This window comes from Hemitrygon akajei, unplaced genomic scaffold (genome assembly GCF_048418815.1).
Source record: "Hemitrygon akajei unplaced genomic scaffold, sHemAka1.3 Scf000198, whole genome shotgun sequence".
Classification (NCBI taxonomy): Eukaryota; Metazoa; Chordata; class Chondrichthyes; order Myliobatiformes; family Dasyatidae; genus Hemitrygon; species Hemitrygon akajei.
Window position 1 is genome coordinate 12,501 of NW_027332083.1, and position 517,873 is coordinate 530,373.

Here is a 517,873-nt window from a genome sequence, read left to right on the forward strand (position 1 = left end):
TGTGTGTGCGTGTGAGTGTGTGTGTGTGAGAGTGTGTGTGTGTGCGTGTGTGTGTGTGTGCGTGTGAGTGTGTGTGTGTGTGTGTGTGTGTGTGAGAGTGTGTGTGTGTGCGTGTGTGTGTGTGCGTGTGAGTGTGTGTGTGTGTGTGTGAGAGTGTGTGTGTGAGTGTGTGTGCGTGTGAGTGTGTGTGTGTGCGTGTGTGTGTGAGAGTGTGTGTGTGTGTGTGTGCGTGTGAGTGTGTGTGCGTGTGTGTGTGTGTGAGTGTGTGTTGCGTAGGGCAGGGTTCAACTGACCTCAGGGTACGTCAGAAGGACAGCGAAACATTGTGGGCCGAATGGTCTGTACTGTTCTATGTTCGACATCAAATTGTTTTGTTCCATGGGATTGGAGCGGGACGTGCGGAAGGAGCGCACGCCGATCAGAGGACGGAGCTGAGGGTTGCGCGGAGAATGGGAGGTAGCAGCGGACTGTGGGGTGGGGACTGATGAGCGGCCGATGTGAAGGGAGATCTCTCTGCCTGAGTGCGCTCTGCACTTGCAGTGCTCCAGGGCTGAGGGAACCCTGTGAGTGTGCCGGCGCAGCGGCAGGGCATCCTCTGCCCGGTGGCGGAGACGGAGGGGCCGCCGGCTGCCCAACGGGACCGAAAGGTATTGCGTTAAAGGAGCTTCATGCTGAAGGAAAATAAAGCACCGCTGGTGAAGACAACGCTGAGGAGGTGCCCGGCAGACCAAGCGCAAATGCCGAGAGGTGGCCGCGCAGTCGGGAACCGACTCACCCGCCAGCTCAAGGCCCTGGTTCAGGAGGAGCAGGGTCAGTAGCAGAAGTAACGCGGCCATCGTCTCGGGAAAGGTTCTGCAGCGTCTGGATGTGGTGCCGACTCGGGCTCCTCTCCCGCCCCCTGTCGCCTCTTATGAGCGGAGAGTCGGAGGGCGGATCCTGCCCCGCGGGCGGTAGGGTGGGGAACAAGAAATGTGATTTACCGCTGGGGTAGGGAGGGCGGGGAAAGTGATTGGTTATCCAAACAAATCTCCTTACTCAGACTTCCTCGGGCGTCACCTGCTACTGCAGCCAGTCGGCCGGTAATTCTCAGAGACTGCTGCCCTTTGTCACCCTCCGGACGGGGCGACGCTGCGCCAGTGGTGCGCCCTCTTCGACTGCAGAGGAGTCTGCGAGGAGGTTAACTCCTTCCGTGAACAACGGACTGAATTATAATCAATGGCTAATTTTATGGAAATGATGGTTAACATTCTGGGTTCTTAATATGAACTGCGATTGATTCGGTTCTGTGTTTGCCCTTCGGCAGGTAAAATAAACCTGGCAGCGTGAAGTAAACGCTGAGTTCAAATAAATATATAAATCAAAGCGGTACGTAAAGACATGGATAGATCCAGGTAGTGATGGACCCGAGGAAATGGAGATAGGCAGACATGCAGACAGACAGGGAGACAGATAGATAGATAGATAGATAGATAGATAGATAGATAGATAGATAGATAGATAGATAGATAGATAGATAGATAGATAGATAGATAGATAGATAGATAGATAGGTAGATAGATTGTTGATAGATAGCGAGAGAGAGAGGTAGACAGGTAGATAGATAGATAGACAGACAGACAGATAGACAGACGGTCAGATAGATAAATGGATAGATAGATAGATAGATAGATAGATAGATAGATAGATAGATAGATAGATAGATAGATAGATAGATAGATAGATAGATAGACAGACAGATAGATAGATTGTTGATAGATAGCGCGAGAGAGGTAGACAGGTAGATAGATAGATAGATAGATAGATAGATAGATAGATAGATAGATAGATAGATAGATAGATAGATAGACAGACAGATAGATTGTTGATAGTTAGCGAGAGAGAGGTAGACAGGTAGATAGATAGTTAGATAGATAGATAGATAGATAGATAGATAGATAGATAGATAGATAGATAGATAGATAGATAGATAGATGATAGACAGATAGATGGATTGTTGATAGATTGATAAATAGGCAGATAGATTGAAAGATAGCGACACGTACAACACGCTGGAGGAACTCAGCAAGTCGGGCATCTTCCGTGGAAAGGAGCAGTCAGGTTTTGGGCCGAGTCCCTTCATCAGGACTGAAGAGGGAGGGGGCAGGGGCTGTGTAAAGAAGGTGGGGGGAGGGTGGGAAGGAGAAGGCTGGTAGGTGCCAGTTGAAAGACCAATCAGAGGAAAGATCAAGGGGTGGGGGAGGGGAAGCAGGGAGGGGATAGGCAGGAGAGGTGAAGAAGGAATGTAAGGGGAAAGCACTATGGGTAGTAGAAGAAGGCAGAATCATGAGAGAGGTGATAGGCAGCTGGAGGAGGAGGCAGAGAGAAACTGCCATGAACATTGAAATCTCCAACTTCCGGTAACTCCCTCCCTCTCCCTTCCCCCATCCCAGTTTCACTCTTGAAACTGAAACTCTCGCAGCTCAACTCTTTGAGTACCAATTATGTAGAAAGTTTGAATAACTCACCTCCTCCTACCTTAGGCCACGAACTTATCAATCACCCCTGAGGAGTTATTAACTGATGGGTTATTGACTTCAAACTTTCTGCAGAACCACTCAAAGAGTTGAGCTGCATGTGAATGTAACGGGAGCTGTATAACTCATCTCCTTCTACCTTAGGCCACGAATCTATCAATCACCCCTGCTGTGGACACTTTCTGGAGGTCCAAGATCCGTATGCCCCACGGCCGCTGGACTAAGAGTGTAAATGTTGGAGGGGACTATGTGGAAAAATAAATGTGCTGGGTTTTCTAAAATTGACTCCTTCTACCTTAGGCCACGAGCTTATCAATCACCCCTGGTAAGTGTATTAATGAGCAGCCAGAAGAGACTCGTTAGAACACCGAACGCAGAAGGTGGAACGTGGGACATTGAGCATAGCGCGGTCAAGCACAGTACGGGTCCTATGGCCCAAGATGCTCTGCCGACCGACATAAACATCGCCCGACCCTCCAGCGCAGCCCATGACTTCTGTTTTCCCCACACTCAGGAATAAAGAGGAAAACCCGTGAGTCCTCGCGCGAGATTCCCTGGAGGAGAACTTGCAGATTGAATCGGTGGTAAGGAAGGCAGATGGGGCGTTAGCGTTCATTGCGAGAAGACTAGAATAGAAAGGAAAGGATGCCACCCCGAGGCTTCACAAGGCACCGGTGAGGCCTCAGAGCGGTCTTGGACCCCTCGTTCAGCAAAGGATGCGCTGGCATTGCAGAGGGTTGGTAGGAGGAGCTCGAGAATGGTACCCGGAGTAATGCGTTTATTGTATGAGAAGCAATTATTGACCCTGGGCCTGTAGTCGATGGAATTTAGAAGAACAGGGCTTGGGGTGGGGGGGTGGAATCTCATTGGAACCTATCAAATGTTCAAAAGCGTAGATAGAGTGGGTTTGGGGAGGATGTTTCCTATGGTGGGGGGAGTCTGGGACCAGAGAGCACAGCCTCAAAACAGAGGGGCGTCCATTTTACTTCCTTGGCTTTGACCTTTGAAATCTGAATTAGAACGGACATGAGGAGGGGCCCTCTTTAGCCAGAGGGTGGTGAATCTGTGGAGCTCATTGACACCGGCGACTCGGTTATAGGGTGCATTTAAGTTGGAGTCTGATAGGTTCCTGACTCGTCATGGCTAGTTAAGAAGGTTATGAGGAGAAGGCTGGAGAATATGGTTGAGAGGGATAATAGATCTGCTCCGATAGAAAGGCGATGATACACATGACCGAATTCTGCTCCTGATACTTTTGGCCTTTTGCTCTTATGCGCAGGTATGGAATGAGCTCTCTGTGTAGCGCTACGGTAATTTTGTTTCGTGACTTTAATAAACAAGCTGTCGCTCGATTACCAAAGTAGAGAGGCAGATTACAGGCGACTTCTAAGGGAAAATTCTTGTAGCTCTATGAGGAGGCTCTTCCTTGAAAACGCCGGCTGCATGTGGAAAGACGGGGGTGAAGAGGAAAGGAGACGGGAGAATTGATCCGGAATATTGCATACATTCGCTTTTGGGCAATCAGTTATTGTTTCCCCCACTTCAGCTCTCCGCTTGTCCATCTGCTGTTGCCCAAAGCGTGCCTCAACATTCAAAGTTCAAAGCAAATGCATTCTCAAAGTAAACTTGCCGCGGAGGTGTGGAGGTGGGTTCGATTTTAACATTTAAGAGAAATTTGGATAGTGCATAGATGGGAAGGTTATAGAAGGGTATGTTGCATTTGCAAGTCGATGGGACCAGGCAGATTAGTAGGAGTAGGTTGGCACTGGCTAGCTGGAAGCTGACCGGTGGTGTAGTGGCATCCGCACCGGGCTTCCTGGGCGAGAGGCGAGTGGTCCCGGGTTCGAATCCGGCCGGCTCCTTGCACTCTTTTCATTCGTGCTGGATTGAATGTTGAGCTAGCAACTCGGCCTCGTAAAAAACAAATCAGACAGAAACGGCAGAGAGGAACATACATACTGACCAGATAGCCAGAGCTCTCCTGCTCTATGTTACAAGACAACCATCAAAGGGGAGAACAGTCTGCCCAGGGCAACGCACACAAAGTACTGGAGGAGCTCAGCAGGCCGGGCAGCATCTACGGAAAAGAGTACAGCGGGGTCTCGGCCAGAAACATCGACTCTTTACTCTTTTCCATAGATGCACCCCGGCCTACTGAGTTCCTCCAGCATTCTGTGTGCTGTTCAAACCATCAAATCCCCACTACGTACCACTTACAAGTGGCATTTATTAAATTATTCTGTGGCTCGCAGAGGTGTCTTGGAGAGGTCACAGCGCTGGCGCCGGCTGAGTAAACAATCACCAGCCCTGGCTTCATGTGCGGAACTCTCAGTCCAGAGAAAAAGATTTCCAGATGTTCAAATTGGCAACTGAAGACTAAATTACACTGGCGTTTCTGGGAATGATTTGGCAACCATATGTATGTTTTCCTTGCTCTGTTTACAAACGATTTTGGGAAAAGATCCCGATGCTCTAATAGATTTCAGATTCTTTACGAAGGCGTTATATAAGATTGTTTTTGAAGTTCAAATACAGGGCAACTGGATTTATCCTGAAATCACACACATTCCAGAAGCCGGGATGCTGCCAGTGCGGAGGAGCCTGCAAGGAGGTTAACTCCTTCCATGGGTAACTCGCCTGAGAAAGCTGATTGATAACGGGTGGAAGTGGTGAATAAGACTCCACGTTCTTCATCTGATCAGCAATTGATTCAGTTCTCTATTTGCCCTGCACCTTAGCAGGTGAAATAAACCCGGCAGCTGGAAGGAAACGCTGAGGAATGAAATTAGTAGACAAATAAGCAACATAATTTCTTTTTTGTAATTTATTTTTATTGAAGTTCATCAAACAAACATTTCCATAAGATGTATTTCAGACTTTGTCCATATATATCATATAATCATATATATCACAAATCTCCACAAAGTCTTTACCCTGCACGGTGACGTAGTGTTCTTGTGTCCATTGGTCACTCAGAATCTCAAGTACAACGGCAATCGATGTCAATCCAGTCAGCAGAACCAGAATAGACTGCAATATGCACTTTAGCGCATGCATGTTCAGAACATTTATTTGTTGGCACAGGGACTCTGACAATACAGAAGAGAGGGAGAAAGGGATGACTCCAAGTCAGACTATAACATCGGGGTGCAAAACTTCCTCTACCCAGCAACATGTTAGCAAATGTGCAGTCACTAGAGAGCCAGATTGAGGACCTAATAGCATGATTGGTGTATCGGAGGGAAATCGGAGATTGTTGCATTCTGTTTCACCGAGACGTGGCTCACTGAAGATGCAACAGATATGGCGCTCCAGACAGATGAGTTCTCAGCCGATCTAGTGAACCGAACTGCCGTTTTGGGGAAGGCAAGCGCTGGGGTCTGTGCTTCATGGTGCTCGGACCTAGCTGTTACGTCACGCTCCTGCTTCTCCCGATCTGGAACATCTATTGATTAAATGTAGTCCGTTTTACTTGTCAAGAACGTCTCCTCCGTGATCAGAAAACAAGGAACAGGCTACCCGATGCGTTTCAGATCAAAGCCACGGACTTCTGTCAGGTTTGCCTGAAGCAATCTCCGTCCAGTTCTCATCGACGTATTAGCGGCAGCACCGGGGGGTCCCACCGCACTTGGCCTCTACGATTCGCAATTCCTACCATTCCATCTCGGCATTTCGGGAAATCTCGCCATCTGGCTGTCATCGTCCTTCCCGCACACAGGCAGCGGCTACAGGGCAAGGCGCCCAAAGTAAGGGCAACATAGAGGTGGTCGCAGAGAAGCGGGTGCCGGACTGCTTCGAGTCGGTGGACTGGACAATGTTCAGGAACTCATGATCGAATAGGCCACGGTTGTCACGGACTGTCTAAAGTCACCGGCGGACGAGTTTGTCCCCCCAAAACTCATTCAGAGTCTTCCCCAACCAGAAGCCCTGGGTGGACCAAGACACCCGCAATCTGCCGAGGGCCAGATCAGTGGCGTTAAGGACTGGTGACAAAGTGAAATACAAGTGGACTAGGCACGAACTCCAGAAAGCCACCTGACGTGTGAAGTGGGCAATGTGGACCAAAACTGAATCACAGAAGGATACTCGACAGCCGTGTCAAGGCTTGACCATGCCACACGTGCAAAGACGAGGTTTCGTTCCCAGATGCCTTTTATGCTGACTTTGACAGAGTAGAGGAATAACACGGAGGCACCTTCACACAGCCCCCGACGACCCCAGACTCTGAGGCCGACGTGAGAGCACCCTTCAGGAGGGTGGTCGAGTACTGGATTTTGCGCTAATCAACTGCTTGGAGCGCTCAATGATAACACTAACCCCTCGCTTCGGCAGTCTGACGTTCCCACCTGATTCATGCAGGCTTCAACTACACCAGCGCCCAACAGGAAAGTGGAAATCTGCCGCGATGACTATTGGCCAATTGCACTGACATTTACTGTCATGAAGGTCTTTGAGAGTTGGCGATGAAACAGGTCAACTCCTGCCTGAGGAGCAACTGGGATCCGCTCCTATTTGTTTGGGCATCCGTCTGTCTGGAAGGACAATGGGTGATGGTGATCATCACCAGCCTGGGCGGGAGGTATGGAGATCCCGAGATGCCCCAGTCATCAAGATCCCCCTCTCGGCCACACCGGTGTAGTCCGAAGGAAAGCTTATGAAGCAGAACGTTTGCCACCGGCTGGTCTGCAGGAGCATGTTCAATGACGTCCAGCCGCCTTTGGGGTTCCTCTTCGGATCTGCTGTCTAGGTTCACTCCCGTAGCCTTCGTCTCTCCCGAGGCTGCCCACAAGGCAGTGGGGCTATTTACCTGGAGCTGGGGATCTGGTTCACGAGCACCAGGGGATGTCCACACACCAGTGGGCTCGTGTGCTACGTTGGGCAGGCGCCTGACCTCCTCACTGTCATCTGGTAGTTCGGCCCGAGTCCGACAGGAGTTCAGTTGCCGTGTGTCGCCAGCAAGGAGGTGCTACACGAGGATTACTATTGAAGTCGCTGTGTACTGGCAGGGAGAGACTAACACATTCAGATCTCCTTTCCGCAAGACTGCTAGCCAGCGGTGGAAGCTGAAAGTGAGAGTGACAAGCACTACCCACTACACCACGACACATCACAACAACCATTTTGACATCAGTTTTCTGATTTGCTACTGTTAAGACGGGTCATAAGCGCATGTATTTCATTGGCTCTTCACTCAAACCTGCAACATCCGGACAGCATACATCAGGACGCTCTTCATTGGCCACTGCTCGGCGTTCAACACATCATCCCCTCAAAACTGTCAACAGGCTCCTAGACCTCCGCCTCAATAACTCCTTGTGCAATTGGATCCTCGGTTTCCTCACTTGTAGGCCCAGTCAGTTCGGATTGGCAACGGCATCTTGATGCACCATCAATAACTCACTCTGAGACGTAAAAGCGAGGTATCGGCTTTTATTGACTGGAAGAAGGAACAAGCAGTGATTGACCACCATACTACATCCTGGAGACAGAGAGGCCGGGCTCAGACCTCCATCACCTTTATACAGGGGTCTGTGGGAGGAGCCACAGGAGCAGTCAGCAGGGGGCGTGTCCAGACAGGTATATGTAGTTCACCACACATCTCCTCCGCAATCTCCCTCAGCACAGGTGCACCACAAGGCTGCGTGCTTAGACTCCTGCTCTACTCGCTTTACACTGTGTGGCTAAGCACGGCTCGTAAGCCATACTTCAATTTGCTGCGAGACGACATCACGGTAGCGGGCCGAATCAATTGAGGTGACGAATCAGCACGCAGGACAGAGACTGAAAATCTGGCTGACGGGCACCACGACGACATCATGTCACACAACGTCCACAAAACCAAAGAGCTGATTGGCTCCTGCTGTCACCAGCACGGATTCTGCCGCGGGCCCTCATAGAACGGGATCGGCGATCGCGCTTAACAAGTCAGCTCTCGCAGTTCAACGCAGACAGTGGCTACTGCTCTCACCACCGTGGTCCGACTGCCAGATTCAGGAGGTAACCACCAGCATTCTCGCTGCCGCAATGTAGCAGCCTCTAGCCAAGTCAGATCCACTTCCAACATCTCCCAGATCCTCCCTTCCAACACTCAGCAAACTGGACTATTAATAGCCCGACTCCTGTAACCGTGTCTGAACCAAAATCAAATACTCCTTCACCAGACAGGTCCTCCGGTGACCCCGACAGCTGCGGGAATTTCCAAGCCCGGCCTGGGGGAGTGGTTGGATTATGATGTGTGGAAACTGGTGTACACGGTGAATCGCTTAGATGATGATGATGATGATGATGATGACTGATGATGGATGATAATGTGTGGAAACTGGTGTACACGGTGAATCGCTTAGACGGACTGATGATGATGATGTGTGGAAACTGGTGTACACGGTGAATCGCTTAGACGGACTGATGATGATGATGATGATGATGTTGATGACTGATGATGGATGATGATGTGTGGAAACTAGTGTACACGGTGAATCGCTTAGATGATGATGATGATGATGACTGATGATGGATGATGATGTGTGGAAACTGGTGTACACGGTGAATCGCTTAGATGATGATGATGATGATGACTGATGATGGATGATGATGTGTGGAAACTGGTGTACACGGTGAATCGCTTAGATGATGATGATGATGATGACTGATGATGGATGATGATGTGTGGAAACTGGTGTACACGGTGAATCGCTTAGACGGACTGATGATGATGATGATGATGATGATGATGATGACTGATGATGGATGATGATGTGTGGAAACTGGTGTACACAGTGAATCGCTTAGACGGACTGATGATGATGATGACGACTGATGATGATGACTGATGATGGACGATGATGTGTGGAAACTGGTGTACACGGTGAATCACTTAGATGGACTGATGATGATGATGATGATGATGATGATGATGATGATGACTGATGATGGATGATGATGTGTGGAAACTAGTGTACACGGTGAATCGCTTAGACGGACTGATGATGATGATGACGACTGATGATGGATGATGATGTGTGGAAACTGGTGTACACGGTGAATCGCTTAGACGGACTGATGATGATGATGACGACTGATGATGGATGATGATGTGTGGAAACTGGTGTACACGGTGAATCACTTAGATGGACTGATGATGATGATGATGATGTGTGGAAACTGGTGTACACGGTGAATCGCTTAGACGGACTGATGATGATGATGACGACTGATGATGGATGATGATGTGTGGAAACTGGTGTACACGGTGAATCACTTAGACGGACTGATGATGATGATGACGACTGATGATGGATGATGATGTGTGGAAACTGGTGTACACGGTGAATCACTTAGATGGACTGATGATGATGATGATGATGTGTGGAAACTGGTGTACACGGTGAATCGCTTAGATGGACTGATGATGATGATGACGACTGATGATGGATGATGATGTGTGGAAACTGGTGTACACGGTGAATCACTTAGATGGACTGATGATGATGATGATGATGTGTGGAAACTGGTGTACACGGTGAATCACTTAGATGGACTGATGATGATGATGATGATGTGTGGAAACTGGTGTACACAGTGAATCGCTTAGACGGGCTGATGATGATGATGATGATGATGATGATGACTGATGATGGACGATGATGTGTGGAAACTGGTGTACACGGTGAATCGCTTAGATGGACTGTGACTTAGCTTGATCAACAGTGCGTGGGAACGAGGTCCTCCCCACACACCACCCACCCCACCCACACTCCCACAGCCCAGTCGTTTTGGTCATTCGTTTTCGAGTTCAAGAGAGATTTCCATCTTCCAATATGGTGTCAGTAGGCTGCTCAAAGACTCCTAGACCTGCGCAACGGTAGAGGGACAGCGAGGGACTATGCAGCAAGATTCCGCACGCTTGCGGCGGAGATGAGACCGGATGAGGGATCCCTGGTCACTGCCTTCCAGCGAGAACTGAGTGGTCCATCACGTGATCGTGAGGTGTGGTGAACACGCCTGACGACAAATGACAACAAAGCTGCCCATTCGAATTGTCAGCCGGGCAACTGAGTGGTGGCGCAGAGAAAGAACGGTTTCTTACTCCTTAGATCACCGTTTGTCTGTACCCGCTCCCGCATCTTCCAGTACACAGTCCGTGGAGGAGCCTGTGCAGCTGAGGCGCAGGTACCTATCTCAGGAGGAAGGAGATCGACACAGGACTCTAACTGCCTCTAATGTGGCATTCCGGGACGCTTCGGGGCTTCGTGTCCCAAGAGTGTTTGTTCCGTTTAGTAGGAATGGGATTTCTGACAGGCCGGCTCTCCTTTGATTACTTGTGTAAATCTCCCAGTTTCCTTGCCCGAGGGGTCTCAGGGTCGTGAGTTTCGGGCAATGATTAACTCCGGAGCAGCCAGGAACCTCATGAATATCGCCGAGGCAATTGAGAGAAGAGAAAATATCGACGTCAAGGCGCAGGATGGTCGGCCTCCGGGCACGGTAAGATCCAGTCTTTCACACAAACCCTCCAACATGCTAGAAGGCAACCACAGGGAACAGCTGTCTGGTTGATTCGCCAGGACTGCCGCTGGTGCTTATCCTTCCCTGGTTATCTTGACACAATCCACGGACGATCGGTCCCCAAAAGGTGCTCCAGGAGTGGGGACCGGCATACCTGTGCAGCTCAAGCCACTTTCCACAAGTCGCCTCCTGTGTCAACTGCAGGTTGGGGACTCTCTGGCATTCCGGCTGAATCGGCCTCCTGAGGACCTCAGAACAAAGAAGCCCACCTTTCTGCCTTCACGCTGGCCGTGCGACTGCACCGTTGACTTCTAAAGGCTGACTCATACTTCTGCGTCAAATGAACGCCGTACGTTCGGCGTAGCCGCATAACCTGCGCTATACCCGCCTACGCCATAGCCTGACGGGCACGCCTCCAATGTAACTGCGCGTCGCGGCGACGCACACCGCAATAACTGTGATTGGTCCGCTTGCTAGCATCGCATTTCCTCCTGTCCGTAGGCATACAGTGTGTACACTGAGCGAAATTAATGGTTGGAGACGATGAACCAAATCGTTAAATCTACCTGATGACATCCTAAAATATTTGAAATGCATTTCCTCGCCCATGTATCTCGGTAGCCGGACAAGCACAGAAAATTCACCCTCCTTCTGCCTCAATCCGTTCAATGGTCCACAATACCATCTCTTCCGTCATCTTCTCTCTTTTCTGCGTTGCAGTAACTTCAATAAAAGTAACCCCTTTGTTCAACATTGATTCGCTCCAACTCCAACATGACGCGCACAGTCGCCATTCGAAACCCCACCGCCATCTAGCGTTTTGGCGGTGAATTGCAGAGCGACGCAGACGCACCAACGCACAGGTATAGACGCTCACAACGGCGCAGGCCACTTCCGAAGGCTACGGCGTAGGCTACATCAGCCTTTACCCGGTACTGGTACTCCCCGGAACCGGCTCTTTCCCATCTCCCGTCCAGAAACGGTGACCGAGGAAGAGTACGTCAAAGAGGCAGCTGTCCGTCAACCTCACCAGCAGGGGCGGGCTTTTTTTTTGTCGGCAAGAAAGATGGCAAGCTCCGTCCCTGTATCCAGCGCCTCAATAACATCACAGTGAAGAACTGTGACCTTCTTCCCCTGTTGGCCTCTGCGTTCGGGCACCTCCAAGGAGTTTCCATGTTTCCCCAGATAGATCCGCGCAATGCTCCTAACCTGGTTCGAGTTTGAAAAGGGGGCGAGTGGAAGACAGACGCCGACGCTCCCACTGGCCACTACAAATATGCCGCGCTGCCCTTTGGTCTGGACAGCTCCTCTGCGGTTAACAATGTGCTCATGGACATAAACCATAAGACATGGGAGCAGAATGAGGCCGTTCAGCCCATCTTGACCCTGCTGCGCCATTCCATCATGGCTGATCCCGGATCCCACTCACCCCTATACACCTGCCTTCTCGCCATACCCTTTGAGACGCCCTGGCCGGTCAGTAAACAATCAACTTTTTTCTTAAATATACTCATGGCCTTGGCCTCCACCGCAATCTGTGGCTGAGCCTTCTGCAGATTCACTACACTGTGGCAAAATAAAAACCCTCCTTACCTCTGTAAGGAGGTACTCACTTTTGAGGCGGTGCCCTCCAGTTTTGAATACGTCCACCATCGGAAACATCCCCCTCATATCCACCCTATCCAGTCTTTTCAACATTCAATGAGATCGCCCCCGCATTCCCCTAAGTTCCAACGAGTATTGGCCCAAAGGCTCCCTCATAAAATGATGTCGAATCATTTTGTTTTCGTGTATTTGGACGACATTCTGATCTATTCCCGCCCTCGCCCGGAGCGCGTCTAACGCGCCCGGGGCACCCTCAGACGGCTCCCCGAGAGGACGCCGAGCTGGTGGCGTGTGAATTCCACGAGGAAAACGCGCTATTCCCGGGCTATATCCTCCCCCCACCGCCCCCTTCCGACATTCAAATCCAGGCATTCACTGAGCGGGTGCGGCGCTCCAGGCGGTTTGCCAACTTTCACCGTTGCTGCAGTGGAAACTTCAGTTCCATCCCGGCACTCGGCAGGACCCCTTTCTACCACGGAACTAGACCAAGCAGTCCCGGAACCAACCTCTGCCCCGGTGCCGCCACACCCAGACATACCCCGCCCATTTATCCGGGGGCCGGTTACATCAGGCGCCGGCATCGGAGCCGCACTCTCTCTGGGTAGCCGGCTGCACCGGTGCGCTTTTCGCTCGACAGCTGCCCAGCGTGACCGCGACTTGGGGAACTTCTGGCTGTCAAGGAGGCAGGTCAACGCTGGCAGGAGGGGCGGATCATCCCTTTTTGGGTTTGGACAGACCCCCCCCCACACATTCGGGGCGCTAAGGCACTCAACTCCCGTCAAGCCTGTTTGGGCTCGCTTCCTCACCCGGTTTAATTTCGCCCTCCCCTTCCGTCCCGGCAGCAGGCAGACGAAGGCCGCTGCTCTCTCCCGGCTGTGTCCGAGGCAACGCCAATCCTTCCTCTGTCATGACAGGCGGGACTGAGCGTCGCCCATCTGTCAGATATACAGGCCCAGTTGGGGCTCCTCCCAACCGGCTGTTTCTCCCCGCCAGGGTGCCGGGATGTCGGGGATGTTAATGGAGAACGCCGCGCGTGTCTTTGTTGAACGTGAAAAGGCTGACGCAGGGGCAGCTGCCTGTGGTCCTTGACCGACCGGGGTCAGGATCCGGTGGCCTGAGGTGCAGGATGACTGGGGAGCCATCACTGCTACAGCCTCACCTCGCTTGTGCTGCGTCACCATCTTCCTCCGCTGAGCTGATAGTCAGATCGCTCTTTGTCTCGAACCTCCCCACCTTGACCTGACAGACACGGGTGACCGGACCTGGAGGGAAGACCCAGATGGCTAAACTCCAGACGGCATCGTTCTCGGGATCTCAGGAACTCACCCGCCTCTCCGTCATGACAAGATGCTGAAACTCAGAGAAGGCCTGTGCTGCGCTGTCTGTAACTATAACACGGCACTGTGCCTTCTGTTTAAGGGAGATGTGAGGTATGGACCTTCAGGGGTAAAAAAAAACACCTCTCTGAAAATCGCATTCATCAGGTAAAACAACCTCTGACTTGCATGAAGATCTGGTCACATTTCAGGTCATATTTATGCAAAAAATAGAGAAAATTCTGCAGGGTTCACAAACTTGCTAGCACATCCCAAGTCCTCCATCAGGATTCGCTGACGGTGAACCTGCAGTTGGAGTTGGCAGTGAGGAAGGCAAACGTGACTTTATCATTCATTTCGAGATATAAAACAGAGGATGTATTGTGGGGACTTGATAAATCGCTGGGAGCATTGTGAGTACTTCTGGGCTCCTGAGGTAAGAAAGGGCACGCTGACATTGGAGAGGGTAAAATGGAGGTTCAGGAAAATAATTCTGGGATTGAAAGGCTTGCCATATGAACTGCATTAGATGGCTCTGGGCCTGTACTCACTGGAATTCACGAGGATGAGGGAGGATCTCACTGAAACCTATCGGATGGTGAAAGGCCTCGATAGAGTGGACATGGAGAGGATGTTTCCTCTGGTGGGGAGTCTATGACCAAAGGACACAGCCTCTGAATAGAGGAGTGTCCTTTTAGAACGGAGATGTGGAGGAATTTCTTTAGGCGGGGAGAGGTGACTATGTGGAATTAATCACTGTAGCCAAGACATTTGGGTATATTTAAGGCAGAGTTTGATAGGTTGTTGATTGGTCAGGGCATGAAAGGATACAGGCAGGAGATTGGGGCTGAGAAAGAAAATGGATCGGCCATGATGAAATGGTGGAGCAGGCCCGATGGGCCAAATGGCCTGATTCTGCTCCCATATCTTATGGTCTTATCCATTTTCTATATTTCTGCCCTGTCCCTTTACCTCATGCTTTATACAGCTCTGAAGTGATTCCCTGGATTTATATTAAAGTTCCCTCACGGAGGTATGTACACCACACACCTTGCTTTTGCTACGCCACCAAGTTCTCTCCGTACTTACAGGGAGATGTGAGATGCGGACCTTCAGGGGGGAAAAAATCACCTCTTTCAAAATTACACTCATCAGGTAAGACAACCTCTGAGTGCAAACTAGGAGAGGTCATGGGTTAGGGGTGGAAGGTGAGATATTTAAGGGGGCACAAGGTTCTTCACTCGGAAAGGTGGTGAGAGAGTGGAACGAGCTGTCAGCTGAAGTGGTGGACGCAGCTTCAATCTCAACACTTACGAGGAATTTGGATAGTTGCGTGGATGGGGGTGGGGGTGAAGGGCTGTGGTCCAGGTACTGGCTGATTGGACTATGCAGATTAATAGCTCGGCATGGATTAGGTGGGACAAGCGACGTGTTGTAGTGTTCTATGACTCTGTGACTCTAAAAGCTCGTTCACTAATGTCCTGAGCAAGATGAGTCCTTTTGTTCATGCTTCTAAAGGTCCCGCACTTTACTATGTAATGTCCTGTTGCTCCTGACACCCCCCTCCATCCCTCTGTCCCAAACTGCAGGAACTCACACTTGTCTGGATCAAACTCAATCTCCGATTTCTCTGCCGTAATTTCCATCAATCCTGCGTTCAAGCAGGCAGCAGGCCTAGAGTGACCTTCAGTTATGAAGAGGAACGAGGAATTCCAAATTAGCACAGAGGCGTGGAGCAAAGGCATCATCAGAGCCGCCATCTCACTCAACCTGGGAACGAAAGTGGCTGAGGTGCGAAAGAGCTACACCACTCATAACCCTCCATTTTTCTATTGCCAGACACGCCCATTGAAAAGTTTCTTAAATGCCCCTAATGTATCTGCCTGGCAGTGTCTTTCACCTTTCCATCACACTATGTGATAAAAAAAAACTCACCACAAACATGCCCCCTATACTGTCCTCCAATTCCCTTAAAATTACGCAGTCTCATCTTCACCATTACCCTTGTCTCTATCAACTCATATCACGTCCTGCTCTGGTTAGGAGAGAAAGGTCCCCGCTTGCTCAGCCATTCCTCGAATCTACTCCAGGCAACATCTTGTTAACCCTCACCCTCTGCCCCTGCTCTAGACCTTCCTCAGCTGAACACATAGCAGCAAGGGTTTTATAGGCGTTGCTGCTCTGGAACTCTGTCCCCTGACTAGTGAAGGTCAGCACGTCACACGCCTCCGTAACCACCCCGTCAGCCTGCGGGGCAACTTTGATTGCTTTGTAGACGTGGATTCCAACATTCCTCTGTTCCTTCACCGTGTCAAGAATTCTGCCAATAACCCTGCATTCTGCCTCTCGTTCGCCCGTACAAACCCCTTTCCAGACTGACCTCCATCTGCCACTTCACAGTCCCGCTCTGCATCCTGTCAATGTCACATTGTTTTGTAATTTATTTTTATTGAAGTTCATCATCAGACATTTCCATAAGATGCATTTCAGATATTGTACATGTGTATTATATACAGTAGTCATATTTGCCACAAATCTCCACATAATATTTATCTGAGGTAAATCCACCAACATTCATGTCACCTGCAGACTTACTAACCCACCCTCTCATTCCCTCATCCAAGTCATTTGTAAAAACAAAAATCACAGAGTGCAGGGGTCTCAGAACAGAAAGATGTACAGTAGCATGCAAAAGTTTGGGCACCCCTGGTCAAAATCTTGGCTACTGTGAATAGTTGAATAGAAGATGAACTGATCTCCAAAAGTCATAAAGTTAAAGATGAAACATTCTTTTCAACGTTTTAAGCAAGATTAGTGTATTTGTTTTGTACAATTTTAGAGTGAAAAAAAAGGAAAGGAGCACCATGCAAAAGTTTGGGCACCCCAAGAGACTTGAGCTCTCAGATAACTTTTACCAAGGACTCAGACCTTAATTAGCTTGTTAGGGCTTGTTCACAGTCATCGTTAGGAAAGGCCAGGTGATGCAAATTTCAAAGCTTTATAAATACCCTGACTCCTCAAATCTTGTCCCAACAATCAGCAGCCATGGGCTCCTCTAAGCAGCTGCCTAGCACTCTGAAGATTAAAATAAATGTTGCCAATAAGGCTGTAGAAGACTATAAGATAGCAAGTCTTTTCAGGTAGCCATTTCCTCAGTTTGTAATGTAATTAAGTAATGGTAGTTAACAGGAACTGTGGAGGTCAAGTTGAGGTCTGGAAGACCAAGAAAACTTTCCGAGAGAACTGCTCGCAGGATTGCTAGAAAGACAAATCAAAACCCCCGTTTGACTGCAAAAGACCTTCAGGAAGATTCAGCAGACTCTGGAGTGGTGGTGCACTGTTCTACTGTGCAGTGACACCTGCAGAAATATGACCTTCATGGAAGAGTCATCAGAAGAAAACCTTTCCTGCATCCTCACCACAAAATTCAGTGTCAGAAGTTTTCAAAGGAACATCTGAACAAGCCTAATGCACTTTGGAAATAAGTCCTGAGGACTGATGAAGTTAAAATAGATCTTTTTGGCCGCAATGAGCAAAGGTATGTTTGGAGAAAATTGGGTGCAGAATTTCATGAAAAGAACACCTCTCCAACTGTTAAGCACGGGGGTGGATCGATCATGCTTTGGGCTTGTGTTGCAGCCAGTGGCACAGGGAACATTTCACTGGTAGAGGGAAGAATGAATTCAATTAAATACCAGAAAATTCTGGAAGCAAACATCACACCGTCTGTAAAAAAGCTGAAGATGAAAAGAGGATTGCTTCTACAACAGGATAATGATCCTAAGCACACACTACCTCAATGGATTACCTCAAGAGGCGCAAGCTGAAGGTTTTGCCATGGCCCTCACAGTCCCCCTACCTAAACATCATTGAAAATCTTTGGATAGATCTCAAAAGAGCAGTGCATGCAAGACAACCCAAGAATCTCACAGAACTAGAAGCCTTTTTGCAAGGAAGAATGGGCAAAAATCCCCCAAACAAGAATTGAAAGACTTCGCTAGTTACAGAAAGAGTTTACGAGCTGTGAAACTTGCCAAAGCGGGTGTCACTAAGTACTGACAATGCAGGGTGCCCAAACTTTTGCTTCAGGCCCTTATCCTTTTTTGTTATTTTGAAACTGTTAAAGATGGAAATATAAAAGTAATCTTGCTTAAAGTATTAAAGAAACGTGTCATCTTTAACTTCATGCCTTTTAGAAATCAGGTCATCTTTTACTCACTTTGCTATTCACAGTAACAGAAATTTTGACCGGGATGCCCAAACTTTTGCATGCCACTGTAGATATAGATAGACAAATATAGGTAGATCGATTGATAGATCGACAGGTATCGATAGACTGATGGATAGACAGAGATAGATAGATAGACAGATCTTAATAGATGGCAGACAGATATGGATAGATAGATGGGTATAGATAGACTGATGGATAGACAGATATAGATAGATGACAGACAGATAGATAAGGCAGATATGGATAGATAGATCTGTGCACCTCAGGGATGTGTGCTTAGCTCACTAATTTACTGTCTCTATACCCATGTGGCTAGACATAGATCAAATACCATCTATAAATTTGCTGATGATACCACCATTGATGGTAGAATCTCAGATGGAGACGAGAGGGCATACAGGAGTGAGATATGCCAACTAGTGGAGTGGTGTCGCAGCAACACCTGGCACTCAACGTCAGTAAGATGAAAGAGCTGATTGTGGACTTCAGGAAGAGTAAGACGAAGGAACACATACCAATCTTCATAGAGGGATCAGAAGAAGAGAGTGAGGAGTTTCAATTTGCTGGGTGTCAAGATCTCTGGGGATCTAACCTACTCCCAATATATTGAAGGCAAGACAGCGGCTGTACTTCATCAGGAGTTTGAAGAGATTTGGCATGTCAACAATACACTCAAAAACTTCCATAGTTGTATCGTGGAGAGCATTCTGACAGGCTACATCACTGCATGGGGTGAGGGGGCACTGCACAGGACAAAGACACTGCAGAGGGTGGTAAATTTAGTCGGCTCCATCTTCGGTACTAGCCTACAAATACCCAGGACATCTTCCAGGAGCGGTGTCTCATAAAGGCAGCGTCCATTATGAAGGATCTCCAGCACCCAGGGCATGTCCTTTTCTCACTGTTCCCATCAGGTAGGAGGTACAGAAGCCTGAAGGTACACAGTCAGTGAATCAGGAACAGCTTCTTCCCCTCTGCCACCCAATTCCTAAATGGATATTGAATCCTTGAACACTACCTCACTTTTTTAATATATATTTTTCTGGTTTTTGTACAATATTTAATCTATTCAATATATGAAAATTGTAATTGATTGACTTATTTTTTATTATTCTTTTTCTTCTATATTATGTATTTATATTGAACTGTATTGTAACTCTATATTGAGCTGTTGCTGCTAAGTTAACAAATTTCACAACACATGCTGGTGATAATAAACCTGATTCTGAAATAGATACTGATAGATAGAGATACATATACATACAGATTGACAGATACAGATAGGGGAACAGACGCCGGAGAGGGTTCACTGTTTCTGAGCTGTTTATCAGACGCGACACACCGACTCCCACTGTGCTCTCAATTGTTAGCTGAAACTCGACTCCGCGCTCATGCCCGGAGAATGTGTTTAGCAATAGAACATCGAACATAGAAACCTACAGCACATTACAGGCCTACAATGTTGAACCGACCATGTAACCTACTCTAGAAACTGCCTAGAGTTTCCCTACCCCATAGCTCGCTATCTTTCTAAGCTCCATGTACCTGTCTAAAAGGCTCTTAAGAGACCCTATCGTATTCGCCTCCACCACCGTCGCTGGCAGTGCATTCCCTGCACCCACCACTCTCTGTGTGAAAAACTTAATCCTGACATCCCCTCGGTACCTACTTCCAAGCACCTCATGTTAGCCATTCCAACCCTGGGATAGGGCCTCCGACTATCCACACGATCAATGCTTCTCATCATCTTGTACACCTCTATCAGGTCACCTCCCATCCTCCGTCGCTCCAAGGAGAAAAGGTTCACTCAACCTATTCTCACGAGGTAATGTGCCCCAATCCAGGCAACGTCCAGTATCTGTGGCGTGTGCTCTCTCCAGTGAATTTAGTGCCGGCCGTGACCCTGTTCCGAGGACAGCATGGCCTCACCACCTGCACCTCTGGCTGCCTTACACACAAAATGCAAGAGGAATTCAGCAGGCCAGGCAGCATCCATGGAAAAGAGTCGACGAATCGGGCTGAAACCCTTCGTCACCTGACCTGCTGAGCTCCTCCAGCATTTTGTATGTGTTGCTTGCTTCCAAGATCTGCAGGTGATCTCCCGGTTGCCGCTCGCCACCTGGGGGCCACGGCAACAGCGGATCCGCCGGTCGAGATCGGTGCGGTCGCACTTGAGTGGATCAGTATTTGGGACGGAAGAATGAAGAAAGGAGCTGGGAGATGATAGGTGGAAGGGGTAAAGGGTTGACGGAGGAGTCTGAAAAGAGTACCTGGGGAGAGAGGGAAAGAGGAGGTGGAGGTGAGGAGAAGGGGAGAGAGGGGAGCCAGAATGGGCAATAGTGAAAGAGGGCAGGGCGCAGGGAAAGTGATGACCAGACGGTGGAGAAATTAATGCTCATGTCGTCAGTTTGGAGGCGACCCAAACGCAAGGCAAGGGGTTGCTTTTGCGACCTCAGAATGGCAGCAGAGGAAGCCATGGACCGATTCGTCAGGTACAGCCAGTCTGCTTCCCCTGACTAACCATACCTGGGTTGTGCTTCCCTGGCTCGGAACAAATTTAACACCCGTTGCTCAGCACACCGACTGCGTGGGCAGACGAGGTCCGGTACGGGATGAGGGGGTGTCAGAGCAAGGGGAAACCCAGCGATGGAGTGTGAAACTACCTCGCCCATACCCCAGCATTTTGAGATTTCAGCCATGCACTGGTGCGGTCCAACCCTCACCAGCTATCTGAGTGGAGTTCTCACCTCCACAATACCAGCGGACACGGATGGGAGCACATGGCTATGGTGCAGGTCGAGGGTTCAGCATGAACTGCATGGGCTGAATGACTGTGCTGTACTTTTCTATCACTTAATGACCGTGAGCATGCTCACTGATCCCAAACCCCCACAGCCCAGGGAGATCACCCTGTTACTACTGTAGCTGGAAGAGTGGACAATAGGTGGGGAGGGTGCAATAAGGGGCAAGTAACACTATTACACTAACTTTTAATCTGTTTCAGAGATACATTTTAACAAGAAAATAATTAACAGATTAACAAATTAATTATAATATTCAACAGATCTAAAGCATTCTCCCTCAGCTTGGAGTCTGCAACCAGGCAGGGGAAGGGGGCAGCAGAATCACAGGCAGTGTCCTGTCAGAGCGGAGTGAGGGGGGGCAACCTGCATCCCATTCCCAGACAGGCGGGACAGGGTCATTCCCCATCACAAACAAAGCAGAGTAACGGGTTGTCCCATATCCTGTTAAAAACCCAAGTAGATCAGAGCAGAGTGAGGGGGTGAGGGTCACATCTCAGGGAGGGTAGAGTGAGGGGGTGAGGGACACAACACAGGGAGGGTAGAGTGAGGGGGTGAGGGACACAACACAGGGAGGGCAGAGTGAGGGGGTGGGGGTCACATCCCAGGGAGGGTAGAGTGAGGGGGTGACAGTCACATCCCAGGGAGGGCAGAGTGAGGGGGTGAGGATCACATCCCAGGGAGGGTAGAGTGAAGGGGTGAGGGTCACAACACAGGGAGGGCAGAGTGAGGGGGTGAGGGTCACATCCCAGGTGGTGCAGAGTGAGGGGGTGAGGGTCACATCCCAGGTGGTGCAGAGTGAGAGGGTGCCACATCCCAGGGGGTGCAGAGTGAGAGGGTGGGGGTCACATCCCAGGGAGGGCAGAGTGAGGGGGTGAGGGACACAACACAGGGAGGGCAGAGTTAGGTGGTGGGTGTCACATCCCAGGGATGGTAGAGTGAGGGATTGAGGGTCACTCCCAGGGGGAGCAGAGTGTGGGAGTGAAGGTGAGGGTCACATCCCAGGGAGGGCAGAGTGAGGGAGTGAGGTTGAGGGTCACATTCCAGGGAGGGCAGAGTGAGGGAGTGAGGGTCACATCCCAGGGAGGGCAGAGTGAGGGGGTCAGGGTCAAATCCCAGGGAGGGTAGAGCGAGGGGGTGAGGGTCACATCCCAGGGAGGGCAGAGTGAGGGGGTGGGGGGGTCACATCCCATGGAGGGCAGAGTGAGGGGGTGAGGGACACAACACAGGGAGAGCAGAGTGAGGGGGTGAGGGTCACATCTCAGGCGGAGGTGAGTGAGGGTGAGGATCACATCCCAGGTGGTGCAGAGTGAAGGGGTGAGGGTCACATCCCAGGTGGTGCAGAGTGAAGGGGTGAGGGTCACAATGCAGGGAGGGCAGAATGAAGGGGTGAGGGTCACATCCCAGGTGGTGCAGAGTGAAGGGGTGAGGGTCACATCCCAGGTGGTGCAGAGTGAGGGGGTGAGGGTCACATCCCAGGGAGGGCAGAGTGAGGGGGTGAGGGTCACATCCCAGAGAGGGCAGAGTGAGGGGGTGAGGGTCACATCCCTGGGAGGGCAGAGTGTGGGGTTGAGGGTCACATCCCAGAGGGAGCAGAGGGGGTGAGGGTCACATCCCAGGGAGGGCAGAGTGAGGGAGTAAGGTTGAGGGTCACATTCCAGGGAGGGCAGAGTGAGGGGGTCAGGGTCAAATCCCAGGGAGGGTAGAGTGAGGGGGTGAGGGTCACATCCCAGAGAGGGCAGAGTGAGGGGGTCAGGGTCAAATCCCAGGGAGGGTAGAGTGAGGGGGTGAGGGTCACATCCCAGGGAGGGCAGAGTGAGGGGGTGGGGGGTCACATCCCATGGAGGGCAGAGTGAGGGGGTGAGGGACACAACCCCGGGGGAGCAGAGTGAGGGGGTGAGGGTCACATCCCAGGTGGTGCAGAGTGAGAGGGTGAGGGTCACATCCCAGGGAGGGCAGAGTGAGGGGGTGAGGGACACAACACAGGGAGAGCAGAGTGAGGGGGTGAGGGTCACATCTCAGCCGGAGGTGAGTGAGGGTGAGGATCACATCCCAGGTGGTGCAGAGTGAGAGGGTGAGGGTCACATCCCAGGGAGGGCAGAGTGAGGGGGTGAGGGTCAAATCCCAGGGAGGGTAGAGTGAGGGGGTGAGGGTCACATCCCAGGGAGGGCAGAGTGAGGGGGTGAGGGTCACATTCCAGAGTGGGCAGAGTGAGGGGGTGAGGGTCACATCCCAGGGAGGGCAGAGTGAGGGGGTGAGGGTCACAATGCAGGGAGGGCAGAATGAGGGGTGAGGGTCACATCCCAGGGGGAGCAGAGTGAAGGGGTCAGGGTCAAATCCCAGGGAGGGTAGAGTGAGGGGGTGCAGATCTCATCCCAGGGAGGGCGGAGTGAGGGGGTGAGGGTCACATACCAGGGAGGGCAGAGTGAGTGGTTGTCACAACCCAGGGGGTGCAGAGTGATAGGGTGAGGGTCACTTCCCAGAGAGGGCAGAGTGAAGGGGTGAGGGTCACAACGCAGGGAGGGCAGAATGAGGGGTGAGGGTCACATCCCAGGGGGAGCAGAGTGGGGGGCTGAGGGTCACATCCCAGGGAGGGCAGAGTGAGGGGGTGGGGGTCACATCACAGGGAGGGCAGAGTGTGGGGTTGAGGGTCACATCCCAGAGGGAGCAGAGGGGGTGAGGGTCACATCCCAGGGAGGGTAGAGTGAGGGGGTGAGGGTCACATCCCAGGGAGGGCAGAGTGAGGGGGTGGGGGTCACATCACAGGGAGGGCAGAGTGAGGGGGTGAGGGTCACATCCCAGGGAGGGCAGAGTGAGGGGTGAGGGACACATCCCAGGGGGAGGTGTGAGGGTGAGTGTCACATCCCAGGTGGTGCAGAGTGAAGGGGTGAGGGTCACAATGCAGGGAGGGCAGAATGAGGGGTGGGTCACATCCCAGGGAGGGCAGAGTGAGGGGGTGAGGGACACAACACAGGGAGAGCAGAGTGAGGGGGTGAGGGTCACATCTCAGGGGGAGGTGAGTGAGGGTGAGGGTCACATCCCTGGTGGTGCAGAGTGAGAGGGTGAGGGTCACATCCCAGGGAGGGCAGAGTGAGGGGGTGAGGGACACAACACAGGGAGAGCAGAGTGAGGGGGTGAGAATCACATCTCAGGCGGAGGTGAGTGAGGGTGAGGGTCACATCCCAGGTGGTGCAGAGGGTGAGGGTCACATCCGAGGGAGGGCAGAGTGAGGGGGTGAGGGTCAAATCCCAGGGAGGGTAGAGTGAGGGGTGAGGGTCACATCCCAGGGAGGGCAGAGTGAGGGGGTGAGGGTCAAATCCCAGGGAGGGTAGAGTGAGGGGGTGAGGGTCACATCCCAGGGAGGGCAGAGTGAGTGGGTGCAGATCACATCCCAGGGAGGGCAGAGTGAGGGGGTGAGGGTCACATACCAGGGAGGGCAGAGTGAGTGGTTGTCACATCCCAGGGGGTGCAGAGTGAGAGGGTGAGGGTCACTTCCCAGAGAGGGCAGAGTGAAGGGGTGAGGGTCACAACGCAGGGAGGGCAGAGTGAGTGGTTGTCACATCCCAGGGAGGGCAGAGTGAGTGGTTGTCACATCCCAGGGGGTGCAGAGTGAGAGGGTGAGGGTCACTTCCCAGAGAGGGCAGAGTGAAGGGGTGAGGGTCACAACGCAGGGAGGGCAGAATGAGGGGTGAGGGTCACATCCCAGTGGGAGCAGAGTGAGGGGGTCAGGGTCAAATCCCAGGGAGGGTAGAGTGAGGGGGTGAGGTTGAGGGTCACATCCCAGGGGGAGCACAGTGAGGGGGTCAGGGTCAAATCCCAGGGAGGGTAGAGTGAGGGGGTGAGGTTGAGGGTCACATTCCAGGGAGGGTAGAGTGAGGGGGTCAGGGTCAAATCCCAGGGAGGGTAGAGTGAGGGGGTGAGGGTCACATCCCAGGGAGGGCAGAATGAGGGGTGAGGGTCACATCCCAGGGAGGGCAGAGTGAGGGGGTGAGGGTCACATCCCAGGGAGGGCAGAGTGAGTGGGTGCAGATCACATCCCAGGGAGGGCGGAGTGAGGGGGTGAGGGTCACATACCAGGGAGGGCAGAGTGAGTGGTTGTCACATCCCAGGGGGTGCAGAGTGAGGGGTTGAGGGTCACAACCCAGTGAGGGCAGAGTGAAGGGGTGAGTGTCACATCGCAGGGAGGGCAGAGTGAAGGTGTGAAGGTGGGTCCGCTACCCCTCCGCATGGAGGGCAAATGCCCTGTCACTCACCATTAGGAGAGTAGATGTGCGTGAGGGGTGTGGATGTTGCATTCTTCACCCTAGGATTGACAGTGAGGCAATGCCTCGTGTCCCAGACCCAGCCCGAGAAGAGTTGTGTAGGAGGGGAGGGGTTCCTTTCTGTGCTGCAGGGAGATCGGAATTGGCCGGGGCGTGGTGGGTTTGGGATGGGGAGTCCAGTTCGCTGCCCTGAGGAGCACAGAGTCTGAGGGAGTTGGGTGGCCCAATCCCGCCTCGGGAAAGCAGGGTCAGTGTGGTGCTTGTTCGAAGGTGAGTTGATAGGGGGCACTCCATTCCTCAGCCTGTGGAGATCAGAGTCAGTGGTGTCCCGTTCCCCATCCTGAGGTGTGCAGACTGGGTCTATTTCCTGGGTAGGGAGCAAAGTCAGGGGAGGGGTTGTCGCTGCTGCACGCAAAGAAGAAAAGGGTCAGGGTGCATGTTCAGTCTTTCTTTGGGGAAAGCAGTCTGGTGGGAGTGGGGTGCCCATCCTCACCATGGGGAGGGCAGATTCAGGATGTCCACAGAAAGCCGACAGTCTCCCTGACCCGGGGGGGGGGGGGGGGGGGGGGGGAGGTGGTGCAGTGTGCCCCGCTCAGCCACGGCGTGCCCGCTGGAAGATGAGGTGCAGTCGGACGGCACTCTTCTCACAGATGCTGGGTAACTTGCGGGCACACACCTCGTCCAGCCACCCACGCTGGCTCAGCACCCCACAGTTCTCCGCCATCCTCAGGGTCCTGTTGAAGGCGTTGTCCGGCTGGCCACTGGCCCATAACCTGCAGCGAGTGGACGGTAAAGTGTGAGAGAGTTCTTCCAGCATCAGCAACAGGTCTATTTGCAATGATATATCAGCGAGCAGAGAGGGAGATGTGGGGAGACTGGTCCCAGAATAAGTGACTGTCAGACATAGGGACAGAAGCGGACAATTCAGCCTATCAAATCTCCTCTGCCATTGCACCATGGCTGATTGATTACCTGTCTGAACCCCATTATCCTGCCTTCTCCCCATAACTTTTGACACCTTGACTGATTTAATCAAGAACCCTCTCAGACTGCGCTTGAAATATTTACTTACTTTTTGAGATATAGTGTGGAACCGGCCCCTTGAGACGCACCGGCCAGCAGCCACCAACTTAACCTTTGCCTAATTATGGGATAATTTTTAAATGACCAATTAACCTCCCAACCGGTAGGTACATCACTGGACTGTGGGAGGAAACCAGAGAACCAGGAGAATCCCCTGCGGCCAAGGGGAGAATGTACAAACTCCTTACAGATAGGTAGCAGCAGGAAATGAACCCAGTTTGTTGGTGAAGTACAGCATTGTGAACCAATACACTCCTGTGCCATGAGTCGGCCTCTGCAACCATTCGTGGCAATGAATGCCACTCATTCAGCACATCCTGGCTAAAAAACTCATCTCTGTTCTAAAGGGATGGCCTTGTAGTCTCTCTGGTCCCAGACTCCCCCACTTTACGAAACATCCTCTCAATGTCCACTCCACTCCATCCAGTCCTTTTGATACTTCAAAGTAAAATTTATTATCAGAGTACATACATGTCGCCATATACAACTCTAGAGATTCTTTTTACTGTGGGCATACTGAGCAAATCTAAGGAACAGTAAGTGTAAACAGGATCAATAAAAGAGCAAGAGCATAGAAGACAACAAATGCAAATATAAATATGTAGCAATAAATAACGAGAGCATGAAATAACAAGATTAGTAGGTCTCAATGAGAACTTCCCCTCCCCATCCTTCTAAACTCCAGCGAGTACAACCCCAGAGCCATCATGTCGAGAAATGTGTGGTTTTGTACAGTGAGAGACAGCAAACTACAACAGGATTACAACAATTAAATAAGGACATTGCCTGGATTGGGGAGTGTACCTTATGAGAACAGGTTGAGTGAACTCGGCCTTTTCTGCTTGGAGTGACGGAGGATGAGGGGTGACCTGATAGAGGAGTAGAAGATGATGAGAGGCATTGATCGTGTGGATAGTCAGAGACTTTTTCTCAGTGCTAGAATGGCCAGCACGAGAGGGCACAGTTTTAAGGTGCTTGGAAGTAGGTACAGAGGAGATATCAGGGGTAAGTTTATTATGCAAAGAGTTGAGTGCGTGGAAAGGGTTGGTGGAGGCGGATACGATAGGGTTTTTTAAGGGACTCCTGGACAGATACGTGGAGCTTAGAAAAATAGAGGGCTGCGGGTAACCCTAGGTAATTTCTAAGGTAGGGACATGTTCGGCACAACTTTGTGGGCTGAAGGGCCTGTATTGTGCTGTAGGTTTTCTGTTTCTATAAATAGAGTGTAAAACCTACAACTCTATGAAAAACAGCGAGGTAGCATTCATAGGTTCATCAACAGAGAGAAAAATCTACTGGCTGACAGGGCCTTGTTAATGAGAGAGGTGAGAGGAGAATGGCCGGACTGGTTCAAGCTGACAGTGACTCAAACAACCACACGTCACAACAGTGGTGTGCAGAGGAGCATCTCTGAACGCTCAACACGTCGAACCTCGAAGTGGACGGACCACAGCCACAGAAGACCACGAACGTCCCATCTGTGGCCACTTGATTAGGTACCAGAGGTACCTAATAAAGTGCCTGCTGAGTGTGTCACCACAAACAGTACTATCCTATGATTCCGTTTTTCGCACTGTACAGCAAAGAACTTTTGTCTGTTTATTAATTCACAGGATGGGGCGTCGCCAGCTGAGCCAGCATTTATTGCCCGTCCCTAGTTGCCCTCGAGGAGGTGGTGACGAGCCGCCTTCTTGAACCGCTGCAGTCCCTGAGCTGCAGGGACACCCACAGTGGCGTTAGGGAGGGAACTCCATGATTTTGACCCATCGGCAATGGGGGGAACGGCGATATGTTTCCAAGTCAGGATGGTGAGTGACTTGGAGGGGGATTTCCAAGTGGTGGTGTTCCCAGGTATCTGCCTCTCTCGTCCTTCTAGATGGTAGTGGTCGTGGGTCCGGAAGGTGCTGCCTTAGGAACTCTGGTGTGTTGTTGCAGTGCATCTTGTAGACAGTACACACTGCTGCAGCTCTCTGTCGATGGTGGGGGGATTGGACGCTTGTGGAAGGGCTGCCTGGTACTAGATGATGGAATAACGATGGAATTAATGAAAGGCTGCACACAATCAAAGAATGACAAACAACCAAAAGGACAAAGAGACAAACTGTGCCAATAAACAGATAGATAAATAAATAATACCGAGAACATGAGCTGCAAAGTCCCCGAAAGTGAGTCCATAGGTCCTATAATGAGTCCGTAGGTTGCAGAATCAGTTCAGAGTTGATGTGAGTGAAGCTATCCACGCCGGTCAGGAGTTTGATGGTTGTGGGGTAACGACTGTTCCTGTACCTGGTCAGATGGGACCGAAGGGTGCTGTACATCCTCAGCTGAAATGCCAACTGATGATTGTTGCTGTTTCTAGTCATTCCTGTCCTGCTGAGTTCCACCAGCGCCGTCCATCTGTCTGTATCTGTCTGCCTCGTTCGAGGTTTCCAGCATCTGCACAATCTCGTGTCTTTGGTCAGACTGACCTGGATGACTGTGTGCAGTTCTGGTCCCCACACCATGAGAAGGATGGGATTCCACTGGAGGCAGCGCAGAGAAAGCTTCCTATGTTGGAGCATTCTGCTTCGAAGGAGACGTAGGAGAGGATGGGTTTGCTGTCCCTGGATCAGAGGAGGCCGAGGGGTGATCGGATACAAGTTCCAACATGCAGAAGGGTGAAGGGGTTTGGGGGTAGATAACGAGAATCTCCTCTGGTGGTGCAGTATCCACAGGAGGTCAGAGGCTTAAGCTGAAAGGTGGGAGACTCGGAGTGGGTGCGAGGAAGAAGTTTTTCCCACACAGGAGGAGGCTAGAATCAGGAAGGTGCTGCCTGAGAGGGGAAACAGAGGCAAAGATCAAGGGTGAACTTCATTTGCCAAATACATTTACACGTATAAGGAACTTGCTGTGGTGTATTGATCAGGGAACGACATGCAACAAAAACCAAGATTCAACAATTATAGAGAATACAGAATTATATTAAGAAATAAAGTTAGAAGGAAGATTATGGAATAAAATGTTCACGAATGCATAAATACCAGTCGAACACTGAAAGGCCGAAATAGAGTGGACTTGGATGGGGAGAGGGGATCTAATTGAAACCTATCGGACACTGAAAGGCTGAGACAGTCTGGATGGATGAGGCTGGGCATGGGGGGAGCTCTAGGATTGCCCCTTTTGAACAGAGATGGAGCCCAGCTACCCTCTGCCACCTTGTTCGCCAGTCTGACCCAGTAGATGCGTTTCTTCAGCGGGGGGTAGTGAATCTGCTAACTCATTGCCACAGATGGCTTTGGAGGCCAAGTCACTGGGTATCTTTAAAGCAGAAGTCGGAGTGTCAAAGGGAGAAGTGAGAGTGGGGCTGAGATGGATAATGAATCAGCCAAGGTGGGCCCAATAGTCTAATCCTGCTCCATTGTTTTATGCACTGATGGTGAGAGCTGGATGACTGGCTGTGCTATTCCATTCATCTACACCCACCCACGATGATATTCAAGCTGCTGGCCTTCCGGAGAAGGGTCTCCCACACACTCCTCTCGCCGTCGCAACCCCAACAGCCCACTGCCACACCCGGTACCTGCGGTACTCACATGATGCCGTCCGCAACCTTGGTGCCGTCGACCCAAACCCAGCTGCCCTCCATCACCTTGTCCGTCAGCCCGATCCAGTAGATGGATTTCTTCCCATGCTCCAGCAGGAACTTCTGCAGAGGGTTGACAGGTGAGGCAGGTGGCAAGTAAGTAGGGTAGAGGCCGCCCCATTGGGCTCTGGGAGCTGGTGACAAACGAGGAGGAAGGCTGTCCCGAGGGGCACTGGGAGCAGGATGACCGGGGAGGTGGAGGCCGTTCCGTGAGGCTCTGGGACTAGGGTGAGCAGGGAGGGTCGAGGCCATCCCAAGGGGCTCTGGGGGCTGAGTGACCGGGGAGGGTGCAGACTGTCCCGTGAGGCTCTGGGGCTAGGGTGAGCAGGGAGGGTCGAGGCCATCCCAAGGGGCTCTGGGGGCTGAGTGACTGGGGAGGGTGCAGACTGTCCCGTGAGGCTCTGGGGCTAGGGTGAGCAGGGAGGGTCGAGGCCATCCCAAGGGGCTCTGGGGGCTGAGTGACCGGGGAGGGTGCAGACTGTCCCGTGAGGCTCTGGGGCTAGGGTGAGCAGGGAGGGTCGAGGCCATCCCAAGGGGCTCTGGGGGCTGAGTGACCGGGGAGGGTGCAGACTGTCCCGTGAGGCTCTGGGGCTAGGGTGAGCAGGGAGGGTCGAGGCCATCCCAAGGGGCTCTGGGGTCGGTGACCAGGAGGTCTATTCTGAGGGGCTCCCAGTGCTGCGTGACATGGGAGGCGAGGACAGGGTCCATCCTGTGTGGGTCTCGGTGCAGGATCCATCCAGTGCTGTCCATATTTTAGGGTGACCGGGGAGGGAAGGTTCCTCCCACAGATCTTCAGGTGCAGGGTGAGAGCGAGGGATCTCATGCACAGTTACTGGGTAGAGCCAGGTCCCTTCACCAGGGTCCGGTGACTGGGGAGTGGTAGTTTCCTACCTGCATCTTCTTGCTGCTGATAATGGCCAGGTACCCATGCAGCTGGGTGCAGGTCTCTCCACTCTGCTCCCAGCTCTGGCTGACGTTACTGAACAGGAAGCAGCTCCTGCCGAACAGGATCCAGTCCGGGTCGCAGATCCTGGAGGGGCACTCTGCAGGAGGAACAGGCGGGGATCAGTCAGGGGCTCCATAGACACACTCTGTGGGAGGGGCAGAGGGACGGCCAGCAGTCAGGACCATTGCACAACACCCAGGTAGGTAAGACCCCTGCTCCTGATGGAATGCATCTCAGGGTACTAAAAGAAATGGCAGGAATGTTGGTGATGATTTACCAAAGTTCTCCGGACTCTGTGCAGGTCCCGGTGGATTGGAAGACGGTGACTGTCACGACATTGTTCAAAAAGGGATGTAGGCAGAGGGCAGGGATCTCTAGGTCTGTTAGTTTAATGTCTGTAGATGGGATCATGATTGAAGCTTATCGTTAAAGAAGAAATAGCGAACCATAGAACCATGGAACACTACAGCACAGTACAGGCCCTTCAGCCCTCCATGTTGTGCCGACCCATATAACCCTTAAAAAATGTACTAAACCCACACTACCCCATAACCCTCCATTTTCTTTCATCCATGTGCCTGTCCAAGAGGCTCTTAAATACCCCTAATGTTTTAGCCTCCACCATCATCCCTGGCAAGTCATTCCAGGCACTCACAACCCTCTGTGTAAAAAACTTACCCCTGATGAGCTGGAAAGAAATGGATCTATCAGGCAGACGCAGCATGGATTCTGCAGAGACAGGTCCTGTTCGACAAACTCACTGGATAGAACAGGCGCAGTGGACAGAGGGGATCAGGTGGATGTTATTTACTTGGATTTCCAGAAGGCGTTTGATAAGGTGCCGCATCAAAGACTTATCCATAAGGTAAGGACGCATGGAGCTGGGGGTGATATATTAGCATGGATGGAGGATTGGTTAATGAATAGATAGCAGAGAGTTGAGATACACGGGTGTTACTCTGGTTGGCAATCAGTGGTGAGCGAGGAGCCACAGGGGTCGGTGTTGGGCCCCCAACTGTAGTGATATACATTAACAATCTGGAAGAGGGGACCGAGTGTAGTGTGTCTAAATTTGCTGATGACACTGAATTAAGTGGAAAAGCAAATTGTGCAGAAGGTACAGAGAGTCTGCAGGAAGATATAGATGGGTTAAGTCAGTGGCAAGGGTCAGGCAGATGGAGTACAATGCTGGTAAATAAGAAGTCATCCGCTTTGGGAGAAAAAATGGAAAAGCAGATTATTATTTAAATAGTAAAAGATTGCAGCATGCTGTTGTGCAGAGGGACTTGGGAGTGCATGTGCATGAATCACAAAAGGCTGGTTTGCAGGAGCAGCAGGCTATCAAGAAGGCAAGTTGACCTTCATTGCTGGAGGGATTGAATTTAAGAGCAGGGTGGTTATGCTGCAACTGTACAATGTACTGGTGAGGCTACACTGGAGTACTGTGTGCAGTTCTGGCCTCCTTACTTGAGGAAGGATAGACTGGCTTTGGAGGTGGTGCAGGAGAGGCTCACCAGGTAGATTTCAGAGGTGAGGGGGTTAGACTATGAGGAGAGGTTGAGTCACCTGGGACTGTACTCGCTGGAATTCAGAAGAATGAGAGGAGATGAAAGGAGAACTTTTAGAAACATATAAAATCATGAAAGGGATAGATGAAACAGAGGAAGGAAAGTTGTTTCCACTGGCAGGTGAGAGTAGAACGAGGAGACATAGCCTCAAGATTCAGGAGAGTAGATTTAAGAGGGAGATGAGGAGGAACTGCTTTTCCCAGAGAGTGGTGAATCCGTGGAATTCTCTACCCAATGAAGCAGTAGAGGCTACCTCAGTAAATATATTTAAGACAAGGTTGGATAGATTTCTGCATGGTAGGGGAATTAAGGGTGATGGGGAAAAGGCAGGTTGGAGGAGATGAGTCCATGGCCAGATCAGCCATGGTCTTATTGAATGGTGGAACAAGCTCGACAGGACAGTAGGCCGACTCCTGCTCCTATTTCTTATGTTCTTATGCTAGTGACAACACACTTCCACCTGACCCACTGAGCTGACAGACCCTTGACCAGCCAGCGACGGGCCAGGTGGTCTCCAGACCAGGCCCATCCCCATGAAAGGAGTTGAGTGGTCTATAGACCAAGTCAATTTTCCAGTTAAGGTCGACAAATCTCCACAGCCAGATGATTCCACAGCTATGGGTCATGGTCCATGGAGCCAATCTTTTCCCAGCAAGGAGTCAAGTGAAGGTCTATGAATCCACTCTAACCCACAACCACAGGCAGAGTAGTCTCTGCTCTGTGTCCACATCAAAAAGAAGGGCTGGGTGGTCTGCAGACAGAATATAAACCACTGTAAGGGGTCGCGTGTCACCTTGTCCGGTCCTCACGCCAGTGAGGAGTCTAGGGTCACCACGTCCGGTCCTCACCCCGGTGAGGGGTCGAGTGTCACCACGTCTGGTCCTCACGCCGGTGACGGGTCGAGTGACACCACGTCCGGTCCTCACCCCGGTGAGGGGTCGAGTGTCACCACATCTGGTCCTCACGCCGGTGACGGGTCGAGTGACACCACGTCCGGTCCTCACCCCGGTGAGGGGTCGAGTGTCACCACGTCCGGTCCTCACCCCGGTGAGGGGTCGAGAGTCACCACGTCCGGTCCTCACCCCGGTGAGGGGTTGAGTGTCACCATGTCCGGTCCTCACCCCGGTGAGGGGTCGAGTGTCACCACGTCTGGCCCGGTGAGGGGTCGAGAGTCACCACGTCCAGTCCTCACACCGGTGAGGGGTTGAGTGTCACCATGTCCGGTCCTCACCACGGTGAGGGGTCGAGTGTCACCACGTCCGGTTCTCACCACGGTGAGGGGTCGAGTGTCACCACGTCTGGCCCGGTGAGGGGTCGAGTGTCACCACGTCCGGTCCTCACTCCGGTGAGGGGTCGAGTGTCACCACGTCTGGCCCGGTGAGGGGTTGAGTGTCACCACGTCCGGTCCTCACTCCGGTGAGAGGTCGAGTGTCACCACGTCCGGTCCTCACTCCGGTGAGGGGTTGAGTGTCACCATGTCCGGTCCTCACAACGGTGAGGGGTTGAGTGTCACCATGTCCGGTCCTCACCACGGTGAGGGGTCGAGTGTCACCACGTCTGGCCCGGTGAGGGGTTGAGTGTCACCACGTCCGGTCCTCACTCCGGTGAGAGGTCGAGTGTCACCATGTCTGGTCCTCACCCCGGTGAGGGGTTGAGTGTCACCACATCCGGTTCTCACCACGGTGAGGGGTCGAGTGTCACCACGTCTGGCCCGGTGAGGGGTTGAGTGTCACCATGTCCGGTCCTCACTCCGGTGAGGGGTCGAGTGTCACCACGTCCGGTCCTCACCCCGGTGAGGGGTCGAGTGTCACCACGTCCGGTCCTCACTCCGGTGAGGGGTTGAGTGTCACCATGTCCGGTCCTCACTCCGGTGAGGGGTTGAGTGTCACCATGTCCGGTTCTCACCACGGTGAGGGGTCGAGTGTCACCACGTCTGGCCCGGTGAGGGGTCGAGTGTCACCACGTCCGGTCCTCACCCCGGTGAGCAGGTCGAGAGTCACCACGTCCGGTCCTCACCCCGGTGAGGGGTCGAGTGTCACCACGTCCGGTCCTCACCACGGTGAGGGGTCGAGTGTCACCACGTCCGGTCCTCACCCCGGTGAGGGGTCGAGTGTCACCACGTCCGGTCCTCACCACGGTGAGGGGTCGAGTGTCACCACGTCTGGTCCTCACTCCGGTGAGGGGTCGAGTGTCACCACGTCCGGTCCTCACGCCGGTGAGGGGTCGAGTGTCACCACGTCCGGTCCTCACCACGGTGAGGGGTCGAGTGTCACCACGTCTGGTCCTCACTCCGGTGAGGGGTCGAGTGTCACCACGTCCGGTCCTCACGCCGGTGAGGGGTCGAGTGTCACCACGTCCGGTCCTCACCACGGTGAGGGGTCGAGTGTCACCACGTCCGGTCCTCACTCCGGTGAGGGGTTGAGTGTCACCACGTCCGGTCCTCACCACGGTGAGGGGTTGAGTGTCACCACGTCTGGCCCGGTGAGGGGTCGAGTGTCACCATGTCCGGTCCTCACTCCGGTGAGGGGGTTGAGTGTCACCACGTCCGGTCCTCACCACGGTGAGGGGTTGAGTGTCACCACATCTGGCCCGGTGAGGGGTCGAGTGTCACCACGTCCGGTCCTCACTCCGGTGAGGGGTCGAGTGTCACCACGTCTGGCCCGGTGAGGGGTCGAGTGTCACCACGTCCGGTCCTCACCACGGTGAGGGGTTGAGTGTCACCACATCTGGCCCGGTGAGGGGTCGAGTGTCACCACGTCCGGTCCTCACTCCGGTGAGGGGTCGAGTGTCACCACGTCTGGCCCGGTGAGGGGTCGAGTGTCACCACGTCCGGTCCTCACCACGGTGAGGGGTTGAGTGTCACCACGTCCGGTCCTCACCACGGTGAGGGGTTGAGTGTCACCACGTCCGGTCCTCACTCCGGTGAGGGGTCGAGTGTCACCACGTCCGGTCCTCACCCCGGTGAGGGGTTGAGTGTCACCATGTCCGGTCCTCACTCCGGTGAGGGGTCGAGTGTCACCACGTCTGGCCCGGTGAGGGGTTGAGTGTCACCACGTCCGGTCCTCACTCCGGTGAGGGGTTGAGTGTCACCATGTCCGGTCCTCACTCTGGTGAGGGATCGAGTGTCACCACGTCTGGCCCGGTGAGGGGTTGAGTGTCACCACGTCCGGTCCTCACTCCGGTGAGGGGTTGAGTGTCACCATGTCCGGTCCTCACCACGGTGAGGGGTCGAGTGTCACCATGTCCGGTCCTCACTCCGGTGAGGGGTCGAGTGTCACCACGTCCGGTCCTCACTCCGGTGAGGGGTCGAGTGTCACCACGTCCGGTCCTCACCACGGTGAGGGGTCGAGTGTCACCACGTCTGGCCCGGTGAGGGGTTGAGTGTCACCACGTCCGGTCCTCACCCCGGTGATGGGTCGAGAGTCACCACGTCCGGTCCTCACCCCGGTGAGGGGTCGAGTGTCACCACGTCCGGTCCTCACCCCGGTGAGCAGGTCGAGAGTCACCACGTCCGGTCCTCACCCCGGTGAGGGGTCGAGTGTCACCACGTCCGGTCCTCACCACGGTGAGGGGTCGAGTGTCACCACGTCCGGTCCTCACCACGGTGAGGGGTCGAGTGTCACCACGTCTGGTCCTCACTCCGGTGAGGGGTTGAGTGTCACCACGTCCGGTCCTCACCACGGTGAGGGGTTGAGTGTCACCACATCTGGCCCGGTGAGGGGTCGAGTGTCACCATGTCCGGTCCTCACTCCGGTGAGGGGTTGAGTGTCACCACGTCCGGTCCTCACCACGGTGAGGGGTCGAGTGTCACCACGTCTGGCCCGGTGAGGGGTTGAGTGTCACCACATCCGGTCCTCACTCCGGTGAGGGGTTGAGTGTCACCACGTCCGGTCCTCACCACGGTGAGGGGTTGAGTGTCACCACGTCTGGCCCGGTGATGGGTCGAGAGTCACCACGTCCGGTCCTCACCCCGGTGAGGGGTTGAGTGTCACCATGTCCGGTCCTCACTCCGGTGAGGGGTCGAGTGTCACCACGTCCGGTCCTCACCCCGGTGAGGGGTTGAGTGTCACCATGTCCGGTTCTCACCACGGTGAGGGGTTGTGTGTCATCATGTCCGGTCCTCACTCCGGTGAGGGGTCGAGTGTCACCACGTCTGGCCCGGTGAGGGGTTGAGTGTCACCACGTCCGGTCCTCACCCCGGTGAGGGGTCGAGTGTCACCACGTCTGGCCCGGTGAGGGGTTGAGTGTCACCACGTCCGGTCCTCACCCCGGTGAGGGGTCGAGTGTCACCACGTCCGGTCCTCACCCCGGTGAGGGGTCGAGTGTCACCACGTCCGGTCCTCACCCCGGTGAGGGGTCGAGTGTCACCACGTCCGGTCCTCACTCCGGTGAGGGGTCGAGAGTCACCACGTCCGGTCCTCACCACGGTGAGGGGTCGAGTGTCACCACGTCCGGTCCTCACTCCGGTGAGGGGTCGAGAGTCACCACGTCCGGTCCTCACCACGGTGAGGGGTCGAGTGTCACCACGTCCGGTCCTCACCCCGGTGAGGGGTCGAGTGTCACCACGTCCGGTCCTCACCACGGTGAGGGGTCGAGTGTCACCACGTCCGGTCCTCACCACGGTGAGGGGTCGAGTGTCACCACGTCCGGTCCTCACTCCGGTGAGGGGTCGAGTGTCACCACGTCCGGTCCTCACCACGGTGAGGGGTCGAGTGTCACCACGTCCGGTCCTCACTCCGGTGAGGGGTCGAGTGTCACCACGTCCGGTCCTCACCCCGGTGAGGGGTCGAGTGTCACCACGTCCGGTCCTCACCACGGTGAGGGGTCGAGTGTCACCACGTCCGGTCCTCACTCCGGTGAGGGGTCGAGTGTCACCACGTCCGGTCCTCACCACGGTGAGGGGTTGAGTGTCACCACGTCCGGTCCTCACTCCGGTGAGAGGTCGAGTGTCACCACGTCTGGTCCTCACTCCGGTGAGGGGTTGAGTGTCACCATGTCCGGTCCTCACTCCGGTGAGGGGTCGAGTGTCACCACGTCTGGCCCGGTGAGGGGTCGAGTGTCACCACGTCCAGTCCTCACTCCGGTGAGGGGTTGAGTGTCACCACGTCCGGTCCTCACTCCGGTGAGGGGTCGAGTGTCACCATGTCCAGTCCTCACCACGGTGAGGGGTTGAGTGTCACCATGTCCGGTCCTCACTCCGGTGAGGGGTTGAGTGTCACCACATCTGGCCCGGTGAGGGGTCGAGTGTCACCACGTCCGGTCCTCACTCCGGTGAGGGGTTGAGTGTCACCATGTCCAGTCCTCACTCTGGTGAGGGGTTGAGTGTCACCACATCTGGCCCGGTGAGGGGTCGAGTGTCACCACGTCCGGTCCTCACTCTGGTGAGGGGTTGAGTGTCACCATGTCCAGTCCTCACTCTGGTGAGGGGTTGAGTGTCACCATGTCCAGTCCTCACTCTGGTGAGGGGTTGAGTGTCACCATGTCCAGTCCTCACTCTGGTGAGGGGTTGAGTGTCACCATGTCCGGTCCTCACTCCGGTGAGGGGTCGAGTGTCACCACGTCTGGTCCTCACTCTGGTGAGGGGTTGAGTGTCACCACGTCCGGTCCTCACTCTGGTGAGGGGTTGAGTGTCACCACGTCCGGTCCTCACTCCGGTGAGGGGTCGAGTGTCACCATGTCCGGTCCTCACTCTGGTGAGGGGTTGAGTGTCACCATGTCCGGTCCTCACCACGGTGAGGGGTCGAGTGTCACCATGTCCGGTCCTCACCCCGGTGAGGGGTCGAGTGTCACCATGTCCGGTCCTCACTCTGGTGAGGGGTTGAGTGTCACCATGTCCGGTCCTCACCACGGTGAGGGGTCGTGTGTCACCACGTCCGGTCCTCACTCCGGTGAGGGGTCGAGAGTCACCATGTCCGGTCCTCACTCTGGTGAGGGGTTGAGTGTCACCACGTCCGGTCCTCACTCCGGTGAGGGGTCGAGTGTCACCATGTCCGGTCCTCACTCTGGTGAGGGGTTGAGTGTCACCATGTCCGGTCCTCACCACGGTGAGGGGTCGTGTGTCACCATGTCCGGTCCTCACTCTGGTGAGGGGTCGTGTGTCACCATGTCCGGTCCTCACTCCGGTGAGGGGTCGAGTGTCACCATGTCCGGTCCTCACTCTGGTGAGGGGTTGAGTGTCACCATGTCCGGTCCTCACTCCGGTGAGGGGTCGAGAGTCACCATGTCCGGTCCTCACTCTGGTGAGGGGTTGAGTGTCACCACGTCCGGTCCTCACTCCGGTGAGGGGTCGAGAGTCACCATGTCCGGTCCTCACTCTGGTGAGGGGTTGAGTGTCACCACGTCTGGTCCTCACCACGGTGAAGGGTCGAGAGTCACCATGTCCGGTCCTCACCCCGTTGAGGGGTTGTGTGTCACCACGTCTGGTCCTCACTCCGGTGAGGGGTCGAGTGTCACCACGTCCGGTCCTCACCCCGGTGAGGGGTCGAGTGTCACCACGTCCGGTCCTCACCCCGGTGAGGGGTCGAGTGTCACCATGTCCGGTCCTCACCCCGGTGAGGGGTCGAGTGTCACCATGTCCGGTCCTCACCCCGGTGAGGGGTCGAGTGTCACCATGTCCGGTCCTCACCCCGGTGAGGGGTCGAGTGTCACCATGTCCGGTCCTCACCACGGTGAGGGGTTGAGTGTCACCATGTCCAGTCCTCACTCCGGTGAGTGGTCGAGTGTCACCACGTCCGGTCCTCACCACGGTGAGGGGTCGAGTGTCACCACGTCCGGTCCTCACTCCGGTGAGGGGTCGAGTGTCACCACGTCTGGCCCGGTGAGGGTTCGAGTGTCACCACGTCCGGTCCTCACCACGGTGAGGGGTTGAGTGTCACCACGTCCGGTCCTCACTCCGGTGAGTGGTCGAGTGTCACCACGTCCGGTCCTCACCACGGTGAGGGGTCGAGTGTCACCACGTCCGGTCCTCACCACGGTGAGGGGTCGAGTGTCACCATGTCCGGTCCTCACGCCAGTGAGGGGTTGAGTGTCACCATGTCCGGTCCTCACCACGGTGAGGGGTCGAGTGTCACCACGTCCGGTCCTCACCCCGGTGAGGGTTCGAGTGTCACCATGTCCGGTCCTCACCCCGGTGAGGGGTCGAGTGTCACCACGTCCGGTCCTCACCCCGGTGAGGGGTCGAGTGTCACCACGTCCGGTCCTCACTCCGGTGAGGGGTTGAGTGTCACCATGTCCGGTCCTCACTCCGGTGAGGGGTTGAGTGTCACCATGTCCGGTTCTCACCACGGTGAGGGGTCGAGTGTCACCACGTCTGGCCCGGTGAGGGGTCGAGAGTCACCACGTCCGGTCCTCACCCCGGTGAGGGGTTGAGTGTCACCATGTCCGGTCCTCACTCCGGTGAGGGGTCGAGTGTCACCACGTCCGGTCCTCACCCCGGTGAGCAGGTCGAGAGTCACCACGTCCGGTCCTCACCCCGGTGAGGGGTCGAGTGTCACCATGTCCGGTCCTCACCACGGTGAGGGGTTGAGTGTCACCACGTCCGGTCCTCACCCCGGTGAGGGGTTGAGTGTCACCACGTCCGGTCCTCACGCCGGTGAGGGGTCGAGTGTCACCACGTCCGGTCCTCACCACGGTGAGGGGTCGAGTGTCACCACGTCTGGTCCTCACTCCGGTGAGGGGTCGAGTGTCACCACGTCCGGTCCTCACGCCGGTGAGGGGTCGAGTGTCACCACGTCCGGTCCTCACCACGGTGAGGGGTCGAGTGTCACCACGTCCGGTCCTCACTCCGGTGAGGGGTTGAGTGTCACCACGTCCGGTCCTCACCACGGTGAGGGGTTGAGTGTCACCACATCTGGCCCGGTGAGGGGTCGAGTGTCACCATGTCCGGTCCTCACTCCGGTGAGGGGTTGAGTGTCACCACGTCCGGTCCTCACCACGGTGAGGGGTTGAGTGTCACCACGTCTGGCCCGGTGAGGGGTCGAGAGTCACCACGTCCGGTCCTCACCCCGGTGAGGGGTTGAGTGTCACCATGTCCGGTCCTCACTCCGGTGAGGGGTCGAGTGTCACCACGTCTGGCCCGGTGAGGGGTCGAGTGTCACCACGTCCGGTCCTCACCCCGGTGAGGGGTTGAGTGTCACCATGTCCGGTTCTCACCACGGTGAGGGGTTGTGTGTCACCATGTCCGGTCCTCACTCCGGTGAGGGGTCGAGTGTCACCACGTCTGGCCCGGTGAGGGGTTGAGTGTCACCACGTCCGGTCCTCACTCCGGTGAGGGGTTGAGTGTCACCATGTCCGGTCCTCACTCTGGTGAGGGATCGAGTGTCACCACGTCTGGCCCGGTGAGGGGTTGAGTGTCACCACGTCCGGTCCTCACACCGGTGAGGGGTCGAGTGTCACCACGTCTGGCCCGGTGAGGGGTTGAGTGTCACCACGTCCGGTCCTCACCACGGTGAGGGGTCGAGTGTCACCACGTCTGGCCCGGTGAGGGGTTGAGTGTCACCACGTCCGGTCCTCACCCCGGTGAGGGGTCGAGTGTCACCACGTCCGGTCCTCACCCCGGTGAGCAGGTCGAGAGTCACCACGTCCGGTCCTCACCCCGGTGAGGGGTCGAGTGTCACCACGTCCGGTCCTCACCACGGTGAGGGGTCGAGTGTCACCACGTCCGGTCCTCACCCCGGTGAGGGGTCGAGTGTCACCACGTCCGGTCCTCACCACGGTGAGGGGTCGAGTGTCACCACGTCTGGTCCTCACTCCGGTGAGGGGTTGAGTGTCACCACGTCCGGTCCTCACCACGGTGAGGGGTTGAGTGTCACCACATCTGGCCCGGTGAGGGGTCGAGTGTCACCATGTCCGGTCCTCACTCCGGTGAGGGGTTGAGTGTCACCACGTCCGGTCCTCACCACGGTGAGGGGTCGAGTGTCACCACGTCTGGCCCGGTGAGGGGTTGAGTGTCACCACATCCGGTCCTCACTCCGGTGAGGGGTTGAGTGTCACCACGTCCGGTCCTCACCACGGTGAGGGGTTGAGTGTCACCACGTCTGGCCCGGTGAGGGGTTGAGTGTCACCACGTCTGGCCCGGTGATGGGTCGAGAGTCACCACGTCCGGTCCTCACCCCGGTGAGGGGTTGAGTGTCACCATGTCCGGTCCTCACTCCGGTGAGGGGTCGAGTGTCACCACGTCCGGTCCTCACCCCGGTGAGGGGTTGAGTGTCACCATGTCCGGTTCTCACCACGGTGAGGGGTTGTGTGTCATCATGTCCGGTCCTCACTCCGGTGAGGGGTCGAGTGTCACCACGTCTGGCCCGGTGAGGGGTTGAGTGTCACCACGTCCGGTCCTCACCCCGGTGAGGGGTCGAGTGTCACCACGTCCGGTCCTCACCCCGGTGAGGGGTCGAGTGTCACCACGTCCGGTCCTCACCCCGGTGAGGGGTCGAGTGTCACCACGTCCGGTCCTCACTCCGGTGAGGGGTCGAGAGTCACCACGTCCGGTCCTCACCACGGTGAGGGGGTCGAGTGTCACCACGTCCGGTCCTCACTCCGGTGAGGGGTCGAGAGTCACCACGTCCGGTCCTCACCACGGTGAGGGGTCGAGTGTCACCACGTCCGGTCCTCACCCCGGTGAGGGGTCGAGTGTCACCACGTCCGGTCCTCACCACGGTGAGGGGTCGAGTGTCACCACGTCCGGTCCTCACCACGGTGAGGGGTCGAGTGTCACCACGTCCGGTCCTCACTCCGGTGAGGGGTCGAGTGTCACCACGTCCGGTCCTCACCACGGTGAGGGGTCGAGTGTCACCACGTCCGGTCCTCACTCCGGTGAGGGGTCGAGTGTCACCACGTCCGGTCCTCACCCCGGTGAGGGGTCGAGTGTCACCACGTCCGGTCCTCACCACGGTGAGGGGTCGAGTGTCACCACGTCCGGTCCTCACTCCGGTGAGGGGTCGAGTGTCACCACGTCCGGTCCTCACCACGGTGAGGGGTTGAGTGTCACCACGTCCGGTCCTCACTCCGGTGAGAGGTCGAGTGTCACCACGTCTGGTCCTCACTCCGGTGAGGGGTTGAGTGTCACCATGTCCGGTCCTCACTCCGGTGAGGGGTCGAGTGTCACCACGTCTGGCCCGGTGAGGGGTCGAGTGTCACCACGTCCAGTCCTCACTCCGGTGAGGGGTTGAGTGTCACCACGTCCGGTCCTCACTCCGGTGAGGGGTCGAGTGTCACCATGTCCAGTCCTCACCACGGTGAGGGGTTGAGTGTCACCATGTCCGGTCCTCACTCCGGTGAGGGGTTGAGTGTCACCACGTCCGGTCCTCACTCCGGTGAGAGGTCGAGTGTCACCATGTCCGGTCCTCACCACGGTGAGGGGTTGAGTGTCACCACATCTGGCCCGGTGAGGGGTCGAGTGTCACCACGTCCGGTCCTCACTCCGGTGAGGGGTTGAGTGTCACCACGTCCGGTCCTCACTCCGGTGAGGGGTTGAGTGTCACCACGTCCGGTCCTCACTCCGGTGAGGGGTCGAGTGTCACCACGTCCGGTCCTCACTCCGGTGAGGGGTCGAGTGTCACCACGTCCGGTCCTCACTCCGGTGAGGGGTCGAGTGTCACCACGTCCGGTCCTCACCACGGTGAGGGGTTGAGTGTCACCACATCTGGCCCGGTGAGGGGTCGAGTGTCACCACGTCCGGTCCTCACTCCGGTGAGGGGTTGAGTGTCACCATGTCCAGTCCTCACTCTGGTGAGGGGTTGAGTGTCACCACGTCCGGTCCTCACGCCGGTGAGGGGTCGAGTGTCACCACGTCCGGTCCTCACTCTGGTGAGGGGTTGAGTGTCACCACGTCCGGTCCTCACTCTGGTGAGGGGTTGAGTGTCACCATGTCCAGTCCTCACTCTGGTGAGGGGTTGAGTGTCACCATGTCCAGTCCTCACTCTGGTGAGGGGTTGAGTGTCACCATGTCCAGTCCTCACTCTGGTGAGGGGTTGAGTGTCACCATGTCCGGTCCTCACGCCGGTGAGGGGTTGAGTGTCACCACGTCCGGTCCTCACTCTGGTGAGGGGTTGAGTGTCACCATGTCCAGTCCTCACTCTGGTGAGGGGTTGAGTGTCACCATGTCCAGTCCTCACGCCGGTGAGGGGTTGAGTGTCACCATGTCCGGTCCTCACGCCGGTGAGGGGTTGAGTGTCACCATGTCCAGTCCTCACTCTGGTGAGGGGTTGAGTGTCACCATGTCCGGTCCTCACGCCGGTGAGGGGTTGAGTGTCACCATGTCCAGTCCTCACTCTGGTGAGGGGTTGAGTGTCACCATGTCCAGTCCTCACTCTGGTGAGGGGTTGAGTGTCACCATGTCCAGTCCTCACTCTGGTGAGGGGTTGAGTGTCACCATGTCCAGTCCTCACTCTGGTGAGGGGTCGAGTGTCACCATGTCCGGTCCTCACGCCGGTGAGGGGTTGAGTGTCACCACGTCCGGTCCTCACTCTGGTGAGGGGTTGAGTGTCACCATGTCCAGTCCTCACTCTGGTGAGGGGTTGAGTGTCACCATGTCCAGTCCTCACGCCGGTGAGGGGTTGAGTGTCACCATGTCCGGTCCTCACGCCGGTGAGGGGTTGAGTGTCACCATGTCCAGTCCTCACTCTGGTGAGGGGTTGAGTGTCACCATGTCCGGTCCTCACGCCGGTGAGGGGTTGAGTGTCACCATGTCCAGTCCTCACTCTGGTGAGGGGTTGAGTGTCACCATGTCCAGTCCTCACTCTGGTGAGGGGTTGAGTGTCACCATGTCCAGTCCTCACTCTGGTGAGGGGTTGAGTGTCACCATGTCCAGTCCTCACTCTGGTGAGGGGTTGAGTGTCACCATGTCCGGTCCTCACGCCGGTGAGGGGTTGAGTGTCACCACGTCCGGTCCTCACTCCGGTGAGGGGTCGAGTGTCACCACGTCTGGTCCTCACTCCGGTGAGGGGTTGAGTGTCACCATGTCCGGTCCTCACTCTGGTGAGGGGTTGAGTGTCACCATGTCCGGTCCTCACTCCGGTGAGGGGTCGAGTGTCACCATGTCCGGTCCTCACCACGGTGAGGGGTTGTGTGTCACCACGTCCGGTCCTCACTCCGGTGAGGGGTCGAGAGTCACCATGTCCGGTCCTCACTCTGGTGAGGGGTTGAGTGTCACCACGTCCGGTCCTCACTCCGGTGAGGGGTCGAGTGTCACCATGTCCGGTCCTCACCCCGGTGAGGGGTCGAGAGTCACCATGTCCGGTCCTCACCCCGTTGAGGGGTTGAGTGTCACCACGTCCGGTCCTCACTCCGGTGAGGGGTCGAGTGTCACCACGTCCGGTCCTCACCCCGGTGAGGGGTCGAGTGTCACCACGTCCGGTCCTCACCCCGGTGAGGGGTCGAGTGTCACCATGTCCGGTCCTCACCCCGGTGAGGGGTCGAGTGTCACCATGTCCGGTCCTCACCACGGTGAGGGGTTGAGTGTCACCACGTCCGGTCCTCACCCCGGTGAGTGGTCGAGTGTCACCACGTCCGGTCCTCACCACGGTGAGGGGTCGAGTGTCACCACGTCCGGTCCTCACCACGGTGAGGGGTCGAGAGTCACCACGTCCGGTCCTCACGCCAGTGAGGGGTTGAGTGTCACCATGTCCGGTCCTCACCACGGTGAGGGGTCGAGTGTCACCACGTCTGGTCCTCACCCCGGTGAGGGTTCGAGTGTCACCATGTCCGGTCCTCACCCCGGTGAGGGGTCGAGTGTCACCACGTCCGGTCCTCACCACGGTGAGGGGTTGTGTGTCACCATGTCCGGTCCTCACCACGGTGTGGGATCGAGTGTCACCACGTCTGGCCCGGTGAGGGGTCGAGTGTCACCACGTCCGGTCCTCACCACGGTGAGGGGTTGAGTGTCACCACGTCCGGTCCTCACTCCGGTGAGAGGTCGAGTGTCACCACGTCTGGTCCTCACTCCGGTGAGGGGTTGAGTGTCACCATGTCCGGTCCTCACTCCGGTGAGGGGTCGAGTGTCACCACGTCTGGCCCGGTGAGGGGTCGAGTGTCACCACGTCCAGTCCTCACTCCGGTGAGGGGTTGAGTGTCACCACGTCCGGTCCTCACTCCGGTGAGGGGTCGAGTGTCACCATGTCCAGTCCTCACCACGGTGAGGGGTTGAGTGTCACCATGTCCGGTCCTCACTCCGGTGAGGGGTTGAGTGTCACCACGTCCGGTCCTCACTCCGGTGAGGGGTTGAGTGTCACCACGTCCGGTCCTCACTCCGGTGAGGGGTTGAGTGTCACCACGTCCGGTCCTCACTCCGGTGAGGGGTCGAGTGTCACCACGTCCGGTCCTCACTCCGGTGAGGGGTTGAGTGTCACCACGTCCGGTCCTCACTCCGGTGAGAGGTCGAGTGTCACCATGTCCGGTCCTCACCACGGTGAGGGGTTGAGTGTCACCACATCTGGCCCGGTGAGGGGTCGAGTGTCACCACGTCCGGTCCTCACTCCGGTGAGGGGTCGAGTGTCACCACGTCCGGTCCTCACCACGGTGAGGGGTCGAGTGTCACCACGTCTGGTCCTCACTCCGGTAAGGGGTTGAGTGTCACCATGTCCGGTCCTCACTCCGGTGAGGGGTCGAGTGTCACCATGTCCGGTCCTCACTCCGGTGAGGGGTTGAGTGTCACCATGTCCAGTCCTCACTCTGGTGAGGGGTTGAGTGTCACCACATCTGGCCCGGTGAGGGGTCGAGTGTCACCACGTCCGGTCCTCACTCTGGTGAGGGGTTGAGTGTCACCACGTCCGGTCCTCACTCCGGTGAGGGGTTGAGTGTCACCATGTCCAGTCCTCACTCTGGTGAGGGGTTGAGTGTCACCATGTCCAGTCCTCACTCTGGTGAGGGGTTGAGTGTCACCATGTCCGGTCCTCACTCTGGTGAGGGGTTGAGTGTCACCATGTCCGGTCCTCACTCTGGTGAGGGGTTGAGTGTCACCATGTCCGGTCCTCACTCCGGTGAGGGGTTGAGTGTCACCATGTCCGGTCCTCACTCTGGTGAGGGGTTGAGTGTCACCATGTCCGGTCCTCACTCCGGTGAGGGGTTGAGTGTCACCATGTCCGGTCCTCACTCCGGTGAGGGGTCGAGTGTCACCATGTCCGGTCCTCACTCCGGTGAGGGGTTGAGTGTCACCATGTCCGGTCCTCACTCTGGTGAGGGGTTGAGTGTCACCATGTCCGGTCCTCACTCCGGTGAGGGGTTGAGTGTCACCACGTCTGGTCCTCACCACGGTGAGGGGTCGAGTGTCACCATGTCCGGTCCTCACCACGGTGAGGGGTTGTGTGTCACCACGTCCGGTCCTCACTCCGGTGAGGGGTCGAGAGTCAACATGTCCGGTCCTCACTCTGGTGAGGGGTTGAGTGTCACCACGTCTGGTCCTCACCACGGTGAGGGGTCGAGAGTCACCATGTCCGGTCCTCACCCCGTTGAGGGGTTGAGTGTCACCACGTCCGGTCCTCACTCCGGTGAGGGGTCGAGTGTCACCACGTCCGGTCCTCACCCCGGTGAGGGGTCGAGTGTCACCACGTCCGGTCCTCACCCCGGTGAGGGGTCGAGTGTCACCATGTCCGGTCCTCACCCCGGTGAGGGGTCGAGTGTCACCATGTCCGGTCCTCACCCCGGTGAGGGGTCGAGTGTCACCATGTCCGGTCCTCACCACGGTGAGGGGTCGAGTGTCACCACGTCTGGCCCGGTGAGGGGTCGAGTGTCACCACGTCCGGTCCTCACCCCGGTGAGGGGTCGAGTGTCACCACGTCCGGTCCTCACCCCGGTGAGGGGTCGAGTGTCACCACGTCCGGTCCTCACCCCGGTGAGTGGTCGAGTGTCACCACGTCCGGTCCTCACCACGGTGAGGGGTCGAGTGTCACCACGTCCGGTCCTCACCCCGGTGAGTGGTCGAGTGTCACCACGTCCGGTCCTCACCACGGTGAGGGGTCGAGTGTCACCACGTCCGGTCCTCACCCCGGTGAGGGGTCGAGTGTCACCACGTCCGGTCCTCACCACGGTGAGGGGTCGAGTGTCACCACGTCCGGTCCTCACCCCGGTGAGTGGTCGAGTGTCACCACGTCCGGTCCTCACCACGGTGAGGGGTCGAGTGTCACCACGTCCGGTCCTCACCACGGTGAGGGGTCGAGAGTCACCACGTCCGGTCCTCACGCCAGTGAGGGGTTGAGTGTCACCATGTCCGGTCCTCACCACGGTGAGGGGTCGAGTGTCACCACGTCCGGTCCTCACCCCGGTGAGGGTTCGAGTGTCACCATGTCCGGTCCTCACCCCGGTGAGGGTTCGAGTGTCACCATGTCCGGTCCTCACCCCGGTGAGGGTTCGAGTGTCACCATGTCCGGTCCTCACCCCGGTGAGGGGTTGAGTGTCACCATGTCCGGTCCTCACCACGGTGAGGGGTCGAGTGTCACCACGTCTGGTCCTCACCCCGGTGAGGGTTCGAGTGTCACCATGTCCGGTCCTCACCCCGGTGAGGGTTCGAGTGTCACCATGTCCGGTCCTCACCCCGGTGAGGGGTTGAGTGTCACCATGTCCGGTCCTCACCACGGTGAGGGGTCGAGTGTCACCACGTCTGGTCCTCACCCCGGTGAGGGTTCGAGTGTCACCATGTCCGGTCCTCACCCCGGTGAGGGGTCGAGTGTCACCACGTCCGGTCCTCACCACGGTGAGGGGTTGTGTGTCACCATGTCCGGTCCTCACCACGGTGTGGGATCGAGTGTCACCACGTCTGGCCCGGTGAGGGGTTGTGTGTCACCACGTCCGGTCCTCACCCCGGTGAGGGGTTGTGTGTCACCACGTCCGGTCCTCACGCCGGTGAGAGGTCGAGTGTCACCACGTCCGGTCCTCACGCCGGTGAGAGGTCGAGTGTCACCACGTCTGGCACGGTGAAGGGTCGAGTGTCACCACGTCCGATCCTCACCCCGGTGAGGGGTCGAGTGTCACCATGTCCGGTCCTCACGCCGGTGAGGGGTCGAGTGTCATCACATCTGGCCCGGTGAGGGGTCGAGTGTCACCACGTCCAGTCCTCACGCCGGTGAGGGGTCGAGTGTCACCACGTCCAGTCCTCACGCCGGTGAGGGGTCGAGTGTCACCACGTCTGGCACGGTGAAGGGTCGAGAGTCACCACGTCCGGTCCTCACCCAGGTGAGGGGTCGAGTGTCACCATGTCCGGTCCTCACCCAGGTGAGGGGTTGAGTGTCACCACGTCCGGTCCTCACGCCGGTGAGGGGTCGAGAGTCACCACGTCTGGCCCGGTGAGGGGTCGAGAGTCACCACGTCCGGTCCTCACCCCGGTGAGGGGTTGAGTGTCACCACGTCCGGTCCTCACGCCGGTGAGGGGTTGTGTGTCACCACGTCCGGTCCTCACCCCGGTGAGGGGTCGAGTGTCACCACGTCCGGTCCTCACCCCGGTGAGGGGTCGAGAGTCACCACGTCCGGTCCTCACGCCAGTGAGGGGTCGAGTGTCACCACGTCCAGTCCTCACTCCGGTGAGGGGTCGAGTGTCACCACGTCCGGTCCTCACGCCGGTGAGGGGTCGAGTGTCACCACGTCCAGTCCTCACCCCGGTGAGGGTTCGAGTGTCACCACGTCTGGCCCGGTGAGGGTTCGAGTGTCACCACGTCCAGTCCTCACGCCGGTGAGGGGTTGAGTGTCACCACGTCCGGTCCTCACCCCGGTGAGGGGTCGAGAGTCACCATGTCCGGTCCTCACGCCAGTGAGGGGTCGAGTGTCACCACGTCTGGCACGGTGAAGGGTCGAGTGTCACCACGTCCGATCCTCACCCCGGTGAGGGGTCGAGTGTCACCACGTCTGGCCCGGTGAGGGTTCGAGTGTCACCACGTCCGATCCTCACCCCGGTGAGGGTTCGAGTGTCACCACGTCTGGCCCGGTGAGGGTTCGAGTGTCACCACGTCCAGTCCTCACGCCGGTGAGGGGTTGTGTGTCACCACGTCTGGCCCGGTGAGGGTTCGAGTGTCACCACGTCCGATCCTCACCCCGGTGAGGGTTCGAGTGTCACCACGTCTGGCCCGGTGAGGGTTCGAGTGTCACCATGTCCGGTCCTCACTCCGGTGAGGGGTTGTGTGTCACCACGTCCGGTCCTCACCACGGTGAGGGGTCGAGTGTCACCATGTCCGGTCCTCACCCCGGTGAGGGTTCGAGTGTCACCACGTCTGGCCCGGTGAGGGTTCGAGTGTCACCACGTCCAGTCCTCACGCCGGTGAGGGGTTGAGTGTCACCATGTCCGGTCCTCACCCCGGTGAGGGTTCGAGTGTCACCATGTCCGGTCCTCACTCCGGTGAGGGGTTGTGTGTCACCACGTCCGGTCCTCACCACGGTGAGGGGTCGAGTGTCACCATGTCCGGTCCTCACCCCGGTGAGGGTTCGAGTGTCACCACGTCCGGTCCTCACGCCGGTGAGGGATCGAGAGTCACCACGTCTGGCCCGGTGAGGGGTTGAGTGTCACCACGTCCGGTCCTCACTCCGGTGAGGGGTTGTGTGTCACCACGTCCGGTCCTCACCCCGGTGAGGGGTCGAGAGTCACCACGTCCGGTCCTCACGCCAGTGAGGGGTCGAGTGTCACCACGTCCAGTCCTCACTCCGGTGAGGGGTCGAGTGTCACCACGTCCGGTCCTCACGCCGGTGAGGGGTCGAGTGTCACCACGTCCAGTCCTCACCCCGGTGAGGGTTCGAGTGTCACCACGTCTGGCCCGGTGAGGGTTCGAGTGTCACCACGTCCAGTCCTCACGCCGGTGAGGGGTCGAGTGTCACCACGTCTGGCCCGGTGAGGGTTCAAGTGTCACCACGTCCAGTCCTCACTCCGGTGAGGGGTTGTGTGTCACCACGTCCAGTCCTCACGCCGGTGAGGGGTTGTGTGTCACCACGTCCGGTCCTCACCCCGGTGAGGGTTCGAGTGTCACCACGTCTGGCCCGGTGAGGGGTCGAGTGTCACCACGTCCGGTCCTCACCCCGGTGAGGGGTCGAGTGTCACCATGTCCAGTCCTCACGCCGGTGAGGGGTCGAGTGTCACCACGTCCGGTCCTCACGCCGGTGAGGGGTCGAGTGTCACCACGTCCGGTCCTCACCACGGTGAGGGGTCGAGTGTCACCATGTCCGGTCCTCACGCCGGTGACGGGTCGAGTGTCACCACGTCCAGTCCTCACGCCAGTGAGGGGTCGAGTGTCACCACGTCCGGTCCTCACGCCGGTGACGGGTCGAGTGTCACCACGTCCAGTCCTCACGCCAGTGAGGGGTCGAGTGTCACCACGTCTGGCCCGGTGAGGGGTCGAGTGTCACCACGTCTGGTCTGGTGAGGGGTCGTGTCCCCCGGCACTCACCGTACTTCTCACAGAAGAGCTGCAGCCAGTGTTGAGTGGAGTTACGGAAGTGACTGCAGTACTGCTCCTCCTGCATTCGGGCTCTCTGCTGCAGCTTTAGATATTGCTTCGTCGTGTTCTGCAGACCTTCCCGTGCCTGCCGCAGCCGCTGACGCATCTTATCATCTGGACAGCGAGTGGACAGGCCGTGAGTAGTCCCGAGGGAGGCAGGGGGATGAGTACAGGTGGAGGCAGTGCTGGGATGGGACGAGGTTGAGGCAGTGATGTGAGGGGAGATATGATGGTGTGAAGGTGAGGGACGCAGGGTGGGGGGCAGGACTGGGCACGGGCGGGTGGGCAAGCGTGAGGTCGGGCGAGGGTGTAGGTGGAGTGAGATGGGGTGAGGCAAATGTGAGGTGGGTGGACAGTGAGGCATGTAAGGGCAAGATGGAGCACACAGGCGAGGGCGAAGTGTCGGCGGACGGGGCGAGTGGGACTGGGTGGTGGGACGTGATAGTGAAAGGGCGAGACAGGAGAAAACAAGGGTGAGGCGAGGGGATGAGGGTGAGGCAGAGCGAGACGAGGTTGAAGGGGAACATGGTTTACTCACTCACAGGTCACTCCGAAGTAGACCATCAGTCCGAGCAGCACCAGGCAGACCAGCAGGCCCAGCAGGGCCAGGGCTTTGGCCAGCAGCTGGCTCTTGTCCTGGTCAGTTCCTGCAGTCAGGGCAGGGGTTGGGAGGTGGGGGAACACAGTTAGAGCACAGGCACTGACCCCATCAAGAACCCAGACACACACCAGGGACCTACTGCTCCGCCTCTCACTTCCCACTGAGACCCTACCTCCCACAACCCCCCCACCCCCCAGGGCTCCCTGTCTTATCAAATGGACATCAAGGACACACCCGCTCTCTCACCGCCCCATCCCCCCTCCCTCCCACTGCCCAGCCGTCTCCGATTCACACACCTTCCCCTCTTCTCCCTCACCACCCACACTGCCCCCCTCCTCTACTAACCCTACGCACCACCCCTCTGGCCGTACCTCACTTCCCGTCCCTCTCTTACCTCCCCTTTATTTTGGTGGAATTATCAAGCAGTATCAGGCAAATCTCTGCTGCTGAGCAGAGCGATCTTGGGGTGCAAATTGTTACCCCTCCTGAAAGTGCTTGCCTTTATTAGTCGAGGCACCAAGCTCAAAGTCGGGAAGTTATGTTTGCAGGTTTACAAAGTTCTAGTCCGCCCACATCTGGTGTCTTGTATTCTGTTCTGGTGGCCTCACTCTATTAAAGAAGCTGAGGCTTTGGAGGGTGCAGGAGAGGTTTACCAGGATGCTGTCTGGTTTAGAGGGCATGTGCTATCACGAGAGGCAGGATAAACTTGGGTTGTTTTCTCTGGAGCATCGGAGGCTGAGGGGAGATCGGATAGAGGTTTATAACATCTGAGAGGCAGAGATAGAGTGGACAGAGAGTATCTCTTTCCCAGGGTTGAAATGTCATATACCAGAGTGCAGGCATCGAAGGTGAGAGGGGGTAGGGTTGTTTTTTTTTATACATCGAATGTGGGTGCCTGGAATGCCTGGGGTGGTGGTAGGGGCAGATATATTTGGGACTTGGCACACGACCGTAAGGAAAAGTGGACATTGGATTGGCAGAAGGGATTCGTTTGGTTGACCATTTGATTACTAACTCAATTGGTTCAGCACGACACAGGAAGGTCCTATTCCGGTGCTGTACTGTTCTTTGCCCTTTGGCCCATCTAGTCTGTGCTGGCCCAGTCCCATGACCTGCAGCTTGACAATGGCCCTTCAAACTTCTCTTCCAAGTTGCAATCGAACTTGTGTCCAGCACTTGCACTGGTATCTCGGCCCACGCTCCCGGCACCCTCTCCGAGTGAAAAGATCGCCCTCGTTCACCTCAATCGCTTCACCTTTCACCCTGCACCCGTGACCTCCAGTTCTCGCCTCAGCCAACGTGAGTGGGGAGAAAACTCTGCGTATATTCCCTCTGAACATACCTCTCATGATTCTGAAAGATCTCTCTTCGTTCCCCTGCACTCCAGGGAATGAAGCCTTGACCTCTCCAACCTCTTTCTGTACCTCGGGGTTCCGTGCCCCTCAAAGTCTAAGGGGACCCGATTCTGCCCCAGGGAGCAGTGGCCACTCACCCTCCGACTCATTGTACTCCTCCAGCACGTCGTCCTCGATCTCCATGACCATGTCAGGCAGCTCGCTCTGCTCCTCGTAGGCTTCCGCCTCGCCCGCCGCCTGCTGGTCCTCGCGCTGCTGGCGCCCTCGGGACGACCCTCCTTTGCTGCCCCACATCACTCGACCCGCTGCCGAAACCTCCCCTCCGACGGAGGCACACGCCGACCCTCAGCAGGACCCTGCCTCCCAACCTTCAGTGTCACCCAGCCACCGGGGATCGATCTGGCCCCCTCCAAGATAAAGGTTCCCTCGCTGGCACACCGACCCCAGACCCACACTCTCTTCTTGCCTTCCGGGTACTTGTTGCCCAGTTAGATAGGTCACCTGTATGAAATTCAAAATCTATCATTCTTAACAGTTGCAGTTATTACAAGCACCTCAGATTCATCTGGATATCCTCAGACCTGACGGCATAAAAATCTATTGATCACAGGAAAATCTGCAGATACTGGAAATCTGGGCAATGCACACAAAATGCTGGGGAGCTCAGCAGGCCAGGCAGCATCTACAGAATAAAAGTACAGTCGACGTTTGGGCTGAAGTCCAGCCAAAGGGTTTTGGCTCAAAACGTCGACTGTTTACTCTTTTCCACAGATGCTGCCTGACCTGCTGAGTTCCTCCAGCATTTTGTGTGTGTTACTCTGTCCGTAGACACCGTCTGACCTGCTGAGTTCCTCCAGCATTTTGTGTGTGTTACTCTGTCCGTAGACACCGTCTGACCTGCTGAGTTCCTCCAGCATTTTGTGTGTGTTGCCCAGATTTCAAGTAATTTCTCCACCCCCCTCTTTTCTATTCCAGCTCCCCTCTTAAATCTTCTCTTTTGCTGCCGATCCCCTCCCTCCCTCTTCCACTTTGGTCCTCTCTCCTCTATCAGATTCCTTCTTCAGCCCTTTACCCCACCTCATTCCAGCTTATGATGAAGGGTTTTGGCCCAAAACGTCAACTGTATGCCTTCTCTCTGCAGATGCTGCCTGACCCCAGCATTGTGTGTGACTGTGTACGCGCACCCTCTCCTGGACTTCCAGCATCTGCAGAATCTTGAGTTTATAACTATCACTAATCAGATTCTGCTGGTTTTTAAAAAGACTTTTCGGACTCAACTGTGTTAACACAGAATACAGAACATTAATTGCATACAACACTGGCCTTCATTAATCAGGGGACTGAGGTCAAGAGATATAACGTTGCAAATTCTTTAAGAGCCTGGTTTAACCACACATAGTGTATTGTGCTCAGTTCTGGTCGCCCCCTTAGAGGAAGAATGTGGAAGCCCTAGGGAGGGTGCAAATACTTACCAGGAGGTAACACACACACACAAAATGCTCGGGGAGCTCAGCAGGCCAGGCAGCATCCATGGAGGGAGAAATTAACAGATCAATTCAAAGCAAAAACCCTTCATGCTGGTGAAAGGTATAGGTTCAAAATGTCTACTGCTTATTGCACTCCATAGATGCTGTCCTGACCCGCTGAGTTCCTCCAGCATTTTGCGCGTGCAGATTTCCCGCTACTGCAGTCTCTCATCTGTCCACGATTCACCAGGATGCTGCCTGGATTCCAGAGCATGTCTTATGAGGAAAAGTTGAGCAAGCTAGACAACGGCTTTTAATTTACGTTAATGATCTGGATAAGTATGTAACAAATAAACTAATAAAGTTTACCTATTACACAATATTAGGTTGACGAGCTGGTAACATTCAGGCAGCAGAATCAATACAGTTAGACTGAAATAGAATCCAGATGCGGGCAGATAAAATTTAACGTAAGTCAATGTAAAGTATTACATTTAGGAAGTAGAAATATTAGACACAAATATACAATTGGGGATGTAGAGTTGGAAAGAGAAGGATGTGAGTGTCCTGCTAGACTCATCACTATCAACATCCAGACAATGAACAGGGTGATGAGGAAGACTGACAGAATGAGGGGCCTCAGTGGAGGTCAAGTCTAGACACATTCTCCTTAAACTGTGTAATACGTTTGTGAGGCCACACCTTCAGTACTGTGTACAATTTTGGTCTCCGTATTGCGTGAGTGATGTGAAGGCACTGGAGAGAGCCCAGAGAAGGGTGACTAGACTTATTCCAGGTCTGCAGGGCATGAGAACCTTCACCTAACTGCATCCCACCGGGCCCCTGACTCTATTAACCCCACTGGTCCCCGTCTCCCACCCCTGTCCGCACCCCACGGGCCACTCTCGGACACGCCGACGACAGAAGCCTCCCTTGCTCTGGCTGCTAACGCGAACTCTCCGTTTCACTGCCCGGATCCTTGTGGATCTGGTGAATAAACAGACTCCCAATCGGTCCTCCAATATCCTGAGGCGAACATCCGGCCAGCAGACCCCCATTTCCGGTTGCCCGCCAGGTGACGTCAAGCCCATCCGCCGCGCGCGGGTGGAGGGGGGGGGGAGAAATGGTGCTGACGTCACTCGGACAGTTTGAGATCTGGGCGGGCTATCACTCTTCGGGCCTGATCATTCGATGACTAGAACGTCAATTAGAGGTGTTAAGGCTGTCGATCAGTGACTGGACAAGCTAGCTGTCAATCAGCGTCCAGGCGGGAATATCTGGAATGGAGCAGGAAAGTGTCCGTCAAAGATGGGGCGGGGCGATATGCTGAAGACACCGAATCACAGTGGAGGTGGTGGCCAGGGCGATCAGTGACTGGAGCAGCCAAGTGTCTGTCAAGCAGGAATGCTGCAGTGACGGTCACACATAACTGGAAACTGTGATCAGCCCCAAAGCGCTATTGGGATGTCAGTGCAAGTATAATACTCCCTAACCTCGATCAGTATGGTGCGACTACCAGTGTAAATATCATGCATCCGCAATGGGATCAGTGTGAATTCCACCGTGTAGGCCAAGTCATCGAGTTGGTCGACAGGTTCTTGCTAAATCAGGGCATGAAAGGATACGGGAGAAGGCATGTGAATGGGGTTGAGAGGTCTAATAAATCAGCCATAATCAATGGGCCAAATGGCCTAACTCTGATGCAAGGCATCATGTTCTAACTATAGTGTAATCTCTCAGTGTAAGAGGGCGGTGGGGTTATTAGCAAACCCTCACTGTGAATGGCATGACAGAGCGGTGGGGATATTAGTGTAAATACGACCCAGCACATTTACATGAAACGATGTTCCAGGAACGCAACATCCATCACCAGGGACCCAGGGCACGCTCTCTTCCCACTGCTCCCATCAGAAAGGGGGTGCAGAAGTCTCAGGACTTGCACCACCATATTCAGGAACAGTTACTCCCCCTCAGCCATCAGGCTCTTGAACCAAACTTCACTCATCAAAATGCTCCCACAACCAAAGAGCTCACTTTCAAGGACTCTCATGTCCTCAATGTTTTTTGCTTATTTATTATTATTGTTTCTTTCTGTTTGTACGGCACAGTTTAATGACCTCGTTCCCAGCGGACTTAAGCCCATCACTCCTACTAGGGCATAGGACATAGAGAGCCGTCAGCAGCTCTCAAGAGTCCTCTGACCTGGGCTCATCTCTGAAGTTTTCCCCAGGTGTAGCCCATCAAAGATCCTTCCTCTCCCAGGGATGTGGACTTAAATGCCTCTGCTGGTATTTCAATAGCAATGGGTCTTCACCCACGCCCAAATCTCCTCCTCTTGCAGCTGGGCTCGGGACAGTCCAGGACGGAATTCTCTTTCCTGGAGCAGGGTGACCGAGCACTGCACTCCTAGTGTGGCCACGTCTGCGTCCTGTACAACCACACCATGGCCTCCCGCCTTCTCTGCTCAGCCCCCCGACCCATGAAGCCCAAGTTGACAAAAGCCTTCAGTATTAACTTGACTGCACTTCCAGGGAGCTGTGTACTTGTACTCCAAAGCCTCTCTGTTCTACAACACTCTCCAGGTTACTGTGAAAACCCTACCTTGATTTGACTTTCCAAATTGCAACCTCTTGGCTCTCTCATCGAGCTGATAAAGATCAGCTTTGATAATGTTCTTCAATGTTAATATCATCTATTTTAATGTCATCATATTGTGCATTGTCATCCAAATCGTCCATACACACTCAGTGGCCACTTTATTAGGTACACCTGCACGTTAATGCAAGTATCTAATCAGCCAATCATGTACCTGCAACCCAATGCATAAAAGCATGCAGACATGGTCAAGAGGTTCGGTTGCTCAGACCAACCATGAGAATGGGCAGGAAATGTGTTCTAAGTGACTTTGACTGTGGAAAAATTGTTGGTGCCAGACGAGTTGGTTTGAGAATCTCAGAAAATGCTGACCTCCTGGGATTTTCAAAAATAACGGTCTCCAGAGTTTACAGAGAATGGGGCAAAAAACAAAATTTCTGAGGGTGAAAATGCCTTGTTAATTAGAGAGGTCAGAGGAGAATGGCAAGACTGGCTCAAGCTGACCGGAATGTGACAGGAACTTGAATAACCACGTTACAACAGCGGTGTGGAGAACAGCGTCTCTGAACGCACAACACCTCGAAGTGGATGGGCTACAGCAGCAGAAGACCACGAACATTCCTGTACACTCAGTGACCGCTTTATTGGGCACAGGAATTAGCAAATAAAGTGGCCCAGCACCGACCTCTGAGGCACACCACCAGCCACAGGCCTCCAGCCTGAGAAATAACCATCCCCCACTGCCTACCGTCAGGCCGATTCTGTGGACAACTCGCCAGCTCCCCCTGGACCACAGGCGACCTAACCGTCCAGAGCAGCCCACCCTGTAGAACCTTCTCAAGAGCCTTACCGGAGTCCACATACACCTGCATAACAGCAATATGTACGTCAGGCTGCCACTTATTGATCACATATCACCACCGCTGTCCCCTCTGTACTTCAAAACCTGGTCCTCTACCACCTTCTCCAACTGGATCCTTGACTTCAGCAGAAGACCACCGTCAGTGCAGATTGGAAATAACATCTCCTGGACGACCATCGACACCAGCGCCCCTCAAGGATGCGTGCTGAGCCCTCTGCTCTACTCTCCTCACACCCGTGACTCACCACCCATGGCGTATTTCCCCAGATGTACTGTGGAGATGATTCTGACTGGTTGTATCACTGTCTGGTGTGGAGGGGCCACTGCACAGGATCGGAAAAAGCAGCTGAGGGTTGTAAACTCAGTCAGATCCACCACGGGCACTATCTTCCCCATCATCGAGGACATCTTCAGTAAGCGATGCCTCAGAAAAGTGTGATGGACCTTCACCATCCAGGACAGGCCCTCTCCTCTTTACTACCACTGGGAAGGAGGAACAGGAGACTGGAGACACTCAACGTTTTCAGGAACAGTTTCGTCCCCTCTGCCGTCAGATTTCTGAATGGCCCATGAAGCCATGTGCACTACCCCACCATTTTCCTCCCTGTTTGCACTGCATCAGAATCAGAATCAGGTTTATTATCAATGGCATGCGTCATGAAATTTGTTAATATAGCAGCAGTAGTTCAATGAAATACATATTATAGAAGAAAATAAATAGATTACAGTATACATATATTGAATAGATTAAAATCATGCAAACCCCCCCCAAGAAATACACATTAAAACAGTGAGGCAGTGTTCAGGGGTTCGATGTCCATTCAGGAATCGGACGGCAGAGGGGAAGAAGCTGATGCTGAATCGCTGAGTGTGTGCCTTCAGGCTTCTGTACCTCCTACCTGATGGTAACAGTGAGAATTATAATGTATAGCTGCATATATCCACTCACAGGGAAGGCTACGAGAGTAAACCCCGAGGGAAAAATCCGGAGCTGGAGTTCAGAAGGCAGTCTTTATTTGAGTTCAACGCTGACTGGCAACTCCTGCGACGCTGCTGGTGCCACTTTATCAGTCTCTGCCATTCCTTTGGGTTCATCAGATCCGTGGGGGGGAGGGGGTGTGCTATATGGGCAACAGCTTTCTCTCCATATCGTACTGCCCAGGCTTGCTTATCTGGACAGCTACGTCAGCTCTGACCGACAGAGCCCTCTCTCAGAATTTGTAGTATATTTTATGTATTGCACTGAACTGCTGCTGTAAAACACCATGACACATACCAGTAATAAAAAATCTAATTCTATTCTATAGACGTCTACCACCCTGCCCTCGTCAACCTTCATCAAAACAAAACTCAAGCTCGTCAGATCTGATCTCCCACACACAAAGCCGCGTTGACCACACCTAATCGACCCTTGTTTTCCAGATGCATCACCCAGCTTATCCCTCAGAGTTCTCCCCAGTAACTTACCAACCGCAGACTTTAGGCCTACTGGTCCACAGGACTCAGGATTCTCTTTGGCACCCTTCTTAAATAAAGACACAACATTACCCGCACTCCTGTCTCCTGACCCATGGCTATTGACACTGCATAGACCTTGTCTTGCACGTCTTGTCTGGCCTCCCCAGTGTTCTTGGATAAACCCACCAGGACCTGCAGATATATCTACCTTCATACATTAAGGCAGTTGGCACTTCCTCCACTGTAATGCAGATTTTCCCAGGACCCCTCTGATTACCATTCCTATAAGTCCTCATGACTTTCTCCACAGTAAAAGCAGAAGAGAAATATTTACCAAGTACTTTGCCTTATCTCCTGGGGCTCCACACATAGATGTACATTTTGATCTTTGATGGGCCCTACTTACTCTTTTGCCCTGAATATACTTAAGTCTCTGGATTTTCCTCGATTGCCCTCACCGAAGCTATCTCAAGTCCCCTTTGCCCCACTGGATTTCCTTCACGTACACTTCTGTATCCCATCCAGGATTCAGTCGACTCCAGCTAGCCGAGCCTGGTGCACGCTGCCCTCTTTCTCCTGGCCTCAGTCTCCTTCGTCATCCAGAGTTCCCCACACCTACCAGCCTTGTCCTTCACCGGCACGTGTGGACCTTGAGGTCTTGCTATCTCGCCTGAAAGAGTATGTCACTTTGCCTGCAAGAAACCTGCTCTGATCCAGCTCTCTGAGTTCCTGTCCCACACCAACAAAGTTCACCTCGCCCCAATCTCAGACATGAACCTGTGGACTCATCAGAACACAGAACATACCGTGGAAAAGCAACAGGCCCTTTGGCCCACAACGTTGTACTGGACCAATTGAATCAATAATCAAATGGCCAACTACACCAATCTCTTCTGCCAACACTATGTCCATATCCTCTTTCCATTCTCCTCAAATTCATGTGGTGATCTAAACGTCTCCTAAAAGTGCCTAATGTATCTGCCTCTATCACCACCACCCCAGGCAGCACACTTCAGGATCTCACCACTCTTTGCATGAAAAACTTGCCCTTCACATCTTTCAAATTATCCCCTCACTTTGAATGCATGTCCTCTGGTATTAGACAATTCAACCTGGGAAAAAGATACTGTCTGTCTACTCTATCTAGGCCTCTGATTATCATACAAATCTCTCTCAGATCTCCCCTCAGCCTCCACCACCCCAACCTCCAGTTGCAGCACATGCCCCCTCTAATCCAGACAACATCCTGCTAAGTCAATTCTCTACCATTTCCAAAGCCTCGGCTTTCTTCCTGCACACCAGACAATCGGCAGACGCTGGAAATCCAGAGCAACCCACCCTAAATGCTGGAGGAACTCAGCAGGCCAGGCAGCATCTGGAAAAGAGTCGACGTTTTGGGCCAAGACCCTTTATCAAGACACCGCTAGTGGGGCGACCAGAACTATTTACAAGTCTCCAGATGTGGCCCACGTAGAGTTTTGTAAAGCTGCAACATAACTTGCTATCTGTTGAACTCAGTGCCTCGACTAACAAAGGCAAACATGCCCTATGCCTTCCTAACCACCCTATCAACCTGTGTAGCCACTTTCAGGGGGCTATGAACTTGGACCCCAAGATCCCTCTGCTTATCAACGCTGTTTAAGGGCCTTGAATTCTGTCCCTTTCTGCAGGCACGCTAAAGCCAACAGAACGATGGCCGATGTTCTAAAGAGCTCCCCCAATGCCGTTTGCCCCCCCCCCTCCCTGACACCCATGGGCAGGTCGATCTGAGAGGGTGTGTGCGAGGAATGAGCTGCTGACAGAGGTAGTGGATACAGGCTTGTTTTCAACATTTAAGGCAAAGTTTGGATAGATACACAGATGGGAGGGAGTATGGTCCAGGCGCAGGTCGAACAGACTGGAGATTAATATTTGCTACAGGCTAGCTGGACCAAAGTGCCTGTTTCTGCACTGTAGCGTTCTATGACCTTTGCCGTCTCCCCAGTAGGGCACTCAATATGTTGTACCACAGACCTTCCCTAAGCACACTTAACCAATTTCCACCTCCTCCCCTATCTGGACCTTTAACACTTGGCAGCTTCAGTCCATTAACCTACCTCCACACCGCCACCGCCACTCCCACCCCTTTCAAGGCTGATAGGTGATCCTTCCTGAACCGTGAACACAAGCAATTCCTGGCAGGAATTTCTGAGCAGTGAGATTTTATTTCAAACAATGAACACCGACATTAAGATTTAAGAACAACATTGAGCCTTCTCTCGCTGTGCTGGCTGGCTCCTGACTGACAGAGAGTCACACTGGGGATGGGGGTCGGGGGAAATGAGCGATTCGGAGTCCTTCGGAATCCAAACTCAAGGGCACGCTTGTCAGCTGGTGACGAGAGGCCCTCTCTGGGTCACCCCATCACTCAATATCTGACCAGTGGCCTCACCCAATACCTCGCCACACCTCCTCTGGTCTCCCCAGTAGTCCCAAACAGGGTGCAGTCAATCTCTGAAACCCTCCTCTGAGAGCCTGATCCCCCGTACCTTCCTGGCGGATTGTAGGTTTGACCACTGTGACCCTGAGAATGAGAGGTCAGTCCATGACACCCCCCCCCCCCCCCCCCACCACTCCTGCCATCGGGATCCTGGCTTTGACCCCTGGGATCCCGAGTTACATCTCTGAAAACCGTCTTGGACCCTGAGTGAGAGGTCAGTCTCTAGAAACCCTTCCAGACTCTCCATCTCTTGCTACCAGGTCCTGGGTTTGGAGAATGGAGTGGGTTGGAACCGCTCCCTCCTCTGTCTGTGACCTCCAGCAAATCCTCGAAGGTCGGAGCTGGACTTCCACTGCGGGTCGGAAGACTCCGAGAAGGAATACATTCATTCTTCCCCCATCCCTCCCTCTCGACCGAACGTCTTTCGGGATTCAAAACTGAGGGGGAGAACAAGAAATAGAAGCACGAGCAAAAAAAAACTGGGAAACATATGTCAAACGCTCCCATTCGTCCGCCAACCGGGAACTCCTGACGCCTCACTCCGTGGCCCGCGTGCCTCGGTCAGGTTGGGAGGTGGGGGCTTTCTGCATGGTTTGATGGGAGGAGGAGGAAGCTTTCGTCATAGTTTGATAAGTGGCATCTCCGATCTCCGCTTGCAGATCCAGTGGTTTGCCTGTGCACACACGGCGTTGGCCCAGGCTCCGCCGCGTAGGAAGACACAGTTCTTGAACGCCTCCAGTTCGTAGTCAAAGTAACTGTTGGGATAATCTTTGTCCCAGAACCTAGGGAGAGGGAAGGAAGAGAGTCACGTAGATCTCTCACCGGCGAATCGCACCCAGGGTCGCCATGACCCCTCCACCCACCTGTCCCCCACCCCCCCAACCCAAGAAACTGAAGCGTAGGCACCGTACGTAAAGTTGCGACTTTATAAGGCATTGGTCAGACTGCATTTGGGGTGTTGTGAGGAATACAGCCCATTTTCTAAGAAAGGGTGTGCTGGCAATGGAGAGGATCCAGAGGAGATCCCGTGAATGAGGCAGCACAACGTAGTGGTTAGCACAACGCTTTACAGTACCACCAACCTGGGTTCAGTCCCGGCCGCTGCCTGTGAGGAGTTTGTAGGCTTCCCCCCATGACCGTGAGGGTTTCCTCCGGGTGCCACCATTGGTAGGTTAATTGGTCATTATAAATTGTCCTGTGATTAAACTCAGATTAAATTGTGGGACTACTTGGTGCTGTGGCTCTGTAAGTAAATGAAAGGGTTAAAATATGAGGAGTGTTTGATGTCTCTGGGCCTGTACTCACTGGAGTTTAGAAGAATGAGGGGGGATCTCATTGTATGAGGAGTGTTTGATGTCTCTGGGCCTGTACTCACTGGAGTTTAGAAGAATGAGGGGGATCTCATTGTATGAGGAGTGTTTGATGTCTCTGGGCCTGTACTCACTGAAGTTTAGAAGAATGAGGGGGGATCTCATTGTATGAGGAGTGTTTGATGTCTCTGGGCCTGTACTCACTGGAGTTTAGAAGAATGAGGTGGAGATCTTACTGAAATGTATCGTATTAAAATAAGCAGCTAGGGTGGACGTAGAGAGGATGTTTCCTATAGTGGGGGAGTTTAGGACCAGAGAACTCAGCCTCAGAATAGAAGGGGGTCTTTTTAGAACAGCAATGAAGAGGAATGGCTTTAACAGCAGGGTGGTGGATTGGTGGAACCCATTGCCCCAGATGGCTGTGCAGGTCAAGTCTATGTTTAGAACATTGAACGTAGACCGTTGTGCATAGTACATGTCCCTTCGGCCCTTGATGTTGTGCTCACCCACTATCCTACACTGGGCAGGCTGGCCAGCATAACCCTTGCTGATTTGATTTGTCGCTAACACCACTGTGTGTTTCGATGTACATGTGACAAATGAAGCTCGTCTCTCTACTCTAAAATCACTTTAGCCTTCCCTCCCATGTAGCTCTCCATTTTCCCATCGTATTTCTCTCATCTCTCCACTTAAAGCAGACGTCGTTCGGTTTTTGGTTAGTATGGGTGTCAAAGGTCACGGGAAGAAGGCAGGAAAATGCGCTAATCAGTCATGATTGAATGCCAGAACCATCTCCTTGGGCCGAATGGCCACATTCTGCTCCTGTGTTTTACAATCACGTGAAATCATGGAGGAGGTGATTGTGGTAAACTATGTGTATACCTGTCTGGACACGCCCCTCTGCTGACTGCTCCCGTGGCTCCTCCCACAGACCCCTGTATAAAGGCGATTGGAGGCACTGCTCCTCCCTCAGTCTCCAGGATGTTGTGTGGTGGTCTCTTGCAGCTATTAAAAGCCTAACATTCGCCTCCCGTCTCCGAGAGTTATTGATGGTGCATCAGTGATCCTAATGAAGGGCCTTTGCGAGTTCCTCCAGTGTTTTATGTGCGTGTTATGGAGGGAGTGGTCAATAACTCTACTGGGTATTTTTTTATCGAGGAGCAGATAGGGAGACAGGTTCTGGAGAGGAGTAATAATAACAGGGTTATTGTAGAGGAAGATTTTAATTTCCCAAATATCAATTGGCATCTCCCAAGAGCAAGAGGTTTAGACGGGGTGGAGTTTGTTAGGTGTGTTCAGGAAGGTTTCTTGTCACAATATGTAGATAAGCCTACAAGAGGAGAGGCTGTACTTGATCTGGTATTGGGAAATGAACCTGGTCGGGTGTCAGATCTCTCAGTGGGAGAGCATTTTGGAGATAGTGGTCATAATTCTATCTCCTTTACCATAGCATTGGAGAGGGATAGGAACAGACAAGTTAGGAAAGCATTTAATTGGAATAAGGTGAAATATGAAGCTATCAGGCAGGAACTTGGAAGCATAAACTGGGAACAGATGTTCTCAGGGAAACGTACGGCAGAAATGTGGCACATGTTCAGGGGATATTTGAGAGGCGTTTTTCAAAGGTATGTTCCAATGAGACAGGGAAAGGATGGTAGAGTACAAGAACCATGGTGTACAAAGGCTGTTGAAAATCTAAGTCAAGAAGAAAAGAAAAGCTTACAAAAGCTTCAAAAATTAAGAGAGCCAGAAGGGGCCATGAGAAGGCCTTGCCAGGCAGGATTAAGGAAAACCCCAAGGCATTCTACAAGTATGTGAAGAGCAAGAGGATAAGATATAGAGAATAGGACCAATCAAGTGTGACAGTGGAAAACTGTGTATGGAAACGGAGAAGATAGTAGTGGTACTTAATGAATACTTTGCTTCAGTATTCACTACAGAAAAGGTGATTGAAGGGATGACTTGCAGTGGACTGAAAAGCTTGAGCATGTAGATATTAAGGAAGAGGATGTGCTGGAGCTTTTGGAAAGCATCAAGTTGGATAATCACCGGGACTGAACGCTATATACCCCAGGCTACTGTGGGAGGCGAGGGAGGAGATTGCTGAGCCTCTGGCAATGATCTTTGCATCATCAATAGGGACGAGAGAGGTTCCGGAGGATTGGAGGGTTGCAGATGTTGTTCCTTTATTCAAGAAAGGGAGTAGTGATAGCCCAGGAAATTATAGACCAGTGAGTCTTACTTCAATGGTTGGTAAGTTGATGGAGAAGATCCTGAGAGGCAGGATTTATGAACATTTGGAAATGCATAATGTGATCATATAAGTGTGAGGTGGGTCATTTTGGTAGGTCAAATGTGATGGCAGAATATAACATTAATGGTAAGACTCTTGGCAGTGTGGAGGAGCAGAGGGATCTTGGGGTCCAAGTCCATAGGACACTCAAAGCTGCTGTGCAAATTGACTCTGTGGTTAAGAAGGCATACGGTGTATCGGCCTTCATCAATCGTGGAATTGAATTTAGGAGCCGAGAGGTAATGTTGCAGCTATATAGGACCCTGGTCAGACCCCACCCGGAGTACTGTGATCAGTTTTGGTCGCCTCACTACAGGAAGGATGTGGAAACCATAGAAAGGGTGCAGAGGAGATTTACAAGGATGTTGCCTGAATTGGGGAGCATGCCTTATGAGAATAGATTGAGTGAACTCGGCCTTTTCTCCTTGGAGCGACGGAGGATGAGAGGTGACCTGATAGAGGTGTATAAGATGATGAGAGGCATTGATCGTGTGGATAGGCAGAGGCCTTTTCCCAAGGCTGGACTGGCTAACATGAGAGGGCACAGTTTTAAGGTGCTTGGAAGTAGGTACAGAGGAGATGTCAGGGGTAAGTTTTTTACTCAGAGAGTGGTGAATGCGTGGAATGGGCTGCCGGCAACGGTGGTGGAGGCGGATACGATAGGGTCTTTTAAGAGACTCCTGGACAGGTACATGGAGCTTAGAAAAATAGAGGGTTATGGGTAATCCTAGGTAATCTTTAAAGTAAGTACATGTTGGGCACTGCGTTGTGGGCTGATGGGCCTGTACTGTACCGTAGGTTTTCTATGTTTCTATGTTTAACTGTAAGGATTTCAGCCACTCCGAGGGAGCGTGCACTCAGGTATGTTGAACTCCTGCCCTGCCCTCCCACAACACAGGATCAGGCCCTTCAGCCCGACGGGCTGGTGCCAGCACTTATCCCTGGATGTATGCGGTAGAGCTTCACCACAGACCCTAGCTACCCCTGTCACCTCCAGTGCTGTCTCAGTGGAGTTTACAAGTTCTCCCTATGGTTGCTAGGTGTACTGTAGAATAAAGATTGAAAGTGGAGATAGGGTCCTCAAGACACTGGCCATAAGCTTCATAACTCAGGACGCTGATCACTGGAGTTGGGATGTTACACTGAAGTTGTACAAGACGTTGGTGAGGCCAAATTTGGGGTACTGTCTGCAGTCCTGGTCACCGGCCTACAGGAGAGTTATCTATGATCTTGAAAGAGTGCAGAGTAAATTTACAAGGATGATGCCAGGACTTGCAGAGCAGAGTTGAAGATAGAACAGTAGAGGCCCTTCAGCCCAGGATACTGTGCTGACCCTGAGGCCTTTATTCCTTAGGGTGCAGGAGGGTGAGGTGAGATCCTACAGAGAGATACACAATTTTGAGGGGTAAGTATGGAGAGAATGAAAGCAGGCTTCCCCCCCTCCCGGGCGAGCGGTGACAGGGTTAGGATGTATATTCAAGGGGAATCTGAGGGGCTTCACTCAGAGGGTGTGGCGACTGTGGAAGCGGTAGATGCGGGCTCGGTTGTAACATTGAAGAGAAGTTTGGATGGGGACGCGGGTGGTCCGGGTGCAGGCAGATGCGACGAGGCAGGAGATTGCGTCGGAATGGACTAGATGGGTCGAAGGGCCTGTTTCTACCCTGTACGACTATGAGTGTGCAGTGTTCCCCACCCTGGTGGTCTGGTTTACTCCCACATCCCAAGTTTGTGCCGGTCGGTGGGTTAACTGGCCTCCAGTGCGTTGGGTGAGTGGGAGAATCTGGGAGGGAGCTGACAAAGTTTTGGGGAAAGGGGATATAATGAGATCTCTTTGACCTCAGGAAGACTAAGCATGCACTGCTCCCCGTTACTGTCGGTGGTGAGGTCCTACAAATACCTGGGGGTGCACCTGGATGACAGACTTGAGTGGAAACCAACAGAGGGGCTGTGTACAAGAAGGGCCAGAGTTGCCTCTACTTCCTGAGGAGACTGAGGTCCTATGGTGTATGCAGGCCTCTCCTTCACATGTCCTACCGGTCTGTTGACGCCAGTACAACCTTCTATGCGGTGGAGTGCTGGGGCAATGGCATCTACACGGGTGAGGCCAACAGGCTCAATAACTGATGAGAAAGGCTGGCTCTGATATAGGAGTCAAAATTAACACTGGAGGCTGTGGTAGAGCAAAGGACCCTACAGAAAGTCCTGGCAATGTTCCTCACCTTCTGCATGCCACCTTGGCTGAACAGAGGGGACACTTGTAGTAATAGTCTAAGGTAACTGTGCTGCTCCAAGGTCATGCTTACCATCGGCCAATAGGCTCCACAATGAGTCAAACTATAGCCAGGGAAGCCATGACCCCTCCTGTTTGAGGTAACTTATTTTTTATTCTTTCTTAATTCTCTTTTAATATCTGTATATCTGTGCACTTGTATTGCTACAGTGACACTGTCATTTCCTTTGGGATCAATAAAGTATCTATCTATCTTAAGTTGTTTTGACTTCTATTGTCCTTTTCAGTCACAATTGCCTCATCTTCCAGTTACATTATTTCATCTTTGGTATTCTATCTATCCTGCGTTTCCGAACTACTCCCAGAAACTCCAGCCATTGCTACTCTTAGCAGGGACATCCCTGCTAATGTCCTCTTCCAATCAACTTTGATCAGCTCCTCTCTCATGCCTCTGTAGTTCCCTTTACCCCACTGTAATACTGATACATCTGATTTTAGCCTCTCCCTCTCAGACTGCAGGGTGAATTCCATCATATCATGATCACTTTCTCCTAAGGGTTCCTTTACCTTCAGCTTCATAATCAAATCTGGGCCATTACATAACACCCTCCAGAATCGCCTTTTCACTAGTGGGCTCAGCCATAAACTGCTCTAAAATGCTATCTCAGAGGCATTCTACAAATTCCTTCTCTTGGGATCCAGCACCAACCGGATTTCCCTAATCTACCTGCCTGTTGAAGTCCCCCATGATTATCACACCATTGCCCTTTCTGACCAGCCTTTTCTATCTCCCATTACAATGTATAGCCCACATCCTAGCTACTCAGGGATTTTTTTTTATCCTTGCAGTCTCTTAACTCTACCCACAAGGAATCGGCATCTTCCAATCCAATGTCACCTCTTTCTAAGGATATGATTTCATTTTTTACCACGTGACCGCCTCTGCCTACCTGCCTGTCTTTTCAATACAATGTGCGCCCTTGCGTGCACTGATACACATTGTGTTTGTCCTTTGCTGCCCTGGGAAAAGGGTGCTGGCTGTCCGCTCTCTGTCTCTCATAATCTTATTCACCTCTCAGCTTCCGTCATTCCAGAGAGAAAAGCCCGAGCTCACTCAGCCTGTCCTCATGAGACGTGCTTCCAGTGCAGGCAGCATCCTGGCAAATCTCCTCCACACCCACGCTAAAGCTTCTGCATCCTCCCTATGATGTGTTGACCAGAACTGAACACGACGGCAATAGATCCAAGTGCTCATCCAGACACTTCTTAAGTCCTGTCAAAGCTTCAGGAAATGTTTTCCAAACTGTAGGATGGAAAAATTTCCTCCACAGACCCACTCTGAGCTCCTTCCTCCTTTACTCCACCCCGCCTCCCCAAAGCGTAAGCCTAGTTATCCAAGTAGAATCTGCATTCATTTCTGGTCGTCCTATTACGGGAAGCATGCGGAGGCTTTGGAGAGGGTGCAGAAGGGATTTAACTGGATGCCCAGCAGATGAGGCAGCATCTATGGAGAGGAATAAAGAGGTGATGTTTCATCGGGACCTGATGAAGGGTCTCGATCTGAAATGCCAGCTCTTTATTCCTCTCCACAGATTCTGCCCCTGCCCGCCCCACTGCCTTGTGAGCAGCCTCGGGAGAGGCAAAGGCTACGGGAGTGAACCTAGACAGCAGATCCGAAGAGGAACCCCTAAGGCGGCTGGACGTCATTGAACATCCTCCCGGCAGCTCCTGCAGACCAGCCGGTGCCAAACGTTCTGCTTCATAAGCTTTCCTTCGGACTACACGGTGAGGCCGAGAGGGGGATCTTGATGAATGGGCATCCCAGGATCTCTGTACCTTCTGCCCAGGCTCAAAGTCCATTGTCCTTTGAGACAGAAGCATGCCATCACCATCAGATGCTGCCTGACCTGCTGAGTTCCTCCAGCATTTTGTGTGTGTTGCTCTGGATTTCCAGCATCTGCAGAATCTCCTGGGCTTAACAGGATACTGCCTGGATTGGACAGACTTGGGTCCCCTGGAGTGGCAGAAGCTGAGGGGAGAGCTGGTAGAAGTTAAAGAGATTTTGAAAGGTATAGATTGATAGTTTATTTTTTTCCCAGGGTAGGAACATTCACTACTGGAGGACACATTTAAGGTGAGAGGGTGAACTAATAGATGAATGGGTGAAGCTTTATTTTACACAAAGGGTGGTCAGTGTGCTAACAGGGGTGGTAGTGGTGTTTCAGATGCGTGCAGAGAATGGAGAGCTGTGGGCAGTGTAGGCAGAAAGGATCATTTTAGTTAGGCCTTTAATTACTAGCTTAATTAGTTAGGCAGAGAGGATTAGTTTAGCTCGATGGTTAATAACTAGTTTAATTATTTCAGCAGAGGAGATCAGTTTAGCAAGGAGTTTAATTAATGGTCTGGGACAGGACTACGTCACAGGATTGCTTCCAGTTTATAATTCTGCTCGAACTCTTGGGCGTTCCTCCGCTGGTCTCTTAGTTGGAAACAATCTCCCTCAAAAGATCATTGACATGTTGACTTTTTTGAACTGTGGGACTCGATACCTGACAACTATAAAGGATTCAGACTCAGTTGGCATGGCACGTTTCCAGAAAGGATATGTGACTGTAGTAGCACGTGGTCACAGGGTCGGAGAGCAGCAGGGATCACAGCGGGGGAGCAGCGACAGAGAGTTTCACTGAACTCCCGTCGAAGGGAAGATTTAAACTTCTTCAGTGTGGGCATCCCTGGAAGAGGCTTCGCAGAGTAGCAATCAAATCACAAACGAGAGAAAACCTGCAGACACAGGACCTGCCAAAGGGTTTCGGCCCAAAACATCCACTGTCCTTTTTATTCCACAGACGCTGCCTGACCTGCTGAGATCCTCCAGCATCTAATGGGTGTTGCTTTGGATTTCCAGCATCTGCAGATTTTCTCTTGATTTCAGACTCAATCGACACTTTTAAACGCCAACTCAAAAACCTATTTATTTAATCTTGCTTTTATTCGGGCAGCAACCCCGCTGTTTCTCTGACACTCGCCTGACTTGTACGAGGCCGAGTCGCTAGCTCGACGCTCAGCCCAGCTCGATGGAGAGTGAGACATCGGGCAGCAACCCCGCTGTTTCTCTGACACTCGCCTGACTTGTACGAGGCCGAGTCGCTAGCTCGACGCTCAGCCCAGCTCGATGGAGAGTGAGACATCGGGCAGCAACCCCGCTGTTTCTCTGACACTCGCCTGACTTGTACGAGGCCGAGTCGCTAGCTCGACGCTCAGCCCAGCTCGATGGAGAGTGAGACATCGGGCAGCAACCCCGCTGTTTCTCTGACACTCGCCTGACTTGTACGAGGCCGAGTCGCTAGCTCGACGCTCAGCCCAGCTCGATGGAGAGTGAGACATCGGGCAGCAACCCCGCTGTTTCTCTGACACTCGCCTGACCAGTTGGATGGAGAGCGTGCAAGGAGCCGGCCGGAATCGAACCCAGGACCATTCGCCTCAGAGTCCGGTGCAGCTGCCACTACACCACCGGCCGGCTATCATCTTGCTTTTTAACTAACATCTTTGTGTCTTTTATTTTCATCTTTATTTGTATGTTTAATTTTATTTTCATGTTCGCACTTTATCCCATTGAAAAACACTTTGAACGACATCGTCTGTATGAAAGTGCCCTATAAGGAAGTTATAATCACTAGTTTAGCTCAGCAGAATGGATCGGTTCAGTTGGGCATTGAGTTACTAGTTTACTGAGTTTGGGCTGCAGGGCCTGTTCTGCTCTGTGTTCCTGGGCAGATACCCGCAGAGCGCCTCAGCCCTTCACTCACGTTAAGTCGTCTTGCAGGACCGTTCCGTCCACCCAGGTCCACGTCAATTCCAGCGGGCTGTCCTTGATTCCGACCCAGTAGGCGCGGCTGGCGTTGTGCTCCGCCACAAATTGCTGAAACGGCAGAGAGAAAAAAAAAGGAGGCCATTCCACTGCAAGGCAAGGCCACCAGCGGCCGGGACGGGACATGCCAGCGGAGCGGTGCTGGCAGAGGGATCGACGCTCCTCAGCCCCGTCAACCCCTCCCTACCCCTCATTTCTCAATGTCCTCCACCTTCTTGCTGCCGGTGAAACTACTAACGCCAGAGACAAATACATACACCTTAAGTATTGTACATAAAGCACGAACAGTACAGTCTAGTACAGGCCCTTCAGCCCACAATATCGTGATGCTTTCCCGTATTCGAGCCTTTCACTACGTTCACTAAGAGCCTCCTTTCTCCTCATGTTTATGTGCCTCTCTAAGAGACTCTTAAATGAGCCTAATATACCTGTCCCTACCACTACCCCAAGTAGGGCGTTCCAGGAGCCCACCACTCTCTGAGTGAGAAAAGAAAACTTACCTCTGACATCTCTTCTACACTCCTCTGATATTAGTCATTCTCAGCCTGGGAACATGGCGCTGGCTGTCCACTGGATCTGTGCCTCTTATCATCTTGTATGGGTGGTGGCGTCTCTACCAAAGGAGACCCTTCCCTCCGCTGGCCTGCCGGTCACCCTTGGGCAAGGTGCAGCACCTGCTTAGTTCCACTACCCCCTCTACTGCCCTCTGGTCAGACGTGAAGCCTCAGCAGCTGGCGCACACCACAAGTCCTGGTTAGGCGACCACTGACACCAGGCCGACAATCTCTGAAGAGTATTGATAATGGCCGGGGAGTTACTCGTCTTGTAAAGACACTGCCCAGATGAAGGCAATAGCAAACCACTTCTGCGGAACAATTTGCCAAGAACAAGCATGGTTATGAGACCATAATGACAATGACCAAGTCGTGAGTTATGCAACCTTGTATTGGCCATTTCCGTCTTGGGAAAAAGTCTCCGGCCATCCACTCGATCTAAGCCTCTTATCACGTCGTACTCCTCTCTATCAAGTCACCTCTCATCCTCCTTCACTCTATAAAGAAAACCCGAGCTCCCTCAACCTACCCTCATGCGGCACGCTCTCTCGTCCAGGCAGCATCCTGGTAAACCTCTGTGCCCTCCGTAAAAATCCCACTTCTTCCTATAATGAGGTGGCCAGAACTGAACACAGTAAGCCAGAATTTTGTAGAGCTGCAACATTACCTCATGGCTCTTGAACTCAATCCCACTGAAGACTCATTCAGCACCCTGTCAGCTGAGGTTTTGCTCGGGGCAGGCCCAGCACATTTTGCTGTCGCTCTGCCAGGGACAGAGGAAGAGGGATACGCCACGTCCCTACAGAACGCCCTCTCTCCAGCCGTACAGAAGGTGAGCTGCCTCACGCAGGGCCAGGCTCCACCGAGCAACGGTGAAGCTGAATGTGGTACCAGCACCCAGCACCCCCGCCCCCCATCCCCCGGAAATGGAACTGCACCTAACACCCCGTGAGCAGAGGGGTTTCTCTGGGAGATCCGGGGTGAGAGCTAGGCTGCCATCATGGGTCCAGGCAAGGGCTCTGCCTGAGCTGACTGGGTTATGCCCGCAGCCAGGTGTCCCTGGAGAAGGAGAATGCAACGTCCATGGGTACAATGGGCCCCGCAGGCGCTCGAGTGCATTGTGGACAGTGAGAACCAACTTTTAATTTCAAACTGTAAATAGTGTGTTTTATGAAATCCTCTATATTGTATATTGCTAAGATGGCGTAATCGTTGGAGCAAACTTTTGTGTATATAAAAAAGTGGTAGACATAATGATCAGGAAATTAGTGGGTGACACTGCCGCTAGTGGTGTGGTAGACAGTACAGAAGGCTGATTAGGTTTAAGTCAGGGTTTATCTTAACTGGGGAAGTGGGCACAGGAGAGGCACACAGAATGTAACTCAGGGAAGTCATACCAATGACATAGGCAGGAAGGGCGACGAGGTGTCGTGGTCAGTGATAATCCTATTTTAATTTGAAACTGCAGTTCAGGGAGATCAAAGTTCAGAGTAAGTTTATTATCAAAGTACATATACGTCACCATATGCAACGTGGAGAATAATTTTCTTACCGGCATACTCAATAAATCTGTAATAGAATAATAACAGTAATAGAAACAATGAAAGACTGCACCAACTTGGGTGTTCAACCAGGGTGCAAAAGACAACAAACTGTGCAAATACAAAAAGTAAGAAGTAATAGATAAGCAATAAATATCGAGAACAGGAGATGAAAGTGTGTCCATGGGTTGTGGGAACATTTCAACGATGAAGTGAAATTTGCTGCTAAGTTAAAGGACAAAGGACAACATCCCCAGGGTACACACACAAAATGCTGGAGCAACTCAGCAGGTCAGGCAGCATCTGTGGAAAAGAGTGAACAGTCGACGTTTCAGGCTGAGACCCTTCGTCAGGCCCTGATGAATTTAATCTAAGAGATATATGAGTATTTAGATAATATGGACAGGTTAAGGGCAGTCAGGACAAACACGAGGAAATCTGCAGATGCTGGAAATTCAAGCAACACACACACAAAATGCTGGTGGAACACAGCAGGCCAGGCAGCATCTATAGGGAGAAGCACTGTCGACGTTTCGGGCCGAGACCCTTCGTCAGGACTCAAAACAGGTTCAATACCGCCCCCTGCTGACCGGGAGGATTCAGGACATCACACACAAAATGCTGGTGGAACACAGCAGGCCAGGCAGCATCTATAGGGAGAAGCACTGTCGACGTTTCGGGCCGAGACCCTTCGTCAGGACTCAAAACAGGTTCAATACCGCCCCCTGCTGACCGGGAGGATTCAGGACATCACACACAAAGTGCTGGTGGAACACAGCAGTCCAGGCAGCATCTATAGGGAGAAGCACTGTCGACGTTTCGGGCCGATACCCTTCGTCAGGACTCAAAACAGGTTCAATACCGCCCCCTGCTGACCGGGAGGATTCAGGACATCACACACAAAATGCTAGTGGAACACAGCAGGCCAGGCAGCATCTATAGGGAGAAGCACTGTCGACGTTTTGGGCCGAGACCCTTCGTCAGGACTCAAAACAGGTTCAATACCGCCCCCTGCTGACCGGGAGGATTCAGGACATCACACACAAAGTGCTGGTGGAATACAGCAGTCCAGGCAGCATCTATAGGGAGAAGCACTGTCGACGTTTCGGGCCGAGACCCTTCGTCAGGACCTCGTAAGGGCAGTCAGTATGGTTTCATGCATGCTAGGTATAGAGTTTTGTGAGGAAGTTATCAGGAAAGTCGATGAAGGCAAACAGTGGACGTAGTCTACAGGGACTTTAGCAAGGCATCTGACAAACTCCCGCATGGGAGGTTGGTCAAGAAGGTTCAGTTGCTTGGCATTCAGGATGAGGTAGTAATTTGGATTTGACATTGGCTTTGTGGGAGAATTCAGAGTGTGGTAGTGGATGGATGCCCCTCTGACTGGAGACATGAGACTAGTGAAGTGCTGTAGAGATCGGTGCTGGGTCTGTTATTGTTGGTCATCTATATCAACAATCTGGACGATAACCTGGTAAACTAGATCAGCAAATTTTCAGATGACACCACGATTGGGGGTGTAGTAGACAGTGAGGAAGGTTATCATGGCTTGCAGTGGGATCTAGACCAGCTGGAAAAAAAGGGGTTAAAAAATGGCAGATGGAATTTAACACAGGTAAGTCTGAGGTGCTGCACTTTGGTGGGACAGACCAGGGTAGGTCTTACACAGTGAACGGTAGGGCACTGAGGAGTGTGGTAGAATAAAGGGAGCTGGGAATCCAGGGGAATAATGCATTGAAAGTGGCATCAAAGGTAGATGGGGTCATTAAAAAAAGCTTTTGCCACATTGGCTTTCATAAATCAAACTAGTGAGTGCAAGAGATGGGATGTTATGTTGAATTTGTATAAGATGTTGGTGAGGCCTAATTTGGAATATTGTGCGTAGGTTTGGTCACTTACCTACAGGAAAGATGTAAATAAGGCTGAAAGAGTGCAGAGAAGACTTACAAAGATGTTAGTTGGTTTGGAGGACCTGAGTTTAAAGACTGGATAGGTTAGGACTTTATTCCTTGGAATGTAGAAGATTGAGAGGAGATTTGATAAAGTGGTTAGGGTAAATTCAAGCTGTCTTTTTCCACTGAGGTTGGGTGGGACAACAACCAGAGGTCAAGGGTTACGGATGAAAGGTGAACTGTTTAAAAGGAACATGAGGGGCAACTCAGAAGGTGGTGAGAGTGTGGAATGAGCTGTCAGCACAGTTGTTGCTTGTAAGTTGGATTTCAACGTTTAAGAGAAGTTTGGATAGGCACATGGATGTTTGGGGTATGGAGGGCCATGGTCCCAGTGCAGGCTGGCGGGAGTGGGCAGCTTAAATGGTTCAGCGTGGACCAGGTGGGCCAAAAAGGAATTTCAGGATGTACATCTCTGACATTAAGTGTACCTTTGAAGGGCCTGTTTCTGTGCTGTACTTTTCTATGACTGTGATAGTGGCAAATTAAAAAAAAGAGAATGAAGGGAGATTTGATGGGGGCAAACAAAATTACGAGGGGTATAGATAGAGTAATATGAGCAAACTCTTCCCACAGTGGTTGGGTGAGACTAGAATTGGGTTAAGGGGAAAGGTAAAATATTTAAGAGGAGCCTGAGGAGGAATTGCTTCACGCAGAGGGTGGTGCAAGTGTGGAACGAGTCGCCCACGGAAGTGGGGATGTGGGTTTGATTGCAGCATTTTAGAGAAGTTTGTACATGGATGGGAGGGGTATGGAGGGCTATGGTCCAGGTGTGGGTCAATGGGACTAGGCAGAATAACAGTTTGGCACGGACTAGATGACTCGAAAAGCAGGGTATTACACTTTTGGGAAGTTTAACCAGGGAAGAGGTTGACTAACAGAGCACTGTTAATGGAGAGACTTAGGTCTATAGGGACATCGTTTCCTGAAAGAAGCAACGTGGATAGATAGAGTGATGAGGAGTGGATAGAGATACTTGGGGTGATTTCTCTGGTGTGACGAGGAGTGGATAGAGACACGGGGTGATTTCTCTGGTGTGACGAGGAGTGGATAGAGATACTTGGGTGATTTCTCTGGTGTGACGAGGAGTGGATAGAGACACTTGGGGTGATTTCTCTGGTGTGACGAGGAGTGGATAGAGACACTTGGGGTGATTTCTCTGGTGTGACGAGGAGTGGATAGAGACACTTGGGGTGATTTCTCTGGTGTGACGAGGAGTGGATAGAGACACTTGGGGTGATTTCTCTGGTGTGACGAGGAGTGGATAGAGATACTTGGGGTGATTTCTCTGGTGTGACGAGGAGTGGATAGAGACACTTGGGGTGATTTCTCTGGTGTGACGAGGAGTGGATAGAGACACTTGGGGTGATTTCTCTGGTGTGATGAGGAGTGGATAGAGATACTTGGGGTGATTTCTCTGGTGTGACGAGGAGTGGATAGAGACACTTGGGGTGATTTCTCTGGTGTGACGAGGAGTGGATAGAGACACTTGGGGTGATTTCTCTGGTGTGACGAGGAGTGGATAGAGATACTTGGGGTGATTTCTCTGGTGTGACGAGGAGTGGATAGAGACACTTGGGGTGATTTCTCTGGTGTGATGAGGAGTGGATAGAGATACTTGAGGTGATTTCTCTGGTGTGACGAGGAGTGGATAGAGACACTTGGGGTGATTTCTCTGGTGTGACGAGGAGTGGATAGAGACACTTGGGGTGATTTCTCTGGTGTGACGAGGAGTGGATAGAGACACTTGGGGTGATTTCTCTGGTGTGACGAGGAGTGGATAGAGACACTTGGGGTGATTTCTCTGGTGTGACGAGGAGTGGATAGAGACACTTGGGGTGATTTCTCTGGTGTGACGAGGAGTGGATAGAGATACTTGGGGTGATTTCTCTGGTGTGACGAGGAGTGGATAGAGATACTTGGGGTGATTTCTCTGGTGTGACGAGGAGTGGATAGAGACACTTGGGGTGATTTCTCTGGTGTGACGAGGAGTGGATAGAGACACTTGGGGTGATTTCTCTGGTGTGACGAGGAGTGGATAGAGACACTTGGGGTGATTTCTCTGGTGTGACGAGGAGTGGATAGAGACACTTGGGGTGATTTCTCTGGTGTGACGAGGAGTGGATAGAGACACTTGGGGTGATTTCTCTGGTGTGACGAGGAGTGGACAGAGACACTTGGGGTGATTTCTCTGGTGTGACGAGGAGTGGATAGAGACACTTGGGGTGATTTCTCTGGTGTGACGAGGAGTGGATAGAGACACTTGGGGTGATTTCTCTGGTGTGACGAGGAGTGGACAGAGACACGGGGTGATTTCTCTGGTGTGACGAGGAGTGGATAGAGACACTTGGGGTGATTTCTCTGGTGTGACGAGGAGTGGATAGAGACACTTGGGGTGATTTCTCTGGTGTGACGAGGAGTGGATAGAGATACTTGGGGTGATTTCTCTGGTGTGACGAGGAGTGGATAGAGACACTTGGGGTGATTTCTCTGGTGTGACGAGGAGTGGATAGAGACACTTGGGGTGATTTCTCTGGTGTGACGAGGAGTGGATAGAGACACTTGGGGTGATTTCTCTGGTGTGACGAGGAGTGGACAGAGACACTTGGGGTGATTTCTCTGGTGTGACGAGGAGTGGATAGAGACACTTGGGGTGATTTCTCTGGTGTGACGAGGAGTGGATAGAGACACTTGGGGTGATTTCTCTGGTGTGACGAGGAGTGGACAGAGACACGGGGTGATTTCTCTGGTGTGACGAGGAGTGGATAGAGACACTTGGGGTGATTTCTCTGGTGTGACGAGGAGTGGATAGAGACACTTGGGGTGATTTCTCTGGTGTGACGAGGAGTGGATAGAGACACTTGGGGTGATTTCTCTGGTGTGACGAGGAGTGGATAGAGACACTTGGGGTGATTTCTCTGGTGTGATGAGGAGTGGATAGAGACACTTGGGGTGATTTCTCTGGTGTGACGAGGAGTGGATAGAGACACTTGGGGTGATTTCTCTGGTGTGATGAGGAGTGGATAGAGACACTTGGGGTGATTTCTCTGGTGTGACGAGGAGTGGATAGAGACACTTGGGGTGATTTCTCTGGTGAGGCAGAGGCCAAGGGGACACCTGATAGCCGGTTACAAGATCATAAGCGGTGTCAATGGAGTAGACAGCCAGTATCTTTCTTCCAGTGTCAAAATGTCTAATACGAAGAGACATGCATGTCAGGTGGGAAGGAGTAACTTCAAAAGATATGTGCGTGGCGAATTATTCTTTTTTTACACACATAATGTGATGGGTGCCGGAATATGCTGCCAGAGGTAGGGTTGGAAGCAAACACAGTACTATGCAAAAGTGTTAGGCCTCCCAGCTATATACAGTGCCTACAAAAAGTATTCACAACACCCCCCCCCCCCCCGCCCCCCGTCCCTTGGAAGTTTTCATGTGTTATTGTTTTACAACATTAAATCACATTGGATTTAATTTGGCTTTTTTTGACACTGATCAACATAAAAAGACTCTTTTGTATCAAAGTGAAATCAGATTTCTACATATTGGTCTAAATTTATTATAATTATTAAACACAAAACAATAGATTCCATAATTATTCACTCCATTCGAGTCAGTATATAGTAGATGTAATTTAGGCAGTAATTACAGCCTTGAGTCTGTGTGGATAGGTCTCCATCAGCTTTGCACATCTGGAGACTGCAATTTTTCTCCATTCTTCTTTACAAAACTGCTCAAGCTCTGTCAGATTTAATGGTGATCGTGAGTGAACAGCCCTTTTCAAGTCCAGCCGCAAATGCTCAATTGGATTGAGGTCTGGACTCTGACTGGGCCACTCCAGGACATTAACTTTGTTGTTTTTAGTCCATTCCTGTGCAGCTTTGGCTTTATGCTTGGGGTCATTGTCTTGCTGGAAAACAAATCTTCTCTAAAGTCACAGTTCTTTTGCCCACTGTGTCAGGTTTTCCTCCAGGATTTCCCTGTCTTTTGCTGCATTCATTTTACCCGCTACCTTCACAAGCCTTCCAGGGCCTGCTAGAGTGAAGCATCCCCACAGCATGATGCAGCCACCACCGTGCTTCACGGTAGGGATGGTGTGTTGTTGGTGATGTGTGGTGTTTGGCCTACACCAAACATAGCAAAAAGAAACAAAAAGAATTTTGGTTTCATCAGACCAGAGAACCTACTTCCAGCTGACTTCAGTCTCCTACGTGTCTGCTGGTAAACTCTAGCTGAGATTTCATGTGAGTTTTTTCTCAACGGTGGCTTTCTCTTTGCCACTCTCCCACAAAGCTGCAACTGGTGAAGCACCCGGCAACAGTCTCTCCCATCTCAGCCACTGAAACCTGTAACTCCTCCAGAGCTGTCATAGGTCTCTAACTGGCCTTGCTCTCTGGTCCCCTTCTTCTTTATCTGACTTTTACTGGCCGTTGGCAGCCAACTAAATGGTGCATTACTGCCACCAACTGGACTAGAGTGTGGTGTAGAGAGTTGGGAAATAAAACCCTCACTAGTTCTCAATGAAATGAAAACTAAATTACTCCAAAAAGCCTTATAGATTGTAAGTAATGAAAGACAATGTGAATTCAATTCAAGTCACTTCCATAACTTAGTAAAGTTTTTAAATGAAAACTGTCAACCCCCAAAGCTAAGAGTGCAGCCTGCATTTGCTTTTCTTCAACCTCATTTGCTTCACAATGCAAAAGAATGTGTTCAACTGTTTCATAATGATGACAGCACCTACCCACCCAGGAGTGAGTGATGTTTTCCAAGAAGATACAAAGAATACTTAAGCACAGTGTGCCCAATTCTAAGTCCAGTCAATATAATTCCTTCCCCACTTGTCATAAGAAATAGGAGCAGGAGTCGGCCATCTGGCCTGTCGAGCTTGCTCCACCATTCAATAAGATCCTGGCTGATTGGCCATGGACTCAACTCCTCCAACCTGCCTTTTCCCCATCACCCTTAATTCCCCTACCGTGCAGAAATCTATCCAAGCTTGTCTTAAATATATTTACTGAGGCAGCCTCTACTGCTTCATTGGGTAGAGAATTCCACAGATTCACCACTCTCTGGGAAAAGCAGTTCCTCCTCATCTCCGTCTTAAATCTACTCCCCAAATCTTGAGGCTATGTCTCCTAGTTATAGTCTCAACTATCAATGGAAACAACTTTCCTGCCACAATCTTATCTATCCCTTTCATGATTTTATATGTATCTAAAAGTTCTCCTTTCATCTCCTCTCATTCTTCTGAATTCCAGCGAGTACAGTCCCAGGTGACTCAACCTCTCCTCATAGTCAAACCCCCTCACCTCTGAAATCTACCTGGTGAGCCTCCCCTGCACCACCTCCAAAGCCAGTCTGTCCTTCCTCAAGTAAGGAGACCAGAACTGCACGCAGTACTCCAGTGTAGCCTCACTAGTACATTGTACAGTTGCAGCATAACCACCCTGCACTTAAATTCAATCCCTCCAGCAATGAAGGTCAACTTGCCTTCTTGATAGCCTGCTGCGCCTGCAAACCAGCCTTTTGTGATTCATGCACATGCACTCCCCAGTCCCTCTGCACAGCAGCATGCTGCAATCTTTTACCATTTAAATAATGATCTGATCTTTCATTTTTCCTTCCAAAGTGGATGACCTCACATTTACCAACATATACCCCACCTGCCAGACCCTTGCCCACTCAGTTAACCGATCTATATCTCTTTGCACCTTTTTCACAATTTGCTTTTCCACTCAATTGAATGTCATCAGCAAACTTAGACACACCACACTCATTCCCTCTTCCAGATTGGTAATGTACATCACAAACAGTTGTGCGCCCAACACCGACCTGATGGATCCATTTTCCAGATGCCTCACTATTTCTTCCTCAATGATAGTTTCAAGCATTTCCCAACTACATATGTTAAACTAACTGGCCTATAGACACCTGCCTTTTACCTAGCATGAGGAAATCTGCAGATGCTGGAAATTCAAACAACAACACACACAAAATGCTGGTGGAACACAGCATGTCAGGCAGCATCTATAGGGAGAAGCACTGTCGATGTTTCGGGCCGCGACCCTTCGTCAGGACTCAAAACAGGTTCAATACCGCCCCCTGCTGACCGGGAGGATTCAGGACATCACACACAAAGTGCTGGTGGAACACAGCAGGCCAGGCAGCATCTATAGGGAGAAGCACTGTCGACGTTTCGGACCGAGACCCTTCGTCAGGACTCAAAACAGGTTCAATACCGCCCCCTGCTGACCGGGAGGATTCAGGACATCACACACAAAATGCTGGTGGAACACAGCAGGCCAGGCAGCATCTATAGGGAGAAGCACTGTCGATGTTTCGGGCCGAGACCCTTCGGCAGGCCTTTTACCTACATCCTTTTTGGAATAGTGGCATGACATTCACCTTCTTCCAATCTGCTGGGACCTGCCCAGAGTCCAGAGAGTTTTGGTAAATTATCACCAGAGCCTCAACTTCACTCTGCTATTTCCCCCTTCCCCTATAGACCCAACAGTTTATGTATTCTGTAAAGGTGTCTCCCCTGATGCCCATTATCCCACGTCTTGCCATACTCCCCTAATTTTTAGCCCCACCAACCCCTTGATTTGCTAAGCGGAAGTTCTATGCTCACAGATGAACTTCTAACAGCTTTTTTGGCCAAACAATCAACCCGCACATTCCCCTCAGTCTGCAGGGTCCCATAAAAAGAGACATGTAAACCAATACTTTGAACATGAAATAAAGTTTGAGGAGCTTCCAGCAGTAAATCTGACCCACTGCTAGAACGAGACTAGTCAAAACCGAAAAAGAATCTGAACAAATTATAACTTTGCAAGGACAGATTTTCTCCATCCACTGTGAACCCAAAATGATGGCAACCAGTTCTGCAGTTTATACAGATAACTGGATAAAAAGATATTTCTTTATTATTACCTGTAATTCAGGCACAAAAACAGCCACAACGACATTGCATTCCCCTTCTTGCTCACTCACTCAGTTGTTGAGGATGGTCTGCTCTAGACAGGTTTACAGCTGTACCATATTCTTTCCATTTCTTGATGATTGACTTAACTGTTCTCCAAGAGATATTCCGTGATAGAAATTTTCTTGCATCCATCTCCTGACTTGTGTTTTCCAATAACCTCTTTGCAGAGTTGCTTGGAGTGTTCTTTTGTCTTCATGGTGTAGTTTTTGACAGCATAATAATTCTGCAGCAGTTTGAGCTTCCGATTACCGGTGTATTTTACTACAATCATTTGAAACATCTTGACTGCACACAGGTCTCCAAAAACAGATTTCTATTCAACTAATTTTGTGACTTCCAAGGTCAATTGGCTGCACCAGCGATGATTTGGTGTGTCATATTAGAGGGGGTAAATACTTATGTAATCAATTATTTTGTGTTTTATATTTATAATTAATTTAGATCCCTTTGTAGAGATCTGTTTTCACTTTGCCACAAGTCTTTTTCTGTTGATCAGTGTCAAAAAGCCAAATTAAATCCACCGTGATTCAATGTTGTAAAACAATAAAACATGAAAACTTCCAAAGGGGGTGAATACTTCTTATAGACACTTTTTATGTGCCTAAGACTTTTGCACAGTGCTGTATGTGGTGACATATACATACTATGATCAGAGAACTAAATGTGTGGCTCAAAGATTGGTGTGGAAAAGTAGGTTTGAATTTGTGGAACATTTGAAAAGGAGGGGGCTGTTCCAGAGGGATCCAGACCATTCTGAGATAAGGGTCCTGGTGAATGACATAACCAGGGCTATGGATGGAGTTTTAAACTGAATAATTGGAATCAGAATTTGTTTCACAAACAATAACAGACTGCAGAATAAAGTGTCACAGCTACAAAGAAAGTGCAGTACAGGTAGACTACAGCCTACACATCAGTGAATTTGAATGACTCAAGGACAGTGGAAGTAGACAAACCAATTGTCTTTGTTCTTGCCATGTGCTTGAAGGGGGATGGAAGTGGCCATTTTGTGAAGCTGATCTGCAGCTTCCATTTTGTGAACTCTTTGAACTGATTCTTGCTCTGAGATAGCCTAATCAGAGCAATTGAATGTGGACACAAAGAACTTTCAGAGACCAACCATTGCAAATGTGGAGGACCCCAAGGACATATGGAGATCAGAGAAGGAAGACAAGGAACACTTGGCCAGCATAGACCCCCTTCCTGGGTAATACCTTTTCTATTCTCTGACTGTTCATGGAGAGTCAGGAAAACTTAGCAAGTATTCTGTTGTGTAAATTCACGTGTTCTTCCGTTGAGACAATAAAGGTACTTGCCAGTAATTACAGATTCTCTCTGTGCCTCCCTGATCAGTATTACTAAGGGGTAGATCCTTCAACAACAATAAGGTGCAAGATCATCAGAATCAGGTTTAATATCACAGCATATTTTGTGAAATAGGTTGTTTTGCAGCAGCAGTTCATTGTGATGCATAATAAAAATGTAAATTACAACAATATATATAGGGTTTGAGAGGGATAATAAATCAGCCATGTTGGAATGGTGCAGCAGACTCGGTGGGCTGAATGCCCTAGTTTTGCTCCCATGTCTTACGCACTGTGGATTCTCCACCCTAAAGCAGAGGAGGTGCTGGACCTCATAATATGTATGAAATAGACAAAATCTCCTGGGCCTGGCCAGGTTTATCCAAGAATATGATGGGAACGCTGGCTGAGATACCTACATCACCGTTGGTCATGGGTGAAGTGCCAGAAGACCACCGAGCAGCGAATGCTGTGCTGTCGAGCTCCGAGGAATTCTATCAGTCACGATCCTCCAGCCCAAACTTACTATCGCCGCCCTCTCAATCCTACCATCAAGCCAACTGTGTATCCAATTGGTTAGCTCTCTCTGGACCCCGTCTAATTTACCCTGCCAGGGTGAAAAGTGGCCAAGAAAAACCTGGCAAACTATAGACCAAGTAGGCCTACCATCTGTGGTAGTCAAATTAAAGGTTCACAGGTTCATTTTGTATCGACATATGTATCCATACACACCTCTGATTCCTCTTCTCCAGATAGCCACAAAACCAAACTCGTTCAGAGAGAAAAACGTCAAAACCAGCCACCCCACACAAGAGAAAGAATGGCAACTTGATCATCAAACCCCCAAACCCTCCTCCCCCACAGAAAAATAACAAAAGAACATCAACCCAAACCCCACTTCTTCCCGCACAAAATGCAGCAAGAGCATTGACTCCCAGACTCCCCTCTCCCACACCAACAAAACTAACACAACACAACTCCCAAAGCCCCTCCCCTCGTAAAACTAAACGGAAAGGAAACACTGAAAACAGAATACTGAAACCATAAGCCCACGGTCCATGAATGCAGAACCGTGGTAACATCCTCTGACAAGATCAAAAGAGAGGGACACCAGACATACACAGAGGACTACCCGCCTGCCACAGCGATAGGACAATCACAGACTCCTTCTCCAGCAGCACAGGGATCCCATCGGCAAAGAAAAGGCAGCTGAACCCATGGTTACTGGAGAGGATTCCGAGAGACAAGATACACAAGCATTCGGAAAGACAGGGGTTGATGTGGGATAGTTGGCATGGCTTTGTACAAGGGAGATCACGTCTCACAAATTTGCTTTAGGTCTCTTTGTTTTGGAAGAAGAAACCAAAAAAACGTAGATGAGAACAGGTTTGTAAATTGTCTACCTGTACTTCTGCAGGATTTTTCTGGGGTTCCACATGGAGGCTGCTCTGGAAGGGTAAATTAGACGGGGTCCAGAGAGAGAGAACTAATTGGATACACAGTTGGCTTGATGGCAGGATTGAGAGGATGATTGCATTTTGAAGTGGAGTTTAATTTGGATCTTGCATCTTGGGAAGCCAAATCTGTGCACCACAGTGAATGGTAGGGTCCTGTGGAGTGTTGTAGTACAGAGGGACCTCGGAGTATGAGTTCATGGTTCTGCGAAAGTGGCGTCACAAGTAGATGGAGTGCTGAGAAAGGCATTTGGCATGCTGGCCTTCGTCAGTCAGTGTACTGAGAAGAGGAGTGAGGACGCCATGTTGCAGCTGAACACGATGCTGGCGGGGCTCACTTTTTGGGATGTTATGTTCTGTTTTGCTCACCCTGCCACAGGAAAGTTGTGCAGAGGTTTCCAAACATTTAGCTGGATCTGAGGAACTGAGTTACGGAGAGAGGTTGAGTAGATTGGGACTTCGAGGTAGAGGAGAAGAGCTTCTCAGCCTCAGCTTCAAATACACCTAATGACCTGACCTTCACAGCCGCCTGTGGTGATGAATTCCACACAATTTACACTGATCCCAGTGAGGATACATGATATTTACACTGATAGTCACCCCTTCCAGATGAAAAGCAAATTCCTCATCCTTCACCCAATCCTTCGACACACTGCTTGAAGTTTGAGCCCTTGGTATTTTATATTTTGACCCCTTCTTTAAAAAAAATAGGCCATTACTGTTTACTTTGCTTCAGCCCACCGATTTTATATCACGGTGACAGAAGCGATATTGGCAGCTTGTTCTACCCGGAGAATGGTCCGTACGTGGAACGAGCTGCCGGAGGAAGTGGTTGAGGCAACTCTTGAACAGGGACATGGAAAGGAAAGGTTTAGAGGGCTAGATTAGAATGGGAACCTGGATTGCATGGGCCAACTGGGCCGAATGGCCTGTTTCCGTGCTGGATGGATCTGCGACTCTGCAAGAGCACATATCAGACACAGACAGAAGCTTTCATACCTTTCTAAAACAGATTCTCCTTGGCATCCATTGAATTTCTAAATGGTCCGAGAACCCATGCTCACTTCCTGAAAGGAGTGGCCATGGGCACTTGCTATGCCTGCCTTTTTGTCAACTGCATGGAACAGGCCAGGTTTGAAGCCTATGCCGGTATTGCTTCCCAACTCTTCCTACGTGACATCAACAACTGCACCAGTACTCCTTCCTGCACCACGCTGAGCTCGTCAACGATGCCTCCAACTTCCACCAGCTCTTAAACTTACTTGGTCCATTTCTCCAGAGACAGTCTATCTACTAACATAAACCCACTGACTCTCACAGATACCTGGACTATACCCTGTCCCACTCTGTCACTTGTAAAAACGCCATCCCCTTCTCTCAATTCCTCCATTTCTGCCACATCTGTTCTCAGGATGAGGCTTTTCATTCCAGAACTACTGAGGCATCCTCTTTCTTCAAAGAAAGAGCCTTCCCTTCCTCCACCATCAATGCTGCCCTCACCCACATCTTCGCACTGCCGCACCAGGATAGGGTTCCTCATGTCCTCACCCTCTAGCCTCCGCATCCAGCACATAATTCTCCGGAACTTCCACAACATCCTATGGAATCCCACCACCAAACACGTCTTTCCCTCCCAACTTTCCATTTTCCACAGGGATCACTCCCTACACCTCCTCCCTCACTACCATTCAGGGCCACAAACAGTCCTTCCAGGTGAGCTGACACTTCACCTGTGAGTCTGTTGGGGCATCTACTGTATCTGGTGCTCCTGGTGTGGCCTCCTGTATATCAGAGAGACCCAATGAAAATTGGGAGATCGCTTCACCGAGTACCTATGTTCTGCCCACCAGGAAAAGCAGGATCTCCCAGTGTCCATCCATTTCAATTCTACTTCCTGTACCCATTCCGATATGTCAATCCATGGCCTCCTCTACAGTCGCGATATGGCCACACTCAGGTTATATTCCAACTAGGTAATCTCCAACCTGATGCATGAACATCAATATCTCGAACTTCCAGTAATTTTCCCCCTCCTTCACCATTCCACATTCCCTTTTCGCTCTTTCACCTCATCTCCTTGTCTGCCCATCACCTGCCTCAGGTGCTCCTACCCCTTCCCTTTCTCCCATGGTCTTCTACCCTCTATCAGATCCCCCTTCTCCAGCCCTTTATCTCTTTCATCAAACTTCCCAGTTGTTTACTTCACCTCCTCCCGCTCTCCCGGTTTCACCTATCACCCACCACCTTGTACTTCCTCCTCCACTCTCCCCACCTTCTTAATCGGACTTCTCTTCTTTCTCTTCAGTCCTGATGAAGGGTCTCGGCCTGAAACGTCGACTGTTCACTCTTTTCCACAGATGCTGCCTGACCTGCTGAGTTCCTCCAGCATTTTGTGTGTGTTGCTTTGGATTTCCAGCATCCGCAGATTGTCTGGTGTTTCTGGCTCCATCGTGGGCACTCATCTCTCCACCATCTTCAAAAGGCAATGCCTCAAAACGGTGGCATCTAGCATTAAGGTCCCTGCCCACTCAGGACAGGCCTGCTGTCATTACCACCGTCAGAGAGGAAGCGCAGGGACACTGAAAATTTCAGGATCAGCTCCTTCCCCTCCACCATAAGATTTCTGAACAGACAATGAACCGATGAACACTGCCTCAGGATGTTACCAAAGACGAGCAAATTTCTACAGATGTACCGTGGAGAGGATTCTGACTGGTTGCATCACCGTCTGGTGTTGGGAGGGCCACTGCACAGGATCGGAAAAAGCTGCAGAAGATTACAAACACAGCCAGCTCCATCATGAGCACTGACATCCCCCGCCCACCACCGTCAAGCGCCCCTTCAGAAGGCCATGTCTCCAAAGGCAGGGTGTAATTGCCGTCATTGATAGAGACGGGAATATTTTGGCTTAATGTGTATTGTCTATTTGTAATGGAGTAATTGTGTTAGTTACTGTTTTGTATGTACTGTATAGCACCGAATTTGTAATAAAGGAAATTTCGTGTTAAGAAAAAGGTAGCATCCATCATTAAAGACCCCCATCACCAGGACATGTCCTCTTCTCATTGCTACCATCAAGGAGGAGGTACTGGAGACCAAAGGCACACACCCAATGTTTCAGGAACAGCTCTTTCTGTCCTCAGGTTTATGACCGGACAATGAACACTTAACACTATCCACTATTTGACACTCTTCTTCACTACTTACTTATTTTTATGTAGTTCTTATTATAATTTTATGCCTTCACACTGTATTGCTGCCTCAAAACAACAACAAAAAAAATCATGATTTGGTGATAACAAACCAGGTTCTGAATTACACACAGCAGACACTATATTCGGCACTTCTGGTATCTCAGAAAGTGGCACGGAGTGTACAGGCACGTTCGTGGTCTTCTGTGGCTGTGGTCCGTCCACTTCTGGTACCTCAGAAAGTGGCACGGAGTGTACAGGCACGTTCGTGGTCTTCTGTGGCTGTGGTCCGTCCACTTCTGGTATCTCAGAAAGTGGCACGGAGTGTACAGGCACGTTCGTGGTCTTCTGTGGCTGTGGTCCGTCCACTTCTGGTATCTCAGAAAGTGGCACGGAGTGTACAGGCACGTTCGTGGTCTTCTGTGGCTGTGGTCCGTCCACTTCGAGGTTCGACGTGTTGAGCGTTCAGAGATGCTCCTCTGCACACCAGTGTTGTGACGTGTGGTTGTTTGAGTCACTGTCAGCTTGAACCAGTCCGGACATTCTCCTCTCACCTCTCCCATTAACAAGGCCCTGTCAGCCAGTAGATTTGTCTCTCTGTTTTTTGCACCATTCTCTGTAAACTCTAGAGATGGTTGTGGATGAAAGTCCCAGCAGATGAGCAGGTTCTGAGATACTCAGACCACCAACAGTCAAAGTCATTCAGATCACCCCCTGAGCCAATCACGTGGCAGCAACTTGATGCATAAAAGCACGCTGACATGGTCAGGAGGTTCAGTTGTTGTTCACACCAAACGTCAGAACAAGGGAAGAAATGTGATGCAAGTGACTTTGATGGTGGAACGATTCTTGGTGCCAGATGGGGTGGCCTGAGTAGCCCAGAATCTGCTGATCTTCGTGTTTTCCTGCTGCCACAAAACAATGATTGTCGCATCCTCTGATTCTGCTCGTGTTGGACACGGGCTCCAGACGGATGCCTTTGAACAGCGCTGGCTTCCCCGGTTCCTACCTGTTCCTCCTCACTTCGGATCACCAGCAGCTCAGAGCCGAGGCTGATGCAGGCCTGCCGACTCTCCTCCCAGCCCAAGGTGCTCATCGAGAAGAAGTAGCAGTTGCCTGCGAACGGCATCCAGGACCTGTGGCAGAGTTCGCTGGTGCAGTCTGGGAGGGCGGTGGGGGGAACAACAAGGCAGGGCAGATCAGCAACGTACAGAAGCGGGAGGACGCAACATCAATGGGGTACCCCCCACCCACGGGCAAAGTTTCCTCGGCACTGCCCTTCCCACAGTGCAGCACTCCCTCCACACCTGTTCCTCCCCCTTTCGATTGGGAGGGAGAGGGTGTGCTGGGTGGAAGGTTTAGAATGAGTGGGGGGGGGGAGAAGGGAGAAAGGTGGAGCAAAGTGGAAAGAGAGTGGAGGGGGGAAAGGGGAGAGAGGAGCGGGGTGGGTAGAAGATGGTATGGGAGGCATAGGGGAGAGGAAAAGATACGAGGGGAAGGTAAGTGTGGTGGTGGAGAGGGCGGAGGAAGAGGCTGAGAGCAAGGGGAGGGGGAGAGGAGACGAGGGGAAGGTTGGAGAGAAAGTAGGGGGATGGAGGTTAGGATGGAATGGGAGAAGGTTGCAGGTGAGGGGATGAGACAAGAGAGGGGGTGAAACAGAAGCAAGGGGGAATGGGAAGCAGAGGGAAGAGGGGGACAGGGAAAGAGAGGAGGGGGAAAGGGAGGGGGAAGAAGGGAGGGGAAGGGAAGAGCAGAGGGAAGGGGCAAAAGAGTGGAGGAAGGAGGAGGGCAGGGAAGAGGAGAGGATGGGTGGTGCACACCAAAGGTCGGTGCCTTTCGGCCAGTGCCCACGGATTCACTGACTTATCCGCGTCTCCCCACGCCCACACTCACTGAACATCCTGCAGAAAGACTGGAGCCAGTTGAGGAAGGTTTTCTCGTAGCGGCTGCACTGCGACTGTGAGGCATTCTGCCCGACGATGCCCACGGCCCGTGTGTAGCTGCTACGGACATTGTCGAGGGCGGTCTTCTTTTGGGTGTAGTGTTGATTGAGCCGGGTGCCTGTAGGCAGAGGATGGGGGGGGGGGGGGAGAGTGAGCGGACGGCGTCAGGGGTCAGACAACGCAGGAGATGCCCTGTCCCACAGCAAACAGAAAGGTGCCAGTAACTGCTCTATCTTTCCCTCACCCATCCCCTTCTTTCCTCCCTCTCTCCAGTCCTCCACTCCTTCCTTAGCCTCTCTTGCCCCCTCCTGCCTCTCTGCATGAGCCCGCTCTCCTCCCTTCCACTCTCCTTGGTGTCGAGCAGGACAGCACATGAACAAGCTCTTCAGGGCACCATGTCTTTACTGGAAACAAGTCATCCTATCCACCTGCACACGGCCCTGAGGGGGAGAGCAGGGGGCGAGGAGGCAACGGGGGGGGACAAAGGAGTGGGAAATGAGGAGGTGTCGTGGGGACAAAGGAGTGGGACAGGAGTGGGAATGACGGAGGAACGGGAGGGGTAAGGAGTGGAGATGGGAGGGGCTGAGGCGCAGGAGGGGAGGGGTTAAAGAAAGGGGAAGGGAAGGTGTGAGGAGCGGGGTTGGGAGGTGGGGTAATGAGTCAGGACAAGATGGGGACAGGAGGGGTGAAACAGAGGACAGGGGAGGGGGAAAGAGGAGCAAACAGTAGGGGGAGTTAGGCACTCTAATTAAAACTCCCTCTAAACGGGAGGGGGAGCTCTTGTACAACAAGATGGGCTCTTGAACTCACAGTCTGGCTGTCCAGACACAAATGCATTTGTACACAGTGTGCAGTGCTGTCCTGCGATTCTTTAACCACAACCCATAATAAAATGATACACAAGGATTAGCTTCACTGCCAAATGAAGCTGCCGATTATTTCTCAAACCTGAGAGCAAGGAGATGTTCTTATAGGAAACGTCTCTTGCCAGTTTGTCTGTTATGACAACTAAGTGACATTAGATTGGTGGGGGGATCTCATTGAAACCTATCGAATATTGAAAGGCCTGGATAGAGTGGACATGGAGAGGATGTTTCCTGTAGTGGGGGAGTCTAGGAGCAGAGGGCACAGCCTCAGGACACAAGAAACTCCCTCTAGATCAGAGATGAAGAGGAATTTACTGAGCCAGAGGTGGTGAATCTCTGGAATTAATTGCCCGAGATGCCTGCTGACTCAATGGGCAGCATGGCCTAATCCTGCTCCTATCTCTTACGGTACGTTTTGCAATCCTCGCAGAGTTGGTGTACATGTCAGTACAAAAACAATACTATTAGGAAATGATGTTATTTTTCAATAGTCTTTTTAAAAGATATTGATAGTTTTTGAACATGTATTATAATATGTTTGATTTATTTCAATCTGTCTCTGTGGTACTTTTATTAATAGTAAAACAATGATTACAACAGTATTCATCTCTTTTTCTTAAAAAATCCATAATTATGGATACTAATCTAGCAATCAATAATAGTCTCTGTTCAAAATTACGATGGAACATAGAACACAGAATACAACACAGGCCCTTCAGCTCACAATGTTGTGCCAACCTTTTAACCTAGTCTAACATCGATCTAAACTTTCCCTCCTACATAACCCTCCAGTTTTTAATCACACATGTGCCTATCATAGTTTCTTCAGTGTCTATACTACTGCCTTAAGCATCTACCACCCTCTACTAATAACGGATATAATAAACATATTGTCTCTGACATTCCTCCGACACTCTCCTCCTATCACCTTTAAACACGAGAAATCCTGCAGACGCTGGACATCCAGAGCAACTCACACAAAATGCTGGAGGACCTCGGCAGGCCAGGCAGCATCTGTGGAAATGGATTCAGCCACTTCCGCCCCGGGAAAAAAATCTCTGGCTCTCCGCTCAATCTACACCTCTTCTCATCGTGCACACCTCTATCAAGTCGCCTGTCATCCTCTTTCGCTCCGAGGAGAAAAGCCCTAAACTCAGAAGACGTGCTCTCCAGTCTAGACAGCATCCTGGTGAATCTCCACTGCACCCCCTCTGAAGCTTCCTATAATGAGGTGACAAGAACTGAACACTATACTCCAAATGCTGTCGAACCAGGGTTTTACAGAACTCAAACCCGAGATTAAACAACCCTGTCAAACTGCATGGCCACTCTGGACCAGGATTCCTCTGACCCTCCACTCTGCTAAGAATCTAAACTGAGAAATGTTTTTAGATTCAGCACACACTCTCAGAAAGGTCCTGAGATATCAGTGTACCCCTTTCTCATCTTGCTATCTTCCAAGTCCTTCTGCTTCTCTGTCCTCCTGTCGGCGTGATTAAACTATACTCTGGAAACCAGTCCTCATCCCTCAACTATAGTTCACCTGTGCACGGGGACAGCAACGTGGCCGCTCTGGAGAGAGATGTGATTTTCAGACAGGATTGACTCGCAGGTACGGATATTGACCATTTGGTGAATTGTGTGCGTTCAGATTCCTTAACTTGCAAGATCAGTCGCCTTTCACAATGCAGGTCTTAAAAGTCAAATGGAAACTATAAACTGACAGCCAATGATACCTTGAAGTCAGTAAAGTGATTGTTTTTCAGTCGGCGTGTGTGCTTCGCATCCTTCCATTACATTTGTATTTCATCTCCAGCAAGCGAGATAGCTCAGGCACCCCTAAGGAAAGTTATGTTCATCAAAGGCCTTCCTCATACTGACGACCCTCGACTGGACGTTACCTCTAACTTTCGCCTTGTTTCCACACTCTCCACCCCCCCCCCCCCCCACGCCCAACGTTTCACCTCCTCCCCCCACCCAACTTTGTCAGGTAGGGAAACTGTAACTCACTCTCAGAGTACAGGATGATCACAGTGATGGTGAAGATTATCGATGCAATGAGAGTTCCCCAGGCCAGCTTCTTCCAGGCGCTCCCACAGAAGGTCTGCGAAGACGACGCTGTGGGCACAAAGCACACGTGAATGTTACTCATCCAGACACTGAGGGCGTGGGTGGAAGGAGGCGAGGCGGTGAGAGAAAGGCTGGCGAGCCGTGGCTCCCCCAGAAATAACCAGGTGGTGGGGCAAGTGAGCCACAGGGTCCTGGGACCCGCAGCCACAGACTGGCAAACCAACAGGGTTGGATTAGAGTCTTCGAACACTAACTACAGCAGAGAAACAGGATTTGAGACAGCATTTAAGACAAGTTTGGCTAGATTTTTGCATAGTCGGGGAATTAAGGATTATGGGGAAAAGACAGGGAGGTGGAGATCAGCCCTGATCTTATTGAATGGTGGGGCAGGCTCAACGGGCCAGATGGCCGACTCCTGCTCCTAGTCGTACCTTCCAAATATTCAGAACTGACTTGCACTACCTTACTTCCCCTGTTCTATTTTCTAATTATGATTTATAATTTAAATTTTTATTATATTTACTTCGATTTGTACTTCAGGGAGCGCGAAGCGCAGAAACAAATATCACTGTGATGATTGTACGCTCTAGTATCAATTGCTTGGTGACAATAAAGTAAGGTAGTTCTTATGTTAACAGGTCCTTACAACCCAGGACGGCCTTCTTCTCATTGCTGTGATCACAGGGCGAGGACAGCATCTCCAGAGGACCAACACGCACAAAATGCTTGCCAGGCAGCATCTACAGAACAGCCGATATTTCGGGCCAAGACCTTTCATCAGTACTGGAAAGGAAGGGGGGGTGTCAGGAGCCAGATTAAGGGTGGGGAGATGGGGGGGAAGAGTACAAGCTGGGAGGTGATAGGTGAGACCGAGTGAGGGGGGAGAGCATTCTCCCTGGTCCCATCGACCTCCACCCAGACCATATCCCTCTAAACCCCTCCCCATCCATGTATCTATCCAAACTTCTCTTCAATGCTACAATTGCACCCACCCCACTCATTTTCCTGCACTCCAGCGAATCAAACTCCAACCTATTCAACCTCTCTCCATAACTCAGGTCAAGTCCCAGCAACATCTTTGTACATTTTCCCTGTACTCCTTCAATCCTGTCGGTGTCAAACACACAAAATGCTGGAGGAGCTCAGCGGGCCAGACAGCATCCATGGAAAGGAGTAAACGGTCGACGATTCGGGCCGAGACCCTTCATCAAAGTGCTGACTGTGTACTCTTTTCCAAAGGTGTTGCCTGAGCATTCTGTGCGTGTGGCTCTGGACTGACAGCGTCTGCTGACTGTCTCCTGTTATTGATATCGTTCCTCCAGAGAGATGGCCTGAACTGCCCAAATGCTCCAAGTTCGGCCTCACCAGCCTCAACATAACATCCCAACCCCGTGCTCAATACTTCGATTTATCAAGGCCAATGTGCCAAAAGCCTTCTTTACAACACTATCTACTTCTGATGCCACTTTCAAGAAATGATGGATCTGTATTCCCAGACGCCTTTGTCCCTCGCTGTGTAAGTCCCACATTGATTTGTCCTCCCAAATTGCAACACTTATCTGCACTAAAAGTTCAAGGTAAGTTTACTATCAAGGTGCGTATATGTCTCTGAGATCCATCTTCTTGTGGGCATTCACGGTAAATACCAAGAAGCTCGATTGAATCACAAAGATGGACAAAGAACCAATGTGCAAAGGAAGACAAACTGGTAAATGGAGAAAGACAGAAGGACAGAAAGAAGGCAAAAAAGAAAGGAAAGAAGGAAAGAAAGAAGGATGGAAGGAGAGCAAGAAGGAAATAAAGAAGGAAAGGAAGAAATCTGAGAACATGAGTCGCAAGCTACTTAAAAGTGCGTCCACAGGTCGTGAGATCAGTGCTCAATGTTGAAGTGAGTGAAATTCCATCTGCATTTTCTCAGCTGGACGAGATCCTGCTACAACCTTCCTTGACATCCAGAACACCCCCAGTCTTGTTATCATCTGCAAACTTGATAGAAACAGAAACATAGAAAACCTACAGCACAATACAGGCCCTTCAGCCCAAAAAGCTGTGCCGAACACGTCTTTACCTTAGAACTACCTAGTCTTACCCACAGCCTCTATTTTCTGAGCTCCATGTATCTGTCCAAGAGTCTCTTAAAATACCCTATCATTTCCACCTCCATCACCGTTGCCGGCAGCCCATTCCACGCACTCACCACTCTCTACGTAAAAAAACTTACCCGACATCTCCTCTGTACCTACTCCCCAGCACCTTAAAACTGTGCCCTCTCGTGTTAGCCATTCCAGCCTTGGGAAAAAGCCTCTGACTATCCACACGATCAATGCCTCTCATCATCTTATACACCTCTATCAGGTTACCTCTCATCCTTCATCGCTCCAAGGAGAAAAGGCCAAGTTCACCCAACCTATTCTCATAAGGTACGCTCCCCAATCCAGGCAACATCCTTGTAAATCTCCTCTGCACCCTTTCTATGGTTTCCACATCCTTCCTGTAGTGAGGCGACCAGAACTAAGCACAGTACTCCGGGTGGGGTCTGACCAGGGTCCTATATAGCTGCAACATTACCTCTCGGTCCTTAAACTCAATCCCACGATTGAAGAAGGCTAATGTATCGTATGCCTTCTGAACCACAGAGTCAACCCGTGCAGCTGCTTTGAGTGTCCGATGGACTTGTCCCCAAACTCCCTCTGATCCTCCACACTGCCAAGAGTCTTACCATTAATACTATATTCTGCCATTATATTTGACCTCCCAAAATGAACCACCTCACACTTACCTAGGTTGAACTCCATCTGCCACTTCTCAGTCCAGTTTTGCATCCTATCAATGTCTTGTAGTAACCTCTGACAGCCCTCTACGCTATCTATAACTCCCCCAATATTTGCGCCATCAGCAAATTTACTAACCCATCTCTCCACTTGCTCATCCATGTCATTTATAAAAATCACGAAGAGAAAGGATCCCAGAACAGATCCCTAAGGCTCACCACTGGTCACCGACCTCCATACAGAATATGACCCGTCTGCAACCACTCTTTGTCTTCTGTGGGCAAGCCAGTTCTGGATCCACAAAGAAATGTCCCCTTGGATCCCATGCCTCCTAAATTTCCCAATGAGCCTTGCATGGGGTACCTTGTCAAATGCCTTGCTGAAATCCATATGCACTCCATCTACTGCTGTACCTTCATTGACATGTTTAGTTACACCCTCAAAAAATTCAATCAAACTCGTAAGGCACAATCATCCTTTCACAAACCCATGCTGACTATTCCTAATCATATTATGTCTTTCCGAATGTTCTTAAATCCTGCCTCTCAGGATCTTCTCCATCAACTTACCAACCACTGAAGAAAGATTCACTGGTCTATAATTTCCTGGACTATCTCTACTCCCTTTCTTGAATAATGGAACAACATAGACAACCCTCCAATCCTCCGGAACCTCTCCCGTCCCCATTAATGATGCAAAGATCATCGCCAGAGGTTCAGCAATCTCCTCCCTCGCCTCCCACAGTAGCCTGGGGTACATCTCATATGGTTCTGGCAACTTATCCAACTTGATGCTTTCCAAAAGCTCCAGCACATCCTCTTCCTTAATATCTACATGCTCAAGCTTTTCAGTCCACTGCAAGTCATCCCTAAAATCACCAATCCTTTTCCGTAGTGAATACTAAAGCAAAGTCCTCATTATCTCTGCTATCTCCTCCGGTTCCATACACACTTTTCTACACTTGACTGGTCATATTCTCTCACGTCTTATCCTCTTGCTCTTCAAATACTTGTAGAATGCCTTGGGGTTTTCCTTAATCTTCTCCACCAATGCCTTCTCATGGCTCCCTCTGGCTCTCCTAATTTCTTTTTTAAGCTCCTTCCTGTTAGCCTTATAATTTTCTAGATCTCTATCATTACCTAGTTTTTTGAACCTTTCATAAAGCTCTTCTTTTCTTCTTGACAAGATTTACAACTGCCTTTGTACACCACGGTTCCTGTACCTTACCATCCTTTCCCTGTCTCATTGGAACGTACCTATGCAGAACTCAATGCAAATATCCCTTTCCTTTCAGCTAGTCCTGATGAAGGGTCTCAGCCTGAAACGTCGACAGCGCTTCTCTCTATAGATGCTGCCTGGTCTGCTGCGTTCCACCAGCATTTTGTGTGTGTTGCTTGAATTTCCAGCATCTGCAGATTTCCTCGTGTTTGCAAATATCCCCTGAACGTTTGCCACATTTCTTCCGTACGTTTCCCTGAGAACATCTGTTTCCAGTTTATGCTTCCAAGTTCCTGCCTGATAGCTTCATATTTCACCTTATTCCAATTAAACACTTTCCTAACTTGTCTGTTCCTATCCCTCTTCAATGCTATGGTAAAGGAGATAGCATTGTGATCACGATCTCCAAAATGCTCTCCCACTGAGAGACCTGACACCTGATCAGGTTTATTTCCCAATACCAGAATAAATACAGCCTCTCCTCTTGTAGGCTTATCTACATGTTGCATCAATAAACCTTCCTGAACACACTTAACAAACTCCACCCCATCTGAACCCCTTGCTCTAGAGAGATGCCAATCAATATTTAGGAAATTAAAATCTCTCACCATGACAACCCTGTTATTATTACACCTTTCCAGAATCTGTCTCCCTATCTGCTCCTTGATATCCCTGTTACTATATTGGGCAGTCGATAAAAACACCCAGTAGAGTATGACCCCTTCCTGTTTCTAACTTTCACCCACAGAGACTCCATAGACAATCCCTCCATGACTTCCTCCCTTTCTGCAGCCGTGACACTATCTCTGATCAACAGTGCCACAGTCCCACCTCTTTTGCCTCCTTCCCTGTCCTTTCTGAAACATCTAAAACCTGGCACTCGAAGCCATCCAAGTCTCTGTAATGGCCACAACATCATAGTTCCAAGTATTGATCCATGCTCTAAGCTCATCTGCTTTGTTCACTATACTCCTTGCATTAAAATAGACACATCTCAAACCATCGGTCTGAGTGCGTCCCTTCTCTATGCCTGCCTATCCTCCCTTTTGCACTGTCTCCAAGCTTTCTCAGGGTTGTGCATGGTGACACGTGTAAATTCTGCTTTGAACTTTGAATGTCTTTCCAATAACAAGGGTCGACCAAAACGTCTCACAATTATCTGGGTCATCAACAACGACCTTTACAACTGCAATATACATGACTGTGCAAAAATCTTAGGCACATATACGTAGCTAGGACGCCCAAGACTTCTGCACAGTACTGTGGTAATTTTATGTATTGTTCTGTACTGCGGCCGCAAAAAAAAATCATGACACATGTGAGCGATGACAAACCTGATTCTGATAGGGGTTTCTATTGTGGACTGAGAGAGTGGGAAGGGGCAGGGAGAGGGGAATCATGGTTGGGAAAAGGGGAAGGGAGAGGGGAGGAAACTGGAAGCACTAGAGAGACATTCTGTGATGATCAACAAACCAATTGCTTGCATTCAAATGACCTTGCCTGGTGTTTCAGGGCTGGGTGCGTCTGCACCCACGCCACCTCCACCAACCCCCCCCCCCCCCCCGCCCCCGGTGCTACCACTTCTTCCACACTGCGGCGCTCCACCCTCACCATTTCCAACGGCATTTGCTCCTGCCCAGATTTACACACTTGTTCCCCGGTTCACGTTGACAAATTCGGTACTGGGCTTCTTAGCCATATATATGTGCTAAAGATCTTTGCAGCAGTGTGTACTGTCTACAAGATGCACTGCAACAACACACCAGAGTTCCTAAGGCAGCACCTTCCGGACCCACGACCACTACCATCTAGAAGGACGAGAGAGGCAGATACATGGGAACACCACCACTTGGAAATCCCCCTCTGAGTCACTCTCCATCCTGACTTGGAAACATATCACCGTTCACCCATTGCCGATGGGTCAAAATCATGGAGTTCCCTCCCTAACGCCACTGTGGGTGTCCCTGCATCATCAGTCCTGACAAAGGGTCTCGGCCCAAAATGCAGACTGCTCACTCTTTTCCACAGATGCTGCCTGGCCTGCTGAGATCCTCCAGCGTTTTGTGTGAGATTGTCCAGTATTTAGTGTGTGTTGCTCAAGATTTACAGCATCTGTAAAACCTTTTGGGTCTCTGTTGGAGAGCTCACCCACAACACATCCTTTCTAGGCAGAACGAGCTGCAGAGAGCTGTGAAAATCACTGCAGCACCTCACATTCAGATTTACTTACCACACGTAGGTTGAAACATACAGTGCACTGGGCCGTTTGCGTGGACAGCCTATGCGCCCGTGGGGGTGGGGGCAGCCTGCAAGCATTGCCACCCACACTGGCGCCAACATAGTATGCCCACCATGCTGGGCAGAACAACACAGAATGCTACAAAGCAGCACATTCTCCCCTCCCCTCTAGTGCTCGATCCGCAGGGCAGGTCAAGGTCTCCGAGACACGGGGCCCCCAACTACCCGGAGTGCTTGGCAGAACAAGAAACAAAAAAAATCAAGAGCAAACCAAGCCCCTTTCCTCCTCCCACCTAGTGCTCGAACCTCAGGCCAGGCCTCTTTCGGCCTCCAACCTCCCACAAATTTGTGGACTCAGAGACTTTGGGCTGTTACGAATGTGCCACAGCTCTGAGGGGCCGAAGGGTGCGGGGTAGCCCCCCTCCTTTGTGAGAATCGCAAGATCACTATTAAGTCAGTTCGGGAGACCCAGGAAATGAGAGAAAGACATGCAGAATCCACAAAGAGTTGGAATGTGTCCTGCCCTCCAAAAGGCAGACCCATTGATACCGGCTATTGTCTCTTGGAGACGGACTTGTGTATTGCATCCTGTACTGTGCATCGAAGCCCCAGGCAATGAACCGAGGAGGAGGTTGGTGGAGGGATTGTATCATCCCAACCTGATTGACACCTGAGACCCTGTGAGTCAGGATAAAAAGAGGGTCTGTGGGAACAGCCCCTCAGACGCACCAGAAGAAACGCTAATGATCTCGTAATAGCAAAAACCAGTGGAAGTCCACGTGCGTCCTTTTCCATTTGCCCCGGAATCGGTGGGCCCTGTAACACGGCAGAATGTTTTTTAGCTAACAATGGGGAAATCAACTCCCAACGACTCTCGAAGGATTGACATCATAAAAGGAATGGGCAAGTTTTAACCGGTCTTTCTCTCCAACCAAAAAGCTGCAGCTTGAATGAACTGAGTGACTTTTATATTTCCATCGGACAATACATTATCCCCTAGACAACGATAGAGCTATTTCTTATTGATTACTATTAGACCCGCGCTTTTAGATTTAGTATTGACGACGTATATTATCTGTAAGTTTGCCTTGATATTATTTTGTGTATTTTTATCAATAAATACTGTTAAAAATAGTACCATCAGACTTCAACGGACCTCTCATCTTTGCTGGTAAGTGACCCAGTTACGGGGTACGTAACAGGGCCTTCAACTACCCAACAGACTCATAGAGGCAGAGACATTGGTTCTCAATTTCTGAACTTATGTTCGACCTTTGGTCTTTGATCGTCAATATCGACTCCTGGACTTGCCAACAATTGGTCTCTGAGCTCCAGACCTCAAGCTCTACGCTTGCCAACAACAGGACTCCAAATTCAAAGCCTCAAGCTCTGCACTTGCCAACAACAGGACTCCAAATTCAAAGCCTCAAGCTCTACGCTTGCCAACAACAGGACTCCAAATTCAAAGCCTCAAGCTCTACGCTTGCCAACAACAGGACTCCAAATTCAAAGCCTCAAGCTCTGCACTTGCCAACAACAGGACTCCAAATTCAAAGCCTCAAGCTCTGCACTTGTCAACAACAGGACTCCAAATTCAAAGCCTCAAGCTCTGCACTTGCCAACAACAGGACTCCAAATTCAAAGCCTCAAGCTCTGCACTTGCCAACAACAGGACTCCAAATTCAAAGCCTCAAGCTCTGCACTTGCCAACAACAGGACTCCAAATTCAAAGCCTCAAGCTCTACACTTGCCAACAACAGGACTGCAAATTCAAAGCCTCAAGCTCTGCGCTTGCCAACAACAGGACTCCAAATTCAAAGCCTCAAGCTCTGCACTTGCCAACAACAGGACTCCAAATTCAAAGCCTCAAGCTCTGCACTTGCCAACAACAGGACTCCAAATTCAAAGCCTCAAGCTCTGCACTTGCCAACAACAGGACTCCAAATTCAAAGCCTCAAGCTCTGCACTTGCCAACAACAGGACTCCAAATTCAAAGCCTCAAGCTCTGCACTTGCCAACAACAGGACTCCAAATTCAAAGCCTCAAGCTCTACGCTTGCCAACAACAGGACTCCAAATTCAAAGCCTCAAGCTCTACGCTTGCCAACAACAGGACTCCAAATTCAAAGCCTCAAGCTCTGCACTTGCCAACAACAGGACTCCAAATTCAAAGCCTCAAGCTCTGCACTTGCCAACAACAGGACTCCAAATTCAAAGCCTCAAGCTCTACGCTTGCCAACAACAGGACTCCAAATTCAAAGCCTCAAGCTCTACGCTTGTCAACAACAGGACTCCAAATTCAAAGCCTCAAGCTCTGCACTTGCCAACAACAGGACTCCAAATTCAAAGCCTCAAGCTCTACGCTTGCCAACAACAGGACTCCAAATTCAAAGCCTCAAGCTCTGCACTTGCCAACAACAGGACTCCAAATTCAAAGCCTCAAGCTCTGCACTTGCCAACAACAGGACTCCAAATTCAAAGCCTCAAGCTCTGCACTTGCCAACAACAGGACTCCAAATTCAAAGCCTCAAGCTCTGCACTTGCCAACAACAGGACTCCAAATTCAAAGCCTCAAGCTCTGCGCTTGCCAACAACAGGACTCCAAATTCAAAGCCTCAAGCTCTGCGCTTGCCAACAACAGGACTCCAAATTCAAAGCCTCAAGCTCTGCACTTGCCAACAACAGGACTCCAAATTCAAAGCCTCAAGCTCTACGCTTGCCAACATCAGGACTCCAAATTCAAAGCCTCAAGCTCTGCACTTGCCAACAACAGGACTCCAAATTCAAAGCCTCAAGCTCTGCACTTGCCAACAACAGGACTCTAAATTCAAAGCCTCAAGCTCTACGCTTGCCAACAACAGGACTCCAAATTCAAAGCCTCAAGCTCTACGCTTGTCAACAACAGGACTCCAAATACAAAGCCTCAAGCTCTGCGCTTGCCAACATCAGGACTCCAAATTCAAAGCCTCAAGCTCTACACTTGCCAACAACAGGACACCAAATTCAAAGCCTCAAGCTCTACGCTTGCCAACAACAGGACTCCAAATTCAAAGCCTCAAGCTCTGCACTTGCCAACAACAGGACTCCAAATTCAAAGCCTCAAGCTCTACACTTGCCAACAACAGGACTCCAAATTCAAAGCCTCAAGCTCTACGCTTGCCAACAACAGGACTCCAAATTCAAAGCCTCAAGCTCTACGCTTGTCAACAACAGGACTCCAAATTCAAAGCCTCAAGCTCTACGCTTGCCAACATCAGGACTCCAAATTCAAAGCCTCAAGCTCTGCACTTGCCAACAACAGGACTCCAAATTCAAAGCCTCAAGCTCTGCACTTGCCAACAACAGGACTCTAAATTCAAAGCCTCAAGCTCTACGCCTGCCAACAACAGGACTCCAAATTCAAAGCCTCAAGCTCTGCACTTGCCAACAACAGGACTCCAAATTCAAAGCCTCAAGCTCTACACTTGCCAACAACAGGACTCCAAATTCAAAGCCTCAAGCTCTACGCTTGCCAACAACAGGACTCCAAATTCAAAGCCTCAAGCTCTACACTTGCCAACAACAGGACTCCAAATTCAAAGCCTCAAGCTCTGCACTTGCCAACAACAGGACTCCAAATTCAAAGCCTCAAGCTCTACACTTGCCAACAACAGGACTCCAAATTCAAAGCCTCAAGCTCTACGCTTGCCAACATCAGGACTCCAAATTCAAAGCCTCAAGCTCTGCACTTGCCAACAACAGGACTCCAAATTCAAAGCCTCAAGCTCTGCACTTGCCAACAACAGGACTCTAAATTCAAAGCCTCAAGCTCTACGCTTGCCAACAACAGGACTCCAAATTCAAAGCCTCAAGCTCTGCACTTGCCAACAACAGGACTCCAAATTCAAAGCCTCAAGCTCTACACTTGCCAACAACAGGACTCCAAATTCAAAGCCTCAAGCTCTGCACTTGCCAACAACAGGACTCCAAATTCAAAGCCTCAAGCTCTGCACTTGCCAACAACAGGACTCCAAATTCAAAGCCTCAAGCTCTACACTTGCCAACAACAGGACTCCAAATTCAAAGCCTCAAGCTCTGCACTTGCCAACAACAGGACTCCAAATTCAAAGCCTCAAGCTCTACACTTGCCAACAACAGGACTCCAAATTCAAAGCCTCAAGCTCTACGCTTGCCAACAACAGGACTCCAAATTCAAAGCCTCAAGCTCTACGCTTGCCAACAACAGGACTCCAAATTCAAAGCCTCAAGCTCTGCGCTTGCCAACAACAGGACTCCAAATTCAAAGCCTCAAGCTCTGCGCTTGCCAACAACAGGACTCCAAATTCAAAGCCTCAAGCTCTGCACTTGCCAACAACAGGACTCCAAATTCAAAGCCTCAAGCTCTGCACTTGCCAACAACAGGACTCCAAATTCAAAGCCTCAAGCTCTACGCTTGCCAACAACAGGACTCCAAATTCAAAGCCTCAAGCTCTACGCTTGCCAACAACAGGACTCCAAATTCAAAGCCTCAAGCTCTGCGCTTGCCAACAACAGGACTCCAAATTCAAAGCCTCAAGCTCTGCGCTTGCCAACAACAGGACTCCAAATTCAAAGCCTCAAGCTCTGCACTTGCCAACAACAGGACTCCAAATTCAAAGCCTCAAGCTCTACGCTTGCCAACAACAGGACTCCAAATTCAAAGCCTCAAGCTCTACGCTTGCCAACAACAGGACTCCAAATTCAAAGCCTCAAGCTCTGCACTTGCCAACAACAGGACTCCAAATTCAAAGCCTCAAGCTCTACACTTACCAACAACAGGACTCCAAATTCAAAGCCTCAAGCTCTGCACTTGCCAACAACAGGACTCCAAATTCAAAGCCTCAAGCTCTGCACTTGCCAACAACAGGACTCCAAATTCAAAGCCTCAAGCTCTACACTTGCCAACAACAGGACTCCAAATTCAAAGCCTCAAGCTCTGCACTTGCCAACAACAGGACTCCAAATTCAAAGCCTCAAGCTCTGCACTTGCCAACAACAGGACTCCAAATTCAAAGCCTCAAGCTCTGCACTTGCCAACAACAGGACTCCAAATTCAAAGCCTCAAGCTCTGTACTTGCCAACAACAGGACTCCAAATTCAAAGCCTCAAGCTCTGCACTTGCCAACAACAGGACTCCAAATTCAAAGCCTCAAGCACTGCACTTGCCAATGGCAGAACTCTGAACTCCTCTGCACTTGCCAACAACAGGACTCCAAATTCAAAGCCTCAAGCTCTACACTTGCCAACAACAGGACTCCAAATTCAAAGCCTCAAGCTCTACGCTTGCCAACAACAGGACTCCAAATTCAAAGCCTCAAGCTCTACGCTTGCCAACAACAGGACTCCAAATTCAAAGCCTCAAGCTCTGCGCTTGCCAACAACAGGACTCCAAATTCAAAGCCTCAAGCTCTGCGCTTGCCAACAACAGGACTCCAAATTCAAAGCCTCAAGCTCTGCGCTTGCCAACAACAGGACTCCAAATTCAAAGCCTCAAGCTCTGCACTTGCCAACAACAGGACTCCAAATTCAAAGCCTCAAGCTCTGCACTTGCCAACAACAGGACTCCAAATTCAAAGCCTCAAGCTCTATGCTTGCCAACAACAGGACTCCAAATTCAAAGCCTCAAGCTCTACACTTGCCAACAACAGGACTCCAAATTCAAAGCCTCAAGCTCTACGCTTGCCAACAACAGGACTCCAAATTCAAAGCCTCAAGCTCTACACTTGCCAACAACAGGACTCCAAATTCAAAGCCTCATGCTCTATGCTTGCCAACAACAGGACTCCAAATTCAAAGCCTCAAGCTCTACACTTGCCAACAACAGGACTCCAAATTCAAAGCCTCAAGCTCTACACTTGCCAACAACAGGACTCCAAATTCAAAGCCTCAAGCTCTATGCTTGCCAACAACAGGACTCCAAATTCAAAGCCTCAAGCTCTACACTTGCCAACAACAGGACTCCAAATTCAAAGCCTCAAGCTCTACGCTTGCCAACAACAGGACTCCAAATTCAAAGCCTCAAGCTCTACAATTGCCAACAACAGGACTCCAAATTCAAAGCCTCAAGCTCTGCACTTGCCAACAACAGGACTCCAAATTCAAAGCCTCAAGCTCTACACTTGCCAACAACAGGACTCCAAATTCAAAGCCTCAAGCTCTACGCTTGCCAACAACAGGACTCCAAATTCAAAGCCTCAAGCTCTACGCTTGCCAACAACAGGACTCCAAATTCAAAGCCTCAAGCTCTGCACTTGCCAACAACAGGACTCCAAATTCAAAGCCTCAAGCTCTACGCTTGTCAACAACAGGACTCCAAATTCAAAGCCTCAAGCTCTGCACTTGCCAACAACAGGACTCCAAATTCAAAGCCTCAAGCTCTACACTTGCCAACAACAGGACTCCAAATTCAAAGCCTCAAGCTCTACACTTGCCAACAACAGGACTCCAAATTCAAAGCCTCAAGCTCTGCACTTGCCAACAACAGGACTCCAAATTCAAAGCCTCAAGCTCTGCACTTGCCAACAACAGGACTCCAAATTCAAAGCCACAAGCTCTGCACTTGCCAACAACAGGACTCCAAATTCAAAGCCTCAAGCTCTGCACTTGCCAACAACAGGACTCCAAATTCAAAGCCTCAAGCTCTACGCTTGCCAACAACAGGACTCCAAATTCAAAGCCTCAAGCTCTGCGCTTGCCAACAACAGGACTCCAAATTCAAAGCCTTAAGCTCTGCACTTGCCAACAACAGGACTCTAAATTCAAAGCCTCAAGCTCTACGCTTGCCAACAACAGGACTCCAAATTCAAAGTCTCAAGCTCTGCACTTGCCAACAACAGGACTCCAAATTCAAAGCCTCAAGCTCTGCACTTGCCAACAACAGGACTCCAAATTCAAAGCCTCAAGCTCTACACTTGCCAACAACAGGACTCCAAATTCAAAGCCTCAAGCTCTGCACTTGCCAACAACAGGACTCCAAATTCAAAGCCTCAAGCTCTGCACTTGCCAACAACAGGACTCCAAATTCAAAGCCTCAAGCTCTGCACTTGCCAACAACAGGACTCCAAATTCAAAGCCTCAAGCTCTGCACTTGCCAACAACAGGACTCCAAATTCAAAGCCTCAAGCTCTGCACTTGCCAACAACAGGACTCCAAATTCAAAGCCTCAAGCTCTGCGCTGGCCAACAACAGGACTCCAAATTCAAAGCCTCAAGCTCTACGCTTGCCAACAACAGGACTCCAAATTCAAAGCCTCAAGCTCTACGCTTGCCAACAACAGGACTCCAAATTCAAAGCCTCAAGCTCTGCACTTGCCAACAACAGGACTCCAAATTCAAAGCCTCAAGCTCTGCACTTGCCAACAACAGGACTCCAAATTCAAAGCCTCAAGCTCTGCACTTGCCAACAACAGGACTCCAAATTCAAAGCCTCAAGCACTGCGCTTGCCAACAACAGGACTCCAAATTCAAAGCCTCAAGCTCTGCACTTGCCAACAACAGGACTCCAAATTCAAAGCCTCAAGCTCTGCACTTGCCAACAACAGGACTCCAAATTCAACGCCTCAAGCTCTGCACTTGCCAATGGCAGAACACTGAACTCCTCTGCACTTGCCAACAACAGGACTCCAAATTCAAAGCCTCAAGCTCTACACTTGCCAACAACAGGACTCCAAATTCAAAGCCTCAAGCTCTACGCTTGCCAACAACAGGACTCCAAATTCAAAGCCTCAAGCTCTACGCTTGCCAACAACAGGACTCCAAATTCAAAGCCTCAAGCTCTGCACTTGCCAACAACAGGACTCCAAATTCAAAGCCTCAAGCTCTGCACTTGCCAACAACAGGACTCCAAATTCAAAGCCTCAAGCTCTACGCTTGTCAACAACAGGACTCCAAATTCAAAGCCTCAAGCTCTGCACTTGCCAACAACAGGACTCCAAATTCAAAGCCTCAAGCTCTACACTTGCCAACAACAGGACTCCAAATTCAAAGCCTCAAGCTCTGCACTTGCCAACAACAGGACTCCAAATTCAAAGCCTCAAGCTCTGCACTTGCCAACAACAGGACTCCAAATTCAAAGCCTCAAGCTCTGCACTTGCCAATGGCAGAACTCTGAACTCCTCTGCACTTGCCAACAACAGGACTCCAAATTCAAAGCCTCAAGCTCTACACTTGCCAACAACAGGACTCCAAATTCAAAGCCTCAAGCTCTGCACTTGCCAACAACAGGACTCCAAATTCAAAGCCTCAAGCTCTGCACTTGCCAACAACAGGACTCCAAATTCAAAGCCACAAGCTCTGCACTTGCCAACAACAGGACTCCAAATTCAAAGCCTCAAGCTCTGCACTTGCCAACAACAGGACTCCAAATTCAAAGCCTCAAGCTCTACGCTTGCCAACAACAGGACTCCAAATTCAAAGCCTCAAGCTCTGCGCTTGCCAACAACAGGACTCCAAATTCAAAGCCTTAAGCTCTGCACTTGCCAACAACAGGACTCTAAATTCAAAGCCTCAAGCTCTACGCTTGCCAACAACAGGACTCCAAATTCAAAGTCTCAAGCTCTGCACTTGCCAACAACAGGACTCCAAATTCAAAGCCTCAAGCTCTGCACTTGCCAACAACAGGACTCCAAATTCAAAGCCTCAAGCTCTACACTTGCCAACAACAGGACTCCAAATTCAAAGCCTCAAGCTCTGCACTTGCCAACAACAGGACTCCAAATTCAAAGCCTCAAGCTCTGCACTTGCCAACAACAGGACTCCAAATTCAAAGCCTCAAGCTCTGCACTTGCCAACAACAGGACTCCAAATTCAAAGCCTCAAGCTCTGCACTTGCCAACAACAGGACTCCAAATTCAAAGCCTCAAGCTCTGCACTTGCCAACAACAGGACTCCAAATTCAAAGCCTCAAGCTCTGCGCTTGCCAACAACAGGACTCCAAATTCAAAGCCTCAAGCTCTACGCTTGCCAACAACAGGACTCCAAATTCAAAGCCTCAAGCTCTACGCTTGCCAACAACAGGACTCCAAATTCAAAGCCTCAAGCTCTGCACTTGCCAACAACAGGACTCCAAATTCAAAGCCTCAAGCTCTGCACTTGCCAACAACAGGACTCCAAATTCAAAGCCTCAAGCTCTGCACTTGCCAACAACAGGACTCCAAATTCAAAGCCTCAAGCACTGCGCTTGCCAACAACAGGACTCCAAATTCAAAGCCTCAAGCTCTGCACTTGCCAACAACAGGACTCCAAATTCAAAGCCTCAAGCTCTGCACTTGCCAACAACAGGACTCTAAATTCAAAGCCTCAAGCTCTACGCTTGTGAACAACAGGACTCCAAATTCAAAGCCTCAAGTTCTGCACTTGCCAACAACAGGACTCCAAATTCAAAGCCTCAAGCTCTACGCTTGTCAACAACAGGACTCCAAATTCAAAGCCTAAAGCTCTGCACTTGCCAACAACAGGACTCCAAATTCAAAGCCTCAGGCTCTGCACTTGCCAACAACAGGACTCCAAATTCAAAGCCTCAAGCTCTACGCTTGCCAACAACAGGACTCCAAATTCAAAGCCTCAAGCTCTACACTTGCCAACAACAGGACTCCAAATTCAAAGCCTCAAGCTCTGCACTTGCCAACAACAGGACTCCAAATTCAAAGCCTCAAGCTCTGCACTTGCCAACAACAGGACTCCAAATTCAAAGCCTCAAGCTCTGCACTTGCCAACAACAGGACTCCAAATTCAAAGCCTCAAGCTCTGCGCTTGCCAACAACAGGACTCCAAATTCAAAGCCTCAAGCTCTACGCTTGCCAACAACAGGACTCCAAATTCAAAGCCTCAAGCTCTACGCTTGCCAACAACAGGACTCCAAATTCAAAGCCTCAAGCTCTACGCTTGCCAACAACAGGACTCCAAATTCAAAGCCTCAAGCTCTGCACTTGCCAACAACAGGACTCCAAATTCAAAGCCTCAAGCTCTGCACTTGCCAACAACAGGACTCCAAATTCAAAGCCTCAAGCTCTGCACTTGCCAACAACAGGACTCCAAATTCAAAGCCTCAAGCTCTGCACTTGCCAACAACAGGACTCCAAATTCAAAGCCTCAAGCACTGCGCTTGCCAACAACAGGACTCCAAATTCAAAGCCTCAAGCTCTGCACTTGCCAACAACAGGACTCCAAATTCAAAGCCTCAAGCTCTGCACTTGCCAACAACAGGACTCTAAATTCAAAGCCTCAAGCTCTACGCTTGTGAACAACAGGACTCCAAATTCAAAGCCTCAAGTTCTGCACTTGCCAACAACAGGACTCCAAATTCAAAGCCTCAAGCTCTACGCTTGTCAACAACAGGACTCCAAATTCAAAGCCTCAAGCTCTGCACTTGCCAACAACAGGACTCCAAATTCAAAGCCTCAGGCTCTGCACTTGCCAACAACAGGACTCCAAATTCAAAGCCTCAAGCTCTACGCTTGCCAACAACAGGACTCCAAATTCAAAGCCTCAAGCTCTGCACTTGCCAACAACAGGACTCTAAATTCAAAGCCTCAAGCTCTACGCTTGTGAACAACAGGACTCCAAATTCAAAGCCTCAAGTTCTGCACTTGCCAACAACAGGACTCCAAATTCAAAGCCTCAAGCTCTACGCTTGTCAACAACAGGACTCCAAATTCAAAGCCTCAAGCTCTGCACTTGCCAACAACAGGACTCCAAATTCAAAGCCTCAGGCTCTGCACTTGCCAACAACAGGACTCCAAATTCAAAGCCTCAAGCTCTACGCTTGCCAACAACAGGACTCCAAATTCAAAGCCTCAAGCTCTACACTTGCCAACAACAGGACTCCAAATTCAAAGCCTCAAGCTCTGCACTTGCCAACAACAGGACTCCAAATTCAAAGCCTCAAGCTCTGCACTTGCCAACAACAGGACTCCAAATTCAAAGCCTCAAGCTCTGCACTTGCCAACAACAGGACTCCAAATTCAAAGCATCAAGCTCTGCGCTTGCCAACAACAGGACTCCAAATTCAAAGCCTCAAGCTCTACGCTTGCCAACAACAGGACTCCAAATTCAAAGCCTCAAGCTCTACGCTTGCCAACAACAGGACTCCAAATTCAAAGCCTCAAGCTCTACGCTTGCCAACAACAGGACTCCAAATTCAAAGCCTCAAGCTCTGCACTTGCCAACAACAGGACTCCAAATTCAAAGCCTCAAGCTCTGCACTTGCCAACAACAGGACTCCAAATTCAAAGCCTCAAGCTCTGCACTTGCCAACAACAGGACTCCAAATTCAAAGCCTCAAGCTCTACACTTGCCAACAACAGGACTCCAAATTCAAAGCCTCAAGCTCTGCACTTGCCAACAACAGGACTCCAAATTCAAAGCCTCAAGCTCTGCACTTGCCAACAACAGGACTCCAAATTCAAAGCCTCAAGCTCAACGCTTGCCAACAACAGGACTCCAAATTCAAAGCCTCAAGCTCTACGCTTGCCAACAACAGGACTCCAAATTCAAAGCCTCAAGCTCTACACTTGCCAACAACAGGACTCCAAATTCAAAGCCTCAAGCTCTGCACTTGCCAACAACAGGACTCCAAATTCAAAGCCTCAAGCTCTGCACTTGCCAACAACAGGACTCCAAATTCAAAGCCTCAAGCTCTGCACTTGCCAACAACAGGACTCCAAATTCAAAGCCTCAAGCTCTGCGCTTGCCAACAACAGGACTCCAAATTCAAAGCCTTAAGCTCTGCACTTGCCAACAACAGGCATCCAAATTCAAACCCTCAAGCTCTACACTTGCCAACAACAGGACTCCAAATTCAAAGCCTCAAGCTCTGCACTTGCCAACAACAGGACTCCAAATTCAAAGCCTCAAGCTCTGCACTTGCCAACAACAGGACTCCAAATTCAAAGCCTCAAACTCTGCACTTGCCAATGGCAGAACTCTGAACTCCACTGCACTTGCCAACAACAGGACTCCAAATTCAAAGCCTCAAGCTCTACACTTGCCAACAACAGGACTCCAAATTCAAAGCCTCAAGCTCTGCACTTGCCAACAACAGGACTCCAAATTCAAAGCCTCAAGCTCTGCACTTGCCAACAACAGGACTCCAAATTCAAAGCCTCAAGCTCTGCACTTGCCAACAACAGGACTCCAAATTCAAAGCCTCAAGCTCTGCACTTGCCAACAACAGGACTCCAAATTCAAAGCCTCAAGCTCTGCACTTGCCAACAACAGGACTCCAAATTCAAAGCCTCAAGCTCTACGCTTGCCAACAACAGGACTCCAAATTCAAAGCCTCAAGCTCTGCGCTTGCCAACAACAGGACTCCAAATTCAAAGCCTTAAGCTCTGCACTTGCCAACAACAGGACTCCAAATTCAAAGCCTCAAGCTCTGCACTTGCCAACAACAGGACTCCAAATTCAAAGCCTCAAGCTCTGCACTTGCCAACAACAGGACTCCAAATTCAAAGCCTCAAGCTCTACACTTGCCAACAACAGGACTCCAAATTCAAAGCCTCAAGCTCTGCACTTGCCAACAACAGGACTCCAAATTCAAAGCCTCAAGCTCTGCACTTGCCAACAACAGGACTCCAAATTCAAAGCCTCAAGCTCTGCACTTGCCAACAACAGGACTCCAAATTCAAAGCCTCAAGCTCTGCGCTTGCCAACAACAGGACTCCAAATTCAAAGCTTTAAGCTCTGCACTTGCCAACAACAGGACTCTAAATTCAAAGCCTCAAGCTCTACGCTTGCCAACAACAGGACTCCAAATTCAAAGTCTCAAGCTCTGCACTTGCCAACAACAGGACTCCAAATTCAAAGCCTCAAGCTCTGCACTTGCCAACAACAGGACTCCAAATTCAAAGCCTCAAGCTCTACACTTGCCAACAACAGGACTCCAAATTCAAAGCCTCAAGCTCTGCACTTGCCAACAACAGGACTCCAAATTCAAAGCCTCAAGCTCTGCACTTGCCAACAACAGGACTCCAAATTCAAAGCCTCAAGCTCTGCACTTGCCAACAACAGGACTCCAAATTCAAAGCCTCAAGCTCTGCACTTGCCAACAACAGGACTCCAAATTCAAAGCCTCAAGCTCTGCACTTGCCAACAACAGGACTCCAAATTCAAAGCCTCAAGCTCTGCGCTTGCCAACAACAGGACTCCAAATTCAAAGCCTCAAGCTCTACGCTTGCCAACAACAGGACTCCAAATTCAAAGCCTCAAGCTCTACGCTTGCCAACAACAGGACTCCAAATTCAAAGCCTCAAGCTCTGCACTTGCCAACAACAGGACTCCAAATTCAAAGCCTCAAGCTCTGCACTTGCCAACAACAGGACTCCAAATTCAAAGCCTCAAGCTCTGCACTTGCCAACAACAGGACTCCAAATTCAAAGCCTCAAGCACTGCGCTTGCCAACAACAGGACTCCAAATTCAAAGCCTCAAGCTCTGCACTTGCCAACAACAGGACTCCAAATTCAAAGCCTCAAGCTCTGCACTTGCCAACAACAGGACTCTAAATTCAAAGCCTCAAGCTCTACGCTTGTGAACAACAGGACTCCAAATTCAAAGCCTCAATTTCTGCACTTGCCAACAACAGGACTCCAAATTCAAAGCCTCAAGCTCTACGCTTGTCAACAACAGGACTCCAAATTCAAAGCCTCAAGCTCTGCACTTGCCAACAACAGGACTCCAAATTCAAAGCCTCAGGCTCTGCACTTGCCAACAACAGGACTCCAAATTCAAAGCCTCAAGCTCTACGCTTGCCAACAACAGGACTCCAAATTCAAAGCCTCAAGCTCTACACTTGCCAACAACAGGACTCCAAATTCAAAGCCTCAAGCTCTGCACTTGCCAACAACAGGACTCCAAATTCAAAGCCTCAAGCTCTGCACTTGCCAACAACAGGACTCCAAATTCAAAGCCTCAAGCTCTGCACTTGCCAACAACAGGACTCCAAATTCAAAGCCTCAAGCTCTGCGCTTGCCAACAACAGGACTCCAAATTCAAAGCCTCAAGCTCTACGCTTGCCAACAACAGGACTCCAAATTCAAAGCCTCAAGCTCTACGCTTGCCAACAACAGGACTCCAAATTCAAAGCCTCATGCTCTACGCTTGCCAACAACAGGACTCCAAATTCAAAGCCTCAAGCTCTGCACTTGCCAACAACAGGACTCCAAATTCAAAGCCTCAAGCTCTGCACTTGCCAACAACAGGACTCCAAATTCAAAGCCTCAAGCTCTGCACTTGCCAACAACAGGACTCCAAATTCAAAGCCTCAAGCTCTGCACTTGCCAACAACAGGACTCCAAATTCAAAGCCTCAAGCACTGCGCTTGCCAACAACAGGACTCCAAATTCAAAGCCTCAAGCTCTGCACTTGCCAACAACAGGACTCCAAATTCAAAGCCTCAAGCTCTGCACTTGCCAACAACAGGACTCTAAATTCAAAGCCTCAAGCTCTACGCTTGTGAACAACAGGACTCCAAATTCAAAGCCTCAAGTTCTGCACTTGCCAACAACAGGACTCCAAATTCAAAGCCTCAAGCTCTACGCTTGTCAACAACAGGACTCCAAATTCAAAGCCTCAAGCTCTGCACTTGCCAACAACAGGACTCCAAATTCAAAGCCTCAGGCTCTGCACTTGCCAACAACAGGACTCCAAATTCAAAGCCTCAAGCTCTACGCTTGCCAACAACAGGACTCCAAATTCAAAGCCTCAAGCTCTGCACTTGCCAACAACAGGACTCCAAATTCAAAGCCTCAAGCTCTACACTTGCCAACAACAGGACTCCAAATTCAAAGCCTCAAGCTCTGCACTTGCCAACAACAGGACTCCAAATTCAAAGCCTCAAGCTCTGCACTTGCCAACAACAGGACTCCAAATTCAAAGCCTCAAGCTCTACACTTGCCAACAACAGGACTCCAAATTCAAAGCCTCAAGCTCTGCACTTGCCAACAACAGGACTCCAAATTCAAAGCCTCAAGCTATGCACTTGCCAACAACAGGACTCCAAATTCAAAGCCTCAAGCTCAACGCTTGCCAACAACAGGACTCCAAATTCAAAGCCTCAAGCTCTACGCTTGCCAACAACAGGACTCCAAATTCAAAGCCTCAAGCTCTACACTTGCCAACAACAGGAATCCAAATTCAAAGCCTCAAGCTCTGCACTTGCCAACAACAGGACTCCAAATTCAAAGCCTCAAGCTCTGCACTTGCCAACAACAGGACTCCAAATTCAAAGCCTCAAGCTCTGCACTTGCCAACAACAGGACTCCAAATTCAAAGCCTCAAGCTCTGCGCTTGCCAACAACAGGACTCCAAATTCAAAGCCTCAAGCTCTGCACTTGCCAACAACAGGCATCCAAATTCAAAGCCTCAAGCTCTACACTTGCCAACAACAGGACTCCAAATTCAAAGCCTCAAGCTCTGCACTTGCCAACAACAGGACTCCAAATTCAAAGCCTCAAGCTCTGCACTTGCCAACAACAGGACTCCAAATTCAAAGCCTCAAGCTCTGCACTTGCCAATGGCAGAACTCTGAACTCCTCTGCACTTGCCAACAACAGGACTCCAAATTCAAAGCCTCAAGCTCTACACTTGCCAACAACAGGACTCCAAATTCAAAGCCTCAAGCTCTGCACTTGCCAACAACAGGACTCCAAATTCAAAGCCTCAAGCTCTGCACTTGCCAACAACAGGACTCCAAATTCAAAGCCTCAAGCTCTGCACTTGCCAACAACAGGACTCCAAATTCAAAGCCTCAAGCTCTGCACTTGCCAACAACAGGACTCCAAATTCAAAGCCTCAAGCTCTGCACTTGCCAACAACAGGACTCCAAATTCAAAGCCTCAAGCTCTACGCTTGCCAACAACAGGACTGCAAATTCAAAGCCTCAAGCTCTGCGCTTGCCAACAACAGGACTCCAAATTCAAAGCCTTAAGCTCTGCACTTGCCAACAACAGGACTCCAAATTCAAAGCCTCAAGCTCTGCACTTGCCAACAACAGGACTCCAAATTCAAAGCCTCAAGCTCTGCACTTGCCAACAACAGGACTCCAAATTCAAAGCCTCAAGCTCTACACTTGCCAACAACAGGACTCCAAATTCAAAGCCTCAAGCTCTGCACTTGCCAACAACAGGACTCCAAATTCAAAGCCTCAAGCTCTGCACTTGCCAACAACAGGACTCCAAATTCAAAGCCTCAAGCTCTGCACTTGCCAACAACAGGACTCCAAATTCAAAGCCTCAAGCTCTGCACTTGCCAACAACAGGACTCCAAATTCAAAGCCTCAAGCTCTGCACTTGCCAACAACAGGACTCCAAATTCAAAGCCTCAAGCTCTGCGCTTGCCAACAACAGGACTCCAAATTCAAAGCCTCAAGCTCTACGCTTGCCAACAACAGGACTCCAAATTCAAAGCCTCAAGCTCTACGCTTGCCAACAACAGGACTCCAAATTCAAAGCCTCAAGCTCTGCACTTGCCAACAACAGGACTCCAAATTCAAAGCCTCAAGCTCTGCACTTGCCAACAACAGGACTCCAAATTCAAAGCCTCAAGCTCTGCACTTGCCAACAACAGGACTCCAAATTCAAAGCCTCAAGCACTGCGCTTGCCAACAACAGGACTCCAAATTCAAAGCCTCAAGCTCTGCACTTGCCAACAACAGGACTCCAAATTCAAAGCCTCAAGCTCTGCACTTGCCAACAACAGGACTCTAAATTCAAAGCCTCAAGCTCTACGCTTGTGAACAACAGGACTCCAAATTCAAAGCCTCAAGCTCTGCACTTGCCAACAACAGGACTCCAAATTCAAAGCCTCAAGCTCTACGCTTGTCAACAACAGGACTCCAAATTCAAAGCCTCAAGCTCTGCACTTGCCAACAACAGGACTCCAAATTCAAAGCCTCAAGCTCTGCACTTGCCAACAACAGGACTCCAAATTCAAAGCCTCAAGCTCTACGCTTGCCAACAACAGGACTCCAAATTCAAAGCCTCAAGCTCTACACTTGCCAACAACAGGACTCCAAATTCAAAGCCTCAAGCTCTACGCTTGCCAACAACAGGACTCCAAATTCAAAGCCTCAAGCTCTACACTTGCCAACAACAGGACTCCAAATTCAAAGCCTCAAGCTCTACGCTTGCCAACAACAGGACTCCAAATTCAAAGCCTCAAGCTCTACGCTTGCCAACAACAGGACTCCAAATTCAAAGCCTCAAGCTCTGCACTTGCCAACAACAGGACTCCAAATTCAAAGCCTCAAGCTCTGCGCTTGCCAACAACAGGACTCCAAATTCAAAGCCTCAAGCTCTGCACTTGCCAACAACAGGACTCCAAATTCAAAGCCTCAAGCTCTACACTTGCCAACAACAGGACTCCAAATTCAAAGCCTCAAGCTCTGCACTTGCCAACAACAGGACTCCAAATTCAAAGCCTCAAGCTCTGCACTTGCCAACAACAGGACTCCAAATTCAAAGCCTCAAGCTCTGCACTTGCCAACAACAGGACTCCAAATTCAAAGCCTCAAGCTCTGCACTTGCCAATGGCAGAACTCTGAACTCCTCTGCACTTGCCAACAACAGGACTCCAAATTCAAAGCCTCAAGCTCTACACTTGCCAACAACAGGACTCCAAATTCAAAGCCTCAAGCTCTGCACTTGCCAACAACAGGACTCCAAATTCAAAGCCTCAAGCTCTGCACTTGCCAACAACAGGACTCCAAATTCAAAGCCTCAAGCTCTGCACTTGCCAACAACAGGACTCCAAATTCAAAGCCTCAAGCTCTGCACTTGCCAACAACAGGACTCCAAATTCAAAGCCTCAAGCTCTGCACTTGCCAACAACAGGACTCCAAATTCAAAGCCTCAAGCTCTACGCTTGCCAACAACAGGACTGCAAATTCAAAGCCTCAAGCTCTGCGCTTGCCAACAACAGGACTCCAAATTCAAAGCCTTAAGCTCTGCACTTGCCAACAACAGGACTCCAAATTCAAAGCCTCAAGCTCTGCACTTGCCAACAACAGGACTCCAAATTCAAAGCCTCAAGCTCTGCACTTGCCAACAACAGGACTCCAAATTCAAAGCCTCAAGCTCTACACTTGCCAACAACAGGACTCCAAATTCAAAGCCTCAAGCTCTGCACTTGCCAACAACAGGACTCCAAATTCAAAGCCTCAAGCTCTGCACTTGCCAACAACAGGACTCCAAATTCAAAGCCTCAAGCTCTGCACTTGCCAACAACAGGACTCCAAATTCAAAGCCTCAAGCTCTGCACTTGCCAACAACAGGACTCCAAATTCAAAGCCTCAAGCTCTGCACTTGCCAACAACAGGACTCCAAATTCAAAGCCTCAAGCTCTGCGCTTGCCAACAACAGGACTCCAAATTCAAAGCCTCAAGCTCTACGCTTGCCAACAACAGGACTCCAAATTCAAAGCCTCAAGCTCTACGCTTGCCAACAACAGGACTCCAAATTCAAAGCCTCAAGCTCTGCACTTGCCAACAACAGGACTCCAAATTCAAAGCCTCAAGCTCTGCACTTGCCAACAACAGGACTCCAAATTCAAAGCCTCAAGCTCTGCACTTGCCAACAACAGGACTCCAAATTCAAAGCCTCAAGCACTGCGCTTGCCAACAACAGGACTCCAAATTCAAAGCCTCAAGCTCTGCACTTGCCAACAACAGGACTCCAAATTCAAAGCCTCAAGCTCTGCACTTGCCAACAACAGGACTCTAAATTCAAAGCCTCAAGCTCTACGCTTGTGAACAACAGGACTCCAAATTCAAAGCCTCAAGCTCTGCACTTGCCAACAACAGGACTCCAAATTCAAAGCCTCAAGCTCTACGCTTGTCAACAACAGGACTCCAAATTCAAAGCCTCAAGCTCTGCACTTGCCAACAACAGGACTCCAAATTCAAAGCCTCAAGCTCTGCACTTGCCAACAACAGGACTCCAAATTCAAAGCCTCAAGCTCTACGCTTGCCAACAACAGGACTCCAAATTCAAAGCCTCAAGCTCTACACTTGCCAACAACAGGACTCCAAATTCAAAGCCTCAAGCTCTACGCTTGCCAACAACAGGACTCCAAATTCAAAGCCTCAAGCTCTACACTTGCCAACAACAGGACTCCAAATTCAAAGCCTCAAGCTCTACGCTTGCCAACAACAGGACTCCAAATTCAAAGCCTCAAGCTCTACGCTTGCCAACAACAGGACTCCAAATTCAAAGCCTCAAGCTCTGCACTTGCCAACAACAGGACTCCAAATTCAAAGCCTCAAGCTCTGCGCTTGCCAACAACAGGACTCCAAATTCAAAGCCTCAAGCTCTGCACTTGCCAACAACAGGACTCCAAATTCAAAGCCTCAAGCTCTACACTTGCCAACAACAGGACTCCAAATTCAAAGCCTCAAGCTCTGCACTTGCCAACAACAGGACTCCAAATTCAAAGCCTCAAGCTCTGCACTTGCCAACAACAGGACTCCAAATTCAAAGCCTCAAGCACTGCGCTTGCCAACAACAGGACTCCAAATTCAAAGCCTCAAGCTCTGCACTTGCCAACAACAGGACTCCAAATTCAAAGCCTCAAGCTCTGCACTTGCCAACAACAGGACTCTAAATTCAAAGCCTCAAGCTCTACGCTTGTGAACAACAGGACTCCAAATTCAAAGCCTCAAGTTCTGCACTTGCCAACAACAGGACTCCAAATTCAAAGCCTCAAGCTCTACGCTTGTCAACAACAGGACTCCAAATTCAAAGCCTCAAGCTCTGCACTTGCCAACAACAGGACTCCAAATTCAAAGCCTCAGGCTCTGCACTTGCCAACAACAGGACTCCAAATTCAAAGCCTCAAGCTCTACGCTTGCCAACAACAGGACTCCAAATTCAAAGCCTCAAGCTCTACACTTGCCAACAACAGGACTCCAAATTCAAAGCCTCAAGCTCTGCACTTGCCAACAACAGGACTCCAAATTCAAAGCCTCAAGCTCTGCACTTGCCAACAACAGGACTCCAAATTCAAAGCCTCAAGCTCTGCACTTGCCAACAACAGGACTCCAAATTCAAAGCCTCAAGCTCTGCGCTTGCCAACAACAGGACTCCAAATTCAAAGCCTCAAGCTCTACGCTTGCCAACAACAGGACTCCAAATTCAAAGCCTCAAGCTCTACGCTTGCCAACAACAGGACTCCAAATTCAAAGCCTCAAGCTCTACGCTTGCCAACAACAGGACTCCAAATTCAAAGCCTCAAGCTCTGCACTTGCCAACAACAGGACTCCAAATTCAAAGCCTCAAGCTCTGCACTTGCCAACAACAGGACTCCAAATTCAAAGCCTCAAGCTCTGCACTTGCCAACAACAGGACTCCAAATTCAAAGCCTCAAGCTCTGCACTTGCCAACAACAGGACTCCAAATTCAAAGCCTCAAGCACTGCGCTTGCCAACAACAGGACTCCAAATTCAAAGCCTCAAGCTCTGCACTTGCCAACAACAGGACTCCAAATTCAAAGCCTCAAGCTCTGCACTTGCCAACAACAGGACTCTAAATTCAAAGCCTCAAGCTCTACGCTTGTGAACAACAGGACTCCAAATTCAAAGCCTCAAGTTCTGCACTTGCCAACAACAGGACTCCAAATTCAAAGCCTCAAGCTCTACGCTTGTCAACAACAGGACTCCAAATTCAAAGCCTCAAGCTCTGCACTTGCCAACAACAGGACTCCAAATTCAAAGCCTCAGGCTCTGCACTTGCCAACAACAGGACTCCAAATTCAAAGCCTCAAGCTCTACGCTTGCCAACAACAGGACTCCAAATTCAAAGCCTCAAGCTCTGCACTTGCCAACAACAGGACTCCAAATTCAAAGCCTCAAGCTCTACACTTGCCAACAACAGGACTCCAAATTCAAAGCCTCAAGCTCTGCACTTGCCAACAACAGGACTCCAAATTCAAAGCCTCAAGCTCTGCACTTGCCAACAACAGGACTCCAAATTCAAAGCCTCAAGCTCTACACTTGCCAACAACAGGACTCCAAATTCAAAGCCTCAAGCTCTGCACTTGCCAACAACAGGACTCCAATTTCAAAGCCTCAAGCTCTGCACTTGCCAACAACAGGACTCCAAATTCAAAGCCTCAAGCTCAACGCTTGCCAACAACAGGACTCCAAATTCAAAGCCTCAAGCTCTACGCTTGCCAACAACAGGACTCCAAATTCAAAGCCTCAAGCTCTACACTTGCCAACAACAGGACTCCAAATTCAAAGCCTCAAGCTCTGCACTTGCCAACAACAGGACTCCAAATTCAAAGCCTCAAGCTCTGCACTTGCCAACAACAGGACTCCAAATTCAAAGCCTCAAGCTCTGCACTTGCCAACAACAGGACTCCAAATTCAAAGCCTCAAGCTCTGCGCATGCCAACAACAGGACTCCAAATTCAAAGCCTCAAGCTCTGCACTTGCCAACAACAGGCATCCAAATTCAAAGCCTCAAGCTCTACACTTGCCAACAACAGGACTCCAAATTCAAAGCCTCAAGCTCTGCACTTGCCAACAACAGGACTCCAAATTCAAAGCCTCAAGCTCTGCACTTGCCAACAACAGGACTCCAAATTCAAAGCCTCAAGCTCTGCAGTTGCCAATGGCAGAACTCTGAACTCCTCTGCACTTGCCAACAACAGGACTCCAAATTCAAAGCCTCAAGCTCTACACTTGCCAACAACAGGACTCCAAATTCAAAGCCTCAAGCTCTGCACTTGCCAACAACAGGACTCCAAATTCAAAGCCTCAAGCTCTGCACTTGCCAACAACAGGACTCCAAATTCAAAGCCTCAAGCTCTGCACTTGCCAACAACAGGACTCCAAATTCAAAGCCTCAAGCTCTGCACTTGCCAACAACAGGACTCCAAATTCAAAGCCTCAAGCTCTACGCTTGCCAACAACAGGACTGCAAATTCAAAGCCTCAAGCTCTGCGCTTGCCAACAACAGGACTCCAAATTCAAAGCCTTAAGCTCTGCACTTGCCAACAACAGGACTCCAAATTCAAAGCCTCAAGCTCTGCACTTGCCAACAACAGGACTCCAAATTCAAAGCCTCAAGCTCTGCACTTGCCAACAACAGGACTCCAAATTCAAAGCCTCAAGCTCTACACTTGCCAACAACAGGACTCCAAATTCAAAGCCTCAAGCTCTGCACTTGCCAACAACAGGACTCCAAATTCAAAGCCTCAAGCTCTGCACTTGCCAACAACAGGACTCCAAATTCAAAGCCTCAAGCTCTGCACTTGCCAACAACAGGACTCCAAATTCAAAGCCTCAAGCTCTGCACTTGCCAACAACAGGACTCCAAATTCAAAGCCTCAAGCTCTGCACTTGCCAACAACAGGACTCCAAATTCAAAGCCTCAAGCTCTGCGCTTGCCAACAACAGGACTCCAAATTCAAAGCCTCAAGCTCTACGCTTGCCAACAACAGGACTCCAAATTCAAAGCCTCAAGCTCTACGCTTGCCAACAACAGGACTCCAAATTCAAAGCCTCAAGCTCTGCACTTGCCAACAACAGGACTCCAAATTCAAAGCCTCAAGCTCTGCACTTGCCAACAACAGGACTCCAAATTCAAAGCCTCAAGCTCTACGCTTGCCAACAACAGGACTCCAAATTCAAAGCCTCAAGCTCTACGCTTGCCAACAACAGGACTCCAAATTCAAAGCCTCAAGCTCTGCACTTGCCAACAACAGGACTCCAAATTCAAAGCCTCAAGCTCTGCACTTGCCAACAACAGGACTCCAAATTCAAAGCCTCAAGCTCTGCACTTGCCAACAACAGGACTCCAAATTCAAAGCCTCAAGCTCTGCACTTGCCAACAACAGGACTCCAAATTCAAAGCCTCAAGCTCTACGCTTGCCAACAACAGGACTGCAAATTCAAAGCCTCAAGCTCTGCGCTTGCCAACAACAGGACTCCAAATTCAAAGCCTTAAGCTCTGCACTTGCCAACAACAGGACTCCAAATTCAAAGCCTCAAGCTCTGCACTTGCCAACAACAGGACTCCAAATTCAAAGCCTCAAGCTCTACACTTGCCAACAACAGGACTCCAAATTCAAAGCCTCAAGCTCTGCACTTGCCAACAACAGGACTCCAAATTCAAAGCCTCAAGCTCTGCACTTGCCAACAACAGGACTCCAAATTCAAAGCCTCAAGCTCTGCACTTGCCAACAACAGGACTCCAAATTCAAAGCCTCAAGCTCTGCACTTGCCAACAACAGGACTCCAAATTCAAAGCCTCAAGCTCTGCACTTGCCAACAACAGGACTCCAAATTCAAAGCCTCAAGCTCTGCGCTTGCCAACAACAGGACTCCAAATTCAAAGCCTCAAGCTCTACGCTTGCCAACAACAGGACTCCAAATTCAAAGCCTCAAGCTCTACGCTTGCCAACAACAGGACTCCAAATTCAAAGCCTCAAGCTCTGCACTTGCCAACAACAGGACTCCAAATTCAAAGCCTCAAGCTCTGCACTTGCCAACAACAGGACTCCAAATTCAAAGCCTCAAGCTCTACGCTTGCCAACAACAGGACTCCAAATTCAAAGCCTCAAGCTCTACGCTTGCCAACAACAGGACTCCAAATTCAAAGCCTCAAGCTCTGCACTTGCCAACAACAGGACTCCAAATTCAAAGCCTCAAGCTCTGCACTTGCCAACAACAGGACTCCAAATTCAAAGCCTCAAGCTCTGCACTTGCCAACAACAGGACTCCAAATTCAAAGCCTCAAGCTCTGCGCTTGCCAACAACAGGACTCCAAATTCAAAGCCTCAAGCTCTGCACTTGCCAACAACAGGACTCCAAATTCAAAGCCTCAAGCACTGCGCTTGCCAACAACAGGACTCCAAATTCAAAGCCTCAAGCTCTGCACTTGCCAACAACAGGACTCCAAATTCAAAGCCTCAAGCTCTGCACTTGCCAACAACAGGACTCTAAATTCAAAGCCTCAAGCTCTACGCTTGCCAACAACAGGACTCCAAATTCAAAGCCTCAAGCTCTACACTTGCCAACAACAGGACTCCAAATTCAAAGCCTCAAGCTCTGCGCTTGCCAACAACAGGACTCCAAATTCAAAGCCTCAAGCTCTACGCTTGCCAACAACAGGACTCCAAATTCAAAGCCTCAAGCTCTGCACTTGCCAACAACAGGACTCCAAATTCAAAGCCTCAAGCTCTGCGCTTGCCAACAACAGGACTCCAAATTCAAAGCCTCAAGCTCTGCACTTGCCAACAACAGGACTCCAAATTCAAAGCCTCAAGCTCTACACTTGCCAACAACAGGACTCCAAATTCAAAGCCTCAAGCTCTGCACTTGCCAACAACAGGACTCCAAATTCAAAGCCTCAAGCTCTGCACTTGCCAACAACAGGACTCCAAATTCAAAGCCTCAAGCTCTGCACTTGCCAACAACAGGACTCCAAATTCAAAGCCTCAAGCTCTGCACATGCCAACAACAGGACTCCAAATTCAAAGCCTCAAGCTCTGCGCTTGCCAACAACAGGACTCCAAATTCAAAGCCTCAAGCTCTGCACTTGCCAACAACAGGACTCCAAATTCAAAGCCTCAAGCTCTGCGCTTGCCAACAACAGGACTCCAAATTCAAAGCCTCAAGCTCTGCACTTGCCAACAACAGGACTCCAAATTCAAAGCCTCAAGCTCTACACTTGCCAACAACAGGACTCCAAATTCAAAGCCTCAAGCTCTGCACTTGCCAACAACAGGACTCCAAATTCAAAGCCTCAAGCTCTGCACTTGCCAACAACAGGACTCCAAATTCAAAGCCTCAAGCTCTGCACTTGCCAACAACAGGACTCCAAATTCAAAGCCTCAAGCTCTGCACTTGCCAACAACAGGACTCCAAATTCAAAGCCTCAAGCTCTGGACTCCAAATTCAAAGCCTCAAGCTCTGCACTTGCCAACAACAGGACTCTAAATTCAAAGCCTCAAGCTCTACGCTTGCCAACAACAGGACTCCAAATTCAAAGCCTCAAGCTCTGCACTTGCCAACAACAGGACTCCAAATTCAAAGCCTCAAGCTCTGCACTTGCCAACAACAGGACTCCAAATTCAAAGCCTCAAGCTCTACACTTGCCAACAACAGGACTCCAAATTCAAAGCCTCAAGCTCTGCACTTGCCAACAACAGGACTCCAAATTCAAAGCCTCAAGCTCTGCACTTGCCAACAACAGGACTCCAAATTCAATGCCTCAAGCTCTGCACTTGCCAACAACAGGACTCCAAATTCAAAGCCTCAAGCTCTGCACTTGCCAACAACAGGACTCCAAATTCAAAGCCTCAAGCTCTGCACTTGCCAACAACAGGACTCCAAATTCAAAGCCTCAAGCTCTGCGCTTGCCAACAACAGGACTCCAAATTCAAAGCCTCAAGCTCTACGCTTGCCAACAACAGGACTCCAAATTCAAAGCCTCAAGCTCTACGCTTGCCAACAACAGGACTCCAAATTCAAAGCCTCAAGCTCTGCACTTGCCAACAACAGGACTCCAAATTCAAAGCCTCAAGCTCTGCACTTGCCAACAACAGGACTCCAAATTCAAAGCCTCAAGCTCTGCACTTGCCAACAACAGGACTCCAAATTCAAAGCCTCAAGCTCTGCACTTGCCAACAACAGGACTCCAAATTCAAAGCCTCAAGCTCTGCGCTTGCCAACAACAGGACTCCAAATTCAAAGCCTCAAGCTCTGCGCTTGCCAACAACAGGACTCCAAATTCAAAGCCTCAAGCTCTGCACTTGCCAACAACAGGACTCCAAATTCAAAGCCTCAAGCTCTACGCTTGCCAACATCAGGACTCCAAATTCAAAGCCTCAAGCTCTGCACTTGCCAACAACAGGACTCCAAATTCAAAGCCTCAAGCTCTACGCTTGCCAACATCAGGACTCCAAATTCAAAGCCTCAAGCTCTGCACTTGCCAACAACAGGACTCCAAATTCAAAGCCTCAAGCTCTGCACTTGCCAACAACAGGACTCCAAATTCAAAGCCTCAAGCTCTGCACTTGCCAACAACAGGACTCTAAATTCAAAGCCTCAAGCTCTACGCTTGCCAACAACAGGACTCCAAATTCAAAGCCTCAAGCTCTACGCTTGTCAACAACAGGACTCCAAATTCAAAGCCTCAAGCTCTGCACTTGCCAACAACAGGACTCCAAATTCAAAGCCTCAAGCTCTGCGCTTGCCAACAACAGGACTCCAAATTCAAAGCCTCAAGCTCTACGCTTGCCAACAACAGGACTCCAAATTCAAAGCCTCAAGCTCTACGCTTGCCAACAACAGGACTCCAAATTCAAAGCCTCAAGCTCTGCACTTGCCAACAACAGGACTCCAAATTCAAAGCCTCAAGCTCTGCACTTGCCAACAACAGGACTCCAAATTCAAAGCCTCAAGCTCTACGCTTGCCAACAACAGGACTCCAAATTCAAAGCCTCAAGCTCTACGCTTGCCAACAACAGGACTCCAAATTCAAAGCCTCAAGCTCTGCACTTGCCAACAACAGGACTCCAAATTCAAAGCCTCAAGCTCTGCACTTGCCAACAACAGGACTCCAAATTCAAAGCCTCAAGCTCTGCACTTGCCAACAACAGGACTCCAAATTCAAAGCCTCAAGCTCTGCGCTTGCCAACAACAGGACTCCAAATTCAAAGCCTCAAGCTCTGCACTTGCCAACAACAGGACTCCAAATTCAAAGCCTCAAGCACTGCGCTTGCCAACAACAGGACTCCAAATTCAAAGCCTCAAGCTCTGCACTTGCCAACAACAGGACTCCAAATTCAAAGCCTCAAGCTCTGCACTTGCCAACAACAGGACTCTAAATTCAAAGCCTCAAGCTCTACGCTTGCCAACAACAGGACTCCAAATTCAAAGCCTCAAGCTCTACACTTGCCAACAACAGGACTCCAAATTCAAAGCCTCAAGCTCTGCGCTTGCCAACAACAGGACTCCAAATTCAAAGCCTCAAGCTCTACGCTTGCCAACAACAGGACTCCAAATTCAAAGCCTCAAGCTCTGCACTTGCCAACAACAGGACTCCAAATTCAAAGCCTCAAGCTCTGCGCTTGCCAACAACAGGACTCCAAATTCAAAGCCTCAAGCTCTGCACTTGCCAACAACAGGACTCCAAATTCAAAGCCTCAAGCTCTACACTTGCCAACAACAGGACTCCAAATTCAAAGCCTCAAGCTCTGCACTTGCCAACAACAGGACTCCAAATTCAAAGCCTCAAGCTCTGCACTTGCCAACAACAGGACTCCAAATTCAAAGCCTCAAGCTCTGCACTTGCCAACAACAGGACTCCAAATTCAAAGCCTCAAGCTCTGCACTTGCCAACAACAGGACTCCAAATTCAAAGCCTCAAGCTCTGCGCTTGCCAACAACAGGACTCCAAATTCAAAGCCTCAAGCTCTGCACTTGCCAACAACAGGACTCCAAATTCAAAGCCTCAAGCTCTGCGCTTGCCAACAACAGGACTCCAAATTCAAAGCCTCAAGCTCTGCACTTGCCAACAACAGGACTCCAAATTCAAAGCCTCAAGCTCTACACTTGCCAACAACAGGACTCCAAATTCAAAGCCTCAAGCTCTGCACTTGCCAACAACAGGACTCCAAATTCAAAGCCTCAAGCTCTGCACTTGCCAACAACAGGACTCCAAATTCAAAGCCTCAAGCTCTGCACTTGCCAACAACAGGACTCCAAATTCAAAGCCTCAAGCTCTGCACTTGCCAACAACAGGACTCCAAATTCAAAGCCTCAAGCTCTGGACTCCAAATTCAAAGCCTCAAGCTCTGCACTTGCCAACAACAGGACTCTAAATTCAAAGCCTCAAGCTCTACGCTTGCCAACAACAGGACTCCAAATTCAAAGCCTCAAGCTCTGCACTTGCCAACAACAGGACTCCAAATTCAAAGCCTCAAGCTCTGCACTTGCCAACAACAGGACTCCAAATTCAAAGCCTCAAGCTCTACACTTGCCAACAACAGGACTCCAAATTCAAAGCCTCAAGCTCTGCACTTGCCAACAACAGGACTCCAAATTCAAAGCCTCAAGCTCTGCACTTGCCAACAACAGGACTCCAAATTCAATGCCTCAAGCTCTGCACTTGCCAACAACAGGACTCCAAATTCAAAGCCTCAAGCTCTGCACTTGCCAACAACAGGACTCCAAATTCAAAGCCTCAAGCTCTGCACTTGCCAACAACAGGACTCCAAATTCAAAGCCTCAAGCTCTGCGCTTGCCAACAACAGGACTCCAAATTCAAAGCCTCAAGGTCTACGCTTGCCAACAACAGGACTCCAAATTCAAAGCCTCAAGCTCTACGCTTGCCAACAACAGGACTCCAAATTCAAAGCCTCAAGCTCTGCACTTGCCAACAACAGGACTCCAAATTCAAAGCCTCAAGCTCTACGCTTGTCAACAACAGGACTCCAAATTCAAAGCCTCAAGCTCTGCACTTGCCAACAACAGGACTCCAAATTCAAAGCCTCAAGCTCTGCGCTTGCCAACAACAGGACTCCAAATTCAAAGCCTCAAGCTCTACGCTTGCCAACAACAGGACTCCAAATTCAAAGCCTCAAGCTCTACGCTTGCCAACAACAGGACTCCAAATTCAAAGCCTCAAGCTCTGCACTTGCCAACAACAGGACTCCAAATTCAAAGCCTCAAGCTCTGCACTTGCCAACAACAGGACTCCAAATTCAAAGCCTCAAGCTCTACGCTTGCCAACAACAGGACTCCAAATTCAAAGCCTCAAGCTCTACGCTTGCCAACAACAGGACTCCAAATTCAAAGCCTCAAGCTCTGCACTTGCCAACAACAGGACTCCAAATTCAAAGCCTCAAGCTCTGCACTTGCCAACAACAGGACTCCAAATTCAAAGCCTCAAGCTCTGCACTTGCCAACAACAGGACTCCAAATTCAAAGCCTCAAGCTCTGCGCTTGCCAACAACAGGACTCCAAATTCAAAGCCTCAAGCTCTGCACTTGCCAACAACAGGACTCCAAATTCAAAGCCTCAAGCACTGCGCTTGCCAACAACAGGACTCCAAATTCAAAGCCTCAAGCTCTGCACTTGCCAACAACAGGACTCCAAATTCAAAGCCTCAAGCTCTGCACTTGCCAACAACAGGACTCTAAATTCAAAGCCTCAAGCTCTACGCTTGCCAACAACAGGACTCCAAATTCAAAGCCTCAAGCTCTACACTTGCCAACAACAGGACTCCAAATTCAAAGCCTCAAGCTCTGCGCTTGCCAACAACAGGACTCCAAATTCAAAGCCTCAAGCTCTACGCTTGCCAACAACAGGACTCCAAATTCAAAGCCTCAAGCTCTGCACTTGCCAACAACAGGACTCCAAATTCAAAGCCTCAAGCTCTGCGCTTGCCAACAACAGGACTCCAAATTCAAAGCCTCAAGCTCTGCACTTGCCAACAACAGGACTCCAAATTCAAAGCCTCAAGCTCTACACTTGCCAACAACAGGACTCCAAATTCAAAGCCTCAAGCTCTGCACTTGCCAACAACAGGACTCCAAATTCAAAGCCTCAAGCTCTGCACTTGCCAACAACAGGACTCCAAATTCAAAGCCTCAAGCTCTGCACTTGCCAACAACAGGACTCCAAATTCAAAGCCTCAAGCTCTGCACTTGCCAACAACAGGACTCCAAATTCAAAGCCTCAAGCTCTGCGCTTGCCAACAACAGGACTCCAAATTCAAAGCCTCAAGCTCTGCACTTGCCAACAACAGGACTCCAAATTCAAAGCCTCAAGCTCTGCGCTTGCCAACAACAGGACTCCAAATTCAAAGCCTCAAGCTCTGCACTTGCCAACAACAGGACTCCAAATTCAAAGCCTCAAGCTCTACACTTGCCAACAACAGGACTCCAAATTCAAAGCCTCAAGCTCTGCACTTGCCAACAACAGGACTCCAAATTCAAAGCCTCAAGCTCTGCACTTGCCAACAACAGGACTCCAAATTCAAAGCCTCAAGCTCTGCACTTGCCAACAACAGGACTCCAAATTCAAAGCCTCAAGCTCTGCACTTGCCAACAACAGGACTCCAAATTCAAAGCCTCAAGCTCTGGACTCCAAATTCAAAGCCTCAAGCTCTGCACTTGCCAACAACAGGACTCTAAATTCAAAGCCTCAAGCTCTACGCTTGCCAACAACAGGACTCCAAATTCAAAGCCTCAAGCTCTGCACTTGCCAACAACAGGACTCCAAATTCAAAGCCTCAAGCTCTGCACTTGCCAACAACAGGACTCCAAATTCAAAGCCTCAAGCTCTACACTTGCCAACAACAGGACTCCAAATTCAAAGCCTCAAGCTCTGCACTTGCCAACAACAGGACTCCAAATTCAAAGCCTCAAGCTCTGCACTTGCCAACAACAGGACTCCAAATTCAATGCCTCAAGCTCTGCACTTGCCAACAACAGGACTCCAAATTCAAAGCCTCAAGCTCTGCACTTGCCAACAACAGGACTCCAAATTCAAAGCCTCAAGCTCTGCACTTGCCAACAACAGGACTCCAAATTCAAAGCCTCAAGCTCTGCGCTTGCCAACAACAGGACTCCAAATTCAAAGCCTCAAGCTCTACGCTTGCCAACAACAGGACTCCAAATTCAAAGCCTCAAGCTCTACGCTTGCCAACAACAGGACTCCAAATTCAAAGCCTCAAGCTCTGCACTTGCCAACAACAGGACTCCAAATTCAAAGCCTCAAGCTCTGCACTTGCCAACAACAGGACTCCAAATTCAAAGCCTCAAGCTCTGCACTTGCCAACAACAGGACTCCAAATTCAAAGCCTCAAGCTCTGCACTTGCCAACAACAGGACTCCAAATTCAAAGCCTCAAGCTCTGCGCTTGCCAACAACAGGACTCCAAATTCAAAGCCTCAAGCTCTGCGCTTGCCAACAACAGGACTCCAAATTCAAAGCCTCAAGCTCTGCACTTGCCAACAACAGGACTCCAAATTCAAAGCCTCAAGCTCTACGCTTGCCAACATCAGGACTCCAAATTCAAAGCCTCAAGCTCTGCACTTGCCAACAACAGGACTCCAAATTCAAAGCCTCAAGCTCTACGCTTGCCAACATCAGGACTCCAAATTCAAAGCCTCAAGCTCTGCACTTGCCAACAACAGGACTCCAAATTCAAAGCCTCAAGCTCTGCACTTGCCAACAACAGGACTCCAAATTCAAAGCCTCAAGCTCTGCACTTGCCAACAACAGGACTCTAAATTCAAAGCCTCAAGCTCTACGCTTGCCAACAACAGGACTCCAAATTCAAAGCCTCAAGCTCTACGCTTGTCAACAACAGGACTCCAAATTCAAAGCCTCAAGCTCTGCACTTGCCAACAACAGGACTCCAAATTCAAAGCCTCAAGCTCTGCAGTTGCCAATGGCAGAACTCTGAACTCCTCTGCACTTGCCAACAACAGGACTCCAAATTCAAAGCCTCAAGCTCTACACTTGCCAACAACAGGACTCCAAATTCAAAGCCTCAAGCTCTGCACTTGCCAACAACAGGACTCCAAATTCAAAGCCTCAAGCTCTGCACTTGCCAACAACAGGACTCCAAATTCAAAGCCTCAAGCTCTGCACTTGCCAACAACAGGACTCCAAATTCAAAGCCTCAAGCTCTGCACTTGCCAACAACAGGACTCCAAATTCAAAGCCTCAAGCTCTGCGCTTGCCAACAACAGGACTCCAAATTCAAAGCCTCAAGCTCTACGCTTGCCAACAACAGGACTGCAAATTCAAAGCCTCAAGCTCTGCGCTTGCCAACAACAGGACTCCAAATTCAAAGCCTTAAGCTCTGCACTTGCCAACAATAGGACTCCAAATTCAAAGCCTCAAGCTCTGCACTTGCCAACAACAGGACTCCAAATTCAAAGCCTCAAGCTCTGCACTTGCCAACAACAGGACTCCAAATTCAAAGCCTCAAGCTCTACACTTGCCAACAACAGGACTCCAAATTCAAAGCCTCAAGCTCTGCACTTGCCAACAACAGGACTCCAAATTCAAAGCCTCAAGCTCTGCACTTGCCAACAACAGGACTCCAAATTCAAAGCCTCAAGCTCTGCACTTGCCAACAACAGGACTCCAAATTCAAAGCCTCAAGCTCTGCACTTGCCAACAACAGGACTCCAAATTCAAAGCCTCAAGCTCTGCACTTGCCAACAACAGGACTCCAAATTCAAAGCCTCAAGCTCTGCGCTTGCCAACAACAGGACTCCAAATTCAAAGCCTCAAGCTCTACGCTTGCCAACAACAGGACTCCAAATTCAAAGCCTCAAGCTCTACGCTTGCCAACAACAGGACTCCAAATTCAAAGCCTCAAGCTCTGCACTTGCCAACAACAGGACTCCAAATTCAAAGCCTCAAGCTCTGCACTTGCCAACAACAGGACTCCAAATTCAAAGCCTCAAGCTCTACGCTTGCCAACAACAGGACTCCAAATTCAAAGCCTCAAGCTCTACGCTTGCCAACAACAGGACTCCAAATTCAAAGCCTCAAGCTCTGCACTTGCCAACAACAGGACTCCAAATTCAAAGCCTCAAGCTCTGCACTTGCCAACAACAGGACTCCAAATTCAAAGCCTCAAGCTCTGCACTTGCCAACAACAGGACTCCAAATTCAAAGCCTCAAGCTCTGCACTTGCCAACAACAGGACTCCAAATTCAAAGCCTCAAGCTCTACGCTTGCCAACAACAGGACTGCAAATTCAAAGCCTCAAGCTCTGCGCTTGCCAACAACAGGACTCCAAATTCAAAGCCTTAAGCTCTGCACTTGCCAACAACAGGACTCCAAATTCAAAGCCTCAAGCTCTGCACTTGCCAACAACAGGACTCCAAATTCAAAGCCTCAAGCTCTGCACTTGCCAACAACAGGACTCCAAATTCAAAGCCTCAAGCTCTACACTTGCCAACAACAGGACTCCAAATTCAAAGCCTCAAGCTCTGCACTTGCCAACAACAGGACTCCAAATTCAAAGCCTCAAGCTCTGCACTTGCCAACAACAGGACTCCAAATTCAAAGCCTCAAGCTCTGCACTTGCCAACAACAGGACTCCAAATTCAAAGCCTCAAGCTCTGCACTTGCCAACAACAGGACTCCAAATTCAAAGCCTCAAGCTCTGCACTTGCCAACAACAGGACTCCAAATTCAAAGCCTCAAGCTCTGCGCTTGCCAACAACAGGACTCCAAATTCAAAGCCTCAAGCTCTACGCTTGCCAACAACAGGACTCCAAATTCAAAGCCTCAAGCTCTACGCTTGCCAACAACAGGACTCCAAATTCAAAGCCTCAAGCTCTGCACTTGCCAACAACAGGACTCCAAATTCAAAGCCTCAAGCTCTACGCTTGCCAACAACAGGACTCCAAATTCAAAGCCTCAAGCTCTACGCTTGCCAACAACAGGACTCCAAATTCAAAGCCTCAAGCTCTGCACTTGCCAACAACAGGACTCCAAATTCAAAGCCTCAAGCTCTGCACTTGCCAACAACAGGACTCCAAATTCAAAGCCTCAAGCTCTGCACTTGCCAACAACAGGACTCCAAATTCAAAGCCTCAAGCTCTGCGCTTGCCAACAACAGGACTCCAAATTCAAAGCCTCAAGCTCTGCACTTGCCAACAACAGGACTCCAAATTCAAAGCCTCAAGCACTGCGCTTGCCAACAACAGGACTCCAAATTCAAAGCCTCAAGCTCTGCACTTGCCAACAACAGGACTCCAAATTCAAAGCCTCAAGCTCTGCACTTGCCAACAACAGGACTCTAAATTCAAAGCCTCAAGCTCTACGCTTGCCAACAACAGGACTCCAAATTCAAAGCCTCAAGCTCTACACTTGCCAACAACAGGACTCCAAATTCAAAGCCTCAAGCTCTGCGCTTGCCAACAACAGGACTCCAAATTCAAAGCCTCAAGCTCTACGCTTGCCAACAACAGGACTCCAAATTCAAAGCCTCAAGCTCTGCACTTGCCAACAACAGGACTCCAAATTCAAAGCCTCAAGCTCTGCGCTTGCCAACAACAGGACTCCAAATTCAAAGCCTCAAGCTCTGCACTTGCCAACAACAGGACTCCAAATTCAAAGCCTCAAGCTCTACACTTGCCAACAACAGGACTCCAAATTCAAAGCCTCAAGCTCTGCACTTGCCAACAACAGGACTCCAAATTCAAAGCCTCAAGCTCTGCACTTGCCAACAACAGGACTCCAAATTCAAAGCCTCAAGCTCTGCACTTGCCAACAACAGGACTCCAAATTCAAAGCCTCAAGCTCTGCACTTGCCAACAACAGGACTCCAAATTCAAAGCCTCAAGCTCTGCGCTTGCCAACAACAGGACTCCAAATTCAAAGCCTCAAGCTCTGCACTTGCCAACAACAGGACTCCAAATTCAAAGCCTCAAGCTCTGCGCTTGCCAACAACAGGACTCCAAATTCAAAGCCTCAAGCTCTGCACTTGCCAACAACAGGACTCCAAATTCAAAGCCTCAAGCTCTACACTTGCCAACAACAGGACTCCAAATTCAAAGCCTCAAGCTCTGCACTTGCCAACAACAGGACTCCAAATTCAAAGCCTCAAGCTCTGCACTTGCCAACAACAGGACTCCAAATTCAAAGCCTCAAGCTCTGCACTTGCCAACAACAGGACTCCAAATTCAAAGCCTCAAGCTCTGCACTTGCCAACAACAGGACTCCAAATTCAAAGCCTCAAGCTCTGGACTCCAAATTCAAAGCCTCAAGCTCTGCACTTGCCAACAACAGGACTCTAAATTCAAAGCCTCAAGCTCTACGCTTGCCAGCAACAGGACTCCAAATTCAAAGCCTCAAGCTCTGCACTTGCCAACAACAGGACTCCAAATTCAAAGCCTCAAGCTCTGCACTTGCCAACAACAGGACTCCAAATTCAAAGCCTCAAGCTCTACACTTGCCAACAACAGGACTCCAAATTCAAAGCCTCAAGCTCTGCACTTGCCAACAACAGGACTCCAAATTCAAAGCCTCAAGCTCTGCACTTGCCAACAACAGGACTCCAAATTCAATGCCTCAAGCTCTGCACTTGCCAACAACAGGACTCCAAATTCAAAGCCTCAAGCTCTGCACTTGCCAACAACAGGACTCCAAATTCAAAGCCTCAAGCTCTGCACTTGCCAACAACAGGACTCCAAATTCAAAGCCTCAAGCTCTGCGCTTGCCAACAACAGGACTCCAAATTCAAAGCCTCAAGCTCTACGCTTGCCAACAACAGGACTCCAAATTCAAAGCCTCAAGCTCTACGCTTGCCAACAACAGGACTCCAAATTCAAAGCCTCAAGCTCTGCTCTTGCCAACAACAGGACTCCAAATTCAAAGCCTCAAGCTCTGCACTTGCCAACAACAGGACTCCAAATTCAAAGCCTCAAGCTCTGCACTTGCCAACAACAGGACTCCAAATTCAAAGCCTCAAGCTCTGCACTTGCCAACAACAGGACTCCAAATTCAAAGCCTCAAGCTCTGCGCTTGCCAACAACAGGACTCCAAATTCAAAGCCTCAAGCTCTGCGCTTGCCAACAACAGGACTCCAAATTCAAAGCCTCAAGCTCTGCACTTGCCAACAACAGGACTCCAAATTCAAAGCCTCAAGCTCTACGCTTGCCAACATCAGGACTCCAAATTCAAAGCCTCAAGCTCTGCACTTGCCAACAACAGGACTCCAAATTCAAAGCCTCAAGCTCTACGCTTGCCAACATCAGGACTCCAAATTCAAAGCCTCAAGCTCTGCACTTGCCAACAACAGGACTCCAAATTCAAAGCCTCAAGCTCTGCACTTGCCAACAACAGGACTCCAAATTCAAAGCCTCAAGCTCTGCACTTGCCAACAACAGGACTCTAAATTCAAAGCCTCAAGCTCTACGCTTGCCAACAACAGGACTCCAAATTCAAAGCCTCAAGCTCTACGCTTGTCAACAACAGGACTCCAAATTCAAAGCCTCAAGCTCTGCACTTGCCAACATCAGGACTCCAAATTCAAAGCCTCAAGCTCTACACTTGCCAACAACAGGACTCCAAATTCAAAGCCTCAAGCTCTACGCTTGCCAACATCAGGACTCCAAATTCAAAGCCTCAAGCTCTACACTTGCCAACAACAGGACTCCAAATTCAAAGCCTCAAGCTCTACGCTTGCCAACAACAGGACTCCAAATTCAAAGCCTCAAGCTCTACGCTTGCCAACAACAGGACTCCAAATTCAAAGCCTCAAGCTCTACACTTGCCAACAACAGGACTCCAAATTCAAAGCCTCAAGCTCTACGCTTGCCAACAACAGGACTCCAAATTCAAAGCCTCAAGCTCTACACTTGCCAACAACAGGACTCCAAATTCAAAGCCTCAAGCTCTGCACTTGCCAACAACAGGACTCCAAATTCAAAGCCTCAAGCTCTGCACTTGCCAACAACAGGACTCCAAATTCAAAGCCTCAAGCTCTGCACTTGCCAACAACAGGACTCCAAATTCAAAGCCTCAAGCTCTGCACTTGCCAACAACAGGACTCCAAATTCAAAGCCTCAAGCTCTGCACTTGCCAACAACAGGACTCCAAATTCAAAGCCTCAAGCTCTGCGCTTGCCAACAACAGGACTCCAAATTCAAAGCCTCAAGCTCTGCACTTGCCAACAACAGGACTCCAAATTCAAAGCCTCAAGCTCTACACTTGCCAACAACAGGACTCCAAATTCAAAGCCTCAAGCTCTGCACTTGCCAATGGCAGAACTCTGAACTCCTCTGCACTTGCCAACAACAGGACTCCAAATTCAAAGCCTCAAGCTCTGCACTTGCCAACAACAGGACTCCAAATTCAAAGCCTCAAGCTCTGCACTTGCCAACAACAGGACTCCAAATTCAAAGCCTCAAGCTCTGCACTTGCCAACAACAGGACTCCAAATTCAAAGCCTCAAGCTCTGCACTTGCCAACAACAGGACTCCAAATTCAAAGCCTCAAGCTCTACACTTGCCAACAACAGGACTCCAAATTCAAAGCCTCAAGCTCTGCACTTGCCAACAACAGGACTCCAAATTCAAAGCCTCAAGCTCTGCACTTGCCAACAACAGGACTCCAAATTCAATGCCTCAAGCTCTGCACTTGCCAACAACAGGACTCCAAATTCAAAGCCTCAAGCTCTGCACTTGCCAACAACAGGACTCCAAATTCAAAGCCTCAAGCTCTGCACTTGCCAACAACAGGACTCCAAATTCAAAGCCTCAAGCTCTGCGCTTGCCAACAACAGGACTCCAAATTCAAAGCCTCAAGCTCTACGCTTGCCAACAACAGGACTCCAAATTCAAAGCCTCAAGCTCTACGCTTGCCAACAACAGGACTCCAAATTCAAAGCCTCAAGCTCTGCACTTGCCAACAACAGGACTCCAAATTCAAAGCCTCAAGCTCTGCACTTGCCAACAACAGGACTCCAAATTCAAAGCCTCAAGCTCTGCACTTGCCAACAACAGGACTCCAAATTCAAAGCCTCAAGCTCTGCACTTGCCAACAACAGGACTCCAAATTCAAAGCCTCAAGCTCTGCGCTTGCCAACAACAGGACTCCAAATTCAAAGCCTCAAGCTCTGCGCTTGCCAACAACAGGACTCCAAATTCAAAGCCTCAAGCTCTGCACTTGCCAACAACAGGACTCCAAATTCAAAGCCTCAAGCTCTACGCTTGCCAACATCAGGACTCCAAATTCAAAGCCTCAAGCTCTGCACTTGCCAACAACAGGACTCCAAATTCAAAGCCTCAAGCTCTACGCTTGCCAACATCAGGACTCCAAATTCAAAGCCTCAAGCTCTGCACTTGCCAACAACAGGACTCCAAATTCAAAGCCTCAAGCTCTGCACTTGCCAACAACAGGACTCCAAATTCAAAGCCTCAAGCTCTGCACTTGCCAACAACAGGACTCTAAATTCAAAGCCTCAAGCTCTACGCTTGCCAACAACAGGACTCCAAATTCAAAGCCTCAAGCTCTACGCTTGTCAACAACAGGACTCCAAATTCAAAGCCTCAAGCTCTGCACTTGCCAACATCAGGACTCCAAATTCAAAGCCTCAAGCTCTACACTTGCCAACAACAGGACTCCAAATTCAAAGCCTCAAGCTCTACGCTTGCCAACAACAGGACTCCAAATTCAAAGCCTCAAGCTCTGCACTTGCCAACAACAGGACTCCAAATTCAAAGCCTCAAGCTCTACACTTGCCAACAACAGGACTCCAAATTCAAAGCCTCAAGCTCTACGCTTGCCAACAACAGGACTCCAAATTCAAAGCCTCAAGCTCTACACTTGCCAACAACAGGACTCCAAATTCAAAGCCTCAAGCTCTGCACTTGCCAACAACAGGACTCCAAATTCAAAGCCTCAAGCTCTGCACTTGCCAACAACAGGACTCCAAATTCAAAGCCTCAAGCTCTGCACTTGCCAACAACAGGACTCCAAATTCAAAGCCTCAAGCTCTGCACTTGCCAACAACAGGACTCCAAATTCAAAGCCTCAAGCTCTGCACTTGCCAACAACAGGACTCCAAATTCAAAGCCTCAAGCTCTGCGCTTGCCAACAACAGGACTCCAAATTCAAAGCCTCAAGCTCTGCACTTGCCAACAACAGGACTCCAAATTCAAAGCCTCAAGCTCTACACTTGCCAACAACAGGACTCCAAATTCAAAGCCTCAAGCTCTGCACTTGCCAATGGCAGAACTCTGAACTCCTCTGCACTTGCCAACAACAGGACTCCAAATTCAAAGCCTCAAGCTCTGCACTTGCCAACAACAGGACTCCAAATTCAAAGCCTCAAGCTCTGCACTTGCCAACAACAGGACTCCAAATTCAAAGCCTCAAGCTCTGCACTTGCCAACAACAGGACTCCAAATTCAAAGCCTCAAGCTCTGCGCTTGCCAACAACAGGACTCCAAATTCAAAGCCTCAAGCTCTACGCTTGCCAACAACAGGACTCCAAATTCAAAGCCTCAAGCTCTACGCTTGCCAACAACAGGACTCCAAATTCAAAGCCTCAAGCTCTGCCCTTGCCAACAACAGGACTCCAAATTCAAAGCCTCAAGCTCTGCACTTGCCAACAACAGGACTCCAAATTCAAAGCCTCAAGCTCTGTGCTTGCCAACAACAGGACTCCAAATTCAAAGCCTCAAGCACTGCGCTTGCCAACAACAGGACTCCAAATTCAAAGCCTCAAGCTCTGCACTTGCCAACAACAGGACTCCAAATTCAAAGCCTCAAGCTCTGCACCTGCCAACATCAGGACTCCAAATTCAAAGCCTCAAGCTCTACACTTGCCAACAACAGGACTCCAAATTCAAAGCCTCAAGCTCTACGCTTGCCAACAACAGGACTCCAAATTCAAAGCCTCAAGCTCTGCACTTGCCAACAACAGGACTCCAAATTCAAAGCCTCAAGCTCTACACTTGCCAACAACAGGACTCCAAATTCAAAGCCTCAAGCTCTACGCTTGCCAACAACAGGACTCCAAATTCAAAGCCTCAAGCTCTACACTTGCCAACAACAGGACTCCAAATTCAAAGCCTCAAGCTCTGCACTTGCCAACAACAGGACTCCAAATTCAAAGCCTCAAGCTCTGCACTTGCCAACAACAGGACTCCAAATTCAAAGCCTCAAGCTCTGCACTTGCCAACAACAGGACTCCAAATTCAAAGCCTCAAGCTCTGCACTTGCCAACAACAGGACTCCAAATTCAAAGCCTCAAGCTCTGCACTTGCCAACAACAGGACTCCAAATTCAAAGCCTCAAGCTCTGCACTTGCCAACAACAGGACTCCAAATTCAAAGCCTCAAGCTCTACACTTGCCAACAACAGGACTCCAAATTCAAAGCCTCAAGCTCTGCACTTGCCAACAACAGGACTCCAAATTCAAAGCCTCAAGCTCTGCACTTGCCAACAACAGGACTCCAAATTCAAAGCCTCAAGCTCTGCACTTGCCAACAACAGGACTCCAAATTCAAAGCCTCAAGCTCTGCACTTGCCAACAACAGGACTCCAAATTCAAAGCCTCAAGCTCTGCGCTTGCCAACAACAGGACTCCAAATTCAAAGCCTCAAGCTCTACGCTTGCCAACAACAGGACTCCAAATTCAAAGCCTCAAGCTCTACGCTTGCCAACAACAGGACTCCAAATTCAAAGCCTCAAGCTCTGCCCTTGCCAACAACAGGACTCCAAATTCAAAGCCTCAAGCTCTGCACTTGCCAACAACAGGACTCCAAATTCAAAGCCTCAAGCTCTGCGCTTGCCAACAACAGGACTCCAAATTCAAAGCCTCAAGCTCTGCACTTGCCAACAACAGGACTCCAAATTCAAAGCCTCAAGCTCTACACTTGCCAACAACAGGACTCCAAATTCAAAGCCTCAAGCTCTGCACTTGCCAACAACAGGACTCCAAATTCAAAGCCTCAAGCTCTGCACTTGCCAACAACAGGACTCCAAATTCAAAGCCTCAAGCTCTGCACTTGCCAACAACAGGACTCCAAATTCAAAGCCTCAAGCTCTGCACTTGCCAACAACAGGACTCCAAATTCAAAGCCTCAAGCTCTGCACTTGCCAACAACAGGACTCCAAATTCAAAGCCTCAAGCTCTGCGCTTGCCAACAACAGGACTCCAAATTCAAAGCCTTAAGCTCTGCACTTGCCAACAAAAGGACTCCAAATTCAAAGCCTCAATCGCTGCACTTGCCAACAACAGGACTCCAAATTCAAAGCCTCAAGCTCTGCACTTGCCAACAACAGGACTCCAAATTCAAAGCCTCAAGCTCTGCACTTGCCAACAACAGGACTCCAAATTCAAAGCCTCAAGCTCTGCACTTGCCAACAACAGGACTCCAAATTCAAAGCCTCAAGCTCTGCGCTTGCCAACAACAGGACTCCAAATTCAAAGCCTTAAGCTCTGCACTTGCCAACAACAGGACTCCAAATTCAAAGCCTCAATCTCTGCACTTGCCAACAACAGGACTCCAAATTCAAAGCCTCAAGCTCTGCACTTGCCAACAACAGGACTCCAAATTCAAAGCCTCAAGCTCTACACTTGCCAACAACAGGACTCCAAATTCAAAGCCTCAAGCTCTGCACTTGCCAACAACAGGACTCCAAATTCAAAGCCTCAAGCTCTGCACTTGCCAACAACAGGACTCCGAATTCAAAGCCTCAAGCTCTGCACTTGCCAACAACAGGACTCCAAATTCAAAGCCTCAAGCTCTGCACTTGCCAACAACAGGACTCCAAATTCAAAGCCTCAAGCTCTGCACTTGCCAACAACAGGACTCCAAATTCAAAGCCTCAAGCTCTGCACTTGCCAACAACAGGACTCCAAATTCAAAGCCTCAAGCTCTGCGCTTGCCAACAACAGGACTCCAAATTCAAAGCCTCAAGCTCTGCGCTTGCCAACAACAGGACTCCAAATTCAAAGCCTCAAGCTCTGCACTTGCCAACAACAGGACTCCAAATTCAAAGCCTCAAGCTCTACGCTTGCCAACATCAGGACTCCAAATTCAAAGCCTCAAGCTCTGCACTTGCCAACAACAGGACTCCAAATTCAAAGCCTCAAGCTCTACGCTTGCCAACATCAGGACTCCAAATTCAAAGCCTCAAGCTCTGCACTTGCCAACAACAGGACTCCAAATTCAAAGCCTCAAGCTCTGCACTTGCCAACAACAGGACTCCAAATTCAAAGCCTCAAGCTCTGCACTTGCCAACAACAGGACTCTAAATTCAAAGCCTCAAGCTCTACGCTTGCCAACAACAGGACTCCAAATTCAAAGCCTCAAGCTCTACGCTTGTCAACAACAGGACTCCAAATTCAAAGCCTCAAGCTCTGCACTTGCCAACATCAGGACTCCAAATTCAAAGCCTCAAGCTCTACACTTGCCAACAACAGGACTCCAAATTCAAAGCCTCAAGCTCTACGCTTGCCAACAACAGGACTCCAAATTCAAAGCCTCAAGCTCTGCACTTGCCAACAACAGGACTCCAAATTCAAAGCCTCAAGCTCTACACTTGCCAACAACAGGACTCCAAATTCAAAGCCTCAAGCTCTACGCTTGCCAACAACAGGACTCCAAATTCAAAGCCTCAAGCTCTACACTTGCCAACAACAGGACTCCAAATTCAAAGCCTCAAGCTCTGCACTTGCCAACAACAGGACTCCAAATTCAAAGCCTCAAGCTCTGCACTTGCCAACAACAGGACTCCAAATTCAAAGCCTCAAGCTCTGCACTTGCCAACAACAGGACTCCAAATTCAAAGCCTCAAGCTCTGCACTTGCCAACAACAGGACTCCAAATTCAAAGCCTCAAGCTCTGCACTTGCCAACAACAGGACTCCAAATTCAAAGCCTCAAGCTCTGCGCTTGCCAACAACAGGACTCCAAATTCAAAGCCTCAAGCTCTGCACTTGCCAACAACAGGACTCCAAATTCAAAGCCTCAAGCTCTACACTTGCCAACAACAGGACTCCAAATTCAAAGCCTCAAGCTCTGCACTTGCCAATGGCAGAACTCTGAACTCCTCTGCACTTGCCAACAACAGGACTCCAAATTCAAAGCCTCAAGCTCTGCACTTGCCAACAACAGGACTCCAAATTCAAAGCCTCAAGCTCTGCACTTGCCAACAACAGGACTCCAAATTCAAAGCCTCAAGCTCTGCACTTGCCAACAACAGGACTCCAAATTCAAAGCCTCAAGCTCTGCGCTTGCCAACAACAGGACTCCAAATTCAAAGCCTCAAGCTCTACGCTTGCCAACAACAGGACTCCAAATTCAAAGCCTCAAGCTCTACGCTTGCCAACAACAGGACTCCAAATTCAAAGCCTCAAGCTCTGCCCTTGCCAACAACAGGACTCCAAATTCAAAGCCTCAAGCTCTGCACTTGCCAACAACAGGACTCCAAATTCAAAGCCTCAAGCTCTGTGCTTGCCAACAACAGGACTCCAAATTCAAAGCCTCAAGCACTGCGCTTGCCAACAACAGGACTCCAAATTCAAAGCCTCAAGCTCTGCACTTGCCAACAACAGGACTCCAAATTCAAAGCCTCAAGCTCTGCACCTGCCAACATCAGGACTCCAAATTCAAAGCCTCAAGCTCTACACTTGCCAACAACAGGACTCCAAATTCAAAGCCTCAAGCTCTACGCTTGCCAACAACAGGACTCCAAATTCAAAGCCTCAAGCTCTGCACTTGCCAACAACAGGACTCCAAATTCAAAGCCTCAAGCTCTACACTTGCCAACAACAGGACTCCAAATTCAAAGCCTCAAGCTCTACGCTTGCCAACAACAGGACTCCAAATTCAAAGCCTCAAGCTCTACACTTGCCAACAACAGGACTCCAAATTCAAAGCCTCAAGCTCTGCACTTGCCAACAACAGGACTCCAAATTCAAAGCCTCAAGCTCTGCACTTGCCAACAACAGGACTCCAAATTCAAAGCCTCAAGCTCTGCACTTGCCAACAACAGGACTCCAAATTCAAAGCCTCAAGCTCTGCACTTGCCAACAACAGGACTCCAAATTCAAAGCCTCAAGCTCTGCACTTGCCAACAACAGGACTCCAAATTCAAAGCCTCAAGCTCTGCACTTGCCAACAACAGGACTCCAAATTCAAAGCCTCAAGCTCTACACTTGCCAACAACAGGACTCCAAATTCAAAGCCTCAAGCTCTGCACTTGCCAACAACAGGACTCCAAATTCAAAGCCTCAAGCTCTGCACTTGCCAACAACAGGACTCCAAATTCAAAGCCTCAAGCTCTGCACTTGCCAACAACAGGACTCCAAATTCAAAGCCTCAAGCTCTGCACTTGCCAACAACAGGACTCCAAATTCAAAGCCTCAAGCTCTGCGCTTGCCAACAACAGGACTCCAAATTCAAAGCCTCAAGCTCTACGCTTGCCAACAACAGGACTCCAAATTCAAAGCCTCAAGCTCTACGCTTGCCAACAACAGGACTCCAAATTCAAAGCCTCAAGCTCTGCCCTTGCCAACAACAGGACTCCAAATTCAAAGCCTCAAGCTCTGCACTTGCCAACAACAGGACTCCAAATTCAAAGCCTCAAGCTCTGCGCTTGCCAACAACAGGACTCCAAATTCAAAGCCTCAAGCTCTGCACTTGCCAACAACAGGACTCCAAATTCAAAGCCTCAAGCTCTACACTTGCCAACAACAGGACTCCAAATTCAAAGCCTCAAGCTCTGCACTTGCCAACAACAGGACTCCAAATTCAAAGCCTCAAGCTCTGCACTTGCCAACAACAGGACTCCAAATTCAAAGCCTCAAGCTCTGCACTTGCCAACAACAGGACTCCAAATTCAAAGCCTCAAGCTCTGCACTTGCCAACAACAGGACTCCAAATTCAAAGCCTCAAGCTCTGCACTTGCCAACAACAGGACTCCAAATTCAAAGCCTCAAGCTCTGCGCTTGCCAACAACAGGACTCCAAATTCAAAGCCTTAAGCTCTGCACTTGCCAACAAAAGGACTCCAAATTCAAAGCCTCAATCGCTGCACTTGCCAACAACAGGACTCCAAATTCAAAGCCTCAAGCTCTGCACTTGCCAACAACAGGACTCCAAATTCAAAGCCTCAAGCTCTGCACTTGCCAACAACAGGACTCCAAATTCAAAGCCTCAAGCTCTGCACTTGCCAACAACAGGACTCCAAATTCAAAGCCTCAAGCTCTGCGCTTGCCAACAACAGGACTCCAAATTCAAAGCCTTAAGCTCTGCACTTGCCAACAACAGGACTCCAAATTCAAAGCCTCAATCTCTGCACTTGCCAACAACAGGACTCCAAATTCAAAGCCTCAAGCTCTGCACTTGCCAACAACAGGACTCCAAATTCAAAGCCTCAAGCTCTACACTTGCCAACAACAGGACTCCAAATTCAAAGCCTCAAGCTCTGCACTTGCCAACAACAGGACTCCAAATTCAAAGCCTCAAGCTCTGCACTTGCCAACAACAGGACTCCGAATTCAAAGCCTCAAGCTCTGCACTTGCCAACAACAGGACTCCAAATTCAAAGCCTCAAGCTCTGCACTTGCCAACAACAGGACTCCAAATTCAAAGCCTCAAGCTCTGCGCTTGCCAACAACAGGACTCCAAATTCAAAGCCTCAAGCTCTACGCTTGCCAACAACAGGACTCCAAATTCAAAGCCTCAAGCTCTACGCTTGCCAACAACAGGACTCCAAATTCAAAGCCTCAAGCTCTGCACTTGCCAACAACAGGACTCCAAATTCAAAGCCTCAAGCTCTGCACTTGCCAACAACAGGACTCCAAATTCAAAGCCTCAAGCTCTGCACTTGCCAACAACAGGACTCCAAATTCAAAGCCTCAAGCACTGCGCTTGCCAACAACAGGACTCCAAATTCAAAGCCTCAAGCTCTGCACTTGCCAACAACAGGACTCCAAATTCAAAGCCTCAAGCTCTGCGCTTGCCAACAACAGGACTCCAAATTCAAAGCCTCAAGCTCTACGCTTGCCAACAACAGGACTGCAAATTCAAAGCCTCAAGCTCTGCGCTTGCCAACAACAGGACTCCAAATTCAAAGCCTTAAGCTCTGCACTTGCCAACAATAGGACTCCAAATTCAAAGCCTCAAGCTCTGCACTTGCCAACAACAGGACTCCAAATTCAAAGCCTCAAGCTCTGCACTTGCCAACAACAGGACTCCAAATTCAAAGCCTCAAGCTCTACACTTGCCAACAACAGGACTCCAAATTCAAAGCCTCAAGCTCTGCACTTGCCAACAACAGGACTCCAAATTCAAAGCCTCAAGCTCTGCACTTGCCAACAACAGGACTCCAAATTCAAAGCCTCAAGCTCTGCACTTGCCAACAACAGGACTCCAAATTCAAAGCCTCAAGCTCTGCACTTGCCAACAACAGGACTCCAAATTCAAAGCCTCAAGCTCTGCACTTGCCAACAACAGGACTCCAAATTCAAAGCCTCAAGCTCTGCGCTTGCCAACAACAGGACTCCAAATTCAAAGCCTCAAGCTCTACGCTTGCCAACAACAGGACTCCAAATTCAAAGCCTCAAGCTCTACGCTTGCCAACAACAGGACTCCAAATTCAAAGCCTCAAGCTCTGCACTTGCCAACAACAGGACTCCAAATTCAAAGCCTCAAGCTCTGCACTTGCCAACAACAGGACTCCAAATTCAAAGCCTCAAGCTCTACGCTTGCCAACAACAGGACTCCAAATTCAAAGCCTCAAGCTCTACGCTTGCCAACAACAGGACTCCAAATTCAAAGCCTCAAGCTCTGCACTTGCCAACAACAGGACTCCAAATTCAAAGCCTCAAGCTCTGCACTTGCCAACAACAGGACTCCAAATTCAAAGCCTCAAGCTCTGCACTTGCCAACAACAGGACTCCAAATTCAAAGCCTCAAGCTCTGCACTTGCCAACAACAGGACTCCAAATTCAAAGCCTCAAGCTCTACGCTTGCCAACAACAGGACTGCAAATTCAAAGCCTCAAGCTCTGCGCTTGCCAACAACAGGACTCCAAATTCAAAGCCTTAAGCTCTGCACTTGCCAACAACAGGACTCCAAATTCAAAGCCTCAAGCTCTGCACTTGCCAACAACAGGACTCCAAATTCAAAGCCTCAAGCTCTGCACTTGCCAACAACAGGACTCCAAATTCAAAGCCTCAAGCTCTACACTTGCCAACAACAGGACTCCAAATTCAAAGCCTCAAGCTCTGCACTTGCCAACAACAGGACTCCAAATTCAAAGCCTCAAGCTCTGCACTTGCCAACAACAGGACTCCAAATTCAAAGCCTCAAGCTCTGCACTTGCCAACAACAGGACTCCAAATTCAAAGCCTCAAGCTCTGCACTTGCCAACAACAGGACTCCAAATTCAAAGCCTCAAGCTCTGCACTTGCCAACAACAGGACTCCAAATTCAAAGCCTCAAGCTCTGCGCTTGCCAACAACAGGACTCCAAATTCAAAGCCTCAAGCTCTACGCTTGCCAACAACAGGACTCCAAATTCAAAGCCTCAAGCTCTACGCTTGCCAACAACAGGACTCCAAATTCAAAGCCTCAAGCTCTGCACTTGCCAACAACAGGACTCCAAATTCAAAGCCTCAAGCTCTACGCTTGCCAACAACAGGACTCCAAATTCAAAGCCTCAAGCTCTACGCTTGCCAACAACAGGACTCCAAATTCAAAGCCTCAAGCTCTGCACTTGCCAACAACAGGACTCCAAATTCAAAGCCTCAAGCTCTGCACTTGCCAACAACAGGACTCCAAATTCAAAGCCTCAAGCTCTGCACTTGCCAACAACAGGACTCCAAATTCAAAGCCTCAAGCTCTGCGCTTGCCAACAACAGGACTCCAAATTCAAAGCCTCAAGCTCTGCACTTGCCAACAACAGGACTCCAAATTCAAAGCCTCAAGCACTGCGCTTGCCAACAACAGGACTCCAAATTCAAAGCCTCAAGCTCTGCACTTGCCAACAACAGGACTCCAAATTCAAAGCCTCAAGCTCTGCACTTGCCAACAACAGGACTCTAAATTCAAAGCCTCAAGCTCTACGCTTGCCAACAACAGGACTCCAAATTCAAAGCCTCAAGCTCTACACTTGCCAACAACAGGACTCCAAATTCAAAGCCTCAAGCTCTGCGCTTGCCAACAACAGGACTCCAAATTCAAAGCCTCAAGCTCTACGCTTGCCAACAACAGGACTCCAAATTCAAAGCCTCAAGCTCTGCACTTGCCAACAACAGGACTCCAAATTCAAAGCCTCAAGCTCTGCGCTTGCCAACAACAGGACTCCAAATTCAAAGCCTCAAGCTCTGCACTTGCCAACAACAGGACTCCAAATTCAAAGCCTCAAGCTCTACACTTGCCAACAACAGGACTCCAAATTCAAAGCCTCAAGCTCTGCACTTGCCAACAACAGGACTCCAAATTCAAAGCCTCAAGCTCTGCACTTGCCAACAACAGGACTCCAAATTCAAAGCCTCAAGCTCTGCACTTGCCAACAACAGGACTCCAAATTCAAAGCCTCAAGCTCTGCACTTGCCAACAACAGGACTCCAAATTCAAAGCCTCAAGCTCTGCGCTTGCCAACAACAGGACTCCAAATTCAAAGCCTCAAGCTCTGCACTTGCCAACAACAGGACTCCAAATTCAAAGCCTCAAGCTCTGCGCTTGCCAACAACAGGACTCCAAATTCAAAGCCTCAAGCTCTGCACTTGCCAACAACAGGACTCCAAATTCAAAGCCTCAAGCTCTACACTTGCCAACAACAGGACTCCAAATTCAAAGCCTCAAGCTCTGCACTTGCCAACAACAGGACTCCAAATTCAAAGCCTCAAGCTCTGCACTTGCCAACAACAGGACTCCAAATTCAAAGCCTCAAGCTCTGCACTTGCCAACAACAGGACTCCAAATTCAAAGCCTCAAGCTCTGCACTTGCCAACAACAGGACTCCAAATTCAAAGCCTCAAGCTCTGGACTCCAAATTCAAAGCCTCAAGCTCTGCACTTGCCAACAACAGGACTCTAAATTCAAAGCCTCAAGCTCTACGCTTGCCAGCAACAGGACTCCAAATTCAAAGCCTCAAGCTCTGCACTTGCCAACAACAGGACTCCAAATTCAAAGCCTCAAGCTCTGCACTTGCCAACAACAGGACTCCAAATTCAAAGCCTCAAGCTCTACACTTGCCAACAACAGGACTCCAAATTCAAAGCCTCAAGCTCTGCACTTGCCAACAACAGGACTCCAAATTCAAAGCCTCAAGCTCTGCACTTGCCAACAACAGGACTCCAAATTCAATGCCTCAAGCTCTGCACTTGCCAACAACAGGACTCCAAATTCAAAGCCTCAAGCTCTGCACTTGCCAACAACAGGACTCCAAATTCAAAGCCTCAAGCTCTGCACTTGCCAACAACAGGACTCCAAATTCAAAGCCTCAAGCTCTGCGCTTGCCAACAACAGGACTCCAAATTCAAAGCCTCAAGCTCTACGCTTGCCAACAACAGGACTCCAAATTCAAAGCCTCAAGCTCTACGCTTGCCAACAACAGGACTCCAAATTCAAAGCCTCAAGCTCTGCTCTTGCCAACAACAGGACTCCAAATTCAAAGCCTCAAGCTCTGCACTTGCCAACAACAGGACTCCAAATTCAAAGCCTCAAGCTCTGCACTTGCCAACAACAGGACTCCAAATTCAAAGCCTCAAGCTCTGCACTTGCCAACAACAGGACTCCAAATTCAAAGCCTCAAGCTCTGCGCTTGCCAACAACAGGACTCCAAATTCAAAGCCTCAAGCTCTGCGCTTGCCAACAACAGGACTCCAAATTCAAAGCCTCAAGCTCTGCACTTGCCAACAACAGGACTCCAAATTCAAAGCCTCAAGCTCTACGCTTGCCAACATCAGGACTCCAAATTCAAAGCCTCAAGCTCTGCACTTGCCAACAACAGGACTCCAAATTCAAAGCCTCAAGCTCTACGCTTGCCAACATCAGGACTCCAAATTCAAAGCCTCAAGCTCTGCACTTGCCAACAACAGGACTCCAAATTCAAAGCCTCAAGCTCTGCACTTGCCAACAACAGGACTCCAAATTCAAAGCCTCAAGCTCTGCACTTGCCAACAACAGGACTCTAAATTCAAAGCCTCAAGCTCTACGCTTGCCAACAACAGGACTCCAAATTCAAAGCCTCAAGCTCTACGCTTGTCAACAACAGGACTCCAAATTCAAAGCCTCAAGCTCTGCACTTGCCAACATCAGGACTCCAAATTCAAAGCCTCAAGCTCTACACTTGCCAACAACAGGACTCCAAATTCAAAGCCTCAAGCTCTACGCTTGCCAACATCAGGACTCCAAATTCAAAGCCTCAAGCTCTACACTTGCCAACAACAGGACTCCAAATTCAAAGCCTCAAGCTCTACGCTTGCCAACAACAGGACTCCAAATTCAAAGCCTCAAGCTCTACGCTTGCCAACAACAGGACTCCAAATTCAAAGCCTCAAGCTCTACACTTGCCAACAACAGGACTCCAAATTCAAAGCCTCAAGCTCTACGCTTGCCAACAACAGGACTCCAAATTCAAAGCCTCAAGCTCTACACTTGCCAACAACAGGACTCCAAATTCAAAGCCTCAAGCTCTGCACTTGCCAACAACAGGACTCCAAATTCAAAGCCTCAAGCTCTGCACTTGCCAACAACAGGACTCCAAATTCAAAGCCTCAAGCTCTGCACTTGCCAACAACAGGACTCCAAATTCAAAGCCTCAAGCTCTGCACTTGCCAACAACAGGACTCCAAATTCAAAGCCTCAAGCTCTGCACTTGCCAACAACAGGACTCCAAATTCAAAGCCTCAAGCTCTGCGCTTGCCAACAACAGGACTCCAAATTCAAAGCCTCAAGCTCTGCACTTGCCAACAACAGGACTCCAAATTCAAAGCCTCAAGCTCTACACTTGCCAACAACAGGACTCCAAATTCAAAGCCTCAAGCTCTGCACTTGCCAATGGCAGAACTCTGAACTCCTCTGCACTTGCCAACAACAGGACTCCAAATTCAAAGCCTCAAGCTCTGCACTTGCCAACAACAGGACTCCAAATTCAAAGCCTCAAGCTCTGCACTTGCCAACAACAGGACTCCAAATTCAAAGCCTCAAGCTCTGCACTTGCCAACAACAGGACTCCAAATTCAAAGCCTCAAGCTCTGCACTTGCCAACAACAGGACTCCAAATTCAAAGCCTCAAGCTCTACACTTGCCAACAACAGGACTCCAAATTCAAAGCCTCAAGCTCTGCACTTGCCAACAACAGGACTCCAAATTCAAAGCCTCAAGCTCTGCACTTGCCAACAACAGGACTCCAAATTCAATGCCTCAAGCTCTGCACTTGCCAACAACAGGACTCCAAATTCAAAGCCTCAAGCTCTGCACTTGCCAACAACAGGACTCCAAATTCAAAGCCTCAAGCTCTGCACTTGCCAACAACAGGACTCCAAATTCAAAGCCTCAAGCTCTGCGCTTGCCAACAACAGGACTCCAAATTCAAAGCCTCAAGCTCTACGCTTGCCAACAACAGGACTCCAAATTCAAAGCCTCAAGCTCTACGCTTGCCAACAACAGGACTCCAAATTCAAAGCCTCAAGCTCTGCACTTGCCAACAACAGGACTCCAAATTCAAAGCCTCAAGCTCTGCACTTGCCAACAACAGGACTCCAAATTCAAAGCCTCAAGCTCTGCACTTGCCAACAACAGGACTCCAAATTCAAAGCCTCAAGCTCTGCACTTGCCAACAACAGGACTCCAAATTCAAAGCCTCAAGCTCTGCGCTTGCCAACAACAGGACTCCAAATTCAAAGCCTCAAGCTCTGCGCTTGCCAACAACAGGACTCCAAATTCAAAGCCTCAAGCTCTGCACTTGCCAACAACAGGACTCCAAATTCAAAGCCTCAAGCTCTACGCTTGCCAACATCAGGACTCCAAATTCAAAGCCTCAAGCTCTGCACTTGCCAACAACAGGACTCCAAATTCAAAGCCTCAAGCTCTACGCTTGCCAACATCAGGACTCCAAATTCAAAGCCTCAAGCTCTGCACTTGCCAACAACAGGACTCCAAATTCAAAGCCTCAAGCTCTGCACTTGCCAACAACAGGACTCCAAATTCAAAGCCTCAAGCTCTGCACTTGCCAACAACAGGACTCTAAATTCAAAGCCTCAAGCTCTACGCTTGCCAACAACAGGACTCCAAATTCAAAGCCTCAAGCTCTACGCTTGTCAACAACAGGACTCCAAATTCAAAGCCTCAAGCTCTGCACTTGCCAACATCAGGACTCCAAATTCAAAGCCTCAAGCTCTACACTTGCCAACAACAGGACTCCAAATTCAAAGCCTCAAGCTCTACGCTTGCCAACAACAGGACTCCAAATTCAAAGCCTCAAGCTCTGCACTTGCCAACAACAGGACTCCAAATTCAAAGCCTCAAGCTCTACACTTGCCAACAACAGGACTCCAAATTCAAAGCCTCAAGCTCTACGCTTGCCAACAACAGGACTCCAAATTCAAAGCCTCAAGCTCTACACTTGCCAACAACAGGACTCCAAATTCAAAGCCTCAAGCTCTGCACTTGCCAACAACAGGACTCCAAATTCAAAGCCTCAAGCTCTGCACTTGCCAACAACAGGACTCCAAATTCAAAGCCTCAAGCTCTGCACTTGCCAACAACAGGACTCCAAATTCAAAGCCTCAAGCTCTGCACTTGCCAACAACAGGACTCCAAATTCAAAGCCTCAAGCTCTGCACTTGCCAACAACAGGACTCCAAATTCAAAGCCTCAAGCTCTGCGCTTGCCAACAACAGGACTCCAAATTCAAAGCCTCAAGCTCTGCACTTGCCAACAACAGGACTCCAAATTCAAAGCCTCAAGCTCTACACTTGCCAACAACAGGACTCCAAATTCAAAGCCTCAAGCTCTGCACTTGCCAATGGCAGAACTCTGAACTCCTCTGCACTTGCCAACAACAGGACTCCAAATTCAAAGCCTCAAGCTCTGCACTTGCCAACAACAGGACTCCAAATTCAAAGCCTCAAGCTCTGCACTTGCCAACAACAGGACTCCAAATTCAAAGCCTCAAGCTCTGCACTTGCCAACAACAGGACTCCAAATTCAAAGCCTCAAGCTCTGCGCTTGCCAACAACAGGACTCCAAATTCAAAGCCTCAAGCTCTACGCTTGCCAACAACAGGACTCCAAATTCAAAGCCTCAAGCTCTACGCTTGCCAACAACAGGACTCCAAATTCAAAGCCTCAAGCTCTGCCCTTGCCAACAACAGGACTCCAAATTCAAAGCCTCAAGCTCTGCACTTGCCAACAACAGGACTCCAAATTCAAAGCCTCAAGCTCTGTGCTTGCCAACAACAGGACTCCAAATTCAAAGCCTCAAGCACTGCGCTTGCCAACAACAGGACTCCAAATTCAAAGCCTCAAGCTCTGCACTTGCCAACAACAGGACTCCAAATTCAAAGCCTCAAGCTCTGCACCTGCCAACATCAGGACTCCAAATTCAAAGCCTCAAGCTCTACACTTGCCAACAACAGGACTCCAAATTCAAAGCCTCAAGCTCTACGCTTGCCAACAACAGGACTCCAAATTCAAAGCCTCAAGCTCTGCACTTGCCAACAACAGGACTCCAAATTCAAAGCCTCAAGCTCTACACTTGCCAACAACAGGACTCCAAATTCAAAGCCTCAAGCTCTACGCTTGCCAACAACAGGACTCCAAATTCAAAGCCTCAAGCTCTACACTTGCCAACAACAGGACTCCAAATTCAAAGCCTCAAGCTCTGCACTTGCCAACAACAGGACTCCAAATTCAAAGCCTCAAGCTCTGCACTTGCCAACAACAGGACTCCAAATTCAAAGCCTCAAGCTCTGCACTTGCCAACAACAGGACTCCAAATTCAAAGCCTCAAGCTCTGCACTTGCCAACAACAGGACTCCAAATTCAAAGCCTCAAGCTCTGCACTTGCCAACAACAGGACTCCAAATTCAAAGCCTCAAGCTCTGCACTTGCCAACAACAGGACTCCAAATTCAAAGCCTCAAGCTCTACACTTGCCAACAACAGGACTCCAAATTCAAAGCCTCAAGCTCTGCACTTGCCAACAACAGGACTCCAAATTCAAAGCCTCAAGCTCTGCACTTGCCAACAACAGGACTCCAAATTCAAAGCCTCAAGCTCTGCACTTGCCAACAACAGGACTCCAAATTCAAAGCCTCAAGCTCTGCACTTGCCAACAACAGGACTCCAAATTCAAAGCCTCAAGCTCTGCGCTTGCCAACAACAGGACTCCAAATTCAAAGCCTCAAGCTCTACGCTTGCCAACAACAGGACTCCAAATTCAAAGCCTCAAGCTCTACGCTTGCCAACAACAGGACTCCAAATTCAAAGCCTCAAGCTCTGCCCTTGCCAACAACAGGACTCCAAATTCAAAGCCTCAAGCTCTGCACTTGCCAACAACAGGACTCCAAATTCAAAGCCTCAAGCTCTGCGCTTGCCAACAACAGGACTCCAAATTCAAAGCCTCAAGCTCTGCACTTGCCAACAACAGGACTCCAAATTCAAAGCCTCAAGCTCTACACTTGCCAACAACAGGACTCCAAATTCAAAGCCTCAAGCTCTGCACTTGCCAACAACAGGACTCCAAATTCAAAGCCTCAAGCTCTGCACTTGCCAACAACAGGACTCCAAATTCAAAGCCTCAAGCTCTGCACTTGCCAACAACAGGACTCCAAATTCAAAGCCTCAAGCTCTGCACTTGCCAACAACAGGACTCCAAATTCAAAGCCTCAAGCTCTGCACTTGCCAACAACAGGACTCCAAATTCAAAGCCTCAAGCTCTGCGCTTGCCAACAACAGGACTCCAAATTCAAAGCCTTAAGCTCTGCACTTGCCAACAAAAGGACTCCAAATTCAAAGCCTCAATCGCTGCACTTGCCAACAACAGGACTCCAAATTCAAAGCCTCAAGCTCTGCACTTGCCAACAACAGGACTCCAAATTCAAAGCCTCAAGCTCTGCACTTGCCAACAACAGGACTCCAAATTCAAAGCCTCAAGCTCTGCACTTGCCAACAACAGGACTCCAAATTCAAAGCCTCAAGCTCTGCGCTTGCCAACAACAGGACTCCAAATTCAAAGCCTTAAGCTCTGCACTTGCCAACAACAGGACTCCAAATTCAAAGCCTCAATCTCTGCACTTGCCAACAACAGGACTCCAAATTCAAAGCCTCAAGCTCTGCACTTGCCAACAACAGGACTCCAAATTCAAAGCCTCAAGCTCTACACTTGCCAACAACAGGACTCCAAATTCAAAGCCTCAAGCTCTGCACTTGCCAACAACAGGACTCCAAATTCAAAGCCTCAAGCTCTGCACTTGCCAACAACAGGACTCCGAATTCAAAGCCTCAAGCTCTGCACTTGCCAACAACAGGACTCCAAATTCAAAGCCTCAAGCTCTGCACTTGCCAACAACAGGACTCCAAATTCAAAGCCTCAAGCTCTGCGCTTGCCAACAACAGGACTCCAAATTCAAAGCCTCAAGCTCTACGCTTGCCAACAACAGGACTCCAAATTCAAAGCCTCAAGCTCTACGCTTGCCAACAACAGGACTCCAAATTCAAAGCCTCAAGCTCTGCACTTGCCAACAACAGGACTCCAAATTCAAAGCCTCAAGCTCTGCACTTGCCAACAACAGGACTCCAAATTCAAAGCCTCAAGCTCTGCACTTGCCAACAACAGGACTCCAAATTCAAAGCCTCAAGCACTGCGCTTGCCAACAACAGGACTCCAAATTCAAAGCCTCAAGCTCTGCACTTGCCAACAACAGGACTCTAAATTCAAAGCCTCAAGCTCTACGCTTGTGAACAACAGGACTCCAAATTCAAAGCCTCAAGCTCTGCACTTGCCAACAACAGGACTCTAAATTCAAAGCCTCAAGCTCTACGCTTGTGAACAACAGGACTCCAAATTCAAAGCCTCAAGCTCTGCACTTGCCAACAACAGGACTCTAAATTCAAAGCCTCAAGCTCTACGCTTGCCAACAACAGGACTCCAAATTCAAAGCCTCAAGCTCTGCACTTGCCAACAACAGGACTCTAAATTCAAAGCCTCAAGCTCTACGCTTGTGAACAACAGGACTCCAAATTCAAAGCCTCAAGCTCTGCACTTGCCAACAACAGGACTCCAAATTCAAAGCCTCAAGCTCTACGCTTGTCAACAACAGGACTCCAAATTCAAAGCCTCAAGCTCTGCACTTGCCAACAACAGGACTCCAAATTCAAAGCCTCAAGCTCTGCACTTGCCAACAACAGGACTCAAAATTCAAAGCCTCAAGCTCTGCACTTGCCAACAACAGGACTCCAAATTCAAAGCCTCAAGCTCTGCACTTGCCAACAACAGGACTCCAAATTCAAAGCCTCAAGCTCTACGCTTGCCAACAACAGGACTCCAAATTCAAAGCCTCAAGCTCTACGCTTGCCAACAACAGGACTCCAAATTCAAAGCCTCAAGCTCTGCACTTGCCAACAACAGGACTCCAAATTCAAAGCCTCAAGCTCTGCACTTGCCAACAACAGGACTCCAAATTCAAAGCCTCAAGCTCTACGCTTGCCAACAACAGGACTCCCAATTCAAAGCCTCAAGCTCTACGCTTGTCAACAACAGGACTCCAAAATCAAAGCCTCAAGCTCTGCACTTGCCAACAACAGGACTCCAAATTCATAGCCTCAAGCTCTACGCTTGCCAACAACAGGACTCCAAATTCAAAGCCTCAAGCTCTACGCTTGCCAACAACAGGACTCCAAATTCAAAGCCTCAAGCTCTGCACTTGCCAACAACAGGACTCCAAATTCAAAGCCTCAAGCTCTACGCTTGTCAACAACAGGACTCCAAATTCAAAGCCTCAAGTTCTGCACTTGCCAACAACAGGACTCCAAATTCAAAGCCTCAAGCTCTACGCTTGTCAACAACAGGACTCCAAATTCAAAGCCTCAAGCTCTGCACTTGCCAACAACAGGACTCCAAATTCAAAGCCTCAGGCTCTGCACTTGCCAACAACAGGACTCCAAATTCAAAGCCTCAAGCTCTACGCTTGCCAACAACAGGACTCCAAATTCAAAGCCTCAAGCTCTGCACTTGCCAACAACAGGACTCCAAATTCAAAGCCTCAAGCTCTACACTTGCCAACAACAGGACTCCAAATTCAAAGCCTCAAGCTCTGCACTTGCCAACAACAGGACTCCAAATTCAAAGCCTCAAGCTCTGCACTTGCCAACAACAGGACTCCAAATTCAAAGCCTCAAGCTCTACACTTGCCAACAACAGGACTCCAAATTCAAAGCCTCAAGCTCTGCACTTGCCAACAACAGGACTCCAAATTCAAAGCCTCAAGCTCTGCACTTGCCAACAACAGGACTCCAAATTCAAAGCCTCAAGCTCAACGCTTGCCAACAACAGGACTCCAAATTCAAAGCCTCAAGCTCTACGCTTGCCAACAACAGGACTCCAAATTCAAAGCCTCAAGCTCTACACTTGCCAAGAACAGGACTCCAAATTCAAAGCCTCAAGCACTGCACTTGCCAACAACAGGACTCCAAATTCAAAGCCTCAAGCTCTGCACTTGCCAACAACAGGACTCCAAATTCAAAGCCTCAAGCTCTGCACTTGCCAACAACAGGACTCCAAATTCAAAGCCTCAAACTCTGCGCTTGCCAACAACAGGACTCCAAATTCAAAGCCTCAAGCTCTGCACTTGCCAACAACAGGCATCCAAATTCAAAGCCTCAAGCTCTACACTTGCCAACAACAGGACTCCAAATTCAAAGCCTCAAGCTCTGCACTTGCCAACAACAGGACTCCAAATTCAAAGCCTCAAGCTCTGCACTTGCCAACAACAGGACTCCAAATTCAAAGCCTCAAGCTCTGCACTTGCCAATGGCAGAACTCTGAACTCCTCTGCACTTGCCAACAACAGGACTCCAAATTCAAAGCCTCAAGCTCTACACTTGCCAACAACAGGACTCCAAATTCAAAGCCTCAAGCTCTGCACTTGCCAACAACAGGACTCCAAATTCAAAGCCTCAAGCTCTGCACTTGCCAACAACAGGACTCCAAATTCAAAGCCTCAAGCTCTGCGCTTGCCAACAACAGGACTCCAAATTCAAAGCCTCAAGCTCTACGCTTGCCAACAACAGGACTCCAAATTCAAAGCCTCAACCTCTACGCTTGCCAACAACAGGACTCCAAATTCAAAGCCTCAAGCTCTGCACTTGCCAACAACAGGACTCCAAATTCAAAGCCTCAAGCTCTGCACTTGCCAACAACAGGACTCCAAATTCAAAGCCTCAAGCTCTGCACTTGCCAACAACAGGACTCCAAATTCAAAGCCTCAAGCACTGCGCTTGCCAACAACAGGACTCCAAATTCAAAGCCTCAAGCTCTGCACTTGCCAACAACAGGACTCCAAATTCAAAGCCTCAAGCTCTGCACTTGCCAACAACAGGACTCTAAATTCAAAGCCTCAAGCTCTACGCTTGCCAACAACAGGACTCTAAATTCAAAGCCTCAAGCTCTACGCTTGTGAACAACAGGACTCCAAATTCAAAGCCTCAAGCTCTGCACTTGCCAACAACAGGACTCCAAATTCAAAGCCTCAAGCTCTACGCTTGTCAACAACAGGACTCCAAATTCAAAGCCTCAAGCTCTGCACTTGCCAACAACAGGACTCCAAATTCAAAGCCTCAAGCTCTGCACTTGCCAACAACAGGACTCCAAATTCAAAGCCTCAAGCTCTACGCTTGCCAACAACAGGACTCCAAATTCAAAGCCTCAAGCTCTACACTTGCCAACAACAGGACTCCAAATTCAAAGCCTCAAGCTCTACGCTTGCCAACAACAGGACTCCAAATTCAAAGCCTCAAGCTCTACGCTTGCCAACAACAGGACTCCAAATTCAAAGCCTCAAGCTCTGCACTTGCCAACAACAGGACTCCAAATTCAAAGCCTCAAGCTCTGCACTTGCCAACAACAGGACTCCAAATTCAAAGCCTCAAGCTCTGCACTTGCCAACAACAGGACTCCAAATTCAAAGCCTCAAGCTCTGCGCTTGCCAACAACAGGACTCCAAATTCAAAGCCTCAAGCTCTGCGCTTGCCAACAACAGGACTCCAAATTCAAAGCCTCAAGCTCTACACTTGGCAACAACAGGACTCCAAATTCAAAGCCTCAAGCTCTGCACTTGCCAACAACAGGACTCCAAATTCAAAGCCTCAAGCTCTGCACTTGCCAACAACAGGACTCCAAATTCAAAGCCTCAAGCTCTGCACTTGCCAACAACAGGACTCCAAATTCAAAGCCTCAAGCTCTGCACTTGCCAACAACAGGACTCCAAATTCAAAGCCTCAAGCTCTGCGCTTGCCAACAACAGGACTCCAAATTCAAAGCCTCAAGCTCTGCACTTGCCAACAACAGGACTCCAAATTCAAAGCCTCAAGCTCTACACTTGCCAACAACAGGACTCCAAATTCAAAGCCTCAAGCTCTGCACTTGCCAACAACAGGACTCCAAATTCAAAGCCTCAAGCTCTGCACTTGCCAACAACAGGACTCCAAATTCAAAGCCTCAAGCTCTGCACTTGCCAACAACAGGACTCCAAATTCAAAGCCTCAAGCTCTGCACTTGCCAACAACAGGACTCCAAATTCAAAGCCTCAAGCTCTGCACTTGCCAACAACAGGACTCCAAATTCAAAGCCTCAAGCTCTACGCTTGCCAACAACAGGACTCCAAATTCAAAGCCTCAAGCTCTGCGCTTGCCAACAACAGGACTCCAAATTCAAAGCCTTAAGCTCTGCACTTGCCAACAACAGGACTCTAAATTCAAAGCCTCAAGCTCTACGCTTGCCAACAACAGGACTCCAAAATCAAAGCCTCAAGCTCTGCACTTGCCAACAACAGGACTCCAAATTCAAAGCCTCAAGCTCTGCACTTGCCAACAACAGGACTCCAAATTCAAAGCCTCAAGCTCTACACTTGCCAACAACAGGACTCCAAATTCAAAGCCTCAAGCTCTGCACTTGCCAACAACAGGACTCCAAATTCAAAGCCTCAAGCTCTGCACTTGCCAACAACAGGACTCCAAATTCAATGCCTCAAGCTCTGCACTTGCCAACAACAGGACTCCAAATTCAAAGCCTCAAGCTCTGCACTTGCCAACAACAGGACTCCAAATTCAAAGCCTCAAGCTCTGCACTTGCCAACAACAGGACTCCAAATTCAAAGCCTCAAGCTCTGCGCTTGCCAACAACAGGACTCCAAATTCAAAGCCTCAAGCTCTACGCTTGCCAACAACAGGACTCCAAATTCAAAGCCTCAAGCTCTACGCTTGCCAACAACAGGACTCCAAATTCAAAGCCTCAAGCTCTGCACTTGCCAACAACAGGACTCCAAATTCAAAGCCTCAAGCTCTGCACTTGCCAACAACAGGACTCCAAATTCAAAGCCTCAAGCTCTGCACTTGCCAACAACAGGACTCCAAATTCAAAGCCTCAAGCTCTGCGCTTGCCAACAACAGGACTCCAAATTCAAAGCCTCAAGCTCTGCGCTTGCCAACAACAGGACTCCAAATTCAAAGCCTCAAGCTCTGCACTTGCCAACAACAGGACTCCAAATTCAAAGCCTCAAGCTCTACGCTTGCCAACATCAGGACTCCAAATTCAAAGCCTCAAGCTCTGCACTTGCCAACAACAGGACTCCAAATTCAAAGCCTCAAGCTCTACGCTTGCCAACATCAGGACTCCAAATTCAAAGCCTCAAGCTCTGCACTTGCCAACAACAGGACTCCAAATTCAAAGCCTCAAGCTCTGCACTTGCCAACAACAGGACTCCAAATTCAAAGCCTCAAGCTCTGCACTTGCCAACAACAGGACTCTAAATTCAAAGCCTCAAGCTCTACGCTTGCCAACAACAGGACTCCAAATTCAAAGCCTCAAGCTCTACGCTTGTCAACAACAGGACTCCAAATTCAAAGCCTCAAGCTCTGCACTTGCCAACATCAGGACTCCAAATTCAAAGCCTCAAGCTCTACACTTGCCAACAACAGGACTCCAAATTCAAAGCCTCAAGCTCTACGCTTGCCAACAACAGGACTCCAAATTCAAAGCCTCAAGCTCTGCACTTGCCAACAACAGGACTCCAAATTCAAAGCCTCAAGCTCTACACTTGCCAACAACAGGACTCCAAATTCAAAGCCTCAAGCTCTACGCTTGCCAACAACAGGACTCCAAATTCAAAGCCTCAAGCTCTACACTTGCCAACAACAGGACTCCAAATTCAAAGCCTCAAGCTCTGCACTTGCCAACAACAGGACTCCAAATTCAAAGCCTCAAGCTCTGCACTTGCCAACAACAGGACTCCAAATTCAAAGCCTCAAGCTCTGCACTTGCCAACAACAGGACTCCAAATTCAAAGCCTCAAGCTCTGCACTTGCCAACAACAGGACTCCAAATTCAAAGCCTCAAGCTCTGCACTTGCCAACAACAGGACTCCAAATTCAAAGCCTCAAGCTCTGCGCTTGCCAACAACAGGACTCCAAATTCAAAGCCTCAAGCTCTGCACTTGCCAACAACAGGACTCCAAATTCAAAGCCTCAAGCTCTACACTTGCCAACAACAGGACTCCAAATTCAAAGCCTCAAGCTCTGCACTTGCCAATGGCAGAACTCTGAACTCCTCTGCACTTGCCAACAACAGGACTCCAAATTCAAAGCCTCAAGCTCTGCACTTGCCAACAACAGGACTCCAAATTCAAAGCCTCAAGCTCTGCACTTGCCAACAACAGGACTCCAAATTCAAAGCCTCAAGCTCTGCACTTGCCAACAACAGGACTCCAAATTCAAAGCCTCAAGCTCTGCGCTTGCCAACAACAGGACTCCAAATTCAAAGCCTCAAGCTCTACGCTTGCCAACAACAGGACTCCAAATTCAAAGCCTCAAGCTCTACGCTTGCCAACAACAGGACTCCAAATTCAAAGCCTCAAGCTCTGCCCTTGCCAACAACAGGACTCCAAATTCAAAGCCTCAAGCTCTGCACTTGCCAACAACAGGACTCCAAATTCAAAGCCTCAAGCTCTGTACTTGCCAACAACAGGACTCCAAATTCAAAGCCTCAAGCACTGCGCTTGCCAACAACAGGACTCCAAATTCAAAGCCTCAAGCTCTGCACTTGCCAACAACAGGACTCCAAATTCAAAGCCTCAAGCTCTGCACTTGCCAACATCAGGACTCCAAATTCAAAGCCTCAAGCTCTACACTTGCCAACAACAGGACTCCAAATTCAAAGCCTCAAGCTCTACGCTTGCCAACAACAGGACTCCAAATTCAAAGCCTCAAGCTCTGCACTTGCCAACAACAGGACTCCAAATTCAAAGCCTCAAGCTCTACACTTGCCAACAACAGGACTCCAAATTCAAAGCCTCAAGCTCTACGCTTGCCAACAACAGGACTCCAAATTCAAAGCCTCAAGCTCTACACTTGCCAACAACAGGACTCCAAATTCAAAGCCTCAAGCTCTGCACTTGCCAACAACAGGACTCCAAATTCAAAGCCTCAAGCTCTGCACTTGCCAACAACAGGACTCCAAATTCAAAGCCTCAAGCTCTGCACTTGCCAACAACAGGACTCCAAATTCAAAGCCTCAAGCTCTGCACTTGCCAACAACAGGACTCCAAATTCAAAGCCTCAAGCTCTGCACTTGCCAACAACAGGACTCCAAATTCAAAGCCTCAAGCTCTGCACTTGCCAACAACAGGACTCCAAATTCAAAGCCTCAAGCTCTACACTTGCCAACAACAGGACTCCAAATTCAAAGCCTCAAGCTCTGCACTTGCCAACAACAGGACTCCAAATTCAAAGCCTCAAGCTCTGCACTTGCCAACAACAGGACTCCAAATTCAAAGCCTCAAGCTCTGCACTTGCCAACAACAGGACTCCAAATTCAAAGCCTCAAGCTCTGCACTTGCCAACAACAGGACTCCAAATTCAAAGCCTCAAGCTCTGCACTTGCCAACAACAGGACTCCAAATTCAAAGCCTCAAGCTCTGCGATTGCCAACAACAGGACTCCAAATTCAAAGCCTCAAGCTCTACGCTTGCCAACAACAGGACTCCAAATTCAAAGCCTCAAGCTCTACGCTTGCCAACAACAGGACTCCAAATTCAAAGCCTCAAGCTCTGCCCTTGCCAACAACAGGACTCCAAATTCAAAGCCTCAAGCTCTGCACTTGCCAACAACAGGACTCCAAATTCAAAGCCTCAAGCTCTGCGCTTGCCAACAACAGGACTCCAAATTCAAAGCCTCAAGCTCTGCACTTGCCAACAACAGGACACCAAATTCAAAGCCTCAAGCTCTACACTTGCCAACAACAGGACTCCAAATTCAAAGCCTCAAGCTCTGCACTTGCCAACAACAGGACTCCAAATTCAAAGCCTCAAGCTCTGCACTTGCCAACAACAGGACTCCAAATTCAAAGCCTCAAGCTCTGCACTTGCCAACAACAGGACTCCAAATTCAAAGCCTCAAGCTCTGCACTTGCCAACAACAGGACTCCAAATTCAAAGCCTCAAGCTCTGCACTTGCCAACAACAGGACTCCAAATTCAAAGCCTCAAGCTCTGCGCTTGCCAACAACAGGACTCCAAATTCAAAGCCTTAAGCTCTGCACTTGCCAACAACAGGACTCCAAATTCAAAGCCTCAATCGCTGCACTTGCCAACAACAGGACTCCAAATTCAAAGCCTCAAGCTCTGCACTTGCCAACAACAGGACTCCAAATTCAAAGCCTCAAGCTCTGCACTTGCCAACAACAGGACTCCAAATTCAAAGCCTCAAGCTCTGCACTTGCCAACAACAGGACTCCAAATTCAAAGCCTCAAGCTCTGCGCTTGCCAACAACAGGACTCCAAATTCAAAGCCTTAAGCTCTGCACTTGCCAACAACAGGACTCCAAATTCAAAGCCTCAATCTCTGCACTTGCCAACAACAGGACTCCAAATTCAAAGCCTCAAGCTCTGCACTTGCCAACAACAGGACTCCAAATTCAAAGCCTCAAGCTCTACACTTGCCAACAACAGGACTCCAAATTCAAAGCCTCAAGCTCTGCACTTGCCAACAACAGGACTCCGAATTCAAAGCCTCAAGCTCTGCACTTGCCAACAACAGGACTCCGAATTCAAAGCCTCAAGCTCTGCACTTGCCAACAACAGGACTCCAAATTCAAAGCCTCAAGCTCTGCACTTGCCAACAACAGGACTCCAAATTCAAAGCCTCAAGCTCTGCGCTTGCCAACAACAGGACTCCAAATTCAAAGCCTCAAGCTCTACGCTTGCCAACAACAGGACTCCAAATTCAAAGCCTCAAGCTCTACGCTTGCCAACAACAGGACTCCAAATTCAAAGCCTCAAGCTCTGCACTTGCCAACAACAGGACTCCAAATTCAAAGCCTCAAGCTCTGCACTTGCCAACAACAGGACTCCAAATTCAAAGCCTCAAGCTCTGCACTTGCCAACAACAGGACTCCAAATTCACAGCCTCAAGCACTGCGCTTGCCAACAACAGGACTCCAAATTCAAAGCCTCAAGCTCTGCACTTGCCAACAACAGGACTCTAAATTCAAAGCCTCAAGCTCTACGCTTGTGAACAACAGGACTCCAAATTCAAAGCCTCAAGCTCTGCACTTGCCAACAACAGGACTCTAAATTCAAAGCCTCAAGCTCTACGCTTGTGAACAACAGGACTCCAAATTCAAAGCCTCAAGCTCTGCACTTGCCAACAACAGGACTCTAAATTCAAAGCCTCAAGCTCTACGCTTGCCAACAACAGGACTCCAAATTCAAAGCCTCAAGCTCTGCACTTGCCAACAACAGGACTCTAAATTCAAAGCCTCAAGCTCTACGCTTGTGAACAACAGGACTCCAAATTCAAAGCCTCAAGCTCTGCACTTGCCAACAACAGGACTCCAAATTCAAAGCCTCAAGCTCTACGCTTGTCAACAACAGGACTCCAAATTCAAAGCCTCAAGCTCTGCACTTGCCAACAACAGGACTCCAAATTCAAAGCCTCAAGCTCTGCACTTGCCAACAACAGGACTCAAAATTCAAAGCCTCAAGCTCTGCACTTGCCAACAACAGGACTCCAAATTCAAAGCCTCAAGCTCTGCACTTGCCAACAACAGGACTCCAAATTCAAAGCCTCAAGCTCTACGCTTGCCAACAACAGGACTCCAAATTCAAAGCCTCAAGCTCTACGCTTGCCAACAACAGGACTCCAAATTCAAAGCCTCAAGCTCTGCACTTGCCAACAACAGGACTCCAAATTCAAAGCCTCAAGCTCTGCACTTGCCAACAACAGGACTCCAAATTCAAAGCTCAAGCTCTACGCTTGCCAACAACAGGACTCCAAATTCAAAGCCTCAAGCTCTACGCTTGTCAACAACAGGACTCCAAATTCAAAGCCTCAAGCTCTGCACTTGCCAACAACAGGACTCCAAATTCATAGCCTCAAGCTCTACGCTTGCCAACAACAGGACTCCAAATTCAAAGCCTCAAGCTCTACGCTTGCCAACAACAGGACTCCAAATTCAAAGCCTCAAGCTCTGCACTTGCCAACAACAGGACTCCAAATTCAAAGCCTCAAGCTCTGCACTTGCCAACAACAGGACTCCAAATTCAAAGCCTCAAGCTCTGCACTTGCCAACAACAGGACTCCAAATTCAAAGCCTCAAGCTCTGCACTTGCCAACAACAGGACTCCAAATTCAAAGCCTCAAGCTCTGCGCTTGCCAACAACAGGACTCCAAATTCAAAGCCTCAAGCTCTGCGCTTGCCAACAACAGGACTCCAAATTCAAAGCCTCAAGCTCTGCACTTGCCAACAACAGGACTCCAAATTCAAAGCCTCAAGCTCTACGCTTGCCAACATCAGGACTCCAAATTCAAAGCCTCAAGCTCTGCACTTGCCAACAACAGGACTCCAAATTCAAAGCCTCAAGCTCTGCACTTGCCAACAACAGGACTCCAAATTCAAAGCCTCAAGCTCTGCACTTGCCAACAACAGGACTCTAAATTCAAAGCCTCAAGCTCTACGCTTGCCAACAACAGGACTCCAAATTCAAAGCCTCAAGCTCTACGCTTGTCAACAACAGGACTCCAAATTCAAAGCCTCAAGCTCTGCACTTGCCAACATCAGGACTCCAAATTCAAAGCCTCAAGCTCTACACTTGCCAACAACAGGACTCCAAATTCAAAGCCTCAAGCTCTACGCTTGCCAACAACAGGACTCCAAATTCAAAGCCTCAAGCTCTGCACTTGCCAACAACAGGACTCCAAATTCAAAGCCTCAAGCTCTACACTTGCCAACAACAGGACTCCAAATTCAAAGCCTCAAGCTCTACGCTTGCCAACAACAGGACTCCAAATTCAAAGCCTCAAGCTCTACACTTGCCAACAACAGGACTCCAAATTCAAAGCCTCAAGCTCTGCACTTACCAACAACAGGACTCCAAATTCAAAGCCTCAAGCTCTGCACTTGCCAACAACAGGACTCCAAATTCAAAGCCTCAAGCTCTGCGCTTGCCAACAACAGGACTCCAAATTCAAAGCCTCAAGCTCTGCACTTGCCAACAACAGGACTCCAAATTCAAAGCCTCAAGCTCTACACTTGCCAACAACAGGACTCCAAATTCAAAGCCTCAAGCTCTACACTTGCCAACAACAGGACTCCAAATTCAAAGCCTCAAGCTCTACGCTTGCCAACAACAGGACTCCAAATTCAAAGCCTCAAGCTCTACACTTGCCAACAACAGGACTCCAAATTCAAAGCCTCAAGCTCTGCACTTGCCAACAACAGGACTCCAAATTCAAAGCCTCAAGCTCTGCACTTGCCAACAACAGGACTCCAAATTCAAAGCCTCAAGCTCTGCGCTTGCCAACAACAGGACTCCAAATTCAAAGCCTCAAGCTCTGCACTTGCCAACAACAGGACTCCAAATTCAAAGCCTCAAGCTCTACACTTGCCAACAACAGGACTCCAAATTCAAAGCCTCAAGCTCTGCACTTGCCAACAACAGGACTCCAAATTCAAAGCCTCAAGCTCTGCACTTGCCAACAACAGGACTCCAAATTCAAAGCCTCAAGCTCTGCACTTGCCAACAACAGGACTCCAAATTCAAAGCCTCAAGCTCTGCACTTGCCAACAACAGGACTCCAAATTCAAAGCCTCAAGCTCTGCACTTGCCAACAACAGGACTCCAAATTCAAAGCCTCAAACTCTACACTTGCCAACAACAGGACTCCAAATTCAAAGCCTCAAGCTCTACGCTTGCCAACAACAGGACTCCAAATTCAAAGCCTCAAGCTCTACACTTGCCAACAACAGGACTCCAAATTCAAAGCCTCAAGCTCTGCACTTGCCAACAACAGGACTCCAAATTCAAAGCCTCAAGCTCTGCACTTGCCAACAACAGGACTCCAAATTCAAAGCCTCAAGCTCTGCACTTGCCAACAACAGGACTCCAAATTCAAAGCCTCAAGCTCTGCACTTGCCAACAACAGGACTCCAAATTCAAAGCCTCAAGCTCTGCACTTGCCAACAACAGGACTCCAAATTCAAAGCCTCAAGCTCTGCACTTGCCAACAACAGGACTCCAAATTCAAAGCCTCAAGCTCTGCACTTGCCAACAACAGGACTCCAAATTCAAAGCCTCAAGCTCTGCACTTGCCAACAACAGGACTCCAAATTCAAAGCCTCAAGCTCTGCGCTTGCCAACAACAGGACTCCAAATTCAAAGCCTCAAGCTCTGCACTTGCCAACAACAGGACTCCAAATTCAAAGCCTCAAGCTCTACACTTGCCAACAACAGGACTCCAAATTCAAAGCCTCAAGCTCTGCACTTGCCAACAACAGGACTCCAAATTCAAAGCCTCAAGCTCTGCACTTGCCAACAACAGGACTCCAAATTCAAAGCCTCAAGCTCTGCACTTGCCAATGGCAGAACTCTGAACTCCTCTGCACTTGCCAACAACAGGACTCCAAATTCAAAGCCTCAAGCTCTACACTTGCCAACAACAGGACTCCAAATTCAAAGCCTCAAGCTCTGCACTTGCCAACAACAGGACTCCAAATTCAAAGCCTCAAGCTCTGCACTTGCCAATGGCAGAACTCTGAACTCCTCTGCACTTGCCAACAACAGGACTCCAAATTCAAAGCCTCAAGCTCTGCACTTGCCAACAACAGGACTCCAAATTCAAAGCCTCAAGCTCTACGCTTGCCAACAACAGGACTCCAAATTCAAAGCCTCAAGCTCTGCGCTTGCCAACAACAGGACTCCAAATTCAAAGCCTTAAGCTCTGCACTTGCCAACAACAGGACTCTAAATTCAAAGCCTCAAGCTCTACGCTTGCCTACAACAGGACTCCAAATTCAAAGCCTCAATCTCTGCACTTGCCAACAACAGGACTCCAAATTCAAAGCCTCAAGCTCTGCACTTGCCAACAACAGGACTCCAAATTCAAAGCCTCAAGCTCTACACTTGCCAACAACAGGACTCCAAATTCAAAGCCTCAAGCTCTGCACTTGCCAACAACAGGACTCCAAATTCAAAGCCTCAAGCTCTGCACTTGCCAACAACAGGACTCCAAATTCAAAGCCTCAAGCTCTGCACTTGCCAACAACAGGACTCCAAATTCAAAGCCTCAAGCTCTGCACTTGCCAACAACAGGACTCCAAATTCAAAGCCTCAAGCTCTGCACTTGCCAACAACAGGACTCCAAATTCAAAGCCTCAAGCTCTGCGCTTGCCAACAACAGGACTCCAAATTCAAAGCCTCAAGCTCTACGCTTGCCAACAACAGGACTCCAAATTCAAAGCCTCAAGCTCTACGCTTGCCAACAACAGGACTCCAAATTCAAAGCCTCAAGCTCTGCACTTGCCAACAACAGGACTCCAAATTCAAAGCCTCAAGCTCTGCACTTGCCAACAACAGGACTCCAAATTCAAAGCCTCAAGCTCTGCACTTGCCAACAACAGGACTCCAAATTCAAAGCCTCAAGCACTGCGCTTGCCAACAACAGGACTCCAAATTCAAAGCCTCAAGCTCTGCACTTGCCAACAACAGGACTCCAAATTCAAAGCCTCAAGCTCTGCACTTGCCAACAACAGGACTCTAAATTCAAAGCCTCAAGCTCTACGCTTGCGAACAACAGGACTCCAAATTCAAAGCCTCAAGCTCTGCACTTGCCAACAACAGGACTCCAAATTCAAAGCCTCAAGCTCTACGCTTGTCAACAACAGGACTCCAAATTCAAAGCCTCAAGCTCTGCACTTGCCAACAACAGGACTCCAAATTCAAAGCCTCAAGCTCTGCACTTGCCAACAACAGGACTCCAAATTCAAAGCCTCAAGCTCTGCACTTGCCAACAACAGGAATCCAAATTCAAAGCCTCAAGCTCTGCACTTGCCAACAACAGGACTCCAAATTCAAAGCCTCAAGCTCTACGCTTGCCAACAACAGGACTCCAAATTCAAAGCCTCAAGCTCTACGCTTGCCAACAACAGGACTCCAAATTCAAAGCCTCAAGCTCTGCACTTGCCAACAACAGGACTCCAAATTCAAAGCCTCAAGCTCTGCACTTGCCAACAACAGGACTCCAAATTCAAAGCCTCAAGCTCTGCACTTGCCAACTACAGGACTCCAAATTCAAAGCCTCAAGCTCTACACTTGCCAACAACAGGACTCCAAATTCAAAGCCTCAAGCTCTGCACTTGCCAACAACAGGACTCCAAATTCAAAGCCTCAAGCTCTGCACTTGCCAACAACAGGACTCCAAATTCAAAGCCTCAAGCTCTGCACTTGCCAACAACAGGACTCCAAATTCAAAGCCTCAAGCTCTACACTTGCCAACAACAGGACTCCAAATTCAAAGCCTCAAGCTCTGCACTTGCCAACAACAGGACTCCAAATTCAAAGCCTCAAGCTCTGCACTTGCCAACAACAGGACTCCAAATTCAAAGCCTCAAGCTCTGCACTTGCCAACAACAGGACTCCAAATTCAAAGCCTCAAGCACTGCACTTGCCAACAACAGGACTCCAAATTCAAAGCCTCAAGCTCTGCACTTGCCAACAACAGGACTCCAAATTCAAAGCCTCAAGCTCTACGCTTGCCAACAACAGGACTCCAAATTCAAAGCCTCAAGCTCTACACTTGCCAACAACAGGACTCCAAATTCAAAGCCTCAAGCTCTACGCTTGCCAACAACAGGACTCCAAATTCAAAGCCTCAAGCTCTACACTTGCCAACAACAGGACTCCAAATTCAAAGCCTCAAGCTCTGCACTTGCCAACAACAGGACTCCAAATTCAAAGCCTCAAGCTCTGCACTTGCCAACAACAGGACTCCAAATTCAAAGCCTCAAGCTCTGCACTTGCCAATGGCAGAACTCTGAACTCCTCTGCACTTGCCAACAACAGGACTCCAAATTCAAAGCCTCAAGCTCTACACTTGCCAACAACAGGACTCCAAATTCAAAGCCTCAAGCTCTGCACTTGCCAACAACAGGACTCCAAATTCAAAGCCTCAAACTCTGCACTTGCCAACAACAGGACTCCAAATTCAAAGCCTCAAGCTCTGCGCTTGCCAACAACAGGACTCCAAATTCAAAGCCTCAAGCTCTGCACTTGCCAACAACAGGACTCCAAATTCAAAGCCTCAAGCTCTACGCTTGCCAACAACAGGACTCCAAATTCAAAGCCTCAAGCTCTGCGCTTGCCAACAACAGGACTCCAAATTCAAAGCCTTAAGCTCTGCACTTGCCAACAACAGGACTCTAAATTCAAAGCCTCAAGCTCTACGCTTGCCTACAACAGGACTCCAAATTCAAAGCCTCAATCTCTGCACTTGCCAACAACAGGACTCCAAATTCAAAGCCTCAAGCTCTGCACTTGCCAACAACAGGACTCCAAATTCAAAGCCTCAAGCTCTACACTTGCCAACAACAGGACTCCAAATTCAAAGCCTCAAGCTCTGCACTTGCCAACAACAGGACTCCAAATTCAAAGCCTCAAGCTCTGCACTTGCCAACAACAGGACTCCAAATTCAAAGCCTCAAGCTCTGCACTTGCCAACAACAGGACTCCAAATTCAAAGCCTCAAGCTCTGCACTTGCCAACAACAGGACTCCAAATTCAAAGCCTCAAGCTCTGCACTTGCCAACAACAGGACTCCAAATTCAAAGCCTCAAGCTCTGCGCTTGCCAACAACAGGACTCCAAATTCAAAGCCTCAAGCTCTACGCTTGCCAACAACAGGACTCCAAATTCAAAGCCTCAAGCTCTACGCTTGCCAACAACAGGACTCCAAATTCAAAGCCTCAAGCTCTGCACTTGCCAACAACAGGACTCCAAATTCAAAGCCTCAAGCTCTGCACTTGCCAACAACAGGACTCCAAATTCAAAGCCTCAAGCTCTGCACTTGCCAACAACAGGACTCCAAATTCAAAGCCTCAAGCACTGCGCTTGCCAACAACAGGACTCCAAATTCAAAGCCTCAAGCTCTGCACTTGCCAACAACAGGACTCCAAATTCAAAGCCTCAAGCTCTGCACTTGCCAACAACAGGACTCTAAATTCAAAGCCTCAAGCTCTACGCTTGCGAACAACAGGACTCCAAATTCAAAGCCTCAAGCTCTGCACTTGCCAACAACAGGACTCCAAATTCAAAGCCTCAAGCTCTACGCTTGTCAACAACAGGACTCCAAATTCAAAGCCTCAAGCTCTGCACTTGCCAACAACAGGACTCCAAATTCAAAGCCTCAAGCTCTGCACTTGCCAACAACAGGACTCCAAATTCAAAGTCTCAAGCTCTACACTTGCCAACAACAGGACTCCAAATTCAAAGCCTCAAGCTCTACGCTTGCCAACAACAGGACTCCAAATTCAAAGTCTCAAGCTCTGCACTTGCCAACAACAGGACTCCAAATTCAAAGCCTCAAGCTCTGCACTTGCCAACAACAGGACTCCAAATTCAAAGCCTCAAGCTCTGCACTTGCCAACAACAGGACTCCAAATTCAAAGCCTCAAGCTCTGCACTTGCCAACAACAGGACTCCAAATTCAAAGCCTCAAGCTCTGCACTTGCCAACAACAGGACTCCAAATTCAAAGCCTCAAGCTCTGCACTTGCCAACAACAGGACTCCAAATTCAAAGCCTCAAGCTCTGCACTTGCCAACAACAGGACTCCAAATTCAAAGCCTCAAGCTCTGCACTTGCCAACAACAGGACTCCAAATTCAAAGCCTCAAGCTCTGCACTTGCCAACAACAGGACTCCAAATTCAAAGCCTCAAGCTCTGCGCTTGCCAACAACAGGACTCCAAATTCAAAGCCTCAAGCTCTGCACTTGCCAACAACAGGACTCCAAATTCAAAGCCTCAAGCTCTACACTTGCCAACAACAGGACTCCAAATTCAAAGCCTCAAGCTCTGCACTTGCCAACAACAGGACTCCAAATTCAAAGCCTCAAGCTCTGCACTTGCCAACAACAGGACTCCAAATTCAAAGCCTCAAGCTCTGCACTTGCCAATGGCAGAACTCTGAACTCCTCTGCACTTGCCAACAACAGGACTCCAAATTCAAAGCCTCAAGCTCTACACTTGCCAACAACAGGACTCCAAATTCAAAGCCTCAAGCTCTGCACTTGCCAACAACAGGACTCCAAATTCAAAGCCTCAAGCTCTGCACTTGCCAACAACAGGACTCCAAATTCAAAGCCTCAAGCTCTGCGCTTGCCAACAACAGGACTCCAAATTCAAAGCCTCAAGCTCTGCACTTGCCAACAACAGGACTCCAAATTCAAAGCCTCAAGCTCTACGCTTGCCAACAACAGGACTCCAAATTCAAAGCCTCAAGCTCTGCGCTTGCCAACAACAGGACTCCAAATTCAAAGCCTTAAGCTCTGCACTTGCCAACAACAGGACTCTAAATTCAAAGCCTCAAGCTCTACGCTTGCCTACAACAGGACTCCAAATTCAAAGCCTCAATCTCTGCACTTGCCAACAACAGGACTCCAAATTCAAAGCCTCAATCTCTGCACTTGCCAACAACAGGACTCCAAATTCAAAGCCTCAAGCTCTGCACTTGCCAACAACAGGACTCCAAATTCAAAGCCTCAAGCTCTACACTTGCCAACAACAGGACTCCAAATTCAAAGCCTCAAGCTCTGCACTTGCCAACAACAGGACTCCAAATTCAAAGCCTCAAGCTCTGCACTTGCCAACAACAGGACTCCAAATTCAAAGCCTCAAGCTCTGCACTTGCCAACAACAGGACTCCAAATTCAAAGCCTCAAGCTCTGCACTTGCCAACAACAGGACTCCAAATTCAAAGCCTCAAGCTCTGCACTTGCCAACAACAGGACTCCAAATTCAAAGCCTCAAGCTCTGCGCTTGCCAACAACAGGACTCCAAATTCAAAGCCTCAAGCTCTACGCTTGCCAACAACAGGACTCCAAATTCAAAGCCTCAAGCTCTACGCTTGCCAACAACAGGACTCCAAATTCAAAGCCTCAAGCTCTGCACTTGCCAACAACAGGACTCCAAATTCAAAGCCTCAAGCTCTGCACTTGCCAACAACAGGACTCCAAATTCAAAGCCTCAAGCTCTGCACTTGCCAACAACAGGACTCCAAATTCAAAGCCTCAAGCACTGCGCTTGCCAACAACAGGACTCCAAATTCAAAGCCTCAAGCTCTGCACTTGCCAACAACAGGACTCCAAATTCAAAGCCTCAAGCTCTGCACTTGCCAACAACAGGACTCTAAATTCAAAGCCTCAAGCTCTACGCTTGCGAACAACAGGACTCCAAATTCAAAGCCTCAAGCTCTGCACTTGCCAACAACAGGACTCCAAATTCAAAGCCTCAAGCTCTACGCTTGTCAACAACAGGACTCCAAATTCAAAGCCTCAAGCTCTGCACTTGCCAACAACAGGACTCCAAATTCAAAGCCTCAAGCTCTGCACTTGCCAACAACAGGACTCCAAATTCAAAGCCTCAAGCTCTGCACTTGCCAACAACAGGAATCCAAATTCAAAGCCTCAAGCTCTGCACTTGCCAACAACAGGACTCCAAATTCAAAGCCTCAAGCTCTACGCTTGCCAACAACAGGACTCCAAATTCAAAGCCTCAAGCTCTACGCTTGCCAACAACAGGACTCCAAATTCAAAGCCTCAAGCTCTGCACTTGCCAACAACAGGACTCCAAATTCAAAGCCTCAAGCTCTGCACTTGCCAACAACAGGACTCCAAATTCAAAGCCTCAAGCTCTGCACTTGCCAACAACAGGACTCCAAATTCAAAGCCTCAAGCTCTACACTTGCCAACAACAGGACTCCAAATTCAAAGCCTCAAGCTCTGCACTTGCCAACAACAGGACTCCAAATTCAAAGCCTCAAGCTCTGCACTTGCCAACAACAGGACTCCAAATTCAAAGCCTCAAGCTCTGCACTTGCCAACAACAGGACTCCAAATTCAAAGCCTCAAGCTCTACACTTGCCAACAACAGGACTCCAAATTCAAAGCCTCAAGCTCTGCACTTGCCAACAACAGGACTCCAAATTCAAAGCCTCAAGCTCTGCACTTGCCAACAACAGGACTCCAAATTCAAAGCCTCAAGCTCTGCACTTGCCAACAACAGGACTCCAAATTCAAAGCCTCAAGCACTGCACTTGCCAACAACAGGACTCCAAATTCAAAGCCTCAAGCTCTGCACTTGCCAACAACAGGACTCCAAATTCAAAGCCTCAAGCTCTACGCTTGCCAACAACAGGACTCCAAATTCAAAGCCTCAAGCTCTACACTTGCCAACAACAGGACTCCAAATTCAAAGCCTCAAGCTCTACGCTTGCCAACAACAGGACTCCAAATTCAAAGCCTCAAGCTCTACACTTGCCAACAACAGGACTCCAAATTCAAAGCCTCAAGCTCTGCACTTGCCAACAACAGGACTCCAAATTCAAAGCCTCAAGCTCTGCACTTGCCAACAACAGGACTCCAAATTCAAAGCCTCAAGCTCTGCACTTGCCAACAACAGGACTCCAAATTCAAAGCCTCAAGCTCTGCACTTGCCAACAACAGGACTCCAAATTCAAAGCCTCGAGCTCTGCACTTGCCAACAACAGGACTCCAAATTCAAAGCCTCAAGCTCTGCACTTGCCAACAACAGGACTCCAAATTCAAAGCCTCAAGCTCTGCACTTGCCAACAACAGGACTCCAAATTCAAAGCCTCAAGCTCTGCACTTGCCAACAACAGGACTCCAAATTCAAAGCCTCAAGCTCTGCGCTTGCCAACAACAGGACTCCAAATTCAAAGCCTCAAGCTCTGCACTTGCCAACAACAGGACTCCAAATTCAAAGCCTCAAGCTCTACACTTGCCAACAACAGGACTCCAAATTCAAAGCCTCAAGCTCTGCACTTGCCAACAACAGGACTCCAAATTCAAAGCCTCAAGCTCTGCACTTGCCAACAACAGGACTCCAAATTCAAAGCCTCAAGCTCTGCACTTGCCAATGGCAGAACTCTGAACTCCTCTGCACTTGCCAACAACAGGACTCCAAATTCAAAGCCTCAAGCTCTACACTTGCCAACAACAGGACTCCAAATTCAAAGCCTCAAGCTCTGCACTTGCCAACAAGAGGACTCCAAATTCAAAGCCTCAAGCTCTGCACTTGCCAACAACAGGACTCCAAATTCAAAGCCTCAAGCTCTGCGCTTGCCAACAACAGGACTCCAAATTCAAAGCCTCAAGCTCTGCACTTGCCAACAACAGGACTCCAAATTCAAAGCCTCAAGCTCTACGCTTGCCAACAACAGGACTCCAAATTCAAAGCCTCAAGCTCTGCGCTTGCCAACAACAGGACTCCAAATTCAAAGCCTTAAGCTCTGCACTTGCCAACAACAGGACTCTAAATTCAAAGCCTCAAGCTCTACGCTTGCCTACAACAGGACTCCAAATTCAAAGCCTCAAGCTCTGCACTTGCCAACAACAGGACTCCAAATTCAAAGCCTCAAGCTCTGCACTTGCCAACAACAGGACTCCAAATTCAAAGCCTCAAGCTCTACACTTGCCAACAACAGGACTCCAAATTCAAAGCCTCAAGCTCTGCACTTGCCAACAACAGGACTCCAAATTCAAAGCCTCAAGCTCTGCACTTGCCAACAACAGGACTCCAAATTCAAAGCCTCAAGCTCTGCACTTGCCAACAACAGGACTCCAAATTCAAAGCCTCAAGCTCTGCACTTGCCAACAACAGGACTCCAAATTCAAAGCCTCAAGCTCTGCGCTTGCCAACAACAGGACTCCAAATTCAAAGCCTCAAGCTCTACGCTTGCCAACAACAGGACTCCAAATTCAAAGCCTCAAGCTCTACGCTTGCCAACAACAGGACTCCAAATTCAAAGCCTCAAGCTCTGCACTTGCCAACAACAGGACTCCAAATTCAAAGCCTCAAGCTCTGCACTTGCCAACAACAGGACTCCAAATTCAAAGCCTCAAGCTCTGCACTTGCCAACAACAGGACTCCAAATTCAAAGCCTCAAGCACTGCGCTTGCCAACAACAGGACTCCAAATTCAAAGCCTCAAGCTCTGCACTTGCCAACAACAGGACTCCAAATTCAAAGCCTCAAGCTCTGCACTTGCCAACAACAGGACTCTAAATTCAAAGCCTCAAGCTCTACGCTTGCGAACAACAGGACTCCAAATTCAAAGCCTCAAGCTCTGCACTTGCCAACAACAGGACTCCAAATTCAAAGCCTCAAGCTCTACGCTTGTCAACAACAGGACTCCAAATTCAAAGCCTCAAGCTCTGCACTTGCCAACAACAGGACTCCAAATTCAAAGCCTCAAGCTCTGCACTTGCCAACAACAGGACTCCAAATTCAAAGCCTCAAGCTCTACACTTGCCAAAAACAGGACTCCAAATTCAAAGCCTCAAGCTCTACGCTTGCCAACAACAGGACTCCAAATTCAAAGCCTCAAGCTCTACACTTGCCAACAACAGGACTCCAAATTCAAAGCCTCAAGCTCTGCACTTGCCAACAACAGGACTCCAAATTCAAAGCCTCAAGCTCTGCACTTGCCAACAACAGGACTCCAAATTCAAAGCCTCAAGCTCTGCGCTTGCCAACAACAGGACTCCAAATTCAAAGCCTCAAGCACTGCGCTTGCCAACAACAGGACTCCAAATTCAAAGCCTCAAGCTCTGCACTTGCCAACAACAGGACTCCAAATTCAAAGCCTCAAGCTCTGCACTTGCCAACATCAGGACTCCAAATTCAAAGCCTCAAGCTCTACACTTGCCAACAACAGGACTCCAAATTCAAAGCCTCAAGCTCTACGCTTGCCAACAACAGGACACCAAATTCAAAGCCTCAAGCTCTGCACTTGCCAACAACAGGACTCCAAATTCAAAGCCTCAAGCTCTACACTTGCCAACAACAGGACTCCAAATTCAAAGCCTCAAGCTCTACGCTTGCCAACAACAGGACTCCAAATTCAAAGCCTCAAGCTCTACACTTGCCAACAACAGGACTCCAAATTCAAAGCCTCAAGCTCTGCACTTGCCAACAACAGGACTCCAAATTCAAAGCCTCAAGCTCTGCACTTGCCAACAACAGGACTCCAAATTCAAAGCCTCAAGCTCTGCACTTGCCAACAACAGGACTCCAAATTCAAAGCCTCAAGCTCTGCACTTGCCAACAACAGGACTCCAAATTCAAAGCCTCAAGCTCTGCACTTGCCAACAACAGGACTCCAAATTCAAAGCCTCAAGCTCTGCACTTGCCAACAACAGGACTCCAAATTCAAAGCCTCAAGCTCTGCACTTGCCAACAACAGGACTCCAAATTCAAAGCCTCAAGCTCTACACTTGCCAACAACAGGACTCCAAATTCAAAGCCTCAAGCTCTACGCTTGCCAACAACAGGACTCCAAATTCAAAGCCTCAAGCTCTACACTTGCCAACAACAGGACTCCAAATTCAAAGCCTCAAGCTCTGCACTTGCCAACAACAGGACTCCAAATTCAAAGCCTCAAGCTCTGCACTTGCCAACAACAGGACTCCAAATTCAAAGCCTCAAGCTCTGCACTTGCCAACAACAGGACTCCAAATTCAAAGCCTCAAGCTCTGCACTTGCCAACAACAGGACTCCAAATTCAAAGCCTCAAGCTCTGCACTTGCCAACAACAGGACTCCAAATTCAAAGCCTCAAGCTCTGCACTTGCCAACAACAGGACTCCAAATTCAAAGCCTCAAGCTCTGCACTTGCCAACAACAGGACTCCAAATTCAAAGCCTCAAGCTCTGCACTTGCCAACAACAGGACTCCAAATTCAAAGCCTCAAGCTCTGCGCTTGCCAACAACAGGACTCCAAATTCAAAGCCTCAAGCTCTGCACTTGCCAACAACAGGACTCCAAATTCAAAGCCTCAAGCTCTACACTTGCCAACAACAGGACTCCAAATTCAAAGCCTCAAGCTCCGCACTTGCCAACAACAGGACTCCAAATTCAAAGCCTCAAGCTCTGCACTTGCCAACAACAGGACTCCAAATTCAAAGCCTCAAGCTCTGCACTTGCCAATGGCAGAACTCTGAACTCCTCTGCACTTGCCAACAACAGGACTCCAAATTCAAAGCCTCAAGCTCTACACTTGCCAACAACAGGACTCCAAATTCAAAGCCTCAAGCTCTGCACTTGCCAACAACAGGACTCCAAATTCAAAGCCTCAAGCTCTGCACTTGCCAACAACAGGACTCCAAATTCAAAGCCTCAAGCTCTGCGCTTGCCAACAACAGGACTCCAAATTCAAAGCCTCAAGCTCTGCACTTGCCAACAACAGGACTCCAAATTCAAAGCCTCAAGCTCTACGCTTGCCAACAACAGGACTCCAAATTCAAAGCCTCAAGCTCTGCGCTTGCCAACAACAGGACTCCAAATTCAAAGCCTTAAGCTCTGCACTTGCCAACAACAGGACTCTAAATTCAAAGCCTCAAGCTCTACGCTTGCCTACAACAGGACTCCAAATTCAAAGCCTCAATCTCTGCACTTGCCAACAACAGGACTCCAAATTCAAAGCCTCAAGCTCTGCACTTGCCAACAACAGGACTCCAAATTCAAAGCCTCAAGCTCTACACTTGCCAACAACAGGACTCCAAATTCAAAGCCTCAAGCTCTGCACTTGCCAACAACAGGACTCCAAATTCAAAGCCTCAAGCTCTGCACTTGCCAACAACAGGACTCCAAATTCAAAGCCTCAAGCTCTGCACTTGCCAACAACAGGACTCCAAATTCAAAGCCTCAAGCTCTGCACTTGCCAACAACAGGACTCCAAATTCAAAGCCTCAAGCTCTGCACTTGCCAACAACAGGACTCCAAATTCAAAGCCTCAAGCTCTGCGCTTGCCAACAACAGGACTCCAAATTCAAAGCCTCAAGCTCTACGCTTGCCAACAACAGGACTCCAAATTCAAAGCCTCAAGCTCTACGCTTGCCAACAACAGGACTCCAAATTCAAAGCCTCAAGCTCTGCACTTGCCAACAACAGGACTCCAAATTCAAAGCCTCAAGCTCTGCACTTGCCAACAACAGGACTCCAAATTCAAAGCCTCAAGCTCTGCACTTGCCAACAACAGGACTCCAAATTCAAAGCCTCAAGCACTGCGCTTGCCAACAACAGGACTCCAAATTCAAAGCCTCAAGCTCTGCACTTGCCAACAACAGGACTCCAAATTCAAAGCCTCAAGCTCTGCACTTGCCAACAACAGGACTCTAAATTCAAAGCCTCAAGCTCTACGCTTGCGAACAACAGGACTCCAAATTCAAAGCCTCAAGCTCTGCACTTGCCAACAACAGGACTCCAAATTCAAAGCCTCAAGCTCTACGCTTGTCAACAACAGGACTCCAAATTCAAAGCCTCAAGCTCTGCACTTGCCAACAACAGGACTCCAAATTCAAAGCCTCAAGCTCTGCACTTGCCAACAACAGGACTCCAAATTCAAAGCCTCAAGCTCTGCACTTGCCAACAACAGGAATCCAAATTCAAAGCCTCAAGCTCTGCACTTGCCAACAACAGGACTCCAAATTCAAAGCCTCAAGCTCTACGCTTGCCAACAACAGGACTCCAAATTCAAAGCCTCAAGCTCTACGCTTGCCAACAACAGGACTCCAAATTCAAAGCCTCAAGCTCTGCACTTGCCAACAACAGGACTCCAAATTCAAAGCCTCAAGCTCTGCACTTGCCAACAACAGGACTCCAAATTCAAAGCCTCAAGCTCTGCACTTGCCAACAACAGGACTCCAAATTCAAAGCCTCAAGCTCTACACTTGCCAACAACAGGACTCCAAATTCAAAGCCTCAAGCTCTGCACTTGCCAACAACAGGACTCCAAATTCAAAGCCTCAAGCTCTGCACTTGCCAACAACAGGACTCCAAATTCAAAGCCTCAAGCTCTGCACTTGCCATCAACAGGACTCCAAATTCAAAGCCTCAAGCTCTACACTTGCGAACAACAGGACTCCAAATTCAAAGCCTCAAGCTCTGCACTTGCCAACAACAGGACTCCAAATTCAAAGCCTCAAGCTCTGCACTTGCCAACAACAGGACTCCAAATTCAAAGCCTCAAGCTCTGCACTTGCCAACAACAGGACTCCAAATTCAAAGCCTCAAGCACTGCACTTGCCAACAACAGGACTCCAAATTCAAAGCCTCAAGCTCTGCACTTGCCAACAACAGGACTGCAAATTCAAAGCCTCAAGCTCTACGCTTGCCTACAACAGGACTCCAAATTCAAAGCCTCAATCTCTGCACTTGCCAACAACAGGACTCCAAATTCAAAGCCTCAAGCTCTGCACTTGCCAACAACAGGACTCCAAATTCAAAGCCTCAAGCTCTACACTTGCCAACAACAGGACTCCAAATTCAAAGCCTCAAGCTCTGCACTTGCCAACAACAGGACTCCAAATTCAAAGCCTCAAGCTCTGCACTTGCCAACAACAGGACTCCAAATTCAAAGCCTCAAGCTCTGCACTTGCCAACAACAGGACTCCAAATTCAAAGCCTCAAGCTCTGCACTTGCCAACAACAGGACTCCAAATTCAAAGCCTCAAGCTCTGCACTTGCCAACAACAGGACTCCAAATTCAAAGCCTCAAGCTCTGCGCTTGCCAACAACAGGACTCCAAATTCAAAGCCTCAAGCTCTACGCTTGCCAACAACAGGACTCCAAATTCAAAGCCTCAAGCTCTACGCTTGCCAACAACAGGACTCCAAATTCAAAGCCTCAAGCTCTGCACTTGCCAACAACAGGACTCCAAATTCAAAGCCTCAAGCTCTGCACTTGCCAACAACAGGACTCCAAATTCAAAGCCTCAAGCTCTGCACTTACCAACAACAGGACTCCAAATTCAAAGCCTCAAGCACTGCGCTTGCCAACAACAGGACTCCAAATTCAAAGCCTCAAGCTCTGCACTTGCCAACAACAGGACTCCAAATTCAAAGCCTCAAGCTCTGCACTTGCCAACAACAGGACTCTAAATTCAAAGCCTCAAGCTCTACGCTTGCGAAGAACAGGACTCCAAATTCAAAGCCTCAAGCTCTGCACTTGCCAACAACAGGACTCCAAATTCAAAGCCTCAAGCTCTACGCTTGTCAACAACAGGACTCCAAATTCAAAGCCTCAAGCTCTGCACTTGCCAACAACAGGACTCCAAATTCAAAGCCTCAAGCTCTGCACTTGCCAACAACAGGACTCCAAATTCAAAGCCTCAAGCTCTGCACTTGCCAACAACAGGAATCCAAATTCAAAGCCTCAAGCTCTGCACTTGCCAACAACAGGACTCCAAATTCAAAGCCTCAAGCTCTACGCTTGCCAACAACAGGACTCCAAATTCAAAGCCTCAAGCTCTACGCTTGCCAACAACAGGACTCCAAATTCAAAGCCTCAAGCTCTGCACTTGCCAACAACAGGACTCCAAATTCAAAGCCTCAAGCTCTGCACTTGCCAACAACAGGACTCCAAATTCAAAGCCTCAAGCTCTGCACTTGCCAACAACAGGACTCCAAATTCAAAGCCTCAAGCTCTACACTTGCCAACAACAGGACTCCAAATTCAAAGCCTCAAGCTCTGCACTTGCCAACAACAGGACTCCAAATTCAAAGCCTCAAGCTCTGCACTTGCCAACAACAGGACTCCAAATTCAAAGCCTCAAGCTCTGCACTTGCCAACAACAGGACTCCAAATTCAAAGCCTCAAGCTCTACACTTGCCAACAACAGGACTCCAAATTCAAAGCCTCAAGCTCTGCACTTGCCAACAACAGGACTCCAAATTCAAAGCCTCAAGCTCTGCACTTGCCAACAACAGGACTCCAAATTCAAAGCCTCAAGCTCTGCACTTGCCAACAACAGGACTCCAAATTCAAAGCCTCAAGCACTGCACTTGCCAACAACAGGACTCCAAATTCAAAGCCTCAAGCTCTGCACTTGCCAACAACAGGACTCCAAATTCAAAGCCTCAAGCTCTACGCTTGCCAACAACAGGACTCCAAATTCAAAGCCTCAAGCTCTACGCTTGCCAACAACAGGACTCCAAATTCAAAGCCTCAAGCTCTACGCTTGCCAACAACAGGACTCCAAATTCAAAGCCTCAAGCTCTGCACTTGCCAACAACAGGACTCCAAATTCAAAGCCTCAAGCTCTGCACTTGCCAACAACAGGACTCCAAATTCAAAGCCTCAAGCTCTGCACTTGCCAACAACAGGACTCCAAATTCAAAGCCTCAAGCTCTGCACTTGCCAACAACAGGACTCCAAATTCAAAGCCTCAAGCTCTGCACTTGCCAACAACAGGACTCCAAATTCAAAGCCTCAAGCTCTGCACTTGCCAACAACAGGACTCCAAATTCAAAGCCTCAAGCTCTGCACTTGCCAACAACAGGACTCCAAATTCAAAGCCTCAAGCTCTGCACTTGCCAACAACAGGACTCCAAATTCAAAGCCTCAAGCTCTGCGCTTGCCAACAACAGGACTCCAAATTCAAAGCCTCAAGCTCTGCACTTGCCAACAACAGGACTCCAAATTCAAAGCCTCAAGCTCTACACTTGCCAACAACAGGACTCCAAATTCAAAGCCTCAAGCTCTGCACTTGCCAACAACAGGACTCCAAATTCAAAGCCTCAAGCTCTGCACTTGCCAACAACAGGACTCCAAATTCAAAGCCTCAAGCTCTGCACTTGCCAATGGCAGAACTCTGAACTCCTCTGCACTTGCCAACAACAGGACTCCAAATTCAAAGCCTCAAGCTCTACACTTGCCAACAACAGGACTCCAAATTCAAAGCCTCAAGCTCTGCACTTGCCAACAACAGGACTCCAAATTCAAAGCCTCAAGCTCTGCACTTGCCAACAACAGGACTCCAAATTCAAAGCCTCAAGCTCTGCGCTTGCCAACAACAGGACTCCAAATTCAAAGCCTCAAGCTCTACGCTTGCCAACAACAGGACTCCAAATTCAAAGCCTCAAGCTCTGCGCTTGCCAACAACAGGACTCCAAATTCAAAGCCTTAAGCTCTGCACTTGCCAACAACAGGACTCTAAATTCAAAGCCTCAAGCTCTACGCTTGCCTACAACAGGACTCCAAATTCAAAGCCTCAATCTCTGCACTTGCCAACAACAGGACTCCAAATTCAAAGCCTCAAGCTCTGCACTTGCCAACAACAGGACTCCAAATTCAAAGCCTCAAGCTCTACACTTGCCAACAACAGGACTCCAAATTCAAAGCCTCAAGCTCTGCACTTGCCAACAACAGGACTCCAAATTCAAAGCCTCAAGCTCTGCACTTGCCAACAACAGGACTCCAAATTCAAAGCCTCAAGCTCTGCACTTGCCAACAACAGGACTCCAAATTCAAAGCCTCAAGCTCTGCACTTGCCAACAACAGGACTCCAAATTCAAAGCCTCAAGCTCTGCACTTGCCAACAACAGGACTCCAAATTCAAAGCCTCAAGCTCTGCGCTTGCCAACAACAGGACTCCAAATTCAAAGCCTCAAGCTCTACGCTTGCCAACAACAGGACTCCAAATTCAAAGCCTCAAGCTCTACGCTTGCCAACAACAGGACTCCAAATTCAAAGCCTCAAGCTCTGCACTTGCCAACAACAGGACTCCAAATTCAAAGCCTCAAGCTCTGCACTTGCCAACAACAGGACTCCAAATTCAAAGCCTCAAGCTCTGCACTTGCCAACAACAGGACTCCAAATTCAAAGCCTCAAGCACTGCGCTTGCCAACAACAGGACTCCAAATTCAAAGCCTCAAGCTCTGCACTTGCCAACAACAGGACTCCAAATTCAAAGCCTCAAGCTCTGCGCTTGCCAACAACAGGACTCCAAATTCAAAGCCTCAAGCTCTGCACTTGCCAACAACAGGACTCCAAATTCAAAGCCTCAAGCTCTACACTTGCCAACAACAGGACTCCAAATTCAAAGCCTCAAGCTCTGCACTTGCCAACAACAGGACTCCAAATTCAAAGCCTCAAGCTCTGCACTTGCCAACAACAGGACTCCAAATTCAAAGCCTCAAGCTCTGCACTTGCCAATGGCAGAACTCTGAACTCCTCTGCACTTGCCAACAACAGGACTCCAAATTCAAAGCCTCAAGCTCTACACTTGCCAACAACAGGACTCCAAATTCAAAGCCTCAAGCTCTGCACTTGCCAACAACAGGACTCCAAATTCAAAGCCTCAAGCTCTGCACTTGCCAACAACAGGACTCCAAATTCAAAGCCTCAAGCTCTGCGCTTGCCAACAACAGGACTCCAAATTCAAAGCCTCAAGCTCTACGCTTGCCAACAACAGGACTCCAAATTCAAAGCCTCAAGCTCTGCGCTTGCCAACAACAGGACTCCAAATTCAAAGCCTTAAGCTCTGCACTTGCCAACAACAGGACTCTAAATTCAAAGCCTCAAGCTCTACGCTTGCCTACAACAGGACTCCAAATTCAAAGCCTCAATCTCTGCACTTGCCAACAACAGGACTCCAAATTCAAAGCCTCAAGCTCTGCACTTGCCAACAACAGGACTCCAAATTCAAAGCCTCAAGCTCTACACTTGCCAACAACAGGACTCCAAATTCAAAGCCTCAAGCTCTGCACTTGCCAACAACAGGACTCCAAATTCAAAGCCTCAAGCTCTGCACTTGCCAACAACAGGACTCCAAATTCAAAGCCTCAAGCTCTGCACTTGCCAACAACAGGACTCCAAATTCAAAGCCTCAAGCTCTGCACTTGCCAACAACAGGACTCCAAATTCAAAGCCTCAAGCTCTGCACTTGCCAACAACAGGACTCCAAATTCAAAGCCTCAAGCTCTGCGCTTGCCAACAACAGGACTCCAAATTCAAAGCCTCAAGCTCTACGCTTGCCAACAACAGGACTCCAAATTCAAAGCCTCAAGCTCTACGCTTGCCAACAACAGGACTCCAAATTCAAAGCCTCAAGCTCTGCACTTGCCAACAACAGGACTCCAAATTCAAAGCCTCAAGCTCTGCACTTGCCAACAACAGGACTCCAAATTCAAAGCCTCAAGCTCTGCACTTGCCAACAACAGGACTCCAAATTCAAAGCCTCAAGCACTGCGCTTGCCAACAACAGGACTCCAAATTCAAAGCCTCAAGCTCTGCACTTGCCAACAACAGGACTCCAAATTCAAAGCCTCAAGCTCTGCACTTGCCAACAACAGGACTCTAAATTCAAAGCCTCAAGCTCTACGCTTGCGAACAACAGGACTCCAAATTCAAAGCCTCAAGCTCTGCACTTGCCAACAACAGGACTCCAAATTCAAAGCCTCAAGCTCTACGCTTGTCAACAACAGGACTCCAAATTCAAAGCCTCAAGCTCTGCACTTGCCAACAACAGGACTCCAAATTCAAAGCCTCAAGCTCTGCACTTGCCAACAACAGGACTCCAAATTCAAAGCCTCAAGCTCTGCACTTGCCAACAACAGGAATCCAAATTCAAAGCCTCAAGCTCTGCACTTGCCAACAACAGGACTCCAAATTCAAAGCCTCAAGCTCTACGCTTGCCAACAACAGGACTCCAAATTCAAAGCCTCAAGCTCTACGCTTGCCAACAACAGGACTCCAAATTCAAAGCCTCAAGCTCTGCACTTGCCAACAACAGGACTCCAAATTCAAAGCCTCAAGCTCTGCACTTGCCAACAACAGGACTCCAAATTCAAAGCCTCAAGCTCTGCACTTGCCAACAACAGGACTCCAAATTCAAAGCCTCAAGCTCTACACTTGCCAACAACAGGACTCCAAATTCAAAGCCTCAAGCTCTGCACTTGCCAACAACAGGACTCCAAATTCAAAGCCTCAAGCTCTGCACTTGCCAACAACAGGACTCCAAATTCAAAGCCTCAAGCTCTGCACTTGCCAACAACAGGACTCCAAATTCAAAGCCTCAAGCTCTACACTTGCCAACAACAGGACTCCAAATTCAAAGCCTCAAGCTCTGCACTTGCCAACAACAGGACTCCAAATTCAAAGCCTCAAGCTCTGCACTTGCCAACAACAGGACTCCAAATTCAAAGCCTCAAGCTCTGCACTTGCCAACAACAGGACTCCAAATTCAAAGCCTCAAGCACTGCACTTGCCAACAACAGGACTCCAAATTCAAAGCCTCAAGCTCTGCACTTGCCAACAACAGGACTCCAAATTCAAAGCCTCAAGCTCTACGCTTGCCAACAACAGGACTCCAAATTCAAAGCCTCAAGCTCTGCGCTTGCCAACAACAGGACTCCAAATTCAAAGCCTCAAGCTCTACGCTTGCCAACAACAGGACTCCAAATTCAAAGCCTCAAGCTCTGCGCTTGTCAACAACAGGACTCCAAATTCAAAGCCTCAAGCTCTACGCTTGCCAACAACAGGACTCCAAATTCAAAGCCTTAAGCTCTGCACTTGCCAACAACAGGACTCTAAATTCAAAGCCTCAAGCTCTACGCTTGCCAACAACAGGACTCCAAATTCAAAGCCTCAAGCTCTGCACTTGCCAACAACAGGACTCCAAATTCAAAGCCTCAAGCTCTACACTTGCCAACAACAGGACTCCAAATTCAAAGCCTCAAGCTCTGCACTTGCCAACAACAGGACTCCAAATTCAAAGCCTCAAGCTCTGCACTTGCCAACAACAGGACTCCAAATTCAAAGCCTCAAGCTCTGCACTTGCCAACAACAGGACTCCAAATTCAAAGCCTCAAGCTCTGCACTTGCCAACAACAGGACTCCAAATTCAAAGCCTCAAGCTCTGCACTTGCCAACAACAGGACTCCAAATTCAAAGCCTCAAGCTCTGCGCTTGCCAACAACAGGACTCCAAATTCAAAGCCTCAAGCTCTACGCTTGCCAACAACAGGACTCCAAATTCAAAGCCTCAAGCTCTACGCTTGCCAACAACAGGACTCCAAATTCAAAGCCTCAAGCTCTGCACTTGCCAACAACAGGACTCCAAATTCAAAGCCTCAAGCTCTGCACTTGCCAACAACAGGACTCCAAATTCAAAGCCTCAAGCTCTGCACTTGCCAACAACAGGACTCCAAATTCAAAGCCTCAAGCTCTGCACTTGCCAACAACAGGACTCTAAATTCAAAGCCTCAAACTCTACGCTTGTGAACAACAGGACTCCAAATTCAAAGCCTCAAGCTCTGCACTTGCCAACAACAGGACTCCAAATTCAAAGCCTCAAGCTCTGCACTTGCCAACAACAGGACTCCAAATTCAAAGCCTCAAGCTCTACGCCTGCCAACAACAGGACTCCAAATTCAAAGCCTCAAGCTCTGCACTAGCCAACAACAGGACTCCAAATTCAAAGCCTCAAGCTCAGCACTTGCCAACAACAGGACTCCAAATTCAAAGCCTCAAGCTCTGCACTTGCCAACAACAGGACTCCAAATTCAAAGCCTCAAGCTCTGCACTTGCCAACAACAGGACTCCAAATTCAAAGCCTCAAGCTCTGCACTTGCCAACAACAGGACTCCAAATTCAAAGCCTCAAGCACTGCACTTGCCAACAACAGGACTCCAAATTCAAAGCCTCAAGCTCTGCACTTGCCAACAACAGGACTCCAAATTCAAAGCCTCAAGCTCTACGCTTGCCAACAACAGGACTCCAAATTCAAAGCCTCAAGCTCTACGCTTGCCAACAACAGGACTCCAAATTCAAAGCCTCAAGCTCTACGCTTGCCAACAACAGGACTCCAAATTCAAAGCCTCAAGCTCTGCACTTGCCAACAACAGGACTCCAAATTCAAAGCCTCAAGCTCTGCACTTGCCAACAACAGGACTCCAAATTCAAAGCCTCAAGCTCTGCACTTGCCAACAACAGGACTCCAAATTCAAAGCCTCAAGCTCTGCACTTGCCAACAACAGGACTCCAAATTCAAAGCCTCAAGCTCTGCACTTGCCAACAACAGGACTCCAAATTCAAAGCCTCAAGCTCTGCACTTGCCAACAACAGGACTCCAAATTCAAAGCCTCAAGCTCTGCACTTGCCAACAACAGGACTCCAAATTCAAAGCCTCAAGCTCTGCACTTGCCAACAACAGGACTCCAAATTCAAAGCCTCAAGCTCTGCGCTTGCCAACAACAGGACTCCAAATTCAAAGCCTCAAGCTCTGCACTTGCCAACAACAGGACTCCAAATTCAAAGCCTCAAGCTCTACACTTGCCAACAACAGGACTCCAAATTCAAAGCCTCAAGCTCTGCACTTGCCAACAACAGGACTCCAAATTCAAAGCCTCAAGCTCTGCACTTGCCAATGGCAGAACTCTGAACTCCTCTGCACTTGCCAACAACAGGACTCCAAATTCAAAGCCTCAAGCTCTACACTTGCCAACAACAGGACTCCAAATTCAAAGCCTCAAGCTCTGCACTTGCCAACAACAGGACTCCAAATTCAAAGCCTCAAGCTCTGCACTTGCCAACAACAGGACTCCAAATTCAAAGCCTCAAGCTCTGCGCTTGCCAACGACAGGACTCCAAATTCAAAGCCTCAAGCTCTGCACTTGCCAACAACAGGACTCCAAATTCAAAGCCTCAAGCTCTACGCTTGCCAACAACAGGACTCCAAATTCAAAGCCTCAAGCTCTGCGCTTGCCAACAACAGGACTCCAAATTCAAAGCCTTAAGCTCTGCACTTGCCAACAACAGGACTCTAAATTCAAAGCCTCAAGCTCTACGCTTGCCTACAACAGGACTCCAAATTCAAAGCCTCAATCTCTGCACTTGCCAACAACAGGACTCCAAATTCAAAGCCTCAAGCTCTGCACTTGCCAACAACAGGACTCCAAATTCAAAGCCTCAAGCTCTACACTTGCCAACAACAGGACTCCAAATTCAAAGCCTCAAGCTCTGCACTTGCCAACAACAGGACTCCAAATTCAAAGCCTCAAGCTCTGCACTTGCCAACAACAGGACTCCAAATTCAAAGCCTCAAGCTCTGCACTTGCCAACAACAGGACTCCAAATTCAAAGCCTCAAGCTCTGCACTTGCCAACAACAGGACTCCAAATTCAAAGCCTCAAGCTCTGCACTTGCCAACAACAGGACTCCAAATTCAAAGCCTCAAGCTCTGCGCTTGCCAACAACAGGACTCCAAATTCAAAGCCTCAAGCTCTACGCTTGCCAACAACAGGACTCCAAATTCAAAGCCTCAAGCTCTACGCTTGCCAACAACAGGACTCCAAATTCAAAGCCTCAAGCTCTGCACTTGCCAACAACAGGACTCCAAATTCAAAGCCTCAAGCTCTGCACTTGCCAACAACAGGACTCCAAATTCAAAGCCTCAAGCTCTGCACTTGCCAACAACAGGACTCCAAATTCAAAGCCTCAAGCACTGCGCTTGCCAACAACAGGACTCCAAATTCAAAGCCTCAAGCTCTGCACTTGCCAACAACAGGACTCCAAATTCAAAGCCTCAAGCTCTGCACTTGCCAACAACAGGACTCTAAATTCAAAGCCTCAAGCTCTACGCTTGCGAACAAAAGGACTCCAAATTCAAAGCCTCAAGCTCTGCACTTGCCAACAACAGGACTCCAAATTCAAAGCCTCAAGCTCTACGCTTGTCAACAACAGGACTCCAAATTCAAAGCCTCAAGCTCTGCACTTGCCAACAACAGGACTCCAAATTCAAAGCCTCAAGCTCTGCACTTGCCAACAACAGGACTCCAAATTCAAAGCCTCAAGCTCTGCACTTGCCAACAACAGGAATCCAAATTCAAAGCCTCAAGCTCTGCACTTGCCAACAACAGGACTCCAAATTCAAAGCCTCAAGCTCTACGCTTGCCAACAACAGGACTCCAAATTCAAAGCCTCAAGCTCTACGCTTGCCAACAACAGGACTCCAAATTCAAAGCCTCAAGCTCTGCACTTGCCAACAACAGGACTCCAAATTCAAAGCCTCAAGCTCTGCACTTGCCAACAACAGGACTCCAAATTCAAAGCCTCAAGCTCTGCACTTGCCAACAACAGGACTCCAAATTCAAAGCCTCAAGCTCTACACTTGCCAACAACAGGACTCCAAATTCAAAGCCTCAAGCTCTGCACTTGCCAACAACAGGACTCCAAATTCAAAGCCTCAAGCTCTGCACTTGCCAACAACAGGACTCCAAATTCAAAGCCTCAAGCTCTGCACTTGCCAACAACAGGACTCCAAATTCAAAGCCTCAAGCTCTACACTTGCCAACAACAGGACTCCAAATTCAAAGCCTCAAGCTCTGCACTTGCCAACAACAGGACTCCAAATTCAAAGCCTCAAGCTCTGCACTTGCCAACAACAGGACTCCAAATTCAAAGCCTCAAGCTCTGCACTTGCCAACAACAGGACTCCAAATTCAAAGCCTCAAGCACTGCACTTGCCAACAACAGGACTCCAAATTCAAAGCCTCAAGCTCTGCACTTGCCAACAACAGGACTCCAAATTCAAAGCCTCAAGCTCTACGCTTGCCAACAACAGGACTCCAAATTCAAAGCCTCAAGCTCTGCGCTTGCCAACAACAGGACTCCAAATTCAAAGCCTCAAGCTCTACGCTTGCCAACAACAGGACTCCAAATTCAAAGCCTCAAGCTCTGCGCTTGTCAACAACAGGACTCCAAATTCAAAGCCTCAAGCTCTACGCTTGCCAACAACAGGACTCCAAATTCAAAGCCTTAAGCTCTGCACTTGCCAACAACAGGACTCTAAATTCAAAGCCTCAAGCTCTACGCTTGCCAACAACAGGACTCCAAATTCAAAGCCTCAAGCTCTGCACTTGCCAACAACAGGACTCCAAATTCAAAGCCTCAAGCTCTACACTTGCCAACAACAGGACTCCAAATTCAAAGCCTCAAGCTCTGCACTTGCCAACAACAGGACTCCAAATTCAAAGCCTCAAGCTCTGCACTTGCCAACAACAGGACTCCAAATTCAAAGCCTCAAGCTCTGCACTTGCCAACAACAGGACTCCAAATTCAAAGCCTCAAGCTCTGCACTTGCCAACAACAGGACTCCAAATTCAAAGCCTCAAGCTCTGCACTTGCCAACAACAGGACTCCAAATTCAAAGCCTCAAGCTCTGCGCTTGCCAACAACAGGACTCCAAATTCAAAGCCTCAAGCTCTACGCTTGCCAACAACAGGACTCCAAATTCAAAGCCTCAAGCTCTACGCTTGCCAACAACAGGACTCCAAATTCAAAGCCTCAAGCTCTGCACTTGCCAACAACAGGACTCCAAATTCAAAGCCTCAAGCTCTGCACTTGCCAACAACAGGACTCCAAATTCAAAGCCTCAAGCTCTGCACTTGCCAACAACAGGACTCCAAATTCAAAGCCTCAAGCTCTGCACTTGCCAACAACAGGACTCTAAATTCAAAGCCTCAAGCTCTACGCTTGTGAACAACAGGACTCCAAATTCAAAGCCTCAAGCTCTGCACTTGCCAACAACAGGACTCCAAATTCAAAGCCTCAAGCTCTACGCTTGTCAACAACAGGACTCCAAATTCAAAGCCTCAAGCTCTGCACTTGCCAACAACAGGACTCCAAATTCAAAGCCTCAAGCTCTGCACTTGCCAACAACAGGACTCCAAATTCAAAGCCTCAAGCTCTACGCTTGCCAACAACAGGACTCCAAATTCAAAGCCTCAAGCTCTGCACTTGCCAACAACAGGACTCCAAATTCAAAGCCTCAAGCTCTGCACTTGCCAACAACAGGACTCCAAATTCAAAGCCTCAAGCTCTGCACTTGCCAACAACAGGACTCCAAATTCAAAGCCTCAAGCTCTACGCTTGCCAACAACAGGACTCCAAATTCAAAGCCTCAAGCTCTGCGCTTGCCAACAACAGGACTCCAAATTCAAAGCCTCAAGCTCTGCGCTTGCCAACAACAGGACTCCAAATTCAAAGCCTCAAGCTCTACGCTTGCCAACAACAGGACTCCAAATTCAAAGCCTCAAGCTCTGCACTTGCCAACAACAGGACTCTAAATTCAAAGCCTCAAGCTCTACGCTTGTGAACAACAGGACTCCAAATTCAAAGCCTCAAGCTCTGCACTTGCCAACAACAGGACTCTAAATTCAAAGCCTCAAGCTCTACGCTTGTGAACAACAGGACTCCAAATTCAAAGCCTCAAGCTCTGCACTTGCCAACAACAGGACTCCAAATTCAAAGCCTCAAGCTCTACGCTTGTGAACAACAGGACTCCAAATTCAAAGCCTCAAGCTCTGCACTTGCCAACAACAGGACTCCAAATTCAAAGCCTCAAGCTCTTCACTTGCCAACAACAGGACTCCAAATTCAAAGCCTCAAGCTCTACGCTTGCCAACAACAGGACTCCAAATTCAAAGCCTCAAGCTCTACGCTTGCCAACAACAGGACTCCAAATTCAAAGCCTCAAGCTCTGCACTTGCCAACAACAGGACTCCAAATTCAAAGCCTCAAGCTCTGCACTTGCCAACAACAGGACTCCAAATTCAAAGCCTCAAGCTCTGCACTTGCCAACAACAGGACTCCAAATTCAAAGCCTCAAGCTCTGCACTTGCCAACAACAGGACTCCAAATTCAAAGCCTCAAGCTCTGCACTTGCCAACAACAGGACTCCAAATTCAAAGCCTCAAGCTCTGCACTTGCCAACAACAGGACTCCAAATTCAAAGCCTCAAGCTCTACGCTTGCCAACAACAGGACTCCAAATTCAAAGCCTCAAGCTCTGCGCTTGCCAACAACAGGACTCCAAATTCAAAGCCTCAAGCTCTGCGCTTGCCAACAACAGGACTCCAAATTCAAAGCCTCAAGCTCTACGCTTGCCAACAACAGGACTCCAAATTCAAAGCCTCAAGCTCTGCACTTGCCAACAACAGGACTCTAAATTCAAAGCCTCAAGCTCTACGCTTGCGAACAACAGGACTCCAAATTCAAAGCCTCAAGCTCTGCACTTGCCAACAACAGGACTCTAAATTCAAAGCCTCAAGCTCTACGCTTGCGAACAACAGGACTCCAAATTCAAAGCCTCAAGCTCTGCACTTGCCAACAACAGGACTCCAAATTCAAAGCCTCAAGCTCTACGCTTGTCAACAACAGGACTCCAAATTCAAAGCCTCAAGCTCTGCACTTGCCAACAACAGGACTCCAAATTCAAAGCCTCAAGCTCTTCACTTGCCAACAACAGGACTCCAAATTCAAAGCCTCAAGCTCTACGCTTGCCAACAACAGGACTCCAAATTCAAAGCCTCAAGCTCTACGCTTGCCAACAACAGGACTCCAAATTCAAAGCCTCAAGCTCTACGCTTGCCAACAACAGGACTCCAAATTCAAAGCCTCAAGCTCTGCGCTTGCCAACAACAGGACTCCAAATTCAAAGCCTTAAGCTCTGCACTTGCCAACAACAGGACTCTAAATTCAAAGCCTCAAGCTCTACGCTTGCCTACAACAGGACTCCAAATTCAAAGCCTCAATCTCTGCACTTGCCAACAACAGGACTCCAAATTCAAAGCCTCAAGCTCTGCACTTGCCAACAACAGGACTCCAAATTCAAAGCCTCAAGCTCTACACTTGCCAACAACAGGACTCCAAATTCAAAGCCTCAAGCTCTGCACTTGCCAACAACAGGACTCCAAATTCAAAGCCTCAAGCTCTGCACTTGCCAACAACAGGACTCCAAATTCAAAGCCTCAAGCTCTGCACTTGCCAACAACAGGACTCCAAATTCAAAGCCTCAAGCTCTGCACTTGCCAACAACAGGACTCCAAATTCAAAGCCTCAAGCTCTGCACTTGCCAACAACAGGACTCCAAATTCAAAGCCTCAAGCTCTGCGCTTGCCAACAACAGGACTCCAAATTCAAAGCCTCAAGCTCTACGCTTGCCAACAACAGGACTCCAAATTCAAAGCCTCAAGCTCTACGCTTGCCAACAACAGGACTCCAAATTCAAAGCCTCAAGCTCTGCACTTGCCAACAACAGGACTCCAAATTCAAAGCCTCAAGCTCTGCACTTGCCAACAACAGGACTCCAAATTCAAAGCCTCAAGCTCTGCACTTGCCAACAACAGGACTCCAAATTCAAAGCCTCAAGCACTGCGCTTGCCAACAACAGGACTCCAAATTCAAAGCCTCAAGCTCTGCACTTGCCAACAACAGGACTCCAAATTCAAAGCCTCAAGCTCTGCACTTGCCAACAACAGGACTCTAAATTCAAAGCCTCAAGCTCTACGCTTGCGAACAACAGGACTCCAAATTCAAAGCCTCAAGCTCTGCACTTGCCAACAACAGGACTCCAAATTCAAAGCCTCAAGCTCTACGCTTGTCAACAACAGGACTCCAAATTCAAAGCCTCAAGCTCTGCACTTGCCAACAACAGGACTCCAAATTCAAAGCCTCAAGCTCTGCACTTGCCAACAACAGGACTCCAAATTCAAAGCCTCAAGCTCTGCACTTGCCAACAACAGGAATCCAAATTCAAAGCCTCAAGCTCTGCACTTGCCAACAACAGGACTCCAAATTCAAAGCCTCAAGCTCTACGCTTGCCAACAACAGGACTCCAAATTCAAAGCCTCAAGCTCTACGCTTGCCAACAACAGGACTCCAAATTCAAAGCCTCAAGCTCTGCACTTGCCAACAACAGGACTCCAAATTCAAAGCCTCAAGCTCTGCACTTGCCAACAACAGGACTCCAAATTCAAAGCCTCAAGCTCTGCACTTGCCAACAACAGGACTCCAAATTCAAAGCCTCAAGCTCTACACTTGCCAACAACAGGACTCCAAATTCAAAGCCTCAAGCTCTGCACTTGCCAACAACAGGACTCCAAATTCAAAGCCTCAAGCTCTGCACTTGCCAACAACAGGACTCCAAATTCAAAGCCTCAAGCTCTGCACTTGCCAACAACAGGACTCCAAATTCAAAGCCTCAAGCTCTACACTTGCCAACAACAGGACTCCAAATTCAAAGCCTCAAGCTCTGCACTTGCCAACAACAGGACTCCAAATTCAAAGCCTCAAGCTCTGCACTTGCCAACAACAGGACTCCAAATTCAAAGCCTCAAGCTCTGCACTTGCCAACAACAGGACTCCAAATTCAAAGCCTCAAGCACTGCACTTGCCAACAACAGGACTCCAAATTCAAAGCCTCAAGCTCTGCACTTGCCAACAACAGGACTCCAAATTCAAAGCCTCAAGCTCTACGCTTGCCAACAACAGGACTCCAAATTCAAAGCCTCAAGCTCTGCGCTTGCCAACAACAGGACTCCAAATTCAAAGCCTCAAGCTCTACGCTTGCCAACAACAGGACTCCAAATTCAAAGCCTCAAGCTCTGCGCTTGTCAACAACAGGACTCCAAATTCAAAGCCTCAAGCTCTACGCTTGCCAACAACAGGACTCCAAATTCAAAGCCTTAAGCTCTGCACTTGCCAACAACAGGACTCTAAATTCAAAGCCTCAAGCTCTACGCTTGCCAACAACAGGACTCCAAATTCAAAGCCTCAAGCTCTGCACTTGCCAACAACAGGACTCCAAATTCAAAGCCTCAAGCTCTACACTTGCCAACAACAGGACTCCAAATTCAAAGCCTCAAGCTCTGCACTTGCCAACAACAGGACTCCAAATTCAAAGCCTCAAGCTCTGCACTTGCCAACAACAGGACTCCAAATTCAAAGCCTCAAGCTCTGCGCTTGCCAACAACAGGACTCCAAATTCAAAGCATCAAGCTCTACGCTTGCCAACAACAGGACTCCAAATTCAAAGCCTCAAGCTCTACGCTTGCCAACAACAGGACTCCAAATTCAAAGCCTCAAGCTCTGCACTTGCCAACAACAGGACTCCAAATTCAAAGCCTCAAGCTCTGCACTTGCCAACAACAGGACTCCAAATTCAAAGCCTCAAGCTCTGCACTTGCCAACAACAGGACTCCAAATTCAAAGCCTCAAGCTCTGCACTTGCCAACAACAGGACTCCAAATTCAAAGCCTCAAGCTCTGCACTTGCCAACAACAGGACTCCAAATTCAAAGCCTCAAGCTCTGCACTTGCCAACAACAGGACTCCAAATTCAAAGCCTCAAGCTCTGCGCTTGCCAACAACAGGACTCCAAATTCAAAGCCTCAAGCTCTACGCTTGCCAACAACAGGACTCCAAATTCAAAGCCTCAAGCTCTACGCTTGCCAACAACAGGACTCCAAATTCAAAGCCTCAAGCTCTGCACTTGCCAACAACAGGACTCCAAATTCAAAGCCTCAAGCTCTGCACTTGCCAACAACAGGACTCCAAATTCAAAGCCTCAAGCTCTGCACTTGCCAACAACAGGACTCCAAATTCAAAGCCTCAAGCTCTGCACTTGCCAACAACAGGACTCTAAATTCAAAGCCTCAAGCTCTACGCTTGTGAACAACAGGACTCCAAATTCAAAGCCTCAAGCTCTGCACTTGCCAACAACAGGACTCCAAATTCAAAGCCTCAAGCTCTACGCTTGTCAACAACAGGACTCCAAATTCAAAGCCTCAAGCTCTGCACTTGCCAACAACAGGACTCCAAATTCAAAGCCTCAAGCTCTGCACTTGCCAACAACAGGACTCCAAATTCAAAGCCTCAAGCTCTACGCTTGCCAACAACAGGACTCCAAATTCAAAGCCTCAAGCTCTGCACTTGCCAACAACAGGACTCCAAATTCAAAGCCTCAAGCTCTGCACTTGCCAACAACAGGACTCCAAATTCAAAGCCTCAAGCTCTGCACTTGCCAACAACAGGACTCCAAATTCAAAGCCTCAAGCTCTACGCTTGCCAACAACAGGACTCCAAATTCAAAGCCTCAAGCTCTGCGCTTGCCAACAACAGGACTCCAAATTCAAAGCCTCAAGCTCTGCGCTTGCCAACAACAGGACTCCAAATTCAAAGCCTCAAGCTCTACGCTTGCCAACAACAGGACTCCAAATTCAAAGCCTCAAGCTCTGCACTTGCCAACAACAGGACTCTAAATTCAAAGCCTCAAGCTCTACGCTTGTGAACAACAGGACTCCAAATTCAAAGCCTCAAGCTCTGCACTTGCCAACAACAGGACTCTAAATTCAAAGCCTCAAGCTCTACGCTTGTGAACAACAGGACTCCAAATTCAAAGCCTCAAGCTCTGCACTTGCCAACAACAGGACTCCAAATTCAAAGCCTCAAGCTCTACGCTTGTGAACAACAGGACTCCAAATTCAAAGCCTCAAGCTCTGCACTTGCCAACAACAGGACTCCAAATTCAAAGCCTCAAGCTCTTCACTTGCCAACAACAGGACTCCAAATTCAAAGCCTCAAGCTCTACGCTTGCCAACAACAGGACTCCAAATTCAAAGCCTCAAGCTCTACGCTTGCCAACAACAGGACTCCAAATTCAAAGCCTCAAGCTCTGCACTTGCCAACAACAGGACTCCAAATTCAAAGCCTCAAGCTCTGCACTTGCCAACAACAGGACTCCAAATTCAAAGCCTCAAGCTCTGCACTTGCCAACAACAGGACTCCAAATTCAAAGCCTCAAGCTCTGCACTTGCCAACAACAGGACTCCAAATTCAAAGCCTCAAGCTCTGCACTTGCCAACAACAGGACTCCAAATTCAAAGCCTCAAGCTCTGCACTTGCCAACAACAGGACTCCAAATTCAAAGCCTCAAGCTCTACGCTTGCCAACAACAGGACTCCAAATTCAAAGCCTCAAGCTCTGCGCTTGCCAACAACAGGACTCCAAATTCAAAGCCTCAAGCTCTGCGCTTGCCAACAACAGGACTCCAAATTCAAAGCCTCAAGCTCTACGCTTGCCAACAACAGGACTCCAAATTCAAAGCCTCAAGCTCTGCACTTGCCAACAACAGGACTCTAAATTCAAAGCCTCAAGCTCTACGCTTGCGAACAACAGGACTCCAAATTCAAAGCCTCAAGCTCTGCACTTGCCAACAACAGGACTCTAAATTCAAAGCCTCAAGCTCTACGCTTGTGAACAACAGGACTCCAAATTCAAAGCCTCAAGCTCTGCACTTGCCAACAACAGGACTCCAAATTCAAAGCCTCAAGCTCTACGCTTGTCAACAACAGGACTCCAAATTCAAAGCCTCAAGCTCTGCACTTGCCAACAACAGGACTCCAAATTCAAAGCCTCAAGCTCTTCACTTGCCAACAACAGGACTCCAAATTCAAAGCCTCAAGCTCTACGCTTGCCAACAACAGGACTCCAAATTCAAAGCCTCAAGCTCTACGCTTGCCAACAACAGGACTCCAAATTCAAAGCCTCAAGCTCTACGCTTGCCAACAACAGGACTCCAAATTCAAAGCCTCAAGCTCTGCGCTTGCCAACAACAGGACTCCAAATTCAAAGCCTTAAGCTCTGCACTTGCCAACAACAGGACTCTAAATTCAAAGCCTCAAGCTCTACGCTTGCCTACAACAGGACTCCAAATTCAAAGCCTCAATCTCTGCACTTGCCAACAACAGGACTCCAAATTCAAAGCCTCAAGCTCTGCACTTGCCAACAACAGGACTCCAAATTCAAAGCCTCAAGCTCTACACTTGCCAACAACAGGACTCCAAATTCAAAGCCTCAAGCTCTGCACTTGCCAACAACAGGACTCCAAATTCAAAGCCTCAAGCTCTGCACTTGCCAACAACAGGACTCCAAATTCAAAGCCTCAAGCTCTGCACTTGCCAACAACAGGACTCCAAATTCAAAGCCTCAAGCTCTGCACTTGCCAACAACAGGACTCCAAATTCAAAGCCTCAAGCTCTGCGCTTGCCAACAACAGGACTCCAAATTCAAAGCCTCAAGCTCTACGCTTGCCAACAACAGGACTCCAAATTCAAAGCCTCAAGCTCTACGCTTGCCAACAACAGGACTCCAAATTCAAAGCCTCAAGCTCTGCACTTGCCAACAACAGGACTCCAAATTCAAAGCCTCAAGCTCTGCACTTGCCAACAACAGGACTCCAAATTCAAAGCCTCAAGCTCTGCACTTGCCAACAACAGGACTCCAAATTCAAAGCCTCAAGCACTGCGCTTGCCAACAACAGGACTCCAAATTCAAAGCCTCAAGCTCTGCACTTGCCAACAACAGGACTCCAAATTCAAAGCCTCAAGCTCTGCACTTGCCAACAACAGGACTCTAAATTCAAAGCCTCAAGCTCTACGCTTGCGAACAACAGGACTCCAAATTCAAAGCCTCAAGCTCTGCACTTGCCAACAACAGGACTCCAAATTCAAAGCCTCAAGCTCTACGCTTGTCAACAACAGGACTCCAAATTCAAAGCCTCAAGCTCTGCACTTGCCAACAACAGGACTCCAAATTCAAAGCCTCAAGCTCTGCACTTGCCAACAACAGGACTCCAAATTCAAAGCCTCAAGCTCTGCACTTGCCAACAACAGGAATCCAAATTCAAAGCCTCAAGCTCTGCACTTGCCAACAACAGGACTCCAAATTCAAAGCCTCAAGCTCTACGCTTGCCAACAACAGGACTCCAAATTCAAAGCCTCAAGCTCTACGCTTGCAAACAACAGGACTCCAAATTCAAAGCCTCAAGCTCTGCACTTGCCAACAACAGGACTCCAAATTCAAAGCCTCAAGCTCTGCACTTGCCAACAACAGGACTCCAAATTCAAAGCCTCAAGCTCTGCACTTGCCAACAACAGGACTCCAAATTCAAAGCCTCAAGCTCTACACTTGCCAACAACAGGACTCCAAATTCAAAGCCTCAAGCTCTGCACTTGCCAACAACAGGACTCCAAATTCAAAGCCTCAAGCTCTGCACTTGCCAACAACAGGACTCCAAATTCAAAGCCTCAAGCTCTGCACTTGCCAACAACAGGACTCCAAATTCAAAGCCTCAAGCTCTACACTTGCCAACAACAGGACTCCAAATTCAAAGCCTCAAGCTCTGCACTTGCCAACAACAGGACTCCAAATTCAAAGCCTCAAGCTCTGCACTTGCCAACAACAGGACTCCAAATTCAAAGCCTCAAGCTCTGCACTTGCCAACAACAGGACTCCAAATTCAAAGCCTCAAGCACTGCACTTGCCAACAACAGGACTCCAAATTCAAAGCCTCAAGCTCTGCACTTGCCAACAACAGGACTCCAAATTCAAAGCCTCAAGCTCTACGCTTGCCAACAACAGGACTCCAAATTCAAAGCCTCAAGCTCTGCGCTTGCCAACAACAGGACTCCAAATTCAAAGCCTCAAGCTCTACGCTTGCCAACAACAGGACTCCAAATTCAAAGCCTCAAGCTCTGCGCTTGTCAACAACAGGACTCCAAATTCAAAGCCTCAAGCTCTACGCTTGCCAACAACAGGACTCCAAATTCAAAGCCTTAAGCTCTGCACTTGCCAACAACAGGACTCTAAATTCAAAGCCTCAAGCTCTACGCTTGCCAACAACAGGACTCCAAATTCAAAGCCTCAAGCTCTGCACTTGCCAACAACAGGACTCCAAATTCAAAGCCTCAAGCTCTACACTTGCCAACAACAGGACTCCAAATTCAAAGCCTCAAGCTCTGCACTTGCCAACAACAGGACTCCAAATTCAAAGCCTCAAGCTCTGCACTTGCCAACAACAGGACTCCAAATTCAAAGCCTCAAGCTCTGCACTTGCCAACAACAGGACTCCAAATTCAAAGCCTCAAGCTCTGCACTTGCCAACAACAGGACTCCAAATTCAAAGCCTCAAGCTCTGCACTTGCCAACAACAGGACTCCAAATTCAAAGCCTCAAGCTCTGCGCTTGCCAACAACAGGACTCCAAATTCAAAGCCTCAAGCTCTACGCTTGCCAACAACAGGACTCCAAATTCAAAGCCTCAAGCTCTACGCTTGCCAACAACAGGACTCCAAATTCAAAGCCTCAAGCTCTGCACTTGCCAACAACAGGACTCCAAATTCAAAGCCTCAAGCTCTGCACTTGCCAACAACAGGACTCCAAATTCAAAGCCTCAAGCTCTGCACTTGCCAACAACAGGACTCCAAATTCAAAGCCTCAAGCTCTGCACTTGCCAACAACAGGACTCTAAATTCAAAGCCTCAAGCTCTACGCTTGTGAACAACAGGACTCCAAATTCAAAGCCTCAAGCTCTGCACTTGCCAACAACAGGACTCCAAATTCAAAGCCTCAAGCTCTACGCTTGTCAACAACAGGACTCCAAATTCAAAGCCTCAAGCTCTGCACTTGCCAACAACAGGACTCCAAATTCAAAGCCTCAAGCTCTGCACTTGCCAACAACAGGACTCCAAATTCAAAGCCTCAAGCTCTACGCTTGCCAACAACAGGACTCCAAATTCAAAGCCTCAAGCTCTGCACTTGCCAACAACAGGACTCCAAATTCAAAGCCTCAAGCTCTGCACTTGCCAACAACAGGACTCCAAATTCAAAGCCTCAAGCTCTGCACTTGCCAACAACAGGACTCCAAATTCAAAGCCTCAAGCTCTACGCTTGCCAACAACAGGACTCCAAATTCAAAGCCTCAAGCTCTGCGCTTGCCAACAACAGGACTCCAAATTCAAAGCCTCAAGCTCTGCGCTTGCCAACAACAGGACTCCAAATTCAAAGCCTCAAGCTCTACGCTTGCCAACAACAGGACTCCAAATTCAAAGCCTCAAGCTCTGCACTTGCCAACAACAGGACTCTAAATTCAAAGCCTCAAGCTCTACGCTTGTGAACAACAGGACTCCAAATTCAAAGCCTCAAGCTCTGCACTTGCCAACAACAGGACTCTAAATTCAAAGCCTCAAGCTCTACGCTTGTGAACAACAGGACTCCAAATTCAAAGCCTCAAGCTCTGCACTTGCCAACAACAGGACTCCAAATTCAAAGCCTCAAGCTCTACGCTTGTGAACAACAGGACTCCAAATTCAAAGCCTCAAGCTCTGCACTTGCCAACAACAGGACTCCAAATTCAAAGCCTCAAGCTCTTCACTTGCCAACAACAGGACTCCAAATTCAAAGCCTCAAGCTCTACGCTTGCCAACAACAGGACTCCAAATTCAAAGCCTCAAGCTCTACGCTTGCCAACAACAGGACTCCAAATTCAAAGCCTCAAGCTCTGCACTTGCCAACAACAGGACTCCAAATTCAAAGCCTCAAGCTCTGCACTTGCCAACAACAGGACTCCAAATTCAAAGCCTCAAGCTCTGCACTTGCCAACAACAGGACTCCAAATTCAAAGCCTCAAGCTCTGCACTTGCCAACAACAGGACTCCAAATTCAAAGCCTCAAGCTCTGCACTTGCCAACAACAGGACTCCAAATTCAAAGCCTCAAGCTCTGCACTTGCCAACAACAGGACTCCAAATTCAAAGCCTCAAGCTCTACGCTTGCCAACAACAGGACTCCAAATTCAAAGCCTCAAGCTCTGCGCTTGCCAACAACAGGACTCCAAATTCAAAGCCTCAAGCTCTGCGCTTGCCAACAACAGGACTCCAAATTCAAAGCCTCAAGCTCTACGCTTGCCAACAACAGGACTCCAAATTCAAAGCCTCAAGCTCTGCACTTGCCAACAACAGGACTCTAAATTCAAAGCCTCAAGCTCTACGCTTGCGAACAACAGGACTCCAAATTCAAAGCCTCAAGCTCTGCACTTGCCAACAACAGGACTCTAAATTCAAAGCCTCAAGCTCTACGCTTGTGAACAACAGGACTCCAAATTCAAAGCCTCAAGCTCTGCACTTGCCAACAACAGGACTCCAAATTCAAAGCCTCAAGCTCTACGCTTGTCAACAACAGGACTCCAAATTCAAAGCCTCAAGCTCTGCACTTGCCAACAACAGGACTCCAAATTCAAAGCCTCAAGCTCTTCACTTGCCAACAACAGGACTCCAAATTCAAAGCCTCAAGCTCTACGCTTGCCAACAACAGGACTCCAAATTCAAAGCCTCAAGCTCTACGCTTGCCAACAACAGGACTCCAAATTCAAAGCCTCAAGCTCTGCACTTGCCAACAACAGGACTCCAAATTCAAAGCCTCAAGCTCTGCACTTGCCAACAACAGGACTCCAAATTCAAAGCCTCAAGCTCTGCGCTTGCCAACAACAGGACTCCAAATTCAAAGCCTCAAGCTCTACGCTTGCCAACAACAGGACTCCAAATTCAAAGCCTCAAGCTCTACGCTTGCCAACAACAGGACTCCAAATTCAAAGCCTCAAGCTCTGCACTTGCCAACAACAGGACTCCAAATTCAAAGCCTCAAGCTCTGCACTTGCCAACAACAGGACTCCAAATTCAAAGCCTCAAGCTCTGCACTTGCCAACAACAGGACTCCAAATTCAAAGCCTCAAGCACTGCGCTTGCCAACAACAGGACTCCAAATTCAAAGCCTCAAGCTCTGCACTTGCCAACAACAGGACTCCAAATTCAAAGCCTCAAGCTCTGCACTTGCCAACAACAGGACTCTAAATTCAAAGCCTCAAGCTCTACGCTTGTGAACAACAGGACTCCAAATTCAAAGCCTCAAGCTCTGCACTTGCCAACAACAGGACTCCAAATTCAAAGCCTCAAGCTCTACGCTTGTCAACAACAGGACTCCAAATTCAAAGCCTCAAGCTCTGCACTTGCCAACAACAGGACTCCAAATTCAAAGCCTCAAGCTCTGCACTTGCCAACAACAGGACTCCAAATTCAAAGCCTCAAGCTCTGCACTTGCCAACAACAGGACTCCAAATGCAAAGACTCAAGCTCTGCACTTGCCAACAACAGGACTCCAAATTCAAAGCCTCAAGCTCTACGCTTGCCAACAACAGGACTCCAAATTCAAAGCCTCAAGCTCTACGCTTGCCAACAACAGGACTCCAAATTCAAAGCCTCAAGCTCTGCACTTGCCAACAACAGGACTCCAAATTCAAAGCCTCAAGCTCTGCACTTGCCAACAACAGGACTCCAAATTCAAAGGCTCAAGCTCTACGCTTGCCAACAACAGGACTCCAAATTCAAAGCCTCAAGCTCTACGCTTGTCAACAACAGGACTCCAAATTCAAAGCCTCAAGCTCTGCACTTGCCAACAACAGGACTCCAAATTCAAAGCCTCAAGCTCTGCACTTGCCAACAACAGGACTCTAAATTCAAAGCCTCAAGCTCTACGCTTGCCAACAACAGGACTCCAAATTCAAAGCCTCAAGCTCTACGCTTGTCAACAACAGGACTCCAAATTCAAAGCCTCAAGCTCTGCACTTGCCAACATCAGGACTCCAAATTCAAAGCCTCAAGCTCTACACTTGCCAACAACAGGACTCCAAATTCAAAGCCTCAAGCTCTACGCTTGCCAACAACAGGACTCCAAATTCAAAGCCTCAAGCTCTGCACTTGCCAACAACAGGACTCCAAATTCAAAGCCTCAAGCTCTGCACTTGCCAACAACAGGACTCCAAATTCAAAGCCTCAAGCTCTGCGCTTGCCAACAACAGGACTCCAAATTCAAAGCCTCAAGCTCTGCACTTGCCAACAACAGGACTCCAAATTCAAAGCCTCAAGCTCTGCACTTGCCAACAACAGGACTCCAAATTCAAAGCCTCAAGCTCTGCACTTGCCAACAACAGGACTCCAAATTCAAAGCCTCAAGCTCTACACTTGCCAACAACAGGACTCCAAATTCAAAGCCTCAAGCTCTGCACTTGCCAACAACAGGACTCCAAATTCAAAGCCTCAAGCTCTGCACTTGCCAACAACAGGACTCCAAATTCAAAGCCTCAAGCTCTGCACTTGCCAACAACAGGACTCCAAATTCAAAGCCTCAAGCTCTACACTTGCCAACAACAGGACTCCAAATTCAAAGCCTCAAGCTCTGCACTTGCCAACAACAGGACTCCAAATTCAAAGCCTCAAGCTCTGCACTTGCCAACAACAGGACTCCAAATTCAAAGCCTCAAGCTCTGCACTTGCCAACAACAGGACTCCAAATTCAAAGCCTCAAGCACTGCACTTGCCAACAACAGGACTCCAAATTCAAAGCCTCAAGCTCTGCACTTGCCAACAACAGGACTCCAAATTCAAAGCCTCAAGCTCTACGCTTGCCAACAACAGGACTCCAAATTCAAAGCCTCAAGCTCTGCGCTTGTCAACAACAGGACTCCAAATTCAAAGCCTCAAGCTCTACGCTTGCCAACAACAGGACTCCAAATTCAAAGCCTTAAGCTCTGCACTTGCCAACAACAGGACTCTAAATTCAAAGCCTCAAGCTCTACGCTTGCCAACAACAGGACTCCAAATTCAAAGCCTCAAGCTCTGCACTTGCCAACAGCAGGACTCCAAATTCAAAGCCTCAAGCTCTACACTTGCCAACAACAGGACTCCAAATTCAAAGCCTCAAGCTCTGCACTTGCCAACAACAGGACTCCAAATTCAAAGCCTCAAGCTCTGCACTTGCCAACAACAGGACTCCAAATTCAAAGCCTCAAGCTCTGCACTTGCCAACAACAGGACTCCAAATTCAAAGCCTCAAGCTCTGCACTTGCCAACAACAGGACTCCAAATTCAAAGCCTCAAGCTCTGCACTTGCCAACAACAGGACTCCAAATTCAAAGCCTCAAGCTCTGCGCTTGCCAACAACAGGACTCCAAATTCAAAGCCTCAAGCTCTACGCTTGCCAACAACAGGACTCCAAATTCAAAGCCTCAAGCTCTACGCTTGCCAACAACAGGACTCCAAATTCAAAGCCTCAAGCTCTGCCCTTGCCAACAACAGGACTCCAAATTCAAAGCCTCAAGCTCTGCACTTGCCAACAACAGGACTCCAAATTCAAAGCCTCAAGCTCTGCACTTGCCAACAACAGGACTCCAAATTCAAAGCCTCAAGCACTGCGCTTGCCAACAACAGGACTCCAAATTCAAAGCCTCAAGCTCTGCACTTGCCAACAACAGGACTCCAAATTCAAAGCCTCAAGCTCTGCACTTGCCAACAACAGGACTCTAAATTCAAAGCCTCAAGCTCTACGCTTGCGAACAACAGGACTCCAAATTCAAAGCCTCAAGCTCTGCACTTGCCAACAACAGGACTCCAAATTCAAAGCCTCAAGCTCTACGCTTGTCAACAACAGGACTCCAAATTCAAAGCCTCAAGCTCTGCACTTGCCAACAACAGGACTCCAAATTCAAAGCCTCAAGCTCTGCACTTGCCAACAACAGGACTCCAAATTCAAAGCCTCAAGCTCTACGCTTGCCAACAACAGGACTCCAAATTCAAAGCCTCAAGCTCTGCACTTGCCAACAACAGGACTCCAAATTCAAAGCCTCAAGCTCTGCACTTGCCAACAACAGGACTCCAAATTCAAAGCCTCAAGCTCTGCACTTGCCAACAACAGGACTCCAAATTCAAAGCCTCAAGCTCTACGCTTGCCAACAACAGGACTCCAAATTCAAAGCCTCAAGCTCTGCGCTTGCCAACAACAGGACTCCAAATTCAAAGCCTCAAGCTCTGCGCTTGCCAACAACAGGACTCCAAATTCAAAGCCTCAAGCTCTACGCTTGCCAACAACAGGACTCCAAATTCAAAGCCTCAAGCTCTGCACTTGCCAACAACAGGACTCTAAATTCAAAGCCTCAAGCTCTACGCTTGTGAACAACAGGACTCCAAATTCAAAGCCTCAAGCTCTGCACTTGCCAACAACAGGACTCTAAATTCAAAGCCTCAAGCTCTACGCTTGTGAACAACAGGACTCCAAATTCAAAGCCTCAAGCTCTGCACTTGCCAACAACAGGACTCCAAATTCAAAGCCTCAAGCTCTACGCTTGTCAACAACAGGACTCCAAATTCAAAGCCTCAAGCTCTGCACTTGCCAACAACAGGACTCCAAATTCAAAGCCTCAAGCTCTTCACTTGCCAACAACAGGACTCCAAATTCAAAGCCTCAAGCTCTACGCTTGCCAACAACAGGACTCCAAATTCAAAGCCTCAAGCTCTACGCTTGCCAACAACAGGACTCCAAATTCAAAGCCTCAAGCTCTGCACTTGCCAACAACAGGACTCCAAATTCAAAGCCTCAAGCTCTGCACTTGCCAACAACAGGACTCCAAATTCAAAGCCTCAAGCTCTGCACTTGCCAACAACAGGACTCCAAATTCAAAGCCTCAAGCTCTACACTTGCCAACAACAGGACTCCAAATTCAAAGCCTCAAGCTCTGCACTTGCCAACAACAGGACTCCAAATTCAAAGCCTCAAGCTCTGCACTTGCCAACAACAGGACTCCAAATTCAAAGCCTCAAGCTCTACGCTTGCCAACAACAGGACTCCAAATTCAAAGCCTCAAGCTCTGCACTTGCCAACAACAGGACTCCAAATTCAAAGCCTCAAGCTCTACACTTGCCAACAACAGGACTCCAAATTCAAAGCCTCAAGCTCTACGCTTGCCAACAACAGGACTCCAAATTCAAAGCCTCAAGCTCTGCACTTGCCAACAACAGGACTCCAAATTCAAAGCCTCAAGCTCTGCGCTTGCCAACAACAGGACTCCAAATTCAAAGCCTCAAGCTCTACGCTTGCCAACAACAGGACTCCAAATTCAAAGCCTCAAGCTCTAAGCTTGCCAACAACAGGACTCCAAATTCAAAGCCTCAAGCTCTGCACTTGCCAACAACAGGACTCCAAATTCAAAGCCTCAAGCTCTGCACTTGCCAACAACAGGACTCCAAATTCAAAGCCTCAAGCTCTGCACTTGCCAACAACAGGACTCCAAATTCAAAGCCTCAAGCACTGCGCTTGCCAACAACAGGACTCCAAATTCAAAGCCTCAAGCTCTGCACTTGCCAACAACAGGACTCCAAATTCAAAGCCTCAAGCTCTGCACTTGCCAACAACAGGACTCTAAATTCAAAGCCTCAAGCTCTACGCTTGTGAACAACAGGACTCCAAATTCAAAGCCTCAAGCTCTGCGCTTGTCAACAACAGGACTCCAAATTCAAAGCCTCAAGCTCTACGCTTGCCAACAACAGGACTCCAAATTCAAAGCCTTAAGCTCTGCACTTGCCAACAACAGGACTCTAAATTCAAAGCCTCAAGCTCTACGCTTGCCAACAACAGGACTCCAAATTCAAAGCCTCAAGCTCTGCACTTGCCAACAACAGGACTCCAAATTCAAAGCCTCAAGCTCTACACTTGCCAACAACAGGACTCCAAATTCAAAGCCTCAAGCTCTGCACTTGCCAACAACAGGACTCCAAATTCAAAGCCTCAAGCTCTGCACTTGCCAACAACAGGACTCCAAATTCAAAGCCTCAAGCTCTGCACTTGCCAACAACAGGACTCCAAATTCAAAGCCTCAAGCTCTGCACTTGCCAACAACAGGACTCCAAATTCAAAGCCTCAAGCTCTGCACTTGCCAACAACAGGACTCCAAATTCAAAGCCTCAAGCTCTGCGCTTGCCAACAACAGGACTCCAAATTCAAAGCCTCAAGCTCTACGTTTGCCAACAACAGGACTCCAAATTCAAAGCCTCAAGCTCTACGCTTGCCAACAACAGGACTCCAAATTCAAAGCCTCAAGCTCTGCCCTTGCCAACAACAGGACTCCAAATTCAAAGCCTCAAGCTCTGCACTTGCCAACAACAGGACTACAAATTCAAAGCCTCAAGCTCTGCACTTGCCAACAACAGGACTCCAAATTCAAAGCCTCAAGCACTGCGCTTGCCAACAACAGGACTCCAAATTCAAAGCCTCAAGCTCTGCACTTGCCAACAACAGGACTCCAAATTCAAAGCCTCAAGCTCTGCACTTGCCAACAACAGGACTCTAAATTCAAAGCCTCAAGCTCTACGCTTGTGAACAACAGGACTCCAAATTCAAAGCCTCAAGCTCTGCACTTGCCAACAACAGGACTCCAAATTCAAAGCCTCAAGCTCTACGCTTGTCAACAACAGGACTCCAAATTCAAAGCCTCAAGCTCTGCACTTGCCAACAACAGGACTCCAAATTCAAAGCCTCAAGCTCTGCACTTGCCAACAACAGGACTCCAAATTCAAAGCCTCAAGCTCTACGCTTGCCAACAACAGGACTCCAAATTCAAAGCCTCAAGCTCTGCACTTGCCAACAACAGGACTCCAAATTCAAAGCCTCAAGCTCTGCACTTGCCAACAACAGGACTCCAAATTCAAAGCCTCAAGCTCTGCACTTGCCAACAACAGGACTCCAAATTCAAAGCCTCAAGCTCTACGCTTGCCAACAACAGGACTCCAAATTCAAAGCCTCAAGCTCTGCGCTTGCCAACAACAGGACTCCAAATTCAAAGCCTCAAGCTCTGCGCTTGCCAACAACAGGACTCCAAATTCAAAGCCTCAAGCTCTACGCTTGCCAACAACAGGACTCCAAATTCAAAGCCTCAAGCTCTACGCTTGTGAACAACAGGACTCCAAATTCAAAGCCTCAAGCTCTGCACTTGCCAACAACAGGACTCTAAATTCAAAGCCTCAAGCTCTACGCTTGTGAACAACAGGACTCCAAATTCAAAGCCTCAAGCTCTGCACTTGCCAACAACAGGACTCCAAATTCAAAGCCTCAAGCTCTACGCTTGTCAACAACAGGACTCCAAATTCAAAGCCTCAGGCTCTGCACTTGCCAACAACAGGACTCCAAATTCAAAGCCTCAAGCTCTTCACTTGCCAACAACAGGACTCCAAATTCAAAGCCTCAAGCTCTACGCTTGCCAACAACAGGACTCCAAATTCAAAGCCTCAAGCTCTACGCTTGCCAACAACAGGACTCCAAATTCAAAGCCTCAAGCTCTGCACTTGCCAACAACAGGACTCCAAATTCAAAGCCTCAAGCTCTACGCTTGCCAACAACAGGACTCCAAATTCAAAGCCTCAAGCTCTGCACTTGCCAACAACAGGACTCCAAATTCAAAGCCTCAAGCTCTGCCCTTGCCAACAACAGGACTCCAAATTCAAAGCCTCAAGCTCTGCACTTGCCAACAACAGGACTACAAATTCAAAGCCTCAAGCTCTACGCTTGCCAACAACAGGACTCCAAATTCAAAGCCTCAAGCTCTACGTTTGCCAACAACAGGACTCCAAATTCAAAGCCTCAAGCTCTACGCTTGCCAACAACAGGACTCCAAATTCAAAGCCTCAAGCTCTGCCCTTGCCAACAACAGGACTCCAAATTCAAAGCCTCAAGCTCTACGCTTGCCAACAACAGGACTCCAAATTCAAAGCCTCAAGCTCTACGTTTGCCAACAACAGGACTCCAAATTCAAAGCCTCAAGCTCTACGCTTGCCAACAACAGGACTCCAAATTCAAAGCCTCAAGCTCTGCCCTTGCCAACAACAGGACTCCAAATTCAAAGCCTCAAGCTCTACGTTTGCCAACAACAGGACTCCAAATTCAAAGCCTCAAGCTCTACGCTTGCCAACAACAGGACTCCAAATTCAAAGCCTCAAGCTCTGCACTTGCCAACAACAGGACTCCAAATTCAAAGCCTCAAGCTCTACGCTTGCCAACAACAGGACTCCAAATTCAAAGCCTCAAGCTCTACGTTTGCCAACAACAGGACTCCAAATTCAAAGCCTCAAGCTCTACGCTTGCCAACAACAGGACTCCAAATTCAAAGCCTCAAGCTCTGCCCTTGCCAACAACAGGACTCCAAATTCAAAGCCTCAAGCTCTGCACTTGCCATCAACAGGACTACAAATTCAAAGCCTCAAGCTCTGCACTTGCCAACAACAGGACTCCAAATTCAAAGCCTCAAGCACTGCGCTTGCCAACAACAGGACTCCAAATTCAAAGCCTCAAGCTCTGCACTTGCCAACAACAGGACTCCAAATTCAAAGCCTCAAGCTCTGCACTTGCCAACAACAGGACTCTAAATTCAAAGCCTCAAGCTCTACGCTTGTGAACAACAGGACTCCAAATTCAAAGCCTCAAGCTCTGCACTTGCCAACAACAGGACTCCAAATTCAAAGCCTCAAGCTCTACGCTTGTCAACAACAGGACTCCAAATTCAAAGCCTCAAGCTCTGCACTTGCCAACAACAGGACTCCAAATTCAAAGCCTCAAGCTCTGCACTTGCCAACAACAGGACTCCAAATTCAAAGCCTCAAGCTCTACGCTTGCCAACAACAGGACTCCAAATTCAAAGCCTCAAGCTCTGCACTTGCCAACAACAGGACTCCAAATTCAAAGCCTCAAGCTCTGCACTTGCCAACAACAGGACTCCAAATTCAAAGCCTCAAGCTCTGCACTTGCCAACAACAGGACTCCAAATTCAAAGCCTCAAGCTCTACGCTTGCCAACAACAGGACTCCAAATTCAAAGCCTCAAGCTCTGCGCTTGCCAACAACAGGACTCCAAATTCAAAGCCTCAAGCTCTGCACTTGCCAACAACAGGACTCCAAATTCAAAGCCTCAAGCTCTACGCTTGCCAACAACAGGACTCCAAATTCAAAGCCTCAAGCTCTGCACTTGCCAACAACAGGACTCTAAATTCAAAGCCTCAAGCTCTACGCTTGTGAACAACAGGACTCCAAATTCAAAGCCTCAAGCTCTGCACTTGCCAACAACAGGACTCTAAATTCAAAGCCTCAAGCTCTACGCTTGTGAACAACAGGACTCCAAATTCAAAGCCTCAAGCTCTGCACTTGCCAACAACAGGACTCCAAATTCAAAGCCTCAAGCTCTACGCTTGTCAACAACAGGACTCCAAATTCAAAGCCTCAGGCTCTGCACTTGCCAACAACAGGACTCCAAATTCAAAGCCTCAAGCTCTTCACTTGCCAACAACAGGACTCCAAATTCAAAGCCTCAAGCTCTACGCTTGCCAACAACAGGACTCCAAATTCAAAGCCTCAAGCTCTACGCTTGCCAACAACAGGACTCCAAATTCAAAGCCTCAAGCTCTGCACTTGCCAACAACAGGACTCCAAATTCAAAGCCTCAAGCTCTGCAATTGCCAACAACAGGACTCCAAATTCAAAGCCTCAAGCTCTGCGCTTGCCAACAACAGGACTCCAAATTCAAAGCCTCAAGCTCTACGCTTGCCAACAACAGGACTCCAAATTCAAAGCCTCAAGCTCTACGCTTGCCAACAACAGGACTCCAAATTCAAAGCCTCAAGCTCTGCACTTGCCAACAACAGGACTCCAAATTCAAAGCCTCAAGCTCTGCACTTGCCAACAACAGGACTCCAAATTCAAAGCCTCAAGCTCTGCACTTGCCAACAACAGGACTCCAAATTCAAAGCCTCAAGCACTGCGCTTGCCAACAACAGGACTCCAAATTCAAAGCCTCAAGCTCTGCACTTGCCAACAACAGGACTCCAAATTCAAAGCCTCAAGCTCTGCACTTGCCAACAACAGGACTCTAAATTCAAAGCCTCAAGCTCTACGCTTGTGAACAACAGGACTCCAAATTCAAAGCCTCAAGCTCTGCACTTGCCAACAACAGGACTCCAAATTCAAAGCCTCAAGCTCTGCACTTGCCAACAACAGGACTCCAAATTCAAAGCCTCAAGCTCTGCACTTGCCAACAACAGGACTCCAAATTCAAAGCCTCAAGCACTGCGCTTGCCAACAACAGGACTCCAAATTCAAAGCCTCAAGCTCTGCACTTGCCAACAACAGGACTCCAAATTCAAAGCCTCAAGCTCTGCACTTGCCAACAACAGGACTCTAAATTCAAAGCCTCAAGCTCTACGCTTGTGAACAACAGGACTCCAAATTCAAAGCCTCAAGCTCTGCACTTGCCAACAACAGGACTCCAAATTCAAAGCCTCAAGCTCTACGCTTGTCAACAACAGGACTCCAAATTCAAAGCCTCAAGCTCTGCACTTGCCAACAACAGGACTCCAAATTCAAAGCCTCAAGCTCTGCACTTGCCAACAACAGGACTCCAAATTCAAAGCCTCAAGCTCTACGCTTGCCAACAACAGGACTCCAAATTCAAAGCCTCAAGCTCTGCACTTGCCAACAACAGGACTCCAAATTCAAAGCCTCAAGCTCTGCACTTGCCAACAACAGGACTCCAAATTCAAAGCCTCAAGCTCTGCACTTGCCAACAACAGGACTCCAAATTCAAAGCCTCAAGCTCTACGCTTGCCAACAACAGGACTCCAAATTCAAAGCCTCAAGCTCTGCGCTTGCCAACAACAGGACTCCAAATTCAAAGCCTCAAGCTCTGCGCTTGCCAACAACAGGACTCCAAATTCAAAGCCTCAAGCTCTACGCTTGCCAACAACAGGACTCCAAATTCAAAGCCTCAAGCTCTGCACTTGCCAACAACAGGACTCTAAATTCAAAGCCTCAAGCTCTACGCTTGTGAACAACAGGACTCCAAATTCAAAGCCTCAAGCTCTGCACTTGCCAACAACAGGACTCTAAATTCAAAGCCTCAAGCTCTACGCTTGTGAACAACAGGACTCCAAATTCAAAGCCTCAAGCTCTGCACTTGCCAACAACAGGACTCCAAATTCAAAGCCTCAAGCTCTACGCTTGTCAACAACAGGACTCCAAATTCAAAGCCTCAAGCTCTGCACTTGCCAACAACAGGACTCCAAATTCAAAGCCTCAAGCTCTTCACTTGCCAACAACAGGACTCCAAATTCAAAGCCTCAAGCTCTACGCTTGCCAACAACAGCACTCCAAATTCAAAGCCTCAAGCTCTACGCTTGCCAACAACAGGACTCGAAATTCAAAGCCTCAAGCTCTGCACTTGCCAACAACAGGACTCCAAATTCAAAGCCTCAAGCTCTGCACTTGCCAACAACAGGACTCCAAATTCAAAGCCTCAAGCTCTGCACTTGCCAACAACAGGACTCCAAATTCAAAGCCTCAAGCTCTACACTTGCCAACAACAGGACTCCAAATTCAAAGCCTCAAGCTCTACGCTTGCCAACAACAGGACCCCAAATTCAAAGCCTCAAGCTCTGCACTTGCCAACAACAGGACTCCAAATTCAAAGCCTCAAGCTCTGCGCTTGCCAACAACAGGACTCCAAATTCAAAGCCTCAAGCTCTACGCTTGCCAACAACAGGACTCCAAATTCAAAGCCTCAAGCTCTACGCTTGCCAACAACAGGACTCCAAATTCAAAGCCTCAAGCTCTGCACTTGCCAACAACAGGACTCCAAACTCAAAGCCTCAAGCTCTGCACTTGCCAACAACAGGACTCCAAATTCAAAGCCTCAAGCTCTGCACTTGCCAACAACAGGACTCCAAATTCAAAGCCTCAAGCACTGCGCTTGCCAACAACAGGACTCCAAATTCAAAGCCTCAAGCTCTGCACTTGCCAACAACAGGACTCCAAATTCAAAGCCTCAAGCTCTGCACTTGCCAACAACAGGACTCTAAATTCAAAGCCTCAAGCTCTACGCTTGTGAACAACAGGACTCCAAATTCAAAGCCTCAAGCTCTGCGCTTGTCAACAACAGGACTCCAAATTCAAAGCCTCAAGCTCTACGCTTGCCAACAACAGGACTCCAAATTCAAAGCCTTAAGCTCTGCACTTGCCAACAACAGGACTCTAAATTCAAAGCCTCAAGCTCTACGCTTGCCAACAACAGGACTCCAAATTCAAAGCCTCAAGCTCGGCACTTGCCAACAACAGGACTCCAAATTCAAAGCCTCAAGCTCTACACTTGCCAACAACAGGACTCCAAATTCAAAGCCTCAAGCTCTGCACTTGCCAACAACAGGACTCCAAATTCAAAGCCTCAAGCTCTGCACTTGCCAACAACAGGACTCCAAATTCAAAGCCTCAAGCTCTGCACTTGCCAACAACAGGACTCCAAATTCAAAGCCTCAAGCTCTGCACTTGCCAACAACAGGACTCCAAATTCAAAGCCTCAAGCTCTGCACTTGCCAACAACAGGACTCCAAATTCAAAGCCTCAACTCTGCGCTTGCCAACAACAGGACTCCAAATTCAAAGCCTCAAGCTCTACGCTTGCCAACAACAGGACTCCAAATTCAAAGCCTCAAGCTCTACGCTTGCCAACAACAGGACTCCAAATTCAAAGCCTCAAGCTCTGCCCTTGCCAACAACAGGACTCCAAATTCAAAGCCTCAAGCTCTGCACTTGCCAACAACAGGACTACAAATTCAAAGCCTCAAGCTCTGCACTTGCCAACAACAGGACTCCAAATTCAAAGCCTCAAGCACTGCGCTTGCCAACAACAGGACTCCAAATTCAAAGCCTCAAGCTCTGCACTTGCCAACAACAGGACTCCAAATTCAAAGCCTCAAGCTCTGCACTTGCCAACAACAGGACTCTAAATTCAAAGCCTCAAGCTCTACGCTTGTGAACAACAGGACTCCAAATTCAAAGCCTCAAGCTCTGCACTTGCCAACAACAGGACTCCAAATTCAAAGCCTCAAGCTCTACGCTTGTCAACAACAGGACTCCAAATTCAAAGCCTCAAGCTCTGCACTTGCCAACAACAGGACTCCAAATTCAAAGCCTCAAGCTCTGCACTTGCCAACAACAGGACTCCAAATTCAAAGCCTCAAGCTCTACGCTTGCCAACAACAGGACTCCAAATTCAAAGCCTCAAGCTCTGCACTTGCCAACAACAGGACTCTAAATTCAAAGCCTCAAGCTCTACGCTTGTGAACAACAGGACTCCAAATTCAAAGCCTCAAGCTCTGCACTTGCCAACAACAGGACTCTAAATTCAAAGCCTCAAGCTCTACGCTTGTGAACAACAGGACTCCAAATTCAAAGCCTCAAGCTCTGCACTTGCCAACAACAGGACTCCAAATTCAAAGCCTCAAGCTCTACGCTTGTCAACAACAGGACTCCAAATTCAAAGCCTCAAGCTCTGCACTTGCCAACAACAGGACTCCAAATTCAAAGCCTCAAGCTCTTCACTTGCCAACAACAGGACTCCAAATTCAAAGCCTCAAGCTCTACGCTTGCCAACAACAGCACTCCAAATTCAAAGCCTCAAGCTCTACGCTTGCCAACAACAGGACTCGAAATTCAAAGCCTCAAGCTCTGCACTTGCCAACAACAGGACTCCAAATTCAAAGCCTCAAGCTCTGCACTTGCCAACAACAGGACTCCAAATTCAAAGCCTCAAGCTCTGCACTTGCCAACAACAGGACTCCAAATTCAAAGCCTCAAGCTCTACACTTGCCAACAACAGGACTCCAAATTCAAAGCCTCAAGCTCTACGCTTGCCAACAACAGGACCCCAAATTCAAAGCCTCAAGCTCTGCACTTGCCAACAACAGGACTCCAAATTCAAAGCCTCAAGCTCTGCGCTTGCCAACAACAGGACTCCAAATTCAAAGCCTCAAGCTCTACGCTTGCCAACAACAGGACTCCAAATTCAAAGCCTCAAGCTCTACGCTTGCCAACAACAGGACTCCAAATTCAAAGCCTCAAGCTCTGCACTTGCCAACAACAGGACTCCAAACTCAAAGCCTCAAGCTCTGCACTTGCCAACAACAGGACTCCAAATTCAAAGCCTCAAGCTCTGCACTTGCCAACAACAGGACTCCAAATTCAAAGCCTCAAGCACTGCGCTTGCCAACAACAGGACTCCAAATTCAAAGCCTCAAGCTCTGCACTTGCCAACAACAGGACTCCAAATTCAAAGCCTCAAGCTCTGCACTTGCCAACAACAGGACTCTAAATTCAAAGCCTCAAGCTCTACGCTTGTGAACAACAGGACTCCAAATTCAAAGCCTCAAGCTCTGCGCTTGTCAACAACAGGACTCCAAATTCAAAGCCTCAAGCTCTACGCTTGCCAACAACAGGACTCCAAATTCAAAGCCTTAAGCTCTGCACTTGCCAACAACAGGACTCTAAATTCAAAGCCTCAAGCTCTACGCTTGCCAACAACAGGACTCCAAATTCAAAGCCTCAAGCTCGGCACTTGCCAACAACAGGACTCCAAATTCAAAGCCTCAAGCTCTACACTTGCCAACAACAGGACTCCAAATTCAAAGCCTCAAGCTCTGCACTTGCCAACAACAGGACTCCAAATTCAAAGCCTCAAGCTCTGCACTTGCCAACAACAGGACTCCAAATTCAAAGCCTCAAGCTCTGCACTTGCCAACAACAGGACTCCAAATTCAAAGCCTCAAGCTCTGCACTTGCCAACAACAGGACTCCAAATTCAAAGCCTCAAGCTCTGCACTTGCCAACAACAGGACTCCAAATTCAAAGCCTCAACTCTGCGCTTGCCAACAACAGGACTCCAAATTCAAAGCCTCAAGCTCTACGCTTGCCAACAACAGGACTCCAAATTCAAAGCCTCAAGCTCTACGCTTGCCAACAACAGGACTCCAAATTCAAAGCCTCAAGCTCTGCCCTTGCCAACAACAGGACTCCAAATTCAAAGCCTCAAGCTCTGCACTTGCCAACAACAGGACTACAAATTCAAAGCCTCAAGCTCTGCACTTGCCAACAACAGGACTCCAAATTCAAAGCCTCAAGCACTGCGCTTGCCAACAACAGGACTCCAAATTCAAAGCCTCAAGCTCTGCACTTGCCAACAACAGGACTCCAAATTCAAAGCCTCAAGCTCTGCACTTGCCAACAACAGGACTCTAAATTCAAAGCCTCAAGCTCTACGCTTGTGAACAACAGGACTCCAAATTCAAAGCCTCAAGCTCTGCACTTGCCAACAACAGGACTCCAAATTCAAAGCCTCAAGCTCTACGCTTGTCAACAACAGGACTCCAAATTCAAAGCCTCAAGCTCTGCACTTGCCAACAACAGGACTCCAAATTCAAAGCCTCAAGCTCTGCACTTGCCAACAACAGGACTCCAAATTCAAAGCCTCAAGCTCTACGCTTGCCAACAACAGGACTCCAAATTCAAAGCCTCAAGCTCTGCACTTGCCAACAACAGGACTCCAAATTCAAAGCCTCAAGCTCTGCACTTGCCAACAACAGGACTCCAAATTCAAAGCCTCAAGCTCTGCACTTGCCAACAACAGGACTCCAAATTCAAAGCCTCAAGCTCTACGCTTGCCAACAACAGGACTCCAAATTCAAAGCCTCATGCTCTGCGCTTGCCAACAACAGGACTCCAAATTCAAAGCCTCAAGCTCTGCGCTTGCCAACAACAGGACTCCAAATTCAAAGCCTCAAGCTCTACGCTTGCCAACAACAGGACTCCAAATTCAAAGCCTCAAGCTCTGCACTTGCCAACAACAGGACTCTAAATTCAAAGCCTCAAGCTCTACGCTTGTGAACAACAGGACTCCAAATTCAAAGCCTCAAGCTCTGCACTTGCCAACAACAGGACTCTAAATTCAAAGCCTCAAGCTCTACGCTTGTGAACAACAGGACTCCAAATTCAAAGCCTCAAGCTCTGCACTTGCCAACAACAGGACTCCAAATTCAAAGCCTCAAGCTCTACGCTTGTCAACAACAGGACTCCAAATTCAAAGCCTCAGGCTCTGCACTTGCCAACAACAGGACTCCAAATTCAAAGCCTCAAGCTCTTCACTTGCCAACAACAGGACTCCAAATTCAAAGCCTCAAGCTCTACGCTTGCCAACAACAGGACTCCAAATTCAAAGCCTCAAGCTCTACGCTTGCCAACAACAGGACTCCAAATTCAAAGCCTCAAGCTCTGCACTTGCCAACAACAGGACTCCAAATTCAAAGCCTCAAGCTCTGCAATTGCCAACAACAGGACTCCAAATTCAAAGCCTCAAGCTCTGCGCTTGCCAACAACAGGACTCCAAATTCAAAGCCTCAAGCTCTACGCTTGCCAACAACAGGACTCCAAATTCAAAGCCTCAAGCTCTACGCTTGCCAACAACAGGACTCCAAATTCAAAGCCTCAAGCTCTGCACTTGCCAACAACAGGACTCCAAATTCAAAGCCTCAAGCTCTGCACTTGCCAACAACAGGACTCCAAATTCAAAGCCTCAAGCTCTGCACTTGCCAACAACAGGACTCCAAATTCAAAGCCTCAAGCACTGCGCTTGCCAACAACAGGACTCCAAATTCAAAGCCTCAAGCTCTGCACTTGCCAACAACAGGACTCCAAATTCAAAGCCTCAAGCTCTGCACTTGCCAACAACAGGACTCTAAATTCAAAGCCTCAAGCTCTACGCTTGTGAACAACAGGACTCCAAATTCAAAGCCTCAAGCTCTGCACTTGCCAACAACAGGACTCCAAATTCAAAGCCTCAAGCTCTGCACTTGCCAACAACAGGACTCCAAATTCAAAGCCTCAAGCTCTGCACTTGCCAACAACAGGACTCCAAATTCAAAGCCTCAAGCTCTGCACTTGCCAACAACAGGACTCCAAATTCAAAGCCTCAAGCTCTGCACTTGCCAACAACAGGACTCCAAATTCAAAGCCTCAAGCTCTGCGCTTGCCAACAACAGGACTCCAAATTCAAAGCCTCAAGCTCTACGCTTGCCAACAACAGGACTCCAAATTCAAAGCCTCAAGCTCTACGCTTGCCAACAACAGGACTCCAAATTCAAAGCCTCAAGCTCTGCCCTTGCCAACAACAGGACTCCAAATTCAAAGCCTCAAGCTCTGCACTTGCCAACAACAGGACTCCAAATTCAAAGCCTCAAGCTCTGCACTTGCCAACAACAGGACTCCAAATTCAAAGCCTCAAGCACTGCGCTTGCCAACAACAGGACTCCAAATTCAAAGCCTCAAGCTCTGCACTTGCCAACAACAGGACTCCAAATTCAAAGCCTCAAGCTCTGCACTTGCCAACAACAGGACTCTAAATTCAAAGCCTCAAGCTCTACGCTTGTGAACAACAGGACTCCAAATTCAAAGCCTCAAGCTCTGCACTTGCCAACAACAGGACTCCAAATTCAAAGCCTCAAGTTCTACGCTTGTCAACAACAGGACTCCAAATTCAAAGCCTCAAGCTCTGCACTTGCCAACAACAGGACTCCAAATTCAAAGCCTCAAGCTCTGCACTTGCCAACAACAGGACTCCAAATTCAAAGCCTCAAGCTCTACGCTTGCCAACAATAGGACTCCAAATTCAAAGCCTCAAGCTCTGCACTTGCCAACAACTGGACTCCAAATTCAAAGCCTCAAGCTCTGCACCTGCCAACAACAGGACTCCAAATTCAAAGCCTCAAGCTCTGCACTTGCCAACAACAGGACTCCAAATTCAAAGCCTCAAGCTCTACGCTTGCCAACAACAGGACTCCAAATTCAAAGCCTCAAGCTCTGCGCTTGCCAACAACAGGACTCCAAATTCAAAGCCTCAAGCTCTGCGCTTGCCAACAACAGGACTCCAAATTCAAAGCCTCAAGCTCTACGCTTGCCAACAACAGGACTCCAAATTCAAAGCCTCAAGCTCTACGCTTGCCAACAACAGGACTCCAAATTCAAAGCCTCAAGCTCTGCACTTGCCAACAACAGGACTCTAAATTCAAAGCCTCAAGCTCTACGCTTGTGAACAACAGGACTCCAAATTCAAAGCCTCAAGCTCTGCACTTGCCAACAAAAGGACTCTAAATTCAAAGCCTCAAGCTCTACGCTTGTGAACAACAGGACTCCAAATTCAAAGCCTCAAGCTCTGCACTTGCCAACAACAGGACTCCAAATTCAAAGCCTCAAGCTCTACGCTTGTCAACAACAGGACTCCAAATTCAAAGCCTCAAGCTCTGCACTTGCCAACAACAGGACTCCAAATTCAAAGCCTCAAGCTCTTCACTTGCCAACAACAGGACTCCAAATTCAAAGCCTCAAGCTCTACGCTTGCCAACAACAGGACTCCAAATTCAAAGCCTCAAGCTCTACGCTTGCCAACAACAGGACTCCAAATTCAAAGCCTCAAGCTCTGCACTTGCCAACAACAGGACTCCAAATTCAAAGCCTCAAGCTCTGCACTTGCCAACAACAGGACTCCAAATTCAAAGCCTCAAGCTCTGCGCTTGCCAACAACAGGACTCCAAATTCAAAGCCTCAAGCTCTACGCTTGCCAACAACAGGACTCCAAATTCAAAGCCTCAAGCTCTACGCTTGCCAACAACAGGACTCCAAATTCAAAGCCTCAAGCTCTGCACTTGCCAACAACAGGACTCCAAATTCAAAGCCTCAAGCTCTGCACTTGCCAACAACAGGACTCCAAATTCAAAGCCTCAAGCTCTGCACTTGCCAACAACAGGACTCCAAATTCAAAGCCTCAAGCACTGCGCTTGCCAACAACAGGACTCCAAATTCAAAGCCTCAAGCTCTGCACTTGCCAACAACAGGACTCCAAATTCAAAACCTCAAGCTCTGCACTTGCCAACAACAGGACTCTAAATTCAAAGCCTCAAGCTCTACGCTTGTGAACAACAGGACTCCAAATTCAAAGCCTCAAGCTCTGCGCTTGTCAACAACAGGACTCCAAATTCAAAGCCTCAAGCTCTACGCTTGCCAACAACAGGACTCCAAATTCAAAGCCTTAAGCTCTGCACTTGCCAACAACAGGACTCTAAATTCAAAGCCTCAAGCTCTACGCTTGCCAACAACAGGACTCCAAATTCAAAGCCTCAAGCTCTGCACTTGCCAACAACAGGACTCCAAATTCAAAGCCTCAAGCTCTACACTTGCCAACAACAGGACTCCAAATTCAAAGCCTCAAGCTCTGCACTTGCCAACAACAGGACTCCAAATTCAAAGCCTCAAGCTCTGCACTTGCCAACAACAGGACTCCAAATTCAAAGCCTCAAGCTCTGCACTTGCCAACAACAGGACTCCAAATTCAAAGCCTCAAGCTCTGCACTTGCCAACAACAGGACTCCAAATTCAAAGCCTCAAGCTCTGCACTTGCCAACAACAGGACTCCAAATTCAAAGCCTCAAGCTCTGCGCTTGCCAACAACAGGACTCCAAATTCAAAGCCTCAAGCTCTACGCTTGCCAACAACAGGACTCCAAATTCAAAGCCTCAAGCTCTGCCCTTGCCAACAACAGGACTCCAAATTCAAAGCCTCAAGCTCTGCACTTGCCAACAACAGGACTCCAAATTCAAAGCCTCAAGCTCTGCACTTGCCAACAACAGGACTCCAAATTCAAAGCCTCAAGCACTGCGCTTGCCAACAACAGGACTCCAAATTCAAAGCCTCAAGCTCTGCACTTGCCAACAACAGGACTCCAAATTCAAAGCCTCAAGCTCTGCACTTGCCAACAACAGGACTCTAAATTCAAAGCCTCAAGCTCTACGCTTGTGAACAACAGGACTCCAAATTCAAAGCCTCAAGCTCTGCACTTGCCAACAACAGGACTCCAAATTCAAAGCCTCAAGCTCTACGCTTGTCAACAACAGGACTCCAAATTCAAAGCCTCAAGCTCTGCACTTGCCAACAACAGGACTCCAAATTCAAAGCCTCAAGCTCTGCACTTGCCAACAACAGGACTCCAAATTCAAAGCCTCAAGCTCTACGCTTGCCAACAACAGGACTCCAAATTCAAAGCCTCAAGCTCTGCACTTGCCAACAACAGGACTCCAAATTCAAAGCCTCAAGCTCTGCACTTGCCAACAACAGGACTCCAAATTCAAAGCCTCAAGCTCTGCACTTGCCAACAACAGGACTCCAAATTCAAAGCCTCAAGCTCTACGCTTGCCAACAACAGGACTCCAAATTCAAAGCCTCAAGCTCTGCGCTTGCCAACAACAGGACTCCAAATTCAAAGCCTCAAGCTCTGCGCTTGCCAACAACAGGACTCCAAATTCAAAGCCTCAAGCTCTACGCTTGCCAACAACAGGACTCCAAATTCAAAGCCTCAAGCTCTGCACTTGCCAACAACAGGACTCTAAATTCAAAGCCTCAAGCTCTACGCTTGTGAACAACAGGACTCCAAATTCAAAGCCTCAAGCTCTGCACTTGCCAACAACAGGACTCTAAATTCAAAGCCTCAAGCTCTACGCTTGTGAACAACAGGACTCCAAATTCAAAGCCTCAAGCTCTGCACTTGCCAACAACAGGACTCCAAATTCAAAGCCTCAAGCTCTACGCTTGTCAACAACAGGACTCCAAATTCAAAGCCTCAAGCTCTGCACTTGCCAACAACAGGACTCCAAATTCAAAGCCTCAAGCTCTTCACTTGCCAACAACAGGACTCCAAATTCAAAGCCTCAAGCTCTACGCTTGCCAACAACAGGACTCCAAATTCAAAGCCTCAAGCTCTGCACTTGCCAACAACAGGACTCCAAATTCAAAGCCTCAAGCTCTGCACTTGCCAACAACAGGACTCCAAATTCAAAGCCTCAAGCTCTGCACTTGCCAACAACAGGACTCCAAATTCAAAGCCTCAAGCACTGCGCTTGCCAACAACAGGACTCCAAATTCAAAGCCTCAAGCTCTGCACTTGCCAACAACAGGACTCCAAATTCAAAGCCTCAAGCTCTGCACTTGCCAACAACAGGACTCTAAATTCAAAGCCTCAAGCTCTACGCTTGTGAACAACAGGACTCCAAATTCAAAGCCTCAAGCTCTGCACTTGCCAACAACAGGACTCCAAATTCAAAGCCTCAAGCTCTACGCTTGTCAACAACAGGACTCCAAATTCAAAGCCTCAAGCTCTGCACTTGCCAACAACAGGACTCCAAATTCAAAGCCTCAAGCTCTGCACTTGCCAACAACAGGACTCCAAATTCAAAGCCTCAAGCTCTGCACTTGCCAACAACAGGACTCCAAATTCAAAGACTCAAGCTCTGCACTTGCCAACAACAGGACTCCAAATTCAAAGCCTCAAGCTCTACGCTTGCCAACAACAGGACTCCAAATTCAAAGCCTCAAGCTCTACGCTTGCCAACAACAGGACTCCAAATTCAAAGCCTCAAGCTCTGCACTTGCCAACAACAGGACTCCAAATTCAAAGCCTCAAGCTCTGCACTTGCCAACAACAGGACTCCAAATTCAAAGCCTCAAGCTCTACGCTTGCCAACAACAGGACTCCAAATTCAAAGCCTCAAGCTCTACGCTTGTCAACAACAGGACTCCAAATTCAAAGCCTCAAGCTCTGCACTTGCCAACAACAGGACTCCAAATTCAAAGCCTCAAGCTCTGCACTTGCCAACAACAGGACTCTAAATTCAAAGCCTCAAGCTCTACGCTTGCCAACAACAGGACTCCAAATTCAAAGCCTCAAGCTCTACGCTTGTCAACAACAGGACTCCAAATTCAAAGCCTCAAGCTCTGCACTTGCCAACATCAGGACTCCAAATTCAAAGCCTCAAGCTCTACACTTGCCAACAACAGGACTCCAAATTCAAAGCCTCAAGCTCTACGCTTGCCAACAACAGGACTCCAAATTCAAAGCCTCAAGCTCTGCACTTGCCAACAACAGGACTCCAAATTCAAAGCCTCAAGCTCTGCACTTGCCAACAACAGGACTCCAAATTCAAAGCCTCAAGCTCTGCGCTTGCCAACAACAGGACTCCAAATTCAAAGCCTCAAGCTCTACACTTGCCAACAACAGGACTCCAAATTCAAAGCCTCAAGCTCTGCACTTGCCAACAACAGGACTCCAAATTCAAAGCCTCAAGCTCTGCACTTGCCAACAACAGGACTCCAAATTCAAAGCCTCAAGCTCTGCACTTGCCAACAACAGGACTCCAAATTCAAAGCCTCAAGCACTGCACTTGCCAACAACAGGACTCCAAATTCAAAGCCTCAAGCTCTGCACTTGCCAACAACAGGACTCCAAATTCAAAGCCTCAAGCTCTACGCTTGCCAACAACAGGACTCCAAATTCAAAGCCTCAAGCTCTGCGCTTGTCAACAACAGGACTCCAAATTCAAAGCCTCAAGGTCTACGCTTGCCAACAACAGGACTCCAAATTCAAAGCCTTAAGCTCTGCACTTGCCAACAACAGGACTCTAAATTCAAAGCCTCAAGCTCTACGCTTGCCAACAACAGGACTCCAAATTCAAAGCCTCAAGCTCTGCACTTGCCAACAACAGGACTCCAAATTCAAAGCCTCAAGCTCTACACTTGCCAACAACAGGACTCCAAATTCAAAGCCTCAAGCTCTGCACTTGCCAACAACAGGACTCCAAATTCAAAGCCTCAAGCTCTGCACTTGCCAACAACAGGACTCCAAATTCAAAGCCTCAAGCTCTGCACTTGCCAACAACAGGACTCCAAATTCAAAGCCTCAAGCTCTGCACTTGCCAACAACAGGACTCCAAATTCAAAGCCTCAAGCTCTGCACTTGCCAACAACAGGACTCCAAATTCAAAGCCTCAAGCTCTGCGCTTGCCAACAACAGGACTCCAAATTCAAAGCCTCAAGCTCTACGCTTGCCAACAACAGGACTCCAAATTCAAAGCCTCAAGCTCTACGCTTGCCAACAACAGGACTCCAAATTCAAAGCCTCAAGCTCTGCCCTTGCCAACAACAGGACTCCAAATTCAAAGCCTCAAGCTCTGCACTTGCCAACAACAGGACTCCAAATTCAAAGCCTCAAGCTCTGCACTTGCCAACAACAGGACTCCAAATTCAAAGCCTCAAGCACTGCGCTTGCCAACAACAGGACTCCAAATTCAAAGCCTCAAGCTCTGCACTTGCCAACAACAGGACTCCAAATTCAAAGCCTCAAGCTCTGCACTTGCCAACAACAGGACTCTAAATTCAAAGCCTCAAGCTCTACGCTTGTGAACAACAGGACTCCAAATTCAAAGCCTCAAGCTCTGCACTTGCCAACAACAGGACTCCAAATTCAAAGCCTCAAGCTCTACGCTTGTCAACAACAGGACTCCAAATTCAAAGCCTCAAGCTCTGCACTTGCCAACAACAGGACTCCAAATTCAAAGCCTCAAGCTCTGCACTTGCCAACAATAGGACTCCAAATTCAAAGCCTCAAGCTCTACGCTTGCCAACAACAGGACTCCAAATTCAAAGCCTCAAGCTCTACACTTGCCAACAACAGGACTCCAAATTCAAAGCCTCAAGCTCTACGCTTGCCAACAACAGGACTCCAAATTCAAAGCCTCAAGCTCTGCACTTGCCAACAACAGGACTCCAAATTCAAAGCCTCAAGCTCTGCGCTTGCCAACAACAGGACTCCAAATTCAAAGCCTCAAGCTCTGCACTTGCCAACAACAGGACTCCAAATTCAAAGCCTCAAGCTCTACACTTGCCAACAACAGGACTCCAAATTCAAAGCCTCAAGCTCTGCACTTGCCAACAACAGGACTCCAAATTCAAAGCCTCAAGCTCTGCACTTGCCAACAACAGGACTCCAAATTCAAAGCCTCAAGCTCTGCACTTGCCAACAACAGGACTCCAAATTCAAAGCCTCAAGCTCTGCGCTTGCCAACAACAGGACTCCAAATTCAAAGCCTCAAGCTCTACGCTTGCCAACATCAGGACTCCAAATTCAAAGCCTCAAGCTCTGCACTTGCCAACAACAGGACTCCAAATTCAAAGCCTCAAGCTCTGCACTTGCCAACAACAGGACTCCAAATTCAAAGCCTCAAGCTCTGCACTTGCCAACAACAGGACTCCAAATTCAAAGCCTCAAGCTCTGCACTTGTCAATGGCAGAACTCTGAACTCCTCTGCACTTGCCAACAACAGGACTCCAAATTCAAAGCCTCAAGCTCTACACTTGCCAACAACAGGACTCCAAATTCAAAGCCTCAAGCTCTGCACTTGCCAACAACAGGACTCCAAATTCAAAGCCTCAAGCTCTGCACTTGCCAACAACAGGACTCCAAATTCAAAGCCTCAAGCTCTGCACTTGCCAACAACAGGACTCCAAATTCAAAGCCTCAAGCTCTGCACTTGCCAACAACAGGACTCCAAATTCAAAGCCTCAAGCTCTGCACTTGCCAACAACAGGACTCCAAATTCAAAGCCTCAAGCTCTGCACTTGCCAACAACAGGACTCCAAATTCAAAGCCTCAAGCTCTGCACTTGCCAACAACAGGACTCCAAATTCAAAGCCTCAAGCTCTGCACTTGCCAACAACAGGACTCCAAATTCAAAGCCTCAAGCTCTGCACTTGCCAACAACAGGACTCCAAATTCAAAGCCTCAAGCTCTGCACTTGCCAACAACAGGACTCCAAATTCAAAGCCTCAAGCTCTGCGCTTGCCAACAACAGGACTCCAAATTCAAAGCCTTAAGCTCTGCACTTGCCAACAACAGGACTCTAAATTCAAAGCCTCAAGCTCTACGCTTGCCAACAACAGGACTCCAAATTCAAAGCCTCAAGCTCTGCACTTGCCAACAACAGGACTCCAAATTCAAAGCCTCAAGCTCTGCACTTGCCAACAACAGGACTCCAAATTCAAAGCCTCAAGCTCTGCACTTGCCAACAACAGGACTCCAAATTCAAAGCCTCAAGCTCTGCACTTGCCAACAACAGGACTCCAAATTCAAAGCCTCAAGCTCTGCACTTGCCAACAACAGGACTCCAAATTCAAAGCCTCAAGCTCTGCGCTTGCCAACAACAGGACTCCAAATTCAAAGCCTCAAGCTCTGCGCTTGCCAACAACAGGACTCCAAATTCAAAGCCTCATGCTCTACGCTTGCCAACAACAGGACTCCAAATTCAAAGCCTCAAGCTCTACGCTTGCCAACAACAGGACTCCAAATTCAAAGTCTCAAGCTCTGCACTTGCCAACAACAGGACTCCAAATTCAAAGCCTCAAGCTCTGCACTTGCCAACAACAGGACTCCAAATTCAAAGCCTCAAGCTCTGCACTTGCCAACAACAGGACTCCAAATTCAAAGCCTCAAGCACTGTGCTTGCCAACAACAGGACTCCAAATTCAAAGCCTCAAGCTCTGCACTTGCCAACAACAGGACTCCAAATTCAAAGCCTCAAGCTCTGCACTTGCCAACAACAGGACTCCAAATTCAAAGCCTCAAGCTCTGCACTTGCCAACAACAGGACTCCAAATTCAAAGCCTCAAGCTCTGCACTTGCCAACAACAGGACTCCAAATTCAAAGCCTCAAGCTCTGCACTTGCCAACAACAGGACTCCAAATTCAAAGCCTCAAGCTCTACGCTTGCCAACAACAGGACTCCAAATTCAAAGCCTCAAGCTCTACGCTTGCCAACAACAGGACTCCAAATTCAAAGCCTCAAGCTCTGCACTTGCCAACAACAGGACTCCAAATTCAAAGCCTCAAGCTCTGCACTTGCCAACAACAGGACTCCAAATTCAAAGCCTCAAGCTCTACGCTTGCCAACAACAGGACTCCAAATTCAAAGCCTCAAGCTCTACGCTTGTCAACAACAGGACTCCAAATTCAAAGCCTCAAGCTCTGCACTTGCCAACAACAGGACTCCAAATTCAAAGCCTCAATCTCTACGCTTGCCAACAACAGGACTCCAAATTCAAAGCCTCAAGCTCTGCACTTGCCAACAACAGGACTCCAAATTCAAAGCCTCAAGCTCTGCACTTGCCAACAACAGGACTCCAAATTCAAAGCCTCAAGCTCTGCACTTGCCAACAACAGGACTCCAAATTCAAAGCCTCAAGCTCTGCACTTGCCAACAACAGGACTCCAAATTCAAAGCCTCAAGCTCTGCGCTTGCCAACAACAGGACTCCAAATTCAAAGCCTCAAGCTCTGCGCTTGCCAACAACAGGACTCCAAATTCAAAGCCTCAAGCTCTGCACTTGCCAACAACAGGACTCCAAATTCAAAGCCTCAAGCTCTACGCTTGCCAACATCAGGACTCGAAATTCAAAGCCTCAAGCTCTGCACTTGCCAACAACAGGACTCCAAATTCAAAGCCTCAAGCTCTGCACTTGCCAACAACAGGACTCCAAATTCAAAGCCTCAAGCTCTGCACTTGCCAACAACAGGACTCTAAATTCAAAGCCTCAAGCTCTACGCTTGCCAACAACAGGACTCCAAATTCAAAGCCTCAAGCTCTACGCTTGCCAACAACAGGACTCCAAATTCAAAGCCTCAAGCTCTACGCTTGCCAACAACAGGACTCCAAATTCAAAGCCTCAAGCTCTGCACTTGCCAACAACAGGACTCCAAATTCAAAGCCTCAAGCTCTGCACTTGCCAACAACAGGACTCCAAATTCAAAGCCTCAAGCTCTACGCTTGCCAACAACAGGACTCCAAATTCAAAGCCTCAAGCTCTACGCTTGTCAACAACAGGACTCCAAATTCAAAGCCTCAAGCTCTGCACTTGCCAACAACAGGACTCCAAATTCAAAGCCTCAAGCTCTACACTTGCCAACAACAGGACTCCAAATTCAAAGCCTCAAGCTCTACGCTTGCCAACAACAGGACTCCAAATTCAAAGCCTCAAGCTCTACGCTTGTCAACAACAGGACTCCAAATTCAAAGCCTCAAGCTCTACGCTTGTCAACAACAGGACTCCAAATTCAAAGCCTCAAGCTCTACGCTTGTCAACAACAGGACTCCAAATTCAAAGCCTCAAGCTCTACGCTTGCCAACAAGAGGACTCCAAATTCAAAGCCTCAAGCTCTGCACTTGCCAACAACAGGACTCCAAATTCAAAGCCTCAAGCTCTGCACTTGCCAACAACAGGACTCTAAATTCAAAGCCTCAAGCTCTACGCTTGCCAACAACAGGACTCCAAATTCAAAGCCTCAAGCTCTGCACTTGCCAACAACAGGACTCCAAATTCAAAGCCTCAAGGTCTACGCTTGCCAACATCAGGACTCCAAATTCAAAGCCTCAAGCTCTGCACTTGCCAACAACAGGACTCCAAATTCAAAGCCTCAAGCTCTACACTTGCCAACAACAGGACTCCAAATTCAAAGCCTCAAGCTCTGCACTTGCCAACAACAGGACTCCAAATTCAAAGCCTCAAGCTCTACACTTGCCAACAACAGGACTCCAAATTCAAAGCCTCAAGCTCTACGCTTGCCAACAACAGGACTCCAAATTCAAAGCCTCAAGCTCTGCACTTGCCAACAACAGGACTCCAAATTCAAAGCCTCAAGCTCTGCGCTTGCCAACAACAGGACTCCAAATTCAAAGCCTCAAGCTCTACGCTTGCCAACAACAGGACTCCAAATTCAAAGCCTCAAGCTCTACGCTTGCCAACAACAGGACTCCAAATTCAAAGCCTCAAGCTCTGCACTTGCCAACAACAGGACTCCAAATTCAAAGCCTCAAGCTCTGCACTTGCCAACAACAGGACTCCAAATTCAAAGCCTCAAGCTCTACGCTTGCCAACAACAGGACTCCAAATTCAAAGCCTCAAGCTCTACGCTTGTCAACAACAGGACTCCAAATTCAAAGCCTCAAGCTCTGCACTTGCCAACAACAGGACTCCAAATTCAAAGCCTCAATCTCTACGCTTGCCAACAACAGGACTCCAAATTCAAAGCCTCAAGCTCTGCACTTGCCAACAACAGGACTCCAAATTCAAAGCCTCAAGCTCTGCACTTGCCAACAACAGGACTCCAAATTCAAAGCCTCAAGCTCTGCACTTGCCAACAACAGGACTCCAAATTCAAAGCCTCAAGCTCTGCACTTGCCAACAACAGGACTCCAAATTCAAAGCCTCAAGCTCTGCGCTTGCCAACAACAGGACTCCAAATTCAAAGCCTCAAGCTCTGCGCTTGCCAACAACAGGACTCCAAATTCAAAGCCTCAAGCTCTGCACTTGCCAACAACAGGACTCCAAATTCAAAGCCTCAAGCTCTACGCTTGCCAACATCAGGACTCCAAATTCAAAGCCTCAAGCTCTGCACTTGCCAACAACAGGACTCCAAATTCAAAGCCTCAAGCTCTGCACTTGCCAACAACAGGACTCCAAATTCAAAGCCTCAAGCTCTGCACTTGCCAACAACAGGACTCTAAATTCAAAGCCTCAAGCTCTACGCTTGCCAACAACAGGACTCCAAATTCAAAGCCTCAAGCTCTACGCTTGCCAACAACAGGACTCCAAATTCAAAGCCTCAAGCTCTACGCTTGCCAACAACAGGACTCCAAATTCAAAGCCTCAAGCTCTGCACTTGCCAACAACAGGACTCCAAATTCAAAGCCTCAAGCTCTGCACTTGCCAACAACAGGACTCCAAATTCAAAGCCTCAAGCTCTACGCTTGCCAACAACAGGACTCCAAATTCAAAGCCTCAAGCTCTACGCTTGTCAACAACAGGACTCCAAATTCAAAGCCTCAAGCTCTGCACTTGCCAACAACAGGACTCCAAATTCAAAGCCTCAAGCTCTACACTTGCCAACAACAGGACTCCAAATTCAAAGCCTCAAGCTCTACGCTTGCCAACAACAGGACTCCAAATTCAAAGCCTCAAGCTCTACGCTTGTCAACAACAGGACTCCAAATTCAAAGCCTCAAGCTCTACGCTTGTCAACAACAGGACTCCAAATTCAAAGCCTCAAGCTCTACGCTTGTCAACAACAGGACTCCAAATTCAAAGCCTCAAGCTCTACGCTTGCCAACAACAGGACTCCAAATTCAAAGCCTCAAGCTCTGCACTTGCCAACAACAGGACTCCAAATTCAAAGCCTCAAGCTCTGCACTTGCCAACAACAGGACTCTAAATTCAAAGCCTCAAGCTCTACGCTTGCCAACAACAGGACTCCAAATTCAAAGCCTCAAGCTCTGCACTTGCCAACAACAGGACTCCAAATTCAAAGCCTCAAGGTCTACGCTTGCCAACATCAGGACTCCAAATTCAAAGCCTCAAGCTCTGCACTTGCCAACAACAGGACTCCAAATTCAAAGCCTCAAGCTCTACACTTGCCAACAACAGGACTCCAAATTCAAAGCCTCAAGCTCTGCACTTGCCAACAACAGGACTCCAAATTCAAAGCCTCAAGCTCTACACTTGCCAACAACAGGACTCCAAATTCAAAGCCTCAAGCTCTACGCTTGCCAACAACAGGACTCCAAATTCAAAGCCTCAAGCTCTACGCTTGCCAACAACAGGACTCCAAATTCAAAGCCTCAAGCTCTGCGCTTGCCAACAACAGGACTCCAAATTCAAAGCCTCAAGCTCTGCGCTTGCCAACAACAGGACTCCAAATTCAAAGCCTCAAGCTCTGCGCTTGCCAACAACAGGACTCCAAATTCAAAGCCTCAAGCTCTGCACTTGCCAACAACAGGACTCCAAATTCAAAGCCTCAAGCTCTGCACTTGCCAACAACAGGACTCCAAATTCAAAGCCTCAAGCTCTACGCTTGCCAACAACAGGACTCCAAATTCAAAGCCTCAAGCTCTACGCTTGCCAACAACAGGACTCCAAATTCAAAGCCTCAAGCTCTACGCTTGCCAACAACAGGACTCCAAATTCAAAGCCTCAAGCTCTGCACTTGCCAACAACAGGACTCCAAATTCAAAGCCTCAAGCTCTGCACTTGCCAATGGCAGAACTCTGAACTCCTCTGCACTTGCCAACAACAGGACTCCAAATTCAAAGCCTCAAGCTCTACACTTGCCAACAACAGGACTCCAAATTCAAAGCCTCAAGCTCTGCGCTTGCCAACAACAGGACTCCAAATTCAAAGCCTCAAGCTCTGCGCTTGCCAACAACAGGACTCCAAATTCAAAGCCTCAAGCTCTGCACTTGCCAACAACAGGACTCCAAATTCAAAGCCTCAAGCTCTACGCTTGCCAACATCAGGACTCCAAATTCAAAGCCTCAAGCTCTACACTTGCCAACAACAGGACTCCAAATTCAAAGCCTCAAGCTCTACGCTTGCCAACAACAGGACTCCAAATTCAAAGCCTCAAGCTCTGCACTTGCCAACAACAGGACTCCAAATTCAAAGCCTCAAGCTCTACACTTGCCAACAACAGGACTCCAAATTCAAAGCCTCAAGCTCTACGCTTGCCAACAACAGGACTCCAAATTCAAAGCCTCAAGCTCTACGCTTGTCAACAACAGGACTCCAAATTCAAAGCCTCAAGCTCTACGCTTGTCAACAACAGGACTCCAAATTCAAAGCCTCAAGCTCTACGCTTGTCAACAACAGGACTCCAAATTCAAAGCCTCAAGCTCTGCACTTGCCAACAACAGGACTCCAAATTCAAAGCCTCAAGCTCTGCACTTGCCAACAACAGGACTCTAAATTCAAAGCCTCAAGCTCTACGCTTGCCAACAACAGGACTCCAAATTCAAAGCCTCAAGCTCTGCACTTGCCAACAACAGGACTCCAAATTCAAAGCCTCAAGCTCTACACTTGCCAACAACAGGACTCCAAATTCAAAGCCTCAAGCTCTACGCTTGCCAACATCAGGACTCCAAATTCAAAGCCTCAAGCTCTGCACTTGCCAACAACAGGACTCGAAATTCAAAGCCTCAAGCTCTACACTTGCCAACAACAGGACTCCAAATTCAAAGCCTCAAGCTCTGCACTTGCCAACAACAGGACTCCAAATTCAAAGCCTCAAGCTCTACACTTGCCAACAACAGGACTCCAAATTCAAAGCCTCAAGCTCTACGCTTGCCAACAACAGGACTCCAAAATCAAAGCCTCAAGCTCTGCGATTGCCAACAACAGGACTCCAAATTCAAAGCCTCAAGCTCTGCGCTTGCCAACAACAGGACTCCAAATTCAAAGCCTCAAGCTCTGCGCTTGCCAACAACAGGACTCCAAATTCAAAGCCTCAAGCTCTGCGCTTGCCAACAACAGGACTCCAAATTCAAAGCCTCAAGCTCTGCACTTGCCAACAACAGGACTCCAAATTCAAAGCCTCAAGCTCTACGCTTGCCAACAACAGGACTCCAAATTCAAAGCCTCAAGCTCTGCACTTGCCAATGGCAGAACTCTGAACTCCTCTGCACTTGCCAACAACAGGACTCCAAATTCAAAGCCTCAAGCTCTACACTTGCCAACAACAGGACTCCAAATTCAAAGCCTCAAGCTCTGCGCTTGCCAACAACAGGACTCCAAATTCAAAGCCTCAAGCTCTGCGCTTGCCAACAACAGGACTCCAAATTCAAAGCCTCAAGCTCTACGCTTGCCAACAACAGGACTCCAAATTCAAAGCCTCAAGCTCTACGCTTGCCAACATCAGGACTCCAAATTCAAAGCCTCAAGCTCTGCACTTGCCAACAACAGGACTCCAAATTCAAAGCCTCAAGCTCTGCACTTGCCAACAACAGGACTCCAAATTCAAAGCCTCAAGCTCTGCACTTGCCAACAACAGGACTCTAAATTCAAAGCCTCAAGCTCTACGCTTGCCAACAACAGGACTCCAAATTCAAAGCCTCAAGCTCTACGCTTGTCAACAACAGGACTCCAAATTCAAAGCCTCAAGCTCTGCGCTTGCCAACATCAGGACTCCAAATTCAAAGCCTCAAGCTCTACGCTTGCCAACAACAGGACTCCAAATTCAAAGCCTCAAGCTCTGCACTTGCCAACAACAGGACTCCAAATTCAAAGCCTCAAGCTCTACACTTGCCAACAACAGGACTCCAAATTCAAAGCCTCAAGCTCTACGCTTGCCAACAACAGGACTCCAAATTCAAAGCCTCAAGCTCTACGCTTGTCAACAACAGGACTCCAAATTCAAAGCCTCAAGCTCTACGCTTGTCAACAACAGGACTCCAAATTCAAAGCCTCAAGCTCTACGCTTGTCAACAACAGGACTCCAAATTCAAAGCCTCAAGCTCTACGCTTGCCAACAACAGGACTCCAAATTCAAAGCCTCAAGCTCTACACTTGCCAACAACAGGACTCCAAATTCAAAGCCTCAAGCTCTACGCTTGCCAACAACAGGACTCCAAAATCAAAGCCTCAAGCTCTGCGATTGCCAACAACAGGACTCCAAATTCAAAGCCTCAAGCTCTGCGCTTGCCAACAACAGGACTCCAAATTCAAAGCCTCAAGCTCTGCGCTTGCCAACAACAGGACTCCAAATTCAAAGCCTCAAGCTCTGCGCTTGCCAACAACAGGACTCCAAATTCAAAGCCTCAAGCTCTGCACTTGCCAACAACAGGACTCCAAATTCAAAGCCTCAAGCTCTACGCTTGCCAACAACAGGACTCCAAATTCAAAGCCTCAAGCTCTGCACTTGCCAATGGCAGAACTCTGAACTCCTCTGCACTTGCCAACAACAGGACTCCAAATTCAAAGCCTCAAGCTCTACACTTGCCAACAACAGGACTCCAAATTCAAAGCCTCAAGCTCTGCGCTTGCCAACAACAGGACTCCAAATTCAAAGCCTCAAGCTCTGCGCTTGCCAACAACAGGACTCCAAATTCAAAGCCTCAAGCTCTACGCTTGCCAACAACAGGACTCCAAATTCAAAGCCTCAAGCTCTACGCTTGCCAACATCAGGACTCCAAATTCAAAGCCTCAAGCTCTGCACTTGCCAACAACAGGACTCCAAATTCAAAGCCTCAAGCTCTGCACTTGCCAACAACAGGACTCCAAATTCAAAGCCTCAAGCTCTGCACTTGCCAACAACAGGACTCTAAATTCAAAGCCTCAAGCTCTACGCTTGCCAACAACAGGACTCCAAATTCAAAGCCTCAAGCTCTACGCTTGTCAACAACAGGACTCCAAATTCAAAGCCTCAAGCTCTGCGCTTGCCAACATCAGGACTCCAAATTCAAAGCCTCAAGCTCTACGCTTGCCAACAACAGGACTCCAAATTCAAAGCCTCAAGCTCTGCACTTGCCAACAACAGGACTCCAAATTCAAAGCCTCAAGCTCTACACTTGCCAACAACAGGACTCCAAATTCAAAGCCTCAAGCTCTACGCTTGCCAACAACAGGACTCCAAATTCAAAGCCTCAAGCTCTACGCTTGTCAACAACAGGACTCCAAATTCAAAGCCTCAAGCTCTACGCTTGTCAACAACAGGACTCCAAATTCAAAGCCTCAAGCTCTACGCTTGTCAACAACAGGACTCCAAATTCAAAGCCTCAAGCTCTACGCTTGCCAACAACAGGACTCCAAATTCAAAGCCTCAAGCTCTGCACTTGCCAACAACAGGACTCCAAATTCAAAGCCTCAAGCTCTGCACTTGCCAACAACAGGACTCCAAATTCAAAGCCTCAAGCTCTGCACTTGCCAACAACAGGACTCCAAATTCAAAGCCTCAAGCTCTACGCTTGCCAACAACAGGACTCCAAATTCAAAGCCTCAAGGTCTACGCTTGCCAACAACAGGACTCCAAATTCAAAGCCTCAAGCTCTACGCTTGCCAACAACAGGACTCCAAATTCAAAGCCTCAAGCTCTGCACTTGCCAACAACAGGACTCCAAATTCAAAGCCTCAAGCTCTGCACTTGCCAATGGCAGAACTCTGAACTCCTCTGCACTTGCCAACAACAGGACTCCAAATTCAAAGCCTCAAGCTCTACACTTGCCAACAACAGGACTCCAAATTCAAAGCCTCAAGCTCTGCGCTTGCCAACAACAGGACTCCAAATTCAAAGCCTCAAGCTCTGCGCTTGCCAACAACAGGACTCCAAATTCAAAGCCTCAAGCTCTGCACTTGCCAACAACAGGACTCCAAATTCAAAGCCTCAAGCTCTACGCTTGCCAACATCAGGACTCCAAATTCAAAGCCTCAAGCTCTGCACTTGCCAACAACAGGACTCCAAATTCAAAGCCTCAAGCTCTGCACTTGCCAACAACAGGACTCCAAATTCAAAGCCTCAAGCTCTGCACTTGCCAACAACAGGACTCTAAATTCAAAGCCTCAAGCTCTACGCTTGCCAACAACAGGACTCCAAATTCAAAGCCTCAAGCTCTACGCTTGTCAACAACAGGACTCCAAATTCAAAGCCTCAAGCTCTGCACTTGCCAACATCAGGACTCCAAATTCAAAGCCTCAAGCTCTACACTTGCCAACAACAGGACTCCAAATTCAAAGCCTCAAGCTCTACGCTTGCCAACAACAGGACTCCAAATTCAAAGCCTCAAGCTCTGCACTTGCCAACAACAGGACTCCAAATTCAAAGCCTCAAGCTCTACGCTTGCCAACAACAGGACTCCAAATTCAAAGCCTCAAGCTCTACGCTTGTCAACAACAGGACTCCAAATTCAAAGCCTCAAGCTCTACGCTTGTCAACAACAGGACTCCAAATTCAAAGCCTCAAGCTCTACGCTTGTCAACAACAGGACTCCAAATTCAAAGCCTCAAGCTCTGCACTTGCCAACAACAGGACTCCAAATTCAAAGCCTCAAGCTCTGCACTTGCCAACAACAGGACTCTAAATTCAAAGCCTCAAGCTCTACGCTTGCCAACAACAGGACTCCAAATTCAAAGCCTCAAGCTCTGCACTTGCCAACAACAGGACTCCAAATTCAAAGCCTCAAACTCTACACTTGCCAACAACAGGACTCCAAATTCAAAGCCTCAAGCTCTACGCTTGCCAACATCAGGACTCCAAATTCAAAGCCTCAAGCTCTGCACTTGCCAACAACAGGACTCCAAATTCAAAGCCTCAAGCTCTACACTTGCCAACAACAGGACTCCAAATTCAAAGCCTCAAGCTCTGCACTTGCCAACAACAGGACTCCAAATTCAAAGCCTCAAGCCCTACACTTGCCAACAACAGGACTCCAAATTCAAAGCCTCAAGCTCTACGCTTGCCAACAACAGGACTCCAAATTCAAAGCCTCAAGCTCTACGCTTGCCAACAACAGGACTCCAAAATCAAAGCCTCAAGCTCTGCGATTGCCAACAACAGGACTCCAAATTCAAAGCCTCAAGCTCTGCGCTTGCCAACAACAGGACTCCAAATTCAAAGCCTCAAGCTCTGCGCTTGCCAACAACAGGACTCCAAACTCAAAGCCTCAAGCTCTGCGCTTGCCAACAACAGGACTCCAAATTCAAAGCCTCAAGCTCTACGCTTGTCAACAACAGGACTCCAAATTCAAAGCCTCAAGCTCTGCGCTTGCCAACATCAGGACTCCAAATTCAAAGCCTCAAGCTCTACGCTTGCCAACAACAGGACTCCAAATTCAAAGCCTCAAGCTCTGCACTTGCCAACAACAGGACTCCAAATTCAAAGCCTCAAGCTCTACGCTTGCCAACAACAGGACTCCAAATTCAAAGCCTCAAGCTCTACGCTTGTCAACAACAGGACTCCAAATTCAAAGCCTCAAGCTCTACGCTTGCCAACAACAGGACTCCAAATTCAAAGCCTCAAGCTCTGCACTTGCCAACAACAGGACTCCAAATTCAAAGCCTCAAGCTCTACGCTTGCCAACAACAGGACTCCAAATTCAAAGCCTCAAGCTCTACGCTTGCCAACAACAGGACTCCAAATTCAAAGCCTCAAGCTCTGCACTTGCCAACAACAGGACTCCAAATTCAAAGCCTCAAGCTCTGCACTTGCCAACAACAGGACTCCAAATTCAAAGCCTCAAGCTCTACGCTTGCCAACAACAGGACTCCAAATTCAAAGCCTCAAGCTCTACGCTTGTCAACAACAGGACTCCAAATTCAAAGCCTCAAGCTCTGCACTTGCCAACAACAGGACTCCAAATTCAAAGCCTCAAGCTCTACACTTGCCAACAACAGGACTCCAAATTCAAAGCCTCAAGCTCTACGCTTGCCAACAACAGGACTCCAAATTCAAAGCCTCAAGCTCTACGCTTGTCAACAACAGGACTCCAAATTCAAAGCCTCAAGCTCTACGCTTGTCAACAACAGGACTCCAAATTCAAAGCCTCAAGCTCTACGCTTGTCAACAACAGGACTCCAAATTCAAAGCCTCAAGCTCTACGCTTGCCAACAACAGGACTCCAAATTCAAAGCCTCAAGCTCTGCACTTGCCAACAACAGGACTCCAAATTCAAAGCCTCAAGCTCTGCACTTGCCAACAACAGGACTCTAAATTCAAAGCCTCAAGCTCTACGCTTGCCAACAACAGGACTCCAAATTCAAAGCCTCAAGCTCTGCACTTGCCAACAACAGGACTCCAAATTCAAAGCCTCAAGGTCTACGCTTGCCAACATCAGGACTCCAAATTCAAAGCCTCAAGCTCTGCACTTGCCAACAACAGGACTCCAAATTCAAAGCCTCAAGCTCTACACTTGCCAACAACAGGACTCCAAATTCAAAGCCTCAAGCTCTGCACTTGCCAACAACAGGACTCCAAATTCAAAGCCTCAAGCTCTACACTTGCCAACAACAGGACTCCAAATTCAAAGCCTCAAGCTCTACGCTTGCCAACAACAGGACTCCAAATTCAAAGCCTCAAGCTCTACGCTTGCCAACAACAGGACTCCAAATTCAAAGCCTCAAGCTCTGCGCTTGCCAACAACAGGACTCCAAATTCAAAGCCTCAAGCTCTGCGCTTGCCAACAACAGGACTCCAAATTCAAAGCCTCAAGCTCTGCGCTTGCCAACAACAGGACTCCAAATTCAAAGCCTCAAGCTCTGCACTTGCCAACAACAGGACTCCAAATTCAAAGCCTCAAGCTCTGCACTTGCCAACAACAGGACTCCAAATTCAAAGCCTCAAGCTCTACGCTTGCCAACAACAGGACTCCAAATTCAAAGCCTCAAGCTCTACGCTTGCCAACAACAGGACTCCAAATTCAAAGCCTCAAGCTCTACGCTTGCCAACAACAGGACTCCAAATTCAAAGCCTCAAGCTCTGCACTTGCCAACAACAGGACTCCAAATTCAAAGCCTCAAGCTCTGCACTTGCCAATGGCAGAACTCTGAACTCCTCTGCACTTGCCAACAACAGGACTCCAAATTCAAAGCCTCAAGCTCTACACTTGCCAACAACAGGACTCCAAATTCAAAGCCTCAAGCTCTGCGCTTGCCAACAACAGGACTCCAAATTCAAAGCCTCAAGCTCTGCGCTTGCCAACAACAGGACTCCAAATTCAAAGCCTCAAGCTCTGCACTTGCCAACAACAGGACTCCAAATTCAAAGCCTCAAGCTCTACGCTTGCCAACATCAGGACTCCAAATTCAAAGCCTCAAGCTCTACACTTGCCAACAACAGGACTCCAAATTCAAAGCCTCAAGCTCTACGCTTGCCAACAACAGGACTCCAAATTCAAAGCCTCAAGCTCTGCACTTGCCAACAACAGGACTCCAAATTCAAAGCCTCAAGCTCTACACTTGCCAACAACAGGACTCCAAATTCAAAGCCTCAAGCTCTACGCTTGCCAACAACAGGACTCCAAATTCAAAGCCTCAAGCTCTACGCTTGTCAACAACAGGACTCCAAATTCAAAGCCTCAAGCTCTACGCTTGTCAACAACAGGACTCCAAATTCAAAGCCTCAAGCTCTACGCTTGTCAACAACAGGACTCCAAATTCAAAGCCTCAAGCTCTGCACTTGCCAACAACAGGACTCCAAATTCAAAGCCTCAAGCTCTGCACTTGCCAACAACAGGACTCTAAATTCAAAGCCTCAAGCTCTACGCTTGCCAACAACAGGACTCCAAATTCAAAGCCTCAAGCTCTGCACTTGCCAACAACAGGACTCCAAATTCAAAGCCTCAAGCTCTACACTTGCCAACAACAGGACTCCAAATTCAAAGCCTCAAGCTCTACGCTTGCCAACATCAGGACTCCAAATTCAAAGCCTCAAGCTCTGCACTTGCCAACAACAGGACTCGAAATTCAAAGCCTCAAGCTCTACACTTGCCAACAACAGGACTCCAAATTCAAAGCCTCAAGCTCTGCACTTGCCAACAACAGGACTCCAAATTCAAAGCCTCAAGCTCTACACTTGCCAACAACAGGACTCCAAATTCAAAGCCTCAAGCTCTACGCTTGCCAACAACAGGACTCCAAAATCAAAGCCTCAAGCTCTGCGATTGCCAACAACAGGACTCCAAATTCAAAGCCTCAAGCTCTGCGCTTGCCAACAACAGGACTCCAAATTCAAAGCCTCAAGCTCTGCGCTTGCCAACAACAGGACTCCAAATTCAAAGCCTCAAGCTCTGCGCTTGCCAACAACAGGACTCCAAATTCAAAGCCTCAAGCTCTGCACTTGCCAACAACAGGACTCCAAATTCAAAGCCTCAAGCTCTACGCTTGCCAACAACAGGACTCCAAATTCAAAGCCTCAAGCTCTGCACTTGCCAATGGCAGAACTCTGAACTCCTCTGCACTTGCCAACAACAGGACTCCAAATTCAAAGCCTCAAGCTCTACACTTGCCAACAACAGGACTCCAAATTCAAAGCCTCAAGCTCTGCGCTTGCCAACAACAGGACTCCAAATTCAAAGCCTCAAGCTCTGCGCTTGCCAACAACAGGACTCCAAATTCAAAGCCTCAAGCTCTACGCTTGCCAACAACAGGACTCCAAATTCAAAGCCTCAAGCTCTACGCTTGCCAACATCAGGACTCCAAATTCAAAGCCTCAAGCTCTGCACTTGCCAACAACAGGACTCCAAATTCAAAGCCTCAAGCTCTGCACTTGCCAACAACAGGACTCCAAATTCAAAGCCTCAAGCTCTGCACTTGCCAACAACAGGACTCTAAATTCAAAGCCTCAAGCTCTACGCTTGCCAACAACAGGACTCCAAATTCAAAGCCTCAAGCTCTACGCTTGTCAACAACAGGACTCCAAATTCAAAGCCTCAAGCTCTGCGCTTGCCAACATCAGGACTCCAAATTCAAAGCCTCAAGCTCTACGCTTGCCAACAACAGGACTCCAAATTCAAAGCCTCAAGCTCTGCACTTGCCAACAACAGGACTCCAAATTCAAAGCCTCAAGCTCTACACTTGCCAACAACAGGACTCCAAATTCAAAGCCTCAAGCTCTACGCTTGCCAACAACAGGACTCCAAATTCAAAGCCTCAAGCTCTACGCTTGTCAACAACAGGACTCCAAATTCAAAGCCTCAAGCTCTACGCTTGTCAACAACAGGACTCCAAATTCAAAGCCTCAAGCTCTACGCTTGTCAACAACAGGACTCCAAATTCAAAGCCTCAAGCTCTACGCTTGCCAACAACAGGACTCCAAATTCAAAGCCTCAAGCTCTGCACTTGCCAACAACAGGACTCCAAATTCAAAGCCTCAAGCTCTGCACTTGCCAACAACAGGACTCCAAATTCAAAGCCTCAAGCTCTGCACTTGCCAACAACAGGACTCCAAATTCAAAGCCTCAAGCTCTACGCTTGCCAACAACAGGACTCCAAATTCAAAGCCTCAAGGTCTACGCTTGCCAACAACAGGACTCCAAATTCAAAGCCTCAAGCTCTACGCTTGCCAACAACAGGACTCCAAATTCAAAGCCTCAAGCTCTGCACTTGCCAACAACAGGACTCCAAATTCAAAGCCTCAAGCTCTGCACTTGCCAATGGCAGAACTCTGAACTCCTCTGCACTTGCCAACAACAGGACTCCAAATTCAAAGCCTCAAGCTCTACACTTGCCAACAACAGGACTCCAAATTCAAAGCCTCAAGCTCTGCGCTTGCCAACAACAGGACTCCAAATTCAAAGCCTCAAGCTCTGCGCTTGCCAACAACAGGACTCCAAATTCAAAGCCTCAAGCTCTGCACTTGCCAACAACAGGACTCCAAATTCAAAGCCTCAAGCTCTACGCTTGCCAACATCAGGACTCCAAATTCAAAGCCTCAAGCTCTGCACTTGCCAACAACAGGACTCCAAATTCAAAGCCTCAAGCTCTGCACTTGCCAACAACAGGACTCCAAATTCAAAGCCTCAAGCTCTGCACTTGCCAACAACAGGACTCTAAATTCAAAGCCTCAAGCTCTACGCTTGCCAACAACAGGACTCCAAATTCAAAGCCTCAAGCTCTACGCTTGTCAACAACAGGACTCCAAATTCAAAGCCTCAAGCTCTGCACTTGCCAACATCAGGACTCCAAATTCAAAGCCTCAAGCTCTACACTTGCCAACAACAGGACTCCAAATTCAAAGCCTCAAGCTCTACGCTTGCCAACAACAGGACTCCAAATTCAAAGCCTCAAGCTCTGCACTTGCCAACAACAGGACTCCAAATTCAAAGCCTCAAGCTCTACGCTTGCCAACAACAGGACTCCAAATTCAAAGCCTCAAGCTCTACGCTTGTCAACAACAGGACTCCAAATTCAAAGCCTCAAGCTCTACGCTTGTCAACAACAGGACTCCAAATTCAAAGCCTCAAGCTCTACGCTTGTCAACAACAGGACTCCAAATTCAAAGCCTCAAGCTCTGCACTTGCCAACAACAGGACTCCAAATTCAAAGCCTCAAGCTCTGCACTTGCCAACAACAGGACTCTAAATTCAAAGCCTCAAGCTCTACGCTTGCCAACAACAGGACTCCAAATTCAAAGCCTCAAGCTCTGCACTTGCCAACAACAGGACTCCAAATTCAAAGCCTCAAACTCTACACTTGCCAACAACAGGACTCCAAATTCAAAGCCTCAAGCTCTACGCTTGCCAACATCAGGACTCCAAATTCAAAGCCTCAAGCTCTGCACTTGCCAACAACAGGACTCCAAATTCAAAGCCTCAAGCTCTACACTTGCCAACAACAGGACTCCAAATTCAAAGCCTCAAGCTCTGCACTTGCCAACAACAGGACTCCAAATTCAAAGCCTCAAGCCCTACACTTGCCAACAACAGGACTCCAAATTCAAAGCCTCAAGCTCTACGCTTGCCAACAACAGGACTCCAAATTCAAAGCCTCAAGCTCTACGCTTGCCAACAACAGGACTCCAAAATCAAAGCCTCAAGCTCTGCGATTGCCAACAACAGGACTCCAAATTCAAAGCCTCAAGCTCTGCGCTTGCCAACAACAGGACTCCAAATTCAAAGCCTCAAGCTCTGCGCTTGCCAACAACAGGACTCCAAACTCAAAGCCTCAAGCTCTGCGCTTGCCAACAACAGGACTCCAAATTCAAAGCCTCAAGCTCTACGCTTGTCAACAACAGGACTCCAAATTCAAAGCCTCAAGCTCTGCGCTTGCCAACATCAGGACTCCAAATTCAAAGCCTCAAGCTCTACGCTTGCCAACAACAGGACTCCAAATTCAAAGCCTCAAGCTCTGCACTTGCCAACAACAGGACTCCAAATTCAAAGCCTCAAGCTCTACGCTTGCCAACAACAGGACTCCAAATTCAAAGCCTCAAGCTCTACGCTTGTCAACAACAGGACTCCAAATTCAAAGCCTCAAGCTCTACGCTTGTCAACAACAGGACTCCAAATTCAAAGCCTCAAGCTCTACGCTTGTCAACAACAGGACTCCAAATTCAAAGCCTCAAGCTCTACGCTTGCCAACAACAGGACTCCAAATTCAAAGCCTCAAGCTCTACGCTTGCCAACAACAGGACTCCAAATTCAAAGCCTCAAGCTCTGCACTTGCCAACAACAGGACTCTAAATTCAAAGCCTCAAGCTCTACGCTTGCCAACAACAGGACTCCAAATTCAAAGCCTCAAGCTCTGCACTTGCCAACAACAGGACTCCAAATTCAAAGCCTCAAACTCTACACTTGCCAACAACAGGACTCCAAATTCAAAGCCTCAAGCTCTACGCTTGCCAACATCAGGACTCCAAATTCAAAGCCTCAAGCTCTGCACTTGCCAACAACAGGACTCCAAATTCAAAGCCTCAAGCTCTACACTTGCCAACAACAGGACTCCAAATTCAAAGCCTCAAGCTCTGCACTTGCCAACAACAGGACTCCAAATTCAAAGCCTCAAGCCCTACACTTGCCAACAACAGGACTCCAAATTCAAAGCCTCAAGCTCTACGCTTGCCAACAACAGGACTCCAAATTCAAAGCCTCAAGCTCTACGCTTGCCAACAACAGGACTCCAAAATCAAAGCCTCAAGCTCTGCGATTGCCAACAACAGGACTCCAAATTCAAAGCCTCAAGCTCTGCGCTTGCCAACAACAGGACTCCAAATTCAAAGCCTCAAGCTCTGCGCTTGCCAACAACAGGACTCCAAACTCAAAGCCTCAAGCTCTGCGCTTGCCAACAACAGGACTCCAAATTCAAAGCCTCAAGCTCTACGCTTGTCAACAACAGGACTCCAAATTCAAAGCCTCAAGCTCTGCGCTTGCCAACATCAGGACTCCAAATTCAAAGCCTCAAGCTCTACGCTTGCCAACAACAGGACTCCAAATTCAAAGCCTCAAGCTCTGCACTTGCCAACAACAGGACTCCAAATTCAAAGCCTCAAGCTCTACGCTTGCCAACAACAGGACTCCAAATTCAAAGCCTCAAGCTCTACGCTTGTCAACAACAGGACTCCAAATTCAAAGCCTCAAGCTCTACGCTTGTCAACAACAGGACTCCAAATTCAAAGCCTCAAGCTCTACGCTTGTCAACAACAGGACTCCAAATTCAAAGCCTCAAGCTCTACGCTTGCCAACAACAGGACTCCAAATTCAAAGCCTCAAGCTCTGCACTTGCCAACAACAGGACTCCAAATTCAAAGCCTCAAGCTCTGCACTTGCCAACAACAGGACTCTAAATTCAAAGCCTCAAGCTCTACGCTTGCCAACAACAGGACTCCAAATTCAAAGCCTCAAGCTCTGCACTTGCCAACAACAGGACTCCAAATTCAAAGCCTCAAGGTCTACGCTTGCCAACATCAGGACTCCAAATTCAAAGCCTCAAGCTCTGCACTTGCCAACAACAGGACTCCAAATTCAAAGCCTCAAGCTCTACACTTGCCAACAACAGGACTCCAAATTCAAAGCCTCAAGCTCTGCACTTGCCAACAACAGGACTCCAAATTCAAAGCCTCAAGCTCTACACTTGCCAACAACAGGACTCCAAATTCAAAGCCTCAAGCTCTACGCTTGCCAACAACAGGACTCCAAATTCAAAGCCTCAAGCTCTACGCTTGCCAACAACAGGACTCCAAATTCAAAGCCTCAAGCTCTGCGCTTGCCAACAACAGGACTCCAAATTCAAAGCCTCAAGCTCTGCGCTTGCCAACAACAGGACTCCAAATTCAAAGCCTCAAGCTCTGCGCTTGCCAACAACAGGACTCCAAATTCAAAGCCTCAAGCTCTGCACTTGCCAACAACAGGACTCCAAATTCAAAGCCTCAAGCTCTGCACTTGCCAACAACAGGACTCCAAATTCAAAGCCTCAAGCTCTACGCTTGCCAACAACAGGACTCCAAATTCAAAGCCTCAAGCTCTACGCTTGCCAACAACAGGACTCCAAATTCAAAGCCTCAAGCTCTACGCTTGCCAACAACAGGACTCCAAATTCAAAGCCTCAAGCTCTGCACTTGCCAATGGCAGAACTCTGAACTCCTCTGCACTTGCCAACAACAGGACTCCAAATTCAAAGCCTCAAGCTCTGTACTTGCCAACAACAGGACTCCAAATTCAAAGCCTCAAGCTCTACGCTTGCCAACAACAGGACTCCAAATTCAAAGCCTCAAGCTCTACGCTTGCCAACAACAGGACTCCAAATTCAAAGCCTCAAGCTCTGCACTTGCCAACAACAGGACTCCAAATTCAAAGCCTCAAGCTCTACACTTGCCAGCAACAGGACTCCAAATTCAAAGCCTCAAGCTCTACGCTTGCCAACATCAGGACTCCAAATTCAAAGCCTCAAGCTCTGCACTTGCCAACAACAGGACTCCAAATTCAAAGCCTCAAGCTCTACACTTGCCAACAACAGGACTCCAAATTCAAAGCCTCAAGCTCTGCAGTTGCCAACAACAGGACTCCAAATTCAAAGCCTCAAGCTCTACACTTGCCAACAACAGGACTCCAAATTCAAAGCCTCAAGCTCTACGCTTGCCAACAACGGGACTCCAAATTCAAAGCCTCAAGCTCTACGCTTGCCAACAACAGGACTCCAAATTCAAAGCCTCAAGCTCTGCGCTTGCCAACAACAGGACTCCAAATTCAAAGCCTCAAGCTCTGCGCTTGCCAACAACAGGACTCCAAATTCAAAGCCTCAAGCTCTGCGCTTGCCAACAACAGGACTCCAAATTCAAAGCCTCAAGCTCTGCACTTGCCAACAACAGGACTCCAAATTCAAAGCCTCAAGCTCTGCACTTGCCAACAGGACTCCAAATTCAAAGCCTCAAGCTCTACGCTTGCCAACAACAGGACTCCAAATTCAAAGCCTCAAGCTCTACACTTGCCAACAACAGGACTCCAAATTCAAAGCCTCAAGCTCTACGCTTGCCAACAACAGGACTCCAAATTCAAAGCCTCAAGCTCTGCACTTGCCAACAACAGGACTCCAAATTCAAAGCCTCAAGCTCTACGCTTGCCAACAACAGGACTCCAAATTCAAAGCCTCAAGCTCTGCGCTTGCCAACAACAGGACTCCAAATTCAAAGCCTCAAGCTCTGCACTTGCCAACAACAGGACTCCAAATTCAAAGCCTCAAGCTCTACGCTTGCCAACAACAGGACTCCAAATTCAAAGCCTCAAGCTCTGCACTTGCCAACAACAGGACTCCAAATTCAAAGCCTCAAGCTCTGCACTTGCCAACAACAGGACTCCAAATTCAAAGCCTCAAGCTCTGCACTTGCCAACAACAGGACTCCAAATTCAAAGCCTCAAGCTCTGCACTTGCCAACAACAGGACTCCAAATTCAAAGCCTCAAGCTCTGCACTTGCCAACAACAGGACTCCAAATTCAAAGCCTCAAGCTCTGCGCTTGCCAACAACAGGACTCCAAATTCAAAGCCTCAAGCTCTGCGCTTGCCAACAACAGGACTCCAAATTCAAAGCCTCAAGCTCTGCACTTGCCAACAACAGGACTCCAAATTCAAAGCCTCAAGCTCTACGCTTGCCAACAACAGGACTCCAAATTCAAAGCCTCAAGCTCTGCACTTGCCAATGGCAGAACTCTGAACTCCTCTGCACTTGCCAACAACAGGACTCCAAATTCAAAGCCTCAAGCTCTACACTTACCAACAACAGGACTCCAAATTCAAAGCCTCAAGCTCTGCACTTGCCAACAACAGGACTCCAAATTCAAAGCCTCAAGCTCTGCACTTGCCAACAACAGGACTCCAAATTCAAAGCCTCAAGCTCTGCACTTGCCAACAACAGGACTCCAAATTCAAAGCCTCAAGCTCTACGCTTGCCAACAACAGGACTCCAAATTCAAAGCCTCAAGCTCTACGCTTGCCAACAACAGGACTCCAAATTCAAAGCCTCAAGCTCTGCACTTGCCAACAACAGGACTCCAAATTCAAAGCCTCAAGCTCTGCACTTGCCAACAACAGGACTCCAAATTCAAAGCCTCAAGCTCTACGCTTGCCAACAACAGGACTCCAAATTCAAAGCCTCAAGCTCTACGCTTGTCAACAACAGGACTCCAAATTCAAAGCCTCAAGCTCTGCACTTGCCAACAACAGGACTCCAAATTCAAAGCCTCAAGCTCTACGCTTGCCAACAAAAGGACTCCAAATTCAAAGCCTCAAGCTCTGCACTTGACAACAACAGGACTCCAAATTCAAAGCCTCAAGCTCTGCACTTGCCAACAACAGGACTCCAAATTCAAAGCCACAAGCTCTGCACTTGCCAACAACAGGACTCCAAATTCAAAGCCTCAAGCTCTGCACTTGCCAACAACAGGACTCCAAATTCAAAGCCTCAAGCTCTGCGCTTGCCAACAACAGGACTCCAAATTCAAAGCCTCAAGCTCTGCACTTGCCAACAACAGGACTCCAAATTCAAAGCCTCAAGCTCTGCGCTTGCCAACAACAGGACTCCAAATTAAAAGCCTCAAGCTCTGCGCTTGCCAACAACAGGACTCCAAATTCAAAGCCTCAAGCTCTGCACTTGCCAACAGCAGGACTCCAAATTCAAAGCCTCAAGCTCTACGCTTGCCAACATCAGGACTCCAAATTCAAAGCCTCAAGCTCTGCACTTGCCAACAACAGGACTCCAAATTCAAAGCCTCAAGCTCTGCACTTGCCAACAACAGGACTCCAAATTCAAAGCCTCAAGCTCTGCACTTGCCAACAACAGGACTCTAAATTCAAAGCCTCAAGCTCTACGCTTGCCAACAACAGGACTCCAAATTCAAAGCCTCAAGCTCTACGCTTGTCAACAACAGGACTCCAAATTCAAAGCCTCAAGCTCTGCGCTTGCCAACATCAGGACTCCAAATTCAAAGCCTCAAGCTCTACGCTTGCCAACAACAGGACTCCAAATTCAAAGCCTCAAGCTCTGCACTTGCCAACAACAGGACTCCAAATTCAAAGCCTCAAGCTCTACACTTGCCAACAACAGGACTCCAAATTCAAAGCCTCAAGCTCTGCACTTGCCAACAACAGGACTCCAAATTCAAAGCCTCAAGCTCTACACTTGCCAACAACAGGACTCCAAATTCAAAGCCTCAAGCTCTACGCTTGCCAACAACAGGACTCCAAATTCAAAGCCTCAAGCTCTACGCTTGCCAACAACAGGACTCCAAATTCAAAGCCTCAAGCTCTGCGCTTGCCAACAACAGGACTCCAAATTCAAAGCCTCAAGCTCTGCGCTTGCCAACAACAGGACTCCAAATTCAAAGCCTCAAGCTCTGCGCTTGCCAACAACAGGACTCCAAATTCAAAGCCTCAAGCTCTGCACTTGCCAACAACAGGACTCCAAATTCAAAGCCTCAAGCTCTGCACTTGCCAACAACAGGACTCCAAATTCAAAGCCTCAAGCTCTACGCTTGCCAACAACAGGACTCCAAATTCAAAGCCTCAAGCTCTACGCTTGCCAACAACAGGACTCCAAATTCAAAGCCTCAAGCTCTACGCTTGCCAACAACAGGACTCCAAATTCAAAGCCTCAAGCTCTACGCTTGCCAACAACAGGACTCCAAATTCAAAGCCTCAAGCTCTGCACTTGCCAATGGCAGAACTCTGAACTCCTCTGCACTTGCCAACAACAGGACTCCAAATTCAAAGCCTCAAGCTCTGCACTTGCCAACAACAGGACTCCAAATTCAAAGCCTCAAGCTCTGCACTTGCCAATGGCAGAACTCTGAACTCCTCTGCACTTGCCAACAACAGGACTCCAAATTCAAAGCCTCAAGCTCTACACTTGCCAACAACAGGACTCCAAATTCAAAGCCTCAAGCTCTACGCTTGCCAACAACAGGACTCCAAATTCAAAGCCTCAAGCTCTGCACTTGCCAACAACAGGACTCCAAATTCAAAGCCTCAAGCTCTACACTTGCCAGCAACAGGACTCCAAATTCAAAGCCTCAAGCTCTACGCTTGCCAACATCAGGACTCCAAATTCAAAGCCTCAAGCTCTGCACTTGCCAACAACAGGACTCCAAATTCAAAGCCTCAAGCTCTACACTTGCCAACAACAGGACTCCAAATTCAAAGCCTCAAGCTCTGCAGTTGCCAACAACAGGACTCCAAATTCAAAGCCTCAAGCTCTACACTTGCCAACAACAGGACTCCAAATTCAAAGCCTCAAGCTCTACGCTTGCCAACAACGGGACTCCAAATTCAAAGCCTCAAGCTCTACGCTTGCCAACAACAGGACTCCAAATTCAAAGCCTCAAGCTCTGCGCTTGCCAACAACAGGACTCCAAATTCAAAGCCTCAAGCTCTGCGGTTGCCAACAACAGGACTCCAAATTCAAAGCCTCAAGCTCTGCGCTTGCCAACAACAGGACTCCAAATTCAAAGCCTCAAGCTCTGCACTTGCCAACAACAGGACTCCAAATTCAAAGCCTCAAGCTCTGCACTTGCCAACAGGACTCCAAATTCAAAGCCTCAAGCTCTACGCTTGCCAACAACAGGACTCCAAATTCAAAGCCTCAAGCTCTGCACTTGCCAACAGGACTCCAAATTCAAAGCCTCAAGCTCTACGCTTGCCAACAACAGGACTCCAAATTCAAAGCCTCAAGCTCTGCACTTGCCAACAGGACTCCAAATTCAAAGCCTCAAGCTCTACGCTTGCCAACAACAGGACTCCAAATTCAAAGCCTCAAGCTCTACGCTTGCCAACAACAGGACTCCAAATTCAAAGCCTCAAGCTCTGCACTTGCCAACAACAGGACTCCAAATTCAAAGCCTCAAGCTCTGCACTTGCCAACAACAGGACTCCAAATTCAAAGCCACAAGCTCTACGCTTGCCAACAACAGGACTCCAAATTCAAAGCCTCAAGCTCTGCACTTGCCAACAACAGGACTCCAAATTCAAAGCCTCAAGCTCTGCACTTGCCAACAACAGGACTCCAAATTCAAAGCCTCAAGCTCTGCACTTGCCAACAACAGGACTCCAAATTCAAAGCCTCAAGCTCTGCGCTTGCCAACAACAGGACTCCAAATTCAAAGCCTCAAGCTCTGCGCTTGCCAACAACAGGACTCCAAATTCAAAGCCTCAAGCTCTGCACTTGCCAACAACAGGACTCCAAATTCAAAGCCTCAAGCTCTGCACTTGCCAACAACAGGACTCCAAATTCAAAGCCTCAAGCTCTGCACTTGCCAACAACAGGACTCCAAATTCAAAGCCTCAAGCTCTGCGCTTGCCAACAACAGGACTCCAAATTCAAAGCCTCAAGCTCTGCACTTGCCAACAACAGGACTCCAAATTCAAAGCCTCAAGCTCTGCGCTTGCCAACAACAGGACTCCAAATTCAAAGCCTCAAGCTCTGCGCTTGCCAACAACAGGACTCCAAATTCAAAGCCTCAAGCTCTGCACTTGCCAACAACAGGACTCCAAATTCAAAGCCTCAAGCTCTGCACTTGCCAACAACAGGACTCCAAATTCAAAGCCTCAAGCTCTGCACTTGCCAACAACAGGACTCCAAATTCAAAGCCTCAAGCTCTGCGCTTGCCAACAACAGGACTCCAAATTCAAAGCCTCAAGCTCTGCGCTTGCCAACAACAGGACTCCAAATTCAAAGCCTCAAGCTCTGCACTTGCCAACAACAGGACTCCAAATTCAAAGCCTCAAGCTCTACGCTTGCCAACATCAGGACTCCAAATTCAAAGCCTGAAGCTCTGCACTTGCCAACAACAGGACTCCAAATTCAAAGCCTCAAGCTCTGCACTTGCCAACAACAGGACTCCAAATTCAAAGCCTCAAGCTCTGCACTTGCCAACAACAGGACTCTAAATTCAAAGCCTCAAGCTCTACGCTTGCCAACAACAGGACTCCAAATTCAAAGCCTCAAGCTCTACGCTTGTCAACAACAGGACTCCAAATTCAAAGCCTCAAGCTCTGCGCTTGCCAACATCAGGACTCCAAATTCAAAGCCTCAAGCTCTACGCTTGCCAACAACAGGACTCCAAATTCAAAGCCTCAAGCTCTACGCTTGCCAACAACAGGACTCCAAATTCAAAGCCTCAAGCTCTACGCTTGTCAACAACAGGACTCCAAATTCAAAGCCTCAAGCTCTGCGCTTGCCAACATCAGGACTCCAAATTCAAAGCCTCAAGCTCTACGCTTGCCAACAAAAGGACTCCAAATTCAAAGCCTCAAGCTCTGCACTTGCCAACAACAGGACTCCAAATTCAAAGCCTCAAGCTCTACGCTTGTCAACAACAGGACTCCAAATTCAAAGCCTCAAGCTCTACGCTTGCCAACAACAGGACTCCAAATTCAAAGCCTCAAGCTCTGCACTTGCCAACAACAGGACTCCAAATTCAAAGCCTCAAGCTCTGCACTTGCCAACAACAGGACTCTAAATTCAAAGCCTCAAGCTCTACGCTTGCCAACAACAGGACTCCAAATTCAAAGCCTCAAGCTCTGCACTTGCCAACAACAGGACTCCAAATTCAAAGCCTCAAGGTCTACGCTTGCCAACATCAGGACTCCAAATTCAAAGCCTCAAGCTCTGCACTTGCCAACAACAGGACTCCAAATTCAAAGCCTCAAGCTCTACACTTGCCAACAACAGGACTCCAAATTCAAAGCCTCAAGCTCTGCACTTGCCAATGGCAGAACTCTGAACTCCTCTGCACTTGCCAACAACAGGACTCCAAATTCAAAGCCTCAAGCTCTACACTTGCCAACAACAGGACTCCAAATTCAAAGCCTCAAGCTCTACGCTTGCCAACAACAGGACTCCAAATTCAAAGCCTCAAGCTCTGCACTTGCCAACAACAGGACTCCAAATTCAAAGCCTCAAGCTCTACACTTGCCAGCAACAGGACTCCAAATTCAAAGCCTCAAGCTCTACGCTTGCCAACATCAGGACTCCAAATTCAAAGCCTCAAGCTCTGCACTTGCCAACAACAGGACTCCAAATTCAAAGCCTCAAGCTCTACACTTGCCAACAACAGGACTCCAAATTCAAAGCCTCAAGCTCTGCAGTTGCCAACAACAGGACTCCAAATTCAAAGCCTCAAGCTCTACACTTGCCAACAACAGGACTCCAAATTCAAAGCCTCAAGCTCTACGCTTGCCAACAACGGGACTCCAAATTCAAAGCCTCAAGCTCTACGCTTGCCAACAACAGGACTCCAAATTCAAAGCCTCAAGCTCTGCGCTTGCCAACAACAGGACTCCAAATTCAAAGCCTCAAGCTCTGCGCTTGCCAACAACAGGACTCCAAATTCAAAGCCTCAAGCTCTGCGCTTGCCAACAACAGGACTCCAAATTCAAAGCCTCAAGCTCTGCACTTGCCAACAACAGGACTCCAAATTCAAAGCCTCAAGCTCTGCACTTGCCAACAGGACTCCAAATTCAAAGCCTCAAGCTCTACGCTTGCCAACAACAGGACTCCAAATTCAAAGCCTCAAGCTCTACACTTGCCAACAACAGGACTCCAAATTCAAAGCCTCAAGCTCTACGCTTGCCAACAACAGGACTCCAAATTCAAAGCCTCAAGCTCTGCACTTGCCAACAACAGGACTCCAAATTCAAAGCCTCAAGCTCTACGCTTGCCAACAACAGGACTCCAAATTCAAAGCCTCAAGCTCTGCACTTGCCAACAACAGGACTCCAAATTCAAAGCCTCAAGCTCTGCACTTGCCAACAACAGGACTCCAAATTCAAAGCCTCAAGCTCTACGCTTGCCAACAACAGGACTCCAAATTCAAAGCCTCAAGCTCTGCACTTGCCAACAACAGGACTCCAAATTCAAAGCCTCAAGCTCTGCACTTGCCAACAACAGGACTCCAAATTCAAAGCCTCAAGCTCTGCACTTGCCAACAACAGGACTCCAAATTCAAAGCCTCAAGCTCTGCACTTGCCAACAACAGGACTCCAAATTCAAAGCCTCAAGCTCTGCACTTGCCAACAACAGGACTCCAAATTCAAAGCCTCAAGCTCTGCGCTTGCCAACAACAGGACTCCAAATTCAAAGCCTCAAGCTCTGCGCTTGCCAACAACAGGACTCCAAATTCAAAGCCTCAAGCTCTGCACTTGCCAACAACAGGACTCCAAATTCAAAGCCTCAAGCTCTGCACTTGCCAACAACAGGACTCCAAATTCAAAGCCTCAAGCTCTGCACTTGCCAACAACAGGACTCCAAATTCAAAGCCTCAAGCTCTGCACTTGCCAACAACAGGACTCCAAATTCAAAGCCTCAAGCTCTGCACTTGCCAACAACAGGACTCCAAATTCAAAGCCTCAAGCTCTGCGCTTGCCAACAACAGGACTCCAAATTCAAAGCCTCAAGCTCTGCGCTTGCCAACAACAGGACTCCAAATTCAAAGCCTCAAGCTCTGCACTTGCCAATGGCAGAACTCTGAACTCCTCTGCACTTGCCAACAACAGGACTCCAAATTCAAAGCCTCAAGCTCTACACTTGCCAACAACAGGACTCCAAATTCAAAGCCTCAAGCTCTACGCTTGCCAACAACAGGACTCCAAATTCAAAGCCTCAAGCTCTGCACTTGCCAACAACAGGACTCCAAATTCAAAGCCTCAAGCTCTACACTTGCCAGCAACAGGACTCCAAATTCAAAGCCTCAAGCTCTACGCTTGCCAACATCAGGACTCCAAATTCAAAGCCTCAAGCTCTGCACTTGCCAACAACAGGACTCCAAATTCAAAGCCTCAAGCTCTACACTTGCCAACAACAGGACTCCAAATTCAAAGCCTCAAGCTCTGCACTTGCCAACAACAGGACTCCAAATTCAAGGCCTCAAGCTCTACACTTGCCAACAACAGGACTCCAAATTCAAAGCCTCAAGCTCTACGCTTGCCAACAACGGGACTCCAAATTCAAAGCCTCAAGCTCTACGCTTGCCAACAACAGGACTCCAAATTCAAAGCCTCAAGCTCTGCGCTTGCCAACAACAGGACTCCAAATTCAAAGCCTCAAGCTCTGCGCTTGCCAACAACAGGACTCCAAATTCAAAGCCTCAAGCTCTGCGCTTGCCAACAACAGGACTCCAAATTCAAAGCCTCAAGCTCTGCACTTGCCAACAACAGGACTCCAAATTCAAAGCCTCAAGCTCTGCACTTGCCAACAGGACTCCAAATTCAAAGCCTCAAGCTCTACGCTTGCCAACAACAGGACTCCAAATTCAAAGCCTCAAGCTCTACACTTGCCAACAACAGGACTCCAAATTCAAAGCCTCAAGCTCTACGCTTGCCAACAACAGGACTCCAAATTCAAAGCCTCAAGCTCTGCACTTGCCAACAACAGGACTCCAAATTCAAAGCCTCAAGCTCTACGCTTGCCAACAACAGGACTCCAAATTCAAAGCCTCAAGCTCTGCACTTGCCAACAACAGGACTCCAAATTCAAAGCCTCAAGCTCTGCGCTTGCCAACAACAGGACTCCAAATTCAAAGCCTCAAGCTCTGCACTTGCCAACAACAGGACTCCAAATTCAAAGCCTCAAGCTCTGCACTTGCCAACAACAGGACTCCAAATTCAAAGCCTCAAGCTCTGCACTTGCCAACAACAGGACTCCAAATTCAAAGCCTCAAGCTCTGCACTTGCCAACAACAGGACTCCAAATTCAAAGCCTCAAGCTCTGCACTTGCCAACAACAGGACTCCAAATTCAAAGCCTCAAGCTCTGCGCTTGCCAACAACAGGACTCCAAATTCAAAGCCTCAAGCTCTGCGCTTGCCAACAACAGGACTCCAAATTCAAAGCCTCAAGCTCTGCACTTGCCAACAACAGGACTCCAAATTCAAAGCCTCAAGCTCTGCACTTGCCAACAACAGGACTCCAAATTCAAAGCCTCAAGCTCTGCACTTGCCAACAACAGGACTCCAAATTCAAAGCCTCAAGCTCTGCACTTGCCAACAACAGGACTCCAAATTCAAAGCCTCAAGCTCTGCACTTGCCAACAACAGGACTCCAAATTCAAAGCCTCAAGCTCTGCACTTGCCAACAACAGGACTCCAAATTCAAAGCCTCAAGCTCTGCGCTTGCCAACAACAGGACTCCAAATTCAAAGCCTCAAGCTCTGCGCTTGCCAACAACAGGACTCCAAATTCAAAGCCTCAAGCTCTGCACTTGCCAACAACAGGACTCCAAATTCAAAGCCTCAAGCTCTACGCTTGCCAACATCAGGACTCCAAATTCAAAGCCTGAAGCTCTGCACTTGCCAACAACAGGACTCCAAATTCAAAGCCTCAAGCTCTGCACTTGCCAACAACAGGACTCCAAATTCAAAGCCTCAAGCTCTGCACTTGCCAACAACAGGACTCTAAATTCAAAGCCTCAAGCTCTACGCTTGCCAACAACAGGACTCCAAATTCAAAGCCTCAAGCTCTACGCTCGTCAACAACAGGACTCCAAATTCAAAGCCTCAAGCTCTGCGCTTGCCAACATCAGGACTCCAAATTCAAAGCCTCAAGCTCTACGCTTGCCAACAACAGGACTCCAAATTCAAAGCCTCAAGCTCTACGCTTGCCAACAACAGGACTCCAAATTCAAAGCCTCAAGCTCTACGCTTGTCAACAACAGGACTCCAAATTCAAAGCCTCAAGCTCTGCGCTTGCCAACATCAGGACTCCAAATTCAAAGCCTCAAGCTCTACGCTTGCCAACAACAGGACTCCAAATTCAAAGCCTCAAGCTCTGCACTTGCCAACAACAGGACTCCAAATTCAAAGCCTCAAGCTCTACGCTTGTCAACAACAGGACTCCAAATTCAAAGCCTCAAGCTCTACGCTTGCCAACAACAGGACTCCAAATTCAAAGCCTCAAGCTCTGCACTTGCCAACAACAGGACTCCAAATTCAAAGCCTCAAGCTCTGCACTTGCCAACAACAGGACTCTAAATTCAAAGCCTCAAGCTCTACGCTTGCCAACAACAGGACTCCAAATTCAAAGCCTCAAGCTCTGCACTTGCCAACAACAGGACTCCAAATTCAAAGCCTCAAGGTCTACGCTTGCCAACATCAGGACTCCAAATTCAAAGCCTCAAGCTCTGCACTTGCCAACAACAGGACTCCAAATTCAAAGCCTCAAGCTCTACACTTGCCAACAACAGGACTCCAAATTCAAAGCCTCAAGCTCTGCACTTGCCAACAACAGGACTCCAAATTCAAAGCCTCAAGCTCTACACTTGCCAACAACAGGACTCCAAATTCAAAGCCTCAAGCTCTACGCTTGCCAACAACAGGACTCCAAATTCAAAGCCTCAAGCTCTACGCTTGCCAACAACAGGACTCCAAATTCAAAGCCTCAAGCTCTGCGCTTGCCAACAACAGGACTCCAAATTCAAAGCCTCAAGCTCTGCGCTTGCCAACAACATGACTCCAAATTCAAAGCCTCAAGCTCTGCGCTTGCCAACAACAGGACTCCAAATTCAAAGCCTCAAGCTCTGCACTTGCCAACAACAGGACTCCAAATTCAAAGCCTCAAGCTCTGCACTTGCCAACAACAGGACTCCAAATTCAAAGCCTCAAGCTCTGCACTTGCCAACAACAGGACTCCAAATTCAAAGCCTCAAGCTCTGCACTTGCCAACAACAGGACTCCAAATTCAAAGCCTCAAGCTCTACACTTGCCAATAACAGGACTCCAAATTCAAAGCCTCAAGCTCTGCACTTGCCAACAACAGGACTCCAAATTCAAAGCCTCAAGCTCTACGCTTGTCAACAACAGGACTCTAAATTCAAAGCCTCAAGCTCTGCACTTGCCAACAATAGGACTCCAAATTCAAAGCCTCAAGCTCTGCACTTGCCAACAACAGGACTCCAAATTCAAAGCCTCAAGCTCTACGCTTGCCAACAACAGGACTCCAAATTCAAAGCCTCAAGCTCTATGCTTGCCAACAACAGGACTCCAAATTCAAAGCCTCAAGCTCTGCACTTGCCAATGGCAGAACTCTGAACTCCTCTGCACTTGCCAACAACAGGACTCCAAATTCAAAGCCTCAAGCTCTGTACTTGCCAACAACAGGACTCCAAATTCAAAGCCTCAAGCTCTGCACTTGCCAATGGCAGAACTCTGAAGTCCTCTGCACTTGCCAACAACAGGACTCCAAATTCAAAGCCTCAAGCTCTACACTTGCCAACAACAGGACTCCAAATTCAAAGCCTCAAGCTCTACGCTTGCCAACAACAGGACTCCAAATTCAAAGCCTCAAGCTCTGCACTTGCCAACAACAGGACTCCAAATTCAAAGCCTCAAGCTCTACACTTGCCAGCAACAGGACTCCAAATTCAAAGCCTCAAGCTCTACGCTTGCCAACATCAGGACTCCAAATTCAAAGCCTCAAGCTCTGCACTTGCCAACAACAGGACTCCAAATTCAAAGCCTCAAGCTCTACACTTGCCAACAACAGGACTCCAAATTCAAAGCCTCAAGCTCTGCACTTGCCAATGGCAGAACTCTGAACTCCTCTGCACTTGCCAACAACAGGACTCCAAATTCAAAGCCTCAAGCTCTACACTTGCCAACAACAGGACTCCAAATTCAAAGCCTCAAGCTCTACGCTTGCCAACAACAGGACTCCAAATTCAAAGCCTCAAGCTCTGCACTTGCCAACAACAGGACTCCAAATTCAAAGCCTCAAGCTCTACACTTGCCAGCAACAGGACTCCAAATTCAAAGCCTCAAGCTCTACGCTTGCCAACATCAGGACTCCAAATTCAAAGCCTCAAGCTCTGCACTTGCCAACAACAGGACTCCAAATTCAAAGCCTCAAGCTCTACACTTGCCAACAACAGGACTCCAAATTCAAAGCCTCAAGCTCTGCACTTGCCAACAACAGGACTCCAAATTCAAGGCCTCAAGCTCTACACTTGCCAACAACAGGACTCCAAATTCAAAGCCTCAAGCTCTACGCTTGCCAACAACGGGACTCCAAATTCAAAGCCTCAAGCTCTACGCTTGCCAACAACAGGACTCCAAATTCAAAGCCTCAAGCTCTGCGCTTGCCAACAACAGGACTCCAAATTCAAAGCCTCAAGCTCTGCGCTTGCCAACAACAGGACTCCAAATTCAAAGCCTCAAGCTCTGCGCTTGCCAACAACAGGACTCCAAATTCAAAGCCTCAAGCTCTGCACTTGCCAACAACAGGACTCCAAATTCAAAGCCTCAAGCTCTGCACTTGCCAACAGGACTCCAAATTCAAAGCCTCAAGCTCTACGCTTGCCAACAACAGGACTCCAAATTCAAAGCCTCAAGCTCTACACTTGCCAACAACAGGACTCCAAATTCAAAGCCTCAAGCTCTACGCTTGCCAACAACAGGACTCCAAATTCAAAGCCTCAAGCTCTGCACTTGCCAACAACAGGACTCCAAATTCAAAGCCTCAAGCTCTACGCTTGCCAACAACAGGACTCCAAATTCAAAGCCTCAAGCTCTGCACTTGCCAACAACAGGACTCCAAATTCAAAGCCTCAAGCTCTGCGCTTGCCAACAACAGGACTCCAAATTCAAAGCCTCAAGCTCTGCACTTGCCAACAACAGGACTCCAAATTCAAAGCCTCAAGCTCTGCACTTGCCAACAACAGGACTCCAAATTCAAAGCCTCAAGCTCTGCACTTGCCAACAACAGGACTCCAAATTCAAAGCCTCAAGCTCTGCACTTGCCAACAACAGGACTCCAAATTCAAAGCCTCAAGCTCTGCACTTGCCAACAACAGGACTCCAAATTCAAAGCCTCAAGCTCTGCGCTTGCCAACAACAGGACTCCAAATTCAAAGCCTCAAGCTCTGCGCTTGCCAACAACAGGACTCCAAATTCAAAGCCTCAAGCTCTGCACTTGCCAACAACAGGACTCCAAATTCAAAGCCTCAAGCTCTGCACTTGCCAACAACAGGACTCCAAATTCAAAGCCTCAAGCTCTGCACTTGCCAACAACAGGACTCCAAATTCAAAGCCTCAAGCTCTGCACTTGCCAACAACAGGACTCCAAATTCAAAGCCTCAAGCTCTGCACTTGCCAACAACAGGACTCCAAATTCAAAGCCTCAAGCTCTGCACTTGCCAACAACAGGACTCCAAATTCAAAGCCTCAAGCTCTGCGCTTGCCAACAACAGGACTCCAAATTCAAAGCCTCAAGCTCTGCGCTTGCCAACAACAGGACTCCAAATTCAAAGCCTCAAGCTCTGCACTTGCCAACAACAGGACTCCAAATTCAAAGCCTCAAGCTCTACGCTTGCCAACATCAGGACTCCAAATTCAAAGCCTGAAGCTCTGCACTTGCCAACAACAGGACTCCAAATTCAAAGCCTCAAGCTCTGCACTTGCCAACAACAGGACTCCAAATTCAAAGCCTCAAGCTCTGCACTTGCCAACAACAGGACTCTAAATTCAAAGCCTCAAGCTCTACGCTTGCCAACAACAGGACTCCAAATTCAAAGCCTCAAGCTCTACGCTCGTCAACAACAGGACTCCAAATTCAAAGCCTCAAGCTCTGCGCTTGCCAACATCAGGACTCCAAATTCAAAGCCTCAAGCTCTACGCTTGCCAACAACAGGACTCCAAATTCAAAGCCTCAAGCTCTACGCTTGCCAACAACAGGACTCCAAATTCAAAGCCTCAAGCTCTACGCTTGTCAACAACAGGACTCCAAATTCAAAGCCTCAAGCTCTGCGCTTGCCAACATCAGGACTCCAAATTCAAAGCCTCAAGCTCTACGCTTGCCAACAACAGGACTCCAAATTCAAAGCCTCAAGCTCTGCACTTGCCAACAACAGGACTCCAAATTCAAAGCCTCAAGCTCTACGCTTGTCAACAACAGGACTCCAAATTCAAAGCCTCAAGCTCTACGCTTGCCAACAACAGGACTCCAAATTCAAAGCCTCAAGCTCTGCACTTGCCAACAACAGGACTCCAAATTCAAAGCCTCAAGCTCTGCACTTGCCAACAACAGGACTCTAAATTCAAAGCCTCAAGCTCTACGCTTGCCAACAACAGGACTCCAAATTCAAAGCCTCAAGCTCTGCACTTGCCAACAACAGGACTCCAAATTCAAAGCCTCAAGGTCTACGCTTGCCAACATCAGGACTCCAAATTCAAAGCCTCAAGCTCTGCACTTGCCAACAACAGGACTCCAAATTCAAAGCCTCAAGCTCTACACTTGCCAACAACAGGACTCCAAATTCAAAGCCTCAAGCTCTGCACTTGCCAACAACAGGACTCCAAATTCAAAGCCTCAAGCTCTACACTTGCCAACAACAGGACTCCAAATTCAAAGCCTCAAGCTCTACGCTTGCCAACAACAGGACTCCAAATTCAAAGCCTCAAGCTCTACGCTTGCCAACAACAGGACTCCAAATTCAAAGCCTCAAGCTCTGCGCTTGCCAACAACAGGACTCCAAATTCAAAGCCTCAAGCTCTGCGCTTGCCAACAACATGACTCCAAATTCAAAGCCTCAAGCTCTGCGCTTGCCAACAACAGGACTCCAAATTCAAAGCCTCAAGCTCTGCACTTGCCAACAACAGGACTCCAAATTCAAAGCCTCAAGCTCTGCACTTGCCAACAACAGGACTCCAAATTCAAAGCCTCAAGCTCTGCACTTGCCAACAACAGGACTCCAAATTCAAAGCCTCAAGCTCTGCACTTGCCAACAACAGGACTCCAAATTCAAAGCCTCAAGCTCTACACTTGCCAATAACAGGACTCCAAATTCAAAGCCTCAAGCTCTGCACTTGCCAACAACAGGACTCCAAATTCAAAGCCTCAAGCTCTACGCTTGTCAACAACAGGACTCTAAATTCAAAGCCTCAAGCTCTGCACTTGCCAACAATAGGACTCCAAATTCAAAGCCTCAAGCTCTGCACTTGCCAACAACAGGACTCCAAATTCAAAGCCTCAAGCTCTACGCTTGCCAACAACAGGACTCCAAATTCAAAGCCTCAAGCTCTATGCTTGCCAACAACAGGACTCCAAATTCAAAGCCTCAAGCTCTGCACTTGCCAATGGCAGAACTCTGAACTCCTCTGCACTTGCCAACAACAGGACTCCAAATTCAAAGCCTCAAGCTCTGTACTTGCCAACAACAGGACTCCAAATTCAAAGCCTCAAGCTCTGCACTTGCCAATGGCAGAACTCTGAAGTCCTCTGCACTTGCCAACAACAGGACTCCAAATTCAAAGCCTCAAGCTCTACACTTGCCAACAACAGGACTCCAAATTCAAAGCCTCAAGCTCTACGCTTGCCAACAACAGGACTCCAAATTCAAAGCCTCAAGCTCTGCACTTGCCAACAACAGGACTCCAAATTCAAAGCCTCAAGCTCTACACTTGCCAGCAACAGGACTCCAAATTCAAAGCCTCAAGCTCTACGCTTGCCAACATCAGGACTCCAAATTCAAAGCCTCAAGCTCTGCACTTGCCAACAACAGGACTCCAAATTCAAAGCCTCAAGCTCTACACTTGCCAACAACAGGACTCCAAATTCAAAGCCTCAAGCTCTGCAGTTGCCAACAACAGGACTCCAAATTCAAAGCCTCAAGCTCTACACTTGCCAACAACAGGACTCCAAATTCAAAGCCTCAAGCTCTACGCTTGCCAACAACAGGACTCCAAATTCAAAGCCTCAAGCTCTACGCTTGCCAACAACAGGACTCCAAATTCAAAGCCTCAAGCTCTGCGCTTGCCAACAACAGGACTCCAAATTCAAAGCCTCAAGCTCTGCGCTTGCCAACAACAGGACTCCAAATTCAAAGCCTCAAGCTCTGCACTTGCCAACAACAGGACTCCAAATTCAAAGCCTCAAGCTCTGCACTTGCCAACAACAGGACTCCAAATTCAAAGCCTCAAGCTCTGCACTTGCCAACAGGACTCCAAATTCAAAGCCTCAAGCTCTACGCTTGCCAACAACAGGACTCCAAATTCAAAGCCTCAAGCTCTACACTTGCCAACAACAGGACTCCAAATTCAAAGCCTCAAGCTCTACGCTTGCCAACAACAGGACTCCAAATTCAAAGCCTCAAGCTCTGCACTTGCCAATGGCAGAACTCTGAACTCCTCTGCACTTGCCAACAACAGGACTCTAAATTCAAAGCCTCAAGCTCTACACTTGCCAACAACAGGACTCCAAATTCAAAGCCTCAAGCTCTGCACTTGCCAACAACAGGACTCCAAATTCAAAGCCTCAAGCTCTGCACTTGCCAACAACAGGACTCCAAATTCAAAGCCTCAAGTTCTACACTTGCCAACAACAGGACTCCAAATTCAAAGCCTCAAGCTCTACGCTTGCCAACAACAGGACTCCAAATTCAAAGCCTCAAGCTCTACGCTTGCCAACAACAGGACTCCAAATTCAAAGCCTCAAGCTCTACACTTGCCAACAACAGGACTCCAAATTCAAAGCCTCAAGCTCTGCACTTGCCAACAACAGGACTCCAAATTCAAAGCCTCAAGCTCTGCACTTGCCAACAACAGGACTCCAAATTCAAAGCCTCAAGCTCTGCACTTGGCAACAACCGGACTCCAAATTCAAAGCCTCAAGCTCTGCGCTTGCCAACAACAGGACTCCAAATTCAAAGCCTCAAGCTCTGCACTTGCCAACAACAGGACTCCAAATTCAAAGCCTCAAGCTCTGCGCTTGCCAACAACAGGACTCCAAATTCAAAGCCTCAAGCTCTACACTTGCCAATGGCAGAACTCTGAACTCCTCTGCACTTGCCAACAACAGGACTCCAAATTCAAAGCCTCAAGCTCTACACTTGCCAACAACAGGACTCCAAATTCAAAGCCTCAAGCTCTACGCTTGCCAACAACAGGACTCCAAATTCAAAGCCTCAAGCTCTGCACTTGCCAACAACAGGACTCCAAATTCAAAGCCTCAAGCTCTGCACTTGCCAACAACAGGACTCCAAATTCAAAGCCTCAAGCTCTGCACTTGCCAACAACAGGACTCCAAATTCAAAGCCTCAAGCTCTGCACTTGCCAACAACAGGACTCCAAATTCAAAGCCTCAAGCTCTGCACTTGCCAACAACAGGACTCCAAATTCAAAGCCTCAAGCTCTACACTTGCCAACAACAGGACTCCAAATTCAAAGCCTCAAGCTCTACGCTTGCCAACAACAGGACTCCAAATTCAAAGCCTCAAGCTCTGCACTTGCCAACAACAGGACTCCAAATTCAAAGCCTCAAGCTCTGCACTTGCCAACAACAGGACTCCAAATTCAAAGCCTCAAGCTCTGCACTTGCCAACAACAGGACTCCAAATTCAAAGCCTCAAGCTCTGCACTTGCCAACAACAGGACTCCAAATTCAAAGCCTCAAGCTCTGCACTTGCCAACAACAGGACTCCAAATTCAAAGCCTCAAGCTCTACGCTTGCCAACAACAGGACTCCAAATTCAAAGCCTCAAGCTCTACGCTTGCCAACAACAGGACTCCAAATTCAAAGCCTCAAGCTCTACGCTTGCCAACAACAGGACTCCAAATTCAAAGCCTCAAGCTCTACACTTGCCAACAACAGGACTCCAAATTCAAAGCCTCAAGCTCTGCACTTGCCAACAACAGGACTCCAAATTCAAAGCCTCAAGCTCTGCACTTGCCAACAACAGGACTCCAAATTCAAAGCCTCAAGCTCTGCACTTGCCAACAACAGGACTCCAAATTCAAAGCCTCAAGCTCTGCGCTTGCCAACAACAGGACTCCAAATTCAAAGCCTCAAGCTCTGCACTTGCCAACAACAGGACTCCAAATTCAAAGCCTCAAGCTCTACACTTGCCAACAACAGGACTCCAAATTCAAAGCCTCAAGCTCTGCACTTGCCAACAACAGGACTCCAAATTCAAAGCCTCAAGCTCTGCACTTGCCAACAACAGGACTCCAAATTCAAAGCCTCAAGCTCTGCACTTGCCAACAACAGGACTCCAAATTCAAAGCCTCAAGCTCTGCACTTGCCAACAACAGGACTCCAAATTCAAAGCCTCAAGCTCTGCACTTGCCAACAACAGGACTCCAAATTCAAAGCCTCAAGCTCTGCACTTGCCAACAACAGGACTCCAAATTCAAAGCCTCAAGCTCTGCACTTGCCAACAACAGGACTCCAAATTCAAAGCCTCAAGCTATGCACTTGCTAACAACAGGACTCCAAATTCAAAGCCTCAAGCTCTGCACTTGCCAACAACAGGACTCCAAATTCAAAGCCTCAAGCTCTGCACTTGCCAACAACAGGACTCCAAATTCAAAGCCTCAAGCTCTGCACTTGCCAACAACAGGACTCCAAATTCAAAGCCTCAAGCTCTGCACTTGCCAACAACAGGACTCCAAATTCAAAGCCTCAAGCTCTGCACTTGCCAACAACAGGACTCCAAATTCAAAGCCTCAAGCTCTACGCTTGCCAACAACAGGACTCCAAATTCAAAGCCTCAAGCTCTGCGCTTGCCAACAACAGGACTCCAAATTCAAAGCCTCAAGCTCTACGCTTGCCAACAACAGGACTCCAAATTCAAAGCCTCAAGCTCTACGCTTGTGAACAACAGGACTCCAAATTCAAAGCCTCAAGCTCTGCACTTGCCAACAACAGGACTCCAAATTCAAAGCCTCAAGCTCTGCACTTGCCAACAACAGGACTCCAAATTCAAAGCCTCAAGCTCTGCACTTGCCAACAACAGGACTCCAAATTCAAAGCCTCAAGCTCTGCACTTGCCAACAACAGGACTCCAAATTCAAAGCCTCAAGCTCTACGCTTGCCAACAACAGGACTCCAAATTCAAAGCCTCAAGCTCTGCGCTTGCCAACAACAGGACTCCAAATTCAAAGCCTCAAGCTCTACGCTTGCCAACAACAGGACTCCAAATTCAAAGCCTCAAGCTCTGCACTTGCCAACAACAGGACTCCAAATTCAAAGCCTCAAGCTCTGCACTTGCCAACAACAGGACTCCAAATTCAAAGCCTCAAGCTCTACGCTTGCCAACAACAGGACTCCAAATTCAAAGCCTCAAGCTCTGCGCTTGCCAACAACAGGACTCCAAATTCAAAGCCTCAAGCTCTACGCTTGCCAACAACAGGACTCCAAATTCAAAGCCTCAAGCTCTACGCTTGCCAACAACAGGACTCCAAATTCAAAGCCTCAAGCTCTGCACTTGCCAACAACAGGACTCCAAATTCAAAGCCTCAAGCTCTGCACTTGCCAACAACAGGACTCCAAATTCAAAGCCTCAAGCTCTACGCTTGCCAACAACAGGACTCCAAATTCAAAGCCTCAAGCTCTGCACTTGCCAACAACAGGACTCCAAATTCAAAGCCTCAAGCACTGCGCTTGCCAACAACAGGACTCCAAATTCAAAGCCTCAAGCTCTGCACTTGCCAACAACAGGACTCCAAATTCAAAGCCTCAAGCTCTGCGCTTGCCAACAACAGGACTCCAAATTCAAAGCCTCAAGCTCTGCACTTGCCAACAACAGGACTCCAAATTCAAAGCCTCAAGCTCTACACTTGCCAACAACAGGACTCCAAATTCAAAGCCTCAAGCTCTGCACTTGCCAACAACAGGACTCCAAATTCAAAGCCTCAAGCACTGCGCTTGCCAACAACAGGACTCCAAATTCAAAGCCTCAAGCTCTGCGCTTGTCAACAACAGGACTCCAAATTCAAAGCCTCAAGCTCTGCACTTGCCAACAACAGGACTCCAAATTCAAAGCCTCAAGCTCTGCGCTTGTCAACAACAGGACTCCAAATTCAAAGCCTCAAGCTCTGCACTTGCCAACAACAGGACTCCAAATTCAAAGCCTCAAGCTCTGCGCTTGTCAACAACAGGACTCCAAATTCAAAGCCTCAAGCTCTACGCTTGCCAACAACAGGACTCCAAATTCAAAGCCTCAAGCTCTGCACTTGCCAACAACAGGACTCCAAATTCAAACCCTCAAGCTCTACGCTTGCCAACAACAGGACTCCAAATTCAAAGCCTCAAGCTCTGCACTTGCCAACAACAGGACTCCAAATTCAAAGCCTCAAGCTCTGCACTTGCCAACAACAGGACTCCAAATTCAAAGCCTCAAGCTCTACGCTTGCCAACAACAGGACTCCAAATTCAAAGCCTCAAGCTCTGCACTTGCCAACAACAGGACTCCAAATTCAAAGCCTCAAGCTCTGCGCTTGCCAACAACAGGACTCCAAATTCAAAGCCTCAAGCTCTACGCTTGCCAACAACAGGACTCCAAATTCAAAGCCTCAAGCTCTGCGCTTGCCAACAACAGGACTCCAAATTCAAAGCCTCAAGCTCTGCACTTGCCAACAACAGGACTCCAAATTCAAAGCCACAAGCTCTACACTTGCCAACAACAGGACTCCAAATTCAAAGCCTCAAGCTCTGCACTTGCCAATGGCAGAACTCTGAACTCCTCTGCACTCGCCAACACAGGTCTCAAAACACCAGGCCAGGAACTCCGGTCCCGATGATTCGCAGAGCTAGTTGGTTACCATTGATCCTGAACTCCATGGAACAGGCAGATGACTCACTGATCTGGGGAGAGCACCAGCCATCGCCCTTGCTGGACTGCTGGATGTGTCCATGTTGGGTGGTGTTCAAATATGGAGCAGTGGCTCAGACTCCTGTCTGTTGTCTAATTCTCTGGTTGGCAATCAGTAGTGAGTGGTGAGCGGCAGGAGTCGGTGCTGGGCCCACAACTGTACGCAATATACATTAACAATCTGGAAGAGTGTGGTGTGTCTAAGTTTGCTGATGACACTAAGCTGAGTGGAAAAGCAAATTGTGCAGAAGATATGGAGAATCTGCAGGGAGATATAGATGGGTTAAGTCAGTGGCAAGGGTCAGGCAGATGGAGTACAATGTTGGTAAATATGAAGACATCCGCTTTGGGAAAAAAAATGGGAGAGCAGATTATTATTTAAATGGTAAAAATTGCAGAATGCTGTTGTGCAGAGGGACTGGGGAGTGCATGTGCATGAATCACAAAAGGCTGGTTTGCAGGAGCAGCAGACTATCAAGAAGGCAAGTTGACCTTCATTGCTAGGGGGATTAAATTTAAGAGCAGGGTGGTTATGCTGCAACTGTACAATGTACTGGTGAGGCTACACTGGAGTACTGCGTGCAGTTCTGGCCTCCTAACTTGAGGAAGGATAGACTGGCTTTGGAGGTGGTGCAGGGGAGGCTCACCAGGTAGATTTCAGAGGTGAGGGGGTTAGACTATGAGGAGAGGTTGAGACTGTACTCACTGGAATTCAGAAGAACGAGAGGAAATCTTATAGAAATATATAACATTATTAAAGTGATAGATAAGATTGTGCCAGGAAAGTTGTTTCCATTGGTAGGTGAGACTAGAACGAGGAGACATAGCCTCAAGATTTGGGGAGTAGATTTAAGACGGAGATGAGGAGGAACTGCTTTTCCCAGAGAGTGGTGAATCTGTGGAATTCTCTACCCAATGAAGCAGTAGAGGCTACCTCAGTAAATATATTTAAGACAAGATTGGATAGATTTCTGCATGGTAGGGGAATTAAGGGTGATGGGGAAAAGGCAGGTAGGAGGAGATGAGTCCATGGCCAGATCAGCCATGGTCTTATTGAATGGTGGAACAAGCTCGACAGGACAGTAGGCCGACTCCTGCTCCTATTTCTTATGTACTTATGCTGTAAATCCCCCACTACCCTCTCACCTGATCCCTAGGTCCTATCACTCTGCTCCCCAAAACCATTCCTTCAAACCTAAAAGCAAACATAACGCAGTCTGAGCCGTGACCTTGACAGAGACTCGGTGCCATGTCATACGTGTGTCATTTGAAAGCCTGCTCGCCGTAAACGGGCTGTGTTCCAGCCGTTGGCTCACCTTTGGGTAGCAGCTGGAGAGGAGGGGGGCGGGCGTGGGTCAGAGCAGTTGGCTGGGGAAACCTCCTGAGTGGCCTGGTCCTGGATCGAGCCCCAGGTGGCCATATAGGGCTCCTAGCTTCTTGCTAACGGTTCCTCAGCAGCCAGGACCCTTGCAGCAGGAGCAGGCATCAGGCTGGAAGAACTTCACAACACATGCCTTAGAGAGCGGAATTCACTGACAAGGATTGTCTCAATACAAGTCACCAAATAAAGTTATCAAAATGCAACAAAATGTCACAGAGCATAATGACCAAATCAATAAAATAGAAAATGGACTGAGTAAAGAGGTTGTAATTTCATCTACACTGTCCCATCACACACTCCCGGGGTCAGACTCAGAGTGAATCTCCCTCCACACCGTCCCATCACACACTCCCGGGGTCAGACACAGAGTGACTCTCCCTCCACACAGTCCCATCACACACTCCCGGGGTCAGACACAGAGTGAATCTCCCTCCACACCGTCCCATCACACACTCCCGGGGTCAGACTCAGAGTGAATCTCCCTCCACATCGTCCCATCACACACTCCCGGGGTCAGACACAGAGTGAATCTCCCTCCACATCGTCCCATCACACACTCCCGGGGTCAGACACAGAGTGAATCTCCCTCCACACCGTCCCATCACACACTCCCGGGGTCAGACACAGAGTGAATCTCCCTCCACACCGTCCCATCACACACTCCCTGGGTCAGACACAGAGTGAATCTCCCTCCACATTGTCCCATCACACACTCCCGAGGTCAGACACAGAGTGAATCTCCCTCCACATCGTCCCATCACACACTCCCGAGGTCAGACACAGAGTGAAGCTCCCTCCACACCGTCCCATCACACACTCCTGGGGTCAGACTCAGAGTGAAACTCCCTTCACACCGTCCCATCACACACTCCCGGGGTCAGACTCAGAGTGAATCTCCCTTCACACCGTCCCATCACACACTCCCGGGGTCAGACACAGAGTGAAACTCCCTCCACACCGTCCCATCACACACTCCCTGGGTCAGACTCAGAGTGAAACTTCCTCCACACCGTCCCATCACACACTCCCGGGGTCAGACTCAGAGTGAATCTCCCTTCACACCGTCCCATCACACACTCCCGGGGTCAGACACAGAGTGAAACTCCCTCCACACCGTCCCATCACACACTCCCTGGGTCAGACTCAGAGTGAATCTCCCTCCACACCGTCTCATCACACACTCCCAGGGTCAGACACAGAGTGAAGCTCCCTCCACACAGTCCCAACACACACTCCCGGGGTCAGACTCAGAGTGAATCTCCCTCCACACCATCCCATCACACACTCCCGGGGTCAGACACAGAGTGAATCTCCCTCCACACCGTCCCATCACACACTCCCGGGGTCAGACACAGAGTGAATCTCCCTCCACACTGTCCCATTACACACTCACGGGGTCAGACACACAGTAAATCTCCCTCCACACCATCCCATCACACACTCCCTGGGTCAGACTCAGACTGAATCTCCCTCCACATCGTCTCATCACACACTCCCGGGGTCAGACATAGAGTGAAGCTCCCTCCACACCATCCCATCACACACTCCCGGGGTCAGACACAGAGTGAATCTCCCTCCGCACCGTCCCATCACACACTCCCGGGGTCAGACACAGAGTAAATCTTCCTCCACACCATCCCATCACACACATCCGGGGTCAGACACAGATTGAAGCTCCCTCCACACTGTCCCATCACACACTCCTGGGGTCAGACACAGAGTGAAGCTCCCTCCACACCATCCCATCACACACATCCGGGGTCAGACACAGAGTGAATCTCCCTCCATACTGTCCCATTACACACTCCCCGGGGTCAGACACAGAGTGAATCTCCATCCACACTGTCCCATTACACACTCCCGGGGTCAGACACAGAGTGAAACTCCCTCCACACCGTCCCATCACACACTCCCGGGGTCAGACTCAGAGTGAATCTCCCTTCACACCGTCCCATCACACACTCCCGGGGTCAGACTCAGAGTGAATCTCCCTTCACACCGTCCCATCACACACTCCCGGGGTCAGACACAGAATGAATCTCCCTCCACACCGTCCCATCACACACTCCCGGGGTCAGACACAGAGTGAAACTCCCACCACACCGTCCCAACACACACTACCGGGGTCAGACTCATAGTGAGTCTCCCTCCGCACCGTCCCAACACACACTCCCGGGGTTAGATACAGAGTGAATCTCCCTCCGCACCGTCCCATCACACACTCCCGGGGTCAGACACAGAGTGAAGCCCCCTCCACACCATCCCATCACACACTCCCGGGGTCAGACACAGAGTGAATCTCCCTCCACACCGTCCCATCACACACTCCCAGGGTCAGACACAGAGCGAATCTCCCTCCACACTGTCCCATCACACACTCCCAGGGTCAGACACAGAGCGAATCTCCCTCCACACCGTCCCATCACACACTCCCAGGGTCAGACACAGAGCGAATCTCCCTCCACACTGTCCCATCACACACTCCCAGGGTCAGACACAGAGTGAATCTCCCTCCACACCGTCCCATCACACACTCCCGGGGTCAGACACAGAGTGAATCTCCCTCCACACCGTCCCATCACACACTCCCGGGGTCAGACACAGAGTGAATCTCCCTCCACACCGTCCCATCACACACTCCCGGGGTCAGACACAGAGTGAAGCTCTCTTTATATTGCCCCATTACACACACTTAGGACATCAGGTGGGTTTAGTCTACACTCCGTCCATTTAAGGACCGTCACTGGACCTTTTCCATCACTGGCCAACCATGGCCGATCCAGTTTCCATCACTTTGCGTCCAATGGCCGCCCTGTTTATTCCCTACCCTCAGCGCCTCACTCCGTGATCCGTACCTTCTTCCATCTCTTCCTCCATGCTGACGTTCTCTTCATCCTCAGCGGCCTGGACCCTCGTCTGCTCCCTTGTTTGTTGCCGGCGCCCCCCTGCGGGGGCCCATGCGTCATCCTCGTCTTCATCCGCCATGGAAGAAGCTTACAAGCTCTGCGCCCTTCCCGCCAACCCTGACCCGTTTACTCAATCCTTTCAGAGGACTTGTCCCATGCCTAGTTTATCTGGGATACTTGCTGAACCCAATTCCTTCCTGTTTAGCAGGCGTGTCAGCGTTCATCAGTTCAGGTTATCTGAGCGAACCATTCACCCAGTACCTGGTACATCGTCAAATGATTCTCCCAGTGAACACACGCTGGACAAGTTACCAGTTCTATCTTACAGATAGCAGCAAAATTCAGGGCTTAATGAATAATCGCTTTTCTCTGCCAAGCTTGACAGCCCATTCATGCCCTTTTTGAATCAAAATTAGGGAAACAGATCTGAAGCCCTGGATATTACAATGCCAAATACTCACATTTGAGTTTTTGCTTCCCCCTGCCAATTCAGGCAATGCTCGGCCTGTTGCTGCTTGAGAATTGGATTCATTTGTAGTTTTTAAATGGCCGTTTAATATTTGAGATTTCTCTGTATAATGTGCAGGATGTTTGATTAATACCTGTCCTGCTTACAGGAGTGATGAGTTGCTGAAAACTGATTAAACTATAAGCACCATTTACCGACCAGTTTTTGCGCTCAAACTGGACCGGTTCTTGAAAACTAATGGCTAAGTTATGAACTATTCAATTTGTTGTTTTCGAAATGAACTAACATTTTGGTAACGGTAAATTTAAAACTGATTTTCAATTAAATTTTAATTAATTTTAAATTAACATATTTACCTAATGAATTGTCAATTCATTAGATAAATACATTAAGTGATTACTTGTTATTCTGCTAAAATATTAACCATTTTTTATTAGCTTTGTAACTGAAATGTTAAGTATCTATTAACTGTCTCACATAAGATACTCAACAGCTAAATGTCTGGCAAATTATTAATATGCGTATCGTTAGCTAGTTTTGGCTTTCTACAAAACAAAACAGTGAATTATCTATGTTAGTTTATTTGAGAAATTCCTACTTAGATGGACTTGGACTGACAACTGTAGTGGATTAGTAATTAAAAGTTTTATGAATTGTTGGCATGGGATTCATTTCCTCTACGTGCACAAAAGTTATTTGTATTTTAAATCCAGCACACTGGGAAATCAAACAGCAACCTAAATGTTTACTATGTACAATGAGAAGAAAATTAACTATTTACCACGGAACTTGTTAAATCAGCAATTTTATAACATTTGTCAATGTTAGATAACTATTAACTTCCAGGTTAATGTACAGTTTAGATGAGTAAATTATTATATTTAATAAACATTCAAACTAAGTCAGTACTAAAATTATTTAACAGCAATTATTTTGCTTATATCCAATAAAGAATTGAATTAACTAGACTTTAAAGTTTATTGAATTAAATACAAACTCAAATACAATTATATAATATTCTTAATTATGTACAAGAAATTAATTTGTAATAAAATTTGTAATGCAAAATTAAGTTATCATTCCATTGTCAATTATGCTGATATTGCAAAATGTCAGTATCTTTGTGAGATTATGTCTTACATGTTGATCTTATACCAATCAAATTAGCATCTAATTATATTAAATACAACTAAAGATTTAAAGGTTTTTTAAATTGTCTTGTATTAAAATTAGAGATTGTTAATTATGTTAGTGTAGCAGATTTAATATCCTGCCAGATATTCAATATTCCACAATAAATTAATTAGGATGACACGAAGTTTAACAAAGTTGATTATCAACAATTTATTTTAACTAATTCAACATCAAACATTGAAACATTAAATTATTTAAGTAGCTATATTGCTTTCAAGGGATAATTTATTTATTAAAATGATTTATTGGATACAGTTGTTATTGCTTAAAGCTATTTATAGTAATTTTATTCCACCAGCTTTAATAACAAATAATAAAGAATGACTTATTTATATTCAATGGAAGTGAATTATTTGGCTTTAATAGCTGAATATATCAACTCACTACAAGCTATATGCTTTTCACAACTGCACTCTATGAAACTCCGAAGTAACAGGATTTAAAAGATTTGGTTCACACTAGAAATTAGTTGGATGGACAATCATGACAATTTTGCAATAAACAGATTAATTTAATTTATAAGTTAACTAAGTTTTGAGACAAAAGTTAAGATAGTTGTATCCAATAAAGTAGGACTAAATAAGGTTAAAAGCTGTACATGTTACTTACATACAACAGGTAAAATTACAACTTTGTAATTTTTGACCTAGTAGACTTAGACTAATATTAGATTTAATAGCTTAAAAAAACGTTTTAGAGGGGAGGTCAACAATAAATATGGGATTCAGTGGATAAATAGGATGATGCCCAATTCGATTGGGTGTTGAAGAAACCCGCAATTCAAACCTAAATTAAAGGTTTGAATAGCACCGGTTTCTCCAATAAACCGCAGTATTGGGTGCTGAATAACTCGAGTTAAGCCGAAGTGGGGGTTCAACAGAACCAGTTTGTCTAGCTAACAGTTGGGCTAACAATCGTGCAGACCAGATTAAGACTAAAATGGGGTTGAATTGGGCCAGTTTCCCTAGCAGAACAGTTGGACTGAGGGGAGGGGGGTGAAACTGAGCAGCTTCCCCAATAAGCAATGGGGTTAGGGCCTGGCAGGGTCGAGAAGAGCAATGAACCGCAGCACTGGGTGCCGAACAACTCGGGTTACGGCTCGATGAGGTCTGACCAGGACTGGTTGGTCCAGTGAACAGCTGGACTGGGGGTGAAATGGACTGGGAGGGTGTCTCCAGTGAACAGCTGGGCGGAGCAGAGTCAGACGGAATGGGGGGATCCGTTGGGTCTGAGAGTAAATATCCCAGCGCAGGGGGACTGACTGAAGAGCCCCAGACGGGGAGCGAGGGCGGCGGGGCCGATCGGGGCCTACCGCCGGCAGTAAAACGTCAACGTCTGCGCCTGCGCCTGCGCCTGCGCGCCGCGTTGCCCTGGCGACGGGAAAGAGGCGGGGCGAGAGAAGCGGGCCACTGCCGCCGGCGCGCCGCGTTGCCCTGGCGACGGGAAAGAGGCGGGGCGAGAGAAGCGGGCCACTGCGCCTGCGCGTCCCGTCTCCCCGCCCCCCGACCCCCGACCCGCGCGGGTAGTGGCAGAGGTGCCGCTGTTCAGACAAGTTGGAGGCTTTGCTCGCCGATCACAGAGGGAGTGCAAATGGCAGATTACAGAGCCCGGCCCCGGGGTGCAGATACGGAGATTGAAAATTCCTTATTGAAATGCGTGCATAGTTGAATGAAATGATTGTTACCCCAAATCCAATGCAGCCTACAGATACAAAAGCATATTGGAAACAATAAATGTAAATGCAAAACAACCCTACAGAACAGAGTGTAGAAGAAACGTGTATAGATTGATTGTATGGCGCTCGGTGATATGTAGAGGTGGTGGGGTTGAAGGTGTTGATCAGCCTGACATTTTGGGGAATATCACAGTTTTTGAGTCCTGGCATGGATGTGGCAAGGAGCCTCTTCCCTGATGGAAATGGGACAAGCAATCCACGAGCAGGGTGAACAAAATCCTTCATAGTATTGCTGGCCTTTTTCTGCCACCTTTCTGTATATTCAGTACTGTGCAAAAGTCTTGTGTACGTACGTACGTACACACACACACACACACACACACACACACACACACACACACACACACACACACACACACACACACACACACACACACACACACACACACACACACACACACACACACACACACACACACACACACACACACACACACACCTGCCCAGTATTGTATTTGTCAACGTGAAGTGGAGAGATATTTTGCAAATCTGACGGAGCAAAGGATTGATGAGTGTGGAGTGCTGTGGGAGCAGTGTGGGACAGGTGGTAGTGTTGGGCAGGGGTGGGGGGGGGGGTGGTTGCAGCAAAGTCATTTGATTCCAAACAATTGAGGATCTGAATGACTACACCAAGGTTGAAAAGATTTTATTAAAACAGCTGTAGATGAGTGTGTCCCCACAATATCGTTCGGGGTCTTCACCAATCAGAAGCCCCTCATGAACTGCGAAATCTGGAATTTGTTAAGAACCAGGTCTGAGACATTTAGGTTGAAGATGAAGAGTGCTACAAGAGGTGCAGGTATGATCTCCGTAAAGCCATCTCACTGGCCAAGTGGAGATTCCAGACCAGACTGGAATCAATGAGGGATGGTTAATAGCTGTGGCAGGGTTTGAATATTGTAAAATCCTTCAAAGCTAAATCTAGCAACATAGGGACAGCAGAGCTTCACTTCTAGATGAGCTCAATGCTTTCTATGCTCACTTTGCCCACCAGAACAGGGAGGTACCATTGTGCACCCTACATCTCCTGATGATTCTTTGGTCTCAGTATCTGAAGATGACGTGTGAGCTGCCTTCAGGAGAGTGAATCCAGGGAAAGCATCCGGTCCAGATGGAGTCCCTGGCTGAGTACTGAAGACCCATGCTGAACACCAGGCTGGTATTTTCAGAGATATCTTCAACCTCTCGCTCCACTTGCTTCAAGCAGACTGTACCGGTGCCCTGGAAAAGAGAGTGGTAACCAGCCTCAATGACTATTGCCCAGTGGCACTTACTTCCATGATGATGAAGTGTTTGGAGAGGCTGCTGTTGAAACATATCAGCTCCTGTCTGAATGGCAACTTGGATCAGCTCCAATTTGCCTACCGAAGCACCAGGGTTACAGCAGATGCCATCTCATTGGCTCTTCACACAACCCTGGAGCATACATCAGGAGGTTCTTTATTGATTACACCTTGGCATTTAACACCATCATCCCCTTAAAACTAATGAGTTAACTCCAAGACCTGGGCCTCAATACCCCTTGTGCGATTGGATCCTGGGTTTCCTCACTTGTAGATGCCAGTCAGTTCAAATTGGCAAAAGCATCTCCTTCACAATCCCCATCAGCACAGGAGCACCACAGGGATGTGTACTTAGCCACCTGCTCCACCCATGACCGTGGAGTAATGGACAGCTCCAACACCAGATACAAGTTTGCTGACCACACCACTGCGCTGGGCCATATCAGCGGGGGTGTTAAATCAGCATGCGGGAGGGAGATTGAAAACTTGGCTGAGTGGTATCATCACAACAACCTCTCACTCAATGTCAGTAAGAGCAATGAACTGATTGTAGGCTTCAGCAGAGGGAAGTCCATGAGCCAGTAATCGTCAGAGGTGGAGAGGGTCAGTAACTTTAAATTCCCGGGTGTCCCTATCTCAGAGGACCTGTCCCTTACACATCATATAAATATTATTGCTTAAGAAAGGACGACAGTGCCTCTACTTGCTCAGGAGTCTGTGGAGGTTTGGGATATCATTGAAAACCTGGGCAAACTTCTACAGATGTGTGGTGGAAAGTGTGCTGACAGGCTGCATTACGCCCTGGTACGGGAACACCAACGACTTTGAGTGGAAAATCCTACAAAAGGTAGTGGATTGGGCCCCGTACATCACGGGTAAAACCCTCCCAACCATTGAGCACATCTACAGGAAACATTGTCGCAGGAAAGCAGCGTCCTCCATCAGAGATCCTCACCACCCAGGCCACGCTCTTTTCTCACTGCTGCCATCAGGAAGAAGGTACAGTAGCCTCAGGACTCACACCACCAGGGTCAGGAACAGTTACTACCGCCCGAACATCAGGAAGAAGGTACAGGAGCCTCAGGACTCACACCACCAGGGTCAGGAACAGATACTACCCCCCGAACATCAGGAAGAAGGTACAGGAGCCTCAGGACTCACACCACCAGGGTCAGGAACAGTTACTACCCCCCGAACATCAGGAAGAAGGTACAGGAGCCTCAGGACTCACACCACCAGGGTCAGGAACAGATACTACCCCCCGAACATCAGGAAGAAGGTACAGGAGCCTCAGGACTCACACCACCAGGGTCAGGAAGAGTTACTACCCCCCGAACATCAGGAAGAAGGTACAGGAGCCTCAGGACTCACACCACCAGGGTCAGGAACAGATACTACCCCCCGAACATCAGGAAGAAGGTACAGGAGCCTCAGGACTCACACCACCAGGGTCAGGAACAGATACTACCCCCCGAACATCAGGAAGAAGGTACAGGAGCCTCAGGACTCACACCACCAGGGTCAGGAAGAGTTACTACCCCCCGAACATCAGGAAGAAGGTACAGGAGCCTCAGGACTCACACCACCAGGGTCAGGAACAGTTACTACCCCCTGAACATCAGGAAGAAGGTACAGGAGCCTCAGGACTCACACCACCAGGGTCAGGAACAGTTACTACCCCCCGAACATCAGGAAGAAGGTACAGGAGCCTCAGGACTCACACCACCAGGGTCAGGAAGAGTTACTACCCCCTGAACATCAGGAAGAAGGTACAGGAGCCTCAGGACTCACACCACCAGGGTCAGGAACAGTTACTACCCCCCGAACATCAGGAAGAAGGTACAGGAGCCTCAGGACTCACACCACCAGGGTCAGGAACAGTTACTACCCCCCGAACATCAGGCTCCTGAACAAAAGGGGATAGCGACTCTCATTCTACTGAGATTCCCACAACCGATGATCTCACTTCAAGGACTCTTTATCTTGTCATTTCATGCCCTCGTTATCTACTGCTATTTATTTACATTTGCATTTGTATATGTTCTCCCTCTTTGATTGCTCCTGCTTACGGTTACTATGATATAGATTAGCAGAGCATGCCCGCAGGTAGGTGACGTGCACGTGCTCCGACAATGCCAGACGGCGGCCAGAGCGCCATGACGTCATCGTCCTTTGGTGATGCAGCACGCACGGTGGGGACGTCCCCGCCTCCTCTCTCAAATCTAACCGCCAGTTTCCACCAGCTTCCCCCGCTCCGTCCCCGTGACGTGTCACCACCTCTCTGATTGGACCGTCCTACAACCCTTTTCTGACCGCCTCACTCCCGTGACGTCCGGCGATTGACGCGCCATCTGGTAGTTGAGCCTGACGCCCACCCGCTCTGTGACGTCAAGAGGTAACGTCATTTTGGCCCCGCCCCACCCATGGGCTGTGAGGGCGGCGGCCGGCGGTGGGAAAGGCCGAGGCTTGGGGCCTGACGCCCAACCGAGGGGAGGGAGGCAGCTGGAGGGCCCGCGGGAGCAGGCCGTAGGGCAGGACAAAGGGATTAGAGGGCGGGAAGAGGAGTAGGTTCTGAGGGTGGTGGGTACTGTCCCGGGGAGGGAGCTTCCCCAATCGATGACCGGACATTCGGCTTCTCCCTGATCTTCCTGGTCGGTTACCGGCCACTCGATCCCTCGGCGATCGATGACCGGCCATTCAGCCCCTCTCCGATTGATAGCCGGCCACTTGAACCCTCTCTGATCAATAACCGGCCATTCGGAGCCTTGCCAATCAATACCCTGCCGCTCTGCCCCATGCTGATTGATAACCAGCCATTCTGAACCTCGGTGATCAATAACCAGCCTATCTGCCCGTTCCCGGTCAATAACAGGTCTACCAAACCCTCTCCTATTGATGGCCCACCAGTTCTGCCAGCTCCTCTCCTATCCATAACTGGTACATCGGAATCTGCCACTGTACTGAGAGTTTAATGGGTCCTGTCTGAAGTATATTACATTCAAACTTACACAACAGCCACATTTTATGGCATGTATTTGAACCCATAAGATATGCAATCAGCGGTCACTTTATTAGATACCGGACTGGAACCAGTGTGGTCTGCTGCTGTGACGTGCGTTCAGAGATGCTCTGCTGCACACCACTATTGTAATGTGTGATTGTTTGAGTTACTGTCACCTTCCTGTCAACTTGTACCAGTCTGACCGTTCTCCTCTGACCTCTCATTTTCACCTACACTGGCTTGTTTTTTGTTGTTTTTCTCTTAAAAACTCTGGAGACATGAAAGTCCCAGGAGCTCAGCAGTTTCTGAGATACACAAACTTCTCCATCTACCACAACTATCATAACACAGTCAAAGTCACTTAGATCACATTTCTTCCCCCAGTCTGATGTCTGGTCTGAACAACAACTGAACCTCTTCACTGTGTCTGCATGCTTTGAGTTGCTGCCACGTGATTGGCTGATTAGATATTTGCATTAATGAACACTCACAGAGTGTATATGATAGATAATTTGCTAAATTCACAAACAACTAATCTCCATCAACGTAATCCCTGATCGAAGCTAATCCAAGTTGGGAATCACTGTTAGACCCAATCCACATTACTATTCGTTGCCATGGCAACGTAGTGGTTAGCGCGTCACTATTACAGCTCAGGGCGTCGGAGTTCAGAGTTCAATTCCAGAGTCATCGGTAAGGAGTCTCTGTCCGTCCTCCCCATGGAATGCATGGGTTTTCCCCGGGTTCTCCGGTTTCCTCCCACTGTCCAAAGACGTACCGGGTGGGTTCATTGGTTATTGTAAATTGACCTGTGGTTAGGTTGGATTTAAGTCAGGAGTGACGCCACTTGAAAGGTCGTGAGGGCTTAAAATGCACTTTGTCACTAAATAAATAATTATTCCCAACGTAACATCAAGAAGTAATCCCTATAATCCATGCTTGATTTATTGATCATATTTTCCTAAACTAAATGTTCAAGAGTTTGTCCATAGAATCTGTGCTCACTGATACCCCCAGTCGCTCACAATCGATAGGCATTCAATCCACAATCTATCTCCTCAGTTTTTCAATATTACATCTCATCAATAATCCCCCAGTCAGTTCACACATCAAATCTCTCCAATCGATCAAAGCAGTCTTTTGACTCTTTCCATAGTCAGGTGTCTAACTATGGGACAGCATTACGCAATAATTTACTGTTAACATTTCCCCCAGTCAGTCCACTTTACACATCAAACCCATTAAAAGATGTTTTTGGCATTTTCCATACTGTACCTGGTCAGTACCACCATCGTCGCCATGTGCCATGTTGCGTGACGTAGCCGATCATGGTGACCATGATTGTCCTGGCAAATTTTTCTACAGAAGTGGCTTGCCATTTCCTTCTGGGCGGTGTCTTTACGGGGTGGGTGACTGTAGCCATTATCAATACTCTTCAGAGATTGTCCATGGTTGCGTAACCAGGACTCTTGTGATAGGCACCAGTCGCTCGTACCAAACCTGCACCCATGTCCCGAGTCCTTAATGCTGGATAAAATGAGCGATTTATTCAGGGATCAGCACTCAGGTGATGAAGACAGGGTGGCAGAGGTTGACTGGGAGTAGTCACTACACAGGAGAGGTCCTGACCAACACGTGTTCCCAGAAGTGTGAGAGTAACGGACGGCAACCCTGCACGCGAAGGGATACTGCAGGCCAGATTTAAAGTAAAGGGGAAGAATGTGGCTGGTATAGAGAGCAGCGCAGGGAAGGGTCACTTGAGAGCAGGGGTTCCATTAACGGTCAGGCTCCATGACAGAAAAGAGGCTGGGAACCCCTTGTTTAAGAGCACTTATCTCAGAAACTTGAACAGATTTGGCATGTCTTCTAAATCTTCAGCCTTATTTTATTGAGATACAGCGTAATATGGGCCTTTCTGAGCCAGCCCCTGATTTAACCCCAGCCTAATCACAGGACAATCTACAATGACCAGTTAACCTACCAGCCAGTCGATCTTCAGAATGTGGGAGGAAACCGGATCACCCGGAGGAAACCCACGTGGTCACGGGGAGAACGTACAAACTCCTCACAGGCAGTGGTGGGAATTGAACCTGGGTCGCTGGTAATGTAAAGAGTTGTGTTAAACACTACCCTACCCTTGAGAAACTTCCATAGAAACACGGTGGACGGGTTCCTGATTGGTTGCATCACTGCCACTAGAAAGCAGCATCCATCATCAAGGACCCACACCGCCCAGACCGTGCTCTCCTCTCACTGCTTCCATTGGGCAGGAGGTACAGGAGTGTTATGTCCCACACCACAGGTTCAGGAACAGTTGTTACCATCCAACCATCAGACTCCTGAACCAGGGTGGATAACTTCATTCACCTCAACACTGAACCGACTCGACAACCTACAGAATCACTTTCAAGGACTCTACATTAGGTTCTCAGTATTATTTAATTATCTTTTTGTATGTTGTCTTCTTTTGCACATTGGTTGTTTGTCAGTCTTTGTGTGTAGTTTTTCATTGATTCTATTGTATTTCTTTGTGACGTTGAATGTGTTTGGCCAATAAAGACCAAAGAGCTGATTGTGGACTTCAGAAAGGGTAGGACTAGGGAACACACACCAGTCCTCATCGAGGGATCAGAAGTGGAGAGAGTGAGCAGTTTCAAGTTCCTGGCTGTCCAGATCTCTGAGGACCTAACCTGGTCCCAACATATCGATGCAGTTATAAAGAAGGCAAGACTGTACTTCATTAAAAGTTTGAGGAGATTTGCATTGCTACCTAAAACACTTGAAAACTTCTGTAGATGTACCATGGAGAGCATTCTGACAGGCTGTATCACTGTCTGGTATGGGGGGGGGGGGCGGAATAGGGGGTGCTACTAAACATACAAGCTACAGAAGCTACAGAAAGTTGTAAAGTTAGTCGGCTCCATCTTGGGTACTAGCCTCCATAATATCCAAGACATCTTCAAGAAGCGATGTCTCAGAAAGGCAGCGTCCATTAATAAGGATCCTCACCACCCACGGAGTGACCTTTTCTCACTGTTACCATCAGGTAGGAGGTACAGAAGCCTGAAGGCACACACTCAGCGATTCAGCATCAGCTTCTTCCCCTCTGCCGTCCGATTCCGAAATGGACATTGAACCCGTGAACCTCACTTATTATTTCAGCTTTTGCACTATTTTTAATGTAACTAATAAATACTGACTGTAATCGATTTATTTTTCCTCTATTTATCCTGTATTTCATTGCACTGCTGCCGCTAAGTTAACAAATTTCACACTGTATGCCGGTGACATTAAACCTGATTCTGATTCTGAAATTGAATGTCAAGAGAGTGTATGGTGACATGAACCTATGTACTTTGATAATGAATTCACTTTGAACTCTGAACCTCATCCATGCCAGCCCTGGGGCCTATCTGTGTGAATCACACTTGATTGTGTTAGGCTCATTTAGGGTCCTGACCAAGGTTGGCACCTAAGCATGTCTCATCTGCCACACTAGACCTTTCCGAACTGTCCGAGTACCTTTTAAATGTTTTCTTCTCTACTGAGGTACAACACAGAACAGGCCTGTTCAGCCCTTCGAGTCACGCCGCCCAGCAAACCCTCCGATTCAGTCCTAGTCCAGTCACGGGACAATTTACAGTGCCCAATTAACCTGACAACCTTTGGACTGTGTCTCTGTACTGTGGGAGGATACCAGAGCACCCGGAGGAATCTCACTTGGACACCGGGAGAATGTGCGGCGGAGGGAATTGAACCAGGTTCTCGTTGACCTGGCCGCACTCAACGTGCCTGCCCCAACCACCTCCTCTGCCAGCTCGCTCCACGGAGGCACCACACTGAGTGGAAAAGTTGCCCCACGGGCTCCCAACAGATCTCTGTCCCTCACTTCAAATCTGTGCCGCCTGGTTTCTCGATTCCCTGGCACATCCCTCTGTCTGTCCAAGCGCCTTGTGAGACCTGTATCTTTATCTGCTTCCGCCGGTTCCACGCACACGTCGCCCTCTGTGTGAAAAACAACTGTCCCCTCAGATCTCTCGTAAATCCGTGCCCCCGAGTTCTGGGCTGAACCCTTTGGGTAAACGATTCTGCCTGCCCGCTCCTGTCCTGCGGTAGAGGGCAGCGTTATGTGCGTGTGTGGGCAGGAGGAACGGGAACTTGTTTTGCCATTGTTGTTCTGTTGTATTCTGTGTGAGCATGGCCAGCATGCCCTATCGGCGCAGAGCACAGCTGTGCAGAAACACGCCATTCAGCCCATCTATTCTGTGCCAGGCCTTTGTTCTGCCTCGCCCCCATCGACCTGAGCCCTCCACACTCACTCCCTCCCCCCCATTCAGGTACCCGTCCAAATTCCTCCTAAGTGTTAAAATCAACCCAAGTCCACTAATTCTGCTGGCAGCTCAACCCTCACCACCCTCAGAGTGAAGAAGTTCCCCCTAATATTCCCCTTAAGCATTTCGCCTTTCACCCTTAACCCATGACCTCTAGTGCTCGACTCCCCCAACCTCAGTGGAAAAAGCCTGCTTGCATTTACTCTATCTATACCCCTCATAATTTTGTATCCCTCTGTCAAATCTCTTCTCAGTCTTCTACTTTCGGAGGAATAGAGTCCTAAACCATTCAACATATCCCTAAATCTCATATCATCCAGTTCTGGCAACGTCCTTCTAAATTTTCTCATCCCTTTCAACCAAAACTGCACGCAATACTCCAAATTAGGCCTCAGCAGTATCTTGTACAACCTCAGCACCTCGTCCCATCTCCCGTGCTCAATACTTTGATCTGTGAAGGGCAATATGCCAAAAGCTCTCTTCAGGTCACTACGACAGTATCTGCCCGTGACACCCTGACTGTGTGGCGTTGCTTTGCCAGCACACCCTCAGCCACCAGAGCAGGTAACGCCCTACACCCTGCGATAAATAAACTAGCATCTTAGATCTTCAATCCCGCCTGTTCCCCCTCATTACATCTACCCTCACCCTCCAGCGGAAACAAACCCTACTGACCCAATTTCTCCATTGCAGTCCCCGTCCTGGAGACTCTCTCCCATGCCCTCCTTTTGCTGCCTGTGAGGAGTTTGCGCGCTCTCCCCGTGACCACGTGGGTCTGCTCCCACAGTCCAAAGACATCCCGGCTGGCAGGTTAATTGATAGATAGATAGATACTTTATTCATCCCCATGGGGAAATTCAACTTTTTTCCAATGTCCCATACACTTGTTGTAGCAAAACTAATTACATACAATACTTAACTCAGTAAAAAAAAATATGATATGCATCTAAATCACCATCTCAAAAAGCATTAATAATAGCTTTAAAAAGTTCTTAAGTCCTGGCGGTAGAATTGTAAAGCCTAATGGCATTGGGGAGTATTGACCTCTTCATCCTGTCTGAGGAGCATTGCATCGATAGTAACCTGTCGCTGAAACTGCTTCTCTGTCTCTGGATGGTGCTATGTAGAGGATGTTCAGAGTTATCCATAATTGACCGTAGCCTACTCAGCGCCCTTCGCTCAGCAACCGATGTTAAACTCTCCAGTACTTTGCCCACGACAGAGCCCGCCTTCCTTACCAGCTTATTAAGACGTGAGGCGTCCCTCTTCTTAATGCTTCCTCCCCAACACGCCACCACAAAGAAGAGGGCGCTCTCCACAACTGACCTATAGAACATCTTCAGCATCTCACTACAGACATTGAATGACGCCAACCTTCTTAGGAAGTACATTCGACTCTGTGCCTTCCTGCACAAGGCATCTGTGTTGGCAGTCCAGTCTAGCTTCTCGTCTAACTGTACTCCCAGATACTTGTAGGTCTTAACCTGCTCCACACATTCTCCATTAATGATCACTGGCTCCATATGAGGCCTAGATCTCCTAAAGTCCACCACCAACTCCTTGGTCTTGGTGATATTGAGACGCAGGTAGTTTGAGTTGCACCATATCACAAAGTCCTGTATCAGTTTCCTATACTCCTCCTCCTGTTGGGCGCTGTGAATTGTCCCGTGGTTAGGATTAGTTTAGGCTGGGATTAAATCCGGGGCTTGCTGGCCTCGAAGGGCCTGTTCCGTGTTGTATATGAATGTTTGAATGAATGAATTGCCACCACACCCTGTGAAGAGCTGACCAGGACTCCGAGTCTGACCCCGACCAATGTCTTGTCCAGCTGCAACGTGACATCCCAGATTTAGGCCTTCTCTTTCCTCTCCCCTGCCCGTCACCACCTCCCTCATGTTCTGCACCTCCTTCCCTTTCTCCCTGTCAGATTCCTTCTTCTTCTTCAGCCCTCAGCCTCTTCCACCTATCAGCTCCCGGGTTCTTACTTCATGGAGGACACTTCTAGCTGTCCTTCTTCCCCTGCCACCCCCCCCCCCACCCCCATCTCTTTATTTTGCCGTCTTCACCCTGACTTTCCAGACCTGCCGTAGGGTCTCGGCCCAAAACGTCGACTGTTTACTCTTTTCCACAGATGCTGCCTGACCTGCTGAGCTCCTCCAGAGTTTTGTGTGAACTTCAGCATCTGCAGAATCCCTGCTGGTTAGGATTCACCAGCGTCTGTAACCGACGGACTCATTCCCAAGGTCCCTCTCTACATCAGCACTTCTACAGGTTGACTCTCTCCATCCCGACAGGGTTAGACCTCCCAAAGGCCATCAGCACTCTCTTGTCTGGGCTAAATTCCTTCTTCCAAGATTCAAAGTAAAATTTATTATCGGAGTACGTACATGTCACCACAGACTGCCTTGTGATCTTTTTACTGCGGGCGTGCTCGGCAAATCTATAGAACAGTAACTGCGAACAGGATCATTGAACAATAAACTGTGCAAATGCAGATACAAATAAATAGCAATAGATAACGAAGGCATGAAATAACAAGATAAAGAGTCCTTAAAGTGAGACCATCGGTTGTGGGAATCTCAGTAGAATGAGAGTCGCTATCCCCTTTTGTTCAGGAGCCTGATGTTTGGGGGGTAGTAACTGTTCCTGACCCTGGTGGTGTGAGTCCTGAGGCTCCTGTACCTTCTTCCTGATGTTTGGGGGGTAGTAACTGTTCCTGACCCTGGTGGTGTGAGTCCTGAGGCTCCTGTACCTTCTTCCTGATGTTTGGGGGGTAGTAACTGTTGTTGACCCTGGTGGTGTGAGTCCTGAGGCTCCTGTACCTTCTTCCTGATGGCAGCAGTGAGAAAAGAGCATGGCCTGGCTGGCTGGTGATGCCGGATGTTGCTTTCCTGCGGCAACGTTTCCTGTAGATGTGGTCAATGGGTGGGAGGGTTTTACCTGTGATGTACTGAGCCAAAGCCACTACCTTTTTTCCGCTCAAAGACGTTGATATACCCACCTCGACCACTTCCTCTGGCGTGCCATTCCAGCCACTCAGTACCCTGAACCAGTGTAGCTGTCTTCAACCACCATTACTCAGAACTGATTCTACAACCTACAGACTCAAATTGGAGGACTCTTTCCAATTCATGCTCTCGCTAGTATTTTATTTGCAAAGTTTGTCATTTTCTGCACATAATCTTGTGCATCAGGCTTGTTCGTCTGTCGTTTTTCAAAAAACACTACTGGGTGTTTTTATAGACCACCCAATAGTAACAGGGACATCGAGGAGCAGATAGGGAGACAGATTCTGGAAAGGTGTAATAATAACAGGGTTGTCATGGTGAGAGATTTTAATTTCCCAAATATTGATTGGCATCTCCCTGGAGTGAGGGGTTTAGATGGGGTGGAGTTTGTTAGGTATGTTCAGGAAGGTTTCCTGACACAATATGTAGATAAGCCTACAAGAGGAGAGGCTGTATTTATTCTGGTATTGGGAAATAAACCTGATCAGGTGTCAGATCTCTCAGTGGGAGAGCATTTTGGAGATCGTGATCACAATGCTATCTCCTTTACCATAGCATTGAAGAGGGATAGGAACAGACAAGTTAGGAAAGTGTTTAATTGGAATAAGGTGAAATATGAAGCTATCAGGCAGGAACTTGGAAGCATAAACTGGAAACAGATGTTCTCAGGGAAACGTACGGAAGAAATGTGGCACATGTTCAGGGGATATTTGCGTGGGGTTCTGAGTAGGTACCTTCCAATGAGACAGAGAAAGGATGGTAAGGTACAGGAACCATGGTGTACAAATGCTGTTGTAAATCTAGTCAAAAAGAAGATAATACGAAAAGTTGAAAACAACCAGGTAATGATAGGAATCTAGAAGATTACGAGGCTATCAGGAAGGAGTTTAAGAATGAAATTAGGAGAGCCAGAAGGGGCCATGAGAAGGCCTTTGCGGACAGGATTATGAAAACCCCCAAGGCAGTCTGCAAGAATGTGAAGAGCAAGAGGATAAGACGTGGAGAATAGGACCAATCAAGTGTGACAATGGAAAAGTGTGTATGGAACCGGAGGAGACAGCAGAGGTACTTAATGAATACTTTGCTTCAGTATTCGCTATGGAAAAGGATCCTGGTGATTGTAAGGATGACTTGCAGTGGACTGAAAAGCTTGAACATGTAGATATTAAGGAAGAGGATGTGCTGAAGGTTTTGGAAAGCATCAAGTTGGATAAGTCACTGGGACTGGACAGGATGTATCCCAGGCTACTGTGGGAGGTGAGGGAGGAGTTTACTGAGCCTCTGGCAATGATCTTTGCATTATCAATGAGGACGGGAGAGGATTGGAGGGTTGCGGATGTTGTTCCCTTATTCAAGAAAGGAAGTAGGGATAGCCCAGGAAATTATAGCCTAGTGAATCTTACTTCAGTGGTTGGTAAGTTGATGGAGAAGATCCTGAGAGGCAGGATTTATGAACATTTGGAGAGGTATAATATGATTAGGAATAGTCAGCATGGCTTTGTCAAGGGCAGGTCGTGCCTTACGAGCCTGATTGAATTTTTGAGGATGTGACTAAACATATTGATGAAGGTAGAGCAGTAGATGTAGTGTATATGGATTTCAGCAAGGCATTTGATAAGGTACCCCATGCAAGGCTTACTGAGAAAGTAAGGAGGCGTGGGATCCAAAGGGACATTGCTTTGTGGATCCAGAACTGGCTTGCCCATAGAAGGCAAAGAGTGGTTGTAGACGGGTCATATTCTGCGTGGAAGTCGGTGACCAGTGGAGTGCCTCAGAATCTGTTCTGGGACCCCTACTCTTCATGATTTTTATAAGTGACCTGGATGAGGAAGTGGACGGATGGGTTAGTAAATGTGCTGATGACACAAAGGTTGGAGGTGTTGTGGATAGTGTGGAGGGCTGTCAGAGGTTACAGCAGGACATTGATAGGATGTAAAACTGAGCTGAGAAGTGGCAGATGGAGTTCAACCCAGATAAGTGTGAAGTTGTTCATTTTGGTAGGTGAAATATGATGGCAGAATATGTTATTAATGGTAAGACTCTTGGCAGTGTGGAGGATCAGAGGGATCTTGGGGTCCAAGTCCAGAGGACGCTCAAAGCAGCTGTGCAGGTTGACTCTGGTTAAAAAGGCATACGGTATATTGGCCTTCATCAATCATGGGATTGCGTTTAGGAGCTGAGAGGTAATGTTACAGCTATATAGGACCCTGGTCAGACCCGACTTGGAGTACTGTGCTCATTTCTGGTCGCCTCACTACAGGAAGGATGTGGAAGTCATAGAAAGGGTGCAGAGGAGATTTACAAGGACGTTGCCTGGATTGGGGAGCATGCCTTATGAGAATAGGTTGAGTGAACTTGGCCTTTTCTCCTTGGAGCGACGGAGGATGAGAGGTGACCTGATAGAGGTGTATAAAATGATGAGAGGCATTGATCATGTGGATAGTCAAAGGCTTTTCCCCAGGGCTGAAATGGTTAGCATGAGAGGGCACAGTTTTAAGGTGCTTGGAAGTAGGTACAGAGGAGATATAAGGGGTAGGTTTTTTACAGAGAATGGTGAGAGTGTGGAATGGGCTGCCGGCAATGGTGGTGGAGGCAGATACGATAGGGTCTTTTAAGAGACCCCTGGATGGAATTCCAATTCTGTTATTGTTTGACCTTGTTCTGCCTCAATACACTGTGTAATGATGTGATCTGTGTGAACGATATACAAGACAAGATTGTCACTGTATCTCGGTACACGTCAACAATAATAAACCAATTCCAATTATGTTATTGTTTGACCTTGTTCTGCCTCAATACACTGTGTAATGATGTGATCTGTGTGAACGATATACAAGACAAGATTGTCACTGTATCTCGAAACACGTCAACAATAATAAACCAATTCCAATTATGTTATTGTTTGACCTTGTTCCACCTCAATACACTGTGTAATGATGTGATCTGTGTGAGCGATGTACAAGACAAGATTGTCACTGTATCTCGGTACACGTCAACAATAATAAACCAATTCCAATTCATGTTGACTGAAATGTTTTTCATGTTTTAAATTGAGATACAACATGATAACAGGGCTCACTGATCAACTACACCCAGGTAACCAATTAACCTACTAACCTGTACATGTTAGAAGCGTGGGGTGAACCAGAGTGTGGGGAGGGAATACACAAGACCATGGTGAGAAGGAAGGAACTCCTCACAGATGGTGACGGGAATCGAACCTGGGTCGCTGGTGCTGGAATGGCGTTATGCTAATCACTATGACACTGTGCCATCTCCTTTGTTACAGGTTATTTCAGGAATTAATAATTTCCATTAGTTCGTCCCTCACCTAATGAAATGGATGTGAAAATGCCCGGCTGGTGCTTCTAGGGGCCCTGGGACTGCATCCACGAGGAATGTCCCTCTCGCTATTTGCCAAATTTCAATTAACACAAAATTCTCTCCTTGCAGGTTCATTCAACGCGACTGAGAGAGCATCGGTCAATTCGGCTGCTCAAGCCAAGCGTCGTCTGAAAAGGAAAGGCCCACCTGAGGCAGCCTCGTCTACCAGCTGCGGGCTCTGCGTCTCCCTGCCGTGGGGAAGGGACGAGGAAATGGTCCCTCTATAGGCGAGAAAGGAACGAGGCAGCGATGGCCACCGCCCCCACGATAGCGAGGGGAGGTGAGGGGCCGCCTCCAGCCGGGAGCCAGATCCGGCGGCCGGGCTCCCTTTCCAACATGGAGGGCTATGAGGGGATGATGGTGGGGATGGATGTCTCGAGCGGCCCCGGCAGGCCACAGGGGCTTGCCACGGCGCTCTCCGAGGGGCAGCTGCCCACCGCCATGCTGGAGATGCAGTCGGAGTTCATGGATGAGCTGGGATTTCAGCAGGACCCCGTGCTGCAAAAGGCGCCCTCGGATGGGCCACAGGGTAGGTCACTGGAAGGGGTGCAGGGTCTCAGAGGTGGTGCGGTGGGGGAAGGGCAACCAGAGGTGGAAGGGGAGTGGTTTGCAAACGATAAACACACCGAATTCTACAGATGCCGGAAATCCCGTGGAATGCACACAGTGTGCGGGAAGAACTCAGGATAGAACCAGTTTAGTTTGGCATTGTGCTCAGCACTGACATTGTGGGCCGAAGGTTCTGTTCCTCGCACACACACACACACACTCACACATACACACACACACACACACACTCACACAGACACACTCACACAGACACACACACACTCACACACACTCACACATACACTCTCACACATACACACTCACTCACACACACACATACGCACTCACACACACACACACACACTCACACACACACAGACACACACACTCACACACACTCACACACACACACACATACACACTCACACTCACACACTCACACTCACACACACACACACACACTCACACTCACACACACACTCACACACACATTCTTCATCGGTTGCCCATCGGAATCCGATGACGACATCCACTCCTTTAACAGTGAGATATTTGATGACTATACAGTCCTGTCCTGGACCCACAAGTTCTGTTGCATGTGGGACATGTACATGTGGTAGTGGTGGTGGTAGTGATGGCAACCATGGCTGCATTTCTCCTGGCTCTCTTCTGCTGTCCATCTCCAGAATACGAACCCCATCCCTACACAGCTGTCACCAGGTGATACGGTCAGCAGCAACATCCTCCAGGTCCTCGGGTCTGATCTTGCACTTCCTTAAAGCGTTCATCATCTGATCCTTATAGCGCTTCCTCGGCCCTCCAGCTGAGCGTCGACCATGATGTAGCTGGCCGTGTAACACTCTGCGGGGTAGCCAACATGGGGGCATCCTTATCACGTGCCCCAGCCACTGCAGCTGACGCTGGGTGATCACGGCCTCAATACTTCTGCAGTTGGTCTTTACAAGTATTTCAGTGTGAGGCACCCGCTCACGCCAAGTAATTCCCAGGATGTGCTGAAGGCAGCTTACGTGGAATCGCTCCAAGGACTTGATGTGACGGCTGTAGGTTACCCAAGCTTCACAGCCATAAAGGAGGGTGGTGACACAGACCGCTTGGTATACGGCGACCTCTGTGGAGGGACACTGTATCTCGGTACATGTCAACAATAATAAACCAGTTCCAATTCTGTTATTGTTTGAAGGCAACACGAGTGAACCTGCAGATGCTGGAAATAAATAAAAACACAAAATGCTGGCAGAACTCAGCAGGCCAGACAGCATCTATGGGAGGAGGTAGTGACGATGTTTCGGGCCGAAACCCTTCATCGGGAGTGAAGTAACATGGGATGGTCGAGGGGGTATAAGAGGTGGGGGGGAGGGATGAAGTAGAGAGCTGGGAGGTGATAGGCTGGAGGGAAATGGGCTAGGATGAAGGTGGAGAATTATGGGAAATAAAAGAGAAAGAAAGGTAGGGCTCCGTCTTCGAGCCCACTTCTTCGGTAGGGACTCTTCCACCCCCACCGATGACCCATTCTCCCATCTCCAACCCTCCTCCTCCTCATGGACTCCCCACTCAGGACTTCTACCCACCCTGGATCTGTTCATCTCTAATTGCCGTCGGGACATTAACCGTGTCGACTTCACCACCCCTTGCTCCAATTCCAACCTTACCCCCTCTGAACGCTCTGCTCTCCATTCCCTCTGCAACAATCCTAACCTTGCCATCAAACCCGCTGATAAGGGGGGTGCTGTTGTCGTCTGGCGCACCGAGCTGTACATAGCGGAGGCACGACGACAACTCGCTGACACCTCCTCTTATCTACCCCTGGACCATGACCCCACTAGGGAGCACCAGTCCATTGTCTCCCAAACCATTTCCGATCTCATCACCTCGGGAGATCTCCCATCCACGGCCACCAAACTTATAGTTCCCACACCCCGCACTTCCCGTTTCTACCTCCTACCTAAGATTCACAAACCTGCCTGTCAAGGCTGTCTCTGCTTGCCCCTGCCCCACTGAACTCATTTCTGCCCATCTCGACTCTGTTTTATCTCCCCTTGTTCAATCCCTTCCCACCTATGTCCGTGATACTTCCCATGCTTTACATCTCTTCAAAGATTTCAAGTTCCCTGGCCCCCACCGCCTCATTTTCACCATGGACGTCCAGTCCCTATATACCTCTATCCCCCACCAGGAAGGGCTCAAAGCTCTCCGTTTCTTCCTGGATTCCAGACCCAGCCAGTCACCTTCTACCACCAGTCTTCTCCGCCTCGCGGAATTAGTCCTCACCCTTAACAATTTCTCCTTTGGATCCTCCCACTTCCTCCAAACTAAAGGTGTAGCCATGGGCACCCACATGGGTCCTAGCTACGCCTGCCTTTTTGTCGGCCATGTGGAGCAATCTATGTTCCAAGCCTACACCGGTATCTGTCCTTCTCTTTTCTTGCATTATATCGATGACTGCATCAGTGCTGCTTCCTGCACGCATGCTGAGCTCGTCGACTTCATTAACTTCGCCTCCAACTTTCACCCTGCCCTCAAATTCACCTGGTCTATCTCCGACACCTCCCTCCCCTTTCTAGATCTTTCTGTTTCTATCTCTGGAGACAGCCTATCCACCGATGTCTACTACAAACCTACAGACTCTCACAGCTACCTCGACTATTCCTCCCCCCACCCTGTCTCCTGCAAAAATGCTATCCCTTTCTCTCAATTCCTCCGCCTCCGCCGCATCTGCTCTCAGGATGAGGCCTTTCATTCCAGGACAAAGGAGATGTCTTCCTTTTTTAAAGAAAGGGGCTTCACTTCGTCCACTATCAACTCTGCCCTCCATCACATCTCCCGTATTTCACGCACCTCTGCCCTCACCCCATCCCCCCGCCAGCCCACCGGGGATAGAGTCCCCCTGGTCCTCACCTATCACCCTACCAGCCTACAGATCCAACGTATAATCCTCCGTAACTTCCGCCACCTCCTACGGGATCCCACCACCAGCCACATCTTCCCCTCCCCCCCACTCTCGGCTTTCCGCAGGGATCGCTCCCTACGTGACTCCCTTGTCCATTCATCCCCCCCATCCCTCCCCACCGACCTCCCTCCGGGCACTCATCCCTGCAAACGGAGAAGTGCTACACCTGCCCCCACACTTCTTCCCTCACCACCATCCCAGTCCTTTCAGGTGAGGCACCACTTCACCTGCGAGTCAGCTGGGGTGATATACTGTATCCGGTGCTCCCGATGTGGCCATTTATACATTGGGGAGATCCACCGCAGACTGGGAGACCGTTTCGCCGAACACCGGCGCTCGGTCCTCCAGCAGTGGCGGGATCTCCCTGTGGCCACACACTTCAATTCCACAGACCACTCCCACTCCGACATGTCTGTCCATGGCCTCCTCTACCGTCAAGATGAGGCCACACGCAGGTCGATGGAGGAATACCTTATCTCCCGCCCAGGTAGCCTCCTACCTGCCGGCATGAACATTCAACTCACAGACCTCCGTTGATACCCCTGCCCTATAGCTTTAGTCTGTTTCTCGTTCTCTCTCTTTTCCCCCCTCACTAAAATCTCCCCCCAGCCCTACCTTTCTTTCTCTTTTATTTCCCATAATTCTCCACCTTCCCCCAGCCCATTTCCCTTCAGCCTATCACTTCCCAGCTCTCTACTTCATCCCTCCCCCCACTTCTTATCCCCTTTCCACCATCCCATGTTACTTCACTCCTGATGAAGGGTTTCGGCCCGAAACGTCGTCACTACCTCCTCCCATAGATGCTGTCTGGCCTGCTGAGATCTGCCAGCATTTTGTGTTTTTATTTATTTCCAGCATCTGCAGATTCACTCGTGTTGCCATTGAATGCCTATTCTGTAATTGTTTGACCTTGCTCTGCCTCAATACACTGTGTAATGATATGATCTGTGTGAACGATATACAAGACAAGATTGTCACTGTATCTCGGTACACGTCAACAATAATAAACCAATTCCAATTCTGTTATTGTTTGACCTTGTTCTGCCTCAGTACACTGTGTAATGATATGATCTGTGTGAACGATATACAAGACAAGATTGTCACTGTATCTCGGTACACGTCAACAATAATAAACCAATTCCAATTCTGTTATTGTTTGACCTGGTTCTACCTCAATACACTGTGTAATGATATGATCTGTGTGAACAATATACAAGACAAGATTGTCACTGTATCTCGGTACACGTCAACAATAATAAACCAATTCCAATTCTGTTATTGTTTGACCTTGTTCCACCTCAATACACTGTGTAATGATGTGATCTGTGTGAACGATATACAAGACAAGATTGTCACTGTATCTCGGTACACGTCAACAATAATAAACCAATTCCAATTCTGTTATTGTTTGACCTTGTTCTACCTCAATACACTGTGTAATGATGTGATCTGTGTGAACGATATACAAGACAAGATTGTCACTGTATCTCGGTACACGTCAACAATAATAAACCAATTCCAATTCTGTTATTGTTTGACCTTGTTCTACCTCAGTACACTGTGTAATGATGTGATCTGTGTGAACGATATACAAGACAAGATTGTCACTGTATCTCGGTACACGTCAACAATAATAAACCAATTCCAATTCTGTTATTGTTTGACCTTGTTCTGCCTCAATACACTGTGTAATGATGTGATCTGTGTGAACGATATACAAGACAAGATTGTCACTGTATCTCGGTACACGTCATCAATAATAAACCAATTCCAATTCTGTTATTGTTTGACCTTGTTCTACCTCAGTACACTGTGTAATGATGTGATCTGTGTGAACGATATACAAGACAAGATTGTCACTGTATCTCGGTACACGTCAACAATAATAAACCAATTCCAATTCTGTTATTGTTTGACCTTGTTCTGCCTCAATACACTGAGTAAAGATGTGATCTGTGTGAACGATATACAAGACAAGATTGTCACTGTATCTCGGTACACGTCAACAATAATAAACCAATTCCAATTCTGTTATTGTTTGACCTTGTTCTACCTCAATACACTGTGTAATGATGTGATCTGTGTGAGCGATATACAAGACAAGATTGTCACTGTATCTCGGTACACGTCAACAATAATAAACCAATTCCAATTCTGTTATTGTTTGACCTTGTTCCGCCTCAATACACTGTGTAATGATGTGATCTGTGTGAACGATATACAAGACAAGATTGTCACTGTATCTCAGTACACGTCATCAATAATAAACCAATTCCAATTCTGTTATTGTTTGACCTTGTTCTGCCTCAATACACTGTGTAATGATGTGATCTGTGTGAACGATATACAAGACAAGATTGTCACTGTATCTTGGTACACGTCAACAATAATAAACCAATTCCAATTCTGTTATTGTTTGACCTTGTTCTGCCTCAATACACTGTGTAATGATGTGATCTGTGTGAACGATATACAAGACAAGATTGTCACTGTATCTCGGTACAAGTCATCAATAATAAACCAATTCCAATTCTGTTATTGTTTGACCTTGTTCTACCTCAGTACACTGTGTAATGATGTGATCTGTGTGAACGATATACAAGACAAGATTGTCACTGTATCTCGGTACACGTCAACAATAATAAACCAATTCCAATTCTGTTATTGTTTGACCTTGTTCCACCTCAATACACTGTGTAATGATGTGATCTGTGTGAACGATATACAAGACAAGATTGTCACTGTATCTCGGTACACGTCAACAGTAATAAACCAATTCCAATTCTGTTATTGTTTGACCTTGTTCTACCTCAGTACACTGTGTAATGATGTGATCTGTGTGAACGATATACAAGACAAGATTGTCACTGTATCTCGGTACACGTCAACAATAATAAACCAATTCCAATACCGAGGAAGAGGGAGCATCCCACTCAATTCTGTGTTTCTCCCGTGTTTCACAGAACCAGCTTGTCTGAAGCTCTTGGGATCAAACTGGAAGAAGGTGGCCCTGGCCTTCCTTGGCCTCTGCATGGCCCTTGCTGTTATAGCCCTGGCATTGCACATTGAGGGTAAGCTCTGTGTGTGTGTCTATGTGTCCACCTTCTACGGTAGCATGCTGGAATGGCGGGCGATATACCGCCGTTAGCTGAGGATCGGTGAGCTGGCTGTGAATAGAAGCAGGGGGCTACACACAGAAACTGGAGGAACTCAGCAGCTAAGGCAGCATTTATGGCGGAAATAAACAGCCAACGATTCGGGTCAAGCCCCTTCATCAGGGCTGGAAAGACAGAAATAAGAATGGGAGGGGAGGAGCACAAGGTGGCAGGTGAGGGGGAAGGTGGGTGGGCTGGAGAGGAGCTGATGTGGGAAGCAGGGAAGGAGAAGAGATGAAGAAGAGGATTCCAATCAAAGACAGTGAAGAATCTATTCATAGACTGCGGAATCTATTCAAAGACAGTGAGGAATCTAGTCAAAGAGAGTGAGGAATCTAATTGAAGACAGTTAAGAATCTATTCAAAGACAGTAGACCATGGCAGGAGGGGAATCTTTCTCACTCTGGCCTCGGCCCCCATCCCCTTCCTTCTCAGTTCTGATGAAGGGTCCTGGCCTGGAGGTTCCTTTCCCTCTGTAGATGCTGCCTGACCCGCTGAGTCGCTCCAACATCTTCTGGCAAGGTGCCGCACCACCAGGCAGGAAGCTTCACTAGATCCGAGCCCGCGGTATTACAGGAATGATACCAGCATGGATGGAAGATCGGCTCTTTGGCAGGAGGCAAAGTGTGGGAATAAGGGGGGAGCCTTTTCTGATCGGCTACCGGTGACTAGCGGTGTTCAACTGAGGTCGGTGTTGAGATTGCTTCTTTTTACGTTATATGTCAATGACTTTGATGGCGGAATTGATGGCTTTGTGATCAATTTTGCAGATGATTCAAAAGTAGGTGGAGTGGCGGGTTGTTCTGAGGAAGCAGTGTGCCTGAAGGAGGACTTGGACTGATTAGGAGAAGTTGCGGATGGAATATAGTGTAGGGAAGTGTAGGGTCATGCACTTCAATAGCAGGGATAGACTATTTTCTGATGGGGAAGAATGTCAGAAATTCGGAGGTGCAAGGGGACTTGTGCGTCCTCATGCAGGACTTCCTGAAGGTTAACTTCCAGGTTGAGTCGGTGGTAAGGAAGGCAAATCCGACGTTAGCATTGTTTTCAAGAGGATTAGAATATAAAAGCAAGGATTAGACAAAGCTGGGGCTTTTTAAGGCATTGTTCAGACTGCACTTAGAGTATTGTGAGTAGCCCTGGGCCCCCTTCTCTTAGTGCAGCGAGGAGGGGGTCAACCTGGAGAGGGTCCAGAGGAGGCTGACGAGGATGATCCTGGGAGTGAAAGGGTTAACCCACCTGGAGTGTTTAATGACTCTCGATCTGTACTGAGAATCCGAATCAGGTTTATATCATGGAACTTGTTAACTTTGCATCAGCAGTTCGATGCAACACAGGATAAATACAGGGGAAGAAAGTTGAATACAGTAAGTTAATGCATGTTAAGGAATTGATTACAATAAGTGAAGCAAAAGCAAAAATTAAAAATAAAGTAGTGTCATCCAAGGGTTCAACGTCCATTCAGGAATCGGATGACAGAGGGGAAGAAGCTGTTCATGAATCGCTGAGTGTGTGCCTTCAGGCTTCCGTACCTCCTACCCAATGGTAACAGTGAGAAAAGGGCATTCCCTGGGTGCTGGGGGTCCTTAATAATGGACGCTGCCTTTCTCAGACACCGCTCCTTGAAGATGTCCTGGATACTACGGAGACTAGTAGCCCTGAAGGAGCTGACTAATATTACAGCTTTCTGCAACATACTTCGATCCCCCCCCCACCCCCATAGCAGACGGCGAAGCAGCCAGTCAGAAGTGACCGGAGTTTCGGAGGATGGGAGGGAGGGGCTGTCTTGACAGGAAGACCACAGTCTGGCAGAAGCAACTCCAGCTCCATCACGCTGAGCGCCAGCACGCCCCAGGGCTGTGTGCTCAGCCCGCTGCTGTCCAAATCAGGTCTAATTGTCATTCAAACCATACTTATTTACAGCAGAAAGAGACAGCATTCCTCTGGGGCCAAGACCCTGAGTGACCAGTCCCGCAAATTGACCACAAACACGAGACAATCTGCAGATGCTGGAAATCCAACACACACAAAATGCCGGAGGAACTCAGCAGGTCGGGCAGCATCTGTGGAAAAGAGTGAACAGTCGAGGTTTTGGACCGACTTGTTCCCTCCAGACCAGCCTGTACTTCCACCAATCCAACACTGGAGGGCAGCAATGATGTGAGAGGCCACCCCACTGAGCCCAGTCACCATGCTACAATGAAAGTCCTCCCTCCAACTGAGGCAACACTGCTGTCCCACCACCAAACAAGGGCAGCAGCCCTACGGCAATCAACATCCAACAGAGTCTTACGATCGCAAAATCCAGGACAGTCACCGTTTCACTGCACGCTGCCCTCACACCAACTCGAAGGCACGCAGTGCGGGGAAACTAGACCTCGTTTATTCCCGTTAAGATAGCAACACGTATACACGCAGGTGGCCTCTTGGGGACCAGCCAAAGGTGCGCCTTTCTTTGTTAAATGTGTTTTTATACATAGTAGGAATATTCTTGACTTCAATACCACCTGTACAGCAGGTCGACCGCGTCGGTGAGCTGCTCAGTGTTCGGAGTTGCTGGCCAGGATGGCCGTGAGAGTCGGCCAACGATCCGGAGAAGGCGAGGAAGGCCCGGAGAGGTCGAGTCGGGCCGCAGGAGAAGCCGGGTTGGATTTGGAGGAGCTGGCCTGGGTGCCGCCTGCTACTCTGATTTGATCTGACTTTGGCTTTGACCAGCTCGAGAGGCAATGTGGACGAGAGGTGGTGGTGGATTTAGGAAGGTGCACAGTGCACCTCGGGGGGGGGGGGGGGTGGGAGAGTTGGCGGACGATCTCACCCGGTCCCTCAGCGCCACCTCGTTGGTCAGGAAGGCACAGCAGCAGCGCGCAGACCTCGTGAGGAGACTGTGACGACCAGGCTCCCCATCCCCGTTCCCACCAGCATTTACCGGACTGTCCCGACCAGCTGGGTCGCCTCCTGGGACGGGAATCGCAAGGTGTCGACCGAGGATTGTGAGGGTCATTGCGGCCTCTCCCCCACCCACGAGTTGGTGTCTGCAAGCCGCCCAGCATCGTCGGTGACCCCTCCCATCCGTCCAGCAGTCTCTTCGACCCCCTGCCGTCAGGAGGGAGGTACCGTAGCATGAGGACAAGGACTGTTGGGACCATGGGGGAGTGGTTAACATGGTAGTGTAGTGTGACCCTGTTACAGTTCAGAGTTCAGAGTTCAATTCCAGCGTCATCTGTAAGGAGTCTCTGTCCGTCCTCCCCATGGAATGCATGGGTTTTGCCCGGGTTCTCCGGTCTCCTCCCACTGTCCACAGACGTACTGGGTGGGTTCATCGGTCATTGTAAATTGTCCCATGATGACGATGGGGTTAATTGGGGTTGTTGAGGGTTACTGGGGCTGTGTGGCTCAAAAGCCTGCTCCGCTCTGTATTGCTGAATGAGTAAAGGTTCCAGGACCAGAGGCCACAGCCTCACAGTAGCGGGAGGTCCCTTTGGAACGGAGCTGAGGGGGACTCCTGCAGCCAGAGGATGGTGAATCTGCAGAATTCGCTGCCACAGACGGCTGTGGAGGCCAGGTCACTCGGTGTGCTTCGTTTTAATTTAAATTTTCTTTTGCTCAGCATAACAGAACTTTCAATTTCCTGACACATTTACATTTATTCCCCTCACAGATATCAGCTATCCGAACATTTCCACCAAAATATAGACATCACCACAACATCTTATACAGAAGCCCTTGTTAGTATAGCAGACAGGTTTACATCGACATACTGCAGAAAAAGTTGCCATGTTTCGTGAAAACTATTTGTTCTTGGTTGTATCATACATGTCAAAAAGTCCGAAGGAGTGTATTCCATGATTAATTTACGCCAAGCAAAAACTCCAGGGGCCTTCCCAGATATCCAGCAAAGTAAAATGTTCTTCCTCGCACAAGAAGTCAGGATGTTAAAAGGTCTTTTCTGATGTGCATTAGTAATATGACTGCTGGGTGAGCCTAAGAGAAAAGACACTGGGTCCGGGTATACCTAAAGCAGAGGTTGAGTGGTTATTGATCAGCCAGGCCGTCAACGGTCACAGGGAGAAGGTAGGAGAGGGAAAATAAGTGGGCCACGATCAGGTGGTGGAGCAGACTCGATGGGCTGAATGGCTGATTCTGCTCCCGTCTCTCCTGCTCTGATTGGATCATGCGTAAAGAGCAAAGTGGAGGTCACGGGGTGTCTGCGCGGGGCAGGCCAACAGCGGTGAGGCATCCTCCTGTCAGAACTGGAGATCTCCAAGGAGGAGGCACGTCTTCAGCTGCCGAGGGAGGGAGGGAGGAGGCAGGTGGGCTGTGACTCCCTCACACCTCCTCCCGGTGTGGAGTTAGGGTCAGAGGAAGGGAGGGCACATAGTTTCCAAAAGGGCGGATGCATCCCCTCTGAGGCACCGCACATGGCGGGGTGGGGCGGGGGCTTACTGAGGGCCCCACAGCACCAGAATCCTGGCCCGGTGCTGATCTCCATGGGAAAACAGGCCCTTCGGCCCACGCGAGCAGCGTCAATCCCTTCCCTTCCTCTCTGTCGCTCCCACCCACTCGCTCACCTCCCTGCTCAGCCTGCTCCTCTCTCACCTAACCCCCTCGCTTATCTGCCCCCGGCAACCCCGCGGGTTCACTCCACCACCCCCTCTCGCTCAACTAGGACCCTGCTTGCCTTGCACCTCCCCCCCATGTTCACCTCCTCCCCCGCTGGCCTTCCCCCCCCCCCGAGCTTGCCCCACTCACCTTTTCCTTGCACTTCTGCCCACTTTCACAAATGCCCTCATCTCCCCCACTTGCTGCACTCCTCCCTTGTTGCAACCCTCACTGCATCCCACCGCAGGCCCACCCTCACTCACTCGTCACCCTGCATCTCCCTCCCCTCCCGCGTCTCCCCCACTTGTTTGCCCCTCCCTCTAACTCCCCTCCTCCCACTTGCACACCTCCACCCCGGTCACTCTTCAGCCCCTCGGTCCCCTCCCCTTCGCTCGGGCCCCCTCATTTGCCTCCCACCTTGCTCACCTCCTACCTCTCTTGCACCCCCAGCAGATGGCACCTCCCCCTCCCTCAATCGCTTCCTCTTCCCTCGTTGGTTTCACCTCCCCCTCACTAGTCTACCCCTCCCTTGATCGCTTCACCCTCCCTCCCTGGCCCTCCTTCGATCGTTCCATCATCTCCCCCTCCTCTCGCCCCCAGTCCCGGTCACCCCACTGCCTCTGCACTCACATCTGCCAGCGCCAGCGGCTTGCCGCCCCTCGAGACGGGGCACTGGGCCGTGCGGGTGCCCGGTGCCAGCCTGGAGCCCCTCACATGCCCGTCCCTCCCCGCTGTGTCTGCCCCCGGCCTCCCCCTCTCTCTCTCTCTCTCTCTCTGTGTCTTGGCAGGCTCCAGGCTGTACCACGAGGGAACGGGCCTGCTGGCACTGAGAAACGCCCTTCAGCAGAACAGCAGCAATCTGTGGGATTCGTACAGGCACCACCTGAGCCGGTGCTCAGATTACCAGGAGACGTTCACCCACTGGCTCACTGCCTTCTGCAGGCTGGCAAGTAAGTGGGCAGAGCCGCCTCGCTCAGACAATACGCGGACACGGGGGGGGGGGGGGGGGGGGGGGGCGCCAGGACCCCTCCCCCACACACACAGCTCCACAGACACTGGCTCTCAGCAGACCAACCCCTCTCCCTGGATCCAGACCCAGCCCTCCTCCCCGAGTCAGGCCAGGGGGAAGAGACCACCTCTCCCCAGACCAGCTGGGGCGGGAGAGACCCGGTACCCGCCCAAACCACTCCGCGGACCCCTCAAAGCGGGGTAGACCGCCACTCCTTCGTCAAACCCAATCCCCACAGGGAGAGGCATCCCCCCAGCCCCTCTACATCAGGACTCACCGAGTGGGGGGACAAGACTCCCCAGACGCAGAAAGATAGAGGCTGGAGGGGCGGGAGATCCCACCCCTCCTCCCAGACCCAGAGCTGGTAGGCCGAGGCCTTCTCTACTGCCATGATCTCAGGTTGGAGTAACACAGGTTGGCCTCCAATCCAGAGCCTACCCCACTGAGTTCTCCGACTTCCATCCCCCTCCCCTCCTTCCCCTTCTCTCCTTTTCCATTTCTCATTCTAGCTCCCCTCTCACCCCCTGTCCCTTCCCCTCACCTAACCCCTGGTGCCTCTCCTCCTCCCATTTCTCTCAGGGTCCACAGCCCTCTCCTCTCCTGTCAGATTCCTCACTTCATCCTGCCCTCCTCCACCTGATCTCACCTGCAAGCTTGGAATCCTTCCCCACCCGGCTTCTTATTCCTGCTTCCTTCCCCCTTCCTCTCCAGCCCTGGTGAAGGGTCTCGGCCCTTGTGGTCGACAGTTCCTTCCCCTGACCTGCTGAGTTCCTCCTGCACTTTGTGTGTGTTGCTCTGCATGTCTGGCTGCTGCCAGATCCCTTATCTTCAGAATGCGTACGGACTCCACACGGGATCAAACTCCGGACCCGCGGCTTCCCACTTGAAGCCGCAGACAGCTGGGGTGACATTCCACATGCTCTCCTTACCTTCCTCCCACCCCCTCCATTTGTGTGGATAATATTCCAGTAATATGTGAGTAATCTTGTGAGTATATTGTTAATTAAGAATTTATTGTCAATATGTAAAAGTACGTGAATGCCGTACGTTATGACATCACCGCGCCTCACTGAAAGCGAGCGGGTAGACCGACTCCGGAGCCTTCCTTTGAGGTAGTGTAAAGTTTTGGAGTGAGAAGACATGACACTGACCACACGCTCCCCACCCCCTTGTGCCAGACTGTACCAACCAGCTGTGCCACAGGCTCTGGAGCTACTTCGACGGCAGCTGCTACTACTTCTCCAGGGCAGTGAAGGACTGGGAGTCCGGCCGGCAGGACTGCATCACGCAGGGCGCCAAGCTGCTGGTGATCCGGAGCAAGCAGGAGCAGGTGCTGGCGACCGTCCCCCCCCCCACCCCCCAACACCGCCGGCCGGATGGGGTGTGGGGCCGCGGTCGGGGAGGGTTGGGGCTGGGGTGGCGGGAGATCTAAAGGGGGCAGGGGCCGCGTGGAGCAAAGTCCACTCACGCTGATGCAACAGGGTAGAGGCCGGAAGAGAAACTCGCTCACGGTGGTGTCCGAAGGGAAGCCAGTATAAACAGGACAGGGATTATAAATTATCCCAGTCAAGCCAAGTTCATTGTCACTTAACTACATTCATGTATATAACATATATAATGCATATAGAAATGAGAAATATAGAAATAGCGTCTCTCTGAACCAGGGCGTAAAGCATGTAAGACACGATAACATGAATGTATAGGATAGAATCAGCAGATGTACCACACACGGGTAACAAACTAACGTGCATTCCTGTTAAGTATTGAAAGCTGCGGAACAGAACATTGTTCTACAACTCAGCGCAGTACAGGCCCTTTGGCCCCTCCACGCTGTGCTAGCCAACTGCACACAATACGACAGGTTCGGCCTCACCAACATCTTGTAGAACCTCAGCATAGCATCTCAACGCCTGCAGTCAATACTTATAGTTACGAAGGCCAAGTTGCCAAAAGCTCGCTTTACAACCCTATCTACCTGTGGCACCACTTTCAAAGAGTTATGGATCTGTATTCCCAGATTCCTCTGTTCTACCGTACTGGGTGAGACCAAGGTAAACTGACTCGGCCAGTGTGTGGAAGACACCAACACTGGGGGCATAGTGGGCGTGAGGAAGGCTATCAATATCTGTAGCAGGATCTGGATGAGCTGGGGAAATGGCAGATGGAATTTAATGCAGACAAGCATGATCGCACTTTGGGAATGTAAAGCAGGTTCAGACTCACACAGGGAACGGTGCGGTAGAACAGAGGAATGTTACACTCCCTGTGTAAGTCTGAATCTTAAAAATTTTACCTTTCACATTTAACCCATCACCTAGCCTCACCCACCCTCAGTGTAAAGGTCTGCTTGCACAGAGAAGCTTCAGTTTCCAATAGTGGGACCTGTTGCCCGGGGAGGTCACATTGAGCCTCAGCTCAATGCTGGGCACTCCCCCGACACAGGGCAGCATCCAGTCCCTCCCAGAGGGGTGGGAAGGCAGGGCAGGGACAATCTATCACCTCTCCCCTCATTCTCCCACGCCCAAAGGAATAAAGTCCAAATGTGTTTAACCTTTCCCTGTCATCCAGGTCCTCAACTCCCGGCAAAACCCTTCCCAGCTTTCTTTCTCCGCTCTCTTCCAACCTTATTGACATCTTTCAGGTACTGCATCCCATCTTACAGAATTAGGCCTCACCAACCTGTCGTGCAACTTCAACGTAACATCCCATCTCCTGCGCTCAGTACTTTCATATATGAAGGCCAACATGCCAGAACTCAATCTGCCCGTGAGACCGTTGTCAAGGAATCTGCGTTCCCAGTCCCTTCATTCTAACACACGCCTCAGTGATCTCCTGTTCACTGGGTGCATCCCAGACCGGATTGGGATGCCGAAGTGCATCACCTGACAATATTCTACCGGAAAGTACACTGCCATTGTTCAACCCAACTCCCTGAGGCAGCAGATCATCACAGCGGCACCATCTGAGCAGCCATTTCTCTGCTACAGGTACGGCTCAGGCTCACCCCAGTGTCAGTCGTTGGCCGTCACTGCAAAGGAAATGCAGTCTACTAGAAAACAGGGATGTCTAGGCACTTTTCAGGAGAGGGTTGACACCACAGACAGAGCAGGACTTAGATCGAGTACAGGACAGAGGAGCGAGCTTCACACCAGGAGTGTGTGATGGGATGGTGCGGAGGGAGATTCACTCTGTGTCTGACCCCGGGAGTGTGTGATGGGACGGTGTGGAGGGAGATTCACTCTGAGTCTGACCCCGGGAGTGTGTGATGGGACGGTGTGGAGGGAGATTCACTCTGTGTCTGACCCCGGGAGTGTGTGATGAGACGGTGCGGAGGGAGATTCACTCTGTGTCTGACCCTGGGAGTGTGTGATGGGACGGTGTGGAGAGAGATTCACTCAGTGTCTGACCCTGGGAGTGTGTGATGGGACAGTGTGGAGGGAGATTCACTCTGTCTGACCCCGGGAGTGTGTGATGGGACGGGGCGGAGGGAGATTCACTCTGTGTCTGACTCCGGGAGTGTGTGATGGGACGGTGTGGAGGAAGATTCACTCTGTGTCTGACCCCGGGAGTGTGTGATGGGACGGTGTGGAGGGAGATTCACTCTGTGTCTGACCCCGGGAGTGTGTGATGGGACGGTGTGGAGGGGGCTTCACTCTGTGTCTGACCCCGGGAGTGTGTGATGGGACGGTGTGGAGGAAGTGTGTGATGGGACAGTGTGGAGGGGGCTTCACTCTGTGTCTGACCCTGGGAGTGTGTGATGGGACGGTGAGGAGGGAGATTCACTCCGTGTCTGACCCCGGGAGAGTGTGATGGGACGGTGTGGAGGGGGCTTCACTCTGTGTCTGACCCCGGGAGTGTGTGATGGGACGGTGTGGAGGGAGATTCACTCTGTGTCTGACCCCGGGAGTGTGTGATGGGACGGTGTGGAGGGAGATTCACTCTGTGTCTGACCCCGGGAGTGAGTGATGGGACGGTGTGGAGGGAGATTCACTCTGTGTCTGACCCCGGGAGTGTGTGATGGGACGGTGTGGAGGGAGATTCACTCTGTGTCTGACCCCGGGAGTGTGTGATGGGACGGTGTGGAGGGAGATTCACTCTGTGTCTGACCCCGGGAGTGTGTGATGGGACGGTGTGGAGGGAGATTCACTCTGTGTCTGAGCCCGGGAGTGTGTGATGGGACGGTGTGGAGGGAGATTCACTCTGTGTCTGACCCCGGGAGTGTGTGATGGGACGGTGTGGAGGGAGATTCACTCTGTGTCTGACCCCGGGAGTGTGTGATGGGACGGTGTGGAGGGAGATTCACTCTGTGTCTGACCCCGGGAGTGTGTGATGGGACGGTGTGGAGGGAGATTCACTCTGAGTCTGACCCCGGGAGTGTGTGATGGGACGGTGTGGAGGGAGATTCACTCTGTGTCTGACCCCGGGAGTGTGTGATGGGACGGTGTGGAGGGAGATTCACTCTGTGTCTGACCCCGGGAGTGTGTGATGGGACGGTGTGGAGGGAGATTCACTCTGAGTCTGACCCCGGGAGTGTGTGATGGGACGGTGTGGAGGGAGTTTCACTCTGTGTCTGACCCCGGGAGTGTGTGATGGGACGGTGTGGAGGGAGATTCACTCTGTGTCTGACCCCGGGAGTGTGTGATGGGACGGTGTGGAGGGAGATTCACTCTGAGTCTGACCCCGGGAGTGTGTGATGGGACGGTGTGGAGGGAGATTCACTCTGAATCTGACCCCGGGAGTGTGTGATGGGACGGTGTGGAGGGAGATTCTGAGTCTGACCCCGGGAGTGTGTGATGGGACGGTGTGGAGGGAGTGTGTGATGGGACGGTGTGGAGGGAGATTCACTCTGTGTCTGACCCTGGTAGTGTGTGATGGGACGGTGTGGAGGGAGATTCACTCTGTGTCTGACCCCGGGAGTGTGTGATGGGATGGTGTGGAGGGAGCTTCACTCTGTGTCTGAACCTGGGAGTGTGTGATGGGACGGTGTGGAGGGAGATTCACTCTGAGTCTGACCCCGGGAGTGTGTGATGGGACGGTGTGGAGGGAGATTCACTCTGTGTCTGACCCCGGGAGTGTGTGATGGGACGGTGTGGAGGGAGATTCACTCTGTGTCTGACCCCGGGAGTGTGTGATGGGACGTTGTGGAGGGAGATTCACTCTGTGTCTGACCCTGGGAGTGTGTGATGGGACGGTGTGGAGGGAGATTCAATCTGTGTCTGACCCCGGGAGTGTGTGATGGGACAGTGTGGAGGGAGATTCACTCTGTGTCTGACCCCGGGAGTGTGTGATGGGACGGTGTGGAGGGAGTTTCACTCTGTGTCTGACCCCGGGAGTGTGTGATGGGACGGTGAGGAGGGAGATTCACTCTGTGTCTGACCCCGGGAGTGTGTGATGGGACGGTGTGGAGGGAGCTTCACTCTGTGTCTGAACCTGGGAGTGTGTGATGGGACGGTGTGGAGGGAGATTCACTCTGTGTCTGACCCCGGGAGGGTGTGATGGGACGGTGTGGAGGGAGATTCACTCTGTGTCTGGCCCCGGGAGTGTGTGATGGGACGGTGTGGAGGGAGATTCACTCTGAGTCTGACCCCGGGAGTGTGTGATCGGACGGTGTGGAGGGAGATTCACTCTGAATCTGACCACGGGAGTGTGTGATGGGACGGTGTGGAGGGAGATTCTGAGTCTGACCCCGGGAGTGTGTGATGGGACGGTGTGGAGGGAGATTCACTCTGTGTCTGACCCTGGTAGTGTGTGATGGGACGGTGTGGAGGGAGATTCACTCTGTGTCTGACCCCGGGAGTGTGTGATGGGATGGTGTGGAGGGAGCTTCACTCTGTGTCTGAACCTGGGAGTGTGTGATGGGACGTTGTGGAGGGAGATTCACTCTGTGTCTGACCCCGGGAGTGTGTGATGGGACGGTGTGGAGGGAGATTCACTCCGTGTCTGACCTCGGGAGTGTGTGATGGGACGGTGTGGAGGGAGATTCACTCCGTGTCTGACCCCGGGAGTGTGTGATGGGACGGCGTGGAGGGAGATTCACTCTGTGTCTGACCCCGGGAGTGTGTGATGGGACGGTGAGGAGGGAGATTCACTCTGTGTCTGACCCCGGGAGTGTGTAATGGGACGGTGTGGAGGGAGATTCACTCTGAGTCTGACCCCGGGAGTGTGTGATGGGACGGTGTGGAGGGAGATTCACTCTAAGTCTGACCCCGGGAGTGTGTGATGGGACGGTATGGAGGGAGATTCACTCTGAATCTGACCCCGGGAGTGTGTGATGGGACGGTGTGGAGGGAGATTCTGAGTCTGACCCCGGGAGTGTGTGATGGGACGGTGTGGAGGGAGTGTGTGATGGGACGGTGTGGAGGGAGATTCACTCTGTGTCTGACCCTGGTAGTGTGTGATGGGACGGTGTGGAGGGAGATTCACTCTGTGTCTGACCCCGGGAGTGTGTGATGGGACGGTGTGGAGGGAGATTCACTCCGTGTCTGATCCCGGGAGTGTGTGATGGGACGGTGTGGAGGGAGTTTCACTCTGTGTCTGACTCCGGGAGTGTGTGATGGGATGGTGTGGAGGGAGATTCACTCTGTGTCTGACCCCGGGAGTGTGTGATGAGATGGTGTGGAGGGAGATTCACTCTGTGTCTGACCTCGGGAGTGTGTGATGGGATGGTGTGGAGGGAGATTCACTCTGTGTCTGACCTCGGGAGTGTGTGATGGGATGGTGTGGAGGGAGTGTGTGATGGGACGGTGTGGAGGGAGATTCACTCCGTGTCTGACACCGGGAGTGTGTGATGGGACGGTGTGGAGGGAGATTCACTCTGAGTCTGACCCTGGGAGTGTGTGATGGGACGGTGTGGAGAGAGATTCACTCAGTGTCTGACCCTGGGAGTGTGTGATGGGACAGTGTGCAGGGAGATTCACTCTGTGTCTGACCCCGGGAGTGTGTGATGGGACGGGGCGGAGCGAGATTCACTCTGTGTCTGACTCCGGGAGTGTGTGATGGGACGGTGTGGAGGAAGATTCACTCTGTGTCTGACCCCGGGAGTGTGTGATGGGACGGTGTGGAGGGAGATTCACTCTGTGTCTGACCCCGGGAGTGTGTGATGGGACGGTGTGGAGGGGGCTTCACTCTGTGTCTGACCCCGGGAGTGTGTGATGGGACGGTGTGGAGGGAGTTTCACTCTGTGTCTGACCCCGGGAGTGTGTGATGGGACGGTGAGGAGGGAGATTCACTCTGTGTCTGACCCCGGGAGTGTGTGATGGGACGGTGTGGAGGGAGCTTCACTCTGTGTCTGAACCTGGGAGTGTGTGATGGGACGGTGTGGAGGGAGATTCACTCTGTGTCTGACCCCGGGAGTGTGTGATGGGACGGTGTGGAGGGAGATTCACTCTGTGTCTGACCCCGGGAGTGTGTGATGGGACGGTGTGGAGGGAGATTCACTCTGAGTCTGACCCCGGGAGTGTGTGATGGGACGGTGTGGAGGGAGATTCACTCTGAATCTGACCCCGGGAGTGTGTGATGGGACGGTGTGGAGGGAGATTCTGAGTCTGACCCCGGGAGTGTGTGATGGGACGGTGTGGAGGGAGTGTGTGATTTGACGGTGTGGAGGGAGATTCACTCTGTGTCTGACCCTGGTAGTGTGTGATGGGACGGTGTGGAGGGAGATTCACTCTGTGTCTGACCCCGGGAGTGTGTGATGGGATGGTGTGGAGGGAGCTTCACTCTGTGTCTGAACCTGGGAGTGTGTGATGGGACGGTGTGGAGGGAGATTCACTCTGAGTCTGACCCCGGGAGTGTGTGATGGGACGGTGTGGAGGGAGATTCACTCTGTGTCTGACCCCGGGAGTGTGTGATGGGACGGTGTGGAGGGAGATTCACTCTGTGTCTGACCCCGGGAGTGTGTGATGGGACGGTGTGGAGGGAGATTCACTCTGTGTCTGACCCCGGGAGTGTGTGATGGGACGGTGTGGAGGGAGATTCACTCTGTGTCTGACCCCGGGAGTGTGTGATGGGACAGTGTGGAGGGAGATTCACTCTGTGTCTGACCCCGGGAGTGTGTGATGGGACGGTGTGGAGGGAGTTTCACTCTGTGTCTGACCCCGGGAGTGTGTGATGGGACGGTGAGGAGGGAGATTCACTCTGTGTCTGACCCCGGGAGTGTGTGATGGGACGGTGTGGAGGGAGATTCACTCTGTGTCTGAACCTGGGAGTGTGTGATGGGACGGTGTGGAGGGAGATTCACTCTGTGTCTGACCCCGGGAGTGTGTGATGGGACGGTGTGGAGGGAGATTCACTCTGTGTCTGGCCCCGGGAGTGTGTGATGGGACGGTGTGGAGGGAGATTCACTCTGAGTCTGACCCCGGGAGTGTGTGATGGGACGGTGTGGAGGGAGATTCACTCTGAATCTGACCACGGGAGTGTGTGATGGGACGGTGTGGAGGGAGATTCTGAGTCTGACCCCGGGAGTGTGTGATGGGACGGTGTGGAGGGAGATTCACTCTGTGACTGACCCTGGTAGTGTGTGATGGGACGGTGTGGAGGGAGATTCACTCTGTGTCTGACCCCGGGAGTGTGTGATGGGATGGTGTGGAGGGAGCTTCACTCTGTGTCTGAACCTGGGAGTGTGTGATGGGACGTTGTGGAGGGAGATTCACTCTGTGTCTGACCCCGGGAGTGTGTGATGGGACGGTGTTGAGGGAGTTTCACTCCGTGTCTGACCTCGGGAGTGTGTGATGGGACGGTGTGGAGGGAGATTCACTCCGTGTCTGACCCCGGGAGTGTGTGATGGGACGGCGTGGAGGGAGATTCACTCTGTGTCTGACCCCGGGAGTGTGTGATGGGACGGTGAGGAGGGAGATTCACTCTGTGTCTGACCCCGGGAGTGTGTAATGGGACGGTGTGGAGGGAGATTCACTCTGAGTCTGACCCCGGGAGTGTGTGATGGGACGGTGTGGAGGGAGATTCACTCTAAGTCTGACCCCGGGAGTGTGTGATGGGACGGTGTAGAGGGAGATTCACTCTGAATCTGACCCCGGGAGTGTGTGATGGGACGGTGTGGAGGGAGATTCTGAGTCTGACCCCGGGAGTGTGTGATGGGACGGTGTGGAGGGAGTGTGTGATGGGACGGTGTGGAGGGAGATTCACTCTCTGTCTGACCCTGGTAGTGTGTGATGGGACGGTGTGGAGGGAGATTCACTCTGTGTCTGACCCCGGGAGTGTGTGATGGGACGGTGTGGAGGGAGATTCACTCCGTGTCTTATCCCGGGAGTGTGTGATGGGACGGTGTGGAGGGAGTTTCTCTCTGTGTCTGACCCCGGGAGTGTGTGATGGGATGGTGTGGAGGGAGATTCACTCTGTGTCTGACCCCGGGAGTGTGTGATGAGATGGTGTGGAGGGAGATTCACTCTGTGTCTGACCTCGGGAGTGTGTGATGGGATGGTGTGGAGGGAGATTCACTCTGTGTCTGACCTCGGGAGTGTGTGATGGGATGTTGTGGAGGGAGTGTTTGATGGGACGGTGTGGAGGGAGATTCACTCCGTGTCTGACCCTGGTAGTGTGTGATGGGACGGTGTTGAGGGAGATTCACTCTGAGTCTGACCCTGGGAGTGTGTGATGGGACGGTGTGGAGAGAGATTCACTCAGTGTCTGACCCTGGGAGTGTGTGATGGGACAGTGTGCAGGGAGATTCACTCTGTGTCTGACCCCGGGAGTGTGTGATGGGACGGGGCGGAGCGAGATTCACTCTGTGTCTGACTCCGGGAGTGTGTGATGGGACGGTGTGGAGGAAGATTCACTCTGTGTCTGACCCCGGGAGTGTGTGATGGGACGGTGTGGAGGGAGATTCACTCTGTGTCTGACCCCGAGAGTGTGTGATGGGACGGTGTGGAGGGAGATTCACTCTGTGTCTGACCCCGGGAGTGTGTGATGGGACGGTGTGGAGGGAGATTCACTCTGTGTCTGACCTCGGGAGTGTGTGATGGGACAGTGTGGAGGGAGATTCACTCTGTGTCTGACCCCGGGAGTGTGTGATGGGACGGTGTGGAGGGAGATTCACTCTGTGTCTGACCCCGGGAGTGTGTGATGGGACGGTGTGGAGGGGGCTTCACTCTGTGTCTGACCCCGGGAGTGTGTGATGGGACAGTGTGGAGGGAGTTTCACTCTGTGTCTGACCCCAGGAGTGTGTGATGGGACGGTGAGGAGGGAGATTCACTCCGTGTCTGATCCCGGGAGTGTGTGATGGGACGGTGTGGAGGGAGTTTCACTCTGTGTCTGACCCCGGGAGTGTGTGATGGGATGGTGTGGAGGGAGATTCACTCTGTGTCTGACCCCGGGAGTGTGTGATGAGATGGTGTGGAGGGAGATTCACTCTGTGTCTGACCTCGGGAGTGTGTGATGGGATGGTGTGGAGGGAGATTCACTCTGTGTCTGACCCCGGGAGTGTGTGATGGGACGGTGTGGAGGGAGATTCACTCTGTGTCTGAACCCGGGAGTGTGTGATGGGACGGTGTGGAGGGAGATTCACTCTGAGTCTGACCCCGGGAGTGTGTGATGGGACGGTGTGGAGGGAGATTCACTCTGTGTCTGACCCTGGTAGTGTGTGATGGGACGGTGTGGAGGGAGATTCATTCTGTGTCTGACCCCGGGAGTGTGTGATGGGATGGTGTGGAGGGAGCTTCACTCTGTGTCTGAACCTGGGAGTGTGTGATGGGACGGTGTGGAGGGAGATTCACTCTGTGTCTGAACCCGGGAGTGTGTGATGGGACGGTGTGGAGGGAGATTCACTCTGTGTCTGAACCTGGGAGTGTGTGATGGGACGGTGTGGAGGGAGATTCACTCTGTGTCTGAACCCGGGAGTGTGTGATGGGACGGTGTGGAGGGAGATTCACTCTGAGTCTGACCCCGGGAGTGTGTGATGGGACGGTGTGGAGGGAGATTCACTCTGTGTCTGACCCTGGTAGTGTGTGATGGGACGGTGTGGAGGGAGATTCACTCTGTGTCTGACCCCGGGAGTGTGTGATGGGATGGTGTGGAGGGAGCTTCACTCTGTGTCTGAACCTGGGAGTGTGTGATGGGACGTTGTGGAGGGAGATTCACTCTGTGTCTGACCCCGGGAGTGTGTGATGAGATGGTGTGGAGGGAGATTCACTCTGTGTCTGACCTCGGGAGTGTGTGATGGGATGGTGTGGAGGGAGATTCACTCTGTGTCTGACCCCGGGAGTGTGTGATGGGACGGTGTGGAGGGAGATTCACTCTGTGTCTGAACCCGGGAGTGTGTGATGGGACGGTGTGGAGGGAGATTCACTCTGAGTCTGACACCGGGAGTGTGTGATGGGACGGTGTGGAGGGAGATTCACTCTGTGTCTGACCCTGGTAGTGTGTGATGGGACGGTGTGGAGGGAGATTCACTCTGTTACTGACCCCGGGAGTGTGTGATGGGATGGTGTGGAGGGAGCTTCACTCTGTGTCTGAACCTGGGAGTGTGTGATGGGACGGTGTGGAGGGAGATTCACTCTGTGTCTGAACCCGGGAGTGTGTGATGGGACGGTGTGGAGGGAGATTCACTCTGAGTCTGACCCCGGGAGTGTGTGATGGGACGGTGTGTAGGGAGATTCACTCTGTGTCTGACCCTGGTAGTGTGTGATGGGACGGTGTGGAGGGAGATTCACTCTGTGTCTGACCCCGGGAGAGTGTGATGGGATGGTGTGGAGGGAGCTTCACTCTGTGTCTGAACCTGGGAGTGTGTGATGGGACGTTGTGGAGGGAGATTCACTCTGTGTCTGACACCGGGAGTGTGTGATGGGACGGTATGGAGGGAGATTCACTCCGTGTCTGACCTCGGGAGTGTGTGATGGGACGGTGTGGAGGGAGATTCACTCTGAGTCTGACCCCGGGAGTGTGTGATGGGACGGTGTGGAGGGAGATTCACTCTGAATCTGACCCCGGGAGTGTGTGATGGGACGGTGTGGAGGGAGATTCACTCTGTGTCTGAACCCGGGAGTGTGTGATGGGACGGTGTGGAGGGAGATTCACTCTGAGTCTGACCCCGGGAGTGTGTGATGGGACGGTGTGGAGGGAGATTCACTCTGTGTCTGACCCTGGTAGTGTGTGATGGGACGGTGTGGAGGGAGTGTGTGATGGGACGGTGTGGAGGAAGATTCACTCTGTGTCTGACCCCGGGAGTGTGTGATGGGACGGTGTGGAGGGAGATTCACTCTGTGTCTGACCCCGAGAGTGTGTGATGGGACGGTGTGGAGGGAGATTCACTCTGTGTCTGACCCCGGGAGTGTGTGATGGGACGGTGTGGAGGGAGATTCACTCTGTGTCTGACCTCGGGAGTGTGTGATGGGACAGTGTGGAGGGAGATTCACTCTGTGTCTGACCCCGGGAGTGTGTGATGGGACGGTGTGGAGGGAGATTCACTCTGTGTCTGACCCCGGGAGTGTGTGATGGGACGGTGTGGAGGGGGCTTCACTCTGTGTCTGACCCCGGGAGTGTGTGATGGGACAGTGTGGAGGGAGTTTCACTCTGTGTCTGACCCCAGGAGTGTGTAATGGGACGGTGAGGAGGGAGATTCACTCCGTGTCTGATCCCGGGAGTGTGTGATGGGACGGTGTGGAGGGAGTTTCACTCTGTGTCTGACCCCGGGAGTGTGTGATGGGATGGTGTGGAGGGAGATTCACTCTGTGTCTGACCCTGGTAGTGTGTGATGGGACGGTGTGGAGGGAGTGTGTGATGGGACGGTGTGGAGGGAGATTCACTCTCTGTCTGACCCTGGTAGTGTGTGATGGGACGGTGTGGAGGGAGATTCACTCTGTGTCTGACCCCGGGAGTGTGTGATGGGACGGTGTGGAGGGAGATTCACTCCGTGTCTTATCCCGGGAGTGTGTGATGGGACGGTGTGGAGGGAGTTTCTCTCTGTGTCTGACCCCGGGAGTGTGTGATGGGATGGTGTGGAGGGAGATTCACTCTGTGTCTGACCCCGGGAGTGTGTGATGAGATGGTGTGGAGGGAGATTCACTCTGTGTCTGACCTCGGGAGTGTGTGATGGGATGGTGTGGAGGGAGATTCACTCTGTGTCTGACCTCGGGAGTGTGTGATGGGATGTTGTGGAGGGAGTGTTTGATGGGACGGTGTGGAGGGAGATTCACTCCGTGTCTGACCCTGGTAGTGTGTGATGGGACGGTGTTGAGGGAGATTCACTCTGAGTCTGACCCTGGGAGTGTGTGATGGGACGGTGTGGAGAGAGATTCACTCAGTGTCTGACCCTGGGAGTGTGTGATGGGACAGTGTGCAGGGAGATTCACTCTGTGTCTGACCCCGGGAGTGTGTGATGGGACGGGGCGGAGCGAGATTCACTCTGTGTCTGACTCCGGGAGTGTGTGATGGGACGGTGTGGAGGAAGATTCACTCTGTGTCTGACCCCGGGAGTGTGTGATGGGACGGTGTGGAGGGAGATTCACTCTGTGTCTGACCCCGAGAGTGTGTGATGGGACGGTGTGGAGGGAGATTCACTCTGTGTCTGACCCCGGGAGTGTGTGATGGGACGGTGTGGAGGGAGATTCACTCTGTGTCTGACCTCGGGAGTGTGTGATGGGACAGTGTGGAGGGAGATTCACTCTGTGTCTGACCCCGGGAGTGTGTGATGGGACGGTGTGGAGGGAGATTCACTCTGTGTCTGACCCCGGGAGTGTGTGATGGGACGGTGTGGAGGGGGCTTCACTCTGTGTCTGACCCCGGGAGTGTGTGATGGGACAGTGTGGAGGGAGTTTCACTCTGTGTCTGACCCCAGGAGTGTGTGATGGGACGGTGAGGAGGGAGATTCACTCCGTGTCTGATCCCGGGAGTGTGTGATGGGACGGTGTGGAGGGAGTTTCACTCTGTGTCTGACCCCGGGAGTGTGTGATGGGATGGTGTGGAGGGAGATTCACTCTGTGTCTGACCCCGGGAGTGTGTGATGAGATGGTGTGGAGGGAGATTCACTCTGTGTCTGACCTCGGGAGTGTGTGATGGGATGGTGTGGAGGGAGATTCACTCTGTGTCTGACCCCGGGAGTGTGTGATGGGACGGTGTGGAGGGAGATTCACTCTGTGTCTGAACCCGGGAGTGTGTGATGGGACGGTGTGGAGGGAGATTCACTCTGAGTCTGACCCCGGGAGTGTGTGATGGGACGGTGTGGAGGGAGATTCACTCTGTGTCTGACCCTGGTAGTGTGTGATGGGACGGTGTGGAGGGAGATTCATTCTGTGTCTGACCCCGGGAGTGTGTGATGGGATGGTGTGGAGGGAGCTTCACTCTGTGTCTGAACCTGGGAGTGTGTGATGGGACGGTGTGGAGGGAGATTCACTCTGTGTCTGAACCCGGGAGTGTGTGATGGGACGGTGTGGAGGGAGATTCACTCTGTGTCTGAACCTGGGAGTGTGTGATGGGACGGTGTGGAGGGAGATTCACTCTGTGTCTGAACCCGGGAGTGTGTGATGGGACGGTGTGGAGGGAGATTCACTCTGAGTCTGACCCCGGGAGTGTGTGATGGGACGGTGTGGAGGGAGATTCACTCTGTGTCTGACCCTGGTAGTGTGTGATGGGACGGTGTGGAGGGAGATTCACTCTGTGTCTGACCCCGGGAGTGTGTGATGGGATGGTGTGGAGGGAGCTTCACTCTGTGTCTGAACCTGGGAGTGTGTGATGGGACGTTGTGGAGGGAGATTCACTCTGTGTCTGACCCCGGGAGTGTGTGATGAGATGGTGTGGAGGGAGATTCACTCTGTGTCTGACCTCGGGAGTGTGTGATGGGATGGTGTGGAGGGAGATTCACTCTGTGTCTGACCCCGGGAGTGTGTGATGGGACGGTGTGGAGGGAGATTCACTCTGTGTCTGAACCCGGGAGTGTGTGATGGGACGGTGTGGAGGGAGATTCACTCTGAGTCTGACACCGGGAGTGTGTGATGGGACGGTGTGGAGGGAGATTCACTCTGTGTCTGACCCTGGTAGTGTGTGATGGGACGGTGTGGAGGGAGATTCACTCTGTTACTGACCCCGGGAGTGTGTGATGGGATGGTGTGGAGGGAGCTTCACTCTGTGTCTGAACCTGGGAGTGTGTGATGGGACGGTGTGGAGGGAGATTCACTCTGTGTCTGAACCCGGGAGTGTGTGATGGGACGGTGTGGAGGGAGATTCACTCTGAGTCTGACCCCGGGAGTGTGTGATGGGACGGTGTGTAGGGAGATTCACTCTGTGTCTGACCCTGGTAGTGTGTGATGGGACGGTGTGGAGGGAGATTCACTCTGTGTCTGACCCCGGGAGAGTGTGATGGGATGGTGTGGAGGGAGCTTCACTCTGTGTCTGAACCTGGGAGTGTGTGATGGGACGTTGTGGAGGGAGATTCACTCTGTGTCTGACACCGGGAGTGTGTGATGGGACGGTGTGGAGGGAGATTCACTCCGTGTCTGACCTCGGGAGTGTGTGATGGGACGGTGTGGAGGGAGATTCACTCTGAGTCTGACCCCGGGAGTGTGTGATGGGACGGTGTGGAGGGAGATTCACTCTGAATCTGACCCCGGGAGTGTGTGATGGGACGGTGTGGAGGGAGATTCACTCTGTGTCTGAACCCGGGAGTGTGTGATGGGACGGTGTGGAGGGAGATTCACTCTGAGTCTGACCCCGGGAGTGTGTGATGGGACGGTGTGGAGGGAGATTCACTCTGTGTCTGACCCTGGTAGTGTGTGATGGGACGGTGTGGAGGGAGTGTGTGATGGGACGGTGTGGAGGAAGATTCACTCTGTGTCTGACCCCGGGAGTGTGTGATGGGACGGTGTGGAGGGAGATTCACTCTGTGTCTGACCCCGAGAGTGTGTGATGGGACGGTGTGGAGGGAGATTCACTCTGTGTCTGACCCCGGGAGTGTGTGATGGGACGGTGTGGAGGGAGATTCACTCTGTGTCTGACCTCGGGAGTGTGTGATGGGACAGTGTGGAGGGAGATTCACTCTGTGTCTGACCCCGGGAGTGTGTGATGGGACGGTGTGGAGGGAGATTCACTCTGTGTCTGACCCCGGGAGTGTGTGATGGGACGGTGTGGAGGGGGCTTCACTCTGTGTCTGACCCCGGGAGTGTGTGATGGGACAGTGTGGAGGGAGTTTCACTCTGTGTCTGACCCCAGGAGTGTGTAATGGGACGGTGAGGAGGGAGATTCACTCCGTGTCTGATCCCGGGAGTGTGTGATGGGACGGTGTGGAGGGAGTTTCACTCTGTGTCTGACCCCGGGAGTGTGTGATGGGATGGTGTGGAGGGAGATTCACTCTGTGTCTGACCCCGGGAGTGTGTGATGAGATGGTGTGGAGGGAGATTCACTCTGTGTCTGACCTCGGGAGTGTGTGATGGGATGGTGTGGAGGGAGATTCACTCTGTGTCTGACCCCGGGAGTGTGTGATGGGACGGTGTGGAGGGAGATTCACTCTGTGTCTGAACCCGGGAGTGTGTGATGGGACGGTGTGGAGGGAGATTCACTCTGAGTCTGACCCCGGGAGTGTGTGATGGGACGGTGTGGAGGTAGATTCACTCTGAATCTGACCCCGGGAGTGTGTGATGGGACGGTGTGGAGGGAGTGTGTGATGGGACGGTGTGGAGGGAGATTCACTCTGTGTCTGACCCTGGTAGTGTGTGATGGGACGGTGTGGAGGGAGATTCACTCTGTGTCTGACCCCGGGAGTGTGTGATGGGATGGTGTGGAGGGAGCTTCACTCTGTGTCTGAACCTGGGAGTGTGTGATGGGACGTTGTGGAGGGAGATTCACTCTGTGTCTGACACCGGGAGTGTGTGATGGGACGGTGTGGAGGGAGATTCACTCCGTGTCTGACCTCGGGAGTGTGTGATGGGACGGTGTGGAGGGAGATTCACTCCGTGTCTGACCCCGGGAGTGTGTGATGGGACGGCGCGGAGGGAGATTCACTCTGTGTCTGACCCCGGGAGTGTGTAATGGGACGGTGTGGAGGGAGATTCACTCTGTGTCTGACCCCGGGAGTGTGTGATGGGACGGTGTGGAGGGAGATTCACTCTGTGTCTGACCCCGGGAGTGTGTGATGGGACAGTGTGGAGGGAGATTCACTCTGTGTCTGACCCCGGGAGTGTGTGATGGGACGGTGTGGAGGGGGCTTCACTCTGTGTCTGACCCCGGGAGTGTGTGATGGGACGGTGTGGAGGGAGTTTCACTCTGTGTCTGACCCGGGAGTGTGTGATGGGACGGTGTGGAGGGGGCTTCACTCTGTGTCTGACCCCGGGAGTGTGTGATGGGACGGTGTGGAGGGAGATTCACTCTGTGTCTGACCCCGGGAGTGTGTGATGGGACGGTGTGGAGGGAGATTCACTCTGTGTCTGACCCCGGGAGTGTGTGATGGGACGGTGTGGAGGGAGATTCACTCTGAGTCTGACCCCGGGAGTGTGTGATGGGACGGTGTGGAGGGAGATTCACTCTGAATCTGACCCCGGGAGTGTGTGATGGGACGGTGTGGAGGGAGATTCTGAGTCTGACCCCGGGAGTGTGTGATGGGACGGTGTGGAGGGAGTGTGTGATGGGACGGTGTGGAGGGAGATTCACTCTGTGTCTGACCCTGGTAGTGTGCGATGGGACGGTGTGGAGGGAGATTCACTCTGTGTCTGACCCCGGGAGTGTGTGATGGGATGGTGTGGAGGGAGCTTCACTCTGTGTCTGAACCTGGGAGTGTGTGATGGGACGTTGTGGAGGGAGATTCACTCTGTGTCTGACCCCGGGAGTGTGTGATGGGACGGTGTGGAGGGAGATTCACTCCGTGTCTGACCTCGGGAGTGTGTGATGGGACGGTGTGGAGGGAGATTCACTCCGTGTCTGACCCCGGGAGTGTGTGATGGGACGGCGTGGAGGGAGATTCACTCTGTGTCTGACCCCGGGAGTGTGTGATGGGACGGTGAGGAGGGAGATTCACTCTGTGTCTGACCCCGGGAGTGTGTAATGGGACGGTGTGGAGGGAGATTCACTCTGAGTCTGACCCCTGGAGTGTGTGATGGGACGGTGTGGAGGGAGATTCACTCTGAGTCTGACCCCGGGAGTGTGTGATGGGATGGTGTGGAGGGAGATTCACTCTGAATCTGACCCCGGGAGTGTGTGATGGGACGGTGTGGAGGGAGATTCTGAGTCTGACCCCGGGAGTGTGTGATGGGACGGTGTGGAGGGAGTGTGTGATGGGACGGTGTGGAGAGAGATTCACTCAGTGTCTGACCCTGGGAGTGTGTGATGGGACAGTGTGCAGGGAGATTCACTCTGTGTCTGACCCCGGGAGTGTGTGATGGGACGGGGCGGAGCGAGATTCACTCTGTGTCTGACTCCGGGAGTGTGTGATGGGACGGTGTGGAGGAAGATTCACTCTGTGTCTGACCCCGGGAGTGTGTGATGGGACGGTGTGGAGGGAGATTCACTCTGTGTCTGACCCCGAGAGTGTGTGATGGGCGGTGTGGAGGGAGATTCACTCTGTGTCTGACCCCGGGAGTGTGTGATGGGACGGTGTGGAGGGAGATTCACTCTGTGTCTGACCTCGGGAGTGTGTGATGGGACAGTGTGGAGGGAGATTCACTCTGTGTCTGACCCCGGGAGTGTGTGATGGGACGGTGTGGAGGGAGATTCACTCTGTGTCTGACCCCGGGAGTGTGTGATGGGACGGTGTGGAGGGGGCTTCACTCTGTGTCTGACCCCGGGAGTGTGTGATGGGACAGTGTGGAGGGAGTTTCACTCTGTGTCTGACCCCAGGAGTGTGTGATGGGACGGTGAGGAGGGAGATTCACTCCGTGTCTGATCCCGGGAGTGTGTGATGGGACGGTGTGGAGGGAGTTTCACTCTGTGTCTGACCCCGGGAGTGTGTGATGGGATGGTGTGGAGGGAGATTCACTCTGTGTCTGACCCCGGGAGTGTGTGATGAGATGGTGTGGAGGGAGATTCACTCTGTGTCTGACCTCGGGAGTGTGTGATGGGATGGTGTGGAGGGAGATTCACTCTGTGTCTGACCCCGGGAGTGTGTGATGGGACGGTGTGGAGGGAGATTCACTCTGTGTCTGAACCCGGGAGTGTGTGATGGGACGGTGTGGAGGGAGATTCACTCTGAGTCTGACCCCGGGAGTGTGTGATGGGACGGTGTGGAGGGAGATTCACTCTGTGTCTGACCCTGGTAGTGTGTGATGGGACGGTGTGGAGGGAGATTCATTCTGTGTCTGACCCCGGGAGTGTGTGATGGGATGGTGTGGAGGGAGCTTCACTCTGTGTCTGAACCTGGGAGTGTGTGATGGGACGGTGTGGAGGGAGATTCACTCTGTGTCTGAACCCGGGAGTGTGTGATGGGACGGTGTGGAGGGAGATTCACTCTGTGTCTGAACCTGGGAGTGTGTGATGGGACGGTGTGGAGGGAGATTCACTCTGTGTCTGAACCCGGGAGTGTGTGATGGGACGGTGTGGAGGGAGATTCACTCTCAGTCTGACCCCGGGAGTGTGTGATGGGACGGTGTGGAGGGAGATTCACTCTGTGTCTGACCCTGGTAGTGTGTGATGGGACGGTGTGGAGGGAGATTCACTCTGTGTCTGACCCCGGGAGTGTGTGATGGGATGGTGTGGAGGGAGCTTCACTCTGTGTCTGAACCTGGGAGTGTGTGATGGGACGTTGTGGAGGGAGATTCACTCTGTGTCTGACCCCGGGAGTGTGTGATGAGATGGTGTGGAGGGAGATTCACTCTGTGTCTGACCTCGGGAGTGTGTGATGGGATGGTGTGGAGGGAGATTCACTCTGTGTCTGACCCCGGGAGTGTGTGATGGGACGGTGTGGAGGGAGATTCACTCTGTGTCTGAACCCGGGAGTGTGTGATGGGACGGTGTGGAGGGAGATTCACTCTGAGTCTGACACCGGGAGTGTGTGATGGGACGGTGTGGAGGGAGATTCACTCTGTGTCTGACCCTGGTAGTGTGTGATGGGACGGTGTGGAGGGAGATTCACTCTGTTACTGACCCCGGGAGTGTGTGATGGGATGGTGTGGAGGGAGCTTCACTCTGTGTCTGAACCTGGGAGTGTGTGATGGGACGGTGTGGAGGGAGATTCACTCTGTGTCTGAACCCGGGAGTGTGTGATGGGACGGTGTGGAGGGAGATTCACTCTGAGTCTGACCCCGGGAGTGTGTGATGGGACGGTGTGTAGGGAGATTCACTCTGTGTCTGACCCTGGTAGTGTGTGATGGGACGGTGTGGAGGGAGATTCACTCTGTGTCTGACCCCGGGAGAGTGTGATGGGATGGTGTGGAGGGAGCTTCACTCTGTGTCTGAACCTGGGAGTGTGTGATGGGACGTTGTGGAGGGAGATTCACTCTGTGTCTGACACCGGGAGTGTGTGATGGGACGGTGTGGAGGGAGATTCACTCCGTGTCTGACCTCGGGAGTGTGTGATGGGACGGTGTGGAGGGAGATTCACTCTGAGTCTGACCCCGGGAGTGTGTGATGGGACGGTGTGGAGGGAGATTCACTCTGAATCTGACCCCGGGAGTGTGTGATGGGACGGTGTGGAGGGAGATTCACTCTGTGTCTGAACCCGGGAGTGTGTGATGGGACGGTGTGGAGGGAGATTCACTCTGAGTCTGACCCCGGGAGTGTGTGATGGGACGGTGTGGAGGGAGATTCACTCTGTGTCTGACCCTGGTAGTGTGTGATGGGACGGTGTGGAGGGAGTGTGTGATGGGACGGTGTGGAGGAAGATTCACTCTGTGTCTGACCCCGGGAGTGTGTGATGGGACGGTGTGGAGGGAGATTCACTCTGTGTCTGACCCCGAGAGTGTGTGATGGGACGGTGTGGAGGGAGATTCACTCTGTGTCTGACCCCGGGAGTGTGTGATGGGACGGTGTGGAGGGAGATTCACTCTGTGTCTGACCTCGGGAGTGTGTGATGGGACAGTGTGGAGGGAGATTCACTCTGTGTCTGACCCCGGGAGTGTGTGATGGGACGGTGTGGAGGGAGATTCACTCTGTGTCTGACCCCGGGAGTGTGTGATGGGACGGTGTGGAGGGGGCTTCACTCTGTGTCTGACCCCGGGAGTGTGTGATGGGACAGTGTGGAGGGAGTTTCACTCTGTGTCTGACCCCAGGAGTGTGTAATGGGACGGTGAGGAGGGAGATTCACTCCGTGTCTGATCCCGGGAGTGTGTGATGGGACGGTGTGGAGGGAGTTTCACTCTGTGTCTGACCCCGGGAGTGTGTGATGGGATGGTGTGGAGGGAGATTCACTCTGTGTCTGACCCCGGGAGTGTGTGATGAGATGGTGTGGAGGGAGATTCACTCTGTGTCTGACCTCGGGAGTGTGTGATGGGATGGTGTGGAGGGAGATTCACTCTGTGTCTGAACCCGGGAGTGTGTGATGGGACGGTGTGGAGGGAGATTCACTCTGAGTCTGACCCCGGGAGTGTGTGATGGGACGGTGTGGAGGTAGATTCACTCTGAATCTGACCCCGGGAGTGTGTGATGGGACGGTGTGGAGGGAGTGTGTGATGGGACGGTGTGGAGGGAGATTCACTCTGTGTCTGACCCTGGTAGTGTGTGATGGGACGGTGTGGAGGGAGATTCACTCTGTGTCTGACCCCGGGAGTGTGTGATGGGATGGTGTGGAGGGAGCTTCACTCTGTGTCTGAACCTGGGAGTGTGTGATGGGACGTTGTGGAGGGAGATTCACTCTGTGTCTGACACCGGGAGTGTGTGATGGGACGGTGTGGAGGGAGATTCACTCCGTGTCTGACCTCGGGAGTGTGTGATGGGACGGTGTGGAGGGAGATTCACTCCGTGTCTGACCCCGGGAGTGTGTGATGGGACGGCGTGGAGGGAGATTCACTCTGTGTCTGACCCCGGGAGTGTGTAATGGGACGGTGTGGAGGGAGATTCACTCTGTGTCTGACCCCGGGAGTGTGTGATGGGACGGTGTGGAGGGAGATTCACTCTGTGTCTGACCCCGGGAGTGTGTGATGGGACAGTGTGGAGGGAGATTCACTCTGTGTCTGACCCCGGGAGTGTGTGATGGGACGGTGTGGAGGGGGCTTCACTCTGTGTCTGACCCCGGGAGTGTGTGATGGGACGGTGTGGAGGGAGTTTCACTCTGTGTCTGACCCGGGAGTGTGTGATGGGACGGTGTGGAGGGGGCTTCACTCTGTGTCTGACCCCGGGAGTGTGTGATGGGATGGTGTGGAGGGAGCTTCACTCTGTGTCTGAACCTGGGAGTGTGTGATGGGACGTTGTGGAGGGAGATTCACTCTGTGTCTGACCCCGGGAGTGTGTGATGGGACGGTGTGGAGGGAGATTCACTCCGTGTCTGACCTCGGGAGTGTGTGATGGGACGGTGTGGAGGGAGATTCACTCCGTGTCTGACCCCGGGAGTGTGTGATGGGACGGCGTGGAGGGAGATTCACTCTGTGTCTGACCCCGGGAGTGTGTGATGGGACGGTGAGGAGGGAGATTCACTCTGTGTCTGACCCCGGGAGTGTGTAATGGGACGGTGTGGAGGGAGATTCACTCTGAGTCTGACCCCTGGAGTGTGTGATGGGACGGTGTGGAGGGAGATTCACTCTGAGTCTGACCCCGGGAGTGTGTGATGGGATGGTGTGGAGGGAGATTCACTCTGAATCTGACCCCGGGAGTGTGTGATGGGACGGTGTGGAGGGAGATTCTGAGTCTGACCCCGGGAGTGTGTGATGGGACGGTGTGGAGGGAGTGTGTGATGGGACGGTGTGGAGAGAGATTCACTCAGTGTCTGACCCTGGGAGTGTGTGATGGGACAGTGTGCAGGGAGATTCACTCTGTGTCTGACCCCGGGAGTGTGTGATGGGACGGGGCGGAGCGAGATTCACTCTGTGTCTGACTCCGGGAGTGTGTGATGGGACGGTGTGGAGGAAGATTCACTCTGTGTCTGACCCCGGGAGTGTGTGATGGGACGGTGTGGAGGGAGATTCACTCTGTGTCTGACCCCGAGAGTGTGTGATGGGACGGTGTGGAGGGAGATTCACTCTGTGTCTGACCCCGGGAGTGTGTGATGGGACGGTGTGGAGGGAGATTCACTCTGTGTCTGACCTCGGGAGTGTGTGATGGGACAGTGTGGAGGGAGATTCACTCTGTGTCTGACCCCGGGAGTGTGTGATGGGACGGTGTGGAGGGAGATTCACTCTGTGTCTGACCCCGGGAGTGTGTGATGGGACGGTGTGGAGGGGGCTTCACTCTGTGTCTGACCCCGGGAGTGTGTGATGGGACAGTGTGGAGGGAGTTTCACTCTGTGTCTGACCCCAGGAGTGTGTGATGGGACGGTGAGGAGGGAGATTCACTCCGTGTCTGATCCCGGGAGTGTGTGATGGGACGGTGTGGAGGGAGTTTCACTCTGTGTCTGACCCCGGGAGTGTGTGATGGGATGGTGTGGAGGGAGATTCACTCCGTGTCTGACCCCGGGAGTGTGTGATGAGATGGTGTGGAGGGAGATTCACTCTGTGTCTGACCTCGGGAGTGTGTGATGGGATGGTGTGGAGGGAGATTCACTCTGTGTCTGACCCCGGGAGTGTGTGATGGGACGGTGTGGAGGGAGATTCACTCTGTGTCTGAACCCGGGAGTGTGTGATGGGACGGTGTGGAGGGAGATTCACTCTGAGTCTGACCCCGGGAGTGTGTGATGGGACGGTGTGGAGGGAGATTCACTCTGTGTCTGACCCTGGTAGTGTGTGATGGGACGGTGTGGAGGGAGATTCATTCTGTGTCTGACCCCGGGAGTGTGTGATGGGATGGTGTGGAGGGAGCTTCACTCTGTGTCTGAACCTGGGAGTGTGTGATGGGACGGTGTGGAGGGAGATTCACTCTGTGTCTGAACCCGGGAGTGTGTGATGGGACGGTGTGGAGGGAGATTCACTCTGTGTCTGAACCTGGGAGTGTGTGATGGGACGGTGTGGAGGGAGATTCACTCTGTGTCTGAACCCGGGAGTGTGTGATGGGACGGTGTGGAGGGAGATTCACTCTCAGTCTGACCCCGGGAGTGTGTGATGGGACGGTGTGGAGGGAGATTCACTCTGTGTCTGACCCTGGTAGTGTGTGATGGGACGGTGTGGAGGGAGATTCACTCTGTGTCTGACCCCGGGAGTGTGTGATGGGATGGTGTGGAGGGAGCTTCACTCTGTGTCTGAACCTGGGAGTGTGTGATGGGACGTTGTGGAGGGAGATTCACTCTGTGTCTGACCCCGGGAGTGTGTGATGAGATGGTGTGGAGGGAGATTCACTCTGTGTCTGACCTCGGGAGTGTGTGATGGGATGGTGTGGAGGGAGATTCACTCTGTGTCTGACCCCGGGAGTGTGTGATGGGACGGTGTGGAGGGAGATTCACTCTGTGTCTGAACCCGGGAGTGTGTGATGGGACGGTGTGGAGGGAGATTCACTCTGAGTCTGACACCGGGAGTGTGTGATGGGACGGTGTGGAGGGAGATTCACTCTGTGTCTGACCCTGGTAGTGTGTGATGGGACGGTGTGGAGGGAGATTCACTCTGTTACTGACCCCGGGAGTGTGTGATGGGATGGTGTGGAGGGAGCTTCACTCTGTGTCTGAACCTGGGAGTGTGTGATGGGACGGTGTGGAGGGAGATTCACTCTGTGTCTGAACCCGGGAGTGTGTGATGGGACGGTGTGGAGGGAGATTCACTCTGAGTCTGACCCCGGGAGTGTGTGATGGGACGGTGTGTAGGGAGATTCACTCTGTATCTGACCCTGGTAGTGTGTGATGGGACGGTGTGGAGGGAGATTCACTCTGTGTCTGACCCCGGGAGAGTGTGATGGGATGGTGTGGAGGGAGCTTCACTCTGTGTCTGAACCTGGGAGTGTGTGATGGGACGTTGTGGAGGGAGATTCACTCTGTGTCTGACACCGGGAGTGTGTGATGGGACGGTGTGGAGGGAGATTCACTCCGTGTCTGACCTCGGGAGTGTGTGATGGGACGGTGTGGAGGGAGATTCACTCTGAGTCTGACCCCGGGAGTGTGTGATGGGACGGTGTGGAGGGAGATTCACTCTGAATCTGACCCCGGGAGTGTGTGATGGGACGGTGTGGAGGGAGATTCACTCTGTGTCTGAACCCGGGAGTGTGTGATGGGACGGTGTGGAGGGAGATTCACTCTGAGTCTGACCCCGGGAGTGTGTGATGGGACGGTGTGGAGGGAGATTCACTCTGTGTCTGACCCTGGTAGTGTGTGATGGGACGGTGTGGAGGGAGTGTGTGATGGGACGGTGTGGAGGAAGATTCACTCTGTGTCTGACCCCGGGAGTTTGTGATGGGACGGTGTGGAGGGAGATTCACTCTGTGTCTGACCCCGAGAGTGTGTGATGGGACGGTGTGGAGGGAGATTCACTCTGTGTCTGACCCCGGGAGTGTGTGATGGGACGGTGTGGAGGGAGATTCACTCTGTGTCTGACCTCGGGAGTGTGTGATGGGACAGTGTGGAGGGAGATTCACTCTGTGTCTGACCCCGGGAGTGTGTGATGGGACGGTGTGGAGGGAGATTCACTCTGTGTCTGACCCCGGGAGTGTGTGATGGGACGGTGTGGAGGGGGCTTCACTCTGTGTCTGACCCCGGGAGTGTGTGATGGGACAGTGTGGAGGGAGTTTCACTCTGTGTCTGACCCCAGGAGTGTGTAATGGGACGGTGAGGAGGGAGATTCACTCCGTGTCTGATCCCGGGAGTGTGTGATGGGACGGTGTGGAGGGAGTTTCACTCTGTGTCTGACCCCGGGAGTGTGTGATGGGATGGTGTGGAGGGAGATTCACTCTGTGTCTGACCCCGGGAGTGTGTGATGAGATGGTGTGGAGGGAGATTCACTCTGTGTCTGACCTCGGGAGTGTGTGATGGGATGGTGTGGAGGGAGATTCACTCTGTGTCTGAACCCGGGAGTGTGTGATGGGACGGTGTGGAGGGAGATTCACTCTGAGTCTGACCCCGGGAGTGTGTGATGGGACGGTGTGGAGGTAGATTCACTCTGAATCTGACCCCGGGAGTGTGTGATGGGACGGTGTGGAGGGAGTGTGTGATGGGACGGTGTGGAGGGAGATTCACTCTGTGTCTGACCCTGGTAGTGTGTGATGGGACGGTGTGGAGGGAGATTCACTCTGTGTCTGACCCCGGGAGTGTGTGATGGGATGGTGTGGAGGGAGCTTCACTCTGTGTCTGAACCTGGGAGTGTGTGATGGGACGTTGTGGAGGGAGATTCACTCTGTGTCTGACACCGGGAGTGTGTGATGGGACGGTGTGGAGGGAGATTCACTCCGTGTCTGACCTCGGGAGTGTGTGATGGGACGGTGTGGAGGGAGATTCACTCCGTGTCTGACCCCGGGAGTGTGTGATGGGACGGCGTGGAGGGAGATTCACTCTGTGTCTGACCCCGGGAGTGTGTAATGGGACGGTGTGGAGGGAGATTCACTCTGTGTCTGACCCCGGGAGTGTGTGATGGGACGGTGTGGAGGGAGATTCACTCTGTGTCTGACCCCGGGAGTGTGTGATGGGACAGTGTGGAGGGAGATTCACTCTGTGTCTGACCCCGGGAGTGTGTGATGGGACGGTGTGGAGGGGGCTTCACTCTGTGTCTGACCCCGGGAGTGTGTGATGGGACGGTGTGGAGGGAGTTTCACTCTGTGTCTGACCCGGGAGTGTGTGATGGGACGGTGTGGAGGGGGCTTCACTCTGTGTCTGACCCCGGGAGTGTGTGATGGGACGGTGTGGAGGGAGATTCACTCTGTGTCTGACCCCGGGAGTGTGTGATGGGACGGTGTGGAGGGAGATTCACTCTGTGTCTGACCCCGGGAGTGTGTGATGGGACGGTGTGGAGGGAGATTCACTCTGAGTCTGACCCCGGGAGTGTGTGATGGGACGGTGTGGAGGGAGATTCACTCTGAATCTGACCCCGGGAGTGTGTGATGGGACGGTGTGGAGGGAGATTCTGAGTCTGACCCCGGGAGTGTGTGATGGGACGGTGTGGAGGGAGTGTGTGATGGGACGGTGTGGAGGGAGATTCACTCTGTGTCTGACCCTGGTAGTGTGCGATGGGACGGTGTGGAGCGAGATTCACTCTGTGTCTGACCCCGGGAGTGTGTGATGGGATGGTGTGGAGGGAGCTTCACTCTGTGTCTGAACCTGGGAGTGTGTGATGGGACGTTGTGGAGGGAGATTCACTCTGTGTCTGACCCCGGGAGTGTGTGATGGGACGGTGTGGAGGGAGATTCACTCCGTGTCTGACCTCGGGAGTGTGTGATGGGACGGTATGGAGGGAGATTCACTCCGTGTCTGACCCCGGGAGTGTGTGATGGGACGGCGTGGAGGGAGATTCACTCTGTGTCTGACCCCGGGAGTGTGTGATGGGACGGTGAGGAGGGAGATTCACTCTGTGTCTGACCCCGGGAGTGTGTAATGGGACGGTGTGGAGGGAGATTCACTCTGAGTCTGACCCCTGGAGTGTGTGATGGGACGGTGTGGAGGGAGATTCACTCTGAGTCTGACCCCGGGAGTGTGTGATGGGATGGTGTGGAGGGAGATTCACTCTGAATCTGACCCCGGGAGTGTGTGATGGGACGGTGTGGAGGGAGATTCTGAGTCTGACCCCGGGAGTGTGTGATGGGACGGTGTGGAGGGAGTGTGTGATGGGACGGTGTGGAGGGAGATTCACTCTGTGTCTGACCCTGGTAGTGTGTGATGGGACGGTGTGGAGGGAGATTCACTCTGTGTCTGACCCCGTGAGTGTGTGATGGGACGGTGTGGAGGGAGATTCACTCCGTGTCTGACCCCGGGAGTGTGTGATGGGACGGTGTGGAGGGAGTATCACTCTGTGTCTGACCCCGGGAGTGTGTGATGGGATGGTGTGGAGGGAGATTCACTCTGTGTCTGACCCCGGGAGTGTGCGATGAGATGTTGTGGAGGGAGATTCACTCTGTGTCTGACCTCAGGAGTGTGTGATGGGATCGTGTGGCGGGAGATTCACTCTGTGTCTGACCTCGGGAGTGTGTGATGGGATGGTGTGGAGGGAGATTCACTCTGTGTCTGACCCCGGGAGTGTGTGATGGGACGGTGTGGAGGGAGATTCACTCTGTGTCTGAACCCGGGAGTGTGTGATGGGACGGTGTGGAGGGAGATTCACTCTGAGTCTGACCCCGGGAGTGTGTGATGGGACGGTGTGGAGGGAGATTCACTCTGTGTCTGACCCTGGTAGTGTGTGATGGGACGGTGTGGAGGGAGATTCATTCTGTGTCTGACCCCGGGAGTGTGTGATGGGATGGTGTGGAGGGAGCTTCACTCTGTGTCTGAACCTGGGAGTGTGTGATGGGACGGTGTGGAGGGAGATTCACTCTGTGTCTGAACCCGGGAGTGTGTGATGGGACGGTGTGGAGGGAGATTCACTCTGAGTCTGACCCCGGGAGTGTGTGATGGGACGGTGTGGAGGGAGATTCACTCTGTGTCTGACCCTGGTAGTGTGTGATGGGACGGTGTGGAGGGAGATTCACTCTGTGTCTGACCCCGGGAGTGTGTGATGGGATGGTGTGGAGGGAGCTTCACTCTGTGTCTGAACCTGGGAGTGTGTGATGGGACGGTGTGGAGGGAGATTCATTCTGTGTCTGACCCCGGGAGTGTGTGATGGGATGGTGTGGAGGGAGCTTCACTCTGTGTCTGAACCTGGGAGTGTGTGATGGGACGGTGTGGAGGGAGATTCACTCTGTGTCTGAACCCGGGAGTGTGTGATGGGACGGTGTGGAGGGAGATTCACTCTGTGTCTGAACCTGGGAGTGTGTGATGGGACGGTGTGGAGGGAGATTCACTCTGTGTCTGAACCCGGGAGTGTGTGATGGGACGGTGTGGAGGGAGCTTCACTCTGTGTCTGAACCTGGGAGTGTGTGATGGGACGGTGTGGAGGGAGATTCACTCTGTGTCTGACCCCGGGAGTGTGTGATGGGACGGTGTGGAGGGAGATTCACTCTGTGTCTGACCCCGGGAGTGTGTGATGGGACGGTGTGGAGGGAGATTCACTCTGAGTCTGACCCCGGGAGTGTGTGATGGGACGGTGTGGAGGGAGATTCACTCTGAATCTGACCCCGGGAGTGTGTGATGGGACGGTGTGGAGGGAGATTCTGAGTCTGACCCCGGGAGTGTGTGATGGGACGGTGTGGAGGGAGTGTGTGATTTGACGGTGTGGAGGGAGATTCACTCTGTGTCTGACCCTGGTAGTGTGTGATGGGACGGTGTGGAGGGAGATTCACTCTGTGTCTGACCCCGGGAGTGTGTGATGGGATGGTGTGGAGGGAGCTTCACTCTGTGTCTGAACCTGGGAGTGTGTGATGGGACGGTGTGGAGGGAGATTCACTCTGAGTCTGACCCCGGGAGTGTGTGATGGGACGGTGTGGAGGGAGATTCACTCTGTGTCTGACCCCGGGAGTGTGTGATGGGACGGTGTGGAGGGAGATTCACTCTGTGTCTGACCCCGGGAGTGTGTGATGGGACGGTGTGGAGGGAGATTCACTCTGTGTCTGACCCCGGGAGTGTGTGATGGGACGGTGTGGAGGGAGATTCACTCTGTGTCTGACCCCGGGAGTGTGTGATGGGACAGTGTGGAGGGAGATTCACTCTGTGTCTGACCCCGGGAGTGTGTGATGGGACGGTGTGGAGGGAGTTTCACTCTGTGTCTGACCCCGGGAGTGTGTGATGGGACGGTGAGGAGGGAGATTCACTCTGTGTCTGACCCCGGGAGTGTGTGATGGGACGGTGTGGAGGGAGATTCACTCTGTGTCTGAACCTGGGAGTGTGTGATGGGACGGTGTGGAGGGAGATTCACTCTGTGTCTGACCCCGGGAGTGTGTGATGGGACGGTGTGGAGGGAGATTCACTCTGTGTCTGGCCCCGGGAGTGTGTGATGGGACGGTGTGGAGGGAGATTCACTCTGAGTCTGACCCCGGGAGTGTGTGATGGGACGGTGTGGAGGGAGATTCACTCTGAATCTGACCACGGGAGTGTGTGATGGGACGGTGTGGAGGGAGATTCTGAGTCTGACCCCGGGAGTGTGTGATGGGACGGTGTGGAGGGAGATTCACTCTGTGACTGACCCTGGTAGTGTGTGATGGGACGGTGTGGAGGGAGATTCACTCTGTCTGACCCCGGGAGTGTGTGATGGGATGGTGTGGAGGGAGCTTCACTCTGTGTCTGAACCTGGGAGTGTGTGATGGGACGTTGTGGAGGGAGATTCACTCTGTGTCTGACCCCGGGAGTGTGTGATGGGACGGTGTGGAGGGAGTTTCACTCCGTGTCTGACCTCGGGAGTGTGTGATGGGACGGTGTGGAGGGAGATTCACTCCGTGTCTGACCCCGGGAGTGTGTGATGGGACGGCGTGGAGGGAGATTCACTCTGTGTCTGACCCCGGGAGTGTGTGATGGGACGGTGAGGAGGGAGATTCACTCTGTGTCTGACCCCGGGAGTGTGTAATGGGACGGTGTGGAGGGAGATTCACTCTGAGTCTGACCCCGGGAGTGTGTGATGGGACGGTGTGGAGGGAGATTCACTCTAAGTCTGACCCCGGGAGTGTGTGATGGGACGGTGTAGAGGGAGATTCACTCTGAATCTGACCCCGGGAGTGTGTGATGGGACGGTGTGGAGGGAGATTCTGAGTCTGACCCCGGGAGTGTGTGATGGGACGGTGTGGAGGGAGTGTGTGATGGGACGGTGTGGAGGGAGATTCACTCTCTGTCTGACCCTGGTAGTGTGTGATGGGACGGTGTGGAGGGAGATTCACTCTGTGTCTGACCCCGGGAGTGTGTGATGGGACGGTGTGGAGGGAGATTCACTCCGTGTCTTATCCCGGGAGTGTGTGATGGGACGGTGTGGAGGGAGTTTCTCTCTGTGTCTGACCCCGGGAGTGTGTGATGGGATGGTGTGGAGGGAGATTCACTCTGTGTCTGACCCCGGGAGTGTGTGATGAGATGGTGTGGAGGGAGATTCACTCTGTGTCTGACCTCGGGAGTGTGTGATGGGATGGTGTGGAGGGAGATTCACTCTGTGTCTGACCTCGGGAGTGTGTGATGGGATGTTGTGGAGGGAGTGTTTGATGGGACGGTGTGGAGGGAGATTCACTCCGTGTCTGACCCTGGTAGTGTGTGATGGGACGGTGTTGAGGGAGATTCACTCTGAGTCTGACCCTGGGAGTGTGTGATGGGACGGTGTGGAGAGAGATTCACTCAGTGTCTGACCCTGGGAGTGTGTGATGGGACAGTGTGCAGGGAGATTCACTCTGTGTCTGACCCCGGGAGTGTGTGATGGGACGGGGCGGAGCGAGATTCACTCTGTGTCTGACTCCGGGAGTGTGTGATGGGACGGTGTGGAGGAAGATTCACTCTGTGTCTGACCCCGGGAGTGTGTGATGGGACGGTGTGGAGGGAGATTCACTCTGTGTCTGACCCCGAGAGTGTGTGATGGGACGGTGTGGAGGGAGATTCACTCTGTGTCTGACCCCGGGAGTGTGTGATGGGACGGTGTGGAGGGAGATTCACTCTGTGTCTGACCTCGGGAGTGTGTGATGGGACAGTGTGGAGGGAGATTCACTCTGTGTCTGACCCCGGGAGTGTGTGATGGGACGGTGTGGAGGGAGATTCACTCTGTGTCTGACCCCGGGAGTGTGTGATGGGACGGTGTGGAGGGGGCTTCACTCTGTGTCTGACCCCGGGAGTGTGTGATGGGACAGTGTGGAGGGAGTTTCACTCTGTGTCTGACCCCAGGAGTGTGTGATGGGACGGTGAGGAGGGAGATTCACTCCGTGTCTGATCCCGGGAGTGTGTGATGGGACGGTGTGGAGGGAGTTTCACTCTGTGTCTGACCCCGGGAGTGTGTGATGGGATGGTGTGGAGGGAGATTCACTCTGTGTCTGACCCCGGGAGTGTGTGATGAGATGGTGTGGAGGGAGATTCACTCTGTGTCTGACCTCGGGAGTGTGTGATGGGATGGTGTGGAGGGAGATTCACTCTGTGTCTGACCCCGGGAGTGTGTGATGGGACGGTGTGGAGGGAGATTCACTCTGTGTCTGAACCCGGGAGTGTGTGATGGGACGGTGTGGAGGGAGATTCACTCTGAGTCTGACCCCGGGAGTGTGTGATGGGACGGTGTGGAGGGAGATTCACTCTGTGTCTGACCCTGGTAGTGTGTGATGGGACGGTGTGGAGGGAGATTCATTCTGTGTCTGACCCCGGGAGTGTGTGATGGGATGGTGTGGAGGGAGCTTCACTCTGTGTCTGAACCTGGGAGTGTGTGATGGGACGGTGTGGAGGGAGATTCACTCTGTGTCTGAACCCGGGAGTGTGTGATGGGACGGTGTGGAGGGAGATTCACTCTGTGTCTGAACCTGGGAGTGTGTGATGGGACGGTGTGGAGGGAGATTCACTCTGTGTCTGAACCCGGGAGTGTGTGATGGGACGGTGTGGAGGGAGATTCACTCTGAGTCTGACCCCGGGAGTGTGTGATGGGACGGTGTGGAGGGAGATTCACTCTGTGTCTGACCCTGGTAGTGTGTGATGGGACGGTGTGGAGGGAGATTCACTCTGTGTCTGACCCCGGGAGTGTGTGATGGGATGGTGTGGAGGGAGCTTCACTCTGTGTCTGAACCTGGGAGTGTGTGATGGGACGTTGTGGAGGGAGATTCACTCTGTGTCTGACCCCGGGAGTGTGTGATGAGATGGTGTGGAGGGAGATTCACTCTGTGTCTGACCTCGGGAGTGTGTGATGGGATGGTGTGGAGGGAGATTCACTCTGTGTCTGACCCCGGGAGTGTGTGATGGGACGGTGTGGAGGGAGATTCACTCTGTGTCTGAACCCGGGAGTGTGTGATGGGACGGTGTGGAGGGAGATTCACTCTGAGTCTGACACCGGGAGTGTGTGATGGGACGGTGTGGAGGGAGATTCACTCTGTGTCTGACCCTGGTAGTGTGTGATGGGACGGTGTGGAGGGAGATTCACTCTGTTACTGACCCCGGGAGTGTGTGATGGGATGGTGTGGAGGGAGCTTCACTCTGTGTCTGAACCTGGGAGTGTGTGATGGGACGGTGTGGAGGGAGATTCACTCTGTGTCTGAACCCGGGAGTGTGTGATGGGACGGTGTGGAGGGAGATTCACTCTGAGTCTGACCCCGGGAGTGTGTGATGGGACGGTGTGTAGGGAGATTCACTCTGTGTCTGACCCTGGTAGTGTGTGATGGGACGGTGTGGAGGGAGATTCACTCTGTGTCTGACCCCGGGAGAGTGTGATGGGATGGTGTGGAGGGAGCTTCACTCTGTGTCTGAACCTGGGAGTGTGTGATGGGACGTTGTGGAGGGAGATTCACTCTGTGTCTGACACCGGGAGTGTGTGATGGGACGGTGTGGAGGGAGATTCACTCCGTGTCTGACCTCGGGAGTGTGTGATGGGACGGTGTGGAGGGAGATTCACTCTGAGTCTGACCCCGGGAGTGTGTGATGGGACGGTGTGGAGGGAGATTCACTCTGTGTCTGACCCCGGGAGTGTGTGATGGGACGGTGTGGAGGGAGATTCACTCTGTGTCTGACCTCGGGAGTGTGTGATGGGACAGTGTGGAGGGAGATTCACTCTGTGTCTGACCCCGGGAGTGTGTGATGGGACGGTGTGGAGGGAGATTCACTCTGTGTCTGACCCCGGGAGTGTGTGATGGGACGGTGTGGAGGGAGATTCACTCTGTGTCTGAACCCGGGAGTGTGTGATGGGACGGTGTGGAGGGAGATTCACTCTGAGTCTGACCCCGGGAGTGTGTGATGGGACGGTGTGGAGGTAGATTCACTCTGAATCTGACCCCGGGAGTGTGTGATGGGACGGTGTGGAGGGAGTGTGTGATGGGACGGTGTGGTGGGAGCTTCACTCCGTGTCTGACCTCGGGAGTGTGTGATGGGACGGTGTGGAGGGAGATTCACTCCGTGTCTGACCTCGGGAGTGTGTGATGGGACGGTGTGGAGGGAGATTCACTCCGTGTCTGACCCCGGGAGTGTGTGATGGGACGGCGTGGAGGGAGATTCACTCTGTGTCTGACCCCGGGAGTGTGTAATGGGACGGTGTGGAGGGAGATTCACTCTGTGTCTGACCCCGGGAGTGTGTGATGGGACGGTGTGGAGGGAGATTCACTCTGTGTCTGACCCCGGGAGTGTGTGATGGGACAGTGTGGAGGGAGATTCACTCTGTGTCTGACCCCGGGAGTGTGTGATGGGACGGTGTGGAGGGGGCTTCACTCTGTGTCTGACCCCGGGAGTGTGTGATGGGACGGTGTGGAGGGAGTTTCACTCTGTGTCTGACCCGGGAGTGTGTGATGGGACGGTGTGGAGGGGGCTTCACTCTGTGTCTGACCCCGGGAGTGTGTGATGGGACGGTGTGGAGGGAGATTCACTCTGTGTCTGACCCCGGGAGTGTGTGATGGGACGGTGTGGAGGGAGATTCACTCTGTGTCTGACCCCGGGAGTGTGTGATGGGACGGTGTGGAGGGAGATTCACTCTGAGTCTGACCCCGGGAGTGTGTGATGGGACGGTGTGGAGGGAGATTCACTCTGAATCTGACCCCGGGAGTGTGTGATGGGACGGTGTGGAGGGAGATTCTGAGTCTGACCCCGGGAGTGTGTGATGGGACGGTGTGGAGGGAGTGTGTGATGGGACGGTGTGGAGGGAGATTCACTCTGTGTCTGACCCTGGTAGTGTGCGATGGGACGGTGTGGAGGGAGATTCACTCTGTGTCTGACCCCGGGAGTGTGTGATGGGATGGTGTGGAGGGAGCTTCACTCTGTGTCTGAACCTGGGAGTGTGTGATGGGACGTTGTGGAGGGAGATTCACTCTGTGTCTGACCCCGGGAGTGTGTGATGGGACGGTGTGGAGGGAGATTCACTCCGTGTCTGACCTCGGGAGTGTGTGATGGGACGGTGTGGAGGGAGATTCACTCCGTGTCTGACCCCGGGAGTGTGTGATGGGACGGCGTGGAGGGAGATTCACTCTGTGTCTGACCCCGGGAGTGTGTGATGGGACGGTGAGGAGGGAGATTCACTCTGTGTCTGACCCCGGGAGTGTGTAATGGGACGGTGTGGAGGGAGATTCACTCTGAGTCTGACCCCTGGAGTGTGTGATGGGACGGTGTGGAGGGAGATTCACTCTGAGTCTGACCCCGGGAGTGTGTGATGGGATGGTGTGGAGGGAGATTCACTCTGAATCTGACCCCGGGAGTGTGTGATGGGACGGTGTGGAGGGAGATTCTGAGTCTGACCCCGGGAGTGTGTGATGGGACGGTGTGGAGGGAGTGTGTGATGGGACGGTGTGGAGAGAGATTCACTCAGTGTCTGACCCTGGGAGTGTGTGATGGGACAGTGTGCAGGGAGATTCACTCTGTGTCTGACCCCGGGAGTGTGTGATGGGACGGGGCGGAGCGAGATTCACTCTGTGTCTGACTCCGGGAGTGTGTGATGGGACGGTGTGGAGGAAGATTCACTCTGTGTCTGACCCCGGGAGTGTGTGATGGGACGGTGTGGAGGGAGATTCACTCTGTGTCTGACCCCGAGAGTGTGTGATGGGACGGTGTGGAGGGAGATTCACTCTGTGTCTGACCCCGGGAGTGTGTGATGGGACGGTGTGGAGGGAGATTCACTCTGTGTCTGACCTCGGGAGTGTGTGATGGGACAGTGTGGAGGGAGTTTCACTCTGTGTCTGACCCCAGGAGTGTGTGATGGGACGGTGAGGAGGGAGATTCACTCCGTGTCTGATCCCGGGAGTGTGTGATGGGACGGTGTGGAGGGAGTTTCACTCTGTGTCTGACCCCGGGAGTGTGTGATGGGATGGTGTGGAGGGAGATTCACTCTGTGTCTGACCCCGGGAGTGTGTGATGAGATGGTGTGGAGGGAGATTCACTCTGTGTCTGACCTCGGGAGTGTGTGATGGGATGGTGTGGAGGGAGATTCACTCTGTGTCTGACCCCGGGAGTGTGTGATGGGACGGTGTGGAGGGAGATTCACTCTGTGTCTGAACCCGGGAGTGTGTGATGGGACGGTGTGGAGGGAGATTCACTCTGAGTCTGACCCCGGGAGTGTGTGATGGGACGGTGTGGAGGGAGATTCACTCTGTGTCTGACCCTGGTAGTGTGTGATGGGACGGTGTGGAGGGAGATTCATTCTGTGTCTGACCCCGGGAGTGTGTGATGGGATGGTGTGGAGGGAGCTTCACTCTGTGTCTGAACCTGGGAGTGTGTGATGGGACGGTGTGGAGGGAGATTCACTCTGTGTCTGAACCCGGGAGTGTGTGATGGGACGGTGTGGAGGGAGATTCACTCTGTGTCTGAACCTGGGAGTGTGTGATGGGACGGTGTGGAGGGAGATTCACTCTGTGTCTGAACCCGGGAGTGTGTGATGGGACGGTGTGGAGGGAGATTCACTCTGAGTCTGACCCCGGGAGTGTGTGATGGGACGGTGTGGAGGGAGATTCACTCTGTGTCTGACCCTGGTAGTGTGTGATGGGACGGTGTGGAGGGAGATTCACTCTGTGTCTGACCCCGGGAGTGTGTGATGGGATGGTGTGGAGGGAGCTTCACTCTGTGTCTGAACCTGGGAGTGTGTGATGGGACGTTGTGGAGGGAGATTCACTCTGTGTCTGACCCCGGGAGTGTGTGATGAGATGGTGTGGAGGGAGATTCACTCTGTGTCTGACCTCGGGAGTGTGTGATGGGATGGTGTGGAGGGAGATTCACTCTGTGTCTGACCCCGGGAGTGTGTGATGGGACGGTGTGGAGGGAGATTCACTCTGTGTCTGAACCCGGGAGTGTGTGATGGGACGGTGTGGAGGGAGATTCACTCTGAGTCTGACACCGGGAGTGTGTGATGGGACGGTGTGGAGGGAGATTCACTCTGTGTCTGACCCTGGTAGTGTGTGATGGGACGGTGTGGAGGGAGATTCACTCTGTTACTGACCCCGGGAGTGTGTGATGGGATGGTGTGGAGGGAGCTTCACTCTGTGTCTGAACCTGGGAGTGTGTGATGGGACGGTGTGGAGGGAGATTCACTCTGTGTCTGAACCCGGGAGTGTGTGATGGGACGGTGTGGAGGGAGATTCACTCTGAGTCTGACCCCGGGAGTGTGTGATGGGACGGTGTGTAGGGAGATTCACTCTGTGTCTGACCCTGGTAGTGTGTGATGGGACGGTGTGGAGGGAGATTCACTCTGTGTCTGACCCCGGGAGAGTGTGATGGGATGGTGTGGAGGGAGCTTCACTCTGTGTCTGAACCTGGGAGTGTGTGATGGGACGGTGTGGAGGGAGATTCACTCTGTGTCTGACACCGGGAGTGTGTGATGGGACGGTGTGGAGGGAGATTCACTCCGTGTCTGACCTCGGGAGTGTGTGATGGGACGGTGTGGAGGGAGATTCCCTCTGAGTCTGACCCCGGGAGTGTGTGATGGGACGGTGTGGAGGGAGATTCACTCTGAATCTGACCCCGGGAGTGTGTGATGGGACGGTGTGGAGGGAGATTCACTCTGTGTCTGAACCCGGGAGTGTGTGATGGGACGGTGTGGAGGGAGATTCACTCTGAGTCTGACCCCGGGAGTGTGTGATGGGACGGTGTGGAGGGAGATTCACTCTGTGTCTGACCCTGGTAGTGTGTGATGGGACGGTGTGGAGGGAGTGTGTGATGGGACGGTGTGGAGGAAGATTCACTCTGTGTCTGACCCCGGGAGTGTGTGATGGGACGGTGTGGAGGGAGATTCACTCTGTGTCTGACCCCGAGAGTGTGTGATGGGACGGTGTGGAGGGAGATTCACTCTGTGTCTGACCCCGGGAGTGTGTGATGGGACGGTGTGGAGGGAGATTCACTCTGTGTCTGACCTCGGGAGTGTGTGATGGGACAGTGTGGAGGGAGATTCACTCTGTGTCTGACCCCGGGAGTGTGTGATGGGACGGTGTGGAGGGAGATTCACTCTGTGTCTGACCCCGGGAGTGTGTGATGGGACGGTGTGGAGGGGGCTTCACTCTGTGTCTGACCCCGGGAGTGTGTGATGGGACAGTGTGGAGGGAGTTTCACTCTGTGTCTGACCCCAGGAGTGTGTAATGGGACGGTGAGGAGGGAGATTCACTCCGTGTCTGATCCCGGGAGTGTGTGATGGGACGGTGTGGAGGGAGTTTCACTCTGTGTCTGACCCCGGGAGTGTGTGATGGGATGGTGTGGAGGGAGATTCACTCTGTGTCTGACCCCGGGAGTGTGTGATGAGATGGTGTGGAGGGAGATTCACTCTGTGTCTGACCTCGGGAGTGTGTGATGGGATGGTGTGGAGGGAGATTCACTCTGTGTCTGACCCCGGGAGTGTGTGATGGGACGGTGTGGAGGGAGATTCACTCTGTGTCTGAACCCGGGAGTGTGTGATGGGACGGTGTGGAGGGAGATTCACTCTGAGTCTGACCCCGGGAGTGTGTGATGGGACGGTGTGGAGGTAGATTCACTCTGAATCTGACCCCGGGAGTGTGTGATGGGACGGTGTGGAGGGAGTGTGTGATGGGACGGTGTGGAGGGAGATTCACTCTGTGTCTGACCCTGGTAGTGTGTGATGGGACGGTGTGGAGGGAGATTCACTCTGTGTCTGACCCCGGGAGTGTGTGATGGGATGGTGTGGAGGGAGCTTCACTCTGTGTCTGAACCTGGGAGTGTGTGATGGGACGTTGTGGAGGGAGATTCACTCTGTGTCTGACACCGGGAGTGTGTGATGGGACGGTGTGGAGGGAGATTCACTCCGTGTCTGACCTCGGGAGTGTGTGATGGGACGGTGTGGAGGGAGATTCACTCCGTGTCTGACCCCGGGAGTGTGTGATGGGACGGCGTGGAGGGAGATTCACTCTGTGTCTGACCCCGGGAGTGTGTAATGGGACGGTGTGGAGGGAGATTCACTCTGTGTCTGACCCCGGGAGTGTGTGATGGGACGGTGTGGAGGGAGATTCACTCTGTGTCTGACCCCGGGAGTGTGTGATGGGACAGTGTGGAGGGAGATTCACTCTGTGTCTGACCCCGGGAGTGTGTGATGGGACGGTGTGGAGGGGGCTTCACTCTGTGTCTGACCCCGGGAGTGTGTGATGGGACGGTGTGGAGGGAGTTTCACTCTGTGTCTGACCCGGGAGTGTGTGATGGGACGGTGTGGAGGGGGCTTCACTCTGTGTCTGACCCCGGGAGTGTGTGATGGGACGGTGTGGAGGGAGATTCACTCTGTGTCTGACCCCGGGAGTGTGTGATGGGACGGTGTGGAGGGAGATTCACTCTGTGTCTGACCCCGGGAGTGTGTGATGGGACGGTGTGGAGGGAGATTCACTCTGAGTCTGACCCCGGGAGTGTGTGATGGGACGGTGTGGAGGGAGATTCACTCTGAATCTGACCCCGGGAGTGTGTGATGGGACGGTGTGGAGGGAGATTCTGAGTCTGACCCCGGGAGTGTGTGATGGGACGGTGTGGAGGGAGTGTGTGATGGGACGGTGTGGAGGGAGATTCACTCTGTGTCTGACCCTGGTAGTGTGTGATGGGACGGTGTGGAGGGAGATTCACTCTGTGTCTGACCCCGGGAGTGTGTGATGGGATGGTGTGGAGGGAGCTTCACTCTGTGTCTGAACCTGGGAGTGTGTGATGGGACGTTGTGGAGGGAGATTCACTCTGTGTCTGACCCCGGGAGTGTGTGATGGGACGGTGTGGAGGGAGATTCACTCCGTGTCTGACCTCGGGAGTGTGTGATGGGACGGTGTGGAGGGAGATTCACTCCGTGTCTGACCCCGGGAGTGTGTGATGGGACGGCGTGGAGGGAGATTCACTCTGTGTCTGACCCCGGGAGTGTGTGATGGGACGGTGAGGAGGGAGATTCACTCTGTGTCTGACCCCGGGAGTGTGTAATGGGACGGTGTGGAGGGAGATTCACTCTGAGTCTGACCCCTGGAGTGTGTGATGGGACGGTGTGGAGGGAGATTCACTCTGAGTCTGACCCCGGGAGTGTGTGATGGGATGGTGTGGAGGGAGATTCACTCTGAATCTGACCCCGGGAGTGTGTGATGGGACGGTGTGGAGGGAGATTCTGAGTCTGACCCCGGGAGTGTGTGATGGGACGGTGTGGAGAGAGTGTGTGATGGGACGGTGTGGAGGGAGATTCACTCTGTGTCTGACCCTGGTAGTGTGTGATGGGACGGTGTGGAGGGAGATTCACTCTGTGTCTGACCCCGTGAGTGTGTGATGGGACGGTGTGGAGGGAGATTCACTCCGTGTCTGACCCCGGGAGTGTGTGATGGGACGGTGTGGAGGGAGTATCACTCTGTGTCTGACCCCGGGAGTGTGTGATGGGATGGTGTGGAGGGAGATTCACTCTGTGTCTGACCCCGGGAGTGTGCGATGAGATGTTGTGGAGGGAGATTCACTCTGTGTCTGACCTCGGGAGTGTGTGATGGGATCGTGTGGCGGGAGATTCACTCTGTGTCTGACCTCGGGAGTGTGTGATGGGATGGTGTGGAGGGAGATTCACTCTGTGTCTGACCCCGGGAGTGTGTGATGGGACGGTGTGGAGGGAGATTCACTCTGTGTCTGAACCCGGGAGTGTGTGATGGGACGGTGTGGAGGGAGATTCACTCTGAGTCTGACCCCGGGAGTGTGTGATGGGACGGTGTGGAGGGAGATTCACTCTGTGTCTGACCCTGGTAGTGTGTGATGGGACGGTGTGGAGGGAGATTCATTCTGTGTCTGACCCCGGGAGTGTGTGATGGGATGGTGTGGAGGGAGCTTCACTCTGTGTCTGAACCTGGGAGTGTGTGATGGGACGGTGTGGAGGGAGATTCACTCTGTGTCTGAACCCGGGAGTGTGTGATGGGACGGTGTGGAGGGAGATTCACTCTGAGTCTGACCCCGGGAGTGTGTGATGGGACGGTGTGGAGGGAGATTCACTCTGTGTCTGACCCTGGTAGTGTGTGATGGGACGGTGTGGAGGGAGATTCACTCTGTGTCTGACCCCGGGAGTGTGTGATGGGATGGTGTGGAGGGAGCTTCACTCTGTGTCTGAACCTGGGAGTTTGTGATGGGACGGTGTGGAGGGAGATTCATTCTGTGTCTGACCCCGGGAGTGTGTGATGGGATGGTGTGGAGGGAGCTTCACTCTGTGTCTGAACCTGGGAGTGTGTGATGGGACGGTGTGGAGGGAGATTCACTCTGTGTCTGAACCCGGGAGTGTGTGATGGGACGGTGTGGAGGGAGATTCACTCTGTGTCTGAACCTGGGAGTGTGTGATGGGACGGTGTGGAGGGAGATTCACTCTGTGTCTGAACCCGGGAGTGTGTGATGGGACGGTGTGGAGGGAGATTCACTCTCAGTCTGACCCCGGGAGTGTGTGATGGGACGGTGTGGAGGGAGATTCACTCTGTGTCTGACCCTGGTAGTGTGTGATGGGACGGTGTGGAGGGAGATTCACTCGGTGTCTGACCCCGGGAGTGTGTGATGGGATGGTGTGGAGGGAGCTTTACTCTGTGTCTGAACCTGGGAGTGTGTGATGGGACGTTGTGGAGGGAGATTCACTCTGTGTCTGACCCCGGGAGTGTGTGATGAGATGGTGTGGAGGGAGATTCACTCTGTGTCTGACCTCGGGAGTGTGTGATGGGATGGTGTGGAGGGAGATTCACTCTGTGTCTGACCCCGGGAGTGTGTGATGGGACGGTGTGGAGGGAGATTCACTCTGTGTCTGAACCCGGGAGTGTGTGATGGGACGGTGTGGAGGGAGATTCACTCTGAGTCTGACACCGGGAGTGTGTGATGGGACGGTGTGGAGGGAGATTCACTCTGTGTCTGACCCTGGTAGTGTGTGATGGGACGGTGTGGAGGGAGATTCACTCTGTTACTGACCCCGGGAGTGTGTGATGGGATGGTGTGGAGGGAGCTTCACTCTGTGTCTGAACCTGGGAGTGTGTGATGGGACGGTGTGGAGGGAGATTCACTCTGTGTCTGAACCCGGGAGTGTGTGATGGGACGGTGTGGAGGGAGATTCACTCTGAGTCTGACCCCGGGAGTGTGTGATGGGACGGTGTGTAGGGAGATTCACTCTGTGTCTGACCCTGGTAGTGTGTGATGGGACGGTGTGGAGGGAGATTCACTCTGTGTCTGACCCCGGGAGAGTGTGATGGGATGGTGTGGAGGGAGCTTCACTCTGTGTCTGAACCTGGGAGTGTGTGATGGGACGTTGTGGAGGGAGATTCACTCTGTGTCTGACACCGGGAGTGTGTGATGGGACGGTGTGGAGGGAGATTCAGTCCGTGTCTGACCTCGGGAGTGTGTGATGGGACGGTGTGGAGGGAGATTCACTCTGAGTCTGACCCCGGGAGTGTGTGATGGGACGGTGTGGAGGGAGATTCACTCTGAATCTGACCCCGGGAGTGTGTGATGGGACGGTGTGGAGGGAGATTCACTCTGTGTCTGAACCCGGGAGTGTGTGATGGGACGGTGTGGAGGGAGATTCACTCTGAGTCTGACCCCGGGAGTGTGTGATGGGACGGTGTGGAGGGAGATTCACTCTGTGTCTGACCCTGGTAGTGTGTGATGGGACGGTGTGGAGGGAGTGTGTGATGGGACGGTGTGGAGGAAGATTCACTCTGTGTCTGACCCCGGGAGTGTGTGATGGGACGGTGTGGAGGGAGATTCACTCTGTGTCTGACCCCGAGAGTGTGTGATGGGACGGTGTGGAGGGAGATTCACTCTGTGTCTGACCCCGGGAGTGTGTGATGGGACGGTGTGGAGGGAGATTCACTCTGTGTCTGACCTCGGGAGTGTGTGATGGGACAGTGTGGAGGGAGATTCACTCTGTGTCTGACCCCGGGAGTGTGTGATGGGACGGTGTGGAGGGAGATTCACTCTGTGTCTGACCCCGGGAGTGTGTGATGGGACGGTGTGGAGGGGGCTTCACTCTGTGTCTGACCCCGGGAGTGTGTGATGGGACAGTGTGGAGGGAGTTTCACTCTGTGTCTGACCCCAGGAGTGTGTAATGGGACGGTGAGGAGGGAGATTCACTCCGTGTCTGATCCCGGGAGTGTGTGATGGGACGGTGTGGAGGGAGTTTCACTCTGTGTCTGACCCCGGGAGTGTGTGATGGGATGGTGTGGAGGGAGATTCACTCTGTGTCTGACCCCGGGAGTGTGTGATGAGATGGTGTGGAGGGAGATTCACTCTGTGTCTGACCTCGGGAGTGTGTGATGGGATGGTGTGGAGGGAGATTCACTCTGTGTCTGACCCCGGGAGTGTGTGATGGGACGGTGTGGAGGGAGATTCACTCTGTGTCTGAACCCGGGAGTGTGTGATGGGACGGTGTGGTGGGAGATTCACTCTGAGTCTGACCCCGGGAGTGTGTGATGGGACGGTGTGGAGGTAGATTCACTCTGAATCTGACCCCGGGAGTGTGTGATGGGACGGTGTGGAGGGAGTGTGTGATGGGACGGTGTGGAGGGAGATTCACTCTGTGTCTGACCCTGGTAGTGTGTGATGGGACGGTGTGGAGGGAGATTCACTCTGTGTCTGACCCCGGGAGTGTGTGATGGGATGGTGTGGAGGGAGCTTCACTCTGTGTCTGAACCTGGGAGTGTGTGATGGGACGTTGTGGAGGGAGATTCACTCTGTGTCTGACACCGGGAGTGTGTGATGGGACGGTGTGGAGGGAGATTCACTCCGTGTCTGACCTCGGGAGTGTGTGATGGGACGGTGTGGAGGGAGATTCACTCCGTGTCTGACCCCGGGAGTGTGTGATGGGACGGCGTGGAGGGAGATTCACTCTGTGTCTGACCCCGGGAGTGTGTAATGGGACGGTGTGGAGGGAGATTCACTCTGTGTCTGACCCCGGGAGTGTGTGATGGGACGGTGTGGAGGGAGATTCACTCTGTGTCTGACCCCGGGAGTGTGTGATGGGACAGTGTGGAGGGAGATTCACTCTGTGTCTGACCCCGGGAGTGTGTGATGGGACGGTGTGGAGGGGGCTTCACTCTGTGTCTGAACCTGGGAGTGTGTGATGGGACGGTGTGGAGGGAGCTTCACTCTGTGTCTGAACCTGGGAGTGTGTGATGGGACGGTGTGGAGGGAGATTCACTCTGTGTCTGAACCCGGGAGTGTGTGATGGGACGGTGTGGAGGGAGATTCACTCTGTGTCTGAACCTGGGAGTGTGTGATGGGACGGTGTGGAGGGAGATTCACTCTGTGTCTGAACCCGGGAGTGTGTGATGGGACGGTGTGGAGGGAGATTCACTCTGAGTCTGACCCCGGGAGTGTGTGATGGGACGGTGTGGAGGGAGATTCACTCTGTGTCTGACCCTGGTAGTGTGCGATGGGACGGTGTGGAGGGAGATTCACTCTGTGTCTGACCCCGGGAGTGTGTGATGGGATGGTGTGGAGGGAGCTTCACTCTGTGTCTGAACCTGGGAGTGTGTGATGGGACGTTGTGGAGGGAGATTCACTCTGTGTCTGACCCCGGGAGTGTGTGATGAGATGGTGTGGAGGGAGATTCACTCTGTGTCTGACCTCGGGAGTGTGTGATGGGATGGTGTGGAGGGAGATTCACTCTGTGTCTGACCCCGGGAGTGTGTGATGGGACGGTGTGGAGGGAGATTCACTCTGTGTCTGAACCCGGGAGTGTGTGATGGGACGGTGTGGAGGGAGATTCACTCTGAGTCTGACACCGGGAGTGTGTGATGGGACGGTGTGGAGGGAGATTCACTCTGTGTCTGACCCTGGTAGTGTGTGATGGGACGGTGTGGAGGGAGATTCACTCTGTTACTGACCCCGGGAGTGTGTGATGGGATGGTGTGGAGGGAGCTTCACTCTGTGTCTGAACCTGGGAGTGTGTTATGGGACGGTGTGGAGGGAGATTCACTCTGTGTCTGAACCCGGGAGTGTGTGATGGGACGGTGTGGAGGGAGATTCACTCTGAGTCTGACCCCGGGAGTGTGTGATGGGACGGTGTGTAGGGAGATTCACTCTGTGTCTGACCCTGGTAGTGTGTGATGGGACGGTGTGGAGGGAGATTCACTCTGTGTCTGACCCCGGGAGAGTGTGATGGGATGGTGTGGAGGGAGCTTCACTCTGTGTCTGAACCTGGGAGTGTGTGATGGGACGTTGTGGAGGGAGATTCACTCTGTGTCTGACACCGGGAGTGTGTGATGGGACGGTGTGGAGGGAGATTCACTCCGTGTCTGACCTCGGGAGTGTGTGATGGGACGGTGTGGAGGGAGATTCACTCTGAGTCTGACCCCGGGAGTGTGTGATGGGACGGTGTGGAGGGAGATTCACTCTGAATCTGACCCCGGGAGTGTGTGATGGGACGGTGTGGAGGGAGATTCACTCTGTGTCTGAACCCGGGAGTGTGTGATGGGACGGTGTGGAGGGAGATTCACTCTGAGTCTGACCCCGGGAGTGTGTGATGGGACGGTGTGGAGGGAGATTCACTCTGTGTCTGACCCTGGTAGTGTGTGATGGGACGGTGTGGAGGGAGTGTGTGATGGGACGGTGTGGAGGAAGATTCACTCTGTGTCTGACCCCGGGAGTGTGTGATGGGACGGTGTGGAGGGAGATTCACTCTGTGTCTGACCCCGAGAGTGTGTGATGGGACGGTGTGGAGGGAGATTCACTCTGTGTCTGACCCCGGGAGTGTGTGATGGGACGGTGTGGAGGGAGATTCACTCTGTGTCTGACCTCGGGAGTGTGTGATGGGACAGTGTGGAGGGAGATTCACTCTGTGTCTGACCCCGGGAGTGTGTGATGGGACGGTGTGGAGGGAGATTCACTCTGTGTCTGACCCCGGGAGTGTGTGATGGGACGGTGTGGAGGGGGCTTCACTCTGTGTCTGACCCCGGGAGTGTGTGATGGGACAGTGTGGAGGGAGTTTCACTCTGTGTCTGACCCCAGGAGTGTGTAATGGGACGGTGAGGAGGGAGATTCACTCCGTGTCTGATCCCGGGAGTGTGTGATGGGACGGTGTGGAGGGAGTTTCACTCTGTGTCTGACCCCGGGAGTGTGTGATGGGATGGTGTGGAGGGAGATTCACTCTGTGTCTGACCCCGGGAGTGTGTGATGAGATGGTGTGGAGGGAGATTCACTCTGTGTCTGACCTCGGGAGTGTGTGATGGGATGGTGTGGAGGGAGATTCACTCTGTGTCTGACCCCGGGAGTGTGTGATGGGACGGTGTGGAGGGAGATTCACTCTGTGTCTGAACCCGGGAGTGTGTGATGGGACGGTGTGGAGGGAGATTCACTCTGAGTCTGACCCCGGGAGTGTGTGATGGGACGGTGTGGAGGTAGATTCACTCTGAATCTGACCCCGGGAGTGTGTGATGGGACGGTGTGGAGGGAGTGTGTGATGGGACGGTGTGGAGGGAGATTCACTCTGTGTCTGACCCTGGTAGTGTGTGATGGGACGGTGTGGAGGGAGATTCACTCTGTGTCTGACCCCGGGAGTGTGTGATGGGATGGTGTGGAGGGAGCTTCACTCTGTGTCTGAACCTGGGAGTGTGTGATGGGACGTTGTGGAGGGAGATTCACTCTGTGTCTGACACCGGGAGTGTGTGATGGGACGGTGTGGAGGGAGATTCACTCCGTGTCTGACCTCGGGAGTGTGTGATGGGACGGTGTGGAGGGAGATTCACTCCGTGTCTGACCCCGGGAGTGTGTGATGGGACGGCGTGGAGGGAGATTCACTCTGTGTCTGACCCCGGGAGTGTGTAATGGGACGGTGTGGAGGGAGATTCACTCTGTGTCTGACCCCGGGAGTGTGTGATGGGACGGTGTGGAGGGAGATTCACTCTGTGTCTGACCCCGGGAGTGTGTGATGGGACAGTGTGGAGGGAGATTCACTCTGTGTCTGACCCCGGGAGTGTGTGATGGGACGGTGTGGAGGGGGCTTCACTCTGTGTCTGACCCCGGGAGTGTGTGATGGGACGGTGTGGAGGGAGTTTCACTCTGTGTCTGACCCCGGGAGTGTGTGATGGGACGGTGTGGAGGGGGCTTCACTCTGTGTCTGACCCCGGGAGTGTGTGATGGGACGGTGTGGAGGGAGTTTCACTCTGTGTCTGACCCGGGAGTGTGTGATGGGACGGTGTGGAGGGGGCTTCACTCTGTGTCTGACCCCGGGAGTGTGTGATGGGACGGTGTGGAGGGAGATTCACTCTGTGTCTGACCCCGGGAGTGTGTGATGGGACGGTGTGGAGGGAGATTCACTCTGTGTCTGACCCCGGGAGTGTGTGATGGGACGGTGTGGAGGGAGATTCACTCTGAGTCTGACCCCGGGAGTGTGTGATGGGACGGTGTGGAGGGAGATTCACTCTGAATCTGACCCCGGGAGTGTGTGATGGGACGGTGTGGAGGGAGATTCTGAGTCTGACCCCGGGAGTGTGTGATGGGACGGTGTGGAGGGAGTGTGTGATGGGACGGTGTGGAGGGAGATTCACTCTGTGTCTGACCCTGGTAGTGTGCGATGGGACGGTGTGGAGGGAGATTCACTCTGTGTCTGACCCCGGGAGTGTGTGATGGGATGGTGTGGAGGGAGCTTCACTCTGTGTCTGAACCTGGGAGTGTGTGATGGGACGTTGTGGAGGGAGATTCACTCTGTGTCTGACCCCGGGAGTGTGTGATGGGACGGTGTGGAGGGAGATTCACTCCGTGTCTGACCTCGGGAGTGTGTGATGGGACGGTGTGGAGGGAGATTCACTCCGTGTCTGACCCCGGGAGTGTGTGATGGGACGGCGTGGAGGGAGATTCACTCTGTGTCTGACCCCGGGAGTGTGTGATGGGACGGTGAGGAGGGAGATTCACTCTGTGTCTGACCCCGGGAGTGTGTAATGGGACGGTGTGGAGGGAGATTCACTCTGAGTCTGACCCCTGGAGTGTGTGATGGGACGGTGTGGAGGGAGATTCACTCTGAGTCTGACCCCGGGAGTGTGTGATGGGATGGTGTGGAGGGAGATTCACTCTGAATCTGACCCCGGGAGTGTGTGATGGGACGGTGTGGAGGGAGATTCTGAGTCTGACCCCGGGAGTGTGTGATGGGACGGTGTGGAGGGAGTGTGTGATGGGACGGTGTGGAGGGAGATTCACTCTGTGTCTGACCCTGGTAGTGTGTGATGGGACGGTGTGGAGGGAGATTCACTCTGTGTCTGACCCCGTGAGTGTGTGATGGGACGGTGTGGAGGGAGATTCACTCCGTGTCTGACCCCGGGAGTGTGTGATGGGACGGTGTGGAGGGAGTATCACTCTGTGTCTGACCCCGGGAGTGTGTGATGGGATGGTGTGGAGGGAGATTCACTCTGTGTCTGACCCCGGGAGTGTGCGATGAGATGTTGTGGAGGGAGATTCACTCTGTGTCTGACCTCGGGAGTGTGTGATGGGATCGTGTGGCGGGAGATTCACTCTGTGTCTGACCTCGGGAGTGTGTGATGGGATGGTGTGGAGGGAGATTCACTCTGTGTCTGACCCCGGGAGTGTGTGATGGGACGGTGTGGAGGGAGATTCACTCTGTGTCTGAACCCGGGAGTGTGTGATGGGACGGTGTGGAGGGAGATTCACTCTGAGTCTGACCCCGGGAGTGTGTGATGGGACGGTGTGGAGGGAGATTCACTCTGTGTCTGACCCTGGTAGTGTGTGATGGGACGGTGTGGAGGGAGATTCATTCTGTGTCTGACCCCGGGAGTGTGTGATGGGATGGTGTGGAGGGAGCTTCACTCTGTGTCTGAACCTGGGAGTGTGTGATGGGACGGTGTGGAGGGAGATTCACTCTGTGTCTGAACCCGGGAGTGTGTGATGGGACGGTGTGGAGGGAGATTCACTCTGAGTCTGACCCCGGGAGTGTGTGATGGGACGGTGTGGAGGGAGATTCACTCTGTGTCTGACCCTGGTAGTGTGTGATGGGACGGTGTGGAGGGAGATTCACTCTGTGTCTGACCCCGGGAGTGTGTGATGGGATGGTGTGGAGGGAGCTTCACTCTGTGTCTGAACCTGGGAGTGTGTGATGGGACGTTGTGGAGGGAGATTCACTCTGTGTCTGACCCCGGGAGTGTGTGATGAGATGGTGTGGAGGGAGATTCACTCTGTGTCTGACCTCGGGAGTGTGTGATGGGATGGTGTGGAGGGAGATTCACTCTGTGTCTGACCCCGGGAGTGTGTGATGGGACGGTGTGGAGGGAGATTCACTCTGTGTCTGAACCCGGGAGTGTGTGATGGGACGGTGTGGAGGGAGATTCACTCTGAGTCTGACCCCGGGAGTGTGTGATGGGATGGTGTGGAGGGAGATTCTGAGTCTGACCCCGGGAGTGTGTGATGGGACGGTGTGGAGGGAGTGTGTGATGGGACGGTGTGGAGGGAGATTCACTCTGTGTCTGACCCTGGTAGTGTGCGATGCGACGGTGTGGAGGGAGATTCACTCTGTGTCTGACCCCGGGAGTGTGTGATGGGATGGTGTGGAGGGAGCTTCACTCTGTGTCTGAACCTGGGAGTGTGTGATGGGACGTTGTGGAGGGAGATTCACTCTGTGTCTGACCCCGGGAGTGTGTGATGGGACGGTGTGGAGGGAGATTCACTCCGTGTCTGACCTCGGGAGTGTGTGATGGGACGGTGTGGAGGGAGATTCACTCCGTGTCTGACCCCGGGAGTGTGTGATGGGACGGCGTGGAGGGAGATTCACTCTGTGTCTGACCCCGGGAGTGTGTGATGGGACGGTGAGGAGGGAGATTCACTCTGTGTCTGACCCCGGGAGTGTGTAATGGGACGGTGTGGAGGGAGATTCACTCTGAGTCTGACCCCTGGAGTGTGTGATGTGACGGTGTGGAGGGAGATTCACTCTGAGTCTGACGCCGGGAGTGTGTGATGGGATGGTGTGGAGGGAGATTCACTCTGAATCTGACCCCGGGAGTGTGTGATGGGACGGTGTGGAGGGAGATTCTGAGTCTGACCCCAGGAGTGTGTGATGGGACGGTGTGGAGGGAGTGTGTGATGGGACGGTGTGGAGGGAGATTCACTCTGTGTCTGACCCTGGTAGTGTGTGATGGGACGGTGTGGAGGGAGATTCACTCTGTGTCTGACCCCGTGAGTGTGTGATGGGACGGTGTGGAGGGAGATTCACTCCGTGTCTGACCCCGGGAGTGTGTGATGGGACGGTGTGGAGGGAGTTTCACTCTGTGTCTGACCCCGGGAGTGTGTGATGGGATGGTGTGGAGGGAGATTCACTCTGTGTCTGACCCCGGGAGTGTGCGATGAGATGGTGTGGAGGGAGATTCACTCTGTGTCTGACCTCGGGAGTGTGTGATGGGATCGTGTGGCGGGAGATTCACTCTGTGTCTGACCTCGGGAGTGTGTGATGGGATGGTGTGGAGGGAGTGTGTGATGGGACGGTGTGGAGGGAGATTCACTCTGTGTCTGACCCTGGGAGTGTGTGATGGGACGGTGTGGAGAGAGATTCACTCAGTGTCTGACCCTGGGAGTGTGTGATGGGACAGTGTGCAGGGAGATTCACGCTGTGTCTGACCCCGGGAGTGTGTGATGGGACGGGGCGAAGGGAGATTCACTCTGTGTCTGACTCCGGGAGTGTGTGATGGGACGGTGTGGAGGAAGATTCACTCTGTGTCTGACCCCGGGAGTGTGTGATGGGACGGTGTGGAGGGAGATTCACTCTGTGTCTGACACCGGGAGTGTGTGATGGGACGGTGTGGAGGGAGATTCACTCTGTGTCTGACCCCGGGAGTGTGTGATGGGACGGTGTGGAGGGAGATTCACTCTGTGTCTGACCCCGCGAGTGTGTGATGGGACGGTGTGGAGGGAGATTCACTCTGTGTCTGACCCCGGGAGTGTGTGATTGGACGGTGTGTAGGGAGATTCACTCTGTGTCTGACCCCGGGAGTGTGTGATGGGACGGTGTGGAGGGGGCTTCACTCTGTGTCTGACCCCGGGAGTGTGTGATGGGACAGTGTGGAGGGAGTTTCACTCTGTGTCTGACCCCGGGAGTGTGTGATTGGACGGTGAGGAGGGAGATTCACTCTGTGTCTGACCCCGGGAGTGTGTGATGGGACGGTGTGGAGGGAGCTTCACTCTGTGTCTGAACCCGGGAGTGTGTGATGGGACGGTGTGGAGGGAGATTCACTCTGTGTCTGACCCCGGGAGTGTGTGATGGGACGGTGTGGAGGGAGATTCACTCTGTGTCTGAACCCGGGAGTGTGTGATGGGACGGTGTGGAGGGAGATTCACTCTGAGTCTGACCCCGGGAGTGTGTGATGGGACGGTGTGGAGGGAGATTCACTCTGAATCTGACCCCGGGAGTGTGTGATGGGACGGTGTGGAGGGAGTGTGTGATGGGACGGTGTGGAGGGAGATTCACTCTGTGTCTGACCCTGGTAGTGTGTGATGGGACGGTGTGGAGGGAGATTCACTCTGTGTCTGACCCCGGGAGTGTGTGATGGGATGGTGTGGAGGGAGCTTCACTCTGTGTCTGAACCTGGGAGTGTGTGATGGGACGTTGTGGAGGGAGATTCACTCTGTGTCTGACACCGGGAGTGTGTGATGGGACGGTGTGGAGGGAGATTCACTCCGTGTCTGACCTCGGGAGTGTGTGATGGGACCGTGTGGAGGGAGATTCACTCTGTGTCTGACCCCGGGAGTGTGTGATGGGACGGTGTGGAGGGGGCTTCACTCTGTGTCTGACCCCGGGAGTGTGTGATGGGACAGTGTGGAGGGAGATTCACTCTGTGTCTGACCCCGGGAGTGTGTGATGGGACGGTGAGGAGGGAGATTCACTCTGTGTCTGACCCCGGGAGTGTGTGATGGGACGGTGTGGAGGGAGCTTCACTCTGTGTCTGAACCCGGGAGTGTGTGATGGGACGGTGTGGAGGGAGATTCACTCTGTGTCTGACCCCGGGAGTGTGTGATGGGACGGTGTGGAGGGAGATTCACTCTGCGTCTGAACCCGTGAGTGTGTGATGGGACGGTGTGGAGGGAGATTCACTCTGAGTCTGACCCCGGGAGTGTGTGATGGGACGGTGTGGAGGGAGATTCACTCTGAATCTGACCCCGGGAGTGTGTGATGGGACGGTGTGGAGGGAGTGTGTGATGGGACGGTGTGGAGGGAGATTCACTCTGTGTCTGACCCTGGTAGTGTGTGATGGGACGGTGTGGAGGGAGATTCACTCTGTTACTGACCCCGGGAGTGTGTGATGGGATGGTGTGGAGGGAGCTTCACTCTGTGTCTGAACCTGGGAGTGTGTTATGGGACGGTGTGGAGGGAGATTCACTCTGTGTCTGAACCCGGGAGTGTGTGATGGGACGGTGTGGAGGGAGATTCACTCTGAGTCTGACCCCGGGAGTGTGTGATGGGACGGTGTGTAGGGAGATTCACTCTGTGTCTGACCCTGGTAGTGTGTGATGGGACGGTGTGGAGGGAGATTCACTCTGTGTCTGACCCCGGGAGAGTGTGATGGGATGGTATGGAGGGAGCTTCACTCTGTGTCTGAACCTGGGAGTGTGTGATGGGACGTTGTGGAGGGAGATTCACTCTGTGTCTGACACCGGGAGTGTGTGATGGGACGGTGTGGAGGGAGATTCACTCCGTGTCTGACCTCGGGAGTGTGTGATGGGACGGTGTGGAGGGAGATTCACTCTGAGTCTGACCCCGGGAGTGTGTGATGGGACGGTGTGGAGGGAGATTCACTCTGAATCTGACCCCGGGAGTGTGTGATGGGACGGTGTGGAGGGAGATTCACTCTGTGTCTGAACCCGGGAGTGTGTGATGGGACGGTGTGGAGGGAGATTCACTCTGAGTCTGACCCCGGGAGTGTGTGATAGGACGGTGTGGAGGGAGATTCACTCTGTGTCTGACCCTGGTAGTGTGTGATGGGACGGTGTGGAGGGAGTGTGTGATGGGACGGTGTGGAGGAAGATTCACTCTGTGTCTGACCCCGGGAGTGTGTGATGGGACGGTGTGGAGGGAGATTCACTCTGTGTCTGACCCCGAGAGTGTGTGATGGGACGGTGTGGAGGGAGATTCACTCTGTGTCTGACCCCGGGAGTGTGTGATGGGACGGTGTGGAGGGAGATTCACTCTGTGTCTGACCTCGGGAGTGTGTGATGGGACAGTGTGGAGGGAGATTCACTCTGTGTCTGACCCCGGGAGTGTGTGATGGGACGGTGTGGAGGGAGATTCACTCTGTGTCTGACCCCGGGAGTGTGTGATGGGACGGTGTGGAGGGGGCTTCACTCTGTGTCTGACCCCGGGAGTGTGTGATGGGACAGTGTGGAGGGAGTTTCACTCTGTGTCTGACCCCAGGAGTGTGTAATGGGACGGTGAGGAGGGAGATTCACTCCGTGTCTGATCCCGGGAGTGTGTGATGGGACGGTGTGGAGGGAGTTTCACTCTGTGTCTGACCCCGGGAGTGTGTGATGGGATGGTGTGGAGGGAGATTCACTCTGTGTCTGACCCCGGGAGTGTGTGATGAGATGGTGTGGAGGGAGATTCACTCTGTGTCTGACCTCGGGAGTGTGTGATGGGATGGTGTGGAGGGAGATTCACTCTGTGTCTGACCCCGGGAGTGTGTGATGGGACGGTGTGGAGGGAGATTCACTCTGTGTCTGAACCCGGGAGTGTGTGATGGGACGGTGTGGAGGGAGATTCACTCTGAGTCTGACCCCGGGAGTGTGTGATGGGACGGTGTGGAGGTAGATTCACTCTGAATCTGACCCCGGGAGTGTGTGATGGGACGGTGTGGAGGGAGTGTGTGATGGGACGGTGTGGAGGGAGATTCACTCTGTGTCTGACCCTGGTAGTGTGTGATGGGACGGTGTGGAGGGAGATTCACTCTGTGTCTGACCCCGGGAGTGTGTGATGGGATGGTGTGGAGGGAGCTTCACTCTGTGTCTGAACCTGGGAGTGTGTGATGGGACGTTGTGGAGGGAGATTCACTCTGTGTCTGACACCGGGAGTGTGTGATGGGACGGTGTGGAGGGAGATTCACTCCGTGTCTGACCTCGGGAGTGTGTGATGGGACCGTGTGGAGGGAGATTCACTCTGTGTCTGACCCCGGGAGTGTGTGATGGGACGGTGTGGAGGGGGCTTCACTCTGTGTCTGACCCCGGGAGTGTGTGATGGGACAGTGTGGAGGGAGATTCACTCTGTGTCTGACCCCGGGAGTGTGTGATGGGACGGTGAGGAGGGAGATTCACTCTGTGTCTGACCCCGGGAGTGTGTGATGGGACGGTGTGGAGGGAGCTTCACTCTGTGTCTGAACCCGGGAGTGTGTGATGGGACGGTGTGGAGGGAGATTCACTCTGTGTCTGACCCCGGGAGTGTGTGATGGGACGGTGTGGAGGGAGATTCACTCTGCGTCTGAACCCGTGAGTGTGTGATGGGACGGTGTGGAGGGAGATTCACTCTGAGTCTGACCCCGGGAGTGTGTGATGGGACGGTGTGGAGGGAGATTCACTCTGAATCTGACCCCGGGAGTGTGTGATGGGACGGTGTGGAGGGAGTGTGTGATGGGACGGTGTGGAGGGAGATTCACTCTGTGTCTGACCCTGGTAGTGTGTGATGGGACGGTGTGGAGGGAGATTCACTCTGTTACTGACCCCGGGAGTGTGTGATGGGATGGTGTGGAGGGAGCTTCACTCTGTGTCTGAACCTGGGAGTGTGTTATGGGACGGTGTGGAGGGAGATTCACTCTGTGTCTGAACCCGGGAGTGTGTGATGGGACGGTGTGGAGGGAGATTCACTCTGAGTCTGACCCCGGGAGTGTGTGATGGGACGGTGTGTAGGGAGATTCACTCTGTGTCTGACCCTGGTAGTGTGTGATGGGACGGTGTGGAGGGAGATTCACTCTGTGTCTGACCCCGGGAGAGTGTGATGGGATGGTATGGAGGGAGCTTCACTCTGTGTCTGAACCTGGGAGTGTGTGATGGGACGTTGTGGAGGGAGATTCACTCTGTGTCTGACACCGGGAGTGTGTGATGGGACGGTGTGGAGGGAGATTCACTCCGTGTCTGACCTCGGGAGTGTGTGATGGGACGGTGTGGAGGGAGATTCACTCTGAGTCTGACCCCGGGAGTGTGTGATGGGACGGTGTGGAGGGAGATTCACTCTGAATCTGACCCCGGGAGTGTGTGATGGGACGGTGTGGAGGGAGATTCACTCTGTGTCTGAACCCGGGAGTGTGTGATGGGACGGTGTGGAGGGAGATTCACTCTGAGTCTGACCCCGGGAGTGTGTGATGGGACGGTGTGGAGGGAGATTCACTCTGTGTCTGACCCTGGTAGTGTGTGATGGGACGGTGTGGAGGGAGTGTGTGATGGGACGGTGTGGAGGAAGATTCACTCTGTGTCTGACCCCGGGAGTGTGTGATGGGACGGTGTGGAGGGAGATTCACTCTGTGTCTGACCCCGAGAGTGTGTGATGGGACGGTGTGGAGGGAGATTCACTCTGTGTCTGACCCCGGGAGTGTGTGATGGGACGGTGTGGAGGGAGATTCACTCTGTGTCTGACCTCGGGAGTGTGTGATGGGACAGTGTGGAGGGAGATTCACTCTGTGTCTGACCCCGGGAGTGTGTGATGGGACGGTGTGGAGGGAGATTCACTCTGTGTCTGACCCCGGGAGTGTGTGATGGGACGGTGTGGAGGGGGCTTCACTCTGTGTCTGACCCCGGGAGTGTGTGATGGGACAGTGTGGAGGGAGTTTCACTCTGTGTCTGACCCCAGGAGTGTGTAATGGGACGGTGAGGAGGGAGATTCACTCCGTGTCTGATCCCGGGAGTGTGTGATGGGACGGTGTGGAGGGAGTTTCACTCTGTGTCTGACCCCGGGAGTGTGTGATGGGATGGTGTGGAGGGAGATTCACTCTGTGTCTGACCCCGGGAGTGTGTGATGAGATGGTGTGGAGGGAGATTCACTCTGTGTCTGACCTCGGGAGTGTGTGATGGGATGGTGTGGAGGGAGATTCACTCTGTGTCTGACCCCGGGAGTGTGTGATGGGACGGTGTGGAGGGAGATTCACTCTGTGTCTGAACCCGGGAGTGTGTGATGGGACGGTGTGGAGGGAGATTCACTCTGAGTCTGACCCCGGGAGTGTGTGATGGGACGGTGTGGAGGTAGATTCACTCTGAATCTGACCCCGGGAGTGTGTGATGGGACGGTGTGGAGGGAGTGTGTGATGGGACGGTGTGGAGGGAGATTCACTCTGTGTCTGACCCTGGTAGTGTGTGATGGGACGGTGTGGAGGGAGATTCACTCTGTGTCTGACCCCGGGAGTGTGTGATGGGATGGTGTGGAGGGAGCTTCACTCTGTGTCTGAACCTGGGAGTGTGTGATGGGACGTTGTGGAGGGAGATTCACTCTGTGTCTGACACCGGGAGTGTGTGATGGGACGGTGTGGAGGGAGATTCACTCCGTGTCTGACCTCGGGAGTGTGTGATGGGACGGTGTGGAGGGAGATTCACTCCGTGTCTGACCCCGGGAGTGTGTGATGGGACGGCGTGGAGGGAGATTCACTCTGTGTCTGACCCCGGGAGTGTGTAATGGGACGGTGTGGAGGGAGATTCACTCTGTGTCTGACCCCGGGAGTGTGTGATGGGACGGTGTGGAGGGAGATTCACTCTGTGTCTGACCCCGGGAGTGTGTGATGGGACAGTGTGGAGGGAGATTCACTCTGTGTCTGACCCCGGGAGTGTGTGATGGGACGGTGTGGAGGGGGCTTCACTCTGTGTCTGACCCCGGGAGTGTGTGATGGGACGGTGTGGAGGGAGTTTCACTCTGTGTCTGACCCCGGGAGTGTGTGATGGGACGGTGTGGAGGGGGCTTCACTCTGTGTCTGACCCCGGGAGTGTGTGATGGGACGGTGTGGAGGGAGTTTCACTCTGTGTCTGACCCGGGAGTGTGTGATGGGACGGTGTGGAGGGGGCTTCACTCTGTGTCTGACCCCGGGAGTGTGTGATGGGACGGTGTGGAGGGAGATTCACTCTGTGTCTGACCCCGGGAGTGTGTGATGGGACGGTGTGGAGGGAGATTCACTCTGTGTCTGACCCCGGGAGTGTGTGATGGGACGGTGTGGAGGGAGATTCACTCTGAGTCTGACCCCGGGAGTGTGTGATGGGACGGTGTGGAGGGAGATTCACTCTGAATCTGACCCCGGGAGTGTGTGATGGGACGGTGTGGAGGGAGATTCTGAGTCTGACCCCGGGAGTGTGTGATGGGACGGTGTGGAGGGAGTGTGTGATGGGACGGTGTGGAGGGAGATTCACTCTGTGTCTGACCCTGGTAGTGTGCGATGGGACGGTGTGGAGGGAGATTCACTCTGTGTCTGACCCCGGGAGTGTGTGATGGGATGGTGTGGAGGGAGCTTCACTCTGTGTCTGAACCTGGGAGTGTGTGATGGGACGTTGTGGAGGGAGATTCACTCTGTGTCTGACCCCGGGAGTGTGTGATGGGACGGTGTGGAGGGAGATTCACTCCGTGTCTGACCTCGGGAGTGTGTGATGGGACGGTGTGGAGGGAGATTCACTCCGTGTCTGACCCCGGGAGTGTGTGATGGGACGGCGTGGAGGGAGATTCACTCTGTGTCTGACCCCGGGAGTGTGTGATGGGACGGTGAGGAGGGAGATTCACTCTGTGTCTGACCCCGGGAGTGTGTAATGGGACGGTGTGGAGGGAGATTCACTCTGAGTCTGACCCCTGGAGTGTGTGATGGGACGGTGTGGAGGGAGATTCACTCTGAGTCTGACCCCGGGAGTGTGTGATGGGATGGTGTGGAGGGAGATTCACTCTGAATCTGACCCCGGGAGTGTGTGATGGGACGGTGTGGAGGGAGATTCTGAGTCTGACCCCGGGAGTGTGTGATGGGACGGTGTGGAGGGAGTGTGTGATGGGACGGTGTGGAGGGAGATTCACTCTGTGTCTGACCCTGGTAGTGTGTGATGGGACGGTGTGGAGGGAGATTCACTCTGTGTCTGACCCCGTGAGTGTGTGATGGGACGGTGTGGAGGGAGATTCACTCCGTGTCTGACCCCGGGAGTGTGTGATGGGACGGTGTGGAGGGAGTATCACTCTGTGTCTGACCCCGGGAGTGTGTGATGGGATGGTGTGGAGGGAGATTCACTCTGTGTCTGACCCCGGGAGTGTGCGATGAGATGTTGTGGAGGGAGATTCACTCTGTGTCTGACCTCGGGAGTGTGTGATGGGATCGTGTGGCGGGAGATTCACTCTGTGTCTGACCTCGGGAGTGTGTGATGGGATGGTGTGGAGGGAGATTCACTCTGTGTCTGACCCCGGGAGTGTGTGATGGGACGGTGTGGAGGGAGATTCACTCTGTGTCTGAACCCGGGAGTGTGTGATGGGACGGTGTGGAGGGAGATTCACTCTGAGTCTGACCCCGGGAGTGTGTGATGGGACGGTGTGGAGGGAGATTCACTCTGTGTCTGACCCTGGTAGTGTGTGATGGGACGGTGTGGAGGGAGATTCATTCTGTGTCTGACCCCGGGAGTGTGTGATGGGATGGTGTGGAGGGAGCTTCACTCTGTGTCTGAACCTGGGAGTGTGTGATGGGACGGTGTGGAGGGAGATTCACTCTGTGTCTGAACCCGGGAGTGTGTGATGGGACGGTGTGGAGGGAGATTCACTCTGAGTCTGACCCCGGGAGTGTGTGATGGGACGGTGTGGAGGGAGATTCACTCTGTGTCTGACCCTGGTAGTGTGTGATGGGACGGTGTGGAGGGAGATTCACTCTGTGTCTGACCCCGGGAGTGTGTGATGGGATGGTGTGGAGGGAGCTTCACTCTGTGTCTGAACCTGGGAGTGTGTGATGGGACGTTGTGGAGGGAGATTCACTCTGTGTCTGACCCCGGGAGTGTGTGATGAGATGGTGTGGAGGGAGATTCACTCTGTGTCTGACCTCGGGAGTGTGTGATGGGATGGTGTGGAGGGAGATTCACTCTGTGTCTGACCCCGGGAGTGTGTGATGGGACGGTGTGGAGGGAGATTCACTCTGTGTCTGAACCCGGGAGTGTGTGATGGGACGGTGTGGAGGGAGATTCACTCTGAGTCTGACCCCGGGAGTGTGTGATGGGATGGTGTGGAGGGAGATTCTGAGTCTGACCCCGGGAGTGTGTGATGGGACGGTGTGGAGGGAGTGTGTGATGGGACGGTGTGGAGGGAGATTCACTCTGTGTCTGACCCTGGTAGTGTGCGATGCGACGGTGTGGAGGGAGATTCACTCTGTGTCTGACCCCGGGAGTGTGTGATGGGATGGTGTGGAGGGAGCTTCACTCTGTGTCTGAACCTGGGAGTGTGTGATGGGACGTTGTGGAGGGAGATTCACTCTGTGTCTGACCCCGGGAGTGTGTGATGGGACGGTGTGGAGGGAGATTCACTCCGTGTCTGACCTCGGGAGTGTGTGATGGGACGGTGTGGAGGGAGATTCACTCCGTGTCTGACCCCGGGAGTGTGTGATGGGACGGCGTGGAGGGAGATTCACTCTGTGTCTGACCCCGGGAGTGTGTGATGGGACGGTGAGGAGGGAGATTCACTCTGTGTCTGACCCCGGGAGTGTGTAATGGGACGGTGTGGAGGGAGATTCACTCTGAGTCTGACCCCTGGAGTGTGTGATGTGACGGTGTGGAGGGAGATTCACTCTGAGTCTGACGCCGGGAGTGTGTGATGGGATGGTGTGGAGGGAGATTCACTCTGAATCTGACCCCGGGAGTGTGTGATGGGACGGTGTGGAGGGAGATTCTGAGTCTGACCCCAGGAGTGTGTGATGGGACGGTGTGGAGGGAGTGTGTGATGGGACGGTGTGGAGGGAGATTCACTCTGTGTCTGACCCTGGTAGTGTGTGATGGGACGGTGTGGAGGGAGATTCACTCTGTGTCTGACCCCGTGAGTGTGTGATGGGACGGTGTGGAGGGAGATTCACTCCGTGTCTGACCCCGGGAGTGTGTGATGGGACGGTGTGGAGGGAGTTTCACTCTGTGTCTGACCCCGGGAGTGTGTGATGGGATGGTGTGGAGGGAGATTCACTCTGTGTCTGACCCCGGGAGTGTGCGATGAGATGGTGTGGAGGGAGATTCACTCTGTGTCTGACCTCGGGAGTGTGTGATGGGATCGTGTGGCGGGAGATTCACTCTGTGTCTGACCTCGGGAGTGTGTGATGGGATGGTGTGGAGGGAGTGTGTGATGGGACGGTGTGGAGGGAGATTCACTCTGTGTCTGACCCTGGGAGTGTGTGATGGGACGGTGTGGAGAGAGATTCACTCAGTGTCTGACCCTGGGAGTGTGTGATGGGACAGTGTGCAGGGAGATTCACGCTGTGTCTGACCCCGGGAGTGTGTGATGGGACGGGGCGAAGGGAGATTCACTCTGTGTCTGACTCCGGGAGTGTGTGATGGGACGGTGTGGAGGAAGATTCACTCTGTGTCTGACCCCGGGAGTGTGTGATGGGACGGTGTGGAGGGAGATTCACTCTGTGTCTGACACCGGGAGTGTGTGATGGGACGGTGTGGAGGGAGATTCACTCTGTGTCTGACCCCGGGAGTGTGTGATGGGACGGTGTGGAGGGAGATTCACTCTGTGTCTGACCCCGCGAATGTGTGATGGGACGGTGTGGAGGGAGATTCACTCTGTGTCTGACCCCGGGAGTGTGTGATTGGACGGTGTGTAGGGAGATTCACTCTGTGTCTGACCCCGGGAGTGTGTGATGGGACGGTGTGGAGGGGGCTTCACTCTGTGTCTGACCCCGGGAGTGTGTGATGGGACAGTGTGGAGGGAGTTTCACTCTGTGTCTGACCCCGGGAGTGTGTGATTGGACGGTGAGGAGGGAGATTCACTCTGTGTCTGACCCCGGGAGTGTGTGATGGGACGGTGTGGAGGGAGCTTCACTCTGTGTCTGAACCCGGGAGTGTGTGATGGGACGGTGTGGAGGGAGATTCACTCTGTGTCTGACCCCGGGAGTGTGTGATGGGACGGTGTGGAGGGAGATTCACTCTGTGTCTGAACCCGGGAGTGTGTGATGGGACGGTGTGGAGGGAGATTCACTCTGAGTCTGACCCCGGGAGTGTGTGATGGGACGGTGTGGAGGGAGATTCACTCTGAATCTGACCCCGGGAGTGTGTGATGGGACGGTGTGGAGGGAGTGTGTGATGGGACGGTGTGGAGGGAGATTCACTCTGTGTCTGACCCTGGTAGTGTGTGATGGGACGGTGTGGAGGGAGATTCACTCTGTGTCTGACCCCGGGAGTGTGTGATGGGATGGTGTGGAGGGAGCTTCACTCTGTGTCTGAACCTGGGAGTGTGTGATGGGACGTTGTGGAGGGAGATTCACTCTGTGTCTGACACCGGGAGTGTGTGATGGGACGGTGTGGAGGGAGATTCACTCCGTGTCTGACCTCGGGAGTGTGTGATGGGACCGTGTGGAGGGAGATTCACTCTGTGTCTGACCCCGGGAGTGTGTGATGGGACGGTGTGGAGGGGGCTTCACTCTGTGTCTGACCCCGGGAGTGTGTGATGGGACAGTGTGGAGGGAGATTCACTCTGTGTCTGACCCCGGGAGTGTGTGATGGGACGGTGAGGAGGGAGATTCACTCTGTGTCTGACCCCGGGAGTGTGTGATGGGACGGTGTGGAGGGAGCTTCACTCTGTGTCTGAACCCGGGAGTGTGTGATGGGACGGTGTGGAGGGAGATTCACTCTGTGTCTGACCCCGGGAGTGTGTGATGGGACGGTGTGGAGGGAGATTCACTCTGCGTCTGAACCCGTGAGTGTGTGATGGGACGGTGTGGAGGGAGATTCACTCTGAGTCTGACCCCGGGAGTGTGTGATGGGACGGTGTGGAGGGAGATTCACTCTGAATCTGACCCCGGGAGTGTGTGATGGGACGGTGTGGAGGGAGTGTGTGATGGGACGGTGTGGAGGGAGATTCACTCTGTGTCTGACCCTGGTAGTGTGTGATGGGACGGTGTGGAGGGAGATTCACTCTGTGTCTGACCCCGGGAGTGTGTGATAGGATGGTGTGGAGGGAGCTTCACTCTGTGTCTGAACCTGGGAGTGTGTGATGGGACGTTGTGGAGGGAGATTCACTCTGTGTCTGACACCGGGAGTGTGTGATGGGACGGTGTGGAGGGAGATTCACTCCGTGTCTGACCTCGGGAGTGTGTGATGGGACGGTGTGGAGGGAGATTCACTCCGTGTCTGACCCCGGGAGTGTGTGATGGGACGGCGTGGAGGGAGATTCACTCTGTGTCTGACCCCGGGAGTGTGTGATGGGACGGTGAGGAGGGAGATTCACTCTGTCTGACCCCGGGAGTGTGTAATGGGACGGTGTGGAGGGAGATTCACTCTGTGTCTGACCCCGGGAGTGTGTGATGGGACGGTGTGGAGGGAGATTCACTCTGTGTCTGACCCCGGGAGTGTGTGATGGGACGGTGTGGAGGGAGATTCACTCTGTGTCTGACCCCGGGAGTGTGTGATGGGACGGTGTGGAGGGGGCTTCACTCTGTGTCTGACCCCGAGAGTGTGTGATGGGACGGTGTGGAGGGAGTTTCACTCTGTGTCTGACCCGGGAGTGTGTGATGGGACGGTGAGGAGGGAGATTCACTCTGTGTCTGACCCCGGGAGTGTGTGATGGGACGGTGTGGAGGGAGCTTCACTCTGTGTCTGAACCTGGGAGTGTGTGATGGGACGGTGTGGAGGGAGATTCACTCTGTGTCTGACACCGGGAGTGTGTGATGGGACGGTGTGGAGGGAGATTCACTCTGTGTCTGACTTCGGGAGTGTGTGATGGGACGGTGTGGAGGGAGATTCACTCTGAATCTGACCCCGGGAGTGTGTGATGGGACGGTGTGGAGGGAGATTCACTCTGAATCTGATCCCGGGAGTGTGTGATGGGACGGTGTGGAGGGAGATTCTGAGTCTGACCCCGGGACTGTGTGATGGGACGGTGTGGAGGGAGTGTGTGATGGGACGGTGTGAAGGGAGATTCACTCTGTGTCTGACCCTGGTAGTGTGTGATGGGACGGTGTGGAGGGAGATTCACTCTGTGTCTGACCCCGGGAGTGTGTGATGGGATGGTGTGGAGGGAGATTCACTCTGTGTCTGAACCTGGGAGTGTGTGATGGGACGTTGTGGAGGGAGATTCACTCTGTGTCTGACCCCGGGAGTGTGTGATGGGACGGTGTGGAGGGAGATTCACTCCGTGTCTGACCCCGGGAGTGTGTGATGGGACGGCGTGGAGGGAGATTCACTCTGTGTCTGACCCCGGGAGTGTGTGATGGGACGGTGAGGAGGGAGATTCACTCTGTGTCTGACCCCGGGAGTGTGTAATGGGACGGTGTGGAGGGAGATTCACTCTGAGTCTGACCCCTGGAGTGTGTGATGGGACGGTGTGGATGGAGATTCACTCTGAGTCTGACCCCGGGAGTATGTGATGGGATGGTGTGGAGGGAGATTCACTCTGAATCTGACCGGGGGAGTGTGTGATGGGACGGTGTGGAGGGAGATTCTGAGTCTGACCCCGGGAGTGTGTGATGGGACGGTGTGGAGGGAGTGTGTGATGGGACGGTGTGGAGGGAGATTCACTCTGTGTCTGACCCTGGTAGTGTGTGATGGGACGGTGTGGAGGGAGATTCACTCTGTGTCTGACCCCGTGAGTGTGTGATGGGACGGTGTGGAGGGAGATTCACTCCGTGTCTGACCCCGGGAGTGTGTGATGGGACGATGTGGAGGGAGTTTCACTCTGTGTCTGACCCCGGGAGTGTGTGATGGGATGGTGTGGAGGGAGATTCACACTGTGTCTGACCACGGGAGTGTGTGATGAGATGGTGTGGAGGGAGATTCACTCTGTGTCTGACCTCGGGAGTGTGTGATGGGATCGTGTGGAGGGAGATTCACTCTGTGTCTGACCTCGGGAGTTTGTGATGGGATGGTGTGGAGGGAGTGTGTGATGGGACGGTGTGGAGGGAGATTCACTCCGTGTCTGACCCTGGTAGTGTGTGATGGGACGGTGTGGAGGGAGATTCACTCTGTGTCTGACCCTGGGAGTGTGTGATGGGACGGTGTGGAGAGAGATTCACTCAGTGTCTGACCCTGGGAGTGTGTGATGGGACGGGGCGGAGGGAGATTCACTCTGTGTCTGACTCCGGGAGTGTGTGATGGGACGGTGTGGAGGAAGATTCACGCTGTGTCTGACCCCGGGAGTGTGTGATGGGACGGGGCGGAGGGAGATTCACTCTGTGTCTGACTCCGGGAGTGTGTGATGGGACGGTGTGGAGGAAGATTCACTCTGTGTCTGACCCCGGGAGTGTGAGATGGGACGGTGTGGAGGGGGCTTCACTCTGTGTCTGACCCCGAGAGTGTGTGATGGGACGGTGTGGAGGGGGCTTCACTCTGTGTCTGACCCCGGGAGTGTGTGATGGGACAGTGTGGAGGGAGTTTCACTCTGTGTCTGACCCCGGGAGTGTGTGATGGGACGGTGAGGAGGGAGATTCACTCTGTGTCTGACCCCGGGAGTGTGTGATGGGACGGTGTGGAGGGAGCTTCACTCTGTGTCTGAACCCGGGAGTGTGTGATGGGACGGTGTGGAGGGAGATTCACTCTGTGTCTGACCCCGGGAGTGTGTGATGGGACGGTGTGGAGGGAGATTCACTCTGTGTCTGAACCCGTGAGTGTGTGATGGGACGGTGTGGAGGGAGATTCACTCTGAGTCTGACCCCGGGAGTGTGTGATGGGACGGTGTGGAGGGAGATTTACTCTGAATCTGACCCCGGGAGTGTGTGATGGGACGGTGTGGAGGGAGTGTGTGATGGGACGGTGTGGAGGGAGATTCACTCTGTGTCTGACCCTGGTAGTGTGTGATGGGACGGTGTGGAGGGAGATTCACTCTGTGTCTGACCCCGGGAGTGTGTGATGGGATGGTGTGGAGGGAGCTTCACTCTGTGTCTGAACCTGGGAGTGTGTGATGGGACGTTGTGGAGGGAGATTCACTCTGTGTCTGACACCGGGAGTGTGTGATGGGACGGTGTGGAGGGAGATTCACTCCGTGTCTGACCTCGGGAGTGTGTGATGGGACGGTGTGGAGGGAGATTCACTCCGTGTCTGACCCCGGGAGTGTGTGATGGGACGGCGTGGAGGGAGATTCACTCTGTGTCTGACCCCGGGAGTGTGTGATGGGACGGTGAGGAGGGAGATTCATTCTGTCTGACCCCGGGAGTGTGTAATGGGACGGTGTGGAGGGAGATTCACTCTGTGTCTGACCCCGGGAGTGTGTGATGGGACGGTGTGGAGGGAGATTCACTCTGTGTCTGACCCCGGGAGTGTGTGATGGGACGGTGTGGAGGGAGATTCACTCTGTGTCTGACCCCGGGAGTGTGTGATGGGACGGTGTGGAGGGGGCTTCACTCTGTGTCTGACCCCGAGAGTGTGTGATGGGACGGTGTGGAGGGAGTTTCACTCTGTGTCTGACCCGGGAGTGTGTGATGGGACGGTGAGGAGGGAGATTCACTCTGTGTCTGACCCCGGGAGTGTGTGATGGGACGGTGTGGAGGGAGCTTCACTCTGTGTCTGAACCTGGGAGTGTGTGATGGGACGGTGTGGAGGGAGATTCACTCTGTGTCTGACACCGGGAGTGTGTGATGGGACGGTGTGGAGGGAGATTCACTCTGTGTCTGACCCCGGGAGTGTGTGATGGGACGGTGTGGAGGGAGATTCACTCTGTGTCTGACCCCGGGAGTGTGTGATGGGACGGTGTGGAGGGAGATTCACTCTGAATCTGACCCCGGGAGTGTGTGATGGGACGGTGTGGAGGGAGATTCACTCTGAATCTGATCCCGGGAGTGTGTGATGGGACGGTGTGGAGGGAGATTCTGAGTCTGACCCCGGGACTGTGTGATGGGACGGTTTGGAGGGAGTGTGTGATGGGACGGTGTGGAGGGAGATTCACTCTGTGTCTGACCCTGGTAGTGTGTGATGGGACGGTGCGGAGGGAGATTCACTCTGTGTCTGACCCCGGGAGTGTGTGATGGGATGGTGTGGAGGGAGCTTCACTCTGTGTCTGAACCTGGGAGTGTGTGATGGGACGTTGTGGAGGGAGATTCACTCTGTGTCTGACCCCGGGAGTGTGTGATGGGACGGTGTGGAGGGAGATTCACTCCGTGTCTGACCCCGGGAGTGTGTGATGGGACGGCGTGGAGGGAGATTCACTCTGTGTCTGACCCCGGGAGTGTGTGATGGGACGGTGAGGAGGGAGATTCACTCTGTGTCTGACCCCGGGAGTGTGTAATGGGACGGTGTGGAGGGAGATTCACTCTGAGTCTGACCCCTGGAGTGTGTGATGGGACGGTGTGGATGGAGATTCACTCTGAGTCTGACCCCGGGAGTATGTGATGGGATGGTGTGGAGGGAGATTCACTCTGAATCTGACCGGGGGAGTGTGTGATGGGACGGTGTGGAGGGAGATTCTGAGTCTGACCCCGGGAGTGTGTGATGGGACGGTGTGGAGGGAGTGTGTGATGGGACGGTGTGGAGGGAGATTCACTCTGAATCTGACCCCGGGAGTGTGTGATGGGACGGTGTGGAGGGAGATTCACTCTGAGTCTGACCCCGGGAGTGTGTGATGGGATGGTGTGGAGGGAGATTCACTCTGAATCTGACCCCGGGAGTGTGTGATGGGACGGTGTGGAGGGAGATTCTGAGTCTGACCCCGGGAGTGTGTGATGGGACGGTGTGGAGGGAGTGTGTGATGGGACGGTGTGGAGGGAGATTCACTCCGTGTCTGACCCTGGTAGTGTGTGATGGGACGGTGTGGAGGGAGATTCACTCTGTGTCTGACCCTGGGAGTGTGTGATGGGACGGTGTGGAGAGAGATTCACTCAGTGTCTGACCCTGGGAGTGTGTGATGGGACGGTGTGGAGGGAGATTCACTCTGAGTCTGAGCCCGGGAGTGTGTGATGGGATGGTGTGGAGGGAGATTCACTCTGAATCTGACCCCGGGAGTGTGTGATGGGACGGTGTGGAGGGAGATTCACTCTGAGTCTGACCCCGGGAGTGTGTGATGGGATGGTGTGGAGGGAGATTCACTCTGAATCTGACCCCGGGAGTGTGTGATGGGACGGTGTGGAGGGAGATTCTGAGTCTGACCCCGGGAGTGTGTGATGGGACGGTGTGGAGGGAGTGTGTGATGGGACGGTGTGGAGGGAGATTCACTCTGTGTCTGACCCTGGTAGTGTGTGATGGGACGGTGTGGAGGGAGATTCACTCTGTGTCTGACCCCGTGAGTGTGTGATGGGACGGTGTGGAGGGAGATTCACTCCGTGTCTGACCCCGGGAGTGTGTGATGGGACGGTGTGGAGGGAGTATCACTCTGTGTCTGACCCCGGGAGTGTGTGATGGGATGGTGTGGAGGGAGATTCACTCTGTGTCTGACCCCGGGAGTGTGCGATGAGATGTTGTGGAGGGAGATTCACTCTGTGTCTGACCTCGGGAGTGTGTGATGGGATCGTGTGGCGGGAGATTCACTCTGTGTCTGACCTCGGGAGTGTGTGATGGGATGGTGTGGAGGGAGATTCACTCTGTGTCTGACCCCGGGAGTGTGTGATGGGACGGTGTGGAGGGAGATTCACTCTGTGTCTGAACCCGGGAGTGTGTGATGGGACGGTGTGGAGGGAGATTCACTCTGAGTCTGACCCCGGGAGTGTGTGATGGGACGGTGTGGAGGGAGATTCACTCTGTGTCTGACCCTGGTAGTGTGTGATGGGACGGTGTGGAGGGAGATTCATTCTGTGTCTGACCCCGGGAGTGTGTGATGGGATGGTGTGGAGGGAGCTTCACTCTGTGTCTGAACCTGGGAGTGTGTGATGGGACGGTGTGGAGGGAGATTCACTCTGTGTCTGACCCCGGGAGTGTGTGATGGGACGGTGTGGAGGGAGATTCACTCTGTGTCTGACCCTGGTAGTGTGTGATGGGACGGTGTGGAGGGAGATTCACTCTGTGTCTGACCCCGGGAGTGTGTGATGGGATGGTGTGGAGGGAGCTTCACTCTGTGTCTGAACCTGGGAGTGTGTGATGGGACGTTGTGGAGGGAGATTCACTCTGTGTCTGACCCCGGGAGTGTGTGATGAGATGGTGTGGAGGGAGATTCACTCTGTGTCTGACCTCGGGAGTGTGTGATGGGATGGTGTGGAGGGAGATTCACTCTGTGTCTGACCCCGGGAGTGTGTGATGGGACGGTGTGGAGGGAGATTCACTCTGTGTCTGAACCCGGGAGTGTGTGATGGGACGGTGTGGAGGGAGATTCACTCTGAGTCTGACCCCGGGAGTGTGTGATGGGATGGTGTGGAGGGAGATTCTGAGTCTGACCCCGGGAGTGTGTGATGGGACGGTGAGGAGGGAGATTCACTCTGTGTCTGACCCCGGGAGTGTGTAATGGGACGGTGTGGAGGGAGATTCACTCTGAGTCTGACCCCTGGAGTGTGTGATGGGACGGTGTGGATGGAGATTCACTCTGAGTCTGACCCCGGGAGTATGTGATGGGATGGTGTGGAGGGAGATTCACTCTGAATCTGACCGGGGGAGTGTGTGATGGGACGGTGTGGAGGGAGATTCTGAGTCTGACCCCGGGAGTGTGTGATGGGACGGTGTGGAGGGAGTGTGTGATGGGACGGTGTGGAGGGAGATTCACTCTGTGTCTGACCCTGGTAGTGTGTGATGGGACGGTGTGGAGGGAGATTCACTCTGTGTCTGACCCCGTGAGTGTGTGATGGGACGGTGTGGAGGGAGATTCACTCCGTGTCTGACCCCGGGAGTGTGTGATGGGACGATGTGGAGGGAGTTTCACTCTGTGTCTGACCCCGGGAGTGTGTGATGGGATGGTGTGGAGGGAGATTCACTCTGTGTCTGACCACGGGAGTGTGTGATGAGATGGTGTGGAGGGAGATTCACTCTGTGTCTGACCTCGGGAGTGTGTGATGGGATCGTGTGGAGGGAGATTCACTCTGTGTCTGACCTCGGGAGTGTGTGATGGGATGGTGTGGAGGGAGTGTGTGATGGGACGGTGTGGAGGGAGATTCACTCCGTGTCTGACCCTGGTAGTGTGTGATGGGACGGTGTGGAGGGAGATTCACTCTGTGTCTGACCCTGGGAGTGTGTGATGGGACGGTGTGGAGAGAGATTCACTCAGTGTCTGACCCTGGGAGTGTGTGATGGGACAGTGTGCAGGGAGATTCACGCTGTGTCTGACCCCGGGAGTGTGTGATGGGATGGTGTGGAGGGAGATTCACTCTGAATCTGACCCCGGGAGTGTGTGATGGGACGGTGTGGAGGGAGATTCACTCTGAGTCTGACCCCGGGAGTGTGTGATGGGATGGTGTGGAGGGAGATTCACTCTGAATCTGACCCCGGGAGTGTGTGATGGGACGGTGTGGAGGGAGATTCTGAGTCTGACCCCGGGAGTGTGTGATGGGACGGTGTGGAGGGAGTGTGTGATGGGACGGTGTGGAGGGAGATTCACTCCGTGTCTGACCCTGGTAGTGTGTGATGGGACGGTGTGGAGGGAGATTCACTCTGTGTCTGACCCTGGGAGTGTGTGATGGGACGGTGTGGAGAGAGATTCACTCAGTGTCTGACCCTGGGAGTGTGTGATGGGACGGTGTGGAGGGAGATTCACTCTGAGTCTGACCCCGGGAGTGTGTGATGGGATGGTGTGGAGGGAGATTCACTCTGAATCTGACCCCGGGAGTGTGTGATGGGACGGTGTGGAGGGAGATTCACTCTGAGTCTGACCCCGGGAGTGTGTGATGGGATGGTGTGGAGGGAGATTCACTCTGAATCTGACCCCGGGAGTGTGTGATGGGACGGTGTGGAGGGAGATTCTGAGTCTGACTCCGGGAGTGTGTGATGGGACGGTGTGGAGGGAGTGTGTGATGGGACGGTGTGGAGGGAGATTCACTCCGTGTCTGACCCTGGTAGTGTGTGATGGGACGGTGTGGAGGGAGATTCACTCTGTGTCTGACCCCGTGAGTGTGTGATGGGACGGTGTGGAGGGAGATTCACTCCGTGTCTGACCCCGGGAGTGTGTGATGGGACGATGTGGAGGGAGTTTCACTCTGTGTCTGACCCCGGGAGTGTGTGATGGGATGGTGTGGAGGGAGATTCACTCTGTGTCTGACCACGGGAGTGTGTGATGAGATGGTGTGGAGGGAGATTCACTCTGTGTCTGACCTCGGGAGTGTGTGATGGGATCGTGTGGAGGGAGATTCACTCTGTGTCTGACCTCGGGAGTGTGTGATGGGATGGTGTGGAGGGAGTGTGTGATGGGACGGTGTGGAGGGAGATTCACTCCGTGTCTGACCCTGGTAGTGTGTGATGGGACGGTGTGGAGGGAGATTCACTCTGTGTCTGACCCTGGGAGTGTGTGATGGGACGGTGTGGAGAGAGATTCACTCAGTGTCTGACCCTGGGAGTGTGTGATGGGACAGTGTGCAGGGAGATTCACGCTGTGTCTGACCCCGGGAGTGTGTGATGGGATGGTGTGGAGGGAGATTCACTCTGAATCTGACCCCGGGAGTGTGTGATGGGACGGTGTGGAGGGAGATTCACTCTGAGTCTGACCCCGGGAGTGTGTGATGGGATGGTGTGGAGGGAGATTCACTCTGAATCTGACCTCGGGAGTGTGTGATGGGATCGTGTGGAGGGAGATTCACTCTGTGTCTGACCTCGGGAGTGTGTGATGGGATGGTGTGGAGGGAGTGTGTGATGGGACGGTGTGGAGGGAGATTCACTCCGTGTCTGACCCTGGTAGTGTGTGATGGGACGGTGTGGAGGGAGATTCACTCTGTGTCTGACCCTGGGAGTGTGTGATGGGACGGTGTGGAGAGAGATTCACTCAGTGTCTGACCCTGGGAGTGTGTGATGGGACAGTGTGCAGGGAGATTCACGCTGTGTCTGACCCCGGGAGTGTGTGATGGGACGGGGCGGAGGGAGATTCACTCTGTGTCTGACTCCGGGAGTGTGTGATGGGACGGTGTGGAGGAAGATTCACTCTGTGTCTGACCCCGGGAGTGTGAGATGGGACGGTGTGGAGGGAGATTCACTCTGTGTCTGACCCCGGGAGTGTGTGATGGGACGGTGTGGAGGGAGATTCACTCTGTGTCTGACCCCGGGAGTGTGTGATTGGACGGTGTGGAGGGAGATTCACTCTGTGTCTGACCCCGGGAGTGTGTGATGGGACGGTGTGGAGGGAGCTTCACTCTGTGTCTGAACCCGGGAGTGTGTGATGGGACGGTGTGGAGGGAGATTCACTCTGTGTCTGACCCCGGGAGTGTGTGATGGGACGGTGTGGAGGGAGATTCACTCTGCGTCTGAACCCGTGAGTGTGTGATGGGACGGTGTGGAGGGAGATTCACTCTGAGTCTGACCCCGGGAGTGTGTGATGGGACGGTGTGGAGGGAGATTCACTCTGAATCTGACCCCGGAGTGTGTGATGGGACGGTGTGGAGGGAGTGTGTGATGGGACGGTGTGGAGGGAGATTCACTCTGTGTCTGACCCTGGTAGTGTGTGATGGGACGGTGTGGAGGGAGATTCACTCTGTGTCTGACCCCGGGAGTGTGTGATAGGATGGTGTGGAGGGAGCTTCACTCTGTGTCTGAACCTGGGAGTGTGTGATGGGACGTTGTGGAGGGAGATTCACTCTGTGTCTGACACCGGGAGTGTGTGATGGGACGGTGTGGAGGGAGATTCACTCCGTGTCTGACCTCGGGAGTGTGTGATGGGACGGTGTGGAGGGAGATTCACTCCGTGACTGACCCCGGGAGTGTGTGATGGGACGGCGTGGAGGGAGATTCACTCTGTGTCTGACCCCGGGAGTGTGTGATGGGACGGTGAGGAGGGAGATTCACTCTGTCTGACCCCGGGAGTGTGTAATGGGACGGTGTGGAGGGAGATTCACTCTGTGTCTGACCCCGGGAGTGTGTGATGGGACGGTGTGGAGGGAGATTCACTCTGTGTCTGACCCCGGGAGTGTGTGATGGGACGGTGTGGAGGGAGATTCACTCTGTGTCTGACCCCGGGAGTGTGTGATGGGACGGTGTGGAGGGGGCTTCACTCTGTGTCTGACCCCGAGAGTGTGTGATGGGACGGTGTGGAGGGAGTTTCACTCTGTGTCTGACCCGGGAGTGTGTGATGGGACGGTGAGGAGGGAGATTCACTCTGTGTCTGACCCCGGGAGTGTGTGATGGGACGGTGTGGAGGGAGCTTCACTCTGTGTCTGAACCTGGGAGTGTGTGATGGGACGGTGTGGAGGGAGATTCACTCTGTGTCTGACACCGGGAGTGTGTGATGGGACGGTGTGGAGGGAGATTCACTCTGTGTCTGACCCCGGGAGTGTGTGATGGGACGGTGTGGAGGGAGATTCACTCTGTGTCTGACCCCGGGAGTGTGTGATGGGACGGTGTGGAGGGAGATTCACTCTGTGTCTGACCCCGGGAGTGTGTGATGGGACGGTGTGGAGGGAGATTCACTCTGTGTCTGACCCCGTGAGTGTGTGATGGGACGGTGTGGAGGGAGATTCACTCCGTGTCTGACCCCGGGAGTGTGTGATGGGACGATGTGGAGGGAGTTTCACTCTGTGTCTGACCCCGGGAGTGTGTGATGGGATGGTGTGGAGGGAGATTCACTCTGTGTCTGACCACGGGAGTGTGTGATGAGATGGTGTGGAGGGAGATTCACTCTGTGTCTGACCTCGGGAGTGTGTGATGGGATCGTGTGGAGGGAGATTCACTCTGTGTCTGACCTCGGGAGTGTGTGATGGGATGGTGTGGAGGGAGTGTGTGATGGGACGGTGTGGAGGGAGATTCACTCCGTGTCTGACCCTGGTAGTGTGTGATGGGACGGTGTGGAGGGAGATTCACTCTGTGTCTGACCCTGGGAGTGTGTGATGGGACGGTGTGGGAGAGAGATTCACTCAGTGTCTGACCCTGGGAGTGTGTGATGGGACGGTGTGGAGGGAGATTCACTCCGTGTCTGACCTCGGGAGTGTGTGATGGGACGGTGTGGAGGGAGATTCACTCCGTGTCTGACCCCGGGGAGTGTGTGATGGGACGGCGTGGAGGGAGATTCACTCTGTGTCTGACCCCGGGAGTGTGTGATGGGACGGTGAGGAGGGAGATTCACTCTGTCTGACCCCGGGAGTGTGTAATGGGACGGTGTGGAGGGAGATTCACTCTGTGTCTGACCCCGGGAGTGTGTGATGGGACGGTGTGGAGGGAGATTCACTCTGTGTCTGACCCCGGGGAGTGTGTGATGGGACGGTGTGGAGGGAGATTCACTCTGTGTCTGACCCCGGGAGTGTGTGATGGGACGGTGTGGAGGGGGCTTCACTCTGTGTCTGACCCCGAGAGTGTGTGATGGGACGGTGTGGAGGGAGTTTCACTCTGTGTCTGACCCGGGAGTGTGTGATGGGACGGTGAGGAGGGAGATTCACTCTGTGTCTGACCCCGGGAGTGTGTGATGGGACGGTGTGGAGGGAGCTTCACTCTGTGTCTGAACCTGGGAGTGTGTGATGGGACGGTGTGGAGGGAGATTCACTCTGTGTCTGACACCGGGAGTGTGTGATGGGACGGTGTGGAGGGAGATTCACTCTGTGTCTGACCCCGGGAGTGTGTGATGGGACGGTGTGGAGGGAGATTCACTCTGTGTCTGACCCCGGGAGTGTGTGATGGGACGGTGTGGAGGGAGATTCACTCTGAATCTGACCCCGGGAGTGTGTGATGGGACGGTGTGGAGGGAGATTCACTCTGAATCTGATCCCGGGAGTGTGTGATGGGACGGTGTGGAGGGAGATTCTGAGTCTGACCCCGGGACTGTGTGATGGGACGGTGTGGAGGGAGTGTGTGATGGGACGGTGTGGAGGGAGATTCACTCTGTGTCTGACCCTGGTAGTGTGTGATGGGACGGTGTGGAGGGAGATTCACTCTGTGTCTGACCCCGGGAGTGTGTGATGGGATGGTGTGGAGGGAGCTTCACTCTGTGTCTGAACCTGGGAGTGTGTGATGGGACGTTGTGGAGGGAGATTCACTCTGTGTCTGACCCCGGGAGTGTGTGATGGGACAGTGTGGAGGGAGATTCACTCCGTGTCTGACCCCGGGAGTGTGTGATGGGACGGCGTGGAGGGAGATTCACTCTGTGTTTGACCCCGGGAGTGTGTGATGGGACGGTGAGGAGGGAGATTCACTCTGTGTCTGACCCCGGGAGTGTGTAATGGGACGGTGTGGAGGGAGATTCACTCTGAGTCTGACCCCTGGAGTGTGTGATGGGACGGTGTGGATGGAGATTCACTCTGAGTCTGACCCCGGGAGTATGTGATGGGATGGTGTGGAGGGAGATTCACTCTGAATCTGACCGGGGGAGTGTGTGATGGGACGGTGTGGAGGGAGATTCTGAGTCTGACCCCGGGAGTGTGTGATGGGACGGTGTGGAGGGAGTGTGTGATGGGACGGTGTGGAGGGAGATTCACTCTGTGTCTGACCCTGGTAGTGTGTGATGGGACGGTGTGGAGGGAGATTCACTCTGTGTCTGACGCCGTGAGTGTGTGATGGGACGGTGTGGAGGGAGATTCACTCCGTGTCTGACCCCGGGAGTGTGTGATGGGACGATGTGGAGGGAGTTTCACTCTGTGTCTGACCCCGGGAGTGTGTGATGGGATGGTGTGGAGGGAGATTCACTCTGTGTCTGACCACGGGAGTGTGTGATGAGATGGTGTGGAGGGAGATTCACTCTGTGTCTGACCTCGGGAGTGTGTGATGGGATCGTGTGGAGGGAGATTCACTCTGTGTCTGACCTCGGGAGTGTGTGATGGGATGGTGTGGAGGGAGTGTGTGATGGGACGGTGTGGAGGGAGATTCACTCCGTGTCTGACCCTGGTAGTGTGTGATGGGACGGTGTGGAGGGAGATTCACTCTGTGTCTGACCCTGGGAGTGTGTGATGGGACGGTGTGGAGAGAGATTCACTCAGTGTCTGACCCTGGGAGTGTGTGATGGGACGGGGCGGAGGGAGATTCACTCTGTGTCTGACTCCGGGAGTGTGTGATGGGACGGTGTGGAGGAAGATTCACGCTGTGTCTGACCCCGGGAGTGTGTGATGGGACGGGGCGGAGGGAGATTCACTCTGTGTCTGACTCTGGGAGTGTGTGATGGGACGGTGTGGAGGAAGATTCACTCTGTGTCTGACCCCGGGAGTGTGAGATGGGACGGTGTGGAGGGGGCTTCACTCTGTGTCTGACCCCGAGAGTGTGTGATGGGACGGTGTGGAGGGGGCTTCACTCTGTGTCTGACCCCGGGAGTGTGTGATGGGACAGTGTGGAGGGAGTTTCACTCTGTGTCTGACCCCGGGAGTGTGTGATGGGACGGTGAGGAGGGAGATTCACTCTGTGTCTGACCCCGGGAGTGTGTGATGGGACGGTGTGGAGGGAGCTTCACTCTGTGTCTGAACCCGGGAGTGTGTGATGGGACGGTGTGGAGGGAGATTCACTCTGTGTCTGACCCCGGGAGTGTGTGATGGGACGGTGTGGAGGGAGATTCACTCTGTGTCTGAACCCGTGAGTGTGTGATGGGACGGTGTGGAGGGAGATTCACTCTGAGTCTGACCCCGGGAGTGTGTGATGGGACGGTGTGGAGGGAGATTTACTCTGAATCTGACCCCGGGAGTGTGTGATGGGACGGTGTGGAGGGAGTGTGTGATGGGACGGTGTGGAGGGAGATTCACTCTGTGTCTGACCCTGGTAGTGTGTGATGGGACGGTGTGGAGGGAGATTCACTCTGTGTCTGACCCCGGGAGTGTGTGATGGGATGGTGTGGAGGGAGCTTCACTCTGTGTCTGAACCTGGGAGTGTGTGATGGGACGTTGTGGAGGGAGATTCACTCTGTCTGACACCGGGAGTGTGTGATGGGACGGTGTGGAGGGAGATTCACTCCGTGTCTGACCTCGGGAGTGTGTGATGGGACGGTGTGGAGGGAGATTCACTCCGTGTCTGACCCCGGGAGTGTGTGATGGGACGGCGTGGAGGGAGATTCACTCTGTGTCTGACCCCGGGAGTGTGTGATGGGACGGTGAGGAGGGAGATTCACTCTGTCTGACCCCGGGAGTGTGTAATGGGACGGTGTGGAGGGAGATTCACTCTGTGTCTGACCCCGGGAGTGTGTGATGGGACGGTGTGGAGGGAGATTCACTCTGTGTCTGACCCCGGGAGTGTGTGATGGGACGGTGTGGAGGGAGATTCACTCTGTGTCTGACCCCGGGAGTGTGTGATGGGACGGTGTGGAGGGGGCTTCACTCTGTGTCTGACCCCGAGAGTGTGTGATGGGACGGTGTGGAGGGAGTTTCACTCTGTGTCTGACCCGGGAGTGTGTGATGGGACGGTGAGGAGGGAGATTCACTCTGTGTCTGACCCCGGGAGTGTGTGATGGGACGGTGTGGAGGGAGCTTCACTCTGTGTCTGAACCTGGGAGTGTGTGATGGGACGGTGTGGAGGGAGATTCACTCTGTGTCTGACACCGGGAGTGTGTGATGGGACGGTGTGGAGGGAGATTCACTCTGTGTCTGACCCCGGGAGTGTGTGATGGGACGGTGTGGAGGGAGATTCACTCTGTGTCTGACCCCGGGAGTGTGTGATGGGACGGTGTGGAGGGAGATTCACTCTGAATCTGACCCCGGGAGTGTGTGATGGGACGGTGTGGAGGGAGATTCACTCTGAATCTGATCCCGGGAGTGTGTGATGGGACGGTGTGGAGGGAGATTCTGAGTCTGACCCCGGGACTGTGTGATGGGACGGTGTGGAGGGAGTGTGTGATGGGACGGTGTGGAGGGAGATTCACTCTGTGTCTGACCCTGGTAGTGTGTGATGGGACGGTGCGGAGGGAGATTCACTCTGTGTCTGACCCCGGGAGTGTGTGATGGGATGGTGTGGAGGGAGCTTCACTCTGTGTCTGAACCTGGGAGTGTGTGATGGGACGTTGTGGAGGGAGATTCACTCTGTGTCTGACCCCGGGAGTGTGTGATGGGACGGTGTGGAGGGAGATTCACTCCGTGTCTGACCCCGGGAGTGTGTGATGGGACGGCGTGGAGGGAGATTAACTCTGTGTCTGACCCCGGGAGTGTGTGATGGGACGGTGAGGAGGGAGATTCACTCTGTGTCTGACCCCGGGAGTGTGTAATGGGACGGTGTGGAGGGAGATTCACTCTGAGTCTGACCCCTGGAGTGTGTGATGGGACGGTGTGGATGGAGATTCACTCTGAGTCTGACCCCGGGAGTATGTGATGGGATGGTGTGGAGGGAGATTCACTCTGAATCTGACCGGGGGAGTGTGTGATGGGACGGTGTGGAGGGAGTTTCTGAGTCTGACCCCGGGAGTGTGTGATGGGACGGTGTGGAGGGAGTGTGTGATGGGACGGTGTGGAGGGAGATTCACTCTGTGTCTGACCCTGGTAGTGTGTGATGGGACGGTGTGGAGGGAGATTCACTCTGTGTCTGACCCCGTGAGTGTGTGATGGGACGGTGTGGAGGGAGATTCACTCCGTGTCTGACCCCGGGAGTGTGTGATGGGACGATGTGGAGGGAGTTTCACTCTGTGTCTGACCCCGGGAGTGTGTGATGGGATGGTGTGGAGGGAGATTCACTCTGTGTCTGACCACGGGAGTGTGTGATGAGATGGTGTGGAGGGAGATTCACTCTGTATCTGACCTCGGGAGTGTGTGATGGGATCGTGTGGAGGGAGATTCACTCTGTGTCTGACCTCGGGAGTGTGTGATGGGATGGTGTGGAGGGAGTGTGTGATGGGACGGTGTGGAGGGAGATTCACTCCGTGTCTGACCCTGGTAGTGTGTGATGGGACGGTGTGGAGGGAGATTCACTCTGTGTCTGACCCTGGGAGTGTGTGATGGGACGGTGTGGAGAGAGATTCACTCAGTGTCTGACCCTGGGAGTGTGTGATGGGACAGTGTGCAGGGAGATTCACGCTGTGTCTGACCCCGGGAGTGTGTGATGGGACGGGGCGGAGGGAGATTCACTCTGTGTCTGACTCCGGGAGTGTGTGATGGGACGGTGTGGAGGAAGATTCACTCTGTGTCTGACCCCGGGAGTGTGAGATGGGACGGTGTGGAGGGAGATTCACTCTGTGTCTGACCCCGGGAGTGTGTGATGGGACGGTGTGGAGGGAGATTCACTCTGTGTCTGACCCCGGGAGTGTGTGATGGGACGGTGTGGAGGGAGATTCACTCTGTGTCTGACCCCGGGAGTGTGTGATGGGACGGGTGTGGAGGGAGATTCACTCTGTGTCTGACCCCGGGAGTGTGTGATGGGACGGTGTGGAGGGAGATTCACTCTGTGTCTGACCCCGGGAGTGTGTGATTGGACGGTGTGTGGAGGGAGATTCACTCTGTGTCTGACCCCGGGAGTGTGTGATGGGACGGTGTGGAGGGGGCTTCACTCTGCGTCTGACCCCGGGAGTGTGTGATGGGACAGTGTGGAGGGAGTTTCACTCTGTGTCTGACCCCGGGAGTGTGTGATTGGACGGTGAGGAGGGAGATTCACTCTGTGTCTGACCCCGGGAGTGTGTGATGGGACGGTGTGGAGGGAGCTTCACTCTGTGTCTGAACCCGGGAGTGTGTGATGGGACGGTGTGGAGGGAGATTCACTCTGTGTCTGACCCCGGGAGTGTGTGATGGGACGGTGTGGAGGGAGATTCACTCTGTGTCTGAACCCGGGAGTGTGTGATGGGACGGTGTGGAGGGAGATTCACTCTGAGTCTGACCCCGGGAGTGTGTGATGGGACGGTGTGGGGGGAGATTCACTCTGAATCTGACCCCGGGAGTGTGTGATGGGACGGTGTGGAGGGAGATTCACTCTGTGTCTGACCCTGGTAGTGTGTGATGGGACGGTGTGGAGGGAGATTCACTCTGTGTCTGACCCCAGGAGTGTGTGATGGTATGGTGTGGAGGGAGCTTCACTCTGTGTCTGAACCTGGGAGTGTGTGATGGGACGTTGTGGAGGGAGATTCACTCTGTGTCTGACACCGGGAGTGTGTGATGGGACGGTGTGGAGGGAGATTCACTCCGTGTCTGACCTAGGAGTGTGTGATGGGACGGTGTGGAGGGAGATTCACTCTGTGTCTGACCCCGGGAGTGTGTGATGGGACGGTGTGGAGGGAGATTCACTCCGTGTCTGACCCCGGGAGTGTGTGATGGGACGGCGTGGAGGGAGATTCACTCTGTGTCTGACCCTGGTAGTGTGTGATGGGACGGTGTGGAGGGAGATTCACTCTGTGTCTGACCCCGTGAGTGTGTGATGGGACGGTGTGGAGGGAGATTCACTCCGTGTCTGACCCCGGGAGTGTGTGATGGGACGATGTGGAGGGAGTTTCACTCTGTGTCTGACCCCGGGAGTGTGTGATGGGATGGTGTGGAGGGAGATTCACTCTGTGTCTGACCACGGGAGTGTGTGATGAGATGGTGTGGAGGGAGATTCACTCTGTATCTGACCTCGGGAGTGTGTGATGGGATCGTGTGGAGGGAGATTCACTCTGTGTCTGACCTCGGGAGTGTGTGATGGGATGGTGTGGAGGGAGTGTGTGATGGGACGGTGTGGAGGGAGATTCACTCCGTGTCTGACCCTGGTAGTGTGTGATGGGACGGTGTGGAGGGAGATTCACTCTGTGTCTGACCCTGGGAGTGTGTGATGGGACGGTGTGGAGAGAGATTCACTCAGTGTCTGACCCTGGGAGTGTGTGATGGGACAGTGTGCAGGGAGATTCACGCTGTGTCTGACCCCGGGAGTGTGTGATGGGACGGGGCGGAGGGAGATTCACTCTGTGTCTGACTCCGGGAGTGTGTGATGGGACGGTGTGGAGGAAGATTCACTCTGTGTCTGACCCCGGGAGTGTGAGATGGGACGGTGTGGAGGGAGATTCACTCTGTGTCTGACCCCGGGAGTGTGTGATGGGACGGTGTGGAGGGAGATTCACTCTGTGTCTGACCCCGGGAGTGTGTGATGGGACGGTGTGGAGGGAGATTCACTCTGTGTCTGACCCCGGGAGTGTGTGATGGGACGGTGTGGAGGGAGATTCACTCTGTGTCTGACCCCGGGAGTGTGTGATGGGACGGTGTGGAGGGAGATTCACTCTGTGTCTGACCCCGGGAGTGTGTGATTGGACGGTGTGGAGGGAGATTCACTCTGTGTCTGACCCCGGGAGTGTGTGATGGGACGGTGTGGAGGGGGCTTCACTCTGCGTCTGACCCCGGGAGTGTGTGATGGGACAGTGTGGAGGGAGTTTCACTCTGTGTCTGACCCCGGGAGTGTGTGATTGGACGGTGAGGAGGGAGATTCACTCTGTGTCTGACCCCGGGAGTGTGTGATGGGACGGTGTGGAGGGAGCTTCACTCTGTGTCTGAACCCGGGAGTGTGTGATGGGACGGTGTGGAGGGAGATTCACTCTGTGTCTGACCCCGGAGTGTGTGATGGGACGGTGTGGAGGGAGATTCACTCTGTGTCTGAACCCGGGAGTGTGTGATGGGACGGTGTGGAGGGAGATTCACTCTGAGTCTGACCCCGGGAGTGTGTGATGGGACGGTGTGGGGGGAGATTCACTCTGAATCTGACCCCGGGAGTGTGTGATGGGACGGTGTGGAGGGAGATTCACTCTGTGTCTGACCCTGGTAGTGTGTGATGGGACGGTGTGGAGGGAGATTCACTCTGTGTCTGACCCCAGGAGTGTGTGATGGTATGGTGTGGAGGGAGCTTCACTCTGTGTCTGAACCTGGGAGTGTGTGATGGGACGTTGTGGAGGGAGATTCACTCTGTGTCTGACACCGGGAGTGTGTGATGGGACGGTGTGGAGGGAGATTCACTCCGTGTCTGACCTAGGAGTGTGTGATGGGACGGTGTGGAGGGAGATTCACTCTGTGTCTGACCCCGGGAGTGTGTGATGGGACGGTGTGGAGGGAGATTCACTCCGTGTCTGACCCCGGGAGTGTGTGATGGGACGGCGTGGAGGGAGATTCACTCTGTGTCTGACCCCGGGAGTGTGTGATGGGACGGTGTGGAGGGAGATTCACTCTGTGTCTGACCCCGGGAGTGTGTGATGGGACGGTGTGGAGGGAGATTCACTCTGTGTCTGACCCCGGGAGTGTGTGATGGGACGGTGTGGAGGGAGATTCACTCTGTGTCTGACCCCGGGAGTGTGTGATTGGACGGTGTGGAGGGAGATTCACTCTGTGTCTGACCCCGGGAGTGTGTGATGGGACGGTGAGGAGGGAGATTCACTCTGTGTCTGACCCCGGGAGTGTGTAATGGGACGGTGTGGAGGGAGATTCACTCTGAGTCTGACCCCTGGAGTGTGTGATGGGACGGTGTGGATGGAGATTCACTCTGAGTCTGACCCCGGGAGTAAGTGATGGGATGGTGTGGAGGGAGATTCACTCTGAATCTGACCGGGGGAGTGTGTGATGGGACGGTGTGGAGGGAGATTCTGAGTCTGACCCCGGGAGTGTGTGATGGGACGGTGTGGAGGGAGTGTGTGATGGGACGGTGTGGAGGGAGATTCACTCTGTGTCTGACCCTGGTAGTGTGTGATGGGACGGTGTGGAGGGAGATTCACTCTGTGTCTGACCCCGTGAGTGTGTGATGGGACGGTGTGGAGGGAGATTCACTCCGTGTCTGACCCCGGGAGTGTGTGATGGGACGATGTGGAGGGAGTTTCACTCTGTGTCTGACCCCGGGAGTGTGTGATGGGATGGTGTGGAGGGAGATTCACTCTGTGTCTGACCACGGGAGTGTGTGATGAGATGGTGTGGAGGGAGATTCACTCTGTGTCTGACCTCGGGAGTGTGTGATGGGATCGTGTGGAGGGAGATTCACTCTGTGTCTGACCTCGGGAGTGTGTGATGGGATGGTGTGGAGGGAGTGTGTGATGGGACGGTGTGGAGGGAGATTCACTCCGTGTCTGACCCTGGTAGTGTGTGATGGGACGGTGTGGAGGGAGATTCACTCTGTGTCTGACCCTGGGAGGGTGTGATGGGACGGTGTGGAGAGAGATTCACTCAGTGTCTGACCCTGGGAGTGTGTGATGGGACAGTGTGCAGGGAGATTAACGCTGTGTCTGACCCCGGGAGTGTGTGATGGGACGGGGCGGAGGGAGATTCACTCTGTGTCTGACTCCGGGAGTGTGTGATGGGACGGTGTGGAGGAAGATTCACTCTGTGTCTGACCCCGGGAGTGTGAGATGGGACGGTGTGGAGGGAGATTCACTCTGTGTCTGACCCCGGGAGTGTGTGATGGGACGGGTGTGGAGGGAGATTCACTCTGTGTCTGACCCAGGGAGTGTGTGATGGGACGGTGTGGAGGGAGATTCACTCTGTGTCTGACCCCGGGAGTGTGTGATGGGACGGTGTGGAGGGAGATTCACTCTGTGTCTGACCCCGGGAGTGTGTGATGGGACGGTGTGGAGGGAGATTCACTCTGTGTCTGACCCCGGGAGTGTGTGATTGGACGGTGTGGAGGGAGATTCACTCTGTGTCTGACCCCGGGAGTGTGTGATGGGACGGTGTGGAGGGGGCTTCACTCTGTGTCTGACCCCGGGAGTGTGTGATGGGACAGTGTGGAGGGAGTTTCACTCTGTGTCTGACCCCGGGAGTGTGTGATTGGACGGTGAGGAGGGAGATTCACTCTGTGTCTGACCCCGGGAGTGTGTGATGGGACGGTGTGGAGGGAGCTTCACTCTGTGTCTGAACCCGGGAGTGTGTGATGGGACGGTGTGGAGGGAGATTCACTCTGTGTCTGACCCCGGGAGTGTGTGATGGGACGGTGTGGAGGGAGATTCACTCTGTGTCTGAACCCGGGAGTGTGTGATGGGACGGTGTGGAGGGAGATTCACTCTGAGTCTGACCCCGGGAGTGTGTGATGGGACGGTGTGGGGGGAGATTCACTCTGAATCTGACCCCGGGAGTGTGTGATGGGACGGTGTGGAGGGAGATTCACTCTGTGTCTGACCCTGGTAGTGTGTGATGGGACGGTGTGGAGGGAGATTCACTCTGTGTCTGACCCCGGGAGTGTGTGATGGTATTGTGTGGAGGGAGCTTCACTCTGTGTCTGAACCTGGGAGTGTGTGATGGGACGTTGTGGAGGGAGATTCACTCTGTGTCTGACACCGGGAGTGTGTGATGGGACGGTGTGGAGGGAGATTCACTCCGTGTCTGACCTCGGGAGTGTGTGATGGGACGGTGTGGAGGGAGATTCACTCTGTGTCTGACCCCGGGAGTGTGTGATGGGACGGTGTGGAGGGAGATTCACTCCGTGTCTGACCCCGGGAGTGTGTGATGGGACGGCGTGGAGGGAGATTCACTCTGTTTCTGACCCCGGGAGTGTGTGATGGGACGGTGAGGAGGGAGATTCACTCTGTGTCTGACCCCGGGAGTGTGTAATGGGACGGTGTGGAGGGAGATTCACTCTGAGTCTGACCCCTGGAGTGTGTGATGGGACGGTGTGGATGGAGATTCACTCTGAGTCTGACCCCGGGAGTATGTGATGGGATGGTGTGGAGGGAGATTCACTCTGAATCTGACCGGGGGAGTGTGTGATGGGACGGTGTGGAGGGAGATTCTGAGTCTGACCCCGGGAGTGTGTGATGGGACGGTGTGGAGGGAGTGTGTGATGGGACGGTGTGGAGGGAGATTCACTCTGTGTCTGACCCTGGTAGTGTGTGATGGGACGGTGTGGAGGGAGATTCACTCTGTGTCTGACCCCGTGAGTGTGTGATGGGACGGTGTGGAGGGAGATTCACTCCGTGTCTGACCCCGGGAGTGTGTGATGGGACGATGTGGAGGGAGTTTCACTCTGTGTCTGACCCCAGGAGTGTGTGATGGGATGGTGTGGAGGGAGATTCACTCTGTGTCTGACCACGGGAGTGTGTGATGAGATGGTGTGGAGGGAGATTCACTCTGTGTCTGACCTCGGGAGTGTGTGATGGGATCGTGTGGAGGGAGATTCACTCTGTGTCTGACCTCGGGAGTGTGTGATGGGATGGTGTGGAGGGGGTGTGTGTGATGGGACGGTGTGGAGGGAGATTCACTCCGTGTCTGACCCTGGTAGTGTGTGATGGGACGGTGTGGAGGGAGATTCACTCTGTGTCTGACCCTGGGAGTGTGTGATGGGACGGTGTGGAGAGAGATTCACTCAGTGTCTGACCCTGGGAGTGTGTGATGGGACAGTGTGCAGGGAGATTCACGCTGTGTCTGACCCCGGGAGTGTGTGATGGGACGGGGCGGAGGGAGATTCACTCTGTGTCTGACTCCGGGAGTGTGTGATGGGACGGTGTGGGAGGAAGATTCACTCTGTGTCTGACCCCGGGAGTGTGAGATGGGACGGTGTGGAGGGGGCTTCACTCTGTGTCTGACCCCGAGAGTGTGTGATGGGACGGTGTGGAGGGGGCTTCACTCTGTGTCTGACCCCGGGAGTGTGTGATGGGACAGTGTGGAGGGAGTTTCACTCTGTGTCTGACCCCGGGAGTGTGTGATGGGACGGTGAGGAGGGAGATTCACTCTGTGTCTGACCCCGGGAGTGTGTGATGGGACGGTGTGGAGGGAGCTTCACTCTGTGTCTGAACCCGGGAGTGTGTGATGGGACGGTGTGGAGGGAGATTCACTCTGTGTCTGACCCCGGGAGTGTGTGATGGGACGGTGTGGAGGGAGATTCACTCTGTGTCTGAACCCGTGAATGTGTGATGGGACGGTGTGGAGGGAGATTCACTCTGAGTCTGACCCCGGGAGTGTGTGATGGGACGGTGTGGAGGGAGATTCACTCTGAATCTGACCCCGGGAGTGTGTGATGGGACGGTGTGGAGGGAGTGTGTGATGGGACGGTGTGGAGGGAGATTCACTCTGTGTCTGACCCTGGTAGTGTGTGATGGGACGGTGTGGAGGGAGATTCACTCTGTGTCTGACCCCGGGAGTGTGTGATGGGATGGTGTGGAGGGAGCTTCACTCTGTGTCTGAACCTGGGAGTGTGTGATGGGACGTTGTGGAGGGAGATTCACTCTGTGTCTGACACCGGGAGTGTGTGATGGGACGGTGTGGAGGGAGATTCACTCCGTGTCTGACCTCGGGAGTGTGTGATGGGACGGTGTGGAGGGAGATTCACTCTGTGTCTGACCCCGGGAGTGTGTGATGGGACGGTGAGGAGGGAGATTCACTCTGTCTGACCCCGGGAGTGTGTAATGGGACGGTGTGGAGGGAGATTCACTCTGTGTCTGACCCCGGGAGTGTGTGATGGGACGGTGTGGAGGGAGATTCACTCTGTGTCTGACCCCGGGAGTGTGTGATGGGACGGTGTGGAGGGAGATTCACTCTGTGTCTGACCCCGGGAGTGTGTGATGGGACGGTGTGGAGGGGGCTTCACTCTGTGTCTGACCCCGAGAGTGTGTGATGGGACGGTGTGGAGGGAGTTTCACTCTGTGTCTGACCCGGGAGTGTGTGATGGGACGGTGAGGAGGGAGATTCACTCTGTGTCTGACCCCGGGAGTGTGTGATGGGACGGTGTGGAGGGAGCTTCACTCTGTGTCTGAACCTGGGAGTGTGTGATGGGACGGTGTGGAGGGAGATTCACTCTGTGTCTGACACCGGGAGTGTGTGATGGGACGGTGTGGAGGGAGATTCACTCTGTGTCTGACACCGGGAGTGTGTGATGGGACGGTGTGGAGGGAGATTCACTCCGTGTCTGACCTCGGGAGTGTGTGATGGGACGGTGTGGAGGGAGATTCACTCTGTGTCTGACCCCGGGAGTGTGTGATGGGACGGTGTGGAGGGAGATTCACTCCGTGTCTGACCCCGGGAGTGTGTGATGGGACGGCGTGGAGGGAGATTCACTCTGTGTCTGACCCCGGGAGTGTGTGATGGGACGGTGAGGAGGGAGATTCACTCTGTGTCTGACCCCGGGAGTGTGTAATGGGACGGTGTGGAGGGAGATTCACTCTGAGTCTGACCCCTGGAGTGTGTGATGGGACGGTGTGGATGGAGATTCACTCTGAGTCTGACCCCGGGAGTATGTGATGGGATGGTGTGGAGGGAGATTCACTCTGAATCTGACCGGGGGAGTGTGTGATGGGACGGTGTGGAGGGAGATTCTGAGTCTGACCCCGGGAGTGTGTGATGGGACGGTGTGGAGGGAGTGTGTGATGGGACGGTGTGGAGGGAGATTCACTCTGTGTCTGACCCTGGTAGTGTGTGATGGGACGGTGTGGAGGGAGATTCACTCTGTGTCTGACCCCGTGAGTGTGTGATGGGACGGTGTGGAGGGTGATTCACTCCGTGTCTGACCCCGGGAGTGTGTGATGGGACGATGTGGAGGGAGTTTCACTCTGTGTCTGACCCCGGGAGTGTGTGATGGGATGGTGTGGAGGGAGATTCACTCTGTGTCTGACCACGGGAGTGTGTGATGAGATGGTGTGGAGGGAGATTCACTCTGTGTCTGACCTCGGGAGTGTGTGATGGGATCGTGTGGAGGGAGATTCACTCTGTGTCTGACCTCGGGAGTGTGTGATGGGATGGTGTGGAGGGAGTGTGTGATGGGACGGTGTGGAGGGAGATTCACTCCGTGTCTGACCCTGGTAGTGTGTGATGGGACGGTGTGGAGGGAGATTCACTCTGTGTCTGACCCTGGGAGTGTGTGATGGGACGGTGTGGAGAGAGATTCACTCAGTGTCTGACCCTGGGAGTGTGTGATGGGACAGTGTGCAGGGAGATTCACGCTGTGTCTGACCCCGGGAGTGTGTGATGGGACGGGGCGGAGGGAGATTCACTCTGTGTCTGACTCCGGGAGTGTGTGATGGGACGGTGTGGAGGAAGATTCACTCTGTGTCTGACCCCGGGAGTGTGAGATGGGACGGTGTGGAGGGGGCTTCACTCTGTGTCTGACCCCGAGAGTGTGTGATGGGACGGTGTGGAGGGGGCTTCACTCTGTGTCTGACCCCGGGAGTGTGTGATGGGACAGTGTGGAGGGAGTTTCACTCTGTGTCTGACCCCTGGAGTGTGTGATGGGACGGTGAGGAGGGAGATTCACTCTGTGTCTGACCCCGGGAGTGTGTGATGGGACGGTGTGGAGGGAGCTTCACTCTGTGTCTGAACCCGGGAGTGTGTGATGGGACGGTGTGGAGGGAGATTCACTCTGTGTCTGACCCCGGGAGTGTGTGATGGGACGGTGTGGAGGGAGATTCACTCTGTGTCTGAACCCGTGAGTGTGTGATGGGACGGTGTGGAGGGAGATTCACTCTGAGTCTGACCCCGGGAGTGTGTGATGGGACGGTGTGGAGGGAGATTCACTCTGAATCTGACCCCGGGAGTGTGTGATGGGACGGTGTGGAGGGAGTGTGTGATGGGACGGTGTGGAGGGAGATTCACTCTGTGTCTGACCCTGGTAGTGTGTGATGGGACGGTGTGGAGGGAGATTCACTCTGTGTCTGACCCCGGGAGTGTGTGATGGGATTGTGTGGAGGGAGCTTCACTCTGTGTCTGAACCTGGGAGTGTGTGATGGGACGTTGTGGAGGGAGATTCACTCTGTGTCTGACACCGGGAGTGTGTGATGGGACGGTGTGGCGGGAGATTCACTCCGTGTCTGACCTCGGGAGTGTGTGATGGGACGGTGTGGAGGGAGATTCACTCCGTGTCTGACCCCGGGAGTGTGTGATGGGACGGCGTGGAGGGAGATTCACTCTGTGTCTGACCCCGGGAGTGTGTGATGGGACGGTGAGGAGGGAGATTCACTCTGTCTGACCCCGGGAGTGTGTAATGGGACGGTGTGGAGGGAGATTCACTCTGTGTCTGACCCCGGGAGTGTGTGATGGGACGGTGTGGAGGGAGATTCACTCTGTGTCTGACCCCGGGAGTGTGTGATGGGACGGTGTGGAGGGAGATTCACTCTGTGTCTGACCCCGGGAGTGTGTGATGGGACGGTGTGGAGGGGGCTTCACTCTGTGTCTGACCCCGAGAGTGTGTGATGGGACGGTGTGGAGGGAGTTTCACTCTGTGTCTGACCCGGGAGTGTGTGATGGGACGGTGAGGAGGGAGATTCACTCTGTGTCTGACCCCGGGAGTGTGTGATGGGACGGTGTGGAGGGAGCTTCACTCTGTGTCTGAACCTGGGAGTGTGTGATGGGACGGTGTGGAGGGAGATTCACTCTGTGTCTGACACCGGGAGTGTGTGATGGGACGGTGTGGAGGGAGATTCACTCTGTGTCTGACCCCGGGAGTGTGTGATGGGACGGTGTGGAGGGAGATTCACTCTGTGTCTGACCCCGGGAGTGTGTGATGGGACGGTGTGGAGGGAGATTCACTCTGAATCTGACCCCGGGAGTGTGTGATGGGACGGTGTGGAGGGAGATTCACTCTGAATCTGATCCCGGGAGTGTGTGATGGGACGGTGTGGAGGGAGATTCTGAGTCTGACCCCGGGACTGTGTGATGGGACGGTGTGGAGGGAGTGTGTGATGGGACGGTGTGGAGGGAGATTCACTCTGTGTCTGACCCTGGTAGTGTGTGATGGGACGGTGCGGAGGGAGATTCACTCTGTGTCTGACCCCGGGAGTGTGTGATGGGATGGTGTGGAGGGAGCTTCACTCTGTGTCTGAACCTGGGAGTGTGTGATGGGACGTTGTGGAGGGAGATTCACTCTGTGTCTGACCCCGGGAGTGTGTGATGGGACGGTGTGGAGGGAGATTCACTCCGTGTCTGACCCCGGGAGTGTGTGATGGGACGGCGTGGAGGGAGATTCACTCTGTGTCTGACCCCGGGAGTGTGTGATGGGACGGTGAGGAGGGAGATTCACTCTGTGTCTGACCCCGGGAGTGTGTAATGGGACGGTGTGGAGGGAGATTCACTCTGAGTCTGACCCCTGGAGTGTGTGATGGGACGGTGTGGATGGAGATTCACTCTGAGTCTGACCCCGGGAGTATGTGATGGGATGGTGTGGTGGGAGATTCACTCTGAATCTGACCGGGGGAGTGTGTGATGGGACGGTGTGGAGGGAGATTCTGAGTCTGACCCCGGGAGTGTGTGATGGGACGCTGTGGAGGGAGTGTGTGATGGGACGGTGTGGAGGGAGATTCACTCTGTGTCTGACCCTGGTAGTGTGTGATGGGACGGTGTGGAGGGAGATTCACTCTGTGTCTGACCCCGTGAGTGTGTGATGGGACGGTGTGGAGGGAGATTCACTCCGTGTCTGACCCCGGGAGTGTGTGATGGGACGATGTGGAGGGAGTTTCACTCTGTGTCTGACCCCGGGAGTGTGTGATGGGATGGTGTGGAGGGAGATTCACTCTGTGTCTGACCACGGGAGTGTGTGATGAGATGGTGTGGAGGGAGATTCACTCTGTGTCTGACCTCGGGAGTGTGTGATGGGATCGTGTGGAGGGAGATTCACTCTGTGTCTGACCTCGGGAGTGTGTGATGGGATGGTGTGGAGGGAGTGTGTGATGGGACGGTGTGGAGGGAGATTCACTCCGTGTCTGACCCTGGTAGTGTGTGATGGGACGGTGTGGAGGGAGATTCACTCTGTGTCTGACCCTGGGAGTGTGTGATGGGACGGTGTGGAGAGAGATTCACTCAGTGTCTGACCCTGGGAGTGTGTGATGGGACAGTGTGCAGGGAGATTCACGCTGTGTCTGACCCCGGGAGCGTGTGATGGGACGGGGCGGAGGGAGATTCACTCTGTGTCTGACTCCGGGAGTGTGTGATGGGACGGTGTGGAGGAAGATTCACTCTGTGTCTGACCCCGGGAGTGTGAGATGGGACGGTGTGGAGGGAGATTCACTCTGTGTCTGACCCCGGGAGTGTGTGATGGGACGGTGTGGAGGGAGATTCACTCTGTGTCTGACCCCGGGAGTGTGTGATGGGACGGTGTGGAGGGAGATTCACTCTGTGTCTGACCCCGGGAGTGTGTGATGGGACGGTGTGGAGGGAGATTCACTCTGTGTCTGACCCCGGGAGTGTGTGATTGGACGGTGTGGAGGGAGATTCACTCTGTGTCTGACCCCGGGAGTGTGTGATGGGACGGTGTGGAGGGGGCTTCACTCTGTGTCTGACCCCGGGAGTGTGTGATGGGACAGTGTGGAGGGAGTTTCACTCTGTGTCTGACCCCGGGAGTGTGTGATTGGACGGTGAGGAGGGAGATTCACTCTGTGTCTGACCCCGGGAGTGTGTGATGGGACGGTGTGGAGGGAGCTTCACTCTGTGTCTGAACCCGGGAGTGTATGATGGGACGGTGTGGAGGGAGATTCACTCTGTGTCTGACCCCGGGAGTGTGTGATGGGACGGTGTGGAGGGAGATTCACTCTGTGTCTGAACCCGGGAGTGTGTGATGGGACGGTGTGGAGGGAGATTCACTCTGAGTCTGACCCCGGGAGTGTGTGATGGGACGGTGTGGGGGGAGATTCACTCTGAATCTGACCCCGGGAGTGTGTGATGGGACGGTGTGGAGGGAGATTCACTCTGTGTCTGACCCTGGTAGTGTGTGATGGGACGGTGTGGAGGGAGATTCACTCTGTGTCTGACCCCGGGAGTGTGTGATGGTATGGTGTGGAGGGAGCTTCACTCTGTGTCTGAACCTGGGAGTGTGTGATGGGACGTTGTGGAGGGAGATTCACTCTGTGTCTGACACCGGGAGTGTGTGATGGGACGGTGTGGAGGGAGATTCACTCCGTGTCTGACCTCGGGAGTGTGTGATGGGACGGTGTGGAGGGAGATTCACTCCGTGTCTGACCCCGGGAGTGTGTGATGGGACGGCGTGGAGGGAGATTCACTCTGTGTCTGACCCCGGGAGTGTGTGATGGGACGGTGAGGAGGGAGATTCACTCTGTGTCTGACCCCGGGAGTGTGTAATGGGACGGTGTGGAGGGAGATTCACTCTGTGTCTGACCCCGGGAGTGTGTGATGGGACGGTGTGGAGGGAGTTTCACTCTGTGTCTTACCCCGGGAGTGTGTGTTGGGACGGTGAGGAGGGAGATTCACTATGTGTCTGACCCCGGGAGTGTGTGATGGGACGGTGTGGAGGGAGCTTCACTCTGTGTCTGAACCTGGGAGTGTGTGATGGGATGGTGTGGAGGGAGATTCACTCTGTGTCTGACCCCGGGAGTGTGTGATGGGACGGTGTGGAGGGAGATTCACTCTGTGTCTGACCCCGGGAGTGTGTGATGGGACGGTGTGGAGGGAGATTCACTCTGAGTCTGACCCCGGGAGTGTGTGATGGGACGGTGTGGAGGGAGATTCACTCTGAATCTGACCCCGGGAGTGTGTGATGGGACGGTGTGGAGGGAGATTCACTCTGAATCTGACCCCGGGAGTGTGTGATGGGACGGTGTGGAGGGAGATTCTGAGTCTGACCCCGGGAGTGTGTGATGGGACGGTGTGGAGGGAGTGTGTGATGGGACGGTGTGGAGGGAGTGTGTGATGGGACGGTGTGGAGGGAGATTCACTCTGTATCTGACCCCGGGAGTGTGTGATGGGACGGTGTGGAGGGGGCTTCACTCTGTGTCTGACCCCGGGAGTGTGTGATGGGACAGTGTGGAGGGAGTTTCACTCTGTGTCTGACCCCGGGAGTGTGTGATGGGACGGTGAGGAGGGAGATTCACTCTGTGTCTGACCCCGGGAGTGTGTGATGGGACGGTGTGGAGGGAGCTTCACTCTGTGTCTGAACCCGGGAGTGTGTGATGGGACGGTGTGGAGGGAGATTCACTCTGTGTCTGACCCCGGGAGTGTGTGATGGGACGGTGTGGAGGGAGATTCACTCTGTGTCTGAACCCGGGAGTGTGTGATGGGACGGTGTGGAGGGAGATTCACTCTGAGTCTGACCCCGGGAGTGTGTGATGGGACGGTGTGGAGGGAGATTCACTCTGAATCTGACCCCGGGAGTGTGTGATGGGACGGTGTGGAGGGAGATTCACTCTGTGTCTGACCCTGGTAGTGTGTGATGGGACGGTGTGGAGGGAGATTCACTCTGTGTCTGACCCCGGGAGTGTGTGATGGTATGGTGTGGAGGGAGCTTCACTCTGTGTCTGAACCTGGGAGTGTGTGATGGGACGTTGTGGAGGGAGATTCACTCTGTGTCTGACACCGGTAGTGTGTGATGGGACGGTGTGGAGGGAGATTCACTCCGTGTCTGACCTCGGGAGTGTGTGATGGGACGGTGTGGAGGGAGATTCACTCCGTGTCTGACCCCGGGAGTGTGTGATGGGACGGCGTGGAGGGAGATTCACTCTGTGTCTGACCCCGGGAGTGTGTGATGGGACGGTGAGGAGGGAGATTCACTCTGTGTCTGACCCCGGGAGTGTGTAATGGGACGGTGTGGAGGGAGATTCACTCTGTGTCTGACCCCGGGAGTGTGTGATGGGACGGTGTGGAGGGAGTTTCACTCTGTGTCTGACCCCGGGAGTGTGTGTTGGGACGGTGAGGAGGGAGATTCACTATGTGTCTGACCCCGGGAGTGTGTGATGGGACGGTGTGGAGGGAGCTTCACTCTGTGTCTGAACCTGGGAGTGTGTGATGGGACGGTGTGGAGGGAGATTCACTCTGGGTCTGACCCCGGGAGTGTGTGATGGGACGGTGTGGAGGGAGATTCACTCTGTGTCTGACCCCGGGAGTGTGTGATGGGACGGTGTGGAGGGAGATTCACTCTGAGTCTGACCCCGGGAGTGTGTGATGGGACGGTGTGGAGGGAGATTCACTCTGAATCTGACCCCGGGAGTGTGTGATGGGACGGTGTGGAGGGAGATTCTGAGTCTGACCCCGGGAGTGTGTGATGGGACGGTGTGGAGGGAGTGTGTGATGGGACGGTGTGGAGGGAGATTCACTCTGTGTCTGACCCTGGTAGTGTGTGATGGGACGGTGTGGAGGGAGATTCACTCTGTGTCTGACCCCGGGAGTGTGTGATGGGATGGTGTGGAGGGAGCTTCACTCTGTGTCTGAACCTGGGAGTGTGTGATGGGACGTTGTGGAGGGAGATTCACTCTGTGTCTGACCCCGGGAGTGTGTGATGGGACGGTGTGGAGGGAGATTCACTCCGTGTCTGACCTCGGGAGTGTGTGATGGGACGGTGTGGAGGGAGATTCACTCCGTGTCTGACCCCGGGAGTGTGTGATGGGACGGCGTGGAGGGAGATTCACTCTGTGTCTGACCCCGGGAGTGTGTGATGGGACGGCGTGGAGGGAGATTCACTCTGTGTCTGACCCCGGGAGTGTGTGATGGGACCTTGAGGAGGGAGATTCACTCTGTGTCTGACCCCGGGAGTGTGTAATGGGACGGTGTAGAGGGAGATTCACTCTGAGTCTGACCCCGGGAGTGTGTGATGGGACGGTGTGGAGGGAGATTCACTCTGAGTCTGACCCCGGGAGTGTGTGATGGGACGGTGTGGAGGGAGATACTGAGTCTGACCCCGGGAGTGTGTGATGGGACGGTGTGGAGGGAGATTCACTCTGTGTCTGACCCTGGTAGTGTGTGATGGGACGGTGTGGAGGGAGATTCACTCCGTGTCTGACCCCGGGAGTGTGTGATGGGACGGTGTGGAGGGAGTTTCACTCTGTGTCTGACCCCGGGGGTTTGTGTTGGGATGGTGTGAAGGGAGATTCACTCTGTGTCTGACCCCGGGAGTGTGTGATGAGATGGTGTGGAGGGAGATTCACTCTGTGTCTGACCTCGGGAGTGTGTGATGGGATGGTGTGGAGGGAGATTCACTCTGTGTCTGACCTCGGGAGTGTGTGATGGGATGGTGTGGAGGGAGTGTGATGGGACGGTGTGGAGGGAGATACACTCCGTGTCTGACCCTGGTAGTGTGTGATGGGACGGTGTGGAGGGAGATTCACTCTGTGTCTGACCCTGGGAGTGTGTGATGGGACGGTGTGGAGAGAGATTCACTCAGTGTCTGACCCTGGGAGTGTGTGATGGGACAGTGTGCAGGGAGATTCACTCTGTGTCTGACCCCGGGAGTGTGTGATGGGACGGGGCGGAGGGAGATTCACTCTGTGTCTGACTCCGGGAGTGTGTGATGGGACGGTGTGGAGGAAGATTCACTCTGTGTCTGACCCCGGGAGTGTGTGATGGGACGGTGTGGAGGGAGATTCACTCTGTGTCTCACCCCGTGAGTGTGTGATGGGACGGTGTGGAGGGAGATTCACTCTGTGTCTGACCCCGGGAGTGTGTGATGGGACGGTGTGGAGGGAGATTCACTCTGTGTCTGACCTCGGGAGTGTGTGATGGGACAGTGTGGAGGGAGATTCACTCTGTGTCTGACCCCGGGAGTGTGTGATGGGACGGTGAGGAGGGAGATTCACTCTGTGTCTGACCCCGGGAGTGTGTGATGGGACGGTGTGGAGGGGGCTTCACTCTGTGTCTGACCCCGGGAGTGTGTGATGGGACAGCGTGGAGGGAGTTTCACTCTGTGTCTGACCCCGGGAGTGTGTGATGGGACAGTGAGGAGGGAGATTCACTCTGTGTCTGACCCCGGGAGTGTGTGATGGGACGGTGTGGAGGGTGCTTCACTCTGTGTCTGAACCCGGGAGTGTGTGATGGGACGGTGTGGAGGGAGATTCACTCTGTGTCTGACCCCGGGAGTGTGTGATGGGACGGTGTGGAGGGAGATTCACTCTGTGTCTGAACCCGGGAGTGTGTGATGGGACGGTGTGGAGGGAGATTCACTCTGAGTCTGACCCCGGGAGTGTGTGATGGGAAGGTGTGGAGGGAGATTCACTCTGAATCTGACCCCGGGAGTGTGTGATGGGACGGTGTGGAGGGAGTGTGTGATGGGACGGTGTGGAGGGAGATTCACTCTGTGTCTGACCCTGGTAGTGTGTGATGGGACGGTGTGGAGGGAGATTCACTCTGTGTCTGACCCCGGGAGTGTGTGATGGGATGGTGTGGAGGGAGCTTCACTCTGTGTCTGAACCTGTGAGTGTGTGATGGGACGTTGTGGAGGGAGATTCACTCTGTGTCTGACACCGGGAGTGTGTGATGGGACGGTGTGGAGGGAGATTCACTCCGTGTCTGAACTCGGGAGTGTGTGATGGGACGGTGTGGAAGTAGATTCACTCCGTGTCTGACCCCGGGAGTGTGTGATGGGACGGCGTGGAGGGAGATTCACTCTGTGTCTGACCCCGGGAGTGTGTGATGGGACGGTGAGGAGGGAGATTCACTCTGTGTCTGACCCCGGGAGTGTGTAATGGGACGGTGTGGAGGGAGATTCACTATGTGTCTGACCCCGGGAGTGTGTGATGGGACGGTGTGGAGGGAGATTCACTATGTGTCTGACCCCGGGAGTGTGTGATGGGACGGTGTGGAGGGAGATTCACTCTGTGTCTGACCCCGGGAGTGTGTGATGGGACGGTGTGGAGGGGGCTTCACTCTGTGTCTGACCCCGGGAGTGTGTGATGGGACAGTGTGGAGGGAGTTTCACTCTGTGTCTGAGCCCGGGAGTGTGTGATGGGACGGTGAGGAGGGAGATTCACTCTGTGTCTGACCCCGGGAGTGTGTGATGGGACGGTGTGGAGGGAGCTTCACTCTGTGTCTGAACCCGGGAGTGTGTGATGGGACGGTGTGGAGGGAGATTCACTCTGTGTCTGACCCCGGGAGTGTGTGATGGGACGGTGTGGAGGGAGATTCACTCTGTGTCTGAACCCGGGAGTGTGTGATGGGACGGTGTGGAGGGAGATTCACTCTGAGTCTGACCCCGGGAGTGTGTGATGGGACGGTGTGGAGGGAGATTCACTCTGAATCTGACCCCGGGACTGTGTGATGGGACGGTGTGGAGGGAGTGTGTGATGGGACGGTGTGGAGGGAGTGTGTGATGGGACGGTGTGGAGGGAGATTCTGAATCTGACCCCGGGAGTGTGTGATGGGACGGTGTGGAGGGAGTGTGTGATGGGACGGTGTGGAGGGAGATTCACTCTGTGTCTGACCCTGGTAGTGTGTGATGGGACGGTGTGGAGGGAGATTTACTCTGTGTCTGACCCCGGGAGTGTGTGATGGCGTGGTGTGGAGGGAGCTTCACTCTGTGTCTGAACCTGGGAGTGTGTGATGGGACGTTGTGGAGGGAGATTCACTCTGTGTCTGACACCGGGAGTGTGTGATGGGACGGTGTGGAGGGAGATTCACTCTGTGTCTGACCTCGGGAGTCTGTGATGGGACGGTGTGGAGTGAGATTCACTCCGTGTCTGACCCCGGGAGTGTGTGATGGGACGGCGTGGAGAGAGATTCACTCTGTGTCTGACCCCGGGAGTGTGTGATGGGACGGTGAGGAAGGAGATTCACTCTGTGTCTGACCCCGGGAGTGTGTAATGGGACGGTGTGGAGGGAGATTCACTCTGTGTCTGACCCCGGGAGTGTGTGATGGGACGGTGTGGAGGGGGCTTCACTCTGTGTCTGACCCCGGGAGTGTGTGATGGGACGGTGTGGAGGGAGTTTCACTCTGTGTCTGACCCCGGGAGTGTGTGATGGGACGGTGAGGAGGGAGATTCACTCTGTGTCTGACCCCGGGAGTGTGTGATGGGACGGTGTGGAGGGAGCTTCACTCTGTGTCTGAACCTGGGAATGTGTGATGGGACGGTGTGGAGGGAGATTCACTCTGAGTCTGACCCCGGGAGTGTGTGATGGGACGGTGTGGAGGGAGATTCACTCTGAATCTGACCCCGGGAGTGTGTGATGGGACGGTGTGGAGGGAGATACTGAGTCTGACCCCGGGAGTGTGTGATGGGACGGTGTGGAGGGAGTGTGTGATGGGACAGTGTGGAGGGAGATTCACTCTGTGTCTGACCCTGGTAGTGTGTGATGGGACGGTGTGGAGGGAGATTCACTCTGTGTCTGACCCTGATAGTGTGTGATGGGACGGTGTGGAGGGAGATTCACTCTGTGTCTGACCCCAGGAGTGTGTGATGGGACGGTGTGGAGGGAGATTCACTCTGTGTCTGACCCCAGGAGTGTGTGATGGGACGGTGCGGAGGGAGCTTCACTCTGTGTCTGACCCTGATAGTGTGTGATGGGACGGTGTGGAGGGAGCTTCACTCTGTGTCTGAACCTGGGAGTGTGTGATGGGACGTTGTGGAGGGAGATTCACTCTGTGTCTGACCCCGGGAGTGTGTGATGGGACGGTGTGGAGGGAGATTCACTCCGTGTCTGACCTCGGGAGTGTGTGATGGGACGGTGTGGAGGGAGATTCACTCCGTGTCTGACCCCGGGAGTGTGTGATGGGATGGCGTGGAGGGAGATTCACTCTGTGTCTGACCCCGGGAGTGTGTGATGGGACGGTGAGGAGGGAGATTCACTCTGTGTCTGACCCCGGGAGTGTGTAATGGGACGGTGTGGAGGGAGATTCACTCTGAGTCTGACCCCGGGAGTGTGTGATGGGACGGTGTGGAGGGAGATTCACTCTGAGTCTGACCCCGGGAGTGTGTGATGGGACGGTGTGGAGGGAGATTCACTCTGAATCTGACCCCGGGAGTGTGTGATGGGACGGTGTGGAGGGATATTCTGAGTCTGACCCCGGGAGTGTGTGATGGGACGGTGTGGAGGGAGTGTGTGATGGGACGGTGTGGAGGGAGATTCACTCTGTGTCTGACCCTGGTAGTGTGTGATGGGACGGTGTGGAGGGAGATTCACTCCGTGTCTGACCCCGTGAGTGTGTGATGGGACGGTGTGGAGGGAGTTTCACTCTGTGTCTGACCCCGGGAGTGTGTGATGGGATGGTGTGAAGGGAGATTCACTCTGTGTCTGACCCCGGGAGTGTGTGATGAGATGGTGTGGAGGGAGATTCACTCTGTGTCTGACCTCGGGAGTGTGTGATGGGATGGTGTGGAGGGAGATTCACTCTGTGTCTGACCTCGGGAGTGTGTGATGGGATGGTGTGGAGGGAGTGTGTGATGGGACGGTGTGGAGGGAGATACACTCCGTGTCTGACCCTGGTAGTGTGTGATGGGACGGTGTGGAGGGAGATTCACTCTGTGTCTGAACCTGGGAGTGTGTGATGGGACGGTGTGGAGAGAGATTCACTCAGTGTCTGACCCTGGGAGTGTGTGATGGGACAGTGTGCAGGGAGATTCACTCTGTGTCTGACTCCGGGAGTGTGTGATGGGACGGTGTGGAGGGAGATTCACACTGTGTCTGACCCCGGGAGTGTGTGATGGGACGGTGTGGAGGGAGATTCACTCTGTGTCTGACCCCGGGAGTGTGTGATGGGACGGTGTGGAGGGAGATTCACTCTGTGTCTGACCTCGGGAGTGTGTGATGGGACAGTGTGGAGGGAGATTCACTCTGTGTCTGACCCCGGGAGTGTGTGATGGGACGGTGTGGAGGGAGCTTCACTCTGTGTCTGACCCCGGGAGTGTGTGATGGGACGGTGTGGAGGGGGCTTCACTCTGTGTCTGACCCCGGGAATGTGTGATGGGACAGTGTGCAGGGAGATTCACTCTGTGTCTGACTCCGGGAGTGTGTGATGGGACGGTGTGGAGGAAGATTCACTCTGTGTCTGACCCCGGGAGTGTGTGATGGGACGGTGTGGAGGGAGATTCACTCTGTGTCTGACCCCGTGAGTGTGTGATGGGACGGTGTGGAGGGAGATTCACACTGTGTCTGACCCCGGGAGTGTGTGATGGGACGGTGTGGAGGGAGATTCACTCTGTGTCTGACCTCGGGAGTGTGTGATGGGACAGTGTGGAGGGAGATTCACTCTGTGTCTGACCCCGGGAGTGTGTGATGGGACGGTGAGGAGGGAGATTCACTCTGTGTCTGACCCCGGGAGTGTGTGATGGGACGGTGTGGAGGGGGCTTCACTCTGTGTCTGACCCCGGGAGTGTGTGATGGGACAGCGTGGAGGGAGTTTCACTCTGTGTCTGATCCCGGGAGTGTGTGATGGGACGGTGAGGAGGGAGATTCACTCTGTGTCTGACCCCGGGAGTGTGTGATGGGACGGTGTGGAGGGAGATTCACTCTGAGTCTGACCCCGGGAGTGTGTGATGGGAAGGTGTGGAGGGAGATTCACTCTGAATCTGACCCCGGGAGTGTGTGATGGGACGGTGTGGAGGGAGTGTGTGATGGGACGGTGTGGAGGGAGATTCACTCTGTGTCTGACCCTGGTAGTGTGTGATGGGACGGTGTGGAGGGAGATTCACTCTGTGTCTGACCCCGGGAGTGTGTGATGGGATGGTGTGGAGGGAGCTTCACTCTGTGTCTGAACCTGGGAGTGTGTGATGGGACGTTGTGGAGGGAGATTCACTCTGTGTCTGACACCGGGAGTGTGTGATGGGACGGTGTGGAGGGAGATTCACTCCGTGTCTGAACTCGGGAGTGTGTGATGGGACGGTGTGGAAGTAGATTCACTCCGTGTCTGACCCCGGGAGTGTGTGATGGGACGGTGTGGAGGGAGTGTGTGATGGGACGGTGTGGAGGGAGATTCACTCTGTGTCTGACCCTGGTAGTGTGTGATGGGACGGTGTGGAGGGAGATTCACTCCGTGTCTGACCCCGTGAGTGTGTGATGGGACGGTGTGGAGGGAGTTTCACTCTGTGTCTGACCCCGGGAGTGTGTGATGGGATGGTGTGAAGGGAGATTCACTCTGTGTCTGACCCCGGGAGTGTGTGATGAGATGGTGTGGAGGGAGATTCACTCTGTGTCTGACCTCGGGAGTGTGTGATGGGATGGTGTGGAGGGAGATTCACTCTGTGTCTGACCTCGGGAGTGTGTGATGGGATGGTGTGGAGGGAGTGTGTGATGGGACGGTGTGGAGGGAGATACACTCCGTGTCTGACCCTGGTAGTGTGTGATGGGACGGTGTGGAGGGAGATTCACTCTGTGTCTGAACCTGGGAGTGTGTGATGGGACGGTGTGGAGAGAGATTCACTCAGTGTCTGACCCTGGGAGTGTGTGATGGGACAGTGTGCAGGGAGATTCACTCTGTGTCTGACTCCGGGAGTGTGTGATGGGACGGTGTGGAAGGAGATTCACACTGTGTCTGACCCCGGGAGTGTGTGATGGGACGGTGTGGAGGGAGATTCACTCTGTGTCTGACCCCGGGAGTGTGTGATGGGACGGTGTGGAGGGAGATTCACTCTGTGTCTGACCTCGGGAGTGTGTGATGGGACAGTGTGGAGGGAGATTCACTCTGTGTCTGACCCCGGGAGTGTGTGATGGGACGGTGTGGAGGGAGCTTCACTCTGTGTCTGACCCCGGGAGTGTGTGATGGGACGGTGTGGAGGGGGCTTCACTCTGTGTCTGACCCCGGGAATGTGTGATGGGACAGTGTGCAGGGAGATTCACTCTGTGTCTGACTCCGGGAGTGTGTGATGGGACGGTGTGGAGGAAGATTCACTCTGTGTCTGACCCCGGGAGTGTGTGATGGGACGGTGTGGAGGGAGATTCACTCTGTGTCTGACCCCGTGAGTGTGTGATGGGACGGTGTGGAGGGAGATTCACACTGTGTCTGACCCCGGGAGTGTGTGATGGGACGGTGTGGAGGGAGATTCACTCTGTGTCTGACCTCGGGAGTGTGTGATGGGACAGTGTGGAGGGAGATTCACTCTGTGTCTGACCCCGGGAGTGTGTGATGGGACGGTGAGGAGGGAGATTCACTCTGTGTCTGACCCCGGGAGTGTGTGATGGGACGGTGTGGAGGGGGCTTCACTCTGTGTCTGACCCCGGGAGTGTGTGATGGGACAGCGTGGAGGGAGTTTCACTCTGTGTCTGATCCCGGGAGTGTGTGATGGGACGGTGAGGAGGGAGATTCACTCTGTGTCTGACCCCGGGAGTGTGTGATGGGACGGTGTGGAGGGAGATTCACTCTGAGTCTGACCCCGGGAGTGTGTGATGGGAAGGTGTGGAGGGAGATTCACTCTGAATCTGACCCCGGGAGTGTGTGATGGGACGGTGTGGAGGGAGTGTGTGATGGGACGGTGTGGAGGGAGATTCACTCTGTGTCTGACCCTGGTAGTGTGTGATGGGACGGTGTGGAGGGAGATTCACTCTGTGTCTGACCCCGGGAGTGTGTGATGGGATGGTGTGGAGGGAGCTTCACTCTGTGTCTGAACCTGGGAGTGTGTGATGGGACGTTGTGGAGGGAGATTCACTCTGTGTCTGACACCGGGAGTGTGTGATGGGACGGTGTGGAGGGAGATTCACTCCGTGTCTGAACTCGGGAGTGTGTGATGGGACGGTGTGGAAGTAGATTCACTCCGTGTCTGACCCCGGGAGTGTGTGATGGGACGGCGTGGAGGGAGATTCACTCCGTGTCTGACCCCGGGAGTGTGTGATGGGACGGTGAGGAGGGAGATTCACTCTGTGTCTGACCCCGGGAGTGTGTAATGGGACGGTGTGGAGGGAGATTCACTCTGTGTCTGACCCCGGGAGTGTGTGATGGGACGGTGTGGAGGGAGATTCACTCAGTGTCTGACCCCGGGAGTGTGTGATGGGACGGTGTGGAGGGAGATTCACTCTGTGTCTGACCCCGGGAGTGTGTGATGGGACGGTGTGGAGGGAGATTCACTCTGTGTCTGACCTCGGGAGTGTGTGATGGGACGGCGTGGAGGGAGATTCACTCTGTGTCTGACCCCGGGAGTGTGTGATGGGACGGTGAGGAGGGAGATTCACTCTGTGTCTGACCCCGGGAGTGTGTAATGGGACGGTGTGGAGGGAGATTCACTATGTGTCTGACCCCGGGAGTGTGTGATGGGACGGTGTGGAGGGAGATTCACTATGTGTCTGACCCCGGGAGTGTGTGATGGGACGGTGTGGAGGGAGATTCACTCTGTGTCTGACCCCGGGAGTGTGTGATGGGACGGTGTGGAGGGGGCTTCACTCTGTGTCTGACCCCGGGAGTGTGTGATGGGACAGTGTGGAGGGAGTTTCACTCTGTGTCTGAGCCCGGGAGTGTGTGATGGGACGGTGAGGAGGGAGATTCACTCTGTGTCTGACCCCGGGAGTGTGTGATGGGACGGTGTGGAGGGAGCTTCACTCTGTGTCTGAACCCGGGAGTGTGTGATGGGACGGTGTGGAGGGAGATTCACTCTGTGTCTGACCCCGGGAGTGTGTGATGGGACGGTGTGGAGGGAGATTCACTCTGTGTCTGAACCCGGGAGTGTGTGATGGGACGGTGTGGAGGGAGATTCACTCTGAGTCTGACCCCGGGAGTGTGTGATGGGACGGTGTGGAGGGAGATTCACTCTGAATCTGACCCCGGGACTGTGTGATGGGACGGTGTGGAGGGAGTGTGTGATGGGACGGTGTGGAGGGAGTGTGTGATGGGACGGTGTGGAGGGAGATTCTGAATCTGACCCCGGGAGTGTGTGATGGGACGGTGTGGAGGGAGTGTGTGATGGGACGGTGTGGAGGGAGATTCACTCTGTGTCTGACCCTGGTAGTGTGTGATGGGACGGTGTGGAGGGAGATTTACTCTGTGTCTGACCCCGGGAGTGTGTGATGGCGTGGTGTGGAGGGAGCTTCACTCTGTGTCTGAACCTGGGAGTGTGTGATGGGACGTTGTGGAGGGAGATTCACTCTGTGTCTGACACCGGGAGTGTGTGATGGGACGGTGTGGAGGGAGATTCACTCTGTGTCTGACCTCGGGAGTCTGTGATGGGACGGTGTGGAGTGAGATTCACTCCGTGTCTGACCCCGGGAGTGTGTGATGGGACGGCGTGGAGAGAGATTCACTCTGTGTCTGACCCCGGGAGTGTGTGATGGGACGGTGAGGAAGGAGATTCACTCTGTGTCTGACCCCGGGAGTGTGTAATGGGACGGTGTGGAGGGAGATTCACTCTGTGTCTGACCCCGGGAGTGTGTGATGGGACGGTGTGGAGGGGGCTTCACTCTGTGTCTGACCCCGGGAGTGTGTGATGGGACGGTGTGGAGGGAGTTTCACTCTGTGTCTGACCCCGGGAGTGTGTGATGGGACGGTGAGGAGGGAGATTCACTCTGTGTCTGACCCCGGGAGTGTGTGATGGGACGGTGTGGAGGGAGCTTCACTCTGTGTCTGAACCTGGGAATGTGTGATGGGACGGTGTGGAGGGAGATTCACTCTGTGTCTGACCCCGGGAGTGTGTGATGGGACGGTGTGGAGGGAGATTCACTCTGTGTCTGACCCCGGGAGTGTGTGATGGGACGGTGTGGAGGGAGATTCACTCTGAGTCTGACCCCGGGAGTGTGTGATGGGACGGTGTGGAGGGAGATTCACTCTGAATCTGACCCCGGGAGTGTGTGATGGGACGGTGTGGAGGGAGATACTGAGTCTGACCCCGGGAGTGTGTGATGGGACGGTGTGGAGGGAGTGTGTGATGGGACAGTGTGGAGGGAGATTCACTCTGTGTCTGACCCTGGTAGTGTGTGATGGGACGGTGTGGAGGGAGATTCACTCTGTGTCTGACCCTGATAGTGTGTGATGGGACGGTGTGGAGGGAGATTCACTCTGTGTCTGACCCCAGGAGTGTGTGATGGGACGGTGTGGAGGGAGATTCACTCTGTGTCTGACCCCAGGAGTGTGTGATGGGACGGTGCGGAGGGAGCTTCACTCTGTGTCTGACCCTGATAGTGTGTGATGGGACGGTGTGGAGGGAGCTTCACTCTGTGTCTGAACCTGGGAGTGTGTGATGGGACGTTGTGGAGGGAGATTCACTCTGTGTCTGACCCCGGGAGTGTGTGATGGGACGGTGTGGAGGGAGATTCACTCCGTGTCTGACCTCGGGAGTGTGTGATGGGACGGTGTGGAGGGAGATTCACTCCGTGTCTGACCCCGGGAGTGTGTGATGGGATGGCGTGGAGGGAGATTCACTCTGTGTCTGACCCCGGGAGTGTGTGATGGGACGGTGAGGAGGGAGATTCACTCTGTGTCTGACCCCGGGAGTGTGTAATGGGACGGTGTGGAGGGAGATTCACTCTGAGTCTGACCCCGGGAGTGTGTGATGGGACGGTGTGGAGGGAGATTCACTCTGAGTCTGACCCCGGGAGTGTGTGATGGGACGGTGTGGAGGGAGATTCACTCTGAATCTGACCCCGGGAGTGTGTGATGGGACGGTGTGGAGGGATATTCTGAGTCTGACCCCGGGAGTGTGTGATGGGACGGTGTGGAGGGAGTGTGTGATGGGACGGTGTGGAGGGAGATTCACTCTGTGTCTGACCCTGGTAGTGTGTGATGGGACGGTGTGGAGGGAGATTCACTCCGTGTCTGACCCCGTGAGTGTGTGATGGGACGGTGTGGAGGGAGTTTCACTCTGTGTCTGACCCCGGGAGTGTGTGATGGGATGGTGTGAAGGGAGATTCACTCTGTGTCTGACCCCGGGAGTGTGTGATGAGATGGTGTGGAGGGAGATTCACTCTGTGTCTGACCTCGGGAGTGTGTGATGGGATGGTGTGGAGGGAGATTCACTCTGTGTCTGACCTCGGGAGTGTGTGATGGGATGGTGTGGAGGGAGTGTGTGATGGGACGGTGTGGAGGGAGATACACTCCGTGTCTGACCCTGGTAGTGTGTGATGGGACGGTGTGGAGGGAGATTCACTCTGTGTCTGAACCTGGGAGTGTGTGATGGGACGGTGTGGAGAGAGATTCACTCAGTGTCTGACCCTGGGAGTGTGTGATGGGACAGTGTGCAGGGAGATTCACTCTGTGTCTGACTCCGGGAGTGTGTGATGGGACGGTGTGGAGGGAGATTCACACTGTGTCTGACCCCGGGAGTGTGTGATGGGACGGTGTGGAGGGAGATTCACTCTGTGTCTGACCCCGGGAGTGTGTGATGGGACGGTGTGGAGGGAGATTCACTCTGTGTCTGACCTCGGGAGTGTGTGATGGGACAGTGTGGAGGGAGATTCACTCTGTGTCTGACCCCGGGAGTGTGTGATGGGACGGTGTGGAGGGAGCTTCACTCTGTGTCTGACCCCGGGAGTGTGTGATGGGACGGTGTGGAGGGGGCTTCACTCTGTGTCTGACCCCGGGAATGTGTGATGGGACAGTGTGCAGGGAGATTCACTCTGTGTCTGACTCCGGGAGTGTGTGATGGGACGGTGTGGAGGAAGATTCACTCTGTGTCTGACCCCGGGAGTGTGTGATGGGACGGTGTGGAGGGAGATTCACTCTGTGTCTGACCCCGTGAGTGTGTGATGGGACGGTGTGGAGGGAGATTCACACTGTGTCTGACCCCGGGAGTGTGTGATGGGACGGTGTGGAGGGAGATTCACTCTGTGTCTGACCTCGGGAGTGTGTGATGGGACAGTGTGGAGGGAGATTCACTCTGTGTCTGACCCCGGGAGTGTGTGATGGGACGGTGAGGAGGGAGATTCACTCTGTGTCTGACCCCGGGAGTGTGTGATGGGACGGTGTGGAGGGGGCTTCACTCTGTGTCTGACCCCGGGAGTGTGTGATGGGACAGCGTGGAGGGAGTTTCACTCTGTGTCTGATCCCGGGAGTGTGTGATGGGACGGTGAGGAGGGAGATTCACTCTGTGTCTGACCCCGGGAGTGTGTGATGGGACGGTGTGGAGGGAGATTCACTCTGAGTCTGACCCCGGGAGTGTGTGATGGGAAGGTGTGGAGGGAGATTCACTCTGAATCTGACCCCGGGAGTGTGTGATGGGACGGTGTGGAGGGAGTGTGTGATGGGACGGTGTGGAGGGAGATTCACTCTGTGTCTGACCCTGGTAGTGTGTGATGGGACGGTGTGGAGGGAGATTCACTCTGTGTCTGACCCCGGGAGTGTGTGATGGGATGGTGTGGAGGGAGCTTCACTCTGTGTCTGAACCTGGGAGTGTGTGATGGGACGTTGTGGAGGGAGATTCACTCTGTGTCTGACACCGGGAGTGTGTGATGGGACGGTGTGGAGGGAGATTCACTCCGTGTCTGAACTCGGGAGTGTGTGATGGGACGGTGTGGAAGTAGATTCACTCCGTGTCTGACCCCGGGAGTGTGTGATGGGACGGTGTGGAGGGAGTGTGTGATGGGACGGTGTGGAGGGAGATTCACTCTGTGTCTGACCCTGGTAGTGTGTGATGGGACGGTGTGGAGGGAGATTCACTCCGTGTCTGACCCCGTGAGTGTGTGATGGGACGGTGTGGAGGGAGTTTCACTCTGTGTCTGACCCCGGGAGTGTGTGATGGGATGGTGTGAAGGGAGATTCACTCTGTGTCTGACCCCGGGAGTGTGTGATGAGATGGTGTGGAGGGAGATTCACTCTGTGTCTGACCTCGGGAGTGTGTGATGGGATGGTGTGGAGGGAGATTCACTCTGTGTCTGACCTCGGGAGTGTGTGATGGGATGGTGTGGAGGGAGTGTGTGATGGGACGGTGTGGAGGGAGATACACTCCGTGTCTGACCCTGGTAGTGTGTGATGGGACGGTGTGGAGGGAGATTCACTCTGTGTCTGAACCTGGGAGTGTGTGATGGGACGGTGTGGAGAGAGATTCACTCAGTGTCTGACCCTGGGAGTGTGTGATGGGACAGTGTGCAGGGAGATTCACTCTGTGTCTGACTCCGGGAGTGTGTGATGGGACGGTGTGGAAGGAGATTCACACTGTGTCTGACCCCGGGAGTGTGTGATGGGACGGTGTGGAGGGAGATTCACTCTGTGTCTGACCCCGGGAGTGTGTGATGGGACGGTGTGGAGGGAGATTCACTCTGTGTCTGACCTCGGGAGTGTGTGATGGGACAGTGTGGAGGGAGATTCACTCTGTGTCTGACCCCGGGAGTGTGTGATGGGACGGTGTGGAGGGAGCTTCACTCTGTGTCTGACCCCGGGAGTGTGTGATGGGACGGTGTGGAGGGGGCTTCACTCTGTGTCTGACCCCGGGAATGTGTGATGGGACAGTGTGCAGGGAGATTCACTCTGTGTCTGACTCCGGGAGTGTGTGATGGGACGGTGTGGAGGAAGATTCACTCTGTGTCTGACCCCGGGAGTGTGTGATGGGACGGTGTGGAGGGAGATTCACTCTGTGTCTGACCCCGTGAGTGTGTGATGGGACGGTGTGGAGGGAGATTCACACTGTGTCTGACCCCGGGAGTGTGTGATGGGACGGTGTGGAGGGAGATTCACTCTGTGTCTGACCTCGGGAGTGTGTGATGGGACAGTGTGGAGGGAGATTCACTCTGTGTCTGACCCCGGGAGTGTGTGATGGGACGGTGAGGAGGGAGATTCACTCTGTGTCTGACCCCGGGAGTGTGTGATGGGACGGTGTGGAGGGGGCTTCACTCTGTGTCTGACCCCGGGAGTGTGTGATGGGACAGCGTGGAGGGAGTTTCACTCTGTGTCTGATCCCGGGAGTGTGTGATGGGACGGTGAGGAGGGAGATTCACTCTGTGTCTGACCCCGGGAGTGTGTGATGGGACGGTGTGGAGGGAGATTCACTCTGAGTCTGACCCCGGGAGTGTGTGATGGGAAGGTGTGGAGGGAGATTCACTCTGAATCTGACCCCGGGAGTGTGTGATGGGACGGTGTGGAGGGAGTGTGTGATGGGACGGTGTGGAGGGAGATTCACTCTGTGTCTGACCCTGGTAGTGTGTGATGGGACGGTGTGGAGGGAGATTCACTCTGTGTCTGACCCCGGGAGTGTGTGATGGGATGGTGTGGAGGGAGCTTCACTCTGTGTCTGAACCTGGGAGTGTGTGATGGGACGTTGTGGAGGGAGATTCACTCTGTGTCTGACACCGGGAGTGTGTGATGGGACGGTGTGGAGGGAGATTCACTCCGTGTCTGAACTCGGGAGTGTGTGATGGGACGGTGTGGAAGTAGATTCACTCCGTGTCTGACCCCGGGAGTGTGTGATGGGACGGCGTGGAGGGAGATTCACTCCGTGTCTGACCCCGGGAGTGTGTGATGGGACGGTGAGGAGGGAGATTCACTCTGTGTCTGACCCCGGGAGTGTGTAATGGGACGGTGTGGAGGGAGATTCACTCTGTGTCTGACCCCGGGAGTGTGTGATGGGACGGTGTGGAGGGAGATTCACTCAGTGTCTGACCCCGGGAGTGTGTGATGGGACGGTGTGGAGGGAGATTCACTCTGTGTCTGACCCCGGGAGTGTGTGATGGGACGGTGTGGAGGGAGATTCACTCTGTGTCTGACCTCGGGAGTGTGTGATGGGACAGTGTGGAGGGAGATTCACTCTGTGTCTGACCCCGGGAGTGTGTGATGGGACGGTGTGGAGGGAGCTTCACTCTGTGTCTGACCCCGGGAGTGTGTGATGGGACGGTGTGGAGGGGGCTTCACTCTGTGTCTGACCCCGGGAATGTGTGATGGGACAGTGTGGAGGGAGTTTCACTCTGTGTCTGACCCCGGGAGTGTGTGATGGGATGGTGTGAAGGGAGATTCACTCTGTGTCTGACCCCGGGAGTGTGTGATGAGATGGTGTGGAGGGAGATTCACTCTGTGTCTGACCTCGGGAGTGTGTGATGGGATGGTGTGGAGGGAGATTCACTCTGTGTCTGACCTCGGGAGTGTGTGATGGGATGGTGTGGAGGGAGTGTGATGGGACGGTGTGGAGGGAGATACACTCCGTGTCTGACCCTGGTAGTGTGTGATGGGACGGTGTGGAGGGAGATTCACTCTGTGTCTGACCCTGGGAGTGTGTGATGGGACGGTGTGGAGAGAGATTCACTCAGTGTCTGACCCTGGGAGTGTGTGATGGGACAGTGTGCAGGGAGATTCACTCTGTGTCTGACTCCGGGAGTGTGTGATGGGACGGTGTGGAGGAAGATTCACTCTGTGTCTGACCCCGGGAGTGTGTGATGGGACGGTGTGGAGGGAGATTCACTCTGTGTCTGAACCCGGGAGTGTGTGATGGGACGGTGTGGAGGGAGATTCACTCTGAGTCTGACCCCGGGAGTGTGTGATGGGACGGTGTGGAGGGAGATTCACTCTGAATCTGACCCCGGGACGTTGTGATGGGACGGTGTGGAGGGAGTGTGTGATGGGACGGTGTGGAGGGAGTGTGTGATGGGACGGTGTGGAGGGAGATTCTGAATCTGACCCCGGGAGTGTGTGATGGGACGGTGTGGAGGGAGTGTGTGATGGGACGGTGTGGAGGGAGATTCACTCTGTGTCTGACCCTGGTAGTGTGTGATGGGACGGTGTGGAGGGAGATTCACACTGTGTCTGACCCCGGGAGTGTGTGATGGGACGGTGTGGAGGGAGATTCACTCTGTGTCTGACCCCGGGAGTGTGTGATTGGACGGTGTGGAGGGAGATTCACTCTGTGTCTGACCTCGGGAGTGTGTGATGGGACGGTGTGGAGGGAGATTCACTCTGTGTCTGACCCCGGGAGTGTGTGATGGGACGGTGTGGAGGGAGCTTCACTCTGTGTCTGACCCCGGGAGTGTGTGATGGGACGGTGTGGAGGGGGCTTCACTCTGTGTCTGACCCCGGGAATGTGTGATGGGATGGTGTGGAGGGAGTGTGATGGGACGGTGTGGAGGGAGATTCACTCTGTGTCTGACCCTGGTAGTGTGTGATGGGACGGTGTGGAGGGAGATTCACACTGTGTCTGACCCCGGGAGTGTGTGATGGGACGGTGTGGAGGGAGATTCACTCTGTGTCTGACCCCGGGAGTGTGTGATGGGACGGTGTGGAGGGAGATTCACTCTGTGTCTGACCTCGGGAGTGTGTGATGGGACAGTGTGGAGGGAGATTCACTCTGTGTCTGACCCCGGGAGTGTGTGATGGGACGGTGTGGAGGGAGATTCACTCTGTGTCTGACCCCGTGAGTGTGTGATGGGACGGTGTGGAGGGAGATTCACACTGTGTCTGACCCCGGGAGTGTGTGATGGGACGGTGTGGAGGGAGATTCACTCTGTGTCTGACCTCGGGAGTGTGTGATGGGACAGTGTGGAGGGAGATTCACTCTGTGTCTGACCCCGGGAGTGTGTGATGGGACGGTGAGGAGGGAGATTCACTCTGTGTCTGACCCCGGGAGTGTGTGATGGGACGGTGTGGAGGGGGCTTCACTCTGTGTCTGACCCCGGGAGTGTGTGATGGGACAGCGTGGAGGGAGTTTCACTCTGTGTCTGATCCCGGGAGTGTGTGATGGGACGGTGAGGAGGGAGATTCACTCTGTGTCTGACCCCGGGAGTGTGTGATGGGACGGTGTGGAGGGAGATTCACTCTGAGTCTGACCCCGGGAGTGTGTGATGGGAAGGTGTGGAGGGAGATTCACTCTGAATCTGACCCCGGGAGTGTGTGATGGGACGGTGTGGAGGGAGTGTGTGATGGGACGGTGTGGAGGGAGATTCACTCTGTGTCTGACCCTGGTAGTGTGTGATGGGACGGTGTGGAGGGAGATTCACTCTGTGTCTGACCCCGGGAGTGTGTGATGGGATGGTGTGGAGGGAGCTTCACTCTGTGTCTGAACCTGGGAGTGTGTGATGGGACGTTGTGGAGGGAGATTCACTCTGTGTCTGACACCGGGAGTGTGTGATGGGACGGTGTGGAGGGAGATTCACTCCGTGTCTGAACTCGGGAGTGTGTGATGGGACGGTGTGGAAGTAGATTCACTCCGTGTCTGACCCCGGGAGTGTGTGATGGGACGGCGTGGAGGGAGATTCACTCTGTGTCTGACCCCGGGAGTGTGTGATGGGACGGTGAGGAGGGAGATTCACTCTGTGTCTGACCCCGGGAGTGTGTAATGGGACGGTGTGGAGGGAGATTCACTCTGTGTCTGACCCCGGGAGTGTGTGATGGGACGGTGTGGAGGGAGATTCACTCAGTGTCTGACCCCGGGAGTGTGTGATGGGACGGTGTGGAGGGAGATTCACTCTGTGTCTGACCCCGGGAGTGTGTGATGGGACGGTGTGGAGGGGGCTTCACTCTGTGTCTGACCCCGGGAGTGTGTGATGGGACAGTGTGGAGGGAGTTTCACTCTGTGTCTGACCCCGGGAGTGTGTGATGGGACGGTGAGGAGGGAGATTCACTCTGTGTCTGACCCCGGGAGTGTTTGATGGGACGGTGTGGAGGGAGCTTCACTCTGTGTCTGAACCCGGGAGTGTGTGATGGGACGGTGTGGAGGGAGATTCACTCTGTGTCTGACCCCGGGAGTGTGTGATGGGACGGTGTGGAGGGAGATTCACTCTGTGTCTGAACCCGGGAGTGTGTGATGGGACGGTGTGGAGGGAGATTCACTCTGAGTCTGACCCCGGGAGTGTGTGATGGGACGGTGTGGAGGGAGATTCACTCTGAATCTGACCCCGGGACGTTGTGATGGGACGGTGTGGAGGGAGTGTGTGATGGGACGGTGTGGAGGGAGTGTGTGATGGGACGGTGTGGAGGGAGATTCTGAATCTGACCCCGGGAGTGTGTGATGGGACGGTGTGGAGGGAGTGTGTGATGGGACGGTGTGGAGGGAGATTCACTCTGTGTCTGACCCTGGTAGTGTGTGATGGGACGGTGTGGAGGGAGATTCACTCTGTGTCTGACCCCGGGAGTGTGTGATGGGATGGTGTGGAGGGAGCTTCTCTCTGTGTCTGAACCTGGGAGTGTGTGATGGGACGTTGTGGAGGGAGATTCACTCTGTGTCTGACACCGGGAGTGTGTGATGGGACGGTGTGGAGGGAGATTCACTCCGTGTCTGACCTCGGGAGTGTGTGATGGGACGGTGTGGAGTGAGATTCACTCCGTGTCTGACCCAGGGAGTGTGTGATGGGACGGCGTGGAGGGAGATTCACTCTGTGTCTGACCCCGGGAGTGTGTGATGGGACGGTGAGGAGGGAGATTCACTCTGTGTCTGACCCCGGGAGTGTGTGATGGGACGGTGTGGAGGGAGATTCACTCTGTGTCTGACCCCGGGAGTGTGTGATGGGACGGTGTGGAGGGGGCTTCACTCTGTGTCTGACCCCGGGAGTGTGTGATGGGACGGTGTGGAGGGAGTTTCACTCTGTGTCTGACCCCGGGAGTGTGTGATGGGACGGTGAGGAGGGAGATTCACTCTGTGTCTGACCCCGGGAGTGTGTGATGGGACGGTGTGGAGGGAGCTTCACTCTGTGTCTGAACCTGGGAATGTGTGATGGGACGGTGTGGAGGGAGATTCACTCTGTGTCTGACCACGGGAGTGTGTGATGGGACGGTGTGGAGGGAGATTCACTCTGTGTCTGACCCCGGGAGTGTGTGATGGGACGGTGTGGAGGGAGATTCACTCTGAGTCTGACCCCGGGAGTGTGTGATGGGACGGTGTGGAGGGAGATTCACTCTGAATCTGACCCCGGGAGTGTGTGATGGGACGGTGTGGAGGGAGATACTGAGTCTGACCCCGGGAGTGTGTGATGGGACGGTGTGGAGGGAGTGTGTGATGGGACAGTGTGGAGGGAGATTCACTCTGTGTCTGACCCTGGTAGTGTGTGATGGGACGGTGTGGAGGGAGATTCACTCTGTGTCTGACCCTGATAGTGTGTGATGGGACGGTGTGGAGGGAGATTCACTCTGTGTCTGACCCCGGGAGTGTGTGATGGGACGGTGTGGAGGGAGATTCACTCTGTGTCTGACCCCAGGAGTGTGTGATGGGACGGTGCGGAGGGAGCTTCACTCTGTGTCTGACCCTGATAGTGTGTGATGGGACGGTGTGGAGGGAGCTTCACTCTGTGTCTGAACCTGGGAGTGTGTGATGGGACGTTGTGGAGGGAGATTCACTCTGTGTCTGACCCCGGGAGTGTGTGATGGGACGGTGTGGAGGGAGATTCACTCCGTGTCTGACCCCGGGAGTGTGTGATGGGACGGTGTGGAGGAAGATTCACTCTGAATCTGACCCCGGGAGTGTGTGATGGGACGGTGTGGAGGGATATTCTGAGTCTGACCCCGGGAGTGTGTGATGGGACGGTGTGGAGGGAGTGTGTGATGGGACGGTGTGGAGGGAGATTCACTCTGTGTCTGACCCTGGTAGTGTGTGATGGGACGGTGTGGAGGGAGATTCACTCCGTGTCTGACCCCGTGAGTGTGTGATGGGACGGTGTGGAGGGATTTTCACTCTGTGTCTGACCCCGGGAGTGTGTGATGGGATGGTGTGAAGGGAGATTCACTCTGTGTCTGACCCCGGGAGTGTGTGATGAGATGGTGTGGAGGGAGATTCACTCTGTGTCTGACCTCGGGAGTGTGTGATGGGATGGTGTGGAGGGAGATTCACTCTGTGTCTGACCTCGGGAGTGTGTGATGGGATGGTGTGGAGGGAGTGTGTGATGGGACGGTGTGGAGGGAGATACACTCCGTGTCTGACCCTGGTAGTGTGTGATGGGACGGTGTGGAGGGAGATTCACTCTGTGTCTGACCCTGGGAGTGTGTGATGGGACGGTGTGGAGAGAGATTCACTCAGTGTCTGACCCTGGGAATGTGTGATGGGACAGTGTGCAGGGAGATTCACTCTGTGTCTGACTCCGGGAGTGTGTGATGGGACGGTGTGGAGGGAGATTCACACTGTGTCTGACCCCGGGAGTGTGTGATGGGACGGTGTGGAGGGAGATTCACTCTGTGTCTGACCCCGGGAGTGTGTGATGGGACGGTGTGGAGGGAGATTCACTCTGTGTCTGACCTCGGGAGTGTGTGATGGGACAGTGTGGAGGGAGATTCACTCTGTGTCTGACCCCGGGAGTGTGTGATGGGACGGTGTGGAGGGAGATTCACTCTGTGTCTGACCCCGGGAGTGTGTGATGGGACCGTGTGGAGGGGGCTTCACTCTTTGTCTGACCCCGGGAATGTGTGATGGGACAGTGTGGAGGGAGTTTCACTCTGTGTCTGACCCCGGGAGTGTGTGATGGGACGGTGAGGAGGGAGATTCACTCTGTGTCTGACCCCGGGAGTGTGTGATGGGACGGTGTGGAGGGAGCTTCACTCTGTGTCTGAACCCGGGAGTGTGTGATGGGACGGTGTGGAGGGAGATTCACTCTGTGTCTGACCCCGGGAGTGTGTGATGGGACGGTGTGGAGGGCGATTCACTCTGTGTCTGAACCCGGGAGTGTGTGATGGGACGGTGTGGAGGGAGATTCACTCTGAGTCTGACTCCGGGAGTGTGTGATGGGACGGTGTGGAGGGAGATTCACTCTGAATCTGACCCCGGGAGTGGGTGATGGGACGGTGTGGAGGGAGTGTGTGATGGGACGGTGTGGAGGGAGGTTCACTCTGTGTCTGACCCTGGTAGTGTGTGATGGGACGGTGTGGAGGGAGATTCACTCTGTGTCTGACCCCGGGAGTGTGTGATGGGACGGTGTGGAGGGAGATTCACTCTGTGTCTGACGCCGGGAGTGTGTGATGGGATGGTGTGGAGGGAGCTTCACTCTGTGTCTGAACCTGGGAGTGTGTGATGGGACGTTGTGGAGGGAGATTCACTCTGTGTCTGACCCCGGGAGTGTGTGATGGGACGTTGTGGAGGGAGATTCACTCTGTGTCTGACACCGGGAGTGTGTGATGGGACGGTGTGGAGGGAGATTCACTCCGTGTCTGACCTCGGGAGTGTGTGATGGGACGGTGTGGAGTGAGATTCACTCCGTGTCTGACCCCGGGAGTGTGTGATGGGACGGCGTGGAGGGAGATTCACTCTGTGTCTGACCCCGGGAGTGTGTGATGGGACGGTGAGGAGGGAGATTCACTCTGTGTCTGACCCCGGGAGTGTGTGATGGGACGGTGTGGAGGGAGATTCACTCTGTGTCTGACCCCGGGAGTGTGTGATGGGACGGTGTGGAGGGGGCTTCACTCTGTGTCTGACCCCGGGAGTGTGTGATGGGACGGTGTGGAGGGAGTTTCACTCTGTGTCTGACCCCGGGAGTGTGTGATGGGACGGTGAGGAGGGAGATTCACTCTGTGTCTGACCCCGGGAGTGTGTGATGGGACGGTGTGGAGGGAGCTTCACTCTGTGTCTGAACCTGGGAATGTGTGATGGGACGGTGTGGAGGGAGATTCACTCTGTGTCTGACCCCGGGAGTGTGTGATGGGACGGTGTGGAGGGAGATTCACTCTGTGTCTGACCCCGGGAGTGTGTGATGGGACGGTGTGGAGGGAGATTCACTCTGAATCTGACCCCGGGAGTGTGTGATGGGACGGTGTGGAGGGAGATACTGAGTCTGACCCCGGGAGTGTGTGATGGGACGGTGTGGAGGGAGTGTGTGATGGGACAGTGTGGAGGGAGATTCACTCTGTGTCTGACCCTGGTAGTGTGTGATGGGACGGTGTGGAGGGAGATTCACTCTGTGTCTGACCCTGATAGTGTGTGATGGGACGGTGTGGAGGGAGATTCACTCTGTGTCTGACCCCGGGAGTGTGTGATGGGACGGTGTGGAGGGAGATTCACTCTGTGTCTGACCCCAGGAGTGTGTGATGGGACGGTGCGGAGGGAGCTTCACTCTGTGTCTGACCCTGATAGTGTGTGATGGGACGGTGTGGAGGGAGCTTCACTCTGTGTCTGAACCTGGGAGTGTGTGATGGGACGTTGTGGAGGGAGATTCACTCTGTGTCTGACCCCGGGAGTGTGTGATGGGACGGTGTGGAGGGAGATTCACTCCGTGTCTGACCTCGGGAGTGTGTGATGGGACGGTGTGGAGGGAGATTCACTCCGTGTCTGACCCCGGGAGTGTGTGATGGGACGGCGTGGAGGGAGATTCACTCTGTGTCTGACCCCGGGAGTGTGTGATGGGACGGTGAGGAGGGAGATTCACTCTGTGTCTGACCCCGGGAGTGTGTAATGGGACGGTGTGGAGGGAGATTCACTCTGAGTCTGACCCCGGGAGTGTGTGATGGGACGGTGTGGAGGGAGATTCACTCTGAGTCTGACCCCGGGAGTGTGTGATGGGACGGTGTGGAGGAAGATTCACTCTGAATCTGACCCCGGGAGTGTGTGATGGGACGGTGTGGAGGGATATTCTGAGTCTGACCCCGGGAGTGTGTGATGGGACGGTGTGGAGGGAGTGTGTGATGGGACGGTGTGGAGGGAGATTCACTCTGTGTCTGACCCTGGTAGTGTGTGATGGGACGGTGTGGAGGGAGATTCACTCCGTGTCTGACCCCGTGAGTGTGTGATGGGACGGTGTGGAGGGAGTTTCACTCTGTGTCTGACCCCGGGAGTGTGTGATGGGATGGTGTGAAGGGAGATTCACTCTGTGTCTGACCCCGGGAGTGTGTGATGAGATGGTGTGGAGGGAGATTCACTCTGTGTCTGACCTCGGGAGTGTGTGATGGGATGGTGTGGAGGGAGATTCACTCTGTGTCTGACCTCGGGAGTGTGTGATGGGATGGTGTGGAGGGAGTGTGTGATGGGACGGTGTGGAGGGAGATACACTCCGTGTCTGACCCTGGTAGTGTGTGATGGGACGGTGTGGAGGGAGATTCACTCTGTGTCTGACCCTGGGAGTGTGTGATGGGACGGTGTGGAGGGAGCTTCACTCTGTGTCTGAACCCGGGAGTGTGTGATGGGACGGTGTGGAGGGAGATTCACTCTGTGTCTGACCCCGGGAGTGTGTGATGGGACGGTGTGGAGGGCGATTCACTCTGTGTCTGAACCCGGGAGTGTGTGATGGGACGGTGTGGAGGGAGATTCACTCTGAGTCTGACTCCGGGAGTGTGTGATGGGACGGTGTGGAGGGAGATTCACTCTGAATCTGACCCCGGGAGTGGGTGATGGGACGGTGTGGAGGGAGTGTGTGATGGGACGGTGTGGAGGGAGATTCACTCTGCGTCTGACCCTGGTAGTGTGTGATGGGACGGTGTGGAGGGAGATTCACTCTGTGTCTGACGCCGGGAGTGTGTGATGGGATGGTGTGGAGGGAGCTTCACTCTGTGTCTGAACCTGGGAGTGTGTGATGGGACGTTGTGGAGGGAGATTCACTCTGTGTCTGACCCCGGGAGTGTGTGATGGGACGGTGTGGAGGGAGATTCACTCCGTGTCTGACCTCGGGAGTGTGTGATGGGACGGTGTGGAGTGAGATTCACTCCGTGTCTGACCCCGGGAGTGTGTGATGGGACGGCGTGGAGGGAGATTCACTCTGTGTCTGACCCCGGGAGTGTGTGATGGGACGGTGAGGAGGGAGATTCACTCTGTGTCTGACCCCGGGAGTGTGTGATGGGACGGTGTGGAGGGAGATTCACTCAGTGTCTGACCCCGGGAGTGTGTGATGGGACGGTGTGGAGGGGGCTTCACTCTGTGTCTGACCCCGGGAGTGTGTGATGGGACGGTGTGGAGGGAGTTTCACTCTGTGTCTGACCCCGGGAGTGTGTGATGGGACGGTGAGGAGGGAGATTCACTCTGTGTCTGACCCCGGGAGTGTGTGATGTGACGGTGTGGAGGGAGCTTCACTCTGTGTCTGAACCTGGGAATGTGTGATGGGACGGTGTGGAGGGAGATTCACTCTGTGTCTGACCCCGGGAGTGTGTGATGGGACGGTGTGGAGGGAGATTCACTCTGTGTCTGACCCCGGGAGTGTGTGATGGGACGCTGTGGAGGGAGATTCACTCTGAGTCTGACCCCGGGAGTGTGTGATGGGACGGTGTGGAGGGAGATTCACTCTGAGTCTGACCCCGGGAGTGTGTGATGGGACGGTGTGGAGGGAGATACTGAGTCTGACCCCGGCAGTGTGTGATGGGACGGTGTGGAGGGAGTGTGTGATGGGACAGTGTGGAGGGAGATTCACTCTGTGTCTGACCCTGGTAGTGTGTGATGGGACGGTGTGGAGGGAGATTCACTCTGTGTCTGACCCTGATAGTGTGTGATGGGACGGTGTGGAGGGAGATTCACTCTGTGTCTGACCCCGGGAGTGTGTGATGGGACGGTGTGGAGGGAGATTCACTCTGTGTCTGACCCCAGGAGTGTGTGATGGGACGGTGCGGAGGGAGCTTCACTCTGTGTCTGACCCTGATAGTGTGTGATGGGACGGTGTGGAGGGAGCTTCACTCTGTGTCTGAACCTGGGAGTGTGTGATGGGACGTTGTGGAGGGAGATTCACTCTGTGTCTGACCCCGGGAGTGTGTGATGGGACGGTGTGGAGGGAGATTCACTCCGTGTCTGACCTCGGGAGTGTGTGATGGGACGGTGTGGAGTGAGATTCACTCCGTGTCTGACCCCGGGAGTGTGTGATGGGACGGCGTGGAGGGAGATTCACTCTGTGTCTGACCCCGGGAGTGTGTGATGGGACGGTGAGGAGGGAGATTCACTCTGTGTCTGACCCCGGGAGTGTGTAATGGGGCGGTGTGGAGGGAGATTCACTCTGTGTCTGACCCCGGGAGTGTGTGATGGGACGGTGTGGAGGGGGCTTCACTCTGTGTCTGACCCCGGGAGTGTGTGATGGGACGGTGTGGAGGGAGTTTCACTCTGTGTCTGACCCCGGGAGTGTGTGATGGGACGGTGAGGAGGGAGATTCACTCTGTGTCTGACCCCGGGAGTGTGTGATGGGACGGTGTGGAGGGAGCTTCACTCTGTGTCTGAACCTGGGAATGTGTGATGGGACGGTGTGGAGGGAGATTCACTCTGTGTCTGACCCCGGGAGTGTGTGATGGGACGGTGTGGAGGGAGATTCACTCTGTGTCTGACCCCGGGAGTGTGTGATGGGACGGTGTGGAGGGAGATTCACTCTGAGTCTGACCCCGGGAGTGTGTGATGGGACGGTGTGGAGGGAGATTCACTCTGAATCTGACCCCGGGAGTGTGTGATGGGACGGTGTGGAGGGAGATACTGAGTCTAACCCCGGGAGTGTGTGATGGGACGGTGTGGAGGGAGTGTGTGATGGGACAGTGTGGAGGGAGATTCACTCTGTGTCTGACCCTGGTAGTGTGTGATGGGACGGTGTGGAGGGAGATTCACTCTGTGTCTGACCCTGATAGTGTGTGATGGGACGGTGTGGAGGGAGATTCACTCTGTGTCTGACCCCGGGAGTGTGTGATGGGACGGTGTGGAGGGAGATTCACTCTGTGTCTGACCCCAGGAGTGTGTGATGGGACGGTGCGGAGGGAGCTTCACTCTGTGTCTGACCCTGATAGTGTGTGATGGGACGGTGTGGAGGGAGCTTCACTCTGTGTCTGAACCTGGGAGTGTGTGATGGGACGTTGTGGAGGGAGATTCACTCTGTGTCTGACCCCGGGAGTGTGTGATGGGACGGTGTGGAGGGAGATTCACTCCGTGTCTGACCTCGGGAGTGTGTGATGGGACGGTGTGGAGGGAGATTCACTCCGTGTCTGACCCCGGGAGTGTGTGATGGGACGGCGTGGAGGGAGATTCACTCTGTGTCTGACCCCGGGAGTGTGTGATGGGACGGTGAGGAGGGAGATTCACTCTGTGTCTGACCCCGGGAGTGTGTAATGGGACGGTGTGGAGGGAGATTCACTCTGAGTCTGACCCCGGGAGTGTGTGATGGGACGGTGCGGAGGGAGATTCACTCTGAGTCTGACCCCGGGAGTGTGTGATGGGACGGTGTGGAGGGAGATTCACTCTGAATCTGACCCCGGGAGTGTGTGATGGGACGGTGTGGAGGGATATTCTGAGTCTGACCCCGGGAGTGTGTGATGGGACGGTGTGGAGGGAGTGTGTGATGGGACGGTGTGGAGGGAGATTCACTCTGTGTCTGACCCTGGTAGTGTGTGATGGGACGGTGTGGAGGGAGATTCACTCCGTGTCTGACCCCGTGAGTGTGTGATGGGACGGTGTGGAGGGAGTTTCACTCTGTGTCTGACCCCGGGAGTGTGTGATGGGATGGTGTGAAGGGAGATTCACTCTGTGTCTGACCCCGGGAGTGTGTGATGAGATGGTGTGGAGGGAGATTCACTCTGTGTCTGACCTCGGGAGTGTGTGATGGGATGGTGTGGAGGGAGATTCACTCTGTGTCTGACCTCGGGAGTGTGTGATGGGATGGTGTGGAGGGAGTGTGTGATGGGACGGTGTGGAGGGAGATACACTCTGTGTCTGACCCCGGGAGTGTGTGATGGGACGGTGTGGAGGGAGATTCACTCTGTGTCTGACCTCGGGAGTGTGTGATGGGACAGTGTGGAGGGAGATTCACTCTGTGTCTGACCCCGGGAGTGTGTGATGGGACGGTGTGGAGGGAGATTCACTCTGTGTCTGACCCCGGGAGTGTGTGATGGGACGGTGTGGAGGGGGCTTCACTCTGTGTCTGACCCCGGGAATGTGTGATGGGACAGTGTGGAGGGAGTTTCACTCTGTGTCTGACCCCGGGAGTGTGTGATGGGACGGTGTGGAGAGAGATTCACTCAGTGTCTGACCCTGGGAGTGTGTGATGGGACAGTGTGCAGGGAGATTCACTCTGTGTCTGACTCCGGGAGTGTGTGATGGGACGGTGTGGAGGGAGATTCACACTGTGTCTGACCCCGGGAGTGTGTGATGGGACGGTGTGGAGGGAGATTCACTCTGTGTCTGACCCCGGGAGTGTGTGATGGGACGGTGTGGAGGGAGATTCACTCTGTGTCTGACCCCGGGAGTGTGTGATGGGACGGTGTGGAGGGAGATTCACTCTGTGTCTGACCTCGGGAGTGTGTGATGGGACAGTGTGGAGGGAGATTCACTCTGTGTCTGACCCCGGGAGTGTGTGATGGGACGGTGTGGAGGGAGATTCACTCTGTGTCTGACCCCGGGAGTGTGTGATGGGACGGTGTGGAGGGGGCTTCACTCTGTGTCTGACCCCGGGAATGTGTGATGGGACAGTGTGGAGGGAGTTTCACTCTGTGTCTGACCCCGGGAGTGTGTGATGGGACGGTGAGGAGGGAGATTCACTCTGTGTCTGACCCCGGGAGTGTGTAATGGGACGGTGTGGAGGGAGATTCACTCTGAGTCTGACCCCGGGAGTGTGTGATGGGACGGTGCGGAGGGAGATTCACTCTGAGTCTGACCCCGGGAGTGTGTGATGGGACGGTGTGGAGGGAGATTCACTCTGAATCTGACCCCGGGAGTGTGTGATGGGACGGTGTGGAGGGATATTCTGAGTCTGACCCCGGGAGTGTGTGATGGGACGGTGTGGAGGGAGTGTGTGATGGGACGGTGTGGAGGGAGATTCACTCTGTGTCTGACCCTGGTAGTGTGTGATGGGACGGTGTGGAGGGAGATTCACTCCGTGTCTGACCCCGTGAGTGTGTGATGGGACGGTGTGGAGGGAGTTTCACTCTGTGTCTGACCCCGGGAGTGTGTGATGGGATGGTGTGAAGGGAGATTCACTCTGTGTCTGACCCCGGGAGTGTGTGATGAGATGGTGTGGAGGGAGATTCACTCTGTGTCTGACCTCGGGAGTGTGTGATGGGATGGTGTGGAGGGAGATTCACTCTGTGTCTGACCTCGGGAGTGTGTGATGGGATGGTGTGGAGGGAGTGTGTGATGGGACGGTGTGGAGGGAGATACACTCCGTGTCTGACCCTGGTAGTGTGTGATGGGACGGTGTGGAGGGAGATTCACTCTGTGTCTGACCCTGGGAGTGTGTGATGGGACGGTGTGGAGAGAGATTCACTCAGTGTCTGACCCTGGGAGTGTGTGATGGGACAGTGTGCAGGGAGATTCACTCTGTGTCTGACTCCGGGAGTGTGTGATGGGACGGTGTGGAGGGAGATTCACACTGTGTCTGACCCCGGGAGTGTGTGATGGGACGGTGTGGAGGGAGATTCACTCTGTGTCTGACCCCGGGAGTGTGTGATGGGACGGTGTGGAGGGAGATTCACTCTGTGTCTGACCTCGGGAGTGTGTGATGGGACAGTGTGGAGGGAGATTCACTCTGTGTCTGACCCCGGGAGTGTGTGATGGGACGGTGTGGAGGGAGATTCACTCTGTGTCTGACCCCGGGAGTGTGTGATGGGACGGTGTGGAGGGGGCTTCACTCTGTGTCTGACCCCGGGAATGTGTGATGGGACAGTGTGGAGGGAGTTTCACTCTGTGTCTGACCCCGGGAGTGTGTGATGGGACGGTGAGGAGGGAGATTCACTCTGTGTCTGACCCCGGGAGTGTGTGATGGGACGGTGTGGAGGGAGCTTCACTCTGTGTCTGAACCCGGGAGTGTGTGATGGGACGGTGTGGAGGGAGATTCACTCTGTGTCTGACCCCGGGAGTGTGTGATGGGACGGTGTGGAGGGCGATTCACTCTGTGTCTGAACCCGGGAGTGTGTGATGGGACGGTGTGGAGGGAGATTCACTCTGAGTCTGACTCCGGGAGTGTGTGATGGGACGGTGTGTAGGGAGATTCACTCTGAATCTGACCCCGGGAGTGGGTGATGGGACGGTGTGGAGGGAGTGTGTGATGGGACGGTGTGGAGGGAGATTCACTCTGTGTCTGACCCTGGTAGTGTGTGATGGGACGGTGTGGAGGGAGATTCACTCTGTGTCTGACGCCGGGAGTGTGTGATGGGATGGTGTGGAGGGAGCTTCACTCTGTGTCTGAACCTGGGAGTGTGTGATGGGACGTTGTGGAGGGAGATTCACTCTGTGTCTGACCCCGGGAGTGTGTGATGGGACGTTGTGGAGGGAGATTCACTCTGTGTCTGACACCGGGAGTGTGTGATGGGACGGTGTGGAGGGAGATTCACTCCGTGTCTGACCTCGGGAGTGTGTGATGGGACGGTGTGGAGTGAGATTCACTCCGTGTCTGACCCCGGGAGTGTGTGATGGGACGGCGTGGAGGGAGATTCACTCTGTGTCTGACCCCGGGAGTGTGTGATGGGACGGTGAGGAGGGAGATTCACTCTGTGTCTGACCCCGGGAGTGTGTGATGGGACGGTGTGGAGGGAGATTCACTCTGTGTCTGACCCCGGGAGTGTGTGATGGGACGGTGTGGAGGGGGCTTCACTCTGTGTCTGACCCCGGGAGTGTGTGATGGGACGGTGTGGAGGGAGTTTCACTCTGTGTCTGACCCCGGGAGTGTGTGATGGGACGGTGAGGAGGGAGATTCACTCTGTGTCTGACCCCGGGAGTGTGTGATGGGACGGTGTGGAGGGAGCTTCACTCTGTGTCTGAACCTGGGAATGTGTGATGGGACGGTGTGGAGGGAGATTCACTCTGTGTCTGACCCCGGGAGTGTGTGATGGGACGGTGTGGAGGGAGATTCACTCTGTGTCTGACCCCGGGAGTGTGTGATGGGACGGTGTGGAGGGAGATTCACTCTGAGTCTGACCCCGGGAGTGTGTGATGGGACGGTGTGGAGGGAGATTCACTCTGAATCTCACCCCGGGAGTGTGTGATGGGACGGTGTGGAGGGAGATACTGAGTCTGACCCCGGGAGTGTGTGATGGGACGGTGTGGAGGGAGTGTGTGATGGGACAGTGTGGAGGGAGATTCACTCTGTGTCTGACCCTGGTAGTGTGTGATGGGACGGTGTGGAGGGAGATTCACTCTGTGTCTGACCCTGATAGTGTGTGATGGGACGGTGTGGAGGGAGATTCACTCTGTGTCTGACCCCGGGAGTGTGTGATGGGACGGTGTGGAGGGAGATTCACTCTGTGTCTGACCCCAGGAGTGTGTGATGGGACGGTGCGGAGGGAGCTTCACTCTGTGTCTGACCCTGATAGTGTGTGATGGGACGGTGTGGAGGGAGCTTCACTCTGTGTCTGAACCTGGGAGTGTGTGATGGGACGTTGTGGAGGGAGATTCACTCTGTGTCTGACCCCGGGAGTGTGTGATGGGACGGTGTGGAGGGAGATTCACTCCGTGTCTGACCTCGGGAGTGTGTGATGGGACGGTGTGGAGGGAGATTCACTCCGTGTCTGACCCCGGGAGTGTGTGATGGGACGGCGTGGAGGGAGATTCACTCTGTGTCTGACCCCGGGAGTGTGTGATGGGACGGTGAGGAGGGAGATTCACTCTGTGTCTGACCCCGGGAGTGTGTAATGGGACGGTGTGGAGGGAGATTCACTCTGAGTCTGACCCCGGGAGTGTGTGATGGGATGGTGTGGAGGGAGATTCACTCTGAGTCTGACCCCGGGAGTGTGTGATGGGACGGTGTGGAGGGAGATTCACTCTGAATCTGACCCCGGGAGTGTGTGATGGGACGGTGTGGAGGGATATTCTGAGTCTGACCCCGGGAGTGTGTGATGGGACGGTGTGGAGGGAGTGTGTGATGGGACGGTGTGGAGGGAGATTCACTCTGTGTCTGACCCTGGTAGTGTGTGATGGGACGGTGTGGAGGGAGATTCAATCCGTGTCTGACCCCGTGAGTGTGTGATGGGACGGTGTGGAGGGAGTTTCACTCTGTGTCTGACCCCGGGAGTGTGTGATGGGATGGTGTGAAGGGAGATTCACTCTGTGTCTGACCCCGGGAGTGTGTGATGAGATGGTGTGGAGGGAGATTCACTCTGTGTCTGACCTCGGGAGTGTGTGATGGGATGGTGTGGAGGGAGATTCACTCTGTGTCTGACCTCGGGAGTGTGTGATGGGATGGTGTGGAGGGAGTGTGTGATGGGACGGTGTGGAGGGAGATACACTCCGTGTCTGACCCTGGTAGTGTGTGATGGGACGGTGTGGAGGGAGATTCACTCTGTGTCTGACCCTGGGAGTGTGTGATGGGACGGTGTGGAAAGAGATTCACTCAGTGTCTGACCCTGGGAGTGTGTGATGGGACAGTGTGCAGGGAGATTCACTCTGTGTCTGACTCCGGGAGTGTGTGATGGGACGGTGTGGAGGGAGATTCACACTGTGTCTGACCCCGGGAGTGTGTGATGGGACGGTGTGGAGGGAGATTCACTCTGTGTCTGACCCCGGGAGTGTGTGATGGGACGGTGTGGAGGGAGATTCACTCTGTGTCTGACCTCGGGAGTGTGTGATGGGACAGTGTGGAGGGAGATTCACTCTGTGTCTGACCCCGGGAGTGTGTGATGGGACTGTGTGGAGGGAGATTCACTCTGTGTCTGACCCCGGGAGTGTGTGATGGGACGGTGTGGAGGGGGCTTCACTCTGTGTCTGACCCCGGGAATGTGTGATGGGACAGTGTGGAGGGAGTTTCACTCTGTGTCTGACCCCGGGAGTGTGTGATGGGACGGTGAGGAGGGAGATTCACTCTGTGTCTGACCCCGGGAGTGTGTGATGGGACGGTGTGGAGGGAGCTTCACTCTGTGTCTGAACCCGGGAGTGTGTGATGGGACGGTGTGGAGGGAGCTTCACTCTGTGTCTGAACCTGGGAATGTGTGATGGGACGGTGTGGAGGGAGATTCACTCTTTGTCTGACCCCGGGAGTGTGTGATGGGACGGTGTGGAGGGAGATTCACTCTGTGTCTGACCCCGGGAGTGTGTGATGCGACGGTGTGGAGGGAGATTCACTCTGAGTCTGACCCCGGGAGTGTGTGATGGGACGGTGTGGAGGGAGATTCACTCTGAATCTGACCCCGGGAGTGTGTGATGGGACGGTGTGGAGGGAGATACTGAGTCTGACCCCGGGAGTGTGTGATGGGACGGTGTGGAGGGAGTGTGTGATGGGACAGTGTGGAGGGAGATTCACTCTGTGTCTGACCCTGGTAGTGTGTGATGGGACGGTGTGGAGGGAGATTCACTCTGTGTCTGACCCTGATAGTGTGTGATGGGACGGTGTGGAGGGAGATTCACTCTGTGTCTGACCCCGGGAGTGTGTGATGGGACGGTGTGGAGGGAGATTCACTCTGTGTCTGACCCCAGGAGTGTGTGATGGGACGGTGCGGAGGGAGCTTCACTCTGTGTCTGACCCTGATAGTGTGTGATGGGACGGTGTGGAGGGAGCTTCACTCTGTGTCTGAACCTGGGAGTGTGTGATGGGACGTTGTGGAGGGAGATTCACTCTGTGTCTGACCCCGGGAGTGTGTGATGGGACGGTGTGGAGGGAGATTCACTCCGTGTCTGACCTCGGGAGTGTGTGATGGGACGGTGTGGAGGGAGATTCACTCCGTGTCTGACCCCGGGAGTGTGTGATGGGACGGCGTGGAGGGAGATTCACTCTGTGTCTGACCCCGGGAGTGTGTGATGGGACGGTGAGGAGGGAGATTCACTCTGTGTCTGACCCCGGGAGTGTGTAATGGGACGGTGTGGAGGGAGATTCACTCTGAGTCTGACCCCGGGAGTGTGTGATGGGACGGTGTGGAGGGAGATTCACTCTGAGTCTGACCCCGGGAGTGTGTGATGGGACGGTGTGGAGGGAGATTCACTCTGAATCTGACCCCGGGAGTGTGTGATGGGACGGTGTGGAGGGATATTCTGAGTCTGACCCCGGGAGTGTGTGATGGGACGGTGTGGAGGGAGTGTGTGATGGGACGGTGTGGAGGGAGATTCACTCTGTGTCTGACCCTGGTAGTGTGTGATGGGACGGTGTGGAGGGAGATTCAATCCGTGTCTGACCCCGTGAGTGTGTGATGGGACGGTGTGGAGGGAGTTTCACTCTGTGTCTGACCCCGGGAGTGTGTGATGGGATGGTGTGAAGGGAGATTCACTCTGTGTCTGACCCCGGGAGTGTGTGATGAGATGGTGTGGAGGGAGATTCACTCTGTGTCTGACCTCGGGAGTGTGTGATGGGATGGTGTGGAGGGAGATTCACTCTGTGTCTGACCTCGGGAGTGTGTGATGGGATGGTGTGGAGGGAGTGTGTGATGGGACGGTGTGGAGGGAGATACACTCCGTGTCTGACCCTGGTAGTGTGTGATGGGACGGTGTGGAGGGAGATTCACTCTGTGTCTGACCCTGGGAGTGTGTGATGGGACGGTGTGGAGAGAGATTCACTCAGTGTCTGACCCTGGGAGTGTGTGATGGGACAGTGTGCAGGGAGATTCACTCTGTGTCTGACTCCGGGAGTGTGTGATGGGACGGTGTGGAGGGAGATTCACACTGTGTCTGACCCCGGGAGTGTGTGATGGGACGGTGTGGAGGGAGATTCACTCTGTGTCTGACCCCGGGAGTGTGTGATGGGACGGTGTGGAGGGAGATTCACTCTGTGTCTGACCTCGGGAGTGTGTGATGGGACAGTGTGGAGGGAGATTCACTCTGTGTCTGACCCCGGGAGTGTGTGATGGGACTGTGTGGAGGGAGATTCACTCTGTGTCTGACCCCGGGAGTGTGTGATGGGACGGTGTGGAGGGGGCTTCACTCTGTTTCTGACCCCGGGAATGTGTGATGGGACAGTGTGGAGGGAGTTTCACTCTGTGTCTGACCCCGGGAGTGTGTGATGGGACGGTGAGGAGGGAGATTCACTCTGTGTCTGACCCCGGGAGTGTGTGATGGGACGGTGTGGAGGGAGCTTCACTCTGTGTCTGAACCCGGGAGTGTGTGATGGGACGGTGTGGAGGGAGATTCACTCTGTGTCTGACCCCGGGAGTGTGTGATGGGACGGTGTGGAGGGCGATTCACTCTGTGTCTGAACCCGGGAGTGTGTGATGGGACGGTGTGGAGGGAGATTCACTCTGAGTCTGACTCCGGGAGTGTGTGATGGGACGGTGTGGAGGGAGATTCACTCTGAATCTGACCCCGGGAGTGGGTGATGGGACGGTGTGGAGGGAGTGTGTGATGGGACGGTGTGGAGGGAGATTCACTCTGTGTCTGACCCTGGTAGTGTGTGATGGGACGGTGTGGAGGGAGATTCACTCTGTGTCTGACGCCGGGAGTGTGTGATGGGATGGTGTGGAGGGAGCTTCACTCTGTGTCTGAACCTGGGAGTGTGTGATGGGACGTTGTGGAGGGAGATTCACTCTGTGTCTGACACCGGGAGTGTGTGATGGGACAGTGTGGAGGGAGATTCACTCTGTGTCTGACCCCGGGAGTGTGTGATGGGATGGTGTGGAGGGAGATTCACTCTGTGTCTGACCCCGGGAGTGTGTGATGGGATGGTGTGGAGGGAGATTCACTCTGTGTCTGACCCCGGGAGTGTGTGATGGGATGGTGTGGAGGGAGATTCACTCTGTGTCTGACACCGGGAGTGTGTGATGGGACAGTGTGGAGGGAGATTCACTCTGTGTCTGACCCCGGGAGTGTGTGATGTGATGGTGTGGAGGGAGATTCACTCCGTGTCTGACCTCGGGAGTGTGTGATGGGACGGTGTGGAGGGTGATTCACTCCGTGTCTGACCCCGGGAGTGTGTGTTGGGACGGCGTGGAGGTAGATTCACTCTGTGTCTGACCCCGGGAGTGTGTGATGGGACGGTGAGGAGGGAGATTCACTCTGTGTCTGACCCCGGGAGTGTGTAATGGGACGGTGTGGAGGGAGATTCACTCTGTGTCTGACCCCGGGAGTGTGTGATGGGACGGTGTGGAGGGAGATTCACTCTGTGTCTGACCCTGGTAGTGTGTGATGGGACGGTGTGGAGGGAGATTCACTCTGTGTCTGACCCCGGGAGTGTGTGATGGGACGGTGTGGAGGGAGATTCACTCTGTGTCTGACCCCGGGAGTGTGTGATGGGACGGTGTGGAGGGAGATTCACTCTGAGTCTGACCCCGGGAGTGTGTGATGGGACGGTGTGGAGGGGGCTTCACTCTGTGTCTGACCCCGGGAGTGTGTGATGGGACGGTGTGGAGGGAGTTTCACTCTGTGTCTGACCCCGGGAGTGTGTGATGGGACGGTGAGGAGGGAGATTCACTCTGTGTCTGACCCCGGGAGTGTGTGATGGGACGGTGTGGAGGGAGCTTCACTCTGTGTCTGAACCTGGGAATGTGTGTTGGGACGGTGTGGAGGGAGATTCACTCTGTGTCTGACCCCGGGAGTGTGTGATGGGACGGTGTGGAGGGAGATTCACTCTGTGTCTGACCCCGGGAGTGTGTGATGGGACGGTGTGGAGGGAGATTCACTCTGAGTCTGACCCCGGGAGTGTGTGATGGGACGGTGTGGAGGGAGATTCACTCTGTGTCTGACCCCGGGAGTGTGTGATGGGATGGTGTGGAGGGAGCTTCACTCTGTGTCTGAACCTGGGAGTGTGTGATGGGACGTTGTGGAGGGAGATTCACTCTGTGTCTGACCCCGGGAGTGTGTGATGGGACGGTGTGGAGGGAGATTCACTCCGTGTCTGACCTCGGGAGTGTGTGATGGGACGGTGTGGAGGGAGATTCACTCCGTGTCTGACCCCGGGAGTGTGTGATGGGACGGCGTGGAGGGAGATTCACTCTGTGTCTGACCCCGGGAGTGTGTGATGGGACGGTGAGGAGGGAGATTCACTCTGTGTCTGACCCCGGGAGTGTGTAATGGGACGGTGTGGAGGGAGATTCACTCTGAGTCTGACCCCGGGAGTGTGTGATGGGACGGTGTGGAGGGAGATTCACTCTGAGTCTGACCCCGGGAGTGTGTGATGGGACGGTGTGGAGGGAGATTCACTCTGAATCTGACCCCGGGAGTGTGTGATGGGACGGTGTGGAGGGATATTCTGAGTCTGACCCCGGGAGTGTGTGATGGGACGGTGTGGAGGGAGTGTGTGATGGGACGGTGTGGAGGGAGATTCACTCTGTGTCTGACCCTGGTAGTGTGTGATGGGACGGTGTGGAGGGAGATTCACTCCGTGTCTGACCCCGTGAGTGTGTGATGGGACGGTGTGGAGGGAGTTTCACTCTGTGTCTGACCCCGGGAGTGTGTGATGGGATGGTGTGAAGGGAGATTCACTCTGTGTCTGACCCCGGGAGTGTGTGATGAGATGGTGTGGAGGGAGATTCACTCTGTGTCTGACCTCGGGAGTGTGTGATGGGATGGTGTGGAGGGAGATTCACTCTGTGTCTGACCTCGGGAGTGTGTGATGGGATGGTGTGGAGGGAGTGTGTGATGGGACGGTGTGGAGGGAGATACACTCCGTGTCTGACCCTGGTAGTGTGTGATGGGACGGTGTGGAGGGAGATTCACTCTGTGTCTGACCCTGGGAGTGTGTGATGGGACGGTGTGGAGAGAGATTCACTCAGTGTCTGACCCTGGGAGTGTGTGATGGGACAGTGTGCAGGGAGATTCACTCTGTGTCTGACTCCGGGAGTGTGTGATGGGACGGTGTGGAGGGAGATTCACTCTGTGTCTGACTCCGGGAGTGTGTGATGGGACGGTGTGGAGGAAGATTCACTCTGTGTCTGACCCCGGGAGTGTGTGATGGGACGGTGTGGAGGGAGATTCACACTGTGTCTGACCCCGGGAGTGTGTGATGGGACGGTGTGGAGGGAGATTCACTCTGTGTCTGACCCCGGGAGTGTGTGATGGGACGGTGTGGAGGGAGATTCACTCTGTGTCTGACCTCGGGAGTGTGTGATGGGACAGTGTGGAGGGAGATTCACTCTGTGTCTGACCCCGGGAGTGTGTGATGGGACGGTGTGGAGGGAGATTCACTCTGTTTCTGACCCCGGGAGTGTGTGATGGGACGGTGTGGAGGGGGCTTCACTCTGTGTCTGACCCCGGGAATGTGTGATGGGACAGTGTGGAGGGAGTTTCACTCTGTGTCTGACCCCGGGAGTGTGTGATGGGACGGTGAGGAGGGAGATTCACTCTGTGTCTGACCCCGGGAGTGTGTGATGGGACGGTGTGGAGGGAGCTTCACTCTGTGTCTGAACCCGGGAGTGTGTGATGGGACGGTGTGGAGGGAGATTCACTCTGTGTCTGACCCCGGGAGTGTGTGATGGGACGGTGTGGAGGGCGATTCACTCTGTGTCTGAACCCGGGAGTGTGTGATGGGACGGTGTGGAGGGAGATTCACTCTGAGTCTGACTCCGGGAGTGTGTGATGGGACGGTGTGGAGGGAGATTCACTCTGAATCTGACCCCGGGAGTGGGTGATGGGACGGTGTGGAGGGAGTGTGTGATGGGACGGTGTGGAGGGAGATTCACTCTGTGTCTGACCCAGGTAGTGTGTGATGGGACGGTGTGGAGGGAGATTCACTCTGTGTCTGACGCCGGGAGTGTGTGATGGGATGGTTTGGAGGGAGCTTCATTCTGTGTCTGAACCTGGGAGTGTGTGATGGGACGTTGAGGAGGGAGATTCACTCTGTGTCTGACACCGGGAGTGTGTGATGGGACAGTGTGGAGGGAGATTCACTCTGTGTCTGACCCCGGGAGTGTGTGATGGGACGGTGTGGAGGGAGATTCTGAGTCTTACCCTGGGAGTGTGTGATGGGACGGTGTGGAGGGAGTGTGTGATGGGTCGGTGTGGAGGGAGATTCACTCTGTGTCTGACCCTGGTAGTGTGTGATGGGACGGTGTGGAGGGAGATTCATTCTGTGTCTGACCCCGGGAGTGTGTGATGGGACGTTGTAGAGGGAGATTCACTCTGTGTCTGACCCCGTGAGTGTGTGATGGGACGGTGTGGAGGGAGATTCACTCCGTGTCTGACCCCGGGAGTGTGTGATGGGACGGCGTGGAGGGAGATTCACTCCGTGTCTGACCCCGGGAGTGTGTGATGGGACGGCGTGGAGGGAGATTCACTCTGTGTCTGACCCCGGGAGTGTGTGATGGGACGGTGAGGAGGGAGATTCACTCTGTGTCTGACCCCGGGAGTGTGTGATGGGACGGTGTGGTGGGAGATTCACTCTGTGTCTGAACCCGGGAGTGTGTGATGGGACGGGGCGGAGGGAGATTCACTCTGTGTCTGACCCCGGGGGTGTGTGATGGGACGGTGTGGAGGGAGATTCACTCTGTGTCTGACCCCGGGAGTGTGTGATGGGACGGTGTGGAGGGAGATTCACTATGTGTCTGACCCTGGGAGTGTGTGATGGGACGGTGTGGTGGGAGCTTCACTCTGTGTCTGACCCCGGGAGTGTTTGATGGGACGGGGCGGAGGGAAATTCACTCTGTGTCTGACTCCGGGAGTGTGTGATGGGACGGTGTGGAGGGAGATTCACTCTGTGTCTGACCCCGGGAGTGTGTGATGGGACGGTGTGGAGGGAGATTCACTCTGTGTCTGACTCCGGGACTGTGTGATGGGACGGTGTGGAGGGAGATTCTGAGTCTTACCCTGGGAGTGTGTGATGGGACGGTGTGGAGGGAGTGTGTGATGGGTCGGTGTGGAGGGAGATTCACTCTGTGTCTGACCCTGGTAGTGTGTGATGGGACGGTGTGGAGGGAGATTCATTCTGTGTCTGACCCCGGGAGTGTGTGATGGGACGTTGTGGAGGGAGATTCACTCTGTGTCTGACCCCGTGAGTGTGTGATGGGACGGTGTGGAGGGAGATTCACTCCGTGTCTGACCCCGGGAGTGTGTGATGGGACGGCGTGGAGGGAGATTCACTCCGTGTCTGACCCCGGGAGTGTGTGATGGGACGGCGTGGAGGGAGATTCACTCTGTGTCTGACCCCGGGAGTGTGTGATGGGACGGTGAGGAGGGAGATTCACTCTGTGTCTGACCCCGGGAGTGTGTGATGGGACGGTGCGGTGGGAGATTCACTCTGTGTCTGAACCCGGGAGTGTGTGATGGGACGGGGCGGAGGGAGATTCACTCTGTGTCTGACCCCGGGAGTGTGTGATGGGACGGTGTGGAGGGAGATTCACTATGTGTCTGACCCTGGGAGTGTGTGATGGGACGGTGTGGTGGGAGCTTCACTCTGTGTCTGACCCCGGGAGTGTTTGATGGGACGGGGCGGAGGGAAATTCACTCTGTGTCTGACTCCGGGAGTGTGTGATGGGACGGTGTGGAGTGAGATTCACTCTGTGTCTGACCCCGGGAGTGTGTGATGGGACGGTGTAGAGGGAGATTCACTCTGTGTCTGACCCCGGCAGTGTGTGATGGGACGGTGTGGAGGGAGATTAACTCTCTGTCTGACCCCGGGAGTGTGTGATGGGACGGTGAGGAGGGAGATTCACTCTGTGTCTGACCCCGGGAGTGTGTGATGGGATGGTGTCGAGGGAGCTTCACTCTATGTCTGAACCTGGGAGTGTGTGATGGAACGGTGTGGAGGGAGATTCACTCTGTGTCTGACCCCCGGAGTGTGTGATGGGAAGGTGTGGAGGGAGATTCACTCTGTGTCTGACCCCGGGAGTGTGTGATGGGACGGTGTGGAGGGAGATTCACTCTGAGTCTGACCCCCGGGAGTGTGTGATGGGACGGTGTGGAGGGAGATTCACTCTGAGTCTGACCCCGGGAGTGTGTGATGGGACGGTGTGGAGGGAGATTCACTCTGAGTCTGACCCCGGGAGTGTGTGATGGGACGGTGTGGAGGGAGATTCACTCTGAATCTGACCCCGGGAGTGTGTGATGGGACGGTGTGGAGGGAGATTCTGAGTCTGACCCCGGGAGTGTGTGATGGGACGGTGTGGAGGGAGTGTGTGATGGGACGGTATGGAGGGAGATTCACTCTGTGTCTGACCCTGGTAGTGTGTGATGGGACGGTGTGGAGGGAGATTCACTCTGTGTCTGACCCCGGGAGTGTGTGATGGGACGTTGTGGAGGGAGATTCACTCTGTGTCTGACCCCGGGAGTGTGTGATGGGACGGTGTGGAGGGAGTGTGTGATGGGACGGTGTGGAGGGAGATTCACTCTGTGTCTGACCCTGATAGTGTGTGATGGGATGGTGTGGAGGGAGATTCACTCTGTGTCTGACCCCGGGAGTGTGTGATGGGACGTTGTGGAGGGAGATTCACTCTGTGTCTGACCCCGGGAGTGTGTGATGGGACGGTGAGGAGGGAGATTCACTCTGTGTCTGACCCCGGGAGTGTGTGATGGGATGGTGTGGAGGGAGCTTCACTCTGTGTCTGAACCTGGGAGTGTGTGATGGGACGGCGTGGAGGGAGATTCACTCTGTGTCTGACCCCGGGAGTGTGTGATGGGACGGTGAGGAGGGAGATTCACTCTGTGTCTGACCCCGGGAGTGTGTGATGGGATGGTGTGGAGGGAGCTTCACTCTGTGTCTGAACCTGGGAGTGTGTGATGGGACGGTGTGGAGGGAGATTCACTCTGTGTCTGACCCCGGGAGTGTGTGATGGGACGGTGTGGAGGGAGATTCACTCTGAGTCTGAGCCCGGGAGTGTGTGATGGGACGGTGTGGAGGGAGATTCACTCTGAGTCTGACCCCGGGAGTGTGTGATGGGACGGTGTGGAGGGAGATTCTGACTCTGACCCCGGGAGAGTGTGATGGGACGTTGTGGAGGGAGATTCACTCTGTGTCTGACCCTGGGAGTGTGTGATGGGACAATGTGGAGGGAGAGTGTGATGGGACGGTGTGGAGGGAGATTCACTCTGTGTCTGACCCCGGGAGTGTGTGATGGGACGGTGTGGAGGGGGCTTCACTCTGTGTCTGACCCCGGGAGTGTGTAATGGGACGGTGTGGAGGGAGATTCACTCTGTGTCTGACCCCGGGAGTGTGTGATGGGACGGTGTGTAGGGAGATTCACTCTGTGTCTGACCCCGGGAGTGTGTGATGGGATGGTGTGGAGGGAGATTCACTCTGTGTCTGACCTCGGGAGTGTGTGATGGGATGGTGTGGAGGGAGATTCACTCCGTGTCTGACACCGGGAGTGTGTGATGGGACGGTGTGGAGGGAGATTCACTCTGAATCTGACCCCGGGAGTGTGTGATGGGACGGTGTGGAGGGAGATTCTGAGTCTGACCCCGGGAGTGTGTGATGGGACGGTGTGGAGGGAGTGTGTGATGGGACGGTATGGAGGGAGATTCACTCTGTGTCTGACCCTGGTAGTGTGTGATGGGACGGTGTGGAGGGAGATTCACTCTGTGTCTGACCCCGGGAGTGTGTGATGGGACGTTGTGGAGGGAGATTCACTCTGTGTCTGACCCCGGGAGTGTGTGATGGGACGGTGTGGAGGGAGTGTGTGTTGGGACCGTGTGGAGGGAGATTCACTCTGTGTCTGACCCTGATAGTGTGTGATGGGACGGTGTGGAGGGAGATTCACTCAGTGTCTGACCCCGGGAGTGTGTGATGGGACGGTGTGGAGGGAGTGTGTGATGGGACGGTGTGGAGGGAGATTCACTCTGTGTCTGACCCTGATAGTGTGTGATGGGACGGTGTGGAGGGAGATTCACTCTGTGTCTGACCCCGGGGGTGTGTGATGGGACGGTGTGGAGGGAGGTTCACTCCGTGTCTGACCTCGGGAGTGTGTGATGGGACGGTGTGGAGGGAGATTCACTCCGTGTCTGACCCCGGGAGTGAGTGATGGGACGGCGTGGAGGGAGATTCACTCTGTGTCTGACCCCGGGAGTTTGTGATGGGACGGTGAGGAGGGAGATTCACTCTGTGTCTGACCCCGGGAGTGTATGATGGGATGGTGTGGAGGGAGCTTCACTCTGTGTCTGAACCTGGGAGTGTGTGATGGGACGGTGTGGAGGGAGATTCACTCTGTGTCTGACCCCGGGAGTGTGTGATGGGACGGTGTGGAGGGAGCTTCACTCTGTGTCTGACCCCGGGAGTGTGTGATGGGACAGTGTGGAGGGAGATTCACTCTGAGTCTGACCCCGGGAGTGTGTGATGGGACGGTGTGGAGGGAGATTCACTCTGTGTCTGACCCCGGGAATGTGTGATGGGACAGTGTGGAGGGAGATTCTCTCTGAGTATGACCCCGGGAGTGTGTGATGGGACGGTGTGGAGGGAGATTCACTCTGAGTCTGACCCCGGGAGTGTGTGATGGGACGGTGTGGAGGGAGATTCACTCTGAGTCTGACCCCGGGAGTGTGTGATGGGACGGTGTGGAGGGAGATTCACTCTGAGTCTGACCCCGGGAGTGTGTGATGGGACGGTGTGGAGGGAGATTCTGACTCTGACCCCGGGAGAGTGTGATGGGACGTTGTGGAGGGAGATTCACTCTGTGTCTGACCCTGGGAGTGTGTGATGGGACAATGTGGAGGGAGAGTGTGATGGGACGGTGTGGAGGGAGATTCACTCTGTGTCTGACCCCGGGAGTGTGTGATGGGACGGTGTGGAGGGGGCTTCACTCTGTGTCTGACCCCGGGAGTGTGTGATGGGACGGTGTGGAGGGAGATTCACTCTGTGTCTGACCCCGGGAGTGTGTGATGGGACGGTGTGGAGGGAGATTCACTCTGTGTCTGACCCCGGGAGTGTGTGATGGGATGGTGTGGAGGGAGATTCACTCTGTGTCTGACCTCGGGAGTGTGTGATGGGATGGTGTGGAGGGAGATTCACTCCGTGTCTGACCCCGGGAGTGTGTGATCGGACGGTGTGGAGGGAGTTTCACTCTCTGTCTGACCCTGGGAGTGTATGATGGGACGGTGAGGAGGGAGATTCACTCTGTGTCTGACCCCGGGAGTCTGTGATGGGATGGTGTGGAGGGAGCTTCACTCAGTGTCTGAACCTGGGTGTGTGTGATGGGACAGTGTGGAGGGAGAGTCACTCTGTGTCTGACCCCGGGAATGTGTGATGGGACGGTGTGGAGGGAGATTCACTCTGAGTCTGACCCCGGGAGTGTGTGATGGGACGGTGAGGAGGGAGATTCACTCTGTGTCTGACCGCGGGAGTGTGTGATGGGACGGTGTGGAGGGAGCTTCACTCTGTGTCTGAACCTGGGAGTCTGTGATGGGACGTTGTGGAGGGAGATTCACTCTGTGTCTGAGCCCGGGAGTGTGTGATGGGACGGTGTGGAGGGAGATTCACTCTGAGTCTGACCCCGGGAGTGTGTGATGGGACGTTGTGGAGGGAGATTCTGACTCTGACCCCGGGAGAGTGTGATGGGACGTTGTGGAGGGAGATTCACTCTGTGTCTGACCCTGGGGGTGTGTGATGGGACAATGTGGAGGGAGAGTGTGATGGGACGGTGTGGAGGGAGATTCACTCTGTGTCTGACCCCGGGAGTGTGTGATGGGACGGTGTGGAGGGGGCTTCACTCTGTGTCTGACCCCGGGAGTGTGTGATGGGACGGTGTGGAGGGAGATTCACTTTGTGTCTGACCCCGGGAGTGTGTGATGGGACGGTGTGTAGGGAGATTCACTCTGTGTCTGACCTCGGGAGTGTGTGATGGGATGGTGTGGAGGGAGATTCACTCCGTTTCTGACCCCGGGAGTGTGTGATGGGACGGTGTGGAGGGAGATTCACTCTGAATCTGACCCCGGGAGTGTGTGATGGGACGGTGTGGAGGGAGATTCTGAGTCTGACCCCGGGAGTGTGTGATGGGACGGTGTGGAGGGAGTGTGTGATGGGACGGTATGGAGGGAGATTCACTCTGTGTCTGACCCTGGTAGTGTGTGATGGGACGGTGTGGAGGGAGATTCACTCTGTGTCTGACCCCGGGAGTGTGTGATGGGACGTTGTGGAGGGAGATTCACTCTGTGTCTGACCCCGGGAGTGTGTGATGGGACGGTGTGGAGGGAGTGTGTGATGGGACCGTGTGGAGGGAGATTCACTCTGTGTCTGACCCTGATAGTGTGTGATGGGACGGTGTGGAGGGAGATTCACTCTGTGTCTGACCCCGGGAGTGTGTGATGGGACGGTGTGGAGGGAGTGTGTGATGGGACGGTGTGGAGGGAGATTCACTCTGTGTCTGACCCTGATAGTGTGTGATGGGACGGTGTGGAGGGAGATTCACTCTGTGTCTGACCCCGGGAGTGTGTGATGGGACGGTGTGGAGGGAGATTCACTCCGTGTCTGACCTCGGGAGTGTGTGATGGGACGGTGTGGAGGGAGATTCACTCCGTGTCTGACCCCGGGAGTGTGTGATGGGACGGAGTGGAGGGAGATTCACTCTGTGTCTGACCCCGGGAGTGTGTGATGGGACGGTGAGGAGGGAGATTCACTCTGTGTCTGACCCCGGGAGTGTATGATGGGATGGTGTGGAGGGAGCTTCACTCTGTGTCTGAACCTGGGAGTGTGTGATGGGACGGTGTGGAGGGAGATTCACTCTGTGTCTGACCCCGGGAGTGTGTGATGGGACGGTGTGGAGGGAGCTTCACTCTGTGTCTGACCCCGGGAGTGTGTGATGGGACAGTGTGGAGGGAGATTCACTCTGAGTCTGACCCCGGGAGTGTGTGATGGGACGGTGTGGAGGGAGATTCACTCTGTGTCTGACCCCGGGAATGTGTGATGGGACAGTGTGGAGGGAGATTCACTCTGAGTATGACCCCAGGAGTGTGTGATGGGACGGTGTGGAGGGAGATTCACTCTGAGTCTGACCCCGGGAGTGTGTGATGGGACGGTGTGGAGGGAGATTCACTCTGAGTCTGACCCCGGGAGTGTGTGATGGGACGGTGTGGAGGGAGATTCACTCTGAGTCTGACCCCGGGAGTGTGTGATGGGACGGTGTGGAGGGAGATTCTGACTCTGACCCCGGGAGAGTGTGATGGGACGTTGTGGAGGGAGATTCACTCTGTGTCTGACCCTGGGAGTGTGTGATGGGACAATGTGGAGGGAGAGTGTGATGGGACGGTGTGGAGGGAGATTCACTCTGTGTCTGACCCCGGGAGTGTGTGATGGGACGGTGTGGAGGGGGCTTCACTCTGTGTCTGACCCCGGGAGTGTGTGATGGGACGGTGTGGAGGGAGATTCACTCTGTGTCTGACCCCGGGAGTGTGTGATGGGACGGTGTGGAGGGAGATTCACTCTGTGTCTGACCCCTGGAGTGTGTGATGGGATGGTGTGGAGGGAGATTCACTCTGTGTCTGACCTCGGGAGTGTGTGATGGGATGGTGTGGAGGGAGATTCACTCCGTGTCTGACCCCGGGAGTGTGTGATCGGACGGTGTGGAGGGAGTTTCACTCTCTGTCTGACCCTGGGAGTGTGTGATGGGACGGTGAGGAGGGAGATTCACTCAGTGTCTGACCCCGGGAGTCTGTGATGGGATGGTGTGGAGGGAGCTTCACTCTGTGTCTGAACCTGGGTGTGTGTGATGGGACAGTGTGGAGGGAGAGTCACTCTGTGTCTGACCCCGGGAATGTGTGATGGGACGGTGTGGAGGGAGATTCACTCTGAGTCTGACCCCGGGAGTGTGTGATGGGACGGTGAGGAGGGAGATTCACTCTGTGTCTGACCGCGGGAGTGTGTGATGGGACGGTGTGGAGGGAGCTTCACTCTGTGTCTGAACCTGGGAGTCTGTGATGGGACGTTGTGGAGGGAGATTCACTCTGTGTCTGACCCCGGGAGTGTGTGATGGGACGGTGTGGAGGGAGATTCACTCCGTATCTGACCTCGGGAGTGTGTGATGGGACGGTGTGGAGGGAGATTCACTCCGTGTCTGACCCCGGGAGTGTGTGATGGGACGGCGTGGAGGGAGATTCACTCTGTGTCTGACCCCGGGAGTGTGTGATGGGACGGTGAGGAGGGAGATTCACTCTGTGTCTGACCCCGGGAGTGTGTGATGGGACGGTGTGGAGGGAGATTCACTCTGAGTCTGACCCCGGGAGTGTGTGATGGGACGGTGTGGAGGGAGATTCACTCTGAGTCTGACCCCTGGAGTGTGTGATGGGACGGTGTGGAGGGAGATTTACTCTGAATCTGACCCCGGGAGTGTGTGATGGGACGGTGTGGAGGGAGATTCTGAGTCTGACCCCGGGAGTGTGTGATGAGACGGTGTGGAGGGATTGTGTGATGGGACGGTGTGGAGGGAGATTCTGAGTCTGACCCCGGGCGTGTGAGATGGGACGGTGTGGAGGGAGTGTGTGATGGGACGGTGTGGAGGGAGATTCACTCTGTGTCTGACCCTGGGAGTGTGTGATGGGACGGTGTGGAGGGAAAGTGTGATGGGACGGTGTGGAGGGAGATTCACTCTGTGTCTGACCCCGGGAGTGTGTGATGGGACGGTGTGGAGGGGGCTTCACTCTGTGTCTGACCCCGGGAGTGTGTGATGGGACGGTGTGGAGGGAGATTCACTCTGTGTCTGACCCCGGGAGTGTGTGATGGGACGGTGTGGAGGGAGATTCACTCTGTGTCTGACCCCGGGAGTGTGTGATGGGACGGTGTGGAGGGAGTGTGTGATGGGACGGTGTGGAGGGAGATTCACTCTGTGTCTGACCCCGGGAGTGTGTGATGGGACGGTGTGGAGGGAGATTCACTCCGTGTCTGACCTCGGGAGTGTGTGATGGGACGGTGTGGAGGGAGATTCACTCTGTGTCTGACCCCGGGAGTGTGTGATGGGACGGCGTGGAGGGAGATTCACTCTGTGTCTGACCCCGGGAGTGTGTGATGGGACGGTGAGGAGGGAGATTCACTCTGTGTCTGACCCCGGGAGTGTATGATGGGATGATGTGGAGGGAGCTTCACTCTGTGTCTGAACCTGGGAGTGTGTGATGGGACGGTGTGGAGGGAGATTCACTCTGTGTCTGACCCCGGGAGTGTGTGATGGGACGGTGTGGAGGGAGCTTCACTCTGTGTCTGACCCCGGGAGTGTGTGATGGGACAGTGTGGAGGGAAATTCACTCTGAGTCTGACCCCGGGAGTGTGTGATGGGACGGTGTGGAGGGAGATTCACTCTGTGTCTGACCCCGGGAATGTGTGATGGGACAGTGTGGAGGGAGATTCACTCTGAGTATGACCCCGGGAGTGTGTGATGGGACGGTGTGGAGGGAGATTCACTCTGAGTCTGACCCCGGGAGTGTGTGATGGGACGGTGTGGAGGGAGATTCACTCTGAGTCTGACCCCGGGAGTGTGTGATGGGACGGTGTGGAGGGAGATTCACTCTGAGTCTGACCCCGGGAGTGTGTGATGGGACGGTGTGGAGGGAGATTCTGACTCTGACCCCGGGAGAGTGTGATGGGACGTTGTGGAGGGAGATTCACTCTGTGTCTGACCCTGGGAGTGTGTGATGGGACAATGTGGAGGGAGAGTGTGATGGGACGGTGTGGAGGGAGATTCACTCTGTGTCTGACCCCGGGAGTGTGTGATGGGACGGTGTGGAGGGGGCTTCACTCTGTGTCTGACCCCGGGAGTGTGTGATGGGACGGTGTGGAGGGAGATTCACTCTGTGTCTGACCCCGGGAGTGTGTGATGGGACGGTGTGGAGGGAGATTCACTCTGTGTCTGACCCCGGGAGTGTGTGATGGGATGGTGTGGAGGGAGATTCACTCTGTGTCTGACCTCGGGAGTGTGTGATGGGATGGTGTGGAGGGAGATTCACTCCGTGTCTGACCCCGGGAGTGTGTGATCGGACGGTGTGGAGGGAGTTTCACTCTCTGTCTGACCCCGGGAGTCTGTGATGGGATGGTGTGGAGGGAGCTTCACTCTGTGTCTGAACCTGGGTGTGTGTGATGGGACAGTGTGGTGGGAGAGTCACTCTGTGTCTGACCCCGGGAATGTGTGATGGGACGGTGTGGAGGGAGATTCACTCTGAGTCTGACCCCGGGAGTGTGTGATGGGACGGTGAGGAGGGAGATTCACTCTGTGTCTGACCGCGGGAGTGTGTGATGGGACGGTGTGGAGGGAGCTTCACTCTGTGTCTGAACCTGGGAGTCTGTGATGGGACGTTGTGGAGGGAGATTCACTCTGTGTCTGACCCCGGGAGTGTGTGATGGGACGGTGTGGAGGGAGATTCACTCCGTGTCTGACCTCGGGAGTGTGTGATGGGACGGTGTGGAGGGAGATTCACTCCGTGTCTGACCCCGGGAGTGTGTGATGGGACGGCGTGGAGGGAGATTCACTCTGTGTCTGACCCCGGGAGTGTGTGATGGGACGGTGAGGAGGGAGATTCACTCTGTGTCTGACCCCGGGAGTGTGTGATGGGACGGTGTGGAGGGAGATTCACTCTGAGTCTGACCCCGGGAGTGTGTGATGGGACGGTGTGGAGGGAGATTCACTCTGAGTCTGACCCCGGGAGTGTGTGATGGGACGGTGTGGAGGGAGATTTACTCTGAATCTGACCCCGGGAGTGTGTGATGGGACGGTGTGGAGGGAGATTCTGAGTCTGACCCCGGGAGTGTGTGATGAGACGGTGTGGAGGGAGTGTGTGATGGGACGGTGTGGAGGGAGATTCTGAGTCTGACCCCGGGCGTGTGTGATGGGACGGTGTGGAGGGAGTGTGTGATGGGACGGTGTGGAGGGAGATTCACTCTGTGTCTGACCCTGGGAGTGTGTGATGGGACGGTGTGGAGGGAGAGTGTGATGGGACGGTGTGGAGGGAGATTCACTCTGTGTCTGACCCCGGGAGTGTGTGATGGGACGGTGTGGAGGGGGCTTCACTCTGTGTCTGACCCCGGGAGTGTGTGATGGGACGGTGTGGAGGGAGATTCACTCTGTGTCTGACCCCGGGAGTGTGTGATGGGACGGTGTGGAGGGAGATTCACTCTGTGTCTGACCCCGGGAGTGTGTGATGGGACGGTGTGGAGGGAGATTCACTCTGTGTCTGACCCCGGGAGTGTGTGATGGGACGGTGTGGAGGGGGCTTCACTCTGTGTCTGACCCCGGGAGTGTGTGATGGGACGGTGTGGAGGGAGATTCACTCTGTGTCTGACCCCGGGAGTGTGTGATGGGACGGTGTGGAGGGAGATTCACTCTGAGTCTGACCCCGGGAGTGTGTGATGGGACGGTGTGGAGGGAGATTCACTCTGAGTCTGACCCCGGGAGTGTGTGATGGGACGGTGTGGAGGGAGTATGTGATGGGACGGTGTGGAGGGAGATTCACTCTGAGTCTGACCCCGGGAGTGTGTGATGGGACGGTGTGGAGGGAGATTCACTCTGAGTCTGACCCCGGGAGTGTGTGATGGGACGGTGTGGAGGGAGATTCACTCTGACTCTGACCCCGGGAGTGTGTGATGGGACGGTGTGGAGGGAGATTCACTCTGTGTCTGACCCTGGGAGTGTGTGATGGGACGGTGTGGAGGGAGATTCACTCTGTGTCTGACCCCGGGAGTGTGTGATGGGACGTTGTGGAGGGAGATTCACTCCGTGTCTGACCCCGGGAGTGTGTGATGGGACGGTGTGGAGGGAGATTCACTCCGTGTCTGACCTCGGGAGTGTGTGATGGGACGGTGTGGAGGGAGATTCACTCCGTGTCTGACCCCGGGAGTGTGTGATGGGACGGCATGGAGGGAGATTCACTCTGTGTCTGACCCCGGGAGTGTGTGATGGGAGGGTGAGGAGGGAGATTCACTCTGTGTCTGACCCCGGGAGTGTGTGATGGGATGGTGTGGAGGTAGCTTCACTCTGTGTCTGAACCTGGGAGTGTGTGATGGGACGGTGTGGAGGGAGATTCACTCTGTGTCTGACCCCGGGAGTGTGTGATGGGACTGTGTGGAGGGAGATTCACTCTGTGTCTGACCCCGGGAGTGTGTGATGGGACGGTGTGGAGGGAGATTCACTCTGAGTCTGACCCCGGGAGTGTGTGATGGGACGGTGTGGAGGGAGATTCACTCTGTGTCTGACCCCGGGAGTCTGTGATGGGACGGTGTGGAGGGAGATTCACTCTGAGTCTGACCCCGGGCGTGTGTGATGGGACGGTGTGGAGGGAGATTCACTCTGAGTCTGACCCCGGGAGTGTGTGATGGGACGGTGTGGAGGGAGATTCACTCTGTGTCTGACCCCGGGAGTGTGTGATGGGACGGTGTGGAGGGGGCTTCACTCTGTGTCTGACCCCGGGAGTGTGTGATGGGATGGTGTGGAGGGAGATTCACTCTGTGTCTGACCCTGGGAGTGTGTGATGAGACGGTGTGGAGGGAGAGTGTGATGGGACGGTGTGCAGGGAGATTCACTCTGTGTCTGACCCCGGAAGTGTGTGATGGGACGGTGTGGAGGGAGATTCACTCTGTGTCTGACCCTGGGAGTGTGTGATGGGACGGTGAGGAGGGAGATTCACTCTGAGTCTGACCCCGGGAGTGTGTGATGGGACGGTGCGGAGGGAGATTCACTCTGTGTCTGACCCCGGGAGTTTGTGATGGGACGGTTTGGAGGGAGATTCACTCTGAGTCTCACCCCGGGAGTGTGTGATGGGACGGTGTGGAGGGAGATTCACTCTGTGTCTGACCCTGGGAGTGTGTGATGGGACGGTGTGGAGGGAGATTCACTCTGTGTCTGACCCCGGGAGTGTGTGATGGGACGATGTGGAGGGAGATTCACTCTGTGTCTGACCCCGGGAGTGTGTGATGGGACGGTGTGGAGGGAGATTCACTCTGTGTCTGACCCCGGGAGTGTGTGATGGGACGGTGTGGAGGGAGATTCACTCTGTGTCTGACCCCTGGAGTGTGTGATGTGACGGTGTGGAGTGGGTTCCACTTGTCACCTGTGTCTCCTCTTCAGAAGTTCGTGGCTGGCTTTGACCTCCGCAACGCGTATTGGATTGGTATGAGGGAGGTACCACAGAACTCAAGCTGGGTCTGGGTGGACGGAACTCTCCTGCAAGACGGCCTGACGTGAGTGTCTCCGGCTCTGAACCCTTCCTCTTCATGTCCCATCCCCTACGGCCACATCCCCATCCTCCGCGTGCACTTAGAGTGGGCAGCGTCTCCTGCGGTGGTACAGCAGGCTTTGGCTACCCGGGCTTCCTGCCTGTCGCAGTGGCTGCAGAGCTGCTGCCTTGATCTGGGCCAGGTCCCTGACGTTGTCTGAGGCTCAGATGGGGTAGACAGTCAGAGTCATTTTCCCAGGTCTGCGGTGTCATGTAAAGTCATTGAGTCCTTGAGGAGCACGACACAGAAGCTGCCCATGTCGTCCATGACAACTTATTATCCTGCCTCAGTCACCGTTGTCAGGCTTCCCGCCAGGTCCAGGAGTCGATTCTAACTGACGTTTCGATGACAGACTCTTGTCATCTTCATCGGGAATGATGCCTCCGCCTGGCTAGCCCGGTGGTATTTATACCCCCGACATCCCTCTCTCCTGATTGTTTTGTCCTCAACCAATCAGATTTCTGCTGTCGCAACTTGCTTAAAATCGCTTTCCAGTTCTTACTTGGAGTGAGACCTTCATCTTTGTTGAAATTCTTGGTTAATGGCTTCCATCCTGCCTAGTCCCATCAACCTGCACCTGGCCCATAGCTCTCCATAACCCTGTCATCTATGTACTTATCCAAACTTCTCTGCAATGTTACAGATGAACTTGCTTCCACCATTTCCACTGTTAGCTTGTTCCACTGTCTGAGTGAAGTTCCCCCTCACCTTCCTCTCAGTCATTTCACCTTTCACCCTTAACCCATGACCTCTCATTCTCGTCTCACCCAACCTATGCCTGCTTGCACTTACCCTATCTATGCCCCTCATAATTTCGTATACCTCTGTCATATCTCCCCTCCATTTCCTACTCTCTGGGGATGAAGTCCTACCCTGTTCAACCTTTCCTATAACTCAAATCCTCCAGTCCCAGCAATGTCCTTGTAAATTTTCACCACTCTTTCAATCTTATTAATACCTTCAGTAATGGATGACATACCTCTGAGTTTAACGGAGGTATATGGGGCTGTTTTTTTAAAGTGTGACGGAGCAAGGTTTGTCCATTCCTCCTTGCAAATTTTCTCAAGCTGTGCCAGGTGAGTTGGGAGTGCTGGTGGACAGCAATCTTGACGTCTTGCCAGAGATGTTTGATGGGGTTAAGGTCAGGACTCTGACTGGGCCACTCAGGGACATCAATTGTCTTCATTTGAAGCCACTCCATGGTTTCTCAGGCAGTGTGATTTGGCTTGTTGTCCTGCTGAAAGATGAACGTCTCCCAGTTTAAGCTTTCTAGCAGAGGCTAGCAAGTTTTTATCCAGGATCTCTCTGTATTTAACAGCATTCATCGTCCCATCAATCCTGACTAGATTTCTGGTCTCTGCTGCTGAAAATCATCTTCATAGCATGATGGGATACCATACATTCCAGTATAGATGGGGTTACCTGGCTGATGCACAATATTAGATTTATATGTCACGTACAGCTTAGTGTTGAGGCTAAAAAGATCCACTTTAGTCTCATCCAAACACAAGACCTTCTCCCACACCTTTACAGTTTCTGTTGTGTGACTCTTTGCAGTATTTACAGGCAAGGAGAAGCTTTTTTTTTAGCCAGGGCTGCTTCTTTGCCATTCTACCATAAATACTTGTTTTGTGGAAAGCTTTAAAGATTGTGGAGCCATGAACTTCATCTCCGGTTGCAGCCACTGACTCCTGCAGCTCACTCAGAGTGACTGTTGTCACAGTAGCCTCTCTTACAAGTGCCAATCTTCTCCGGTGACTAAATTTAGAGGGATCGCCTGACCTGGGCAATGTGGCTGTGGTTTCGTATTTTTCCACTGATTCACGATGGACTACACTGAGTTCTGAGGAATGTTCAGTGCCTTTGAGATGGTCTTGTACCCTTCCCCAGATTTGTGCTTCGATATTATCACATGTCTTGAATGCTCTTTAGTCTTCATTTTGGTTTGGTCTGTTGAAAATCTACCGTACTGTTGGCCCTTACCGGGAGAGGGGTATTTATTCAAATGATACTCCGATTTTCTACATCAGCAAATTGGGTGAGTTGGTGAGGTAATATTCAGTATTGCACCTGAGGAAAGTTAGCATAGTAATTGCAAAGGGGATGAATACTTTTTCAGCCTCCCAATTTTGGTCTTTAATTTTTAGGAAATTGTTGACTGGATTTGGAATGTTTTTTTGATTTGACACGATGCACACTGTTTTATAGACTAGCACAAGATTCCTACCTCAGTATGTTTCAAATTTAGAAAACAAGACGGTAACATGTGAAATAGTTTGGAGGCTGAATACTTTGGTTCTTCAAGGATTTGCAAGGAAGAAAACAATGAAAACAAGTGAAAAGAAACTCCATTTTAGTGAAGTGGCCATGGTGTTGCTGAGCTTTCTCCGCAGTGGTCAGAGTTCAATGCCCTTCCTCTGTAACTGTTACATTAACGCTCTGTTGTAGCTTTAGCTTCTTCTATTGTGTCTCTTTATTGCCTTCAAGAAAATGATTCTCCAGGCAATATATGATGATAGAACATGGAACAGTACAGCACAGGAACAGGCCCTTTGGCCCACAATGTTGTGCTGGACCAGATAAAAAACAAATCCCAAACAATAATCTCCTCTACCTACGCCATGTCCATCTCCCTCCATCTTCTTTGCATCTCAGAATCTTATAACCCTGTTTCAGATCTCCCCCTAGCCTCTGGGGCTCCAGAGAAAACAACCCAAGTTTATCCTGCCTCTCGTGATAGCACATGCCCTCTAAACCAGGCAGTATCCTGGTAAACCTCTTCTGCACTCTCTCCAAAGCCTCAACATCCTTCCTATAGTGGGGTGAACAGAATGTCTGCAATACCCCAGACGTGGCCTCACCAGAGTTATACAACGTTGCAACACAACCTCTTGACTTTTGACCTCAATGCCTCGACTAACAACATCAGCATTCCATAAGCCTTCCGAACCACCTTATTGAACTCTGAGCCACTTTCAAGGAGTTCTGAACTTGGATCCCAAGATCTCTCTGCTCAGCAACACTGTTAAGGATCTTGCCCTCAACATGCTAAACTGTGATTAGTAAATTTCCTGTGATCTATTGTGTTCGTTTTCATTAATGGTAGTGAAGAGATATGTGGCATATATGTGGCATATATGAGATACACCAGACGTGGCCTAACCAGAGTTTTATAAAGTTGCAACATAACCTCTTGACTTTGGAACTCAATGCCTCGACTAATAAGAGCAAGCATTCCATAAGCCTTCTTAACCACCTTATTGAACTGTGTAGCCACTTTCAAGGAGATATGAACTTGAATCCAAAGATCTCTCTGCTCAGCAACACTGCTAATGATGTTGTCCTTAACAATGAACTGTCTCCTTGCATTTTCCCTGTCAAGGTGTAACACCTCACATTTGTCTGGGTTAAGCTCCATCTGCCATTTCTCAGCCCATATCTGCAACTGATCTATATCACACTGTATTCTCTGCACGTCTTCCACACTATCCACAAGTTCACCGTCTGTAAACTTTACTAACCTCCGTGTTATGAAGTTTTTGATAAGAAGCCACGTAAAAACTGAATTATCAAGATACGTGGTGTTGGGGGTTAATATGTCAGCAGGGAGACAGGATTGGTTAACCAATATGAGTCAGGGAGTTGAGATAAATACCAATTGTCTGACTGGTTGTATGGAAACACCAATACCCAAGAAGAAAAAGCCTGTTAAAAGTGGTAGATGCGGCCCAGTCCATCACAGGAAAAGCTCTCCCCACCATTGAGCTCATCGAGAAGGTCATTGACACAAGAAAGCTGCTTCCATCATCAGTGACCCCCATCCAGACCGTGCTCTCTTCTCACTGCTTCCATTGGGCAGAAGGTACAGGAACCTTGGGACTCACTCCACCAGGTCAAGAATAGTTATTACCCTTCAATCATCAGGCTGCTGATCCAGTGAGGATAACTTCACTCACCTCAATACTAAACTGATCCCACAACCTATGGACTCACTTTCTCAAATTTCTTTTTACTTATTTTTCATTATTTGCACAGTTTGTCTTTTGCACGTTGGTTGTTTGTCAGTCTTTGTGTGTGTGTTTTTTTCATTAATTCTGTTGTATTTCTCTGTCCTACCATGAACACCACCAAGAAAATGAATCTCAGTGCAATATATAGTGACATATTTGTTCAGAGTTCAAAAAGTTCAAAGTAAAATTTATTGTCAGAGTACATACGCGCCACTGCACACAACCCTGAGATTCTTTTTTTCTGTGGGCATACTTAGCAAATTTGCAGAACAGTAACTGTGAACAGGATCGACGAACAACAAACTGTGCAAATGCAGATATAAATAAATAGCAATAGATAACAAGAGAATGAAATAGCAAGATAATCAATTTGCTTTGAACTTGGAGATGGGTGTTTCTCTGATTGTCAGTCAGCCAGCTCCACGACCATTTCCAACACACACCGACGATTTGTGAAGAGGGGGCCGGGCGTATCATATCGGAGTTTACTGTTGATGCTAAAGTGAGTTGGGAAGCAAATTGTGCAGAGGGCACAGAGGGTCCAGGGAGAGATATAAATAGGTTAGGTGAGTGGGCAAGGGTGGAGTTACTGGGTTTGGTAAGTGTGAGCCCGTACACTTTCAGAAGGAAAAATAGATGATTATTGTTTAAATGGTGGGAGTTCACACCAAGTTGTTGTGCAGAGGGACTTGGGATTGCTTGTGCATGAAGGTTGCTTTGCAGGTGCAACAGGTTATCAAAGAAGGTAAATGGCTATTCCAGGCTATTTAATGGCTATTTAAGAGCAGAGAGGTTATGCTGTTACCTGTACTGGTCACACCTGTACAGGTGAGGCCATGCCTGGTGTATTGCATGCAGTTCTGGCCTCCTTACTTGAGGAAGGATAGACTGGCTTTGGAGGCGGTGCAGGAGAGGCTCACCAGGTAGATTTCAGAGATGAGGGGGTTCGACTATGAGAGATTGAGTCGCTATGAGGGGGGACTATACTTGCTGGATTTCAGGAGAGGGATTCTTCTGGGAACATTAAAATTATGCAAGGGACAGATAAGAGAGGCAGGAAAGTTGTTCTCACTAATAAATAAGGCTAGAACTAGGGGACATAGCTTCAAGATTTGGGGGAGTAGATTTAGGATGGAGATGAGGAGAAACTGCTTGTCCCAGAGAGGGGTGAGTCTGCGGAATTCTCTGCCCAGGGAAGCAGTGGAGGCTACCACGTTAAACAGGTTTAAGACTAGATTTTGGCATAGTGAGGGAATTCAGGGTGATGGAGGAAAGGCAGGTAGATGGAGCTGAGTCCACGGTCAGGTCAGCCATGTTTGAAGTAGCGAGCGAGACAGTGACATCTTGCAGGGCGGGAGCCATTTACAAGCTACAGGTCCCGTTGGGGGAGAGTCATCATTTGAAGCAGTGAGTGAGAGAGCAACATTTGGTAGGGCGGGAGCTGCTTGAAAACTGCAAGACTCGTCGAGAGTGAATGTGTTTTTCAGCCCATGATAAGAATGGAGGTGTAAGCGGAGTGGCCATTGTTAGAGTGGGCCAGCATTGGAGTGGCCTGGCTTTGGTGGGAACAGGCCGAGTGGCCTAATTCTGCTCCTTTGTCTTATGGTCTATAGCCTAATGATTTTATTGAATGGTGTAGCAGTCTCGATGGGCCAGCTGAGCCCAGTCCTGCTACTGCTTCCCATGTTGGTATGTTCTCGACCCCTTGTTCTAGATTCTCCAACCGCAGGAAACAGCATCCACACTGCCACTCAGTCGGGATCCTCCCTGTCGTTCCCCATAACCTCCCTTAAGCAAGGTGACATAGAACACGACAGCACCGTACAGATCCTTTGGCCGGTGGTGCTGTGCCAACCTTTTAACCTGTTCTGAGAACTAACCCGTCCCCCTACTCAGCTCTGAATCTTTCCATCATCCACGTGCCTTTTGAAGAGTTTCCTTTCATGCCCCCATGTACCTTCCATGCACCCACCACTCTGTAAAACAAACCTTGCACCCAAAATCACCCCCATACCTTCATGCCCCCATGTACCTTCCACACACCCACCACTCTGTAAAACAAACCTTGCACCCAAAATCACCCCCATACCTTCATGCCCCCATGTACCTTCCACACACCCACCACTCTGTAAAACAAACCTTGCACCCAAAATCACCTCCATGTACCTTCCACACACCCACCACTCTGTAAAACAAACCTTGCACCCAAAATCACCCCCATACCTTCATGCCCCCATGTACCTTCCACACACCCACCACTCTGTAAAACAAACCTTGCACCCAAAATCACCCCCATGTACCTTCATGCCCCCATGTACCTTCCACGCACCCACCACTCTGTAAAACAAACCTTGCACCCAAAATCACCCCCATACCTTCATGCCCCCATGTACCTTCCACACACCCACCACTCTGTAAAACAAACCTTGCACCCAAAATCACCCCCATACCTTCATGCCTCCATGTACCTTCCACACACCCACCACTCTGTAAAACAAACCTTGCACCCAAAATCACCCCCATACCTTCATGCCCCCATGTACCTTCCACACACCCACCACTCTGTAAAACAAACCTTGCACCCAAAATCACCCCCATACCTTCATGCCTCCATGTACCTTCCACACACCCACCACTCTGTAAAACAAACCTTGCACCCAAAATCACCCCCATGTACCTTCCACACACCCACCACTCTGTAAAACAAACCTTGCACCCAAAATCACCCCCATACCTTCATGCCCCCATGTACCTTCCACACACCCACCACTCTGTAAAACAAACCTTGCACCCAAAATCACCCCCATGTACCTTCATGCCCCCATGTACCTTCCACGCACCCACCACTCTGTAAAACAAACCTTGCACCCAAAATCACCCCCATACCTTCATGCCCCCATGTACCTTCCACACACCCACCACTCTGTAAAACAAACCTTGCACCCAAAATCGCCCCCTGCATACTTCCCTCCAATAACCTTAGAATTATGTCCCCTGGAATTAGTAATTTCCTCCCTGTGGAAAGATTGTCCACTCGATCTATGCCTTTTATCGTCGTACAGATCTCCATCAGTTCGCTTCTCGCATCCTTCTTTGCTCCGGAGAGAAAACCCTTCACCCGCTCAACCTCACCAGATGTGCTGTGTAATCTGGGCATCATCCGGGCATACCTCCACTGTACCCTCTCGAAAGCTCCATCCTCCTTTGGTGGTCAGGGAGACAGGCACAATGTTAGCATTCATGTCGAAGTAGCAGAGCTAGGTCGTAATGCTGAGGCTTTATAAGGCATCGGTCAGACCACACACGGGGTACTGTGACCAGCTTTGGGCTCCTTATTGAGGACAAGATGTGCTGGTATTGGAGAAGGTCCAGAGGGAGCTGATCCTAGCAATGAAAGGGTTAATGTACGAGGAGCATTGGATAGCTCTGGACCTGTACTCACGGGATGCAGGGGATCTCACTGAAACCAAGTGAATATCGATAGGCCTAGATAGAGCGGACATGGAGAGGATGTTTCCTGTACTGGGGGAGTCTGGGACTAGAGGGCACAGCCTCAGGAACAGAGATGAGGAGGAATTTCCTCAGCCAGAGGGCGGTGACTCTGGGGAATTCATTAACACCCGCAGCTGGGTACATTTAAGGCGAGAGGTTGATAGATACTTGATTGGGCAGGGTGCCAAAGGTTATGGGGAAAAGGAGGCTGGGGTAGGGGAGATCTGACAGAGGTTAATAAGATTATGAGAGGCAGAGACAGAGCAGACTGAGAAACCTTTTCCCGAGGGTTGAAATGTCTAATAGCAGAGAGCATGCATTGAAGGTGAGAAGAGGTCATTTCAAAGGAGAGGTGAGGAGCAAGTTTTTTGTACAGAGAGTGATGGGTGTCTGGAATGTGCTACCCGGGGTGGTGGGAGAGGTGTTAAGAGATGTTTAGCTAGGCACATGACTGTGAGGAAAATGGAAGGTATGGACATTATGTAGGCTGAAGGGATTAGCTGGGTTGGCATTTCATTCCTAATGTAGTTGGGTTAGCATAATACTGAGGGCTGAAGGGCCTGTGTTGTGTTGTACTGTGTTTAGGCTCTGCGTTCTAAGGCGGGAGGAGGAGGGAGAATAAATCAGACAAGATGCAAGGACAGAGCAGACTTGACGGGCTGAATGGCCTAATTCTGTCTATGTCCTTTGATGAGGCGACACAGACTGAACACAATACTAGTGTGAGAGTTAATGCTGTGCGCAGTACCCCAGTCTCAGTCTCACCAGCACCCCGTGTATCTGGCATTTAGCTCTCCCCCCCCCACCCCCCCACCTTACTTCTGACCTCTCATAACCAACAGTAACTTCGTGTTAACCGTCCTAATTGCTGTCTGCGTCGCCAGCCTTTTGTGATCCACTCAATCGAGTGCCTACAGCGGACCAGATTGCTACTTCTCCCTGACCCTCATTAATCGCTCTGTTTCCCAGGCGCTGTGGGTAGTCCTCTGTGTCAACCCATCGGCCGCAGGCCCCCTGCCACATACCACAGGGACAATGCCCATTCCGGGGTCCAGCTGACTGCGATAAGATGCCCAATTAGTACAGTTCCCAGTCTTGCATTCCCACGTCGATTATGCTCTGGTGATCACACGTCCTGATCTTTTACTTATTCCAAACTATCTGTGTGAAATGTCAGATGTGGCTGTGCCTGCAACAGCTTCCTTCTGTACACAGTTCTTTTTTCTCTCTCTCCGTCCCCCTCTCTCTTCCCGTCAGCTCTCTTCTACACACTATCTGTCACTTCCCTTATACACACTAGCTAACTCTTTGCTCTCAGCTCCCTCCTACACACTAACTACCCCCCTCTCTCTATCTCTCTGTCAGCTTCCTTGTGCACACTACCACTCCCCTGCCCCCCACTCTCTCAGCTCCCTCCTACACACTAACTACCCCCTCTCTCTATCTCTGTCAGCTTCCTTGTGCACACTACCACTTCCGTGATCCCTCTCTCTCTCAGCTCCCTCCTACACACTAACTACCCCCTCTCTCTATCTCTCTGTCAGCTTCCTTGTGTACACTACCACTCCCCTGCTCCCCTCTCTCTCAGCTCCCTCCTACACACTAACTACCCCCCTCTCTCTATCTCTCTGTCAGCTTCCTTGTGTACACTACCACTCCCCTGCCCCCCTCTCTCTCAGCTCCCTTCTACACACTAACTACCCCCCTCTCTCTATCTCTCTGTCAGCTTCCTTGTGTACACTACCACTCCCCTGCTCCCCTCTCTCTCTCTCAGCTCCCTCCTACACACTAACTACCCTCCTCTCTCTATCTCTCTGTCAGCTTCCTTGTGTACACTACCACTCCCCTGCCCCCTCTCTATCTCTCAGCTCCCTCCTACACACTAACTACCCCCTCTCTCTATCTCTCTGTCAGCTTCCTTGTGTACACTACCACTCCCCTACCCCCCTCTCTCTCAGCTCCCTCCTGCACACTAACTACCCCCCTCTCTCTATCTCTCTGTCAGCTTCCTTGTGCACACTACCACTCCCCTGCCCCCCTCTCTCTCTCAGCTCCCTCCTACACACTAACTACCCTCTCTATCTCTCTGTCAGCTTCCTTGTGTACACTACCACTCCCCTGCCCCCCTCTCTCTCTCTCAGCTCCCTCCTACACACTAACTACCCCCTCTCTCTATCTCTCTGTCAGCTTCCTTGTGCACACTACCACTCCCCTGCCCCCTCTCTCTCTCAGCTCCCTCCTACACACTAACTACCCCCTCTCTCTATCTCTCTGTCAGCTTCCTTGTGTACACTACCACTCCCCTGCCCCCCTCTCTCTCTCTCAGCTCCCTTCTACACACTAACTACCCCCCTCTCTCTATCTCTCTGTCAGCTTCCTTGTGCACACTACCACTCCCCTGCCCCCCTCTCTCTCTCAGCTCCCTCCTACACACTAACTACCCCCTCTATCTCACTGTCAGCTTCCTTGTGTACACTACCACTCCCCTGCCCCCCTCTCTCTCTCTCAGCTCCCTCCTACACACTAACTACCCTCCTCTCTCTATCTCTCTGTCAGCTTCCTTGTGCACACTACCACTCCCCTGCCCCCTCTCTCTCTCAGCTCCCTCCTACACACTAACTACCCCCTCTCTCTATCTCTCTGTCAGCTTCCTTGTGTACACTACCACTCCACTGCCCCCTCTCTCTCTCAGCTCCCTTCTACACACTAACTACCCCCCTCTCTCTATCTCTCTGTCAGCTTCCTTGTGTACACTACCACTCCCCTGCCCCCTCTCTCTCTCAGCTCCCTCCTACACACTAACTACCCCCCTCTCTCTATCTCTCTGTCAGCTTCCTTGTGCACACTACCACTCCCCTGCCCCCTCTCTCTCTCTCAGCTCCCTCCTGCACACTAACTACCCTCCTCTCTCTATCTCTCTGTCAGCTTCCTTGTGCACACTACCACTCCCCTGCCCCCTCTCTCTCTCAGCTCCCTTCTACACACTAACTACCCCCCTCTCTATCTCTCTGTCAGCTTCCTTGTGTACACTACCACTCCCCTGCCCCCTCTCTCTCTCAGCTCCCTCCTACACACTAACTACCCCCCTCTCTCTATCTCTCTGTCAGCTTCCTTGTGCACACTACCACTCCCCTGCCCCCTCTCTCTCTCTCAGCTCCCTCCTGCACACTAACTACCCCCCTCTCTCTATCTCTCTGTCAGCTTCCTTGTGTACACTACCACTCCCCTGCCCCCCCCTCTCTCTCTCAGCTCCCTCCTACACACTAACTACCCCCCTCTCTCTATCTCTCTGTCAGCTTCCTTGTGTACACTACCACTCCCCTGCCCCCCTCTCTCTCAGCTCCCTCCTACACACTAACTACCCCCTCTCTCTATCTCTCTCAGCTTCCTTGTGTACACTACCACTCCCCTGCCCCCTCTCTCTCTCAGCTCCCTCCTACACACTAACTACCCCCTCTCTCTATCTCTCTGTCAGCTTCCTTGTGCACACTACCACTCCCCTGCCCCCTCTCTCTCTCAGCTCCCTCCTACACACTAACTACCCCCTCTCTCTATCTCTCTGTCAGCTTCCTTGTGTACACTACCACTCCCCTGCCCCCCTCTCTCTCTCTCAGCTCCCTTCTACACACTAACTACCCCCCTCTCTCTATCTCTCTGTCAGCTTCCTTGTGCACACTACCACTCCCCTGCCCCCCTCTCTCTCTCAGCTCCCTCCTACACACTAACTACCCCCTCTATCTCACTGTCAGCTTCCTTGTGTACACTACCACTCCCCTGCCCCCCTCTCTCTCTCTCAGCTCCCTCCTACACACTAACTACCCTCCTCTCTCTATCTCTCTGTCAGCTTCCTTGTGCACACTACCACTCCCCTGCCCCCTCTCTCTCTCAGCTCCCTCCTACACACTAACTACCCCCTCTCTCTATCTCTCTGTCAGCTTCCTTGTGTACACTACCACTCCACTGCCCCCTCTCTCTCTCAGCTCCCTTCTACACACTAACTACCCCCCTCTCTCTATCTCTCTGTCAGCTTCCTTGTGTACACTACCACTCCCCTGCCCCCTCTCTCTCTCAGCTCCCTCCTACACACTAACTACCCTCCTCTCTCTATCTCTCTGTCAGCTTCCTTGTGTACACTACCACTCCCCTGCCCCCTCTCTATCTCTCAGCTCCCTCCTACACACTAACTACCCCCTCTCTCTATCTCTCTGTCAGCTTCCTTGTGTACACTACCACTCCCCTACCCCCCTCTCTCTCAGCTCCCTCCTGCACACTAACTACCCCCCTCTCTCTATCTCTCTGTCAGCTTCCTTGTGCACACTACCACTCCCCTGCCCCCCTCTCTCTCTCAGCTCCCTCCTACACACTAACTACCCTCTCTATCTCTCTGTCAGCTTCCTTGTGTACACTACCACTCCCCTGCCCCCCTCTCTCTCTCTCAGCTCCCTCCTACACACTAACTACCCCCTCTCTCTATCTCTCTGTCAGCTTCCTTGTGCACACTACCACTCCCCTGCCCCCTCTCTCTCTCAGCTCCCTCCTACACACTAACTACCCCGTCTCTCTATCTCTCTGTCAGCTTCCTTGTGTACACTACCACTCCCCTGCCCCCCTCTCTCTCTCTCAGCTCCCTTCTACACACTAACTACCCCCCTCTCTCTATCTCTCTGTCAGCTTCCTTGTGCACACTACCACTCCCCTGCCCCCCTCTCTCTCTCAGCTCCCTCCTACACACTAACTACCCCCTCTATCTCACTGTCAGCTTCCTTGTGTACACTACCACTCCCCTGCCCCCCTCTCTCTCTCTCAGCTCCCTCCTACACACTAACTACCCTCCTCTCTCTATCTCTCTGTCAGCTTCCTTGTGCACACTACCACTCCCCTGCCCCCTCTCTCTCTCAGCTCCCTCCTACACACTAACTACCCCCTCTCTCTATCTCTCTGTCAGCTTCCTTGTGTACACTACCACTCCACTGCCCCCTCTCTCTCTCAGCTCCCTTCTACACACTAACTACCCCCCTCTCTCTATCTCTCTGTCAGCTTCCTTGTGTACACTACCACTCCCCTGCCCCCTCTCTCTCTCAGCTCCCTCCTACACACTAACTACCCCCCTCTCTCTATCTCTCTGTCAGCTTCCTTGTGCACACTACCACTCCCCTGCCCCCTCTCTCTCTCTCAGCTCCCTCCTGCACACTAACTACCCTCCTCTCTCTATCTCTCTGTCAGCTTCCTTGTGTACACTACCACTCCCCTGCCCCCCTCTCTCTCAGCTCCCTCCTACACACTAACTACCCCCTCTCTCTATCTCTGTCAGCTTCCTTGTGTACACTACCACTCCCCTGCCCCCTCTCTCTCAGCTCCCTCCTACACACTAACTACCCCCTCTCTCTATCTCTGTCAGCTTCCTTGTGCACACTACCACTCCCCTGCCCCACCTCTCTCTCAGCTCCCTCCTACACACTAACTACCCCCTCTCTCTATCTCTCTGTCAGCTTCCTTGTGTACACTACCACTCCCCTGCCCCCCCCTCTCTCTCTCATCTCCCTCCTACACACTAACTACCCCCCTCTCTCTATCTCTCTGTCAGCTTCCTTGTGCACACTACCACTCCCCTGCCCCCCTCTCTCTCTCAGCTCCCTCCTACACACTAACTACCCCCCTCTCTCTATATCTCTGTCAGCTTCCTTGTGTACACTACCACTCCCCTGACCCCTCTCTCTCAGCTCCCTCCTACACACTAACTACCCCCCTCTCTCTATCTCTCTGTCAGCTTCCTTGTGCACACTACCACTCCCCTACCCCCCTCTCTCTCTCAGCTCCCTCCTACACACTAACTACCCCCTCTCTCTATCTCTCTGTCAGCTTCCTTGTGTACACTACCACTCCCCTGCCCCCCTCTCTCTCTCAGCTCCCTCCTACACACTAACTACCCCCTCTCTCTATCTCTCTGTCAGCTTCCTTGTGTACACTACCACTCCCCTGCCCCCCTCTCTCTCAGCTCCCTCCTACACACTAACTACCCCCTCTCCCTATCTCTCTGTCAGCTTCCTTGTGCACACTACCACTCCCCAGCCCCCCTCTCTCTCTCATCTCCCTCCTACACACTAATTACCCCCTCTCTCTATCTCTCTGTCAGCTTCCTTGTGCACACTACCACTCCCCTGCCCCCCTCTCTCTCAGCTCCCTCCTACACACTAACTACCCCCCTCTCTCTATCTCTCTGTCAGCTTCCTTGTGCACACTACCACTCCCCTGCCCCCCTCTCTCTCAGCTCCCTCCTACACACTAACTACCCCCCTCTCTCTATCTCTCTGTCAGCTTCCTTGTGCACACTACCACTCCCCTGCCCCCCTCTCTCTCAGCTCCCTCCTACACACTAACTACCCCCCTCTCTCTATCTCTCTGTCAGCTTCCTTGTGTACACTACCACTCCCCTGCCCCCCTCTCTCTCAGCTCCCTCCTACACACTAACTACCCCCCTCTCTCTATCTCTCTGTCAGCTTCCTTGTGCACACTACCACTCCCCTGCCCCCCACTCTCTCAGCTCCCTCCTACACACTAACTACCCCCTCTCTCTATCTCTGTCAGCTTCCTTGTGCACACTACCACTTCCGTGATCCCTCTCTCTCTCAGCTCCCTCCTACACACTAACTACCCCCTCTCTCTATCACTCTGTCAGCTTCCTTGTGTACACTACCACTCCCCTGCTCCCCTCTCTCTCAGCTCCCTCCTACACACTAACTACCCCCCTCTCTCTATCTCTCTGTCAGCTTCCTTGTGTACACTACCACTCCCCTGCCCCCCTCTCTCTCAGCTCCCTTCTACACACTAACTACCCCCCTCTCTCTATCTCTCTGTCAGCTTCCTTGTGTACACTACCACTCCCCTGCTCCCCTCTCTCTCTCTCAGCTCCCTCCTACACACTAACTACCCTCCTCTCTCTATCTCTCTGTCAGCCTCCTTGTGTACACTACCACTCCCCTGCCCCCTCTCTATCTCTCAGCTCCCTCCTACACACTAACTACCCCCTCTCTCTATCTCTCTGTCAGCTTCCTTGTGTACACTACCACTCCCCTACCCCCCTCTCTCTCAGCTCCCTCCTGCACACTAACTACCCCCCTCTCTCTATCTCTCTGTCAGCTTCCTTGTGCACACTACCACTCCCCTGCCCCCCTCTCTCTCTCAGCTCCCTCCTACACACGAACTACCCTCTCTATCTCTCTGTCAGCTTCCTTGTGTACACTACCACTCCCCTGCCCCCCTCTCTCTCTCTCAGCTCCCTCCTACACACTAACTACCCCCTCTCTCTATCTCTCTGTCAGCTTCCTTGTGCACACTACCACTCCCCTGCCCCCTCTCTCTCTCAGCTCCCTCCTACACACTAACTACCCCCTCTCTCTATCTCTCTGTCAGCTTCCTTGTGTACACTACCACTCCCCTGCCCCCCTCTCTCTCTCTCAGCTCCCTTCTACACACTAACTACCCCCCTCTCTCTATCTCTCTGTCAGCTTCCTTGTGCACACTACCACTCCCCTGCCCCCCTCTCTCTCTCAGCTCCCTCCTACACACTAACTACCCCCTCTATCTCACTGTCAGCTTCCTTGTGTACACTACCACTCCCCTGCCCCCCTCTCTCTCTCTCAGCTCCCTCTTACACACTAACTACCCTCCTCTCTCTATCTCTCTGTCAGCTTCCTTGTGCACACTACCACTCCCCTGCCCCCTCTCTCTCTCAGCTCCCTCCTACACACTAACTACCCCCTCTCTCTATCTCTCTGTCAGCTTCCTTGTGTACACTACCACTCCACTGCCCCCTCTCTCTCTCAGCTCCCTTCTACACACTAACTACCCCCCTCTCTCTATCTCTCTGTCAGCTTCCTTGTGTACACTACCACTCCCCTGCCCCCTCTCTCTCTCAGCTCCCTCCTACACACTAACTACCCCCCTCTCTCTATCTCTCTGTCAGCTTCCTTGTGCACACTACCACTCCCCTGCCCCCTCTCTCTCTCTCAGCTCCCTCCTGCACACTAACTACCCTCCTCTCTCTATCTCTCTGTCAGCTTCCTTGTGCACACTACCACTCCCCTGCCCCCTCTCTCTCTCAGCTCCCTTCTACACACTAACTACCCCCCTCTCTATCTCTCTGTCAGCTTCCTTGTGTACACTACCACTCCCCTGCCCCCTCTCTCTCTCAGCTCCCTCCTACACACTAACTACCCCCCTCTCTCTATCTCTCTGTCAGCTTCCTTGTGCACACTACCACTCCCCTGCCCCCTCTCTCTCTCTCAGCTCCCTCCTGCACACTAACTACCCCCCTCTCTCTATCTCTCTGTCAGCTTCCTTGTGTACACTACCACTCCCCTGCCCCCCCCTCTCTCTCTCAGCTCCCTCCTACACACTAACTACCCCCCTCTCTCTATCTCTCTGTCAGCTTCCTTGTGTACACTACCACTCCCCTGCCCCCCTCTCTCTCAGCTCCCTCCTACACACTAACTACCCCCTCTCTCTATCTCTCTCAGCTTCCTTGTGTACACTACCACTCCCCTGCCCCCTCTCTCTCTCAGCTCCCTCCTACACACTAACTACCCCCTCTCTCTATCTCTCTGTCAGCTTCCTTGTGCACACTACCACTCCCCTGCCCCCTCTCTCTCTCAGCTCCCTCCTACACACTAACTACCCCCTCTCTCTATCTCTCTGTCAGCTTCCTTGTGTACACTACCACTCCCCTGCCCCCCTCTCTCTCTCTCAGCTCCCTTCTACACACTAACTACCCCCCTCTCTCTATCTCTCAGCTTCCTTGTGTACACAACCACTCCCCTGCCCCCCTCTCTCTCAGCTCCCTCCTACACACTAACTACCCCCTCTCTCTATCTCTCTGTCAGCTTCCTTGTGCACACTACCACTCCCCTGCCCCCCTCTCTCTCAGCTCCCTCCTGCACACTAACTACCCCCCTCTCTCTATCTCTCTGTCAGCTTCCTTGTGCACACTACCACTCCCCTGCCCCCCTCTCTCTCAGCTCCCTCCTACACACTAACTACCCCCTCTCTCTATCTCTCAGCTTCCTTGTGTACACAACCACTCCCCTGCCCCACCTCTCTCTCAGCTCCCTCCTACACACTAACTACCCCCTCTCTCTATCTCTCTGTCAGCTTCCTTGTGTACACTACCACTCCCCTGCCCCCCTCTCTCTCTCATCTCCCTCCTACACACTAACTACCCCCTCTCTCTATCTCTCTGTCAGCTTCCTTGTGTACACTACCACTCCCCTGCCCCCCTCTCTCTCAGCTCCCTCCTACACACTAACTACCCCCTCTCTCTATCTCTGTCAGCTTCCTTGTGTACACTACCACTCCCCTGCCCCCTCTCTCTCAGCTCCCTCCTACACACTAACTACCCCCTCTCTCTATCTCTGTCAGCTTCCTTGTGCACACTACCACTCCCCTGCCCCACCTCTCTCTCAGCTCCCTCCTACACACTAACTACCCCCTCTCTCTATCTCTCTGTCAGCTTCCTTGTGTACACTACCACTCCCCTGCCCCCCCCTCTCTCTCTCAGCTCCCTCCTACACACTAACTACCCCCCTCTCTCTATATCTCTGTCAGCTTCCTTGTGTACACTACCACTCCCCTGACCCCTCTCTCTCAGCTCCCTCCTACACACTAACTACCCCCCTCTCTCTATCTCTCTGTCAGCTTCCTTGTGCACACTACCACTCCCCTACCCCCCTCTCTCTCTCAGCTCCCTCCTACACACTAACTACCCCCTCTCTCTATCTCTCTGTCAGCTTCCTTGTGTACACTACCACTCCCCTGCCCCCCTCTCTCTCTCAGCTCCCTCCTACACACTAACTACCCCCTCTCTCTATCTCTCTGTCAGCTTCCTTGTGTACACTACCACTCCCCTGCCCCCCTCTCTCTCAGCTCCCTCCTACACACTAACTACCCCCTCTCCCTATCTCTCTGTCAGCTTCCTTGTGCACACTACCACTCCCCAGCCCCCCTCTCTCTCTCATCTCCCTCCTACACACTAATTACCCCCTCTCTCTATCTCTCTGTCAGCTTCCTTGTGCACACTACCACTCCCCTGCCCCCCTCTCTCTCAGCTCCCTCCTACACACTAACTACCCCCCTCTCTCTATCTCTCTGTCAGCTTCCTTGTGCACACTACCACTCCCCTGCCCCCCTCTCTCTCAGCTCCCTCCTACACACTAACTACCCCCCTCTCTCTATCTCTCTGTCAGCTTCCTTGTGCACACTACCACTCCCCTGCCCCCCTCTCTCTCAGCTCCCTCCTACACACTAACTACCCCCCTCTCTCTATCTCTCTGTCAGCTTCCTTGTGTACACTACCACTCCCCTGCCCCCCTCTCTCTCAGCTCCCTCCTACACACTAACTACCCCCCTCTCTCTATCTCTCTGTCAGCTTCCTTGTGCACACTACCACTCCCCTGCCCCCCACTCTCTCAGCTCCCTCCTACACACTAACTACCCCCTCTCTCTATCTCTGTCAGCTTCCTTGTGCACACTACCACTTCCGTGATCCCTCTCTCTCTCAGCTCCCTCCTACACACTAACTACCCCCTCTCTCTATCTCTCTGTCAGCTTCCTTGTGTACACTACCACTCCCCTGCTCCCCTCTCTCTCAGCTCCCTCCTACACACTAACTACCCCCCTCTCTCTATCTCTCTGTCAGCTTCCTTGTGTACACTACCACTCCCCTGCCCCCCTCTCTCTCAGCTCCCTTCTACACACTAACTACCCCCCTCTCTCTATCTCTCTGTCAGCTTCCTTGTGCACACTACCACTCCCCTGCCCCCCTCTCTCTCTCAGCTCCCTCCTACACACTAACTACCCCCCTCTCTCTATATCTCTGTCAGCTTCCTTGTGTACACTACCACTCCCCTGACCCCTCTCTATCTCTCAGCTCCCTCCTACACACTAACTACCCCCTCTCTCTATCTCTCTGTCAGCTTCCTTGTGTACACTACCACTCCCCTACCCCCCTCTCTCTCAGCTCCCTCCTGCACACTAACTACCCCCCTCTCTCTATCTCTCTGTCAGCTTCCTTGTGCACACTACCACTCCCCTGCCCCCCTCTCTCTCTCAGCTCCCTCCTACACACTAACTACCCTCTCTATCTCTCTGTCAGCTTCCTTGTGTACACTACCACTCCCCTGCCCCCCTCTCTCTCTCTCAGCTCCCTCCTACACACTAACTACCCCCTCTCTCTATCTCTCTGTCAGCTTCCTTGTGCACACTACCACTCCCCTGCCCCCTCTCTCTCTCAGCTCCCTCCTACACACTAACTACCCCCTCTCTCTATCTCTCTGTCAGCTTCCTTGTGTACACTACCACTCCCCTGCCCCCCTCTCTCTCTCTCAGCTCCCTTCTACACACTAACTACCCCCCTCTCTCTATCTCTCTGTCAGCTTCCTTGTGCACACTACCACTCCCCTGCCCCCCTCTCTCTCTCAGCTCCTACACACTAACTACCCCCTCTATCTCACTGTCAGCTTCCTTGTGTACACTACCACTCCCCTGCCCCCCTCTCTCTCTCTCAGCTCCCTCCTACACACTAACTACCCTCCTCTCTCTATCTCTCTGTCAGCTTCCTTGTGCACACTACCACTCCCCTGCCCCCTCTCTCTCTCAGCTCCCTCCTACACACTAACTACCCCCTCTCTCTATCTCTCTGTCAGCTTCCTTGTGTACACTACCACTCCACTGCCCCTTCTCTCTCTCAGCTCCCTTCTACACACTAACTACCCCCCTCTCTCTATCTCTCTGTCAGCTTCCTTGTGTACACTACCACTCCCCTGCCCCCTCTCTCTCTCAGCTCCCTCCTACACACTAACTACCCCCCTCTCTCTATCTCTCTGTCAGCTTCCTTGTGCACACTACCACTCCCCTGCCCCCTCTCTCTCTCTCAGCTCCCTCCTGCACACTAACTACCCTCCTCTCTCTATCTCTCTGTCAGCTTCCTTGTGCACACTACCACTCCCCTGCCCCCTCTCTCTCTCAGCTCCCTTCTACACACTAACTACCCCCCTCTCTATCTCTCTGTCAGCTTCCTTGTGTACACTACCACTCCCCTGCCCCCTCTCTCTCTCAGCTCCCTCCTACACACTAACTACCCCCCTCTCTCTATCTCTCTGTCAGCTTCCTTGTGCACACTACCACTCCCCTGCCCCCTCTCTCTCTCTCAGCTCCCTCCTGCACACTAACTACCCCCCTCTCTCTATCTCTCTGTCAGCTTCCTTGTGTACACTACCACTCCCCTGCCCCCCCCTCTCTCTCTCAGCTCCCTCCTACACACTAACTACCCCCCTCTCTCTATCTCTCTGTCAGCTTCCTTGTGTACACTACCACTCCCCTGCCCCCCTCTCTCTCAGCTCCCTCCTACACACTAACTACCCCCTCTCTCTATCTCTCTCAGCTTCCTTGTGTACACTACCACTCCCCTGCCCCCTCTCTCTCTCAGCTCCCTCCTACACACTAACTACCCCCTCTCTCTATCTCTCTGTCAGCTTCCTTGTGCACACTACCACTCCCCTGCCCCCTCTCTCTCTCAGCTCCCTCCTACACACTAACTACCCCCTCTCTCTATCTCTCTGTCAGCTTCCTTGTGTACACTACCACTCCCCTGCCCCCCTCTCTCTCTCTCAGCTCCCTTCTACACACTAACTACCCCCCTCTCTCTATCTCTCAGCTTCCTTGTGTACACAACCACTCCCCTGCCCCCCTCTCTCTCAGCTCCCTCCTACACACTAACTACCCCCTCTCTCTATCTCTCTGTCAGCTTCCTTGTGCACACTACCACTCCCCTGCCCCCCTCTCTCTCAGCTCCCTCCTGCACACTAACTACCCCCCTCTCTCTATCTCTCTGTCAGCTTCCTTGTGCACACTACCACTCCCCTGCCCCCCTCTCTCTCAGCTCCCTCCTACACACTAACTACCCCCTCTCTCTATCTCTCAGCTTCCTTGTGTACACAACCACTCCCCTGCCCCACCTCTCTCTCAGCTCCCTCCTACACACTAACTACCCCCTCTCTCTATCTCTCTGTCAGCTTCCTTGTGTACACTACCACTCCCCTGCCCCCCTCTCTCTCTCATCTCCCTCCTACACACTAACTACCCCCTCTCTCTATCTCTCTGTCAGCTTCCTTGTGTACACTACCACTCCCCTGCCCCCCTCTCTCTCAGCTCCCTCCTACACACTAACTACCCCCTCTCTCTATCTCTGTCAGCTTCCTTGTGTACACTACCACTCCCCTGCCCCCTCTCTCTCAGCTCCCTCCTACACACTAACTACCCCCTCTCTCTATCTCTGTCAGCTTCCTTGTGCACACTACCACTCCCCTGCCCCACCTCTCTCTCAGCTCCCTCCTACACACTAACTACCCCCTCTCTCTATCTCTCTGTCAGCTTCCTTGTGTACACTACCACTCCCCTGCCCCCCCCTCTCTCTCTCATCTCCCTCCTACACACTAACTACCCCCCTCTCTCTATCTCTCTGTCAGCTTCCTTGTGCACACTACCACTCCCCTGCCCCCCTCTCTCTCTCAGCTCCCTCCTACACACTAACTACCCCCCTCTCTCTATATCTCTGTCAGCTTCCTTGTGTACACTACCACTCCCCTGACCCCTCTCTCTCAGCTCCCTCCTACACACTAACTACCCCCCTCTCTCTATCTCTCTGTCAGCTTCCTTGTGCACACTACCACTCCCCTACCCCCCTCTCTCTCTCAGCTCCCTCCTACACACTAACTACCCCCTCTCTCTATCTCTCTGTCAGCTTCCTTGTGTACACTACCACTCCCCTGCCCCCCTCTCTCTCTCAGCTCCCTCCTACACACTAACTACCCCCTCTCTCTATCTCTCTGTCAGCTTCCTTGTGTACACTACCACTCCCCTGCCCCCCTCTCTCTCAGCTCCCTCCTACACACTAACTACCCCCTCTCCCTATCTCTCTGTCAGCTTCCTTGTGCACACTACCACTCCCCAGCCCCCCTCTCTCTCTCATCTCCCTCCTACACACTAATTACCCCCTCTCTCTATCTCTCTGTCAGCTTCCTTGTGCACACTACCACTCCCCTGCCCCCCTCTCTCTCAGCTCCCTCCTACACACTAACTACCCCCCTCTCTCTATCTCTCTGTCAGCTTCCTTGTGCACACTACCACTCCCCTGCCCCCCTCTCTCTCAGCTCCCTCCTACACACTAACTACCCCCCTCTCTCTATCTCTCTGTCAGCTTCCTTGTGCACACTACCACTCCCCTGCCCCCCTCTCTCTCAGCTCCCTCCTACACACTAACTACCCCCCTCTCTCTATCTCTCTGTCAGCTTCCTTGTGTACACTACCACTCCCCTGCCCCCCTCTCTCTCAGCTCCCTCCTACACACTAACTACCCCCCTCTCTCTATCTCTCTGTCAGCTTCCTTGTGCACACTACCACTCCCCTGCCCCCCACTCTCTCAGCTCCCTCCTACACACTAACTACCCCCTCTCTCTATCTCTGTCAGCTTCCTTGTGCACACTACCACTTCCGTGATCCCTCTCTCTCTCAGCTCCCTCCTACACACTAACTACCCCCTCTCTCTATCTCTCTGTCAGCTTCCTTGTGTACACTACCACTCCCCTGCTCCCCTCTCTCTCAGCTCCCTCCTACACACTAACTACCCCCCTCTCTCTATCTCTCTGTCAGCTTCCTTGTGTACACTACCACTCCCCTGCCCCCCTCTCTCTCAGCTCCCTTCTACACACTAACTACCCCCCTCTCTCTATCTCTCTGTCAGCTTCCTTGTGTACACTACCACTCCCCTGCTCCCCTCTCTCTCTCTCAGCTCCCTCCTACACACTAACTACCCTCCTCTCTCTATCTCTCTGTCAGCTTCCTTGTGTACACTACCACTCCCCTGCCCCCTCTCTATCTCTCAGCTCCCTCCTACACACTAACTACCCCCTCTCTCTATCTCTCTGTCAGCTTCCTTGTGTACACTACCACTCCCCTACCCCCCTCTCTCTCAGCTCCCTCCTGCACACTAACTACCCCCCTCTCTCTATCTCTCTGTCAGCTTCCTTGTGCACACTACCACTCCCCTGCCCCCCTCTCTCTCTCAGCTCCCTCCTACACACTAACTACCCTCTCTATCTCTCTGTCAGCTTCCTTGTGTACACTACCACTCCCCTGCCCCCCTCTCTCTCTCTCAGCTCCCTCCTACACACTAACTACCCCCTCTCTCTATCTCTCTGTCAGCTTCCTTGTGCACACTACCACTCCCCTGCCCCCTCTCTCTCTCAGCTCCCTCCTACACACTAACTACCCCCTCTCTCTATCTCTCTGTCAGCTTCCTTGTGTACACTACCACTCCCCTGCCCCCCTCTCTCTCTCTCAGCTCCCTTCTACACACTAACTACCCCCCTCTCTCTATCTCTCTGTCAGCTTCCTTGTGCACACTACCACTCCCCTGCCCCCCTCTCTCTCTCAGCTCCCTCCTACACACTAACTACCCCCTCTATCTCACTGTCAGCTTCCTTGTGTACACTACCACTCCCCTGCCCCCCTCTCTCTCTCTCAGCTCCCTCCTACACACTAACTACCCTCCTCTCTCTATCTCTCTGTCAGCTTCCTTGTGCACACTACCACTCCCCTGCCCCCTCTCTCTCTCAGCTCCCTCCTACACACTAACTACCCCCTCTCTCTATCTCTCTGTCAGCTTCCTTGTGTACACTACCACTCCACTGCCCCCTCTCTCTCTCAGCTCCCTTCTACACACTAACTACCCCCTCTCTCTATCTCTCTGTCAGCTTCCTTGTGTACACTACCACTCCACTGCCCCCTCTCTCTCTCAGCTCCCTCCTACACACTAACTACCCCCCTCTCTCTATCTCTCTGTCAGCTTCCTTGTGCACACTACCACTCCCCTGCCCCCTCTCTCTCTCTCAGCTCCCTCCTGCACACTAACTACCCTCCTCTCTCTATCTCTCTGTCAGCTTCCTTGTGCACACTACCACTCCCCTGCCCCCTCTCTCTCTCAGCTCCCTTCTACACACTAACTACCCCCCTCTCTATCTCTCTGTCAGCTTCCTTGTGTACACTACCACTCCCCTGCCCCCTCTCTCTCTCAGCTCCCTCCTACACACTAACTACCCCCCTCTCTCTATCTCTCTGTCAGCTTCCTTGTGCACACTACCACTCCCCTGCCCCACCTCTCTCTCAGCTCCCTCCTACACACTAACTACCCCCTCTCTCTATCTCTCTGTCAGCTTCCTTGTGTACACTACCACTCCCCTGCCCCCCCCTCTCTCTCTCATCTCCCTCCTACACACTAACTACCCCCCTCTCTCTATCTCTCTGTCAGCTTCCTTGTGCACACTACCACTCCCCTGCCCCCCTCTCTCTCTCAGCTCCCTCCTACACACTAACTACCCCCCTCTCTCTATATCTCTGTCAGCTTCCTTGTGTACACTACCACTCCCCTGACCCCTCTCTCTCAGCTCCCTCCTACACACTAACTACCCCCCTCTCTCTATCTCTCTGTCAGCTTCCTTGTGCACACTACCACTCCCCTACCCCCCTCTCTCTCTCAGCTCCCTCCTACACACTAACTACCCCCTCTCTCTATCTCTCTGTCAGCTTCCTTGTGTACACTACCACTCCCCTGCCCCCCTCTCTCTCTCAGCTCCCTCCTACACACTAACTACCCCCTCTCTCTATCTCTCTGTCAGCTTCCTTGTGTACACTACCACTCCCCTGCCCCCCTCTCTCTCAGCTCCCTCCTACACACTAACTACCCCCTCTCCCTATCTCTCTGTCAGCTTCCTTGTGCACACTACCACTCCCCAGCCCCCCTCTCTCTCTCATCTCCCTCCTACACACTAATTACCCCCTCTCTCTATCTCTCTGTCAGCTTCCTTGTGCACACTACCACTCCCCTGCCCCCCTCTCTCTCAGCTCCCTCCTACACACTAACTACCCCCCTCTCTCTATCTCTCTGTCAGCTTCCTTGTGCACACTACCACTCCCCTGCCCCCCTCTCTCTCAGCTCCCTCCTACACACTAACTACCCCCCTCTCTCTATCTCTCTGTCAGCTTCCTTGTGCACACTACCACTCCCCTGCCCCCCTCTCTCTCAGCTCCCTCCTACACACTAACTACCCCCCTCTCTCTATCTCTCTGTCAGCTTCCTTGTGTACACTACCACTCCCCTGCCCCCCTCTCTCTCAGCTCCCTCCTACACACTAACTACCCCCCTCTCTCTATCTCTCTGTCAGCTTCCTTGTGCACACTACCACTCCCCTGCCCCCCACTCTCTCAGCTCCCTCCTACACACTAACTACCCCCTCTCTCTATCTCTGTCAGCTTCCTTGTGCACACTACCACTTCCGTGATCCCTCTCTCTCTCAGCTCCCTCCTACACACTAACTACCCCCTCTCTCTATCTCTCTGTCAGCTTCCTTGTGTACACTACCACTCCCCTGCTCCCCTCTCTCTCAGCTCCCTCCTACACACTAACTACCCCCCTCTCTCTATCTCTCTGTCAGCTTCCTTGTGTACACTACCACTCCCCTGCCCCCCTCTCTCTCAGCTCCCTTCTACACACTAACTACCCCCCTCTCTCTATCTCTCTGTCAGCTTCCTTGTGTACACTACCACTCCCCTGCTCCCCTCTCTCTCTCTCAGCTCCCTCCTACACACTAACTACCCTCCTCTCTCTATCTCTCTGTCAGCTTCCTTGTGTACACTACCACTCCCCTGCCCCCTCTCTATCTCTCAGCTCCCTCCTACACACTAACTACCCCCTCTCTCTATCTCTCTGTCAGCTTCCTTGTGTACACTACCACTCCCCTACCCCCCTCTCTCTCAGCTCCCTCCTGCACACTAACTACCCCCCTCTCTCTATCTCTCTGTCAGCTTCCTTGTGCACACTACCACTCCCCTGCCCCCCTCTCTCTCTCAGCTCCCTCCTACACACTAACTACCCTCTCTATCTCTCTGTCAGCTTCCTTGTGTACACTACCACTCCCCTGCCCCCCTCTCTCTCTCTCAGCTCCCTCCTACACACTAACTACCCCCTCTCTCTATCTCTCTGTCAGCTTCCTTGTGCACACTACCACTCCCCTGCCCCCTCTCTCTCTCAGCTCCCTCCTACACACTAACTACCCCCTCTCTCTATCTCTCTGTCAGCTTCCTTGTGTACACTACCACTCCCCTGCCCCCCTCTCTCTCTCTCAGCTCCCTTCTACACACTAACTACCCCCCTCTCTCTATCTCTCTGTCAGCTTCCTTGTGCACACTACCACTCCCCTGCCCCCCTCTCTCTCTCAGCTCCCTCCTACACACTAACTACCCCCTCTATCTCACTGTCAGCTTCCTTGTGTACACTACCACTCCCCTGCCCCCCTCTCTCTCTCTCAGCTCCCTCCTACACACTAACTACCCTCCTCTCTCTATCTCTCTGTCAGCTTCCTTGTGCACACTACCACTCCCCTGCCCCCTCTCTCTCTCAGCTCCCTCCTACACACTAACTACCCCCTCTCTCTATCTCTCTGTCAGCTTCCTTGTGTACACTACCACTCCACTGCCCCCTCTCTCTCTCAGCTCCCTTCTACACACTAACTACCCCCCTCTATCTCTCTGTCAGCTTCCTTGTGTACACTACCACTCCCCTGCCCCCTCTCTCTCTCAGCTCCCTCCTACACACTAACTACCCCCCTCTCTCTATCTCTCTGTCAGCTTCCTTGTGCACACTACCACTCCCCTGCCCCCTCTCTCTCTCTCAGCTCCCTCCTGCACACTAACTACCCTCCTCTCTCTATCTCTCTGTCAGCTTCCTTGTGCACACTACCACTCCCCTGCCCCCTCTCTCTCTCAGCTCCCTTCTACACACTAACTACCCCCCTCTCTATCTCTCTGTCAGCTTCCTTGTGTACACTACCACTCCCCTGCCCCCTCTCTCTCTCAGCTCCCTCCTACACACTAACTACCCCCCTCTCTCTATCTCTCTGTCAGCTTCCTTGTGCACACTACCACTCCCCTGCCCCCTCTCTCTCTCTCAGCTCCCTCCTGCACACTAACTACCCCCCTCTCTCTATCTCTCTGTCAGCTTCCTTGTGTACACTACCACTCCCCTGCCCCCCCCTCTCTCTCTCAGCTCCCTCCTACACACTAACTACCCCCCTCTCTCTATCTCTCTGTCAGCTTCCTTGTGTACACTACCACTCCCCTGCCCCCCTCTCTCTCAGCTCCCTCCTACACACTAACTACCCCCTCTCTCTATCTCTCTCAGCTTCCTTGTGTACACTACCACTCCCCTGCCCCCTCTCTCTCTCAGCTCCCTCCTACACACTAACTACCCCCTCTCTCTATCTCTCTGTCAGCTTCCTTGTGCACACTACCACTCCCCTGCCCCCTCTCTCTCTCAGCTCCCTCCTACACACTAACTACCCCCTCTCTCTATCTCTCTGTCAGCTTCCTTGTGTACACTACCACTCCCCTGCCCCCCTCTCTCTCTCTCAGCTCCCTTCTACACACTAACTACCCCCCTCTCTCTATCTCTCAGCTTCCTTGTGTACACAACCACTCCCCTGCCCCCCTCTCTCTCAGCTCCCTCCTACACACTAACTACCCCCTCTCTCTATCTCTCTGTCAGCTTCCTTGTGCACACTACCACTCCCCTGCCCCCCTCTCTCTCAGCTCCCTCCTGCACACTAACTACCCCCCTCTCTCTATCTCTCTGTCAGCTTCCTTGTGCACACTACCACTCCCCTGCCCCCCTCTCTCTCAGCTCCCTCCTACACACTAACTACCCCCTCTCTCTATCTCTCAGCTTCCTTGTGTACACAACCACTCCCCTGCCCCACCTCTCTCTCAGCTCCCTCCTACACACTAACTACCCCCTCTCTCTATCTCTCTGTCAGCTTCCTTGTGTACACTACCACTCCCCTGCCCCCCTCTCTCTCTCATCTCCCTCCTACACACTAACTACCCCCTCTCTCTATCTCTCTGTCAGCTTCCTTGTGTACACTACCACTCCCCTGCCCCCCTCTCTCTCAGCTCCCTCCTACACACTAACTACCCCCTCTCTCTATCTCTGTCAGCTTCCTTGTGTACACTACCACTCCCCTGCCCCCTCTCTCTCAGCTCCCTCCTACACACTAACTACCCCCTCTCTCTATCTCTGTCAGCTTCCTTGTGCACACTACCACTCCCCTGCCCCACCTCTCTCTCAGCTCCCTCCTACACACTAACTACCCCCTCTCTCTATCTCTCTGTCAGCTTCCTTGTGTACACTACCACTCCCCTGCCCCCCCCTCTCTCTCTCATCTCCCTCCTACACACTAACTACCCCCCTCTCTCTATCTCTCTGTCAGCTTCCTTGTGCACACTACCACTCCCCTGCCCCCCTCTCTCTCTCAGCTCCCTCCTACACACTAACTACCCCCCTCTCTCTATATCTCTGTCAGCTTCCTTGTGTACACTACCACTCCCCTGACCCCTCTCTCTCAGCTCCCTCCTACACACTAACTACCCCCCTCTCTCTATCTCTCTGTCAGCTTCCTTGTGCACACTACCACTCCCCTACCCCCCTCTCTCTCTCAGCTCCCTCCTACACACTAACTACCCCCTCTCTCTATCTCTCTGTCAGCTTCCTTGTGTACACTACCACTCCCCTGCCCCCCTCTCTCTCTCAGCTCCCTCCTACACACTAACTACCCCCTCTCTCTATCTCTCTGTCAGCTTCCTTGTGTACACTACCACTCCCCTGCCCCCCTCTCTCTCAGCTCCCTCCTACACACTAACTACCCCCTCTCCCTATCTCTCTGTCAGCTTCCTTGTGCACACTACCACTCCCCAGCCCCCCTCTCTCTCTCATCTCCCTCCTACACACTAATTACCCCCTCTCTCTATCTCTCTGTCAGCTTCCTTGTGCACACTACCACTCCCCTGCCCCCCTCTCTCTCAGCTCCCTCCTACACACTAACTACCCCCCTCTCTCTATCTCTCTGTCAGCTTCCTTGTGCACACTACCACTCCCCTGCCCCCCTCTCTCTCAGCTCCCTCCTACACACTAACTACCCCCCTCTCTATCTCTCTGTCAGCTTCCTTGTGTACACTACCACTCCCCTGCCCCCCTCTCTCTCAGCTCCCTCCTACACACTAACTACCCCCCTCTCTCTATCTCTCTGTCAGCTTCCTTGTGCACACTACCACTCCCCTGCCCCCCTCTCTCTCAGCTCCCTCCTACACACTAACTACCCCCCTCTCTCTATCTCTCTGTCAGCTTCCTTGTGTACACTACCACTCCCCTGCCCCCCTCTCTCTCAGCTCCCTCCTACACACTAACTACCCCCCTCTCTCTATCTCTCTGTCAGCTTCCTTGTGCACACTACCACTCCCCTGCCCCCCACTCTCTCAGCTCCCTCCTACACACTAACTACCCCCTCTCTCTATCTCTGTCAGCTTCCTTGTGCACACTACCACTTCCGTGATCCCTCTCTCTCTCAGCTCCCTCCTACACACTAACTACCCCCTCTCTCTATCTCTCTGTCAGCTTCCTTGTGTACACTACCACTCCCCTGCTCCCCTCTCTCTCAGCTCCCTCCTACACACTAACTACCCCCCTCTCTCTATCTCTCTGTCAGCTTCCTTGTGTACACTACCACTCCCCTGCCCCCCTCTCTCTCAGCTCCCTTCTACACACTAACTACCCCCCTCTCTCTATCTCTCTGTCAGCTTCCTTGTGTACACTACCACTCCCCTGCTCCCCTCTCTCTCTCTCAGCTCCCTCCTACACACTAACTACCCTCCTCTCTCTATCTCTCTGTCAGCTTCCTTGTGTACACTACCACTCCCCTGCCCCCTCTCTATCTCTCAGCTCCCTCCTACACACTAACTACCCCCTCTCTCTATCTCTCTGTCAGCTTCCTTGTGTACACTACCACTCCCCTACCCCCCTCTCTCTCAGCTCCCTCCTGCACACTAACTACCCCCCTCTCTCTATCTCTCTGTCAGCTTCCTTGTGCACACTACCACTCCCCTGCCCCCCTCTCTCTCTCAGCTCCCTCCTACACACTAACTACCCTCTCTATCTCTCTGTCAGCTTCCTTGTGTACACTACCACTCCCCTGCCCCCCTCTCTCTCTCTCAGCTCCCTCCTACACACTAACTACCCCCTCTCTCTATCTCTCTGTCAGCTTCCTTGTGCACACTACCACTCCCCTGCCCCCTCTCTCTCTCAGCTCCCTCCTACACACTAACTACCCCCTCTCTCTATCTCTCTGTCAGCTTCCTTGTGTACACTACCACTCCCCTGCCCCCCTCTCTCTCTCTCAGCTCCCTTCTACACACTAACTACCCCCCTCTCTCTATCTCTCTGTCAGCTTCCTTGTGCACACTACCACTCCCCTGCCCCCCTCTCTCTCTCAGCTCCCTCCTACACACTAACTACCCCCTCTATCTCACTGTCAGCTTCCTTGTGTACACTACCACTCCCCTGCCCCCCTCTCTCTCTCTCAGCTCCCTCCTACACACTAACTACCCTCCTCTCTCTATCTCTCTGTCAGCTTCCTTGTGCACACTACCACTCCCCTGCCCCCTCTCTCTCTCAGCTCCCTCCTACACACTAACTACCCCCTCTCTCTATCTCTCTGTCAGCTTCCTTGTGTACACTACCACTCCACTGCCCCCTCTCTCTCTCAGCTCCCTTCTACACACTAACTACCCCCTCTCTCTATCTCTCTGTCAGCTTCCTTGTGTACACTACCACTCCACTGCCCCCTCTCTCTCTCAGCTCCCTCCTACACACTAACTACCCCCCTCTCTATATCTCTCTGTCAGCTTCCTTGTGCACACTACCACTCCCCTGCCCCCTCTCTCTCTCTCAGCTCCCTCCTGCACACTAACTACCCTCCTCTCTCTATCTCTCTGTCAGCTTCCTTGTGCACACTACCACTCCCCTGCCCCCTCTCTCTCTCAGCTCCCTTCTACACACTAACTACCCCCCTCTCTATCTCTCTGTCAGCTTCCTTGTGTACACTACCACTCCCCTGCCCCCTCTCTCTCTCAGCTCCCTCCTACACACTAACTACCCCCCTCTCTCTATCTCTCTGTCAGCTTCCTTGTGCACACTACCACTCCCCTGCCCCCTCTCTCTCTCTCAGCTCCCTCCTGCACACTAACTACCCCCCTCTCTCTATCTCTCTGTCAGCTTCCTTGTGTACACTACCACTCCCCTGCCCCCCCCTCTCTCTCTCAGCTCCCTCCTACACACTAACTACCCCCCTCTCTCTATCTCTCTGTCAGCTTCCTTGTGTACACTACCACTCCCCTGCCCCCCTCTCTCTCAGCTCCCTCCTACACACTAACTACCCCCTCTCTCTATCTCTCTCAGCTTCCTTGTGTACACTACCACTCCCCTGCCCCCTCTCTCTCTCAGCTCCCTCCTACACACTAACTACCCCCTCTCTCTATCTCTCTGTCAGCTTCCTTGTGCACACTACCACTCCCCTGCCCCCTCTCTCTCTCAGCTCCCTCCTACACACTAACTACCCCCTCTCTCTATCTCTCTGTCAGCTTCCTTGTGTACACTACCACTCCCCTGCCCCCCTCTCTCTCTCTCAGCTCCCTTCTACACACTAACTACCCCCCTCTCTCTATCTCTCTGTCAGCTTCCTTGTGCACACTACCACTCCCCTGCCCCCCTCTCTCTCTCAGCTCCCTCCTACACACTAACTACCCCCTCTATCTCACTGTCAGCTTCCTTGTGTACACTACCACTCCCCTGCCCCCCTCTCTCTCTCTCAGCTCCCTCCTACACACTAACTACCCTCCTCTCTCTATCTCTCTGTCAGCTTCCTTGTGCACACTACCACTCCCCTGCCCCCTCTCTCTCTCAGCTCCCTCCTACACACTAACTACCCCCCTCTCTCTATCTCTCTGTCAGCTTCCTTGTGTACACTACCACTCCACTGCCCCCTCTCTCTCTCAGCTCCCTTCTACACACTAACTACCCCCCTCTCTCTATCTCTCTGTCAGCTTCCTTGTGTACACTACCACTCCCCTGCCCCCTCTCTCTCTCAGCTCCCTCCTACACACTAACTACCCCCCTCTCTCTATCTCTCTGTCAGCTTCCTTGTGCACACTACCACTCCCCTGCCCCCTCTCTCTCTCTCAGCTCCCTCCTGCACACTAACTACCCTCCTCTCTCTATCTCTCTGTCAGCTTCCTTGTGCACACTACCACTCCCCTGCCCCCTCTCTCTCTCAGCTCCCTTCTACACACTAACTACCCCCCTCTCTATCTCTCTGTCAGCTTCCTTGTGTACACTACCACTCCCCTGCCCCCTCTCTCTCTCAGCTCCCTCCTACACACTAACTACCCCCCTCTCTCTATCTCTCTGTCAGCTTCCTTGTGCACACTACCACTCCCCTGCCCCCTCTCTCTCTCTCAGCTCCCTCCTGCACACTAACTACCCCCCTCTCTCTATCTCTCTGTCAGCTTCCTTGTGTACACTACCACTCCCCTGCCCCCCCCTCTCTCTCTCAGCTCCCTCCTACACAATAACTACCCCCCTCTCTATCTCTCTGTCAGCTTCCTTGTGCACACTACCACTCCCCTGCCCCCCCCCTCTCTCTCTCAGCTCCCTCCTGCACACTAACTACCCCCCTCTCTCTATCTCTCTCAGCTTCCTTGTGTACACTACCACTCCCCTGCCCCCCTCTCTCTCTCAGCTCCCTCCTACACACTAACTACCCCCCTCTCTCTATCTCTGTCAGCTTCCTTGTGCACACTACCACTCCCCTGCCCCCCTCTCTCTCTCAGCTCCCTCCTACACACTAACTACCCCCCTCTCTCTATCTCTGTCAGCTTCCTTGTGCACACTACCACTCCCCTGCCCCCCTCTCTCTCTCAGCTCCCTCCTACACACTAACTACCCCCCTCTCTCTATCTCTGTCAGCTTCCTTGTGTACACTACCACTCCCCTGCCCCCCTCTCTCTCTCTCAGCTCCCTCCTACACACTAACTACCCCCTCTCTCTATCTCTGTCAGCTTCCTTGTGTACACTACCACTCCCCTGCCCCCCTCTCTCTCTCTCAGCTCCCTCCTACACACTAACTACCCCCTCTCTCTATCTCTGTCAGCTTCCTTGTGCACACTACCACTCCCCTGCCCCCCTCTCTCTCAGCTCCCTCCTACACACTAACTACCCCCCTCTCTCTATCTCTGTCAGCTTCCTTGTGTACACTACCACTCCACTGCCCCCCTCTCTCTCAGCTCCCTCCTACACACTAACTACCCCCTCTCTCTATCTCTCTGTCAGCTTCCTTGTGCACACTACCACTCCCCTGCCCCCCTCTCTCTCAGCTCCCTCCTACACACTAACTACCCCCCTCTCTCTATCTCTGTCAGCTTCCTTGTGCACACTACCACTCCACTGCCCCCCTCTCTCTCAGCTCCCTCCTACACACTAACTACCCCCTCTCTCTATCTCTCTCAGCTTCCTTGTGTACACTACCACTCCCCTGCCCCCCTCTCTCTCAGCTCCCTCCTACACACTAACTACCCCCTCTCTCTATCTCTGTCAGCTTCCTTGTGCACACTACCACTCCACTGCCCCCCTCTCTCTCAGCTCCCTCCTACACACTAACTACCCCCTCTCTCTATCTCTCTGTCAGCTTCCTTGTGCACACTACCACTCCCCTGCCCCCCTCTCTCTCAGCTCCCTCCTGCACACTAACTACCCCCCTCTCTCTATCTCTCTGTCAGCTTCCTTGTGCACACTACCACTCCCCTGCCCCCCTCTCTCTCAGCTCCCTCCTACACACTAACTACCCCCTCTCTCTATCTCTCAGCTTCCTTGTGTACACAACCACTCCCCTGCCCCACCTCTCTCTCAGCTCCCTCCTACACACTAACTACCCCCTCTCTCTATCTCTCTGTCAGCTTCCTTGTGTACACTACCACTCCCCTGCCCCCCTCTCTCTCTCATCTCCCTCCTACACACTAACTACCCCCTCTCTCTATCTCTCTGTCAGCTTCCTTGTGTACACTACCACTCCCCTACCCCCCTCTCTCTCTCAGCTCCCTCCTACACACTAACTACCCCCTCTCTCTATCTCTCTGTCAGCTTCCTTGTGTACACTACCACTCCCCTGCCCCCCTCTCTCTCTCAGCTCCCTCCTACACACTAACTACCCCCTCTCTCTATCTCTCTGTCAGCTTCCTTGTGTACACTACCACTCCCCTGCCCCCCTCTCTCTCAGCTCCCTCCTACACACTAACTACCCCCTCTCCCTATCTCTCTGTCAGCTTCCTTGTGCACACTACCACTCCCCAGCCCCCCTCTCTCTCTCATCTCCCTCCTACACACTAATTACCCCCTCTCTCTATCTCTCTGTCAGCTTCCTTGTGCACACTACCACTCCCCTGCCCCCCTCTCTCTCAGCTCCCTCCTACACACTAACTACCCCCCTCTCTCTATCTCTCTGTCAGCTTCCTTGTGCACACTACCACTCCCCTGCCCCCCTCTCTCTCAGCTCCCTCCTACACACTAACTACCCCCCTCTCTCTATCTCTCTGTCAGCTTCCTTGTGCACACTACCACTCCCCTGCCCCCCTCTCTCTCAGCTCCCTCCTACACACTAACTACCCCCCTCTCTCTATCTCTCTGTCAGCTTCCTTGTGTACACTACCACTCCCCTGCCCCCCTCTCTCTCAGCTCCCTCCTACACACTAACTACCCCCCTCTCTCTATCTCTCTGTCAGCTTCCTTGTGTACACTACCACTCCCCTGCCCCCCTCTCTCTCAGCTCCCTCCTACACACTAACTACCCCCCTCTCTCTATCTCTCTGTCAGCTTCCTTGTGCACACTACCACTCCCCTGCCCCCCTCTCTCTCAGCTCCCTCCTACACACTAACTACCCCCCTCTCTATCTCTCTGTCAGCTTCCTTGTGCACACTACCACTCCCCTGCCCCCTCTCTCTCTCAGCTCCCTCCTACACACTAACTACCCCCTCTCTCTATCTCTCTGTCAGCTTCCTTGTGCACACTACCACTCCCCTGCCCCCCTCTCTCTCAGCTCCCTCCTACACACTAACTACCCCCCTCTCTCTATCTCTCTGTCAGCTTCCTTGTGTACACTACCACTCCCCTGCCCCCCCTCTCTCTCAGCTCCCTCCTACACACTAACTACCCCCTCTCTCTATCTCTCTCAGCTTCCTTGTGTACACTACCACTCCCCTGCCCCCCTCTCTCTCAGCTCCCTCCTACACACTAACTACCCCCCTCTCTCTATCTCTCTGTCAGCTTCCTTGTGTACACTACCACTCCCCTGCCCCCCCTCTCTCTCAGCTCCCTCCTACACACTAACTACCCCCTCTCTCTATCTCTCTCAGCTTCCTTGTGCACACTACCACTCCCCTGCCCCCCTCTCTCTCAGCTCCCTCCTACACACTAACTACCCCCTCTCTCTATCTCTCTGTCAGCTTCCTTGTGTACACTACCACTCCCCTGCCCCCTCTCTCTCTCAGCTCCCTCCTACACACTAACTACCCCCTCTCTCTATCTCTCTGTCAGCTTCCTTGTGCACACTACCACTCCCCTGCCCCCCTCTCTCTCAGCTCCCTCCTACACACTAACTACCCCCCTCTCTCTATCTCTCTGTCAGCTTCCTTGTGCACACTACCACTCCCCTGCCCCCCTCTCTCTCAGCTCCCTCCTACACACTAACTACCCCCTCTCTCTATCTCTCTGTCAGCTTCCTTGTGCACACTACCACTCCCCTGCCCCCCTCTCTCTCAGCTCCCTCCTACACACTAACTACCCCCTCTCTCTATCTCTCTGTCAGCTTCCTTGTGCACACTACCACTCCCCTGCCCCTCTCTCTCTCAGCTCCCTCCTACACACTAACTACCCCCTCTCTCTATCTCTCTGTCAGCTTCCTTGTGCACACTACCACTCCCCTGCCCCCCTCTCTCTCAGCTCCCTCCTACACACTAACTACCCCCCTCTCTATCTCTCTGTCAGCTTCCTTGTGCACACTACCACTCCCCTGCCCCCTCTCTCTCTCAGCTCCCTCCTACACACTAACTACCCCCCTCTCTATCTCTCTGTCAGCTTCCTTGTGCACACTACCACTCCCCTGCCCCCCTCTCTCTCTCAGCTCCCTCCTACACACTAACTACCCCCTCTCTCTATCTCTCTGTCAGCTTCCTTGTGCACACTACCACTCCCCTGCCCCCTTTCTCTCTCTCAGCTCCCTTCTACACACTAACTACCCCCTCTCTCTATCTCTCTCAGCTTCCTTGTGTACACTACCACTCCCCTGCCCCCCTCTCTCTCTCATCTCCCTCCTACACACTAACTACCCCCCTCTCTCTATCTCTCTGTCAGCTTCCTTGTGTACACTACCACTCCCCTGCCCCCCTCTCTCTCAGCTCCCTCCTACACACTAACTACCCCCTCTCTCTATCTCTGTCAGCTTCCTTGTGCACACTACCACTCCCCTGCCCCCCTCTCTCTCAGCTCCCTCCTACACACTAACTACCCCCTCTCTCTATCTCTCTGTCAGCTTCCTTGTGCACACTACCACTCCCCTGCCCCCCTCTCTCTCTCAGCTCACTCCTACACACTAACTACCCCCTCTCTCTATCTCTCTGTCAGCTTCCTTGTGTACACTACCACTCCCCTGCCCCCCTCTCTCTCAGCTCCCTCCTACACACTAACTACCCCCTCTCTCTATCTCTCTGTCAGCTTCCTTGTGTACACTACCACTCCCCTGCCCCCCTCTCTCTCAGCTCCCTCCTACACACTAACTACCCCCTCTCTCTATCTCTCTGTCAGCTTCCTTGTGTACACTACCACTCCCCTGCCCCCTCTCTCTCTCAGCTCCCTCCTACACACTAACTACCCCCTCTCTCTATCTCTCTGTCAGCTTCCTTGTGTACACTACCACTCCCCTGCCCCCTCTCTCTCTCAGCTCACTCCTACACACTAACTACCCCCTCTCTCTATCTCTCTGTCAGCTTCCTTGTGTACACTACCACTCCCCTGCCCCCCCTCTCTCTCAGCTCCCTCCTACACACTAACTACCCCCTCTCTCTATCTCTCTGTCAGCTTCCTTGTGTACACTACCACTCCCCTGCCCCCCTCTCTCTCAGCTCCCTCCTACACACTAACTACCCCCTCTCTCTATCTCTCTGTCAGCTTCCTTGTGCACACTACCACTCCCCTGCCCCCCTCTCTCTCAGCTCCCTCCTACACACTAACTACCCCCCTCTCTCTATCTCTGTCAGCTTCCTTGTGCACACTACCACTCCACTGCCCCCCTCTCTCTCAGCTCCCTCCTACACACTAACTACCCCCTCTCTCTATCTCTCTCAGCTTCCTTGTGTACACTACCACTCCCCTGCCCCCCCTCTCTCTCAGCTCCCTCCTACACACTAACTACCCCCTCTCTCTATCTCTGTCAGCTTCCTTGTGCACACTACCACTCCACTGCCCCCCTCTCTCTCAGCTCCCTCCTACACACTAACTACCCCCTCTCTCTATCTCTCTGTCAGCTTCCTTGTGCACACTACCACTCCCCTGCCCCCCTCTCTCTCAGCTCCCTCCTGCACACTAACTACCCCCCTCTCTCTATCTCTCTGTCAGCTTCCTTGTGCACACTACCACTCCCCTGCCCCCCTCTCTCTCAGCTCCCTCCTACACACTAACTACCCCCTCTCTCTATCTCTCAGCTTCCTTGTGTACACAACCACTCCCCTGCCCCACCTCTCTCTCAGCTCCCTCCTACACACTAACTACCCCCTCTCTCTATCTCTCTGTCAGCTTCCTTGTGTACACTACCACTCCCCTGCCCCCCTCTCTCTCTCATCTCCCTCCTACACACTAACTACCCCCTCTCTCTATCTCTCTGTCAGCTTCCTTGTGTACACTACCACTCCCCTGCCCCCCTCTCTCTCAGCTCCCTCCTACACACTAACTACCCCCTCTCTCTATCTCTGTCAGCTTCCTTGTGTACACTACCACTCCCCCTGCCCCCTCTCTCTCAGCTCCCTCCTACACACTAACTACCCCCTCTCTCTATCTCTGTCAGCTTCCTTGTGCACACTACCACTCCCCTGCCCCACCTCTCTCTCAGCTCCCTCCTACACACTAACTACCCCCTCTCTCTATCTCTCTGTCAGCTTCCTTGTGTACACTACCACTCCCCTGCCCCCCCCTCTCTCTCTCATCTCCCTCCTACACACTAACTACCCCCCTCTCTCTATCTCTCTGTCAGCTTCCTTGTGCACACTACCACTCCCCTGCCCCCCTCTCTCTCTCAGCTCCCTCCTACACACTAACTACCCCCCCTCTCTCTATATCTCTGTCAGCTTCCTTGTGTACACTACCACTCCCCTGACCCCCTCTCTCTCAGCTCCCTCCTACACACTAACTACCCCCCTCTCTCTATCTCTCTGTCAGCTTCCTTGTGCACACTACCACTCCCCTACCCCCCTCTCTCTCTCAGCTCCCTCCTACACACTAACTACCCCCCTCTCTCTATCTCTCTGTCAGCTTCCTTGTGTACACTACCACTCCCCTGCCCCCCTCTCTCTCTCAGCTCCCTCCTACACACTAACTACCCCCCTCTCTCTATCTCTCTGTCAGCTTCCTTGTGTACACTACCACTCCCCTGCCCCCCTCTCTCTCAGCTCCCTCCTACACACTAACTACCCCCTCTCTCTATCTCTCTGTCAGCTTCCTTGTGCACACTACCACTCCCCTGCCCCCCTCTCTCTCAGCTCCCTCCTACACACTAACTACCCCCTCTCTCTATCTCTCTGTCAGCTTCCTTGTGCACACTACCACTCCCCTGCCCCCCTCTCTCTCAGCTCCCTCCTACACACTAACTACCCCCCTCTCTCTATCTCTCTGTCAGCTTCCTTGTGCACACTACCACTCCCCTGCCCCCCTCTCTCTCAGCTCCCTCCTACACACTAACTACCCCCCTCTCTCTATCTCTCTGTCAGCTTCCTTGTGTACACTACCACTCCCCTGCCCCCCTCTCTCTCAGCTCCCTCCTACACACTAACTACCCCCCTCTCTCTATCTCTCTGTCAGCTTCCTTGTGCACACTACCACTCCCCTGCCCCCCTCTCTCTCAGCTCCCTCCTACACACTAACTACCCCCCTCTCTCTATCTCTCTGTCAGCTTCCTTGTGTACACTACCACTCCCCTGCCCCCCTCTCTCTCAGCTCCCTCCTACACACTAACTACCCCCCTCTCTCTATCTCTCTGTCAGCTTCCTTGTGCACACTACCACTCCCCTGCCCCCCTCTCTCTCAGCTCCCTCCTACACACTAACTACCCCCCTCTCTCTATCTCTCTGTCAGCTTCCTTGTGCACACTACCACTCCCCTGCCCCCCTCTCTCTCAGCTCCCTCCTACACACTAACTACCCCCCTCTCTCTATCTCTCTGTCAGCTTCCTTGTGTACACTACCACTCCCCTGCCCCCCTCTCTCTCAGCTCCCTCCTACACACTAACTACCCCCCTCTCTCTATCTCTCTGTCAGCTTCCTTGTGTACACTACCACTCCCCTGCCCCCCTCTCTCTCAGCTCCCTCCTACACACTAACTACCCCCCTCTCTCTATCTCTCTGTCAGCTTCCTTGTGCACACTACCACTCCCCTGCCCCCCTCTCTCTCAGCTCCCTCCTACACACTAACTACCCCCCTCTCTATCTCTCTGTCAGCTTCCTTGTGCACACTACCACTCCCCTGCCCCCTCTCTCTCTCAGCTCCCTCCTACACACTAACTACCCCCTCTCTCTATCTCTCTGTCAGCTTCCTTGTGCACACTACCACTCCCCTGCCCCCCTCTCTCTCAGCTCCCTCCTACACACTAACTACCCCCCTCTCTCTATCTCTCTGTCAGCTTCCTTGTGTACACTACCACTCCCCTGCCCCCCCTCTCTCTCAGCTCCCTCCTACACACTAACTACCCCCTCTCTCTATCTCTCTCAGCTTCCTTGTGTACACTACCACTCCCCTGCCCCCCTCTCTCTCAGCTCCCTCCTACACACTAACTACCCCCCTCTCTCTATCTCTCTGTCAGCTTCCTTGTGTACACTACCACTCCCCTGCCCCCCCTCTCTCTCAGCTCCCTCCTACACACTAACTACCCCCTCTCTCTATCTCTCTCAGCTTCCTTGTGCACACTACCACTCCCCTGCCCCCCTCTCTCTCAGCTCCCTCCTACACACTAACTACCCCCCTCTCTCTATCTCTCTGTCAGCTTCCTTGTGCACACTACCACTCCCCTGCCCCCTCTCTCTCTCAGCTCCCTCCTACACACTAACTACCCCCTCTCTCTATCTCTCTGTCAGCTTCCTTGTGCACACTACCACTCCCCTGCCCCCCTCTCTCTCAGCTCCCTCCTACACACTAACTACCCCCCTCTCTCTATCTCTCTGTCAGCTTCCTTGTGCACACTACCACTCCCCTGCCCCCCTCTCTCTCAGCTCCCTCCTACACACTAACTACCCCCTCTCTCTATCTCTCTGTCAGCTTCCTTGTGCACACTACCACTCCCCTGCCCCCCCTCTCTCTCAGCTCCCTCCTACACACTAACTACCCCCTCTCTCTATCTCTCTGTCAGCTTCCTTGTGCACACTACCACTCCCCTGCCCCTCTCTCTCTCAGCTCCCTCCTACACACTAACTACCCCCTCTCTCTATCTCTCTGTCAGCTTCCTTGTGCACACTACCACTCCCCTGCCCCCCTCTCTCTCAGCTCCCTCCTACACACTAACTACCCCCCTCTCTATCTCTCTGTCAGCTTCCTTGTGCACACTACCACTCCCCTGCCCCCTCTCTCTCTCAGCTCCCTCCTACACACTAACTACCCCCCTCTCTATCTCTCTGTCAGCTTCCTTGTGCACACTACCACTCCCCTGCCCCCCTCTCTCTCTCAGCTCCCTCCTACACACTAACTACCCCCTCTCTCTATCTCTCTGTCAGCTTCCTTGTGCACACTACCACTCCCCTGCCCCCTTTCTCTCTCTCAGCTCCCTTCTACACACTAACTACCCCCTCTCTCTATCTCTCTCAGCTTCCTTGTGTACACTACCACTCCCCTGCCCCCCTCTCTCTCTCATCTCCCTCCTACACACTAACTACCCCCCTCTCTCTATCTCTCTGTCAGCTTCCTTGTGTACACTACCACTCCCCTGCCCCCCTCTCTCTCAGCTCCCTCCTACACACTAACTACCCCCTCTCTCTATCTCTGTCAGCTTCCTTGTGCACACTACCACTCCCCTGCCCCCCTCTCTCTCAGCTCCCTCCTACACACTAACTACCCCCTCTCTCTATCTCTCTGTCAGCTTCCTTGTGCACACTACCACTCCCCTGCCCCCCTCTCTCTCTCAGCTCACTCCTACACACTAACTACCCCCTCTCTCTATCTCTCTGTCAGCTTCCTTGTGTACACTACCACTCCCCTGCCCCCTCTCTCTCAGCTCCCTCCTACACACTAACTACCCCCCTCTCTCTATCTCTCTGTCAGCTTCCTTGTGTACACTACCACTCCCCTGCCCCCCTCTCTCTCAGCTCCCTCCTACACACTAACTACCCCCCTCTCTCTATCTCTCTGTCAGCTTCCTTGTGTACACTACCACTCCCCTGCCCCCTCTCTCTCTCAGCTCCCTCCTACACACTAACTACCCCCTCTCTCTATCTCTCTGTCAGCTTCCTTGTGTACACTACCACTCCCCTGCCCCCTCTCTCTCTCAGCTCACTCCTACACACTAACTACCCCCTCTCTCTATCTCTCTGTCAGCTTCCTTGTGTACACTACCACTCCCCTGCCCCCCTCTCTCTCAGCTCCCTCCTACACACTAACTACCCCCCTCTCTCTATCTCTCTGTCAGCTTCCTTGTGTACACTACCACTCCCCTGCCCCCCCTCTCTCTCAGCTCCCTCCTACACACTAACTACCCCCTCTCTCTATCTCTCTGTCAGCTTCCTTGTGTACACTACCACTCCCCTGCCCCCCTCTCTCTCAGCTCCCTCCTACACACTAACTACCCCCTCTCTCTATCTCTCTGTCAGCTTCCTTGTGTACACTACCACTCCCTGCCCCCCTCTCTCTCAGCTCCCTCCTACACACTAACTACCCCCCTCTCTCTATCTCTCTGTCAGCTTCCTTGTGCACACTACCACTCCCCTGCCCCCCTCTCTCTCAGCTCCCTCCTACACACTAACTACCCCCTCTCTCTATCTCTCTGTCAGCTTCCTTGTGTACACTACCACTCCCCTGCCCCCCTCTCTCTCAGCTCCCTCCTACACACTAACTACCCCCCTCTCTCTATCTCTCTGTCAGCTTCCTTGTGTACACTACCACTCCCCTGCCCCCCTCTCTCTCAGCTCCCTCCTACACACTAACTACCCCCCTCTCTCTATCTCTGTCAGCTTCCTTGTGCACACTACCACTCCCCTGCCCCCCCTCTCTCTCTCAGCTCCCTTCTACACACTAACTACCCCCTCTCTCTATCTCTCTCAGCTTCCTTGTGTACACTACCACTCCCCTGCCCCCCTCTCTCTCTCAGCTCCCTTCTACACACTAACTACCCCCCTCTCTCTATCTCTGTCAGCTTCCTTGTGCACACTACCACTCCCCTGCCCCCCTCTCTCTCAGCTCCCTCCTACACACTAACTACCCCCCTCTCTTTATCTCTCTGTCAGCTTCCTTGTGTACACTACCACTCCCCTGCCCCCCCTCTCTCTCTCAGCTCCCTTCTACACACTAACTACCCCCCTCTCTGTATCTCTGTCAGCTTCCTTGTGCACACTACCACTCCCCCTGCCCCCTCCCTCTCTCAGCTCCCTCCTACACACTAACTACCCTCCTCTCTGTATCTCTGTCAGCTTCCTTGTGCACACTACCACTCCCCTGCCCCTCTCTCTCTCAGCTCCCTCCTACACACTAACTACCCCCCTCTCTCTATCTCTGTCAGCTTCCTTGTGCACACTACCACTCCCCTGCCCCCCCCTCTCTCTCAGCTCCCTCCTACACACTAACTACCCCCTCTATCTCTCTGTCAGCTTCCTTGTGCACACTACCACTCCCCTGCCCCTCTCTCTCTCAGCTCCCTCCTACACACTAACTACCCCCCTCTCTCTATCTCTGTCAGCTTCCTTGTGCACACTACCACTCCCCTGCCCCCCTCTCTCTCTCAGCTCCCTCCTACACACTAACTACCCCCTCTATCTCTCTGTCAGCTTCCTTGTGCACACTACCACTCCCCTGCCCCCCTCTCTCTCTCAGCTCCCTCCTACACACTAACTACCCCCCTCTCTCTATCTCTCTGTCAGCTTCCTTGTGTACACTACCACTCCCCTGCCCCCCCTCTCTCTCAGCTCCCTCCTACACACTAACTACCCCCCTCTCTCTATCTCTGTCAGCTTCCTTGTGCACACTACCACTCCCCTGCCCCCCTCTTCTCTCTCAGCTCCCTCCTACACACTAACTACCCCCCTCTCTCTATCTCTCTCAGCTTCCTTGTGTACACTACCACTCCCCTGCCCCCCTCTCTCTCAGCTCCCTCCTACACACTAACTACCCCCCTCTCTCTATCTCTCTGTCAGCTTCCTTGTGTACACTACCACTCCCCTGCCCCCCTCTCTCTCAGCTCCCTCCTACACACTAACTACCCCCCTCTCTCTATCTCTCTGTCAGCTTCCTTGTGCACACTACCACTCCCCTGCCCCCCTCTCTCTCAGCTCCCTCCTACACACTAACTACCCCCCTCTCTATCTCTCTGTCAGCTTCCTTGTGCACACTACCACTCCCCTGCCCCCTCTCTCTCTCAGCTCCCTCCTACACACTAACTACCCCCTCTCTCTATCTCTCTGTCAGCTTCCTTGTGCACACTACCACTCCCCTGCCCCCCTCTCTCTCAGCTCCCTCCTACACACTAACTACCCCCCTCTCTCTATCTCTCTGTCAGCTTCCTTGTGTACACTACCACTCCCCTGCCCCCCCTCTCTCTCAGCTCCCTCCTACACACTAACTACCCCCTCTCTCTATCTCTCTCAGCTTCCTTGTGTACACTACCACTCCCCTGCCCCCCTCTCTCTCAGCTCCCTCCTACACACTAACTACCCCCCTCTCTCTATCTCTCTGTCAGCTTCCTTGTGTACACTACCACTCCCCTGCCCCCCCTCTCTCTCAGCTCCCTCCTACACACTAACTACCCCCCTCTCTCTATCTCTCTCAGCTTCCTTGTGCACACTACCACTCCCCTGCCCCCCTCTCTCTCAGCTCCCTCCTACACACTAACTACCCCCTCTCTCTATCTCTCTGTCAGCTTCCTTGTGCACACTACCACTCCCCTGCCCCCTCTCTCTCTCAGCTCCCTCCTACACACTAACTACCCCCTCTCTCTATCTCTCTGTCAGCTTCCTTGTGCACACTACCACTCCCCTGCCCCCCTCTCTCTCAGCTCCCTCCTACACACTAACTACCCCCCTCTCTCTATCTCTCTGTCAGCTTCCTTGTGCACACTACCACTCCCCTGCCCCCCTCTCTCTCAGCTCCCTCCTACACACTAACTACCCCCTCTCTCTATCTCTCTGTCAGCTTCCTTGTGCACACTACCACTCCCCTGCCCCCCCTCTCTCTCAGCTCCCTCCTACACACTAACTACCCCCTCTCTCTATCTCTCTGTCAGCTTCCTTGTGCACACTACCACTCCCCTGCCCCTCTCTCTCTCAGCTCCCTCCTACACACTAACTACCCCCTCTCTCTATCTCTCTGTCAGCTTCCTTGTGCACACTACCACTCCCCTGCCCCCCTCTCTCTCAGCTCCCTCCTACACACTAACTACCCCCCTCTCTATCTCTCTGTCAGCTTCCTTGTGCACACTACCACTCCCCTGCCCCCTCTCTCTCTCAGCTCCCTCCTACACACTAACTACCCCCCTCTCTATCTCTCTGTCAGCTTCCTTGTGCACACTACCACTCCCCTGCCCCCCTCTCTCTCTCAGCTCCCTCCTACACACTAACTACCCCCTCTCTCTATCTCTCTGTCAGCTTCCTTGTGCACACTACCACTCCCCTGCCCCCTTTCTCTCTCTCAGCTCCCTTCTACACACTAACTACCCCCTCTCTCTATCTCTCTCAGCTTCCTTGTGTACACTACCACTCCCCTGCCCCCCTCTCTCTCTCATCTCCCTCCTACACACTAACTACCCCCCTCTCTCTATCTCTCTGTCAGCTTCCTTGTGTACACTACCACTCCCCTGCCCCCCTCTCTCTCAGCTCCCTCCTACACACTAACTACCCCCTCTCTCTATCTCTGTCAGCTTCCTTGTGCACACTACCACTCCCCTGCCCCCCTCTCTCTCAGCTCCCTCCTACACACTAACTACCCCCTCTCTCTATCTCTCTGTCAGCTTCCTTGTGCACACTACCACTCCCCTGCCCCCCTCTCTCTCTCAGCTCACTCCTACACACTAACTACCCCCTCTCTCTATCTCTCTGTCAGCTTCCTTGTGTACACTACCACTCCCCTGCCCCCCTCTCTCTCAGCTCCCTCCTACACACTAACTACCCCCTCTCTCTATCTCTCTGTCAGCTTCCTTGTGTACACTACCACTCCCCTGCCCCCCTCTCTCTCAGCTCCCTCCTACACACTAACTACCCCCTCTCTCTATCTCTCTGTCAGCTTCCTTGTGTACACTACCACTCCCCTGCCCCCTCTCTCTCTCAGCTCCCTCCTACACACTAACTACCCCCTCTCTCTATCTCTCTGTCAGCTTCCTTGTGTACACTACCACTCCCCTGCCCCCTCTCTCTCTCAGCTCACTCCTACACACTAACTACCCCCTCTCTCTATCTCTCTGTCAGCTTCCTTGTGTACACTACCACTCCCCTGCCCCCCTCTCTCTCAGCTCCCTCCTACACACTAACTACCCCCTCTCTCTATCTCTCTGTCAGCTTCCTTGTGTACACTACCACTCCCCTGCCCCCCTCTCTCTCAGCTCCCTCCTACACACTAACTACCCCCTCTCTCTATCTCTCTGTCAGCTTCCTTGTGCACACTACCACTCCCCTGCCCCCCTCTCTCTCAGCTCCCTCCTACACACTAACTACCCCCCTCTCTCTATCTCTGTCAGCTTCCTTGTGCACACTACCACTCCACTGCCCCCCTCTCTCTCAGCTCCCTCCTACACACTAACTACCCCCTCTCTCTATCTCTCTCAGCTTCCTTGTGTACACTACCACTCCCCTGCCCCCCTCTCTCTCAGCTCCCTCCTACACACTAACTACCCCCTCTCTCTATCTCTGTCAGCTTCCTTGTGCACACTACCACTCCACTGCCCCCCTCTCTCTCAGCTCCCTCCTACACACTAACTACCCCCTCTCTCTATCTCTCTGTCAGCTTCCTTGTGCACACTACCACTCCCCTGCCCCCCTCTCTCTCAGCTCCCTCCTGCACACTAACTACCCCCCTCTCTCTATCTCTCTGTCAGCTTCCTTGTGCACACTACCACTCCCCTGCCCCCCTGTCTCTCAGCTCCCTCCTACACACTAACTACCCCCTCTCTCTATCTCTCAGCTTCCTTGTGTACACAACCACTCCCCTGCCCCACCTCTCTCTCAGCTCCCTCCTACACACTAACTACCCCCTCTCTCTATCTCTCTGTCAGCTTCCTTGTGTACACTACCACTCCCCTGCCCCCCTCTCTCTCTCATCTCCCTCCTACACACTAACTACCCCCTCTCTCTATCTCTCTGTCAGCTTCCTTGTGTACACTACCACTCCCCTGCCCCCCTCTCTCTCAGCTCCCTCCTACACACTAACTACCCCCTCTCTCTATCTCTGTCAGCTTCCTTGTGTACACTACCACTCCCCTGCCCCCTCTCTCTCAGCTCCCTCCTACACACTAACTACCCCCTCTCTCTATCTCTGTCAGCTTCCTTGTGCACACTACCACTCCCCTGCCCCACCTCTCTCTCAGCTCCCTCCTACACACTAACTACCCCCTCTCTCTATCTCTCTGTCAGCTTCCTTGTGTACACTACCACTCCCCTGCCCCCCCCTCTCTCTCTCATCTCCCTCCTACACACTAACTACCCCCCTCTCTCTATCTCTCTGTCAGCTTCCTTGTGCACACTACCACTCCCCTGCCCCCCTCTCTCTCTCAGCTCCCTCCTACACACTAACTACCCCCCTCTCTCTATATCTCTGTCAGCTTCCTTGTGTACACTACCACTCCCCTGACCCCTCTCTCTCAGCTCCCTCCTACACACTAACTACCCCCCTCTCTCTATCTCTCTGTCAGCTTCCTTGTGCACACTACCACTCCCCTACCCCCCTCTCTCTCTCAGCTCCCTCCTACACACTAACTACCCCCTCTCTCTATCTCTCTGTCAGCTTCCTTGTGTACACTACCACTCCCCTGCCCCCCTCTCTCTCTCAGCTCCCTCCTACACACTAACTACCCCCTCTCTCTATCTCTCTGTCAGCTTCCTTGTGTACACTACCACTCCCCTGCCCCCCTCTCTCTCAGCTCCCTCCTACACACTAACTACCCCCTCTCCCTATCTCTCTGTCAGCTTCCTTGTGCACACTACCACTCCCCAGCCCCCCTCTCTCTCTCATCTCCCTCCTACACACTAATTACCCCCTCTCTCTATCTCTCTGTCAGCTTCCTTGTGCACACTACCACTCCCCTGCCCCCCTCTCTCTCAGCTCCCTCCTACACACTAACTACCCCCCTCTCTCTATCTCTCTGTCAGCTTCCTTGTGCACACTACCACTCCCCTGCCCCCCTCTCTCTCAGCTCCCTCCTACACACTAACTACCCCCCTCTCTCTATCTCTCTGTCAGCTTCCTTGTGCACACTACCACTCCCCTGCCCCCCTCTCTCTCAGCTCCCTCCTACACACTAACTACCCCCCTCTCTCTATCTCTCTGTCAGCTTCCTTGTGTACACTACCACTCCCCTGCCCCCCTCTCTCTCAGCTCCCTCCTACACACTAACTACCCCCCTCTCTCTATCTCTCTGTCAGCTTCCTTGTGTACACTACCACTCCCCTGCCCCCCTCTCTCTCAGCTCCCTCCTACACACTAACTACCCCCCTCTCTCTATCTCTCTGTCAGCTTCCTTGTGCACACTACCACTCCCCTGCCCCCCTCTCTCTCAGCTCCCTCCTACACACTAACTACCCCCCTCTCTATCTCTCTGTCAGCTTCCTTGTGCACACTACCACTCCCCTGCCCCCTCTCTCTCTCAGCTCCCTCCTACACACTAACTACCCCCTCTCTCTATCTCTCTGTCAGCTTCCTTGTGTACACTACCACTCCCCTGCCCCCTCTCTCTCTCAGCTCCCTCCTACACACTAACTACCCCCCTCTCTCTATCTCTCTGTCAGCTTCCTTGTGTACACTACCACTCCCCTGCCCCCCCTCTCTCTCAGCTCCCTCCTACACACTAACTACCCCCTCTCTCTATCTCTCTCAGCTTCCTTGTGCACACTACCACTCCCCTGCCCCCCTCTCTCTCAGCTCCCTCCTACACACTAACTACCCCCTCTCTCTATCTCTCTGTCAGCTTCCTTGTGCACACTACCACTCCCCTGCCCCCTCTCTCTCTCAGCTCCCTCCTACACACTAACTACCCCCTCTCTCTATCTCTCTGTCAGCTTCCTTGTGCACACTACCACTCCCCTGCCCCCCTCTCTCTCAGCTCCCTCCTACACACTAACTACCCCCCTCTCTCTATCTCTCTGTCAGCTTCCTTGTGCACACTACCACTCCCCTGCCCCCCTCTCTCTCAGCTCCCTCCTACACACTAACTACCCCCTCTCTCTATCTCTCTGTCAGCTTCCTTGTGCACACTACCACTCCCCTGCCCCCCCTCTCTCTCAGCTCCCTCCTACACACTAACTACCCCCTCTCTCTATCTCTCTGTCAGCTTCCTTGTGCACACTACCACTCCCCTGCCCCTCTCTCTCTCAGCTCCCTCCTACACACTAACTACCCCCTCTCTCTATCTCTCTGTCAGCTTCCTTGTGCACACTACCACTCCCCTGCCCCCCTCTCTCTCAGCTCCCTCCTACACACTAACTACCCCCCTCTCTATCTCTCTGTCAGCTTCCTTGTGTACACTACCACTCCCCTGCCCCCCTCTCTCTCTCATCTCCCTCCTACACACTAACTACCCCCCTCTCTCTATCTCTCTGTCAGCTTCCTTGTGTACACTACCACTCCCCTGCCCCCCCTCTCTCAGCTCCCTCCTACACACTAACTACCCCCCTCTCTATCTCTCTGTCAGCTTCCTTGTGCACACTACCACTCCCCTGCCCCCTCTCTCTCTCAGCTCCCTCCTACACACTAACTACCCCCCTCTCTATCTCTCTGTCAGCTTCCTTGTGCACACTACCACTCCCCTGCCCCCCTCTCTCTCTCAGCTCCCTCCTACACACTAACTACCCCCTCTCTCTATCTCTCTGTCAGCTTCCTTGTGCACACTACCACTCCCCTGCCCCCTTTCTCTCTCTCAGCTCCCTTCTACACACTAACTACCCCCTCTCTCTATCTCTCTCAGCTTCCTTGTGTACACTACCACTCCCCTGCCCCCCTCTCTCTCTCATCTCCCTCCTACACACTAACTACCCCCCTCTCTCTATCTCTCTGTCAGCTTCCTTGTGTACACTACCACTCCCCTGCCCCCCTCTCTCTCAGCTCCCTCCTACACACTAACTACCCCCTCTCTCTATCTCTGTCAGCTTCCTTGTGCACACTACCACTCCCCTGCCCCCCTCTCTCTCAGCTCCCTCCTACACACTAACTACCCCCTCTCTCTATCTCTCTGTCAGCTTCCTTGTGCACACTACCACTCCCCTGCCCCCCTCTCTCTCTCAGCTCACTCCTACACACTAACTACCCCCTCTCTCTATCTCTCTGTCAGCTTCCTTGTGTACACTACCACTCCCCTGCCCCCCTCTCTCTCAGCTCCCTCCTACACACTAACTACCCCCTCTCTCTATCTCTCTGTCAGCTTCCTTGTGTACACTACCACTCCCCTGCCCCCCTCTCTCTCAGCTCCCTCCTACACACTAACTACCCCCTCTCTCTATCTCTCTGTCAGCTTCCTTGTGTACACTACCACTCCCCTGCCCCCTCTCTCTCTCAGCTCCCTCCTACACACTAACTACCCCCTCTCTCTATCTCTCTGTCAGCTTCCTTGTGTACACTACCACTCCCCTGCCCCCTCTCTCTCTCAGCTCACTCCTACACACTAACTACCCCCTCTCTCTATCTCTCTGTCAGCTTCCTTGTGTACACTACCACTCCCCTGCCCCCCTCTCTCTCAGCTCCCTCCTACACACTAACTACCCCCTCTCTCTATCTCTCTGTCAGCTTCCTTGTGTACACTACCACTCCCCTGCCCCCCTCTCTCTCAGCTCCCTCCTACACACTAACTACCCCCTCTCTCTATCTCTCTGTCAGCTTCCTTGTGTACACTACCACTCCCCTGCCCCCCTCTCTCTCAGCTCCCTCCTACACACTAACTACCCCCTCTCTCTATCTCTCTGTCAGCTTCCTTGTGTACACTACCACTCCCCTGCCCCCCTCTCTCTCAGCTCCCTCCTACACACTAACTACCCCCCTCTCTCTATCTCTCTGTCAGCTTCCTTGTGCACACTACCACTCCCCTGCCCCCCTCTCTCTCAGCTCCCTCCTACACACTAACTACCCCCTCTCTCTATCTCTCTGTCAGCTTCCTTGTGTACACTACCACTCCCCTGCCCCCCTCTCTCTCAGCTCCCTCCTACACACTAACTACCCCCTCTCTCTATCTCTCTGTCAGCTTCCTTGTGTACACTACCACTCCCCTGCCCCCCTCTCTCTCAGCTCCCTCCTACACACTAACTACCCCCCTCTCTCTATCTCTGTCAGCTTCCTTGTGCACACTACCACTCCCCTGCCCCCCCTCTCTCTCTCAGCTCCCTTCTACACACTAACTACCCCCTCTCTCTATCTCTCTCAGCTTCCTTGTGTACACTACCACTCCCCTGCCCCCCTCTCTCTCTCAGCTCCCTTCTACACACTAACTACCCCCCTCTCTCTATCTCTGTCAGCTTCCTTGTGCACACTACCACTCCCCTGCCCCCCCTCTCTCTCAGCTCCCTCCTACACACTAACTACCCCCCTCTCTCTATCTCTCTGTCAGCTTCCTTGTGTACACTACCACTCCCCTGCCCCCCCTCTCTCTCTCAGCTCCCTTCTACACACTAACTACCCCCCTCTCTGTATCTCTGTCAGCTTCCTTGTGCACACTACCACTCCCCTGCCCCCTCCCTCTCTCAGCTCCCTCCTACACACTAACTACCCTCCTCTCTGTATCTCTGTCAGCTTCCTTGTGCACACTACCACTCCCCTGCCCCTCTCTCTCTCAGCTCCCTCCTACACACTAACTACCCCCCTCTCTCTATCTCTGTCAGCTTCCTTGTGCACACTACCACTCCCCTGCCCCCCCCTCTCTCTCAGCTCCCTCCTACACACTAACTACCCCCTCTATCTCTCTGTCAGCTTCCTTGTGCACACTACCACTCCCCTGCCCCTCTCTCTCTCAGCTCCCTCCTACACACTAACTACCCCCCTCTCTCTATCTCTGTCAGCTTCCTTGTGCACACTACCACTCCCCTGCCCCCCTCTCTCTCTCAGCTCCCTCCTACACACTAACTACCCCCTCTATCTCTCTGTCAGCTTCCTTGTGCACACTACCACTCCCCTGCCCCCCTCTCTCTCTCAGCTCCCTCCTACACACTAACTACCCCCCTCTCTCTATCTCTCTGTCAGCTTCCTTGTGTACACTACCACTCCCCTGCCCCCCCTCTCTCTCAGCTCCCTCCTACACACTAACTACCCCCCTCTCTCTATCTCTGTCAGCTTCCTTGTGCACACTACCACTCCCCTGCCCCCCTCTCTCTCTCAGCTCCCTCCTACACACTAACTACCCCCTCTCTCTATCTCTCTGTCAGCTTCCTTGTGCACACTACCACTCCCCTGCCCCCCCTCTCTCTCAGCTCCCTCCTACACACTAACTACCCCCTCTCTCTATCTCTCTGTCAGCTTCCTTGTGCACACTACCACTCCCCTGCCCCCCCTCTCTCTCAGCTCCCTCCTACACACTAACTACCCCCCTCTCTCTATCTCTCTGTCAGCTTCCTTGTGCACACTACCACTCCCCTGCCCCCTTTCTCTCTCTCAGCTCCCTTCTACACACTAACTACCCCCTCTCTCTATCTCTCTCAGCTTCCTTGTGTACACTACCACTCCCCTGCCCCCCTCTCTCTCTCATCTCCCTCCTACACACTAACTACCCCCTCTCTCTATCTCTCTGTCAGCTTCCTTGTGTACACTACCACTCCCCTGCCCCCCTCTCTCTCAGCTCCCTCCTACAAACTAACTACCCCCCTCTCTCTATCTCTCTGTCAGCTTCCTTGTGCACACTACCACTTCCCTGCCCCCTTTCTCTCTCTCAGCTCCCTTCTACACACTAACTACCCCCTCTCTCTATCTCTCTCAGCTTCCTTGTGTACACTACCACTCCCCTGCCCCCCTCTCTCTCTCATCTCCCTCCTACACACTAACTACCCCCCTCTCTCTATCTCTCTGTCAGCTTCCTTGTGCACACTACCACTCCCCTGCCCCCTTTCTCTCTCTCAGCTCCCTTCTACACACTAACTACCCCCTCTCTCTATCTCTCTCAGCTTCCTTGTGTACACTACCACTCCCCTGCCCCCCTCTCTCTCTCATCTCCCTCCTACACACTAACTACCCCCTCTCTCTATCTCTCTGTCAGCTTCCTTGTGTACTCTACCACTCCCCTGCCCCCCTCTCTCTCAGCTCCCTCCTACACACTAACTACCCCCTCTCTCTATCACTGTCAGCTTCCTTGTGTACACTACCACTCCCCTGCCCCCTCTCTCTCAGCTCCCTCCTACACACTAACTACCCCCTCTCTCTATCTCTGTCAGCTTCCTTGTGTACACTACCACTCCCCTGCCCCCCCTCTCTCTCTCATCTCCCTCCTACACACTAACTACCCCCTCTCTCTATCTCTCTGTCAGCTTCCTTGTGTACACTACCACTCCCCTGCCCCCCTCTCTCTCAGCTCCCTCCTACACACTAACTACCCCCTCTCTCTATCTCTGTCAGCTTCCTTGTGCACACTACCACTCCCCTGCCCCCTCTCTCTCTCAGCTCCCTCCTACACACTAACTACCCCCCTCTCTCTATCTCTGTCAGCTTCCTTGTGCACACTACCACTCCCCTGCCCCCCCCTCTCTCTCTCAGCTCCCTCCTACACACTAACTACCCCCCTCTCTCTATCTCTCTGTCAGCTTCCTTGTGCACACTACCACTCCCCTGCCCCCCTCTCTCTTTCAGCTCCCTCCTACACACTAACTACCCCCCTCTCTCTATCTCTCTGTCAGCTTCCTTGTGTACACTACCACTCCCCTGCCCCCCTCTCTCTCAGCTCCCTCCTACACACTAACTACCCCCTCTCTCTATCTCTCTCAGCTTCCTTGTGCACACTACCACTCCCCTGCCCCCTCTCTCTCAGCTCCCTCCTACACACTAACTACCCCCTCTCTCTATCTCTCAGCTTCCTTGTGTACACAACCACTCCCCTGCCCCACCTCTCTCTCAGCTCCCTCCTACACACTAACTACCCCCTCTCTCTATCTCTCTGTCAGCTTCCTTGTGTACACTACCACTCCCCTGCCCCCCTCTCTCTCAGCTCCCTCCTACACACTAACTACCCCCTCTCTCTATCTCTGTCAGCTTCCTTGTGTACACTACCACTCCCCTGCCCCCCTCTCTCTCAGCTCCCTCCTACACACTAACTACCCCCTCTCTCTATCTCTCTGTCAGCTTCCTTGTGTACACTACCACTCCCCTGCCCCCTTTCTCTCTCTCAGCTCCCTCCTACACACTAACTACCCCCCTCTCTCTATCTCTGTCAGCTTCCTTGTGCACACTACCACTCCCCTGCCCCCCTCTCTCAGCTCCCTCATACACACTAACTACCCCCTCTCTCTATCTCTCTGTCAGCTTCCTTGTGCACACTACCACTCCCCTGCCCCCCCCTCTCTCTCTCAGCTCCCTCCTACACACTAACTACCCCCCTCTCTCTATCTCTCTGTCAGCTTCCTTGTGCACACTACCACTCCCCTGCCCCCCTCTCTCTCTCAGCTCCCTCCTACACACTAACTACCCCCCTCTCTCTATCTCTCTGTCAGCTTCCTTGTGTACACTACCACTCCCCTGCCCCCCTCTCTCTCAGCTCCCTCCTACACACTAACTACCCCCTCTCCGTATCTCTCTCAGCTTCCTTGTGCACACTACCACTCCCCTGCCCCCCCTCTCTCAGCTCCCTCCTACACACTAACTACCCCCTCTCTCTATCTCTCTGTCAGCTTCCTTGTGCACACTACCACTCCCCTGCCCCCTTTCTCTCTCAGCTCCCTCCTACAAACTAACTACCCCCCTCTCTCTATCTCTCTGTCAGCTTACTTGTGCACACTACCACTCCCCTGCCCCCCTCTCTCTCTCAGCTCCCTCCTACACACTAACTACCCCCTCTCTATCTCTGTCAGCTTCCTTGTGCACACTACCACTCCCCTGCCCCCCCCTCTCTCTCTCAGCTCCCTCCTACACACTAACTACCCCCTCTCTATCTCTGTCAGCTTCCTTGTGCACACTACCACTCCCCTGCCCCCCTCTCTCTCTCTCAGCTCCCTCCTACACACTAACTACCCCCTCTCTCTATCTCTCTGTCAGCTTCCTTGTGCACACTACCACTCCCCTGCCCCCTCTCTCTCCCTCAGCTCCCTCCTACACACTAACTACCCCCTCTCTCTATCTCTCTGTCAGCTTCCTTGTGCACACTACCACTCCCCTGCCCCCCTCTCTCTCAGCTCCCTCCTACACACTAACTACCCCCTCTCTCTATCTCTCTGTCAGCTTCCTTGTGTACACTACCACTCCCCTGCCCCCCTCTCTCTCTCATCTCCCTTCTACACACTAATTACCCCCTCTCTCTATCTCTCTGTCAGCTTCCTTGTGTACACTACCACTCCCCTGCCCCCCTCTCTCTCAGCTCCCTCCTACACACTAACTACCCCCTCTCTCTATCTCTGTCAGCTTCCTTGTGCACACTACCACTCCCCTGCCCCCCTCTCTCTCAGCTCCCTCCTACACACTAACTACCCCCCTCTCTCTATCTCTCTGTCAGCTTCCTTGTGCACACTACCACTCCCCAGCCCCCCTCTCTCTCTCATCTCCCTCCTACACACTAATTACCCCCTCTCTCTATCTCTCTGTCAGCTTCCTTGTGCACACTACCACTCCCCTGCCCCCCCTCTCTCAGCTCCCTCCTACACACTAACTACCCCCTCTCTATCTCTCTGTCAGCTTCCTTGTGCACACTACCACTCCCCTGCCCCCCTCTCTCTCAGCTCCCTCCTACACACTAACTACCCCCTCTCTATCTCTCTGTCAGCTTCCTTGTGCACACTACCACTCCCCTGCCCCCCTCTCTCTCTCAGCTCCCTCCTACACACTAATACCCCCTCTCTCTATCTCTCTGTCAGCTTCCTTGTGCACACTACCACTCCCCTGCCCCCCTCTCTCTCAGCTCCCTCCTACACACTAACTACCCCCCTCTCTCTATCTCTCTGTCAGCTTCTTGTGCACACTACCACTCCCCTGCCCCCCTCTCTCTCAGCTCCCTCCTACACACTAACTACCCCCCTCTCTCTATCTCTCTGTCAGCTTCCTTGTGTACACTACCACTCCCCTGCCCCCCTCTCTCTCAGCTCCCTCCTACAAACTAACTACCCCCCTCTATCTCTCTGTCAGCTTCCTTGTGTACACTACCACTCCCCTGCCCCCCTCTCTCTCAGCTCCCTCCTACACAATAACTACCCCCCTCTCTCTATCTCTCTGTCAGCTTCCTTGTGCACACTACCACTCCCCTGCCCCCCTCTCTCTCAGCTCCCTCCTACACACTAACTACCCCCTCTCTCTATCTCTCTGTCAGCTTCCTTGTGCACACTACCACTCCCCTGCCCCCCCCTCTCTCTCAGCTCCCTCCTACACACTAACTACCCCCTCTCTCTATCTCTGTCAGCTTCCTTGTGTACACTAACACTCCCCTGCCCCCCTCTCTCTCAGCTCCCTCCTACACACTAACTACCCCCCTCTCTCTATCTCTGTCAGCTTCCTTGTGCACACTACCACTCCCCTGCCCCCCCTCTCTCTCTCAGCTCCCTCCTACACACTAACTACCCCCTCTCTCTATCTCTGTCAGCTTCCTTGTGTACACTACCACTCCCCTGCCCCCCTCTCTCTCAGCTCCCTCCTACACACTAACTACCCCCTCTCTCTATCTCTCTGTCAGCTTCCTTGTGTACACTACCACTCCCCTGCCCCCTCCCTCTCTCAGCTCCCTCCTACACACTAACTACCCCCCCTCTCTATCTCTCTGTCAGCTTCCTTGTGCACACTACCACTCCCCTGCCCCCCTCTCTCTCTCAGCTCCCTCCTACACACTAACTACCCCCTCTCTATCTCTGTCAGCTTCCTTGTGCTCACTACCACTCCCCTGCCCCCCTCTCTCTCTCAGCTCCCTCCTACACACTAACTACCCCCTCTCTCTATCTCTGTCAGCTTCCTTGTGCACACTACCACTCCCCTGCCCCCCTCTCTCTCAGCTCCCTCCTACACACTAACTACCCCCCTCTCTCTAGCTCTGTCAGCTTCCTTGTGTACACTACCACTCCCCTGCCCCCTCTATCTCTCTCAGCTCCCTCCTACACACTAACTACCCCCTCTCTCTCTCTGTCAGCTTCCTTGTGCACACTACCACTCCCCTGCCCCCCTCTCTCTCTCTCAGCTCCCTCCTACACACTAACTACCCCCCTCTCTCTATCTCTCTGTCAGCTTCCTTGTGCACACTACCACTCCCCTGCCCCCCTCTCTCTCAGCTCCCTCCTACACACTAACTACCCCCCTCTCTCTATCTCTCTGTCAGCTTCCTTGTGTACACTACCACTCCCCTGCCCCCCTCTCTCTCAGCTCCCTCCTACACACTAACTACCCCTCTCTCTATCTCTGTCAGCTTCCTTGTGCACACTACCACTCCCCTGCCCCCCTCTCTCTCAGCTCCCTCCTACACACTAACTACCCCTCTCTCTATCTCTGTCAGCTTCCTTGTGCACACTACCACTCCCCTGCCCCCCTCTCTCTCAGCTCCCTCCTACACACTAACTACCCCCTCTCTCTATCTCTCTGTCAGCTTCCTTGTGCACACTACCACTCCCCTGCCCCCTCCCTCTCAGCTCCCTCCTACACACTAACTACCCCCCTCTCTCTATCTCTCTGTCAGCTTCCTTGTGTACACTACCACTCCCCTGCCCCCCTCTCTCTCAGCTCCCTCCTACACACTAACTACCCCCCTCTCTCTATCTCTCTCAGCTTCCTTGTGTACACTACCACTCCCCTGCCCCCTTTCTCTCTCTCAGCTCCCTCCTACACACTAACTACCCCCCTCTCTCTATCTCTCTGTCAGCTTCCTTGTGTACACTACCACTCCCCTGCCCCACCTCTCTCTCAGCTCCCTCCTACACACTAACTACCCCCTCTCTCTATCTCTGTCAGCTTCCTTGTGCACACTACCACTCCCCTGCCCCCTCTCTCTCTCAGCTCCCTCCTACACACTAACTACCCCCCTCTCTCTATCTCTCTGTCAGCTTCCTTGTGCACACTACCACTCCCCTGCCCCCCTCTCTCTCTCAGCTCCCTCCTACACACTACCTACCCCCTCTCTCTATCTCTCTGTCAGCTTCCTTGTGCACACTACGTCTCCCCTGCCCCCCTCTCTCTCAGCTCCCTCCTACACACTAACTACCCCCTCTATCTCTGTCAGCTTCCTTGTGCACACTACCACTCCCCTGCCCCCCTCTCTCTCTCATCTCCCTTCTACACACTAACTACCCCCTCTCTCTATCTCTGTCAGCTTCCTTGTGCACACTACCACTCCCCTGCCCCCCTCTCTCTCTCAGCTCCCTCCTACACACTAACTACCCCCCTCTCTCTATCTCTCTGTCAGCTTCCTTGTGTACACTACCACTCCCCTGCCCCCCCCTCTCTCTCAGCTCCCTCCTACACACTAACTACCCCCCTCTCTCTATCTCTCTGTCAGCTTCCTTGTGTACACTACCACTCCCCTGCCCCCCTCTCTCTCTCAGCTCCCTCCTACACACTAACTACCCCCTCTCTCTATCTCTCTGTCAGCTTCCTTGTGTACACTACCACTCCCCTGCCCCCCTCTCTCTCAGCTCCCTCCTTCACACTAACTACCCCCTCTATCTCTCTGTCAGCTTCCTTGTGCACACTACCACTCCCCTGCCCCCCTCTCTCTCTCTCAGCTCCCTCCTACACACTAACTACCCCCCTCTCTCTATCTCTCTGTCAGCTTCCTTGTGTACACTACCACTCCCCTGCCCCCTCTCTCTCTCTCAGCTCCCTCCTACACACTAACTACCCCCCTCTCTCTATCTGTCAGCTTCCTTGTGTACACTACCACTCCCCTGCCCCCTCTCTCTCTCAGCTCCCTCCTACACACTAACTACCCCCCTCTCTCTATCTCTCTGTCAGCTTCCTTGTGTACACTACCACTCCCCTGCCCCCTCTCTCTCTCTCAGCTCCCTCTTACACCCTAACTACCTTGCTCTGTCCCTCTTTATCTGTCTTTTGGTCTGATTTGCTCTGTGTGCCCCTCCCACCCTTCTCTCCCCATCTCTTTGCCCCTCTGTTCTTATCTGTCACCTGCTACTCTTTCTTTTTCTCTTTCTCTCCCTCTCTCTCTTCCTGGATCTGCTGCCTCGGTTCTCCTTTCTCTCTGACCCTCTCTCTTTTTCTAAGTTCCTGCCTTTCTCCTCTCTGCCTCTACACCCTCACCGACCCTCTGTCTCTCACTCTGATCTTCTCTCTGTCTGTCCTCTGACCCCCATCTCTCTCTGTACTCTGCTGTCTCTCTAACCCCCTCTCTTTCTGCCTTTGGCTTTCTCTCCGCCTCTCCCCCCACCCCCCCTCTCTCTCTCTCTCTCTCCATTTCCTCTCTCTATTCTGCTGTAACTGTGTCTCTGATCCCATTCTCTCACTGCCTGCCTCTAACTCCCTTTCACTGATCTCCCCCCTCCCTCTCTCTTTGTTGAGAGGGATAGTAAATCAGCCCTGATAGAATGTGGGACAGACTCGATGGGCCAGACAACCTAATCCTGCTCCTGTGTTTTCTATCCCTCCGTCCCTCTCCTCCTCTTCTCAGTGGCTGCCACTACCCTCTCCAGCACTCACCCGTTTCCCACTCCCTCTGCCTAGATCAGACCGCTACGCACCCACACTGACACTTGTCATTTTCCGGTCAAGCTGATGTGCACGAGGTGTACGGAAAATGTACACCATCACAGGCTCATGGCGTCAGACAGGCGACATCAGAGGAAGCATCAGTTGAACCTGTCTTGTCTGAGGAGAAGATCGAGGAGTGTGTGGCGGTGCAGGGTGGTCACAGCATTGCTGTACCGAGGCCGTGACTGGGGTCGTGCTAGTTGCAGGAGCCTCCATCATCAGGGACCTCCACCACCCAGGACATGCTCTCTTCATGTTGTTGCCATCAGGAAGAAGGTACAGGAGCCTCCGGACTCACACCACCAGGGTCAGGAACAGTTACTACCCCCCGAACATCAGGAAGAAGGTACAGGAGCCTCAGGACTCACACCACCAGGGTCAGGAACAGTTACTACCCCCCAAACATCAGGAAGAAGGTACAGGAGCCTCAGGACTCACACCACCAGGGTCAGGAACAGTTACTACCCCCCGAACATCAGGAAGAAGGTACAGGAGCCTCAGGACCCTCACCACCAGGGTCAGGAACAGTTACTACCCCCCGAACATCAGGAAGAAGGTACAGGAGCCTCAGGACTCACACCACCAGGGTCAGGAACAGTTACTACCCCCCCGAACATCAGGAAGAAGGTACAGGAGCCTCAGGACTCACACCACCAGGGTCAGGAACAGATACTACCCCCCGAACATCAGGAAGAAGGTACAGGAGCCTCAGGACTCACACCACCAGGGTCAGGAACAGTTACTACCCCCCGAACATCAGGAAGAAGGTACAGGAGCCTCAGGACCCTCACCACCAGGTTCAGGGACAGTTATTACCCCTCAACCATCAGGAAGAAGGTACGGGAGCCTCAGGACCCTCACCACCAGGTTCAGGGACAGTTATTACCCCCCGAACATCAGGAAGAAGGTACAGGAGCCTCAGGACTCACACCACCAGGGTCAGGAACAGTTACTACCCCCCGAACATCAGGCTCTTGAACCAGAGGGGATAACTTCACTCAACACTCACCCCATTACTAAACTGTTCACACAACCTATGGACTCATTCTCAAGGACTCTTCATCTCATGTTCGCAATATTTATTGCTTATTTATTTATCATCATTATTATTCCTTCTTTCTGTATTTGCACAGTTTGTTGTCTTCGGCATTCTGGTTGAATGGCCGAGTTGGTGCGGCCTTTCATTGCTTCTGTTACAGTTACTACTCTTCAGATTCATTTGATATGCCCACAAGGAAACGGATCTCAGGGCCGCGTACGGTGGCATGCCTGTACTTTGGAAAGAGTTACTGTGAGCTGTGTTTCAGGGACTCTGGTGGGAGGGAGGCCGCTCCTCAACCTGCTGCTGTTGGACCTCCCGCCCGATGAGAAGATGGCACAACCCAGACGGTGGGGACCTTTGACGATGGACGGTGTCTCCTGTAGACAGCACAGCCGATGGGGAAGGATGTGTCTGGCAGGGCCCCTGGCTCTCTGCAGCTTCTTACGTTGTGTTGGAACGGGCAACCAGACGGTAACGCAACCCCAGTCAGGCATGTCTGCAGAAGTCCGTCAGGAAAACCTCCTGAGGAAGTCAAGATGCCGCATGCCTTCCGCGTGGGCCCAGGACAGGTCATGGGAGATGCCAGCGCCCAGCCGACTCTCTCCACCGCCGCTGCCCCAGTTGTACGTCCGCCCTCCTCTCCCCTCGCTGCAGTCGACAGACAGACGGCGGGGCAGTTCTGCCGAGGCTGACCCAGAGGGTGTGGTTGTGGCCCCACTTGATCTGTCCCGCTTTCCACATAGGACAACTTCAGATGCTGCCCTGATCGGGAGGCCCCAGCGGTGGGTAGCGATGCAACAGGATCCAGGGTTTAATTCTGCACTCCCCTCTCCCACCTCATTCTCCCCTCAATCCCTCCCTCCCACCTCACTCTCCCAATCCCTCCCTCCCACCTCACTTCCCTCTCCCACCTCACTCTCCCCTCAATCCCTCACTCTCCCCTCAATACCCTCCCACCTCACTGTTCCCTCAATCCCTCCCTGCCCTCCCCCACCTCACTCTCCCAATCCCCCTCCCACCTCACTTCCCTCTCCCACCTCACTCTCCCAATCCCTCCCTCCCACCTCACTTCCCTCTCCCACCTCACTCTCCCCTCAATCCCTCCCACCTCACTGTTCCCTCAATCCCTCCCTGCCCTCCCCCACCTCACTCTCCCAATCCCCCTCCCACCTCACTTCCCTCTCCCACCTCACTCTCCCCTCAATACGGTCCCACCTTATTCTCCCCTCAATCTCTCCCTCCCACCTCACTGTTCCCTCAATCCCTCCCTCCCACCTCACTCTCCCCTCAATCCCTCCCTCCCACTGCACTCCTCCTCACACCCCCTCATCCAACTCACACCACCTCAATTCCTCACTCCCCCTTACCCACCTAACTCTCTCCCTCCGATCTCACTCTCCCTCACATCTTTCTCTCCGTCTCTACTCTCTCCCTCACCCCCTCCTCCCATCTCCTTTTCCCCCTCCCTGCCCGACCCAAATTCCCTCCCTCCCCAACCGCCCTCTCTAATGCCCCCCTGCCCTCCCTTGCCTGCTCCCTGCCCCTCCCCGTTCTGCTGCAGGTTCTGGCAGCGGGGCTACCCGACCGGTTACTTTGACTACCAGCTGGAGGTGTTCGGTCGCTGCGGCGTGCTGCGCAGACGAGCCTGGGTCAACGCCGCCTGCAATAAGCGCAATCGCTGGATCTGCAAGCGTACCGCCGAGAAGCTGCCCTTCAGCCTGTGAGCCAGTCCACCCCCATCCCAGAGGGCAGCGGGGGACCGGGCCTACACCACACCCTTGGGTGTCCTTCCACCCCGTCACCCTACTCTACCTTTCATTCCAACAACACCCCATGGTGAAGAGCCTCGCTCTGAGCTACCCCCTCTGGGAGAGACGGTAGATGTGGGGCAGAGGGAGCTCCCTGTGGGGCTGGAGGGTCCGCACTCTGGGAGAGATGCTGGGCGTGGGGGCAGAGGGAGATCCCCACTCAAGGAAGGGCAGTGAGGGAGCTCCGTACTGTGGGAGGGAAGGGAAGGGCACTCAGAAGGGGCAGTGAGGGATCTCCCCATAGTGTGAGGGGCTGTGACTGTGGGGTGCTGAGGGAGTTACCCTCTGTTGGGGGAGCAGTGAGGGATCTCCGCACAGTGGGAGGGGCAGTGAGTGCGGGAAGGTGGGCGTGGGGCGGTGAGGTAGCTTCCACCTGTTGGAAGAGGCGAGGGATCTCATGGGGGGCAGTAATCGTGGGACACTGGGCTTGGGGCAGTGAGGGAGCTCCCCAGTGTGAGGGCGGGTGTACAGAGGATGGTTTAGAGAATCATCGGAGCACGGGGGGTGGGGGGTGAGGGGAGAGAACACCTTGGCAGCAGTCTCACCAAAGCCCCTCTCAGGCATGGAGGGGATAGAGGGGGGTGGGGAAGAGTGGCTCCTGCCTTTGGCCCTTTACTGGTTGGGACGTCTGTAAGGGGTTCGGAGGACGGGGGGCAAGGAGACTGGCGATCGTATCGAGCCGGTAGACTATCTCATGGCCGTCACTGACTCGAGATTGCGTTGTACTGGATGGTTGATCTGTAATCGTACTCCCATCAATAAATCTGTGAAGACTGGCCGGTGTCTGGGAGAGGATGGTGGCGGGGTCTGTGGGCCCTCCCCCTCGTGTCCGACGGCTCTCCCAGAAGGGGGCCGAGCTGAGCACGCAACATTCCGAGAAGGCCACAGACTGGAAGGGGGAGGGTGACCACAGACCCAGTGGTAAAGGAGGGCTCCCTCCAGAGGCCCCTCGCGTTTTCTCGCTCTCAGCCACTGTCTTCATTCCCGTCCAACGCACATCCCCACACCCCCTCCTTTCTTCCATCACTCCCAAGCTGACGGGTGCTGCCTCCTTCCCAGGGGCGAAGTGCCCAACACCAGAGGACGTACACTGAGAGTGGAAGGGGGGAGGTTCATAGGAAATGTGAAGAGCAAGTGTTTTCTGCCACTCACAGGGCAGTGGCTGTTCGAACATGCCGAGTGGTAGAGGCTGAAATGTTAGCGGCTCTTAAAAGATGTCTAGGTGGGCACATTGTGAAAAAATGGGAAAATATGGCCTTCCCGGGGTCAGACACGGAGTGAATCTCCCTCCACACCGTCCCATCACACACTCCCTCCACACTGTCCCATCACACACTCCCTCCACACCGTCCCATCACACACTCCCGGGTTCAGACACAGAGTGAAACTCCCTCCACACCGTCCCATCACACACTCCCGGGGTCAGACACAGAGTGAAACTCCCTCCGCACCATCCCATCACACACTCCCGGGGTCAGACACAGAGTGAAACTCCCTCCACGCCGTCCCATCACACACTCCCGGGTTCAGACACAGAGTGAAACTCCCTCCACACCGTCCCATCACACACTCCCGGAGTCAGACACAGAGTGAATCTCCCTCCACACCGTCCCATCACACATTCCCGGGGTCAGACACAGAGTGAAACTCCCTCCGCACCGTCCCATCGCACACTCCCGGGGTCAGACACAGAGTGAATCTCCTTCTTCACCGTCCCATCACACATTCCCGGGGTCAGACACAGAGTGAATCTCCCTCCACACCGACCCATCACACATTCCCGGGGTCAGACACAGAGTGATTCTCCCTCCACACCGTCCCATCACACACTCCCGTGGTCAGACACAGAGTGAATCTCCCTCCACACCGTCCCATCGCACACTCCCGGGGTCAGACACAGAGTGAATCTCCCTCCACACCGACCCATCCCACATACCCGGGGTCAGACACAGAGTGAATCTCCCTACACACCGTCCCATCACACACTCCCGGGGTCAGACACAGAGTGAATCTCCCTCCGCACCGTCCCATCACACACTCCCGGGGTCAGACACAGAGTGAATCTCCCTCCGCACCGTCCCATCACACACTCCCGGGGTCAGACGCAGAGTGAATCTCCCTCCGCACCGTCCCATCACACACTCCCGGGGTCAGACGCAGAGTGAATCTCCCTCCCCACCGTCCCATCACACACTCCCGGGGTCAGACGCAGAGTGAATCTCCCTCCACACCGTTCCATCACACACTCCCGGGGTCAGACGCAGAGTGAATCTCCCTCCGCACCGTCCCATCACACACTCCCGGGGTCAGACGCAGAGTGAATCTCCCTCCGCACCGTCCCATCACACACACCCGGGGTCAGACGCAGAGTGAATCTTCCTCCGCACCGTCCCATCACACACTCCCGGGGTCAGACGCAGAGTGAATCTCCCTCCGCACCGTCCCATCACACACTCCCGGGGTCAGACGCAGAGTGAATCTCCCTCCGCACCGTCCCATCACACACTCCCGGGGTCAGACATGAGTGAATCTCCCTCCACACCTTCCCAACACACACTCCCGGGGACAGACACAGAGTGAAACTCCCTCCACACCGTCCCATCAAACACTCCCGGGGTCAGACACAGAGTGAATCTCCCTCCGCACCGTCCCATCACACACTCCCTCCACGCCGTCCCATCACACACTCCCGGGGTCAGACACACAGTGAATCTCCCTCCGCACCGTCCCATCACACACTCCCGGGGTCAGACACAGAGTGAAACTCCCTCCGCACAGTCGCATCACACACTCCCAGGGTCAGACACAGAGTGAAACTCCCTCCACACCGTCCCATCACACACTCCCGGGGTCAGACACAGAGTGAATCTCCCTCCACACCGTCCCATCACACACTCCCGGGGTCAGACACAGAGTGAATCTCCCTCCGCACCGTCCCATCACACACTCCTGGGGTCAGACACAGAGTGAATCTCCCTCCACACCGTCCCATCATACACTCCATGGTTCAGACACAGAGTGAATCTCCCTCCGAACCGTCCCATTACACACTCCCGGGGTCAGACACAGAGTGAAACTCCCTCCGCACAGTCGCATCACACACTCCCAGGGTCAGACACAGAGTGAAACTCCCTCCACACCGTCCCATCACACACTCCCAGGGTCAGACACAGAGTGAATCTCCCTCCACACCGTCCCATCACACACTCCCGGGGTCAGACACAGAGTGAATCTCCCTCCGCACCGTCCCATCACACACTCCTGGGGTCAGACACAGAGTGAATCTCCCTCCACACCGTCCCATCATACACTCCATGGTTCAGACACAGAGTGAATCTCCCTCCGCACCGTCCCATTACACACTCCCGGGGTCAGACACAGAGTGAATCTCCCTCCACACCGTCCCATCAGACACTCCCGGGGTCAGACACAGAGTGAATCTCCCTCCGCACCGTCCCATCACACACTCCCGGGGTCAGACACAAGAGTGAATCTCCCACCACACCGTCCCATCACACACTCCCGGGGTCAGACACAGAGTGAATCTCCCTCCGCACCGTCCCATCACACACTCCCGGGGTCAGACACAGAGTGAAGCTCCCTCCACACCGTCCCATCACACACTCCCTGGGTCAGACACAGAGTGAATCTCCCTCCACACCGTCCCATCACACACTCCCGGGGTCAGACGCAGAGTGAATCTTCCTCCGCACCGTCCCGTCACACACTCCCGGGATCAGACGCAGAGTGAATCTCCCTCCGCCCCGTCCCATCACACACTCCCGGGGTCAGACGCAGAGTGAATCTCCCTCCGCACCGTCCCATCACACACTCCCGGGGTCAGACATGAGTGAATCTCCCTCCACACCTTCCCAACACACACTCCCGGGGACAGACACAGAGTGAATCTCCCTCCACACCTTCCCAACACACACTCCCGGGGTCAGACACAGAGTGAATCTCCCTCCACACCGTCCCATCACACACTCCCGGGGTCAGACACAGAGTGAATCACCCTCCGCACCGCCCCATCACACACTCCCTGGGACAGACACAGAGTGAATCTCCCTCCACACCGTCCCATCACACACTCCCAGGGTCAGACACAGAGTGAATCTCCCTCCACACCGTCCCATCACACACTCCCGGGGTCAGACACAGAGTGAATCTCCCTCCGCACCGTCCCATCACACACTCCCTCCACGCCGTCCCATCACCCACTCCCGGGGTCAGACACACAGTGAATCTCCCTCCGCACCGTCCCATCACACACTCCCTCCACGCCGTCCCATCACACACTCCCGGGGTCAGACACAGAGTGAAACTCCCTCCGCACAGTCGCATCACACACTCCCAGGGTCAGACACAGAGTGAATCTCCCTCCACACCGTCCCATCACACACTCCCGGGGTCAGACACAGAGTGAATCTCCCTCCACACCGTCCCATCATACACTCCATGGTTCAGACACAGAGTGAATCTCCCTCCGCACCGTCCCATTACACACTCCCGGGGTCAGACACAGAGTGAAATTCCCTCCGCACAGTCGCATCACACACTCCCAGGGTCAGACACAGAGTGAAACTCCCTCCACACCGTCCCATCACACACTCCCAGGGTCAGACACAGAGTGAATCTCCCTCCACACCGTCCCATCACACACTCCCGGGGTCAGACACAGAGTGAATCTCCCTCCGCACCGTCCCATCACACACTCCTGGGGTCAGACACAGAGTGAATCTCCCTCCGCACCGTCCCATTACACACTCCCGGGGTCAGACACAGAGTGAATCTCCCTCCACACCGTCCCATCAGACACTCCCGGGGTCAGACACAGAGTGAATCTCCCTCCGCACCGTCCCATCACACACTCCCGGGGTCAGACACAAGAGTGAATCTCCCACCACACCGTCCCATCACACACTCCCGGGGTCAGACACAGAGTGATTCTCCCTCCACACCGTCCCATCACACACTCCCGGGGTCAGACACAGAGTGAATCTCCCTCCACACCGTCCCATCACACACTCCCGGGGTCAGACACAGAGTGAATCTCCCTCCACACCGTCCCATCACACACTTCCGGGGTCAGACACAGAGTGTATCTCCCTCCACACTATCCCATCACACACTCCCGGGGTCAGACTCAGAGTGAAGCTCCCTCCACACCGTCCCATCACACACTCCCGGGGTCAGACACAGAGTGAATCTCCCTCCGCACCGTCCCATCACACACTCCCGGGGTCAGACACAGAGTGAATCTCCCTCCACACCGCCCCATCACACACTCCCGGGGTCAGACACAGAGTGAATCTCCCTCCACACCGTCCCATCACACACTCCCGGGGTCAGACACAGAGTGAATCTCCCTCCACACCGTCCCATCACACACTCCCGGGGTCAGACACAGAGTGAATCTCCCTCCACACCGCCCCATCACACACTCCCGGGGTCAGACACAGAGTGAATCTCCCTCCACACCGTCCCATCACACACTCCCGGGGTCAGACACAGAGTGAATCTCCCTCCACACCGTCCCATCACACACTCCCGGGGTCAGACACAGAGTGAATCTCCCTCCACACCGTCCCATCACACACTCCCAGGGTCAGACACAGAGTGAATCTCCCTCCGCACCGTCCCATCACACACTGCCAAACAGAGGTTGTGTTGAAAGTGGGCCTATTGATCTCTCTCTCTCTGCTGCTGTGTTTAGTGTTCTGGGAACAGATGTCCTCAGCAATGTTTACACAGTTCACAGCCGTCCTCACGGCCACGAACTCCTGACGGGAAATGTCCCCAGGGTCTGGATTCCATCCCAAATCTGTCCCTGCACTGCCAAATGAGTCCCTTTGAAACTCACTCCTGACATGCAGAATCCTTCCCAGAACATGCAGATGCTCTTTCGGGGCAGGGGAAACTGCAATTTCCTGTCAGGCGAGATACGGGAAAGGGGGTTGGGTGGTGTGGTTAGAGTGAGTGAGGGGCAAAGGGAGCGGTAACGGTTGGAATGAGAGATGTGTTGCTTGACGAAAGGAGAGAGAGAGAGAACAGGAGGGTGTTGGCAAATGGCAACAAAAGATAATGTGCAGATACTGGAAATCCAAAGCAACAGAATTAATGAAGAGGAGTCAGAGTTAGAGGGTCGAGGGGTGTGAGGATGGCAGGAGCCTGTGCACATCAATGATTCCTCCGTCCTCCACCTTCCCTCAGCTCCCCTTTTCCTGCCACACTGCCCCATCAATCAGCTCTCCTCAAGCACCTCTCCCTCCCCTCACCGTCCCGTCTCTCTCCCTCTCCACCTTTCCACATTTTGCCGTGCTGGTCTCAACCAAACTCATCAAAAGTTAAACTGATCACACCCAAGTCAGATGAATCTCATTTGAAATTAAAAATAATTCAATTTTAACCAATTCCTTCTTGGATTATTCTAATCTCATTTCAAAACCATCATCCAATTTCAATACATTTGATCCAAAATTAAACTAATCTCAATCCAAATTCTATTAATCATGTTTAAAATGATACAAATTCCACCTCAAATCCAGCCAGACTTTAGTCGCCGAATGGCCTAGTCTGCTTGTACCTCTTCTAGTCTTAAAATAAATCCCATGTTAAAATTAAATTAATGCATCTGGAACCACATCCATCCAAATTAAATATTTAATCTCTAAAATTAATCTAAATCCATTCTGAACCGATTCCTTCCAAAAATCACACCACTCCCACCCCTAAATAATTATGCCCGATTTAAAATTCAACTCCAGTCCATCAAGGTTGATCTGAAAATAGGTAAAACACACCACCAGTCCGATGGTGCAGTCACCCCTCCTGGGGCAGCGGCCGGGTTCTGGATGGTAATAGTGGGGAGAGGAGGCGGTGGGAGAGTGGGGAGAGGGATGACGGTGGGGACCGTGGCTGACAGTGGTGGGCGGGAGGGACTCGGCGTTGGGTGTCAGTCCTGGCCCCCGGCCATCGTCTGGCGGATCCAGGTCAGGTAGCTCTCCACCCGGGTGTAGACGCCATAGGTGCCGTTGCGGCCACAGCCGAGGCCCCAGGACACCAGTCCGGTCACGTACCAGGAGTCGTCGTCCCGCCGGCGGACGGCGAACGCCCCGCCGCTGTCGCCTTGGCACGAGTCCGTCTCGCCCAGCCCTGTGCCGGCGCAGAACATGCCGGGTCCCAGGCGGAGGAGCTCGACCCCCCACCCCTGCTGCGCCTTCTCCATCACCCGGCGGCACTTCTCCTGGTCGGCCACGGGCAGCCCCACGTAGTGCAGCCGGTTGAGCAGCCTCTGGTCCTGGGTGACGCCCCAGCCCGCCACGTAGCCCAGCTGCCCGGTGCCGTAGAGCTGGGTCTGCCCCCGCTCGGGGCCGGGGGCCGGCGGCAGGCAGGCGGGGATGATGTAGCGGCCGAGGGTGACCGGCGCGGCCAGCTTGATCAGGGCCACGTCGTGGGTGAAGTGCGGGTTGTCGCCGCCCGCGTATCCCGGGTGCAGGTAGACCCCCTCCACCGGCTGTCCGGCCGACTCCAGCAGGTCCTCCAGGTTGTTGTCCCCCAGGTAGACGCCGTAGCTCCTCAGCGTGCTGGCGTCCGGCCGCGGCTGGTGCTTGAGCCAGAACACGTGAGCGGCGGTCAGCACCCAGCGCGGGTCGATCAGCACCCCGGAGCCCCGGCCCTGCTGCTGCGGGGGCCGCAGGTACACCTGCCAGGGGAAGCTGGCGTTGGGCGCCGGGGCGCCCCCGAAGATCCGAGCCGTTCCCCTGTCCACCGGCTGCTCCGGCTTCCCGCACACTGCGGGGGCATGGGGGGTGGGGGGTAGGAGGGAGAGCGAGAGCGGGGGGTTAGCGATCATTTAACTACAAAGAGGGGGAGGGACGGTGGGGTGGGTCGGTTATTTCGGCTGTGCCAGAGCGGGGTGGTGTAAGCACGGAGAGAGGATGGGGAGTGAACACGGTGGGGGAGAAAGAGCAAGGGGATAGAGGGAGAACAGGGGTGAACCTGATTGGGGGGGGGGATATAGTGAGAGGAAGAGTGACGGGGGTATAAGTACAGGGAGAGAGAGAGAGATGGTTTGAGAGAGAGAGAAAGTAAATGACCCTGGGGTGGGGGAGGAGGGAGAGGAAGCCAGCGGAGTATGAGAGCAGGGATGGGGAGGAATGACAAGAGGGTTACGCTGTGGGTGTAACCCCAGGAGCTGATGGATTAGGTGAGGTGGTGGTGGGGGGAGAGTGGATTCAGGGAGTCTCAACACAGAAACCAGGCCCTTCAGCCCATCGGGACCATGTCGACCAAGATTCCCATCCGTTTGCCCCATCTGGTTCCTGTCCTACCCAAGTCCTTTTTAAATGTCCCTGCCCCTACCACTTCTTCTGGCAGCTCACACCATCAACTCAATTCCCTCCCCCCCCCTCGGTGGCAAAGTTGTCCCTCATATTCCCCACCCACCTTCAGCTTCTGCCTTCGAACTTCACTCCTCTCCTGGGAGGCAGACTGTGTGCGCTCACCCCCAATCTGCACCTGGAATGATCTCATAAAACGCGATGGGGTTCCCCCGCCACCACCCAGTCCAAGGATCAAAGGCCCGGCTCTTCCTGATAACTCAGGCCCCCGAATCGCAGCGGTCCCTTCGTAAGTCTTCCCTGTGCCCTCTCCAGTTGGCCCCCGTCATTCCTTTCACTGGGGGACGAAAACCATACGACGTTCAACAAACGTCCAGTACAACTGCAGCAAGACATCCCAGTATCCTGACCGATGAAAGTCAGCTCAGCCCCTCTCCCCCACCCAGCCAGCCCACCTTCAGCACTCTGTTCTCCAGGGTCCCGCTGTTGACTGTGACAGTCCTCTGGACTGACTCTCCAACCAGCTACACCTCACACCCACCACAATTAAACTCCATTTGCCATTCCTTGGCCCACAATTTATTTAGCATCGAATGGGCCCCCCTCCCCGGCCTTTTAAGCCACGCTGGCCACTGATTTAATCCCAGTCACGGGCCAATTCACAGTGACTAATGAACCTACCACCCAGTATGTCTTTGGACGTGGTCACCCACGGGGTGAACCTATAAACTCCTTACTGGCAGCGGTGGGAATTGAACCCGGGCCTCCTGCATTGTGCTGACCACTGCGCCAGACTGCGCTGCAATCTTCAATAGCAACTAAAACAGTAGGGGTGTAACTGTGTGTGTGAGAGGCGGAGGGAGGGAGGATGAGGGAAGGCAGGCCAGTGTGGGACTTTACCTGGGGCACAGTAGGGGATGGCCTCCCTGACACTGCGGTTGATCCAGCGACGAGAAGCCGTGCAGGTATAGGTTCCTGGAGAAGCAGAGAGCAGGCATCAGCCCCGCGGCTTGAGACTGACAGGGTGAGACTCGGAGAACAAAGGGCACGGAGGCCGGGGGAGCCACAACACATCAGGCCATTCAGTCCATCGAGTCTGCTCCTTCATTCCATCATGGCTGATTTACTACCCCTCTCAACCCCACTCTCCTGCCTCCTCCCCGTAACCTTTGACACTCCAGCTAATCAGGAACCTATCAACTTACAAATACACTCCACAGCTGTCTGTTCCACAGATTCAGCTCCCGCCTGCTAAAGCAGTTGCTCCTATCCTCTGTGCTAAAGGAAAGTCCTTATACAGTATTCGGAGGCTGTGCCCTCTGGTCCCAGACTATAGAAACACTCTGTCCACGGCAGGATGGGGAGGGGAGGGGCGGGAAGAGGGAAGGGAGACGGGAGACGAGGGTGAAGGAGAGTGATGAGAGTCCCTCCCTCCCTCCGCCCCCATGCCTGACCCCAGGACATCCCAGACCCAGATC

At 52.6% G+C, this 517,873-nt stretch overlaps 4 protein-coding genes and 1 long non-coding RNA gene across 9 annotated transcripts in view; 1 reads left to right on the plus strand and 4 right to left on the minus strand.

Annotated features, from left to right (window-relative positions):
- The window catches only part of LOC140724370 (uncharacterized), a 6,883-nt gene extending 5,833 nt beyond the window's left edge, over positions 1-1,050 (minus strand). The window contains exons 1-2 of one of the 2 annotated variants that reach the window (XR_012098114.1): positions 1,036-1,050; positions 776-936 (exon numbers count right to left, since the gene is read on the minus strand). This is a non-coding gene — a long non-coding RNA (uncharacterized lncRNA). The other variant, XR_012098113.1, reaches the window with a different exon arrangement.
- Positions 1,051-25,019: 23,969 nt separating this feature from the next.
- LOC140724373 (uncharacterized) lies at positions 25,020-55,316 on the minus strand. 4 transcript variants are annotated; one of them, XM_073038818.1, is made up of 7 exons: positions 55,167-55,316; positions 52,947-53,310; positions 51,396-51,500; positions 50,803-50,967; positions 30,827-30,978; positions 29,886-29,998; positions 25,020-26,003 (listed from the first exon to the last, which is right to left on the minus strand). In XM_073038818.1, the coding sequence occupies exons 2-7, from the start codon at positions 53,101-53,103 to the stop codon at positions 25,823-25,825; spliced, it is 873 nt and encodes a 290-aa protein (XP_072894919.1). In that variant the 5' UTR covers positions 53,104-53,310; positions 55,167-55,316; the 3' UTR covers positions 25,020-25,822. The 4 variants fall into 4 exon arrangements, with proteins under 4 accessions (XP_072894919.1, XP_072894918.1, XP_072894920.1 ...); XM_073038817.1 differs by having other exon boundaries at positions 54,978-55,316; XM_073038819.1 differs by lacking the exon at positions 55,167-55,316 and adding an exon at positions 54,645-54,721.
- A 6,058-nt stretch (positions 55,317-61,374) lies between these two features.
- LOC140724369 (CD209 antigen-like protein C) lies at positions 61,375-272,213 on the minus strand. Its single transcript, XM_073038813.1, has 6 exons — positions 271,313-272,213; positions 93,171-93,278; positions 90,245-90,412; positions 89,361-89,512; positions 71,309-71,421; positions 61,375-62,451 (listed from the first exon to the last, which is right to left on the minus strand). Exons 1-6 carry the CDS (start codon positions 271,440-271,442, stop codon positions 62,289-62,291), a joined length of 834 nt encoding a protein of 277 aa, XP_072894914.1. The 5' UTR covers positions 271,443-272,213; the 3' UTR covers positions 61,375-62,288.
- Positions 272,214-278,373: 6,160 nt separating this feature from the next.
- On the plus strand, positions 278,374-446,190 carry LOC140724371 (uncharacterized). Its single transcript, XM_073038815.1, has 6 exons — positions 278,374-278,439; positions 289,838-290,297; positions 296,249-296,356; positions 301,828-301,989; positions 303,227-303,378; positions 446,074-446,190. The coding sequence occupies exons 2-6, from the start codon at positions 290,018-290,020 to the stop codon at positions 446,188-446,190; spliced, it is 819 nt and encodes a 272-aa protein (XP_072894916.1). The 5' UTR covers positions 278,374-278,439; positions 289,838-290,017.
- A 68,512-nt stretch (positions 446,191-514,702) lies between these two features.
- On the minus strand, positions 514,703-517,370 carry LOC140724372 (complement C1r-A subcomponent-like; the record flags this gene model as incomplete). Its single annotated transcript, XM_073038816.1, has 2 exons — positions 514,703-515,847; positions 517,296-517,370. Coding segments are annotated over 2 exons (914 nt in total), but the record flags the coding sequence as incomplete, so codon positions are not given.
- Between the last annotated feature and the right edge of the window lie 503 nt (positions 517,371-517,873).

Excerpts from the sequence above, each read along its gene's own strand:
- LOC140724371 (XM_073038815.1), top strand. The coding sequence starts at position 290,018 with ATGGCCACCGCCCCCACGATAGCGAGGGGAGGTGAGGGGCCGCCTCCA. Across the intron at positions 290,298-296,248 it reads GCCCTCGGATGGGCCACAGG|AACCAGCTTGTCTGAAGCTC; the intron begins GTAGGTCACTGG and ends CGTGTTTCACAG. Across the intron at positions 301,990-303,226 it reads TGCCTTCTGCAGGCTGGCAA|ACTGTACCAACCAGCTGTGC; the intron begins GTAAGTGGGCAG and ends CCCTTGTGCCAG.
- LOC140724369 (XM_073038813.1), bottom strand. The coding sequence starts at position 271,442 with ATGGCGGATGAAGACGAGGATGACGCATGGGCCCCCGCAGGGGGGCGC. Across the intron at positions 89,513-90,244 it reads GTCTTTCTGCAGGATGTTCA|ACTGCACCAGCGAACTCTGC; the intron begins GTGAGTGTGGGC and ends CCGCCCTCCCAG. Across the intron at positions 71,422-89,360 it reads TCCGAAGTGAGGAGGAACAG|CAATTTGTGGCGGAGCACAA; the intron begins GTAGGAACCGGG and ends CTGCCGTTTCAG.
- LOC140724373 (XM_073038818.1), bottom strand. The coding sequence starts at position 53,103 with ATGTGGGGCAGCAAAGGAGGGTCGTCCCGAGGGCGCCAGCAGCGCGAG. Across the intron at positions 51,501-52,946 it reads GGAGTACAATGAGTCGGAGG|GAACTGACCAGGACAAGAGC; the intron begins GTGAGTGGCCAC and ends CCCTGACTGCAG. Across the intron at positions 50,968-51,395 it reads GGTCTACTTCGGAGTGACCT|ATGATAAGATGCGTCAGCGG; the intron begins GTGAGTGAGTAA and ends CTCGCTGTCCAG.